Genomic DNA, 405,930 nt, shown 5'->3' on the forward strand with positions numbered 1-405,930 from the left:
CTCATGAGAGTTTTTTGTTTGTTTTTTAATTATTATTTATTTGGTCTAAATTTAGACCATTGCAATACAATAGAACAATCATACATAGCAAAGATAAAACTCGTGACCATCATTCAAAAATACCATACAATTTAAGTTAAAAATGCATCTGTAAAAACTGTTAAAACCACAATTTTACACATAAAAACAATCCTAGTAAAAGGAAGAAGAGAAATTCAAACACCAACAATATACAATATGATGTACTATAAGAATATAAATTAATCCACAATGTTGGGCTGCATTCAATATCAATTAAACTGCACTATAAAGAAAAAAGAAAAAACATTTTTTTAAATAAAATCACCAGAACCCTTGATTAATGATAGTTAAGAATAAAATATGCAATCCCGAATCCATATCCTAAAGCCCCCCCAGAGAGCCTGAGATATTTAAAATCCATACACTGGTTAGGTAAAATTTCCCATCAGAATTGAAATACATGACACCTCACAAGCCTAAAAGTCTGCTAGGCTTGTCCAAGTGAATCTAGTCCCCATCCATAAGCTAAAAAATATACCAAATCAACTCAGAGCCCCGATGCTAGGGTGAACCTATAACAGATGGACAAAGCTGCAGACAGATATTAGGTGACTGCGCTTACTACCAGCGTAGATGGGTCATATTTGCATATTCTGAAAGCATTAGCTCGGTCCTGCAAAAGTAAAATCTTACACAAAGGGATGATCCACCTCCCTCTGGGGCTCTTATAAAGGGGGCAAAAGAACAGCACGTGCTCAGGTGATTCCTTGCATCGATGACAGTTTATGTTTCTATCAGTCGTGGGATTACTTGTCGACCAACGGGCCATAAAATTGTTAACAGGTAAGATGCCATATCTTAGCTGGAGGAATAAGGCGCGGGCACGTGCAGGTATGGGGAGTTCCATGAAATTCTCAGGCCGGTGTTCATGTTTAACCTACAGAAACCCTGCAATTAACCGGCCTACCCCATTGCGGTGGAAAAGCTCATCGTTGGTTTTCCCCCAGAACCTCCCTTTAACCAATTGCCTAGCATTGGCAGGGATCAACTCAGGGTACATCCAATAGTGAGGGAGACCTAACTTATCCCAGGCGGATTTCATCTTCCTCAACCATAGGAATTTTTCCCAACCCTGCGGGGATGTTCTGAGATCTCTTATTGCCGCCCTAAATGGTTCAAGTTCATCCGTTTTCCATATTCGAATCCAATATAAAAGCGGTCTCAGTCCCGCTGTGTCTTTGATACTATTTAGACCTAGATCGAATCTGAGAGGGATCATTGGTGTGCCCTTCCCTAACCTGGATACATGTCTGAGAAAATGATTTTCTTTGGTTTGGAAAATATCCAGTTGTCTGTAGGAGCCCCAGAGTTCTGCTCCGTACAGGGCCGCAGCACGGATTTGGACTTTGTAAATCTCAGAGATTGGGATCAACAGGGGACTCACTACAGCTCTAGCCTGGCGTTCTAGTACCCCGCCTCTTTGGCTTATAATGAGTGCCCTTTTTCGAATGGCTGCCTCCCATCTGCCCGAGTCCGTTAGCCTAATGCCTAGATAATCAAACTCTAAGACTCTTTCCAGAGGGGTTGAATTCATTACTATTTTTACACATGATTACTTTCTCGAGGCACTGAATAACATAAGTTTTGTTTTCTTGACATTAACATCTAGCCCATACTCTCTACAGAAAACACAGAATTGATTGACCAAATTTTGGATTCCCATCGGTGATTTAGCGAACAGGATAGTGTCGTCCACATAAAGCAGGCACGCTATTTTCTTCCCAGCCAGCTTGGGCGAATCGTTGGTGCAATTCTCTAAATATTGTATGCAATTGTTTATGAATAGGAGGAACAGGGTAGGGGCTAGACCACATCCTTGTCTGACTCCTCTTTTAATGGCTATTGGGTCTGTCAACTCACCATCCTTACCACACCTAATTTGTGCATAAGTATTCTCGTGCAGTCGAATAATGAGTTTCAAAAGACCTTTTGGAACACCCATATTGGATAGTGTCGACCACAGCAAATTTCTGGGCACCAAATCAAATGCAGCTCTGAGGTCAATAAAAACCGCATGCAGGTTCCCCCCCCCAGGTCCATTCTTCCATTTGACTGCTAGGAGCCTCAGGGCTTGATCTATGGTGCTAACTGTGGGTCTGAACCCTGCCTGTAGATCAGAGATAGCTTCAGACTCAGATCTATTCATCCAAATGGAACAGGACTTGCTTCGCAAAATTTTTTGGGAGTTGTCAAGTAAGCATATCGGACGGTAGTTGGCAGGATCACTGCGACTACCTTTTTTGAAAAAGGGGGACTATCTCAGCACCTTTCCAAGAGCGCGGGACGGGGGCTCCTGCCGCGACTGCGTTACAGACTAGGTTTAAGTAAGGGGTCCATATGTCAGGTCTTGTCTAGTATAGGTCCCCAGGAATCTTGTCGGGACCCGGGGCCTTTCCCCAGTTCAAATAAATTATTGCAGCTTTAGTTTCAGCTAAAGTAAATTTAATAGGGGCGGCCCCGGCAGTCAAGCTGTCATCGGGATTCCTAAAGGCGGCTACGGATGTTCCTTCATATAATCGACCAAAGTGCTCAGCCCACACTACGAAGAGGACTGAGGTACCAGGCTGGGAGGATGAGTCCCCACTGTCGTCTGCTATCAATTTCCAGAACCTGGAAATATCATTTACTTTTGCAGACTCCAGAATGGCTACCCATCTAGACTCCTCCCAACTCCTACGCGCTCTACAACATTTCCTGTTTGTAATCCTTCCTTGCTTGTTTTATATGCTCTGCGTGACCCCCTCGCAGGGTTCTCAGTAACTTATGCTGGGCTTCCCTACATGAGTTGCTAAACCACCCTGCGCTGCGCTTCTTTCTAGGTTTGCTAACAATCTCTTTAGTAAAAAAATGCTTTAAAGAGTTAAACTCCTGAGAGTTATATGTCGTGCCACAATAAATGAAAAAAGCATTGGCAAAGCCTTTAGGTTTTGCCAATGTTATATTTTTTGCCTTTGTTTATTTTTTATAGAGATATTTTGCTTTTAATATTTTTTTTCTTTCCTGGGAGTGAATCAGTTTAATATTGTCCCTTAGTTTTAAATAGCATTGAAGCAAAGTGTTGTAATCTGTAGTTAGAATAGGTTGTGTGTTATATTAATTTAATCTTACAATTTACCTGTATAGCTACAACAGAACCTAAATTATACAAATCATGCACCTGTTTAGTAATGTGCAAGCTGCATTTACCATGCAGTTGGCAACCACATTTGCTTCTAAAAGACAAGCTTCTTGGAACTGCGACAAATTCAGCGTCTGGAATTTAATCTGTTACTAAGGCTAAAATAAACTGTGGAGCCTCTCTCCGCCTCTTAGTTTGTAATGCGCTACCGCTGGCTTCATTTCTCGATGTATTACATATTAGGCAATATATTATTTAAAGGAGGAAACATTATATATGGTTAACACTAAAAACACAGACTGTTAAAAGCTTTTTATAATTCGAAAAAATGCCAACATCACAAATAACATGCAATCACCAAGCACTATAACTTATAAAAAAGAAGCTTCTTGGCACTGCGACAAGAATACAAGGCATCTGGAATTTAATGTGTCACTGCTGTTAAAATAAGAAAGCAGCCTCCCTTCACCACCTGCAGAAGAACGGACTTCTAATCATCCCATCGAAGGGAGGGTGCTTGTGTAAAGCACTGCAATACTAAGTTTTGCAGTGCTTTACACAAGCCCGCTCCTTTTGAAGGGACGATTATAAGGAGTCCGTTTTCTTCTGTTGGTCGGGAACGGAGGCTAAATACTTTAACAGCAGTGACAGATTAAATTCCACACGCCTTGTTTTCCCAGAGCAAAGAAGCTTCTTTTTGTAAGTTAGCGTGCTTGGAGATTGCATGTCATTTGTGATGTTGGCATTGTTTCGGAATATGGAAAGCTTTTAATAGCCCATGTCTTTTTAGTGTTATGTGTATATAATGTTTCCTCTTTTAAATAATATATTGCATTTTCCAACTGTTCCAGGACACTGTGGGGGTCATTTTGACCTCGGCGGTCTTTTTTACAGACCGCCGAGGGACCGCTGTGCGGAGGACCGCCAGTGCAGGCGGTTTGCCGCTCGGCCTATTATGACCGTTGGCAGCTCTCCGTCCCTTACGGACGGAGAGCCGCCAACAGCCATACTGGCGGGCGGCAGGGAAGTGGAGGTTGCGCCACCTCCACCGCCACACCAACAGAACACCGCCCAGCGAATCACGTCCTGTGATTCGCCGTGGCGGTGTTCTGTTGGCGGTGTGGTGTCGGCGGAGCTGCCCCCATGGCTCCCGTCCCCACCCGGAGGATGGACGGACCAGGTAAGTCGATCGTCCGTTAGGGGAGGGGGGTGGCGGGTGTTGTGTTTTGTGTGCGTGCATGCAGGTGTGTGTCTGAGTATGTAGAGGGGGTGTGTGAGTGCGTGGGGGTCATGCGTGTTTGGGAATGAGTGCGTGTATGTCTGTATGGATGTGTGCGTGTATGTTTCAACGTGGGTATGCGTGTCTGACTGTGTGTGGATGTTGGCATGTATGTCGGGGTGTGTGCGTGTGTGTGTTGGTGGTGCCTTCATGCGTGTCGGGTGTGTGTGTGAGTTGTGTGATGTTGGGGGTCGGGTGGGGAGGGGGGCCCTGCCACCTTTGGGGGGTTGCAGGGGGTGTAGGGGAGGGGGTGGGGGTGGGAGAGACCCCTATCAGTGCCAGGGAAGGAATTCCCTGGCACTGATAGTGTTTACCGCCATGGATTTCATGGCGGTTCAAACCGCTGGAAATCCACAGCGGTAAGCCGGGTCCAAATACTGCCAGCGGTATAGTGACGGCTGCCGGGCTGGAGACCCAGGTCTCTAGCCCAGCGGGCAGAACAGAGAACCAGCAGATGACCATGGCAGTCATAATTCCACAAGGTAAGACCGCCAGCCTGTTGGCTGTCTTACCGCCGGTTCTCCGCCTTCCACCAGGGTCGTAATGACCCCCCTATGTGTTAGTTCGCCTAATATGTAATACAGTCAAAAATGAAGCCAACGGTAGCGCAGTCCCGATGCAGAGGCTGAGAGAGGCTGCACACTTTATTTTAGCCTTAGTAACAGATTACATTCCAGCCGCCGGGTTTGTCACAGTTTCAAGAAGCTTGTCTTCAGAAGCAAATGTGGTTGCCAACTGCATGGTAAATGAGGCTTGCACATTACTAAAACAGTGTCACGATTTGTATAATTTTGGTTGTGTTATAGCTAAACAGGTAAGCTGTAAGGTTCGCTCTGAGTGCCTTTTAGTGTACAGATTTGATTTTCCCGGCAACAAAACGAGCTGCAACGTTTGGTGGAGCTTACAGGTGCAATGCTAATATTGGATTTGTGATGTTGCAATTTTTTAGGAATATAAAAAACAAAGGTATTGCAGTGCTTTGCACGAGCACGCTCCTTTTGAAAGGATGATTATTTGGGGTCCGTTTCTTCTGCCGGTGGTGAAGGGAGGCTGCATACATTATTTGAGCAGCTGGCATGAAATTCCAAACACTGTGTATTGTTGTTGCATCGCCAAAAAGCTTCTTTAAAAAAAAAGAAAAAAAAAAGAAGTGCGTGCTTACTTCAAATCCCATGCACTTACAAAGCACGCCAACTTGTATAAAATAAGCTTCTTGGCGCTGCAACAATCACAAGCTATCCCTGTTGAGCACAGACCACAAGGGTTCAGTGTTGCACCTTGCTACTAGTTGTCCCTGTAGAAAAACAAGCGCAAGGGTGCACTACCGGATCCTGTCACTAGGTGTCCCTGAGGAGCAAGCACCACACATGTGCAGTACCTCAATGGTTTCTAGATGTCCCTGTAGAACACACACCACCAGGGTGCACTGATGCAGGCCCTTACATAATGTCTATGCTGAGCATACGTCTGCACGGTGCAGTATCCTCCAGGTTACTAGATTTGCCTGAGAACATGCAGCACAAAGGTGCGATACCAAGCTCCATTCCTAGATTAGGCAGAAGAAAAAGACTCCTAATAATCATCCCTTCAAAAGGAGCGTGCTTGTGTAAAGCACTGCAATAACATCATGTGTTTTACCACTACATAACAATACTAGAACAAACACATGCTCTTGCATGAAGTAATTATTTCTATATGTAAAAAAAAAAAAAAAAAAAAAAAAAAAAAGGGCGAGTAACCAGAGGAAACTCACTAAAAAGTAACCCATCACTAAAACCAGGTGTACTTCTGACACGCTCCACGCATCCACAAAAGCAAAAGAACAGAAAAGCAGGAAGTTCTACCAGGCAGCCAATAAAGAGTAAATTCAAGCAACATTGAAATGAAAAAATGGGAACTTAAAATAAGAGGAATCTAAATACCCTTTATTTTTAACGACCATTGTGTGAATATACATATTCTTATATGGATGCTTTTATGGCTTTTAGCCGAAATAAGGAATAAAGAATGAAAGTATCCTTTAAAGATTTTTTTTTTTAACAAACAAAAGACTTTGCAAGCGCTGCGCAGGCGAAACCTAAAAAATTAGGAGCGCTACAGTCAATTAGCCTGCCAGACATCAAGTGCAGACAGCTTCCATTCCACATGGAGGCGCAGTGAAACTCCTGCTACAGGACACTGCTTTTATCTAAATGTTCATGCAGTAAGGGGAAGTTGCAAATGTCCATAGGGCAGGCCCTTAGTAATCAAGCAGGTAAACTCAGTAATGGAAGGCTGCGATGAAGATTATTCTCTCATTCCTGGACAGGGGAGTAGCTTAGATGACAAACTTTTGCGTGGCTTTCTTTAACCAAATAATCAACAAGTAATATCTGTTGGAGCGGGCATTCGCCGTGGAATCTGGGTTCTGGGGACCTAAACAGCTTGCCTTTCTTATCTCAACCAATCGGTAGTGTCATCCAGTGCTCAAAGTCTTTCAACAGACCATCCACACCAGTGAAGGCACTTGCTATATGTAATCTTGACTACAGAAAAAGATGCAGCACTGAGGCTTGGCCCTAGGGCTAGAAAGAGCACCATATCACAAGGCTCACCTAAGGATCTTCAGACTGTCCTAGACCACATCCTTTCCTCCCAGCATGCTGAAATAACACATTACTAGCCACAAGAACATGGTCTCTGACATGCATCAGGGAAAGGGGCTGGAAGGCTTGATGGGTTGTGGAGTATGGCTGCCTATTTATTGTGCAGGTTAACTCTGTATGCTGCAGTGGTCTTTACTCGATCATACCGCTTTGTTGCAACTCTGGGGGACAGACCACAAACAGCAAAGATCTGTGCTGAATATGCAATGGGGACAATACAGAAAGAAACAAAATACATAAGAGACCCAGGACAAGTACTACTACATGTACAATCAGCATGGGAGTCTAAGCACTATTCCACTAACCCGAAGATGCAAGTTCAGATATGCATGTGCTACAATACAACGTATCCCGGAAAAACAGGTACTAAAAGAGCAATCAAGTGAAATCCCTACGAAAACAGGCATAAATAAATCTATCACTTATCAGATACCCTAAACTGGACTGTGGGCGGCAAACTTGAAGGGAACTGGGACAGCGGGGTTCCAACAAAGGCACCTCCAAGAAAGGCAGAGAGGTTACAGAGCGCAATCTAAGAAACCAAGAGATACCCAGGAAGGAAAATTCAAGGAACATGCATGAAACTACAGTATCAAGGCTAAGATCGCAGATGACTGGTTTCTTAACACAGGAGATTGCTTGGCAGAAAAATGAATGCAGCCTCCAGATTTAGAACTGCCACAACCCACTGGTAAGTAAACCCAAGAACGCAAGAGCTGCCTTCATACATCTCTGAAGGTGCAATAAAGCAGGCAAACACTACAGAAGTGAGGAACGCAATCAAACAAAGTGAGGAATAAACCTGACGTTTGTGCAAAAGCAGAGAATAGAAGAGGGAAAGGGAGAAGAGTTAGTGTCTGGATAATACGCATGCTTTCTCTTTGCTCTTTAACACCACCAGAGACAAGATTAGAGCTCTGTGTGAGATTAAGCTTTTACTCCCTAGTTCATCACTTGAGGCACCACTGATTATCAAAATATTCATATTCATGTAGGTCCCTTATGTGCACCTGCACACTAAGGTATCATTAAGATGCCGACAGCCACTGAGTCCAGCAGAGATGTAACAGTTCTGCTGTGGGATGACGATCGGGCTAAAGAGAGAGGGACGTGCTGGATAGAGGAAAGTCTACCTCGAAGCAAACAGTATGCCAAAGAAAGCTTCCAAGAATTAACAGGAATGCTGCTGAAGTGCGTTGTGTTGGATGGTTGCATGTCCTATAAATATTTTCGAGCTGTGAAAATCACCCAAGTCGGCACATGCTTGCATTTGCAATTCACCTTTACTGCCGTCATGCAATTGGGGAAATGTGAAGGGCTCAGATTGTAAAGCAAAAAGGATATTATACTGGCAGTTTTCTTGGTCTGCTACGGTCCATTCCTATTGCGATATTCCAATCACCCAACCGTATCTGTGTAAAGATTTGTTGACTTGCCAGCATCCTGACCTTTTCTTTCCACCTAGTGGTTTGCTGTCGTGAAATCTGATGAGATGCAACTCTTCCTCTAAATCTTTTTCTATTTACTACAAAAAAAGAGCACATGTGTAGGGAAGTGTCTTTTGACATGGTTAGCCCCCCACGTTTTGCCTTATATTTGATGTGGTTTGAAAGTTGTAGTGCCCAAGGCCCCTGCTAAACACGTTTCCTTAGCCAGACCTCTTTCCCAAAACTGTTGTGATGCATTGGCACAATTGGCAACATCCTTAGCTGCCACTATAAGCGCCTAGTAAATGGTACTTAGGTACCCAGGGTATGGGGTACTAATGGTAGGCTGCTGAGGGCTGCAGCACAGGTTGTGTGACCCTGAGGGACCCTGCAATCAAGTGCACTCAGCACTTCCATTGCAGGCTGAGTGTTCTGGTGCAATCCTAAAATGCAAACATGACATGACACACAGCCTGTGTGACCTGTCCACTACATACTGCATGCAAGATAGGTAAGCCACCCCTCTGACAGGCCTTCCAGCTTTAAGGGAGGGTGCACTATAATGCATGTGTGGGCATAGATGCATGAGCAATATGCCCCTACTGTGTCCTTGCCAAACCTGGGACATTTAAGTGTACAGAGCAACTATTTCCTATTTTAAATGCATGTACTGGACACTGGTCAGTAAAAGTTCCACCAATACATGAAGGCAACTCTGAACCCTGGGTTCTTTGGTATCAAACAACTCGGAACAATAAATCCAAACTGGTACCAGTATTGGATTTACTGCAAAACGTTCACAAGGGCCACCTTAGAGGTGACCACTGCAAAGCTAACTATCTCTGGCATGGTTGGTGGCTGGTCACAACCAGACTGCCACCACCAGACAAGATTCTGGATCCCTGGGGGGAGGGCTTTTGTCTTCAGGGACCAGAAAACAAAGCCCTTCCTGGGCAGAGGTGTTACACCTCCTCCCCCAGGAATGTGCACAGCCCTGCCTGCGAGCTCCAAAGGGCTTGCCGCCCTGGAAACTTGACCCCAAGCCCTGCTGCTAGTAACAGATGGGCGCCCCGCTGCAAAACCCCACTTACGGCGTCATCTTGGGAGTTATAGGTGGAGGTATACTTTGAGGTGTAGATGGGGGTCGAGGCAGGAGGTGGCAATGGTTAATGCTCAGATTGATGGAAATCAGGAAACCTCCTTCTATAATCCTGCTACATAGCTTGCAGATCTTGGACTAAGATAGTAGGTAACTGCATCTCTTCCTGCAGTCTTTGAGGTGGGTAATGATGCTCATGATACCTTCTCAATGGAGGGGCATAGTATTGCTGGCAATAGAGCTCTTCTTCAGCCTCAAAATAATCATCTTCCTGGCATTTCACCAGTAGCTGGGATGGGCTATGCGCAATCCCAAAGGGTCTGTCATCATCTGACTCCTCCATGTTCAATAGGTGGGATGGAGGAAAAGGTGATACCTTAGTATGAGATGTTATGGCTGGAGTCAAGGTCTTTTCAGGTATTTTGATGCTGATCTGTGATGATGTCTTAGTCGACGGCATGGTAGTTACTGGATTCATTGGTGTCTTCTTTGGTGTTACACACAGTCAATGGTGGTGTCGTCATCGACAGAGCTGTCATCGTCAATGGGATTGTCGACGAAGGGTGAATTCTCGTTGACAATATGGGTGAGTCGACGGACATCATCGTTTTTGTTCCCGTCAACGAAGGTCTGGTAGAGGATACAGTGCTCACCGTTCACTCCGCCCTGTTTTTGGAGGTGAACTCTACACTCTGGGCTTATCACAGTCCCCATTGCCACACTTTTACCTTTACCGGACTCGGCGTGCACGTCTCACTTTGTTTGGAGCCGAATTCTACTTTTAAGATGTTTGCCTTTCATGCTTGAACTGAACACCGTACGGACATAGGATTTCACAGCAACTTACAGACAGACAGTTTTCTATTTTGATGACGGAAGCCGAACCCTCTTAGCGGAATCCGGAAGCCAGTCGAGAACGGGTGAGCGGACAAGCACGACTACACTGCAGCGTGGCTAATCCATTGTCTGCGTCGCTGTGGGCGAGAAGATGAGCGTGGCCGCACTGCCGTGCTGCTGGTCCACCGTCAGCACCTGCCCCTTGCTCCCTGCCGCAGGATGTTAAAAACGAAAAAAAGTAAGTTTACTCCTCGAGTCCTCCAGCAGTGCCTCAATCCTCCACCATGCCCCTTCCTTGGAACGTGAAAAGAAGGTAGGAGGAGGCTTGTGGGGGAGGGAAAGGTGCACAGGAGGCTGGAGGCCAGAGGCCCAAGAGTAGGCCAGGCAGCCTACTTAGGGTAAGCACAACACAGGGCCTCAAATCAGACCTACTGCAGGCCCTCCAGCGGGCCCTGCAGGATTCAGGAGGAGAATTGAGGATTGTGCGTGCCCCTCAACCGTTGAGGTGTGGCGAAGCATCTATAAAACCGGTGATCAGGGGAAATCTTGAGGCCGGTGAAGGCCGCAGCTGGCCTCAGTTGGCCCCTTCTGGCCTACGGCAGGCCCTCTAGTGGGATCAGCAAGCGCCAGTAGGAGATTTGAGGAGGACTGCATGTGCTCGTGCCCCTCAATCGTTGAGGTGTGGCGCCACGTTTATAAAACAAGTGAGCAGGAAATGTTTTAAGGCCAGTGAAGATGCGATCTGGGAAAGAAAGGACTTTTCAGCCGCAAACTAAGAGGAATAAGAAGAATAATAAACCTTCCTCTCTGCCTCCAATACTAAAATAGAAAGCAAAATTGAAGTCAGAGCATCAGTCTTTAATCTCTCCAATATCTCCCATTTTTCAAAGGTTTGAAAAAATCGGTGAACATCCCCCATAAATTTGACTTTTTGAAGGACCCTGTGGATACGATTTTTTCTACACATAAAGGCTCAGTGGTTCTACCCCATCCTATCTGCCCCATAAAAAGTGGAAGCAGTTTGCTATACGATGAAGGCGATATAAGTGGGCTCAAGGACGAGGGGGCAACTGAAAAATCTGTTGTTGGCAATATTACAAAATTAACGGACAATAAATCTAAAGAAAATGCCTGGGGTCCTATCAGTGATTTAGAACTACTGACCCTCAGGTCTTCATTGCTGTGCCCAGTTGCCTCTACTTGTCCATCTTTGAAAATCCTGACAGGCCATCCACAATTAGCTATCCAACCTCCTCTTGAGCTAAATGTAATTATTAAAAGAGGTATGGATTCCACACCACAACTAACCACTCTGGGACTTCAGGAGGCTAGTCCAACGTGGAAGGAGAATCACACTTTAGAAATTATTCATACTTCGGACAATATTAATAAATCAGGCCTATTAAACCTTAACTCTAGCTCTCTTTCTCGTATACAATCGGATATGAGCTGTACTGTGCATTTCTTTAAAAGTGCTTTTACGAAAGATACGGGGGCAATCTACAAGAAGTACAGGCTTCTGCCTAACTCTGCTTTTGATTATAGATCCCCAAATGCCTCTGTCACATCAAAACCACAAACAAATGAATTCAAAAGTGAGGATGAGAATTCACTGCCTTCACGAAATACTCCAAACAAACTGGATCAAAATGCTGTACGGGATACCTTCTTTAAGACCTTGCAACTAACTCTTGACGCCATGTCTGATCAGTCCTCAAAAATCGACGTCCAGGTGGAGCTACTGAATGTTATGGCAAAATCAGTATCCGGGACAGGTCAGAAGCTGGCTGACCTAAACATCTTTATTAAGCGAGCTCAGAATTTTGCAGAGATGCCAAAAACAGACTGTACCTTTGAGCCCATAATCAACAAGCTGGCACTCTCCGAGAGGCTTTAATGATAACAGATCTTAAGGCGAATCTCAGTATGATAGAAGGGGGTAAATTTGAAGCTCGAGAGACTCCCCAGCAACAGGAAGAGGCTGGTCCAAATGATATGGGTAGTATAGTTACCCACTGTACTGAGGTAACGATTGATAAGGAAATAGAACTTTCTGAAGAACCGGGGTGCAGTCGAGGGGATGGGGGGGGGGGGGGGGTGGGGAGGTTACTCAGTGAAAAGCTATGTTTACTGAAATCTTCTGAGAAGGAGAAAGGTTGTCAGTCTGAGATTCAAACTAATATATTTCCTCCCCTCTCTCCTAAATTGGCGGTGTATCCGCTACACTTAGAAAAGCCGGCTACTAAAAAACAAAAAGAAAAAACAACGGAAAACAAGGAATAAAATAATGGATAATTTAATGGGCCCTCCTACTATAAAGATGAGCTTCTCTCTCCCTTCGGACACAAGAAATGGAATGATAAAGTCTTTTGACTTGAGTACTAACAAAAAGAGCAGCTCAATGGCCAGTAAGTTGTTCCTACTATTCAATACACAAAATAGGGGGCCTACTTACCAAGAACATAGGGACTTGAATTAATCTAACTCTAATGTGGAGAATATAAAAAAACAAGGACCGAAAGGATTCGCTAAACCTAAACGGCAGAGATCCAACAAGGCAGGAATCACAAAATATCAAACCACACCAAAGGGAGCCCAAAGTTGAACTGAGTATTATTCCAGAGATTGATAGGTCATTTGAAGAAGAGGGCATATGTATTACAGTTACGAATTCCGAATATGCTGAATGTCAATGGGTTCAAATGGCTCAGCTCCAGGTAGAAAAAGGGAAGTGGGTCTGCCATCAAACAGTTGGAAGTGGGGAGATCAGGGGCAAAGGGAATGGTGTAACTTCCCGGACCACTCTCTGGGATTCGATCATATGTGAGGCTAAATGTATCAAATCCAGGATGGTTAGACAGAGACTTTACACCACAGTCCCAGAAAACGAAATACAAAGGGATAGCCCTAGAGGGGGAACATGAAGAGACTATGCGAAGTCCCAACTATAGTTCACCCGTACACTGTAAACAATTTTGGGACCACGATACCAATCTAGTGGCCCATATGATATTCTTAATCGAGGAAATATACTAAAACTTTTACAAGTTATTCCGGCACTAAAAGATAGTCTACTGATATCGGGTTAAGAGCTATGAAGGTAAATTTAACGAATCAACCCCGGTAACGTGGAAGACATCACAATTGGTTAGAAGAGTCGTCAAAGAAAATTTTTCTTTCTTAAAATGGAGAATTCGATTTAGTATTCATCAACAAATAGGTTATCCCGACGCTCCAGAGGCCCAAAATAATATGCCTAAATTAAACAAATTAAAAGGTTTAAATCAACCCTTTTCAGTCTTTAGATCTGCAATTGGGAACCAAAGTACTGATGCTCACTATACAGGGCACAAGGCATCTAATACTCACCTTTCACAGCAGCTAGATCTAGGGTGGCTGTCAGCAGCACTTCACAAAGAAAACTGGCAGTGACTTCCGAACAGCCTGGCACGTCCTGGGTTGGTAACTCCCTATGATAAACCTCTCCAAGTCTGCTTGTGGAATATAAACGGGATTAGATCAAACAACCGACAAAAAGACCCGACTAGTCTATTAAATTAATTTCAGATTATTTTCTTTCAGGAGACTTGGGCTACCAACCCATTTACAATTGATGGATTTATGGGCTTTATTCCCCCCAGCAATTAGGGAAAAAAGGTTTGGCCACCCGAGGGGGATTTAGCAATCTTTATTTCAGCAGAATTAAATATATCATGCACACGGGTAAATGAGGAAAATGAAGAGTTTTTGATCGTGAAGGATGGACTAAAGAGCATTCCAGCTCACTTTTGCTAATTAATGTTTATGTCCACCCAGATGCATGCTCCAGGAAACACATTGCCTCTAAATTGATAGACACAATATTAACCGGCTATCAAGATCTAGGACTTTTTAGTAGCTGGGGGACTTCAATATGAAATTATTAAATCCTTTTGAAAGGGATGCCCAAACTATTTTGCAAGATCAGCTGTGGGCGCACCACCCCCTTTTATTTACTATTATTATATAGCCTCTGGCAGAATGGTTCTCAGAGGCTTTGGGTGGGCTCTGGAAACACACCTCTATGCCAATGATGTGCTTATCTTTCTGCAGGACCTGGAGCAATTGGACCCCCCCACCCTCCCTGAAAAAGGAACAGGGGCATAGACGGTAAACGTCCAATCATGAATGGACAACCTGAAAAAGGTGACATTCTTGGATTCTAAGACCTCGTCCCTATTGGAAGGAGTCACTATAATTAAAATGGTGGCCATGTCACGCCTACTTTATCATCTCCAAAACTTTCCAGGTCACTTGACGTCTGATAATGAATTGATACATGATACACAATTGGATCCAGTGTTTGCGACCAAAAGGGGATTATGGAACATGCATATGTATTACACTTACTGTATGTAGACAACAGACTTGCCATTCCCACCATAGTGTATTTAGGATATCCGGGTGAGACCCTGAAGGAATTGGGATGGGGAGGTAAACATACAAATGAGACCTTGTTGTGGTGGGGAAAATTACTGGGTCAGGTGCCTAGATTGCAGTACTCTAGTGGATGGCACAATATAGGAATATCTCAGCTGGAGGATACAGTGACTGGAACAGCTCTGTACTCATCAGGAGATATTCAGGAGTAATACAAATTATATAAAAGTAAAAGTAACTTTTCCTTGTAGTTACTGTCCATCTTGTATATAGCAACAATAACTTCCAGATTGTAATCCGGTGGAAGCCAAACTACTAATGGGGAAATTGAAAGATTGTACATTATCCCAAATATACCACTCTATGGTTATCAACACTCCAGACTCCTTTCAGAAAGTGAGAAGAGTGTGGGAGCAGAATTTTGGTGAACTAGCCAATAAAGAGTGGAGGCCAGAATGGCTCCATTGACTCCGCCGTAGCCCCTCAGTTTTGTCGTATTCAACTGAACTATCTGCAATGCACCTACCTCACAAGCTTTAATGATATGGGGAGATAGCCTCGCCCCTATGTTTCAGGTGTGGAGCCCAGAGAAGTTACATCCTCCACACAGTCTGGTCATACAATAAAAAAGGCCCTTCTGGGACAGTGTATTAGGCTGGAAATTGCCAGGTGAATCAAATCTGTAGCCACTTCACATAACAATAGACTTACTCAAATAGCTTTAAACTGATATTCCTATGGGGGGGGGGGGGTTTGCTTGTTGCTAAGCGAGATATTGCTAGGAATTGGAAAAATCTGGATGCTTCATCCATGTAAATCTGCTGCCAGGGTTTGGAGCGCAGCATGAGTCCCATGTACACAGCAAGGAGATGCCCCCCCCAAACATTTTAGGATCTGGAGGGGCTGGTGCAATTATAGAGGAATTGAGCTTGAGAACTTCCACTAATCCACTTCAAGAGGTGGTCCTGAGACCCCCAAATAAATCCACATTGCACCAGTTGTCAGTAACCTGAAACTTTGTATCGATATGTATGAAAAACATGCTAAAAGTATTCCATTAAAAGAAATCCTTCCAGTATATGTGTGATTAAAGGTTCACTCTCTCATTTACTCGGTTGGATAAGAATTTGGATAGGGATATCAGCTGAGATGAATAGATAAAGATGTGCATGATAATTCAGATGTCTAATATTTGATTACTGCAAAGGATATTAAAGAAACTATTATACAGAAAGCAATACATCCAAGAAAAACAAACAATGGCATTTGAATCAGAGAAATTGCATGACTGAAGGCAAGGACTTGAGATGAAGGGTACAATATGCATGGTAGAATTGTCCAAAGATTGTGAACTTTATTACTAAAGTGCACACACTGACAAAGGAAATGATTTGCAAGTGTATTCCCAATGAGCCTTATTATTTCAGCTGGAGTGTTTTAGGGCTGAGAGTTGAATTAAGTTTGATTTTCTAATGAAAGCAGCAAAGGGTGTCCTGGGTACCAAGCTGTAGACAATCGTTAAGTTAAAAGTTGCACAATTACAGGGTACAAAAAAGTTACTGCGGGAGAATTTACTATTTATGTTAACTGCCAGGACTTCACAGAATCAACGCCCACTCCCTCGTTTACGCCCACTAGACCATCGGATGGCAAAAGAAATTCCACCTGTGACCTCAGCAATCCCAGACAGGGCACTGCAGCCACTCCCATATCGAGTAATTGCCCTTTTGTCCACCTTGAGGTTTGCTGGTTCACAGAAGGGGTTTGAAAAGGCAGTGCAGTTTGAAACACTGGTGTTCATGGTGGTCAGGCAGATATGGCTGGGTTAAATTGGAACTTCAACAAAAGTGGGCATCTTGGATTCCATGAGACTACCTGAAGTCTCATGAGATCATAGGAGAAATGGGTGGGGTCCTACAATAGAGGCTGCACCCGATGACTCACTGCTAGTCAACAGAGTGGTTCCTGTGAAGCAGCAGGAAGAGGCTGCTCTTCAGGAGAGGCAGCATTCTTTTTTTGGCTCAGCTGCTTTGTAAAGGCCTGGTTTAATTATTTAAAACTAACATTGTGAGAATTTTGTATTTTGAACTTTGCGAGAAGCGGTGGTGGTGCCAACCTACTGAGCTGAAGAAATAAGTTACTTACCTGTAACTGTAGTTCTCCAGTATTGGACACTTTCATAGATTCACATGCTTGAATACTTCCCCGTCGTCGAGATGGAAGTCTCCAGTGGAATATAAAACCAGGCCTGAAGATGTATGCACAGAATACATGAAGTAGGCCTCAATACAATAACTCATCCTAGTCGTTTTGTAAAATAGACCCAAACTCAAACTTAAGCCAATCAGATTGCCTCACCCCTCTAGAACCTCCTGTGAGGAGCTGCCTTCCCTCAGATTTTACGAGTACAAGTGCTGAAAAAACCCAGCACACTGAAAAGAGAGAAGGTGAGCTCCCCGGGGAGGCGGGCGGGCCGCATGTGAATCTATGAAAATGTCCAATACTGGAGAACTACAGTTACAGGTAAGTAACTTATTTCTTACTCCAGTATTGGAACTTTCATAGATTCACATGTTTGAATAGAATAGCAAGCAGTATGTAACACATTTTCTGTACCAAGAAATACTGTCTATGTTAATCATTATAAATAATGTCAGACAGTTACATGCATAGCAATAAAATAATGCTGTGAACACAAATATATATAAATATGTAAAAAAGGTAAGTAAATAACCAGAAAATGTGGTTAAATCTGAAGCGGATGGAGGGAAACAAACAGCTCACCTTATCTGAAAAAATGACTAAGAATTGCTTGACCCACCGCGGCATCATGGAGCGATTCAGCATCCAGGCAGTAGTGTTTCGTGAAGGCGTGCGTTGTCCTCCACGTGGCTGCACGACAGATGTATGGAAGGGACTCTGCCGAGAAGAGTGCACAAGAAGTGGACAGTGCACGTGTAGAATGTGCATGAACTTTACTGTCCAGCGGTGGACCCGCTTTTTGGTGGCAAAGGGCTATGGCACTAGAAATCCATCTGGAGATTGTTTAGAAACAGGAAGCACTCTCCTGAGCGCACTAAATGCCACGAACAGCTGACTGGATCTTCTGATTGAGGATGTGCACTACAAATAAGATTTAAGGCATCGTTTGACGTCCAAAGAATGCAGCAATCTTTCTGCTCCAGTCTGGGGCCGTGGAAAGAAAGACTTCAGGACCACTGGCTCGTTCATGTGAAAATCAGTTGCCACCTCTTGGATGAATTTTGGGTTTGTCCATAGGATGACCGTGTCGTCTGTTAACCTCAAGAAAGGCTCTTGGATGGTAAAGTCTTGAATCTTAATTACTCTGCGAGCTGATGTCAATGCTAAGAGGAGCGCTACCTTCCAGGTAAGATACTTAATATCTGATTCATGAATAGGTTTGAATGGCTCCTTCATCAACTGAGTTAGGACTGTATTCAGTTGCCAAGATGGAGGAGGCCGTTTGGCTGAAGGAAAGGATCGGAATAAGCCCTTCATAAACAGCTTTATCAGCCGATGAGACCAGGGAGACGGTCCTTTGGATGGTCGTCTATACCTGGAGATAGCAGCTAAATGGACCTTAATGGAAGCATGGGCAAGACCAGACTTCGCTAGTTGGAGAAGTGGAGCAGGTACGGTAAAACTTCCTCCGGAGCAGGTGCAAGCGGATGAACACCATTCACCAAACACCATAAACAAAACTGCTTCCATTTTAATGTATATGTCTTATTGGTACTGTCTGCACGAGCTTTAGCTAAAACTGTTTGACAGTCCATGGGACTGTTTAGATGGCCGAATTCATTGAACTCAGGAGCCATGCACATAACCTGAGATGCTTGGGATCCGGATGCCTCACCTGGCCCTGGCTGATGGTGAGCAGGTCCGGAATGGGTGCTAACTTGATGGGAGGACACGAGGATAGCAACAGAAGCTCTGTGTACCATGGTTGACGTGGCCAAGCTGGAGCAATTAGAATTATCTGGCAGGGCTCCAATTTGATCTTGTTGATGACTAGAGGAAGAAGGGGTATCGGAGGAAAGGCGTAAGCATAAATCCCTGACCATGCTATCGAAAGGGCATTTCCCCATGACCCTGGCTGGGGATGCCAGCTTGCATAAAACTGGCATTTGGCGTTCTGAGACGTCGCGAAGAGGTCCAGGTTCGGTGTCCCCCACCAGCGGAAGACTGCATCCAGCGTTGTTTGGTTCAGTTCCCACTCGTGTGAAGAGGTGCTTAGCCTGCTTAGAGAGTCTGCTGTGGTGTTGTTGACTCCCGGGAGATGTTCCGCCCATATGAGGACTGAATTTTGAATGCACCAGGTCCAGCTTCTGTGGAGAGTAAACAAGACCGGGTTCCGCCTTGCTTGTTTATGTAAGGCATGGTGGTAGTATTGTCTGTCCGGACCAGCACCGACAAACCTCGGATTCTCAGTAGAAAAACTTGTGGTGCAAGGTACACAGCTCTGAGCTCGAGGAGGCTGATATGCAGCGTCGCATGAGAATTGGGCCATCTGCCACTGACTTGCAGATCTTGGAGATATGCTCCCCATCCCTCCATTGAAGCATCTGTCGTGATGGTGAACTGAGGGATTTGATTCAGGAATTCCAGACCAACTGAAATGTTTGCAGGCGTTGACCACCACTGGAGGGAGTGGACCATCCTTGGTGTTGCGTGAATGATGTCCCCGAAGGACCCCTGCGCCAACTTCCACTGTTTGTCGAGCTTTTCCTGCAGAGGGCGCATTCGAAGATGACAGTGTGGAACTAGGTTAATACAGGAGGACATCAACCCTAGTAATGATTTGAACCTCCAAACTGAAAGACTTTTTTCTTCAAACTGATTTTGCCAAGGTCAAAAGCTTGAGTTGGCGTTCTTCTGCAGGAAAGGCTTTTGTAAGAGTCGCGTCCAATATAGCACCCAGAAACACTATCCTTCTGTTAGGGTGGAGTTGTGACTTGTCTCTGTTGAGATTGAGACCTGGTTGATGGAAAAGACTTAACGTGGTCTTGAGGGAGTGAAGCAGAGCAGAGATATTCAGAGCTTTTAGTAACCAATCGTCCAGGTATGGGAATACCTGGAGCTTAAGACGTCTCAGATATGCAGCCACCGGGGATAAGCACTTTGTGAAAATCCGGGGGGTGGATTTGAGCCCAAAGGGTAGCACTCTGAATTGAAAGTGTTGGACGGCTACCATGAATCTCAGAAATTTCCTGTGCTTGGGGTGAATGGGAACGTGGAAAAACGCATCCTGAAGATCTAGGGAAGCCATGAAGTCGCCTCTGTTGAGAAGCTGAAGTACATCCTTCAAAGTTACCATTCGAAAGGATTGTTTCTTTAGATATTTGTTGAGCTGCCTCAGATCCAAGATGGGTCTCCACAGACGGGACTTCTTTCTGATGAGGAAGAATCAAGAGCAAAAACCTCTTCCTCGCTGCGAAGAGGGTACCCTCTCTATTGCCCCTTTGGACAACATGCTCATTATCTCTAGGAGGAGAAGATGCAGATGCTGTTGGCGCTCCCGGGAAGGTGGAGTTTCGGGAGGTGTGGAAATTAATTCTAGTAGATCGCCATGAGTTATGATGTCCAGAACCCATTTGTCGCTTGTGATCTAATTCCAGCGACGTAGGTGACGAGAGAGGGGTAGCCTACACGAGGCATCCTTGGACTGTCTTTTCTGATCTTTCTCTAGGAGGTGGTCTGCTGTATGCTGCTGCCGGAGGCTGCCTTTGATGGTACTGGGGTCTGGACGACTGATACTGGGAAGAATAGGGTGGGTAGCGAAGGGACTGGTAGCCACCTCAAAAAGAGGAGTGTCCTCTACCCCTGGCTCCTCGAAAGGGAGTACGCTTGTACTAAAGGGATCCCAATGACTTGGCAGTATCTGTATCAGACTTGATCGCCTGAAGGGCGTCGTTGACATGCTTGCCGAACAGGTCTTGGCCATCGTACGGGAGATCCAGGATCTTCGTTTGGACATCCGGCCTGAAATTAGTGGCCTTGGGCCATCCCTGGCACCTTAAGATGGCTGAACCAGCCAGAAGCCTAAATCCCATGGCCGCAATGTCGAGGGCACAGTCAATTACTTCTGCAGATGTTCGCTGACCCTCCGCTATTATCTTTTTTGCATCCCGACTTGTTGGTATACGAAAGGTCCTTTAGAGAGTGGGAGATGTCGAACCACAGCTGCCTATCATATCTGCCCAGTAGTGCCAATGAATTTGCCGAACGGACCACAATTGCGGATACAGAAGAGAACCTCTTCCGGATATTGTCTAGGCGACTTCCATCCTTATCAGGAGGGGCTGATAAGGGCGCTGAGGGGTTCTTGGAGCCTCTCTGGGCAGCCTGGGAAACCACAGAGTCTGGTTTAGAGTTACCCACTAGGCATGCAGGAGCGTCTTCTGTTGCCTTATACTTTTGGTTCAGCTCTGGTAACACCGCTGGTACTGTCGCCGGGTTTTTCATAATTTTTAGTCCTTGACTCCAGACATGGTCAATGATTGGGATAGCCCTAATGGACTTTCGGGGAGGCTCTTTAAAATCGTCTAGAAAACAGTCTTGCTGCGTAGATGGCAATTGCAGCTCAAACCTCATTGCAGCTTTCTCTGCGAGGTTATGGAAAGAGCCAATATCCTCAGGAGATTCGACTGCTAGTGACTCCGGAGAAGGGGGGTGCCGGGAGCACATACTCATCCCATTCGTCCTGGTAAGATAGAACCTCTCCTTCCTCTGCCGCTTCATCAGAAGAGGCCTGGACCTGAGGTCTCTGCGGAGCCTGAAGAGGAGCCTGCGGCGTCGCTGGAAAACTGGCAGAGGTGCCGGAGTAGCTGGAGCATAAGCTGCTGGTGTGGAATCCTTCCTCAGTTGAGGGTAGAAGCGTTCTCTGTAGTCTGCCAGCATAGCTTGGAGGTCGGACACTAAACCAGAGCGCAGAGATACCGTTCCCTGCTGGCGTGGAACAGGGTCATAGTACTGCTGGCCATAATAGGAATCATCGTCCGAGTACTCCTGGCACTTCACATGTAGCTGCGAAGAACTTCTAGTCATCATCTAAAAACCTAGATGGCAAGAGTCTTGAAACTTTGCTCGGGGATGTAACAGAAGGTGTTAAGCGAGCTTTAGAGACCAGAAGTAGTGTAGATGGTCTTTGCCTTGTCGTTGGAAGCAATCCTGGGGTTGAAGGCAAAAAAAAAAAAACACTTGTCGTCGACGGGGGCGTCAACGATACCGTCGTCACTGGAAACAATGTCACAGACTACGGTTGGGCTGTCGTCGAGAGCATCGTCGACAGAGGCGTCGTCGGAATCATCGTCGATGGAGGTGTCGTCGACGAGAGCATCGTCGATGAAGGCATTGTCAACGGGGGCGTCGCCGGCGAGAGAAGCGTCGACGAGATGGGGCAAACCGTCAACAAGGATGATACAGTCGTCGACGAAGATCCTGTAGCAGCTGCTGTCGACAGAGATGGTTACCACAACAGTGGTCACCGATGAAAATGTCGTCGACGATGGCATCGTCAACGGTGCTGAGCTAGGCTTCTTAAATTTGTGAGGCACTTTGGGAGGAAGAGTGGCAGGCTCTGAAGCAGTTTTCTTTGCTTTTTTGAGGGATTCTGTACCCAGTCTTTTCTTTGGGGAGCCATGCTTTGATGTCCTAGGTGCCTCTTGCCCCTCAGAACTTTCTTGTTTTCTTTTAAGAGGTGTTTTAGGGGCAGAAATAGAAAAAGAGGCACTGTCCAGTCTTACCTCTTTGCAGCCACAAAAGAAGACGACCCTCCCTGTCCTTCAGAGTCTTGGTAGAAAACTGCCTGCAGATTTTGCAGTCCTTAGTTTTGTGGCTGGGGTACAGGCAGTAAATACCCTCCTCATGTGGATCCTCCACATATAATCTATTTTTCAAGCATGAGGCACAGGATCTGATAAGGCCTTTCTTTGGTGTCTCTGACATGGCAGCCAGTTTGAATCACCAGTATAGACAGAAATATCCAAAAGCTGTAGAAACAGGTCTTCTGACAGAAAATTTTGAGCAGTGCTCAAAGGAGACTCGTCAGCACAACGTGCGGTGGAAAATCTGAGGGAAGGAAGCTCCTCACAGGAGGTTCTAGAGGGGTGAGGAAATCTGATTGGCTCAAGTTTGAGTTTGGGTCTATTTTACAAAACGACTAGGATGGGTTATTGTATTGAGGCCTACTTCATGTATTCTGTGCATACATCTTCATGCCTAGTTTTTTATTCCACAGGGGACTCCCATCTCAACGACGGGGAAGTATGCATGCATGTGAATCTATGAAAGTTCCAATACTGGAGTAATAAAACTTCTGCTAAATTCCAGGAAAATAAAAAACTGCCAAAACTGAGCACCGAAAACAGAGGTGTGTCTCAGGGGCACATTTTTCTTAGGAAAATATTTACACAGGACTACGTTAATTTTAAACATTTGAAAGTCGCTATTGTGCGGAAACAGTGGTACAGAGAGAACAATTTGATCAACCAATTCAGTCTGCCCTCTTTGTTGTGCCTGAACATTGACTCCTGGCATGCAGAGAATAATGTAAGTAATTTTTCTTCACTGCTTGACCTTAAACCTGCTTCCTAATAGCTGTCCAGTTTATCTGGAAACTGGACTACAGCATGACGCACATTGATGAAATTGTACATGCTCATGCAATGTATTTTGAGGGAGTCTCCTGGTCTTGACAGATAATGGTAAGAGAGGTTGGCTAAACCCTAACAAAGTTTCTAGGATGATGCTTACTAAGTAAATTTCACTCCAGGATTTGGCTAGCCTGTGTACTTTGAATACTTTCCCACATTCCAAATTACCTGCAGGCGGCTGATGGCTCCCAGGAACACATTCTCAGTCACAGACCAAGGGAAGTTCTTTTTTCAGGTAGGACATTATGGGCCTCATTACGACCCTGGCGGCAACACCGCCAACAGGCTGGCGGTGTTCCGCCAGCTATTATGACCGTGGCGCATTAGCCACGGTCATACTGCCAGCCCCTGCAATAATCCCAGGTCATAATCCCCAGGGCAGTGGTGCAAGCACCGCTGCCCTGGGGATTTTGAGTCCCCGACCGCCAACCTGGCCACAGCGGTAAACACCGCCATGGATAGGCTGGCGGTAAAGGGGACTTGCGGTGCCCCTGGACTGCCCATGCACTTGGCATGGGCAGTGCAGGAGTCCCCAGGCATAGCCCCATCGCACATTTCACTGCCCGAATTACGGGCAGTGAAATGTGCGACGGGTGCTACTGCACCCGCTGCACATCAGCATTTCAGCCGGCTCTATTACGAGCCGGCAGCAATGTTGATGTGACTTTTCTGCTGGTCCAGCGGACGGTAACACTTATTGTCCGCTGGCCCAGAGGAAAAGTCGAAATAGGGAGCCCGAAATACTGCCAGCACTGGCAGTATTCTGGCACCCGCTGCCTCAGCGGTCTTCTGAGAAGACCGCCGAGGTTGTAATGAGGACCTATATTCTATAATAAATGTCATGAAGTGACTGACCAAAACCTTGGATCTGTGTAGTAGATGGATCATCCATTTGTCTCAAAAGGCTGTTTCTCACAGTCCCTCTCCTAGCATCCTACCACCTGATCCTATCACAGTTCACCTTGAAGCTTTGCCTTGAGGCTGCTGACTTGGACAGAGGTGGCAAGGAGTTTCAATCTGCTTCCACATAAGTGTGAAGTGCTTGAAAGAGTGACTACCCAAGGAAGATCAAATGCCTGAGCAGAATTGAAACTCTCATAGCATCCTTAAACTGGACATCTAGAGCTTTGGAAAAGATTCACAGTGAGATAGTGGTGTCTTGAGCAGAGAATGATGCTCTCCAACACTGATTTGATTATCTACAGGCCGAAATTATCCCACTGCCTAAACCTGTTTGCCAGCATCAGGTTTAGGGCAAACTGGGTTGGAATTTTCAGCAAATCTCTTTGGCCCAACTCCTCCTCCAGCGAAGGTTTTTGTCCCATTGGTGGTGGATGCTGGAGCATTCAGACCTAACCTGATGGTTGTAGGAATTCCACAAATTCCTCTGGCAGCACCTGAGAAATACAGAAGCAAAAACATTTTTGCATTTTAATACAATAAAACATAGATGCCATTGCACTGAGTTGGCCCCTTACTTTCCCTGACACACAGACACAGGTAAAAATTGTAATACTGTCACTGAATACCCAGGGTCATAGGCAATTCTGTTTGTGTAGACCAACAACCCTATGTTACATGACTGGCAAGCCTTTTTGGCTGAGTTTTTAAGAATGTCTGGTAGGCAAGCTGTCGTAGGGTTAGTGTACAATGAGGTAATGAACCTGAAACAAGCTAACATATATTATGAGTTACCTAATTAAATTTTAATCTGCTTGTGGTCAAATCCAGGTGGCCGGAGGAAAAGAAAGCATTTTTTTTTATTTTAGAGGATTGAGAGTTGACAAAGATGCTCTCATACATTGTGCCTCAACAACAGAATTGTGCAGCCTTGGTTGATTTAGTCTTACGCCTGGATCACCGAAGAATGAAAAGGTGAAAGATGTCAAGGAGACTTGAAATTTCCTGTGACAAACCTGAATGGAACAGAGAGGAAAAGACTCTGTAAATAAGAGTGATAAAAGCTCCTTACTAGAGATGCTGCAGAAAGGAAAATTGTGCCTCTACTGTGGAAAGTCGGCCCATTTCATTAAGGAATGTTCAACCAAACCCAAGAAAAATCTTTTGGGAAACTCCAACACCTGAGCATAAAGAAGAGAAATACAATGGGTAAGTTACCTTTCCCTTCTGACCATGCTTTGGCAAATACCTTGCAGATCACATGGTGCATCTCACCTTGCCTAGCTGGCTGAGCTTTGCCCAAAAGTCAATAAGGGCTAGGGGTGTAGAATTCCTATAGCCCGACCCCCAGGAAATATTGTTTGGAGTCACGAACAAGTCCTTGTGACAAGTAGGCCCAACCCCATTCAGCACAAATGCTTTGGCTCATGGCTCAAATGCAAAACGTTTATTATAATGGCTAGCACTCTAAAATTATGTAAGCTCGGACTGCCCATTTGACAGTGTTCCAGTACAAAATGTGTACATGTCTGAAAAGTTTAACATAGGCCTACGTAAAATGCTACCAGAATATTCCATGATTAGATGCAAATACTTGTAGAATTTTAAAAGCAAGATTGATAATTATTTGCTTTCAAAACAAAGTGTTTAGAAAAAAAGCAACTAGGATTTTTTTTGGCTAAACTACTGTGAAATCTTAGTTATCATTTCTTATGAATATCATTTAGTAAAATGTGTTAATTCATACCACTGTTTCCCAAAAAAAAAAGACCATTCATGATGGGGAAAAAAAATCAAAAAAAAAAAAAAAAAAAAAAAAAAAAAAAAAAAATCAGCATAACCAGTTTTAACAGATTATAGGAAAAATAAAAGTAAACAAACAATGGCAAAGCCAATAGATCTGACATTGGTGGTCATGGGAGCCGCTGGGCCCTCACCATCAAAACAAAAATTGGCAAAAAGCAAAACTATTTTTTTGCCTCAAAAAGCACACATTGCCACAGTCGTTCCTGGCACTGAACGAATACTTTGTGTTCTGATATGCTCCTTATAAAAGTGCAGAATGCTGTCACTCTCAGTGAAGCCATTCAACAGAGAGGGAGGAGGGAGTTAAAAAAAAAAAAAAAAAAAAAAAAAGGGCTTGGTTAATGCCAAACAAAGAAAGTCACAAAAGTGCACCAATGTTATATGTCCTACCATCAATGCAGATTTATGGCTTTCATGAATTCACATGAATATACAGAGGGTGTGCCAGGAAATTGTACCCCTAGAAATGATTTGTGAAGTGCATTTTAGCATGGGTAGATTTGCTCATTTGAAAATTTGTTGAGAGATCACAAATTCACTTTCTCTCCAACCACTTTATCCCAATCCTGGAAGAAGTCAGTTTTATTTCTCCCATTGTCAGCAGTAAATTTCCAACTTTTCTCAGTGTGGGAAAAGATTAGAGAATAGCTGCTGAAAACACCTAAAACAAGCCAGTTAGTAGGTTTGCACAGATTCAAAATGGCATTCCAACCCTGGAACTTTTGCTTACCGCCACCTCCAACCCAATGTATTTAGATCTGCTGAAATGTGGCATAATAAGAAAAATGCAAGTATTTAAATCTTATTATAGTACGAGCCCAGGCATAACCAGAGAGGCAATTATCTAAACTCTTATATAATGAGACTGCTGCCCTAATTTGTCACCGCACTGCATGGCACCAAAGGCACAAGCGGATTTTTGACAGGACAAGTAGATTTATAATGCAAGTAGGTATTTTATCAAGTTCCACATCTCTGAAGGGTATATGTCATAATTGATTCCAGAGCTACAGGAAACTTCAATGGCAACCAGTTTGCTTTAGCCATACTATGTCCACTGGTTCTTAAGTCATTCAGGAAAGGGGCCAGGCCATTGACTGAACCAAACTTACTTCAGGCCCCCTCAGTTATAAAACACGTATTGCGCAACTTGAAAGTCAATCATCAGGAAAAGATTTCATTTGATGTGATTGATGCCCAGTTTAAGATCTTGGGGATGCTGTGACTAACACAACACTATCCAAACATGAGTTGGGGTTGAAAACTATTTTCTTCCAGTCTTCGTACTGTCTCAAACACTGGAGATATTCAACAGAATCAGTGATAGAGTAATCTGTCAATACCACTTCCAGTTCCATCACAACCGTGGGATGTAATTTTCATGGGTTTAATAGTATCTGCTGATAGTGGTAGACTATTTATCAAAAACAGCTCATTAATTTCCATTTAAATGAATTCCCATTGCCTCTGGATTGGCAACGCTATTCCTCAACAATGTGGTTCTCTTTCACAGTCTACCCCGTAGTATTGACTGACTGTGTGCACCAATTTCCCTATCCCTTGAGTCAAGCTTTCTGTGGCTGGTTGGGAGTCTTGATTAAGTTGTCTAGCAGCTGACACACACAAATAAACGGTCAGTCTGAAAGAGCAAACCAATCCTTGGAACAGTACCTACGTTGTCACTTGATGCAATTTAGTGGGCTCTCGGTTGATCACAAAAATACAATCGAATTTGTGTACAGTAACGGGAAACATAAGACAACTGTTTTTTTCACCATTTTATATGGTCACTGAAAAACATTCACAATATCTTCCTGATATCCTCCCAGAGGACTCCTTTTGCCCAGACACACAAGGAAGATGAAGACTCATTAAACAAACTAACATTCGGGATTCGAGCTGTGCTGCTTTCAGAGGAAAATAGTACAACACCAGTAATGCAGTGCCGATCTGGAACTAAGTGTGCTGTCATGACAACCAGACATGTTTTGGGGGAGGCATTCCACAGCCATCTACTGTGGGGATTTGTGAGCTGTCGTCATGCATCAGGTAGTGAGATTAGATGTGGGCTAAGCAGAAAAACAAAGTACGGTGGAAGTTGGCTTAGGTTGGGAACCTTTTCTTTCTTGAGCCTTCTACTGCGTCATCCCTGCCTGATCTTCAAAGTACCATAGAAATTGTGAACAGAGAATGATGATATCTTCACATGTGAAACGCTACGTGGGGACATTTAGAACCATTGGCGAACACTATACGAAAAGCCACTGATGCAGTTACGAACTGTGCAACATCGTTGATTTTGGATTTATATCTCACTACTTTCAACCAATTATGGTGCTTAACCATTTACATTTCCCTACTATGTTTATTTTTTTTTTTTTAAGTGAAACTACTTGCCCCTGGTGGAACATGAGGAAGAAGATGGAGTTACTTGCAGCACTTTACAGGTACTGTTTTCCTTCCAAGATCTTTTAGTCTAAACGGTTTATGCATACTTTTTGAAGCACTATTTTAAGCATCCCAGAGCACTGTCTTGCTTTCGAAGTTCTTTGATTTACCTTCATAATGCAAAGAATCAATCCACTGCCTTGCCTTTTACAATCACCCAGTAAGCCTTCCATTGTGTGAGGGATTGGTACAAGGCATTCAGTGACTACTTGGTAGTGATGAATAGATGTAAATTTAACCCTGATGGGAAAATATGGATTCTGGAACATTCACTGACCATTGAAGGGCAGAAGATTTTTGAATATTTGCCTGCATATTTTCCAGTAGATAAAGAGGAACATGATGTTTCCGAAGAAGCTGGATAAGTCTGGAAAACACTTTTGTAAAACCTTTAGTTTGATGCTTCAGAGACATATTTTTCAAGAGAACAATTAGCAAGTATATATGCTAAACTAAACGTGCCAGGAGTGAAGTGTGTATTTCAGAACTTGACAGATCACTGGACTTGTGATCACCTTGTAAACAGATGTCATTGTAAGAGAATACAACTATTAACTCTTAAGAACCTGATATTGAAAGCAAGCAGTGGAATTATCCAAAAATATACAAAACCTGAAAGTTTCATTCAAAGCTTGGCGTAGCAGTTGTGATGAAACAATGTGTGTGGTCAAAACTTGTAGCAACATTCATAAACAAGCTTAAAAAAAGAGAAATAGATGGCATGGAGGTATGTACATGATATTTCTATAGCGCAAACCTAGCCAAAAGGCAGTGGAGCACTGTTCGTGGTAAAAGGCAAGTTTAAAGTTGGTGAGTATTAGGAGAGGTAGCCAAATTGTGGATAGTGTGTGCATTCTGTTTTTTTTTTTTTAAGAGGAGTCTTAAACTTTTCACTAAATCGGAGCAGCGTTTGAGCAGTCCTATTGGATACAGGGATTGTGGTGTTCTAGATTCTAGGTACATAGATGGAATAGGCTTGTTTTGTATTTATACACTTCTTAATCTGCAGTCTCCTTGCTGCAGGTGTGCCAAAAACAACCAAAGGTGGTGAGCTTGTCTGCAGATAAGCAGGGATGCTGGTTGTGGTGACTTTAAATGATGCAGTTAGTTTTGAAGATGGTGTGGGCTAGAAAAGGGAGGTAATAGAGTTCCATCAGGGATGGTGACTTCTTGCTTTAGATGCAGACTGCAGTTTCATATAGCATCTCCTAAAGAATGTCCCCCTCCAGGGAAAGAATGTGTAAAAAGTGGAGCATTGGGACATTTTGAGAGAGTGTGTAACACTACTGTGAGGGGGAACAAAGTTCACATAAGGCATGACCAGGATGCTGAAAATAAAACCCACAACTGTACACTGTGGTTTTCCAGTACTGACATCTTTCACAAGCTTGATTCTTCCCTTTTCTTCATGGTGCGAGTCCCACGGTAATAATTGCAAGCAGTGCATAGAAAAGCATTGAAAACAATACAAAACCAGGTGACACTGATAACCAATTGACGTCGATCAGAATTGGGTTGTTTGATCTAGGTTCATAGTAATGAAGGGGTGATTGAAAGAACAACGTTTTCTTATGGTTTTCTCCAATTACTGTGGCAATGGCAAACGTATGATGTGCACTGACTAACAAGTTACTTACCTTCAGTAACGCTTTTTCTGGTGGATACAATATCTACCTATGGATTCCTCACCTTTTGAATACTCCTGCTAACGCGTCCCTTTATGATAATTTATTTCACATCAGGACTCGTTTTAGGCAAATGAATCTTTTGACCCAGTTGAGAGACACCGTAGGACGAGATAGCTAATCAATATATCAATCAATATATCAATAATGTCATCAATATTTATCACAACAATGCATTTCACTTTAGTCAAATTCATTAATCAACTCAGCGACGCTACCATGACCTTGCAGCCATGAATAACCACACCAGTTTAATAGAATGTTTATGAATTTTATTCCCTATTAGTTACAATCTACGAGCAAAAGAGTTAACCTCAACACCAAGAAACATAATAGCATAGTCACGATATAGCAGCTGTGATAAGATTTCATTAATGCGAGAATCACAAACATCAGAACATAACAAGGCGTGAACATAGATTAAGTTTAGCAGAGTGTCAATATTGCGTCAGTTCAACAAAGCATAGTCTCGGTCGTTTGTCTATTTGCGTCAGTTTTGGTGAACACCTGTCCTAACCACTAATTAGCATTGGCATGTTGGGCTTCATGCAAAACAATTTAGAACACTTATTTGGAAAACATCTTGCTAAGGTCTCTGTCAAAACAAGCAGTTGGTACCTAGAAAGGAAAAGCAAACAGACAAATTACAATTGCATTGTCATAATTACCCTCCAAAGATTAGGTCAGCGCACAAGTTCAGTCTTCGTCTTCAGTCAAATTGCCATCAGTTAGAACTCAGCTCTTGGGAACAAAAGGGCACTTCCCTCATAAGGAGGAAAAGTGTAAATGGGCAGTCTATGGGTGAGGATGGTTTTTAATAAATCTCAAGTCACCAATCAGAGTGACAAAGTTTCCGGATAAAATCAATAGCATTCCCTAACTCACTCAGATGAGCTTTCTGTGACATGGGTTTTCATCCTTTTTTCGTAGTACATTCCCCCAAAATTCTATTGGACACTTGCTATACCCCTCTATCTTTAACCTATCAAATTTGACATTAGGTAATCCTAATCTTCACCCCATATTGGTTTACAAGTCTTTGATTGGTCTTCGTAATTGAGAGGTGGCACATCCGGTGTTACTTCATCCCTTTGTAATTCTTTGTATATATTTTGGTCAGCAGTTCCATTGTCGTCCCCGGTTTGAATGACCTTGTACATTACATTAATCTACACTGTTTCAATATATTATAACATTTATTCCATGGGCATAGAGAATGCGCCTGAGAACGGATTTAACATGGTTACATTCATCTTCCAAGTCGAAGAAAAAGAACACGCAGGGTCATGGCCCCTTGTGAGTCAGCACACTGAAAAATAGAAAAATGCATTTAATATGAGAGCCGAGCAGCTAAGCTGCAGTTTATGCTAACTTAAGGCCTACGAAGTTTTCAATACAGATTTAATAACGCAAATGTTGATATAAGTTTAACCCCTTCGCTGCCAGGCCTTTTCCCCCTCCTGTGCCAGAACTTTTTTTGCCTATTTGGGGCAGTTCGCGATTAGGCCCTGTGGCAGGCTGAACGGTATAAATACAACAGAGCGAGATTGTGGTGATCAGGTAAGTGGTTTATTTTAAGAGGTTTGGTTTGTATATTTATTTTCCTTGTCTTTACAGGGTTTTAAAGTCTCTAGTCGACGTCTTCTACTCTTCTTAGTGGGTTTTTACTCTCCTTTCTTCTTTGTTTCTCAGTTTGGCATTCCCTCTGTCTCTCGGTTGGTTCCAGCGAGGATGTACCGGAAAAGAAGGAAAAGGCTACGGTAAGTGGGGCGTTTTAATCTGAACTTAGGGTTTTTATACCAAAAGGGGAAGGGAAAAAGGGTGGGGTTCTGCTGGTAGTGAGTTAGGGCAAGGTGAAACACCAACCTTAAAAGTGCACGTTTTTGTGATTTAATTGTGCCTAAATTTGTGCTCTCCACGTTCCTCTCCAGCCCTCCCTTTACTCCTTCCCAGGTCCCTTCCCTAGTGCCCTCTTAATCTGTATGGTTCCTTTGGTGTCCCAAAAAGACCGTACCTTAGTAAGCCACGACCCTCCTGGGTCGTGGCCGGTTCTTGGGTGTCCCCTCAGCTGAGGTTCCCTGGCGACAGTCTCCTCCTCCAGTACCTCGTCTTCGGGCAGCGTCGTGTTGATTCTCTTCTCTTCCTCTTCTCCCGCTCTTTCTCCTCTCGTCTCTCTCCTCCCGTCTTCTCCTTCCCTTTCCCCGATCTTCTGGCCACTCCCCTTCTTCACCGCCGCGGCCCGGAAGCCCTCTGGGGTTTCCCCGGCAACCAGGGGACGCGATCCGCCATCAGGGAGCGTTCCCACGGCAACGCGGGAACGCGGAAATGACGTGTCGGAACTATCCGACACGTCCGTGACCACCAGCGCCGAGGACGTGATCGGGACTGCCCGATCACACACCCCATCCCAAGAATGGTCCTGCTCTAGGACCGAAGAAGAGCAAGGAAAACGGGACAAATAATCCGCAGGACCCTGTTGGGCCCCAGGGATGTGGCGAACCTGAAAGGAAAAAGGCTGTAGTTCAAGGAACCATCGCAAAATCCGGGAGTTAGAATCCTTATGAGCGGCCATCCAGGTAAGGGGAGCGTGATCCGTATATAGAACAAAAGGGCGGCCCAAGAGATAATATTGCAAATTGTCCACCGCCCATTTAATAGCCAAACACTCTCTCTCGATGATGGGATAATGGCGTTCTCGGGGAAAAAGTTTCCTACTGATAAATACTATAGGGTGATCCCTGCCTTCCTCGTCAGGTTGAGACAGAACCGCCCCCAGTCCTACATCAGAGGCATCTGTGTACAGATGAAACGGTTTGGAGAAGTCCGGACAGTTTAATACGGGTTCCTTCGTCAGATAGGATTTTAATTTCTCAAAACTATTCGTCTGAAGGTCTGAAAAAGGTAACAATCGATTAGGGTGGGATTTGGATAGGAGGTCTGTGAGGGGAGCTGCAAGGGTGGAATATCCCGGTATGAACCTTCGGTAATAACCCACTAATCCCAGGAAAGAGCGCAAGTCTTTCTTTGTTTTAGGGGTAGGGGCATGTTTTATGGCTTCCACTTTTGTGGTTTGGGGTTGTAGGGTACCCTGGCTAATATTGTATCCGAGGTAAGATATGTCAGTTTTCCCTAAAATGCATTTCTTGGGGTTGGCGGTTAATCTTGCTTTTGCCAGCGTATTAAATATTAGCTGCAGATGGTATAAATGATCCCCCCAGGTCTCACTAAAAATGACGACATCATCCAAATATGCTGCCGAGAATGTGTGAAAGGGCTTTAGTATTCTATCCATTAGTCTCTGGAAGGTAGCCGGAGCTCCATGTAATCCAAAGGGTAACACTGTAAAGTGGTAAAGACCGGATTGGGTAGAGAAGGCTGTTTTTTCTTTATCATCTGGTGCCAGAGGAATCTGCCAATACCCCTTAGTTAGGTCCAATGTGGACATATATTTAGCTTTTCCCAATTTTTCAAGGACATCGTCTACTCGGGGAATTGGATATGTGTCAAACATAGATATTTCATTAAGCTTTCGGAAGTCGATACAAAATCTGACGGACCCATCAGGTTTCGGTACCAGGACTACTGGGGAGCACCAGGGGCTATTAGAGGGTTCCACCACTCCGAGGGCTAACATCTTCTGTATCTCGTCTTCTATGATCTGTTTCCTTACCTCAGGAATACGGTAGGGTCGCAATCTGACTATTTTACCTGGGGTTGTTCGTATTTTATGACAGATTAATGAGGTTTTTCCTGGTGTCTCTGAAAAAACCTGTGGAAATTGACTCAATAAGGAATATAACTGCTCTTTCTCTGAACCTGTCAACGAACTATTGACAGTGGGCATTTTGTTAACATCGTGCTGGTCCTTAGGGAAGAACTCTATGTTTAGTTCTTTACTGGGATATAAAAACCGGCCCATTTCTACTGAATTGTCTACGTTCTCTGCAATTTCCCATTTCTTTAAGAGATTCACATGATAAATTTGGGTCTTTTTAGGATTGGCATTTAGTTCTATGAGATAAGTGACAGGGGATACCGCTCGAACAACCCGATAAGGACCCTGCCATCTCGCGAGAAGTTTTTGCTCCGACGTGGGGCGCATTATTAATACCTGGTCGTCTGGCTGGAAGATCCGCAACTTACTCCCTCTGTCATAATAATGCTTTTGTATCGTTTGGGCCTGTTCCATATTTTGTCGTACCTCTTCCCATAGCCCTTGTAAATGGGATTTCAAGTTGTGGACATATTCCAACAACGGCCTTCCCTCTCCCTCGGCTTCCTCCTCCCATGTTTCTACAGCCATATCTAAAAGGGAACGGGGTTGCCGTCCGAACACTAGTTCGAATGAGCTATGTCCCGTTGAGGCCTGTTCATGGGTTCTGATAGCGTACAGAACTAAGGGTAATTTTTGGTCCCAATCCCTGCCTGAATCCTTGACTATTTTCTTTAATAGAGATTTGATGGTCCGATTGTAGCGTTCCACCAATCCGTCTGTCTGTGGATGATAAACTGAAGTTTTTATTTGTGAAATGCCCAATGTATTAGACTTGTTTCATGAGATTCGACATGAATGGGGTCCCTTGGTCAGTGAGTATCTCTCGGGGAAACCCTATTCGAGCGAACACAGTTATCATTGCTTGTGCGACTGTTTTTGTTGTCATACTTGTCAGGGGGGACGGCTTCGGGGTACCGGGTAGCATAGTCTACGATAACCAATATATATGTATGACCTTTGGAGGAAGGCACTAATGGTCCAATTAAATCCATCCCCACCCTGCTGAATGGAATGTCTATGATGGGAAGGGGTATAAGTGGCGCTTTCTTGGGCCTACCTGGTTCTGTGAGCTGACACCTGGGACATTGGGAGCAATATTTCCTAATGTGGGCAAATACCCCTGGCCAATAGAACCGTCGGAGGAGATACTCCTCAGTTTTTTCTCTCCCAAAATGTCCCCCCCCCCGGTTGGTTGTGGGATAGCGTCAGGACTTGATTCCTATAGGATTCTGGTACTATTAACTGATGTTTGCGTTCCCCTGCTCGGGTAGTGGTAACCCTATAGAGGAGATTTCTTTTAACCAGGAAGTAGGGACCCACCTCATCGGTTTCTTCCGTTTTTGCGGAGCTCCAGGCCTGAGTGAGGGAAGGATCTTCTCTCTGTTGGTAATGGAAACTTAGGGGTGCTTCATGTGTCTCTGCTATAAGTCCTTGGGTTTGCTCCTGTTCTTTATGAGCCCGGAACGGTACTCGCTCATCCCGTTTTTCTCGACGTGAAAGTTTTCGGCGGGATAGAGGACATTCAATGGGGCTTCCCGAAAAAGGAGCCTCAACCCACCACTCCTGGGAAGACTTAGGACTTCGAACATGATCCAGGAGCTTTTGGAAGTGGTCATAGTCGGTACCCACGATACATTCCTCAATAAGGTGAGACATAACTCCCATCGGAAGTAAATCTCTGTAGTCACCCCACTCTAGTTCGACTACTTTCAGGGGGTATTGCTCCTTGTCGCCCTGAATACAGCAAATATTGACCCATCGACTGGTTTCCCTATCTATAGGGCCTATTAAGTCTTCGCAAACCACGGATTGGCTGCAACCCGAATCGATGAGAGCACATAAGGATCGCCCATTAATTTTTTAGGGTTAGCTTATATTTAATGTCTCCCCCTCCTGTACATAGTACACGTCGCCTGGTCACTCCTATTTCCATAGGTTCACTCCCCTCTATTTTCCGCGGGCACGTACGAGCTATATGACCCCACTCGCCGCAGTTAAAGCATTGTGGTCCCTGTAAGGGAGGGCCTTCTCCAAGTCTGCGGGGAACCGGGTCATCTAGAGGAAATCTCGGTGAGGGTTTGGGATTGGGTAAGACGGGTTTTATGTTGGGTCTGGACTGTATACTCCTCACGTCGGCGGATCGATGGTACGCACAGGCTAAGTCAATGGCCATGTCTGTATCTACCTTTGGGTGTTGTCTTATCCAGTTTTTTGTAGGAGTAGGTAAGGAATCCAAATATTGTTCGAGGACAATCGTTTGTATGACCTCCTCCCGGCTATTCCCGATAGGTCCCAACCATTTCAGGGCTAAATCTTTAACACGGAAATAAAAGGTTCGGGGGTCCTCATTCGTCCCCACTTTACTTTCCGGAATTTAACTCGATAATACTCTGTATCATGTCCTACCCGTTCTAAGATGCTGTTTTTTATGTCTTTGTAGGGTGTTGTTCCCCCGGGATTCGCTGCTTGATACGCGGCTTGCAAGAGTCCGGTAAGCAAAGGCGCCACATATTGTCCCCATCTTTCTTCCGGCCATTGGGCAGAAGAAGCGACTCTTTCAAAGTTAGTAAAGAATGATTCCGGGTCTTCTCCCTCCTGATATTTTTGTAACACCGAACTGGGGACATTGGGGTGGACTTTGCTGGCGGCTATTGTCTCTGTTAATTTTTTAATTGCCGATTTGTGTACGAGTTGGTTGTTCGCTAGTATCGTGGCTTGACTTTTCAAAGCCGACTGTAAGGCCTCCCTGTCCTCTTTCGCCTCTCGTTGGTGAGCTTCCCATACCAACTGCAAGTGGCGTTGGCCTTCCGCTAGCTGTTTAATCATATCCTCTAGGGACGGACGTTCACTCATTGTTTATACCGTTCGGTTGCCCTGGGTTGTACCCAAAAATCCCACTTCTGACACCACTGTGGCAGGCTGAACGGTATAAATACAACAGAGCGAGATTGTGGTGATCAGGTAAGTGGTTTATTTTAAGAGGTTTAGTTTGTATATTTATTTTCCTTGTCTTTACAGGGTTTTAAAGTCTCTAGTCAACGTCTTCTACACTTCTTAGTGGGTTTTTACTCTCCTTTCTTCATTGTTTCTCAGTTTGGCGTTCCCTCTGTCTCTCGGTTGGTTCCAGCGAGGATGTACCGGAAAAGAAGGAAAACGCTACGGTAAGTGGGGCGTTTTAATCTGAACTTAGGGTTTTTATACCAAAAGGGGAAGGGAAAAAGGGTGGGGTTGTGCTGGTAGTGAGTTAGGGCAAGGTGAAACACCAACCTTAAAAGTGCACGTTTTTGTGATTTAATTGTGCCTAAATTTGTGCTCTCCACGTTCCTCTCCAGCCCTCCCTTTACTCCTTCCCAGGTCCCTTCCCCAGTGCCCTCTTAATCTGTATGGTTCCTTTGGTGTCCCAAAAAGACCGTACCTTAGTAAGCCACGACCCTCCTGGGTCGTGGCCGGTTCTTGGGTGTCCCCTCAGCTGAGGTACCCTGGCGTCAGTCTCCTCCTCCAGTACCTCGTCTTCGGGCAGCGTCGCGTTGATTCTCTTCTCTTCCTCTTCTTCCGCTCTTTCTCCTCTCGTCTCTCTCCTCCCGTCTTCTCCTTCCCTTTCCCCGATCTTCTGGCCACTCCCCTTCTTCACCGCCGCCGCCCGGAAGCCCTCCGGGGTTTCCCCGGCAACCAGGGGACGTGATCCGCCGTCAGGGAGCGTTCCCACGGCAACACAGAAATGACGTGTCGGAACTATCCCACACGTCCGTGACCACCAGCGCCGAGGACGTGATCGGGACTGCCCGATCACAGGCCCTCCTAACGTTTTGTCCACATAAGCTAACCAAGCCAAATTTGCGTCCTTTTTTTCCAACATCCTAGGGATTCTAGAGGTATCCAGACTTTGTGGGTTCCCCTGAAGGAGGCCAAGAAATTGGCCAAAATACAGGGAAGATTTCGTTTTTTTCAAAAAAAATTGAAAAAGTGGCTGCAGAAGAAGGCTTGTGGTTTTTCCCCTGAAAATGGCATCAACAAAGGGTTTGCCGTGCTAAACTCAGCAGCTTCCCAGCTTTCAGGAACAGGCAGACTTGAATCAGAAAACCCAATTTTTCAACACAATTTTGGCATTTTACTGGGACATACCCCATTTTTGCAATTTATTGTGCTTTCAGCCTCCTTCCAGTCAGTGACAGAAATGGGCATGAAACCAATGCTGGATCCCAGAAACCTAAACATTTCTGAAAAGTAGACAAAATTCTGAATTCAGCAAGGGGTCATTTGTGTAGATCCTACAAGGGTTTCCTACAGAAAATAACTGAAAAAGAAAAATATTGAAATTGAGGTGAAAAAAACATAAATGTTTCTCTACGTTTTACTCTGTAACTTTTCCCTGCAATGTCAGATTATCGAAAGCAATATACCGTTACGTCTGCTGGACTCCTCTGGTTGCGGGGATATATAGGGCTTGTAGGTTTATCAAGAACCCAAGGAACCCAGAGCCAATAAATGAGCTGCACCCTGACGTGCGTTTTCATTCTGTACCGGGTATACAGCAATTCATTTGCTGAAATATAAAGAGTAAAAAATTGCTATCAAGAAAACCTTTGTATTTCCAAAAAGGGCACAAGATAAGGTGTTGAGGAGCAGTGGTTATTTGCACATATCTGAATTCCGGGGTGACCATACTAGCATGTGAATTACAGGGCATTTCTCAAATAGATGTCTTTTTTACACACTCTCCTATATTTGGAAGGAAAAAATGTAGAGAAAGACAAGGGGCAATAACACTTGTTTTGCTAATCTATGTTCCCCCAAGTCTCCCAATAAAAAAAGATACCTCACTTGTGTGGGTAGGCCTAGCGCCCGCGACAGGAAACGCCCCAAAGCGCAACGTGGACACATCCAAATTTTTGGAAGAAAACAGAGGTGTTTTTTGTGAAGTGCCTACCTGTAGATTTTGGCCCCTAGCTCAGCTGGCACCTAGGGAAACCTACCAAACCTGTGCATTTCTGAAAACTAGAGACCTAGGGGAATCCAAGGAGGGGTAACTTGCGGGGCTCGGACCAGGTTCTGTTACCCAGAATCCTTTGCAAACCTCAAAATTTGGCTAAAAAAACACATGTTCCTCATATTTCTGTGGCAGAAAGTTCTGGAATCTGAGAGGAGCCAGAAAATTTCCTTCCACCCAGCGTTCCCCCAAGTCTCCCGATAAAAATGATACCTCACTTGTGTGGGTAGGCCTAGCGCCCGCGACAGGAAACGCCCCAAAGCGCAACGTGGACACATCCAAATTTTTGGAAGAAAACAGAGGTGTTTTTTGCGAAGTGACTACCTGTAGATTTTGGCCTGTAGCTCAGCCGCCACCTAGGGAAACCTACCAAACGAACGAGTTACTTACCTTCGGTAACGACTTTTCTGGTGGATACATTAGCTACCTGTGGATTCCTCACCTAATGAATACTCCCATGGCGCCAGCATTCGACGGAAATCTTCTTACTAGTCTCTGCACGTCGACGAGGACGTCACTCTAGCCCACGCGACGCCGTCTGACGTCATACAGGCAATAAGAGGTCCTCGACGACGTGCGGACGTCAGTCCCAATCATTTTTTACGTGCATGAGAACAACCAGGCAATGCAATGAAAGAGCAAGGCAACATCCCATTACATTGTAAAAATACACAACATTGCATGAATAACTGTAAATCTTTTATATATATATAACTCTCTCTTTTTTAAAATATATATACACATCAAGTATATACACAACGATATATACATATATATAAATATAATATATACAACATCTATTGCACCCTCAAAGACCAAGAGGAGCGTACTCAAGGATTACTTGGTAAGACCAGAAAGGCAACGGGGAGGCGGGTGGGACCGTGAGGAATCCACAGGTAGCTAATGTATCCACCAGAAAAGTCATTACCGAAGGTAAGTAACTCGTTCTTCTGATGGATACAACTACCTGTGGATTCCTCACCTAATGAATAGAGTCCCAAAGCAGTACCACGCCCGGCGGTGGGTGCCTAAATGGTCAAACCAAGAAATCCTGCAGCACTGACCGTGCAAAATGGCCGTCCCTTATAACCTCAGAATCCAAACAGTAATGTTTTGCAAAAGTGTGAAGGGACGACCAAGTTGCGGCCTTGCAGATGTCGACCACAGGAACACCTCTGGCCAAGGCCGAAGTGGCCGACTTAGCTCTGGTGGAATGAGCTCTAATGCCCTCAGGAGGATCCTTCTTTGCCAAGGAGTAACAGATTTTAATGCAAAGAACAACCCACCTGGATAGTGTTCTCTTGTGGACTGCCTTTCCTCTCCTCTTGCCCACGTATCCAATAAACAGCTGATCCTCCAGCCTGAAATCCTTTGTTGTATCAATAAAGAAGCTCAACGCCCTCTTTGGGTCCAGACGGTGCAGTCTTTCTTCCTCTTTGGAAGGATGAGGCGGAGGATAGAACGTGGACAAAGTAATTGCCTGAGCCAAATGGAAAGGTGAAACAACCTTCGGGAGGAAAGCAGCCTTGGTCCTCAACACCACCTTATCCCCATAAAAAGTTGTATAAGGGGGCTTTACTGATAATGCCTGCAACTCACTCACTCTCCTTGCTGATGTTATAGCTATCAGGAAGACTGTTTTTAAAACCAAATACCTTAAGGGGCAAGAATGCATAGGTTCAAAAGGGGACCCCATAAGGAAAGTCAGGACCAAGGACAAATCCCATTGCGGCATAACGAATGGCTTTGGAGGATATTTATTTAGAAGACCTTTCAAGAATCTGATAACAATAGGGGATTTAAATAAAGATGGTTGGTCTGGAAGACATATGAAGGCTGACAAGGCCGATAAATCACCCTTATTGGTAGCCACTGCACAACCTTTCTGCGCTAGAGACAGAGCAAAAGACAAAACGTCCGATAGATGAGCATGCAAAGGATCAATCTGCCTCTCTCCACACCACGCAACAAATTTAGACCATATATTAGCGTAGATAGATTTAGTGGAGTGTCGCCTGGCCGCTAATATAACATCCACTACCTCAGGTGGGAGAGAGAAGGAACTCAGGTTGCCCCGTTCAATCTCCAGGCATGTAGGTGCAGACTCTGGAGGTTGGGGTGTAGAACCTGCCCCTGTGACTGCGAGAGGAGGTCTGCCCTGAAAGGGAGACGGAGCGGAGGGCACATTGAGAGTTGGAGAAGGTCGGAGTACCATACCCTCCTTGGCCAATCCGGAGCTATTAGGATGACTAGAGCCCGGTCCTGGCGAATCTTCCTCAATACTCGAGGAATCAAGGGTATGGGAGGAAACGCGTAAAGCAACTGGCCGCACCAGGTTATTTGAAACGCGTCCCCCAACGCTCCCTGCATCGGATACTGGAGGCTGCAGAATAACGGACAATGCGCGTTCTCTCGAGTGGCTGAAGTAAGACCAAACGGAAGGACCGCAAACTGATAGTGCTGCGATCCCACCACAAACTGGAGATACTTCCTGTGTGACTTGAGTATCGGGATATGAAAGTAAGCATCCTGCAAGTCGACAGACACCATCCAGTCTTCCTTGTTCAACGCCAAAAGCACCTGTGCTAGGGTCAGCATCTTGAACTTTTCCTGCTTGAGGAACCAATTCAAGATCCTCAGGTCCAGAATTGGTCTCAAACGACCATCCTTCTTGGGAATCAGGAAATACCTTGAGTAACATCCTCGACCCCTTTCCTGCTCTGGGACCAACTCCACCGCGCCCTTTGAAAGGAGGACTTGTACCTCCTGTTCTAGCAACAGGAGGTGTTCTTCTGAACAATAAGAAGGGCGGGGCGGGATGAGGGGCGGGAACTCCCGAAAGGGAAGGGTGTAGCCTTTTCCCACAATACTGAGAACCCAAGTGTCCGTTGTAACAGTCTTCCATTTGGTGAGAAAATGCTGTAATCTTCCCCCTACAGGAGAGGAGTGAGTGGGAAATGGTGGAAGCCTAAGGCTGCTTCCCCTGCTGCACCCCGCCAGAGGATGAGGAAGAGGCAGAGTGCTGCTGAGAGGCTCCTCTGGTGCGGACCCTACCTCTCCCCCTAAAAGATCTATAAGGATGGGAAGAGGCAGGTTGCTGATATCTTCCCCGAAAGGAAGAGGAGGAAGAGCCACGCCCAAATCCACGAAACCTCCTGAAAAATCTGGAAGAGGCCGTGGAAGAAGGAGCTTGGAGCCCTAACGACTTAGCCGTGGCCCTGCTTTCCTTAAAACGTTCCAAGGCCGAATCAGCCTTGGCTCCAAACAGTTTGTCCCCATCAAACGGGAGATCCAACAATGTGGACTGTACATCCGCAGAAAAGCCCGAGTTACGGAGCCAGGCCTGTCTCCTTGCCACCACGGTTGTGCCCATTGCTCTGGCTACCGAGTCGGTGGTATCCAGTCCCGTCTGGATAATCTGGGTCGCAGCAGCCTGGGCATTTGAAACAAGATCCAAAAGACCCTGGGGAAGCTCTGTAAACGATGAGGAAATGTCATCCATCAGAGCATGAATATACCTCCCCAGGATACAGGTTGCATTGGTGGCTTTTAACGCCAGACTGCAGGACGAAAAAATCTTCTTGGACTGCGCCTCTAGTTTCTTTGAATCTCTGTCCCCAGGCACCGTCGGGAAAGAACCAGGCGCTGACTTGGATGAACAGGAGGCCTGCACCACCAAGCTCTCCGGCGTAGGGTGCCTAGATGGAAAACCAGGGTCAGTCGGAGCCGCCCGATACCTCCAGGCCACGGCTCTGTGAACTGCTGGGGAAGATGCCGGCCTCTTCCACACCTCTAACACCGGATCCAGCAGAGCGTCATTAAATGGCAAAAGAGGCTCCGCCGCAGCTGAGGCCGGATGTAGCACCTCTGTTAAAAGGTTTTGTTTAGCCTCCACCACCGGCAAAGGCAGATCCAAAAAACTAGCTGCCTTCCGTACCACTGCATGAAAGGAAGCAGCCTCCTCAGTATATTCTCCCGGGGACGAAAGATCCCACTCAGGGGAAGTGTCCAGCCCACTGGCCGACTCCAGACCACGCAGCCCATCACCAGAGTCCTCTAGCTCTCCTTCCTCCAGGGCTCGTTGGTACTCCTGCTCCTCTAATACACGGAGAGCACGTCTCCTCGAATGAAGTCGTTGTTCAATACGCGGAGTCGACAATGCCTCCGCCGAAGTCGAAGATCGGCGCCGATCTTCAGAAGCCACCGACGCCGCGTCCGGCGCCACAGGTAACTTCGGCGCCGACGAAAGAGCAGCTGAAGCAGATGGACCCACCGGAGTCACAGGCCGAAATCCCGACGTCGACGGGATGGAAATCCCCGGGGCCAATCCTTCTGAAGCCACCGGAGCGGCCACCGGCGCCGAGCCCACGTTCCCAAAAGGGAGAAAGGGCATAAAGGGTGCTGGCCGAAGAGGCGCAGGATCACCCAAAGAAAAGGCCAAAGGCCCAGCCGGAGCACCCCCTGGAGCCATCTGTTGGAAGATGGCATACATCGCATTCAAGAATGCGGAACTATCGGCTCCAGGGGTGGGAAAAGCCGGATACTGAGGTGCCTGTCTCGGAGGCGACCCCGACGCCGGCCTCGACGTCTGCGCCGGAGAAAACACCTGAGGCTCCAATACCTCAATCACCGACGCCTGTCCAGGTGAAGTTGGAGACGCCAGAGAGGGCAACGGCGTCGAAGGATGCGGCGTAACCGTGGGACTGATCTCCCATGTCCTTCGGCGCCGATCCGAAGACCTGGAACGAGTCTCCTTCGAATGACGCCGAGATTCTCTACGGCGCCGGGAGTCTCGATGACGCCGATGTTTTGGAGAAGAAGACTTCTTGTGATGCTTCTCCTTCGATTTTGCCATAAACAGCTTCACCTCACGTTCCTTGAGGGCCTTTGGATTCATGTGCTGGCATGAATCACAAGTCGAGACGTCTTGGTCGGAGCTCAAACACCAAAGGCAATCGGAATGAGGATCCGTCACCGACATCTTGCCTCCACACTCACGACAAGGCTTAAATCCAGACTTTCTCTGCGACATTATTAACACAGCGAAAGACTACGCAGCAAAAATACACTGTAACCACAAAAGTAACAGTTGCTCCCTCGAAGATAACCGTTTCGAATGCACGGAAAAAAGGGAACTGACGTCCGCACGTCGTCGAGGACCTCTTATTGCCTGTATGACGTCAGACGGCGTCGCGTGGGCTAGAGTGACGTCCTCGTCGATGTGCAGAGACTAGTAAGAAGATTTCCATCGAATGCTGGCGCCATGGGAGTATTCATTAGGTGAGGAATCCACAGTTAGTTGTATCCATCAGAACTGTGCATTTCTGAAAACTAGAGACCTAGGGGAATCCAAGATGGGGTGACTTGCGGGGCTCGGACAAGGTTCTGTTACCCAGAATCCTTTGCAAACCTCAAAATTTGGCTAAAAAAACCACATGTTCCTCACATTTCTGTGGCAGAAAGTTCTGGAATCTGAGAGGAGCCACAAATTTCCTTCCACCCAGCGTTCCCCCAAGTCTCTCGATAAAAATGGTACCTCACTTCTGTGGGTAGGCCTAGCGGCCACAAAACGGAAATGGCCCAAAACACAACGTGGACACAACATATTTTTTCACAGAAAACAGAGGTGTTTTTTGCAAGGTGCCTACCTGTGGTGTTTGGCCTGTAGCTCAGCCGGCCCCAGGGGGGGGGGGGGGGGGGGCAAGAAATGCCCTAAAATAAATTTGCCCCCAACCCTTGCCTGATGGGTCACTCCCCATCTCAAAAAAAAAAAAAAAACACAAAACAAAATTTCCCCTGGCGCCTAGAGGTTTCTGCCCCCCCGGGGGCAGAAATGGCCTAAAATAAATTTGCCCCCCAACACCCCCCCCCCCCCCCCCCCCCGGGAGCGACCCTTGCCTACGGGGTCGCTCCCCCTGCGTGACATTGGCCCCAAAAAACAAATCCCCGGTGCCTAGTGGTTTCTGCCCCCTTGGGGGCAGATTGACCTAAACTCTGCCAATCTGCCCCCAGGGGGGCAGAAATGGTCTAAATACAATTTGCCCCCCGGGGAGCGATCCTTGCCTGATGGGTCGCTCCCCATATCTAAAAAAAAAAAAAACACAAAAAAAAACCACAAAACAGAATTTCCCCTGGCGCCTAGAGGTTTCTGCCCCCCCGGGAGCAGATCGGCCTAATAATAGGCCGATCTGCCCCCGGGGGGGCAGAAATGGCCTAAAATAAATTTGCCCTCCACCCTCCCCCGCCGGGAGCGACCCTTGCCTACGGGGTCGCTCCCCCTGCGTGACATTGGCGCCAAAAAACAAATCCCCGGTGCCTAGTGGTTTCTGCCCCCTTGGGGGCAGATTGACCTAAACTCTGCCAATCTGCCCCCAGGGGGGGGCAGAAATGGTCTAAATACAATTTGCCCCCCGGGGAGCGATCCTTGCCTGATGGGTCGCTCCCCATCTCTAAAAAAAAAACAAAGAAAAAAAAAACTTTTTTTTTTTTTTTTTTTTACCCTGGCGCCTATAGGTTTCTGCCTAGACTCAGTCTGGTGTCGTCAGAGCCATGAGAAGTCCTTGCCACCATGCTAATGTCAGTTTCACCCACTTTTTTTTACCGTGCCTTTGAGGCTAACACCAACATCACAAGCACAACATGTGCGATAAACACACATTCTGTATATAGAATTTGCCACAAAGACATACATACAATATACACAAACAATTTCATTCTTGGAAGGCAGGTAAGACTGTCACACAGGTAGGCAACCCGATAAATGAAGTACTCTACGCCTTGTTTGGTTACTTATGGGTCTCTTTATTTTCTCTATGTACAGCTCATGCTTTGCTTCTCTGTGGCTTGGTTCGTAATGGTCCTCTCCGTTCTTCCTCACCCTTCTAGTCTCGACCAGACTGTACAACCGTGGCTGTTGCGGCCTCAGACAGAAGAGTAAAGAACCACAGGTAAGTGTATACTCTCTAATTTTGTCTTATTTTTATGGGGGCGGGTGTGAGGGAGATAATCATGGTTTTCCTTATCCCGTCACCGTGTTGTCATGCTTGTTTCTTTTACTTGAAAATGTAGCATGCAAGGCTCATTCCTATCTTCCAAATAAGAAGAGGAGAGCCCGTCTCTCAGACCAGTGTCCCCTCTTCACATCTACCCATGTTCCACCCTCCCACTTGTCTTGGCAGACGTCCACGTACCTTGGTTAGCCACACTCCTTCGGGAGCGTGGCGGGGTGACATGAAGGGATGGTGGCCTCCCGGTTTACTCCACCATCTCATATCTGGTTCTCTGGAAATTTTCAACAGGGCTTTGGAGCCTCCAGAGTCGAACTGTGCCAGCCGGTCTGGTCCTTTGCCGGTCTCCCATGGTGTCTCCGTTTGGTGCTCCTCTCTTGTTGGCATTCCTTCCTTCCGGATTTATCGTCCTTCCAATTTCCGGCCACCATTCATCTGGGGGCTGATCAGCGTCACACTCGAGGCCACAACCCTCCTCATGTCTCTTTGTGGATGTCTTAAAGGGACAGACATCCCATGTAATCTAGAAGAAAACAACAGGCGCATCTTGTGTTGCGGAAGGAGAAGGGAAGGGTCAGGGTAAAACCTAATCTAAGCTGACATTATCCCCGTGACAGACACAGTATCCCCCAGAAAAAGCATTACCAAAGTTAAGTAATGTGTTCTTCCGATAGATACATCTACCTGTGGATTCCTTACCTTTTGAATGGAATCCCAAAGCAGTGCCGCAATTGGAGGTGGCTGACTGTTTGACTATGCCAAGAAATCCTTCAGCACTGAATGGGCAAAATGACCGTCCCTCCTCACATCTGAGTCTAAGCAGTAATGCTTCTAAAAAGTAAGAAGAGAAGTCCAATTTGCTGCTTTGCAAATATCTACAACAGGTCACCTCTAGCCAAAGCAGAAGTAGTAAAGTTAGCTCTGGTTGAATGAATGCCCTCGGGAGAATCCTCTTTGCCAGTGAATAACATTTTAATGCAAAGAATGACCCACCTTGATAGTACTCTTTTATGGATGGCTTTGCCCTTCATCTTGCCCACCTAACCAACAAAAAGATGATCATCTGTCCTGAAATCTTTCGTTCCGTCCACATAGAAGCTCAGTGCTCTTTTTGGATCCAGACGGTGCATCCTCTCCTCCTCCTTAAAGGGATAGGGAGAAGGGTAAAAGGACAGAAGGGTGATGGACTGCCCTAAATGTAAAGGAGTCACCACCTTTGGTAGAAAAGCTGCCCTGGTTCTCAAAACCACCTTGGTAGCATGGAAAGTGGTAAACAGGGGTTTTACACTTTGAGCTTGCAGCCCACTAACACGTCTAGCCGACGTGATCGCTATAAGAAAAACATAAGGAGCTTCAACGGGCAACATTGCAATGGTTCAAACAGTGTACCCATGAGGTACGTTAAAAATAAATTTAAATCCCACTGAGACATTATAAACTGAGTAAGAGGAAACCTATTAGTGAAACCCTTACGAAACCTTCAAACTATAGGGGACTTAAAGAGGGTTGGTCAGGAAAACAAATAAATGCTGACAGTGCAGACAGATAGCCCTTCATTGTCGCAACTGCGCAACCTTATTGTACTAAAGAGAGTGCAAATTGTAAAACATTGGACAAAAGGGCATTTAAAGGATCAATGTGTCACTCCCGACATCATTTAACAAGCCTGACCCACCTACCTGCATAGACCGTTTCGGTGGAGTGTTGTTTGGCCGATAAAATAACATCCACCACTTCTGGGGGAGGAGAAAAAGAATGCAGATTGCCCCGTTCAATCTCCAGGCTTGTAGGTGCAGGCTCTGGGGTACGGGGGGCTGTAGAATCTGCCCCTGCGACTGCGAGATGTCTGCCCTGTGAGGGAGATGGAGCTGAGGGCACTGCGAGAGGTGAAGGAGGTCTGTGTACCACACTCTTCTTGGCCAATCCGGGACTATTAATATGATTGGGCATGGTCTTGGCAAATCTCACTCAGAACCTGAGGAATCAATGGTATGGGAGGAAATGAGGTGGAGCAACCGGTTGCTTTACATAACTGAAACGCGTCCCCCAATGATCCCTGCATCGAATACATGAGGATGCAGAACGACGGGCAGTGTGCGTTACCTTGAATGGCAAAGAGGTCTATCTGAGGCATCCCCCCACAACTGGAAGATGTGAAGAACTACCTCTGGATGGCGACGACACGTCTGAAAAGTGCCAGCTGGGACTGTCCACACGTATGTTGAAAACTCCGGCCAAATGGTTTGCTACTATGCAAATCCAATGGTCCTGAGCCCAGGACCAAAGTCGTAGAGACTCTCTCCAGAGACGATACTACCCTACCCCGCCCTGTTTGTTGATGTACAACATCACAGTAGTCAAGACTTGAAACGACTGACCACAAATGGAAGGGAGGGATGGCCTCGAGAGCAGGACGTACTGCCCTTAACTCCAACAGATTGATGTGAAACATCTGTTCCACTGGAGACCAAAGACATTGGATCTCCAGAACCCCCAGATGCGCTCCCCACCCTAGAGTGGAAGCATCCGTTATCACTGTGGCCACCAGAGGAGGAGGGCAAAATCGTTTCACATATGTCAAGATGGCGTTAACATTTCACCACTGAAGATCCTCTGCAGCGTTCCTGGAGATCTTTATCGAATCTTTGAGATCTCCATTGTGTTGAAACCACTGCTTGCGGAGGCACCACTGGAGAGCCCTCATGTGCCAACGTGTGTGAGTGACCAGCAGAATACAGGAAGCAAACAAACCGAGCTGGAGTAGGACCTTTGACACTGGAACTACCGCTCCATTTGGAAACAGTGGAATCATAGCCTGAATGTCACGAATCCTTCGATTGGGGGTGGTGGGGGCATGATTTAATGGTTTGTCTAGTACTGCCCCTATGAACAGGAGGTGCTAAGAGGGCTTTAGATGAGATTTGCCAACATTCAACGAAAAGCCCAGGTTGAACATCAACAGGGTTGTCACCTACAAATGGTGCAGTGCTAACTTTGGAGACTTGGCTTTGAGCAGCCAATCGTCCAGGTAAGGGAATGCTGATACTCCCTTTCTTCGGAGATGTGCTGCAATCACTGCCATCATCTTCGTAAACAGTCAAGGTGTGGAAGTAAGACCAAAAGGAAGGACCACAAACTGGTAGTGCAGCAACCCTACCATGAACCAGAGATACTTCCTAGGCGACTGCAGAATGGGGTTGTGAAAATACACATCCTGCAAGTCGACAGAAACCACCCAGTCTTCCTTGTCTAGCGCCAGAAGCACCTAAGCTAGGGTCAGCATTTTGAACTTCTAAGATTTTGAAATGGTACATCAAACAGGAGGTCTAGGATGGGCCTCAAAAAACATCTTTCTTGGGGATCAGGAAATATCTTGAATAACATCCCTGACCTCTTTCTTGCTCCGGAACCAACTCCACTGTGCCCTTTAACAGCAGATTTTGTACCTCCTGGTGAAGCAACTGCAGGTGATCCTCTGAACAAAAAGTATGCTGGGGAGGGAAGGGAGGTGGAAACTCCAGAAAGGGAAGGGCATACCCATTTCCTACAATGCTTGACACCCATGAGTCTGATGTTATTGACTACCACTCTTGGAGAAAGTTAATTACCTTTTCAGCAGCATATGTTGCCGTAGGGGGAAGGTTAGAGAACTATGGCTGCTTTCCTGATCGGTTTCCAGCATAGGATGACGTGAAAGAGGAGCAAGGCTATTGGATGGCACCACGCTGCCTAAGTCTCCCGTGACCTCTGTGGGACGTATAAAGGGAGTTGACAAGACTGATGACCCTGAAACCGCTGCCTCCCATGAAAGGAGGAGCTGCGGCCAAACTCCCTAGACCTCTACGGCTTTACTTTCCTTGAACCTTTCCAATGCTGAGTCAGCCTTGTCTCCAAACAACCTGGATTCATCAAACGGGTGGTCCGTTAAGATAGACTGCACATCAGGGGAATACCCCAAACCCCTAAGCCATGCATGCTTTTTGGTCGCCACCTATATCCCCATGGCTATGGAAGCAGAATCTGCTGTATCTAGGCCCGATTGACTGACCTGCTTAGCCGCCACTTGACTATCCTGCAGTAATTCCTTAAAACGTTCCTGCACATCCTGCTGTAGTATGGGAACAACCTCCTTGGCCGAGTTCATTAGTGTATAGATAGATCTGCCCAACACACACATGTAGTGTTTACTGATTTTAATGCCATGCTACATGAGGAAAAGACCTTCTTAGCAGATTGTTCCATATGCTTTTATTCTCCATCTGCTGGAGTTGTAGGGAAGGAACCAGGAGCAGCCTTTGAAGAACAAGAAGCCTGGACAACTAGACTTTCAGGTGTTTGGTGCTGACTTCGAAATGGCGGGTCACCTGGCGAATCCCTATATCTCCTGGCAATTACTTTAGAAACACCTTGAGTAGTTACAAGTTTACGCCACAGATCCAGGACTGGCTCAGTCAATGCCTCATTAAATGGCAGCAGAGGCTCTGATACAGCAGATGAGGAGTGAAGAATTTCATTCAGGATGTTAGACTTCAACTCTGATATGGATAATGGCAAATCCAAACGTTCAGATGCCTTTCTGATCACTCCATGGTAACTAGTTACCTCCGGAGGTGGAATACCCCAGGTGATAATTCCCACTCCAGTAAGTATACAGTCCACTAGCCACCTCAGTACCTTCAAAGCCCTGAGAAGGAAATGGAATCTCTTTTTCCTCAAGGTCTTGTCGTACCTCTCTGTATTGTTGCTCCTCCAAGAGCCTCACGGCTTCCCTTCTAGACCTTAATCTAGATACCAGTCGCGGCTTTGATAGTGAGTGCGCCAAAGTCAAAGATGCCTTTTGTGGCGCCAGTGAAGCTGGAGCCGGGATATTACTCTGACAAGGAGTAGAATGACTCTACGCCAGACAACATCTATCCGATGTCACTATTGGCAGCATTATCACCTCCAAAGGTGATGGAGCCGTTGGCAAAAAGCCATTAAAAGGAGCCTGTTTATACAGTGCCAGGAAGCCTCCCAGATTAAAGGCCAAAGGACCTGTGGGGCCCGCAGGCTTACCAGCGGGGCCATGTTCTGTTGAAAATGCTAACCATAGCATTTAAAAAAACAGATGGATCTGTCCCAGTACCTAGGAAAAGTGGATACTCCTGCTGAGGCAGGGCCCAACTTCATTCCTGCTGTTCAATCTTCTGGTCTTGTGGAGTAATAGGAGAGAACTGCCCTGCAGGACTCGGAGACTATGCCGAGATCTCCACCAAAGACGGCACCATTGACATCTCAGGAGACTTTGGTTGTGGAGGTAATAAAGTGGGATCATCTCCTATGTCGACTGGCGCCAAGACTTAGAAGCCGGCGACAATAACCTTGGGCTAGCATCTCGGGAAGAGTGACGCCGAGAGCTGTGACGCCGTCGCTTCTTATGCGACCTCGAGGACCTGTGAGACGACAACTCCTCGAAGCCTTGATCTTCGGCGGCCTTGTTTCTTTTTTTAACCCTTGGCCAGGGACAGCTTTGCCTCCCTTTCTTTCAGTGCCTTTGGGTACATAGTCTGGCAGGAAAAGCATCTCCAGACGTCATGGTCGGAACTCAGGTACCAGAGACAATTTTCATGTGGGTCAGAGACAGACATATGACCTCCACACTCTTTACAAGGTTTAAAGCCTTTTTTGACAGAGACATTGTAACCCAAAGAAAACTCTGGAAAAAAAGATCCCTCGATACAGTATAACATCTGCAGAAGTAGAAAAACCGTTAGCGTCAAAGGTGTGGGAAAGAGGGAACTAACCTCAGGACGCTGGGCTCTGATGACGTGAGATGGAGTCACGTGCGGAGCCGTTCCATTGTGACGTCCTCGTCGATGTGGAGAGCTAGAAAGAAAAGATTTCCCTTGAATGCTAGCGCACTGGGAGTATTCAAAAGGTGGGGAATCCACAGGTAGATGTATCCAACAGCATTAGAACCCTCAAAAAGGAAATTTTGGTGGAATAGCACCTGTAGGAAAGTCACTCTTTTTGGCATGGTTACCCTCACTTTTTTGGCTGTTTCATCACTGGGATTCTGCTAACCAGGACACCAGTAATAGTGCTCTCTCCTTCCCATTTGGTTGCTTTGGTACGCTTCACACCCCACAATTGGCACACTGATGTACCTCTGTAAGTTCCTAGTATATGGTCCTGGGCTGCAGCATGTATTATGCCACCCATGGGAGCCCATGCAAACTAGGTCTACAGGCCTGCCATTGCAGCCCTCATGAAAAGATGCATGCACCCTTTCACGTCGGGTCACTGTAAGCCTCCACTATTGTAGGCCCTCCTAGACCAGAGAGTAGGATGCAGGTGCCTGCGTGTGAGGGCACCCCTGCATGATCAGAGGTGCCCCTATGAACTCCAGTTCCAATACACTGGACTTTGTCCAGCCATTTTACCAATTTACTGGCCACAGGTGGTCCAGCTACATAATGGTAACCCCGAACCTTGGCCTGTTTGGTATCAGGGTTTGCGGGCAGCCCACGCTGCTGCAGCCCCACAGACCGGTTTCTGCCCTCCTGCTGCTTGACCAGCTTAAGAAGGGGGAAGGCAGAACAAAGGATTTCCTGCGGGAGAGGGAGGCAACACCCTCTCCCTTGGAAATAGGTGTTCCATGGCTGGGGAGGGGTAGCCGCCCCATGCCATCTGCTTGCTTTGAAAGGCACATTTGGTGCTCTCCTTGCATAAGCCAGTTTGCACTAGTCCAGTGACCCCAGTTCCTGCTTTGGTGCAAAAGCACACAAAGCAAAGGTGAGTGACCACTCCCCTGTCCATCACCACCCCAGGGGTGATGCCCAGAGCTCCTACAGGAGGCCACTTGATCCTGCCATCTTGAAAACAAGGTGTGGAGAGGCCCCTGGAAGCATCTGGTTGGTCAGGACAGGTGACTGATGTAAGTGACCCCCTCTGATACGAGGTCACGCAGTAGAGTGATCAATCCCCTGGTAGGACTATTTAGGGATTCCCTTGCAGGTGGGTCTCCAGAATCGGCGTGCAAGACCCCACCAGGACTCCTATGGTGGGGTCTTCTGCTACTAGCCACCAGAACCGCACCTGGACTCTTCAAGAACCAAACAAGCTTGCAACTCCTGAGACAACCTCGTCTTGCAACATGGTTTCTCCAGCTCCTCCCAGCAACTGCAACATTTCCACAGCTGTACATACTCTGCGGCTGGCAAAACTTCAGTTGCGCCAAAGAAGCAAGAAGGAATCTCCCTTGGAATGAAGGAGTCACACCCCAGCATCCGCAGGCATCTAAGGCAACGACGACCCGCTGCTGGGATCTTCTGCCATCTGGCTCCAGGAAGAATCTCCAACACAGGTGGTGGTTTTGAGTGGTCCTCTACCTGCTGTCCAACTTGGAAGACTGTGAGCCCTTGCCTCTCCTAGCAGGACAGTACTCCTGTGCACTGTGACTCTTGCTGTACCAAAGGCTTGTTGACTTCTGCTCCAAGAGATCGTCAGTCTACAAGTAGCCCAGACTTCCAGCACTCCCACCTTGTAAGGACAGTCTCTCCTCTGCTGCTCCAGCGACGTGACACTCCTCTCCAGGTGTGCTGACTGGGCCTCACTGCAACTTACTGTGCCTGCTGCCAGTGGGTTGCCTGTGGTGGTTGTAACTGCTTCTGATGGCTTTCCCAACTGCTGAGGGACACTCTGACTCCCCTCCAAGGGCCGAGTCCCCTGGACCTTGCTGGTCCTCTTCAGCTCCGCAACTCTACTTTTGCACCAACTTGCATTTGCCAAGGCTTGTTGGTGATCCCCCTGACCACTAACCAACTGCGACCCGGCAACTGATGTGGGACATCATCTGCATGGCTCCAAGGACTTCCTGCAGCTCCTGGGGTCCAGAGATTATCTTCATCGTCCCTCGTTGACCTGGTTCTTCAGCCACAGAAGGATGGGTAGTGGCTCCTGCCCAGTCTGGACACTCCTGTGTAGACTGGACTCTGTCCCCTTCTTTCTCAGGTCCTCTTCTTCGGGAATCCACTGGGTTGCACAAACTGGTTCTGCTCTTGCAATCTTCCTCTCTTTTAGTCCTCTTGTTAGTCCTTGGGAAGACCTCTGCTATCTTGGTTGCTGTGGGGTCACTTAGGTACTCACCTCTTGGGATCCCGAGTTCTCCCTGGTCATCTTTAACTACTCCATGTCCTTGGGTATGGGACTTCACTTCACATTCCACTATTTTAGTATATGGTTTGTCCCCACTATAGGGCCCTAACACTTATTAACTACTTTTTTTTTGCAATGCTAATTCCTAAAAATGATATATATATATATATATGCACTTACCTCCAGCTGGGTGACTGCCTATAAATAATCCAGTTCGGTGCTACTATAATAAAGTACCTTTATTTTTGTAACACTGTCTGGTTCCTTTCAGGTGTGATAAGTTGCTGTGTGACTGTTGTGGTATTACAAATGCTTTACACTCCTCCTAGATCAGTCTCGGCTGCTCATCACAGCTACCACTAGAGAGCCCTGGTTTCCTAGACAATGTCTTTATTCACTAATAGGGGTTGCCTGGGCCTGGTATAAAGTGCAAACACCATAGGTGTCCACCACACACCAGGCCAGCTTCCTACAACACCCTACTTGCCAAAGATTCACAAAATGTTTAATATGTTGTCAGGAGCCACATTTTTTCCACACTGGAAATGGACTCAATATGCACTCTGCATATCATCAAATTGTTCTTGTTGGAAAATCCCTGCATTTTACTGCGTTTGTTTTGCCTAATAGGGTTTTTTCGTTTTGCAAAATGCAGTTCAGCCTTTCAGTTGCTGTTTTTCAGCAGAACATGTATTACCCCGAGGAGTAATGATATTTGGGAAAGATGAAGATCACATGTGCAAAGTGAAGGAGGTTCTCAAAGTTTGAATGAGGGTTTAAAGTTGAGAAGGGACAAGCGCTGTTCAGGAAGTAAAATATCTTGGAAGAGGAATGTGCTCATACCGGGGTTGCTGAGAGCTATTGAGGACGTTCAGTGACTGTGGATAGTAACTTTTAGCTTTTCTGGGGATGACAGTGTTCTGTGCTTAGCTGTTTGAAAAATGTACTGCCATTTTAGAACGCCTACAGATTAGCTGAGAGTATGAATCGCCTGATGGGTGAATGTCAAAGGTACTGTTGCTAGTAATGTTGTAGGGGACGCAATAACAATTTTGTGAACTTATCGCATACACCCCACAGTGTTACAGGTGTCAGGTCATGGGAGTTTGTAAATATATATATATTTTTTTTTAGAGATTCTGACAAAATTAATGAAAAATCAGTGTTGCTGACTAATAGAAACATGAGCATTAATAGGAAGGAAGGAAGGTGAAACGCCTGGTAATGGTCCTGAGTGGTCTGCAACCAGGGTTTCTCCCTCCAGAACTAAGCCAGCACAACAAATACACTAATCATCTACATCAGATGGAATGTAAGTGGGATAGGTCCAATAATAAGCGATATATCATACATAATTACATTGGGCCGTTTAATTCTTTAAAGCAAAGAGGTCCACACAGGGACTTCCTCTAGTAGACACATCTAACCTGCAGGGAAGCAGAGTGACTCCAGCAAAACTGTGGAAGGGGTAGGTGTTTGTCACATGCTTTTCAACTTATGCAAGGGGAGCACTAGTTTGGGTCAGACCAGGTGTGCACATGGACAGAGACACATAGGGACAGCACATAATAGCCCTGGGTAGACTAGACAGCCTGGAAGTAGTGCAAAGGAGCCTGTTCGCCCCTAACAGATGCAATTATTTCACTGCAGTTTAACTGGATCAGAGAGCTGGCCCAAAGACTCCATCATCAAAAAGTGTGCTAAATGTTGAAATGGACAGATCCCTACCTCCACTCGTGACCACATGAGCATCAAAGGTGGCAGAGGATTTTACACACTGGCTTGACAACTTGGAAGTGGTAGATATCCGAGATGCATGGAGGTAACAGAGAGCACTTCTTTTAAGTCCTGGGTCTATGACTTGCAGGTTCTCCTTGATCACAATTGATTACTAATGAAAATACAATAGGGAAGACCGCACCTTTACCAACATGCCAACTTTAGTGCGATGCGATGGAAGATCTAACCTTTTAGGATTCTCTGGTAGAAGCAGTGCTTAATTTGTGCTTATGGTGTCCGGTGCGGGGCATCAGCACTTATTTTTGAGGGCCGGTACTTATTTATTGCCTCAAGCATTTACTGCGAGCAAAAGACATATGGGAAGGACGGAGGAAGAGAAAAATGAAATGCGCCACAGTGTGAGAAAGCAGAAAGCTGCAAGAGTGAGCTGAAGGGGCAGGGAGTGGCTGTAAATGGATTGAAGAGGCCCGAGATGGCTTCAGGATTACGCTACTGCAGTATCCCGTGTTCTCACATATAATTGCAGGAGCGTACGTTTAGGAGAGCGGCTTTCAGCAATGGCAAGTTTTTATTTACAAATTAAGCACTGGGTAGAAGCAACATCCAATTCCTTCAGAAATTAAGGGGACAGCTGTTGATGCAATAGTCAAATAGGAAGCATTCAAGATGGTGGTCAGGGGTCACTGTATTGGCACAATAACAGAGGCAAACAATGTTAAAGGAGCTGCTCAACATGGATAATTCTCTGTATGAGTTGGAGGCGATATAGGCACCCACAAAAACAAGAGTTTGTGAACCCCAGGAAAAAAAATAATCTACCCTGGTTGAGAGACTGAAGTGCCTTGACTATAGGATGTACAAAGCCCACGTTCACTTGCAGGCTGAAAGATAGGGATGCTTAAACGTAATGCTAATCAAACCAAGTTCTGGGGACAGATACCATTCTGCAGATACAATACACATCCTAAGGCGGATGGTCCAAGAACAGGTCAGTACTAACATGGCCTTCCTGCATTGTTATCAAAGATTATAAAGGGCACTCTTAAAAGCCCAGAATCAGAAATATTAGCTTATCTAGATAGCCTGAATATGAAGAGGGTCAACAGGATGGCTGGGAGGCCAAATCACAAATGGGGAAATTAACATTACTGACCCAACGGTAAAACAACAGACATGAATGGCTTGCTGGTCGAATTCTACTTAACATATCGCACTGTGCTTGTACCCCAGTTTGAGTAGACTCCCTAATACTACTAATGGGGCATTGATGGTACCCATTCCCAAAGAGCACAAACCATTCTATAGATCCTCATATAGACCACTATCAAAGTTGTATCTTGACTACAAAATAGTGAATAAGGATTTGGTCCAGAGACTTGGATTATCGCATCGCTAATGCACCATGAACAAAACTGTTTCATACCTAGCAGGAACCCAACCGTCAATGTCAGATGCCTTATGAGAACAATGAAAGGAACGCTGGTAAACATTTGTCTAAGTGCCACTGTGCTGGATGCTAACTTAGAAGAAGCATTTGACACCCACAGCTGGAGATTGCTGTTTGCAATACTTAGACACACTGGTATGGGGAGGCGTTGAAAAAGCACAATACGCTCAGATCACAATCCCATGGCAAGAATTGAAACTGACATGAAATCTCTACTTTCTACTCTATATATCAAGGGTGTGGCAGGAATGCCCATTCTCCCAGTACTCTTCACCTTAAATATACAGCCCTTTTATGAGACCCTAGGGGCACAGCAATTATGCTGGGGAGGGTGGGTGGGTCAGGGGGTGGGGCGACATACAGATGATGGTGCTCTATGCTGAAATTATCTTATTTCTGGAAGACAGGGGGCAAGGGTTGGCAGCTATAGCTGGGCACCTTGAAGAGTCTGACATACTCTCTGGTCGAGGGACAAATCAGTCAACGGCATGTGCCTAACAGACCAAGATAGGCAGATGAGTCCTGAGGCATTGACCTGCTGGGACCTTACCAGGGGACAACCTCGTTCTAAGATTTGGAGGAAGGAATTCATTACAGAACTGATGACTTGATGTGGGAAATCTGCGAGTGAGGAGTGTAAAGGGCAGCACGGAATTTTGGCAGACTTTGAAGCTGTCAACGATGGGCAAAGTAGCTTTGACTAAAGTGGTGATCCTCCTTATGTTGCTTTATTACATTAGTAAATTACCCAAATGGGTGCCAGAGATCTGGTTTCAGGCAACTGCAGGCGATCCTGAGGGACTAAACCTGGGCAGGGAACCAGCACAGCTCTAAAGACCTTATAATTACCGCTGTCTGAAGGAGGGCTTGGATAACCAATCTCTAGCTACACTATCGGTGGCACCAGGTCCAAATAAATCTAGATGGGTGGATGAAGGACTTGCTCAGGAACTGGTGTGTTTGATAACTATGGCGTTGAAAGATGCACAGGAAGCACAACTCCTGAGCCCCAAGAGGTAAACAAGCACACTGAATGTTGCCAATAGTCCTGAGATGCTGGGCGAGATGTGTACAAATAATGGCATCCAGACCAAAACATGCACCTAAGATCCCTCTTGCAGGGTCTCCAAGAAAGACAGGCCATTTCAAAGTTCTGACGCACTGGACAGAGGCTGGGAAGCTCACGGTAGGTAACCTATACCAAGATGTTGAATTGATACCTGTAACTACATTGCCTAAACAGTCTGCCATCCCGAATTTTCCAACTATGTTGCTATCACTCATAGTACTAAGCATAGGTGGTGGAATTTCAACACCTTTCAGCTACCCATAAAGTCTTACAATTCATTTTCACAGTAGAGACAGGAGTAAACCAGTAATGCAGTTCTACAAATCACACCTATGAACGGCTCAACCTGAACTGGTATAGGACCAAGCTAAATGGAAGGGTAACCTGGGCAAACCCCTAAATGAGAGGGAATGGGAGCAGATATTCATGCATGTTAAGGCGGTCTCCAGAAATATACCATTTAAATATAATCAATTTAAATATCAACCTAAGACCTATATTTCCCCAAGGAGATTAAATCTAATACTAGGGAGGGAAGCCATTAACTGTCCTAGATGTAATTACCATGCATTTTTACTAGACTGTCTTGGTTTGCTCTGAAATACAAGTGTTTTAGATAACACCCAAGTCCGATGCCCAAGAAAGTGATTTATAGACAAATCTTGCATAGCAATGCATTGGAGAACTAAATCCCCTTCCCCTCCCCAACACTGGCTTGACAATTTGAGCCATGGAGTGAAGATGAAAGTAGACAGGCCCTGGCATTAAATGCAGAGGAAAAGAGGGGTCTCTTTAGAAGACCAAAGGCACACCTATGGGATAACATTCTGTGGAACACTGAGAATCCTAACCATAAAGATAAGGATGGAATGCGTGTGGAAACTAGACCGTAGAAGAAAGCCCCAGCCACTCCAGACACCACTCTCGTTTCTGATAAAGGCTCAGGAAACAGTCCCACAAACATATATTCAAGACATCCATGTGCCGCCCATAACAAAGGCATTAAAAAAAAAGTAAACTGACTCTCTCTCTCTCTCTCTCTATATATATATATATACACACATACATATACAAACACATACACACATATACATACACACACATGTAGAGCAGTAATCAAGGTAAACAATGGTAGGCAAGGATATGATCCTACCGTACTCGCCTTTTTCTCATCATCATCTGAGTCATGTTCATGCAAAAACACTAGCCTTGGTGCTTCTTCATGAAGATCAACTCTGCGAGCACAAACGTGCTGTTGCTGTTCCACATGAGTAGAGTTGACTATGGGCACTTTATGTGTTTCCAGCTTGGTATGCAGGATTTCCTTTGATGTTTGACAAGTTTCAGTGGAAGAAAGTGGTCTATCTCTTGATCGTGGATAAATTGCAGTATCATTAGGACTGAATTCTTTTGACGGTGGACAGCCTACAGCGTCAGCACACGAGATGTCCACTGATGTTAGATGAAGTGTAGTATCATTATATTTACTTTCCCATGATAACAGATGCCTTTCAGTATTGTTAGGTCTGCTATCTCCCAAAGTTTGATAAAGGTTGGTACTGCTAGAACAACTCATTTTACAAGAAGGATAGCCATCAGGGCCACTGTGTCTTCTGTCACTTGCTGTAGGATTAGATTTGTAATCACTATACAAGTTATCCTTTGATGTACTTTGAACTATGGAATTGCAATGGTTACTATCTCGAAGTCCCGATGTTTGAAAAACTGTGGTAACACTATTCATGCTATCCAGTGCTGATGGAAGACCAATGGAGCTCCTACAGACATTCTCATTTGATAAACAAACATCAGTGTCATTACAGCTGTTGTTCCTCAAGGTACGTATTTCAGTGTAGTTATGCAAACTCTTCCTTGCTGTTGAATAAAGTGTAGTGCCTGTACCTCTGTTGTTGTTTGATGAAGTAATATCTGTAGTATCCCTGAAGGTGCTATCTCTCGCATTGCTATAAACATCACCTCTCGATGCTGGATAAACTGCTGTAATGCTATTTTTGACCTTATCTGAGGCACGGTCAATATCTCTGTTTTCCTTGGCCATTCGATAAACTGCAGGATCACTATGTCTGCTCTGTCTTGGTCGTAAACCCGCAGTATTGTTGAGCCTGCTTTTCCTCGAAGGATAAGTGTCACTATTTCGGGACTTTGAGTAAAGCGGATTGCCGTCCTGTGATTCGAGGTATGACTCAATATTTACATGGTGACTATCTTCTGAGGAGGGACATGAATAAAGGTTTGTTTGCTGGCATTCCCCTGCTGTTCTAGAACCAGACACATTATTTGTAAGCAGTTTCGAGCTCCTGCTTTGACCGTTTTCATGCTCTTGCTGGTCACCACCTGAAAAATACCCAAAACTCCTGGAACTGCTACTCACTGGCTGGCTCAATTCGATTCTCTGGTGTGGCGGGCATTCTTCCCCTAGGACTGATGCTGTTTTCACTCGACTGGTGTTAGAGTTCCCAATAGCATCCTGGAGAGCCCTCATGAACAATTCAGGACAACCCTGATTACTTCGACTTCTCGTGCTTCTTCTTCTCTCAAGTGAAGAAGTTTCTTGCACGCTCTCTTTATCCACAACCTTTGGAAGGCGACTGCTGCTGCTGTCCATATTAACGCATGAGACATTTCCATGTTTTACCTAACGTGAAGGAAAAGAAAGACGTTTGTGTGCCTCTTTAACTGAATTGGCAAAACACAACTATAGAATATACAGGAACATCAAGGGAGAACGAAAATGCAATGCTCCAATTCACAGGCACATGTAATGTAATTTACAATTTGTAATACATACAATCTACCAGTGACACAAAATTCACTGATTAATGTACTTTAAAAAGTGACATGAATGTTGTTTGTAAGAAGAGTTTAATTTGCCTTTATTTTACAGCACAACCGCAGAAGTGTTTTTACTAATTAGAAATTAATGCTTACTTCGGATGTTTCAGTTGGAATAACTAGGCCTCAATGTCACGGATCTTGAAAGTTTGGGAAAATCTGTCAGGGACTCAAGCTGATTTCAGGACAAGATAAGGCAAGAGGGAGTTGGTTGCCCTCTGCATGAATACGGTCATCTCAGAGAATAAGTTATATATGAAAAAGAGAGGACCTGAGGGCTGGGAAGAAAGAAGTACAGAACCGGAGGACTAAAGCAGGTTGGAACAGGCAGTAAATATGGAATTGGTAGGTCTGCAGGGGAATCTATAAGGATATCTAAACCACGGGAAGGTTAAGCAAGGAAACGATAAGCAAACTATAGAAATGATAGTTTGTCAGCTCCTCAGAAGTGATCTTTCTATGAGGTGAAAAGATCTTACTAGATGGCAAGGAGCAGATTAATCTCTCAGAGTTCAGGGGGACCCCCCCAGCAGCGCCTATCGAGAAGGAGCGCTTGGTGGTTCTCTTCCTCAAAGACACAAGCCTTGGAGTTTGTCACTCTTGGAAGCAATGACAATCAATGAATAATACAACACACAAGAAGACAAAGGGGAACAGTAGAAAGTACAAAGAAACGGGATTTGGGCTCAGAGAAAATCTGCACTCAAATAAGTTTCTATGAATACAGGAAATCTGCACACTATCTAGGAAAGGGCAAGAGTATGTAGTCATACCAGGAACACAGAGTACAAGTTAAGGAATCTGCATATGTAAGACAGGTCTTCATGTGTGCAGTCAGAACTAGAACAAGGCAAACACTGGAACAAACACAGGAAGAACAAGACACAGGCAAGAGACACAAATAACTATTCAGAATAGGAACATGGAATCAAATAACAATGAAAAACGAAATCAAAATGCAAGCCTAGAGTATGGCAGCAGGATCAAATAGGGAGAAAGGAGGTTCAGCAGCAAGGTCAGTTGTGAGTCACTGCAGTGAGGGTTTACAGGGCTGAAATAGCAGGAGGCTCGGGGAAGAAGCATAAGAGGAGTCAACTAAGTGCAATGAACCAGGAAGCCACTAATGTATAGCTGGGATTTGGAAAGGGGAAGACTAGGGAAACCAGAAGACACAAGATATACACAGGAAAGCCAGGAATGGAGTACGGGTCGGAGCCAAGAGTCAGAAAAGTCCAGAATGCAGATGGAAAGTAGTCATACAGGCTGTAGGATTCGGGAATCAAGTTAATGAATAGAACATCGCCACCAGAATGTTACTGGGCAGGGATTAGAGAAAGAAAGGACTACAGTGACCATGATGCATCAGGATGGTGGTGCAGACACCTGGATTAGAGTAAAAAAGTGGATCTGGGAATGCAAGGTCTAGAAGTGTATATAATCATTTTAATGTAAAATGGTATGAACCGAGAGGGGTTTATGGAACGCCACCAAGTGGCCGGATGGTAAATCCTAACAAAGACAAGGCCATAGCCAGCTTGCATTGACATCTAGTCTGAAAAAATCTGCAATTTTATCCTACAATGAACAAGGCTTTCTACGTTCATACGTCTGTGATTATCTATTTTAGAAAAATCAGCAAAACAGAGGCTCTCTTTACTGTGTTTCTGTGAAAATGAAATACAAATGTATTAATGTGCCTTCCTCATGTGAAAACTATGCCTGAGATTTCTTTCCGCTCTCAACTGCAAGTTCTTTATCTCGAGGCTCTTGCATAAACCATTCATTGCTTGTATTTGAATTAAATGAAATGCACAGCCACCTCCTCTTTTATCCATATTTTGAATATTACTCTGCAACAAAGTAGGTGTTTCTAATTGTTTCATATTTCATGCGTCATGTGAATGTGAATAGTGTTTGGTGCTTTTACATGTACCTTTTTTATTCAAGACCTATTATGTCATTTTACACAATGCAAAGTGTGTGACTTTTTTGTCTGGAACACTACAAAATATGCTGCATTTTGACAATGTGGCAAACATTTTTGCACTTGCTTAGGGAGCAGACTAAGCCACTCTGTTCCTTGATTTATGTTTAGATTTTCTATCAATTTTGAACTGAGCAGTGTCTATGCTAGCCTAATTATTTAAGAGCTTTCTGTGCACTCTGAAGGCAGATTATGTCAGACTCTTGCTGAACTATAAAACGATTATGGCTGGTTGCTTACTTCGGATGTAGACCGTATGCCGATTGTCTAGCAAGATTTGATTCCCAGTCCCACTCCACTTCTCTCGCAACCACCTAAAGTGTATACGGCAGGTTATTAATCAGTTTCTTATATATGAGGGAAATCGCTTTGCGGGGCATAGGGTCGTCTAACTATCGATCCTCTAGGGATGAGGATTCAGGAACATCCTCTCACTTGGGTAGTACTAAGTGTATGCCTAATCTGCAGGTAGCAAAAAGTATCGGTGGGGGCTAGCTGGTATTCTCCCTCTAAATCTACAAAGGAAACAATGCCTCTGTGCTCCAAAAGATCCCCCACCCTAGACAGGCCTATTATATCCCACTTTGCAAATCCAGGTTCCTCCCATCCCAGAGAGGCGTCCCAATCTCGGTCTCTATCACCCTGAAGTAAGTCGCAGGGACCGGATAAGGTGAATTGTGTAAGGCATTGAGAAAACAAGGCAGGGCCATCATCTTTAAGAGAATTGCCCTGCCTAGAAGAGATAGTGGTAAGGACCGCCCGGAGCTGGACATCTTGCTTTAAACCCGTCAGCAGTGGCAGTAGATTCTTGCTATAGAACAATTCTGGGTCAGTGTTAACATGGATACCAACATAGCGAAGTCCAGCGCTAGCGACCCTAATCTCACAAGCCAGAGGCAATCTTGGCATCTGTCCACTCAGGATATAGATTAGGGATTTTGGCCTGAATACTGACCAAACTGGGTAAGAATGCGCATTTTTCTATCTAGGGTGAGGGCAGGATCTGCACATAGAGCACAAAGTCATCTGTATAAAGCGATAATCTATCTTCCCAGCATTCAGTCCACCGGTTTCCTCTAATCAACGGATCTCCCCTTATCTAGGCTGCAAGGGGTTCCAGAATGAGTGGAAAAATTAAGGGCAAAATTGGGCACACCTACCGAGTACCATGTTGGAGTTTAAACACCTGGGAGATCCCCCCCCCCCATTCTAATAACCGTAACACGCACTAAGGGTTCGGTATAGAGAAGGTGTATCCACGCAATATAGCGCGGGCCAAAACCCATTCTGGCCAAAACTTAGGAAGATGGCCATTTGATCGTGTTGAATTCCATTCAGCGTTAAGAGAGTGCAAGAGCATCTTTCCTCAACCTGTTCACTTGGCCCAGTGCTCCATGCAGGCGCTGAAGATTATGTGCAGTACTGCACCCTGGCATAAAACCACACTGATCTGGGTGAACCAGTGTTTAAATAATCGGTATGAGACAATTTGCCAGTGCCTTGGCTAAGGTTTTAATTTGGCATTGAGGAGAGCGATGGGCCTGAAAGATGCGCAGCGCTTTGGTAGTTTACCCTCTTTGCGTAGGACTACAACACAGGCCAGCCTTTGGTCCTCGAGGAGAAGGCCATTGTCCCGGCCCTCTTTATACATCCGCCACAGGTGGGGGGGTGAGCTGGGGTGCTGTTAGCTCATAAAGTTCTATGGAGACCCCGCTGTGGCCCATAACGGGGCATGGGACATGCTACTTCTTAAATCTACTTGTCCTGTTAAAAAAAAAAAAAAAAAAAAAAAAAACTTGACCCTGTGGTGACATTTGAGAGCTTGGATTATGCCAGGTCTACTTCTGCAGGGCTTGAATACTTGCAATTTAAATCCCTACGATCGCAATTTCCTGATTTTGCCACTTTTCAGCAGATCTATGTACTGGGGCTGGAGGAAGCATTAAGCAATAGTTCTAGGGCTGGAATGCCTTTGATTCGGCAAACCTACTAACTTGCATGTTTTAAGGATTTTCACCAGCTCTTCTCTAATCTTTTCCGTAATTAGAAAGGTTGGAAATTTACTCCTGACAATGGCAGAAGTAGAAGTTCTTCCAGGGTTGTGGAAAAAGTGGTTGGAGGGAAAGTAAACTTGTAAACGCCCATCAGATTTTCACATGAACACAGCTACACATGCATATTTGCTCGTGCTAAAATACAGTTCACAAATATTTCCTAGGAGTACGATTTCCTGGTCTACTTCTGTAAGTTCTTGTGAATTCATGAAAGCCACTAATTCAAAGACATATACCATGGGTGCACTTTTGTGACTTTCGTTAAGAACTGGGCCTCTAATTAGGTCTGGCGTTAAGACATTTTGTTTTTATAAAACGTCTATTTCTCTCTCTGTCAGCTGGCTTTCATGTCAGTGACCCCCTTCTGCTCTTCCACAAGGAGCATATTGGCACATAAAGTAGTTTAGTTCAGTACCAGGATTTACTGGGGCAATCAGTGGTGTAATGAAACTGAAGGGGGTGCCCTGCAAAGAACATGGAGTTCGAGCAACCTCCTCCCCTGGCCGCCCCACACACCAGCCTGACTCAAGACAGTTGCTGTGCTGAGAGGGCCCAACTAGAGGGGGGCTACAGGGCCTTTGTTACGCCACTGGTCTCAGTGTGTGCATTTTGAGACCAAAAAATGTTGTTTCCTTGTTGCCAGTGTTTGCTACAATGGTGAGGAACTGGCAGCTCCCACATCAATAAAGTGTTACAAAAGCCATGTCACAACAAGACACGCACTGACAAAACCAAAAGACTTAAAAATAAAAAATAAGTCGGATTGATTGGCTTTGCCAGTGCTTGTTTACTTTCATGCTTCTCATAATCTTGTTGAAAAGGGGTACAGTGATTTTCCACGACGCTTCAAAGAAATAGCACCTAAAATTTCATAGCAGTGAAACATTTTTTTTTCTACTTGCATTTTTCCCCTGAATATTTTATTTTGAAAGCAAATAATCATCACTCTTGCTTAAGAGCTTCTGCAAACATTTGCATCTAATCACAGAGCATTCTGGTAGCATTATACTTAGCCTCATATAGTTAAACTTTGCAAACATGTGTACACCTTTTTTTTTTTTTTTTAACTGGAACCGACGTCAGTAGTGCAGTGTGTCCTGAAAACGTTTATTTACATCGCTCACCCTAATAATGAAGGCTTTTTATTAATGAACCATAAATACAAGTTCAAACAGCATTAACATGTGGACACATTACATCAACTGCAGACAGTTCCCTTGTCTGTAAGCTGGCAGCCAAAGAGTTTGTGCTGCAGGTGTGGTTAGGCCTACTTGTCCCAAGGACAAAATAAACATGAAAACTTGTTGCCCTTGACCCCAAACAATATGTTACCGGCGTCTGGCAATAGGAATTCACACCCCTGGTTTCTAGGAGTTGGTTAACTTCATTTGTGAGGACAGGGAGCTGTGGATCAGCCAGGAATGCTTGAGAGTCTTCCGCCGTAGTGGTCACAGCCGCTCAGTATATATGGGTGTAATAGGAAGAGAAAGTGTCCGCCACTTCCTGTCTCTTCACGCCTACAGTCCTCAGTTTGTATTTCTACCATCCAGCTTCATGCCCGCTCATTGTCAAGCCATGCAATCTGTCTCCCATCCTAGTCCCCAACCTCAAAGTCCACGCTGTGTTGTCCTATTGCTTCACCTTGCCAGCCTCTGGAGCTATATCCCTATACTCTTGCTGCTAAAGTTCTAGGATGGGTCTGACTTACCCAGCGCCCCAATCTAGTAGGTTGTTCTCTAGGTCTGAGGGTCTCACGCTCAAACGCCTCAATTTTAGCCCTGGTATCTTTTTTGTGTCCCGCTATCAATGAAAGGCCCTGTCCTTTAATGACTGTTTGATAGGCTTCCCATAAGGTTAATACAAAGTCCACTGAGGACTCGTTTTCCTTAAAATATTGATCTGTGTCCTCCAGGAGGTCCTCTCTGATCCTGGGATCTTAAAGTACCATGGGTTACGCATGATACCGCAGTATTTATGTTTGGTGTAAGACTCAGATGGAGCATGCCGGAGAGTGGTCAGTGATACTTCTGGGCAAATTACATACTTCTCAAAATCTCAGAAATAGTTAGTTAGCTAGAGTGAGGATATAATTAACACGTGATAAACTACTATGAACCCCCAGAGTGAAAAGTAAAGTGTTGTGATGTAGGACTGAGGGTCCGCCACACATCAACCAGACCATGGACTGATACGCAGAACATAAGTTGACTCCACGAGGAAGTAGCCTGCTGTGGGGGCCATCAGTCCTTTTCGTTACTAACGGCCCAATTCAGATCCTGGTGAAGGGAATACTTTGTCACAAATGTGACGGGTATCCCGTCCACCGTATTCCGATCCCATTATATCCTATGGGGATTGTGATAAGGCGAATGGGATATACGTCACATTTGCGACGGAGCATTCCCTCTGCCAGGATCTAAATCAGGCCCAAAGTGTAATTCTGAAATCTTCTACCAGCAGTAGTGCCCCCATCAGGTAGGATCAGCAGGGCAGAGCTCAAATCTGGAAGAAGGATATCATGGAGTTGCAGTAGGACACAGAATGATACAATATTGACAGAGAAGCCCTCCCAGGTCAGAGTTAGTGCCACATATCGCAGCCCCCCCACACTCCCTATCCGTCCATGTGTGGTCATTAGTAAGCGGGAACTACTTTCTGATCAGGATCCCCCGTCTCCTGGAAATAGCAGCATAACCCGCGTGGGCAACCATTTTGTATCTGCACACCTATCTAGAGCCCTACAGGTACTGCCCATTAGATGCACCTCCTGTTGGAGGATGACATCCGGGAATATTTCTTTGCGAGTGGCCCTCTAAATCCTCCAACCTCGCCCCCAAGGCTGAGTCGCTCCTGGAGGGTTGTTGTTTTGACTCAGAGGGTGGAAAGCAAGTCTTCTGCCTTCTTCATCCGGCTCCCATGTTACGTAGGTTTCTGTAGCGACGGACTCCATTTTCACCTCCAATTCGCCACAAACACCCTGCTGTGCTGTCATGAGGTCCTTAAGGGTAAGACCATCATCCCTGAATGTTGCACCACTTGGCCAGATCCCCAGCTCCTCCTCCACGGTCACCTCAGTCTGGCCCTTCGGTAAGGTGAATTTATCCAGCTTCGCCTGAAGCGCTTTTTGTGCATTCTTGTCTCATGTCGTGGTCTACAATTGTGGAGATCTCCGGGGGGCTTGTGGAAGCCCAGAGGCCTGGCAGTTCGGGCTGGACTGTTCCAATGGGGACCAGGGTCAAGACTGATTTGCATATGGCTGGGTCCAAACAGGGGTGGCATGGTGAGCAAAAGAACGATGGATTAAACCCAGATCTGAGACTGAGTGTTTGAAAGGTTTCAACACGCCATCCATCATCCTTTTGTGTTGCTAAAGGAGCTCCGAGATAATCATCGCTGCCAGCCATGTGGCACAAACTAAAGCACGTGCCCTAGTGTGGCCTGTCAGTTTTCTCTCCAGTCATCCCCACCCCCACCAATAGTCTGTGTAGGCTAGGGACTCCATCCCCAACACACGTGGATGTCTCGTACGAAATCACAGTTACTGTTCCATCTGGGACTCGTAGTGACGGACAGGCAAGCAAATGTCTCAGTGGTGACATAGGCAGAAGAGGCAGCCCCTGGGCCGCACTCCATTATGGCACTCTGTGGGTAGATTGGATTCTCGGGTGTCTAAAAGCACAACAGGCAGTGCCCCCCCGCCCCTTCCCCCCCAGCAGCCGGGCAGTGAATGACAATCCCTCCTCAGATGTAAGCCAGGCCACAGTTTGCGGCTCCCTCTCCAGCACTGCCATGCCAATCCTCCCCACTACCTCTTCACAGTCAGCTGGCACCAGCAGGCCAGTCCTCCAGCTCAACTGCAATGTTAGGCCCCCGACAGGCTCAAGCACTCGATGGGGATCAGGATGCACCCCAGCTCAGGGATTACCACTCTGAGGCCTCAGCCCCCCTCCCCCCCACTCCTCAAGGCACGCATGTAGCAAGTGTCAGATGCAGAGGAGTATTCAGGTACGCAGACAGGTGGGCGAGTGATCACTGACTACCGCACTCTGTAGGCATTTATGTCCGTGCCTGGAGTGCGTCACGTTCCAGTCCGCCACTGGGTCAGAAGGCTACAAAACATCACTTCTAGGGTGGCCCCTGCCTGGGCAAGGCCTCACTGCTTCCTTCAATATTCCACCTCCCTAAGCAGCTAATGCCGTGGTCCCTGGGTAAGACCCTCCTTCACATTCAAGTAAGTAAGCAACCTCCTCTCAGGCCACCCACATTCGCTTAGTCGTGCTCAAATGATGCAGTCTCTGCTCTGGAGAGGGTGAAAGTGCAGGGTTGTCTGGGGCAAGCTTGCTTACGCAAATAGTCCAAAAGGCTGCTGCAGCCCCACTACACATTGTGTTTCTCTCGGCAGCTGCCCCATGCCACTGATAGCAATGTGGCGGTTCAGCTATGTCGACACACTGCACCCCGCAGTGAATGAAAGAAACATATTGCAGCACAAATGGAGGAATGTCTGGTATCCTCACTATAAGTAGCTGCCAAGAGACAGGCTTACTAGCGCAGGGGACGGATGATGTAGAGGGTATTGGGGGTTAAACGCGGGTGGATTATGGGAGCTGCTCTAAAAAGTATCCATCTTGTCAGGCTATTGGTCACACCCCTATCTTGTGAAGGTTTTATTAACTGGTCCTAAGGCTGAGTCTTATGAAGACCTTACTAAGACAGCCCCAATCTCTCGCATCACCCTGCTATTTTTTTTTAATTCGAGCATCAACACCAATTAATCATAAAAAAAGATAAAATGCAATGATGATTTGGCCTCACTTCACACTCTCCCTTTTCTTTTTATTCCTGTATACCCTGTCTAGATTAATCATGAGCACACATCCACAGAAAGAAGATAACGGGCAAGGCAATGAAAAGACAACAGTCATAAGGATCATAAGTACAGGAGTTCATGTAAAGGGATGCAGCTACTAAAGTAATGACTAGCTTTCCTCAGAAACAAGCGTTCATATGTATTGTTCTTATGCCTCAGACCACTCATTTATTTATGTTTCCCCTCCACCTCCCCATTGCCTCCCAACCTCACCTGCATTTGCAATTTTGTTCCCTTAATGAAATGGCCTTGGGTTTTGATGGAAGACATTTGTTAGTCCTCTAGGAACAGAAATATGCAGAGCACTAAACGTCTAGAAAACGGCCTTTTAAGTGTGTCTAAAGCAGTTGTTTGGAAATTCAGAAGTCCTCAGACCTATTAGGAAACAAATTCAAGACTTTTTATGATGAACATTTTAGGGGGCTTTCACCTAAAAGAAGATCGTGAAAAACATGGGCAAGAACAGTCATATAGTCAGAAACCACTTTGGCCTATAAGCAGAAGTGGCTACTTCTAGTAAGGTTGCTTTCCGATACAGCTGCTTCAGTAAAGTATTACTTTTATGAAAATAGCTTTGACTTTCAATGACAGTGAGAGTGTAAAACAAAGAAAAATAAAATAAAATCTGAGGCATGGTTAAAAGGGGATCTCAGAAGAAATTCTTCAGTAAGGCACTACTGAGCAAGATCTTCCTTGAGAGAAGTGAAAATTTGCCAACTAAAAGAGGTAGGGATGTACTTATTTCTCTTGGCACACATTTTGGATTGATACTTTGCTGCCTACACCAGATGCAAAACATTGTCTATTAAAAAAGAAGGATGTCCTAGTGAAAGACATTAGACACTTGACCACCATGCTCAAGGGTGGGAAGTAAAGGTGGAGACTCTTACCCTAGAGAGAAGATGCAGGCTACACGGAAAGCTTTTGCGTAGTCTCTTCAAAACATGAAGGCGATCTGGAAACCACTATTGTCATATCCATTTTGGTGCTTTAAGAATTCTCCTGGCCTTTGAACATGTTGTTTTATTTAAGCTATTGGTTTTATCAATGTCAGTGAAAAAGAGCAGAGAAAATGTAATGACACTGTCCTACGTCTGTGGCTTGTGGGCATCTGTTTTAGCTGTAGTAGCAAAAGTATCTATTTGTGGAAATACCCATTCACAAAACTCGTATACCCACATATTTCTTAATCTACCTTGTTTGATAAGATAATGGTGATCAGAATTATTATGAAGTTTCTTCTTCTCACCAGAAGTAAACATTTCAGGGCTAGATGTACTGCCGTGAGTTTAAGCAGATTGAATAAAAATGAAGTCTGCTTCTGAGACCAAGTGCCTGGGGGTGGTGGAAGAGGAATTACCCTATTGAGAATTATTTGGTTAAAACAACCATGGGAATGAATGCAGATCTGCTAGTTACAGTCAAGTTATCCAGTTTCTGGGGAACTGGTTTAGTTCATGATCTAAGCATTGCTGTAAGAGTCTCACCACCAGACAGGCATTTGTCACTACACAGATAAAATATGCCATGGAACCCACAAGAGAAAAAAATGGATCTGCTATTGGAAGTGTTCTTCTCAAGTCTGTCTTTTTAACTGCATACAATCTTTTCAGTAGTCTAGATCACCTCTTGTTACTGAGGTTGTCATCTGGAAGTTTTTCTGATGAGTAAATCTTTGGTGCTGTGCACCTTTACCTCAAAGTGGTCTTCAATGGCAAAAAGCTGTTTTTGCTATGGCTTGTGATGTTGCCATTCAATAAGTAGAAGTCTATTTTGGTGGTATATGAAAATCTTTTTACCAGGCCCATAGATTTCAGCATCTCTGCTTTACCCTACATTCACTACTTTTGGTCTTCCTTGTGAGTGCCAAAGTTACGCTAAAGGAGAGAAGACCGAGAATTTTGTCTTAGACCTCAGGTTTCAGGTCTGTAAGTTGAGCATAGGAGGATCCTCTTAATTCCAGGCCAGTGCAATAACCACATACTGGTGAGAGGAGTATCCTGCTACACATAAAACTTGTGAGAAAATTTCAGTTGTGCAACTGCAAGCTCAAATACATCTAGAACTAACAGCTGCAGTGGCTAATTGCTTGGATGTTTCCAGGCACTAAAGAGTTTTGAAGATCAGAGGTCTTCGTCTGTATTGTGGTCTGTTTTCCTTTTCTTTCCTAGAATGTGGCTTCGTCACAGATATGAGAGTAATGGAAGGAGACGTTTGTGGCAGATGCACTGGCAGACCATGGGATCAATGCTATTTGATGGTATTGCCATATGGCGGAGCTACAACTTGAAGGAACCAGGAGCCTTACTGAGACAAGAAAAACGCACATCAATGCAGAGATGTCTTCATCTTTAAATCTGTTTATTAGTGTAACAAGAGAATACAACATACATCCACCTACATCCAACAGCTGCTGGGACAAAATGCGGAGAAAGGAATGGGTTGAGGCCCTGGAAACAGGGAAGAGGACAATAAACAACCTCACAAATGTTCATAGCTGTTGTCCTGAAATCTTAGGATGTTAAAGAGGGCTGTGGTGGGTGCCACCACTCTAAATCAGGAGTTGGTGTGGGGTGTTCGTGCGAGACCTAAGATGCGTAATAGGTGGGGCATGCGAGTTCTCTAAACTCATCGGACAGAAACCGCACAGTCTCCGCATGCTTTCTAAAACCGTGGCAATGCATGCGTTATACTAGCAGCTAACTGTTCCATACCCAGGAGATCCCATAGTTTGAACAGCCAATTCTGATGTGTTGGTGTTTGATCTGTGCCCTAGCATGCCAGTATGACTATTTTTGCCGCTCCCAGCGCAAGTGTTATCAACCACCCCCACCCAACCCCCCAAGTGATTGTAAGGGTTATGTGATTGAGTTCGGTAAGCCCAAGAGCATGTAGCTAGGGAATCGGGGCAGGTCCGTATTCCAGATTTTATTAATGTCGACCCACACCTCATCCCAAAAGGTCCCAATTTTGGGGCAATGCCACAACACATGCACAAGGGTGATCAGTTGTCTGCAGTGTCTCCAGAATAGCCCATCAATGTTCCTCTTCCACTTGGCTACTCCAGCTGGCGTGTAGTACCAAAAGTGGACTGTTTTAATCAACATTTCTTTACCCATAGCACTGGTTGCCGAGCTATTTGCTCTGCACCAGATGTCCTTCCATTCTGTGTTGGTAAATCAATGCTCACATTCAAGTTCCCAGTGTTTCTGCGCTGGGGACTTGCAGGTTTCTATGGGAGTACTAAGGAGTTCATAGATATGAGAGTATGCGCTTGTCAGCTGAGCGGGTAATCAGCCACTTTTCAAAATGGGTCACAGGGCGGCTCACATGAGGGCAGATATTTGGCTGCAGTAGCCAATGCTTCAATGCCATGTATTGCTACCGAACATTGGAGAGGCCATAATGGCTTTGAAGGTGCAGAAAATCCATGATGCCCTCCATGTCAAAGACATCTCCCAGCCTCTTACAATCCGCTGTCTGCCAAATGACAAAGGAGGCACCTTGTGCTGCTGGGGGAAACTCTTGATTACCTAGGGAGTCAGGGGTGAGATGCGAGAAGGTAGATTATGACGGGTCTGGACTGCAGATGCTGGGTGGCCTATGAGGCTTAGGCAACAGGGTACTTTCTATATGTGGATGCCTGCCACTGCTTGGTCAATGAAGCACCAATCCTTCTCTGTGCGGGGCCTAACCCATTCCACCATATACCGTAGTTGAGTAGCCTGATAGTATTTCTCGCAGCATAGAATGCCCAGTCCACCCTCTTCAGGAGCCAGCTGGTGTACCTTCTCGGAATCCGCTCCTTTTTGCCACCCCTGATAAAATCACTGATGAGCTGTTGCATTTTAGCAAGAATGGAACAGCCCACTACATTGACGCTGGCTCATAATTGTCAGGCTAAGTGCATGGGCAGTGCAGGGGCCCCCTGCACCCGGACTCTGTCAGCTTTTACACTGCGGTGCCTGGCAGTCCGACGGTGGCCTAACTTCCATGGTCATAATGTGGCGGTCTGACCGCTACCAGAGCAGTCGGACCATCGCTTTGGCGGTGGACAGACCACCACCACGGCCCTGGCAGTCTGAAGACCGCCAGGGTCGTAAATGAGGGACCAAGTCTGCCTTGGCCCCTCGCAAGAGCCTGGTGTAGTTGCGGTCTGTCATGCAACCCAACATTGGAAGTATTTGAAGGCCCAGATAAGTTGCTTCTGAAGGCGCCCATGTAAAGGGGAAGCTGTGTTCCTGGGGGGCCTGTTCGGCTTTGGGTAGAGTAAGGCTGATGATATTGGATTTTGCGTAATTAATTTTCAATCCCGAGGCCCCCTCAAACTTTTCCAATTCTTCCATAAGTGGAGGCAGGGAGGCCCATCAGCACGAGCATCTCATCATCAGGATAAAGCGCAAGCTTGTGCTCTCTGCCCCCCCATCCTCAGGCCCTTAATGCCTCTGTTGAGTCGCACCCGCTCTGCGACCTGCAAAAGGCTCCATATAGATTGTGAATAATATCGGCAACAGCAGGCAATCCTGTTGGGATTCCCTATTGATAGCAAAGGGGGAGGGAGGATGGTATGCCACTCATGCGGATATCACTGTTCTTGGTTGCTTGTAACTGACACACAACCATCGGCAAAATCTCGACTGAAAGCTTATTTTAGGGAGGACCAGCTGAAGAAGGTACAGCCAGTGAACTCTGTTGAATGCTTTCTTATCATCGACAGAGTGCTGTAGGAGTGTGGGACCAGTGGGCCTTGTCGATTAAGTGACACAGCCATTTAGTGTTCTCACTGCAGTTACGTTCTGGTATAAACCCTGCTTGGTCTGGGTCAACCAGGTGCTACATATGTGGGGCTAGCTGGGCCAACAGGATTCTCATATAGATCTTGTCATCTACGTTTAATAATGAGATAGGCCGGTAGGATGAACACAAGGCAGGATCCTGGCCTGGTTTGAGGATTACTATAATGGTTGCTTGTAGCATGAGGTCTGAGCGTGCCAGTTACGCTAAAAGAGTTATAGTCTCTAGTTAAAACAGGAGCTAGGGCTGAGTCGAAGGTCTTCTGAAAGTCTGCTGTGTAGTCATCAGGACCCGGTGCTTTATCGGAGATAAGCTTTTGTATGACCTGCAGCACCTCCTCAATGATAACATCTTTCACTAGAGCTCCGTATTCGAGATCAGAAAGGCACTTCATTGGCAGCTGATCCAGATAGGATTCTGCTTGATCGGAGTCTAAGTGCTCAGAAGTGTATAGTGTGGTATAGAAGTGCTTAAAGGCTTGTTTTATGTGTTCATCTTGGGCTACCCGGTAGACCTGGGAGTCCCCTACCTCCATTATTTGATGCAGAAGGGTTGGGTATGGAGCCGGTGCGTTAATAAGTACTCTGCTTTGTTGCCCCCCAGCGTAAAATTTCTGCTTTAAGTGCAGGAGAGCATAATCAACTTTGCCCATGTCCCAGGCTTTGAGCTATTTGCACGCGGCTGTTAGCAGCCTCCTGACCCTACACATGTCTGTGCCCTTGTGTTCCTCCTCCAAGTCCCTAACCTCAGTCTCCATTTGAGCCGTCTTAACTCTCCTATCCCTTTTCAGACAGGCCACTCTTGCAATAAAGCTTCCGCAGAGCACCGCCTTCATTGTGACCCAAAGTAGGGCCACTGGGACATCTGGGTTATCCTTAGTCTGTAAAAACTCTGTGATGGCTAAAGTTATTTCGGAAATTGTCTTGGCACAGGAGTGTGTGGTTTAAGGGTCAGGAGTGTTGTGCCGATGGTCCTGGCAAGCGACAGACTATGGAGATTGGCAAGTGGTCCAACAGGGCTGCCACTGCGATGTCTGCTGCAGTAATGTTTGTGCTCAGATGGTGGTAGAGGAGAAAAAAGTCAATGCCGGTGTAGGACCGGTGGACTGCAGAAAAGAATTTGTAGCTCTTGTTGAGAGGATGGCGTTGTCGCCAGACATCCACCAGACCGCCTCCGCCAGCCACTGGCGAAATGTAGGTGTGTGCGCGCTCGCCTGACCTGCCCTTTGTGTAGACTTGTCCATCCCCAATCATAATGTCCCTGTCTGATGTGGTCAGTATTTGCTCCACAGACTCCTAAGAATGCCTCCTGATGGGAGTTAGTGGCATATATGTTTGCTAGTGTGAATATATATCCTTGTGTGGCAATGCACAAGAAGAGTGCCCTGCCAGTGATTTCAAACTGAGTCTGGACCACCTTCCCTGAAAAGTGAGTAGCTAAGAGGATCGCTACCCCAGCCGTTTTCTTTGGGTCTGAGGTGAAGGACTGACAGTCAAACCATTTTGAGCGCAAGTCTCTTGGATGAGGCAGATATTGCATAGCTTCTTAGGATCTTAACCACAGGCATGCTGCCTGCTTCCCTTCACCTTTTTTAGGGGAGATTACTGCCCATCCTACTGACCTGTTTGAGGTCTGCTGCATGTGTAGGTAGTGTGTGCCCTCCATACCCACTTAAGCTATGAGTGAGGAAAACATAAAATCAACAATTTTACCATGTAGTTCCTCACCAGGCATTGGCCAGGTACTTTATCAAGTGCACCGGGCCCACCAGCTATGTTGCGCTGCCCCACCCCGGTGATCTGGCCAAGCGCAGGGACTGCTTTCCAGCGGGTCACCTCTTAGTCACTGTCTGGGTCAGATTCCCTCTGGTGGAGCAGTGCTGACTGCTCAAAACTTCTCTCCTGGGCTGTTGGTTTGCGGATTTTCTTCCTTTCCCCCTGGCGGATGGGCACCAGTGGCGCCGTCAGGGCCCAGGATTTCTCTGGGTGGTTGCGGGGGGGGGGGGGGGGGGGCGACTCAGGACCCAGTGCTTCCCCGTCCAGCAACAAGCATGCCTCCTCCATGGTGCGCAAGCTGTGCGTTTTGTCGTTCCACACAAAGCTGATGTGGAAAGGGTGACCCCACTTTTATTTGATCCCTTTTTCGCGCCAAAAGATTTCTTCATCTTTGTAGGGTAATAGAGAAGTCCTGATAGAGCCATACTTTGCTGTCCTCAAAGTCAATGAAGTGTTTATCTCTAACCGCTGCCATGATGGCTTCTTTTTGCCAGTATTAATGTAGGCATGTTAGAATGTCCTGTGGTTGCCCTGAGGAGCGAACTGCCTGTCTCACCCTATGTGCGCGGCATGGGATAATGTCCTGATCACCTAAGTCCGGAGCCACATGGGGGAATAGGCAGAGGACAAAGTCCTTCAATCTCCCAGCATCAGCCTGGATGTCTGACAACTGCTACTAATTCTTGTTTCAGGGTGGCTATATTGTCTCTCAATGAGGTAAAAAGGCTCTCAAGAAACAACCGTTTAACAGGAGCATCCAATTCTGAGGTGACGTCCGACGCAGCCTATGCGGGGGTCACAGTCTTGTGGGAGCCTTTCTCTGCTCGGTCTGTCTTCTTTCTTGTCGGCTTTGCAAACATGTCTTTGATAGAGAAGTCTTTCTGCGTCAAACGAGCATTTGCCATACCGCCAGAAGGGGCAGCAGGAGAGGCGTGAGCAGGGGAAAGGAGGTACAGCCTGTTGGCTTTACTTGTTAACGATCAAAAGTCAGGTGCACGGAATTCTTTGTCAGCATCCTAATGTCTTCTTTACTCCACCTATCTCGCGGGTTCCCAGTCTCTGCAGCTCCTCACCAAAGGTAAGATCATGGAGGAGTCCCCCTCCAACAGCGCTGCCTCGCGATACTGATGGCCTATATTAAATTGTATGATAAGTTGTTCCCGGGTGACCTTTCTGACTCTCGGCTGGTAAGGCCTTGCTCATCTCTCTGGGTGCCACCCCTGGTTTGCCCAGAGCGGATGTGTATTAAAATCTAGCTGTCCTTTTATAGCCTGAGACCGTGGGTCACGCTGTGCCGTTTCATGGAGGGCCCTGAACCCAGGGGTGGCCCCAGGTTAGACGAATTGTCCAAGCCCCCTAGGTCCAGCCGTGCCAAACTCACTCCATCAACCCCCTCCAACTGACCGATCTCCCTCACTGACCTGGGAGGAGGTGGCATGAAGAGTCGCTCCTAATAGTTCTGTGGCCCTCCGGGGGTATCCACGCCTCTGCAACACCCACTGTTGCAGTGGCCCCCGCTCCACTCCTCACACTCTTCTCCTTAGCACCCCATGTTGAGGTCTGCTTACCGCACCCTTTCTCCTCAAATCCGAGGCCCTTCCCTCCTGGGCCACCAGTCCAGTCCTGCCTTTTGGAGGCCCACAAGGCCCTGCGTGCTTTCGCCTGATCCTGCCCCCCCCACCCCCCACTCCCGGCTGTCTTCTCTGATCTGCGCAGGCAGGCAACACGTGCCAGGCCCTGTCTCCTCCAAGTCTCCACTGGCCACCCCCGGGGCCGTGCCACTCCGTATAAGCCACGTCGGGTCCAATTTCAGATAGAGACCCCCGTACCCCCCATCTTGTCTTCAGGCGCACCCTTCATGCAGTGAATGCCATCACGGTCTGGAAGAGCGCCCCCAGGCCGATCACTGGCCTCCTTCGAGTCTGCCGCTCCAGTGGGCGAGCAAGGGCCCTGCTCCTCGGCCACCACTCTGCCTCTCACCAATGGGCCATTAGGTTTCTTCGTCGGCATATGGCTCTCAGTTCCACAGCCTCTTCTCTCCTGGGCCGCCTCTCTGCAACTTCTTGTGGGGCGCTCTGGGCACCGAAAGATACTCTTGTGGGCCAAGCCCCCGCCCTCCACCCCACCGGCTCCTCTACAGGGTCCGACCTCATGACAGGGGGCTACAGTGCGCTAATCACACCTCAGGGTTCAGCTGAGGCCGCAATTTCCTTTTGCGGCAAACCTCCGACACGGGCCTAGCGGACACCCAAGTGTTGTTTCTTCACCTCCACCTCTCTCACCGCCCAATACTCCATGCGTTCCTCTGGTGGGGGGGCACGGCAGGGCCCAGGATTGCTGCTGTTTATCATCATGGTGGCAGAGCTCTGCAGTCTTGCGTCTGATCAGGGTGCCATGTTGGACACACCTGAAAAATAATGTTTTAAAGTACCTCCTACCAAGACATCATGAAAAGCGGCAAGGCCATTCACCAGCGATTCAGTATTCTACTGCAGTGGATGCCAATAAAATAGTTCCCCATTATGGTTAAATGCCTACTTTGCTTGGAGCCTTGAGTGCTGCATACTCCTGAGTAAGATCATAACAACTGTCACTTCTAGGAGATCTGTTCTTGGATCATTCTGTTCTGGGACAACAGTGATGTCATGCTGTTTCATCACAATATGCCACTTAACACAAGTGTGTTCTCTTGGGGTCCACAGTCCCCCATGCATAAGAGTGCTGGACCTACATTCCATTGGGGTTGACTTGCTTGTTAAAGGCTTCTGTATTAGAAGTTTGATATGCTGAAGAACTTCTGCAGGCAAATGTAACAGCTCAAGACTGACAGGAAGAGTCAGGATTAGTCTGATGACTTTCTACCAAGAAAGAAGACCACATTCAGACTAATCAGGCTCTGACGTAGGGAGGAAGTAGGTCTGCACTGATGGCCTGAATGATGTTAAATGAATTAATGTCAACTACTGATGTCAAAGCGGACCTTGAATTTGTGCACAATGTCTTCCTCATGATCTTTCAGGGTTCTTTTGGACATATTTTGACAACAATTAAATTGTTTGCGAGTCTGAGATGCAGATTACAAAAACATGATCTTTCTCCGCTTTCTTCCTCTCACGAGAGAGGCCACGTTGTGAACACAAATGCATTGTCATGGCTCATGGAATGGCAAGCCCCTCTCTTAAGCCACATCTCGGAAACAGGTCTTGAACTGTGGGTAAACGTGCTCCAGGTTGTCGATCAATCTTGCTTGCATTAAAACTTGTGGCCATTGTTGCACACCACCAGACCAAGAACACTACTCTGTTCGAAACCAGTAACATGCTTTCACCAGTAAAGGCAGCTGTGTAACTCTACAGCCACTCTGCTCAGTAAGTGTGAATGAAACACTACTCTTCTCATAGACTGTGCATTGAATATTGCTCTCTTTAGTTCATGCAGCTGTGCAGCACACAAATGATACTCTTCTCATTAAGAGTGCATGGTGCGCTACTCTCCTCTAAGATTCCATTGTGAGCCTGGGCTGTCAAAACAGCCAAAACATGCTTATTTATTAATTCAATACACACCCCATACCCCCAGTTGCCATGTATCTGGTCTTACTGTTGTGTCTGCTTAATTGTGTTGTTTCAATTTGCGGAGTCCTAGTGCTCCAAAAATACAGTGCAGTGAGATCTTGTGAGGATCTCGGGTGCCATGTTGCTTCTATGCTTATAAAAGGTGGCCACATCTAGCCCCGACCACTCGCAATCACATATGCGGGTGTGGCTCAGAGAGCAGCCGCTGGCATTCCAGAGCTGCTGCATCACAAACAGAATCCTTTCTTTTAGTTTCCTAAGCACTGGGTGAGGTAGGACTCGGCAAGGACACGTGTCAAAATGTTTAAATACTGTTTGCTGCTGTCTGTTATAACAGAGTGTGAGTGTTGTCAAATCAAGACTATTCTGTTTAGGAACCAAGAGAACAAAGACACTTATTCAAAGCTTGTTTATTGGAATGCTGCCGCCAACAACAGACTACACAGTGCCAGTTACTGTTTGGTTATACATTGTGGTTTAAAGGCTTATGAGCAATTAGAGACATTGCCACAGAACAAGCTTTTGAACCATTTCATGGACATTGCCTCACTACAGGTTTATGAACAATTGCATAGACATTGTCTCAGTACATATTTATGAAGAATTGCATTGCCTCAGTTCAAGGTTAATTATCGATAACTCAAAGCAGATGTTAATCATCAATACATTGTTATTAAAACTAATCATAGCTCTTCCCTGTTGGGTAATAGACATTTAGTTCCATGGATACACAAAGTCCAGAAGTATTAGAGTGGGGTAAGATTTCCCAGATAAGAATAGAACAATCTTACATTTACCTGTGCTCATCAAAATAGAATCCTGATTGTTCATTGGTGTAATTCTGTTCCAGATCTCCTGCCCTGCAGTATTCTCCCAAAACCCTTCCCCCTCGTCAGGCCAGTCCAAGCCTCTGGATTATTTAATTTGCGGAGTCAGTGATGCTAGAAGTCAGGCACTGGAGAGTACTGCTCGAGGGGGAACCTTTTTTTGACAGATATTCCTTTGAAATACTGGTACAAAAACACTGGAATTTTTTTTGCCACTCAGAAAATGCTGGAAAAACAAACCGTAACATCCTGCACCAGGCCCTCATGGAAAGTGCTAGCGATCCCCCCCAACGGCCTCCCTCTCACCCCCCCCCCCCCACGGCAGGGATGGAAGGGGAAATCTCTTCCCCTTCCACCTCCCTGATCTAATGACATCATTAGAGTCAGCTCGACACGCTGGAAGCCATTTGTTTCCAGCACGTCGGGGAGGAAAGAGGTGAGTTGACACCGGCTGGGGCGGGGGTGGGAGGGGGAGTGGGTGGGTGGAGGGTTCCTTTCCCTCGATGTCTCTTTCAGCATTCCTGCTGCCCGATCGCAATGCGATCGGGCAGCACGAATGCCACTAGACACCAGGGGTGATTGTTTATTGTGTGCTGTGTTTGTTTTCTGTTGAGGGTCGCTCCCCTTAGAGGGCCAATATGTTTTTCGCCATTTCTGCCCCCAATGGAGGCAGATCACCAGATTATTTTTATGCTGATCTGCCTCCAGGGGGGCAGAAGCCACAGTGACGCCAGGGATGTTTTGCGCTTTGTTTTGTTTTTTATGTTGGGGGGTGGTGGGGGTGCCCCCTTTGGCAAGGGCCCCCCCCCCAAAAAGGGCAATGCACTTTTGGGCAGTTCTGCCCCCCTTGGGGGGTAGAGACAACTAGACACCAGGGAAAATCTCTTCTATTTTGGGGGCAGGGTGTTTGTCAACTGGTGAAGTATTTCCATTTGTGATTATAACAGTTTATTTCTCCTTTTTGTTCTAGTTCAAGGCTTTTTCTTCCTTTGCTGTGGCTCGTTGCGGTTTTGGCAGTGGTTGACCTGCGGTTTGCGTAGTTGCATGTTTTAGGTAAGTAAATAAATTTACTCCAAAGGAGTATTGCTGCCATGCATGAATGACATGTTTGTAGGTGGTGTACTAAATGCAGGATTGTGTGTGAAATTGTCCTTAGATTTGTGAACAATGATATTTGTGTTGTCTTGTGTCTAATTTGCTTTTCTTTTTAGAAGGATATAATTGGTGATTGCCGTCTGTGCAGAGTAGTTGCTGGTGAGTCTAGCTTTTTCAAGCAAGTGAGTGGTATAGTTTTTGAATACATAACTCTTTGTGATAAAGCCACACTTTGTTTATTACTTATTTTAGACAGTGCTGGTTGTTGTTGGCGCATTTGTCAAGTTACTTTTATTAGAAAGGATCATGGCTAGCTGCAGGGTGACAGCTCAGCAGGTTGTTAGCATGCTTTTTTAGTCATCTTCTGATCATGATTATGAGACTGATTCTGCATCTGAGGCAGAGGAGGAAGAGAGATTCTGGCAGTGAGTTTTCTGTCCGAGAGGAGTCTTCTGATGAGGAAGCCACTCTCACTGCAGATGAAGGGCCTGTTTTAGAGGAGGACACTGATGTGCCAATGGTGCAGCAGCTAGCGGCTGAAAGGGTTTCCCATTGGAAGACCTGAACACTGGGTTGCCCCAAACATGGAGCAGCCACAATTGCCTGGCTTTACTGGTCTCCCAGGGTGTAGAGTAAATACGGAAAACTTTTTACCTGTCAATTTCTTTGAGTTGTTTATGGACAATGTATTTTTGGAAGAGATTGTTGAGCAAACTAATATTTATGCGGTGCAGTATTTGAGGGACAACGCTGCCATACTTAGGCCTCAGTCTAGAGCTATCCAGTGGATTCACACAAATCTGGAAGAGATAAAGAAGTTCTTGGATTTGACTTTGTTGATGGGGTTGATAAGGAAGCCGTCACTGGCTTCTTATTGGTCTACTAGTCCCTTGATGGCAAAGGCTATATTTCTTGCAACCATGACTCGTAATAGGTAGTTGCTTCTTCGGATGCTGCATTTTGTTGACAGTGCTTTAGTCACTGGATTCAAGCTAGCCTGGCTGATACCCTGAAACAGGTCCCAGGATGCTTGTTTCCGGTCCAGGGAGGACTTGGCCTGGCAGTTCGGGCTGGACTGTTCCTATGAGGAACAGGGTCAAGACTGATTTGCATATGGCTGGGTCCAAACTGGGGTGGCATGGTGAGCAAAAGAACAATGGATTAAACCCAGATCTGTGACTGAGTGTTTGCATTGTTCAGCAGTCCGCCCATCATCCTTTTGTGTTGCTAAAGTTGCCGTAAGTGGGAAGGGTATGCCCAGACGTGTTGAACACTTGCCATACAGAAATCAGTGTATCAAAAGATGGAAGACTGATGGAAGTTGTGGGTATCTATTCCCCTAGAAATTCGATTATTTTGAAGACTATTTTGGTATGTGAAGGAATAAGTTATTGTCCCCATAGGTAAAAGATTGGATTCAGGTTGGGAGGACGAGAATCCATAAGACCTGCGACATTAGTTACCTAATATTGGAAAAGGAACTGCCCTGATGAAAGCGGTTTTACAAATTGGATGGTCACCGCCGAAACGCGCGTAGGCTTAGTTCCTACAGTTGTTATAATGGTTTATGAACCTTAAGATCCAAGTAATTAATTTCTCGTCATGAATTAGGTGAAGACGCTACTTTGTTTGGAGTTATACCATGTTATTAGTACGAATATTATTAAGGCTTTAGAAAGATAAAGTGTATACTCAATTTATATCTTATTGTATCTTGGACAATTTGGATTTTCTTTTGTTAATGTTATGTTTCTATTATCTTTTGTGTCTTGTCGTGTGTAACATTTTGTCTCTGTCTATTCATTATATATGAGTGTTTTGTGTCCTTCTTTGTGAATATGTAAATATTTTTATATCTAACTTTGATTATTGCGTTTTTTCATGTCGTTGTACATACATATGTAATAAATATTTTTTCATATTTCTGTTATCTTGATTGTTTGGTTGTTTTACATTGTAGACAACAGTGAGCATTAGTTGTAGCTCATTCTCTTTTCTTGTATTCAAGTATTTCCCTGGATGGGCTACGTATTATACCAGGGACCAGGGACCCTCGATAGTCTTCTCTCCCCGTGCTCACTGTGTCACAGGTTTCAACCTAGCCCAGCTGATTAAGGGTGATACCCTGAAACCGGTCCCAGGTTGCTTGTTTCCGGTCCAGGGAGGACCTGGCCTGGCAGTTCGGGCTGGACGGGGTGGCATGGTGAGCAAAAGAACAATGGATTAAACCCAGATCTGTGACTGGGGGTGAGAGTTTGCATTGTTCAGCACTCGGTCCATCATCCTTTGGGTGTTGCTAATGCTTTAGTCTTGCCATCAGATTGCCCAGATTATGATCGTCTTTTTAAGATTAGGCCTATCGTTGATCACTTTGTAGATTAGTTTTCAGAGGTCTATGTTCCAGGCAGAGAAATAAGTGTGGACGAGTCTTTGGTCCTGTTCAAGGGTCGTTTGGTTTTAGGCAGTACAGTCCTTGCAAGACGGCAAGGTATGGAATGAAATTGTAGATGCTGTCTGAAAGTAGTACTGGATAGGTTTATAAATTCCAGGTCTACACTGGTAGGGATTCCAGTACTGACCCCCCTGGTTGTCCGCTCACTTTTGGAGTTAGTGAGAAAATTGTGTGGGAACTTGGTAGACGACTGTTTAACAAAGGTCACCATTTGTATGTAGATAACTTCTACACTGGAGTTCAGCTGTTCAAGGAATTGTTCAGAGTGAACACTGTTGCTTGTGGCACAATCCACTCTAACTGGAAAAAAGTGATGATGGTGTGGGTGGAGTGGCGCTTGGCTGGAGGTGTTGTTGGCCACTGCAACACACTGCCAGTCAAACGTCAGTCCACACACTCCCATCAGCTGGTGTGATTGCTGTATCAGGAATGTAGGTGTATGAAAGTGATGAGCCCTTGAAAGGCGCTGTCTGTCGATGCGAGTGTTGTAATGTGCTGGGCCCACGGCGTGAACGGTCTTGTGCGTGTCGTGTATGAATGGACTGTAAAGAGGTTGGTGCCTTGATGCGGCTTTACAGCTCACAAGCTGTGAGTCATTGGTTCTGTTTTTTGGTCTTTCAGTTATTAACAGTGCATTTCATTTTTATGAAATCTCTTGTTAATAAAATTTGATCAACTGACCATCACTCACCTTTGTGCCGAATCCAACCAGTATGTGTGGTAAAAATGTCAAAACCTGCTCCGCTGTAATCAGGCGTCGCAGCACACCTGTGACATGCCAGGTGTTCTCGGGTGGGACACTGATGATGAAGCATGCCACCAACTTGGTTGGTTGGTGAGGGTTCTTTTTAACATAACCTAATTGTGTTTCTTTTTTACAATTTTAGTGTTGATCTATTACAAAACTCTCTTTTTGGGGGGGGGGGGGGAGGGGGTCGACCTGCCTTTTTGGTCCTGGGTGAGGCCTTCATCTAGGGAAGCCTACCAAACCCAGACATTTGTTTAAAACTAGACACCCGGAGGAGTCCAGGGAGGTGTGGCTTCCGTGAATCCCTCAACATTTTCTTACCCAGACTCCTCTGCAAACCTCATAATTTGCTTAAAAAAGCATATTTTCCTCACTTTCCTTTGTAGGATCATCGCACCGGCACAAATTTCCTACCACCCAGCATTCCCGTCAGGCTCACAAGTAAAATGATACCTCACTTGAGTGGGTCCCCAAAGCAGAGTCAGCCTAAAAATGTATACGGAAAAATTGTGCTTATCAACTTGCTGTGCTATCCCCTCAATCTCTACACGTTTTTTGGCCTTTTACTGTTGCAGGCACTTGGGCCAACCACACAAGTGAGGTATCATTTTTACCAAGAGACTGGGGAAACGCTGGGAAGAAGGAAATGAGTGGCTCCTCTCAGATTCCAGAACTTTCCATCACTGAAATGCGAGGCAAAATTGTTTTTTTTTGCCAAATGTTGAGGTTTGCAAAGGATTTTGGGTAACAGAACCTGGTGAGAGCCCCACAAGTCACCCCATTCTGAATTTCCCTAGGTGTCTAGTTTTTAGAAATGTCCAGGTTTGGTAGGTTTTCCTAGGTGCCGACTGAGCTAGAGGCCAAAATCCACAGCTAGGCACTTTGCAAAAAACAGGTCAGTTTTCTTTGGGAAAATGTGGTGTGTCCACGTTAGTTTCCTGTCGCGAGTATTAGGCCTAACCACACAAGTGAGGTGCCATTTGTATCGGGGGACGTGGAGGAACACAGAATAGAAGAACAGGTGTTATTGCCCCTTGTTTTCTCCAAAAAATGTTCCTTCCAATTGTAAGACAGTGTGTAAAAATGAAGTCTGTTTGAGAATTGCCCTGTAATTCACATGCTAGTATGGGGACACTGGAATTCAGAAATGTGCAAATAACCACTGCTTCTCAACACCTTATCTAGTGCCTTATCTAGTATTTTGGAAATACAGAGGGTTCCTTGATACCTATTTTTGACTCTTCATATTTTACCAAATAAATTGCTGAATACTCGGTATACAATGAAAGCCCACTGCAAGATGCACCTCATTTATTGGCACTGGGTACCTAGGGTTCTTGATGAACCTACAAGCCCTATATATCCCCACAAACAAAAGGGTCCAGCAGACATAATGGTATATTGCTTTTGAAAATCTGACATGGCAGGAAAACGTTACAGAGTAAAACGTGGAGAGAAATTGAAAAAATAATTCACCTCAATTTCAATATTTTTGTATTTCAGCTGTTATTTTCTGTAGGAAAACCTTGTAAAATCTACACCAATGACCCCTTGCTGAATTCAAAATTTTGTCTACTTTTCAGAAATGTTTAGCTGTCCAGGATCCTGCATTGGTTTCAAACCCATTTCTGTCACTAACTGGACGGAGGCTAAAAGTAAAAATGGGTTATGTCCCAGTAAAATGGCAAAATTGTGTTGAAAACTGGTTTTCGGATTCAAGTCTGCCTGTTCCTGAAAGCTTGGAAGATGGTGATTTTAGCATCGCAAACCCTTTGTTGATGCCATTTTCAGGAAAAAAAAAAACACAAGCTTTCTTCTGCAGCCCTTTTTCCCATTTTTTGGGGAAAAAACAAACAAAATTGTCGCTGTATTTTGGCTAATTTCTTAGTCTCCTTCAGGGGAACCCACAAACTGAGTACCTCTAGAATCCCTAGGATGTTGTAAAAAGGATGCAAATTTGACGTGGGTTGCTTATGTGGACAAAAAGTTATGAGGGTCTAAGCGCAAACTGACCCAAATTTCCAAAAAAAGGCCTGCAACCTGAGAGGGGAAAGACCTGGCCGCGAAGGGGATATGGTGGGCAACATTATGGATGCTGTGGTGTCGTTTCTAGGCCAAGAAGAGGTTGTTGAATGAGCCTCAGGGCAGCGACACTGGCAGGGAGGTTGCATGCTAGAACCTGAGCCTCTTTATAGCGGAGTTTTTAACACCTGTAACGGCGATTGACCAAATTATTACAATGTGTTACCAGTTGTGCTGTTTCGATAAACTGTCTACTGACATATAGATTCAGCCCCTGTATTATTGGCTCACACGTTCATTGTATCTCGCCAATGAATGTCATATTATTATGCATTGTCTGGTTGTTAAATAAAATGAAAATACAGTTTAAAAAAAAAAAAATCTGAATTTAGGCTTACCCATACAATCCCATAAGTGAAAGGGAATTTTGCAAAACACGTTCTTTCTTACATATTGGCTTAAATTTAGAAGCCACTAAGTGAAAAGAATTGCAATTGATATCAACATTAGTCTCTGTTTACACACTTTTCCCAATAAAAAAAATTAATATGGATGAAGAGGGGGTGGCCAAGATCCAAGATGTCGGATGTTTGAGCCCTGAGCTCTCAATCTAGCCGAGCATGTGCCTACTGCGCTGTCAAGGGCTGTCTCGCTGAACAAAAGGAAGAGCTTACCTTCACGAACCCTCAGAACATAGAAGCAAGGGAGAATTTCCAGAGTGGACTGTTTGCGGATTTAAGACACAACAAACATGCCGCTCCTAAAATGGAGGCGGCCTGATCAACAGAGACAGGTCCGCAAGTGAGGGCTGACTGTGAGGGAGGCCCCCCTGAAATATACTGAGAGGGGCCTAGGATGCATACAGACACAGACTGAGGCCTCAAAAAGAAGCAGTGGCTGGAACTCTGGGGATGCGACCCAGGACTGAATCCTAGAGATGGGAGGAAAGCTTAAGCAGCATATACAGCTCCACGCAGAAGATGTCTACTTCTAAGCCCTGCGCAGGAAACTGGAGCCCGGTCTGAGTGCGACATGTGGGCCTTTACAAGATACCTATCGGATTCCGCTCCAGGACAACATTGAGGATACAAAGCAGCACTGGAAGAAGTGCAGAAAATGAGTGGCATGCAGATCCCCATACAAATGGGCAAATCTCCCCTAATCTAGTCTTTGAGATCACAGGGGAATGAAAGTCATTCATCTATTCTGGGCCATACTTATGTAACTGATTTACACAGAAGGAGACAACCACAATCAGTAAACAAAAAACGATCCCTGGCTGAGATGGGTACTTGCACAGACCCATATTAAGGTCCTTTAGGTTGGGGCTTTTCGTCTATATTCTTTTTACTTTCTTTCTCCAATCTGTTGGTACAGGGTGGAGAGCATAATACCATGTTGCGGTCTCTTCTTACGGATGTTCAAGACCCTTTTCAATTTGTGGACATTTTGCTTGTGCAGGCGTTTGTTGTCACCGGGATTTAAGGGAAATGTGGAAGAGCAATCTGCTGCTAAACTCCCATCCAAATCAGAAAACATAAGGAAGGGTATGACAGAACAGTGTCAAACCAACGGCAATAGTGAATAAGACACCTAACATTGCTGCATACAATGTGAAGAGATTAAATAAACAACTTAAATGGTGCCCTATTTTCCAATGAACTAACCACACTTCAAACTGGTATACTGGGCTCATTCAAGAGACCCACCTCCTGAAACAAGAGCAGATTAAATTGAAATCGATAGACTTCCAAGGGCTAGGGGGGGGGGGGGGGGGGGGGGGGGGGGAGGTTCTTACCCATCGGAGATGTACATGGCTAGTGGAACAGATGAAGAAGGTTGGTAGATGACTGGCCTAAAGAAGTCTCTGAGGGCCCAACCACTAACACTGGCCGACATATATGGCCCTAACCAATGCAGGAATGCTTCTTACCTGCAATGGACCACACCCTCATGGCCTGGTCGCCTCTGCCAATCATAACTGGAGGAGATCTCAACCTAGTACTCGATCAAGAGGCAGACATCAAACACAACAGGGAGGTTCCTCATCCCGGTCAGTACAAAGCAAACTCCAATTAGAGGAACTGGGGCTGATTGATGCCTGGAGGGTCAGGCACACTGCGGGATGGGACTACTCATACTTCTCTGGGGCACATAAGCAGGATTAGGGTATATCTTTCTCGACAAGCAGCTGGTTACAGACTTCACTGAGGCCACCCAACTTCCCATCATATTCTCAGACCATGAGCTGGTGTCAGGCACTATGGCCTACAGACAACTTAAACCCAGGTGAAGAGAGAAACATGGCGAGTTCAAGACTCCTTTTTGAAAGGTCCATCAGCAGTCTTGAATATAAGAACTAGTATCACAGGCTACACCGCACATAATAAGGCAGGGGATGCAAACACAGCTACTCTTTGGGTTGCACAGAAAGCAGTACCCCAGGGTAATTGTATGGCAGAGGTAGCCTGTGTATGTAAATTTCAAGATTGTATGAGGTCAGATCAGAACTCTAGAAGCAGACAGAGCAGCATAACTGGTAGTCAAATTAGATACTATATATTATGAAACAAATCAGGCCAATTGCTAGCAAATCTACTAAGGGCACGCCAGGCTAAGACTACAATATCAGAAATTAAATCTCTAAATGTGCAAGTGTATATACATGACACAGAGAAAGCTAAATGCTTTCATTACTTATTACCAGTTATGTACAAAATAACTCACTGACCCGCAAGCCTAAACTGATTAACTAACATTAGTCACTCAGAAAACCTGGACAAACCTATAACAAAAGAAGAAGTCCTCTCAGGCACATCTGAATTACTCCCTGCTGGGGCTCCAGGCCCACATGGCTTCAATGCGGCTTTCTATAAATGCTGTGCCCCTGTGCTTCTCCCCTTGCTCCTCAAGTCCTATCATGAGATAATTCAGACTCCATGATGTCTGAATCCACCATCTCCAGATCCTTAGGCCAGGTAAAGAACTTAGTGACTGTGTCATATCGTATAATCTCTCTCTTCAACATAGATGTCAAAATCTTTACCAAAAATGGGACCCTGAGGCTACAGACATTGATGAGAGATTGGCTTAATCCAGGAGCGACAAATGGGGACAACGCAAAAAGAACGAGTTACTTACCTTCGGTAACGACTTTTCTGGTGGATACATTAGCTACCTGTGGATTCCTCACCTAATGAATACTCCCATGGCGCCAGCATTCAACGGAAATCTTCTTCCCAGCTTCTGCACGTCGACGAGGACGTCACATTTGCCCACGCGACGCCGTCTGACGTCATGCTGGCAATAAGAGGTCCTCGCCGACATCAGTACCAACACTTTTTTATGTGCCTGAGAACAATAATCCAATGCAATGAAAGATAAAGGCAACATCTCATAACATTGTAAACTACACATCATTGCAAGAAAATGGCTATAGATTTAATATAACCTTTTTTTTTTTTTTTAAATCAATACATATATACACTTAACATGTATATACACAAATAAATATATATATACAAATATCCATATATACATAATCTATTGCAGTCCTCAAGACCAAGAGGAGCACACTCAAGGATTACTTGGTGAGACCAAAAAGGCAACAGGGAGGCTGGTGGGACCGTGAGGAATCCACAGGTTGCTAATGTATCCACCAGAAAAGTTGTTACCGAAGGTAAGTAACTCGTTCTTCTGATGGATACAACTACCTGTGGATTCCTCACCTAATGAATAGAGTCCCAAAGCAGTACCACGCCCGGTGGTGGGTGCCTGTATGGTCAAACAAAGAAATCCTGCAGCACTGACCGTGCAAAATGGCCGTCCCTTCTGACCTCAGAGTCCAAGCAGTAATGCTTCGCAAAAGTGTGACGGGACGACCAAGTTGCGGCCTTGCAGATGTCGACCACAGGAACACCCCTAGCCAAGGCCGAAGTGGCCGACTTAGCCCTGGTAGAATGAGCTCTAATACCATCAGGAGGATCCTTCTTTGCTAAAGAGTAACACATTTTAATGCAAAGAACAACCCACCTGGAGAGTGTTCTCTTGTGGACTGCCTTTCCTCTCCTCTTGCCCACGTATCCGATGAAAAGCTGATCATCCAGCCTGAAATCCTTCGTTCTGTCTATGAAGAAGCTTAACGCCCTCTTTGGGTCCAAGCGATGAAGTCTCTCTTCTTCTTTTGAAGGATGAGGCGGAGGATAGAACGTGGACAGAGTAATTGTCTGGGCCAAATGGAAGGGTGAAACAACCTTCGGAAGGAAAGCAGCCTTGGTCCCCAACACCACCTTATCCCCATAAAAAGTTGTATAAGGGGGTTTTACCGATAAAGCCTGCAACTCACTCACTCTGCTTGCAGATGTTATGGCCACCAGGAAAACTGTTTTAATAACTAAGAACCTTACGGGGCAAGAATGCATAGGCTCAAAAGGGGACCCCATGAGGAAAGTCAGGACCAAGGTCAAATCCCATTGAGATATAACGAAAGGTTTTGGAGGGTATTTATTCATAAGGCCCTTCAAGAATCTAAGAACTATAGGGGATTTAAATAACGATGGTTGGTCTGGAAGACAAATGAAGGCTGACAAGGCAGACAAGTAACCTTTAATAGTAGCCACTGCACAACCTTTCTGCGCTAGAGACAAAGAAAAAGATAAAACATCTGACAAATGAGCACGTAAGGGATCAACCTGTCTCTCCCCACACCACAAATTTAGACCACCTATTAGCGTAGATAGTCTTAGTGGAGTGTCGCCTGGCCGCTAAGATAACATCCACTACATCAGGTGGGAGAGAGAAGGAACTCAGGTTGCCCCGTTCAATCTCCAGGCATGAAGGTGCAGGCTCTGGAGGTTGGGGTGTAAAACCTGCCCCTGCGACTGCGAGAGGAGGTCTGCCCTGAGAGGGAGACGGAGCGGAGGGCACATTGAGAGTTGGAGAAGGTCGGAATACCACACCTTCCTTGGCCAATCTGGAGCTATCAAGATTACTTGGGCCCGGTCTTAAAGAATTTTCCTCAATACTCGAGGAATCAATGGTATGGGGGGAAACGTGTAAAGCAACTGGTCGCACCAGGTTCTCTGAAACGCGTCCCCCAAAGCCCCCTGCACCGGATACTGCAGTATAATGGACAGTGCGTGTTCTCACAGGTGGCAAACAGATCTATCCGAGGAACCCCCCACATCTGGAAGATTAGACCGACTTGATCTGGATGGAGACGCCACTCGTGGTCGGCCAAGAAATGGCGACTGAGATTGTCCGCACGTACATTCAAGACTCCGGCCAGATGATTTGCTACCAAGCAAATCTGATGGTCCTTTGCCCAGGACCATAGTCGAAGAGCTTCTCTGCAGAGAAGGTACGACCCCACTCTTCCCTGTTTGTTTATATACCACATCGCAGTAGTATTGTCCGTCAGGACCTGAACCGACTGACCGCAAAGGGTTGGGAGGAAGGCCTTGAGAGCCAGACGTACAGCCCGCAACTCCAACAGATTGATATGAAAAATCTGTTCCTCTGGAGACCAAAGCCCTTTGATCTCCAGATCCCCCAGATGAGCTCCCCACCCTAGAGTGGAAGCATCCGTTATGACCGTGGTCACTGGTGGTGACTGCGTGAACGGCCTTCCTTGGGAAAGATTGTCATCCGCAATCCACCACTTCAAGTCCGCAGCAGCATGTCTGGAGATCTTGACAGAACCTTCAAGATCTCCTCTGTGTTGAGACCACTGCCTTCGGAGGCACCACTGAAGAGCCCTCATGTGCCAGCGAGCATGCGTGACCAACAGTATGCAGGAGGCAAACAGACCGAGCAGACGAAGGACCTTGAGGACTGGAACGACCGCTCCATTTCGAAACATTGGAACCAACTCCTGAATATCTTGAATCCGCTGAGGCGGAGGAAAGGCTCGATCCAATGTTGTATCCAGTACTGCCCCTATGAACAGGAGGCATTGAGAGGGCTCTAGGTGAGATTTGGGCACGTTCACCGAAAAGCACAGGTCGAACAACAACTGGGTTGTTGACTGCAAATGATGCAACACAAGCTCCGGGGACTTGGCTTTGATCAACCAGTCGTCTAGGTAAGGGAATACTGCTATCCCCTTCCTTCTGAGCTCTGCCGCAATCACCGACATCACCTTTGTGAAGACTCGGGGTGCCGAAGTAAGACCGAACGGGAGGACCGCAAACTGATAGTGCTGCGACCCCACCACAAACCGGAGATACTTCCTGTGCGACTTGAGTATCGGGATATGAAAATAAGCATCCTGCAAGTCGACAGACACCATCCAATCTCCATTGTTCAACGCCAAAAGCACCTGAGCTAGGGTCAGCATCTTGAACTTTTCCTGATTGAGGAACCAATTCAAGATCCTCAGGTCCAGGATTGGTCTCAACCGACCATCCTTCTTGGGAATCAGGAAGTATCTTGAGTAACAACCTCGACCCCTTTCCTGCTCTGGAACCAACTCCACCGCGCCCTTTAAAAGGAGGACTTGAACCTCCTGTTCTAACAGGAGGTGTTCTTTTGAACAATAAGATGGGCGGGGCGGGATGGGGGGTGGAAACTCCCGAAAGGGAAGGGTGTAGCCTTTTCCCACAATGCTGATAACCCAAGTGTCTGATGTAATAGCCTCCCACTTGTGAAGAAAATGCAGTAACCTTCCCCCTACAGGAGAGGAGTGAGTGGGAATTGGTGGAAGCCTAAGGCTGCTTCCCCTGCTGCACCCCTCCAGAGGACGAGGAAGAGGCAGAGTGCTGCTGAGAGGCTCCCCTGGTGCGGGCCCTACCCCTCCCTCTAATTGATCTAAAGGTGAGAGAAGAGGCAGGTTGCTGGAATCTCCCCCGAAAGGAAGAGGAAGAGCCACGTCCAAATCCACGAAACCTCCTAAAAAATCTGGAGGAGGCAGAAGAAGCGGCTTGCAGTCCTAATGACTTGGCTGTGGCCCTGCTTTCTTTAAACCTTTCCAAGGCCGAATCCGCTTTGGCTCCAAAAAGTTTGTCCCCATCAAACGGGAGGTCCAACAGGGTCGACTGCACGGCCGCAGAGAACCCTGAGTTGCAAAGCCAAGCCTGTCTCCTCGCAACCACAGCCGTGCCCATCGCCCTAGCCACGGAGTCAGTCGTATCCAACCCAGATTGGATAACCTGGGTTGCAGCAGCCTGGGCATCCGAGACGATATTCAAAAGTCCTTAGGGAAGCTCCGTATGTGAAGATGTTATATCGTCCATAAGAGCATAGATGTACCTCCCCAAGATACATGTCGCGTTGGTGGACTTCAACGCCATGCTGCAGGACGAGAATATTTTCTTTGATTGTGAGTACAACTTCTTGGAGTCTCTATCCCCCGGCACCGTCGGAAAAGATCCAGGCACAGATCTAGAAGAACAGGAGGCCTGGACCACCAAGCTCTCCGGCGTAGGGTGTCTGGACAGAAAGCCAGGGTCAGATGGTGCAGTCCGATACCTCCTGGCCACAGCCCTATGAACAGCCGAGGATGATACCGGCTTCTTCCACACCTCCAACACCGGATCAAGCAAAGCCTCGTTGAATGGTAAAAGAGGCTCCGCTGCAGTAGAGGCCGGATGTAGGACCTCAGCCAACAAATTCTGTTTCGCCTCCGCTACCGGCAAAGACAGTTCAAGAAAGTTAGCTGCCTTTCTTACCACAGCGTGAAAAGTGGCTGCCTCCTCAGTATACTCCCCTGGAGATGACAAGTCCCACTCAGGGGAAGTATCCAGCCCACTAGCTGTATCCAGACCATGAAGACCCTCGCCAGAATCCTCAATCTCTCCTTCCTCCAAGACCCGTTGGTATTCCTGCTCCTCCAAGAGACGGAGAGCACGCCTCCTAGAATGTAGCCTCTCTTAAATACGCGGCGTCGACATGGCATCCGCCGAAGTCGAGGATCGACGCCGATCTCCGTATCCATCCGACGCCATGTCTGGCGCCACAGGCAGCTTAGACGCCGAGGTAGGAGCCGGATGCAGAGAGGCGCGTCTCGGAGTCTCCGATGGTCCTGTCGGAGTCACTGGTCGAAACCCCGAAGTCGACGGGATGGAAACCTCCGGGGCCGAAACCTCTGGGGCCACCAGAGCCGACACCGGCGCCGAGCCCACATTCCCTAAGGGGAGAAAGGGCATGAAGGGGTGCTGGCCGTAGCGGCGCCGGAGCACCCAAGGTGAAAGCCAACGGCCCCGAAGGACCAGTTGGAGCACCTCCTGGAGCCATCTGCTGGAAGATGGTATACATCGCATTCAAAAATGCTGTATTATCGGCTCCAGGGGCAGGAAAAGCCGGATACTGGGGTGCCTGGATCGAAGGCGACCCCGATGCCAGCCTCGACGTCTGCGACGCCGGAGAGAACACCTGAGGCTGCGTCACTTCAATCACTGAAGATGTCTGCCCAGGCGAAGTCGGCGAAGCCGGAGAAGGCAACGGCGTCGATGGATGTGGAGTGACTGTGGGACTGACCTCCCAAGTCTTACGACGCCGAGCCGAAGGCAACCTCGATCAAGACCTCTCTTTGCTGGAATGGCGCCGTGAATCCCTACGGCGCCGGGAGTCTCGATGACACCGATGAGTCTTCGGCGAGGAGGACTTCCAATGATGCTTCTTCTCCTTCCTTTTCGACTTCGCCATGAAGAGTTTAGCCTCTCGCTCTTTTAGGGCCTTGGGATTCATGTGTTGACATGAATCACATGTTGCGACGTCGTGGTCGGAGCTTAAGCACCATAAACAGTCCGAGTGTGGGTCAGTACCGGACATCTTGCCCCCACACTCCCGACAGGGCTTGAAACCAGACTTCCTCTGAGATATAGTAACCTCAGAGAAAAATCACGCAGCAGAAAAAACACCAAACTTCGAAAGCAACAGTAGCTCCCTCGAAGATAACCGTTTCGAACGCACGGAAAAAAGGGAACTGACGTCGGCAGGTCGGTGAGGACCTCTTATTGCCAGCATGGCATCAGATGGCGTCGCGTGGGCAAATGTGACGTCCTCGTCGACGTGCAGAAGCTGGGAAGAAGATTTCCGTCGAATGCTGGCGCCATGGGAGTATTCATTAGGTGAGGAATTCACAGGTAGTTGTATCCATCAGAAAGGCCTTGTACCTCCAGGACATCGGAACAGCAGGATCCAAACTATCTATCCTGTTCACTCTCAATACTAAAAAAGCATTTTACAGAGTTGGCGTGGATTGTGACTGATGCGTTGTGGTTAGTGTGAATGAGAGATAGCCTTATAGGCGGGCTGCTTGCGGAATACAACAGCCCCAAGGCTAGGATCAGGATTATTAGGCTCTAATCACAGTTGGCAAATGCATTTCCCTCTCTCTAAAATCCCTGGCCCAAAATATGAACTCACCCCCAAATTAATAGGATCAAATTTGGCAAACAAGAAATAAAACTCACCAGGTTTGCAGAGGATATTCTACTTTCAATAACAGACCACCTTCTACCTCCTACAACCACCCTAAATGCAGGATAGCGTCAAATCTTATCAAAAGGTCTCAGGTTTTAAAATTAACCTCACAAAGTAGGAACTCCTAAATATCTTGGCTTCAACATCTACAGTCGACTAATTACAAAACAAAATCCCACTATGCTGGGCAGGTTCCAACATCAACTATATGGGCTTGGCCCTAGCCTCTACACTGACCAACACCACAGAAATCAATCTACAACGACTGACAAGAGGAGTGAAAACAGAATTTAAAAGTGTAAATATAAGATACTGTCAATCTTGGGCAGAACTGCAGCATATAAAATGCCTATATTGCCTAGGATCCTCAATAACTTTCAAACTTCGACCTCTCATATTCCTAGAGATTACATCACCCACATTCAGTCATTTTGCTACTTGTATATTTGACAGAGAAAGCAATGAGGTTTTCTAGTTGACAATGTTCTCATTACTATGCAGCTGCTCTCCTCTGATTCGTAATCCATTGGATGCAAAGGGGGCAGAAAGGGAATGGCGCATGATTAACCACACTATGGCAGCGGGACTGCTTTAGGAGGTGGCTTGACAGCTCAAGCTGCACCTAACCAAAACCCTTTACAAAGTTCCAGGGGTAAGGGCTACCCTTGACATTTGGGACAAAACTGCAGTCAGACATGGGCTCACTTCTTTCCAATCACCCTTTACGGGGAAAACATAGTTCATTCCAGGGTTTAAATTCCTACCACAATTGGCTAAAAAGTGGGTAGGAAACATTTAGAAATATATTTGACCATGATAATATTAAGTCATTTCAGCAGCTGAAAGAGGAAATTGAACGATTCAGTTACATAAAATTGTGTCCTTGGGTAGTAAACCCTAGAATCAAAGAGGGAGCCACCAGAGCCCTAATCCTTTTTTTTTGTTTAATCTTTCTTAACCTGTACAGAGGAGAGACATGTCACTTCAAAAATCCTCATGTTATATCTTAAACAAAAAGATCATAAGTTCACATTTCAGTGAGCTTGGAAGAAGGAAGTGCACGTTCTAAAAATACCAGGAGTAGGAAGAGGAGATAAGGTTGTGAGCTAATAATGTCACCTCATGTGGGAGGAAGATAAATTCTCCTTAAGATCCTTTATAGATGGAATTAAAACCCTGCATGTTTAACAAAAATGAGGAAAGGGGGCCAGTCCACTCTGTTGGAGTGGCTGTATTGAAGAGGGTACTATGACCCATACGCTCTGATAGTGCTTTTGGCTGAAGCTCTTCTGGACCTTGGTACTAGCAACCATAGAACCAATAAGAGTTTGACAGTTTGCTACCACAATGTGATATTGCTAGACCATCCAGCTACAGATGTCTACCCCCACAGGTCACCAAGGACTAGCTTATTTCCCACGTTCTACTGGCTGTAAAATAAACAATTCGCTGTCCGGGGACAACAATTACGCCCCTCAAAGTAAAAGTGAATAGATAAGGAGTGGTAAATTCTAGAGATAGAAAAGCTTTCAAAGGCAGCAAGAGGGGAAGAAAAAGCCTTTACTAAACATTGAAGTCACCGCCCCAAACTTCTTTAGCAGAGACTACAAGGAATTCTCTTGCCACAAGCGACGATAGGTGTTAAGGATTTTGGACAATTCCAAATTTGATGATTACTACGCCACTGTCAGATTACAGCCAAATGAACAATCTCATCCACAGCCTTGAGTAATCTTGGGGAGAGGAAATCAGGACAGTGACAGCAATTGAGAGATCTATGGAGGTGATGGACAATTGGGTTGGGAAAAGAGGGAGGTTGTATTCTACTTCTATCCTTTTCGTTTATTGTTAAATTGGTAATATTCGTTGTATTCATTAATCTAAACACCAATAAAAATGTAATCAAACATAAAGATGGATGTCACTTGCTTAAACCATTTTTCAGCTTAGCCTGTTCCACCGTATCTTCAGCATGTCAAGGCAGCAATCCTTTTTTTAAAGTATTGGTGGATTCAAATGCTGTTGCTTTCCAAATATCCATCAGGGTTAGATGTGCAATCCAGAAAGCCATACCTGGGGTGAAGTGGGATACCAATCTGTTTCTTAGCATTTTAACAGCACTGGCATGACAGAGGTAAATGCAGCCTTTGAGATTCCCGGTTTTAAAGGAGAGTGGCCTTTCATGGCACTCATAAGGAGACAACTATTCTAAGTCTTTTGTTTTTATAATAAACAAGTAAAACTCCAGAGAGCCAGCTAATCTCCCCACAGATGAGGTCAATGTTAGTGTTGAAGACCCATTACAAAACTCCACTGAATATACTATTAATAAAAGATGTAAGCACAGTAGATAAAAAAAGAATAAGCAAGTAAGAAAACAAAAGTCTTGGTGAACATTCATTTTGTAGGCACAGATGCCAAAGGAATCTAGGTAACTCAATGCCATATCTGCCTGACAGAACCTAGAGATTTTGTCACTTACAATAACTTTGAAGAGGGCTAGGTAGACAACACTGAGATGAGGCTCAATTAAAATAAATTATTTCTGCTAAGTCTGTAAACTAAGTCTAGTAGCCGCTGTGCTATGACTGGTATATGAATAAACAGATACTGTTTACCATTTCTCAACTCCCTGCCCTTCCTAGTAGACCATTTTAATATAATGTCATGATGATCGGCTTCTTGTAGTGCAAGTAATACAGTGCCTTGAGACACAGTTGTGTCGCGTTCACCTATTGTGGGTAGGTGCAGTACTCTTCAATATTACTGCAAATGAGTAGTCAGGAAGAGGCCCTTCCTCTCTTCTCTTGACATAGGAAGAATAGACTCTCCCTTTCAGATCATTCCATTCCTGCAGTTCTACACTGGCCACTTTTCAAACCTTCTCTAATCTCCCCAGATGGTCTTCTACACCAACAATAGATGATACTGCACACTACTGAAGATTAGCAAAAGCATCATTGGGTCCTGTTTATGTCCTGAAGGACTCAAGAGTCTAATACTCTTTTTGGTGCCTCCAACACAGTCCCACTATATGCTAGGGCTTTCAGTCTGCCCTTCACTTCCATCACTTCCATCACTTTAGTCTGAATGTTGTCTACCTTCTTTTGGAGGCACACCAGTGATTCCATGAGGGCCTTCCCACTACCATTAACCTGACTATTGGGCATCAAGAAGCATCCTCCACTTCCAGTCCTATAATGGAAGCTCGAGAGTTGGACTAACAGTAGTACCCCCAAAGGGTTAGAGATCTTCCATCCCTCTTTCCACACCAATATGTCCCTGGAAGACCATTCTTTATAGTGTTTAGCCTTGGACTACAGTTCCAGTCCTGTGAGCTAACAGAAAGTAAACACTCTTCAATAAAAATGACTAATATAGCAAAGAAACTTCACCAACTTAAGGCTGTTCACACCAGCAGGGTGTTTATCAGCATTATTTGTCTTTGGTTATATGAGCACATAAATGACTCCCATTAAGGCTTTTCGTACATCTTGAACCAGTGTTGAAAGGAAGTCCTTCTGTGCTAACCAGTTCAAGCACAATCTGCATCAATCAGAGTGACTCTGCCTCATTCCCATATAAACAATGCAACTGCAGCCCCAGACTGCCTGTGTATTCAGAGCTCAATCTGTATGGTCCCATTAGGGTGCAGTTGCTATCATGATTCAGTTGGGCTGTAGAAAGGGGTCACACACCTTGAATTTCTCTCACCCACTGCCTCTGATCACCTTCTGCAACGTATGAGGAAAGCAGCACCAGATCTAGTGCCACAGAGACAGTGCTCGATAGAAACCGGGTCTCTAGTTGACAGAGGTATGCACCCTGTCCAAAGAGGGACCACTGTTCTAGTCAGGGCAAGTTAAAATACATAACATAAATTAACCTGTGCTCACCCTCTGGTAGCTTGGCACAGAGCAGGCAGGCTTAACTTAAAAGGTGATGTGCAAAGTATTTGTGCAACACAGAGTAATCACAGGAGGTATAACACAAAAAGACTCCACACAGGTGCGGAAAAATAAAGCTTGTTTATCTGCATATATCAAAATCAGAATGGCAGGAATCAAATCTGTTAATTATCAGTTAATCACTTTTTAGGTTTAAGCACGCAAGGCTGGCATACGGTGATGGGATAAAGCGGTGCTGTCGGAGATTCCTCAGCACGAGTGCGCGTTGTCTCCACAGACTATGGTAATGTCTGAGGAGCGTTCTTCTTGAAGAGAGGGTGAGTGTTAAGTAGGTTTTTCCCCTAGTGTGGTCACAAGGAAACAGGTGGGGAGTGCGGGGAAATTGCAGACAGAGGCCGGCCGCACCAGGGGAATTCACTGCCACTGTCCCAGGCCTTGAAGGTTGGAGTGGGCAGTAAAGTACATGAAGCCGCTCGGGCCTTTGATGAAAGGTGACAGCCAGGTTCAGAAGAGCTGTTCAAGGTTGTGGATGAGAGCAGATTGCAAAGTCCAGCAAAGCCGCTAAGGATTGCTGAAAAAAGTGGACAGCCAAGTACAGCAAAGCTGCTCAAGGCTGTTGATAAAGCAGGTAGCAAAGTCCAGCAAAGAGGTTCAGGGTTGTAGGCAGCAAAGTAGCTCGGGGTTGTTGAAGAAAGCGGATGGCAAACTACAGCAGGGCCATTCAGGCTTACTGAAGAAAGCAGGTAGCAAAGTATAGCAGAGCAACTCGGAGTCACTCTGGTGCAGATGGATGAGTCCTTGGCTACCAGGCAGAGATCCGCAGTGCTGCGCAGCAGGGCAGCATTTCCTGGGATCAGCCAATCTTGGCAGAGTGGCAATCCTGACACACCGCCATCTTTACTACTGCAGGATTTCATTCAGTACCAATCTGAGTGGGTCAGAGACTCCGTACTTGTAATAGAAAATGCCTTTGATGCTGGGCATGACTTCAAAACCCAGAGACCAATCAGTATAGAGGTAGATGTAGCAGAGTATCCTGTTTCCCGTTTTGTGGGAGTCTGAAGGGAATGCACAAGTGTAGCTGTCACCTAGCCCAAGCCAGACGTGTAATGGAGATAGGCTGTCGGCACAAAGGGCAGTGAGAGCAGAGAAATGCCCACTTTCTATAAGTGGCATTTCTAAAATAGTAATAATAAGTCTCCCTTTACCAGTAGAGAGGATGTATTATTACCGTTGCAATGGTACTAAACATGATTCAGCTACACTTCTCAGATCAGGAATTACAGCTTAAAAGTATTATAAGGAATTTCCACTGCTGGCCTATTAGAGGGGCAGGCCTCACAGTAATGAAAAACAACTTTGGTAGTTTTTCCATTACCAGGACATGAAAAACTTGAAAGTACATAGCCTGCCTTTCACTTACACAGCACCCTGCCCTTTGGGCTACCTAAAGCCTACTTTAAGGATGACTCATATGTAAGAAAAGGGATGTTTAAGGCTTGGCAAGGGGTTTTAAATGCCAAGTCGGGATGGCAGTGAGTGTGCACCCACAGGCTTTTTAGTGGCAGGCCTGAGACATGTTTACAGGGCTACATGAGAAGGTGGCACAACCAGTGGTGCAAGTCTACCAGTGGCATTCAATTTACAGGTCCTGGGTGTATGGTATACCACTTTAAAAGGGACTTACATGTAAACTAATTATGCCATTTGTGGATACACCAGTGTTACCATGTTTTAGGTGAGAAGCACATGCACTTTAGCAATGGTTAGCAGTGATAAAGTGCTCAGAGTCCTAAGGCAAACCAAATGATACAGCAGCAGAACAGGAGGTAAAGGCCAAAAGTCTGGGGAAGACCATCCCAAGGATGCCTGGTCTAACGGTGTTGCTGCCAAGAAGACCCTCAGACTAGCAGACATGAAGCTTCAGAACACTGGGAGAAGTGACTCATGTCATCATGCTTCCCTTCTTTGTTCTTTCTGTGTAAAGCTTCAAGAAATCCTTGACATCAAGGGAATATTGAGACTTCTGAGCACAAAAGGACGGTTATGGAAAGAAGGTAGGTACAAGCATTTACTAACCAAACGAAAAGCTCTCAATAACCTTGCAGTGCAGTGAGGCTTAATCTGAAGGGTAAATATGTTAATGTTGAATTTGATGGAATGTTCTCTAACTGAGAATACTCTGATTTCTCCCACATCAAGTAAATGCTTTCAGGAAGGCATTTGATGGAATGCCTTGGATGGTCTTAAAAGCATTCTTCATGAGGCCCCTTAGCACAGTATTAGGCATCCAGGAGGGTGATTTCACACTAGGAGGGGGAATAATCAAATCAAGTCTTCCATAAATGCACTCATTAGCAAGTCCAGATGCAAACTGAGGCTCCTGGAATACTGTCTATTTCAGTCTATTGCATTTGATGCAGGATCAGAGAAGACTTTCTCACATCTGCGACTACCAGCCTTACCACGGGTATACAACAAGAAGCTCATATAAACTTTTAACCCACTGGCTATCAGTATTTACACTAGTACTTGAATACTGCTTAATATGAAATATTAATAGTATGAGAGTGGCTGATGTAGCTAGATAACTTCGACAGACCTACTGTGTCAACTGTGTGTACTATTAAATTTGTGTCTGGAAAAAGCAGGGATTTGTCCTACTTTACATGTGTTGGTTGTGTTGCATATGTTTAATCTGGAATTCCAGCTGACTTGTATATGCTCAACTGACTGGCTATACTTTGCATACTGAAGACTAACAGTCAGGAATTGCATAACTGGTAGTTTTTGGGGCACGTGACGATATTAAAAAAAAAAAAAAAAAAAAAGTCTTTATGAAATAAAACAAAGGTTTTTGATTTTTTATTGACATTGTCTTACTGATTTAATACCACTAGATATGTACACACACATATCTATGTATATATATATATATATATATATATATATATATATATATATATATATATGGAAAATGTCACTTGCCCAGTGTACATCTGTTCGTGGCATGAGTCGCTGCAGATTCACATGCTTTGCACATCCCGCCATCTAGTGTTGGGCTCGGAGTGTTACAAGTTGTTTTTCTTCGAAGAAGTCTTTCGAGTCACGAGATCGAGGGACTCCTCCCCTTTCGGCTCCATTGCGCATGGGCGTCGACTCCATCTTAGATTGTTTTCCCCGCAGAGGGTGAGGTAGGAGTTGTGTATTATAGTAATAGTGCCCACGCAATGGAGTAAACATGTCTGTACATAATGTAGTTTAAAGTGATATATTTACGAATTTACAAATGTTCAAGATCAACTTCGAAACGGCTACAGGCTCCCGGGGAGGCGGGTGGGCGCATGTGAATCTGCAGCGACTCATGCCACGAACAGATGTACACTGGGTAAGTGACATTTTCCGTTCGATGGCATGTGTAGCTGCAGATACACATGCTTTGCATAGACTAGTAAGCAGTTATCTCCCCAAAAGCGGTGGTTCAGCCTGTAGGAGTTGAAGTTGTTTGAAACAAAGTTCGTAGTACTGCTTGTCCTACTGTGGCTTGTTGTGCTGTTAACACATCCACACAGTAGTGCTTGGTAAACATATGAGGCGTAGACCATGTGGCTGCCTTACATATTTCAGTCATTGGAATGTTTCCTAGAAAGGCCATGGTAGCACCTTTCTTTCTAGTTGAGTGTGCCCTCGGTGTAATAGGCAGTTCTCTTTTTGCTTTGAGATAACAGGTTTGAATGCATTTAACTATCCATCTAGCAATGCCTTGTTTGGAAATTGGATTTCCTGTATGAGGTTTTTGGAAAGCAACAAATAATTGTTTTGTTTTCCGAATTTGTTTTGTTCTGTCAATGTAGTACATTAACGCTCTTTTGATGTCTAATGTATGTAGTGCTCTCTCAGCTACAGAATCTGGCTGTGGGAAGAACACTGGTAGTTCTACTGTTTGATTCAAGTGGAACGGTGATATGACTTTTGGTAAACATTTTGGATTTGTCCGTAGAACTACTTTATGCTTGTGTATTTAAATAAATGGTTCTTGTATGGTAAATGCTTGGATTTCACTGACTCTTCGTAGAGATGTGATGGCAATTAGAAGTGCAACTTTCCATGTTAAATATTGCATTTCACATGAGTGCATGGGTTCAAAGGTGGCCCCATGAGTCGCGTTAAGACAATGTTGAGGTTCCATGAAGGAACTGGTGGTTTTCTTGGTGGTATAATTCTTTTTAGGCCTTCCATAAAGGCTTTTATGACTGGTATCCTAAACAGTGAAGTTGAGTGGGTAATTTGCAGGTAAGCTGAAATTGCGGTAAGATGTATCTTAATGGATGAAAAAGCTAGTTTTGACTTTTGCAAATGTAGCAAGTAGCTTACGATATCTTTAGCAGATGCGTGTAAGGGTTTAATTTGATTATTATGACAATAATAAACAAACCTTTTCCACTTATTTGCATAGCAATGTCTAGTGGTTGGTTTTCTAGCTTGTTTTATGACTTCCATACATTCCTGTGTAAGGTCTAAGTGTCCGAATTCTAAGACTTCAAGAGCCAGATTGCTAGATTCAGCGATGCTGGATTGGGGTGTCTGATCTGTTGATTGTGTTGAGTTAACAGATCTAGTCTGTTTGGTAGTTTGATATGAGGCACTACTGAGAGGTCTAGTAGTGTTGTGTACCAAGGTTGTCTTGTCCAAGTTGGTGCTATGAGTATGAGTTTGAGTTTGTTTTGACTCAACTTGTTTACTAGTTATGGAAGGAGTGGGAGAGGGGGAAAAGCGTATGCAAATATCCCTGACCAACTCATCCATAACGCATTGCCCAGAGACTGATCTTGTGGGTACCTGGATGCGAAGTTTTGGCATTTTGCGTTTTCTTTTGTTGCAAACAGGTCTATTTGTGGTGTTCCCCAATTTTGGAAGTAAGTGTGTAGTACTTGGGGATAAATCTCCCATTCGTGGATCTGTTGGTGATCCCGAGAGAGATTGTCTGCTAATTGATTCTGAATCCCTGGAATGAACTGTGCTATTAGGCGAATGTGGTTGTGTATCGCCCAATGCCATATTTTCTGTGTCAGGAGACACAACTGTGTTGAGAGTGTTCCTCCCTGTTTGTTTAGGTAATACATTGTTGTCATGTTGTCTGTTTTGACAAGAATGTGTTTGTGGCTTATTATTGGTTTAAATGCTTTTAACGCTAGAAATACTGCGAATAGTTCTAAGTGATTTATGTGAAACTGTTTTTGCCGAGAGTCCCACTGCCCCTGAATGCTGTGTTGATTGAGGTGTGCTCCCCACCCTATCATGGAGGCATCTGTAGTTATTACGTATCGAGGCACTGGGTCTTGAAAAGGTTCGCCCTTGATTTAAATTTATATTGTTCCACCATTGAAGCGAGGTGTATGTTTGGCGGTCTATCAACACTAGATCTAGAAGTTGACCCTGTGCCTGTGACCATTGTGATGCTAGGCACCGTTGTAAGGGCCGCATGTGCAATCTTGCGTTTGGGACAATGGCTATGCATGAGGACATCATGCCTAGTAGTTTCATTACTATTTTGACTTGTATCCTTTGGTTTGGATATATGACCTGTATTACATTGTGAAATGCGTGTACTCTTTGTGGACTTGGCGTGGCAATCGCTCTTGTTGTGTCGATTGTTGCCCCTAAGTATTGCTGTTTTTGACACAGCTGAAGGTGTGACTTTGTGTAGTTGATTGAGAAACCTAGTTTGTGTAGGGTTTCTATGACGTACTTTGTGTGTTGTGAACACCGTTTTAGTGTGTTGGTTTTGATTAACCAATCGTCTAGGTATGGAAACACATGTATTTGCTGCCTTCTGATATGCGCAGCTACTACTGCCAGGCATTTTGTAAAGACTCTTGGCGCAGTAGTTATTCCGAATGGCAACACTTTGAATTGGTAGTGTACCCTTTGGAATATAAATCTTAGGTACTTTCTGTGTGAAGGATGTATTGGTATATGGAAATATGCATCCTTGAGGTCTAGTGTTGCCATGTAGTCTTGTTGTTTGAGCAGTGGGATTACGTCTTGTAATGTCACCATGTGAAAGTGGTCGGATTTGATGTAGGTATTTAATGTTCTTAGATCTAATATAGGTCTTAGTGTTTTGTCCTTTTTGGGTATGAGAAAGTACAGAGAGTAAACTCCTGTTCCTTTCTGTTGGATTGGTACTAATTCTATTGCTCCTTTCTGAAGCAATGCCTGGTCTTCTAGTCCTAGAAGATCTATATGTTGTTTTGACATAGTGTGTTTTCGGTGGGACGTTTGGAGAGAATTTGAGAAATTCTATGCAATAACCATGCTGGATAATTGCCAGTACCCAAGTGTCTGTTGTTATCTCCTCCCAATGTTTGTAAAATTTGCTTAGTCTCCCCCCCCACAGGTGTTGTGTTGGGGATGTGTGACTTGGAAGTCACTGCTTGTTTTGAGGAGTTTTGGGGCTTTGGAACTTCCCTCTATTCTTTTAGAATTGTCCCCCTCTATATTGCCCCCGAAAACTTCCCCGCTGATATTGGCTTTGATAAGTGGGCCTTGCTTGTGAGGTTGTGGCTTCCGTAGGTTGACCTCGAAACCCTCCCCTAAATTGTGTCTTGCGAAATGTGCCTCTGCTCTGTGGGGAGTAGAGTGCGCCCATGGCTTTTGCCGTATCAGTGTCTTTTTTGAGTTTCTCAATAGCAGTGTCCACCTCCGGCCCAAACAACTGCTGTTCATTAAAGGGCATATTCAGCACGGCTTGTTGTATTTCTGGCTTGAATCCTGACGTACATAACCATGCGTGTCTCCTTATCGTTATTGCAGTATTTACTGTCCTTGCAGCCGTATCTGCTGCATCCATTGCTGAGCGTATCTGATTATTGGAGATACTTTGTCCTTCTTCCACCACTTGTTGTGCCCTTTTTTGGAACTCTTTGGGTAAGTGTTCTATGAAATGCTGCATTTCGTCCCAATGAGCTCTATCGTATCTTGCCAGAAGTGCTTGCGAGTTGGCAATGCGCCATTGGTTTGCTGCTTGTGCTGCAACCCTTTTCCCTGCAGCGTCAAATTTGCAACTCTCCTTGTCTGGAGGTGGTGCGTCTCCCGAGGTATGAGAGTTTGCTCTCTTGCGAGCTTCCCCAACAACCACAGAGTCTGGTGTTAATTGCTGCGTGATATAAACAGGGTCTGTTGGCGGTGGCTTGTACTTCTTTTCCACCCTTGGAGTTATGGCCCTGCCTTTTAAAGGATCCTGAAATATTTGTTTGGAGTGTTTTAGCATTCCAGTGAGCATAGGTAAGCTTTGGTATTGGCTATGAGTGGAGGATAGTGTATTAAACAAAAAGTCATCCTCAATTGGTTCTGCATGCAAGGTGATGTTATGAAAAGCAGCTGCCCTTGAGACCACCTGCGTGTAGGATGTACTGTCTTCAGGTGGCGACGGCCTCGCAGGGTAACAGTCTGGGCTGTTATCTGATACCGGAGCATCATAAAGGTCCCATGCGTCGGGATCATCTTGACTCATTGCAGTAGGAGTCAGGGATTGCATCAGTGGTGGAGTGGCTACCGGTGATGTGTGCATTGATGGTGGTGGAGATGGTGGCTTAGTTGTTCGTCTTGCCACCTTTGCCTGTGGCTGCTTGTCCTTTTCTTGAAAGGCAAGTCTTCTTTTCATTTTAATTGGGGGAAGAGTGCTTATCTTCCCTGTGTCCTTTTGAATGTGGAGCCTCCTTTGAGTGTAGTCTGGCTCCATTGATTCAAGTTCTTCTCCGAACTTATGTCCTTGCATTTGGGAGGACAATCCATGTTCCTCTGTGTAGGAACCTGTTTTTGGTTCCGAGGCTGGATGTTTCGGAATCGAAACCTTTTCGGTCGCCTTTTTGGGTTCCGAGGAAACCTTCTTTATTTTCGGCGTCGTGGTGTCTCGGTGCCGAATCTGCTCAGAGCCGCTGTCTCGGGCCAGAGATTGCTGTGTGCCGGTATCTCGACCGGAGTCGGATGACTTCGACACAAGCGTGCCCTTTTTCGGTGCAGATGATCGGTCACCTATTTTTTGGGTTAAGCCATGGCCTGTTGGCGGTGGCGTCCCCTGGGCTTTTGTGGTCTTCTCGTGAGTTTTATGTTTCGACGTCTTACTCACGGTTTTCGGCGTTTCTTCTGGATCAAGCTCGTATGAGTCCGATTCCTGAATGGAGAAGGTTTCTTCTTCCTCCTCGAAACGCCCTTGTCCTGTCGGCGCCGACGCCATCTGCAGTCTTCTCGCTCTTCGGTCTCTTAATATCTTCCTCAACCGAAACGCTCAACAGGCTTCACAAGTATCTTCCTTGCGCTCTGGAGACAGACACAAGTTACAGACCAGATGCTGATCTGTATACGGATACTTGTTGTGACATTTTGGGCAGAAGCAGAATGGGGTCCGTTCCATCAGCCTTGAAGAGACACGTGGCCGGGCCGACCAGGCCCCGACAGGGGATCGAAAAAAACCCAAAGGGCCACCGGAGCTCTTCAAAAGTCGGTGTCGATCTGTTGTAACTAATCCGATAACGAACGCAAACAATACCGACGATTTTTCCGAGATTCTAACTAACTTTCCGACCTGAAACACAGAGCGAAAACTGTCCGAACCTGATGGCGGAAAAAAACAATCTAAGATGGAGTCGACGCCCATGCGCAATGGAGCCGAAAGGGGAGGAGTCCCTCGATCTCGTGACTCGAAAGACTTCTTCGAAGAAAAACAACTTGTAACACTCCGAGCCCAACACTCCGATGGCGGGATGTGCAAAGCATGTGTATCTGCAGCTACACATGCCATTGAACATATATATATATATATATATATATATATATATATATATATAAAGAGAGAGAGAGAGAGAGAGAAAAAGAGAAAGTGAAAGAAAGAGAGAGAAAGAGAGAGGGAGAGAGAGAGAGAGATCCTTACATTTTGTTTGATGTTTAAATGAGTCACACCAGTGGGTATCTGGTGCCTCAGAGGTGCATCAGCCATGCTGGGCCAAGAACCCATCTCCCCCTTATATTTAGAAAACTGCTGTGGCATTGACCTTGGTTGAAGTGGTAGCAGCAAAATCCTTAATTCTCTTTCCAATGGCATCCGATTATTTGTCCTCACAGTACATAGAATGAACCAACTGTGGGACCTCCTTTGAGCAACAGGAGAAATGCATGAGTCCCTCTTCATGTGTTCACAGACACAGGATTTTTATTATCCAGCCAGACTATAATAGTGGACTCGATGGCAGGCACTGCATACAGGACAAGACATTTGGTGCCTCATGTACGAAAGTTTGGTTTTGCGACTTGCAAATTGCGAGTCCTAGTGACTCGCAATTTGCAAGTTGCAAAACCTTATGTTGCATAGTGTCAATGACACGATTCGCAAGGGGTCGCAAATGCCCCCCTCATGAATATTCATGGGATGGTGGCCTGCAGGAGACAGCAGACCACCATGTCTGTGACTGCTTTTAAATAAAGCAGTTGTTTTTTTTTTTAAATACAGCCCGTTTTCCTTAAAGGAAAACGAGATGCATTTCAAAAACAAAAAATGAAATGTTTTCGTTCGTTTTCGTCCATAGGACCACTACCTGCTCTGAAAAAACGTTTTTACTGCCATTCACATAGGGGAAGGGGTCCCATGGGGACCCCTTCCATTTTGTGAATGGGTTAGCACCAGTGTGACACTGGTGCTAACTGCAATTGTTTTGCGACTGAATTCGTGGAATACCCCTTCCTAATTGCGACTCGCAATCCCTTTTTGCGATTCGGTGAATAGTTTACCGAATCGCAAAAATGGGTTTGTACATGCCAAAGTGCATTTTGCACGACGCAAATGGCCCAATTAGCTGTTTGCGATGTGGAAAATGCTACGTACTTGTAGCCCTTGTTTCTTTAGGTGATCCAAAATTGGTATGAACCCAATGCAGAACGTGCCTTTGATTTTAAAATGGAAAGCAAGTCTTTGAAGTGCAGGACAACAGAAATTAATTTTGTGGGAGGTTCTAATGACTAGGCTCGGGAATCCTACAACATTATCCACAGGAGCTTTCTTTAGGTGTTTTTTTGGGGAGATCGTAATCAGGGAAAGGTTAGTTGGGTGGGTAAGTGTTGATTGGGGCTTGATCATATGTGTTAATGACTTTGCCTATTCAACAAAGTCAGAAACTGCATTATCATCCTTCTCTCCAGCCTCAGATGCATGGCATTTATGAGAAACAGCAAGGTGCTGCCAGAGCAAGAGGCACTTGTGGTTGAGGCAGCTGATCCAGAGTGACCCGTGGGAGTGCCAGCACGATTTAATGTGCAAACTGTGGAGAAACTGACATTAGGTGTGGGGCATGGATAATTGGACAATTCCCCATGTTCCACAAGGTCCCGTCAAAGTCAGATACAATGCAATGCAAACACACTTTGCAACACAGATGCAAAACACTCTGGGTGCATAAATAAGCATTTTTTTATTTGCCAGCTGGACAAAAACACTTTGAAAACGTTGGGTGTGCATGCTTGGGTGCCTAACCTTAACCATTATGCTTTCAGGCAGTTAGTAGGAATCACTTTAAAAAAGTATTTTTCAATCTGAGGTCTCTCTTCTTACCTACACCTCAGCTCTTCTACTTCAATCCTTTCGTTATGCATCTGCTCAAGCCATCCTATCCTCTCAAGTCTCTCTAGCTCATCAATGTCTACCTCACCTCTCTCAATACAGCACTCACTACCCCACTTCTTTTGAATACCCTCTTCAAAGATCAGTCATGATCTTTGGAGCGCATCAGTTCCAGCCCCCTGTTCTATGAACTAAACTTGAGGCCGGTACAGATGCCTCACCGGAGGAGGCTTCTTTCAGTGTGATAAGCAATACTTTGTTCCTGTCTGTCAAGGTCTTGCCATTGAAAGTTTTGCAAATGTTGCCGTTCTTTGGAGATGTTCTGGACAGAGGTAAAAGGTGCATCTAGTCACTGAAGAAAATGTTTGCCGCACAAGACTCATAAGCCCTGAATGGAAACTTTTTCTTTGAAAGTGTCTGCAATGAGGAGAAATCCTATGCTAGGACTCTTCATTCACCCAGGAACAGACAGGCAAAACAAACCTTCTGCAGTTGGAGATAAGGAAAGGAAATCACAGTGAGTAGCCAACTAAAAACTGCAGGAACAATTTCGAAATCTGACCAGACAAAGACAAGCTCTGAAGATTTGATCCTTACACTTGCTGTCTGATAGAAAATCTGAGTTGTATATATGGGATAATGATGGTAAGGAGAGAAGAAATCAACAAGATAATACATTTAAGTTCCAAAAAAGCAGATTTCTAAATAGTGGTTTAACAAGCAACTAAAAAGAATAGTAGATTTAGAGGAGCTTACCCAGACTAGGTTTACATGAGGAATAACTCACTGAAGTGTCTTGTTACTTCGAAACATACATTTAGTGATAGGAGAATTTTGGGAAGAGTGTTGGTGGCAGATTACTAAGATGGAATCAAAGGAGCTAAAAGATGGAGCTGGATCCAAATAGTGACACTAAGGTGGTAATTTAGAACATGGCGGTGTGGCACACGCTGAGTAAAGGAACTAAAATGCTGGAAGGGGTTTCATTCAAAGAATGCGACTGAAGACAGTGCAACAAGTAGTATAAAAGGTTAAAAAACAGAGCAGCAATGGAAGCGTTAGGAAGATAATGCAAGTAGGCCATACTCGAACAGATAAAACATCGTGAATGTGTCAAGAGACACCAATGTCAAGGGTTAAACAAAACCATTTGCACCCCTTTTCTTGGTATGGTGAAGTTTTAGTGAATAGGAAGCAAGTCTGGCAATTTGGGAAAACTGACAACAAAAGGCATAACATTTGCATAAACAAATGAATGTGAGCAAGTGATTGAGGGAAAAACAGCATTTCACACGCAAAATGTCCACTTTGCTACACAGTCTTTACCACATATGTAACTACCTACTATAGGTTTTATCCTTTACCACACATCCTTTAGCATGCAGTACTATACAACACAGGTTTTTTAAATACTTTTTTACGTGGTTGAAAAAAAGGGGGTAAAGGTGCAAGGAGAGGTACCGTAAGATATAGCTGACTGTATGGTTTAGGGTTGGGTAGAAGTCAAGAGCGTCATATCTGCATTCAGTCTGTTATCTGTAATAGAAAGTGTGAATTCCTAACAGCACATTAAAATTAAAAATGTGAGCTCATTATGGCTAAAAACTAAGTGAATGTGTTCTGTCACTTTCGTCATGGCACCTCACTTAAAAGTTAAACATGTAAATAGATAGGACATCCTTTTCGCCATGTTAATTTAGTCTGCTAAGAGATACGGGGTCTCCAAGATCAGTTTTATTTCGAAACGATGAGATAGAATCAGTGGTTAAGCCAACCCTATTTGAACCCCAGGATTTCACCTTTGATTAGGAGAGATCTTCACACAAGAATGATCGCGAGAAGCCACGTCAGATTGCAGATCCAGCCACGCTCAGTCCAAGAGCTGATTTCTGACTCTGGAAGGTTTCCCTAACCAAACATACATTCCTGCTCCCTCAGCTGAGCTCTGATAAGAAACAGCTGAACGAGCTGTTTTAAGGTACAATAGGTGATCCATTTTGGGAAACTCAAAAGGTAGATTTGCTATTTAATGCTGTAGCTGCAATTTAGCACAGTACTTAGAAATAGTGTTAGAATCAGCTTACTAAAATGCTACAGGTTTCTGCTTATTTTCGCTGATCATAAAATGCTTAACTGTTCTTTTTTTAAATATTCTGTATGGCAACCATGCAAATTTTATGCACTAGACTGAAAATTTAAAAATAAACATATTGATCTACATGTTTGCTTCTCAGTGCCATTTTTGAGTGTGTTGTTCACAAACAAAGGATTGTATGGATTGTCAATGTATCCCTGAAACTTCAACAGTGCTGATAGTAAAATAAAAAACTGCCTGCACAAGATTGCTTAGCAGATCTGTGTCAAGGCTGGATTTCCAATTCAATGTTGACACTATAAAATACACAGACATTGGTTGTAATATTGGCTATTTCCTTTAGGTCAAATACAAATTCCCTGTTTACTGTAGGTCTCCCAAGCCTGACTCTTAAAAGTGGGTTCCTGATCTGTGGTCTGCATACTGGATTTCATGTTGATTAAATCTGTTCACTAAAAGAACAAGCTACTTACCTTCGGTAACGCTTTTTCTGGTAGATACACTAGCTACCTGTGGATTCCTCACCTTATGAATTCTCCCAATGCGCCAGCATTCAACGGAAAATTTTCTTCCCAGCTCTCCACGTCGACAAGGACGTCACAATTGCACGACTCCGCACACAACTCCGTCTGATGTCACCGTGGGAATAAGAGGTCCTCGCCGGCATACTGACGTCAGTTTCACCCTTTTTTATGTGCCTTTGAGGCGAACAGGTGAAAACTGACCTCACAATAGCACATATATATATATACTGATGCAATCCAAGCACAACATTTATTGATATAAAAATAATCAAAACATATATACATTTATAATAAAGTCTTGGTATGACCAGACAAGCAACAGGGAGGCGGGTGGGCCTGTGAGGAATGCACAGGTAGCTAGTGTATCCAACAGAAAAAGCGTTACAGAAGGTAAGTAACTTGTTCTTCTGATGGATACAACTACCTTTGGATTCCTCACCTTATGAATAGAGTCCCAAAGCAGTATCGCACTCGGAGGTGGGTGCCTGACTAGTCACACCAAGAAATCCTGCGACACATCGTGCAAAATGGCCATCCCTCCTGTCTTCCGAATCCAAGCAATAGTGCTTTGCAAAAGTATGGGGGGAATCCCAAGTTGCTGCTTTACAAATATTTACTACAGGAACACCTCTAGCCAAAGCTGAAGTGGCAGACTTAGCCCTGGTAGAATGAGCTCTAATACTCTCAGGAGCAATATTCTTTGCTAATGAATAACAGATCTTAATGCAAAGAATGACCCAGCTGTTCTTTTATGAACAGCTCTGCCTTTCATCTTGCCCACATATACAACGAAGAGTTGGTCATTCAAACGAAAGTCCTTTCTTCTATCAACATAGAAACTGAGAGCCCTTCTCAGGTCTAAGCAATGGAGTCTTTCTTCCTCTTTTAAAGGATGAGGAGGAGGATAGAAGGATGAAAGAGTAATAGACTGCCCCATATGGAAAGGAGTACAACCTTAGGAAGGAAAGCCACCCTGGTTCTCAGCACCACTTGTCAGCATAGAATGACGTAAAGGGAGGTTTGACACTACAAGCCTGAAGCTAACTCACATGCATACCAGAAGCGATAGCAACAAGGAAAACTGTCTTTAAGACCAACAACCTTAAAGAACAAGAACGCATAAGTTCAAACAGTGAACCCATTAAAAAAGTCAAAACCAGATTTAAATCCCACTGAGGCATGAGAAAAAGAGTGGCAGGAAATTAATTAGTTAGGCCTTTCAAGAACCCAACAATTATAGGTGATTTGAACAAGGAAGGTTCATCCGGAAGGCAAAGAACCGCTGACAGCGCCGACAAATAGCCCTTGACAGTTGCAACTGCACAACCCTTCTGTGCTAAAGTAAAAGCAAACAGCAGAACATCGGACAAATGGGCTTTCAAGGGATCAATTTGTTTCTCTCCACACCAAGCCACAAATCGTCCCATCTGCCAGCATATACAGTCTCAGTGGAGTGTCGCCTGCCTATAAAATAACATCCACCACTTCCGGCAGGAAAGAAAAGGAACTCAGATTGCCCCGCACAATCTCCAGGCATGTAGGTGCAGGCGTAGAACCTGCCCCTGCGACAGAGAGGAGATCTGCCCTAAGAGGGAGACGGAGCGGAGGGCACAGTGAGAGTTGGAGAAGGTCCGTGTACCACACCCTTCTTGGCCAAATCAGAGCTATTAAAATTACTTGAGCCCGATCTTGGGGAATCTTCCTCGGAACCCGAGGAATCAGGGGTATGGGGGGAAACGCGTAAAGTAACTGGCTGCACCAGGCCATCTGAAATGCGTCCTCCAACGCTCCTTGCACTGGATACTGGAGGTTGCAAAACGATGAGCAGCGCGCGTTGTCCCGAGTGGCAAAGAGGTCTATCCGTGGAGAACTCCAGACCCTGAAGATGTGAAGAACCAGATCAAAATGTTAGTTTTAACCTCAGCAGTTGGCAATGGAAGGTCCAAAAATTCTGCAGTCTTCCTGATAAAGTGGAAGGAAGCCGCCTCTTTGGTAAACTCCCCTGGAGATGAAGATCCCACTCAGGTGGAATTGTCCAGCCCACTAGCTGAGTCTAGGCCCTGAAATTCTCCCAAGAGCTCAGCAATCTCTCCTTCCTCCAACAATTGTCTCTGGTACTCCTGCTCTTCCAGGAGCCTTAATGCTCTGCTCCGCGACCTCAACCTGGCCTCCAATCTAGGCATCAACATGGAGTTTGCCGACCTTGACGACGCCAGCTTAAAAAGCGATGGGCACGGACCAGGAGAAGGAGGAGATGCATTCCGTCCCGACCGGCATCCACCCGGTGCCAGAGCCGACTCCATTGGCACCGTTGGCAAATGAGGTGCTCCCACCGGCGGCGTCTGTCCAAGCGGTGATGTCATCGGTGCGGGAGGGCTAGCAGGCGATGTCAGCGGCGCCAATCCGGCATCCTCGGCCTGACAAAAAGGCACGAACGGCGTCGACTTATATGGGGCCGGAGAATGCCAAAGGACCCGTCGGTGCACCAGCAGGGGCCATAGCCTTATTAAAGATAGAGAACATGGCATTCAGAAATGCCGCCGGATCTGATCCCGAAATCAGGAAAGCAGGAAACCTCAGATCTTCATGAGATGACCAGGCCAGATCCGGAACCTGTGGCGCCGACTCTTGAGCCCCAGGGGAAAACTGAGGACCCACTATAGACTCAACGACCTCAATGAGCGATGGCGCCGATAAAGCCTGAGGACTTTGAGGCTGGGGAGTTACAGTGGGACTAACCTCACATGTCGTACAACACAGTCTGGATGGAGACAGAGATGGAGATCGAGACCGACCTCTAGAAGAACGACACAGAGTCGTGTCGGTGCCTCTTCTTATGAGACTTATGGGATGACGAGTCTCTAGTCTTAGACCTCCGATGTCTTCTGTGTTCCTGATTCGCCTTGGCTAAAAAGAGTTTAGCCTCTCTTTCCTTGAATGCCTTCAGATTCATCCTTAGGCAGGACATGCACTCCCCCACATCGTGGTCCGAACTGAGACACCATAAGCAGTCGTCGTGAGGGTCCGTGACAGACATATGACCCATGCACTCCCGACAAGGTTTAAACCCTGACTTTAGGAGGAGACATTGTAACAGAGTACAATAAGACACCTTCGAAACTGTAACCTCTTGAGAGCTAAGAGAAAACCGTTAGCGTCGAAGGCACGGAAAAAAGGGAACTGATGTCAGTACGCTGGAGAGGACCTCTTATTGCCACGGTGACGTCAGACGGAGTCGCGTGCAGTCGTGAAACTGTGACGTCCTCATCGATGTGGAGAGCTGGGAAGAAAATTTTCAGGCGAATGCTGGCACATTGGGAGAATTCATAAGGTGAGGAATCCACAGGTAGTTGCATCCATCAGAAATGGAAGTTCCAGCAATGATAGGAGCAAATTATAGAGGGGCAGTTACACAACATCTCAAAGAAAGATGACAGGGATGCAGTAACATTTGTGGGTAATGCACATCCTGCATATTTCTTTGGGATTTCTTTTACCTGTGGGTGGAGTTCAAGCTTATAGATGTAGCAATAGGGCATTTTCACAAAAATACACCTGCACCCATACTGGCACACTATCAAGTACAGCATGACCTGGAATTTCCTTTAAACTACCAGGAACCCCAAAACTGGTTTGGTGGGTTAATACCACTCACAAACACACAAACGTCAGATTGGGTCTCCTAGGTAAAGATGGGATGACAAAACCTGTATTGACTGGGTTTACACCACATCATCTTCTTTGACTATCAGTTGTAGATGTAGAAGGGATACTGAATCACACTGTCTCCATATGTAGGTGACTCAAACAGTTTGTACTACATAATCTAGCAGGCAGGACAGCTCTTATAAGAGGCACGCAGGCACAGTTTGGCATACAAGAAATCAGTCAACAAACGATTAACACCATCATGGGCCACTGAACTGAGATGAAATTCATCAGCCAGGCTAGCTTGGATCCAGTGGCACAGTGAGCGCGGGACCCATGTCTGGGTATACCCTTCCCACTTAGGGCAACTTTAGCAACACAAAAGGATGATGGGCGGAGTGCTAAAACTCTTCAAACACTCACCCCTAGTCACAGATCTAGGTTTAATCCACTGTTTTTTTTTTTTACCACCATGCCACCCCAGTTAGGTCTCTGCCATATGCAAATCAGTCTTGACCATGTTCCTTATGGCACGTGGGTTCTGTGCTCACTGTGCCACTGAATTCAAGCTAGCCTGGCTGATGAAGAGTGTTACCCTGGAACCGGTCCCAGGATACTGGTTTCTGGTCCAGGGAGGACATGGCCTGGCAGTTTAAGCTGGATTGTTTCTAGCCTTTATAAGGTCAAGGGAACCAAACTCCTGGGAGCCAAGTACATATTTTCTGTGGGATGGGGTCATGCGACTTCACTCGCTGAGCCATTGGATGGCCCCAGGGACTCCATTCCTTGGGGCCCTAACAGAGGCAGTGTCCTCGGACACCATCTTGTTTGCAGTGCAGCCAGGGAATACAAACTTAACTCCCTGTCCCCACTACCTCAGCCAGAGAACATACCTTTGATCTCACCGTTGGTATCCCCTGTGGACCCTTTACATCATTTGTATTTAGTGGCTGCCCCGGGTAGGACTGGGGCTCAAGTGTTACAAAAATAATAAAATGGCAGTTAATATGAAACAAGTGGAGTATCCACTCATTTCACACTCACTGCTTCTGCGGTGGAATACTCAATGTCCAGCGAGGTCTTCTTAAAGATATTTGAGGTTTCTCGTGGTGCCCCAAGAAGGGGGAGGGGAACCAGCAATCATTGTTTTGTGATGTTGTAGAGAGCTGCAGGGAGCCCAGCATCCCCGAACAACTTAAAAAAAAAAAACTATAAGTCTCATGGGTCATTCACTACATGACCTCATGAGAGCTTACCATACATTTCTTTTAAAGCCCTCCAAGATGGAACTGAATGTTCTAGAGCTGGAGTGTAAGAATCCCTTGTACTATGGCTGCATTTTGTGGCCTGAAAAGTGTAAAAAATATACACATGTTGATGGTTGCTTAGAATAAAAATGCTTTATTTAAAATACTTTGACAGTAATTAATTACAGCCACATACACAGAAATACTTTGAATTATAATTATTGATAAAATTGAGACGATTTATTGGCAAATTCACTATATCTGCTTAAAATATATTGATGTGTTGAATTCCTGATAAAGCTAATAGGCCTCTTTTAATTTGGGCTTCTAGCCAGCCGTTTTAAGTGTGGCACTTTACGTAAAAAAAAAAAAAAAAAAAGGAAATTAAATAAAAATAGAACAGGAGTTAAAGTTGCATTATAATTAGGTCTGGTAATAATATCTTACTTCAGTTTAAACAAACAAAAAAACAAATTCACAGCAAAAAGCAAAAGGTTAAAGTGGAGTAACACATCTAACGTTATTAGGAAACCTACGTACAACGCCACTTTAACTTTTTGATTTTTCAGTGCGTTTCTAAGAATTGTTTTTTTATAATATAAGTTAAAATCTTTGCTTTTCCATTGTATGTCTGTTTTTTTTTTTAAATGTAACTTAAGATCTTATTACCATACGACTGCACTCCAGGTCTTGCACACAGCGCCCACATGCAGACAACCCCCCGCTGTGTCTGATAGTCGATCGTGCACTGGGGGAGGGATGGCCTGCAACTAGGCCCTCCACTCAACCTGTGAGTGGTCACCACCTCACCGATCATGGTCATCGATCAAGCTTAGCGAGGGGTTGGACACAGGTTCTAGCGGAGTACAGTAGGGCCACACTGGCTCCCACAGGAGTGCTCAAGGAATGCAGCAGCCACAAAAAATATTTTTCTAATTTTATCTTGGCCTTAGGGTACCCTCTGCGACATTACCATAAGGACTGTCAGGGTACCCCTACCTTGCCCCCTTATATCCTTTTAAAAAAAATATTGTTTCAGGACTCAGTGACCAAGTCCTATATTGGGGGTTGCAATATTTCTACTCATGTTGTGGGCAACCAATCAGAGCGCTCGTTCTCGCAGGACCGAGCGAGTTGGCTGACAAGAAAATAAAAACCCATTGGTAAGTCAGATTGCTTTACTTATTTATTTTTTTAATTACGGTGCAGGGGGACTTGTGTGTGGCAAATTTGGTGCAATTCTGTTCAGCCTTGTTTTCTGTATTTCTGTCTAAAATTCTGTTTCAAAATTGTATGGAGAACAAAGGGTATTGGGACCATTCAATTTTCTCTGCCGCTGTTTGATGGATCACTCAAAGTTTCCGTAAGTAGCTGAGGTGGATGAACTTTTTTGAAAGTTTTGTGAAGATTTGTCAAATGGCACCAAAGTTACCAACATACAAAAAAAATCCTTCTATGGAAGCAGTTATTTATGTGTGACTACACACTAGTGACTGCCTGCTGTATGTACATATAAATGGAAAATGTTACTTACCCAGTAGACATCTGATTGTGGCATGTAGTGGTGTAGATTCACATGTTTTGCATATGTCTGCCATCTAGTGTTGGGCTTGAAGTGTTACAAGCTGTTTTTGTTCAAAGAATCTTTTTGAGTCAAAAGATTGAGTGACTCCTCATCTCAGTGACACTGCGTATGGGCATTGAATCCTTTTTGTTAGATTGTTTTTTAGCCGGCGGGTGACAAAATAGTGTTTAGTAAATGTATGTGGTGTAGACCAAGTTGCAGCTTTACATACATCTACTATTGGGATGCTACCTTAAAAAAAAAAAAAAATACAGAAGCACCCTTCTTTCTGCTGGAATGTGCTTTGGGAGTAACAGGTAACTTTTGGCTTTGGCATTAAATTTGAATACTCTTGACTACTCGTTTAGCTATACCATTTTTGTGACACTGGGTTAGCTTTATGAGGCGTTGAAACTGCTACAAAAAGTTGTTTGGATTTCCTAAACTGTTTGGTCCTGTCAATATAATACATAAGAGCCCTTTTAACATCTAGTCTGTGAAAAGCTCTCGCTAAAATGAGTCTGGTTGTGGGAAAGAGACTGGAACTCAATCGACTGGTTGATGCGGAATTGTGAAACTACTTTTGGAAGGAACTTAGGGTTTGTTTGAAGAACTACTCTGTCTCTGTGTAAATGGAAGAATGGTTCTTCTAAAGTTAGAGCCTGGAGTTCACTTACACGTCTTAGAGAAGTGATATCTACTAAAAAGGCTACCTTCCATGAAAGGATTTGCAAGGGGCATGCATGCATGGGCTCAAAAGGTGGCCCTATGAGCCTATTAAGTACAATATTAAGGTTCCAGGATGGTGCTGGAGGAACCCTGGGTGGAATGACTCCTAAGACCTTCCATGAAGGCTTTGATAACTAGAATTCTAAATAAAGAGACAGGTTGTCTGTTTTGGAGGTAAGCCGCTAAAGCTGCTAAAAGAAGACAAATCAATGAGTATGCTAAGTTTGTGTTTTGCAAATGCAGCAAATAGTAAGCAATGTCTTGGACTGACCGTAGTATAGAAAACATTTCCATTTTGCAGCATAATACTGTCTAGTTGTAGATTTACATGCCTCTTTAAGAATGTCCATGCATTCTGGTGGAAGATTTAAGTAACCAAACTCTATGACTTCAGGAGCCATACTAGGTTGAGAGTCTTGGGATCTGATGTCTAATCTGACCTTGACTTCAAGTAAGAAGGTCCGGTCCGTTGGGGAATTTCTCGTGAGGAACTATGGACAGGTCCAGAACTGTTGCAAACCAAGGTTGACGTGCCAATATGGGAGCTACAAGGATCATTGTGAGTGAAGTTTGTCTCAGTTTGCGAATTAGAGATGGAATGAGTAGGAGAGGTGGAAAAGCGTAAACAAGTATCCCTGACCAATTCATCCATAGACCACTGCCCTTGGACTGAGGGTGTCGGTATCTAGACCCAAAATTTTGGCATTTTTAATTTTCTGCAGTGGAGAAGAGATTTATTTGTGATGTTCCCCACCTTTGACATTACTGATGAGACTTCTGGGTGGAGTTCTCATTTGTGGACTTGTTGCTGCATCCTGCTGAGGTCTGCAAACTGGTTGTCCATTCCTGGGAGATATTCCACCAGTAAGTGAATGTGATGGTGAATTGCCCATTTCCATATTGCCTGAGCGAGATGGGACAATTGAAAAGAACATGCCCCCCCTTTTCTGCAGATAATACATGGCTGTCATGTTGTCTGTACGGACTAGAACCACTTTGTGGGAGAGTTGAAGTAGAAAGGCTTTGATTGCTAGGAAACTGGATGCAACCCCAAGTAACTGATGTGAGAAGCTTGTTGAATGGGATCCCATGTACCTTGTATTGTGAGGTTGTTATGGTGAGCTCCCCAATCTGTCTGTGATGCATCTGTAGTGAGAGTGATTTGAGGCACGGGGTCCTGAAAGGGCTGCTCTTTAGAGAGGCTTGTGGGATTCTACCATTGCAGAGAGCAGCGAGTCTGGCGGTCCAACAATAAATCTTGGAGACGACCCTGTGACTGAGACCACTGATGAGATGGACACTGCTGTAATGGATGCATGTGTACTTTGACATGTGGAACGATGGTGATGCAGGAAGCCATCATACCTAGTAGCTGCATCACTGTTCTGACTGTGTAAGTGTGGGTTTCCTGTAGTTGGGAAATGGGTTTGAAAAGTTTTAATTTGAGCTGGAGATGCTAGCCCTGACCGAGCATTGAAAATTGTCCCTAGGTAAGGCTGTATCTGTAAAGGATGGAGATGGGATTTAAGAAAATTGATAGTGAATCCCAGCATATAAAGGGGGTGTATTGTGATTTGAGTGTGACGCCGACATAGTTGGTTTGTACTGTCTTTGATGAGCCAGTCGTCCAAGCAGGGGAAGACATGGAAGTGTTGTCGTAACTACTGCTAGACATTTTGGGAAGACCCTGAGAGCAGTTGTTACCCCGCACGATAAAACCTTGAATAGATAGCGTTTCTCCGCAGTGAGAAATCTGAGGCACTTGCTGTGTACAGGATGAATGGGGATAAAAGTTGTCATGAAGTTGTTTTGTTGTAACAATGGAATGACATCTTGGAGAGTGACCATATGGAAATGCTCTGATAGGATGTAGAGGTTGAGTGGTCTTAGATCTAGAATAGGTCTGAGTGACCCGTCCTTCTTTGGAATATACTCCTAATCCTTGTAGTGAGAGGGGAACCCCTTTGAGGAGAAGGGATGGTAACCCTTCTTTCAGAAGAGAAAGAATGTTTGGTGGATTGGAAATGAGCTCCAGACAGTAACCATATTTGATAGATGAGAGAACCCACTGATCTGTGGTGATATTGAACCATTGTAGGTAGAAAAGTTTTAATAGTCCTCCCTACTGAAGAGGTGTGAGCCGGTGGAAGGTGTAGGTAGTCAAATGTATTTAGATCCTCTAGAGGTAGATGCCCTTCTGCTGCCTTTGTTTGCACCTCTGTGTGAACCTCTGAAGGAACCTCTAGTACAGAAAAGGGTGCCTTGCTTGCTTTAAGAGGTGGAAGGCTCAGTAGAGGATGGTTTTGAACCCTCCCCTAAACTGGGGTTGATGAAAATTAGCCCTTTATGGTGTGGTGAGTAATGCCCCCATAGCCTTTGCTGCGTCAGAGTGTTTTTTGAGCTTCTCTATGGTATTGTCAACCTCTTGACCAAACAAGTGTTCCCTGTCGAGCGGCATGTTGAGAATTGCCTGCTGAATCTCTGGCTTGAAACCTGACCATCTAAGCCAAGCATGTCTCCTGATGACAATGCTGGTATTAATACCACATTCTGCAGCATCAAATGCACACTTGATGGAGTTGTTTGAATTGGTCTGACCCTCAGAAATTATCTCCTGTACCCTTTTTCGATGTTCCTCTGGGAAGTACTGGAGAATATCCTCCATTTTGTGCCACTGGGCCCTGGCGTACCGTGCTAAAAGTGCCCGTGACTCAGCGATACACCAGTGATTGGTAGCTTGAGCAGCCATGCTTTTCCCTGCTGCAACTAGTTTTTTGCTCTACTTATCAGTAGAGGCATGTCTCTTGTTGACTGGCTATTAGCACATGTTCATGCTGCGCTGACTACTAAGGAGTCAGGAGGATTTGTGAGCGTATATAGGGTCTGCAGGTGTCACCTTTTACTTTATCTACTCTTGCAGTCATAACTCTAGACCTAACAGGTTCTTTAAAACTATCAGCGGCATGTCTAAGCATGCGTAGTATGGGTGGTAGTCCGAGTATCAAGGAGGAAATCCTCTTCAGTAAGCACAGTGTGCATTTAGCCATTGTGGTATGTAGCTGCCCGTGCTATGAACTGTGGCTATGATGTTCAGTCTTCAGGAGGTGATGGGCATGCTGGATATAGATCAGGGTCATTTGGTAAAATGGGATATGGATAGTATGAATCCCATGGGTCAATGTCCTGTGGCATGTCCCCTAAAATATCTCCATAGGGAGGTGGTGAACCTTGGAGAGAATTGTGGCTCAGCAATAGGCGGAGGTGACTGGGGAGGTGGTGGAGATGTAGAAGAAAACACAAGAGAGTGTGGTGGAGAAGGCTGGGGTTGAAGTGGAGCCTTGTCCTTCGAGACCTTTTTAGGCGGGGGAACAGTGCCAAGGTGTCAGAAATTGGAAGCGCACCCATTCTGTTAAGTGTTTGGGCACTTGGCGCGGTCTCAATCCGCTTTCCAACCGTATGATATGCGGCAAGATTAATCTGTTTGGAGGTGGTGCTAAATGGTGGCTTCATTGCCCCCATTCCATACCCATTACATCATTAGGACTTCATGTCCCAGCAATCCACAGGAGCAGCCATCTTTAGGAGGTGGCTCCTCTATAAAAGACAGCCACACCCAAGCTCCAGTGCTCACTATTCTGGAATCCAGTCCACAAGCGGTTGGTCCCTGGAGTCTTAAAGCCCAAGGAGTTTGAGGGCAGGCGAGTGTTCGTACTCGCGCTTGGTAAGCCCGTTCCGACGGGGTTCTTTCCCGCCGGTGTTTATTTTATAACAATTTAGGCTACAGTGTTTCTATTTTTTAGGATCAATCGAAATTCGAGCGTTCGCTACTGAGTATTTCCAAGTCAAGCATTTATGAATATAATTGCTACTTTGTTTCTTTGAGAACAGTCTAGCTAAATTGCGCAACTGTTTGTGTATTTAACAGCAGTGGCGCGTTCTGAAGGATTCTTTAAATTAAATATCGTGTAACATTTTAACAATCTTGCCGAGAAGGTTACGAACGGAACGTTGATGTTTTCATAGTATGTGACATTTTATGTTTATTGATGAACGTTTAAATTACAAACGTAAATTCTGTTCAGGTTATTATTCTGAGCTCCTGGCATATGCTCGTTTTTTGATTAACATTAAATCTATGGAAGTTTATTCCCATTGAATCACTTTGAGCTCCTGGCATATGCTCGTGTGTTAGGAAGAGTTACTTCTCATTAAATTCTAATTTAAACTGCTGGCATATATTCTCTAATTTTGGTTTTTGGTCTGGAGTGCCAATTTGTGAATGTGCATCGCTTTGAGTATATTTTCTAAAAAAAAAAAATGCAAGATATAATATCAGGACATTTTTAATTAATGATTAATGTTCTTAATGTCATTTCTTGCTTCTAACCTTTTCTCTTTCAGATCTCCCTCCAAGCTGTTCCTACCCTAATCACCCTTCCCGCAGCCAGGCCACTCCAACTAACAGTGTTATTTTAAAATCACTGGGTTGGTGCTGCCTGGAGGTGGGCCTCTAATCAGCAATGCACAGATCCCGAGGAATTGGGCCCTGACACAAGGCCTCTTGAAATGTAAGCTTCCTCTTGATTGGAACAGGGGGAAGCAATTATTCTTCCAGTGCTTTTTTGATTCTGGAGCTGGGGCCGATAAGCATCCATTATCTCTTGGATGGGCTCCACTGTTGAGGCTGCTTCTGAGGAGTGATGAGTCTTTAGAAGATGCAGTCATCGGTTCTGAAGTTCTTGGTGTCAAAATCTTGTGTCGAGCCGAAGCAGTCAGCTCCAAAGCGGCGTGGTGGGCTTTTTGGTCAGTGCCGAAATGCTCGGATCGAGGGGTCTGCTCGATCTTGAGTCTGTGTGCGATGTTCTGGAGCCAGAGGTCGATGCCAAAGATGTTTTGGTGTTGGCTATTTTCGGTGCTGAGCCGGAATGCGTGCCATCCAAAAGTATTTTCAGATCCTACCATAGTCCAAAGTCAATGGTGGTCCGGCGACCTGCTTTTGGGGCTTCTTTAAAGTCTTTCAATAGGGGTCGGGCAGATGTACTCACAGATTGCGCAGAGGTAAGGAGCTGACTTTCAATGTCAGATTGGATATCGGACTCTGAATCTTCTATGGAGAAGGTCTCCTCCTGCACGTGTTCTTCCCTGAAAATATCTGGAGTGTCATCGGGTGTCTTGGAATCAATTTCCAATCGACGTGCTGTTCGGTCTCGAAGTGTCTTCTTGGATCAAAAGGACCGGCAGGGGTCACAACTTTCTTCTTTATGGTCCAGGGAGAGAGACTAGTTACACACCAGGTGTTGATCGATGTGTGGAAATTTCGAACGGCATTGAGGGCAAAAGCAAAATGCAGTCTGCAGAATCAGCCCTGCATATCTGAACACCACATGGGGGAGTAGGCTCAGAAATTCAGATCGACTACGTTAGGTAGAGAAATTGCAAATTACAATACCGTTGCTGGAAGAAAGACAGAAAAGAACAGTTTGGAATAGACCGAGCCAAGGAGTACTGGAGCAAGAGGAACACACATCTGAAGTCAACGGCAGAGAGAAAACAATCTAACAAAGGACTCAATGCTCATGTGCAGTATCACCGAGAGGAGGAGGCACTCGATCTTGTGACTTGAAAAGATTCTTTGAACAACGCCCAGGACATATTGTTTGGGGTCAAGGGCAACAGGTTTTCATATTTGTTTTGTCCTTGGGGCAAGTAGGCCCAACCCCCTGCAGCACAAACCCTTTGTCTGTCAGTTTACAGTACCACATTATGGATCAGGGAAGGGCACTGACTACAGTAAAGGTAACATTTGTGTCCGTATGTTAAAACTGTTTGAACTTGTATTTATGGTTCATTAATGCAAAGCCTTTATTATTAGGGTGAGTGGACTAAAGAAATGCTGTAAGCTCAGATTGCACTACTGATAGTACTTCCAGTATAGAAATGTGTACACACTTTTGCAAAGTTTAACAATTTGAGGCAACGTATAATGCTCCCAGAATGCTCTCTAATTAGATGAAAATATCTGCAGAAGCCTAAAAGCACTATTGAGGATTATTTGCTTTCAAAATCAAAACATTCATTTAAAAAATGCAACAAGGAAAAATAAGTTTTGCTAAACTGCTGTGAAATTTTAGGTAGCATTTCTTTGAAGTATCATTTAGTAAAATGTGTTTATGCATGCTATAATTTCCCACAAAAATACCCATAATGGAAAATAAATCAATGTAACAAGTTTCAACAAGATTATGGGAATCATGAAAATAAACAAGCAATGGCAAAGCCTGTAGGTTCGGCCTTGGTCACCAGACTTTGTTTTGTCAATGCATGTCTTGCTTTGACATGGTTTTGGTAAAACATTGTTGTGAGAGCTGCTGGGCGCCCTCACTATTATAACAAAACACTGTCAAAAAGCAAAAATATTTTTGGTCCCAAAAAGCACACATTGCCACCGTCGAAGTTCCTAGCATCGAAACAAACTACTTTGTGTGCCTCTATGCTCCTCGTGAAACAGCACAATGCTATCACTCATAGTGAAGCCAGGAGAGAGAGAGAGAGGGAGAGAGAGAGAGAGGGAGAGAGAGAGAGAGTGAGAGAGAGAGAGAGTGAGAGAGAGAGAGAGTGAGAGAGAGAGAGGGGGAGAGAGAGAGAGGGGGAGAGAGAGAGAGGGGGAGAGAGAGAGAGGGGGAGAGAGAGCGAGAGCGAGAGCGAGAGCGAGAGAGAGAGAGAGAGTTTTAATAAACAAAAAGGAAGATCTTGGTTAATGCCAGACTTAATTAAGGGCCCAATTCTTAAAGGAAGTCACAAAAGTGCATCCACTGATTATATATGCTTGCATTAGTGCAGATTTACAACTCACGAATTACCAATAATTTACATAAGTAGGCCAGGAATAGGTAATATTTGTGACCTGCATTTTAGCTTGTGAAAATATGCATGTGTAGATTTGCTCAAGTGAAACTCTGTTGAGCATGTACAAGTTCACTTTCCCTCCAATTACTTTTTTCTCAGCTGTTACAAATACATTTCCAGACTTTCTCAGTATGGAAAGAGATTTGAGAAGAGCTGGCAAAAATCCCTAAAACATGCATGTTTATAGGTTTGCACAGACTCAAAAGAGCATTTCCATACTGGAACTATTGCTTACTGCTACCTACAGACCCAGTATGTACATTTGTGGAAAGGTGACAAAATAAGGGATTTGCTAGTATTCATCCCTTAATATAGTATGAGCCCTGGCATAATCCGAGAGGCTATTATCAGAGCCCTCATTTAATGAGACTGCTGCCATAATTTGTCGCCGCACTACATGACACCAAAGTTACAAGTGTATTTTGTTACAGGGCAAGTAGAATTGTGAAGCAATCTGTCCCATGAACAAATAGATATTTTATTAACTATTACAATCCTGTTCAGAGATATATAGATAGATATATATATATATATATATATATTTTAAGCAAGAAGTTCACCTCAATAGTACCCGTTGCTAGGCCTCATTAGGAATAGCTAGAAGACACTGGTACTCTGGAGAAAAGGAATTGCAGGAATTTATTTTTATATATATTTAGAACCTGGCAGTAAAGGGATTATGCAATACGAATGGTGGGAATGTTTTGAACCAGATGAAAAGCTCAAAAGAGTAAAGTAGTGGATTTAGACATGATGCCAATAAAATAGAGGGAAAGGGAACTAAGCTTCGGATGGTGGGGTAAGTGTTGTGATTAGAAGGAAATATGATGTTACAGGGGGATTTACAATATATAGGATGGGAACAGAAAGATGCATATGGAAGAATTTAGAGAAAACCGAAAAGACCGGGACTAGGCACATGCAGAGGATACTCCCTTGTTTTTTCACGTCTCTGCTAACATCCATGACTTGCCTGGCTGGTTAGTGGCATCTGTAAATGAGAATGTATTGGCCAAAGTCAGTAATGATGTAGGGCACATGTATATTGCCCTAGTGACCATAACTATCTAAGTAGGACCTGTACTGCCAAGAGTGCCACAATACAGGATATCCAAAAAAGGGGTAGACTGGCTACAGCACATAATAACAGACTTATTGAAGAGGAGGGTAATTAAGGAAATAGCAGGATCATCATGTAATAACCCTATAATTCCGGTATTAAAAAAGGGGACGGGGACTTCCAGAGATCAATGGTGTTTTGTGTTTGACCTGGGTGAAATTAACAAAATAGTACAGCCTCAATTCCCAGTAGTGTTGAACATCTTTAGCATCCTTTCCAGCATTCCTCTACAGGCCACACATTTCTCTGTAATAGATATGAAGAATGCATTTTTCTCCATCCCTTTGCATGAAGGCTCCCAATATCTATTTAGTTTCCATTTTTCCAACAGATCACATTGTTTTACCCAAATTCCAAATGGCTATACAGAAAGTCCATCCATTTATTCTCAGGCAGTAAAGCAGCAATCGGACAACTTTCAGTTATCCTCAGATTCCATTTTAATACAGTGTATTGATGACATTTTGGATTGCCAGTACAAATGAAAAAGCCGGTCAGAAAGACGCTGTGCTCATTACCCCCCAGAAAATTCCATAAAGCAATAAAGTACCTTGTTCTCCAAATGCAATTTGATCAAAAAGGGGAGAGGAGATTGGATCTCAAACATATTATATTATTATAAAAGACTTGGCACCTCCCACCACACAACAAGAAGTATGAGCTTTTTTGGGGGGAATGGTCAGCTATTGTAGGTAATGGATACCCAACTTCTCTCTCCTTTCCTAACATTCGTTAAAATTAACAACTAAAGATACCCCTCATCCTCTACCATGGACTGACCAAAGTCACAATAGTTTTGTTCAGATTAAACAAGCCCTTTGCAACGCATCCGCTGTGGGTATGCCAGATTATGCTAAAGATTTTCACTTGTTTGTACATGAATGAAACAGGTGCGCATGAGGAGTCCTTACACGATATCAAGAAGATAAGAAAATACCTTGTGTCTACTTTTCATTAGTATTATTTGCAGTGGCAAGCGGCCTACCAAATTGTTTGAGTTTAGTAGCGGCAGCAGCTGCCATCTAGCAGCAAGCTGAACCCCTTATCTTGGGTCGCAGTACACAGCTGTATGTACCACACTGTGCAGATCTATTACTGAAGAAAAGACAGATGGAACATTTGACCAATTCACGATTGACACACAATGAATTGTTTGTTCACTCCATATGTCAAAATACATCGATGTAATAGCCTCAATCCAGCTACTTTGCTACCAGCCGAAAAGAATGAAAATAACACTGAAACCATACATGGTTCCATATTAATAACAGAAGAACAGACCAAGGGTTGCATAGACCTATAAGACACTCCACTGGTAGACTGTAACAGAGATCTCTGGGTAGATAGATGACTCTTGTTTTCGATTAAAGGAATGATCAACTGTGGCTGCCTATCCGGTCACCTCCCTGCACAAGTAGTAGAAACTTAATTTTGGTTGAAAAGTGTGCTTAGGTGGCAGAACTGATAGCTCTGACGAGAGCTTGTGAACTGAGCACTGGACTGACGGTAAACATCTATATGGGTAGTCAATATTCATCTTGTTTTACCCATAATTAGGGGAAACTGTTATCTGAGCCTGGGTTCCTCGCGTCCCAGGGTACCAGAATACAACATAGCAAACATAATGCAATTGTTGAATGCTCCCTCCCTCCTGAAGAAATTGGCAATTATAAAGTGTAGTGCTCACAAGAAAGTACCCAATCGAGTTGGGCAAGCTAATGCTTTTGCTGATGTGACTGCAGAAGAGATTGCTCAAGGACCATTTACTTTGTCTTATGTAAATAAAAAAAGAGACAGGAGAGAAAGGAATTAGATCTCACGGAAAAGGTCATTGAAGAACTTCAGGAGCAGCGAACGAAGGAGGAGCAGTCTAAATGGCACGGGACTGGTACCTTAGTCCGTAAATACACATTATATGTCAGTAATTTATGGGTGACTGGGTCGACCCCATAGTATCCCAAACAAGGATATTTCCTTCTGTCCAATGGGGCAGTCACACCTTCAGAATGGCACTGGAATGATTCTGCCCCTCTGAGTATCATGTGCTAATATCCACCCTCACATTAGCTGGTGTAAGAGAACACTTACTGCAGAGATTTGTGATGGAGGGACAGACCTAGAGGTAAACAATTACACTCATGGGAAAACATTTGGTTAGTGTAGCATCCATATTGACCTTTTGGAGGCAGGGGTGGTGGCTGCGGCTAGAGGTGAAAACAGCAGAGAATATTTTCAATGCAAACTACAGACACTCTTCAATTCCACTATAGCCTTCCCATCGGAGAGTCACCATGGAATTTTAAAGTTATTGAACAAATTTGAAACAGAACATAAATGCCACAGACTTCCATTTTGCCAAAAGAACGGATGATGTACGGAATGTTGAAAAATGCAAGCATTCACCCCAGTCACAAAGATCTGGGTTTAATCCATTGTTTTTTTGCCCACCACGCCACCCTAGTACGGACACAGCCATATGCAAATCAGACTTGACCCTGTTCCCTATGGGAACAGTCCAGCCTGAACTGCCAAGCCAGGTCTTCTCTGGACCGGAAACTTCTTTTAGCACAAGAAGGACGACAATACAATATCAGGAAAGATTAGTGCACAATGGAGATACATAATAAACATAACAGAACAGCACATATACAGGAAATAGTTAAGAACTTGGAGGGCATGAAGAGTGGAAATCGGGACTGAGGCCTACTAGAGAGCTGGTTAATAAAGGACATTTTGCTACTGACAGTGTAACTTATATTGTGTTGTATACTTATACAGACATTGCCCACCCTTTAGTCAAACATATTTTTCTTCATGCCGTCCAGCTCCTCCTTCAAATGTTCATGTTACCAATGCCTTATTGCTGCAGGAATCCCACTTCCAGGATCTCTGTGCTATTGACACTTCTGATTCATACACTGATTTGAGAAAATATAACGTTTCCACTCCCAATTATGATGATATAGCCTTTCATATCTTAACGGCTGTTCAAGGAACAGACTAGAGATCAAAATGTTGAACAAATGTTTAAAAGTGCAATTTGAGAAGATAGCATACAACTGCTGCCTATAGGTTGAACAGTTCTTCCATTTAGTATCCCACCTCCAATTTTATAATAAATGTGTTTTTCTTCTTGTTTAAAACCCTTAAGGGTCATAAGTTCATATGAACAGATGTGAAATGTGGAAGTTCTGTTGATACCTACAAAAACGAGGGGAAACCCGCTCACAAAATAGAAACATCCGTAGCAGATGTTCCGACCACATGTACAAAGATTACTAAAGAATACACTTATCTCATCTAGATTAAGTGTGTAGGCGCTGTTGTTGAGTTTATTGTGGCCAACTGTTGGCACATACTTGATGATTCCGTTTTTTACATACTTTACAATGAGAACCATTCAGTATAAATATTTGTGCGTTGGTTGCACTCAGCAGAGTGTGCTATAAAGCAGCTGGCTTCGCATCGCTTAGTTTAAAATGATATACGTGATCAGTAGCCTTAAACCTGTTGAGGTGGCCCAACATTTCATAGGGACTGAACCTGATAGGAGGATGTGTGCCAGGAACTGATCCCACCAATGCCAAGGATTTTTCCACAGCCTTCATGCTGATGTCAAGAACTGCCAAGGGAATGGCTTTTCCTCTGCCTTTGAAGCTTGGGGGACCTGTGTAGGAAAATGCCCCTTTCTGCAGATTAAACCACATGTTTTGCCAGGTTTTTATGCTAAAATGTCATCTCTGCTTACCGGGACACTACTAACCAGTGTATGTGCTCTGAAACCTATAAACATGTAGAATTAGTATACACCTAATTGCATATTTAACTTACTTTTAAGTCCCTAGTACATGGTACAAAGTGTACACTGGGTCTATAATCTAAATTCTACTGGTGGACTGCAGCACATATTGTGCCACCACTTAAAGAATAATTCAAAACTTTACTGCAGGCCTGCCACCAGAAACCTGTCAGCTCAGGTTTAAATTGCACCTGTCAAAATAACCCCTTTTGACAGACCTAACTCCTCCTTGTAAATATTATTAAGTCACCAGCAAATAGGTCTTAAATGCCCACAAGACAGGGTGCATAATATTTTAAAGTGAGACATGTAAAGGTTTAATGCTAAACATGTCCTTGCAGTGACAATGCCCTAAAAGCTAATTTCACTGTCGCAGGGTTAGTAATTCTATAGGAAAACACGTGGGTACATTATGAAAAGCAAATAATGTAATTTCTGCTCAGATACTAGATAGAAAGTAAATCCTGGGACTTATTAAAATATTTATTACACATTCAATTTATTGTTCAAGTCAAATTTGTACTAAATATTTTACAAAACGTAATTTTAGAAAGTCACCTACAACCTGCCTAAAGCCAATAGAAGCCTATTTGCCTGAGCTTCCAATTGTCACCCACAAGCTGAATAGCTCCTTGACGGGGTGTGAATTGGCTTCTACAGCTAAGGCAAAGGAGGGTGGTGTTTTGTTCCTCTACCAGGAAGGACCAACTGGGCTGTGCCCTGGAACTTAATTAAATTCAAAGAATGCTTACCCTGTCACTGGCAGATGTAGCTCACACCTGGGCCTATCTCCCATTTGTCTTCCTAGACAGCCAGGCTCCACTCCCAGTGGGAGAGGTCCTCCCTCCAGACCCAGTTTTGAGTGACTACAGAGGAGGGGTTATTTATTTCCCTGGCCACGCCGCTAGGGAGGGCACAGGAGCTCTGCACATGGTAAAAAACATTCTGCCATCTTAGATGTAGGTAGAGAGGGGTACTCTAGGATTGTTTTCAATAGGGCATACAGGAACTGCAGCACAAATGGGTAGGTTTAACCCTGGGAGCTTTCTCACTATTAGTAGGGGAGGGGCTAAGAGTCACCCACACCAACAGGCTAGTGCCAGACATAAATATGGCTCCCTTGGGTACTTTTTTCAGAACACCACAGTACCTGTGGAAGATAGAAGGACTGCACCTGCTGCAGAGACAGGTGAGGAGAACCCTAAGGGCTAGACCTGCTCCCATTTGTACACAGGACAAAGAAGTGGACTACAAGAGCCAGTTGGTTGACCTCCTGTTAAGCCACATGGACACAAAAGATGCAAGAAGTACACTTTCCTGAAAGAGCCCAGCTGACCAATTCCAACTGGACATGCCCTGGGCCTTGTTGGTTTCTTCTGTCTGAATGAACTCTGACCTCAAGGACTATGCCTGAGGTCCTGGGACCCTTGCCTTGTATCAGAGTGTCCTCCTCCTAAGTAATCATAAAAAACTGGACTTAAAAACTTTAAAAATACTTTCTGCCTGGAGAACCGACAGGAGAGCAAGAGACAAACCTGCCAAATCCAATGTGATAGGGACACCGCACCACATGTATCCGGCCTTGTGGATCCCTATCAGCCTTGCAGCCTATTCACACTAGAGGAGTCTGAACTCCAAAAATAGTGACTAATTTTGAAAGTAAAAGTCTTCACTGGTCAAAGGTGCTAAAAGTGTCTGGCCAAGGAAGGAGCTTCCTTGAGAGGTAATTTTGAATTTGTCCTGCTCTGAGCTTCCCCGCCAAAAGTCAATGGCTTCACCAGAACTTCGCCTGATGGTTATCTGGACTTGTGGAAGGCTTACTACACCACAGCCCGGTGCCTTGAACGGCTGAGGATTTTTGACTTCCATTTCAAAGACTAAGGGCTTGATTTAGATCTTGATGGCATTACAGCTGTTTCACCATGGCAGAAACCCAAGTATTCCATCAAGTTGACAGAGTTCAGACCGCCATATTTAGATGTTACAGTTCTGCAGTTGGTGTACTGTCAGTAGACTGCTGACGGAGGGGGACGTTGCGGGACCCAATGTACAGTGTGCAATGGCTGTGGCTAAGGAATAGAGATAAGTTAAACACACATCATGTACCTTATCCATATGTGTCCACCTGCATAACACTACACAACACACTACATACACACCATTATACTTTGCCATAATACCACAACACATGTATATGCCAAACACACATTGCCATACATCCTTAACACAACATACACACGATTGATATTAAATCCACAAACAGAACCACAATGACACACAACTACACACATCATGACAACGACCACAACACTCACTTGAATGATACATACAACCAACCATACACCACAAACATCAGACCCACATGCACGAGGCATACACAGAGACACAGCCACATAGGCCACTCCCGCTCCCTCTACCTCATCCAGCCAATTCACTCACACACATACATACACTGACTCACATGCACAAGTGGAAGTACAGGTCCCATTGCAATGTGCACAAATGGACAAAGTTGCAAGTGTGATGTTACCATTATTTTGGTGTAAGCATACACTGGGTAGTGAATACTTATACCAAAATAATAATTGTGAATGTGACCGATTTGTGTCATATAGTGGTATGTCTCCCATCAATGTCCGAGACAGATGTTCCACAGACATAAGCATGTAACAAGTCGTTTTTTAAAATAATACTGTAACATGTATAGGACTGCAGTGGTCCTGAATGCATGTGAAGTGACCAAACTATGGACACCAGTAATCTGGAATGCTTACCTTCGACTCCGGCGACGGTGGAGTCAAGTGTCCTCCGTGGGCCAGAGGCAGCAGCAATGGTAGGTCTTGTCCAGTCCAAAAAAGAAGTAATAACAGTAAAAAGAGTAGGTCTTGTCCTTTTTTCTCTCAATCCGCCAACTCAGGTGTGGAAGTAACACCGCCAGTTACCTTCGCAGGAAGACCCAATGTAATGTGCTCAGCTGGAAGAGTGGCTGGAGTCCAGCTACCAGCCACTATTTCCAACGGCACCCTTGACATGGGTGGAGTTTTCTGGCAGAGTCGACAGGAGTCAGGCAGCTTACCTCCTATGGGACTGCCAACACCTAAATCGGGTGGACGGACCACCAAGCCTGCAGACGAGGGGTGGATTGTGGTGGGGCAGTTCCGATGGAAAACCAACAGTGGGACCATTACTGCCAAGTTCTTAATCAGGCCCTAAGTCAGAAGGTTAAACTTTCGAGAGACGATCTTAGTCTCTGTATCCGACCTACGTTCCCTCGCAGTTAACCTTAAATGGCACCTAGGTCCTAGTCAAGTGCAACAAGATGACAAAAGTTGGCACTTAAAACTTTTTGGTGCTATTTTCATTTATAACTTTAAAAATTAATATTTCCAATTCTGATTATTGAAATTTTGATGTTTTGGTGTAACTTTATTAAAATAGTCACTATTATTACGACCTAGAATGGGATTTTTATTGTATTTTCGTCTTATTAACTATCTTGGTACTTCTAAATGCCTTACATATTTTCTTAATGCAAGTCTGTCTGCTCTGTGCCAGAGCTGCAAGGGGTTGAACTCAGGTTTAATTTTCTCAACCCACTAATGGACCCAACGAGTACAGTGGTACTATTAAATGTGGCAGACTACTATGTACCCCCAACTAATAACCCACTTTCCCAAAACAAGTAATACAAAAAAAAAGTCTGAGGTGGTGGTGGTGGTGGTGGTTGGGGGGAGAGGTAAGGGGACTGATTTATTGGTATTTGACATGTCTTGTCACACAGAACACAGATTCCTTTTTTGTGTTTTAATCCAGGGAAAGAGGAGTAACGATACAAATCCGTAAGTATCACACATGCCCAGTCATTGATCAAAGATTAAATTAAGCATACAAAAGGTAATAAATAATAATATGAGTAGTCAATATGAATAAATCACCATAGTATGGAATAGATCAGAACTGCAAAAATACATTAAATATCAATAAATGGATCCCAAATTTTACAGTTGCTTTCAACACATTGGTTCTTTAGCTCACAGAACTGCAGCTTCTAATTCACAATAGTGTCAAAGGATCACACCACTTATTAATGCTCTGAGGTGTTGAACAGATCCATACATGTGCCACACAAAGGGTAATGATGCCAATAACAAACACAAAGAGGGTAAGCTTTTGAGGAACATTATCATTGGTGCCCAGCACAATACTTCTAGATGTTGATTAAAAGGCTATCTCTGCATAACAGAATGTCCACCAGGTGACATTTGTACAGAACTCAGGGGGTCATTCCGACTATGGCGGGAACTGGACCGCCATGCCGGCGACGGTCTTTTGACTGCCAGCAGGGTGGCTGTGCAGATCGCCATATAACTAGTGTGGCGGTATGGCCTGTGCCAAACCACCATTTCCCCGTTTCTACCACCAGGGCGGTTGGACCCGCCGGGCCGGAGATGAGCATCTCCAACCTGGTGGGCCACCCAATACCACTGTCGGTATTCCGAGTCCCCTTTCCGCCAGGGATTCCATGGCAGTAGCATGGACAAGAAATCCCTTGTGGAAAGGCTATTGCTATTTGCATTCCAGTTGCCGGTAGATGACTACTCCCCCCCCTCCCAGTAGCAAACTCCCACCCGCGATCCCCGTACTTAATGCTGACTCTGCATAAACACACACACCCACAGACACGCACACCCTGATACACACTCACAACACCCTTACACTCACACATCACCACCACATTTACACACAGACACATACGCACAAACACTCCCCTCCCACCACCCCATTCATGACACGCATACACACACACTCATTCACACATCCCGCCCCCACCCTCCGCTTGTGGAGGACACTTACGTCGTCCGATGAGCTATTCCTCCCTGAAGGGACGGGACTCGACTCTCCCCACCATCAGGACACCGCCAGGCTGTATTACATGTCGTAATATGGCTGCCGGAGTCCTTTGGACGGGGCAGGCCGGCGGTGGACCTGCCTCTGCACCGCCGACCCCCAGCACGACTACTGGAGGATTTCTGCCCAAATTGTGGTGGAAATCCTTCAGTACTCCTAATATGGCGGTCCTCTGGTACCCAAAACTTCGGCAGTCTAAGCAAAAGACCACTGAAGTTGGAATGAGCCCCTCAGTCTAATTCAGAGAGTCAGCAAATAAACGCAAGTCATCAGCCCCTTTGGATTCAAATCAAAGTCACATCGAATCACATAACATCTGAGACAACTGGAATGCTTCTAGATTTGCCATTTAAATATTTTGAACATATGTATTACAGCTGGTTGATCATCTTAAACTGTTACAGCTTTAAATAAGCATATGTCCCACAGTGATAGCATACAACATATCTTGTGTACTGACAGTGCTTAGCTTCTCCAACCACTTGCTCACCATAGTTTCAACCATTCTATTACATTTTGTATACAAGTCTATTACTCCCCAAAGTCGTATGCTGGCCATATTATCAATCAAAAAATGCCATGCAATTCATCCCAGTATTCTGTGCCCCCCAATTTGGAGAAAAAAATGTTGCATTTAGATATATTTGAAAATCTATGCTAATGCAGTTTTAATTCATTACCTAGATCTGAAAATGGTCTAAATATATCATAAATATAAAGCTTTCAGGTATGCTTGAGAGGCAGCTGTGCCCACATTTTGTAAATTGCTTAAATCCAGATATAAAGGAGGAATATTGCCATAGCACAGTATAAGAATCATGTTAAAATATGCTAAGCCTTCCGCACCATACAGCTCGAATTGGTCAGACCCCCATGTATTACCTTAAAGTAGACCCTCTTAAAATAATTAGGATCAAAATATTTGTTAAAAATTTTTTTTATGTAAGGGCCCAGGCTAATCCGAAACATTGGCAAGAGCCTATCGGGATCTTTAAATATTAAACAATGTATTATTTGTGCAAAGTAGCTCAGTAGTAACGTTTAAAACCAGAAAACACCCAACCCCCCCTGTTGACAATGACATTTTGTGAAACAGTGGATCACCCTTCAAGTGCTTTGGTAGCTCAAAACAAAAATCCCTATTCCAGAGTCCAATATATTAGGTACTGGTAGGGGAAAAAAATCTAAATTTATATAATAATAATTTAGGAAGGATGTTCATTTTGAAAATACCAAATTGTTATACTAAAGGTATAGGTAAATCAGTGCCAAAAGCTTCATATTTAACATTAAAAATTTGGTTTATCTCACAGCTGAATGGATTACTCGTGATTTGCATATGGTACCACACATTTCATTTTACTAACTCACTATAAATAAATATTTGTATTTTGTATGAGTTGAGCTTATAGCTTGAGACCTCATCAAACCGATGCGCCTATCAAATTCCATGAGTGCCTGATCTTATGGAAAAAGTAAACTGCAATACTGCCAGCATTTGCCCAGGACATCTGCATTATCACTACCTCAATGATGTGATTTTGAAGTACGTGACAAATATAGGGTTCTAACTGCATTGCAAATATGACTGGAGTGATTGGGCACCCCTTTTGGAAGCCTTGTGTAATCCACAAACTAGTGGACACCTTCCCCATTTCAACTATCCTTGCACTCGGGGAAATATATATATATATATATATAAAAATATAAATAAATATATATATCTCCCCAAGTGCAAGGATAGTTAAATTAATATATATATATATATATATATACACACACACACATATTTTCTCAATGTCAGACCATTAAAAAAAAAAAAGACACAATCAAAGGTTTATTTGGCATCAAGTAAGATCATTTCAAACTAGAATCCTAGGGAATTCGCAGAGTCAAACTTTTCAACAGCATTATTGATGTGTGTTGTAGTCTCATGCCCCGGGACAAATTTACGTCTGTACTTACCAAACCGCCAATGGCTTAAGATATTCTAGGAGTATACTTTAGCATTTGCATTGATTAAGGATGTGTTCCAGCATGACCCACACTCATACTATGGTTCATTTTTATTCAGAAAGACAGAAATACTAACCAAGTTCCCTGAAAAGAAATAACCTGACACTGATGCCCCCTGCCAATCTATACAATAATTGGGACCACAACAAGCAAAGTTTTATAAAACTCCAATGTTTCTGAATCCTCACCTGACACTTTCCCTGACGGCAAATATTGAATTGTATTTTATTTTTCTGGCAACAAGATCTCCTCATCTAAATCTTTGCTCTCAAGCCTGTCCAGTTTAGATACACATCTTATTAGAAGTACTGTATTTCTTTACTAAGGAACAAGGTATCTTCAATATAAAACCTCTGGGAAAAGCCAGTGTCATCCTTAAACTCAGAAATTGCTGATGCACTGCATTTTTCTATAACTTCATAGTTTAGTAAACAGCACTCCGACTGATTTTATTCCTTCTCTTGGCCCTTTTATAAAACACATAAGCAAACACAGGATTTTCCCTTAAAATTGCAATATTGTATCCTCAATGCAATCATTAGCATATATACTTTGTTTCAGCAAGAAAATGTTATTGATTTAGGGAGCTAAATTTCAAGACTAAACACATTTTTTTAATTCTACTTCCTCAATTATCCTTCTTCTATTGTTTCTACTGAATACAATCAGATGGTCAAACTGCGTATCTATGCCTTGAGAGAGTCTTGTGATATATTCAAGTGAGCAGTATTTAAACTACACTCAATAAAGACACTGACCGTGTTCTATACATTATCGATATTCATTTTCTATTAGTACATTTTGAGAAAAACGTCCATCTTCAATAGTTCCGGTCTTGTCTCCCTATTTAAAGTCCGAGTATCAGAGGGTTATGATCCGAGGCAATCATGGTATGACTCTCCATGTTGGAGCTGGATATGAGACGATAGGGGCTAAATGCAAGAATAATGGCAATGAATGGAAAATAGGTGAGCTCTGGATCCTGCCACTTTAGCAACATCGGTGCATTTCATAAGTCTAAGATTTGGCTTATTCTTACTATTGCTATTGCTTTCCAAACTTTTCCCCTAAACAATATGTGGACTTCAGAGGTCGGCCCTGCTTCTTGAGGTCTGCTTTGTTCTTCAGAGGAAGCCCTGCTGCTTGAAGCCTGCCTTGTACCCTCAGAGCTGCTTGAGGCCTGTCTTGCTGCTTCAATCCTGGACTACAAGAGTGGCTCCAAGGGTTACCAGATTGGCCTCTTGTTCTTAGCTACAGGGATACAACAAGCTCCAACAACTTTGAACCTACACCTGTACCCTGCCTGAAGTGAGTTCTGCTCTCCAAGAGATGCCAACTGTGTCTTGACCCTTGAAAGTGGTGCCAAAGGTGCCCAAACAGCCAGAATCCAACCTCTTGGAAGGTGTATCGGGCATCTTGGAGCCTTCGTCGGTTACAGCCAGCAGCTCCATCTTGCTGGAGATTTTCCAACTCCAAAAAAAAGTGACAACGTCTGAATGAAGAAATCTTCACTTTCACTGGGATGTCATCAAGCAGTTCCCCAATGACAAAGCCTCCTCCTTAGACACCACCAGCTGCTTTGCCCCACTTAACCTTCTCAAACATTTGTTTTGGCAAATAAAGTCATTAGCCTCCTTACTGGGAACAGTTAGAATAGTCAAGATAGCAGTACTACTACTAGTTGTACTTGTAGCAACTGTAGAGTGAAATACTCTATTAGTAGGTAATACTTTCTGCAATCTTTTTGGTACTTTTACCTCTTTACCAAGCACTCAATCTTGATTCTACCCCTTTATATTCCCTGAGCACATATAGTATGTTAAGCATTTACAGTATGCTGAGCAAGTGCCATTCTCTTAAACACCTTGGCTTGAATTGAAGACTTAATAGACCATTGTTCAGTAACTGTATTTTTACAGTGTTTTCACATTTTAAGTAGCACTGTCCACAAATCTATTCTTTGTATGCTCCTTTTTGCATCCTCCTGAAATGTCTGATTGTCTCTCAATACTTTCAGTACTAGTTGCGCAGACATGAATTTGGGTGTTACCTTCCTCAAGGGGGGAAACATCCTTTATTACGACGTCTTTTTAACGAAGTCGTGGTTAACGAAAGCGCAACAATGTTTTTTTTTAACCACAACTCTGTTATTTTGTGCCTTAACTATGTATGTTCTGAACTACGAACATGCGTGGTTAAGGTACAAAGAAGGGAGTTGGCGAAGGAGGACGACACAGGTGACAAGGGGTCGACTAAGGTAAGTGGGGCGTTTTTGGTTTTGGGGAGGGGTGGTGGGGTCAGGGGGTTTTAGGTTTTGGGGTGGGGTGTTTTTGGTTTTGGGGTGGGGGGGTCAGAGGGTTTTAGGTTTTGGGGCGGTGGGATGTAGGGTCAATGGTGCCTATTAGTAATGCTTTTATCAGGAATGCCTTTACAACGAAAATCGTTGTTAAGGCATTCGTGCCAAACATAATGACTGCAGTGAGACAATGTTTCCAAATGTAGCTCTTCCCGCGAAGGCACATATTTGCTAAATCCTTTTATGGAATTATTCATGTCAGACACCCATACCTCTCTCATGGTTGTGAGCTATATTGCAGATATTCAAGTACACATTTTTAAAAGACTGTGTAAATTTGGTTGTATTGAGTTCTGGCCAGTTGTTAAATTATTACCTCATTTGAAACACTAGGACTCTCAAACCTGTCATTTTTTTGCAAAGTCCTTGTTCAAATCAGACATGCTGCGGTCCTTAGTGCTCCCCCAATGTGTTGCAGCAGATGTCAATGCAAATCGCTTCTCTTTGCTGCCACCTCCAGTACTGGTACTCCTCGTCTTGACCCCTGAATCAGCTTCTCATCGGGAGGGATCAGATAACTTAACTTGGAAGAAGTTTGGCCTCTAGCTCTCATTGGTGTGCATCCAGTGCAGCCTGAGGGAGATTTCTTGCCAGAATCATCACTCAGTCCCTCTCCCATCGAACACTTAATAATCATGCTCTATAAGATTGCTGCAGCAAATCTGAACCAAGCCGCCATTTGTTTTCCTCGGTCTCTGCAGTAGGAGCCGGAAGGTTCCTCACCAACAGCTTGGACTGGCAGCCTGGTGCCCCAATACTCCAGAGCAATTAGTCAATGAAAGATATAAATGTTGGTAATTGACACTTGCTGAAAGATGCACAACTCCAGAAAAACAGAAGTGACATACTTGCCTGAGGAGAGCTAAATGAAGGTAATCAGAGGCTCAAAATAATAATCACATAGGGCTTTGAGATCTTAGCGGAGGGGACAGCACTATCCAAAAGCCAACATTAACCCAATGCTATTTTTCCACAGGCCCCTTCACCTTTCTCCTTGCTTTTTTCCCCACATTTTTGTGCCTTCTTGTTGCTTTTCCCTCGTTAGCACTGCTTTCTCCTTGCTTTTTCCCCTCATTGCTACACCTGCCTGGCACCGGTTATTTTCCCCCTAGCCCGACAACCCCTTCCCAGCACCCCTCTCTCCTCCCAGGACCTACTTAATGGAGACCGCCGGTGTGCCAAAGACAAGTCTGTCTGTGCCTGTCAGCGCCTGGACGCCGGCCAATCCATGGTTATGATACGCCACCCTTCATCCCTAATTACCGGGCAACTCAATGAACGTTGCAGCCATGCTGCATTGCACTTAACAGTGGAACATTCTCCTGTGCCAGATTCACCTTCTCCTGCAAGACCACCGTCATGCTGCACAGCACCACGAACTCACCACAACACACCAGATGCAACAAACCAACTCCACTGCCTGCTCCTCAACTCTATGTGTAAGTGCTCCACCGAACTATGAGGCTCATCACTACCCTCACAACAGACCGATTCCTCATGGAAATCTGGCTCAAATCCATGTGCTGTCAACACCAGGGCAGTGCACGCTCTACGGGCGACTAGAATGCAAAAACCCAGCACTTTCAAGATAACGTAATTTATGCATTATGCTGCTATGCTCTTTAACCTTTTGCATTGCAGAGTTCAATCCTGAAGACTTATTTTAAAAGGTGCTTATAAATACTGTTAATTTGCAATGTATTGCTGCAGGCTTTCAGAGTGTGTCAGGGTGTGGTCCCTTTCCAGGGCCTTCTAGAAGCTTTCCCTGCAACATGCCTGGGGTGGTTTGTGGGCTGGGCCAAGACTCTATAAAAGAGAGCCAGCCAGCTCCAAGTGCTCACTTTTCAGAGGTCCCAGCGCAGAGCAGCAGCAACTTCCCGAGCTCCTGTTCCGGAGACCTACTTTGATCTTCCAGGCCTTGCCCTTTCACTTTGTCGGTGATTCTTGATCAGGGCGGTAAGACTGAGTTCGGGCTGGGCCCCCGATCCCGTTCTCAAAGGCTTTCGAGTTCTTGGGCCTAATTTGCAAGATAAAACGATTTTGCTCCTATGTGTGTGAATGTGAGCTCAAAGTTTTATGGCATTTTCATGCTGGCACTTGAATCAGTAAAATGCGCAATTCTTTACTCGTGCACAATTCATGTTATTCATTGTGCGCTACCATTTTATGACATTTACTAGGTAGCATTTGAATCGGCAAGACGCGCACTTCATTTCCTGTGCTCAATTCATGTTATACATTGTGCGCTACCATTTTATGGCATTTACTAGGTAGCATTTGAATCGGCAAGATGCACGATTAATTTCCTGTGCTTAATTTGTGCTATTCATTGTTCGCTACCATTTCTTGGCATTCTTATGGTGGTATTCGAATCGGCAAGATGCGCAATTCATTTCCTGTGCTTAATTCGTGCTATTCATTGTACGCTACCATTTCTTGGCATTCGTATGGTGGTATTCAAATTGGCAAGACGCGCGATTCATTTCCTGTGCTTAATTCATGTTATTCATTGTACGCTACCATTTCTTGACATTCTTATGGTGGTATTCGAATCGGCAAGACGCGCGATTCCTTTCTTGTGCTTAGTGCATGATATTCAGTGTGCGCTACCATTCCTTGGCATTCACATGGTGGCCTTTGAATCGGCAAGACGCGCGATTCATTTCTTGTGTCTAATTCATGATATGCTTTGTGTGTTACTATTTCATGGCATTTACGTGGGGACATTCGAATCGGCAGAACGCGCAATTAATTTCTTGTGTTGAACCCATGCTACTCATCATGCACTACCATTTCATGGCATTCATTTGGTGGTGCTCGAATCAGCATACGTGCGATTCATTTCTTGTGTTTAAATCACGATGTTCATTGTGCGCTACCACCTCATGGCATTTACTTGGTGGCCTTCGAATCGTCAAGACGCGCGATTCATTTCTCGAGTCTAACTTATGTTATTCATTGTGCACAGTCATTTCATTTGCATTTACAAACCTTTGTTAAAATTTGCAATGTGCGCAATTCATGTTCCTGCATTTTAAGAAAAACTCAAGTGTTAGAATTCTAGATGTTATATTGTAAGTACAATTTATATGGTGTTATAGAAATCATTCAGATTATTTCCTGATCCTCATGTAAAAGACTATACTTGAATTTGAAAGCGTAATTCTAGAAGGTTCTGATGTTTCTAATTCATGTGTAACATTTCATTGAGTGGTTCATTGGGACATTGTATTAATCTTTCTTGATTCTCTCACAGGTATCCAATTATCTTGAGGCCTAGTTATTTCAGTCCATGCTTAAGTTATCCATGTTTCCAGTATGACAATGCTTAGAGTCATAACCTAGTAATGATTAATATGATATAATCCTGATATTGTTTGTTTTAACCTTTTGCTTCCTACAGGTCTCCTTCCCAGCTGTTCCCTTCCTAATCCCCTTTTCCCCACTTGGACTCTCTTAGACTCTGTGACATTCTAATCAATCAGAGTATTGAACCTGTCTTGTGGTGGACGTGTTGGGAACGTGCACAGACCCACAAATTAATAATCCTCCTGGTTTGTGTATGTTCTCAGCATGGCCACACTAGACGAGCTAGTCAAGGCTATCACGCAGCTCCAAGCAGAGGTGGTGTCATCAAAAGGTTTGGCAGGTAGCCTACCTGGGAGAGTGAGTCAGTTACAGGATATGGTAGAGAAGGAGGAACAAAATCCCACAGATGTGTCTTAGCCAGCTCCTTCTTCTCAGACTTCTGGAGGTAATCCTACAAACATTTCCCTCAATGTTCCTTCAGCCATTCCTTTAGCTCCTCCAGAACGTTTCACAGGCGATCCCTTGAAAGCACAATCTTTCCTGGTTCAAGTGGAATTACACTTCACCTGCCGACCACATACTTTCCCTGATGCCCAGTCCAAAGTAGCTTTATTGTTATCATATCTGACTGGAGATGCAGCTACCTGGGCTATTCCGCTTGTGCGTAAAGACAGTCCCCTGCTTTACAACTGGAGAAATTTTGTTCATGAGTTTTTGATCGTAGAACTGTAACATTGTCGGCAGATCGTGAATTATTAAACTTACGAAAGGGTCATCAGGATTTAGGGGGTCATTCTGACTTTGGCGGGCGGCGGATGCCGCCCGCCAAAGTCCCGCCGTCAGAATACCGCTGCGCGGTCAAAAGACCGCCGCGGTAATTCTGAGTTTCCCGCTGGGCTGGCGGGCGACCGCCAGCCCAGCGGGAAACCCCCTTCCATGAGGATGCCGGCTCCGAATGGAGCCGGCGGAGTGGAAGGGGTGCGACGGGTGCAGTTGCACCCGTCGCGATTTTCAGTGTCTGCTTGGCATTGGCATGGGCACTGCAGGGGCCCCCAGGGGCCCCACGACACCCGTTACCGCCAGCCAGGTTCTGGCGGTCAAAACAGCCAGAGCCAGGCTGGCGGTAAGGGGGTCGGAATCCCCATGGCGGCGCTGCCTGCAGCGCTGCCATGGAGGATTCCCTAGGGCGGCGGGAAACCGGCGGGACACTGCCGGTTTCCCGTTTCTGACCGCGGCTGTACTGCCGCGGTCAGAATGCCCAAGGATGCACCGCCAGCCTGTTGGCGGTGCATCCGCGCTGGTCGGAATGACCCCCTTAGTGTCATATTTAGCCAACTTTAACCGGCTGGTAGCCGAGCCATCCTGGCCTGAAGAAAAGCAAGCAGCCTTGTTCTACAAGGGACTCAAAGAGGAGCTAAAAGATATTCTAGCTCAAATAGACCTGCAACCTATAGACTGTCAAGACCTGATAAACCTTGTTTTGAGACTGGATCATCGTTTAGCAGAACGAAGGGGAACATGCAAAAATACTGAAAAAATATTCCTGGCGCGTTCACGATAATAGAGACTCAAGAACTCAGAAAGAAAGAACGTCAGAACCTATGGAAATCGGAACAACCAGGAGGCCTCTGACCCAAGACGAAAAAGACCTACGTAAAATGAATGGACATTGTCTTTATTGCGGGCGCAAGGGTCATTCTGCCAAAGAATGTCCAATCAAAACAAAGAGCAAACGAGGTCCTGTCAAGAAACTTGCAGCCAATGTACAAGTCAAGCTGGAAAATTCAACTCACCCAAGATGTAAAGAAGGGTTGCTCTTGGGTGTCACCGTGGACCCTTCACAATCTAGACATCTCAAGCTGGGCATAAAAGTTCAAGTAAAGAAAAAAAACTATTTCAAGAAGGCCTTAGTGCATTCTGAGGCTACTGGGAACTTTGTTGACGCCCAACTGGTTTGTGCCTGGGGGATCCCATGTATTGAGAAAAAGAGCCCAGAAATCATCCAGGCAGTAGATGGAAATCTTTTGACTGGAGGTCCGGTAACTCTTCAGACTGTCCCCTTGTCAGTGATCTGTGAGGATAAGAACCAAAGAAAGAAACTAATAGAAACTCATCCTTGATGTGACACATGTTCCCCAGTATGGAATTATCCTTGGCTTACCCTGGTTAACTCACCACAATCCTGAGATTAATTGGGCAGAACGAAAGGTTGTGTTCTCATCAGCGCTATGTAAAGAACAATGCCTCCAAAAGTCTCAAGTATCAAAAGTTTGCAACTCTTACATAGCCACTGCTGCAGAGAAAGAAGTTAAATTGCCCAAACAATATTCATCCTATGAAGATGTATTCGATGAGAAAGAAGCAGAAAACTTGCTGCCTCATAGACCTTATGACTGTCAAACTGATCTAATCCGAGGTGCGATAGTACCAAACTGTTGTGTATATGCCCTGTCAGAACATGAAAATCAACATTTACGAAAGTATCTAGATCAATTCTCAGAGAATGGTTTAATCCGCCCTTCTAAATCTCCTGCAGCCTCTCCTTTGTTTTTTGTTCCAAAGGCGAATGGAGATCTTCGAGCTTGTATCGACTATAGAGGTTTGAACAAAGTCACCATCAAGAATAAATATCCCTTGCCTCTAATTCCGGTCTTGCTGGAACAAGTAAAGAAAGCAAAAATCTACACGAAGCTTGATCTACGAGGTGCTTATCATTTGGTCCGAATGAGAGAGGGCGACGAATGGAAAACAGCGTTCAAGACAAGATATGGCCTCTTTGAATATACCGTCATGCCTTTTGGTCTGTGTAATGCTCCAGCAGCATTTCAATTTTTCTTGAATGAAGTTCTTAGAGAGTATCTCGACATCTTTGCCATAGTCTACATCAATGACATTTTAATTTACTCTGACAATGAAAAGGAACATGTACAACATGTCAAGAAAATTCTGACAGCCTTTCGAAAGCACCATTTATATTGCAAACTAACCAAGTGTGAGTTTCATGTTACCACAGTTGAGTTTTTAGGTGTTATCCTTACCCCACAAGGTATGGTGATGGGATAAATGAAAGTAAAGCCCTATCTGATTGGCCCACTCCAAAGACTGTTCGTGATGTCCAATGTTTCCTGGGGTTTGCACATTTTTACTGGAAGTTCATAAATCACTTCTCCCGGACAGTGGCCCCAATCACTAAGCTACTGAGAAAGAAAGAAAAATTTGTATGGTCCCCAGAAGCTGACCAAGCCTTCTCAAATTTGAAGGAAGCATTTTCCACTGCCCCAGTCCTGACTCATCCAGATGCAGATCGTCCCTTCATAGTGGAAGCTGATGCTTCAGATGTGGCAATAGGTGGTTGCAGTCTTGTCGCAACGAAGCAAAGACACTGGCCAACTTCATCCTGTAGCTGATATGTCTCTGAAACTGAACGAAGCCGAACAGAACTAGGTCATTGCTGAAAAAGAGCTTCTGGCGATTTGTGACGCCTTTAAAGAATGAAGACATAATTTGTTGGGTGCCAAATACACTGTCACAGTATATACTGATCATCGCAATCTCCAGTTCAGGAGTTCCGCCAGACTTTTGACTCCTCAGCAATTACGCTGGATATTGTTTTTTGCCGAATTTGATTTTGTGGTAACTTTCCGACCTGGTAAAGACAATCTCAAAGCTGACGCCTTGTCCCACCAAGTGTCTACCACGTTGCCTGCAGTTCAAACCTTCAGAGCTATCACTGCTCCAGACAAAGTCCTATGTATCATAGAAACTGAAGATTCCTTTGAAGACATCCGTAATTCTTTCACTGTTGAGAAATGGAAGACATGGGCCCAAGCAGACCCCAAAAGGTCAACCAAGCAAGGTTTACCTTTTCATGACGCTCGTTTGTTCGTGCCCACTACCAAACTTCGCAACATAGTGTTTCTTTGGTTGCATGTTATACCTACGGCAGGTCATCCAGGTACTCCTAAGACTCTTGAATTAATCCAGCGTTATTTTTGGTGGCCTATCCTGACAAAAGATGTAAAAGCGATGGTAAACAACTGCGAAGTCTGTGCTCACATTAAAACAAGCCATTCAAAACCAAAAGAGTTGTTGCATCCACTCCCAACTCCAAGTCGCCCTTGGGAGCACATTTCTTTAGACTTTATTACAGGTCTACCAGTGGTTCAAAAACATTCTGTAATCCTGGTGGTAGTAGATAGTCTCACGAAATATGAACATTTCATTGCCTGTAAGAAATTGCCCACCTCCAGTGAACTGGCAACTATTTTACTGAATAGAGTGGTTCGTTATCATGGACTTCCAAAAATGATCCTCTCCGATCGAGGGTCGCAATTTGCCTCCAATTTCTGGAAGACATGGTGCAAAACACTTCAAGTGAAATCCACACTATCTACTAGCCACCATCCTCAAACAGATGGTCAAACTGAGAGACTAAATCAGACTTTGAAGCAATACCTGCGTGCTTACGCTGAAAAAGCACTTCATTTGTGGACATCAATGCTCTGGTTAGCTGAGTTAGCCTACAATAACTCATTCCACACTTCTACTGGCGTTACACCCTTTTTTTGGCTTGTTTGGCTATCATCCTGACACCTTGCCCATCACGATCCCTCAAGAAAGTTCTCTTACACCAGCTGTGTCAGAAACCATTCAACATCTTCATCAAACCCAGAAACTGATTCAACAGCATTTAGAAAAGGCCAAACAAAAATACAAAAAGCATTAGGACAAGAAACATTGTGAGGGACCGCAGTATCAACCAGGTAATAAAGTGTGGCTTTCCACAAAACATATAGACTTCAAGAAGAAGAACATGTTCAACCCTAAATTCATAAGTCCTTACACTGTCCTTCAGCAAATCAATCCTGTGACCTATAAACTGCAATTGCCAAGATCATTACGGATTCATCCAGTGTTCCACTCTTCCCTCTTGAAAAAAGCAGTCCAGAAAGTCCGCCCTCATCCAGCACCAGTTCTAGTACAGGGGGAAGTAGAATACGAAGTCAAGAAGGTGTTAGATTCCAAACAGAGTGTGTAACCTATGGTACTTAATTTCATGGAAAGGTTATGGCCCTGAAAGTAACTCATGGGTTTCCCCATCTGATATTCATGCTCCAGTACTTGTGAGGCACTTTCATCGTCTCAATCCAGACAAACCAGGCCCTAGAGCGCATCTGGGAGAGGGGAGTACTGTCAACACCAGGGCAGTGCGCGCTCTATGGGCGACTAGAATGCAAAAACCCAGCACTTTTTTAAGATAACTTAATTTATGCATTGTGCTGCTATGCTGTTGTTTAACCTTTTGCATTGCAGAGTTCAATCCTGAAGACTTATTTTTAAGGTGCGTATAAATACTGTTCATTTGCAATGTATTGCTGCAGGCTTTCAGAGTGTCAGGGTCTGGTCCCTTTCTAGGGCCTTCTAGAAGCTTCCCCTGCAGCATGCGTGGGTGTGGTGTGTGGGATGGGCCAAGACTCTATAAAAGGGAGCCAGCCCAGCTCCACATGCTTATTATTCAGAGGTCCCATGCAGAGCAGCAGCAACTTCCTGAGCTCCTGTTCCGGAGGCCTACTTTGATCTTCCAGGCCTTGCCCTTTCACTATGTTGGTGATTCTTGATCAGGGCGGTAAGACGGAGCTCGGGATGGGCCCTCAATCCAGTTCTCGAAGGTTTTTGAGATCTTGGGCCTAGTTTGCAAGATAAAACCATTTTGCTCCTATGTGTGTGAATGTGCGCTCAAAGTTTTAGGCATTTTCATGCTGGCACTTGAATCAGTAAAACGCGCAATTCTTTACTCGTGCACAATTCACGTTATTCATTGTGCGCTCCCATTTTATGGAAATTACGAGGTAGCATTCGAATCGGCAAGACGCGCAATTCATTTCCTGTGCTCAATTCATGTTATTCATTGTACGCTACCCTTTCTTGGCATTCTTATGGTGGTATTCGAATCGGCAAGACGCGCGATTCCTTTCTTGTGCTTAGTTCATGATATTCAGTGTGCGCTACCATTCCTTGGCATTCACATGGTGGCCTTCGAATCAGCAAGACGCGCGATTCATTTCTTGTGTCTAATTCATGATATGCTTTGTGTGTTACTATTTCATGGCATTTACGTGGTGACATTCGAATCGGCAGAACGAGCGATTCATTTCTTGTGTTGAACTCATGCTACTCATTGTGCGCTACCATTTCAAGGCATTCATTTGGTGGTACTTGAATCAGCAATATGCGCAATTCATTTCTCGAGTCTTAACTTATGTTATTTATTGTGCACAGTCATTTCATTGGCATTTACAAACCTTTGTGAAAATCTGCAATGTGCGCAATTCATGTTCCTGCATTTTAAGAAAAACTAAAGTGTTAGAATTCTATATGTTATATTGTATGTGCATAATAATTCCCGCAAGTACAATTTATATGGTGTTATAGAAATCATTCAGATTATTTCCAGATCCTCATGCAAAAGACTATACTTGAATTTGAAAGCGTAATTCTAGAAGGTTCGGATGTGTCTAATTCATGTGTAACATTTAATTGAGTGGTTCATTGGAAAGTTGTATTAATCTTTCTTGATTACCTCACAGGTATCCAATCATCTTGAGGCCTAGTTATTTCAGTCCATGCTTAAGTTATCCATGTTTCCAGTATGATAATGCTTAGAGTCATAACCTAGTAATGATTAATATGATATAATCCTGATATTGTGTGTTTTAACCTTTTGCTTCCTACAGGTCTCCTTCCTAGCTGTTCCCTTCCTAATCCCCTTTTCCCCACTTGGACTCTCAGACACTGTGACATTCTAATCAGAGTATTGGAGCTGTCTTGTGGTGGATGTGTTGGGAACGTGCACAGACCCCGAGGGATCTGGTGACTCTCGACAGTGCGCCTCATACATTGCCACAGCAAATCCCCGATGGATATAAAATCACTCAAGAAGGTTGCACCTGCAAGACAGAATGAGGAACAGTCACAGTCCACAAAGAAACCATGCAGTGCACCACCTCCACCGACAACACTACCACCCCTCTGAGCACCTCAACTTCACGGACAAGACTACTATCAGAGGTTCCCTAGTATACTTATCCCCAGGCCTCAGCGCCAGCTTCTGCAACACCATCACAGACTTCATTGCGCCCATAGCCTTACAATTCAAGGACTACATCTTACTTGGCCATTTTAACTTCAAAATCGTGGACCCTGACAACATCACTGCATACCTCAAATTACTCAGTTGTCCACTTCAACATCACCAGCCCCTGCATTGACGCCCAGAAGACCCTGGGTGGGGAGCAAAGTTTCAAAAACCACCTAGACCGATGCCCTCAACACCGTCAGTCCCGCCATATCCTCAAATCTCGAACAAGGAGTAAAGAACATCAACGCCTGGATCACCAATTGCACCAACAACATTGTCCACATCAAAAAGCAGCATCTAGAGAAAACCCTTTGAAAAGGCTAGCTGTTACATCCCTCAACTCATAACAGCTAAATGAGACAGCTAATAGCTGGAGAAGAAGTGGTGTGCCAGAAAAGACACCTCAGACAGGGCAGCTTTCAAGACATCTCCCAACTTCTACCATGCCTGCTGAGAGCAACAAAGAGGGCAGCACTAGCCAGCCATATAGAAACCAGCAGCAACAACACTAAGGAACTCTTTAACATTGTTAGGAATTCTCCAACTGGGCGGCTTATGAAACCACCATCACAGGTGCTCTGTGACAACCTTGCTGATTTCTTTAACAACAAGACTGCAACCATATACAGGAACTTCGAACCCCAGTCTACAACTATGAACTTCATCGACAGAGTTGCCACCACCACAACCGACCCCAACCACAGACTAACCACCTGGAACCTTCTCTCCACCGAGGACAACACCTCACCATGAAATCCATAAACTCTGGAGGCCCCACAGACCCCTGTCCGCACCACATTGTTAATCTTGGACACCTAAAGACCGGCCAGGAACGTACCACTCTACTGAACCCCTCCATCACCACCGCAACCTTCACAGACACTTGAAAACATGCTCAAGTCAAACCACTACTCAGAAAACACACCACAGACCCCAGTGTACTTAAAAACTATCATCCAATCTCCCTACTCCCTTTCCAAGTACTGGAGAAAAGCATCAACAAGCAACTTCAACCTACCTGTAGCAGAACCAGCTACTCAACACCTCCCAATTCAACTTCCACAGCGATCACAGCACAAAGACCACACTGATTGCACCGACTGATGACATTTGTACCCTCCTCGACTGATGAGAAATAGTGGTCCAGATCCTCCTCGCCCTCTCGGCAGACTTCAATAATGTATCCCAACAGACGCTGATCTAAAGACCCTATCACATCGGCTTCCAATGGAATGCACTCAGATGGATCACCTCCTCCTCACTGAAAGAACCCACAGGATGCACCTACCACTTTTCACCTCTGAATCAAAATAAGTTACCTGTGGGGTCCCCTCCAAGGATCATCCCTTGGCCCCACGCTTTTTACCCCATATATGACCCCGCTAGCCAACATCGTCAGATCCCACTGCATCAAGATAATCGCCCACACAGATTACACCAAACCCATCTTCTTGCTCACGGACTACTCCACCACCACCAAACCAGCTTCCACAGCTCGATGACAAGCATCACCACCGGATGAAAAAACACTGCCTGCAGCTAAACACAGACCAGACTAAAGTTCTGATCTTTAGCAAGAGTAGCAACACATATGACTCCTGGAAGCCATCAGAACTAGGGCCCACAACCCACTCCCTCCAAACGTGCCAGAAACCTCAGAATGATCATTGACAACAGCCTCGCCATAGAATCACAGATTAACACAGTCTCCTCAACCTGCTTTTTCACTCTGCGCAAGCTACGTAAGATTTTCAAGTGGCTACTCCCACACACGAGCCCACCGTGATACAGGCCCTCATTGCCAGTCGACTATATTACAGCAATGCCCTCTCTATAGGTATCGCCTCACAACTCCTACAAAGTCTTCAGACAATACAGAATGCCGCAGCCAGTCATCCTTGACCTTCCCCGAGGATCCCACATCACACCACACCTCAGGCAACTCCACTGGCTTCCCGTGCAGAAGACGTGTGCATTGAAGCTGCTGTCCCACACACAAAGCTCCACAACCAAGGACCCTCATAGGTCATGATGACAAAGGGCTGAATTCTGTTTAGAGTTGGCATGAAGAAAACTGCATAATTTGTGCCCAAGCTTTTCAATATTTTCATAAGTGATTTGATCCCACTCTTATCATCTTGTTCATAATTTCCCCCTAATCGGACATCTTAAGTTGGTGCTTGTTTAAGTGCAAGTTACCTAGTAATTTTCGATAAAACTCGAACTGGACTACAACGATCTCTTAGTACTCCTCTGCTAACCACTTAAGAATGAACATAGTAAAAAAAACACATTTTATTTTGGGTCAGAAAAAACATATTAGCATAATGAGAGTACAACTCGAACTGAGGCAAAGATGTACAAATACCTAGGCATGCAATTCAACTCGGAGTTGACTTGGTCCCAATGCATGACTGTTAAAGAAAACCTTGGTGGGCACTGAATAATGCCCTAGCCAAATTAAATAGCAAGACCGGCCCCTTCCGCCTTTCCAGTTTGGTAAAATCCTTTTGACGCCAAAGTAATTCCAGTTGACCAAATGGATGCCAAAAGTTTGTTCCCCCCCCCCACAACAAAATATTTATTGCGTTTTCGGGAACAACAACATGACATTGCTTGCATCAGTATTTTAAGCACTTGCTCGTTTGTTCTACGTGCTTTTCACATTAATCAAGTTGTCACACTGACTGCCCCTCATCTACCCATCTGTGAGTGTGCCTTGGTCAGTCAGCTGCCCACTCGGGATTACATAAAATGGGTGCCAGAATATAGCAGTTTTTATTAGCAATGGATATCATATGACTACAGCTTGTAATCAGGTTAGCCGGGCTTTTAGGACTAATAGCTTTACTATATTTGGTGAAACGGTCTCCCTCAAACACACTCGGACCTGGATTTGGGCTGAGTCATAGGAGACCAGAGTTGGCATTCTTCTAAAATATGTGGAGTAATTGCAGAACTTCAATTTGTTACCCAAGATCAATGATATTGCGGTTTCATTTAGTGTGTTCTGTAGTAGATGGAATCCGATTATATATTTGATGTCTTGAGAGGCAGATGCAACTATGACTAAAGTGAGACGTTCGGTAGCCTCTTAGGGCCTATATGATAGCATTAAGTAGCAACAAAAAAGTTACCACCTGTAATCTTGGTTATCTTTCAGGGGAATCATCATCATAATAAGCACTGAATAGTTCCGAACACGTTAAAGGATTCCGGCGCACTTCAAAAAACACACATATGTATATACAAGTTTGTAATATATGACCTTTGCAGAAATGTTTGCAGCCTATAGAAAGGTGAGGTGTTGCTGCGACAAAAAAAAATAATCTCAGTCTGGAAGTGAAGGCCTTCCCTTGCAACTCAAACGGAGAGCCTGCTAAGGGAATCCCTTGTTTATGACCACCAAAGGAATTAATCACCCTTGGTGCATGGACGTGACATTCTGGTTCTCCACTTTAGAGGTAGTGATGAAGATAGAAACTCCACGTCATCTTCAGACAAAGGAATAAAAATACTTTTAGAGTTGAAACGTAAAACATTTTATGAAACAAAACATGCACACTTTTCCCATAGTCATCAAAATAGTCTAAGTATTTGGTTGCATTATTGCTACATTCATGTTACAGTCTATGTTCGTTCTTTAGAACTGAAGCAGACTTTGAACACATGCTTCTACCCCTGATTACTGGACAAACAAAGCAGCTAACTATGCTGAAAAGTCTCACTTTTCGAAGATAGGAGTGAAGTAGTTTCGGAGTAAATGGAACAGCTACCTTAGCTCTCTTATCAGAGCTTGTCTGTCCCTTAATCTTAAACTTTTCTTTACAGTTATATGGCAAATTAAGTTTCATATAAGATCTCTTCCAGTGGATTTTCACCAATAGTCATAAGCACTGAATGATCCCACCTACATGCGAGGATCTTGGAGCACTTCAAAAACATACGTATATGTATACACAAATTTGTACATTTTACATATTTGTTTGTAGCCCATAAAAAGGCTACAAATTACCAAATTTAATTTAATTTTGTATTTGAAAAAAGAAGCCAATTACATAAAATTAGTCACAGAATGGAAAAAGCAACCATGGAACATCTTTAAAAAAAAAACTTTTTTAAAAGGAAAAAGAATGAAGGACAGTGTTAGTTAATAGGCTGCACTGCAGAGCATAGCAAAAAAACTGGCACTGTGCCTTTAAGGGCTTTACAATACACCCTGCATCTCATCATGCTCCACAGGTGACAGTTAAGCCATTTAATTTTTCTGTCTCCTGGAAAAAGGTTTAAGGGCCACTGAGCAAGCTCTGCCTTTTTGGCTTTAAAATCATTGGAAATCTTTCCAATATCTTCACTTTGCAGGGGTGTGGAATTCCTATAGCTCGACACCCAGGACATATTGTTTGGGTTCAAGGACAACAAGTTTTCATGTGTATTTCGTCCTTGTGACAAAGTTGTCCCAACCCCCTGCAGCACAAAGCCTTTGGCTGCCAGTTTACAGTACCACATTATGGATCAAGGAAAGCCTTTGTCTGAAATTAAGGTAATTTTTGTGCTCATGTTTTAATGCTGTTCAAACTTGTACTTATGGTTCATTAATGTAGAGCCTTAATGATCATGGTAAGTGCTCTGAGGAAATGCTGTAAGCTCGGACTACACTACTGACAGTGGTTCCAGCATAAAAATGTGAACACACGTTTACAAAGTTTAGCAATATGAGGCTATGTATAATGCTCCCAAAATGTGCTCTGATTAGATGCAAATATTTGCAAAAGCTTGAAAGCAAGATTGTTTCTTTACTTTCAAAATAAAATGATCACCCCAAAAAAAATGCAAATAAGGAAAAACAATTGCTAAACTACTGTGAAATTTTCGGTGCCTTTTCTTTAAAGCATCATTTAGTAAAATGTGTTGATGCATGCTAGATTTTCCCAAAAACATTCATCATGGAAAATCAGTGTAACAAGTTTCAACAAGATTATGGGAAACAAAAGTAAGGCATTGGCAAAGCCAGTAGGTCTGAAACTCGTGGGCAACCATCTGGGTTTGTCAATGTGTGACATGTTCTGGCACGGTTTTCGTTAAACTTTCTTGCTGTGGAAGCAGCTGGGCCCTCAGTATCATAAAAAAATAAAAAATAAAAAAATAAAAACATTTTGGGTCACAAAAAAAAAAAAAACACACATTGTCACAGTAGCTCCTGGCACCAAACAAAATTACTTAGCGTGCCGACATGGTCCTTCTGAAACAGCAGAATGGAAAAAGAGAAGATATAATATATATGTACACTAATGGAAGGACATAATTGGGCCCCTATTTAGGTCTGGCATTAACCAAAAATAAATAAATTATATGGAAAATGTCACTTACCCAGTGTACATCTGTTCGTGGCATGAGACGCTGCAGATTCACATGCTTTGCACATCCCGCCATCTAGTGTTGGGCTCGGAGTGTTACAATATGTTTTTTTTCGAAGAAGTCTTTTTGAGTCATGAGATCGAGGGACTCCTCCCCTTTCGGCTCCATTGCGCATGGGCGTCGACTCCATCTTAGATTGTTTTCCCCGCAGAGGGTGAGGTAGGAGTTGTGTATTATAGTAATAGTGCCCATGTAATGGAGTAAATATGTATGTACATAATGTGGTTTAAAGTGATATATTTACAAATGTTCAAGATCAACTTCGAAACGGCTACAGGCTCCCGGGGAGGTAGGTGGGCGCATGTGAATCTGCAGCGTCTCATGCCACGAACAGATGTTCACTGGGTAAGTGATATTTTCCGTTTGATGGCATGTGTAGCTGCAGATACAAATGCTTTGTATAGACTAGTAAGCAGTTATCTCCCCAAAAGCGGTGGCTCAGCCTGTAGGAGATGAAGTTGTTTGAAATAAAGTTCGTAGTACTGCTTATCCTACTGTGGCTTGTTGTGTTGTTAACACATCCACGCAGTAATGTTTGGTGAATGTATGAGGCGTAGACCATGTGGCTGCCTTACATATTTCAGTCATTGGAATGTTTCCTAGAAAGGCCATAGTAGCACCTTTCTTCCTAGTTGAATGTGCCTTTGGTGTTATAGGCAGTTCTCTTTTTGCTTTGAGATAACAGTTTTGAATACATTTAACTATCCATCTGGCAATGCCTTGTTTGGATATTGGATTCCCTGTATGAGGTTTTTGAAAAGCAACAAATAGTTGTTTTGTTTTCCGTATTTGTTTTGTTCTATCAATGTAGTACATTAAAGCTCTTTTGATGTCTAATGTATGCAGTGCTTTTTCAGCTACAGAATCTGGTTCTGGAAAGAACACTGGTAGTTCTACTGTTTGATTTAAGTGAAACGGTGATATGATTTTTGGTAAGAACTTTGGGTTAGTTCGTAAAACTACTTTATGCTTGTGTATCTGAATAAAGGGTTCTTGTATGGTAAATGCCTGTATTTCACTTACTCTTCTTAGAGATGTGATGGCAATGAGAAACGCTACTTTCCATGTTAAATATTGTATCTCACATGAGTGCATGGGTTCAAAAGGTGGACCCATGAGTCGTGTTAAGACAATGTTAAGGTTCCACGAAGGAACTGGTGGCGTTCTTGGTGGAATAATTCTCTTTAGGCCCGCCATAAATGCTTTTATGACTGGGATCCTAAATAATGAAGTTCAGTGTGTAAATTGCAGAAAAGCTGAAATTGCGGTAAGATGTATTTTAATGGATGAAAAAGCTAGCTTTGACTTTTGTAAATGCAGTAAGTAGCTTACGATGTCTTTAGCAGATGCGTGTAATGGCTGAATTTGATTATTATGGCAATAATAAACACATCTTTTCCATTTATTTGCATAGCAATGTCTTGTGGTTGGTTTCCTTGCTTGTTTTAGGACCTCCATACATTCCTGTGTAAGGTCTAGATGTCCGAATTCTAAGACTTCAGGAGCCAAATTGCTAGATTCAGTGATGCTGGATTTGGAGGCCTGATCTGTTGTTTGGGTTGAGTTAACAGATCTGGTCTGTTTGGAAGCTTGATATGAGGCACTACTGAGAGGTCTAGTAGTGTTGTGTACCAAGGTTGTCTTGCCCAGGTTGGTGCTATTAGTAAGAGTTTGAGTTTGTTTTGACTCAATTTGTTTACTAGATACAGAAGGAGTGGGAGAGGGGGAAAAGCGTATGCAAATATCCCTGACCAGCTCATCCATAACGCATTGCCCTGAGATTGATGTTTTGGGTACCTGGATGCGAAGTTTTGGCATTTTGCGTTTTCTTTTGTTGCAAATAGGTCTATTTTAGTATTTGGGGGTGAATCTCCCATTCGTGGATCTGTTGGTGATCCCGAGAGAGAATGTCCGCTAACTGATTCTGAATCCCTGGAATAAACTGTGCTATTAGGCGAATGTGGTTGTGAATCGCCCAATGCCATATTCTCTGTTCCAGGAGACACAACTGTGTCGAGTGTGTTCCTCCCTGTTTGTTCAGATAAAACATCGTTGTTATGTTGTCTGTTTTGACAAGAATGTGTTTGTGGCTTATTATGGGTTGAAATGCCTTCAATGCTAGAAATACTGCCAGTAGTTCTAAGTGATTTATGTGAAACTGTTTCTGCTGAGTGTCCCATTGTCCTTGGATGCTGTGTTGATTGAGTTGTGCTCCCCACCCTATCATGAGGGCATCTGTCGTTATCACGTATTGAGGCACTGGGTCTTGGAAAGGCCGCCCTTGGTTTAAATTTATATTGTTCCACCATTGAAGCGAGGTGTATGTTTGGCGGTCTATCAACACTAGATCTAGAAGTTGACCCTGTGCCTGTGAACATTGTGATGCTAGGCACTGTTGTAAGGGCCGCATGTGCAACCTTGTGTTTGGGACAATGGCTATGCATGAGGACATCATGCCTAGTAGTTTCATCACCATCTTGACTTGTATCCTTTGTTTTGGATACATGGCCTGTATTACATTGTGAAATGCCTGTACCCTTTGTGGACTTGGAGTGGCAATCCCTTTTGTTGTGTTGATTGTCGCCCCTAAGTATTGCTGTGTTTGACACGGCTGAAGGTGTGACTGTGTAGTTGAGTGAGAAACCTAGTTTGTGGAGGGTTTCTATGACATACTTTGTGTGTTGTGAACACCGTTCTTGCGTGTTGGTTTTGATTAACCAATCGTCTAGGTACGGGAACACATGTATTTGCTGCCTCCTGATATGTGCAGCCACTACTGCCAGGCATTTTGTAAAAACTCTTGGCGCAGTTGTTATCCCGAATGGCAACACTTTGAATTGGTAATGTACCCCTTGGAATACAAACCTTAAGTACTTTCTGTGTGAAGGATGTATCGGTATATGGAAGTATGCATCCTTTAGGTCTAGTGTTGTCATGTAGTCTTGTTGTTTGAGCAATGGGATTACGTCCTGTAATGTCACCATGTGAAAGTGATCTGATTTGATGTAGGTATTTAATGCTCTGAGATCTAATATAGGTCTTGGAGTTTTGTCCTTTTTGGGTATGAGAAAGTACAGCGAGTAAACTCCTGTTCCTCTCTGATGAATTGGTACCAGTTCTATTGCATCTTTTTGTAACAGCGATTGGACCGCTAGTTGTAGAAGATCCATGTGTTGTTTTGACATATTGTGTGTTTCTGGTGGGACATTTGGAGGGAATTCGAGAAATTCTATACAATAACCATGCTGGTTAATTGCTAGGACCCAAGTGTCTGTTGTTATTTCCTCCCAATGTTTGTAGAACTTGGTTAGTCTCCTCCCCCCCCCCCACAGGTGTTATGTGTTGGGGATTTGTGACGTCGAAGTCACTGCTTGTTTTGAGGAGTTTTGGGACTTTGGAACTTCCCTCTACTCTTTTGGAATTGGCCCCCTCTATATTGTCCCCGAAAATTTCCCCACTGATATTAGCATTCCAGGTAGCATAGGGAGACTTTGGTATTGGCTATGTGTGGAGGATAGTGTTTTAAATAAAAGGTCATCCTCAATAGGCTTTGCATGCAGGGTGACATTATGAAACGCCGCTGCTCTTGACACCACCTGTGTGTAGGCTGTACTGTCCTCAGGTGGCGACGGTCTCGTTGGATAACAGTCTGGGCTGTTATCTGATACTAGCGCATCATAAAGATCCCATGCATCGGGATCATTCTGACTCATTCCAGTATGAGTTGGGGACTGCATCAGTGGTGGAGTGGCTACCGGTGATGTGTGCGTTGAGCGTGGTGGAGATGGTGGCGGGGTTACTTGCCTTGCCACCTTTGCCTGTGGCTGCTTGTCTTTTTCTTGAAAGGCAATTCTTCTTTTCATCCTAATGGGGGGAAGAGTACTTATCTTCCCTGTGTCCTTTTGGATGTGGAGCCTTCTCTGAGTGTAGTCTGGCTCCATTGGCTCTAGTTCTTGTCCGAACCTATGTCCTTGCATTTGTGAGGACAGTCCCTGTTCCTCTGTGTAGGAACTTGTTTTCGGTTCAGAGGCCGGATGTTTCGGAATGGAAACTTTTTCGGCAGTCTTTTTCGGCTCGGACAACACTTTTAAAATTTTCGGCGTTCCCGTCTCTCTGTGCCGACTCGTTTCGGTGCCGCCCTCTCGGTGCCAAACTTGCTCTGACCCGCTGTTTCTGAGTCGAGTCTGCTCTGTGCCGGTATCTAGACCGGAGTCGGATGTCTTCGACACATGCGTGCCCTTTTTTGGTGCCGATGATCGGTCACCTATTTTTCGGGTTAAGCCATGGCCTGCTGGCGGTGGCGTCCCCTGGGCTTTAGTGGTCTTTCCGTGAGCTTTGTGTGTCGACGTCTTACTCACGGTTTTTTGGCGTCTGTTCGGGATCGACCTCGTCTGAGTCCGAATCCTCGATGGAGAAGGTTTCTTCTTCCTCCTCCAAGAGTTTTTGTCCTGTCGGCGCAGACTCCATCTGTAGTCTTCTCGCTCTTCGGTCTCTTAATGTCTTCCTCGACCGAAACGCTCGACAGGCTTCACAAGTATCTTCTTTGTGTTCTGGAGACAAACACAAGTTACAGACCAGATGCTGATCAGTATAAGGATACTTGTTGTGACATTTGGGGCAGAAGCGGAATGGGGTCCGTTCCATTAGCCTTGAAGAGACACGTGGTCGGGCCGACCAGGCCCCGACGGGGGATCGAAAACCCCGAAGGGCCACCGGAGCTCTTCAAAATTCGGTGTCGATCTGTTGTAACTAACCAGATACCGAACGCAAATAATACCGTCAAATTTTCCGAGATTCTAACTCTTTCCGAACCGAAACGCGGAGCGAAAAGGAACACGTCCGAACCCGATGGCGGAAAGAAAACAATCTAAGATGGAGTCGACGCCCATGCGCAATGGAGCCGAAAGGGGAGGAGTCCCTCGTTCTCGTGACTCGAAAAGACTTCTTCAAAGAAAAACAACTTGTAACACTCCGAGCCCAACACTAGATGGCGGATGTGCAAAGCATGTGTATCTGCAGCTACACATGCCATCGAACATATATATATATTTTGGTTAATGCCAGACCTAAACAGGGGCCCAATTATGTCCTTCCATTAGTGTACATTTACGTCTTCTTGAATTCACAAGAATTTACAGAAGTAGGCCAAGAAACCATGCTCCCAGAAATAATTTATGAACTGCATTTTTGCATGAGCAAATATGCATGTGTAGATTTGCTCATGCAAAAGTCTGTTGAGCGTTTATAAGTTCACTTTCCCTCCAACTACTTTTTTTCCCCAACTGTGGAAGGTGGTTTACTTCTGCCATTGTCAGAAGTACATTTCCAAACGTTCTCAGTATGGGAAATGATCAGAGAAGTGCTGGTGCACAGACTCAAAAGGCCATTCCAACCGTGGAACTATTCCTTACAGCTACCTTCAGCCCCAGTATGTAGACCTGCAGATAGGTGGCACAAAAAGGGAACTGCTAGTATTAAAACCCTACTATGGAATGAGCCGTGGCATAATCAGAGAGCTATATCAGAGCTCTTATATCATGAGATTGCTGCAATAATTTGTCGCTGCACTACATGGCACGAAAGGGACAAGTGGATTGTGTTACAGAACAAGCAGATTTGTGAAGTAACCTGCCCATAGGCAAGTAGATATTTCATGAAATTCCACACCCCTCCTTTTGTGATTCACTATATATATATATATATATATATATATATATATATATAAATGTAAATAACATTTAGCAATGGATAGTCCCACCCAAGTGAGAGGACCGCAGAGCACTTTTTCACGCTATATCAAGTGTAGATGTTCGACTTTCTTCAGGAAGGCCTGCAGATGTCACTTAGGAAAGAAAAATATTATGCAGCCTATATGAATAGGCCACAGTGGACCAATTCTTCATCTCGTAGTAAAAAAAAAGGGGTCAGGAAGATTGTATATGCACATAAGTTAATTATACTTTTGTAAAAGTAAAAAAAAAGAGCATAAATCTTTTTCACTCACTTTTGAAAGAATATAGAAATGATGCAGAGCAGGTGTTTGTAGCCCATAGTTTGTCATTAGAAGAGTTAAAAATAGAGGCTGGCCATTAAGAACGTAGGGACCACAAGTATCCCATTATGCTCAGCAAGTGACAGTTGTTTCGGTTCTTTTTGAGGCAATGTGCGACTAACATATAGGTGCATGGTTACCTCTGTCCAGTCCACCAGTGAGGAAGGAGGGTTGCTTATGACTTTAAAGGAGAATTCCCTATGGGAGAACTGGAGTTAGAGGTAAGAAACTATTCCTTCTGTTGTAGGGTGATCTCCATTAATAGTCATAAGCAGTGAATAGAATAGCAAGCCCATCCCCGCTAAGAGGTGGTATGGAGAGGAAAGGAACCATTTAAGCAAATAGATTTCGGAGGGAGGCCTGTCCTACTTGAGCATCTGCCCTAGCATCAGAGTCCATGTAGTAGTGCTTGGTGAATGTATGAACAGATCTCCATGTGGCTGCTTTGCAAATAATCGCAATTGGGATATTCCTCATTAAAGCAGCAGGACCCTCTTTAACTTGATAACATAACAGGATGCAGGACACTGTCCATCTAGAAATGGATTGTTTGGAAGTGGCTCGCCCTGTGATGCCCGGACCATAGTTGACAGACAATTGGTTTGATTCGTGGATATTACGTGTTCTATCAAGATAAAACTTCAAGACACTCCTCACATCTAGAGAATGAAGTGTTCTTTCAGCTGGAGAAGAGGAATTCTGAAAGAATGTTGGTAATGAGATGGATTGATTAATGTGGAAATCCTCATGACCACTTTGCTAGAGTGAAATACCGTGCAGAACACAACGCTTGGTTCTTGCTAACATTGTGGGCTGATATTACTGCCACAAGTAAAGTTGTTGTCTAAGGAAGATGTTGCAGGAATGCATTGTGAATGGGCTTGAAAGGGTCCTGCAAGAGTCATGAAAAGACAATGTTGAGCTCCCAGGGAGGTGAAGGACGCTTAACGGGAGGTAAGACCTTCTAAAAAAAAAAAAAATAATAATCTTTCATTCCAGGGATTTTGAAAAAAGATGTTTGTGAAGGCCATTTTGTGTAGGCAAGGGCTGTCAAGTGAGCCCTTATGGAAGAGAATTGCAAGCCAGATTTCACCAGATGTAGCAATTCTGTAAGAATCACATATTTTTGGCAAGTCGTTGGGTCCACGTTCTTGGAGGAATACCAAATGTAAAATCTCTTCCACATGAAAGTATATGCAGGCTGGGTGGAAGGCCGCTTTGCCTCCTTTAGAATCTCTGTGCAGTCTTATGGCAGGTTCAAATGCCCATACTGCACTAGCACAGGACCCATGCAGCAAAATTGAAAGAGGAGAGATTGGGGTGGATCATCTGACTTCCAAATTTCATTAGCAGGTCTGGTCTGCATGGCAGCTTGAGATGTTGACGCTGTGACTTGTGAACCAGGTCTGTGAACCACCAGTGACGCAGCCACTCCGGAGCTATGAGCATCATTTGGGCTCAAGTGGGACAGCTTTATGAGGACTGACGAGATCAGGAGAATCAGCAGAACACAATTTGCTGGACCAGTCGATCCATAGGGCATTCCACAGTGTCCCAGGTTGGCAGTACCTTGAGACAAAGCTGTGGAAATTTTGTTTTCTGCAGTGGCAAAAAAGTCAATGGTTGGAGTGCCCCACAGGTCAAAAAAGTGTTGAACGACGTTGTTGTGGAAGACCCATGCTAAGAGCATCTGCTTGAGCATTCTGCACACCTGGAAAGCAGGTTGCCGTGATCCTTATGTTTCGGGCTATCAACCATTTCCAAATTGTCAGGGTATGGTGTGACAAGGCCTGGACTTTGGTCCGCACTGCTAGTTGAAGTAGTACATGGCGGTTGTATTGTTCGTCTGAACAAGAAGGGTCTGGGTCTTGAATGACGGGCAAAAAGCTTTGACCGCTAGATGAACTGCCTGGAGCTTGAGGCGGTTGATGTTGCAAGACATCTCCTTCTGAGATTAAGCACCCTGAATTTGCAGGTGATGCTTTTGATCCCCCTCATCCCTGAAGTGTTGCATCCGTCACTATGGTCTGAGAAGGTACCTGCTGGTGAAAACGCACTCCTTGAAGCAAGATAGCAGGGGAGCACCACCATTCCAGAGAATGTTTTGCATGAAGGGAAAGTTTGATCCTGTCCTCCCAATTGACCGTTAGCTGATCCCACTCGTCCTCAAGGCATTCTTGGAGAGGCCACAAGTAGAGAGGCATTTCAAGTGAAGATGATGCAGGAGGCCATCGAGCTGAGGAGAGATGTCACTGCCTTCACAACTGAATGAAAGGCTTTCAGGAGAGTGACATTTCTGAAGATCGATAAGCATCTCTCCTCCGAAGGACACTTGCTTGAATGGGGACAATGGAGGCTTCCAAATAACGCAAAGTCTGAGCCAGGGTCGGTGTTGACTTGCTGTGGCTGAAATGAAGTCCCAACCGTTGAAGGAGATCACAGATCCAGTTGAAATGAAGTTGGATTTCCTGAAAAGTTGACGCTATTAGCCAGTCGTCTAAGTATGGGTAGACAAAGACAATGTTTTGAGGTGGGCAGCCACTACTGCAATGTACTTCGAGAATATTCTGGATGCTGACTTTATGCCAAATGGAAGCACTTGGCACTGATCCTGCCCCACCACAAATCCCGAGCTTTCGATGTTTTCTTGCAATTGATATGTGAAAATACACAACTTGACGGTCGACGGAGCAGAGCCAATCTCCCTGGTGCAGTTGGTGTAAGATTTGATAAAAGGCCAGCATGAGAATGGGTATACATTTGTTCATGCCTTTTTCTCTACCAGAAAATATCAGGAATAAATGCCTGTTTCCCATTGTTGGTGAAGAACTGCCTCCACCGCATGTTTCTGAGGCAAGATGTTGACCTCTATTCTTAGCATCTGCAGATGGCGATTGGGTGGTTTTGGTGATGGAGGAGGATTTGTGAACCTGAGACAATATCCATGTCAAAAAATATTTAGTACCCGAGTCTTTTGTTATTTCTTGACACTCTCACAGAAAGTGTGAAATACTCCTGTGACCGGAGTGGGTAACAGAATAGGGGGAAGGAAATATTCAAGGTTTTGTGCCTGTTGTAGGCTTTCCTCCTTGCTCTGGCTGTTGGAAGGCTCTTCCCCCAAGACTGCCTTCATTGTTGCATATAGGGTCATTGCGGTCACCCTTGAAACCAGTGAGTTGTTTGAGTCTTCTGAGGGTATCATCATCACTGGTAAGGCTTGAACGATTTCCTTTGTTCTTTGGGCCTTTCCAGGCCAGGTGTCCATCTAAGATTTCATCCGAGCCATTTCAACGTCGGTGTGGTGGCCAAAGAGGGTAGATTCTTAAAAAGGCAGATTGAGAATTTGTTGTTGTGACTGAAGTTTCAGAGGTGTGAGGCAATCCTTTTGTTTCTGGGCAGATCCTTGGCAAACTTCTGGACAGACTCCCACAATGCCCTATCATATTTGTCGAGAAGGGCAGTTGTACTGGCTGTTTTCATGGAAGGTGCCACAGTGCTACATACATTGCAGCCCACAGAATCCAATTCTTGCTCTCTTTATCTGGTGGCACTGAAGGGGCAGTGGTAGTAGCATGGTGTTTCTTGGCCGCCAGTATGACAACGGAGTCTGAAGGAGGGTCTGAATGGAGGAAGAGGGGATCCTGCTCAGGAGGTCTGTACTTCTGTTGCAGCCTTGACAGAGCAGACTTGGTTTAGGCCAGAATTAAAACGAGTTCCATTACGGTTCTGTGATGCCTGGTATCAAGGGAAGGAGAGGTCTGGACATTGTGCGTTGCTCGAGCCTCTGGAATATCACGGATGTCGAAGGTGTAGGTACCGACATTTGAATATTTAATGTTTCTGCTCCTCTCACCAAGACCTTTTGAAAGATAGTAATAACTAATGGGGAGACTCTGGGTGGTGGAGAGTGTCCGGGTAGGCGAATAGCTTCCTGTAGAAGTGAAGGATGTGTATCTAGGACAATGTGAAGACTGTGATCCTGATCTGTATGAACGATTGCGTTGGTGAGATCGCCAAATAGAATGACATGACGAACGCCTTGATCTGTGGCACTTGTGGTGTGAACAGTGGCTTGTTCTGGAACATGATCTCGGTCTTGAGCGAGGTGGTTCTGCAGGTAATGCTAGCGCTGGTGGGATTCGTTCTGAAGGCAGAGGATGTGGTGGTGGTAGAGGCGTCGGAGGTGGTGGAAAAGATAGTGGTGTTGAAGGAGAATCCAGCAAAACTATCAGTGAAGACAGAGTACATCCTGGAATAATCATATCCTGGTGGTGAAGAAATCCATCTCCTCTTTTTCCGACGGGTTCTCGATATGCTACTCAGCATCCACCTCCGAGGATGTCTTGACGCCGATCTGCTCCTTGACGTTGATCTCCGCCGTTGTCTCAATGGCAAACCACTCCTCAACGTTGATAAGTCTTGATGCCTCGACATCGACCTCCACCACGTCCTCGATGTTGATCCAGCCTTTGATGGTGAATAAGTCCGTGCTGTAACTTGTCTCGACGTCGATGCTCTCGAGGTCAACTGGGAATGATGCTTTTTTGGGCTGGCAACCTCTTCTGCTGCCTGCACCATGAAGGTTAGTTTGCTCCTTTTCCCTCAGGGTATGCCTTGAAAACTCTTAAGTGATGACAACACTCAGGAACATGACTTGCTGGAAGACAACTGATACGGACGTCATGAGGGTCTGATTTGGCTTTCTTTCTCCAAAAGGAAAGGCCCTGGTCAAACAAAGATGGCATTTTTACAGATTAAATACCACAAAATCCCCTCATAAAATAGCAGAAGAGGCAAGGGAGAGAAGAAATACCTTGATAACAATTGTTGTCACAAAAATTCATTGGTGAAATTTGAAGGGAAAAAGCCTAAAAGGCAGAGTTCAGTGCTCCAGGGTCGTGTCAGCAGGAGCCAGAAACAAAGTACTAAAGCAACTGTCACCTGCTGAGCATGATGGGATACTGGTGGTCCCTAGGTTCTTAAAAGGACAGCCTCCATTTTTAACTCTTATAATGGCAGCCTATGGGGCGACAGTGTCCTGCTCTCCATCTCTATTAAAAGAGGATGTGATTTATTATTATTTTTGTTTTAACAAAAACATCATGAATTTATATGCATATACAATTCTCCTGGTCCCTTTTTTAAAATACAAGATGAATAACTGGACCACTGTAGCGCATTCTTAAACTCTGCATCATATTTTTCTTTTATTACTTGACATCTGCAAGACTTCTCGAAGAAAGGCGAACATGCACACTTAAGAGAATATATTGTGAAAAGAGCTCCGGGGTCCCCACACACGGGCTGGACTATTCAGTGCTTATGACTATCAATGGATATCCCGTACGAGAGAATTTAGTTTTTCTGTCAAAATGCTTTCACTTTTTGTGAAGTACCATCCTGTGGAAACAAGATCCTTCCTGTGGAAACAAAAGGCGCAGTCAGATCTTCACATTTTGCATTATCTGCTGCCCAGAAGATTATTTCCAGAATCCCGCAGCCACTGTCAGAAGTTCACCAGAAGAACCCTAAAAGGCAGGGAGAAAATCAGGCTGCATGTAAAGAAAAAAGTGGATCACAGCTTAGGTCATCTAGAGGCATTGGGCAAGATAATTCTTCTGCCATTCTGTCGGACCACTCTCCTTCAATTCCAAGGACACCCCAAGATTCAGATCCAAGGAAAAGTACATCACAGGAAGAGGTGTAGCTCTTGATCGAAGCAAAGGAGCATGACAATGAAGATAGGTAACATACCCACTTGCTGTTAAAATGCCACTCGAAGTCAAGACACCATTCGATGTACAAAGATTCGGCAGCCATCGGAACATTCATCAATGCTGAAGTCATTGCTGGGATCCAACTCTACCACTGTTGACGATGAAACCACCACAGTCTACATCATCAATGTCAAAGACTACCCATAATATGCCAAAGTCTCTCTCAATGTCAGGCACAATCAAATCGCAGAGCCTTCAAAGAACCTTGGGACCCTCTGGAGTCGCTAAACTTTGTAAAAGGGAAGGGGGCCATGTGCCCCCCCCCCGAGCCTTCTATGGCCCCAGGGACCCCTACTGCATGGATCGTTCACTTTCTGTGTCCCGGGGAGCCTGCCCTGAGGACACAGCAGTTTCCATGCCTGCACTGGTGTAGGCAGGGAAGCTTGAGTTTGCTACCGCCATCCAGAAGCATTTTCACTACTCCTGCCAAACAGTAGCAAACTCAAAGACTCCTGTCAGCTGAGAGCAGACCTTTGATCTATTTGGGTGGGGAAACAGATCAAGAGATAGCTCCCGCCAAGAGGAAGCAGCAGAAACATCTGCTCTCTGTGAGCGGAAGCAATGCTGGGCTCCCCCAACGAGTGCACCTATATTAAACACAGGCCCCAGGATTGGTTCCCAGGGCAAGAATAGGCTCAAGAAGTGAGGGAAGCCGCCCTCCATTTCTTCAACATAATAAGTAGACCTGGGAAAAGGGGACCCTAGGGCCTAATGAGGCTTTGGGAAGGGGCCAGATAGCCCACGTCCCCTTTAATACAAACGTCTCTGGGGGATGTTGTCCCCAGGGCTTAATGAGGTTTGGGGTGGGGTGGACATCCATGCTAAAATAAAAATAAAAAATAAATATCCTGGGGGATGCACACAAAGAGAAGTGCAATAGCACTCAAGCCCTGGGACACAAGTGGTTAACGACAGTTACAATATTACCAGTAATCACATAAAGCCACCTGCAGGCTAGGATCCCCAGGGCCACAAGTCACAAGACCTGGAGGAGGGGTGCCACGCAGTCCTCCCCCCCCCCCCCCCCCCCCTTAGATTTTTGCTCTGGGGGATGGAGTCCTAGAGGGGCACAGGAAATTCTTGGGAAGGGGCTTGAGCGGCCCACTCCCCTTTCTATCGGAAATGGCCCCAGGGATGGGGGCCCCAAGGCCAGTCTATGTGCAGTATGTCACTGCCTGCCGGAGTTGGAAACTGGGCCTAGCTGCAAGTCAGACGAAGTGGCCAACCCCAAACTGCGTGTGATGAAAGGCTGTGCAAAATGTGGGGTTGCCAGCCTGAGGGGGTTTTGCCGCAGGGCCTGGTTGCAGGCCAGGCCCTGTGGCCAACATCCCTGCCATGCAGGGGGTTGATTTTACGTATTGTAATAAAACATTACTTTATGTTAAAAAAAACTGAGAAATTCACTGGAAAAAAAATGGTTAACGTAATAGTTAGGTTTGATAGATCTGTTTTTGTTTAAAAATAAAAAAAATCATAGAAATTCACTGTCAGGTTTGATAAATAAAAATGTTTATATTCAAAACAAAACCTTAGGAATTCACAGGAAAAAAAAAAAAAAAATCAAAGGTTAAATGAACGTTTAAATAGATGAGAAAAAAAAAATACAAAGATTCACCAGTTATAGTTAGCTGAGCCAACTATAACTTGTGCACCCACCATGTACTGCTCAAGACCCCACATATCACATTCCTTGTGACATGTTCTATGACATAATTTATGGCATCACTGACATCTAAAATTATATCATACATCATCCAAACTTATTTTGCACACACTGCTCTTTCTACTGGTGCTGCATTCGAGCTATGAAAGTAAGTGCAAAATAGCTTAGAATAATATGGAGCAACATTAATGCCATCACAGATACAACTCTCGTAGCAAGTATGTGTTATTTGGAACACTGACCCTACACACCTTATGCTTCATGGGTAGCCTAGTTCACATTAACAATCAACCACAGATATGTGGGAAACCCTCATGGGCACTGTGTTCAATATGTTTATAACTCTTCAGTGAAAGGCAAGTTCCTCTAAATACTCAGCACCTGTTCCAAGATTAATGACCTACTATGAACAACTTTTATCTGTATCAAACCCTTCACAGTCAACAAACCAATATTGAGACATTAGGTTGATACGAGTAGACAAGTGGATACTGTAAACAGTGTTCACTCTATGGATAGAGTTTACTCTGTACCACACTGCAGATCGTGAAACTCTCATGAGAAATACATACAGAGTATTAAAATGTATCTAAGAACGGTGTAAATTCCAAGCAGCACTTAGCAAAAAAGATATTCACTTAAAATAATCAAGGACTGAAGGTGTTAAAGATCCTATTAACTACATCCTTCACACAGTGGTGAACACTTTACAGACAGACCATCTACAGAAGCAAAAGAAGCACATGTACATAGGTTAATACCGATTCACACAGTGTATGTTACATAGAAACTGTCATACTGAGAAGATTATAATTCAAGGCTGATTACAATACTTCATATGTAGCATGCAGAAACTTTGCCCTATAGCAAAACTTACCTGCAGAGCCAAAATCACTTGTGGGAACATGCTGAACACAGTTCATCAGCTGTCATCTGCACATAGGGTTACCCTTCAATTCAAAGATTTATAATGTGTTCAATACCGCTACACAGTTCTGATGTACTAGGAGCACATGCATTTTGTAAACACTTACACCCATTACCTGGGCCCAGGCTGTACAAAACCAGGTAGAAAAGCATGATGGTATTTACCAGCCACTATGTGAACTATGAAACAAAGTAGCACACTCACTGGATAGCAATGATGTCATAGAACATGTGATGAGTAATGTCATGTTACATCATAAGCAGTACATGGCAGGGTCGCAAGTTACAGTATAGCTGAATTTCTGTGTTAGAAGGTATAGTTAGAATCTAGTTTCCATAGAAAAAATGTTTTTTATTTTGCCAAGGGATCCCAAAACACTTGTGATTTCCATAAGGATTTTTAGACAACTGTAGCCCAAACTTCTAGACGGAATTACACCAAATTTGGCAGAAAGCTAGATCTTGATCGAAAAGCGGGCTTTTTTTATATTTCACGTAAATCCATTCAGTAGTTTTTTAGTTAATAAAAGTAAAAAGAAGTATAGCTACTTGGGAGGAGCCTAAGCACAGGTCGCATGGCCAGATCTCATTGGCTGCCTGCACTTCAACCCAGAAGTGCTAGCAGCCTTCTTGGGACTTGGACTCAGCCAAGTCCCAGGAAAAAACATTCAGAAAGAGACAAGGGGGCGGGGTAGGGATGCCCTGGCCCCTCAAGCATGCCGCTTCGTTCTCCCCCAACCCCCCCTTTTGTGTGCCTTCTCCTTGCTTTCCCTTGTTTTCACAGCTTTCTCCTTGCATTTTCTCAGATTTGTCGAGTGCCTTCCTCTTGCTTTTCCCTTGTGGGGTTGGATGCAAGCAGGGGGTATGTCTGAGTGTGGATGCACGCGGGGTGGAGGTGGAGGGGGGGGGGGGAGGGGCAGAGGGTAGGGTTTGCTACAGGCCCAGAAATTACCTGAAAAACAAATAAGAAACCCAAAGGGTACAGGGACATTATTATAGTTAGCCATTAGCATTCTGAACACCTTAGAAATTCACTAAACAAACAAAGATTACAGAGACATTATAGTTAGGATCAGAATTTACATGCACAAAACCATAGAAATTCAGTTGCTATAATATAACTGGCGCCCTTGCCAAGCACTGCTACTTACAACACATTACATCATTCAACATCCTCTACGACATCATTGATAACATCACTGTCACATTTCCAGTAAAATTATCAATGAGAAAACTATGTGGGGTGGTGGTGAGAGTTATAGTTACCTTCCGGTACAAATGATAGTTAATTGAAATAACTCCGACTACAACAGCTAAATTTCTATGGTTTTATGCGTGTAAATTCTGATCCTAACGCAGGAACCACTAGACACCAGGGTTTGTTTTTAAGTCCGTTTCATGCAAGGGGAGTGACCCCTTAGGCAAGGGTCGCTCCCCTGGGGGTACACATTTATTTTAGGCCATTTCTGCCAATTTTAATTAGGCTGATCTGCCCCAAAGGGGGGCAGAAACCGCAAGGCACCAAGGATTTATTTATTTTTTAAACAGATGAGTAGCGATCCCTTAGGGAAGGGTCGCTCCCCTGGGGGGCAAATTTATTTTAGGCCATTTCTGCCCCCCGCTTGGGGACACATCCGTATTTTTCTATTGGGCCCGGGCAGAAACCACTTAGGTACCAAGGATTGGTGTGTATGTGTGTTTTGTTTGGGGTGGTAACTATCAACCAGTATTAGCATGGTTATGGCCCCACGCCAACTGAAGTGCGTAACAGCCTTTTGGCTCTCCCCCACACACTAAAACATCTTATCCCACGGCAAGCAAGAGGACATTTGATTATTTTGGGTTTTGGTTTTACATTTGGGCCATGAGAGCTTGGCTAACTCTCAAAATTGGCCCACGTGTAATGGTGAGGATTGCCCTTTTTGGACTTTCGGACGCTGCCATGACGAAAAATCTACGAGAACTAGACATATCTGAAAAACTAAACATCTGGGTGAGTCCAGGGTGGTGTGCTTCACATGCACCCCACACCATTTTCTTACCCGCAATGCCTTACAAACCTTCAAGTTTGCTTAAAATCACACATTTTTCTGATGGAAACTCTAGGAATCTGCAGGAGTCCACAAAATTCCTACCACCCAGTATTGTCACATCTATACTGATAAAAATTCTGCCCCACTTTTCAGCCTAAAAACCTATTTTTTTCCAAACTGCCCTTGTGGGCCTGCTTTGGTTCCCCCTCATTTTCGACATGTTTTCGGCTCTTTCCCTGTCCCAGGCACTTGGCCCACCTACACAAGTGAGGTATCATTTTTACCGGGAGACTGAGGGGAACGTTGGGTTGTAGGAAATTTGTTCCGGTGCGGTGATCCCACCCAAAAATGTGGGGAAAATGTGATTTTTTAGCTAAATTTGAGGTTTGCTGAGGATTCTGGGTAAGAAAACACTGGGGGATCCACGCAAGTCACACCTCCCTTGGGCTCCCTCGGGTGTCTAGTTTTCAGAAATGTTTGGGTTTGGTAGATGTCCCTAGATGGCTGCTGAGCCCAGAACCAAAAACACAGGTGCTCCTCCCCTCCCTTACAAAAACAGGTAGTTTTGTATTTGATAATTTTGATGTGTCTACGTAGTGTTTTGGGGCATTTCTTGTCGCGGGCACTTGGCCTACCCACACAAGTAAGGTACCATTGTTATCAAGAGACCTGTGGAAACGCTGGGTAGACAGAAGTTTGTGGCTCCTATCAGATTCCAGAACTTTGCAGCTCCAAAATGTGAGGAAAAAGTTTTTTTTTTTTGCCAAATTTTGAAGTTTGCTAAGGATTCTGGGTAACAGAACCTGCTGAGAGTGCCACAATTTACCCCATCTTGGATTCCCCTACGTGTCTAGTTTTCACAAACGCACGTTTGCTATGTTTTCCTAGGTGCCGGCTGAGCTAGAGGCCAAAATCCACAGCTAGGCACTTTGCAAAAAACACGTCAGATTTCAATGTAAAAAAGTGATGTGTCCATGTTGCGTTTCCTGTCACAGGCACTAGGCCTACTAGGCCTACCCACACAAGCGAGGTACCATTTTTATCAGGAGACTCGGGGGAACACAGAATAGCAGAACAAGTGTTATTGCCCTTTGTCTTTCTCTACATTTTTTCCTTACAAATGTAAGGCAGTGTGTAAAAAAATGTCTATTTCAGAAATGCCCTGTAATTCACATGCTAGTATGGGGACCCCGGAATTCAGAGATGTGCAAAAAAAAAAAAACAATGCTTCTCACCACCGTATCTCGTGCCTATTTTGGAAATACAAAGGTTTCCTTAAAACCTATTTTTAACTCTATATTTCACCAAATGAATTACACCTGGTATACAATGAAAACCCATTGCAAGGTGCAGCTCATTTATTGGCTCTGGGAACCTAGGTTTCCTGATGAACCTACAAAGCCCTATATATCCCCACGACCAGAAGAGTCCAGCAGAAGTAACAGTATATTGCTTTTGAAAATATGAGCAAAACGTGGAGAAAAATTTCAATTTTATTTAATTCAGCTGTTATTTTCTGTAGGAAAACCTTGTAGGATCTACACAAATGACCCCTTGCTGAATTCAGAATTTTGTCTACTTTTCAGAAATGTTTTGCTGTTCAGGATTCAGCATTGGTTTAACACCTTTTCTGTAACTAACTGTAAGGAGGCTTAAAGCACAAAAAATAGTAACAATGGAGTATGTCCCAGCAAAATGCCAAAATTGTGCTGAAAATGTGGTTTTCTGATTCAAGTCTGTCTGTTTCTGAAAGCTGGGAAGATAGTGATTTTAGTACCACACACCCTTTTGTTGATGCCACTTTCAGAAAAAAAAAAAGAAAAAAAAAAAAAAAAAAAAAAAAAAAAAAAGCACGCAGCCCTTATCCCCCATTTTTAAAATAAATTTAAAAAAAAAAAAGAAATTTGTGCTGTATTTCGACTAATTTCTTGGTCTTCTCCAGGGGGAACCCAAACACTCTGGGTACCTCTGGAATCCCTATGATGTTGGAAAAAAGGGACGCAAATTTGGCGTGGGTAGCTTATGTGGACAAAATGTGATGATGGCATAAGCGCAAACTGCTCCAAATATCCCAGAAAAGGCCTGGCAGCGAAGGGGTTAAGGTTAAAAGGATTATTTTCTCCCCTCAAGCTGTCATTCATTTATTTTCCACAGGCTCATGAATGCTTTTCTTTTTCTAGGCGACTCAAGTAACTAGAACGCACTAAGGTAACTATAATTCTCCCCAGGCACTGCTAATTACCCCACAAATTACAGTTCTCATAATATCTTTGATGATATCACTGATAAAATCCATGTAAAATTTGTGGTAACATTTTTGACGGAAAAATAGGAGGTTATAGTTAGGAACATGTTTCTATAGAAAAAAATGTTTTTTTTGACTTGCCAATATCTTTGGCATTGTGTGACGCATGTTCACAATATGTTCCATAAAATAGTGCTCTGGTGATTCTTGTTGCGCACAAAGTTTTGGGGTGGTCCATCAAGCGGGGTCTGAGAAGGGGTGGGGGGTGGGAGAGGTTGGGTTAAAAAAAATTGCGTTTCTCATATTAGTTCCCATAGTATCTTTAGACACGAATAAAGCCCGAATCACTGGACGCAATTACACCAAATTTTGGCAGAAAGCTAGCTTTCGGTACACAGATTCCGCTTTCGCCTATTTGGTGTAAATTTGTCCAGTAGCCTCTCTTGAGGAGCCACAGACGGCCTTGGGGACCGCCGCCACCCCCCAACACCCACCACTGGGCCAGCTCCTGCTATATCCTGGGGTGTCCTCCCCTGGGACATAGCTGTTTGCTGTGGCTTGGTAGCAGCTATACAGCTGCCGCCAAGCAACAGCAAGCACTCTGCTCGCAGCGAGGGAGAGCCGTCAAATAGGACAATGTGATGTTTATGTGACGAATACAGCGTCTAGTGCTACATAAATTTGCATTGGTCTTGCTGGACTAAGACGTGAAGGACCCGTAATAGCCGATTAGGTAGGATCTTGACATTTATTTTGACCTCGCTATTGATGAGGGAGATGGGCCGAAATTAAGCACAGGTAGCAGGTATGCGACCCAGCTTGTGGAGCACCACAACAACTGTGGCCAGATCGATCTCCGTGGAGTTGTGGCTAAGAGATATTGCCTCTTTGTACAGCTGGAGGAGGGGCGGAACCACACCGAAACAGAGACTGTGATAGTACTCCATAAGGAGTCCATCGGGTCCCGGGGTATGCCCTGGGTTGAGGTCCGGCAAGGTCTTTCCAATTTCTTCTGTGGTAATTTCCTGGTCTAAGGCAGTTTTGTCCTGGGGAGACAGACTGGGCATGAGAAGCTTCTCCACCAGATGGTTCGATGTGGCATCCCCAGGGCATGTTTTATGAGCATAAAGTTCTTATAATACAAGGCGACGACATTGGGACTCTCCATCGAGTCCTCCATCCATCCTCCAGAGCTGCCCATGAGGAAGGATTTTACAATGTTCTCCGCTTGGTGTGTGGTAAGCCAGTGCAACAGTTTTAAAATAAGTTAATTACCTGTAACGGTGGTTCTCCAGTATTGGTATCTTTCATAGATTCACATGCTTGAATAATTCTGCGTCGAAGTGTGAGTCCCACGGTACATAGAAAGCAATAAATAGATAAATCCCACTTTTTTTTTCTTTTCATTGTAGTTAATGGCAAAAATACATTCACTTTCCTAGCTATCAGCCTCATTAGGAAAGGCCCAAAGTTCAGCCAATCAGGCAAGACCACCCCTTTAGAATCCTCAGCACAGAGGCTCAGTCTCTCAGATTTCTCCGCACTAGTGATTTTAAGAGACAATAGAGGTGAGCCCCCATGGGGAGGAGGGTGAGTCGCATGTGAATCTATGAAAGATACCAATACTGGAGAACCCCAGTTAAAGGTAAGTAACTTATTTTCTTCTCCAGTATTGGGGTATCTTTCATAGATTCACATGCTTGAATCAGAATAGTCAGCAGTAGAAGAGATGCTTAAGTTCTGCAAATAACAGAAAACATGCTGGTTCACATTTCTTCCTATATGGACTTATATTAGGTAGTTAAATATGTTTATCAATATTTAAAAAACATATACATATATCAACTGTAACCATATATACGATAAATATCAGTCTGGAAATACATTTGAGGATGGAGGGTAAAGAAGATTATTGGCTCAACTTATGCAAATAAATTACGTAACACTGCTTGTCCTACCACGGCATCCATCCTGTCAGTAGCATCCAGGCAGTAGTGTTGGGTAAAGGTGTGGGCACGCGGCCACGTTGCCGCTCTGCAGATCTGGTTCAGAGGAACTCCTGCGAAGAGAGCTGCCGACGTGGATACCGCTCTAGTGGAATGCGCCTTGACATTGGATGATAGCGGTTTTCCTGCTAGCAGATGGCAGAGTTGTATGGCAGAAGAGATCCAGCGTGCTATGGTTTGTTTGGATACAGCCTTGCCGCTAGTGATCTGTCCATAGCTAATAAACAGTTGTTCAGATTTACGAAAGCTACTAGTCCTTTGTATGTAGAATTTCAGACATCGTTTAATGTCTAGGGAATGTAATGCTCGCTCTGCTGGAGTTCGAGGATTTGAAAAAAATGTTCTCAAAACCACCGGCTCATTCAAATAAAAGGTCGAAGGAACTTTGGGGATACATTTTGGATTAGTTTTTAGAATGACCATATCTGATTTAAATTGCAGAAAAGGTGGTGAGACTGAATGCCTGGATGTCGCTAGCCCTCTTCGCGGAAGTGAGGGCCAGAAGGAGAGCTGTTTTCAAAGAGATATATTTCAGGTCTGCTTTGTGAATAGGCTCAAATGGATGCTTCATCAATTGGGAGAGCAAAATATTTACCGTATTTATCGGCGTATAACACGCACTTTTTCTCCCTGAAAATAGGGGGCAAATGATGTGTGCGTGTTATACGCCGATATAATGTTAAGGTTTTTTTTTCTGAAATGTCCTCTTAAAATGAGGTGCGTGTTATACGCCGGTGCGTGTTATACGCCGATAAATACGGTAAATGCCAGGAAGATGGAGGACGGTGAATCGGCAGAAACATCCTGAACAAGCCTTTAAGAAATTGCTTTATTATCCTGGATGACCATAAAGATGTTAACACTGATGTCCGTCGGAAACGGGATATGGCAGCGAGGTGGACCTTGATAGACGAATGGGAAAGACCTGACTTCGCTAAATGCAACAGGTATGGAAGGATCTGTTCTGGAGAGGACTTCAGAGGATGAACATTAGAAGTTGAACACCATATGCAGAACCTCTTCCACTTGAGCTTATACATCTTATTTGTAGACTGGGCCCTGGCACAGGCAAGCACTTCCCTGCAGTCTGAGGGGATATCTAGGCCGTCAAACTCATAGAATTCAGGAGCCAGGCTGATAATCGAAGAGAAGTCGGGTTGGGATGACGGACCTGCCCCTGATTCATCGTTAGCAAGTCTGGTGCTGGTCTCAGCCATATGTGAGGCTGTTCCGAGAGTAATAGAAGCTCTGTGAACCAAAACTGGTGCGGCCATTTGGGAGCAATCAATAGAAGCCGCATGGTTCCCTCTTCATCTTCTGTAGAAGTCTCGGGGGAAGCGGGGGAAAAGCGTAGGCATAAATCCCGGACCATTTGATCAAAAACGCATTCCCCTTTGATCCTCTCTGTGGTCGCCAGCTTGCAAAGTGTTGGCATTTTCTGTTCTCTCTGGTCGCAAACAGATCCAGACTGAGTCTGCCCCAATGACGAAAGAGGCAGTCGAGAATTGTCTGAGTTCCCATTAGGCTGGTTCGAGTCCTGCTTAAGGCATCCGCCCAAGTATTGGAAACTCCCGGAAGATGTTCCGCTCTGATCGATATCCGATGCCGAAGCACCCAATGCCACAGTTCCTGTGCCTGCAGAGACAGCGCCTGTGATCTTGTACCCCCCTGCTTGTTGAGGTAATGCATGACTGTGGTGTTGTCAGTTTTTATCAACACCGAGGAACCCTTGATGTTGGTGAGGAAGGCTTTGAGTGCCAAGGAAACTGCTCTTAATTCTAATACGTTTATGTGGAGAGTCGATTCCTGTGTGGACCATCTCCCTCTCACTGATAGGTCTTGTAAGTGTGCGCCCCATCCCTCTAAGGATGCATCCGTTGTTATAATGTGCACTGGTTTGTCTTTCAGGAAGGAGAGACCCTCCGAGATGAGGGGGGTGTCCTTCCACCATTTGAGGGCTTGCCTCGCTGATGGAGTTATTCAAACTATATTGTCGAAAGATCCTTCTATTTGCTTCCACTGAGTGTCCAATTGCTGCTGAAGTGTTCTCATGTGTAGAAGACAGTTTGCTATCAACTGAATGCATGAAGAAAGCATCCCCAGAAAAGACTTGTAGGTCTGAACAGAAGCGGACCTTCTTCTGCTGAGACGGGTTGCTAGATCTTGAAGTCTCTTCTATCTGTCGTGCAAAGCTAAGGCTCTCGCTTGGACTGTGTCCAAGACGGCTCCTAAAAAGGTGATGTTCTGCGAAGGATCTAGATGAGACTTGGGGTAATTGACTGTTAAGCCTAATGTCCTGAAGAGAGATAAACATGTTCTTGTGTCCCTGGCAGCTTTTAACGTTGTTTCTGCTTTTATTAGCCAGTCGTCTAAGTACGGGAACACCTGAATCCCTCGTTGCCTGAGGTAGGCTGCAACTGGTGCCAAGACCTTGGTGAAAAAGGCAACACTCTGAACTGGTAAGGAGTGCCTGCAACCCTGAACCGTAAGAATTTCCGATGACTGGGGTGAATGGGAATGTGGAAATACGCGTCCTGGAGATCCAAGGACGTCATGAAATCTCCCTGGTTGAGTAGGCGTAGGACATCTTGAAGGGAGATCATGCAAAATGATTGCTTCTTGAGGAATTTGTTGAGTGAACGAAGGTCTAAAATAGGTCTCCAGTCTCCTGTCTTTTTCCGTATAAGGAAGAATCGAGAGTCTAAGCCTGTTCCCCTCCGATTTCTTACTACGACCTCTATTGCTCCCTTCTATATCAAGATGGCAATCTGCGCTAGGAGTTCCTTGAGATGGGCAGGTGGGGGACCCCCTGGTGGTACGTGAGGGGGAGGCTGATTGAATTCTAGTGTATGTCCTCTGACAATATCGAGTACCCATTTGACTGATGTAATCTGGGACCACTGGTGGAGGAAATTGGAAATTCTGCCCCCTATCAGAGTGTTGGTATAGAGGTTGGGTGCAGGCAACTGATGAAGGTCAGTGTTTTCTTGCTATTTCTTTGGCTTTATAAGACGATTTTCCTCTTGCAGCTTGCCGGAAGTGTGTGGATGACGGTTGTCGATAAGTATGCGGCTGCTGCTGGCCAATGGTGGAACGAAATTGGCCCTGGTAGGATGAGTATTGGCGGTACTGGTGTGAGCCGCCTCTATAAGAATAAAGCCCCCTTCCTCTCGCTCCTCGAAAGGGCTGTCTTCTGTATTGCAATGTACCCAGGGATCTGGCTGTTTCGGTGTCTGTTTTAATAGATTGCAAAGCATCATCTACATGCTTACCGAACAAGAGCTTACCATCATAGGGCATGTCCAAGATCTTTAACTGCACCTCTGGTCGAAACGATGTAGCTTTCAGCCACCCCTGACGTCTGAGTACGGCCGCTCCGGCTAACTGGCGGAAACCTATAGACGAGACATCTATTGCACAGTCTATAATCTCAGCCGAGATCTTCTCACACTCCTGTAATATTTTGCGCACTTCCGCTCTATTATCTTCAGGCAGTAGCTCTATAAACTGCGACATGTCGGACCACATCTGGCGGTCGTATCTTCCCAGGATTTCCAGGGAATTCGCTGCTCTGACCGTGGTGGCCGCCATAGTTGAAAATGTTTTGCCAATCGAATCTAACCGTCGTCCCTCCTTATCCGGGGGCGCAGTCAAAGATGAAGACTGATTCCTGGACCTTCGCTGAGCTGCCTGTGATATGACAGAATTCGGCTTAGGGTGACTAACCAAACATGCAGGAGAGTTATCTGGTGCTTGGTATTTCTTTTTGAGTCTTGGTAGTACCGCTGGTATAGAAGACGGGGTCTGCATGACCTTAAGCCCCTCTTCCCAAATGAAGTCAACAATAGGTATTGCTCCTACTGACTTTCTAGTGTCCTCTTTGAAGTCATATATGAAACAGTCTGACTGCTTTGATGTTATTGGCAGTTGAAATCTTTTTGCTGCTCTCTCCATCACACTGTGAAAACCACCAATGTCCTGTGGTGGAGAGTCCACCGGTGGTGGCGTAGAAGGGGATGGCGTCTGGATCTGATATTCATCCCATTCCCGAATGAGTCAGTGTCTTGAATTTCACCTTCCTCCTGCTCGTCCTCTGACGAAGGTGGATCAATATCCTGCCCAGGTTCCGTAGAATCTGGTAGCCGAACAGGAGTAGATAGATATCGGTGTGTGTGGAGGTTGTACCAGAGTAGTGGAGCCAGGTGGAGGGAATCTAGTGTAATAGCCCTGCATCATCTGCTGAAGACTGGCAATCAAGGACACAGGCATCTGGATTGTCTGCTCCTGTGGTTGTACGTGACTCTGCGGCTGTTGACCTAAATAGAGCTGGTCACTCTCCTTTTCATCCTCCTCCTGACATTTAATGCGTAGTTCTGAAGGGCTACGTGCCACTGGGAAAAAAACGTCATCTGAATATATGTCATCCTCCTCATTAGCAAACAGATGCTGCGGGGTACTGGCGAGACTTTACTAAGCGATGTATGAGAAGGTAACAGGTGAGTAGATTTACTCTTTATCGGCAGAATCCTTTGAGGTAAGAAAGGAGATTCTCCATATTGGTTGGATAAAGACTCAGGGAATTGAGCTGTCGACGGGGTTGTCGTTGACGGTACGTTCGTCGAAGGTGTTCTCGATGATGGTGTAGGCGTCGACGGAGCCGTCGTTAGTGTCGTCATCGGCGGTGCGAGCGTCGAAGGAGCTGCCGTCAACGGAGCTGGTATCATTGTCGATGTCTTTGACGGCAAAGTAGATTGTCACGCCGTCGTCGATGTGTCAGTCAGTGGGATCGTCGACGAAGAGCTTTGGAGCGTACCCGTTGATGAGTGCGTCGACGATAGAGACCTCACCTTTTTCCCCGCCGGCGGTCTCTTTGTGATCTTTAAGGTGTGGGCAGGTGAGGGACCGTATTTTAAGCTTACTGACGTTATGGTTGAAGCTGACAACGGAGATCAAGTAATAATCATTGGCGACGACGGAGCTGTAAATGTGGCCGTAGCTGTTGTCGATGAAGGAAGAACTGCCGTCGACGATGTGGTCGTCGACGGTTTGGAAATCTTGGATGTCGACGGTGGTAGGGAACTTGAAGATCTTTTGAACTTCTTTGATGTGGTAGCTGGAGTAGATGGCTCAGAACAAACCTTACCACTATGTTCCCTGGAAGTTGATGGGTGTTCCTCAGGTCTGTCCTTAAACACATGCAGCTTCTTAGCTGACTTACTGCTCTTGGGGGAGAAGCTCTCCACAGACCTTTTCCTCTTTCTTGAGGCCACTGATGTATCGCTGTCCTCCTCCTCAGAGAAAGTTTCTCTGGATTTTCGCTTTTGAAGCCAAAGCAGAAGCCTGGCTTCTCTGTCTCTGAGAGTCTTATTAGGAAATGTCCTGCGGATCTTGCAATCCTTGACCTTATGTTCAGGATGGAGACAGTAGTTGCATTCCTTGTGAGGGTCTTCACAAAGAAGCCTTAATTTTCCACAGGTACCAGAAGGTCTAAACAAACCTTTTCTAGCTGTAGACATGATGGAGAAAGAGCCACAGCGAAGCTAAGAGTGAAAGCTGAATAATATCTCCTAAAGAGAAAGTAAACTGAGCAGAGCTCAGGGAGACTCCCTTACACACGATGTGCAGTAGAAAATCTGAGAGACTGAGCCTCTGTGCTGAGGATTCTAAAGGGGTGGTCTCGCCTGATTGGCTGAACTTAGGACCTTTCCTAATGAGGCCGATAGCTAGGAAAGTGAATTTATTTTTGCCATTTACTACAATGAAAAAAAAAAGGGATTTATCTATTTATTGTTTTCTTTGTACCGTGGGACTCCCACTTCGACGCCGGGGAATGATTCAAGCATGTGAATCTATGAAAGATACCCCAATACTGGAGAAACCTAATTTGTCTCCCCATTCTTAGACCCAACATGTGGACGCCATCCAGCACTTGCGGTCCTTGCTCAAGCACAACTGGCGCAGCAAGGTTCTATCCAGTTCTGCCTGGCATGTCTCCAAGGGTGTAACTGCCCCCCGGGTGCCTACAGTCAATATGCATCAGTGAGGTTTCACGCTCACCTATTCAGCAGTGTTTTTCCCAGTCATCTTCCCGAATAAAAGAACGGACCACCCGCCTCATGCATGCTGTGCCCGCCTCCCCCAGCGTTTGTGGCTGACTCCACAGAGCCCTCGTTATTTGCAAGGTAAGCCTGGAATTCAATGGGAAGGTGGTCTGTGAACTTTTCATCTCGGAGGAACCAGACGTTAGTCGTCAGACAGGGCCGGTTCTCCCAGGGGACAAGTCAAACCGAAGAGTGACTGGAGCATGGTTCAATATTCCACAAGACAGGATCTGGGAGCCCAAGCTGCATAGAAGGTTGTTAGCTGGCAAAAGCAGATAGTCCAGTCGGGAGCAGGAGCTGTGAGTTACTGAGGCATGTGTAGAACCTAAGTCATCTGGATGCTACATTTTCCATGAGTCGCTGAGGCCAAGTCCCCTTGTACAATCCCTCAGGCCCTGGTTGCATCTAGGGTTGGAATTCTCCAGACAACACCAGTTTTACGGGTCCATGAAATCATTGAAATCACCTCCTTTGATTGTCATTGTCTGCGGAAGAGTAACTATTATGTCCCAGAGGGCTGCCAATGTAGTCTGGTGTAGGGTGAGGGGGAACAAACACATAGAAGAATATGTAAGGTGCCTTCAAGTGAGCCCTTCAGCAGGAAACATCTTCCCTGGGTGTCCTGTGTGACCTTGGTAACCGCCATTGGGAAGTATTTGTGGAGAAGGATGCGTACCCCCTTTGCCCCTAGCATTCCTGGCGTGGAACATCCTGTCATAACCCTTGTGGGCCAGGAATTGGCAGTTGGTGCCTAAGAAGTGTGTCTCCTCTAGCCTTAGTACCTGGCGGTTGTGGTGCTGAATTGGAATACAGCCCCCTCTTAATGCAACCTAGTAGGTCAATGACATTCAAAGTCAATACTGTGAGCGTGTGAGACATGGGTGTCAATCTGCGTGTAAGGGGTCAGAGTGTGTCAGCAATAGCAGAAAAAGGGAAGTAAGTGGCGAGCTGCCATCAAGGGGTTTCCACGCAAAGGCACATTCTCTACCCCTGTGTGAAATGTGTGCAATGCAAGGAAAAATACAAAATAAACATAACCAAAACAGGCTGAACATTCACAATTTCCAACCAACATCCCGCACCCTATATTTCACACGCATAAAAAGCATCTATCACCCATACCCAACAAGAGAAAAACTAAATTGTTGCGGGGAGATAATTCTGAGCGGACCAAAGAGTCTCCCATCCATTGCTCCCAAACTACTTAGAACAAAATTTGTGTGGGATGTAGCAGTGCTATTGTGCAAACAAAAATTTAGTTTGATCAGCCAGATTGTGTATGAGCGATGGGGTCAGGTATTGACTGTTGCCCGTGGAATTCTTGGGCTGATGGCTTCCACCCCCTCACACCTCAGAGTCTGTAGTTGCGTCCATGTCCACGTGGCCAGTCAGGCGGCGACATGATCGTTGATACTTTTCCTGGCCCCCCTCCCCCCTCTGGCATTGCCCGTCAATTTGGGGAGACTCCCCAGGGGAGAGGAGGAGGATTATTACTGATATTAGCAAGGCCAGTGGATAACAGGTAGGTAGCTGCAGGAGCCCCCGGCACACCCCCCCCACCCCCCAACCCTGGGGCCGAGAACCTGCACAGGCGAAGTGACATATTAATAAAGGGCCCAGAATCTTTGGGCAAGAGTTCCTAGGCCCTTTAATGGCAGCATCTGTCCTGTAGGCCAAGCATCTCTCCTGCTATTAGATTTTGAAAAGGCTTGGACTGGGTCTACCTGGACGAAGCGCTTGGTGGAATGGACCATGGCCCTCTGTTCCGAGCATATCTAAGAGTCCTTTACGAAGGCACCTGAGCTCGTATGCGGGTGAATGGTGTCTTATCAGACCCTTTTCTGGTGCAAAGAGGCAGTAGGCAGAGGTGTCCACTGTCCTCTTTGTTATTTGCACTCGCTATTGAGCCACCGGCAGTGTGGATCCAGTGTGGTGCCCTGGTGCGGGGTTTCAACTGTGAGGTGGTACTGGACGACCAAATAGCCCTACATGCGCACAATGTCCTCTTATTCATGCCCAAACCGGCTGAGACAGGGCCTAGAGTGCTACAAATCCATATATTTTGGGGGGGACCTCGGAGCTCTAAATCTGCTGAATATAGAGGGAATCACAGTGTGAAGCCTGGCAAACAACGAATCCGGTGCATCAAGTCATTTTTCAGTACCTGGGTGTGTATATCTCCTGGAAGCCGGATTTGGCGTGGAATTTGAATCTGGTCCCGTAATATGCAATGCCAAGGAGGAGCTTTTATGATAACTTCAGCTCCCTCTCAACACCATGGGTAGGATAGCCCTGTACAAGATGATGATTTTGCCCAAATTTCTTTATGCCCTACAAAATTATCCCTTGTACATTTCAAAGGCTTGGTTCAATTCAGTTCAGGTCATGGGGTGCAGATTTACCTAGGCTGAAGGATCCCATCAGATGGCTTTTGGGAAGTGCAACTAATCAATCTATGACGGCGGTTTGGCCATGGCGGTCCTTCGGATATACTACTGGGCCACCCCTCTACTCCCCATCAATGATTGGATGCTTGTGGGGTGCGATGAACCAACCTACAGGGGAGAGCTGGCTCAGCTGAGACTTGATAACGTGCTACAAGTTTTGTATGGCGGTCTCATTCCATGTGATCTTCCTCAGTTCACCCAGGTGGCCTTTAAAGTGTGAAGGGAAACACTCAGTTGGCTTGGCTTAGACCGTAAACTCACTTCAGAGACCCCACTTTGGGTGGGCAGGTGGTTATCGCAGGTGCCCTCTCTAGAGGATTTCAAGGGATGGGACTCTATTAGCCTTTCAAGACTTGGCGACGTGAGGAAAGGCCAAAATAGGAGATCTTTCCAGAAACTTCAGACAGAATTCTAGATGCCGTCCTCACAGTTCATTTGCTATTTGCAACTTCGGCCATGCCCTGAAGGCCTTTAGTAACAAACGCCGCAATCTCCCCAAATATAATCCCTTGGACAATAGAATCCTTATTTCTCCCTGGGCAAGGGCTGGATATCCCAAATATACAAATCCCTTGTGATGCATTTGCCAACCTCATTACTCCCGCTGAAGGAACTGTGGGAAGACTAGGTAGGATCCCCAGAAGAGGCTGATTGGCACAAAGCCTGTATGGCTCATCGCACCTTGGCTTTATCAGCCAGACTCCGCTTCATTCAATTCAAATACTTTCATCAGGCCTATATAACCCCTCTCCACTTATGGCAAGTGTGGCTGAAGAACTCCCCGGCCTGTTGAAGTGTGTGAGAACCTAAGAGGAACTTCTTTCATGTTGTATGGCAATGCCTTATAATACAAAGATTCTGATCCGCTGTTTTTACTGTGCTATCTGAGGTAGTGGGTACGACAATTGCTGCTGATCCAAAAATTGTACTGCTTGGGTTCCTAGATAAACTGAGTGGGCCAAGGGGAGACAGAACTTTGGTGAGTCTGGGCACACTGATTGCTACGTGCGACATTGCTTGCAAATGGACATAACCGGGGAACCCACTCAATAAGGGATATGGACAAAAGGGATGTATTGGTGTGGAACTATGCAGGAAATGATCTGCGAAGCCAGGGGTTGCCCCGCAAATATGGTAAAGTATGGAAAAAATTGTGAGACTCTCATGGACTGACAATCTAGCCAATATCTGCGATGCCCTAACATAAAAGAGAAATCCTTCAGTAAGTAAATGTGTATGAGGTATGTAGAAGCAAACTTTGGTTCTGGTAAACACATTTTATAAAACCCAAATTGCAGGTGAAGTTAGCAACATTATGCATAATGGCAGAGGCACACCACTCTTAAGACTTTCTTGGCCTTCATTACATAACGTGTGTAAAACTAAATCCCTTACCTCACTGATAGAAGGTTTAGACTGGGCATGAGCCACTTCCCTGGGCTGCGAGTGATAACGCTGATTAGGAAACAAGGTTTTTCGAAGAGGAGTCAAAGTTTTGTTTACACACCAAGGCTTTGCATTAACTGAATGATGTACCAAGCTATGGGCAGAGCGTCGTGGAAATGCACAATGTTCATTTCCCATTTCAGATTTCGCTTTGCTGAAAGCCTCACTTGAATCCAAGGTTCCAGGTTTCTCTTCTAGTTTTTTCAACACAATGTTTTCTGACTGGTATGGGCTATCCTGGCCATTCTGGAAGCGACCCAGAGTGTAGCTGGGTTCAGGAATGTCACTATATTTGATGTACTTGTTAGGAGAAACATCCGGAACAGTGTCCCACCGACATTTCACTTTTCGACTCCCAGTGGACTCCATGACCTACACAATGAGATAGACAAAAAAAAAAATCATCAAGCCACAGTGCAAGGTTTTATAATTAGTCACAGTCTTTACTTCTGTCACAGGTTGAAACACTAATTTGTGATTTTGATATATGTTTCCAGCTATACACTCATGATTAAGACAAGTTCACAGTGACCACCTTTGCAAAACAAGAACTCTAAGGTTTCTCTTTTCTGTCATTTTCCTCCAAGTAAAAGTCAAAACAGAGGGGTTCAACAACATTGAAGCTGATTAGATGTATTGTTCTCCATACCAATGACACCTAGTAATAAAGCTGAGGATTATCAAAAGGCAATAAAGCACCAGAAGGTTTGAATAGTTTAGTGCACATTTGAATTTCTTATGTCACAATAAGCAACTTACTTACCTTTGGTAACAATCTTTCTGATGGATACTCTATCTACCCGACCAATTCCCTCCTCCTGAATCTGTTCCAAGCCCCAGATTGGATCTAGAAACTTTAAATAGCTCTCCTGTGCCCACTGATGCCGCCAAGGACCCATCCTAACCCTGGTATCCATCATATGATATCAGACCATCACAAGGTGCCCCTCAGCACAATAAAGTCACATTCTTGATGTGGAGAGGAGGCCAATGAGAGTAACAAAAGTGGCAGCGCACCAAAACTATCTTGTAGCCTTATTAAAAATTCCATAACCACTGCTCAGAACAGAAAGATGGTGGGAGAGGGAACTGCATGTAGACAAGAGTATCCACCATGAAGAATGTTACCAAACGTAAGCAACTTGTTCTCCTGAGGAATACTTCTACTTGCAGATTTCTCCCATACTGGATCAATACCAAGCATTACCTCCAAGGTGGAGGGACTAAGGAGATGATCAAACCAAGAAGCCCTGCAACACAGATTTAGCAAATTTGCCAGCCCTGAGGAATTCAGAGTCGAGGCAATAATGCATGATGAAGTCATGGGTCGAAGCCAACACTGCAGCCCCGGACAGCGCTCAAGAAGCAGCCTGTCTCCATGAAATGAACCCTGAGGCCATGAGGGGTGCTCTCTTGAGAGTGAAGCAAACCTTGATACACAGCACAACCCAGCTAGAACTTATCCACTTCTGAACTGCTTTGTATTTCTAGAAACCAGCATAGCTAAGGAAAAGCTGATCATTAATCAGGTTGTTCAGGTGCAGGACCCTGCCCTGCTGCAACAGGAGATCCTCCCTAAGGGGCAGCCTGACAAGAGGGCAGATGCTCATGAGTTCGGGATAGCAGGCTCTCTTTGCCTAATTTGGAGCAACTAAGATGAATTGGGCCTGGTCGTTTTTGACCTATTTGAGAACTTTGGACAGGGGTGGTATTGGAGAACCACATACAGGAGTCCTGAGCTCCACTTGAGACAAAATGTGTCTCCATGCAAGAGCCACTTTGGAAACTCCAGCATGCCGAAGTGCCAACATTGTGCATTCTCTACGGTAGTGAGTAGATCTAACCAACTTCTTCCTCAATCTCTGAAGAGACTTTGCCCCACCTCTGGATGGAGAAGCCATTTGTAATCAGCAAGGCATTAACAAATTAGTTAGTCTGCTCTGGCAGACTAACTAATTTCAGTTCAGAGAGCCAGCCAGATGTTCAGAGAGCCAGCCAGATGTTCAACCACCAGGAAAATGCGCTGCCATTCAAGCTTTGTCCAGGGATGCAGGGCCTCTTTACACTGATTCTACGACCCTAACCAGTTATGCTTGTTGTGATACCACATGGGGGTGGTGTCGTCTGAACACCTGAACCACCCTTCCCTTGAAGGAAGAAAAGCTTTCAATGCCTGGAGAATTACTCTGTTCCAATATGCTGATGTGGACCTGAGATTCTGGGAGTTCCGATCCCACTGCCCGAGTCAGTCTCACCGAAATCAAAGACAGAGGCTGAAACATTGGAATAATAGCATGAAAATCTTGGACTCACTTTTCCGGAGGATACACCTGAAACTGCACTATTCTGGGTCCGAAGAATGGCTCAGATCTCTCAGATGTCACGTTTTGGGAGTCACTTTCAGCAGTTCTAAGGGGTGACATTATTTCCTACCCTACACACCATAAAGCCCAACTGTGTGCAGAAATCCAAGTGTTCAAGCAGGTGGTTGAGTGGTTGGAGACATGGATGTCCCAGACACTGGATCCAGCAGTACTCCATGAATTGGACATGGCTTGAAAAGCGCTGAGGACCTAAGTCTGGGTCCAGGCTAAATTGGCGATCCTAGCCACCAAATACATAATATATGAGGCCAGGGAAAAGGCTGACACACTGATCTACTAGTTGGCAAAGAAGTGGAACATGATTCCTCTCTGGAATCCAAGTCAAGGGGCATGGCTTGGTCAGGGACCCAATTCAGCATTTTTATAAAGTGCTATATGAGACCAAGGATTGTCCAACTGCAGTGGTAAATAATCCCATCATCCAGGACTCGCCCCTCACCCGGCTATTACCAAAGGATAGAGAGGCATTAGATCAGACAATATCGGAGGAAGAAATCTTGAGAGTGATACGCAGCATAACTGGAGGGAAGATCCCAGGTCCAACCAGATTCCATACATAATACAAGGCAAATCCCCTACTGACTGTGCCTCTTACCGACCGATCTCGTCTATCAATAGAGAATCTAAAATCCTTGTTATAATGTTGGCTACATAACCGGTGGGGGGTGATCTGAACTTTGATACACTGGGATCAAAATGGCTTCATGCCCAAGAGGGGCACACAGCACTGAATACCCCGCCTACACTTGGTGCTGGACTTAGCACAATGCTTGGAGGAGTGAAGGCAATAACCTTGATTGGTTTTGAGAAGTCATTCAATACTATCCAATGGACCCAAATGATGGCAGTTGGACTGTTTGTGAATTCACTTTAGAAAGTCACACAAAAGGAGCTGAGGTATGCCCTACATATCCTGATGGGTCTTCCTGAGCTAGAGTGGTAGGAGGTGCTAACCCTTCCACCTGAATAGGGCTTTGCCAATCCTTACACAAAGCAGTCTCCCCCGGGACCCAGAGTGAGTCTGGGGCCAGGGCGGGAAAGGTAGTGTCTTTTGCAGTACAAAGACTTTTCTTTGAAGTTAACCTACTTCAAAGTCAGAACTGGGTATAAGTACTGGACCTCTGACCCCACAAAGTTAGAATTCTTCTGGACTCAGGGCATTCTGCCAGGAAGAAGACATGGATGCTGTAGAAGGGACTACCACTCTGCCTGTTGATTTGCTGTGCTGGCCTGCTGCTTCTGTCCTAGGAGTGACAGAACTGGACTTTGCTTTCTACATCCTGCTTCCAAAGGTTCTTCGAAGGCTTGAACTGAACTTGCCTCCTGTTAGAAGTTCTAGGGTCATCATCAAAGGCTTCATCTCCCAGCACCTTGCCTCTCTTACTGAGAATCCTGACTTGCCATGTGGTGCCAAATCCAGTTCCTGGGCTCTTGGGAGCGAGTTCTGTTGCAACCAAGAAGAAACCAAGCATATCAACACCTCCCATCTTGAGCTGCTGGATCCATCTAAGTCGCTTTGCAATAAGGAACGGACGCCTCGCTGCCAACAGCATCACCTACCCTGCAACCGTAAGGACCAGACGCCTCACCTCCCCAGTTGCAGAAAGGAAGCGACAGCACCAGTTCCAGCGACATCTCACATCCTTGACTCTATGCAACGTCTTTGTTTCCTTATCGTTTTCAAACGTACTGTACCTGGGGTCCGTGTGATTACCTGACTGGCCTACACTCCCTCGCGAGTGGCGTATGACTGTTGGAAAAGGCTGTCAATATGCTGTAGTAGCCCCAGCGGGAGGTCTTGTGTTTCTAAGCACTTTAATAATTTAATCTTTAAAAATGTGTATCTTTACTTGTGTAAATTGGATGCTTGTTGTTTAGGTCTTGATTTACTCAGGAAAATATTGACTATTTTCCTAAAGTTGTGTGGTGTACTTCTGTGGTGCTTTCACTGTGTTACTGTGTGTACAAACATTCTACACATTGTCTCTGATAAAAGCCTGACTGCTCGTGACAAGCAACCAATGGGGTGAGCAGGGGCTATACTAGCTGTGTTCTTCCCTTACCCTGACTAGAGTCAGGGTCCATACTTGGTCAGGGTGCAAACCACTGCCAACTAGAGACCCAATTTCCAACAATGGCGGGTTAAGACTAGCAGACATTCGACAATACCATCAGGCCTTACAGTTATTTCCTATAAACAACTGGCTCTATGCAGATAGGGCAATCTCCACCATCCAGCTGAAGGTGACTTGGGGGAGGAGGGGTGCGGAGCACCCTGCACAGTTACACATTGACAGAGTGACCAGGGATCTTCAAGATGTTACCCAGACCACGACTGACAGCTGCTACTGCAGGACAAGAAATGGCATGGAAGTCTTACTAAACAAATGTCTCTTTGGTATGGGATATGGTTGCCATCAGTTCCAGACTTAAGCGGATTTGAAGAAGGTGGGATGCTATCGGGATCTCTGTATTACGAGACATATGGGAAATGACAAATTAAATCATGTGGTCAGCTCCAGGATGATTTTGTGCTCCCCAATGCCCGTTTTTGATACTTCCAGATCCAATTTGCCCTGGAAACATCATTCCAGACTTTAACCAATTGGAAACTTAGCTGCTAATGGAGCGGCAAGGGAGAGATAGAAGAGCGACCATGGCCCGTTGGAGGAGGAAGATTGGGTGGAGGCAAAAATGGCTGCTAGTGAGCTTGTGACAGCAGCAGTGCTTCGACTCATGCAGTACAAATATTTTGTTAGGATGTACATTGCACAGGCATGTCTGCACAAAACAGGGAGGGTTTTCACCCTGGCTTGCAACAGATGTGGGGAGGCTGAGGGTACCTTCTTACATACGGTGTGGGAGTGCTCACAATATCTGGATTTTGGTCAAGGAAACATTCAATACTGGCTGACATAGTGGATGTTAGACCTGGCATCCTCAGAGTGGTCTCCCTCCTAACTTTTTGCCTGTGCTTCCCAGGTTGTTGCTGTGTCCTAGACTCTGGTTTTGTTACTCTGGGCACTTTACCACTGCTGACGGTGCTAAAGTGCAAGTACTTCCTATGTGAAATTGTATGTGTAGTTGCTTTATCCATGATTGGCATATATGATTCACTAGTAAGTCCCTAGTAAAGTGGTTTGGATGTACCCAGGGCCTGTAAATCAAATGCTAATAGTGGGCCTGCAGCACTGATTGTGACACCCACATGAATAGCCCTGTAAACATGTCTCAGACCTGCCACTGTAGAGTGTGTGTGCAAACTTGCACTGCCAATTCGACTTGGCAAGTGTACCCACTTTCCAGGCCTAAACCGTCCCTTTTTATACATGTAAGGCACCCCTAAGGTAGGCCTTAAGTATGCCGTTGGGCATGGTGCAGTTTATGTTAAAGGTGGGACATGTAATGATGTGTTTTACATTTCCCAACACTGAAATACTGCCAAATTTGTTTTTCACTGTTTCAAGGCCAAGCTCTCTCAAAGGTTAACATGGGTGCTGCCTTTAAATAGCCTTAAAGTGCAGTGTCCCTTTGAGAGCAAATAGAAATAAGGAGTTTGGGGTCTCTGAACTCACAATTTAAAAATACATCTTTTAATAAAGTTGGGGTTTAGATTCTTAGTTTGAAAATGCCACTTTTAGAAAGTAGGCTTTTTCTTGCTTAAACCATTCTGTTTGTGGATTCCCTGTCTGGGTCAAACTGACAGTTGAGCTGTTTATGAATCTCCTCTAGACAGTGACACAAAAGGAGCTGGGTTATAGACTGCATATCCTGATGAGCCATCTGAGGTAGAGTGCTCACTTACACCTCGATGGGCTGTGCCTGCCCTCACACTTGCAGCTGTTGATAACGCTGCAAACCCCACACATCGCGGAATTCTAACACCGTGCGACCAGATTTCTCATGCATCGTCACTGAGCTTCAAAGTCATTGTGAACCTGCGTGGATCTGAGGTGCCCTGTCTGCAATCGATGCATCTCTCTCTTGCGAGGAAGAAAATCGACATCGCCGACCAGACCGGAGAAGAAAATGATGCACGGCCTCACTTGCGATTCAGGAATCGACGCATCACTGAATTTTAAGACGCTCGCCTGTGCGGCTTTATTTGTGACACAATCCAGGTACTTTATGTAAAAAAAATGGTTCCATGGAATATATTTTGACTTGTATATGTTGGATTCTTGCTGCTTTGTTTGATATAGATAAATATTACCTATATTTCTAAACTGGTGTGGTGTCCATTTTGTAGTGTTTTACTATATTACTGTGTGTGTTGGTACAAATACTTTACATATTGCTTCTAGGTTAGTTTGTCCTTTGCCCGGACTAGAGTGAGGGTCCTTGCTTGGACAGGGGGTAACCTGACTGCCAAAGACCCCATTTCTAACTGCCCTGACTAGAGTGAGGGTCCTTGCTTGGACAGGGGGTAACCTGACTGCCAAAGACCCCACTTCTAACAGTGGGTATACTGTCCGGCTGGAAAGGAAACTGGGCTTGGAAACAGTTGGGAGCACTGGGGTTGATGATTGTTAAACGGGAGATAGCGTGGATATGGGGGGCAGCAGTTACCTCAACCATGGTAGAGTGGACTTCACCTATGGGCTTCTGCACTGTTGTGGATGAAACGGTATATTTGGGGCTGGACTGTCTGAAGAAATATATTAAAAACCTGGTCTTCATGGTGGACTATAATTAACAAGCTAAAAAAAAAACTGATTTGCGGTGGTGAGGGAGGGGGAGTGGGGGCTGGGACAGGGAGAAAGCCCTGAGGTGTAAGCTGTATTATTCTTGCATTGCTTGCATGCTTTTGTTCATGCATTGTTTTTTCAGGCAAAATCTAATAAAATGTTCTAAAAAAAAAAAAAAAAAAATAATAATAATAATAAAGCTAATTCAATAAAATAAATAAAAACAATTACTGAGGGGAGCTTGTCCAGTTTTGTGTTGATGGCGTAAGAAAGAAAAATGAGGACAGCGTGCTGTGGTTGCACCTATATAGGCACCATGCATGTCAGTTCTGGTGCAGTTTACCCAACACATGGCCGAATGACGCCACCTACTGGTGAGCAAAGGGACTAGACAAAACATTTCCAGATCTAGTCTGACATCTAGGGAATATTCTAAGGTAAGGCATCTGTGGCTAGAAGTTTATCAGATAATCAAATTAATTTGCTTCACCTATTACCCCATAATAATGTGATATTAAATGTGGGGTAAATAACATGCATGGGATGGGTGAGTAGGCAGTTCGAGGAATGTTAAGCCTTAATTTTTGAATACCCATATACACATATAATTTTGTGGCTATTCACAAGCCTCTCCCAAACCTTCTCACTATGGAACTGGTAAGAGGTTTACTGCAGGCAAGGCTGGAGTAAATGCCTTTGCAGAATGGGAAGGGGAATGGACGCCTCCGAGGTTCGTGGGAGAAAGGGATTACCCCCCAGTTTCAGTATTTACATAAATAAAACAACATTGAGAGAAATGGGAATAACCAACATTTATTAGGTTTTGCAAATGTGTACGTTTTTATTATGGCAACAAGGCTGGCAATACAAGCTGTGCTTTAAGCTTACTATACTGTATTACAGCACAGCACTCATGCTACCAGTAATAGCTCTGCATTCATGACTCTTGTATAGATCTTATATGTGGGAAGGATGCAAGTCTTTATGTAGGAGCAGATAATGCCTTTTCATGTAAGTATTGTTTTTTTTTTTTTACTGTAAACTATCAGTCATGGAAAGAGAAGCCCTTTTGGGCAGAGGACAAAATAGAAATGAAGACATCCTGTCTGTCACCATAAACAATATATCCTGGATGTAGTCTATTCAAAAGTAGCCAAACAGCACATCCCAGAAGTCTTGATGCTAAAGGAGACATCTGCTCAGGAACAACTGTAAATTCTTGGACAGACTGAACAGGATACGGATTCAGTGCAGGCTTCGCTCATGGCTCCAGGTGAGTAGTGATACTAGTCAAACATCAATTCCTTCTGTAAGTATCCCAAGCATGGCTTGATTGACAAGGCGGCTATGTCATCATATCAGGTGTCTTGCACAGGGAGTCAGTAACAATCTTAAATGTATAAGTTCCACCAAGGAAATCAAAAGTATCAATGCAAATACTGGAGGCCCCTCTAGGCTTAACAACTGTAGAGGGAAGACTTCCATAGGCTTATGAAGAGGTCAAACAGACATATTTCCCAGCCCCCACCCATCTCACTCTTAGATGACAAATCACCTCTGGCAGCCTTTTTGACTTCATATAGCCTCTGTGAAGCCTTGCGCCTCCGTTAGTCTACAGAATTATAAATACATTCTTCTCTAGGGCACACTTCATTTTCCCTGTCAATTACTTCTTTGTAAAAAAAAAAAAAAACAACACTGAAAAATGGTCTGTTTACAAATGCCTTATCCACGAGTGTGGTGCATTATATAATGCCCCTATTTAAATTGGGGGGGGGGGGGGGGGGGGAGAGATAGAGGGTGTCAAGATTGCAGATTAGTAGGACGCAGGTCCCGATATCTCCGTCCCCTCTGAGCTCACACCTGATGAGGAGAACAGTGACAGCCGGGTGACCTGCACATTTATGGAAGCCCTCGTTGCCTCCCTCAGGGACAACTTGTAAGCTGTTAAGAGGCATCTCTAACGACCTGAAAGAAGTTCTCCGGGAGCTGGTAGACACAGGAGAGAGAGAGCCTCACACCTAGAAAATCGAGCAACTACAGCAAGAAGTGATACGACTCGACAGCCAGCAGATCGACCTACAAGCTCATGCCAAAGACCTTGAAAATCAGTCACAATGGAACAACATCCACATATGCGGAGCCCCTACCAACGCGGAGGATGGTGACATTGTGACCTATGTCAAAGCCATGCTCCAACAGATCCTAGAGATGGCACCGGAAATGGACCTCCACAATCCATAGGGTGGATGGCCTGCATGTCCCGAAAACACCCGACCAGCCGATATCCTGGTCTGAGTACAACTGAAAGAGTACAACTGAAAAAGCAAATCCTCCACAAAGCCTGAGACAAACACCCCCTAAAATGTCAGGGCCATACCTTGGCCCTCTATCCTTCTACAGAAGCTAAGGGATTTTTACCTGGTCACCACTCATTTACATAAGAGAATAATTTACTCCTGGGGCCACCATTTTCACATTTCGAAGCTTCACCAGATTTGTTCCTTGACAGAGGCACGCAGAGCTTGAAGAATAGCCTAACACCCCCGAAGTGCAGGAGACCCTCTCAGTACTGTTGGTTGGGGGCCTCCCCGGGGAGCCACCCCCACAGACCAGGAGGCTATTGCAACTGAACGCTGGGCAATTCTGGAATCACTGTCTGGAGACACCGATAAACAAGATTGACTGAGCATGAGGGAGACTCCTGGACGGTACTTGATATGTAAGTGGCCAGAGTTGGAGGGGAGCACGGGGATGGGATCATGGGGTCTAACCATGTTGAACCAGAGACCTCTATATCCAGCTAACCAACGGGACTACGCTAGATATCTCAGACTCCTCACACTGTTTTCTTTTGATACTGTTATTGGGTTTCTTTTTGAGGGGATGGGGGGGGGGGGGGGGGGGGGGGGGGGGTGGGAGAGTACTAAATACTTCGGGATTACTACAGCACATTTCCTTGACATACATGCATATTACTCCAAAAGGGCTAACTAATTGCCTCATCGCACACGATCAGGTAAAAGTTTTGACTTAATGTAAAAGGGCTTAACAACCCAACGAAGCGCTGTGCAATCCTCTCATACCTAGAACACACTGGGGAAGACTTATGCCTCCCACCGGAGACACATTTACTCCCTGGGGATTGCTGCAGGCTCAGGTCCCGGGCCTTCCTCCAACAATTCTTCTTTTCTGTAGATGCTAAAAAGGCGGGAGTGGCCCTTCTGGGTCGTATGCTTCTTTGGGGGAAAGCACAGGACAGACCAGCTGTGATCAGGGGGCGACTACTGGTACACAGGGTACATATAGAAGATCACTCCTTTGCAGTTGGCTCAGTCTATGCACATAATGAGGGTCAGGAAACGTTCCTCAGTTGGTCACGCCCAACAAAATAAGAACATTTCATGGAGAGGGGATCTCCATCTGGTGTTTCATAACAAACTGGACAGGTCGGCACCAAGATATGGAGGGGCCCAGGCTTTATCCACAGAGGTGGCTCAATAGCTGCAGGAATTGGGTCTTGAAGACTTGTGGCGTGAACACCAGCCTCAGTCCCAAGATTGTACTTTCTACTCCCATGCTGACCTCACAAAACGTATGCCAGACTTGATAATTTTCTGAGGACCATGGGAACCCAGGGCCTCCTCACAGGTATAGACACAGAATCTCGCTCCCTCTCTGACCATGCTGCAGTCACTTTTTCTTGGACCTCCCACCCCAACAGCGTGCATTTCCCACCTGGCGAATGAGGGGAAACTCTCCATTAGCAGCCTCAAGTGATCAAACAGATCACTCAAACGATCTCTAATACCTTGACCTCAACGACACCGCTGAAATCTATGTCCCTATTCTGTAGGTATTTCAAATTCCTTGACATTTACAGTAAGTTTTAAATTGTACATTTAGCCACTTTATTTATAGGCACTTTAATAATCTGTTAATAAAATTATATTTTATAAGCAGTCGCAAACCCCCTGCGGAGGCTTTGCGGACGCCCAGGGGTCCACAGGATGGGAACCAATGCCCTATAGGGCTCTCCTCATTTTCCTCCATGCTGACCCCTAAAGCCGAAAAAGCGGCTTTGTCGTCAGGTCTGGATCCAACATTCCGAAACTGGATTAGGGCTGGCTGCCTGTCCATCCGACACCTGTTCAAAGAAGAGGGCCCGCTGGCTTTCGAACCACTACGGGATGACTGTGCACTCCCAGAAACGGAGAGGATACAATATCTGCAGATCAAACACTGGGTAATGCACCCTACAGTCCATGTCAGAGCTCAGTGACCCCTTACGGCTTCCGAGAAATAACTCCTAATGAAAAATTACGATAACCACCTTATCGCGGAGCTCTACAATATCTTGCTTTTACAGACCCACATTGCCTGAGACATTGGGTAAGAAAGCTGGGAGGCAGAGCAGGGGAGAATGCTTACGACTAAGGAATGTGAGGAGGTCTCCCAAAGAGAGCATCATACCAAACACAGCTAGCGCTGAGACAGCCGTGAAAATCGCCACCTACTGTACGTCACTCTAGTTAGGTTACACAAAGGCAACCCCACTCATATTGCAGATTGGTGAAGGAAATTGTGGCATCCCAGGGACACTAGTGCACTTGCTCTGGGAATTCCCCAAGCTCTCACAATATTGAGAGGGAATTTTGAACGATATTGACCCTCATTTAGAAACCTTTCTCCCTCAATTTCCTGCTCACACGGTCCTGGGACTACCAAATCCCCTTACCTTCCCGCTCAAATCCCGTAAGTGACGCCAGATTGGCCTAGCACTAGGGGCAGCCCTCCAACACATTCGTACTCACTGGGGCACCAACACTCTCCCGACTCACCTGGGGTGGTACCACCAACTCTGGCGTTTGCTAGGCATGAAGAAGCTAACCCTGACCCTCACTCCTCAGAGTGATACCTTTAGGGGACTTTGGCACCCATTTCAGACCCTCCTCTCTAAAGAGTTCTGTGAGCTGATAAGCCTTAAATACGAGTTATACGACTGTCAGATAACCAAAACCAGCCCCCCACCTGTACCTTCTACATAGGGGGCCCCACGGTACTCACCTTGTGCCTTCTCATACACCCTCTTTGTTTTACATACTCCTTGGCATGGGAGGGAAAAGGGAGAGAGTGGCTGTGTGTTTTTTTTTTTTTTCCCCACTCTGAAGGACGCTGCTGCCGTCAGGTTGACTTGTTGTCTATGCTCACATTTAAAACCTTCTTAGTAAAAAGATCTGAACGTAAATTTCCAAAGGGCAGGCCACTTAAACAGCGGGGCATGAGGCAAGTTAATACATGTTGGCTGATTAAAGAGAAAATTAGGGAAACTGAAGTAGGAGATAGTGCTGGTCTTTGCATTAACCCCTTTTGAGCATGTGACTGCCACTGTCCATCACCAGGGAGGGCTTAGAAAATCCAAATCCAAAGCACCAAAGGATGTACATTTTTTTGTAAAACCCTGGGGTAGACGCAGAACAACTTTCATATCTCTCCCCATCCCCTCTTCCGACCATGTCTGACGTTGCGCGCGGATGTCCGATTTTTTGGGGGGAGGAAGAGGGGATTGAACAGGCTGAAAAACTACCTTCCAGCTTTCAGGGAGGCCTCATTTGAAAGGGGACACCCTGACCCCTGAGATGGGTCCCAGAGGGATCTTGAATCACCCTCCCCAAACCCGGCAAAATAAGCATAAAAAAAATATATATATATATATATATATATATATATATATATATGTATATATATATATATATATATATATATACCACCAATTTGGCTTGCAGTGGGGTTGAAGATCGGGAGCAAAAATTATTTACAAAAAAACAAAAACAAAAAAAACAGCAATTAGTCTCCCTCGGGTGGCCCAGATCCCAGGGGCATATTTAAAATTAAAGAAGGGGGGTGCAAGGGGCCCCACCTCTAAGGGCTTATTTACATCCCAGGGACTGCCCCTCCCCTGTGCAAAATGCCTTATTTATATAGGGGTTGCTGCGACATAGCTTCACAGCAAACACTCCAGTTCCAGCAAGCGAGAGCAGTCAAGCAGCTCTTGCTTACTGGAAGTGGAGTTCTCCTCTATTTGTAACAGGAAACAATTGGTTTAACAGACAGGGAGTTGCATGTTTGGCAGCTCCATGTCTGTGACAATAATGCCGGCTCCCGCAGGAGGCAGGAAGCCAATTGGACTGCAGGGACCTTCAGGCTACCCCTGTGATCCCATTGCACACTGGGTGCTCTGGAGGGCACACAGGAGAGATGGCCGGCAGAGCATTTCCAGCAGATTTTGGAAGGATGTTTTTGATACAGAGGAATATGAGGACATCTCCACAAAACAAAGAAGCACAACACTGGTTTGCTGGAGATTTACGTCTTTGTAGTCGCGTTGGCCTCTTTATAGGAGGAATCATCTTATCAGAAAGTTCTGGAGAGAACTGCAAGAGGAACAATAACACTGCCAAAAGCACACTGTCGTAGTTGGACTTTCGCTTCTAAGCGAGACTGCTGGTTTAGGGATGACATCACTCATGTTCGTAGGCAACTAATCCAGTACTACAACAAGTCGCAACTGTCGGCTCAACTTTCCCAGCTCACAAGCAGTGCCTCACCAAAAACCCAAACAGTAAAAGGTGCTTCTGGCAGCCTTGTGTGTCTACTGTAGATTGCGACGTATCAGGGGAGTCGTGGTGGTACTGAAGTTAACCTTTTCTCACGTTAGTAAAAAGTCTGTCACACAGAGAAAATAAAGGAGATGCAGGAGAGTTTTCGATGGGTTTATTGAAGAGACTGCAATCTACGGTAAAATGCATGAGATCCAATGATTAGGATAACAATAGAACAAGTATAATTGTGAAGATGAGTCGTGAATACAAAGACCCACCACCATCTTGCAGTAAAGTCACTAGCATAGAGAACCTAATCTCTAACCAAATGACAGCTCGGTGTGATAAACAATCTACAAGTACCATGTCCATGAGAAGCTTCCCCCCCGTTACCTTCGAATTAGGTCTTTAGGTCAGACTCCGTAGTGACACAAAGCCAAGTTGTGCAGCAAAGTGACGTGCAGCATAGATGGCATAAATAGCATCTGGTAGGAATCCCTCTGACAACCTTGCCTGTGTGAGATGTATTTATACAGATCTTGTAGGGATGTTGCCAAACAATTGATAAGGGGGCAAACTTGTGGCAGCAATTAAGTAAACAATCCCAACAAGTGTACATTATGTTCCTGTCAAACATAAGTGAGAAAGGGAAATAATGTGAATACCTGTGTACATCACTTGATTAGGGCGCTGATAGTGACGCCTTCACAGAGTGGCATTGATAATGCAAATCAAAACATTTCTCTAACTATTAACAATAGCAGTCATCTTAAAATAAATAAAATAAATGGGCTAAGACAGGGCAAGCTAAATAGGTTAAAAGTCACTAAGTGATGGGGGCATTGGCCTGCAAACCAAAAGGCTAAGCTAACCTCCTGAGTCCCAATAAAAGCTAATTATGGATTAACTACACCCTCCCCATGCCGGAACAAGGATCCTTTTATGCTAAATCATGCTAAAAATATATTATAAAAATAGGCTAAAAACATACGGAGATGAAATGTTGACTAAGACAAGCACAGCAGACCAAATGTGAATCGAATTAATAAGGCAATATGACATTACATTTTGAAACGTTTAGTAAGGCCACTGGGTAAATTATTTAACAATAGTTGTGATCTTGAAGACTGTTTCTGAAGTCATCGAATGAGAGCACATCCAAGAATGACTCCACATGGTCACAAGTCAGATCAACGTCAGGATTGGCAGACAGATCCACGGAGCAGAAGTGCGCGCTGAAGCCTCAAGCACAGGATCACATGCGAAGGCAGCATCATCCATAGTGAATGGATAGCTGACGGAATGACTCCAAAGACAGTCTAGATGGTGGAAACAAATCCAGACCCAACAGAAATGTACAATCCCAGTAGTGCTCGAGGTGTTGAATATTCCGAAGACCAGCTTTCCAAAGTGCTTGGGGAAGTTGTCATTTAATAGGGATTGTATTTCAGCTGATGTCGTCGCTATCTGGAGAGCATACGTGTCTCTGGCCAATATTAATGCCACTTGTGTTGGAACAATAGTGAATTTAGTCTGCTAAGCATGTCGCAATTTACATTAGTAGTATCAATGTGAGGCCACATTTCTTCTACTTTTCTCTTATGTGGCGGGAGCGGGGGGAATAGAACATGTCCACAAGTTACAATTTGAGAAACTGAAATTGCAAAGGCAGTTCCTGGTCTCATTCCGCAGCAGCTCTGATCACTCAGGACATCATAGCTTCCACTTGAAAGTATAGAAAAATGATGGACGAATCAAAGGGATGGGAGAACCCTTTAGAAAGCATGCCAAGCTTGTGACCCTCCGCATTGCAGAAACTGTGAAGTGACACCTGTTTGCAGATCACTGAAAGACTAACAGATCATTGAATGACTAACAGCAGTCTCACAGTTGTTCCGCTGAGAAAGACCTCTGTTTCGTCATTGAGACATTTGAACTCGAAAGGCAACTCCCACTGTTCTTTAATATAGCCATCTCTTAGCCGCTTGTATCGGCAGACAGCAAAATAATTCAACCAGTTTGTAAAACGAAAGTTGCAAATGGGCAAATTTATATCGCCAGGTACAAGCCATACTGCTGAAGGACTTTCAGCTACTGTCAAAGGCAGCTTTTCTAACTCTATGTTCTCCATAGTGTAACTCGCTTCCTTTTTAGCCATTATCTGTTGTACCCTGGACAAATTAAAAGCAGTAAACAAGTCACTACTGTTAATTTATTTCCATAGGACGCAGCCATTTTTCAGAATCTGTAATGTCCAACACAACTGCATGACGGAACGCAGCTGACTTTGCCCATGTCGTGAGAGGGACATGTAATTCTGAATGATATCTATTGTAGATTACACTATGTTATTAAGAGTGAATATTCTGTTGGACAGGGTATTCATGACATTATCGACAACACATAAGCCTTTTCCCTATTTTCCTTATCTATCTGCCTTAACACCTTAGCTGCTGGGCCTTTTCCCCCCCATTGCTGAGCCCTTTTTTGGCTATTTGGGGTAGTTCGCGCTTAAGGCTTCACAACTTTTTGTCCACATAAGCTAACCACGCCAAATTTGCGTCCTTTTTTCCCAACATCCTAGGGATTCTAATGGTACCCAGAGTTTGTGGTTTCCCCTGGAGGAGACCAAGAAAATAGCCAAAATACAGTGAAAATTTCGTTTTTTCCAAAAAAATGGGGAAAAAGGGCTGCCGAAGAAGGCTTGTGGTTTTTTCCCTGAAAATGCCATCAACAAAGGGTTTATGGTGCTGAAATCACTATCTTCCCACCTTTCAGGAACGGGTAGACTTGAATCAGAAAACCACATTTTCCAACACAAATTTGGCATTTTACTGGGACATACCCCATTTTTACTATTTTCGGTGCTTTCAACCTCCTTCCAGTTAGTGACAGGAATGGGTGTGAAACCAATGCTGGATCCCGGAAAGCTAAACAGTTCTGAAAACTAGACAAAAGTCTGAATTCAGCAAGGGGTCATTTGTGTAGATCCTACAAGGATTTCCTACAGAAAATAACAGCTGAAATAAAAAAATATTGAAATTGAGCTGAAAACAACAGCCATTTTTCTTTATGTTTTATTCTAACTTTTTCCTGCGATGTCAGATTTCTGAAAGCAATATACCGTTTTGTCTGCTGGACTCTTCTGGTTGCGGGGATATAAAGGGCTTGCAGGGTTCATCAAGAACCCTAGGTACCCAGAGCCAATAAACGAGCTGCACCCTGCAGTTGGTTTTCATTCTATACTGGGTATACAGCAATTCATTTGCTGAAATATGAAGAGTGAAAAAGAGGTATCAAGAAAACCATTGCATTTCCAAAATGGGATCAAGATAAGGTTTTGAGGAGCAGTGGTTATTTGCACATCTCTGAATTCCGAGGTGCCCATACTAGCATGTGAATTGCAGGGCATTTCTCAAATAGACGTCTTTTTTACACACTCTCTTATATGTGGAAGGAAAAAATGTAGAGAAAGATAAGGGGCAATAACACTTGTTTTGCTGTTCTATGTTCCCCCAAGTCTCCCGATAAAATGGAACCTTACTTGTGTGGGGAGGCCTAGCGCCCGCAACAGGAAATGCCCCAAAACACAACGTGGACACATCCCATTTTTTGACAAAATACAGAGCTGTTTTTTGCAAAGTGCCTACCTGTGGATTTTGGCCTCTAGCTCAGCCGGCACATAGGGAAACCTACCAAACCTGTGCATTTTTTAAAACTAGAGACCTAGGGAAATCCAAGATGGGGTGACTCGTGGGGCTCTGACCAGGTTCTGTTACCCAGAATCCTTTGCAAACCTCAAAAAGTGGCAAAAAAAACATGTTTTCCTCACATTTCGGTGACAGAAAGTTCTGGAATCTGAGAGGAGCCACAAATTTCCTTCCACCCAGCGTTCCCCCAAGTCTCCTGATAAAAATGATACCTCACTTGTGTGGGTAGAACTAGCGCCCGCTACAGGAAATGCCCCAAAACACAACGTGGACACATCCCATTTTTTGACAAAATACAGAGCTGTTTTTTGCAAAGTGCCTACCTGTAGATTTTGGCCTCTAGCTCAGCCGGCACATAGGGAAACCTACCAAACCTGTGCATTTTTGAAAACTAGAGACCTAGGGGAATCCAAGATGGGGTGACTCATGGGACTCTGACCAGGTTCTGTTACCCAGAATCCTTTGCAAACCTCAAAAAGTGGCTAAAAAAACAAGTTTTCCTCACATTTCGGTGACAAAGTTCTGGAATCTGAGAGGAGCCACAAATTTTCTTCCACCCAGCGTTCCCCCAAGTCTCCCGATAAATATGATACCTCACTTGTGTGGTTAGGCCTGGTGCCCGCGACAGGAATAGATCACACAACGGTCAATGATGGTCCTTACGTGAGGCAGCTGTTGACCCTGGGGTGATCCATTCCTGACACATGCACTAGGTGTAGGCACTCAAGTGGGGTAGTGTTTTTATCAGGACAGGTGAGGAGTCACTGGGTGGTAGGAATGTTGTGGATCCCAACATATTCCTGTAGTTTGTGTGACAGAAATGCAAGAAAAATTGAGTTTTTTTTCCAACATTTCAGCTTTGCAGGGTATTCTGGGTAAGAAAACTTTGGGGAATCCACACAAGTCACACCTCTGTGGACTCCCCCGAATGTCTAGTTTCCAGAAATGTTTGGTTTAGTGTGTTTCTCTATATGGCCGCCGAATCCAGGACCAAAAACACAGGTGCCTGCCTTACAAAACCAGTTTGTTTTGCCATAGATAATTTTGATGTCTCCACAATATGATTTGGGTGGTGGAATTTGGGGCTGAACTAAATTGGGGAGCTCCCAAGAGATATATATATATATATATATAGAAACACTTAACTTCGGCAATTCCCTTGCCGCTCCTAATCGCCAATGGTGCCTGGATAAGATGCGCGCCACCACGTCTGACATACAAACACAACCTTATTTTTTAATAAGGCAACCGGCACTCCGTGAATGTGCAGATCTAAGGTTTAATACAAACAAACAGGAACGCGTTTCGGCGTCTCCGCCTTTCTCAACCTGTGTGGGCCGCCATTTTTGCCCCATTTAAATACAAGTGCATTTCTTAAAGCAACAAAGTAACAAAAATACTGATAGTTAAACATATAATATTTACAACATCCATCATTACGCCTAATTGCAAAAACATGTATAAATGCATATATAAATAAATGCCTATGAATTTTACCTCCTATTTTACATATTATGTCTATGAAAACCTTGTTCTTATCCATATTTTTGTTACTTTGTTGCTTTAAGAAATGAACTTGTATTTAAATGGGGCAAAAATGGCGGCCCACACAGGTTGAGAAAGGCGGAGACGCCGAAACGCGTTCCTGTTTGTTTGTATTAAACCTTAGATCTGCACATTCACGGAGTGCCGGTTGCCTTATTAAAAAATAAGGTTGTGTATATATATATATATATATATATATATATATGCTTGCCGCCGCATTCACCTGCTCTCTGGGTTGGCCTAACCCACTATTACCCAGTTGCACGAACAGCTTGCGAAGGGACAGCAGGACTGTCCTCATCACCTCCCTCATAATGTACTGGAAGAGGAGTTATCGAATGGGACTCCTCTGACTGAAAAATCACTCCCAGTGTCTGCGCCATTGTCCTATCCCTCAGATGCTATCTCAGTATCTGATGTCTCAGTCTCTGATCCTATGTCAGAGCGGTCCTCTATAACCCGAGTGCAGGCAGCAGTCATCCATCAAGATGCCATCTCTGCTATTGGCTAAACTGTTGCTCTAAAACACTAGCCTACGTAGACAGTCACAAAATCGATGGTGTGTGTGTGAGATCCGTGCAACAGTAGAGGCCACCTTACCTCCGCTTCTTCCCTCAATCAGCACGTACTTTCAAGACACTCAACAAACACCTTGTCACATACCATTCGTCACAGTCTTTAGCACCTCCTGCGCCCAGTCCAACAATCATTATTGGTGCTCCCACTCCCTCCTCCTCGGATTCCCTCATTACCACCCAGCAAAAGTGCCCTTCATCTCTCCATAGCCGCCCTCCACCCCGCACATACATTTCATTGGTATTATAGCGCAGGTAATGGCTGACTTTACTAATGTACTCAGCTATTTACATAAAATACAGATTTGCTCTTTGCAGTAGGCATTTAAACCTTCTGCGCTTCTTTATGGGACTAAAACTGCCACTAGACAAGTCGGACCCTTTTCCCCCCAGGGAAACCACACACATATTGACAAAAGTGATATATATATATATATATATATATATATATATATATATATATATATATATATGACAGCCAACCACCTGAAACTCAACTCAAGCAAAACCGAAATAATCCTCTTTGGCCCACACAAAAACACCTGGGACCCCTCATGGTGGCCCACCACGCTAGGCCCTGCACCCACCCCCGCCAACCACGCACGCAACCTCAGCATCATCCTAGACTCCTCCCTCTCGATGACCCAACAAATCAACGCTCTCACCTCCTCATGCTTCAACACACTCCGTATACTGAAAAACATTCAAATGGATCCCCCCAAAGACCAGAAAAACTGTCACTCACGCACTCATCAGCAGCAGGCTTGATTACGGAAACGCCCTCTACGCCGGCACCACTCTAAAACTCAAGCGCAAACTACGCGCATCCAGAACTCAGCAGCACAACTCATCCTCGACCTCCCCCGACACGAACACATCTCTCCACACCTCAAATCCCTTCACTGGCTCCCCACTGACAAAAGGATCACCTTCAAGATCCTCATCCTCGCACACAAATCAATCCACAACACAGGCCCTGCCTACCTCAACGAGAGTCACCTTCCACACCCCCACACGAAACATCCGCTCAGCTGACCTCTCTCTCGCCTCTGTCCCCCGCATCAAACACACCACCACCGGGGGCAGATCCTTCTCCTACCTTGCACCCAAAACCTGGAACGCCCTCACAACCCACCTTCACAAGACCCAAAACCTACTTCTTTTCAGGAAGGGCCTCAAAACCTGGCTTTTCTAACAGTGAACCTCCCAGCCCCTTTCCCTTCCCCCGTCGCCACCTCCAGTGCCTTGAGACCCTCACGGGTGAGTAGCGTGCTTTATAAATCTTTGATATATCTATCTATATCTATCTATATATATATATATATATATATATATATATATACATACATACACCTACATAGATATATATCAATGTACATAGATATATCTATCTACATAGATATATCTATCTTCATAGATATATCAATTTTTTTTGTTGTTGTATGGTTTCCTTGGGGGCCAAAATGGCCCCCAGGGAAACCCTACAACATCTAAAAAAAAATATTGCCCCCACAGGGGGTCACCCTGCCCACGGGCGACTCCCTGTCATATTTTTTTTTGTGTGTGGGGGGGGAATAAAAAATTCCCCGGGGGGGGGGGGGGGGGGGGGATTCCGAGGGGGCCGCCCCCCCAAAGTGAAATCCCTGGCGTCTAGTGGTGTTTCCTGGCCCCCGATCGCAGCTGTGCTGCGAACGGGGGCCAGGAAACACTTTCAGAAGGCCTTGTAAGAAAGGGGAGAGTCTCCCCTTTCTTACGAGGCCTTTTGAAAGTGTTTCCTGGCCCCCCCGATCGCAGCTGTGCTGCGATCGGGGGGCCAGGAAACCTGAAAGTGTTTCCTGGCCCCCGATCGCAGCACAGCTGCGACCGGGGGCCAGGAAACACTTTCAGGAAGGCCTTGTAAGAAAGGGGAGAGTCTACCCTTTCTTACGAGGCCTTCACGAACGTGGGAAAGGCCGTTTTCCCCATCAAAGCAGGAAGCGGCCGCAAGGCTGCTTCCTGCTTTGATGGGGAAAACACCTTTGAAGGGGCGGGCGGGGGGATAACACGAAAGCTTCGGTGTCTCCCGGGGGAAGGTTTAAAAAAAAAAAAAAAAAAAAAGTCCTCGGGTGCGACGCACCCGAGGATTTATTAATACCCTTCCTGGTGTCGGCCACTGGTCGTGACCCGCACCAGGGAGGGTGTGTGGGCGTCGGCAAGTGGCCGACGCCCGCATTTAACAGGTTAAGCATGCAGCTGCTTACATTTGAGAAAGCTTCCATATTTCATTTGATATGGCATTCAGGAGTCGTTTAGCAAGAAATTTTGCAAGTCTACTTCTTCTGATAGGAGACTAAGATGTTCCTTAACTCCTTCTAAGGTGCTGGTATGCTACCATTGTTGGCACAGTTTACCCACAATGTATGTGGTATCTATACCTGAGTTTTGACCTGAGACATAGGGAGGGTCCAGCCGGCTAATTTTGAAACCCCCTGAAGATTTCACAAAACAGCCCTGACAGCCATTTGTGTCGGCTGGCCACGATAACCACGCTCCAGGACTTGAAAGAGTGGAATTAAAGGTACCATTCTGAACCCAAGCATTTGGTTCTTCCTTGGTGACATTTAGGAATGATTGCCAATCGGTGAATTTGGCTGGAGTAGGGATAGCGGGCGCATTCATTTCTTTTTGCTAACCCTAGGCAGGATGTTTGCTGAATTGGGTCATTTAAAAATATAATTTGGACTGGAATAAGATAAGTTCGAATAAGATAAGTTCTCAACAAAGCTTCCCTACCCTGAATTTGCCAATCTTGTGTTACTCATACAGTTTTTATATCAATAGTGCTCTTCCAATATTCATAACCTTCAACAGCAAGTCAGGAAACAAAGGAATCTGAATAGATTAATGTGGTGTCAGTTACCTAAGTTTCTGCATTTTGGAAGGTGATAATTTGAAATTATGACTCTACATTTGTAGTGTCATCCCCCGAAAAGTATGCACATTTTTCTACATAATCTGTGGCTCCTCACAGGTGAAGTGAAACAATGTTCCCACTATGTGTAATTAAATATTGACCTATGACTAGTTGCTCGGTGCAGGTAGTAATTTCTCCAATGATTTTAACAGAACATTTCCCCATAATTCGCTATGTTCATGTACACATCTTCATTTTCAAATACAGAGTAATCCTGTAACTCAGCAAGTACAGAATCAACAGTTTTAACATCCCAGTCATTGGAAACACCAGGTGTAGTTATATCAGTCATTGAAATCTTGACTACATATGGAATATGGATTACCTCAGTGGGCCCGTTATTATAAAAAGGAACTTTATCCCAAACAATCCCATTTAAAATTGGTACTGCTGAAATGTTCAAAGGGACAAGTCTCTTTGGACCGTAATTGAGGAAAGGTATAGTGTTAAAACTTCATCCACTGGCTCGGCACAGGAGCGTTAAGGAAGATAATGACCATTTATCAAGAGAAAGAAAACAGTCTCAGAACCAATCCATAACAGAAAGGCAAGCAATGTCAGACATATCCACAGATAATGCCATGGTTAAACCAAATAATTATTTTTAAGCCATATGTACAGCTTACGTTTCTTTGAAACGGATTCAGTTGCAGATGTAGATGAAGTTGTACAGAAGTCATCGTGGTCGATGAAGTAACCAGAAGCAGTCTCTGTGAACACAGGAACTGGTGCATTAGTGGTGAATAGATCCATTTCAGGTAGAGATTCACAATAGACGGTGTCATCAGTTTGCAGTACATTGGAGTAGAAAACAACCTCATCTAGAACAGTTCTGGTCAGTGAAGTATTAACAGGAATCAGAAAAAGCTCATTCTCCCCCCCCCACCCATGCTCGAGGAGACATTTGTAGCATCATTGTACATGCTGGTGTATTCAGAAATGTGGTTTCTTCTTTGAAGCGGTATAGCCTGCTGGGTAGTGAGAGGGAACCAGGGACTAACCAAGGGACCTCTGGGTCTACTTTGCAGGATCGGCCACATGATGCAGTTTGATGTTGTCAATGGAGACAAATCTGTTCCCTTTGGAACCTGGCAGCAGTGGCAGACTGACAGTTCTGGGGCCTTCTATTCACAGGACTGGAACTGGTACTCTGTAAGATGGGCCAAATTCCTTCCTTACAGCAATCTTCTAACGAACCAGATCATCAACTTTAGAAATCCAGCCTGTAGAAGTTGTTGGCAAATCCCTTATTCCTAAAGTGGCAGCTCTGGTGGATGAATTATCACGGAATTGCTGAAGTTTTTGTAAGACAGTGAGACGTTCATGTATGTCAAAAGGACTGTTTGCTGCCCCCATAAAAAGGACCATCTAGATCTGGGACACACATAGGTATCCCAAAGAGTACCTCATAAGGAGTGCATTCTCCCAAGGACTATCTTGGCAGATTATTCAGTGCTCTCTTGACCCCATATAGGTGATGAGCCAACTGCGGCCTGAACCTAATACTCTAGCTGCTAAAGACTTCTTTCGGTCACGATTCCTCCTCTCCACAACACAATTACCCTCGGGATGATATGGAGAAGAGTAATGGAGTTCCATACCCATTGTCCTCATGGTGTCCCCGAATGCCCTAGAGGCAAAAGCAGGTCTGTGGTCAGAATAGAATGCTGCAACCACATATGTACTGATAAAGACCAGAAAGTCTTTTGTAATAGTTTGAGAGTCAGCCAACCGCTGTAGCCATACCCACAGGAATCTAGAACAAGATTCAATAGCAACTAAAATGTATGTGTGTGCACCATAAGGCTGTAAGGGACCACAATGGTCCAGGTACACACATTGTAGTAGCCTACTGAACACTAAAAGGACTGTGGCAGGCGTTTGATATTTGAGCCCTTTATTTGCTGGCAAATGTCAGAGCACAGGGCATATTGCTTGGTCTCTTTGAGTAGACCCGACCACAAGAAGCTTTTCTGTAAGAGTGATATTGTGGCCGCAACACCAGCATGAGCAGATGCGACACTCTCTTGCACTGCTTTGATGAGATCTAATCTATGGTCCTGGTTGGGGAGCACTCGATCTCCAATCCCAGGAATTGTCGCAAAGGCAATATTGTGTGCTCTGATATGGCTGGAATATTGTGTAGGGCATGCTTTTAGAAGAGGCCTGCCTTCAGCCAACGCTTTCACGGCAGCCTGAAATTCATTATCCAATCTTGTCTGAGAACGAGTCACTGAAGCAACAGAAGCCCAAGCTACTGTGGATTTGGCTTCATCAGCCAAGGTGTTTCCAATAACATAATCCTACACGTTGGTGGCCCAATGTATGTACTACATGAGCATCTGGTAGCTTATCCTTAACATCAGCCACCCTCCCCACAGTGATCTGTGTTTTACGGTGTTCCCCTTTGAGTCTCTGAACTAGTTCAACCACCAATGATTAAGATAATCATTGCAGGACTGGACACAATAGTACGAAAGCACAAACAATCAAAGTGAGATGTTCAGGATCCCTATGTCCCAGCACCTAGATAAGAGCTTTAAACTCAGCCAACTGAGCTGTGCAGTCCCCCAGGGTTTACCTGTAGGTATTCTGAGGTTGGCATACACCATCCTTTATCACTCTGCTCACAGCTGCGCAATTGGCTGAGTACCGATATTTTGTACCTACAGCTGGATGTGCTGAACCATCAGTGTAAATGACAGTATATCTGTCAAGTGGCAAGATGTTAAAACCTGCAGGGTACTCATTTTCCTATTGGAGAAATTCTTGTGTTTGATGTTTTCGGTCAAAGATGTAATCAAAATCAGTGGCAGTCAGGGAGGTTGCCCATTGAATCCAACGTGGATGTAATGCTTTGGCGACAGCCTCTAAAAGCTGCCACTGGGGTAAAACTATAGGCATTGGTAAAAGCCATGGCAAATAGAGAGGGCCATAGGGGAGGGCCAAACCATATACTAAAAATGTGGAATGTGAAAGGTAGTCCCCCACCCAAGGAAGTGGAACCAGTACATACACACATCCAAGGGACCAGAAGAGAAGAGTTAAGTACCTGGTTTTCCCCAAAACCAACAAGAGGACTTTGGAAAAGAACTGTGCAAGACCTAGACAAGACTGGAAGAAGCCAAAGGTAGATCTCGGTAGAAGACCTGCAAAGGAAGGGGACACAGTCAAGTTAGAGTTGGTGTCCTGCTGTGGCAGGGGCCACTACCCACCCTTCTATTGATGCAGGACCAGGTTCACGGAAGACAAAAAGTCAGCAGTGCAGCACAGGAGCAGAAGAGGAGTTCCAGATGTGATGCAAGTGATGCCCCCACGCCGGCGGTCATGATGCAGTCAGTGGTGCTGGTAAACCACCAGCAAGCCTTGTCAAATGCAAGAGTCGGAGAAGGTTTTGCAAGACTGAAGACGAACAGCAAGGTTCAGAGAGCTCGACTGAAGGAGGGGAGTTCGAGGTGACCCTCAGCAGCTGGAAGAGTCACAAGAAGAGAAGACAGCCCCCACATGTGACCCACGGGCCGCATGCCCAGGAGTCGCAGTGAGGCCCACTCAGCACACCTGAAGGATTCCCACGTCGCTGGAGCAGCAGGGAGGAGATTGTGCTGTTCAGGAAGGAGTGCTGGGGGCCGGGGCTACATGGACCCTGAGGATCCCTTGGAGGAGGAACAACCAAGCCTTGGTAGTTGCAAGAGTCGCTGTGCACAGGGGTACTGCCCTACAAAGAGGCAAGTGCTTACCGTCTCCAAAGTTGGACAGCTGGTAGAAACGACCAAGGGGACCACTCCAGACCACCACCTGTGATGCAGGATCAATGCAAATCTGGAGGAGAGAAGATCCACACAGCTGGTTGTTGTGGTTCGAGCCTGCGGATGCAAGGCAGTGACTCCTTCAATTCAATGGAGATTCCCTCGTACTTCTGGTGCAGGCTTAAGACTCGTCGCCCTCAGAGGATGCACAGCTAGCGAAATGTTGCAGTTTCTGAAAGGAGCCGGAGAAACAATGTTGCCGGGCGGAAACGTTGCTGAAGTTGCAGACTGTCAACTCCTGGAGGGTCCAGTTGAAGTCCCGGTGGCCAGAAGATAAAGTAAATGAGGCAGAGGAGTCCTGCTGGTATCTTGCACATCCAGTCTGAGGACCTATATAGGCCTAAAAGGGGGATTGGTCACCTAGCAGGGTGACCACCTATCAGGAGGGGGCTGACATCACCTGCCTGACCTGGCCACTCAGATGCTCCCAGAGGCCTATGCCCACCTTGGATTCAGGGTGGCAAAATCAAATGGCCACATGGAGGAGCCCTGGGCACCACCACTGGGCTGGTGATGGGTAGTGGAGTGGTCAGTCCCCTTTCCATTGTCCAGTTTCGCGCCAGAGCAGGGACCGGGGGTCCCAGGACTGGTGGAAAACAGGTTATGCCAGATGGGAACCAAATGTGCCCTTCACGTTATACTGGTGGCTTGGGGAGGCTATTTCCAAGGGAGAGGGTGTTACCTCCCTCTCCTACAGGAAATCCTTTGTTCTGCCTTCACCTGCCTAAGCTAGTCAAGCAACAGGAGGGAAGAAACCTGTCTGAGGGGTGGCAGCAGGATGGGCTGCCCGGAAAACCTCAGGAAACTAGTAGGAGCAATGCTGGGGGTCCTCTAAGGAGTCCCCAGAATGCATCGAGTCATACAACCAATAATGGCAAAAGTATTTGGGTCTGATTCCGACATGTTTCATACCAAAAAATTTCCAGGTTTGGAGTTACCATTAAGTAGCTGGACACAGGTGTTCAGTAGACAGGTAAAATGGATTTCCTGCACTTACAAAATCCAGTGTAATGGGGCTGGAGTTCGTAGGGGCACATCTGCTCATGTAGGGGTGCCCTCACACAGATACCTGCACCTTGCCTTCAGGGCTAGGAGGGACTACAATAGGGGTGAAATACTGTAACCTGGTACAGTGATCTGTAGTGAAAGGTTGCATCCACCTTTTCACGCAGGCTGCAATGGCAGGCCTGTAAACACATTTTGCATGGGCTCTTATAGGTGGCACTATACGTGCTGCAGCCCATTGGAAACCACTGGTGCCACAATGCTCTGGGTATCCAACTACCATATACTAGGGACTTATATGGGAATCTGGGCAAATTGAATCAGAGTGGTTTGATGCATTTAAGTTCTGCCGAAGTTAAATAAACCAAGTAAAGGCTGCAGTTTCTGGATAGTGTCTTGTGGTTGGTGTTGAGCACTTTTTTTTCTAAAAAAGTGCGGGGCCAGACTCTTGCCTTCATTTGATAGCTCGTATCCCAGGAACAATACACTGAGAAAGGCTATTTTAGTTTTCTTGAAATTGAATTTGTAGCCTAGAGCTGCAAATCCCAAAACGATCCAATCAACCCCAGCAAGATGAATGTTGACGTCGTCATCTGTGAGATAGATGTCATCAACGTAGGACAATGCCTTGGGATCAATATCATGCAATATTGATGTTACACGCGCAGAGAACAGTGGGCTGTTCTTACAGACCTGGGGAACTGGCAAAAAACGTTTTTGTGAGCCAAATGAGAATGCACTAAGGTCCCGACTTTCATGCGCTAAGTTTTGGCAGAAAAATACGTTGGAAATGTCCAATGTTGTTTTGCATTTCTTTGCACTATGTTGTTAATCAGTGCAGTACTTTATGAATTTTGTACTGCATCTGTGTGTGTGTAATTGTCTAGGTGTCTATAATGAAAGGCTATAATTATGAATGGTCTGATTTTGCAACAGGGAATAGCGGGTTGTTCACTGCAGTCACACAGGGCTCTATTACACCCTAGTACTTGAGCAGAGAGAGGATCTCTCACTGGAGTTTTAGCCTCCTGTTTAACAGGATATTGGGGTTGAGGCTGGAGTGTAGACCTAATAGGTATTACATGGTAAGAGGAATCCTTATCCCACCATACATTGTTGCAGTATAGAGCGGGTGCCTGCACCAAAGCCCAGTCAACATCATTGGCTTGTTTTATCACTTCTGGAACCAGATCAGAGAAAAGGCAAAATTACATCTTCTCCATGTGGGACCTTACAGACGTGTTCGGGTGGCCAATCCCTTTCGGCCAATAGAATATCACAATTAAGGTCATGCCACAAAATTACACTAATAGTGTGCTCTATGTCTCCCTCAATCTGGATATTTAAATCATAAACCCTGTTGGGAGGAAGAACGCACCAGTCTGCAGTCTTGACTTCAAGAAAGTCGTTACTTGCTGTCGCATCCAAATAATCTTTCAGACTCTGGTAACAAATTGTGACTTCTGCCACACTGTCCAGCAGGGTCACTGCCAAAGTCTTGTTCTTCAGCAATGTCCTCAAGTTTGCTGGTATGTTTAATTGAAATTGCTGCACCTTTCTCTTTTTAAATTGTGGATTTTGTTGGGGGGACTTGCCTTCTTTCTTGTCTGAAGACCACTATAAGTCTTTCTTCTGCTTCACACAGTCAGGACATTGCTCTGACCGTCCCACTCTCTCACTATCCGGTGAGTCCTGAAAGGAACGAAAGGGATGAGTATTAGTATATCTGTCAGGCGCCTTTAAAGTTTTTCTATTTCTTTGATATCTCCTTTCAGAGCTCTCCGGATGCAGAGAGACTTTGCATGTCTTAATGTAGTTTTTGTTTATCTCAGTGATTTTTTTTTAGAAACCTCTTGTGCTTGCTTTGTGCCTTCCTCAGGGGTGGTAATCTGATTTTCAGGCTTTTTCAGGCTTGACTCGCGAACTATCCCGTCCTATACCGATATAGGCTTTAGAAATAATTTTCAGTAGTTGACACTCCTGTTCCAGCTGTGGAATATCCCGAGCCGCTGGAGTACTGCCAACGCTACCGCATCCCCTTTAATGTTACTGCGTATTCTTGAGGAGACTGTAGAAAATACAAATCAGTTTCGTTCCCAAATCTAAGGCTGGAGCAGCCCCCGGCTCATTTTGAATTTGTTTTAACACTTCCGCTAAATTGGCAAGTGTCTGGTACCATGTGTGGTAGTGTAAAATGCAGCAAAGACTGTACCCCATGTGGTGCAGTCATCCACTGAGGGAACCATTCCGAATGGCAAGCACATTATGAGAATTCTTTTTAATCTGGGCTCCCGTATGGGGAAACACTGCATCCAGCTAGTTTGCTTTTTGTGTTATCCAGAACAGAATCTTCTCACGTTCTGTTGGTGCTTTGTCCATGATAGGATGTATCATTTGTGGGTTAATCTCAGTAACAGCCAATTAGTGGCCAGCTGGTGCAGCCTGTGCTGGGGCGGTGCAAGGTCCACATAGCGAATTGTACCAATTGTTTGTATAGTTGTACTAGCCCACTGTAGAGACACATATGTTAGCTTTTTGTAGTGCCTGTACGCCAGGATGTGGTGTGTATGTGGCAAACATTGCCCACGTTTGTCAGTCATTGATAAGGGACCTAATCTCACAGGTTGTATTGCATGTGGCAGGGCACCACTGAACCAATTTTGCTTGTTCTTGATAGGAAAGGGGTATCTCTAGGAACCGATATGCTTGGTGCAGCAGAGGTACATTTGCTACTTTGTATGTGTGAAATATTTGTTCTCATCTTCTTCAGGAAAGGTGACTCAAAAAGGGAATGTTTGTTTGGTAAGCTTCATGAACTTCCACGATAAATATAACATCCCCGCCATCATCCGTTAAGCCATGGGCTATTAGATATTGTGTTAAAGCGTGTCTGACATTTTCCAGAGGTCTATGGCATTAGCCATGTTGAATAATGGGTGCAGAGATGAAACACCAAGTGGGGATAAAATCCTTTTAAGAGTTCAAGCTTGAACAACCTACAGCCTAATTAGGTGCTCCCTATTCAGCTCAGGAACATTATCCCTAGGACCATGGGCGTCTCAGTTTAATGGTACTTTAGGTACCTGCTATGTGTGAGACAGGGATAATCAGGATATCCGGAAATTAGTGCCAAAACACCATCGTTGGTGGCTTCATGTCGTAGTTGGTCTCTCGCCCCTAGGCGAGACTGCTGGTTTAGGGATGACAGCACTTGTTTGTAGGCGATTTAGCCAGTAATACAAGGCGCAACTGTCAGCCCAACCCTCCCGGCTCACAAGCAGTACCTCACCAAAAACTCAAACCGTTAAAGGTGATTTCTGGCAGTCTTACGCATGGACTCTAGATTGCAATATCTCAGGGAAGTTGTGGTGGAACAGAAGTTACCATTTTCTCACGTTAGTAATAAGTCTCAGTCACACACAGGCAATGAAGGAGATGCTAAGAGGCTTTTAAATGGGTTTCTTGAAAAGACTGCAGTTTACGGTAAAACCCATGAGCTGCAATGATTAGGATAACCAACAATAGAAGAAGCATAATTATGAAGTTGAGTCATGAATATAAAGACACCCCCCACCATCTTGCAATAAACATATAATATAAAATCCCTAGCAAAGAGAAACTAATTTCTAACATAATTAGAGCTAGGTGTGATAAACCTAATCGGTCAGTACCATGTCCATGAGAAGCGCGCCCCATCCAACGTTACCTTGGAATGAGGTCTCTAGGTCAAACTCCGTGGTGACTAGAAGATGAGCTCTGCAGTAAGGTGATGTACAGCATAGATGGCGTAGATGGCATCTGGTAGGAATCCCTCTGATAACCTTGTCTGTGTGAGATGTGTTTATACAGATGTTGTAGGACCCCTGACACAGGTATTTCCCCAAACAACTGATAAGGAGGCAGACTTGTGGTGGCAATTATGCAAAACATTTAATATTTAGGATGGGGTGCAGGGTTTGGTTGGTATAGGGGTTGGCCACAGGCCCTGGGGCGAACCCACGGGTTGTTATTGGGGTAGGCTGCTGGGAACGGCAGAAGAATGTGCGCAGTGGTGGCTAAATTACCTTATACTAATCCAAATTACTTTACTTAAAAACATTTTTTTTTTCAACGTAGAAATTGACTGAGCACACCAAAGGTTACAGGGAAGTTATGGTTCGGAAATGGAAATAAAAAAGTAAATCTTAGAAATTCACTTTAAAAAAAAAAAAAAAAAAAAAAGTTACAGGGATGTTATTGTTAGGCTCACATTTTTAACATACCAAACCATAGAAATTAATCTGTTATAGTTCAAGTTGTCTCATGTAACTATTAATCGTGCCCTTGCTATGAACTGCTAATTACCCCACAAATTAAAGCACTCATGACATCTTTGATGTCACTGTAACATCTGCAGTAAAATTGACCAGATAACTGTGCCTGGTGAGGGTGCGAGTTACAGTTACTAAAGAGAACTCTAACAGGTGAATTTCTATGGTTTGGAACGTTTAAAAAGAGTGTGTGTGTATATATATATATATATATTTACTTATGGCATTCGTGATTCGATCGCGTCTGGATCTGAAACCAAAGGCAGTCCGTTTATCAGTGTATAGTAGTGTTATTTAATCAGATTTGTTGCAATACTAATGAATTAATGCTTGCAATGAAGAACTAGATCAAAATTTAATGTAAGAAGCACACGATTTTAGTTACAGAGGTCATTTTAATATGGTGACCATGACACTATTATGCTTGGATGTGAAACCAAATGCAGTCTATTTATTATTTGACTAAATGTCAATAATTTGTGCTATTTAACCATGCGTTGCGCTGGCAGTAACTGACACTGAAGAAGGCTTTTGCCGAAATGCGTCCGTTTTGTTCTTTTTTTCTCTGTGAAGAAATAAACATTTATTTTTCCCTCACGAGTGCGGACTTACATTTGCTGAACTGGGGGCATCCTCACTTGTCATGTATCTGCTCGGCATGGGGGATGGGGGGGGGCGTCTATACACACATACATATATATTCACTGAAAAAAAACAAAGTTTACAGGGGCATTATAGTTAGGTTCTGAATTTACTCATACAAAACCACAGAAATTCAGCAGTTATAGAGTTCTTTCAAGTAACAAACTAGCACCCTAAGGTAACTATAACTCACCCTCACCGTGCACAGCTGTCTTGTTAAGATTTCTATTGAAAATGTTGAAGTGAGAATATATAAGATGGCATAGAATGTCAACAATGATGTAACATGTAGAGTAATTAACTGTGCATGGCAAAGGTGCGAATGTTAATGGTTTTGTACGAATAAACCACCAAAGCAGGCGCCTTGCATATTTTAAAAACTAAAGCCCCAGGAAGGTGACTCACCGGATATTAATTAAGGAAAGCTCGGGCGAGGTGGTGGTCCCCAGAGCACAGGGGAGCCACACCCTCTGCAAAATCTTTAAGGAAAGCCCTGGGGAGGTGGTGGTCCCCAAGGCAGTGGGGGTGAGGGGAGGGGGGAAGAGACAGAGGCCCCCGCATATTTTAAAATGAAAGCCCTGGGGAGGTGGCGGTCCCCAGGGCAGCGGGGGAAAGGTCAGTTTTCGCTGGAAAAACGTGCTGTATCCCTGTTGTGTTTTGGGCAATTTCTGGTCGAGGGCACTTGACGTACCCACACAAATGAGGCTCCATTGTTAACAGGAGGCCCGGAGAAATGCCGGGTAGAAGGAAGTTTGAGAAGCCTCGCAGCTTCCAAAACTTTCCATCACATTAATGTAAGGAAAATGTGTTTTTTACTGACATTTTGAGGTTTGCAAGAGATTACGGGTTAAAAAAAATAAAATAAAAAATTACATGGTTTGAACCAACCAAGTCGGTCCCTCATGGATTCACGTAAGTGTCTAGTTTAAAAAAATTAACAGGTTGGCTAGGTTTCCCTAAGTGCCAGCTGAGCTGGGTCCAAAATGTCAGCTATCCACATTGGAAAAAGGACCAGTTTTCAGTGGAAAAAATTAGCTGCATCCATGTTGCGTTTTGGGCCATTTCCTGTTGCGACACTAGGTCTACCCACACTAGTAAGGTACCATATTAATCGGAAGGCTAGTGGGAACAGAATAGTAAAACATTTGTTACCCTCCAAATCATGCGCTAATACAGCTAGCCACAAATTCAGAGGTATAGAAATAACCACTGCTACTAAACTCTATATCTTGTAGCCATTTAAGAAATATATCAGTTTCCTTGACACACATTTTTCATTCAGCCCGTTTCGCTGTGAGGTCTATACTGGGTGCTCAATGAAAAACCCTTTTACAGTGCATCTCAGTGTTTGGTTCTGGGTAACTTGGGTTCCTCGAGAACTTAAAACCCTATATATCCCCGCAACCAGGAGGGTCTAGCAGATGCAATGGATTATTGCTTTTGTTAACCGGCCACCGAGACAGAGTTACAGTTGAAAATGTCACAAATGGCAGTTTTTTCAAACCCTTTTTCAATATTTATTTATTTCAACAGTTCGTTGGCAAAACCTTGAGGTTACTACAAATAGGAACCCCTGCTGAATGGTCTACTTTTCAGAAATCTATAGCTTTCCTGGATCACCCATTAGTTTCACAATATTTTTCACCACAAACTGGAAGTAGGTTGAGAGCACAAAAAAAAAAAAAAGGGAAAATAGGTTACCTCTCAGCAAAAATGCCAAAACTGTGTTACAAAATTAGGTTTTTGGACTCCGCTCTGCATGTTCCTGAAACCTGGGAAGATGGTGACTTTAGTAGAGCAAACCATTTGTGGATGCCATTCTTAAAGAAAAAAACAGACACTTATCTGGAGCAATGTTCCCCCTATTTTTCTCAAAGAAACTAAAAATGTTGCTGTATTTTGGCTATTTACTCAAGCCCCTCAGGGAAATCCACAAGCCCTGAGTACCTTTACAATTCCCAGGATGTTTATTTTGGGGTTGGGGGGTGGTGATCACACATTTGGCATGCAATATGTGGAAAAAAAATTTATCAAGCCCTAACAACAAACTACCCCAAATAGCTTTAAAAAAATAATAATAATAAATAAAAAAAAACAAGTGTGGGGGGCCAGCACTGGGGATGAAAAGGCTCAGCAGCTAAAGGATTAATAGGGAATCAGTTGAATCCCTTTTGATATTGTGGGGCGTCTTAAAACAATAAGAAACAAGGACAGTGAATACACATTTTACCGTAAAAGAAACTGCCACCCCAAGGAGAGACTGCCCTTGAATTTGAGGAACAATACTTAAATGACAACAATCTCCATGAGCTGACTATAGTCCACTATCAACAACACATCTTACAACAGTCTAGAGAACCTAAATCGCTTTCCAGAGCAGGACTGTTGAAGAAACTAATAGAACAGATAACTTATCACACTGAGTCAAAGAGAAGAAGAGTTCACACATGAGGAAGACGTCATTAATTCAGAGGGAAGTCTTGTGACGACTAGATAGGCATATGGCAAGAATTCACTATGTTACCAAAACATTTATGGTCCAACTATACCTTGCATATGTGACTGTTAGAAACTAAAACTAATGATGCAGGTCAATCGGACAATGACAAAATGAAATCCCATAGCTAGGGCACCGTCAGAGATTGCCCACTGTCACCACTACTCTGTGTTGGCAACAGACCCAATGGTAGTGCAATTCCAGCTTGATAAGTTCAAAAGTGATCAAGTGGTAGATTACATTAATAGCAGTTAGATTCAATTAAAGGCAGACAGGTGGGATCATTATTCGTGGGGGTTATGCAAGTTGATGTGGATGGTTGGTGGGGTTACTAGATGAGATGACTAGGTATTGATAGGTTGCAGATGGTGGACTTTCAATGAGCGGTTAAGATCCTTGATACGAGTTGATTGGAATTTTCAGAATTACATTAAAGATAAAGACAACCATGCATGTGACTTTGAGAAAGTTGTGCAAAGAGAGGAGGCATGCAGAGGATGGAAGGGAAAGGGAGATCTCTTTGAAAGAAAACAAGGACACAATGATCAGAAAGTCAGCTTTTCATGCCAGATTGAGAAACAGAGGAGACTGTTTGCAATAGCATGCAATATGAGAATTTAAGACTGTAGCAAGAAACAGCGTAATTTGCACGTGACTGAGATATTTTAGATACTTTTGACAGGCACTAGAAACAGGCAATCTGCCAGTCTACCACTAGACTACCACTCCAGCAAGGTCAGATATCAACTCAGGGTTTAGAAGCATAAAGTAATGGCTGGACGCGTATACTGGCTTTAGGCTGTGCGCAAAGGAATCCGCAATCTCAAGGCCATAGCAAAGTGAGACAAACATATGGGTAAATATTGCAAACATTGAGAAGGAAATTCAGCAGTATTGGAGTGGATGTCTTGTGATACTCATCCTTAAGATTGGCTCACAGTATTAATTATAAAAGCAAAGAAGGATTCATTTTGGACACTTCTGGTTGTGGGATGGCTCAAGATGGAGGGCCAGGACAACTTCCCCAGGGAGTGGAGGTGTATTGCCAGCATTCCTGTGGCAGGAGATTGAAGAGCCAGACTCTGAAGTGAGGATTTTGACTGGGTTCCCCTTAGAAATTAGGAGCCCGATGTACAAAGCCTTTCTGCACGCCCAACCAACCGGATTTGCAGAATCGGGCTATTCACGAATGCAGAAAGGCCTTTTCTAACATATCAAACTTGCGATTCAGTGACATATCAACAAATTGCAATTTGGGCTGGCCGCCTAACAACAAATCAGTATTTGGAAGGCGCATATTTAGGGCGTCCCATCCAAATAATAAATCACTGTGGTATGTACTAATGTTATGTGATAAGTTGGTGGTAACCCATTCGCAGGTGAGAAGGGTCCCATGGACCACTGCCGGGCAAACGCATCCCATTTTCCTTGAGGGAAAATGGGCTGCATTTAAAAATATTATATATATATATATATTTTTTTTTTTTAAAGTGATCACAGAAACAGACATGGTGGAATGCTGACCACCAAAGCAGTACTCCTTACAGTAGAAAATATAGGGCATATCAGGGTGGTATGGCCTGTGGGGGAGGACGATCTCCAACCAAGTTTCTGCAACGCTTCTTTGTCAGGCATGGCCTCGCTTCCTTCCAACATATGCTGGAAGGGAGAACTCTCCGGAGCTAAAGTATCCCAGTACTTTCCAAGGGAAAAGTACTGTGGATTACAACTTTGCTTCACCTGACCTCCACAAGCATCTGAAGATGCTTGAAATTTTCAACACTAAGCCGAGTGTCCATCTACTACTTCGTATTGAGCTGAGCATGCAACCAATTTCCTTGGACACCAGGCTGACTCTTGGGACTTCAAAAGGAGTTGAAAACTTACAGGTAATAAATACATCAAATAAAATGGGGGCCGATCTCCTTGAAAAAGCTGGAACCTTGAAAATCGATTAGGGGCTCCTCCCTCCTGCTTCAGACGGGTGAAAACTTGTTGAGTAACTGGCCAGAAATAACCAGTGATCTTCACAGTATGGGTCCCACTCTTCTTTTTCGGAGGCCTTCAGAATGCAGTTTTCAGTTATGCTTAATAAGGGACAGCAAGGGCAACATCTGAAGTCTGCATAAGTTGTGCAGCAAAACTAAAATCCGTTGCTCAAATCTGAATGCCTGGCTAACCTAAGTCTTATTGAAACAACATAAGAAATCAGTCTGGTCTTTTAAATGTACAAAGACTAAAAAAGAGTGGCTATATATCTATGCTCTCCTGGGCAAGTGTGATCAGGCAGACATATAGAGGTTTATTAAAAACAAGATGAGCCAAGAGCGCCTCCGGATCTTCAAGATTAATGAAGAAAACTGGATACAACATGTCAACAAGCTATATGTAACCAACACTGCTCCCCCTGTCTCTTTCTGGAGTCAAGCCTGCACACAAGAAATGCAACAACTATATGAGCTTGATTCCTCGGCCAGAGATGTCTTGATTCTTTTGCAAAACACGAGGGCATCAGGTGCTCCGGGACCTAATGGTTACCTGAACAAGTGTTTAAGAACAACATCGAATTGTGGTCAACCACACTTTCAACACTATAGCACCTGCCTGCTGACTCAAACATTCCTGAACAGCTGGAGGGGGCTCTATTTTACACCAGATTTATAAGAAAGGCGACAGACAGGATCCAGACAATTATCGCTTCCTTGAGATTGAGGCTAAGGTTTTCGCTTCTACTTAGTTAAAAGAGCTGGAGTGCTGGGTGGAAACCAACAGTATAATTCTGATTAACCACAAAGGCTTCAAGGCAAATTCTGTGACTACAGACAAGGTTTTGGCTTTTTCTTATTTAATACAACAAGCCTCTAGCAAGACGTTTCTCCCCCCAATATGCTTGTTTTGTGGATTACTCTGCTGCTTTTGACTCTGTGGGCAGAAGAAACATTTGGAAGAAACTTGGGGCACCCCAAGTAACTTGCTGAGGTCCATAGTCTTACTTTACACAGCAACGTGGGTAAAGGGTTGGACTGTCCACAACAACATTAAGTAGGAAGATCTCTACAGACAACGGCCTGAAGCGGTGTCCTTGCCCCAAGTCTTTAATTTGTACACAGCGGACATGTCCTTAGCCTTAAAATGTGCCAATTTGATTCCCCCAAAATTCTTAGAAATTGTAAAGTTACACTGCTTCAGTACACGGATGACATTGTCCTGTTAGATCACTCCAGAATTGGACTCCAAAAAGCATTATCAGCTCTCCACAACTACAACGAGACAAATAAGATGAAGTTCAATGCCTCCAAGACAAAAGTAGTAACTTTTGGGAAGACGCCAAAAAGATGGAGCCATTATTGGAATCTGGGACCTATAATGATCACTAGGGCCAAATCTTACAACTACCTAGGTGTGTAGCTTACAGTGGTAGCCTCACTACGTAGGAAACCTTTATTTTGCACTTGGGTCTTTCTCTCCATTTAAGGTAAGTAATTATGAACATGGTCATTCCTCTCTCTTGACCAGGTTTTTGCCACACACTAAACTTTTGGACTCTGTTAATCTCAGTGGTAGTTCTGTGAGAAGTGGACCTTCTGGGTTCCCTGCCTTTACCTTCGACCATCTGGTGGCCCAGATGGAGGATCTAAACCAATAAGATTTGGTTGTATAATATGCGCATCTTAGTGGTAGGACCAATAAGTTATTACTGGTATTCATATTTTGGGGTGGCACCTGGACTACATCACAGTAGAAGCAATAATTTTTTTAAGCACCTTAAAGGTGAGCATTGAAGTTTGTTTTCCAATTAGCTATGGGTTTTAGTTGAAATGATCTGAGGTTTTTACCCACTTTAAGTATAATAGATACATATGTGATTACACATGGTGGCGGCTTTCGGCTGGGTCAGCACTGGGTGCATGTTGTCGGAGTATATGTCCTCTACTGAATACGAGTGTTTATTATATAGTTTTTTGCTACTAATTGGGGCCTTTTTTTAAGGCAGATATATTAGTTTCTTCTTAGCAGGCTCCCATCCTCCCTACTTTGTGTAGTCTTGTTTTCCCATTCTATAGTGTAGCTCCATTAAGAAGTGGTACCGCATCTGTGTTCACACCAAAAAGTGTGTTGGCGCCATTGGCAGAAGACAGTGTAGTCTCTACACAAAAGAAGAGTTTTTCAGTCTATAAACTCTAACCTGTAAAATGATATAAGAAATGTTATTACATCTCTGTGTATTATAGATAACCATTGGAAGATTTGATAGGACTATGATCGCGGATACTAAAGAGTTTACATTGCAAGAAGACCCATCTTGTTAAAGAGGCATACTGTAAGCACATACTGTGTGATTTGGTCCTGTCTGGTTTACTGTATTGGATTTCTTTTAATAATTGTTGGGTTTGAGTGAGTGGGAATGATTGAAGTGTGGTATATAGTGAGTGAGCATGTATGTAGTGTTTTAGTGCAAATGGGTTGTCGGGTGGCACCACAAGGATAAATCATTTTCTGTTTTCATGACAATATATATTGATTTGCAATTTGAAACGATTCATGTACCTGATGTGTAAAATTATGTCATTGTATGTGCAATACATAAAAGTTGGAGAAAAATAATAAATTGAAAAAAAAAAAAAAAGGGTTGCTTTGTTTATTATGGCTCAAAATTATATTGTGTGGGTTAATAATGGATGAGTTACACCAAAATCAAGCAGTTGAGTTGGCAGATGTGTAGTTTTGTAGAAGGTTTCCCCTGGTCCTGCCACTCTATATTTTGTTTTTCAGGAGCCCACCTTTGTTAGGTTGACTGTTCCCAGCATGTTGCTCTGAGGGTTCTCGTGGTGAATAGAGTAAGGGTAGCGACAACACAGATTAATAGTTTTACAACTTTTTTTTATTGCCTCTCTGCTGGTGGTGGTCTCTGCACAACTTGGGATGTGGCATACTATACTACATATATTTTTAATGTTGTGCATATTATCTTCTGCTGATCATTCAATTTCCTGTCACATAGGGACTACTCTTTTTGTTCTTCACCTAAGAGCTCTGCAGTCATTACTAATCCTGCTCACTTATGGAGAGCATTAGAACGTTTGGATTCAGTGATGAGGATGTTTCAAAGCACCTAGGTCAGACAAATGTGCAGGTAAGAGACCTATAGCCATTTCTAAAGCAGCATCTCCAACAAGTAACTAGTGAGCTAATGGGAAGCTCTCCAGTGTACAGCAAAACCAACTAAATTAGAACTTTTCGTTTGCTTGAATTAATATATCAATATTAAATTGTGTGCATTCGAGACAAAAATGTACATGCTCAGGACTCATAAGCTGAGGTTATTATTTTTTTTTATTTTATTAAAGAAAAAGGTTGAAATTCCAAAATATATGCAAAGTTGATATTTGAGGTATAAATTATGCAGCCTTGGGGAGACTTACTACTTGGAGTATTACCTTGGTGCCAGCAGCACTGCAGCTATGGCTTATGTATTACACGTGTAGTGGCATTCCACAATGAAAAACTTTTTAGCAATACTGATGCCAACTATGATTGAGGTGCTCACTGCTGGTGATCTTGCATATGTTAGCCGCTAATGTAAATTGTCTGATTAGCTGTCTGATCGCGATCTGCGGTCACTATTACAGCACTAATAATATTAACAGTGGCTCGGGATAAGTTTAACTGAACATAAGTAGCTCTTATTAAACAAAAAAGGTTGGAGACCTTTGACCTAAATAATTAAATCAATGGAATAAACCTCTAAACCTTAAATAGAAAGCAAAGAAAACTCAGTTGGACACCAGTTTTATACTCTACTACCTAAAGGTTGGCAGCATCCCTATAGGTCTGAGAGTAAGACATGTACCACGATTATTCAGTGAAGTCAGGAAATTTCTTGAGAAACAGTCACTGATATTGAATCGGTGCTCACGCGACTGGACAATCCTTATGGAAATGGCAAGGGAAGCATTGTTATCCTTACAAAAGGAGATTGAGGCACTAGAGGGGAATTTAAGAAAACAATGTTCTGGAAGAGGCCAAGAAGCGAATTGAAGAAGTAAATCTAGAGCTTGATTCGTTCAGTGACTATTTACTGAAGAAGAAAACAGATAACTTGAAAAAACATATCAGGCTCTTTTCACAAGAACAAATTTACCCGATACTTACTGAGAATTATTATAACACCTTGCGCTAGGGTTCTTACCTGCAGGACAACCAGAATTGGAAAGAAGACACCTTCTCAGAAACATCAGAATAGGACGGTAAGGGGAGTTCAAATCTATTTGACTCGTACAGTAACGGACTAGGGCAATACGAGGGTCCCAACAGCAACAATTGTTTTTTAGGAACCAGAAAAGGCTACTACAGGGCTAGATTCAAGAATCAATCGGGGGTGTGGGGGCTATATCCCCTCACCCCATTACCTACAGACCAGAGGCCTACAGTAGCAGATCCCTATAGTCATGTCCACTACAGAAATAGACCAGAGCACACAGGGTCTTCTCCCCAAAAAATTCTCATTCCCACCCAGCACCACAATAGACAAATTTGATCTCACTAAGGATCTATTTGCCTTTTTCAGAGAGATCAGGCTGAAGAAATATTTTATCAATAGTGAAACTGAAGCAGAAACTAATGTTTCAGGTCTTACACCCCAATCTGGCTTTATCCCCAATCTTCATAGATTGGGACAGGAGATCGAAATCTTTGAGAAGGTGGTGATGTTGAAGACGCAGAACCTATTAAAATTTGTATCCAATATACCTTGCAGTTAAGAAAATAAGGCATTGAAAACATTGTAGAATAATCACCTTATACATGTGAAACCATGTGATAAAAGGAGAAGGAATTGTCACCCTGAATGCGCATCAATATAAAGATAAAATGAAACAAATGTTAAGCATATCTGATCACCACTGAATATTTGGGGGGGATCCAAAGGTTATCAACCGCATTGCATCTATTAGGAAAGAGGTGGTTAGAAAGTGAGTTATCTGCAAGAAAGAATGAGTTCTTGAACCTTTCCTATACTCTATTACTTTTTAGATATGTAGTCCTCAAGGCCCACAAGGATACGTTGGATCTTTACCCCCCATTGTATCTATTATAGGGTCAGCCACAGAACCACTGTCGAAATGTGTGTATATATACACCTCAAGCCACTTGTCAGTGCTCTACCAGCATATGTCAAGGACAGAGGGCATATGATCTTCAAAGTCGAAGGCATGAAGTTTGATCCTCAGACAGAAATTCTGGACACAATAGACATCAAGGAACTTTACACTAACATCCCTCAGCAACAGGCCCTTGACACTTTCTGCAAGATATGAAGAGATCAGGGGACAGTGAACATCAGAAATCTATTTTGCAGTGTCTGGAAATTGTCTTATATAAGAATTTCTTTCAGTTTTATGGAACCCTATAGCAACAAATCAAAGAAGTAAGCATGGGGACAACCTGTGCCCCTAGTGTGCCTAATCTTTACATGGGGACGTTTGAGAAGGAATACATATAAAATGAGCTATAGCCCCATTTTATGAAAATACCTTACAGTGGTGTAGATACTAGACAATATCTTCTTCATTTCAAGAATTCTGCCTATGGATCAACCTCTGAGATACCAACCTCAAGTTTACTCAATATGAGTAGGGAATCAGCTGAGTTCTTGGATATTTGGATCCAGCATCAGAATCAACAGATTCAAGCTTAACTGTACACTAAGCCTACGGCGAGGATTACTCTCTTCCATTTTGACAGCTTTTATTCCCCTTGCCAAAAACAGAGGATCACATTCAGCCAGTTCCTGCGGTTACGCAGGAAATGTACGAACATGCAGGATTTCCTTACCAATGCAGACACCCTAAAGAGCAAGTTACTATCAAGAGGATATCCCAGACGCCTGGTTGGGGATTCTTCTAAACGAGCAAGGGTGTTACAATAGGGGAAGTATGTTCCAAAACTGGTTTGTGTTGTTCACCATTCAAACCTTGACCATAAGGTAAGAGATAGTGACTTCCCGATGGCATACACTTAACACTGATCCAACCACTGAGAGGATACCGAAACAGACATTTGCATTTAAATGATATTGCAACTAAAGAAATCCAATTTCGTCTATTGTAATAACATTTCATTCAAATGCTGTTAACCGGTTCAAACCCAGTGAATGGTAACCACAAGTGGAGAACAATCCATGCATGAGAATCGGCGATGGTGGCCAACTTCATTCATTGGGGAAAAGGGAAGATGTCTTTGTCCAGCATGGCAAACTGCAGATCATCCAATGTAATGTACCTTATTCTGTGTGCATGCCTATGAAGCTATGCAGGGGAAACCTGCTGCAAATTTCAAGTAAGTTACAGTGAGAATAAGTCTACTATTTGCAACAGAATAGGGGCACCCCTAGATACAAATGGGTCATACGGAAAGGAAACTCACTTGGATCATTCAAGGGAAGAGAAGATCAGCAACGGCAAGGATAACAACGAATTATACAAGAAAAGGTTGTTTTTTTTATATTTACCCTTGAGACTCAAATGTGAATTCAGGAAACGATCCTGTGGGAAAATGCGATGAACTAACTCTGATAGATCCTGAAGAGGTTTTAAGAATCCTTTTATGGTATGTTTTTTTCAATTAGGTTGCATCTCCTTCTGGTACACTGTTTCTGTTGGACTTTGAATCAAAGGAATCCCCCAAAGCAATCATAGGCATGCCATGTGTCAGCAATTAATCTTCCTGGCCATAGTTTAGTGACTTAGGCTTCTATGTTGTTCGATTTTTGATAATATTCATCACTTCCGCCCCCCCCTTTTATCATGGGCTCTGTTTTGTTTAATGGGGTCCACAGCATTGGATGATTTCTGCTCACTAAGGACTTTCACATGCAAAATGGTGCCCATCTGGTCTTTTATCCAGCTCTAGAGATGTATGCAGGCTACACCTTTTCTATTATCTCTCTGTTTCTTACGCCTGGGATGGCGCCCTTCTGTATTTTTGTTTCAGTCCAGACACACCTAAAAAGGATTTGCTCCTCTCATCATTTCCCTTCTTATTGTCATTGAGTAAGTATCTAAGCAGACGCGGAGTCCTTTGGCCTGATACAGCAACCATGAGGGTCGGACGCAATACGCTTGCTGTGCCCACTTGAAGGACAAAGATCCATCTACAGGTTAAGAGAGGTCAGGGCTGGTTGTGAGCTGACCACGTGGCACCGGGCTTGAGCCATTGCAGTTAGTTATGCTTACGTGAGGCCCTTTTGGCTATAAGCCAAGCTCATTATTCTTTTTTGCATTGTTTATATACATTAATACCTTGGGGGAGAGGGAGGGGCAAATTCTTTCAGCTATTTCTTCTACTCCCATGGTCCTCATTGAGAAGTTATACTCCATGAGGCAGTACTGAGTCACTGGGCTATCTGCATGAGTTCTGCCTTACATAATCACTTACTTCTACATAGAAGATTCATTTTTTGGGCTTGCTATCTCTCAGCAAGCATCATACTAGTACTCGTGCACCCTGTAATGACTTAGTGGCACTCCATGGATGAGTAGAGATAGTGTTCCGAGTACGGTTTACATTCTTGCTGGGCTCCATACTGTTATGGATGCGCTGGCCTGTGATTAGTGTTACCTCACATTGGTTCCTTGTGTGTTGGACAAGGAATGTTCACGGTTTAAAAATTTTTATCTTCAATTTTTCATTGTCAGGCCGCACTGGTAACAGTGCAGACACGGCATATTCTCAGCTGTCAGCACATGTTGTATGGAACCTATGACATTTTCTTCGAGCATAATATTTGGAAGGAATTTTTGCCTTTGCATCGATTTTTAGCCTCACCTCCACAGGAAACCTTTATTTAGCACTTTGGTCTTTCTCTCTCTAAGGGAAGTAATTGAAATTGTCATCCCTCTCTTTTGACCATGTTTTTGCCACACACTAAACTTTTGGACTTAGTTAACCTCAGTGGTAGTTCCATGAGAAGAGGCATTCCGGGATTTCCACCTTTACATTCGACCATCTAGCGGATCATCTGTAGGAACTACACCAATCCCATTTGGTTGTATTATATGTGCATCTTATGTGGTAGGACCAGTAAGTTATTACTAGTATTAACATTTTGGGGCGATACCTGGCCTACCTCACGGTGGAAGCAATTATTTTTTAATGAAGTTATATGTGAACATTGTAGTTAGTTTTTCTTTTCGCGTACTCCTTGCTTTTGGTTGAAATGATCTGGGTTTTGGCTAAGGTGCTATGCTTTTTTTAACCCACTTTTGGTATAATATGCGATTGCATAACTTGGTGGCAGGTTCCTGGTTGTGTCAGCACAAGATGCATGTTGTCGGACTAAATGTTGCCTACTGAATAAGAGTGTTGTTTCCAATACAGTTTTTTGCTATTAATTGAAGCCTTTTTATTGCAGATATATTAGTTTCTCCTTCGCAATCCCACAGCCTCCCAACTTTGGGTAGTTTTGTTCTCCCCATTCTATAGTGTAGCGCCTTTAAGGTGGTGGTATCGCATAGGGGCTCACACTGAAATATGCGTCTGCACCACTGGAAACAGAATGTGAACCAGAGGATAGAGTGATCTATACATGAGAGGAGGTTTTCATTCTAGGAATTCTAACCTGTAAAATTATAAGAAATGTTATTATATATGTATGTATTTTAGGTAACCACAGGATAATATGATTGGACTATGTCCGCAGATACTAAGGAGTTTACACTGCAAGACAGGTCGTGCACGACGTGGGGTTGCGTGGTTATACTTGGCTGGCTACAGGGCGTGACTGTGGACATAGGGTTGGGTGATTATAGGGGGTTGCCTGCATGCCAGGCCCTGTGGCCAACCCCCATCGCACACTGCCAAAGGGCATGCGCAACACAAGGTCAGGAGATTATAGAGGGTTGGCTGCAGGGTCTACCTTCAAGCCAGGCCCTTCAGTCAACCCCTGCTGTGCACAGCTGAAGGCTGTGTGCCGCAATGGTTGAATTAACGTATAGTAATGGAAATTACTTAATGTTTATAAAAAAAATTTTTAAAAAAAAACAAAGGTTACAGGGATGTTATAGTTAGGCTCACAATTTAAACGCACAAAACCACAGAAATTCACCTGTTCTAGTGAGAGTTCTCAAGTAACTGCAACTCATGCCCTAAGGTAACTAGCTTGCGAGTTCGCCATGCACTGCTAATTACCCCACAAATTACAGCACTCATGAGATCTTTGATAATATCAATGTAATATTTGCAGTAAAATATTTGAGGAAACAACTGTGCATGCCAAGGGAGCGAGTTATAGTTACACGAGCTAACTAACTATAACCGGTGAATTTCAATGGTTTTGTATGTTTAAAACCTGAGCCTAACTAGAACGTCCTTGCAACAATTGTGAGCAGGGCAACCCCCTGTGGGGGCAATAATTTTTTGTTTTTACTAGTTGTATGGTTTCCATGGGGCACTGTTATAGTGAGAGTTCTCAAGTAACTGCAATCCAAAAAGTCAAGTAAGTCTTGTGATTATGTTTCTGCCACAAAGGGATCGGACGTTTGTCTAGTGGCAGTTTTGATGCCATAAAGTAGCGCAAACGGTTGAAATGCCTACTGCAAAGATCAAATCTGTACTTTACGTAAATAGCTGGGTAGATTAGTAAAGTCAGCCATTACCTGCACGATCATACAAATGAAATGTATGTGCAGGGGGGAGGGGCTATGTAGAGATGAAAGGCACTTTTGCTGGGTGGTTTCTGAGGAGATGGTCATGGGAGTGGGAGCACCAATAAGGATTGTTGGACTGGGCGCTCAAGACTGATGATTGGTATGTGACAAGGTGAAGTAATAGTGTGTCCTTTTTTGAGTGTCTTGAAAGAACGTGCTGATTGAGGGAAGAAGCGAAGGTAAGGTGACCTCTACTGTTGCACGTATCTCACATACACACACACACACACACACCAGCAATTGTGACTGTCTACGTAGGCTATTGTTTTAGAGCGACAGTTTAGCCAGTAGCAGAGGTGGCATCTCGTTAGATGACTGCTGCTCAAGCCTTCACTTGGGTCATAGAGGAAAGCTATGACATAAGATCAGAGACTGAGACAGCAACTGAGGAATAGGACAATGGCCCAGACCCCGAGAGTGATTTTTCAGTCAGAGGAGTCCCATTTGATAACTCCTCTTCCATTGATTATGAGGGAGGTGATGAGGCCAGTCCTGCTACCCCTTCGCAAGCAGTCTGTGCAGCTGGAAAACAGCGGGTTAGCCCAACCCAGAGAGCAGTGCATGCGGCGGCAAGCACAGAGAGAGTGCTCTCTTGGGAGCTCCCAGATTTAGTTCAGCCCTAAATTCCACCACCCCAATCGTATTGTGGAGACATCAAAATTACCTATCACAAAACAACTTGGTTTTGTAAGGCAGGCACCTGCGTTTTTGATACTGGGCTCGGCAGCCTTATAGGGAAACCTACCAAACCCAGACATTTCTGGAAACTAGATATATCCAGTGGGAGTCCACAGAGGTGTGATTTGTGTCGATTCCCCAAAGTTTTCTTACCCAGAATACCCTGCAAAGGTGAAATGTTGAATAAAAACTCAATTGTTTCATCAATTTCTGTCACACAAACTACAGGAATATGCTGGGATCCATAAAATTCCTGCCACCCAGTGTTTCCCCACTTGTCCTGATAAAAACGCTACCCCACTTGAGTGCCTGTACCTAGGAATGGATCACCTCAGGGTCAACAGTTGCCCTCATGTAAGGACCAACATTGACCATTGTGTGTTCTACTCCTGTCTCGGGCACTAGGCCTACCCACACAAGTGAGGTACCATTTTAATCTGGAGACTTGGGGAATGCAGGGTGGAAGGAAGTTTGTGGCTCCTCTCAGATTCCAGAACTTTCTATCACCGAAATGTGAGCAAAAAGGGTTTTTTGCCAAATTTTGAGGTTTGCAAAGGATTCTGGGTAACAGAACCTGGTGAGAGCCCCACAAGTCACTCCATCTTGGATTCCCCCAGGTGTCTAGTTCTCAAACATGCACAGGTTTGGTAGGTTTCCCCTAGGTGCTGGCTGAGCTAGAGGCCAAAATCCACAGCTAGGCACTTTCCAAAAAACACGTCAAACGTCAGTGTAAAAATGTGATGTGTGCATGTTGCGTATCCTGATGCTGGCATTAGGCCTACACACACAAGTGAGGTACCATTTTTATCGGGAGACTTGGGGGAACCAGAGTAGCAGAACAAGTGTTATTGCCCCTTGTCTTTCTCTACATTTTTCCGTTCCAAATCTAAGATAGTGTGTAAAAAAGACATCTATTTGAGAAATGCCCTTTAATTCACATGCTATTACGGGCACCCCGGAATTCAGAGATGTGCAAGTAACCAATGCTTCTCAACACTTTATCTTGTGCCCATTTTGGAAATACAAAGGCTTCCTTGATATCTATTATTCACTCTCTATATTTCACCAAATGAACTGCTGTATACCCGGTATACAATGAAAACCCATTGCATGCTTTCTTCTGCAGCACTCTTTTCCTCATTTTTCTGACAAAAACAAACTCGGGGGGGGGGGCAGCTAAAGGGTTAATATGTGGGTGTGTGTAAACATATTATTATGTATAAATATATAGAATAGTGATATAGGTAATGATATATCTTTGCAATAATTAAGTACATGTGCCTGTTGGTGCAAAAAGGACATTTTATTCACAATTATGCTACCACTATCATGCTGCGGAAAGTGGTTATGTTAGCAAGTGACACTAACCTACATACAGCCCATCTTTTCATTGAGCTTCACTCTTATCCTTTCAAAACCCTCTCCTTCTGTTAGGAGGGATATGTTTTGGATTGACTTGATTATCTGGCTTTTCTGACATCCTGTCAACCGACAAACCTCCAGTGATAGATTTGATAGACAATATTGCTAACCACACTGTACTCAATTAATGCTTTTGTACATGTTTAAAATAAGCGTTACTTAGGTGGGGGAATCTGGAATCAAAAATAGAAAAGGTCTTTTTTTTCTAGTCTTACACGCCACCAGTACTGGCGTCCGTGCCAGCAGCGAGGCAGTAGGGAGTGTGATGGAGGAGGTGAAGGCAGCTGGATGGTAGGAGTTCCAGTGGTGGCAGGGACGAGTGGTAAGTCACACTGCTTGCTTTTCGACAAAGTACACCGTATTTGTTAAGGGACATATACCTCAACCATCATCATCACCTCCCTGTCCACAGCATTTCGGCACCTGTGACCTAACTGCAGCATGGTTCAATTTGGCACTGCAGTGTTAGCTGTGCAATGCAAGTCTGCTTCAGTTGAAGTGGCATCAGGAAGTCTGGGCAGTGGGAAATACACCTTGTTTTCAGTTTGGAGTGCATTGCACTCAGTCACCTCCTCCTAGTACTTCCCCTCCATCATTCATTCTGTCCCAGCCTACCTACCAAAAAGTTGAGAATTCCTTTCTTGGAATCTGCCCAAGTGATTTTTATTTCATGGGTTCCATGACAGATTTAAGCCTGTACATTTTTTTTTCCTTTTCTTCAGTCGTCAACCACAGTGACTAAGCAAAAGTGTAGCACTTGATGAATAGTAATACACCACCATTCTATAGTTACACCCGTAGTTTAGTCCCAGCGCTAACAAGGATCCAAACAAAAAGAAGGAGAGGTTAGACTCTGAAAAGCAAAGTTTTTAGAAATTTGCGGAAGGAGAGTTCATGGCTGGTATGACTGAGCTCCGGAGGGAGTTCCAGAGTTTAGCTCGATTTAGGACATGGATCTACCACCCCACCGTGCTCTCTTAAGCAAAAAGAAGCCTCACCAGTGAGGCTGTCGAGGATCTGAGAGACCTAAGAGGCGTATAAAACGAGGCAACGGATCTTAATAGGGCAGGGCCGCTGTTGTGCAGTGCTCTATGCAAGAGGCAAAGGGTCTTGAACTTTATCAGTTGTTCCACCGGAAGCCAATGGATGGAAGATTTGATGGATTGGCATCTGGGAATATTCATAAGGAGCCGAGCAGTGGCATTCTGAACCACCGGAAGTCTTTTAACCACATACTTAGGGGAACTTAAGTAAAGATCATTGCCATAGTCCAGACACAAGATATTAAGGGCCTGCACTATGAGCTTTTCAGCTAAAAATGGGAGGACTTAAAAAAAAAAAAAAAAAAAACACTTTCCTTGAAAGTCTAAGGAGACTGAAACAGGTAGCAGCCAACTGTTTTGATTGATGGTCCGTAGTGAGCGGAGAGTCACGTTATACTCCCAGGCTCTTTAGGTTATCTTTAGGATGAGGCAAGGCTTTCAGACATTCCAGGAAAGAGGGCTAAGGCCCCTGGAGGAGGTGATTCCCTAATAACATCACCTCTGTTCTGTCTTCAACCTAGCATAATCCCTTTAACCTACAATGTAGTAGAGTAACTTTCCCTACTGCTAAGTGAAGGTATCTGTTGCAAATAATTTGTGGTGGAGGGCGAGGTCATGGTGTAAAGTGGGACTAAGTGCCTTAGACTACTTTGGAGGACGGGATTCTCTGACCAACATGTGAAATAAAATATATCCTGTTTCCTTCCCTGAACTGCAGTGCATCTTTTTGTCCCCTACTTAATTACGGAAGGTAGGATATCCGTTATATGTGATGTGTGTGACACAGTATTAATCCATCTGTCTCTTCTAAGTTTGAAGTCAGGGAAGAATTGACAAGGCAGTCTGAGAAGAGCAGTGACACTGGAATTAAAGTAAATTAATAAATTAGCCATTACAGCTGCACCAAAAACATGCTACAGACTGCAGAGAGAAGCAAACCCGGTGCGAGCAAGCCTCCATTAATGCTGCACATCAAGAATTCTGTTAATTGCGCTCCATATAAGACTTACACATTAATGAGAGGTAGTTTTTACACACAAAGAACAAGTTACTTAACCTTCAGTAACGCATTATCTGGTAGAGACTATCTAGCTGCAGATTCCTTACCTTAGAAATCCCCTGCTTCAACTTGGAATCCAGAACTTTTCCTGAGCAATACCCTTGCGCGTGCCGTCAGGGTGCGTCATTCAGGTCCGCGTGGCGCGGCGTTGAAGCCGTTCGTGACATCACGATCTCCTATAAAGGCACCACCCAGGCGCACGTACCGCAGTTCCTTTTCCATGAACATCCAAGCCAGAAGCGCAGAGCCATGGAAAGAACCAACAGTTTGTCTGTGCAAAAACTAGAGCCATGAAAGGGACAATCCCTGACCCTATTGGTCGTGTCCACAGAACAGGGAGGCATGGGTGGGTGTAAGGAATCTGCAGCTAGATAGAGTCTCTACCAGATAATGCGTTACCGAAGTTAAGTAACTTGTTCATCTGATAGACTTCTAGCTCAAATTCCTTACCTTAGAATAGATACCCAAGCCATAACCTCCTGGCCGTCGGCTGCAGACAGATCTTTACACTAAAAAGTCCTGCAGGACAGAACGGGCAAAGTGCTCGTCTCTACAAATCTGATTGTCCAGGTAGTAATGTCTTGCAAACGTGTGCAATGAAGCCCAAGTTGTTGTCTGACAGATATCCAGGACTGGAACACCTTGTGGTAGCAGCCTTGTCCCTGGTAGAATGAGCCCTCTGCAGGCTGCTTCTTCTTGGCCAGTGCGCAGCAGATCCTAATGCAGACAATGACCCAGTGTGAAATGGTTTGTTTTTGCACTGCCCGACCCTTCTTTGCTCCCACATACCTCACAAAGAGTTGGTCATCCACCCAGAACGACAACGCTCTTTTTGGGTCCAGCCGGTGGAGTCGCTCCTCTACTTTAGAGGGATTCGGTGGAGCAAAGAAGGTGGGCAGGGTGATATTTTGACCCAGGTGAAACAGGGTCACCACCTTGAGGATGAAAGAGGCACGAGTTCAGAGTACCACCTTGCCTGGTAACAAGGTGAGATAAGGCGGCTTAGATGAAAGATCCTTCATCTCACTAACCCTCTTGGCAGATGTTATTGCCACTAAAAAGGCTGTCTTGATGGTGAGCAGCTGGAGGGGACAATTGTGCAGTGGCTCAAAGGGAGTGCACATACGAAAAGTGAGGACCAAATTCACCTCCCAATTAGGAATGACACAGGGCATAGGAGGATACATATGTACAAACCCTTTAAGAAATCTATTAACAATTGGAGATTTGAAAAATGAAGGCTGATTGAGCAGCTGAAGGAACACAAATAGGGAGGAAAGTTAGCCTTTGAGAATGGCCAAGGTAGAATCCTGTTGGGTAAGGGATACGATAAAGAGAAGTATCTCAGAAAGAGAAGCAGAAAGAGGATCAATAGATCTTTCTGTGCAATAATATACAAAGCGTTTCCAAAGGCAGGCCTATACAGTGTTAGTGGAGGGATGCCTCGCTGCCAGAATAACTTTACAGACTTCTGGAGGAATGTCTAAAGCTGTCAACTGTTGCAGCTCAATCTCCACCTATTAAGGCGCAGAGATGACAGGTTTGGGTGGAGAACCTTCCCCTGCTGCTGCGACAGAAGATCTTCCCAAAGAGGCAGCCTGATTGGAGGATAGATGCTCATTTTCAGAAGCTCTGAATACTCAACACTCTGTGCCAAGTCCAGAGCCACCAAGATTACTTGGGCCCGGTCATTCTTGATCTTCTTGAGAACTCTGAGCAGAAGTGGTATGGGCGGAAAGGCATACAGGAGGCCTGAACTCCATTCGCGACAAAAAGTGTTGCGCCTTGGAAACTCCAATGCGCAATACTGTGCATTCCCTGCAGAGGTGAACAGATCTAACCAAGGCTCTACCCACTGTTGAAAGAGTCCTTGTGGCACCTCCAAATGGAGGCACCACTCATAATTAGCTAGGCATTGACAGCTGAGTTAGTCTGCCCTGGTGTTCAGAGAACCTGCCAGGTGTTGAACCACTAGGGTTTTGCCCTGCTGTTCAAGCCATGTCCAGAGATGCACGGCCTCTTGACAAAAGGTCCACGACCCCACACCACTCTGCTTCTTGCATTACCACATCACAGTGGTGTTGTCCATGAACACCTGCACCATCTTCCCTTTTATAACAGAAAAGTAAAAAGAAATGCTTTCAATGTCAGTCGGATAACCCAGAGCTCGAATAAGTTGATATGGAGTCCGGATTCCCCAGAGACCAGAAGCTTCTGATCTCCACCTCTCCCGGATGGCCGCACCATCATAGAAGTGATGCGTCTGTCAATACTGTGAGATCTGGTTAGGGAAGGGAGAGGAGACTGCCTCTGACCCAATCACAGTTCACTAACCACCACTGCAGATCTTCTGCAGCTCCCTCCGAGAACTGAACCGTGTCGGTGATGCTTCAGGTCCAACTGCAAAGCCCTCATATGCTATCGGGCATATTTGACTAACAGGATGCAGGAGGCCATGAGGCCCAACAGCCTCAGTGTCTGCCTCACCAAAATCCAAGATAGAGGCCGAAACATCGGTACCATAACCTGAATATCCTGGACTCACTGCTCGATAAACCTGAAACTGCACTGTATCCAGAAAAGCTCAGATGAAAGAGAGCTTCTGAGAGGATGTCAGGTGTGGCTTCGGCCGGTTTATAGTGAACCCTAGCAAATGCAGGAGGTTCGCCGTAGTCTGAAGGTGGGTGAATACAGCCTGGGTCAAAGCCTTCAACAACCAGTCATCGTGGTAGGGGAAACACTGAAACCCCTAGCCTGCGTAGATGAGCAGCTACCACCACCATCACTTTGGTGAACACCCGAGGGGCACTGGTGAGGCTGAAGGGGAGCACAGAACAACTGAAACGGCTTGTGGCCTGCCTTGAACCACAAGTCACGCCTGTGGGCAGGCAGGATCGGGTTCTGAAAATATGCATCCTGTAAGTAAAACGCTACCATTCAGTCTCTCTGGTCTAGAGCAGACAAGACCTGGGCCACAGAGAGCATCTTGAATTTCTCCTTTTTGAGGAAGAGATTGAGGTTCAGCAAATCTAGAATAGAATGAAGGCCCATGTTTTTTGGGATTAGAGAGTAGCAGGAATAACAGCTACTGCCTACTTCGGACATCTGGACCCTTTCTATGGCTTCCTTGGCCAAGAGAGACGTAACTTCCTTGTGGAGCAAGACCAAGTGAGCCTCCAACAGCCATTCTTTTAATTGAGGCATAGAGGGAGGGAAAGACTGAAAGGGGAAGGATTAGCCCTTCTGTATGATCTGCAAGACCCATTTGTCCAACGTTATTGACCGCCAATGAGGGAGATGAAATGGAATTCTCTCTCCAACTGAACGCATGTGGGCTTGCAGAACCACACTAGAAGGACTTGGGCACTGCAGAGGAGGAGGAGGGCTGGGTGGTGGACAACTTCTGGCCAGACCCTTCGGGTCTGAAGGTACCACAACCATGTCTCTGCACAGGATGACCACCTGATGGCGGATGGTGTGGTATCCCACCCCTTCCGAAGCCTCAAAAGAGAGGAAAAACAGACTGTTGGCGAAGGAACATGGAGAGGCCCAAGAATTCTTGAAACGCTCCAGCACCAAGTCAGCCTTCTCACCAAAAAGGCAGGACCCACTGGAGGGCATGTCTATAAGGTTTGCCTGGACATTCCCCTTCAACCAGATGTACCTATACCCAGGCATTGCGACGAAGGGCCACTGTTGATGAAATCGCTCTACCCAGCGTGTCCAAACCACACCTAATCCAACTTGGCTGTATCTCTCCCATCTTTGAGTGCTGGTGAGAGTGTGCCCCTAACACCCTCTAGGTCATGAGGCAGCACCTGCGCCACCGTATCCCATAAAGTATGGGAAACACAGCCCAACAAACATAAGATGTTACGGGATCTCAATGCCAGACTGGAGGAAGAAAGCATCTTTCCAAGTTGGTCCAGCCTCTTGGAGTCCCTATCTGAGGGAGCAGAAGGGAAGGCGCCATGGGAAGTGGAGGCTTGGACCACCAAGCTCTCCGGGGTGGGGTGTTTGGTGAGGAAACTAGGATCACTTGGAGCTGAGCTATGGCAGCCAACTGTCCTATTTACAGAAGCCCCTGTTCTGGGTCTTCTGTCCAGCAGGATATCAGTGAGGGTTTTGTTAAAGGAAACTATTGGTTCCAATGTGGTAACCCCTGGCTGAAGCACCTCTGTCAGGAGGTTAGTCCTGACTGGCACTGTAGGCAGATCTAGGTCCAGGACCTCAGCTGCCCTCGCACCACCAAAGTATAAGACGCTCCCTCCTTTGTAGCCAAGGTAGGAGGTGAGAGTATGCCAGTATCTGGAGGTGTCCAGTCCACTGGCTTCTCCCAAGTCCTCATAACAGTCCATTTTCTTCGAGCCATACTCAAGAGGGTCCTGAGACCGCTCCCATTCCTCACCAATTCCTGGTTGATCATAGTATTTGTATTTGAGTTTCTTATTGAGCGCATTTTGACCAATGATGTCAAAGAGCTATGCCGGTAAGAAGAAGCGGATACTAATCCAGAGATCTAAAGTGAAAACAACCAAGTCTTTAATTGCTTACAAAACGGAAGCAAGGAAGAGATACCTCTAATTTTGAATGGGAAACAATTCAAAAACTTAGCAACTTGAGAAAGTCCTATCTCCCCATTTAACTTTTTTGCTCCTCAAGGATCGTGCCATTTTGAGATCTGATTACCTTAATGGGCGGCTGGAAATGTTCCACTTGATTGGTGCTTGTAAGTATTGTGAGCCTTGAGAATGGAGGGCCGTCTGAGCTAGACATAGCGCCTTGAAAGTGATATGCTTTCTAATTGGAAGCCAGTGAATTCCCTCATGCCCTCCTTGGCTGTTGTAAACTTAGATAACCCATGCACCAGTCAGACGCCATAATTCTAGATAAGTTGTAGCTTGTTCAGGGATAGTTGATTATTATTAAGGTAAAGGTCGCTACAATAGCCCAATCCGGACACAATGAGGGCCAGCACCACCGTCAGTCTGAATCCTTGTGGGATAAACGAAAGAACTTTCTTCAGAATACTGATCAGCCAAGCACAGATGTTCATGACTCTGCGGAACCGTGCTCGGAATGTCAACGTTCCCAACTCACCTTACCAGCCGACAGAAGAGGTGAAGTCGAAGTCTGCTTCAACTTCTTTTTGTGCCTCTTCCGAGTGCCCGGAGAATCTTGAGTGAGATGAAGAGGACTTGGGGCTCCTGGAGCATTCCCGTGACCACCTCCTCGACCGGAGCGTGACCTGAGGAATCGCACTGTTGTGTAGCCATTTTAGTTATAGCTTCATAAACATTATTTTAGCAAACTAGGCCTGCCGCTGTGCACTTTAACCTCAACATGGTTTATTCAGCTTTGTTTTATTATTTTAACAAAAGCCACATTTGAGGTCTCGTTTTATTTTCTCTATCTAGCGGTTCTTTGGCTAGGCCAGCACTGCGTTCTTAAACAAGACATTTCTTTCACTCTGTGCTTTTCTCAAGGCTGCAGTAAGATAGGTTGCCAGCAAAAGTGGTAAAGCTTGGTCTCTAGTGTTCATAGAAACACACACACACTCTTACAGAGGGATCCTTTCTTGGAACATCAGCTGTGTTATTATGTGCCCTGCTACAGCTGCTTATATAGCCTACAGACCTCTTGCTCAGGTATGATGGATGAGGTCTTCCCAGGAGAACCTGAAGGGCAGAACTAGAGCTTAACATGCTGTGCTCTAACATGGCGTAGGTAGGAATTATTTTAATGATTCGAATGACAATATGGTAGCATTGTGTTTATGCTTTAAGCTCGTCAAATTTTAATCCTGTCATGCTTCATCGTCCTACTTATTTCAGTATATGCTTCATTAGCTAAGATGTAGTTGCTTCATTAAAACCTTATTGAAATATATACTGCCTCTGATTGTCCTTGTTTATGTGAAACTAATGTAACTGAGAGAAACGGATGCGATCTGAGTGACCACGATTTCCCGGAGGAATCAATTGTGTCTTGCGCACGGCTGCCCAATCATTCCTGCTTTTGGGTGGAGGTGAGGCACTGATAGTTGGCCAGGCAAAATCTGGATTAGGCCAACAGGTGTCACCTATAGGGGGTGCAGACTCCGTCCCCCACAGTGCAAGTGATTCTGCTGCCCAAATCCAATAGTCTCATTAGAATGAGAGCATAAGCGACATGGTGCCACCAATGTTTGGTCAAGCTCTAATTTTCAGGTCCTTCTGAGCATCTATGTCTCACTACATACAAAGACAAGACGTCCGTGGTATTGAGGATTTTTCTCCTCAGCCAAGTAGGGAGTACCTAACTAACGCTGCAGGCTGTTCAAGCTTGAACTCTAAAAGGATAATCCCCATTTGGTGTGCTTATCTCTGAACAAAACTCACCATTCGTTTAAGCAAAGCCACAACAAGTAGCAATTGCAGTTAATATGCGACCACCCCTTACTGCATATTTGTTGGCACATGGTCTAAAGGCCAAGGGGGGTCCAGTCACATTTCTTGTTGAGGCTTATCCAGCCAATAGAACATATTTTTTTAATTCTTGGGTCACATTGCACATTTCCAGAAGCTGATGGGAACAAAAACACATTTCATCATTATGCACCTGCAAACACACCTGCACAATACAGAGCATTTACATATCTAGCAATATATCTATCTTATCAAGAACTTAATTGGCTTGATGGCGCCCTACCCCATACAATTTTACATGTTAGGTTAGGTCCTCTAAGTAATGATGGTCCTACCTGGCCTTTATTGGCCACATTTACACCTCACCGTGCTGCAGCTAACCTGCTTGCGGCAATATACAGATCATTAGTACAGTTTAAAATGCAAACATTAAACACAAACCCAGCACATGCAGCTCTGGCGCAACCACATGCAGTAATGCCAGGCATTAATCCTGCAACTGTACATTAGATTATGGGTAAAGTAACCGCCAAACGAGAAGAGATTCCATTTTGGTTAGCTTAAAAAATAAATGCACAGGAGGCAATATTTCCCCATTGGGCATTGGTGCATGCACCCGAGTTGAATTGCAACCACATAGGGTGGGGATAAAGATTCCCCCTATCATGTAATTCCTACTAAAAATCAACCCCAACCTCAACCACAGTATCCAATAAAACAGGATGCTACAGCACCCGTGAGGGAAATCTTCACTGAACTGGAGCACCAGGGCATAATCTAACCCCGTCTCTCACCAATGTATAATCCCTTATTCCCAGTAGGTAAACGGGACCATTCATACAAAAGAGTCTTAGACTACAGAGATCTAAACATACACTATACAAAAAAACTCACAGCACAGCACCTATGAACAACATAGTGCAAAATAAAATACAAAACAACACTGGATATTTTCAAAGCTTTCTTCTGCCAAAATATAGCGCCTGAGAGTAGAGACTAACGTTTTAGTGTTCTAGGCTCCCAGTAAAAAATTCTGTCATTTACACAAGGGAGATACGAACAGTCCAGGACTGTTCGCGGCTTGTGTGACTTCAATATTGCACGACATTGACCCTGAAGCATTGTAATATGTAGATGATATTTATCCAATGGGTGATGAATTACTGCAACATCTAAGACGGGTAGCCCACACTGTTGTGGGATTTGCCAAATTCGGCTATAAACTAAAGTTCAAGAAGAATAGCCTTCCTTAGTGTCCTGTTTCTGGGATACAAATCAAGTGAAGGAAAGAGCCTAGTGCCTCAATTCCTAGAAAAACTTTTACAATTACAACCCCCAAATACCATTAAAAAACTCCAATTCCTATTCGGTTTCCTATATTTTGGCAGAACTTAAATTCCAGATTACGCATCACACATAAAACCTTTATATGATTTAATAGTCCGGACTTTTCCAGTAAATTCTGGACAGTCGAACAAACACGCATTCTCAGAGCTTTGCAAACAGACATGCTTGCAGCACAACACTTACACACAAGGGACAATAAAAAAACATCTGGTTTGCAGAGTAAATTGCTGGTGCATTTGGTTTCACCTATGTAACTTTCAATGAGGGTGAGACAGTCCCGATTGCATACAAATCACATTTGTATTCAGCAGCAGAACAATGCTTTCTCCCACTGAGAAAAATCTCACTGCTGTTCAGATGGCGGTCATTAAAGAAAGACAACTTGCCCAGGGGAAACGCATTGTTGTATCTCCAATTCCAGCCCTTGAGGCCGTTACCAAAGCCAGGGTTCCAAACATTAAAGCATTACATTCACGTTGGATTCAATGGGCCACGTCTTTGACAGGCACCGATGCAGAATACATTTTTTACCCAAAATTACAAACTCAAGAATCTTTGCAATATAAAGTAGAATACCCAGTTCCGGCAAATACCTTGCCTACTGATCAGTATCAAAGAGTCATGTACACCAATGGCTCAGCCAACCTACAATAGGCACAAAGCATCAATACTCTGCTGCTTGCACAGTCGTGAGCGGCCACATGGAAGATAATACATTTTGTCCCCAACATACATTCACGCAAACCCTAGGGGACTGCACAACTAGCATAGCTAAAGGCTCTGGTGATGGCATTGGGACATACGGATCCTGCACAGCTAACACTGATTGATTGTGATTCATATTACCATGAACAGTCCTTCAATGAATGCCTGCATTATTGGCACCAGAATGGGTTCAGAGATTCTAAAGGCAACACCATTAAACACAGACTACCGTGGGGGGAAAGAAGCGGATCTGAAAGAAACGCTACCAAATGTCCATGTTGTACATACACTTGAACACCAGCGCGTTGGAATACACGTTGCTGGAAATACATTGCCTGATGAAGCAGCCAAATCAGCAATAGCTGTGGCTCCTGTTGCTTCAGTAGCTCGTTCTGGAATGAAACAAGACTATGAGATGGGCTGCAGTGAAAGCTACAGCTGAAGGCATGCCCTATTCAAAAGCATTTCCTGCTAAACATTCCTACCTAATGGGAGGCTTCCTTGACGGAGAAGTAAACCTACCAGGCGTGGAAGTTCGAGTAATTCCCAATTAAGACCTAAGACAAGAGTTGATTAAAGCAACACATGAGGGGGAAGTATCTGCCCATGCTGGTGTGGCGGCTACAATATCATTACAGCAAGCACGTCATTGGTGGCCAAGTCTATAAAACAGACCAAGCAGTATGTACTTTGTTCAATCAATCAATCCGGGATTTATAGAGCGCACTACTCACCCGGTAAGGTCTCAGGGCGCTGAGGGAGTTGGGGGGGGAGCTACTGGTCGAAAAGCCAAGTCTTGCGGTGTCTCCTGAATGATAGAAGTCTTGGGTCAGGCAGAGGTTGAGCGGTAGGGAGTTCCAGGTCTTTGCGGCAAGGTGAGAGAATTATCTTCCTACGGCGGTCGTGCAACGGACGCGAGGAATGTAGGCAAGGGCGTGGTTGGCGGAGCGAAGGGTGGGGGTGTGAAAGGTGGGTGTCGTTGAGGTAGGTGTTGGAGGGCCTTGTGTGCGTGGATGAGCATTTTCAATGCAATCCTCTTTGATACTGGTAGCCAGCGTAGGTCTCTGAGGTGGGGTGAGATGTGGTCGCAGCGTAGGATGTCCAAAATGAGGTGGGCAGATGCGTTCTGGATTCTTTGCAGCTTTGTTTGCAGTTTGTTTGTTATTCCTGCATATAGGGCGTTTCTGTAATCCAATCGGCTACCTACCAAGGCGTGGGTGACTGTTTTTCTGGTTTCTATGGGAATCCATTTGAAGATTTTTCGGAGCAGGCGGAGGTTGTTGTAGCAGGAAGAGGAGATGGCATTGACCTGCTGAGTCATGCAGAGTGTGGAATCCAAGATGAAGCCCAAGTTGCGTGCGTGGGTGAGGGTGCGGATCCTAGGGAGGTGGGCCACCAGGAGTCGTTCCAAGCTGAGGGGTTAGTGCCGAAGATGAGTAATTCTGTCTCGTCTGTGTTTAACCTGAGGTGGATAGATTCCATCCAGCTGGCGATGGCGTGGAGTCCGTTGTGGAGGTTGTCCTTTGCAGTAGTGGGGTCTTTCGTGAGGGAGAGGATGAGCTGAGTGTCGTCAGCATAGGAGACTATGTTGATGTGGTGTGTTTGTGCGATGTTGCAGAGAGGGGCCATGTACACATTGAAAAGTGTGGGGCTGAGCGAAGATCCTTGAGGGATGCCACAGGTGATTTTGGAGGCTTCTGATAGGAACGGCGGGAGGCGGACTCTCTGGGTACTGTCCGTGAGAAATGACGAGATCCAGTCCAGTGCTTTGTCGCGGATTCCAGTGTTGTGGAGGCGTGTGCGGAGTGTGTGATGACTTACCTTGTCGAAAGCTGCGGAGAGGTCCAGGAGGATGAGTGCTGCTGTTTCTTCTTTGTCGAGCATGGTCCTGATGTCTGTGGCAGCAATGAGTGTGGTCTCGGTGCTGTGGTTTTTGCAGAATCCAGATTGGGAGGTGTTGAGTGCTTTGTTGTTTTCCAGGAACCGGGATAGTTGATTGTTCACAATTTTTTCGATGACATTGGCTGGGAAGGGGAGGAGGAAGATCGGTCGGTAGTTCTTGGGGTCCTCAGAGTCTGCCTTTGGTTTCTTTAGCAAGGCGTTGATTTCTGCGTGATTCCATCTCTCTGGGAAGGTGGCTGATTCGAAGGAACTGTTGATGGTGTGGCAGTGATGGGGGGGCGATGATAGTGTTAGCTTTGTTGAAGATGTGGTGTGGGCAGGGGTCCGATGGTGATCCGGAGTGGATGGTGGCCATGGTGCTCGCGGTGTCTTCGGTGTTGACAGGGGTCCAGGTGTGGAGGAGGTGGGTGTTGCTTGGAGCGTAGGGTTCGAGGGTGTTTGTAGTTAGCTGGTGGGACTGGGAGTTGAAGCTGTTGTGGATTTCTTCTATCTTTCAACGGAAGTGGGATGCGAGTGAGTTGCAGAGCTCCTGTAATCGCGGGGGTTCGTTGGAGCCGGCCCTGGGGGTGGATAGCTCTTTGATGATGTCGAAGACTTCTCTGCTGTTGTGAGCGTTGGTGTCGATGCAGTTTTTGAATTGGGTCCTTTTGGCAGTGCGTATTATTTGGTGATGTCTGCGTAGGGCCTCCTTGAAGGTGATGCGATTGGAGATGGCAGGGTCACGGCACCAGCTTTTTCCCCATTCTGCGGCATCGTTGTTTGGATTCCTGTAGATCTGGGGTGAACCAGCTGGCATTGATTATGTGGGGGGTGTTTGAGTGGTGCGAGGGTGTTGGCACAGTCTTCTATCCAGTGCTGCCGGTTGGTTACAGCTGTGATGGGGTCTGAGGTCCCGGGGGGGATGTAGTCTGTTGAGACAAGGGCTTGGGCACTGATGGTGTCGGCGATGTCGTCGCAGAACTGTGGTCTCGGCCTAGGGATCTGTAGACCAGTGTTCCTCAGTGTGTTGTTGGCGTTTACGTAGATAGTGAAGTGGAGGTGCTCGGCGGACTTGATGATATCGTCTGAGTTGGTGGAGACCCCTATGGTGTTTTTATGGACTATGGCGATTCCTCCTGGTTTGTTGTTGCTGTCTCTTCTGGTGATTTTGTAATTATCTGGTTATAGCTATTGCTATGTCAGATTCCGAGGCAGGGTTCATCCAGGTTTCGGTGAGGAATGCGATGTCCAGCGAGTGTGTGGTCAGTAAGTCCCAGAGTTCGATTGCATGTTTGTGGACAGAGCGGGTGTTCAGCAGGATGCATCTTAGGCGGTAGTCTGTAGTTTTGGTATGGTGTTCGGGGGTTAGCTTGCAGGTGAAGTTGCAGGCATTGCAGGAGAAGGGTCCTCTGGTGCGCGTTGATGTGGACTGGCAGCAGATGGAGGAACAACCTTTGTTGTGACATCTGCCAACAAATTAAGGGCTCCACCGTCAAATGCCACCCCGCAGACACCCCTCCTAATTTCCAACAAACCTTTACAATGTGTGTACTTGGAACTCTGTGGTCCCCTAACACCAGAAAGTGCATACAAATACATCTTAGTCGCTGTTGACTCTTTCTCCAGATTTCTATGGGTGTGGCCACAACCATACGTTAGAGGGAGATTCCAGCCAGATGACGACTGTATGCAGATTACTGAACACTTTGCTACAGCTGCTTATGTAGACTACCTGCCTCTTGCTCAGGTATACGGGATGATTTCTTCCCAGGGGAACCTGAAGGGCAGAACTAGGGTTTAACATGCTGTTCTCTAACATAGCCTAGTAGGAATTATTTTAATGATTCTAGTAACAATATGGTAGAGTTATTTTTATGCTTTACTCTCCTCGTCACAGTTTTAATCCTGTCATGCTTCATCGTCCTAGTTATTGCAGTACATGCTTTACTAGCTAAAATGCAGTTGCTTCATTAAAATCTTATTGAAATATATACTGCCTCTGATTGTCCTTATATATGTGAGGCTAATGTAAACGGATGCGATTTGTGTGACCACGATTTCCCTAAGGAATCAATTGTGTCATGCACACGGCTGCCCACTCATCCCTGCTTTTGGGTGAAGGTGAGGCACTGCTAGTTAGCCAGAGCAAAACCCGAATTAGGCAGACAGGTGTCACCTGTAGTGGGTTCAGACTCAGTCCCCCACAGTGAAAGTGATTCTGCCGCCCAAATCCAGTAGTCTCATTGGAGTAATGAGAGCCTATGCCACAGCACGACCAATGTCGACTGCCAAGCCACCATGAGCTTCAGGGACTGCTCCCTGAAAGCAGTCAGAGCAATGGTCCAGCAGTCCGAACACGTCTTTGAGTCGTGGTTTTGGTCCAGACACCAGACACATACTTTATGGGGGTCTGTCACTGACATGACATGGTAGCAGGTGCTGCACGGCTTGAACCAAGTCTTCTTAGATGACATCCTACACAGACTAGCAAAAAATCTTGGACAAAAAGGCTGAAAAAGACCCATCAAAAAAGGCAGTGGGTAGCTTGAATCCAGATCTGCGCTAACCAGCACGGAAGGAAAAGATCTGATGTAGCCTTGCCTGGGTGGTGCCTTTATAGGCAACTGATGTCACGAACGGCTAAAACGACGTCACGCGGATCCGAACGAAGCCACCCAATGGCCCACTCAAGGATATTGCTCAGCAAAATTTCTGGATTCCAAGCTGATGCCCGGGAATTCTAAAGTAAGGAATCTGCAGCTTGAAGTCTCTATCAGATATGTCCTTTTAGTTTTACTATAAAATTCCTTAAAACAAAAAAAACAAAAATTTTACTCTGGTGCTATTCTGGCTTAATTGCTTGCAGTCCGTACTATTGTTATGTGATGCATGTGTAGGCCCTGTAACTAATTACATTAAAAAAAAAAAATCCAATGTCTCTAGGGGACCAGCAGTGTTTTGTGACTGCACTATAAACAAGTGTTGCACTCAGCATTACAATTTGTATTTTTCATTGTTTTCCTTTCTTGAAAGAGCTACTCTTGCTGCTGGAGCGCCACCATCCTGACAGGAGATGGGTACTTGGCTGCAGCGGTACAGGATGGAGGTCATCTTGGCAGAATATGGCCCATAGCTGGCTTTAGAGGAGGCAGCATGTGCCTCCAGTCCCTCCGACCACCCTGGCCAGCCTCCATACCAGCCACAGCATCGGCAGGGCTGCCAGCAGTTGGGATCGTCCATTGTTGCCATCCAAAAGACCACCCCCTCCTCACCACTGACAAGACTTCCTCGTCCACCGCACCCTATGTGAGCCAGTGCTGATGTCTGTAGGCCAGCATAACCTGACTCGAGAAGTGGCATGCCTTGCGCCCACATGTATGCCCTTTTTTATTAGACCTTTCTTGGCGAGAGGAACTGTTTTGTTGTGGGTGGAGAGGGTGTGAATTGGAAAGGAAGCTAGGGAAAGATTTGGACATTGATGGGACACTGGGGCCATTTGATTGGGGAGAGAGTTGGGCCTTTCATTGTAGGTAGAGTAGGTTTTCTTTTAACTATAAAAATGGGTAGTTCGTTTCTATATGAATCTCTCTCAAAATCTGTCTTTGAACTGCTACGTAAAGGCTGATTGAAGCGTTTTTGTATACGGCAGGAAGCCGATGGTTACAGCATTTTGCAGACGGGTACAAGTGTACACCATTGAAAGATATTGGAGAAGAGAGATGAAATCTCGGCTTTTTGGTGTGAATCCCTGACACTAAGGTAAAAGGATTACAGTGTTGCTAATCTCCGGTGATTTTAAAATAAAAGCTAGATAAAAAAGAAATGCAGATAATTCTAGAGACAGTGGAACAGTGTTAAGACAGTAAGATACCAAACGACCGTGGAAGGTTTGGCATAGCAAATGGTACTATCTAACTAAGTTAATATTGGAGCTAATTATAGGCTTTATGGAAGATCACATAATGTGGAGGCTTGGATCACATTCTTTGGTTTTTATTGTTATATTTATTTATATGTGGATTTGTAAGTGATATGTTTTTGTTTTTATTTTAGAATGACTATTGCCCTTTCCCAATCCTGATGAGGCCTTTAATCAGCAGGCCGAAACGCGTCGATCTTCTTGTTTTGCAAGTGTATTGGGCTTGATAAATAATGCACTTTATTGTAAATATTTGAGATGCATTTTATCATGTTTGTGTGAAAGAAATGCACAAAGTGGTGATAAATGAATGCAGTGAAAAGCCTAGTCACTTAGCAGATAAAAGTGGATCACTTGTGAAGTATAAACAAACAGTGACCACTATTCAAATGTATAGGGCATTGATTTAAGATTTGGTTTTTAAAAATGATAAATTCTCAGTTGGATTTATTGCGTTTGTTATGTCTAGTGTCATTTAGTGTAATATAATTTTTGTAAGGTGGCTAATCCTTTTGTTACCATTCATCCTTTTATGCTTTTTGAGTAATTCATTAGAAATAAAATTGGAGTAAATAATAAACTCATGAGCAACAGAATATAGGACTGTTCGTGTAATTCATGATTTAATTTATCTCTACCTGCCACTTCTTTTTGTGCTGATATTATATTTACCCAAGGCAGGGTAGAGGGCTTGGGTTCTCCCCTTTTTTTTGGTTTTGAACTGCTTTTCAGCACAGCCGTGTGGCTTTTTTTCCTGACAAAAAGCTGCCCTCTGAACAGTCACATACTGTACATCAACCTTTCCCCCTAGACATTCCCTATCGGATTCTGAAATTCCTTGCCATATATTTATTCGCTAGGTTACTTTCTTTACTTATACCTCAACAATATTCCGCTATCAGAGTGGGGACAGCACAGACTAGGTCTGTCTTATTGCTCAATGAGGTTAACTTCTGCCCCTTCACAGTGTATACCAGTTAGTTATAATGTAATACCTTGTCCTAATACCCTTTGTAACTATATTGATCCCTACGGGAATATGCATACAACATACATAACAAAATGTTAATCTTACTAATTTCTGCTTACCAAAGCAGCAGACGCTACTAACTAAACTAGTTCACTTCACAGTTCTCCTAGCTGACAAGATAAAGTGATGGTTGCTACCTCTCTCAATCTGCCTAAACCTTACTGCAGGGCTTTCCAAGGGGCCTTCTTGGTGGTGGTGCTAGTAGTGGGGTAACGCTAACAGGGAAGACACAAGTGCGGTCCCACTCACATCTAGGTGAACTCCAACTTTAGGATTGTTCAGAAGAATTATCCATCACAGGCAATTAGAATGATTAAAACAGATTTAGCAGGTTATTATGATAACTTATCAAAGACTAAGACCAGACCACCACCATCACCATCACACAAAGACCTGATATTACAAAAACTAGCAATAGTAACTTCTAAGCAAAGGTAAGCTAGTATTTAATTTTTTTTAAAACAATTAAAACAAAAAACTTACGACACTCTCAAATCATGAGTGGACTCAGGAGAATTTTAAGCATTTAAGCAACACAAGGCCTGATTTGGTGTTAGTTTACGGACTCTTGCAAAGTAAGTTTACGACTAGTAACTTTTCTATCAGTAACTTAACACATTGTAACTGTGCGAGTAGTAATTCCCCACTCATAATAGTAAAATCTGGTAGTTCAGTTAAAGTGCAAAAGTGAACTTACAGCAAAAGTGAAACTCTACTTTTGTAGGCCAGATAGTGCACACTTGAACTACTACCTATTGTGGAACACTGGAGGAGAAATTGTCCCAACCCTGCACTGGGATGATGATTTGAATTATGTTGTAGCCCTTTCATGCCTGGGTGGAGAAATGGGGCTGGCATGGGCTAATGCTCAGGTAAGAAGATCCACCAGTGAGTTGGTGTCACTTTCACCACATCTGACCTACCAAGTATATGATCCATTCATGGGGTCAATTCATAGGTCACACCTCAATATAGCACACAGCCTGGGAAAAGAGAGATAGGGGTTTGATGAATGGATGGGAACGGGGAGTTTTAAAAGGTCTGACAAAGACTAACACTATACAACAATATTCATCAGGTCCATGAGCAGCACATCATTATCATCAAATATGTTGTGTTAGGAAACAAAGGAATGACAATTCAGTCAAATGCATTGCAAACAGTCCTTCAACCCCAGAAACAGAAATTACCTAAATGTTCCGTCATCATTAGGTTTGAAAAATACCAATTATGGAGGTGTAAACGCATACAGGTGTAAAAATGATGTCAAAGAAAAATGATACTTTATATAAATGTAACTTGGGTGGTGCATCTCTATTCTTCTTGGAATGCCTGTCTTGGGTGCCTGGCTGAACCGGTCTGGTAAGGAGCTTTTGTGCAAAAAGAAGAGAATGCCTGTGGATTATAAAACAGTAAATACCAATACTGTAGAGTCAAGCAGAAGGTAAGCTTCATGAGGAGTGGACCAAGAGGCAGAGCAATATCATAGGCTGCTGCAATCATGGCTCGTGCACTTAATTGAGACGTGAGAAAACCTTTATAACCAGTAGCAGCAGGTACCTGGCTGATCAATCTCACAACTGTCATAATGTAGCTGAGTGAGTCCATCATGTGACATCAAACATCTGTCTCCATTTACAGCCCCCACTACATAATTAGAGGAGTTTGCCATTTGAGCCAGCACACTACTCAGCATTTCCCAAATCAACACATCTCTCTCTCCAGTCCACAGGGCTGAGTAGGACTCTTTCAGTCATGTTGGTTTCCCAAGTAGATAACTCCCTTCTTTTCACTGTTGAGGTAGTCCCGTCCTGACTCAGAGTCCTAAATCAGTCCAACCCCTGACCCAAATGAGATTAAGAGAGACATACCTGAATTGCACTGCTGTTGAAGAACAATAGCAGCAAAATGACATTGAGAATTGTGTATAGATTTGTATTTGTTAACTAAACGGACTGGTCTGGTCTCTAAAGAAACAGAGAAAAAAAAAAAGTAGTACAGCAAGGAATCAGTGGACCATGCTAGTAAATCTAAGTGTGAAAGGGCCAATGACCTTCAGGAACAAATCATCCGTCTGCCACCCAAACACTGCAAATCATTGATCAAGTTTACAAATAGTTGAACAACATGATGTCTGCCACCACATGAATCATCATCACTTACACAAAATACATACATATATATTTATAAATATATATATATATGTGTGTATCACTCACTGGTGCAATAGTTACCTGTTCTAATCCAAGCACGGTGGTACACAATTGTCTATTACATCTTCTCTTAACCCATGGAACCAACGCAATGACAGTCTTGTAAGTTAAGGATCTTTACTGGGGCAGCCCAGCTAGGGAATATAAAAAGGATAGGGATGGGATGCAGGCAGGCATTGTCTTCACGCCTTTTAAGGGATAAGGAGGATTCTTCTGTGCATACTGTTTCGACTCCAATCCTGCCATACATGTGCCTAAATGGTGGGGCTGCATAAGGAAGACACCAAATACATGAATGCTCCTGTACCCATCTTTTTTGCAAAGCAACTCAACAATAATGTGAAAGTTCTACTGTGGCCTACTCAGTCAGGAAGTAGAGTTGGCCCTAAAACTCACCCAGAAGTTGGTCAGCTAACACAATTGAGCCTGACCAATCACCCTCCTCCTCCTGTGCTTTTTCAGGAAGAGTGTAATCTTGTGGTATGAAGTGTTGGTTCATTTTAAAAATGGTCAATCTCACCAAATTGAGGCAAGAGACTGGTTCTTCTGACTGTGACAACTGCACCAGATGCACTGAACACATGCTTCGCAGACACCATGACTTCCAGACAAGCCAGATACTTTATTGCCAGCCTGCTGAACTCTGGCCATTGGCACATCTTCCCATACCAATAGACCAATGGGTTTTGATCCAGGTAGAACTCTTTTGGGTCATCCAGATAGTCTTGGCCCATCCCCTGAATGGTCACTGGTGCTGCCACTTGCTCAAACTGTTATCTTCGCCTCTGCACTTGACTTAAGCCCTGCCACTTGAAACCAAGCCACTGCAGAGGCTGAGTCAGATTCTTCTGTTCCTGGTGTGGTTGTTGCCAGTGTTGGGTGCTGTGAAACAAAAGCACTGCCTTCTCTGGCGGTTAAAAGCTGCATGCCAGCACTTCTGCCGTGACCTCTAACTTTCTTCTTCCAGGTCTCACACTTGCGCAATAATCCATGTCTTGGACAGTGAAACATCCCCTTCTGAAAAATGAAGGAAAGTGGCCCATTTTTTTTTAAACTATGGATCTAGTACTGTTGCACAGATTTAACCTTTGGAGGACACAATCTATTTTTGCAGCCTTGGATTAGCAGCCAAGCAAAGGATTAAGCACACAACCAACTCACGCGCTTCTTCGTTCCCACTGATGAGACTTTGTGACACCTTTTTTAAAAAGACCTGTAGCAGATGCAGCAATGGGATAGCTTAGCTATTTGTACTGTCCCTCCTTGCTGATTTACTGTGTGAAAATCTCAAAAGTGAGTAGCATATGTCTAGGTGTTTGACTAGGCTCCATTTCACAACCCCAGGGACATGCTTTTCCCTATTGTATCCCCTTATCTTTGAAGGACATAGCCGGTGATCGGTCTGTACTGCTCAAACAGGTGATGTGACATGAGGTAGGTCAAGCTCCAACATATTAGCAACTTCTGTAAAAGGACTTTAGTCGGTATTCTGTTAGAACACTGAACAACCCTCAGCTCCTTCCTGGCTTTAAAAAAAAAAAAAAAAGAAAAAGAAAAAAAAGTCTGGAACAAGTGCATATTCTTCTGGCCGAGGTTTGTTTGTTGCGGTCTTCTTTTTTTTGCGAACGTCCTGCACAATTATGCTGATGCACTATGGCAAACACAGGACCCTGAAATAGCCACCATCTGCCATGGACTGCACTATATTCCTGTCACCGTCCGTGGTAACAAATCCAATCCCGAGACCTCTGGGTCAGAGCCATTCAAGCACCCTCATGTTAAAGTCTTCCAAGAGGTTTGCAGCTTTATGGAATTTCTGCATGGCGAACATTGCTACTGTTGCATGCCACCGAAAGCCCTTAAACGTTTTCTCAGTGCTGAGACCTCAATATCACTGTTGCCTAAACCCCCACAAGAGAGCCAGTGTGCAGGGAAAACACATAAGTTGCTTGACAAATGGTCCACGTCAGTTGTCAAGTGGATAGTGTAAACAGTACTCTGCTGCAAAGCATGCCAATAAATTGCAATATATTGTGATGGAGCGCTGAAACACCAACTCTAGCACAAAAGGTCCAGCTAGGAACCTTTTATTTTGGGCCGAATAACCACCACAATTTCTAGAAATCCTACTCCTTCCATGAAAGAAAAAGAGAGGAGGTACAAAGCTAACAATCTAGCTTGCTTTATGTTGTGCAAACATGCCATTGGGCGGTTGTGCTCGTAGGGACCCTCCTGCCTAAACATGGCTGTAATAGTAGCTTGGATAGTTTTCTTTTGTGGTGTCACTGGTGCAAACAACTTCCGGAGAGAAAAAGGAGGTGGTAGACTCAATGTGAGTCATGGGGTAATTATCACTGCATGCAATACTATCTGCATCTTACTCTGAGTCTCGTGCCATTTGAAGGCTGTTGATGTGGGCACACTGGAGGGGACAGTGATGCTTTGTGTAATAAAGCTGTCATCATCTTCTTCCTCCTCATCTACTATCACCATGATTGGAGCAGATTCCCCTCTCTCATCCCCACCACTAGATATTTTTAAAAGTGCTCCTCCCGCCGGATTACGTGAAGTTTTTTCATATGGGTTCTTTGGCCTCGAATACAGTGGTGTGAACCAGGATTACCTCGATGAACACTAAGTGGCAAACAGAGCCTATTGCGATATTTTCCTCCTGCTTGTTCCTCTTAATGAAGTCCCAAACTGTGGAGAACTTTTTTTATGTGCCAATGCCTGAAGAACTGGCAGTAGAAGAGTGTTTATTGCCTCTCTGCCGTGCATACTTCAACTGAGGTAGTGGTGGACGCAGGTCTCAGCAGGGGCCTTACAAGCGTGGACGTTGGCTGTGGTGGCGGAACCAGTGCCACATCCCTCTGAGCAGTTTGAATAGAAGGGGCAATGTAGGTGTCCTTTAAAATCGACTGCCATACTGAGAATCATTGGCTCGTCCTCATCGCTTTTCATAATTCTAAGGCTTTCAGGAACTTTCGGTGTCTCTCGTGGCGGGTCTCAAACTCTACCACGGTCCAATCCATGTCCAGATCGTCAGAAGGGGGGCTTGAAGAAGATGTTGGAGTACCCTTTTTCTTATTGGAGATCGGGAAGCCAATGGTTCAAGAGGTACAACTTGCTCAGCAGGAAGCTCAACCTCATATTCTGTTCCTATTTTAAGTAAACTACTGCTGGCTCCGGTTGTCCACTTTGCAAAGTTTCCTATGGGGACTGGGTACGAGTTTCTAGTTAAGATAAATCCAATTCAGACTCACTGCTCATCACCAGGACTGCACTGGCTGCTTCGTTGACAGACAGGGACTTGGGCTTAGGATGGGGTGGTATTGTTGATGCAGGACTGCCGCTTCCTGCTTCCTGTCCAGAGGACGGTAAGGCAGGCACAAGAAGTTTCATGAGGAAAAAAAAAAAAAAAAAAAAAAAGGGTAGAAAGCTAGTGGTGAAATTCTGCATCATCTTCTCCTCCCCATTGGCCACTTTCTTGGCAACACCTTTCTTTGAGACAATCTTCAAGGTCTAAGTAGAAGCAGAGAAGGACTCACGTGGTGTCTCTTGTTACTTTGTGCCTGCCTTCTGTCTGGCAGTACTGTGGGTGATGTCGCTTGTGCCCCTAAAATCAAATAAACAAAATAATATTTAGTGAAATGTGGCATTTGTGCAAGAAAAATGTTTAGTGAAATGTGGAATTATTCATAGTACAGACAATATGATTCAGTTAGATTTTCCCAAATTATTAACAATAGTGTATCCATTCCAATCCACACCATAACATAATATTTCAACCAGGATAACAATATACAGATGTAACTGTTTGCTTCATGTGCATCTAAGTGAAGACACTTGCGGCAGGCAGGGAATGCAGGGGAAAAAAATGGCATAATCTTTAATTAACGCTGGTGTGCACCTATGGCAGACAAGGGGTGCAGGAGAAAATGGCAATCCTTAAAACATGAATGCTGGTGCTACTGCCTCAACAGTGTTGTTGTGGAACCCTGGCCTGGGACTTCATCTCCCAGAGTAAGTCTCATGGTGGTGGTGGTTGGGGGTCGGAAGGGAGGAGCTAGGACTGACTCAGCGCTCAAAACACTTCACGGCCCCCACGGGGTGGGTGTTTCTGCACTGCTGCCACTGCCCTAACAGGTTTGTTGTGAACCCCCGGGTACTGCTCACAGGGATCATGCTGCAGATGAGGAAGAGGGGCAAGGACTAACTCAGCACTCAAAGCACTTCCAGGCTCCCACAGCACAGGACATGAGTGAGACGCGCCCGGTGCAAAGACTGGGCCAAGAGCCGGCCTGTCTGTCTGTGCCTGTCAGGGGCTAGGCTGGAGTACTCCTCTTGGCCTGTGTGCTCCAGGTCTACAGACCTCTCTTGATTTGTTGGCTTGTGAGCAGACCTTGGAGAAAAGAAAGATTACAGCAGCTGCTTCCGTAGGGGATAGCATCACCATTTTAGACTCCTTCCTGAAGGAAGCCGCTGGAGTCCCGTCATAGGAGATTGAGCTAATTGAGAGTCGCCTCCACTGGGCGGTAGGCCCGCACATTCCTCCAATGAATGATACTCCAGTGGACAGAGTCCGGGGGAGCATTCGTCGATGTACAATGTCCGCGTCTCCCTTGCATCACCACCGGGGCTTAGCTCTCCAGCAACATGACACATGATCATCAAATGAACCCCCAGTAAAAAAGAAGGAAGGGAGGGCCGTGAGGAAAAGACTCTTCACCACAATAGAGACTCCGGGATTTCAGGGGAAAGTAGTCCCTGCAGGGGCAGGCGCACAATATAACTGTGATGAACATTGTGCAAAGATTGAACTGATGATGAAACTGCTCTCAAAACCCCTGCCGGATCACCTCGACGGCATTGAGACCAAATTATTTTCATTAGTGGGACAGGTCACAGGGAGACTCATGCTTGAGTCTATGGGGCGGCAAACACAACCAAGAGAGCACCAGAGGACAAGAAGCAAGGGCCACTCGGGCTAACCCTGACTAAATCAGTGCCCATTACTAGCAGGGAGGAGATGCAGGATGTGGTTCCAATGGGGGCCAACGAGCCACCGCAGAAGGGGGTTACTGAGGCCACTGGTACTATGATCATCCATAAAAGTACAGCACACTCATTCCCTTGGTATGGCCCTCAACGCAATTAAGGGCAGATCGCAGGAGCAAGGAACATTGGGGGATAGAACTGTTTATCCTGTCAGTAAGGTCAAGGGCCCAACTTCAAACAGTTTCAAGGGTGAGTAATGATCAGATAAATTACAGCCTCTCCCGGCTTCATCCCTTATGTGCATGTTCTGTAAAAAGTGCCACGACTTGGGCCCGCCCAGCTTGAAACCACTGAGTAGTTGTTTGCCAAAGTTGCGCATTGGCTCTCTATCACCATTGCCTGGGAGTAGAATGCACCGGCCCACATTTTAATGGCCATTTGCAAACCCTTTGTTGATGCCATTTGCAGGGAAAAACTATCCCAAATAGCCAAAAAAGTGATCAGCAGATAAGGGGTTAAATGTGTTTAATAACAGCTAGTCCCCACATTAGACCATTCCCTTTTCTGTTATCCCAGGGAATATGGGGCGATTTCAGCAAACCCGCTCGTATGCACCAATCACCTATGGCAGGCAAGGGGCGAATGGGAAAATTACACAATCCTTACAAAATTAATGCTGGTAATATGCCAGGCAACTATAGCTGGCAAGGGGCGCAGGGGAAAATGGCAATCCTCAAAAAATGAACGCTGGTGTGCATCAGGTGCCTATGGCAGACAGGGAGCGCAGGGGAAAATGTCTTTATCCTTACAAAATGAACACTGTTGTGCTTGAAGGACCTACAGCAGAGGAAACAGAAAAAAGAATGGTCTAATGTGGGGACTAATTAATAAATACAAGGCAAAAGCTTGAATGGAGTACCTGAATATTGGTATATTAAATCACTATTGCGATTAATATACAGGTGATCAATTCTGGTGATTAACATACCAATATACAGGTGACCAATCAAAGTTTTCACCTTTTAAGTGGTTTAGCTGAACAACAACTAGTCCCCACATTAGACCATTCCCTTTTCTGTCTTCCCAGGAAATGTAGGGTGATTTGAGCAAACCCCGTTAGTATGCACCAACCACCCATGGCAGGCAAGGGGTGAATAGGAAAATTACACAATATTTACAAAAGGAATTCTGGTATGTGCCAGGAAATTATGTCAAGCAGGGGAAAATGACAATTCTTTCAAAGTGAACGCTGGGGGGTGGAGGGAAAATGTAAAATAAAGTAATTGCTGGTGTATCACTAGGGTCTATGAGAAATCCTTTGGGAGGCATGGAGGTGCAGGGGAAAACAGAAAAAATGCATATATTATATAAACATTGTTCAAACATATACTACAATGATGCTCCAAAGCACATTAAACTAATATCGGGGGAGGGGGGAGCAAAAAGATGAACCAAAAAACAAAAAGCATCAGCCTCTTGTATCAATGCGCCTTGAAAATGGATGGGAAAAAAGAAAAAAAAAAAAAAGAAAAAAGAAGGAAGGATTTAAACACACTTGCTAGCTTCACAAAATGGCCGCTGGCCACATGGTCCAACAACAACAAGAAGAAAGGAGGCATGGACAACAAAGAACATGGCAAAAGCACACTGAATGGCAGTGCAAAATGGCCCGGGCCATACAAACAACAAGAAAAAGCAAGGAGGCAATGACTAGAGAGAACAAATGCAGGCCTAGGGCAAAAGCACAAATAGCTGCCAGCAACATGGTCAAACAACAACAAGCAGGGAAGCATGGACAACAAAGAACACATGCAGGCCTATGGACACGGACTACACAAAATTACCACATGGCACGGAGAATAGAGACAAAATGGTGGCCTATGGCAAACACACACATACTATACTGGCCAGACAAAGGAGGCATGGTAAATAATGAGGAAAACACTACCATTAATTCAGCAATGCCAAAAACAAACATTAAGTCAGCTATGAACATTTTTACCACACGTCCTCCCAAGGCATCAAAATACATTACCCTACCAAAATACACTTTGTGCAGGAAAACAAAAGTGAAATAAAAACACCAAATTTTTCCTTTAATCTAATGCCATTCCTAGCCTTTATTATAGAGGTTTTAAAACATTTTCCACAGAAACATTGGTTTCATATACCCAATGCCCAGTACTGGCTAATGGGCAGACTAGGCCACAGGGTAAAATAAATTAATAATGCAGATTTAATAAACAAGGAGAAAATTTACTTAACTGTGCAGCCTTTTTTTTTTTCATTTATTTATAATATATTAAATGCAAACAACAAAACAGGGCCCGTACTGCAATTCCAGGCCACCCACCACAACTATAATCAAAGTCAGAAATTGAATAAAAGTACAAATAAATACTGGTACCTGCCCTCAATCAAACACCACTCTTATCCAAAAGGGTTAGAACTTACTTGTTGTGATGTCACAAAAACAAAGTCCTTAAATTCCAATAGTACATATGCAGCAGCACTTTTAGAGAGAGTGGTCCTTTTACCTTGAAATCCAAATGAAAAGTGACCAAGAGATGGACAAAGCGCTGGTATGAGCCTTCTGGACAGGAAGGTGCTTTTCGTACTACAAAAACAATATGAACCGTACATTTGAGTAGAATATTCATTTGAAAAGTTATTTGAGTTGATCTGTCCGCTACTCGAGTTGAACATCTAGTCGAGAAGCAGAGACGCGATTGCCGGCGTTACAAAATGTAGGATGTAAGTCTTGCACACAAGAGCAAGTTTACAGAGCCTGATGTGCGCCAATGGGAATATAATTCCACCACGTGCCAGATGGCGTAATTCAACAGGAACTCCACGTTACACACGCATTACAGAGTTACCTGAATTCCACCACTCTGCAAGCGGAATTATATTTCTGTCTGGGCCTACTGTTGAACTTGGACTTGGATCAGCATTTGTAGCACAATTCACTATGAACTTCATTCTTCCTCTGGATGTTCTTTTGCCTTATTTTCAACTGAAGTTTCTCGCTGTTCAAATCAGAGACTACTACTTTTTGCTACCACTCATAACTTTCACACTAACTACTCTTCATTCTAATCCACTGAAACTGGACAGTGTTACTGGTTTCTTCACAAGGATATTCATTTCGTTGACCAGAAATTCTAGAACTTCATTGTCTTCACCAGTAAGTATATTCATGTGAAAACAGTTTCTGATCATGCATACCTTGCACAGACGTTGATTGGGATAAGGCTACTGACTGTATCTGAATCACATTTCTCTGCATCTGGGGAACAAATTATTTTTCTTTAACATGTCAACATTTGCATTAATGCCACAATTATTCACCATTCCTCTTCCATGACCCTGCATTTGAATTATTTCATTTCCTGTTTTCGCACATTGTATTGAAGACTTCCCGTTCATGCCAGCATTTCCAGACTGAATTTAACCCAAATCAGAACCCATCAATTGATTCGTGGCATGTCTCTCAAACTGCTTTGTCTGGGCAACCATTAACGTCTCCTTGATTTTCTTCTGTTTTGCATGAAACCAATCATGGCTGTATTTGGCAAGCTTTAAAATCTCATCTATACTCTTTGTTTGCAAGAACATCTTGCTTTGCTGTACATCATTACTAAGATCCATATGCAAACCAATGTCAAAAGCAGAGATGAAACCATTAGCAGCTTCTCTTTCCGGATCTTCAACTCCGCTAAGCTTCTTGAAAATCTGCATACGTCTTTAATAGGAAGCATGCACAGATTCTTTCGGTTCTTGTGAGGATCTCAACATCTTTGCCCAATTGATATCCTTCTTAGGCACCTTCCTTTTAAAACAGTCCATTAGCTGCTTGTATGAGTCAGCAAACACATAAGGAGTACTGTTTGATACAAATCTAGCTTGTACCTCAGATGGCCAAGCAACAGTAAAATTACACTCAAACCACAAATCACTAGGGACTACAATCATAAATAATGAATTGACACCAGTTCAGGGCATTTTCAAAATAGTAGTCACAATATGAACATCCTTCTACCATTTTTCAGGTTTTTCAGAATTTTGGAAAAATATGTTGTAAAGCCATAACTATCAGCTCCCGGGCACCTGTTTGTGTGTCAGTAATTGACCCCCTTAGTCCTCTTTCCTGTCTCTGAAGCTTTCATTTTACTTATTGTCCTTCTCTTCCACTCTTTCCTGTATTTCAATGGGTCATTCCACTCCTGTATCTTTTCAACCAAATCTTTAATTTTAACCCTTAAAAGTAATTAACCATAGCTCCTTTATTTCACAGTTCATTTATTTCGTCATTGGTCAAGTCTATTTTTCTAGCATTTCATTCTGCAGATATGTAGCTCACACTCATCAGCTAATTCTTCAAGCTTGTTGTGTGTGCCTTCATTGAACATCTGGTGGCTTCCTTGATCAAGTATCATATTTCATCAATATTGTATGACAACTGCGTGTCAACTGTTCCTTGCAAAATTCACCAAATTCAATGTTTGAAAGACCCACATTAATAACTGTCTCTGTTGAAGTCTACTCAATGGCTGAAACAACAGCAGGTTGATCAATTGAAGCCAGCTAGAGTAGTAATATGCCTACAAGCATATTGCAAATATGTTGTACTTTCAGATGCCACGCTTGTCATTGTGCTTACAACCACAGATGCAGTTTGCTTGTGTTTACACTCCTGCGGCACTCATATCGGGTACAACGGCAAAACCAGGTCCCTGTCTCTCTACCCCATTAGTGTATATAGAAGTCTGAAGTTCAAAAGATCATTCAATTTTGTTTTTCTCTCTTCTTTTGTCAATATGCTTTTGAACAGCCGTCTACTTGAATATTGCAGGGAAAGTTTTCACTCTCTCCATCATATCCTCACTCTAACATATTTCCGATTAATCCCACTTGCTCTCAAGCTATTATTTAAATCAACCCTTTATCTGCATCTGCTTTGACACCCTCGATCTCTACTTCTCTGTAGCCATGTGATCCCATTTATTCAAAGTCTCAAATGATATAGGTCTAGTTAACGACTTACCGTCATCCATAGTTTAAATAAAAAAAAAAAAAAGCTTTCCTCTAAAGGAAACTGTAAATTTATAACAGAAGCAATATATTATTAAAGTAATGCAGAAATCCAGGTACATATATAGAATTCTAAGTCATCATTTTATATGCAGGTGTTCCCTCAGCAGGTAATCTGTGACCCTCAGTAGAAGGTACAATATATATGTTAGGATTTTTCAACACAGTCCCATTATTTCTTCTCAAAAAGCTAAGATCATCACACAAAATAAGCTTGCGAAAATGCAACCATTCCCAGTGCAACTATGCCAAACGTTAACCAAGCACAGCGCAGCTGTCAACAATAGCGTGGATTTGCGGTCATGCCTCCTTGGGTGACTAAACAATCACAGATTCACTGCTCCATAAATGAGGAAACAATTACAAAGCCTTTCTCAATAAACTTACGTCAATAAACATTTGTCAGCTCAACCTAAAAGGAGGAAATTAGCAAGTTAGAACAAGAAACTTTACAAACGATTGAAAAAGGAACAGCACCTTTCGGTACTGGTTAAAACCAATTCACACCAGGCAGGATCCTGTCCAACTGCACTCAAACCCATGTTATTGTGTTTTTGCCTCTGCACTCATGACATCAACCTATATTAGGCACACAAACTTCTAGGAAGGAAATCTTGTTAATTCAGAAAATCCTCTATGTATGAGGCACTTTGGAAAACACAGTAACATTTTGCTGACAATTAAAACCACAATATCTTGAGATCTTGGATTTTGATAAATCTGATAACCAAACCAGTTAGTAATAAAAAAAAACTTTATCAACACAGAAAGCATAAATAAGAATACATCAGGGGACTCGGCTTAGAGCCCATGGCGTGAGGAGCAAAAGTGAGGAGCTCCGGCACAGGTATCCACGTACGATCCCATCCTACAGCTTTAAACACCAGAGCCATGGCAGCCGATTCCCTCCCACCAAATGAGACATGGGGGTAAGGAGCCCCAAATACTCAAGATGGCAGACGTGGCCTGAGTTGCGCGAGCGAAGTCCCTGCCTGCCTCCGGCACGGATGGGGGAGGGGGCAGAGCGGCACAATCTGCGACCCAGGTGAGCAAGGGCCCAGGACTCCAGCCCGGAGTGTAGTGGGAGAGAGTGGGCCTGGCTGCGGCCCTACCCTTTTTTCCCCTGTGTGGGCGTTGATGGCGAGCGGAGGGACCGATGGTGGGAGGCAGGGGGGTATCAAGAGCACCAACGGAGGAGACCTCTGCCCCCCCCACTAAGATAATTGCAGGCCGAAAGGAGTGAGTAGAGGCAGCCCCCTTGAGGAGAGAGGGCGGCATGCCTGAAGAGAAAAGAGCAGGCAGCCCCTGCGTCTGGGACCACCCGGGCCTGGAGTGAAGTAGCTGCAGTAGTGGTCCAGAAACCCGGCCACTGATGGTCAACAGCCCTGGAAGTTGAGTGGGCCTGACCTTAGAAGACGATGGGGCAGACTGTGCGGCCCCTGCCCCCTCTAAGGATCAACAATAACACAGCAAGATTTTTTTGGGGGGGTGGAGACCCGTGGCGAGTCCTGTATTCCCCCCCCCCTTGGCAATAACTCTGGCACGGTCCTAATGACATTAGGCTCACAAAGGCGTGCGCTATCCATTAAAGCAAGAGCAAACTCAGCAAGAGGCACGAGACTGGCTTGATGGCAGAGCAGGAGCTGTTGATACCTGCACACAATGGAGAAACCGACCCAGGAGCCGGCGACAGCAGCCTGGGAGACCCCAGCGCAGCAAAGCGGCACCCTCTCTAGAGGAGGCACAGAGGGAGAGACTATGTGCTACTGCCGTGACATCATTGAGCAGGGAGGCGGGGGTAGAGATGTGTGGCAATCGCACTCCGAAGGGTAATCAGCACCGAGCGTGGAGCTACCGGTAGTGACGCCAGGACCCTCTGAAGACGTATGATACACCTGCAAGGAACTGGGACACACATTGAGAAGCCCAACGCATGGAGATTAAGAGAAGACAGGTTGTGCGACTCCGAAAACCGAAGAGACTGGACGGGGCGTGACCTCGAGCTGAGGGCCGTGCGAGGTATGAGCACATGCACCTCACAAGGGTGTTACTCAAATCATAACTAGTTTGGATGGGGAGTTGTTTCTTCACCTGATCTGGGGTAGGGTGAGTTGGGAAGTTTGTTGATTGCTACTTTAAGGGAACCCGGATGCTACACCTCCAGATGAGGTAGTCCTGAAGGTAAATACGGTGTCAACACGACCCACCTATGGAAAGGTGCCACATAATAGTCACATAACAATTGAGCCTAATGGGGGACTCGCAAAACTACATGGTAGTATCCTGGAATATCAGGGGTATGCACAATATGGCTAAACGGTACATGGTACTCTATCTGCAAAGAAGAGGGACCCATATAGCGATGCTGCAGAGTGGGTGGCTCTGCAGAAGAGATGGAGGGACCAGGTGTACTATACAACCTACTCAGCGTACGCGTGGGGAACACTAATATGTATCAGGGCAGGAGTTCCTTTTCAAAAGACAGCAACATTCATCAACGCAAATGGGCGCTATGTAGTGGTCACTAGCTGTCTAGAGGGGCAGGATATTGCACTCATTAGCATATTTGCACCGAACACAGACCACAGTACATTTCTAGAGCACCTCTCGGGCACATTGGCCCCTCGCCTACTGCACGCAGTATTGATCAGGGGAAGTGGATGACACTAACTGTGTGGCTAACCCGGAGTTAAACCGGTGGGCACAATAGCTAACAATTCAAAGGGTGGCAATCCTTATTCCTTCTTTTCAACTAGGCATGACTTACACATATGCCTAGATACTTCTCTGCATGCCCGAAGTACATGACCAAGTCCGGGAAGTGGAATATTTGGGGAGGGCAATTTCTGACCACAATCCGGTCCTGGCCTGGGAAAAGACCAAGCCGCGAATACCAACCTGCCACCTCAAGCCGGAATCCCTAGCCTTTCAGATGCAGGTGGGGAGGGGTGGTGGGTGGGAAATTCACATCAGAAGCTATTTTGAGGAAAATTAGGCTACTGCCCCATCTCCCCAGATAATGTGGGACGAATTTAAAAGTAGTGATTAGAGGGCGATGCATAGCCGCATCAATGGGAATTCGGAAGTCAATACTAGGGGAGATCAGGACAGCAGAAGCTGAGCTACACGCACTAGGATAACAGACCAGAACACCCTGAGCTGCAAAGGCAACTGGGATAGGACAGAGTGAAGATAGAGTACACTGAGAGACTCCGCTCCTTCAACTATAAAAATTGCATGGTAAGAACCCATGCAGAAAGGGACTAAACGAGCACGCTACTGGTGTGGCTGGCCAACCCTTCAAAGAGAGAGACTCCCATCATGGAGATCACCACCCCCACGGGCACAAATTATACCGTCAGGAAGAGATCAACCACCATTTCCGAGAATACTACACCACTCTTTACACAAGCATCACGCAGGGGTAAAGAGGAGACTTACGAGCTTTCCTAAAACCTCTCCCACACCAAAATCTCACTGAGGAAGAGAAAGAAGGTATAGGAGGAAATATAGAGGAGACAGAAATCATAGAAGCCATTAAGGGCCTTGCACGAGGAAAAACCTAAGGCACGGACTGACTCCCCATAGAATTTTACGCCACATACATTAACAAACTGGCCCCTAAACTAGAGCAGTTATTTGGAGCAGTAAGAGAACACAACTGTCTTCCAGATTCAACTAGAGAGACACCAATAATCCCATAACTGAAACCAGGTAAACCGGCAAATGACAGCAGAGCCTACAGGCCCCTATTCATGCTTACCTCGGACAAAAAAATTCTTAGTCGCTAACTAGCAACAAGGTTACTGCCATTCATGATTCGCTTGGTCCACACAGACCAAGCAGGATTCATCCCCACCGGGAACACAGCCCAGAACATCCGTTGGGTTATTCACCTATTAGATGCTGACATACCAAACAAAAGAGCTGCGACAGTCTTTGCAGTAGACATAGAGAATGCATTTGATAACCTGGGTGGAAATGCAGTTGCATGGGCCTGGGAGAGGGATTCATTACATGGAAGTAGTTGCTATACACAGATCCTAGAGCCAGAGTTAGAACCAGGACTACCATATCCAAGCTATATAGGGTGGAGTGGGGCACAAGGCAGGAGTGCCCCCTCTCGCCCTTGCTATTTGCACTGGCGATAGAGCCATTGGCTGTCCATGCACAGACTGGTACTTCGTACCAGGAGCTCCTGTACAAGAGGATAAGGGACCGTATTTAGAGGGAGCCCAGGCACTCAACACAACTTGGCAGACTAACAGGGCTACAGCTAAACTGGCGGAAATCCCACCTCTACCCACTTTCAACAGACAATGACCCACCAGAGGAGCTGAGACACGTCACTTGGGAACCTCAGTGCATGGCCTACCTGGGAGTCAAGGTTTATCACACCAGGGCTGATATTCTAGAGGGCTACATAGGTAGCGCCATCAGGGCACTGAAAACTAGTCCGGGATTTTGGAAGACACTTCCATTGTCAGTAGCTGGGAGGAAAGTACTCATTAAGATGGTGGTGCTACCAAGACTCTCATACTATTTTGCGGTCTTGCCGCTCTGGACCCCTACCGTGCTTCTCAAGAAGCTGGACTCCTTGATAATTGCGTTCATATGGGGGAGAAGGGGTGGAAATGCCAAATGGCCGGGGTGGCATCAACAATTTCTCCCCTCCCCAAAATAGCATGCCTCCTCTTTAAATTCAATGGGGCTGATCTATTGGATACCCCAGAGACCCGTGTCCTTCGTAAACGTTGGAAGAGAGGTCTCCAAAAGCCTGGCACGACCTGACATCCCAGTGACTTGGCTACGATGGATACCCCACAGAGACAATTGGGGAGGACTGGTAAATTGGGAAGAGGCTGGGGCCACACGGATTGGGGGATTTGTATAGGGATGGGAGCCGGTTGCCTTTTGAGGACTTCAAACAGGAATATGATCTTCCACAAGGAACATTTCTGCTACACTAAGCGGTCTCCCACGCCATCTAAACACACTGGCACCTGGGAGGCATAGAAGCCAGACCTCGAAGTCAGCAGCTATATAGTAACCTCGGAAGGCACATACAAGGCCATAACCAGCTTACACGGGGCAATTCGTAGGGGAGAAACCTCCTAGAAGGCCTGCAAATGAAGTGGGAAACGGAACTGGGGATCCAGATACCGGAGAAATCCTGGGGGCACATACTAGAGAGGGCACCAAAGGTGCCTCGAAAGGCCCAGTTCCAACTAATACACTTTTATGCATTACACAGAGCATATCTTTCTCCGAGACGGCTTTGCAACCACGCTACGGAGAAGCAGCGGTAGACTTCATACACATAATATGGGCTTGTGTGAACTTAACCGAGTACTGGGGCGAAGTGACGACATACGTAGCGGAGATCATAGACAGTGAAGTACCTTGCACGTGGGGCCAATGTCTCTTCCATTGGTTCCCACATACCCCCAACAATAAAGCCACTAGTAGACTGCAGGACCTTGCATATATCCTGACCAAAAAAGAGATAACAAAGAACTGGAAAAGACCACTAGGCCCCAACTTCCATTGCTGGAAGAGGGAATTAGAGCACTGGGCAGAATTCGAAGGCTTAGTTCTACAACAAGAAGTCAGACAGGGCAGGGGCTTACAGGAGCTAATACATGCTTGGGAACAGTTGGTTACAGCCCTAAAAGATGCAACTAGGCTATCCCATACCAAATCTAGAGAACCCACACCATCAGCCACTAAAAAAAGCACAACTCCTAGAATAGGGTGAGAAAAAGCCTGCAGGGAAAGAAAAAAAAACTCAACAAGATTACTGGCACTGAAACCCCAAGCAGCACGTTGAACTATGCATGAGCTTGCACACATAGCAAATACCAGACTACAGTTCGAGGCAGGGGTGGCACGGGAGGGGGAGGAAGAGGGGGGGGGGGGGGGAAGGGAAAGTTACAACCTAGTTTTAGTATTATCTGAGCAAACATTGGACTAAGGGCCACACTAGGGGAAGGGGAGTTGGAACACTACCCGACAGTAATATCACCAAGATTTGTCAGTCATACATAACGGGGCAGATGGAATACACCTAACTACTTTGGGACAATGTCTGTAATCCATAAAGTCGCCACTTTCAATAACTGTAGATGGAACTTATTGACTAACGTGGAGACAATGCATATGTGTTGCGAAATGGCAGTTATAAAGATGAATGAATGTATTTCTACTAAAATTTCAATAAAATCTGTTAAAAAAAAAAATAAGAATACATCAGAAGTCCGGTGATCATACCACTGAGGAAACCTAAAATAATGCATATCTAAAATCCTCAAATACAGCATAACAATCCAGCTCTCTGACCAAATCTAAAAAGATAAATTGCACATTGTAAGCACACCAGAAACATGCACAATCACAATAATTCCATCCCGTCCATACTTACAAATCAAAATAGTTAAGAATCAGAACTGCAAGTCTCAGCAAAATTCTTCAGGATAATGCACACTGGAAAATCCATTTTCACTAAGGACTTAGGAAAAGGTTTTTTTTTTTTTGTAGAAATGGGGAGGGGGCGGGGGGTTTCTTTAATGTGCAACTATCCTCTGCTACCAAAACGATGGGATCAAAATGGTGTATCTAAAACCTCGCCACACCAAAATTTACTACATTTAAATTTTTCAAATTTCATTGGATCTGCGGCAACTTTAAACCTCATTTTCACGAGGCAATGTATCCTTGCATTAAGGCATGTCCTAAAGCATCAACATCAGAAATAGAATTTATGGCATAATCAAGGATGTGGAATTCCTATAGCCCGGCACATATTGTTTAAGGTCAAGGACAACAAGTTTTAATGTTTATTTTGTCACTAGGACAAGTTGGCCACACCCTCTGCAGCACAAACTCTTTGGCTGCCAGTTTAAAGGGAAGGGAACGGTCTACAGCTGAGGCAATATTTATGTCCATGTGCTACTGCTATTTGAACTTGTATTTATGGTTCATTAATACAAGGCCTTTATTATTAGGTTGAGTATTGTGGAAAACAAAATGTGGTAAGATCGTACTGTATAACTAACAGTGGTTTCAGTTTAAAAAAAAAAAATTAAAGAAGGGTACACACAGGTTTGAAAGATATAACAATATGAGACTGGTTTGAAAGATAACAATATGAGACTGGGTATAATGCTCCCAGAATGCTCTGATTAGATGCAAATGTTTGATAAATCTTGTAATCAAGATTGATGATTATTAGAAAGCAACTAGGAAAAAAAAAAAAAAAGGGGTTGCTAAATTACTGCGAAATTTTAGCTACCAATTTTTTGAAGCATCATCAAGTAAAACGTGTTGATGCATGCTAGTATTTCCAAAAAATATTCATAATGGAAAACCTGAAAATAAAGAAGCACTGGCAAAGCCAACGGATTTGAAATTGGTCGTCAGACTTTTGGTTATGTTAATGCATGTCTCGTTTTGACATGGCTTTTGTAAAACATTTGGGAGCTGCCATGCCCACAGCACTGTAACACGCACCGTCAAAGGGAAATAAAAAAAAAAATGTATAGCTTTTTCTCAAAAGGCACACCTTGCCACATTAATTCCTGGCTCTGAACAAAACTACTTTGTGTGCTAATACAGTCTTTGTGAAAGAGCAGATCATCTATCACTCACAATAAAGCCCGATGACAGATGTGTGTGTGTGGGGGGGAGAGAAGAGGGGGGGGGGGAGAGAAGAGAGAGAGAGAGAGAGAGAGAGAGAGAGAGAGAGAGAGAGAGAGAGAGAGAGAGAGAGAGAGAGAGAGAGAGAGAGAGAGAGAGAGAGAGAGAGAGAGAGAGAGAGAGAGAGAGAGAGAGAGAGAGAGAGAGAGAGAGAGAGAGAGAGAGAGAGAGAGAGAGAGAGAGAGAGAGAGAGAGAGAGAGAGAGAGAGAGAGAGAGAGAATTTTATTAAAAATAAAAAGGTTTTTGTTAACACCAGAACTATTTAGGGGTCACAAAAGTGCACCCATGGTCTATGTCTTTGCATTAGTGCAGGATTATGGTTTTCATGAATTCAGAAGAATTTACAGAAGATTGGGAAATCATATTCCTAGAAAATATTTGTGAACTGTATTATTAGCATGAGCAAATGTGCTTGTGACGATTTGCTCATGCAAAAATCTCTTGAACGTTTACAAGTTCCTTTTCCCTCAAGCCACTCCCCCCCCCCACCCCCCCCAAAACCTGGAAGAAATTCTACTTCTGCCCATGTCAGGAGTAAATTTCCATACTCTCTTAGTATGTGGGACTAAGGCACGCAGCTGTGTTCTGGATTCTTTGGAGTTTGCGTTTGAGTTTGAGTGTGGTGCCAGCGTAGAGGGCGTTGCCGTAGTCCAGTCTGCTGCTGATGAGTGCGTGGGTGACTGTCTTTCTGGTTTCTGGGGGGGATCCATGTGAAAGATTTTTTTAGGATGCAGAGTGTGTGGAAGCAGGAGGAGGTTAGAGCATTGATTTGCTGTGTCATGGAGAGGGAGGGGTCGAGGAGGATGTTGAGGTTGCGTGCGTGGGTTGCGGGGCCTAGGGCGGTGGGCCACCAGGAGTCGTCCCATGTGGTTTTGTTGGGGCCGAAGATGATGACTTCAGTTTTGTTTGAGTTGAGCTTGAGATGGTTAGTGGTCATCCAGTTGGCGGTGTCTAGGAGAGCGGCGTGTAGGTTGGTTTTGGCGGTGGTGGGGTTGCGGGTGAGGGAGAGGATGAGTTGGGTGTCATCTGCATACGATAGGATGGTGATTCCGTTTGCTCGGAGAATGTTGTCTAGGGGGATCATGCAGATGTTGAAGAGTGTGGGGCTGAGGGAGGACCCTTGGGGGACTCCGCAGGTGATCTTGGTAGTGTTGGAGTGGAAGAGCGGGAGGCGGACTCTCTGGGTTCGGTCGGTGAGGAAGGAAGAGAGCCAGTCTAAGGCTTTATTGTGGATTCCTATGTTGTGGAGGCGTGTGCGGAGTGTGTAGTGGCAGACGGTGTCAAAAGCTGCGGAGAGGTCTAGGAGGATGAGTGCGACGGTCTCGCCTTTGTCGACTTTGGTCCTGATGTCGTCGGTGCATGCGATGAAGGCGGTTTCTGTGCTGTGGTTCTTGCGGAACCCAGATTGTGAGGGGTCAAGGGTGTTGGTTGCTTCGAGGAAGTGGGATAGGCGAGTGTTGACCAATTTCTCTGCAACCTTGGCGGGGAACGGGAGGAGGGAGATGGGGCAGTAGTTGGAGAGGATCTCCGGGTTGGCTTTTTTTTTTTTTTTTTTTTTAGGAGAGCGGTAATTTCCGCGTGCTTCCAGGGGTCTGGGTAGGTGGCGGAGTCGAAAGAGGAGTGGATTATGTTGTAGAGTATGGGGGCGATGGTAGGGCTAGCTTTGTTGTAGATGCGGTGTGGACAGGGGTCGGAGGGGGAACCGGAGTGGATGGAGTTCATGGTTTTTTCAGTTTCTTCGTGTGTGGTAGGGGTCCATTTGGATAGTGTGGTGGGGTGGTCTTGAGTTGGGGTTGAGTTGGGTGAGAGAGGGGTATGTGTGGTGGGTGTGTGCGATATGAAGCTGTTGTGGATGTCCAGGATTTTGTGGAGGAAGTGGTTGGAAAGGGCGTCGCATAGGGGCTGTGTGTGTGTGGGGGGTCTATGTTGCTGGCTTTGGGTTTGGCAAGTTCGTTGATGATGGTGAGTTCTTTGCTGTTTTGGGACTTGTTGCAAAGGCGTGTTTTGTAGTGATCTCTTTTGCCGGTGCGTATGAGTTGGTGATGGGTGTGAATGTTGGTTTTGAGGGTGGAGAAGTTGGTTGAGGAGGGTTCTAGTCTCTAGTCTATTTTCTCAGCTTGGCGGCATTTGCGCTTGGAGTTCAGGGGTGAACCATGGGGCGTTCTTGATGTTGCGGGTGGTGATGTGTTTTCTGAGGGGTGCTAGTGTGTCTGCGCAGGTAGTGATCCATTTGGAGAGGTTGTGTGCTCCTGCGTTGGCGTTGTTGGTGAGCGGGGGGGGGGGGGGAAGTGTTGTGGGCCAGTTGGGAGTTTAGTCGTTCTGTGGGGATCTTGTCCCACATGCGGTAGGGTGTGGTGTGTTGATGGTAGTGTGTGGAGGGTTTGGTGAAGGAGAAGTAGATGCAACGATGGTCTGTCCAGAGGAGTTCGGTGGTGTGGGTGTAGGCTATGTGTTGGCTTGAGGTGAAGATTGCGTCCAGCGTGTGTCATGCTGAGTGGGTGGGTGCGGTGACCAGTTGTTTGAGTCCGAGGTTGTCTATGAGGGAGGTAGTGTTGTGGTCTTGTGGGTTTTCTAAGTGAAAGTTGAAATTACCGAGGATGATGTGGACTGTGGAGGTGAGGGCGTATGGGCTGATGCGGTCGGTGATTGTGTCGCAGAAGAGGACTGATTAGATGCAAATATTTCCCAGAGATATGGAATTCCTATCGCAGAGGATCGGGACATATTGTTTGGGGTCAAGGGCAACAAGTTTTCATGTTTACTTTGTCCTTGGGACAATTGGGTCCAGCCCCCTGCAGTAGAAACCCGTTGGCTGCCAGTTTACAGGGAACTGTCTGCAGATGAGTTAGTATGTGTCCATATGTTAATGCTGTTCGAACTTGTATTTAGGTTTATTAATGAAAAGCCTTCATTATTAGGGTGAGCGTTGTAAATAAATGTTTCAAGGTCATACCCCACTACTGGCTGTGGTTCCAGTTGAAAGGAAAAAAAAAAAAAAAAATTGTTCACGCATTTTAAAAGTTTAACAATATGAGGCTAAGAAAGTATAATGCTCCCACAATGCGCTCATTAGATGCAAATGTTTGCAGAAGCTTGAAAGCAAAAGTGATTCTTTGCTTTCAAAATAAAATGTTCAGAAAACAAATGCAAGAAGGAAAAAACATGTTTCGCTACTATACCATTTTAGATGTTATTTCTTTGAAGCGTCATTTAGTAAAGTGTTGATGCATGCTAGCATTTTGAAAAAATATATTCCCAATGGAGAAAAAAAAGGAAAAAAAATGGTGTCACCATTTTCAACAAGATTATGGGAAGCATGAAAGTAAACAAGTACTTCCAAAGCCAACCAATCTGACATTTTTTGGGAGTCGTTATGTTTCGTCAATGCGTGTCTTGTTTTGACATGGTTTTTTAAACACTATTGTTGTGGGAGCTAGCGGTCCCTCAGCATTGTAACAAACAATGGCAAAAAGAAGAAAAAAATGTTAGTCTCAAAAAGCACACATTGCCACCAGTGACATAATAAAGGCCTGCATTCCCTCTCCCGAGGGAGGAAATTGGGGGGGGGGGGGAGGGGGGGTATGTCTAGCCGAAAGCTCAGCACCAGTCCTGAAGGAGTCTAGAGAGGGTTCATGTTTTTTTGCAGAAGTATACCAGGAAATTGTACTTCTAGAATATATTTGTGAACCTTTTTCAGTGTGAGCAAATATGCAAGTGTAGATTTGCTCATGTGAAAATCTATTGAGAGTTTACAAGTTCACTTTTCCTCAACCCGCTTTTTCCCACAACCCTGGAAGAACTTCTATTTCTGCCATTGTAAGGAGTAAATTCCCAACCTCTCTCATTATGGGAAAAGATTATAGAAGAGCTGGTGAAAATCCTTTAAAAACATGCAAGTTAGTAAGTTTGGAGACTCAGACGCATTCCAGACCTGGAACTATTTCTTACTGCTTCTACCAGCTGCAGTATGTGGATCTGCGGAAGGTGGAAAAATAGCAAAATTGCAATGATAGGGATTGACATTTCAACTATTCAAGCCCTACTATAGAAGTAGCCCTGGCATAATCACAGAGGCTATTATCAGAGATCTTACATAACATGATTGCTGCCTAATCTGTCACCACACTACATGACACCAAAGAGACAAGAACATCTTTTTACAGGATAAGAAGCATCCTGTCCCATGGACAAGTAGATATTTTATTAAATTCCACACCCCTTATTTGCCCTACCTTGAAAGTAAATTTGATAAGTTTTTGCTTTCAAATTAAATGTTTGCAAATTAAATGTTTACAAAAAATGAAACTAGGAAACAAACGTTTTGCTGAACTACTGTGAAATCTAAGTTACCATTTCTTTGAAGCATCCTCCAATAAAATGTGTTGATGCATGCTAGTATGTCCAAAAACACTCCTAATGGAAATCAATACAACCAGGTTCAACAAGATTATGGGAAACAAGAAAATAAAAACAATTATTGGCAAAAACAATAGGTCTAACATTGATGGTTAACCTTTTGGTTTTCTCAGTGCGTGTAGTTTTGACATGATTTTTTTAAAACTTTTATTGTTGTGGGAGCTGCCAGGCTCTCTCCATTATCACAAACAATGGCAAAAAGCAATAATATTTTTTAGTCTCAGAAAGTACATATTGCCACAGTAGTCTATGGTAGTGAACAAAACTACTTTGTGTGCTACTTGTAAAAGAGCAGAATGCTGTCAATCATAGTGAAGTCGGTAGAAGAGAAGAGAGAATACAAAAAAGGGCTTATTTAAATCAACATAATTAGGGGCCCAAATCTTAAAGTCACAGAAGCGCCCCCATGACATTATACACTTTGTCAGAAACTGGGCCTCTAGTTGGCAGAGGTATACACCACAATCATAGCCAGGGTAAGCCACTACACAACCTAAATTATCCCACGCTCACCCTCTGGCAGCTTGGCACAGTGCAGGCAGGCTTAACTTAGAAGGCAATGTAAAAAAAGTACTCCACACCAGTTTGGGAAAATAGATATTTATCTGAATAAAATAAGACCAAAACGACAAAAATCCAATATGCACAAGTCAAGATATCACTTTTTAAAGGTTTAAATGAGTCTAAATGGGTTAAAATTAGTCTCGATCCTTAGGAATCAGTGGTTGTATCCTTTTAGCCTGCTGTCCCCAAAATGCTTAAAAAATACCCACAGAGGGGACACAGAGGAGATGCATCGAAAATTAAGGCCAGATTTTCTGGCGCAGCAAAGATGACACATTGTTTCTTTCCATGCTGCAAGGTGATGCGTCGATTTCCAACAGCGCAGCCTTGGTTCTGTCATGATCTGCATGATGTTTCTCACCTTTGGATGAAGAACTTGAAAGAGCACCCGGTCTTTTGCTGGTTCAGGACTGACCAAAATAAGGGGCGACCCTTTCTAGTAGCCACGGTGCTGCTTGACAGGAAACGCCTAAGCAGACCCTACCCTCCAGAAGGAGTCCCAGAGGGGAAAAAAACAAAATGTGGGAAAAACCTCTACAGAGGAACTCCTTAAAAGAAAAAGAAAAAGAAAAAAAAAAAAAAAAAAAAAAAAAAGGAAAAACATCATGACGAACAGGAGCGAGGATCACCACCAAGAATAAGTGTTTGCAACGCAAAGAACACCAGAACTGAAAATACTAGGAGACAGTAAGTGACAAACAGGAAGAAAGAGCAACACCATCTTGGATTGGTAAAGCCACATATGATAGGAAATTAATTAGCAGTATAAAAAGGAAAAAGAAAGAAGGTATGCTGGGAAAAAGAACACCAAGAAAAAAACAACATGGACACCAGAACAAGAAAAAGAAGTGAAGGTGGAAAAAGAAGACAAAAGGAAGAAAGAATAGGGTTTTGACTAGGTAAGTAAGGGAAAAGGTATAAGCTATGGAGGCAGGAAGAGCGGTGCAACCGGGAGCACGAAATGCGCTTACCCGACTGTGCCGAAAACAAAGACAGGCAAAAATTAGGGTAGCAGCGATGTTGCTGCTCCGATTATCGGAGCATCGGCCTGACCGCAGTGCGCTGGAGGGATGCTGCTGTAGAGCGCGGCATCACAGTAGGTCCCCTCCCCGAGGCCCCAGGTTTGTCAGGAAAACAAGAATAAAATAGGCGAACTATACGGGGTGCACGGACAGATGAAGCATCCTCCCAAGAGCAGTCACTGAGGGGATAACCCTTCCAGTGGATCAAAAAATTCAGACTATTCCGAAATAAATTGTGAATCACAGATCTCATGCACCTCATATTCAGGATGGCCATCCACAGAGAGGGGAGGAGAGCGTTGAAAATGTTGGTTGTACGGATCAGGAATGAAAGGTTTTAACTGGGACTCATGAAAAACAGGATGAACTCTCCAAGTAGGAGGCAATTTTAGTCAAACAGCAACAGGATTCAATATTTGAAGTATCCGAAAAGGCCCATAAAAATGAGGTTTGAATTTGTTTTGAGAAAACCGTGAGGGCAGAAATCTGGATGAAAGCCACACTTTGTGTCCTGCTTGATATGATGGCGCCTCCTGATGCTGACGATCCGCCTTCTGTTTCATTGCTTGTTTAGAGGCCAAAATAGTGGTATGGATTAGGCTCTGGATAAGGCGGATTTGTCGTGCAAATAAAGTGACTGCAGAAAGAGACGAAGTTTTACGAGGAATAGTGGAAAAGGCCCTAGGATGGAAACCATAGGTGCAATAAAAAGGTATTGCTCCGATTGCGCTATGTACTGTATTGTTATAGGAAAATTCAGCAAGAGCAAGAAAGTCTGACCAATTACTTTGAGTGGCATTACAGTAGCATCGTAGGTATTGCTGAAGTTCCTGATTCACATGTTCAATCTGACAATGGGTTTGTGGATGAAACCCTGAGGACAAGGACACATCAATGTTTAATAAAGCACAAAAGGCTCTCCAAAATCGTGACACATACTGTGGACCTCTATCAGAAATAACCTCTTGTGGAAGGCCATGGAATCGAAAAATATCTTCCATGAATATGCGACTCATTTCAGCTGTGGAATGCACCACCTTGGTAAAGGACTCAACAGTTACCATGATGACATGGTTACCAGAAGATGACAGTAGGGAACATATGAAATCTGTGGAAAAGGTATACCAAGGAGCTGAAGGAACAGGGAAGGGAATCAAACCTGCTGGTTTGGTTCGGGGTATCTTGGTTTGGGACATTCTGATACACATGTTTCAGTATCGTTCTTAAGGGAAGGCCACCAAAAAAGAACTTTGAACAGCTCCTAGGTCTCCTTGACTCCTCGATGCCTAGCTACAGGAGAATCATGACACCTGTAATGCCTCAGTTTGAACCTTTTTAGTGGGTAAGAAAAGGGTGTTTTGATGAGAGAAGTAGTCTTGTTCCTTTTGTAAGAAAGGTGTCAATTTATTCCGCTCTTCAAGTGGAAGGAACTGGTACTCAGATTTAATGCAATCCAGAAAAGATTGAGTGACCCCGATGATTCGACTGGAGTCAATGTGTGGAGAGGAGGTACTTTCGATGTCATGATATCGACGGGATAATACTTCTGCCACTAGATTTTGGGACCTGGGTATGTAAGTTATCACAAAATCTTTTTTAGCCAATATGAAGGCCCATTTTGCTTGACGACTATTACGGCATTGGAAGCTATGAAGACATTGTAAATTGCGATGGTCAGACCTGGCTGTAAAAGGTTCTCTAGTACCCATTAAGTTTCTCCATTCTTTACATGCTACCTTGAGAGCAAGTAATTCTCGTTCTAATACTGAGCAATCGGGTTTTGCTTCGGTCAGAATGTGAGAGAGACAGAAGATAGGATGCTCCAATCCAATGTTGTCTTGTCTTTGAAGTAGAAACGCCCCATGGCTCTTTCCGAAGCATCAGTCACTACTATGAATTTCTTAGTATCAGGATGTCGAAAAATGGGTGCTTGAGTGAAGGACCTCTTTAAATCTTGAAAAGCACGTTCAGCACTATCATTCCAGACAAATTCTTTCTTCAGGTTCTCTTTTTTAATAGTCTGGGTGATAAAACTTTGTTGGTGGACAAAATCCTGAATAAATTGTCAGTGGAAGTTTGAAAGCCCAAGAAAAAACAGTTTATTTTACAGAAGAGGGAGAGGGCCAGTTTAGGAGGGCTCTTACTTTGTCTGGGTCCATGGCTATTCCCGTCTAATTGATGCAGAACGCTAGATACATTACATAACTTAAGTCTTGTGGAATTCACACTTCTCTGGTTTATAATATAATTGATTCTTTTTTAGTCTTTCCAGAACCTGCAATACATGTTCAGTATGTTGTCCAGGGTTACGGGAATATATGAAGATATCGTCCAGATAGATCACTACATTTTGATTCAATAAGTCAGAAAACACAGAATCCTCGAATCATTGGAAAACGGAAGGTGCATTGGTTAATCCAAAGGGCATGACTCGATATTCATAGTGACCAAATGGAATACGGAAGGCTGTTTTCCATTCATCTCCTTCCTTGATACGCAAAAGATGATAGGCACCTCTTAGATCTAATTTAGTGAACATCTTGGCTCTTTGGATGGCGTCCAGTACATCCCTAATTAAAGGTAAGGGAAAACGATCTTTGATTGTTATTTTATTGAGCCCACGAAAGTCGACACAGAGACGCAGATTTTTCGTCTTCTTAGGAACAAAGAAATGAGGAGCCCCAGCAGGAGATGAAGAAGGAGCAATTAACCCATTCTTTAAGTTGTCATCTAAGTATTGTTTGATTACCTTCTTTTCTTGATCAGTCAAGGAATACATCCGGCCAAATGGAACCACTTCGTACGGAACCAATGGAATAGCACAGTCCGATAAGATGAGGAGGAAGGATGGGGTGTCTTGGTTTCTTAACGATGTCAGAGTATTCTAGCTAATAATTAGGTATTCCCTGAATCGTATTAATAGTGTTATCAGTATTCTTGGGAGAATTATAGCACCCTTTGGGAGACCAATATGAGTTGGTAGAATAGCAATATTGTTGACAAAACTGAGATGTCAAGGATATTGTTCTCGTTTCCCAATTGATATATACAGGTTGTGCCGGGTTAACCAAGGTATCCCCAAAATGATTGAGTGGTTCGGTGAGGATTTGAGATCAAAAGCAATATTTTCTTGGTGTCTTCCAAAATGCAAACAGAGAGTAGGAGTAGACTCCACCACAGGCCCCGAGGTTAAAGTGGAGCCATCTACAGTGTGTACTTGCTCTGGCGTTTCCTTTGGAATACCTTTATTCTTGGCCCAGGTCTCGTCCAAATATATACCTCTGGCTCCACAGTCCACAAGAGCAAAGAGCTCTTCTTCCTGGCCTCGTGAACATTGTAATGTAACCGATAAGATAAACAAGGTAGACATATTTTCTCTGGAGGAATGTATGGACGGTACATCAGCTCCTCCAGTTCCCTTCCTAACTACAGGGGACGGGAGTTTGCATTTCCGGAAGGACGAACAAGGCAGCTACGAATCAGATGACCAGCCTTGCCACACTAAAGGCAAAGACCCGTTTGTCTTTTATCCTCCTTTTCCGAATCAGATAGAGGACCACGGACAAGATCAATCTGCATGGGTTCTTCCGTGGGAGATGGAGATACTTCAGAATGGACTTCGTCAGATCACTGACTGATAGTACGATTTGCTCCATATTGATATGGCACTTGAGTTCTTCTTTCTATCTTGCACTCTCATATTCTATATGAACTGTTTGGTCCGTTAATTCTTTTAAAGATCAAGCTGGAGTGGAATGTACCAATTCATCCTTGATTTCTTCTTGCAGTCCTCGGCGGAACAAGGTTACAAAAGGTGCGTTCCACCCACGTGGTTTCAGCTGCCAACTGTTTAAAGCGAGTTATATATTGTAAAACATCCTGAATACCTTGCTGTACATCACATAAATCCTCCTCCGCGGCTACTTTCAACCCAGGCCTTTCGAACATCTGCTTGAAAAGTTTATTTTTTTATTTTTTAAAGGAGGATAATTATTCAGGACAGGATCTTTTGCGGAGACTGCAGGAGTAGCCAAGCTAGTGCGTGGCCAGACAAGGCACTGATTAGATAACCCAGCTAGTGCGTGGCAAGACAAGGCACTGATTAGATAACCCACCTTGGACCTATCTGAGGTAAATTGTAGCGGACGAAAGGCAAAGAAGACCGTTATGGCGTGAAGAAATTAATTTATCTTTTGCATATCCCGAGCATATTGAGGTGTCGAAGTGGACACAGGTGGTACATTCATTGACCAGGAAGACCAGACTTCTCAGTGCAGTATTCTCAGCCCGCAATTGCTGTAATTCTGGAGCTTGTTGTTGGACTGTCTGCAGAATGGCTTGTGCATTTTCTACTACATCTCCCTGTGGTCCTTCCATGGTTGTCTCAACGCTGATTCTTTTGCCGTTGCAATCTGTCAGGATCTGCACAATGCTTTTCACCTTTGGATGGAGCACTTGAAAGAGCACCCAGTCTTCTGCTGGTTCTGGACTGACCAAGATAAGGGCGACCCCTTTCTAGTAGCCGCAGTGCAGCTTGACAGGAAACACCTAAGCAGACCGTAACCTCAAGAAGAGAGAAAGAAGGAAAAAAAGAAGGAAAAAAAGAAGGAAGAGAAAAAGAAGAAGGAAGAGAAAAAAGGAGAAGGCATGCTGAGAAAAAGGAACACCAAGAAGAAAACATGGACACCAAAAAAAAAAAAAAAAAAAAGTGAAGGTGGAAAAAGAAGAAAAAAGAAAGAATAGGGTTTTGACCAGGTAATAAAAGGGAAAAGGTATCAGGTATCCAGGCAGGAAGAGCGGAAGGACCAGGAGCATGAAATGTGCTTACCTGACCGCGCCGAAAATAAAGTCGGGCAAAAATGCAGGCTGCGGCGATGCCACAGTAGAGCGCAGCTACGAATATTTTGATGCCCAGGGATGATAGGCTGAAAATCCAAAATTCACTGGTTGGAAGGAGCAGGTACTGCAGCAACTTTTCAGCCACAAGACAAACTGCAGCGATGTCTGCAGACGTTGCATCGATCCAGTAGGCGACGCTGCTATTTTCCAGGCGAAAAGCAGGGGATGTCTTGATTTCTGCAGGTGTTGCGTCAATTTTGTCTACGCATGGGGATTTTCTTCTCTTTGGTGAAGTCTTTGCTGGTCCTGAGACTTCAGAACAGGAGGCAAGCTTAATCCAAGCCATGGAGAACACTTGTCGAGGAAGGCAAAGTCCTTCCGGCAGGGGCAGGGGTCAGCAGCCAGCAGGGCAACAAGCAGGAGAGTGGTTCTTTCAGCAAAGCAGTCCAGAAGAGTCCTTTGGGCAGCTAAGCTGTCTCTCAGAGTCCAGAAGTGTCTGATTTGGTGGGGTCACCCACCCAGTATATATACATCTTAAACATGCCTTTGAAGTGCGGGGGGACTTCAAAGAGGGTTTTGTACTGCACAAGTTCCCCTTTCAGCCGAGCACTGACTGTCAGGGAGGGGCAGGTTGTGAGTGTGTGCATGGGGGGTGGGTGTGTGTATGGGTGTGTGTGTGTGTGTGGGGGGGGGGTGCATGCATGAGTGAGATCAGTCCTTTGTGCAGGGTCAGGCTACTGGCTTTTGAAGTGTAAGCAAGAGCTCCTCCACCCTTCCTGCACAGGGAAACCCATCTGTATGCAGAAGAATGCAGATGCAGCCGAGTGTCCTGCATTTATGGCTGTCTGGGTGGAATGCACAAGGGGAGCTGCCAACCAGCACAGACCACGCATGGATTAGAGACGGCTATAAGGCACAGATGGCATAGGTGCAGAGAAATGCCTACTTTCTAAAAGTGGCACTTCGGAAATAGTAATGTAGAATCCAACTTGACCAGCGAGTAATTTCTTACTACCATTCCAACCATACCAAATATGGTGAGGCTACTCCTGTTAGAACAGAAATTACCACTTAAAAGCATATGAGGGAATTTGTAATGCTGGCCTATGATAGCAGCAGGCTTCACAGTAGTGAAAAACTACTGTTTTTTTCCCACTACCAGGACATGTAAGACTTAAGTACACGTCCTGCCTTTTACTTACATAGCACGCTGCCCTATGGGTTACCTAAGGCTGACTAGTATGGAAGAAAGGGGAAATTTAAGGCATGGCAAGTAGTTTTAAATGCCAAGTCGAAATGGCAGTGAAACTGCACACACAGGCCTACCAAAGGCAGACATGCTTAGGGGGCTATGTATGTGGCTGACAATCAGTCATGCAGACCCACTAGTAGTATTTAATTTAAAGGCCCTAGGGCACAGATAGTACACTTTACCAGAGACTTCTAGATAAATTAAGTATGCCAACTGGGTATGAGTCAATGTAACTGCGTTTAGGGGAGACAGCACAAGCACTTTAGGACTCATCAGCAGTGGTAAGGTGTACAGAGTCCTAAAACCAGCAAAAAGGAGATCAGAAAAATGCAGCCCCACAAGTCATCCCATCTTGGATTCCCCTAAATGTCTAGTTTTCAAAAAGGCACAGGTTTGGTAGGTTTCCCTAGGTGACGGCTGAGCTCGAGGTCAAAATCTACTTTGCAAAAACATCGAATTTCAATGTAAAGATGTGATGTGTCCATGTTGAGTTTCCCTTCATGAGCATTATGCCTACCCAGGCAAGTGAGGTACCATTTTAAGCAGGAGATTTAGGGGAAACACAGAATAGCAAAAGAAGTGTTATTGCCCCTTGTCTTTCTCTATATTTTCCTTCCAAATGTAAGACAGTGTGTAAAAAAGACGTCTATTTAAGAAATGCCCTGTAATTCACATGCTAGTATGGGCAACCCGGAATTCAGAAATGTGCAAATAACCACTGCTTCTCAACACCTTATCATGTGCCCATTTTGGAAATACAAAGGTTTTCTTGATACCTACTTCTGACTCTTTACATTTAATCAAATCATTGCTTTATACCCGGTATAGAATGAAAACCCATTGCAAGGTGCAGCTCATTTACTGGCTCTGGGTACCTAGGATTCTTGAGGAACCTACAAGCCCTATATATCCCTGCAACCAGAAAAGCCCAGTAGATGTAACGGTATATTCCTTTCAAGAATCTGACATTGCAGGAAAAAGTTACAGAGTAAAACGTGGAGAAAGATTACTGTTTTCACCTCAATTTCAATATTTTTTTTAGTTTCTGCTGTTATTTTCTGTAGGAAACCCTTGAAGGATCTACAAGAATTACCTTTTGCTGAATTCAGAATATTGTCTACTTTTCAGAAATGTTTAGCTTTCTGGGATCCAGCATTGGTTTCACACCCATTTATGTCACTAACTGGAAGGCGGCTAAAAGCACAAAACAAAATTGTAAAAAAGGGGTATGTCCCAGTAAAATGCCAAAATGGTGTTGAAAAATTGGGATTTCTAATTCAAGTCTGCCTGTTCCAGAAAGCTGGTGATTTTAGCACGGCAAACTCTTTGTTGATGCCATTTTCAGGGAAAAATAAAAAATAAAACACAAGTCGCCTTCTGCAGCCCTTTTTATCCCCATTTAAAAAAAAAAAATCTTGGCCTCCTTCAGGTGAGCACCCAAAGTCTGGCTACCTCTAGAATCCCTAGGATGTTGGGGGGGAAAAAAAAAAAAAAGAAGGACGCAACTTTGGCGTGGGTAGCTTATGTGGACAAAATATTATAAGGGCCTAAGCGCAAACTGCCCCACACATCCAACAAAAAGGCTTGGCACCTGAGGGAGGAAAGGCCCTGGCAGCGAAGGCATTAAGAACTGGCAACACTGCCATGGGTGCACTTCATTAGCACCAATTTAAAACCCAAATATAGCAATAAGCAACAAAAAGGTGACCAGTCCTGCTTTGCAAAGGGCCTTTCATTGCACAGCAGCATGTTTCATCATATATTTAGTAACTTTTTAATTAGATAAAAAAAAAAAAAAAAAAATCTGCAGATTATACTGCAGATGGTGGATTATGTGGCAAATATATAAACTATGTGAAAATTGCCAAAACGTCACAATCGCAAAATTACAGTGGCAAGTCAGGGGTCATGTGTATCCTATACAGAGTTATATTTATATTATATATATATATGGGGCAAACATTAAGTTTATTAAACAGAAGTTTTTTTGTACAGTAGACATGCTGCACTAACATATTTAAAAGTGGTATCATATGTGATAACAAAGAAAATGCCAGCTCTGTGAATTAAAATATTTGCCTAGGATCACATAATTTGAAACCAGTTTATGGGTCAAGAGCATTACACTTTGGTCAAGAAGGTTAAGTCACTAGACCTCAAGGTCTGGTAACATTTTTATGACTTTGAGCCCTATTTTATATGGGGGGGAGAAGAACGGTAGAGTCCTGCAAGACTCCAGAAGCACGGGTATTTTTTTTTTTGGTGTTAAGCTTCAGGGAGAAAGAAAATGCTGCTTTCTGTATTGGATGCAGGTCTGAAGCACGTCAAACATGTCAGTTCAGAAGCACTTTTAACAAACTTTGCCAAAGCCAAAAGGTCTTGCCTCTGGGACCAATTGGCTTTAACGGTCTTTAGCCGAACTGCACAGCATCCACGATGATGTGCAGCATGGCTAAAGAATATAGAAAATAAATAAATAAATAAAGCCTTTGCTGTGGCTTCCTTTTTTTTTGTTTATATAAATCGATTCAAGCTGGATCGGGAATAAAAAGAAAAATCATGCAAAAAGCAATTTAAGTGGTGAGCAAGCAATAACAAGGACACGTTGAGGGAGGAAGGAACATGGATGGCACAGATAAAGGAAGCACCACAGAGAGCAAAAGTGGGGATGGAAGCAAAAGGTTGAGAGAGCAATGTGAGGTGGTGGGGAGAAGCATACGGGCAAGAGAGGAACACAGAGCACGGCATGGGAGACAATTTTACAAGGGAGACAGTTTGAAAATACGTGCACTCTCGTGGAGTGCTTAAACAGAAAGAATTAAATAGTGCTTGGAAAGAGAGCAGAGGAAGGATACAAGTAATGCGTACATGCTCCAAGGAAGGAACAAATACAATAACAGGAAAGAAAGCCCACACAACCTGAGATATAAGAAGCAAGCAAATGAGTGACAAAGCCAACAAATAGTAAAGGGTGGGCTCTCAGCCCGACTGTAAGCTACCAACGTTTTGCAAACATACGGAGCGTGCATTCTCTAGTAGGCTAGACCCAAAAAAGGTAACTTCTTTATTTGTGATGTTTTATATCAACACCCCTGCAAAGGGTCTGATTGGAGGCGCTATGCAGGGGTGCAGAGCATTAGTCCACGTTTGCTGTTAGGACACTAACTGCTGCTTTTTAGGCACATGAAATTTGACAGCCAATCCTTGTGTTTAGAAAACATGGTTCTTTCAGCTGTCACCAAGACGAAATGTGCAGCTTAGTTGCATGAATTACTTAGATGTCTTCAAGTGCTGCAGATATCAACAGGGTACACATAGAAATGAGTGTACGATTTAATAATTCTGAAAAAAATCTCCCATAGACATTTTCACAGGCATATTACAGGGGTGTGGAATTTATTAAAATATCTACTTGTCCAGGGGACAGGTTGCTTCTCAAATCTACTTGTCCTGTAAAAAGATCTACTTGTCCCTTTGGTGCCATGTAGTGTGGCGACAAATTATGGCAGCAATCTCATTATGTAAGTGCTCTGATAATAGCCTCTCTGATTATGCCAGGGCTACTACCATAGTATGGCTTGAATACTTGCAGTTTCAATCCCTACTGTAGCAATTTCCTTATTTTGCCACCTTTCTGCAGATCTGCATAGTGGGGCTGGAGGAAGCAGTAAGCAATAGTTCCAGGGCTGGAATGCCTTTGAGTCTGCAAACCTACTAACCTGCATGTTTTAAAGATTTTTACCAGCTTCTCTCTAATATTTTCCCATAATAAGAAAGGTTGGACATTTACTCCTGACAATGGCAGAATTAGAACTTCTTCCAGGGTTGGGAAGAAAGTGGCTGGAGGGAAAATGAACTTGCAAATGCTCAATAGATTTTCACATGAGCAAATCTACACATCGTATTTACCCATGCTAAAATACAGTTCACAAATATTTTATAGGGGTACGACATATACCATGGGTGCACTTTTGTGACTTTCTTTAAGAATTTGGGGCCACATGTAGGTAGGTTCAGATTTGCGACCTGCAAATTGCGAGTCGCAAATCCGAATGTAGGATGGTGTCCCTGACACCATCTGTGATTCGCAAGGGCTTCGCAAATGCCCACCTCATGAATAATCATGAGGAGGGTCGCAATTTGCGACCCCCTCGCGAATGGCGGCCTGCTGGACACAGCAGACCACCATGTCTGTGACTGCTTTTCAATAAAGCAGGTTTTTTTTTTTTTTTTTTTTTTTTTTTTTTTTTTTAATGCAGCACGTTTTCCTTAAAGGAAAACGAGATGCATAACAAAAACGAAAAATGAAACGTTTTCGTTTCTATTTTTCAGAGCAGGCAGTGGTCCGCAGGACCACTGCCTGCTCTGAAAAAATGTTTACAGTGACATTCACAATGGGGAAGGGGTCCCATGGGGATCCCTTCCCTTTTGCGAAAGTGTTAGCACCCATTTGAAAAGGGTGCAAACTGCGATTGGTTTGCGCCCACGTTCGCGGTCACAAAACAATCCTACATTGCAATGCGAGTCGCAATTAGGAAGGGAACACCCCTTATTAATTGCGAGTCGCAAACCCGTTTTGCGATTCGGTAACCAGGTTACCGAATCGCAAAACTGGGTTTGTGCATCGCAATGTGCTTTTTGCACGTCGCAAACAGCGAAAGTCGCTGTTTGCGACATGCAAAAAGCTACCACAAGACACGCATTGATGAAACTAAAAAACTTATAAAAATATGTCAGATTAGTTGGCTTTGTCTTTGTTTGTTTATTTTCATGCTTCCCATAATCGTGTTGAAAATGGTTACACTGATTTTCCATTAGAAATATTTTTGGGAAATACTAGCATGCATCAACACATTTTACTAAATGACACTTCATTTGCATCTAATCAGAGAGCATTCTGGGAGCATTATATTTAGCCTCATAGCCTAAACTTTTCAAACATGTGTATACAGTTATTATTTTTTTTGTACTGGAACCAACGTCATTAGTGAAGTGTGACCTTAAAACATTTATTTACAGCACTCACCCTAATAATGAAGGCTTTCAAATAATGAACCATAAATACAAGTTCGAACAGCATTATCTTTTGGAAACACATTACCTCAACTGCAGAGAGTTCCACTCTCTGTAAACAGGAAGCCAAAGGGTTTGTGCTGCAGGGGGTTGGGCCTACTTGTCCCAAGGACAAAGTAAACATAAAAACTTGTTGCCCTTGACCCCAAACAAGATGTCCCGGGCGTCGGGCGATAGGAATTCCACATCCCTGATATTAATTAATGATATAGTACGAACCTCCACAGGGGTGTTCAGATTACCCTTCTTTTGTTGGGATTGCACCCCTTAGCCATTGATGTTTGCTTAAACCACAAAGGTATGCACTCTTTTAGGGGTAAATACAAACGCCCAACTATACATCTTACTGTTTAAATAATGCACTTCCCATAATGCCAGCTCAATATTAAATAACTGTGTCACATTAATCTAAATTCATAAAACACACCATCATTGAAAGGCCTCTCAGTGACTTAGCATAGTTAACATAAGCCCTAATGCACGTGAAGCATTGTAAAGGTATTTTATTATCTTAAGGGAAGGCACTGCTATGCAAAAACTTGAAATCAAAAAGTTCGGATTCATTTCTCTTTAACATCAGGTATCGTTTTCAGCTGCATAGGATTAAAGTCATTCTTCGGAGGAAGAACCTTACATGGGAAAACACTAAATCCTACACCAGTCGCATCGTTATTAGCCTTTGCAGAGCTCTGCCTTCGTTTTTTAGTTTCTGTCCCTACAATCTCTTCATGTTTTCCACTCATTGGTTTTCATTTTCTCGTAAGCAACGAGTGGTGATGAGTGCTTCAGTTTTTTCTCCTGTTGGTTTATGGTTGTAGAAATTACAGAAGACTAGGATGCATCAACTGGTGCACAGCGAACCGCTGGGAAACTGTCTCTCTGCGTGAATGAGATGCTGTGCCTGTGGGTACGCTCTTCGATTGGGTTGTCATGCCTGGTTTGGGGGGGAGGGGGAAGTGTTCCACGTGGCTGTATGGTCATTTTTTAATAGGTATAGGAAGTGATTGTTAAGTTTTTGCTTTCCCTGTCTTCTAACTTTCGTTACTATATTTTTCTTGATGGTCACTCGTAATGCTTAAACCTCAGTCATGGTTAGATTTCCAGGCCTACTGCCACTGTAGATCTGATCTATATTGTGGTCTGCTCTATCGCATAAGTTTAGAAGCATCTCCTTTCTGGACACCATCTCGATCCTCCTGTTCTTTTGCAGTTAATGCTTTTGACTCTAGCCACTGGGGCTCGGACCTAGATGCTCGACACTTACAGATGGAGATTAGTAGTTGAGTTCAGCCAGGGCCCACTTCATTCTACAGTGTACAGCACTTGTCAGTTTTGAGTTATCTTGAGAATTGTTGTTTGCGTGTGTTGCTCTTTGCCCTAGTTTGCTATGGACCTACAGTGTACATGCATCTCATGTGTCTTGCTGGAAGAAATCTCAGCTTTGTCCTCACCAGAAAACTATGCCTACTTATTTGAATCGTCTGTTAAGTATCAACACTTCATAATTTTGTTGGATTTGGAGCAGTTTGAGTAGTGCTCAGATCTCACACTTATTGATGGGGAGGTTGTCTACAGTCTTCTCTCAGTCCAAATCTGCTGGGTGCCTTATGAGTGGCATTTTATCTTGTGTGGAGGTCAACTTTGTGCCACTCGCTTTCCCCGTTTTGCACAAATTACAGAAGCAGTGGTCTAACAGCTCACAGGATTAATGCATCAACTTATAGGAACTGTGCTTGACCGTCTGGTCACAGGCTCGAATTTGATTGGTCTACTCAACCATTAATGCGCAAAAGGTCTATAAACTGAGAACCACATAGATGGGAATATATTACAGTAATATAATTTGCAAAGGCATGCCATGTTAAGAACTTTCTGGGGCTTCCTCAGTCATTTCCCATTCTTCTGGTCAGCGTTCATCTACAATGGCTCTGGGTTCCGCTTCTGTATGCCTCATTTCAGGGATCTGTCTGCCTTTAAACAGGAGCTCTAGTTCCAAGGATGATTTTGGTTCTCTAACTTTCACTGATTTATGGATGCTTCAAATGAGGACAAATTGAGTCTATTTTGATGCTATGTCAATTGAGGAGGGTCATTTTATGTGGCTTTGAATTACATTTATCATGATTACGTCCTTCAAGTTTGTTTTCAAGTCGTGGTTTGGGGAACAGACTGGCAGATCCTCCAAGACTTCCTTCTGCTGGAAATATTTGTTCTTTCCTGGTGGAGTTAGTCATCGTCTGCCAATGTTCTTAGGTTGCATTCATTTGATTTTTTTCCCCCATTAAAGAGCCATTACCGGTTTCCCTGTTTGCTCTTTATTCAGTCTTAGGGTTGAGCCTTCTTCAGTTACCCTTCTGCTGCTTCACCATGTTGTGGTTCTGCTTTGCTGACAGTCACTGGTGTCAACTTGAATTCATGGGACCTCTCATATCTCCTCCTTGGGGAGGCTCTCTGGGAGGCCCAAACACCTCCTCATAGTAAAGACTAACATCGAAGCACTCCCTCGGGACAAGTTTCCATAAAGCATTTCTTTTTTGGCACAAAACTATGGCAGAGCCTCCAGGAGTGAAACTCAAAAATATGTACGCGGCCTTTGAAGGACTATTTAAACTTGCCACTTGTTGACCTCATCACTGCATCAAGGAGGGGGCCCATAAGAACTTGATCGACTATGACCTTTAATACCAAATCTGGCAGGAGGCCTGTATGGTCCTCCTTCAGGTATGCATGTCCCTCCCTTTCATTATCTAGCAAACTACTTCACAAACCACGTGCCACAGTAATTCTAGCCCACCACCATCTTTGTAAATCTAGTGTGGGTAAAGATGGGTGGACCTTCCGCGTCACCAATCTATACCCTCAGACTAAACTACCCACTGCAGGCTCTTGGAGCACAGATATATTCTACAAAAACACTTGCAGATATATTTCCTGCTGCAATTCGATGGAACAATCTTGCCACGAGTGAAGTCTTGAGTCACAACCTATGCGTATGCAATCACGGGATACCACCAGTTAAACCATAATCCTAGAACCCTAATCCTAACCCACTTGTTTCCCGATGGTTAAATTTACCAATTTCCCAAAACCTGATGACCACTTCAGATTAAGCCGCAAATAACTTCTCCTTAGAGCCCACTTGTTATCAGATCCTATGGTTAAACTGGCCACTTGGCTACTTACTTGGGCCGTCGGTGAATTCAACCTAAAATCCGTCTGTCGCCCTTCTCTAATCTTCCAGCGGATATTATCTGCCCGTAATTTTGGCTACTCCGGGGCGTGGCAACACACACCGCTGCGCAACGTATTCAGATGGTCGTGTGGTAACTTGTAAAATGACTTCGGATTGGAGCATTTGAGCCGGTTAATAAAAATCCAACGCTGATTGGCTGCGAAGTCCGCACGTGACTTTGTCCGAGCCCGCCTCCGATTGTAGGCGCGTGCCGCCCACCGCGGAGAACGCCGAGCGGACGCCACCTGAGGTAAGTTAGTCAACGACCCAGGAGGGTGCCGTCTGGCGTTCTTTTAATTTGAAAAAAGAGGGCTAGGTCAGAATCGCGGCAGAGGTTTGAATCCCAGTTGTTGGAGCAGGAGATATGAGAACCCAATCACAGGTCCTCCTTTTTACGGCTTTTCTACGTTGATTGTTCAGACCCTTTGCGGTTGCTGCCATTGTTCCTGTGGCTCAGGGCGAGCTGGTGACCGTTAAGTGTGACCAAAGGCTATAGGCATACAGGGCGGTCTTTCTATTAAAGTAGTATGCAATTTTTGAAAAAACATTTTTTAACAGTTTCTGACTGAATGTAACGGGAGTCGCACTTTGCTGTCAAGTTCACTGTCTCTGATAGCTATACTGCGTGTCAGACTTTCGTGGTAAGGGTTTTGGGGCAGTTACCGTTTCCTGTGTGGCATCTAAACAATTTACGTTATGCGCGGCTCCCAAGCACATGCCGCAATCTACATGACGCCGCCTGTACCCCTGAGGGTCTTCAGTATTGCCTGCGTTCACAAAGCGCGCCCCTACGGTGATAAATGGCGCGTTTCGTTCACCTCTGTTCTTTTTGCAGTTTTATTAATGCAAGCGCGTTTTCTGTTCGCGAAAGGGAATAATTATACAAACCTGTTCCGTTTCTTCTTTGCAAATACATTTATTTAATTTTAAAATAGGAAAATTATGTAAGCGCGATGGCAGGGGAACGACACTTTTAACAAGTTTATTTTAATTTGACTGGCGTTGAGCAGTGAGTAATCAACAAGGATCCTCTGAAAGCTAACATTATAAAGTAGTTTGAATACTGAACATAAGGACTGTTGTTCATCCCAGTAAACAATGGAAGCGAAAGGTCGATCGGGAAGGATAGACTATTTTAATAAGAATAGTATGTTTATAGTGCCGCACATACAGCCTAGAAACCTCGGTGAACTCCAAAGTTAATACATTACCAGTTAGATGGCTCTCAAAACTAGACTTATTGTGATTCAGCACACCTATTAAATATTTTCTTTAACTTCAGTCTTGATAATTTTCCTAGATCCAGAGCTTCAGTTATTTTAATTCACAGTTGGTAATGTATACTGTAAACTCAATCTGATCGTCGTATGCCTAAATATAGTCTTTCTTAGATGGCCGCTATGTGACTTACATTGGTTTCGTCAGTATTTCAATGAGCTAACTTTTGTTTTAAAACCGGAGTATGCATCAATGAAATAATTATTGGTCTTGTTGATTCATCATGAAAACAAGTTATTAGCAAAATAAATTATGAATATCATGTATTATATACAGGATTAATTTGTAATTATAATTATTATTGTTTTACAAAATGTTATCTAATTGTCTGTGAATATATATAACACCGGTTTCCTAGAGGTCTAGAGCAGTGATTCCCAACCTTTTGGTTTCTATGGACCCTCACCTTATTACTGGAACCTGGGGACCCCCACTGGGCAAAAAAACATACTTATTGTTCAACAAAGTCTTCAAATTTCTTGGGCAATTTCAACAATGACTTGTCATGCACACTTACTCTAGAATAATCACTCTTATTAATCAAGGGTTTAACGACCCCTGATTTGGTGTCAACATCAGATACATTTTCCCATCTAATGCAATCCGGAACCTTCACAATCTTACCACGATTCCACACATTGCCATCACTTAACAATAAGGAATATTTATACACTTGCATCACCTCCAGGGGATCCAAAAACATCAACTCACCCTTTAGTGGTTTTCCCGCCCTTCACAACCTGGACCATATCACCATCTGTATAATCACCTCGCACCACTTCTCCTGCTGCCTTCTTCCTCTCCACCCCTTTAGAAAACAACGCCCTAGGTTTCCTGCCTCTCGTAATCTCAAAAGGTGATTTCCCAGGCACACCATGGGGAGTTGTGCGGTATGACCAAATTAAATCTTTTACTGCATTTCGCCAATTTATTCCATTACTTATTGCCACTTGAAACCATCCTTCAAAGTTCTGTTCCACCTCACTACCAGACTATTGCTTTGTGGGTAATAAACAGACGCTCTTATGTGCTCAATGTCGTACCCTCCCAAAAAGTCAATCATAATGTTTGACACAAACTGTGCCCCGTTGTCAGAAACAATCGTTTCGGGAATCCCCTCCAAATCAAACAAATCATCAAAAATTCCACCACATTTGTGGTGTTGACATTCTCCACAAAACTCACAACAGGCCACCTAGAAAAATAATCCAAATCAACCAAGGCACATTTTGGAATCTTCCCCAACACATAAAACGGACCCATGATGTCAATGGCTATTTTCTTTCAAGGACCATCTGACTTATCAGATTCCACAGGAGAGTTCCTTACCACTTTTTGAGACCTGTCACTCCACGCACACAAAACGCATTCCTTAATGTGATGCTCCACATCTCTATCTAAACTAGGCCACCAATATTCTGATCCGTCTTCTCGGCGCACATTCCCAAATGACCCTCGTGAGCTAACTTCAATACATGTTCACGCAAAACAGTTGGAACCACCAACAGTTCCCCTCTCAAAATTACACCCTGTTCCACACATAATTCCACATTAACTTATCAAAAGCACTCAGCATCACAAGAAGCACCACCTTTTGATGGCCAACCATATTGACTATAATCCGTCACTTCCTGTAAAACATCATTCTGTAGTTCCTCACCCACTCTTCATGAGAAATCCTACTCTCCGTTACATTTCCCACATCAGTGTCAACTATATGTATGAGCTCATCAGGTTCATCATCTTCTTTCTGATTTGTCTGAACCAGAAGTCTAGACAAACAATCCACCATTACATTCTTCTTTCCTGGAAGATATTCCAACTCGTAATTGTACGCCAACATTCTTGCCACCCATCGAGCAATCCTAAGTGTTGCCCTACCTGCACCTTTAGTCAAAAATACCTCAATCAATGGTCAGTCCTAATTACACCTCACCAACAAGCCAAAGCTTCTTTTTCAATAGTAGAATAGTTTTTTTTCTGCTAAACTCAAAGGTCTGGAGGCATAAGCAATGGTTACTTCCCTACCATTTCTAACCTGCAACAATACCGCTCCCAGTCACCAGAACTGACATCAGTGTTAATGATGATGCTATCTCTGGTGTCAAAAGTTTTAAGAGCAGGCGCCGATGCTATTTGTTTTTTCAACAATCTAAACTCTGATTCACATACATCGCTCCACATAAACCGTTCTTTCAAACACAGTATCTTTCTCATGTGTTTAGTCTTGTCTGCAAACATGGGAATACATTTCGAGTAATACTCTGCTATACCCAAAAAAGATCTAAATTGATCCTTGTTAACAGGCGAAGAAGCATCTTATATGGCAGCCACCAAATTTGATTTAGGAGAGATACCATCTTTATTTCTCCAGTGACCCAAGTATTCTACTCCTATACACTCATCTTACATTTTTCCAATCTGATTGTCAAACCATTCTCCCTCAAACCACCTCCGTCCTCATCGTACAATCTTGCTTGGCTTGATCAGCTCCAAACACCAAAATGTCATCCTGAAAGTAAGTGACATGAGGAACAACCTTCAACAAGTGAAGCATTGCTCTTTGGAACACAGATGACGCCAAACCAAAAGGCATGCACTTGAACCTGTAAGCCCCCTCTGATGTGACAAGACGTCAACGCACGCGACTCTGGATGTAACTCTGTCCGGTGATAAGCAGATGACAAATCCAATATGGAAAATACACTAGCCCCTCTCACAGTTGATATAATTTCTCCAATATTAGGTAAAGGATTTCTGTCAACCAAGATTGCAGCATTTAGATCACGAAGGTCCACACACAAATGTATATCCCAGTTATCTTTCTTCGCAATCACCACTGGAGCCAACCATTCTGACACTTCAATCTCCTCAATCACATCCTGCTCACACAACCTAGATAATTCTTGCCACAACTGTTCCCTTACCACCATAGAACAGGACATGGTTTATGAGCTTTAGGAACAGCATTTTGTTTCAATACAGTTCTATGCATAAATCCCTTTAGTTTTCCTAAACCCTTCCTGAACACTTAATTCTTCCACAAAATTGGCATTTTGTATATTGTATATGTTAGAACATGCCCCCAACACTTGATCAGGATGATTTGGATCTAGAATGATACTAAGATCTTTCTGCTGTGGCCAGCCCAAAAGATTGGTAGCCTCCTCCACAAAATACACCTTAGAAGTTACAGCTGTCCCTTTAAACTCCAGTAAGGCCTCCATTTACCCCACTAGCTCAATAGGCTTGTTTCCGTAAGCCACTAAATGCACATCCGGCGGTTTGATTTCATGCTTCAGAAGTTTTGACATATTTTCCTTTCCAATCAATGTGTACCTCGCCCCTGAATCAGCCATCACCAACATATCCACTACATCAATCCTGATGACACAATGAGGACCACCGGCACTTACACTCCTAACATCTACCACTTGCAATATAAATTGTTGACTAGCCCCATCCTCATTGTCACTCCCACCTGAATTGTTCATCCCTTTACTTTTCTTTACACCCATTTGCCTTCCCTTGCATACTGTAGCAAAATGTCCCTTGGATTTACTTCTCCTGCAAACGTGGCCAATTGCAGGAAAACACGCATCAGTTGCAGTGTCCCATCAGCCCACACTTAAAACAAATCAAGTAATTTTTTCCATCTGATTTTTGCAGAAGTGCTAAGTTGATCCATCTTCCTAACCTTAGAGAAATCTGCATTGACAGAATTCACAGATCCAGGAGAAGTATATAACTCCTTCAAACCCTAGTTTGTTACTTCCACACTCTTAATTATGTCTATGGCTTTTTGCAGTGTTAAGTCTTCTGTATTTAACAATTTCTCTTGTATTTTTTTTATCATTTACTTTCAAAACCAATTGGTCTCTTGACATCTCGTCCTGAATTTTTTTTATAGTGACATGTAGATGCCAAAACTCAATTCCGCCACGTAACTTTCAACTGACTCTCCTCATAATTGGATTCCCTTTAGAAATTTAAATCTTTCCACTACTACATTCTTTTTCTTTCCAAAGTTGGCATCCAGTTGTTCCATCGCAATTTCATATTCATCATTGTCCTGATCATCCTCATCAGGATAAGGCAAATGCTTCAAAATAACGTCTTTCTTCCACTCCCAAGCAATGTTTTAGCATTGGCTAATTTTTTAGATGCTGTAAATATGTCACCACATACAGCTAAAACATAGGCCTCAAAGCCTTCTTTCCAGTCTTCCCAGGGCGTAATCAGTTCACCAGGATTGTTTAAAAAGAACCCAGGCGCTGTAAAACCTTCCATCACACCACCAATGGAAGACGAAACACCAAAATGATATGCAAAAATAGGAGCAGTGTGTCCAGGAAACTAGAAGCGTAGGTCTAGTATAATGCAGCTAGTGCAGAGTGATTCATCAGCATACTTTTTACTTGTACTAATTCATAGCATACACATTATAACATTAGCAGAAATTGCAGGAGCTCCTATTTGCCAAATTAACATTGAGCTGTTAAACAAGATAATTGTTCTGGAAATAAATTCAATACTCAATCGTTACCAAACAAACAAATCCACAAGGTAAATTTGCAGAGCTTGTTGTGGCAAGAAATTGTTACAAAGTCTGCGCGATCGTTCTCAGACAAAACAAATCCACTTACGAAGGGATTTTTCTTGCCAATCTAGTTGTGAAAGAAAATCGCTAGGCAACCATAAAAACAGAAAGACACTCGCAAAGTCTTTCCACGTATCCCGTTGCCCAGCAACTGCCACAAGCTTGGTGACACTCAGTCTGTAGTAGCGTTGCTAAGCAGCAAATGTAACAACGTGTCGTGCTATAAAAGAATATTTCCGTTTCCGCTTTCAATTCTTTTTTTTTTTTTTTTTTTTTCTTCTCCTTTCCTCACTTAGACAAACTCCTCCACGTTGCCAGTCTGAATACGACAGCAGTAGGCACTCACATCTGACCCACGTCGGAACCACCGGAAAATCGATCCGCGTCTGCATCCACACTGCACAGCCGTCTCCTTCCAGTCACGAAGCTCGTCGTCAGTGTAATAATCCAAGGCACAACGTGGGTGATTGTAAGTAGTTTAATAGTAGTCCGACCGGGAGGGAGAGACTCTACAACTGCCGAGGTCTGCCTTCCGAATCCATCTGTCACATTCGGCAGCATAAGGCTGCCTTCATAGATAATAACATAACTACAGGACACAACAAGATGATGCAGTGTAAAGTTAAGAAAAGCGAGTCAGGAAGCAAAGTACTTAATGGGCTGAATGGTGTTTAAAATGTGACTTCCGGTTTACTGCCCTAAGTATTTGTAAGTCGATGACATCCTAATGCAGCTTTATCTTTTCCCTCAGTTTAGATCAGTACTCTTACAAATCCTATTAGCTGTTGGATCTTAATGTTGTAATACAAATGAGAAAAAAAAAAGCTTAAGACACATTCCAACGTAGGCTGGTGCTAAATGTGTGCAGATGGCCAGGGCCCAGTGCTTTACTTAAACCCATAGGGCCTCCACCAGTGCGCCATGAATTAATATTTTCACCCTCAGCTCGGTCGTAGCTGTGAGGCCCGGGGGGAGCAACCTTTTCCCCGTCACCTTGCGGCTGTGAGGCCCAGCAGAGGAGAAAGAAAAAGGGCCCTCACATCACTAGGCCATGGTTGCAATTCTAGGGAAGGAGGTTGTCATTCCTAGGGCCTCATATTGCAAGCCTATGGCTGCGTGGTCAAGAGTAGTGTTGTGTACCTCTCCTTGCAGTGCTAGCCCATTCTGTGAGGCCCCGGTGGAAGGTTCCTCTCCTCTGGGCCTTGCAGCTCTGTCTGTATCACGGTAACGAAACTCAGGTGAGCGGACCATCCTGCTCTTCTGACCCTTGCAGCGCTAGACCATGACTACAAGGCCCAGGGAGGAGGGTTCTCCTTCTGGGCCACACAGCGCTAGACCATGTTGGTGAATCTTAGAAGGGTACCCCTCCCTTGGATCTGACACAGCAGTGCCATAGGTATGAGCATGGGCTCATCTTAGGGGCATAGCCATCAAAAGCGCAGCAGCATCCGATGCTATGGGTATTACGTGTCTAATGCACCAAAAGTCTGGCAGTATTTTACTGTGCAGCCAGTGGATGGGGGTGCAAAGTAGGAGAGCTCCTCCACTATTTCAACTGTTGCACTGTAAAATAAAGCCATAATTTAGGTGTATGGGGCAACTGCTAGTCCTGTGGTCTGGAGCTACTGCACATGCTGTACCTTGGCTATGTACACGGGCCATGTCAGGGGGCATAGTCATCAATAGTTCAGTAGGTGCCCAGTGCAACCATTTTACTATGAAGCCAGTGGACAGATGTGAGGGGTGCTTTTACTCTACACGAGGGCTCATGACACCAAGCTGTGCAGCTTTCAACTCTTTCATAGACCTTGGGGCCACGTTCCAGCACTAGAAGACCCTACATCCCCTGGGCCTAGTAGTGCTTACCTCTGGCTTCAAGACCCAAGGGAGGGGATACCCTTCTCCTGGGCCTCACAGTGCTAAACCATGGCTGGGTGACCTCCTTGGTACTTTTAATGGTGGGTGATAATTGCAAATCCCGAGGGGAGTTCCTGGGCCTCTTAGCCTTAGCCCATGAATAAGGCTGAGTGATGTGGAGTCCAAAGGAGGGCGCCTGCTGTCCTGGGTCCCACAATGCTGGAACCTGACTTGGGTGCCTAGTGAAAGTGGCGACTCCCATGGGATGGGGTCCCTCTTGAGGTATAGTTACCAATAGTGAAGCAAGTGCAGTGGCATGTGGGCTCAGGGATATTAGGAAACAAACACACTAATTATTGCATTTTACTGACCAGCAACTGGATGCAAAGGAGGGTAATTTACTTCTCTTGTAACAGGAGTCTTGGTGTCATTGCCATGACTCTGGCCCTCTCCCATCTCCTTCGCAGCCATGATCTAGATCTGCGAGGTCCATTTTCCTGTGAGCCACACATTGAGGCTTAGGAAAAGCATCCCCCCTCGAGGGATGTAGTTATCAATAGTGTAGCAAGAGCAGTGGCCATGTGGCATTATGGGTCCTATACACCTAAATTATAGTTATGTTTTATTGTCCAGCCAGTGAACATAGGGTTGTAATTTACCTTGCTTTCTTGGCCAATTTCACCATTGCTACGCCACAGACCCTTTTCCTCCTGCTCATTCAGCCATGGTGCTGTGCTGTGATGCCTAAAGTAGAGGGGACCCCCACCCCAAGGGCCTCACAGCACAGGAGCAAGGCCAAGGCGATGAGACCCTTCTCAGGGATCTCTCATCAGTGCAGCAGTTGTAGTGGCACTAGAGTCTGGGGTCACTAAGGACCGAATGTACCCAAGTTATGGCTGTATTTTTGTATCTTAACAGTGGAAGGGATTACTCATTTACCTCAATTGCATCAGAGCAAATGATACCATTGTTACACCACTGGCTCCTTTTTTTCTGCCTTTGCAGCAAAGTTAAAGATTTTCAAGGCACAGGAGATGTCTCACTCCCCTGGTCCTCACCGCTATTGTCTAGCACTGTGTGGCCCAGTGAAATAGAGTTGTAGCGTGCATAATGGTCGCTTATTTTAGGTGTTAGTTGTGTACCCTGCTGTGAGCGGATGCAGGGCACCAAATGTCAAAATCTTTTTGCTCACCTCACTCTTGAACTTTGTGTCTGCTCTCGATCACACACAATCCGGTTTTAGAACAAGGTTATTTCTAAGAAAAAAAAAAAACTCTTTTTGAAATATAAAACATTAAAATATTTACAGGCCCATAAATGAGCATACATTGTTACACAATTGGAAAAATGAATGTTCATGGTATATCAATACAGTTCTGCTTCTTTCTGCCGAACAAAAAAACCTAAAGTTTTTTCCCAAAACGAAAGGGTTCTGTTCTGGATTAATTTGACATCATTTATGATTATAATCCGAATGTCAAAAGATTTAATTGAAAATAAGATGGCTCATACATCACTTTTAGTCCTAGTTCAGTATTTTTTAAAAACTGGTCTGAGAACTTTCATCCTCTCATTCAAGAAGAGTATACAGTAAGAAAAGAAGAATTACACTATCTTTCAGATCACAAGTACAGCAACCATTATTTGAAAATATTCTACTTCTAAGATCAGGAATTATCCAACTAAGGTTGATTTCAATACAAATATGTAATAAAAGGTTCTGGATCCTCTTATCAGCAATTCGAGGCAGAGAAGAAAATACCTCTGTACCCCCAGTTTAGCAGTGGAATGAACTGTGGACTTCGTCAGGGGCAAAATGTCCCACGTCTCTGTTTCAACTGACATCCCTTACTTTTTTTTCTTTTACAGAGAAAGCTCTTTATTTTAGGCAAGGTACGCAGTTTCACTAAAAGGGCCCAAAAATAATAAGGGGGCTCTACCTTAGTGCCTTAATCATTGAGTTAGTAGGAATTGAGAAAGTATTTTTTGGCACTGACTTTCTAAACTCTCCCAGTTAACTCCTTGTTTGAGTCAGTTTTGTGGCCTAATATAGTGTAAAAATGTTAACAATGCTTGCTTACCTGAAAGCCCACACTGCTTGGTTCGCGGGTACAATATGATCCAACCCCCTAGTTTTCTACCTTACTTCCTGTGTTTTCGTGTGCACTCAAAAGATACGGTAGGAGGCAGGGAGGAGGGTCTGGTTGGTTGGTTGGTTGGCTGGCTGGCTGGATGTCATGGATGCCCTCGCACAACTGTCGACCTTTAAGGGAAGAATGAGAGGAATTACCTATACATTGTCGATGATATGACTCGCAAACAAAATACACAAAAAATACCGAAACAAGCATTCCATCAAATCCGTACACACATGATAACACATTTGATTGATTCCATTTGCAAACAAAATAAACAAACATTTTAAATGTAATAGGAAGGTTGGTGCTTTTCCAAATTCAATTGAACCCATATGTTTTCCATATTATATTCTTTTTGATGCACCTGCACTGCTCTCTCGAATCAATTTGAGGATACTAATTTAATTTTTAGCCTCCATTTTCAAATCCGTTTTCATTTACAGAAAGTTAAAAAAATTAATTGTCAATTTAGCCACTTAATTTATGTATCCTTTATTAATCTGTTAATAATAGTTACATTTCTAAGCAATTACCCCCCTTCCTCCCCCAAAATTAGGCTTTGCGAACCCCCAGGGGTCCCCAGACCACAGGTTGGGAACCACTGACCTAAGTCAGTTATAACAAACCAAGTAAACTTTGGTTGGTTAGAAAAGACCAGTGTCTTGATCTTCCCCATATTAACAATTAGACCTGTGGTTCCCAGACGTTGTGGAACCACAACACACTTTTTAGAAAGAAACGGTTGCTATTAGAGAATTGCCTTTGTATAATCAAGTGAAGCTAGCCCTCCGAGCTTCCCGAACTTGAGCCAATAGACTAGATGTAGAAATATAGGAAGCTCTGAGTTGACCAGGTGCAGAAAGGCTATTAAGTCACTTTTAAATTTTCTTTTGCAGTGTGGTCTTGTTGAAATTATGATTATCTCTTTTTAGAGACAAAAAGGTATGTTGTTGTTGTTTTCTTTCCTCTCTCTCTCTTTCTCTCTCTCACAGTGGTAAAAATCATCTGTCCCCATCATTTCTCCAATGAACTGATTATGACGAATCCTGTTCTGAATCTTTTGTGGCTCTTGGCATTCTTGGTTAGACCATCCCACGGAAGATCTTTCTATTAAGCACTCCAGCCATTAAGAAAATTAAATCCAGCTTTCAACCACAAACAAAGCAATATTGGTCATACTAATTAGTTGTACCATTCACATCCATTGTTACCACTATTGTCTATGATGAATTTATTGATTTGTACCTTAAATGGAGCGTGAGGATTCTCTTGAGTCCCCTTTTCTAGTATTTAATGGTCTCTAAGGGATCTCTCCTAGGCAAAATGATCAATTACTCATAATATACCACCTCAAAGACTTCCATTTCTTGTAACTGGCTTAATAGAACAAATGAGTTGCCAATAGAACCTGAAGAGAGTCCATAATTCTATATAGTAACAGCTGGACTATCACTTGGAAAACGACCATAAGGATTAATGAAATTATGTTGCGCTAAAATTGACAACACCAAATCAGTTGAGCCAGAGCTATTTCCTGCTGTGCACATCACATTGGAAATATCAGACAGTTGCATTTGGGCCTACAGGAAGTTGTCAGCTTGAGGGAACAAACTTCAAGTCGAAATCACCTGGCCAAATATATAACAAAGTTGAAAAGCAGAGATGTTAGTCTGCCAAATCACAGTCCGGTTTCTTCATCTTCGACAACTACAGTATTTGCAGAGGAATGTTAATGTTCAAACAAACTAAAGAGTGCCTGTCATTTGGAGAGTTAAATCAATACAGATAGGAAACCTTGTATCCAATTCCAATAACAAATAGATTCCAGGTGTTTTTTTTTTTTTTTTTTTACCTCTTTCCCAGGAAGAACTGACACTAAAATCAGCTGGTCGCCAGAAGGAGGATCGAGGCTGGATAGGCTTATACTTTTAACAGAGATGAGAAAACCCTTTGATTGGGACCAGTCCCACAGCCAAGACTCTAGAAGGATTAGAATTGAGTAATTAAAAATAACTTGGTACTAATTGAGTTAAAAAGAGCATCATAACCTTGGGCATTCCAAATAAGAATCTGTAAGGCTGCAGGATGCCCATTGTCCTAATAATTATCCTCAAGCCCCCTCCCTGGATGTCTAACCAAGCTTGAAAATATAGAATTTGCACTTGGGGATGACAATGGATAGAGAGCACCATTATCAAGGAGCATTTTCTATTGAAACTGTGATTATTCTGTCCTGCAGATGTCCTTCTGCCTGCCTCTCTTCCATGTCCCTTCAGGTGTCCAGTGGAGAGCTGTTCTTGTGATAGTTGTGTTCTCTTCAGATGCTGTGTCCTACACCTCTCCAAATGTTTCTCATAATAATGGTGTCCTTACTCTTGCTTACATCTGGTAAGCAGTTTGTGGTTGAAGTTGGTTCATAGCCAGAAAATGAGCAAGATTCATCTCAGAATACTGGTGTGGAAGACTGGAGGTTTTGTGATGTTGCTTTTTGTCGTCCACCTGAATTCACCCCTGTACTTTGCACATCTGAATGGTCACTTCTCAGCCTGGGCAATGGAAAACGGTTGTTCACGACAATGCCAGGTTACCAGAAGTGGCATCTCACATGCTTAAACTCCTGATGACAAAACAAGGTTTACCCCATCAGTCGTTTGGCCATTCAACACCACTGTTTCGCAGCTGAGAGGGCAAGTGCATGGAAAAGGATCTGCATACTTCCTGTTTCTACCACAGCCCTATTAACTCTTAGGCCAAGGGTACCAAGGGCAACCACACCCTTGTTGATGTCAGTGGGCAAGGACAGATGGGAAAAGACACCCACACCTCCTGCCTGTCTAATATGCAAAAGCAGAAATGATAGCCACTGTCAAGGGTCTGAGGTCGTGTGTTGCAGGGGAAAAGGGAAAGGTAATGGAGGGTGCACAGGTGAGTTCATGATGTCAGTGCAGGGGGGCATGGATGTAGGTCAGGCTACAAAGTAAAGCATATAGAGCAGCAAAACTTATTTCACTCACACACAACAATGGGTATCTTAGAGACAACTGCATTGTAAGCTTTACTCGTATACGAATACCATATGTGACTCAGCTGTGCCTGCTTACCTTGTATACCCATAAAACTCGTTCTATATTATCTCCACCCTCTCCTCACTCTCACCTGAAATTGAGGAGACTGTTTAGTCCAAAGTGCAGATTGTAAAAAATGTAATTAGTTTTGTGTGAAATTCTCTCCTTAAGGAATAATTACAACCCTTGTCAGGGCGAACTTGCAAAGTCACTATACATACCTGAGGTCACCCCCATTGTAGCTATGGCACACTGCAGACACGCTTAACTTACGGCAATGTGTAAAGAATGTATGCAGTACCAAAACAGCAATAAAGTCAAACTGCAAAATAATAAAAACCCCAGCTCGAATTTAAAAAACAAAGTAAAACTTAATAAACAAAATGAGAACAAAAATCCAATAAGGAGAACTGAAGTTATGAATTTGCACTCATTTACTGCTGAGGCTTTTTCTCCCCAGTGCAGAGTCCTTTTCTGGCTGTTTGGGGTAGTACACACTTAAGCCTCTATAAAGTGTGTTTTTTTTATTTATTTAAAAAAAAAAAAAAATTACGTAAAGTATCCATGCCACATTTGGGTCCTTTGCCCCAATATCCTTGGACTTCTAAAGGTAACCAGGGTTGGTGGATTTCCCTGGAGGACCCAAGAATATAGCCAATATATAGCAAATTTTGGGGGGGATTTGAAAATGGGTAGTTTAGGGGTGTGTGGGAAGTGCTCATCAACTGTCTGGTTTGTTTCCTAAAAAAATGTAATCAACTTAAGATTTGGTGTGCTTAAATCACCATCGTCCCAGCGTTCAGGAACAGGCAGCATTGTACAAAAAGACCAAATTGTTTAACACAGTTTTTTGGCATTTTTCTAAGAGGTAGCTAGTTTTTCTGATTTTTTTTTTTTGTATTTTTTTTTTTTTGTATCTTCAACCTACTTCCAGTTTGTGGTAGAAATACGTGTGAAATCCACAAGTGATACTGGAAAGCTACTTATTTCTGAAAAGGAGACGATATTCTGAATTTAGCAAGGTGTAATTTGAGTGGATCCCCACTGTTTTCTTAATGTTAAAAAAAAAAAAAAAAAAAAAAAAGTGAATGGGGAAAATCAGCCATTTGTGACGATGTTTTATCTAACTTCTTGTCACTGTGGCAGATTTACAAAAGCAGTACACAGGCATGTCCTCTAGAGGTTGCTGGGCCAGGCTCCTGCACCAACAGATGTCTCAAAAGCACCCTATTTTACTATTTTACCCAGCAGACTTTATTTCTATTAAAAAAAAAAAAAAAAAAGAATTTATAAACCTGTGTAGGTGCAGATTTTGGGCTCTACTCAGCCGCTACTAGACACCTGAGACAGGTCAGGGTGGCATGACTTATGTGGCTCTGAGCAGGTAATTTTACCCAGAAGCCCTGGCAAGCCTCAGACATTGGCAAAAGACACATTTTCCGTACATTTCTGTGGCCAAAAGTTCTGGAATCTGTAAGGAGTCGCAATTTCCTACCACCCAACATTACCACAAGTCTCCCCATAAAAAAGGCACCTCACTTGTGTGGGTAGGCCTATTTCCAGTGATGGGAAAGGGACCAAAACACAACATGGACACATCACATTTTTCATTCAAAACCAACGATTTATTTTACACTTTGAGTAACTGTCGATTTTGGGCCCTAGTTCAGCTGGTACCGAAGGAAACCTATCAAACCTGCACATTTCAGAAAACTAGATACCTGGGGGAATTCAGGGTGAGGTGACTTGTGTGGCTCTTGTTAAGTACTTTTTACATAGAAGCCCTTGCAAATCTCAAGCTTTGGCAAAAACACTCACATTGTCCTCACCTCTCTGAGCAAGAAAGTTCAGGGATCTACAAATTTCCTACCACTCAGAGTTCCCACATGTCTCCCGATAACCTCAGCATCCCCCTTTAGTGGGTAGGCCAAGAGACCACGACACACAAGATCCTACTTGGCGAGATCAGCAATAAGAGTAGCTTGGGTGTTTGAGGCTGTGTTCAGCCACCATTCATGAACGCCTAACAAGCACAGGCATTTTTGAAAATAAAACACACAGGAATTTCCAGAGTGGTGTGCCTTACACGGATCCCACAGGTTTTCTTACCTAAAATGCCCTGTAAGCTCAAACATTGCCTAAAATCACACATTTTCCTTATGTTTCTCTAATGGAAACCTTTGGAATGAGCAGGAATCCACAAACTTCCTACCACCCAGCATTACCCCACTCGTCCCAGTAATAAAGGCTGCCCCACTTGTGTGGCTGTGACTAGCCCGTGTGACAGAAACAAATCGAACAAAGATCCATGGGAGCCCTTGAGAGGAGGACTCCCCTGGTTGTCTAGTTTTCAGAAATGTGCAGATCTGGTAGGTATTTAAAAGTGGCGGCACCCACAAGCCCAAAAAACTACAGTTACATTGCAAAAACTGAGTGGATTTCAGTGGAAAAAATTGTGGTGTCTATGTTGCATTTCCTGCCCTATCCAATTGTGGGCGATAGTGTCACCCACAAAACCGGAGTTCCATTTTTATATGGAGACGTGGAAGCTCTGGCTGGTTGTCAGTTTGTGGAATGCAGGTAGATTCCTGATGTTTCCACACAAGCTGTAAATAAATAATGGAAAGTGTGTGGGATAAATGCAAGTTATGCTACCCTGGACACCTCCAGTAATTTAGTTCACAAATAAACAGGGAATCTAACCAAACCTTTGAAGTCAAACCACCACTTAGTCTGGTTGGTTTTGGAACTTCCAGAAGTGTTGGCTTCAAAGAACAAATACTATTCACAGTATCTGAATATTGAATCCAAGGCTTCTGAAGATGAGCCATAAAGCCACAATGCCCCAACTGCTTAATGGGCCCTTCACACCACCAGCCATGGGCCCAGTCCAATACATCAGTGCACTCACATCAACCTACTACTGCCATTCAAGGGCCCATCACATTCATATACCACAGTACAGAATCCCCACTCTAAGTACCTTTCACTCAGTCAGCCAACCTGCATACAAACACACGACAAGCAAACCTGTACACACACACACGACCCAACATATTGACGGGTACTGCCTAGGCAATCTTCACAAATGGGAAAACAAAAACGTTTTCTGAGTGTTTCATGCCTGTCGAGTATCTGCCTCCATTGATATTCTAAGCATTACAGAACATGCTCCTAGTGAACCTTTACTAATGCCTCCCATGAGAGCCACACAAGGCTCGTGTTCCTTGAATGCTCTCACTGTGCTTAATCCAACTCCTTCAAGTTTGTGGGTGTTCCTGGGGAGAGGGGCACAAGTGTGCGGCGATGCCTACATCCTCACAGTGACTGAAAATATCTATTAAATATCTTTAGTAAATATCTTTAAAACTAAAGTAAACCGATTGGGGAAAGACCAGCTCAAATTCTTTGAAGAGCATGTCCTAAACTACTGAGGATGGCATATATCCTGTACACTGTTATGTGCTATGACTTTAATGCACTTGTTATACAGCAAAATGAACATCTATCATGTTCTGACATAGGATGAACATGGCAAGCAGGTCTGTACGTTAGTCTTTATTATTTCAGCTGATAACCTTACAATTGGTATATAAAAATATTAATTTGAAATAAATACAATTAACATCACATACAACAGCCACATATCTAACACGTTTAACGTAGTAAAATCTAAAAAAGTGCATGGAACATGCAACGAACTACCATCACTCATCTAACAAAATGCAGGTGCTCAACACTTACTAAAAGCGCAAAGAATAATTTACTGTTAAATATAATTCCAGTAGGATTTAGCATGAAAAATTATTTCATTTGTTAAATATTTCTGCCATCAATGCGTGTGCCTTTAACACAGTACAAATGTGGTCACGTTAGCACAGCTGTAACCGCAGCCTAGGTTAGTTAAAAAATGCACACTTTCAGAAATACTACCCACGCTAATCCATTATACCACTAGGTGGAAGATGCAGTACCATGCATGGGTTGAGTCCATGCCACCTAGGGGCTGATTTGTTTGTGTGATCACTGCCTCTGTTGTACGATTGGGTGTGCTTAGCAGCCCTACAGTCAGTTTTGTGCAGCAGTTATCAGTTTCTTCATGCATGTCCAAGTTGCCCATAAATAGGAGGCTATTGAAATAAATTGTTCTTCTATCCTTCGACAGAAAAGTAGTACAGACCTGATAAGTCTAATCTCATACAATCTGAATAAGGGCAAAATCCATCTTTTGTATGCTAAAGCATGTTTTGTGCAAAAGAGCAGAAGGTGCAATATTTTAGCCTTCCCCCAAAACTTATTCACATAGTTGGCTTACCATAGTGAGCCTTGCACACATGGCAAGATATTTCCTAGTAGGCAAAATACTCAATCTGGACTTGACATATAAAGTATGTTTCTGTTCGGGTTGGATCAAGTTCAGTTCCTGCAGGGGTGTGGAATTTAATAAAATATTTACTTGTCCATGGGACAGGTTGCTTCCTGAATCTACTTGTCCTGTAAGAAAATCCACTTGTAGTGTAATTCGGTGCCATGTAGTGTGGTGGCAAATTATGGCAGCAATCTCATTATATAAGAGCCCCGATAATAGCCTCTCTAATTACGCCAGGGCTTATTCTATAGTAAGGTCTGAATTGCCTTAATTTGCCACCTTTGTGCAAATCTGCATGCTAGTACTAGAGGTAGTGGTAAGCAATAGTTGGAGTTGGAATGTGCTTTTGAGTCTGTGCAAACCTACTAACTTGCATGTTTTGGGGGTTTTCACCAGCTTTTCTTCAAACTTTTCCTATACTGAGAAAGGTTGGAAATGTACTCCTTGACAATGGTAGAAGTAAAACTGCCAGGGTAAGAAAAACAGTGGTTGGAGGTAAAGTGAAGTTGTAAACGCTCAACAGATTTTCGTATGGGGTAAGTCTACACATGCAAATTTGCTGTGCTAAAATGGAGTTCACAGATATGTTATTGGTTTATAATTTCCTGACCAACTTCTGTAAATACTTGTGGGTTCACGAAAGCCGTAAATCTGCACTAATGCAAGTGCATATAGTATGTTTGCACTTTTATCTTCATTTAAGAGTTGGGCATCTAATTAAGTCTGTGTTAACCCAGATCGTTTGTTTTATTAAAAGTGTACTTCTTTCTCTATTGGCTGGCTTCACTGTAATGGCATTCTACTCTTTCACAAGGAGCATATCGGCCCCCAGCGTTTTGTTCAGCTTCTGGAAATACTGTCCCAATGTGTGCTTTTTCCAGACCAAAACCCCATTTTTGCTCTTTGCCAATGTTTTTTATAATGGCGAGGGCACGGCAGCTACCACAACAATAACATTTTACAAAAACCATATCAGAACAAGACATGCATTGACAAAAAACAGAAGGTTGACCACCATTGTTGCAGTAATTTGGCAAAATGTTTTTTTTTTCCTAGTCACATTTGTTTGTGAACACTTTGGGCCTCCTTTATAAGGCCCTAGCTGCACACTGTGCCACCGTAGTGGTGTTTTGTTTGTTTTTTTTAAACGCTGCGGCCGGGCTGTGTTCAGGCTCAATTTACAAAGCCATGCGAAGCTTCCGTGCGTGGCTTTTCATGGCCTTATAAACATGGCCCCCTTTCACGTATACCTGCGTGAAAAGGGCGTTCCACAGGTGTTGCTGTGGGTGATCCCAAGCAACACCCATGGAACCTGACTGATTTACAAGGCTGGGAATGCATCAGGTTCTTATGTCACATCAGGGGTGGCGTTAAGGTGGTGCAACAGGGAGAATTAACATTATTTCTCCCAGTTTTGTCCTCTTTCTATGTGTGCTGCATTCTGCAGCACACATATAAAGTGGTAAACACCATTAATGATTGTTTATGTGCAGGAAGATGTCCTTTCCTGCACATAAACAATCATTCCTGGAACACAGGCAGCTTTGCACCATGGTGCAAGGGTGCCTACGTTGGTGCTAGGCAGCTGTTTGTGCGCCCAACGCTGAGGTAAGTACAAGGATGTCATATTTCATACCTGCACTTCAGCAAGCTGGCTTGCAGCACCACACTGCGTCCTTTCCGCGTAAATGAGGCTCTTTCTTTTGGAAGCAAAGAATCGTCAGTCTTGCTTTCTAGCTTCTACAGATATTTTCATCTGATACAAGAGCATTCTGGAAGCATTATATATAGCCTCATATTGTTAAACCTGGCAAACGTGTACACATTATATACTGGAGCCACTGCCAGTAGTGCAGTCCGAGCTTACAACATTTCCTTAGAGCACTCCCCCTAATAATAAAGGCTTTGCATAAATGAACCTTTAATATAAGTTCAAACAGCATTAAAATATGAACACAAATATTTGCTTGACAGCAGACGGTTTCCTTCCTTGACCCATAATGTGTTACTGTAAACTGGCAGCCCAAGGGTTTGTGCTTCAGGAGTTTAGGCCTACCTGTGCCAAGAATAAAATAAAGATACAAACCTGTTGTCCTTGACCCCAAACAATATTTCCTGAGCGTCAGGCAAAATGAATTCCACATCCCTGAGTTACTGCATGCTACCTAAGCATTGCCTACTATTGAAATAATCTCCCACTATGCTGCTGTGGAAAGTTCTTTCTCCCACCTTAGCACATAATGCTCCTTTACGAGCTCTGCAGTGTCCCTCCCACCCTGCTTGGGTCAGTCCATAGGAACCTGAATTGTAGCTCATTCAGTGAACTTTTAACGTGGGCCCGACAAGTCATTCGTCTTGAGCTGCTGGAACTATCAGCATCTTCCAAAGATTTTAGATAGACTGCTGCTTTCAAATTCCTCACCAACTTGATCCTGTTCAACACTGGTTTTAGGACTACTGTTTCAGCAATTGGCACAAGCCTCTCCCTCAGCTCCGCCCACAGTGTGTTCTGTACTGCCAATTTCTTTGTTTTTAGCAGGTGTTTGTACTCAATCTTGCATGTTTGGAAGAACAGTTCATTCTGTATATTGCGGTGATATTACATTAAAGCTTGCAGTACTTTGCGTGTTGAAACATTTGAGTTATAGTTATCTTAGGGCACAAGTTATAGTTATTTGAAATAATTCTAAATATAATTGCTGAATTTCCCTGGTTTTATGCGAGTAAATTCAGAACCTAGCTATAACATCCCCTTAGCCATTGGTTTTGTTCAGTGAATTTCTATTTATTTTTAACGTAAAGTAATTTTCATTACTATACGTTAATCCAACCACCACTATGCACAGCCTTTGGCCATGTGCGGTGGTGGTTGGCCACAGGGCTCAGCATCTTGCCAGGCTCCGCGGCCAACCCCTATAACCAGACAGCCCCATGTTGTGCACCATCTGCAGCCGGCCCCTATAGCCACCCAACCTCACACTGCGCACAGCCCGCAGCCAACCCTTACAACTACCCAACCTCACGCTGCGCATGGCCTTCTGCTATGCGCAGCAGGGGTTGGGCACAGGGCCTGCCCGCAAGCTAGGCCCTGCGGCCAACACCTATAGCAACCCATCACCATGCTGCGCACAGCCTTTGACCATGCACAGCGGAGATTGGCCACAGTTCTGCGTGCCCCTCTCCTCAGACCTATCTCGGCCCGGGGACCCCATATGGTCCCCTCCCCAGACCGATTTTATCCTCAAGGACCCCACCACACAGGGCCTTTTTGCAGGGGGATCGGGGCACCCAGTCACAATTTTGGGGACTGCCGGGGGCGAAGGTCCCCGCAGACCCAGCCGGCTCCTCTCCGCCTGTGGGAACCGGCATAGCTGTCAGAGCAGATTCATCTGTTTCCCTGCCTGCATCTCCATAGGCAGGGAAACTGAGGAAACCTCTGCTGTCATGAAGTGACAGCTCTCACTTCATCTGAGCGGAGTGTTTGCTGTATTCCATTTATGTAAAGCCGTGGGGAGGTGGCGGTCCCCGAGGCTGTGTGGGGACTGACAAGGAAGCCAAATCCGAAGGTAGCTGCCAACACTTCCTGGTTGAAGTGTTGGCAGCCAATCAGAGCTGTGCATTTCTCTGCACAAGCTTGTAATTACTTTTGAATCCTTCATGCCTCTAGATAGCTATATTTCTTTATCTTTTAATCTCAAAACCTACTGAACGGAGTTACACCAAACAAGCAAAAGGCTTGTTTCTGGACTAAAAGCTATTTTTCTGCCAAATTTGGTGTAATTCTGTTCAGCTTTTCGGTCCTTAGTTGTGTTCAAAATCCCTATGGGAATTAACTCATTTTCTGACCTCCCCCAAACCCCACGCCTTTTTTTTGTCTGTCCTCGATGGATCACCCCAAAACTTCCTGTGTACAACAAGAGTTTCTGGAACACTTTTCTTTGAAAATTTAATGAAGATTCCTCAAACGACCCCAAAGATATAGGCAAGTGAAAAAAAATGCCTTTTCTAGGGAAACATGGTCCTAACTATAACTGTCTACTGCTGACTGCCAGTAAAGGGGGGTGGCATGTATATATTTAGGGTATAGGGTGGGTATTGTATTTTTTGGGTGGCAAGGGTTATTTTAGGGTTGGCATGAGCTTTTGGGTGGCTAGGATAATTTTAGGCTTTAGGGCGGGTATGGGTTATTGGGTGTCAAGGGTATTTTTTAGGGTTCAGGGTGGATATGGGTTTTTGAGTGGTAAAGGTAACTTAAGGATTTAGGGTTAATAGGGTGATACACACTGTGTGTATTAAAAACTTAACTTAAATAGATAAAGATATGTGTTAATAAAAATGGCGTTAAACTTACCTGTTAGTTTTCTTTCATGCATGTACCTTTATAATGTATGCTTTTACAACAGAAATGTAAGTGGCTTTTTTTGCGTATAAATAGCTTTATTTGACAATTAAGTCATAGAAGCACATAACATGAATAAAATAAATCAACACAAAAATACTAAACCATTCAGGTGTTAGAACCTAGGCGTCACAACATAGACAAAAACATCAAAATATAATTAAACAATCAAAATCACACTTATCTTATTTTATTTAATCTTTGGTGTTCTAAGGGTATATAACTTGGTTGTCTCAAACTAGCAAATAGACCAAAGCTTTTTGACAAGGGTACAAGGAAGATTGCCCAAAATTGCAGTTGAGTTCATATATAATGTGTAAAAGCAGAGGCTTTGCGGTATGCAAGAGCATTGAGAGATGATGATGCAGTAAAACTGCATTCTCTAGGTACCAAAAAGAAAGATGACATAATGATTACATCAAGGCAACAAGCTTAACCTATACCGACACCAAATAATAATACACAAAGGAATTAGTCACAGTAAAACATATGCAATTAAATATGAGAACCAAGAAATCAAAACCGTGAAAAAGGGTAACCCATCATAATTGAGAATAGGTACAACTCCAAGTAACATTATTTATAAACATGGATTCAAACATTAGGATGTCCTGAGAGCCCTGGCTCTGATATCCCAGATCCACTCGAAACGTTTTGCAACAGCACCAGCATATGTGAGTTTGGGGTCAGACATAAGGATCCTCAGTGCTGACGGGTGCCCACTAACCTGCAAAGTGGCTTAATCCGTTTTGACTGTGCTAAGTTGTAACCTGGACAGGCAAAGAATGCATGGCCAACTGATTCTATAGAGATACTAGAAGTTGGACAAAAAAGGTCTCCATTCGAAACCCATTTAGAGAAAAATGTCCCCAGGGGAAGTGTACCAACCCTGAATTGAAAGTATAGTTTCCTATCCAAGGGAACAGTGATAGCATCCCAATAGGGCTCAAGGTAGCTGTTATTTTTTAAAGTCTAAAAAGTTCCCGGTTAGGGAGAGACTGGCAGCTGATTGAGCCTCCGTTTGTCTGACCCAAAGTCAGTAACATTTTTTGATTACCAAAGAATAGCCGGTTGCTAAAAGAGGATTTTCCCATAGAGGCTGAAGACTGATAGTTATTAATAAATTTTTAATTTGGTGGACCTAAGATATTTTATTATATGTCGACTTCTCTGGAACATCCTGCATGGCTATTCTGTTGTGAGCCAATTCAAGTTGGGGCTACAGCCTGGGCAAAAACAATAAAGGGCGAAGTCTGGCTTTAGCAGCAGCTGATCTCCTTCACAGGACAAGCATTAAAGATACCAGTGGAGTACCTGCAGGAAGATGGTCAAGTTCCTCAAAAACATATTATTTGCTCTTGTAAGAGGAACGATTAGCGAACCACCACAGCTCAGAGCCATAGAACACGATGAACTGCTTCAGCTTCATAAATTTGTAGAACTGGAGAAAGAGGTTCAATAAAAGAGGAACAATGGTCTTTGATTATGGCACTTGTAATCTGCGTGTGCTTTACAGTCATTAAATCAATTTGCGGCTTCCAAGCCACAGTCAATGATAGAGTAACGCCCAGGTAAGTGACGTCATTTAACCTTTGCAAGCGAGTGCCCTCCCGCCCCCCAGGTCAAGTCTTCACCTAAAGTGTTTTTTGAGAATCATGAACATAGTTTTTGCAGAATTGATCTTACGGCCTTGAGCTGTTCAAAATTCCTCGAAGTGAGATAGCAAATGTTGAAGGCCATTAGGCGTTTTAGAAATGAGGAGAGTATCATCTGCAAAAAAAGAATAATCCTCTTTTTACCTGCCAGCATTGGAGCATCTGAAGGGACATGAGAGAAAGAACAACCTCATTAGAGGATAGGGAAAATAAAGTGGGAGCCAAGACACAGGCCCCTGCACATTTCCTCCACCCCCTCCCTCCCCAACCTCCTTTTTAATATTGGAATGTGATCAGTCCGCTCCCCCGGCCACCCCAGCAAACCTAAGCATAATTGCCCTCAGGTAAACGGATTAGGACTGTGAGAAGTTCCTGAGGCGTACCCATATCTAAAAGTACCCACCAGAGTTCATTCTGAGGAGCCAGGTCGGAAGCTTCCTCCGCCAACCTCCACCATCCTCCAGAACAGGAGCAAAAAGTAAAAGACTTGATCTATAATGCTTATTTTACTATGAAACCTGGCTTTTATAGGGTGACCAACATCATTGGCCTTAATCCATTTCTTGATCTTACCCAGAAAAGACGTGTAAAAACCTTTTGCGCACAATCAATTAAGCTGATTGGTTGATAATTACACTGCGGGGATCCATCCCCTTTCTTATATATAGGGATGACAACTGCTCCCTTCCAGGAATCTGGTATGGGAGCTCCAAAAAATTTAATTTGCCACGATAAGAAAGTACCGGGACCAATTTTCCCTATTGCGTTTAAAAAAATAAAAAAAAATCTGCTGCTACGTCATCTGGGCCAGGGGCCCTTACCTCTGGGTTAGCTTCCAGAGCTAACAAGATATCCGGAGGTTCAAAAGGAGATGCTAGCAGGGCAGTGACGTTATCAGTAAAAGTACACCGCATGATGTCGAAACCTCAAGGTTCGAGGTGAGATTGGCATGAGTAATCTGGTCTAGATGTGAAGAATCGCACACACTTATATATTACCTACTGGCAGTCGCCACTAGCTAGTTATAGTTAAGAGTTAGTTTTCATAGAAAAAGCATTTTTTGACTTGCCTATTTTTTGGCACCGGTTGATGAATCTTCATGACATTTTCACAAAAAGTGCTATCTAGAATATTTTTCTGCATGGAATATTTAAGGGTGATTGATCTGTCAAACAGGGGCCAAGAACTACAGCCGGACCTGCTGGATGGAATAACACCAAATTTGGCAGGAAGGTAGCCTTAGTCCAGTAAGAGTGCTTTTTGTTATTTGGTGTATATTTCATTCAGTAGTTTTGTAGATAGTAAATTAAATTTAAATTTATCTATTTAGGGTGACACCCAATTTGTGACTAGTCTCAAATGCGAGTGCGAAAAGAGATGCAGTGATTGGCTAGGCTCAGCCTTGGCAGATAGTTGCAACTGCTATTTTCAATCATGAACCCAGGGGTATTTTTTTTAAATACATAAACTAGTGTTTGTGAACTAGGGTAGCTCCACCATATACCTTTGTGTTTATTGTGTAGTAGATGATAACTACACATAATATAGGATGCAATGTTTGAATTTGGTGAAAAACACCCTGTTGCCTTTGTCTGTGAAGTGAACGCCATCACTTCTATAAATTCCATCCATGTCAAAGCACAGGTTGTTATTGTAGATAGAGCCCATGTTATGGTCTCTGAGAAATGCTGAAACAGATTTATTAACATGTTTCCTGGTTTTGTCTGTCCGTGGACAGAATGTATTTGATAATTTCCATTTCTACCATTGGCATATAATGGAGAATATGACGGTAGTGTGAGGAAAAAGTGACATTAATTCTGCAAAGGTGTCCTTCATTAGGATTTCCAGTCCTACCCCAGGAACTGTGCCTAGGTCATTACCACCACAGTGTACAATCATGAGGTGAGGGGGGTTGGCAATCTCTAATGCTTTTTACCAAAGGCAACAACGTATGCCACTTTAATCCTCTCTGGCCAATCCAAGTAACCCAGGTCTCTGTAAATGGCACTCTTTCTAGCATACTCACAAGCCCAAGACATAAAGATGTGTCCTACAATGCTCACTGAGCATTGTGACAGCTAGCAGAAATACCTCAAGGGTGAAGGTTGGAAGAGAGTGAGGGGTTTTAAAAATGAAAGGCAGTTACAATGGAGGGAAGGTGTTGTTTGGAAAACAAAATGCATTTCATTGGATGATTTTAATGTGCAGATAGTTACAATTAGGTTGTGACTTTTAGTAAGTACGTCTGTGATTGGCTGTGCTTAAAATAAAGACATGTAATATGTTGGAGGTGGTTACATTTGCAAATAGTCAAGTACACTTGCTGCATTTCAGTTGCACAGTAATGTGCAGTTAGTAAAGCATAGGCTGCACTTTTGACCTAGTGGCTCTAGAGGGTTGCTATGGAAACACTAGCAAAGGAGTTTTGGGGTAAGGTTATTAAAGAGATAGTACTATATTTAACTGAAATGAGGTGTTTAGTGTTTTTAGAAAACAATCACAAAGTGTCTCCTATTGAGATCTTATTAAAGAGTAATATAATTGTAATGTAAAAAAAAAAATACTAAGCAAAACATGTTTTTGGATCGCCATAAATATTCACTAATTCGTCGTGAAGTTACACGAGCGGCCTTTTCTAAAGTCGTGAAGAATGTGCGAATACGTACAAATAGTCTACCATTTTCTGTTCTTCACAGAAGTGAAGAAAGAGTTGTAAAGCACGTTCTAAAAATACTTACAAATGCATTTACAAAGGAGTTTAGACACGGAGAGTCGGAGTGGAGACCAAGGTCTTATTTATTTTGCTGCAGCAAAGAGAACAGATTTACAACTGGCATCCCGAGCCCGAAGTAAAGTGTGCTAACATGGTGCGTTCAACAGTGATTTATACTCGTACATCAAAGGATACATAAAATAACTAAATACTGATATGTCATACAGGAATTTTAAGGAGGGAATCAGTTTCCACACAGTGGTTCCCGTCCCTGCTTTGTCCTCGACTCCCTTCTGCAGCTGTCTGACTTCTCACATTCTGAAAACCCTTCAAAGGATTTTGTGGTTCAAAGCTATAGATATCAACCTTTCCCTCCCCAAAATACAACAGCCGAGGTCGGTTAGTTTATTTTTACCACATGATTATAATGAGTAATGTGCCCCAGCTAGGGAAAGAAACCAGCTGCGAGCCCGTGGTGGAACCAGGCTTTTTTTTACTAAACAAATATATAAGATAACATATGCAATAGGTAGTGCGTTTAGAGAGAGAACTCAAACTAAATGTCTTTAATGAAAAAGGAGCAATACAAAATGGATTCTTACAATCGGCCCTTTTTGAGTTTTCTCTCAAACATTACCAACGTTTTCAAAATGAGTTCCAAATCTCCTCGTATATTTTCAATTTCACCCCGACGTCCTTGGAATTGACATTCATGGGGACATAAACAACCAATGGGTATGAGCAACCAGTATCTTTAGTGAGAATAGTGGGATCAATAGCCATTAGGGAATTGATCTCTTCTCTCTGCCTCATCGTTCAATTTGTTTCTTGTATTTTAACTGTAGGAGGTTTACTAATTTTTAAACAGGAACATAAAGCAGCTAAGCACTGTACTAACAGACAGCTTAATATAATAGCTATTATTATAAAAAGTATGTCTTTAAACAAACCAGCCCCACCTGCAGAGCCAAGACCATAGCCATGATAAGCTCAAATTGCCTCCATCATATTGGCCCCCCTTTTCAAATACCTGTACTGCTTCTTTTATTTTCCCAATATCCAATTCTATCTCTGATAATTTGTTGACAAAGTAGCAGCATTTTTGCTGATACTGATGTTGGATTAAAACACATACTCCTCCTTGTTGTACCATAATTAAATCTAGAGCAAGACGATTTTGTATAGCCAATTGGGCTGCAGAATTTATTTCTAGCTGTACACTTCCTATGGCCTTCCTAGTGGCGTTAGATGCAATGGCTAATTCAGCAGACCTGTTCATCATTGCCAGCTGTAAGTCGAAAATCCCAAATACCGGAATAAAAACATGTAGTGCTTGAAATACCAAGTTCTTTCGTTCCCCCAATATGGGCGTCCCTAGTTTGTACCTATGAGCAAAACTCCCAATGTTAAGGGGCTGGGAAGATGATATATTTGATATCGCAGTAATGTTGGGTGCTAAATATGCCAGCGAGCATATCCCTTCCCAGTTTAGAGGGAGTACCTTATACGCAGTTCTTCCACATACAATATACATGCCTCCCTGGATTTGTGAGTTTATAATGCTGTGTTTTACTCGGAGCAAACCCACACCCTTGGGTGTGTCATGCTCAGAACTATTAGAATACTTGTAATCCGTCCAAATTTCATTTAGCAATGATACATTTGCCCAGGGTGCAACATAGGAACATCTAGCCGGCCGGAGGGGGGCAAGGAAAACCAGTGACAAAATTAAAGGGGAATTCTTCCCATTTCTATTTCGTTCCCTTGAGGGATCATATAACAATCCTTCCGGATCTACCAGAACATCCTCTCCTCCCACCGTCGGGTTCCAATAATTTACAGTATAATTGTGCTGAGTCCCATTAATCAATGAGGTCCAATTTCTGTCTAGTTTCTCCTCTCCTTCGAGATCCAAGTTCCCCATGTTATTATCAAATAACAGAGTGTAAACACAATGTTCGGGTGGGACCTTTCACATCTATTTTGCCTCTGTGTTTTGCCCGTAACAATGAGTACCTAAACATATGGGAAACATTTTATGTGTGACATTCTCTCCAGGAATCAGGAAAAGCTTATATTCTGCCTGGGTATTAGGGAGCAACGCACACCTAGGGTACCACTGATATTCTCGTTGGTCACATCTCCAAGTGATATTGGGTACAATACACACTTCCCCCTCTTTCACATTCGCCTGGTGATACTGGTACTTCATAAAGACCTATAGGGTCCTCGGGGTGTCTAGACAAGTGCCAGCAAATCCAGCAGTCAGTGAAACTCAATGTTTCAGCCAACTTTCCATGAACCTTTATCAATGGATGTAAGGTGGGATTTTGCAACAGTGATGCAACACTGCTGGGCATTATACATATTAACTTGAGGGTCACTAGGTACTTCATTATTGTTTTGTAGAAATAGATATAAGACCACTGTAGGAGGCTGGCCTGGCTTGTAGTGGGTACCAGAGGTACTTACACCTTGTGCCAGGTCCAGTTATCCCTTATTAGTGTAGAAGAGGTTTTTCTAGCAGCTTAGGCTGATAGAAGGTAGCTATGGCAAAGCAGCTTAGGCTGAACTAGGAGACATGTAAAGCTCCTACTATACCACTGGTGTCATATGCACAATATCATAAGAATACACAATACACAGAAGTACTAAAAATAAAGGTACTTTATTTTTATGACAATATGCCAAAAGTATCTCAGTGAGTACCCTCAGTATGAGGATAAGATAGATATATATATACATCCTGTATATCATCATCATCATGCTTCTGTACATATATCTTGTGTGTATATATATATATATATATATATATATACACACAAGATATATGTACAGAAGCCAAAATTAGGTAAGTAATAGCAAGAAAAGGAATGCAAACAGTGTAGACTTACAGTAGATTGCAATAGGAGCACATAGGTATAGGGGCAACACAAACCATATACTCCAAAAGTGGAATGCGAACCACGAATGGACCCTAAACCTATGTGAGCTTGTAGAGGGTCGCTGGGACTGTAAGAAAACAGTGAGGGTTAGAAAAATAGCCCACCCCAAGACCCTGAAAGGTAGGTGTAAAGTGCACCTACTACCCCCAGAGAGCACAGAAGTCGTGATAGGGGGATTCTGCAGGAAGAACAAACACCAGCAATGCAACAACAGTGGATTTCCGGACCTGAGTACCTGTAAGACAAGGGGACCAAGTCCAATAGTTGCGACAGTGTCGAGAGAGGGCAGGAGCCCAGGAAATGCCAGCTGAGGGTGCAAGGAAGCTGCCACCGGATGGAAGAAGCTTGGAGTTCTGCAAGAAAGAAGAGAGCTAGGGACTTCTCCTTTGGAAGACGGATGTCCCACGTTGCGATGAAGCTTGCAGAGGTGTTCCCACGCAGAAAGACCGCAAACGAGCCTTGCTAGCTGCAAGGGTCGCGTAGAGCTTTTTTGGGTGCTGCTGTGGCCCAGGAGGGACCAGGATGTCGCCCCTTGGAGGAGGAGACAGAGGGAGCGCCCAGCAACTCAGGGAGCCATCACAGAAGCAGGCAGCACACGCAAAAGTACGTGAACAGGCACTTTGAAGGAAAGTGAACCGGAGGCCACGCAAAGTCACAAAAGGGAGTCCAACGCCGCCGAAGGACCACTCAGAAGGTTGTGCACTGCAGGATAGAGTGTCGGGGACCCAGGCTTGGCTGTGCACGAAGGAAATCCTGGAAGAGTGCACAGGAGCTGGAGCAGCTGCAAATCACGTGGTACCCAGCAATGCAGTCTAGCGTGGGGAGGCAAGGACTTACCTCCACCAAACTTGGACTGAAGAGTCACTGGACTGTGGGAGTCACTTGGATAGAGTTGCTGAGTTCCAGGACCCATGCTCGTCAGGCTGAGAGGGGATCCAGACGACCAGTGAAGCAGTCTTTTGGTGCCTGCGTTAGCAGGGGGAAGATTCCGTCGACCCACAGGAGATTTCTTCAGAGCTCCTGGTGCAGGGAGGAGGCAGGCTACCCCCAGAGCATGCACCACTTGGAAACAGTCGAGAAAGCCGGCAGGATGAGGCGATACAAGGTTGCTAGTCGTCTTGCTACTTTGTTGCAGTTTTGCAGGCGTCCTGAGCAGTCAGAAGTCGATCCTTTGGCAGAAGGTGAAGAGGGAGATGCAGAGGAACTCTGGTGAGCTCTTGCATTCGTTATCTGGTGAGATCTCCAAAGCAGAGACCCTAAATAGCCAGAAAAGGAGGTTTGGCTACCTAGGAAGGAGGATTGGCTGCCAAGAGAGGTAAGAGCCTATCAGAAGGAGCCTCTGACGTCACCTGCTGGCACTGGCCACTCAGAGCGGTCCAGTGTGCCACAAACACCTCTGTTTCCAAGATGGCAGAGGTCTGGGACATACTGGAGGAGCTCTGGGCACCTCCCCTGGGAGGTGCAGGTCAAGGGAGTGGTCACTCCCCTTTGCTTTGTCCAGTTTTGTGCCAGAGCAGGGCTGGTGGATCCCTGAACCGGTGTAGACTGGCTTATGCAGAGATGGGCACCATCTGTGCCCATAAAAGCATTTCCAGAGGCTGGGGGAGGCTACTCCTCCCCAGCCCTCACACCTATTTCCAAAGGGAGAGGGTGTTACATCCTCTCTCAGAGGAAGTCCTTTGTTCTGCCTTCCTGGGCCAGGGCTGCCTGGACCCCAGGAGGGCAGAAACCTGTCTGAGGGGTTGGCAGCAGCTGCAGTGGAGACCCCGGAAAGGCAGTTTGGCAGTACCCGGGTTCTGTGCTAGAGACCCGGGGGATCATGGAATTGTCCCCCCCAATGCCAGAATGGCATTGGAGTGACAATTCCATGATCTTAGACATGTTACATGGCCATGTTCAGAGTTACCATTGTGACGCTGTACATAGGTCACTACCTATGTATAGTGCACGTGTGTAATGGTGTCCCCGCACTCACAAAGTCCGGGGAATTTGCCCTGAACGATGTAGGGGCACCTTGGCTAGTGCCAGGATGCCCACACACTAATTAACTTTGCACCCAACCTTCACCAGGTGAAGGTTAGACATATAGGTGACTTATAAGTTACTTAAGTGCAGTGGTAAATGGCTGTGAAATAACGTGGACGTTATTTCACGCAGGCTGCACTGGCAAACCTGTGTAAGAATTGTCAGAGCTCCCTATGGGTGGCAAAAGAAATGCTGTAGCCCATAGGGATCTCCTGGAACCCCAATACCCTGGGTACCTCAGTACCATATATATACCAGGGAATTATATGGGTGTAACAGTATGCCAATGTGAATTTCTAATTGGTAAATTTAGTCACTAGCCTGTTAGTGACAAATCTGGAAAGCAGAGAGAGCATAACCACTGAGGTTCTGGTTAGCAGAGCCTCAGTGAGACAGTTAGGCATCACACAGGGAACACATACAGGGCACATACTTATGAGCACTGGGGGCCCTGTCTGGCAGGGTCCCAGTGACACATAGACTAAAACAACATATATACAGTGAAATAGGGGGTAACATGCCAGGCAAGGTGGTACTTTCCTACACAAACTAGTGAGTTCATTAAGAGGGGCTGCTATGGAGCCATAGTTTTTAATGAATCTTTTGTAATACCCAGTGAGGCCTAGGAAGGCTCTCACCTGGGTCTGAGTTGTAGGGGGAACCCAATCCATGATTGTCTGTATTTTACCCTGCAGTGGTGCAACCTGTTCTCCACCTACCAGGTGTCCCAGATAAACCACCTTTCCCTGCCCTATATGGCACTTTGAAGCCTTGATAATAGTGAGGCCTGCCTTTTGCAGGGCCTCCAAAACTTTCCAAAGGTGGACCAGGTGCTCATCCCAGGTGGAGCTAAAGACAGCAATATCATCTAGATATGCTGCACTAAAAACCTCCAACCCTTGCAGGACTGTGTTCGCCAACCTCTGAAAAGTAGCAGGTGTATTTTTCAAACCGAAGGGCATCATAGTAAATTGGTAGTGCCCTCCTATAGTTGAAAATGCAGTTTTAGGTTTAGCATCCTCAGCCAGTTTGATCTGCCAATACCCTGCAGTCAAATCAAAGGTGCTTAGATACTTGGCAGATGCCAGTCTATCTATGAGCTCATCTGCCCTGGGTATAGGGTGAGCATCAGTTTTTGTTACCTGATTGAGACCTCTGTAGTCTACACAAAACCTCATCTCCCTTTTTCCATCTTTTGAGTGAGGCTTTGGTACAAGCAGCACAGGACTCGCCCATGGGCTTTCAGAAGGTTCAACCACTCCTAGATCAAGCATTTTCTGAACCTCTTGTTTTATGCAGTCCCTGACATGGTGAGGCTTCCTATAGATTTTACTTTTGACAGGCAAGCTGTCTCCAGTATAAATTGTGTGTTCACACCAAGATGTGATGCCTGGCACAGTTAAAAAGAGTTCAGAAAATTGTCCAAGGAGATTTATGCAGTTGTCTTTCTGTTCTGCAGTAAGACAGTCTGCCAAAACTACTCACTCCACTAAAGCATAATTTTCAGTGGTGGAAAAGAGATCAGGGAGAGGGTCACTCCCTTCCTGTCCCTCATCTGTTGCCATGAGCAGGGTGAGATCAGCCCTGTCATAGTAGGGTTTTAGGCGGTTGACATGAATCACCCTAAGGGGACTCCTGGCAGTGCCCAGGTCAACCAAATAGGTGACTTCGCCCTTTTTCTCAACAATTAGATGGGGTCCACTCCATTTGTCCTGGAGTGCTCTTGGGGCCACAGGCTTTAATACCCACACCTTCTGTCCTGGTTGATACTGAATCAGAACAGCCTTCTGTTCATGCCATTGCTTCTGGAGCTCTTGGCTGGCCTGAAGGTTTTTACTGGCCTTTTTCATGTACTCTGCCATTCTGGATCTTAGGCCAAGTACATAGTCCACTATGTCCTGTTTTGGAGCTTTTAAAGGTTGTTCCCAACCCTCCTTCACAAGTGTTAGTGGACCTCTTACAGGGTGCCCAAAGAGGAGTTCAAAGGGGCTGAAGTCCACTCCTTTCTGGGGTACCTCTCTGTAAGTAGAAAGGAGGCAAGGTAACAGGACATCCCATCTTCTCCTGAGTTTTTCAGGGAGTCCCATTATCATACCTTTTGAGAGTTTTATTAAACCTCTCTACCAGTCCATTAGTCTGTGGATGATAAGGAGTTGTGGATTTGTAGGTTACACCACATTCCTTCCACATAGCTTTCAAGTCTGCAGACATAAAGTTGCTACCCCTATCTGATACAGACTCTTTTGGGAAACCCACCCTGGAAAAGATTCCCAGGAGGGCTTTTGCCACTGCAGGTGCTGTAGTGGTCCTTAGAGGGATTGCTTCAGGATATCTTATGGCATGGTCCACAACCACCAAGATAAACCTATTGCCTGAAGCAGTAGGAGGGTCAAGGGGGCCAACTATGTCAACCCCTACCCTTTCAAAGGGGACCCCAACCACAGGTAGTGGAATAAGGGGAGCCTGTGGTGTGCCACCAGTCTTGCCACTGGCTTGGCCGGTCATACAAGACTTACAAAAATCTTTATTGTCCTCTGACATCCTAGGCCAGTGAAACGGGGACAAGCCTTTCCCATGTTTTGATCTGGCCCAACTGCCCAGCCAAAGAAATGTCATGTGCCAGAGTTAGGAGGAACTCTCTGTACTGCAGGGGAATGACCAATCTCCTGGCTGCTCCAGGTTTTGGGTCCCTTGCCTCTGTGTACAAGAGGTTGTCCTCCCAGTAAACTCTGTGTGTCACTGACATCCCCATTTTGCTGTTTGACAGCTTGCTGTCTGAGACCCTCTAATGTGGGACAGGATTGCTGTGCCACACTCAGCTCTTCCCTGGCAGGCCCCCCTCCACCCAAAAGCTCAGCAGTGTCTGCTGCTAGCTCATCTGGTGAAGGTTCTGTACAGGGAGGAAATTCTTCTTTCTCAGAAGGAGAATCATCTGTAGAAGAGGGATAGTGGGTAGTGATTTACCCTTGCTACCCGTGGCTTTAGGGAGCACTTGGTCCATTGTTCCAGGATCCAAGTTACCCCGTCCTTTTTGCTTTTTGGCCTGAGCCCTTGTGAAAGCAAAAATATGCCCAGGAATGCCCAGCATTGCTGCATGAGCCTCCAACTCCACTTCTGCCCAAGCTGATGTCTCTAAATCGTTCCCTAGTAGACAGTCTACAGGTAAATCTGAGGCAACCACAACTTTCTTTGGGCCAGTAACCCCCTCCCCCCAGTTGAGATTCACAACAGCAATGGGGTGGCTAAGAGTGTTGTTATTAGTGTCTGTCACTTGGTACTGCTGACCAAGTAGGTGTTGTTCAGGGTGCATCACGTTCTCTATTACCATGGTAACACTGGCACCTGTGTCCCTTTAGGCCTGAACCTCAACACCATTTATTAGGGGAGGTTGCTTGTACTTATCCACATTAAGGGGACAAGCAACCAAGATGGCCAAATCAATGGCACCTTCAGAGACTAACACAGCCTCTGTGGTCTCCCTAACAAGACCAACCCCAACTAAGTTACCAAAAGTGAGCCCAGCTACTCCCTTGGATTGGCTATTAGTAGGTTAGCTCCCACCACCACTGCTATTACTAGGGGCACTAGGATTTGCAGTAGGGGTTGTGGTAGTAGGAGGTTTGGTGTTTTTCTTTGGACAACTGGCATCAGTTGTCCAATGGCCTTTGACTTTACGCAAATAACACCAAGGCTTTTTAAGTTGATTTGAAGAGGATTTGGACCCACCACCCCCACCAGAGTAGTTTTGTGGGCCTGATGAAGACTCATTTTTACTTTTGTCCCCACTCTTCTCAGAAGACTTACCATCCTTCTTGCCATCTTTGTCACCCCCTGTATGAACTTTTCTGTTCACTCTTGTTCTGACCCATTTGTCTGCCTTCTTTCCCAATTCTTGGGGAGAGGTCAGATCTGAGTCCACTAGATATTGGTGTAACAAGTCAGACACACAGTTATTCAGAAAATGCTCTCTCAGAATAAGATTATACAGGCTTTCATTGTCAGAACCTTTACTGCCATGTAACCACCCCTCCAAGGCCTTCACTGAACAGTCAACAAAGTCTATCCAGTCTTGTGAGGACACTTTTCTGGTGTCTCTGAACTTAATCCTGTATTGTTCAGTGGTTAAGCCAAACCCATCCAAGAGTGCATCCTTCAAAACTGCAAAATTGTTAGCATCACGTTCTATAACAGTAAAGAGCCTATTCCTACCTTTTCCATTGAAAGAAAGCCACAATATAGCAGCCCACTGCCTTTGAGGGACCCCCTGTACCATACAGGCCCTCTCAAGTGCAGCAAACCACTTGTTGATGTCATCCCTCTCCTTGTAAGGGGGGGACTATCTTGTGCAGATTCCTGGAATCATGTGCTCTAACAGGATTACTATCAGGAATACTGCTGCTGCCACCATGGGGTCCTAACCCCAATCTCTCTTTCATTCTCCCGGTCTAGGGATTCTCTATCTAAGGCCAGCTGTTGCTTTTTAAGCTACAGCCTGGTCTCTTCAACCCTCAACTTTTTGAGTTCCCTTTCTAACATGTTGTTTTCCGGGTGGGTGGGTTGGGAATGCTTGGAAACAGAAGATAAATTGGAAACTACAGAGGGGGATCTGTCCCTAACTGACTGAACCCTAACAACTTGGCCTTCAGGAATAAAGATTCCCCTACTATGATGAGAACCTCCATTACTGCCAACATTACTGGGTGTCCTGCTAGGGGGAGATCTGGTACAGAACCCTCCCCACCTCCCTCAAGGAGATCCCCTGAGTCAGAATGGGAACCTTCTATTAACCTCTCATTTGAAGTGCCTGCTTGGAACTCATCATTCACAATAAGTGTGTTAAATAGAAACTCTTTTGTAGGGTTCTTTCCTGCCACTAAACCTCTCTCTAAGCAGAGACTCCTTAGGCTCTTATAATTCAAATTGTCGTAAGTTGTATTGACCTTTTTAAGAGCTGACTCTACTTCAGACATGATAGTAAAAGGTTTAGAAATAGTGAGAAGGAAGAAAGTTTCAGAACTTTTTAAAGAACAGAGAAAAAAAACTTTTTCTAACTTTTTAGAAAACTTTTAGAAGTTTAGAGAAACTTTTCAGAACTTTGTAAAGTGTAAGAGGAGAAAAGCAACACTTTTTGGTTAGGTGTACATACACTGAACTTGTTTTGTATATTATTCTCTTATGAAAAGTACACAATGACAAAGTGGTAAGTAGTTACAAGTACTTATCCCACCGCTGCACAACCAATATAGGAGGCTGGCCTGGATTGTAGTGGGTACCAGAGGTCCAGGTCCAGTTATCCCTTATTAGTGTAGAAGAGGTGTTTCTAGCAGCTTAGGCTGATAGAAGGTAGCTATGGCAAAGCAGCTTAGTCTGAACTAGGAGGCATGTAAAGCTCCTACTATACCACTGGTGTCATATGCACAATATCATAAGAAAACACAATACACAGAAGTACTAAAAATAAAGGTACTTTATTTTTATGGCAATATGCCAAATGTATCTCAGTGAGTACCCTCAGTATGAGGATAAGATATATATATATATATATATATATATATATATATATATATATATATATATATATATATACACACACACACACAAGATATATGTACACAAACCAAAATTAGGTAAGTAATAGCAAGAAAAGGAATGCAAACAGTGTAGACTTACAATAGATTGCAATGAGAGCACATAGGTATAGGGGCAACACAAACCATATACTCCAAAAGTGGAATGCGAACCACGAATGGACCCCAAACCTATGTGAGCTTGTAGAGGGTCGCTGGGACTGTAAGAAAACAGTGAGGGTTAGAAAAATAGCCCACCGCAAGACCCTGAAAGGTAGATGTAAAGTGCACCTACTACCCCCAGAGAGCACAGAAGTCGTGATAGGGGGATTCTGCAGGAAGAACAAACTCCAGCAATGCAAAAACAGTGGATTTCCGGACCTAAGACAAGGGGACCAAGTCCAATAGCCGTGACAGTGTAGAGAGTGGGCAGGAGCCCAGGAAATGTCACCTGAGGGTGCAAGGAAGCTGCCACCGGATGGAAGAAGCTTGGGAGTTCTGCAAGAAAGAAGAGAGCTAGGGACTTCTCCTTTGGAAGACGGATGTCCCACGTCGCGATGAAGCTTGCAGAGGTGTTCCCACGCAAAAAGACCGCAAACAAGCCTTGCTAGCTGCAAGGGTTGCGGTAGAGCTTTTTTTGGGTGCTGCTGTGGCCCAGGAGGGACCAGGATGTCACCACTTGGAGGAGGAGACAGAGGGGGCACCCAGCAACTCAGGGAGCCCTCACAGAAGCAGACAGCACACGCAAAAGTACCTGAACTGGCACTTGGAAGGAAAGTGAACCGGAGTCCACGTGAAGTCACAAAAGAGAGTCCCACGACGCTAGAGGACAACTCATAAGGTTGTGCACTGCAGGATAGAGTGTCGGGGACCCAGGCTTGGCTGTGCACGAAGGAAATCCTGGAAGAGTGCACAGGAGCCGGAGGAGCTGCAAATCACGCGGTACCCAGCAATGCAGTCTAGCGTGGGGAGGCAAGGACTTACCTCCACCAAACTTGGACTGAAGAGTCACTGAACTGTGGGAGTCACTTGGACAGAGTTGCTGAGTTCCAGGGACCACGCTCGTCAGGCTGAGAGGGGACCCAGACGACCAGTGATGCAGTCTTTTGGTGCCTGCGTTAGCAGGGGGAAGATTCCGTCGACCCACGGGGGATTTCTTCAGAGCTCCGGGTGCAGTGAGGAGGCAGGCTACCCCCAGAGCATGCACCACCTGGAAACAGTCAAGAAAGCCGGCAGGATGAGGCAATACAAGGTTGCTAGTAGTCGTCTTGCTACTTTGTTGCGGTTTTGCAGGCGTCCTGAGCAGTCAGCGGTCGATCCTTTGGCAGAAGGTGAAGAGGGAGATGCAGAGGAACTCTGGTGAGCTCTTGCATTCGTTATCTGGTGAGATCCCCAAAGCAGAGACCCTAAATAGCCAGAAAAGGAGGTTTGGCTACCTAGGAAGGAGGACTGGCTACCAAGAGGGCTAAGAGCCTATCAGAAGGAGCCTCTGACGTCACCTGCTGGCACTGGCCACTCAGAGCAGTCCAGTGTGCCACAAACACCTCTGTTTCCAAGATGGCAGAGGTCTGGGACACACTGGAGGAGTTCTGGGCACCTCCCCTGGGAGGTGCAGGTCAGGGGAGTAGTCACTCCCCTTTGCTTTGTCCAGTTTTGTGCCAGAGCAGGGCTGGTGGATCCCTGAACCGGTGTAGACTGGCTTATGCAGAGATGGGCACCATCTGTGCCCATCAAAGCATTTCCAGAGGCTGGGGGAGGCTACTCCTCCCCAGCCCTCACACCTATTTCCAAAGGGAGAGGGTGTTGCACCCTCTCTCAGAGGAAGTCCTTTGTTCTGCCTTCCTGGGCCAGGGCTGCCTGGACCACAGGAGGGCAGAAACCTGTCTGAGGGGTTGGCAGCTGCAGTGGAGACCCCGGAAAGGCAGTTTGGCAGTACCCGGGTTCTGTGCTAGAGACCCGGGGGATCATGGAATTGTCCCCCCAATGCCATTCTGGCATTGGGGGGACAATTCCATGATCTTAGACATGTTACATGGCCATGTTCGAAGTTACTGTTGTGACGCTGTACATAGTTAGTGACCTATGTTCCGTGCACATGTGTAATGGTGTCCCCGCACTCACAAAGTCTGGGGAATTTGCCCTGAACGATGTGGGGGCACCTTGGCTAGTGCCAGGATGCCCACACACTAAGTAACTTTGCACCCAACCTTCACCAGGTGAAGGTTCGACATATAGGTGACTTATAAGTTACTTAAGTGCAGTGGTAAATGGCTGTGAAATAATGTGGACGTTATTTCACGCAGGCTGCACTGGCAGGCCTGTGTAAGAATTGTCAGAGCTGTAAAAACTGTAAACTTTGCATTTGTATAGCGCACTACTCACCCGTTAGGGTCTCAAGGCGCTGTACTCATACCGCTATGGAACCCCTCCTGGCTTTTCCCTGTGAGGTGCCCACTCCTGGGCACCCCCAGGGTGAAGCCAGGCATCCAAGCGCTGTTGGGGCCGTTGTGGAGTTTAAGCAAGCTATTGCCCAGAGTTGCAGAGTGGGACCCATTAATTAGATTAGGCACCGAGGCGAGAATTATCTGGTCCAAGGTAATTGAGCCCAAGACCTGCCGAAGCGGGACTTGAACCCTGGTCTTGAGCCAGATCTCTGCTTCAGGGTCTGCCGCTCTAACCATTGTATGGTTCCCTATGGGTGGCAAAAGAAATGCTGCAGCCCAAAGGGATCTCCTGGAACCCCAATACCCTGGGTACCTCTGTACCATATACTAGGGAATTATATGGGTGTACCAGTATGCCAATGTGAATTGGTAAATTTAGTCACTAGCCTGTTAGTGACAAATTTGGAAAGCAGAGAGAGCATAACCACTGAGGTTCTGGTAGCAGAGCCTCAGTGAGACAGTTAGGCATCACACAGGGAACACATACAGGGCACATACGTATGAGCACTGGGGCCCTGCCTGGCAGGGTCCCAGTGACACATAGACTAAAACAACATATATACAGTGAAATATGGGGGTAACGTGCCAGGCAAGATGTTACTTTCCTACAACCACTCTTCTCTATTCTCTCGAGGGACATTTGTCCTGCCAAATGGATATATTTTCATAACTTTATTCTACTCTCCTCCTTGTTCCTACTACCTTTCTATGGTGCCGCTTTACTCGTCTCCACCACCTATGTGTGTTCAAGAATATACCCACACAATTACCAAATATCCAAATGCAAAATATTGAGACCACTATACTAATAATCATACATACATAGATATATGTATGTGTATATATATATATATATATATATATATATATATATATATATATATATATACACATACACACACACACACAAATAGGTGAATTTCCTGCAATGTTCACAACCCACTAGAGTTCAGCAGCGCCGTGCTTCCCACTCTAATAGTTTTGCTGCACTAGTTGGTCCATAAACAATTTCTTTCGAACACTGGGCAATAGGTGTTGACTTGATCCTGGCTCCCTTGATCACTCCTTGTCGGGTTTCACTCCTGATGGGAGCTCAGTTCCTAGTGAGTAGGTCGCAATACTTCAAAGCTCTTCTCCAGTATAGTTCGTCGGTTTGTTCAATATTTCAGCAAAAAGAGGACAGAGGCCAGCAATTGAAATCAGGTTGGTGGTGTGCTGGGTACTTAACAGAAGAGGCACTTTTCCCGCTGGGACTACAAGCTGCACCAACCCTAATGACTGGCTGCTTCTGTAGAACTGGGATTAGTTTCTCTCATTACACCGTGGATAGCCACCGAACTGTTAACCCCACTTACACACTTTCTTATAGCAGATAATATCGTTGCAAAAGCTGCATCCCACTATGCTTGTGTTCTTGTTGAGATAGTGTTATACTGACCAATGTTCTGGTATCGTTGCACAGGGTAGTCACCCGTGTTCAAGTTCATGCTGAGGTTTTAATCATCACAATCGTTTATAAACTCATTGCCCAACGTGTGCGTGACAACAGTGAGAATAGCTCGTTTTAATGCTGGTACATCAGGGGCATCGGAAATACCTGTGGCGTTGGAGGCGGGGAACTGTATTTCATGAAGGCAAGCGTGCCGTATTCTGCTGAGCAAAGGATTCCATGGCCATTCAAAGGAGACCTCAGTTTGTAGTTTCAAGCTGGGAGCTATCAGGGTGATGTAAATGTAGTTTTTCGTGGGGGTCACCACTGTACGCATCTTCAGAATTCTGTTCATTTGGGTGGGCGATGATGCAGGTTGTATTGATGAGTTTGTTGATCTTCAAACAGTAAACCTTGGTCACTGGGCTGCTGTATCATCTCAGGAGCAGAAATGGTAGTACTTGAATCATGTGGAGGTGTCTCCTGTCTCCCTACTTCACCGTAGTCAGAGGACAAAGGTAATTCTGCAGATGGAGTAGATTGTAGTGGAATCGGTGCATGCTTACAATGGCTAGCATGTATCCAGTTTTTCCTTTCTTCCACTTTCACTGCCGTCTGTGTAGCAAGCAGTACCTGGGCCGGCCCCCGCCACCTGGGCTGAAGACTATTGGTTTTTTGAAAGTTCTTTGTCATATGCCAGTCCCCCGGTTTGAAATGATGACCAGGGCCTTCGAGAGGAGTCGGAAAGCTGGCCTTGACCTGTTGGTGGATCAAACGTAAATCTTTAGTCAGTTGTTTACAATAGTCTTCAAACAAAGGATACTGTACTTCAGAAAGCTTATTTGGCCGTGGTATCCCCCAGATACTGTCTGGCCTTCCCATGACTACTTCATAGGGGGATAATCGTGACTTGCCACTGGTAGTTGTCCTAATGGACAGCAACGCTAGGGGCAAAGCATCCGGCCATTTTAAATTGGTCTCAGTACAAATCTTGGCTATTTTGTCCTACAAGGTGTAATTATACCTCTCTACGAGGCCCGCTGATTGTGGGTGATTTGCAGCATGAAATCGCTGTTTTATGTTAAGGGCAGTACAAACCTTTTCCATCACCTCATTAGCGAAATGGGGGCCATTGTCACTCCAGACTATTCTAGGTAATCCGTATCTAGGAAAGTACTCTTTGAGTAGTATCTTGACGGTAGAGAGGGCACCATTGTCTTTTAATGGGTAGGCCTCTGTCCATTTTGAAAACATACATAATACCACTAACACATTTCAGTTTGTTACATGGTTCCATGTGGATAAAATCCATCTGTATAGTTTCATAGGGGAGATCAGGAGGGGCAAAATGACCAGGGGGCGTAGTGGTCCCTTTCCCTGCATTGTGCACTGCACACACCATACAACTCTTGACCAGGTTATTAGCTGCTTTGGATATCATAGGATTACTCCAAACATGGTCCAAAGTTGTCTTGATGCCTTGGGCACTGATGTGTGCAGGACTCTGGGCCATAGTGACCTTAGCGTATAACAATTGGGTAACATCCATCTTCTATCGGTGTCATCTGTTTAACAACCCTCACTGTCCAGTCTACAGTTCCTCTCCCACTGTTCCCTTTCCTCTGCTGTTGCTTCTGCTTGAATGTCTCTCACATACTGCAAGGTATTTTCTAGTACTCTGTTCTTGGGCTCCCACCTGGTACTACTCTCAACGTATGCATTGTCAAATGGTGCAGGTGCTGTTGCTTTCGCAGTAGAATCTGCAAAAGCATTTCCTCTTCCTATGTCATCAGTAATTTTCTTGTGGGCACTACACTTAATGATTGAGACCTGACGGGGCAAGCTGAGAGCATTTAGAAGTGCCACAATCAAAGTGCTATGCTGAATGGTAGTGCCATGCGACGTGATAAAGCCTCTATTCGCCCAGAGTCACCCAAAATGATGAGCTACTCCAAATGCATACTGGCTATCAGTGTAGATATTAACACTAAGATGTTCACTTATTTCACAAACTCTGGTGAGGGCAATTAATTCTGCAGCCTTTGCTGAATTTTGCGTGATTCTATGAGATTTGACCACTGTTTTTAATGTGGTGACTGCATAGGCTGCAGTAGTTGTACCATCTGGTAACTTGAAGCAAGACCCATCTACAAACCGCTCCCCCTGTGGGTCAGATACGGGAGTATCTGTTAAGTCTACCCGTCCCTTGGTTTCTTCCTCAGTGGCGAAAATGCAATTATGATCAAATTCCACATTGTCCTGAGGGAGGCTAGTAACGTAGCTGGGTTCAAGACATTACACCGCTTCAAAATGATATTTGGACAGAAAAATGTTAATTCATAACCCGTTAGACGAGCCCTGTTGAGGTACTGCGTCTGTGTTTTGTTTAACAAAATATCAACTGCATGAGAAAGCATCACAGTGAGAGGATTGCCACCAACAAACAGTTCACTTTGTTTCACCACAGCAGCTGCAGAAGCCACTCCTCTAAGACAACTAGGCAGAGCTTGTGCCACAGTGTCAAAGGTGGAAGAGAAGTATGCACAAGGGCGTTGTCTCCCACCTTGATCCTGTGTCAAAACAGACAATGTACAACCATGCTTTTCATGCACAAATAAAACAAATGGTTTGCTGTAATGAGGATTACCCAATGCAGGAGCAGAGCACAACGCCTTTTTTAGTTCCTGAAAAGCCTCCTCCCATTCTTCAGTCCAAGGCACAGGAGAGGGTACACCTGAAAGTGTCAGGGCAGTCAATGGTTTTTGTATAAGTAAAAAATTTGGAATCCACTGTCTGCAAAAGGATGTAAATCCCAAAAATGCTCAGACTTCAGTGGGGGTGCGTGGTGCAGTCATTGTATGAACCAGTTTTATTCTGTCTGGGTGTAATCTCCTTCCCTCCTTAGAGAGGAGGTGTCCTACATAGGTGACCTCCTCTTCACAATACTGCAATTTTGGGAGGGACACCTTATGACCCAGGGATGCTAAATGATGTAATAATGCAACAGTATCAGTCTTGCATTGTGCCATAGAATCAGAGGCAATTAAAATATCGTCAATGTACTGCAACAGTAAAGAACCTGAAGGTGGATTGAATTGGTCTAGTTGACATTTAAGACATTGACTATATATGCTCGGACTCTCCACAAATCCTTGAGGAGCTCTTGTTAGGGAGAATGATCGACCAAATATTGAAAAACTGAACAAATATTGGCTTTCTGGCGCAATCGGAATACTGAAGAAAGCATTCTTCAAATCGATCACTGAGAAGTAACACGCAGTGGTTGGTATCATGGTGTAAAGACTATTCATGTCTGGGACCAAAGGAAACTGAGGAATGACTTTTATTGATTTATCGGAGATCAATAACTAGTCGATATACCGTGTTATCAATAGCTGATTGCTCAACGTCTGATTTATTAGTATCAATTTGTTTCTTAACAACAGGAAGAATCGGGCTGTTACAGGGGCTGCCCACTATTTCCTTTTACACCTGCATGTACGAGGTCAGAAATGACTGTCTTGAGCCCTTTTTCGCTTGCTTTAGATAATTTGTATTGAGGAATACGGGGTAGCCGGGCAAATGGTTTGATTTGTATTACAATAGGGTCAATATCCATAATGCCTACATCACTTTTGCCTTTGGCCCATAAGCGAGGGTCTACTTCCACTAGCTCTGGGGGGTAAGTTGCATTCCTGCGAAAATATGCACCGGGTAGGGGCAGTGCTGTCCATAGTTACATAGACACCATCCATTGAACAGTGAATAACTGCATTACATTTCTTTAACATATCCAATGCAAACAAGTTTTCATTGCAACCTGAGGTTAAGGAGAGTGGCGTGTCTACTGTAAATGGTCCTACAGTTACTCATAGGTGCTGAGATGGGGCTCACCACGGGGATCCCAGAAATCCCAATTGAAGTGGTATGAAGCGCAGACAGGGGAGCCCCGGGACTGCAGCATGTGCAATACATGTTCTGGTGGTGCCAGTATCTAGAAGAAACTTATGGCCCTCCCCTTCAATATTTACGTCGCTATAGGGACCACTCTGATCTACAGGAATACTGACTCTCCCCTGGTCCTGTCTGTGGCTGTCCTTGTAATCGTATAATTCAGAAAAAGAATCACCAGCATAATATTGTCATTCAAATACATTGTCAAAAATATTAGTGTTATGCTGGACCTGGCTTACATTCTGCATATTCTGACCATTTCTGCCTCTTCCTCGCCCTCGTGGGTTAGCTGACGCATTCCCTCTATCAAGTGACATGCTCTGTCTCCCTTCCAGCAATGGGCAAGTATCACGCCAATGGCCATCCTGTTTACAGTAGGCATATTGGTTGATATTCAATCAGTGGTCTTGGGTTGGTGCAGATACACCTCGCCCTCAGCCCCTTCCCCGTCCCCTTGGTGGACCACCCCTTGGCTTGAGGGATTGTCACGCTGGGGATATGCCTGCTGTAATAGTACCTTTTTCTTCAAATCTTTTACTGAATTCTCATTCTTTTCTATTTCTTCCTTATACCTGCTCTTATAATATCATGCCATCAAGATCTCTGCCTGTCCCCTTGTCATCCACAAATAACGTGACACCTGTTTCAGAGGCAAGGTCTTGACTGCTAAAATCTGTGAATGCTTGTTCCAATCTGGTAAAATAATCTGGGACATCTTCATTGTTTTTTTTGTTTATAAGTGGTGAGTTGTTCCCAGTCGACAGTTTGAAGGGGAATAACAGTTGCTAATTTAATCAATATTCGGTCAAGTAAATTTAAAATGTCCTGATGAGGCAGGGCTTCTGGTGCCCTGTCTGCTTCATGTTGTTCTAATGCCCCCCCCCTGCAGCCCCAAAGGTAAGTATGTCATCTACTTTTCGAATTCTATGCCAGACGTCAGGGCCCAATAAAACACCCAAAAAATAATCAATGTCTTTGAGGGTCATGGTGGTGGTGGAAATTGCAATTCTAAGTTCATTATACAACCCAGTTGGATTCTTTCGAGGATCCAGCAAGTCTTTTTTCTTTATAGCCATCACCTCCTCCCTTTTCCATGGGAAATGGACAAACTGAGCCACAGATACAGGAGGCGGTTGGTTGGTGGCAACTGCAGCTGCGATTGCAGCAGCAGTTGGAGGACCAGGATGTACTTCCCTTATTGTTTATCCCTTTTCATACATTTTGAGAACCTCTTCTCTGGCTAAAACGCAAATGCGTACTCCCTCCATTAGGTCCTTATCACAAATTCTGCAAGCTGCGCAATCACGCCAAAGTTGGTATAGTTATTTTTTGATAAGACAGGGGTAGAGTCCCTAGTACCACAATACCAATCCGTTTCCAGTTTTTCGATCATGTACTTAATTGCTAATTGCTGTTCAAAATGTGGCATATCTTGTACTGTTTGTATAATATCGGTGTGAGTGTACATAGGATCTGCCATCCAAACCTCTGACTGATTTTTAATAACCCGTTTTTCATTTTTCCCAATAGTGGAGCGTGTACTAGGGGGTGAAGTCACCTTCATAGGTGTACACCACGTGGGTGCCAGTTTGGCTGTACATTGACGATTAGGGGTATTAGAGGTAGAAGACATTATTTGCAAAGTTGCGTTGTTGGCGGGCAGTGACTGAGCAGGGGTCGTGAAACTTGGACCTGGACTGGGGTCTGTGGTTGTTGTGGCACATGCTGATGTGGTGGTACACCTGGATTGGCCAAATTATGCACTTGGTCTTGCTGCTGTGCACCCATGATAGGTTGGACTACTACGGGGGGTGTAAGGTGCAGTGGGGCTATTATCTAACATTTGTAGCAATAACTCACCTTCTTCCAATGCATGTTTGGATTCTGTCTGTTTTGTTACATAACTTCCCTTCACCTGAGCTCTATGGACTCTATCTTCAGAGTCAATTCTCTTCTGGGTTTGGGAGTGGTGGTATTGCGCCGCTTTTTGCATTATTGTTTTTCGTTTTTCTTTCTCTACCAATTTGTCTGCTTTATTTTTCCTTTTAGTAGCCTAAGTCTCCCATTTTCTATGTACATCAAACATGTGCTGTCTAGCCTTTTTATGAAACAAACATTCCTGCAGGTAGGATATTTTCTTTAAATCAAAAGATCCATCCACCGGCCACTGGAGATCAGGACAATGTCTAGTATATTTGCGCCATATACTGTTATACAAATTATTTTCTAAACCATAGTCCTTTAACATGTCCCACCCTGGTGTTCCTTCTTTTGGGTCTGGTTGTTTTTCGTCCAAACGTGGAAAACGATTTGGCAAAAACGACATAACCCTTCCCAACATTTTCTATTTCCCATACCTTACTTCAAATTTCAAAACATAACATGCAACAAGGTAACTTTTCTCAAACCCCCCTTTTATCAAATGCTTACCAACTTATAAATTGGTCCAGGCCTGGACAAAATATTCAAAGTTAACAAAGCATGTGCAATACAAATTGTCAAACGTACCTTTCACAAATACAAATTTACCAAAACTAGTTATTCCCTAATTGATAAGTTATCTAAAACAGTTATTCTTTCAAATGCAAGTTAAAACAGACAACCGGTCAGCGTGGAGCAGTCTCCCCTGATTATCTGATTTTCCCAGATCTCTTCGCCGGCCGGCCGTGTCAGACTAATCAGTCCGGTTTAAAGCTGATGTTCAGGATCTTCGCTGGGACGTCGCGAAAAGCGGGGAGAGGCCTGCCCGGTGGATAAGATGCAGCTGCTTTGAAACTGTGTTTGTGCAGGGGCCCCTGGAATCTACACCTCCGGAATGGCGTCCCCCCACTGGCAGCACGTCTCGTGTCAGTGCTATGGAAGACATCCACTGGAAGATCCCGGATGAGTCCCCATTTGTAAAGCACGTTCTAAAAATACTTAAAAATGCATTTACAAAGGAGTTTAGACACGGAGAGTCGGAGTGGAGACCAAGGTCTTATTTATTTTGCTGCAGCAAAGAGAACAGATTTACAACTGGCATCCCCAGCCCGAAGTAAAGTGTGCTAACATGGTGCGTTCAACAGTGATATTTATACTCATACATCAAAGGATACATAAAATAAGTAAATAATGATATACGTCATACAGGAATTTTAAGGAGGGAATCCGTTTCCATACACTGGTTCCCGTCCCTGCTTTGTCCTCGACTCCCTTCTGCAGCTGTCTGACTTCTCACATTCTGAGAACACTTCAAAGGATTTTGTGGTTCAAAGATATAGATATCAACCTTTCCCTCTCTAAAATACAACAGCTGAGGTCAGTTAGTTTATTTTTACCACATGATTATAATGAGTAATGTGCCCCAGCTAGGGAAAGAAACCAGCTGCGAGCCCGTGGTGGAACCAGGCTTTTTTTTACTAAACAAATATATAAGATAACATATGCAATAGGTAGTGCGTTTAGAGAGAGAACTCAAACTAAATGTCTTTAACGAAAAAGGAGCAATACAAAATGGATTCTTACAGAGTCAATAAAAAAAGAACCACTGTGGTGTGGAATGTAATAAAATATCTATTTGTCCAAGAGACAGGGTGCTTAATAAATCTCCTTGTCCTGTAAACAAATCTACTTGTTCTTCTGGTGTCATGTAGTGTGGTGACAAATTATGGCTGCAATCTCAATATATTAGAGCTCTTATACTAGCCTTTCTGATTATGCAATGGCTCATACTTTATCAGGGATTGAGTACTAGCAATTTCTTTATTTGTCACCTTTTTGCAGATCTACATACTGGGGCAGGAGGTCGTGATAAGCAATAGTTCAAAGGTTAGAATGCCTTTTTTAGTCTGAAACCTATTAACTGACATGTTTTAATGGGTTTCACCAGTTTTTCTATAATCATTTCCCATATTGAGAAAGGTCGCAAATTTACTCCTGACAACGGTCAAAAGTAAAACTTCTTCCACGGGTGGGGAAATAAATGGTTAAAGGGAAAGTGAACTTGTAAACGCTCAACAGAGTTTCACATTAGCAAATCTACTCCTGTATGTTTGCTCGTGCTAAAATAAAGTTCACATTTTCTTGGACTACAAATTCCTAGTCTACTGTAAATTATTTTGAATTCATGAAATGCACACATCTGCGCTAATGCAGAGATATATAACATGGGTGCAATTTTGTAACTTTCTTGGACCCCTAATTAGGTCTGGTGTTCACCAAGACCTTTTGTTTTCATGAATTATATTTCTCGATCCATCAGCTTGCGTCACAGTGACTGATCCCATTTGCAGGACCCGCTCCTACTCAGCACTTGGATACCCTCACATGACCTGTTCCACACACTACACATCCATGTTATATTATATGACAATGATCGCAATCTGCTCTTTCACAAGGAGCACATTGGCACACAGTAATTTTGTTCAGTGCCAGAGCACTGTGGTTATTTTTTCCAATATTTGTAACTGGTGAGGGCCCAGCAGCTGCCACCTCACTAAAGTTTTACAAAAGCCATGTCAAAACAAGACACACATTGAATAAACCAAAAGACTGACCACCAGTGCTGCACGCATTGCCCTTGCCAATGCTTGTTTATATTCCTGTTTCCCATAATCTTATTGAAACTGGTTACACTGATTTTTTTTATTTTTCATTATGAATATATTTTGAAAATATTAGCATGCATAAACACATTTTACTAAATGATGCCTCAAAGAAATGGTACCTAAAATTTCACAGTAGTTTAGCAAAACATTTTTTCCTAGTTGCTTTTTTGTGTGAACATTTTATTATGAAAGCAAAAAATCATCAATCGTGCATTCAAGCTTTTGCAATTAGAGAGCATTCTGGGAGCATTATACGTAGCCTCATTATAAACTTTACAAACGTGTACAAGTTATTTTACTGGAACCATGGTCAATAGTGCTGCCCGACATTACAACACTTATTTAGAATCCTCACCCTAATAATAAAGGCTTTACATTAATGAACCATAAATACAAGTTCGAACAACGTTAACAAATGGGCAGAAATTACTTAGCTGCAGACTTCCTTTCCCTGCTCTGCAATGCAGTACTGTAAATTGGCAGCCAAAGGGTTTGTGCTGCAGGGGAAAGGCCTACTTGTCCCAAAGACAAAATTAACTTGAAAACTTGTTGTCCTTGACCCAAAATATGTATCATGGGCATTGGGCTATAGCAATTCCACACCCATGACCATTCACAAGTGAAGTAATAAAAATAGAATATGGAAGGCATGCTTTTATTCGCTGCCTTTAGCAGTATCCGAGTGTAAAGTTGAAAAGGTTGCCATTAATGGCTGCTTTGTATTAGAGTGGTGTGCCATTTTTATGCTGAGTTTTAACATTTCATTTTCTGAGAGATTTATGATTATCTGATGAGAGCAGAAAGACAATTTGACCAACAAACTCAATTTACAGATTATTATTTTTTTTTAAATTATTTTATTGTAGGCACTGCAAAAGTGATACAGAATCCAAACAGGATCAAAGTCCCGACATCTACAAACAATGATACAAAAAAAAAGAGAATAAGAAATATAAGCAACGGGTGAGACATTGGAATATTGTCAGTTGTTCTTCAAAAGCGTGTCCCAATAATCGCAATAGTATCAGTAATAAAAAATAGAGATCAGAAAAAACAAGAAAGGGAACTGAAGAATGAGAAGAAAAAAAAGAGAAGAGATAGAAATCGGGGATGGGGTTGAGTAGAGCATAGTGCTATAGGACATCTTTGTATAGGGGAGCAGGGAAGGAACAGGAGGGGTAGATGGTTTAATTTAGCATAAGAGGGAGAGATGGGAGTAAGGATAGTGTTTCATCATCAGGTCCCTTGGGAGTAAGGAGTTCAATCCTCACTGCATCGATGTCTGGGTTGTGAGCAAGTTATCATGCTTGTAGATGGTGTGCTATCGATCTAAGGTTGGGTATCCTTGTGTTGGAGGTCAGAATATCAGTGAGGTAGTATATGCCTAGGCTGTGAGTTGTCGGGGTAACGGGTCAGTCTGGGTATCGGAGTCTGAGTTCTTTAGCTTCACTCGGCACTGTCCATGTTTGGTACTTAGTGTTCTTATGCTGCCTCGGATGTGTGGGTCTACGACTGATGTTTACTAATGAGAGTAGAAGAGACCTAGGTCATGCCCCTGGTGGAACTGTGGGGGAAGGGAGAAGAAAGAGGAATAGAGAGAGAACAGAAAGTAAAGGAGAGAGAGAGAAAAAGGAGAGGAAAGAAAGGGGAATGAAAGAAAGGAACTAAGGAACTAGTAAGGGGAGGGAAGGGGGGTAATCCATCAAGGGGAAAAACGGGGGGAGTTGGGGGAGGGTGGGTGGTTTCAGGCGGCCTGCTGGCGTCCCCCAGTGAGGAAGGGGGCCCATACTTGATTGAACAGTTGGGCTTGGTCTTGTAGGTTATAAATGATTCTTTCGTGCATGGCGATACGGGTCATAGCCACAATCCACTCCTCCGGGGTTGGTGAGATAGCCGATCTCCAATGACATAGGATGCACATTTTTGCAGTGGCTAGCGCTGTGTGCAGTAACCTCTTATGTGGCCTGGTTAAGTCTGGGAGAGATGTCATGTCATGCAGAAGTATAAGAGAAAGAGGGAGAGGTGCCGAGAGGATCATGGATTCAGCCAGGGTGGAGCCCACCGTGTCCCACAGCGGTTGAACCGTTGGGCAGTCGGCTAGAATATGTTTGAGGTTACAGTATGTCTCTGAACATCGCCAGCATTTCGCGTGCGGGAGTAATCCCGTCCTGTTTAGCTTTGCTAGGGACCAGTGCCAGTCGTGTAGGACCTTAAAGAGGCAGAACTTTAGACGTGCCTCCCGGGTGCCTCTGTCCAGAGCCTCTAGGATGTCTTCCCAGTCCTCTGGGTCTAGTGTCTGCTGTAGTCGGGTTTGCCATTTTAAGCACAGCTTATCGGAGAGGGGTTGGGAGTAGAGCTGCCGGATGATTAGATCATATAGGCCCGCCATGACTCCCCTATGTTGTCCCCACTGTTGCAAGTAGGCCACTACGGGTGAGGACCGTGATCCCCGCCAAATGTTTCTCGGTCCCCTGGCAGATGCAGTGTTTAAGTTGCAAATATCTCCACTCTTGGCTCGGTTGAAGATTGAATTCTTCCCGCAGCCTGGGGAAGGACTTGAGCGTGTCGTTTTCAAGGATCTGGCAAACCGTATAAATTCCAGCCCTCCTCCATTGCGGCCAGTCAAGCACTTCACCGCCTATCCGGAGTCCGTTGTTAGGCCACAGAGGTGCTTGGGCGTGGAGAAGAGGGTGGATCCCAAGTAGGCGGTGGACCCTTCGCCAGGCTGCTCGTGTCGCCTTCAAGATGGGATTCACCGAGCCAACAGATGGGAGGTCGTCTCGATAAGGCCCTCTGAGTCCCTCCTTCGCGGATAGCAGTTGCTTCTCCACAGCGATCCACTGGGGCACTGTGGACAAGGTATGGGACAGCTGGGACAAGTGCAGTGCGATTGAATAGTGCTCTACTGAAGGAAGTCCCATGCCCCCGTGGGAGCGGCGAGCTAGGAGTTTGGCGGGCGATAAGCGTGGTCACATTGGGCCCCATACAAATGATCTGATGAGTGCATCTATGGTTCGTAGCGTATGGAGGGGGTACTTGTAGGGGGAGGAGTCCCAGCACATAGGTAAAGCGAGGCACCATAACCATCCTTACCGCTTGTAGTCAACCCCACATGGATAGACCTAATTGGCCCCATTTTGCAAAGTCCAGCTTCGCCCGTGCAATGAGGGGGTTGATGTTGTCCACCACCATATGCACTAGACCTGGGTTGACTAGCACCCCCAGGTATTTGAGACGTTTCGGTGTCCAACGAAACGGGAAGCCTAAGAGTGCTGCTCTTGTAGTCATCCGCGAAAGGGGGAGCGCTTCGCTCTTATCCCAGTTAATACTGTAGCCGGAGAGGATTGCAAATCCATTGCTAATCTCCAGCAAGGCTGGTATGGATCTTTCCAGGTCCGTAAGAGTTAATAAAACGTCGTCGGCATATAGGTAGATTTTAGAAATACCTACCGGCAGTGTGAGACCCGTGATGGAAGGAGAGGAGCGGATAGCCGCAGCGAGGGGCTCCATTGCTAGTAGGAACAGAAGTGGTGAAAGGGGGCAGCCTTGCCGTGTACCTCTGCGGATAGGGAAGGAGTCTGAGAGAGAGCCTCCACAGTTGACTCTTGCTGTGGGCAGGTCGTAAAGTAGCCGCACCATTGAAATAAAGCTGTCTCGCAGGCCGAACCTCTCTAGCGTCGTGAACAAGTATGACCACTCTATGCGGTTGAATGCTTTTTCCGCGTCCAAGGACAGAGCCAGCGCCTCCTCTTGTAGGTCCCTAGCGGCCCACAGGGTATGGCGTAGGGTGCGCAGGTGATTCCTTGAGGTGCTACCTGGTACAAACCCCACTTGCGTGTGGTGGATCAGAGACGGTATGACTTTGCGCAGTCTGTTGGCCAGGATACTTGCTAGGATTTTGATGTCACTGTTTAAAAGGGAGATAGGCCGATAACTACCTCACAGCAGGGGGATCCCTCCCTGGTTTTGGTATGATGGCTATCATGGCATTATTGGATATAGCCCCCAGGGACTGTGTTGAGCAGGCTTCGTTCAAAGCTGCATGTAGTATGTCAATTGCCTCCCTCCCTGTCCATTTATAGAATTCCGCCGGGAATCCATCTTCCCCTGGTGACTTGTGATAGGGGAGGTCGGAGATAACTTTCTCTATTTCCTGCCTATTTCCCCCTCTAGGAGGTTGCGTCCCTCCTCTGACAGGGAGGGTAGGTCAAGGCCCACCAGGAAAGCTGTGCACTGTGCTGAGCTGGATTTAGTCTCTGATGTGTAGAGGTGTCTGTAGAAGGACGCAAATTTGTTGGCGATAGCTTCCGGATGTGTTAATAATTCTCCGGAAGAGGCGCGGATAGCTGGAATGGCAAGGGCAGCTGTCCTCTGTCGGAGCTGGGCTGCCAGCAAGCGCCCTGCCTTCTCTCCTTGTTCATAGTGTCTGCCTTGTAGTCTCTGTAGAGCATACTCTGCCTGGGAGGTATATAACTCGTTGAGAGCCATTTGGGCACGCTCTAGGTTTCGACGCCCTGGGAGTGAGGGGTGTGCAGTGTATTGTCTGGTGAGCCATCGGATATCGAGTTCCAGTGTCGCCTGTTTTCTCTTTTCTGTCTCTGTTCGCCAGTGCCGCGTCCCGCATAAGTTGTCCCCGCACCGAGGCCTTGGCCGCAGCCCACATAATTCGACTAGAGCTCACAGAACCCAGGTTGTTTTGAGCAAAGGTGGCAGCATGGTCCTGTAGCTGTAGCTTACCCTTACCCAGTTTGCGGTGTGCCGCAAATCTCCATGGCTTACGGCCTGGGGATACAAGGTTCAAGTGGATAGCTATGCTAATCGGAGAGTGGTCCGAGAGGCCGCCCTCCAGTATACGATCATCATGGGTACGGGCCACAAGGTTCTGGGACAGGAGAAAGTAGTCAAGCCGGGATTGGGTGCCATGCACCGGTGAGAGAAAGGTGTATTCTCTCGTAGGGGATTTCCATGTATAGCCATAAGCACTGAATAGTTCCGCGCGCCTGCGGGGACCCCGGAGCACTGTTGTGAAGTATATTCTTAAGTGCAATTATCAGCCCTTTGGAAAAAAAAAGGTCTGTGAAAAAAACACTTAAGAATAACAATATGCAGCCTATGTGAACAGCTACACAGGCCAAATTGTTAAAAGAAAAAAACAGTTGTAGTGTAAATTCACGTTTAAACATCTATTTATTCTATAAATATATTAACAAATACATTCTCATATTTTATTTACACCTCTCATGAGAATAAAACAATGCAGGGCAGTGTAGCCCATAGGCTGCCATTATACAGAATGAAAATAGAGCTGTGCCTTTAAGAAAGTAAAGTCTTCCTGTTTCCCATCATGCACAGCAAAAGGCAGCTGCCTCAGTTCTTTTTTCCGGCTCCTTTCTGACAGGACCCTGAAGCATTGAGCTCTACCTCACAAAATCTTTTTGTGACAGAAATTCATTAAAAATCTTTTGAATTTCAATCGACGTTTTTAACATTGAGTGATCATTTCCTACTTTTTTCTGTTAAATTCTGACAGAATTTTGAGGTTTTTCTACTTAAGAAATGCCTTCACTTTTTGACAAATGCCCTTCTTGTGGCAGAAAAAAGGCAAAAACAGATCCACATAGGGTCTGTATAATTTGCCTTCCATCCAGCCACAAACCGGAGTCGTGTGACATCTGTAAAACTTTCTCCAGAAGGACTCTTCGTGACCGGGAGAAAATCCGACTCCAGGCGAAAGAGGACAGGAGAAAAAGTGGTCATTCTACCACAGAGCGAGGAGAAGGTCAGTCTTCTACCAGGGCTCACCCTGTTTCCTCTATAACTCCGACCAGACCTGCTAAAAAACGGCACAGGTCTCCGACGACGTAGAGGGCGTCGACGTCGGGACAGGGAACGGCGCCAACATGCTCGCCGTCGAGGAGTGGTTCACTGGCGAGAAAGAGACATCGTTCGCCGTCGACACGGCGAGGACGTTCCACGTCGAGGAGATCTGAGTCCGGCTCGCCGTCGACACGGCGAGGGCGATCAACGTCGAGGGAGAGTGCTCGCCGTCGAAGGCGTTCGCCGTCTCCACAGCGACGTCGAGGGTCGTCGTTGAGAGGTTCTCAACGGCGAGAAGAATCGACGTCGAGGGGCACTTGCCGTCACCGTACTTCGACGTCGAGGAGTGTGTCGACGTCGAGACGACAATCAAAAAGGCCTAGAAGGGTTTATACAACGTCAGAATCCTCAGCCTCACTCATCCTGCTTCCAGCGTCTCCACAACTCTCTCCTCGACAATCCCCGTTGCCGCAGACGCCGGTAACACCTCCGGCTCCTCCTTCAGAGTCTGTTTTGAGGACTCCAACGCAATCTGTAAGACGTTCTGGACATTCCTCTAGACGCTCATCTTCCTCTCGGCACCACCGTCATGAATCACAGAGATCTCAACATTCACATCACAGGCGTTCTTCGTCTACACGGGACTACTCTCCAACCCTATCGGACTCACTGTCCCCGAGAGTGTCCCCCATAGATGATGTGAATACGTTCCAGGAGGTCTTAGTACGAGGAGCGACCAAACTGAACATCCCGCTGGCGGTACCTGCCCCATCGACGTCAGTAATCTTCGAGACCTTACATCACAGGACATCTTCCAGACCTTTGCTTCCACTGGTTCCAGGTCTCCTTGAACCAGCAATGGATATTTTCCTTGCACCGGCCGCAACGAAGTCTGCTCCTTCCAGACTTATTAAAAAATATCGTCCACCAGAACAAGATCCTCTATTCTTGAGGTCGGACCCAGTACCTGATTCGGTGGTCATTGTAGCGGCAAAGAAATTGCATTCGACATCACCGTCTTCATCTTCACCTCCAGATAAAGAGAGCAGAAAGATAGATGCTGCAGGACGAAAAGTATGTTCTACTGCAGCCATCACGATGAAAGCAGCCAGCGCTACTGCGTTATTAGGGCGATACGATCGGGCCCTCTGGGACTCTATAATGCAGTTTGCGGAACATCTTCCTAAGGACAAAAGGGAAGATTTCCTGGAGGTCGTGGGTGAGGGAGCCATGGTTTCTAACCAAGTTATAAGTGCTGCAGCTGACTCTTCGGTGCTATCCGCACACAATTATGCTCACTGAATAGCACTCAGAAGGCATGCATGGTTGAGACTTACATCACTCAAACCGGAAGCACAACAGAGAATACAAAATTGACCTTTCTCTGGCTCCACCTTGTTCGGTTCTCATGCCGATGACGAGATGGCTAGAATGAAGGCTGAACTAGATACCCTGAAAGCGGTAGGCATGGAAAGACCGAAAGAATAACAAAAGGTATTCCGGCCATATCAACGACGACTTTTCACCCACCGGTATCAGTCACCACACTGGATGTCTTCACGCCCCCAGCAGCAGCAGCAACAGCAGCATCAAAGGGGTTTCTCCACACAGCGAAGGTCGACAAGGGGTCGTTCAACACCCCAAACTCAGACAACTCGACAGGCTCCCACGTTTAAGCCCTGAATCTTTGCTTCCCCCTCCTCCGTTATCCACTCCGGTAGGGGGGAAGTATCTCAAATCATCTGGACGAGTGGCTACGCATCACATCAGACGCCTGGGTATTCAATATTGTGAGACATGGTTACGCTCTCAGATTCACCAGTCCTCCACCATCTGTTCCACCCAAAACAGCCAACCGCCATCTCGAAGCTCTTCAGTTAGAAGTCACTATCCTATTGCAAAAAAGAGCCATAGAACCCGTCCCGATCAGCCAGCAAGGGAAGGGGATTTATTCGAGATATTTCCTTGTACCGAAAAAAGACAAACAAGAGTTTCGTCCCTTTTTAGATCTAAGGACAGCAAACAAGTGGATTCGCAAAGAGAAATTCAGGATGCTATCCTTGCACCAAATTTACCCACATCTTCTTCAGGGCGACTGGCTCTGTGCAATAGACCTTTGTGACACTTACTTTCATATTCCGGTGACCAAGAAACATCGAAAATTCCTAAGGTTCACAGTCGGAAAACGTCATTACCAATTTGCGGTTCTACCTTTCGGCCTCAAATCAGCGCCGAGAACTTTTTCCAAATGCATGGCGGTGGTAGCCGCCTACTTGAGGAAACAACGAATATTTGTCTACCCCTATCTAGACGATTGGCTCATAAAGGGCTCCAGTTATCTCGAGGCGCAACAACATTTCAAATGAACTCTACAGCTGTTGCAGAAGCTCGGTCTTCAAGTCAATCTCCTGAAATCCACAGCAACGCCTGTTCAGAGGTTGCATTACTTGGGGGCCATTATAGATACCAAGCTAGGAAAGGTGTTTCCTTCGGAGGAACGACGATTATCGATTCTCCAAAAGTTCAAACAACTGCAGGAAAGTCCTCAGGCCACTGCAAGACTAATAGCTTCTCTACTGGGCTCGATGGCGTCTTGTATCCATCTTGTTCCTAATGCTCGCCTCCATATGAGACCATTACAGGAAAACCTGGAGGATCAGTGGTGTCAACTGAGGGACGATTGGGAGAACAAAGTCCTTCTTTCTCCTCACGCCCTACAATCCCTCAAGTGGTGGTGTTTACCAAGCAATCTCTTGGTGGGGATTCAGTTCCAACAACAGCCTCCAGCTCAAACCATCGTAACAGATGCGTCACTGCTCGGATGGGGGGCGCACATGGAACATCTTCGAGTCCAAGGCAAGTGGTCACAGAGAGAGAGTCTCTATCACATCAACCTGCTGGAACTTTGCGCAGTCCACCTTGCGCTCAAAGCCTTCCTTCCCTCTCTGAGAACAGAAACTCTCCTTCTCCAGACAGACAACGTGGCCACTATGTATTACGTGAACAAACAAGGAGGCACCAGGTCCAGAATTTTATCCAGAGAGGCTCAGACAATCTGGCATTGGCTTCTAGCCAGGAACCTGTCGCTAGTGGCAACTCACCTGCCCGGCATCCAGAATGTTCAAGCGGATGCCCTCAGTCGGGTAATGGACGAGAACCACGAATGGGTGCTACACGACGACGACGTCGTTCGTTCCTTTTTCGCACTATGGGGTACCCCCTCTATAGACCTATTCGCAACCCCAGAAAACAAAAAATGCCAAAACTTCGCCTCCAGATATTACCATCCAGGGACACTGGGGAATGCCCTGTGGATAAGCTGGTCAGGAGCATTTCTTTACGCCTTTCCACCGCATCCCCTGATTCCGGCGGTCCTCCAGAAGCTGTCCAATGCTCAGACCAAAATGATCCTAATTGCTCCGGAGTGGCCACGCCAGTGGTGGTTCCCAGACCTTCTTCACCGGTCACTCAAACCACACATCAGGCTACCTTATCGTCCGGACCTGCTCACGAAGTTCAGAGGGCAGATATCTCATCCCAACCTCTCATCGTTGAGTTTGGCAGCATGGCTCCTGAGCTAGTGCAATATGGACACTTGAACCTACCTCAGGACTGTGTGGAAATTCTGAAAGAAGCAAAGCGCCCTTCCACAAGATCAGCTTATGCAAGCAAGTGGAAGAGATTCTGCATCTGGTGTTTAGACAACAACATTGACCCGGTTTCCTGTGGAGAGCAATCTATCCTGCTATACTTGTTAAGTTTGGCAAAATCGGGCTTACAACTGTCATCCATAAAAGTTCACTTGGCGGCTGTAACGGCATACAGAAAGAGTCCTTCACAAACTTCCTTTTTTCAGATTCCGATTATTAAGGACTTCCTGGAAGGTTTAAAAAAGGTTTTTCCCCCCATTAGAAAGCCTTCTCCTCCATGGGAACTGAATGTTGTCCTATCACGTCTGATGCTGCCTCCATTCGAGCCGATACATAAGGCATCGCTGCAACATCTCACATGGAAAGCTGCTTTTCTGGTGGCAATCACTTCAGCGCGTAGGGTTAGTGAAATCCAGGCCCTTTGCGCTCAAGAACCCTACACGGTTTTTCATTCTGCGAAAGTGGTAATGAGAACTCATCCAAAATTTTTACCTAAGGTAGTCTCCAACTTTCATGTGAACCAAACAATTTCATTACCGACTTTCTTTCAAAATCCAACTACTCCTGCTGAGAGAACTCTGCACTCTCTGGATGTAAAGAGAGTCTTGAAATTTTACTTGGACAGGACAAAAAGCTTACGGAAATCACAACAGCTTTTTATTAACTATGGCCCAGTTAGAACAGGGTTGGGCACGTCTAAGCAATCTTTATCCAGGTGGATTGTTTCATGTATAATGTTATGTTATCAGTTAGCAAACAAATCCCTTGGTGGTAGGCCAAAAGCCCACTCTACTAGAGGGAAGGCAGCTACTGCAGCCTTGATGAGAAATGTCCCTTTGGCAGAAATATGCAAGGCTGCCACTTGGAAGTCGGTCCATACCTTTACTAAGCATAATTACAAAGAAAGGGAGTACAGTGCCTACACTCCAGCAACAAAGTCCAACCCCAATGCATCATGGTAAATGCAGTCGAATTCGTAGTCCATTCCGAAAGTAATAAAGTCTTTCACCTCTGTAGGCGCAGCAAGTGCTGTTTATCCCTGTACACGTGTTTCTGGGTTTAGCCCATCATCAGCAGGGAGCAGCATGGTATAGGGGCATGCTTGAAATGCCGCCAAATGTTTTCTCAGGTTTATGTACCTCTCATGGCGCACAGGTGCCTCCCAAGGCTCGTCAGCCGTGGCTCAAGGGAGCCGTCCAAAGAAAGAGAGCACACTGCCTTCACTCCAGCAACAAAGTCCAACCCCAATGCATCATGGTAAATGCAGTCGAATTCGTAGTCCATTCCGAAAGTAATAAAGTCTTTCACCTCTGTAGGCGCAGCAAGTGCTGTTTATCCCTGTACACGTGTTTCTGGGTTTAGCCCATCATCAGCAGGGAGCAGCATGGTATAGGGGCTTGCTTGAAATGCCGCCAAATGTTTTCTCAAGTTTATGTACCTCTCATGGCGCACAGGTGCCTCCCAAGGCTCGTCAGCCGTGGCTCAAGGGAGCCGTCCAAAGACAAAATTACAAAGAAAGGGAGTACACTGCCTACACTCCAGCAACAAAGTCCAACCCCAATGCATCATGGTAAATGCAGTCGAATTCGTAGTCCATTCCGAAAGTAATAAAGTCTTTCACCTCTGTAGGCGCAGCAAGTGCTGTTTATCCCTGTACACGTGTTTCTGGGTTTAGCCCATCATCAGCAGGGAGCAGCATGGTATAGGGGCTTGCTTGAAATGCCGCCAAATGTTTTCTCAGGTTTATGTACCTCTCATGGCGCACAGGTGCCTCCCAAGGCTCATCAGCCGTGGCTCAAGGGAGCCGTCCAAAGACAAAATTACAAAGAAAGGGAGCACACTGCCTACACTCCAGCAACAAAGTCCAACCCTTGCTGCACCTACCTAGGTGAAAGACTTTTGATTATTTTTTCAGCACAAAACGAAGTGACTGCATTTACCATGATGCATTGGGGCTAACTTTTTGCTTGAGTGTGAGGCAGTGTGCTCCCTTTTTTCTTTTTGTCCAATGACTGCTCCCTTGAGCTAACGAGCTGACGAGCTCTGGAGAGGCACCTGTGCGCCAGTGAGTGGTACATAAACCTGAGAAGACTTTTGGCGGCATTTCAAGCAACCCCACAGACTTGGCTGCTCTCTGCTGATGACGGGCTAAACCTAGAAACACGTGTCCAGAGATACACAGCACTTGCTGCACCTACTTAGGTGAAAGACTTTTGATTATTTTTTCAGCACAAAACGAAGTGACTGCATTTACCATGATGCATTGGGGCTAACTTTTTGCTTGAGTGTGAGGCAGTGTGCTCCCTTTTTTTCTTTTTGTCCAATGACTGCTCCCTTGAGCTGACGAGCTCTGGAGAGGCACCTGTGCGCTAGTGAGTGGTACATAAACCTGAGAAGACTTTTGGCGGTATTTCAAGCAACCCCACAGACTTGGCTGCTCTCTGCTGATGACGGGCTAAACCTAGAAACACGTGTCCAGAGATACACAGCACTTGCTGCACCTACTTAGGTGAAAGACTTTGGATTATTTTTTCAGCACAAAACGAAGTGACTGCATTTACCATGATGCATTGGGGCTAACTTTTTGCTTGAGTGTGAGGCAGTGTGCTCCCTTTTTTCTTTTTGTCCTTTACTAAGCATTACTGCCTTGACACAGACGCTAGGGCAGATGCGCAGGTTGGACAGGCCTTGCTCAAGAATTTATTTGCATGATTCATGTTTTCTCAGTATTCTTCTGTCTACTCCACCGCGGTTATGGGGATGGGCTTGCTACTCTATTCAGTGCTTATGACTATACATGGAAATCCCCTACAGGATTAGGAATAATTTCTTACCTGTAACTCCAGTTCTTTCGTAGGGGTATTTCCATGATAGTCATAAGCAACCATCCCTCCTCCCCGGTGGAGTTGACATAGAACAAGTTGCCATGAATATTATCGAGGTTGGTACTCCAACAAATGTTTTGTTTCTTCATGTCCGGTTACAAGCCTCCAAAAAAGAACTGAGGCAGCTGCCTTTTGCTGTGCATGATGGGACACAGGAAGACTTTACTTTCTTAAAGGCACAGCTCTATTTTCATTCTGTATAATGGCAGCCTACTGGCTACACTGCCCTGCATTGTTTTATTCTCATGAGAGGTGTAAATAAAATATGAGAATGTATTTGTTAATATATTTATAGAATAAATAGATGTTTAAACGTGAATTTACACTACAACTGTTTTTTTCTTTTAACAATTTGGCCTGTGTAGCTGTTCACATAGGCTGCATATTGTTATTCTTAAGTGTTTTTTTCACAGACCTTTTTTTTCAAAGGGCTGATAATTGCACTTAAGAATATACTTCACAACAGTGCTCCGGGGTCCCCGCAGGCGCGCAGAACTATTCAGTGCTTATGACTATCATGGAAATACCCCTACGAGAGAACTGGAGTTACAGGTAAGAAACTATTCCTTCTGATGGATACAACTACCTGTGGATTCCTCACCTCATGAATACTCCCATGGCGCCAGCATTTGACGGAAATCTTCTTACTAGTCTCTGCACGTCGACGAGGACGTCACTCTAGCCCACGCGACGCCGTCTGACGTCATACAGGCAATAAGAAGTCCTCGCCGACGTGCCGATGACAGTTCCCTTTTTTCCGTGCATTCGAAACGGTTATCTTCGAGGGAGTTACTGTTACCTTCGTGGTTACAGTGTATTGTCTGCTGCGTAGTCTTCTCTGCGGTAACAATGTCTCAGAGGAAGTCGGGTTTCAAGCCCTGTCGAGAGTGTGGGGGCAAGATGTCAGTTACAGATCCTCACTCCGACTGTCTATGGTGTTTGAGCTCCGACCACGACGTCTCGACTTGCGATTCATGTCAACACATGAATCCGAAGGCCCTCAAAGAGCGCGAGGCCAAGTTATTCATGGCAAAGTCAAAGAAGAAGGAGAAACATCATAAGAAGTCTTCTTCGCCAAGGTCTCACCGGCGTCATCGAGACTCCCGGCGCCGTAGAGACTCACGACGTCACTCCAGCAAGGAGTCTCATTCGAGGTCACCTTCGGCTCGGCGTCGGAGGACTTGGGAGGTCAGCCCCACGGTCACGCCGCATCCATCGACGCCGTTGCCCTCTCCGGCGTCACCGACTTCACCTGGTCAGGCGTCAGTGATTGAGGTGGTGCAGCCTCTTGTGTTTTCTCCGGCGTCGCAGACGTCGAGGCCGGCGTCGGGGTCGCCTTCGATCCAGGCACCCCAGTATCCGGCTTTTCCCACTCCTGGAGCCGATAGTACCGCGTTTCTTAATGCGATGTATACCATCTTTCAGCAGATGGCTCCAGGAGCTGCTCCGGCTGGTCCTTCGGGGCCCTTGGCCTTTTCGTTGGGTGATCCTGCGCCTCTTCGGCCGGCACCCTTTATGCCCTTTCTCCCTTTTGGGAATGTGGGCTCGGCGCCGGTGCCGGCGTCGGTGGCCGCTCCGGTGGCTTCGGATGTTTCGGCCCCGGAGGTTGCCCCTCCGTCGAAGTCAGGATTTTGCCCTGTGACTCCGGTTGGTCCATCGGCTCCAAGACCTCGTCCTCCGGCTCCTGCCTCGGCGCCGAAGCTGCCTGTGGCGCCGGACGCGGCGTCAGATGCTTCTGGAGATCGGCGCCGTTCTTCGACGTCGGCGGAGGCCATGTCGACTCCGCGTATCGAGGAGAGACTTCATTCGAGGAGGCGTGCTCTCCGTCTTTTAGAAGAGCAAGAGTACCAGCGAGTCCTAGAGGAGGGAGAGATTGAGGACTCTGGAGACGGACTGCATGGTCTGGATACAGCCAGTGGGCTGGACACTTCCCCTGAGTGGGACCTTTCATCTCCAGGGGAATATACGGAGGAGGCTGCTTCCTTTCATGCTGTGGTGAGGAAGGCAGCGAGCTTTTTGGACCTGCCTTTGCCGGTGGCAGAGGCAAAGCAGAATTTGCTGACAGAGGTATTGCATCCGGCCTCTGCTGCAGCTGAGCCTCTCTTGCCATTTAATGAGGCTTTGCTGGATCCGGTGTTGGAGGTGTGGAAGAAGCCGGTGTCTTCCTCGGCCGTTCATAGGGCTGTGGCCAGGAGGTATCGAGCTGCACCATCTGACCCTGGCTTTCTCTCTAGACACCCTACGCCGGAGAGCTTGGTGGTGCAAGCCTCCTGTTCCTCAAAGTCAGCGCCTGGTTCCTTCCCGACGGTGCCTGGAGACAGAGACTCCAAGAAACTGGATGCGCAGTCCAAGAAAATATTTTCGGCATGCAGTTTGGCGTTGAAGGCCACCAACGCCACGTGCATTCTGGGGAGGTACATCCATGCGCTGATGGATGATATTTCGTCTTCATTCACGGAGCTTCCCCAGGGTCTTTTGGATGTGGTCTCGGACGCCCAGGCTGCCGCGACCCAGATTATCCAGTCTGGGCTGGACACGACCGACTCGGTGGCCAGGGCGATGGGCACGGCTGTGGTGGCAAGAAGACAGGCCTGGCTCCGAAACTCAGGGTTCTCTGCGGATGTGCAGTCGACCCTGCTGGACCTCCCGTTTGATGGGGACAGACTGTTTGGAGCCAAGGCAGATTCGGCCTTGGAACGATTTAAGGAGAGCAGAGCCACAGCCAAATCGTTAGGACTGCAAGCTCCTTCTTCCTCTGCCTCTTCTAGAATTTTCAGGAGGTTTCGGGGATTTGGGCGTGGCTCTTATTCCTCTTCCTTTCGGGGGAGGTTCCAGCAACCCGCCTCTTCCCTCCCCTATAGGTCATTTAGAGGGAGGGGGAGGGGTGGGGTCCGTACCAGAGGAGCCTCTCAACAGCACTCTGCCTCTTCCTCGTCCTCTGGAGGGGTGCAGCAGGGGAAGCAGCCTTAGGCTTCCACCGTTTCCCACTCACTCCTCTCCTGTAGGGGGAAGATTACAGCGTTTTCTCCACAAGTGGAGGTCTATCACAACGGACACTTGGGTTCTCGGCATTGTGGGAAAAGGCTACGCCCTTCCCTTTCGGGAGTTCCCGCCCCTCATCCCGCCCCGCCCATCTTATTGTTCAGAAGAACACCTCCTGTTGCTAGAACAGGAGGTTCAAGTCCTCCTTTCAAAGGGCGCGGTAGAGTTGGTCCCAGAGCAGGAAAAGGGTCGAGGTTGTTACTCAAGATACTTCCTGATTCCCAAAAAGGATGGTCAGTTGAGACCAATCCTGGATCTGAGGATCTTGAATTGGTTCCTCAAACAGGAAAAGTTCAAGATGCTGACCCTAGCACAGGTGCTTTTGGCGTTGAACAAGGAAGATTGGATGGTGTCTGTCGACTTGCAGGATGCTTACTTTCATATCCCGATACTCAAGTCGCACAGGAAGTATCTCCGGTTTGTGGTAGGGTCGCAGCACTATCAGTTTGCGGTCCTCCCGTTTGGTCTTACTTCAGCACCTCGAGTCTTCACAAAGGTGATGTCAGTGGTTGCGGCGGAGCTCAGAAGGAAGGGGATAGCAGTATTCCCTTACTTGGACGACTGGTTGATCAAAGCCAAGTCCCCGGAGCTTGTGTCGCATCATCTGCAGTCAACAACCCAGTTGTTGTTCGACCTGGGCTTTTCGGTGAACGTGCCCAAATCTCACCTGGAGCCCTCTCAGCGCCTCCTGTTCATAGGGGCAGTACTGGATACAACATTGAGTCGAGCCTTTCCTCCGCCTCAGCGGATTCAAGATATTCAGGAATTGGTTCCAATGTTTCGAAATGGAGCGGTAGTTCCAGTCCTCAAGGTCCTTCGTCTGCTCGGTCTGTTCGCCTCCTGCATTCTGTTGGTCACGCATGCTCGCTGGCACATGAGGGCTCTTCAGTGGTGCCTCCGAAGGCAGTGGTCTCAACACAAGGGAGATTTAGAAGGTACTGTCAAGATCTCCAGAGATGCTGCTGTGGAATTGAAGTGGTGGATTGCGGGCAACAATCTTTCACAGGGGAAGCCGTTCGCGCAGTCGCCACCAGTGGCCACGGTAATAACGGATGCCTCCACCCTAGGATGGGGAGCTCATCTGGGGGATCTGGAGATCAAAGGGCTTTGGTCTCCAGAGGAACAGGTGTTTCATATCAATCTGTTGGAGTTACGGGCTGTACGTTTGGCTCTCAAGGCCTTCCTCCCATCCCTTCGTGGTCAGTCGGTACAGGTCCTGACGGACAATACTACCACGATGTGGTACATAAACAAACAGGGAGGAGTAGGGTCGTACCTTCTCTGCAGAGAAGCTCTTCGGCTATGGTCCTGGGCAAAGGACCATCAGATTTGCTTGGTGGCAAATCATCTGGCCGGGGTCTTGAATGTACGTGCGGACAGTCTCAGTCGCCAATTCTCGGCAGACCACGAGTGGCGTCTCCATCCAGATCAAGTCTGTTTAATCTTCCAGATGTGGGGGTTTCCTCGGATAGATCTGTTTGCCACTCGGGAGAACGCGCATTGCCCGTTATTCTGCAGCCTCCAGTATCCGATGCAGGGAGCGTTGGGGGACGCGTTTCAGATAACCTGGTGCGACCAGTTGCTTTACGCGTTTCCCCCCATACCCTTGATTCCTCGAGTGTTGAGGAAAATTCGCCAAGACCGGGCCCAAGTCATCTTAATAGCTCCGGATTGGCCAAGGAGGGTATGGTACTCCGACCTTCTCCAACTCTCACTGTGCCCTCCGCTCCGTCTCCCTCTCAGGGCAGACCTCCTCTCGCAGTCGCAGGGGCAGGTTTTACACCCCAACCTCCAGAGTCTGCACCTACATGCTTGGAGATTGAACGGGGCAACCTGAGTTCCTTCTCTCTCCCGCCTGATGTAGTGGATGTTATCTTAGCGGCCAGGCGACACTCCACTAAATCTATCTACGCTAATAGGTGGTCTAAATTTGTTATGTGGTGTGGAGAGAGACAGATTGATCCCTTACATGCTCATCTGTCACATGTTTTGTCTTTTGCACTGTCTCTAGCGCAGAAAGGTTGTGCAGTAGCTACCATTAAGGGTTATTTGTCGGCCTTGTCAGCCTTCATTTGTCTTCCAGACCAACCATCGTTATTTAAATCCCCTATTGTTCTCAGATTCTTGAAAGGTCTTCTGAATCAATATCCTCCAAAACCATTCGTTATGCCTCAATGGGATTTGTCCTTGGTCCTGACTTTCCTTATGGGGTCCCCTTTTGAGCCTATGCATTCTTGCCCCTTAAGGTATTTGGTTATTAAAACAGTATTCCTGGTAGCTATAACATCTGCAAGGAGAGTGAGCGAGTTGCAGGCCTTATCGGTTAAACCCCCTTATATAACGTTTTATGGGGATAAGGTGGTGTTGAGGACCAAGGCTGCTTTCCTTCCGAAGGTTGTTTCACCCTTCCATTTGGCTCAGACAATCACTTTGTCCACGTTTTATCCTCCGCCTCATCCTTCAAAGGAGGAAGAAAGACTACATCGCCTGGACCCAAAAAGGGCGTTGAGCTTCTATATCGACAGAATGAAGGATATCAGGCTGGAGGATCAGCTGTTTGTCGGATACGTGGGCAAGAGGAGAGGAAAGGCAGTCCACAAGAGAACACTCTCCAGGTGGGTTGTTCTTTGCATTAAAATCTGTTACTCTTTGGCAAAGAAGGATCCGCCTGAGGGCATTAGAGCTCACTCCACCAGAGCTAAGTCGGCCTCTTCGGCCTTGGCCAGGGGTGTTCCTGTGGTTGACATCTGCAAGGCCGCAACTTGGTCGTCCCTTCACACTTTTGTGAAACATTACTGTTTGGACTCTGAGGTCAGAAGGGACGGTCATTTTGCACGGTCAGTGCTGCAGGATTTCTTGGTTTGACCATTTAGGCACCCACCGCCGGGCGTGGTACTGCTTTGGGACTCTATTCATGAGGTGAGGAATCCACAGGTAGTTGTATCCATCAGAAGAACGAGTTACTTACCTTCGGTAACGACTTTTCTGGTGGATACATTAGCTACCTGTGGATTCCTCACGGTCCCACCCGCCTCCCCGTTGCCTTTTTGGTCTCTCCAAGCAATCCTTGAGTGTGCTCCTTTTGGTCTTCAAAGTTGCAATACATTTTGCATGTATGATATTTGTATATATGTGTATATGTATATATAAATCTATATATATATTGGGTATATACATGATTCGTATGTATAAATATATTTATTTGTTTAAAAAAAAAAAAAAAAAAAAAAGGTTATATTAAATCTACAGCTATTTTATTGCAATGTTGTGTGATTTACAATATTAAGAGATGTTGCTTTGCTCTTTCATTGCATTGGGTTATTATTATTATTCTCATGCACGTAAAAAATGTTGGTACTGTCATCGGCACGTCGGCGAGGACTTCTTATTGCCTGTATGACGTCAGACGGCGTCGCGTGGGCTAGAGTGACGTCCTCGTCGACGTGCAGAGACTAGTAAGAAGATTTCCGTCAAATGCTGGCGCCATGGGAGTATTCATGAGGTGAGGAATCCACAGGTAGCTAATGTATCCACCAGAAAAGTCGTTACCGAAGGTAAGTAACTCGTTCTTCTCGTTCCATGGGATGGGTCAGTCTCCAGTGGTCCACTAGGCCACTGTCCGATAGTATGTCGGTCTGCAGGGTTCTGTCTGCGTTGTTACTGACGTCCAAGGGGCCTGTTCTGTCAAGCACTGCGTCTCTGACTATGTTCCAGTCCCCTCCTATTACATAGCGGGATGCCCCAATCTCGGTCAGGAGTCGGTTGATTTGTAAGAAAGAGACGTTTCGGGCCCGTTGGTGCATAGACCGAGCCCACACACAGTGTGGAATTGCCCATCTTTAATTTAGCGAATACGTAACGGCCCTCAGGGTCAACCCATGATTTAAGAACAGTATGGGGGAGGGTTTTATGTAGCATTAGCGCCACACCGCATTTTCTTGGGGTAGTCTCTGTGCTGGGGGAAGGGGGGTTGCAACTAAAGAGGACGGTGCCCACCCAGTCGCGTCTCAGTTTCAGATTCCGGACCGTCTAAATGTGTCTCTTGTAAAAGGGAAATGTCCGCCTGTTTGGAATTGAGATAGGATAGAACTTTTTTCCGCTTTATGAAGTGGTTAAGGCCATTTACATTCCAGGATATAATCCACAGAGGTGCTGTTGGTACTCTACTCAGATCGGACATCCCTGCGCCTTATTGAGACCTATCTAAGTATGGGAGCACTCAAAGCAGGGTAGGGAGGAGATACGACGGGGGAGGGGAGGCTTGTTGAAAACTGTGAAGGTGAAAAAATCGGTTAATAGGTGGGGGGGCAGGGAGGCAAGTAGGGAGGGAGAGGAAAGGAGAGAAAAGGGAAAGAGAAAGGACAACTGCTATGGGATAGAACGGGGAAGCGAAACTGAAGAAGGGGAGGGAGATTAACGAAAATAAGAGAGAGAAACGGGACAAAAGTCCAAATGTTCTAGGACTGTAACCTGCGGGTCCAAAACCCAGGTCTCTCGAGCTCCAGTGCCCGACCAGCGCCCCACCCCCCAACCCAGCTAGTTCCCCCACCTAAATGCGAATCCGTGTAACATCGGGGGGGGGCACACAGGAGGGGGGAGGCCGTGGGCAGGTTGTGTGTGGCTACATCTCGAGGAAGGTGGCGTGTGTCAGCTTTATCGCTTTTATCGAAGCCGAGGGGGGCTTGGGGTGTGAATGGGCTGCTGTAAGGGGGGGAGAGAAGCATTTCCCTGCAATTGTGGGTTATTCAGATGTAATAATGCATTGTCAATCGTAGTAGTCATTTGTCAATCATCGTTGAGGGCAATCAGAATTAAGGCAGATTAGTGAATGAGAACAATGTAACAGTTTTAAAGAGCTGCTCTAAATCTGTTTTAGCAGGTAGCCAGGTGTTGTGTTATTTGAGAGAAAACACATTACTAGGTTTCTAAGAAAGGGAGGAGTAGGAGAGGGTATACTATCATGCATAATAATAAACAAGAATATTCAAAACATTATCAAGAACAGACGGAAGCAATGGCCCCCCGTAATAGTATGTCTATAAGTTCACAAAAACCGGTACTCATCTCTCCCATTCGTCTTCGTGCCGAGGTCCCTTTGGTGCGGTCATGTCTGCCCGTGGACCGTAGTAGGGAGAGTTCTGGGGGGCATGAAGTTGGCTTGTCCTCAGGTGGGGTCCATTGTGGGCTTCAAAGGGGAACAGGATTTGTCTCTGTCAGACAGTTGCGTGTGCATCGCCACTGCTTGTCCCCTGTCGTCGTAGCTTTTTGAGAGCCTCTCAAGATCTTTTCCCCTGGTTTGAGAGTCTATGGTAGAGCGCACTTCAAGTTAAGATGCGGGTGCCGGGCGGCTGGTTCCCGAGGATGAGCCCCGTGTGGACTGGGTGGTCTGGGCAGTTGTTTCCATGGATTGAGTTTGGTCTTGCAGACTTTCTAGAAATGCTCTCCGGTCCTCCGGGTTGTAGAAGTTCCGTGATTCCCCATTTTTGGTGATCCACATCCTGGCCGGCTCGAATAGACCAAACTTCACATCCAAGCGTCGAAGCTGGGTGCGGAAGGACAGGAAGGCTCTCCTCCGATCTGCTGTCTCCGTGGAAAAGTCTGCCGATATCCAGATCTCTAGACTACCCGATCGGAGCGGCCCTTGCGTTCGAGCGATCTGTAATAGTTGGTGGGCCTGCAGGTGTCGTAGCATGCAGACAATAATTGGACGGGGGCGACCGCTTCCATCTTGTCTCATAGGGCCCAGCCTGTGTGCCCTTTGGAACTCCAGTGGAGGGTCAAATGTTATGTCTGTTAGCTTGGGTAGTATGTCCCGCAGTTAGGAGAATATGTCTGCGCCTTCGGCACCCTCCGGGAACCCAAGGAGGTGGACATTGTTCCTGCGGCTCCTGTCCTCCAGGTCCGTCAGCTTACTACAAAGGTGCGAGAGTTCGAGGTCTCTATCAGTCTAGGAGGCCACTTGGGTTTCCTCCGTTGCCACTCGTTGGTCGAGTCCGGAAATCTGCGATTGGAAGCCGGCTATGTCCAAGTGCATGGATCTCGTCTCTGCCGTGAGCGCCAGCATGGCGTTGTCCATCCCTTCCAGTTTACGACCTACCGCCGATATCTCCTGCAGTATGCCGTCCATTGTCGCACCTTGCATGTTGTCTGCCATGTTGGCGCAGGGGAGGGGCGTAGGGTCCTCTGTTGGGGGATGTTTCTGCTGGCGGAGGGCTTCAGAGATTAGTAATTGTCGGGCTGGTTTACCCGTTGTTTTGCCCGTCGCTTTGCCTCTGGGCATTGCGGGCTCCCCCGTTCAGGCTGGGATCCAAAAGTTGTCTGCGCCGTCTAGGTTCTGTCTACGTGGCCGCCGATGGAGGTGTATCTCATCGCTAATCGCGTGAAAAGGAATGGGGCTCACCTCTTATGACTGTGCTCCTGGATGCTTGAGGCTATGTGTAGCAAGTTGGCTCTGTATGTACTATTTCAAAGTAAGAAATAGCATGCACAGAGTCCAAGGGTTCCCCTTTGAGGTAAGATAGTGGCAAAAAGAGATAATTCTAATGCTCTATTTTGTGGTAGTGTGGTCGAGCAGTAGGCTTATCAGAGGGTAGTGTTAGGCATTTGTTGTACACACACAGGCAATAAATGAGGAACACACACTCAAAGACAATTCCAGGCCAATAGGTTTTTGTATAGAAAAATATATTTTCTTAGTTTAAGAACCACAGGTTCAAGATTTACAAACAATACTTTAAATGAAAGGTATTTCACTTAGGAACTTTAGGAACTTTGAATTAGCAAAGTAGCATATACAGTTTTCACACAAATGGCAATAGGCTATTTTAAAACTAGACACTGCAATTTTCAACAGTTCCTGGGGGAGGTAAGTGTTTGTTAGTTTTGCAGGTAAGTAAACCACCTACGGGGTTCAAGTTTGGGTCCAAGGTAGCCCACCGTTTGGGGGTTCAGAGCAACCCTAAAGTTACCACTCCAGCAGCTCAGGGCCGGTCAGGTGCAGAGCTCAAAGTGGTGCCCAAAACACATAGGCTTCAATGGAGAAGGGGGTGCCCCGGTTCCAGTCTGCCAGCAGGTAAGTACCCGCGTCTTCGGAGGGCAGACCAGGGGGGTTTTGTAGGGCACCGGGGGGGGCACAAGTCAGCACAGAAAGTACACCCTCAGCGGCACGGGGGTGGCCGGGTGCAGTGTGCAAACTGGCGTCTGGTTCGCAATAGGATTCAATGGGAGACCAAGGGCTCTCTTCAGCGATGCAGGCAAGGGGGGGGCTCCTCGGGGTAGCCACCACCTGGGCAAGGGAGCGGGCCACCTGGGGGTCGCTCCTGCACTGGAGGTCGGATCCTTCAGGTCCTGGGGGCTGCGGGTGCAGTGTCTTTACCAGGCGTTGACTCTTTGAAGCAGGCAGTCGCGGTCAGGGGGAGCCTCGGGATTTCCTCTGCAGGCGTCGCTGTGGGGGCTCAGTGGGGTCAACTCTGGCTACTCACGGTCTAGTCGCCGGGGAGTCCTCCCCGTGGTGTTTGTTCTCCACAAGTCGAGCCAGGGGCGTCGGGTGCAGAGTGCAAAGTATCACGCTTCCGGCGGGAAACGTGTGTTGTTTCAAAGTTGCTTCTTTGTTGCAAAGTTGCAGTCTTTGGGGAACAGAGCCGCTGTCCTCGGGAGTTCTTGGTCCTTCTAGATGCAGGGTAGTCCTCTGAGGCTTCAGAGGTTGCTGGACCCTGTGGAACGCGTCACTGGAGCAGTGTCTTTAGAAGTGGGGAGACAGGCCGGTAGAGCTGGGGCCAAAGCAGTTGGTGTCTCCGTCTTCTCTGCAGGTTTTCAGCTCAGCAGTCCTTCTTCTTCTTCTTAGGTTGCAGGAATCTATCTTGCTGTGTCCTGGGAGCCCCTAAATACTCGATTTAAGGTGGTGTTTAGGTCTGGGGGGTTAGTAGCCAATGGCTACTAGCCCCGAGGGTGGCTACACCCTCTTTGTGCCTCCTCCCTGAGGGGAGGGGGGCACATCCCTGTCCCTATTGGGGGAATCCTCCATCTGCAAGATGGAGGATTTCTAAAAGTTCGTCACCTCAGCTCAGGACACCTTAGGGGCTGTCCTGACTGGCCAGTGACTACTCCTTGTTTTTCTCATTATCTCCTCCGGCCTTGCCGCCAAAAGTGGGGCCGTGGCCGGAGGGGGCGGTAACTCCACTAGCTGGAGTGCCCTGGGGTGCTGTAACAAAGGGGGTGAGCCTTTGAGGCTCACCGCCAGGTGGTACAGTTCCTGCAGGGGGAGGTGAGAGGCACCTCCACCCAGTACAGGCTTTACTAGCAACAGAGTGACAAAGGCACTCTCCCCATGTGGCCAGCAACATGTCTGGTGTGTGGCAGGCTGCTAAAACTAGTCAGCCTACACGGATAGTCGGTTAAGGTTTCAGGGGGCACCTCTAAGGTGCCCTGTGGGGTGTATGTTACAATAAAATGTACACTGGCATCAGTGTCATTTATTGTGCTGAGAAGTTTGATACCAAACTTCACAGTTTTCAGTGTAGCCATTATGGTGCTGTGGAGTTCGTACATGACAGACTCCCAGACCATATACTCTTATGGCTACCCTGCACTTACAATGTCTAAGGTTTTGCTTAGACACTGTAGGGGCATAGGGCTCATGCACCTATGCCCTCACCTATGCTATAGTGTACCCTGCCTTAGGGCTGTAAGGCCTGCAAGAGGGGTGACTTATCTATACCTATAGGCAGTATGAGGTTGGCATGGCACCCTGAGGGGAGTGCCATGTCGGCCTAGTCGTTTTATCCCCACTAGCACACACAAGCCAGCAAGCAGTGTCTGTGCTGAGTGAGAGGTCCCCAGGGTGGCATAAGACCTGCTGCAGCCCTTAGAGACCTTCCCTGGCATCAGGGCCCTTGGTACCAGAGGTACCAGTTACAAGGGACTTACCTGGATGCCAGGGTGTGCCAATTGTGGAAACAAAGGTGCAGGTTAGGGAAAGAACACTGGTGCTGGGGCCTGGTTAGCAGACCTCAGCACACTTTCAAATCATAACTTGGCATCAGCAAAGGCAAAAAGTCAGGGGGTAACCATGCCAAGGAGGCATTTCCTTTCACTATGGCTGTCCCTTTCGTCGTCGGCCTCAGCGGTGGTGAGGGTATAGGTGGGAGACCAGATGTCCCAGTAGGAGGGCAACTGAGATGCGTCGCTCCACTGTTGTAGAGGCCGTGCAGTGTATCCTTCCCCTCTTCGCCCGTGCTTCCGGGATGGCGTGTGCCACCTGTCCCCTGTCTGTCTAGGGGTCCCACGAGTGCTTGGTGTGTGCTGGGTTCAGTTATTTTCCCCGGTTTTTGTTCCCGTTCCATTTCCTTTGTGTTTTATTTATTTATTTTTTTAATTTTTTTTCTCCCCCCCCCCCCTGTTTTATTCGTTCAATTTTATTTTAGGACCAGCTGCAGTAACGTCCTTGTTTTCTTTTTCGCTTCCTTTTCTCTCCTTTTTTTTTTTTTTTTTTTTTGTGGGTCTCGTGGTTTTAGGGGTTGTAAAAGGAGCGTGTCTCCGTTCACCGCGGGCCACCCAGATCTCCGGCGCGCCCACGGGAGGCCCCTGAGGTCCACTGAGGGAAAGCAAGAGGAGGGAGATTGGGAGTAAAACAAGCGGAGGGAGCCTCCAGGCCTCTGCCTCACCCGAAGGTCAGAGGAGGGAGGCGCGGTCCCTGGTCCGGGCCCCAGCGCTCCCCCTCGCGTTCTTTGCTTAGTTGGAGGAGAAGAGGCGGGGCGCGCCCTCCACACGAGCGGCGCGCTGTCCTTGGCGTTGGTTCGTTGCCGGCCGGGGGGGGCGCCGCCGCCCGGGGTTTAGCCGCAACTTGAGGCCGCGGCTCAGCCTCCCGCCACAGGCCTCAGCGCTCCGTATTCAGGTCTCGATAGGAAAGGGGGGGGAGGGGAGCACGGCTCCCGCACCATCAGTCCTCATCACCCCACCCGCCGCCGGTCCGTTGCTGGTTGGGGTGGCTCTCGACACACTCCTGGCGCCGTCTCCCCGGGGTCAGCCACAACTCGAGGCCGCGGCTCAGCATCTTGCCGCGGGCCCCTACGCCATCTTCAGTGGTCGCGTCTTGAAGGGGTAGAGCGCGCTCTCCCCATGGGCGGCGCACCGCCTGGCGCTGGTCTGCTACTGGTCGGGGGGGCCCTCAGCGCACCCACGGTCCGACGCCTAGCAGAGCTCAGCTCCTAGGCGGCCATCTTCGCACGTGGCCAGACCACGCCTCTCAATTTACAGTTTCTTAAATTAGACAACATTTTTTAAAAACAATATAATTAAAATGTATGTGCTTTTCCCCTGAGTTATAACAACTATATCAAATATAGGGATATATAAGTGGTTGTATAACTCATATTTCACAGGTATATGTGTGATGTACTTATGTACAGAAACAGTTTTCTTTAAAAGTTGGCACTTGTAGAGTACTTTATTGCATTATAAAATAATATAGTACCCAGAATTCGCAGTAGAGTGCAACAGTATATCATGTATTACATGTAAATTTTCCCAGCTATGCACTATATGCCCTTTTGTCATGATGTAGGTATGTTATAGGGCAGGCTTGAATGTGCTAAGATAGTAAGATATGCCAATTTAAGTTATAGTGAGTTATGTGTACTCTGTTAATCCTTTGTATAATGAAATTCATTGTTTCATCTATACATCTATTTGCTAACTCATACACTCTTTCAAGTAAGTAGGCAACTAGTGAGACAACATAGTCTCTCATCCAGAGAAATAGTCCTTTTAAACATGGGCTGGGCGTACTACTGCTGAGTGAATAGTTTTAAACGTCGGCTCGACTTGGCACTAGAAAATCTGCTTGACAACTCTTAAACTGTCCTTTTACTACAGAAAAGTCACTCCTTACCTACGCTGTACGTAGGCCATGGAGTATTGTTTTATGTAATTAAAAAGTGACACATGTTGAGAGTTTCACTTACTTAGCTCTGCACTAGCAGATCCCTATGCCCAGTTATTTATGCAGAGTCCAATCTATATTGCAACTTGTGTACCTACTTATAAGAGTATAGAGGCACCCAGACATGCAGCAAGACACTAGTGCGAGCCTACTGCTGCTGAGCTGACTGTAGTTATAAACGCCAGCTCAAGTTGGCACTAGAGAACTTGCTTAATGACTGTTATACGGTCCTTCTACTACAGAAGTCACTCCTTACCTAGGCTATATGTAGGCCATGGAGAATGGGACTATGTGTTTAAGAGGGTAACGCATGTTGTTGAGTTTCACTGAATTAGATGTGCACTGGCAGACCCCTATGCCCAGCTACATATATAGGGGGTTATTACAACTTTGGAGGAGGTGTTAATCCGTCCCAAATGTGACGGATATACCACCAGCCGTACTACGAGTTCCATAGGATATAATGGACTCGTAATACGACTGGTGGTATATCCGTCACTTTACCGTCACTTTTGGGACGGATTAACACCGCCTCCAAAGTTGTAATAAACCCCATAGTGTTCACCCATACTGCACTTCACCTCTAAGGTAGGTTGTAGGTATGCAATAAAGTATGGTGCTTTGTACTTAAAAAGTAAGATATGTCTTTTTTAGTTTCACTGATTACTCATGCACTTGCAGACCCCTATACCCAGTCCTACGTGGGGTATATCAACAAAGCAACTACATGTTCTCAAAAGCATGGACCCTCTCTCTCACCCAGTAACATAGCAATAGAGGCACTCATACTTTTACTCACCCACGCAGATAGCAAGTGTGTGCAAAAGTATTGAAACCAGTTGGACACACAGCTACATAACTGTGTACTCCCCAACATACTCAGTGAGTCATTCATACAGTCCGTTTCAGACAGACTTAGGGCCCATGGAGTTACTAAAACAGCCAGTTATATACCAAGATACTTACTTAAACATTTGGCAGCACACCCTTATAGGGACTGATTTGCTAAGTGTACCTAACTATATGTTGTATCTAACGTTTTGGTGTTTTGGGAATGCATGCGTCCCTCTGCCCATTTATGCTTTATTGGGGCCAATCTCCGCTGAATATTGTAGAGTTGTTGCCTATCTGCGATCTGACAAAGCTTGTGTGTTTGGCTGCCGGCTAAGTGTTACACCACTTGTGACCTGTCAGTCATTACCCTTCAGCCCTGGGCCACAGAGCCTGCTTGACCATATACCTACATGCTGGGGTTGTCAAAGAGATTATGATATGGGAATCCAACAGGGTGATGTGACTTTGTTAGTGTATGGAAGTGTATTGGTTATGTATAAAGGTGTCTTGTTTTCGTGTGCATTGATTGGTCTGATATGAACATTCCCCTCCTGTAGTTTAATTTTCAACCATACCATCAAGCCCATAAGTCAGGACAGTCAGTGTTGGCACTTTGATGTTCCACCTTCCTTACTACTTGTACCCTTCCCAATTTGAGGACTGCATTTTTATAGCAGGAAACTACACAAACAGTAATCTGATGAACATGGGCAACAATGACATGCACAAACCAGTCAGCCACCAGAAAAAACAATTTGTGAACCACTCCTGCTCAAGGGCCCTTCCCTCCTCACGCGTGTCTCTTTGCAGTCAGTGCAATGCTTGAATGGCACGAAACAAAGTCCCATTGTCCATATCATTCCCTGGTATAAAGGTGCAACAGGATGCGCCAATCTTAGCACCCCCCCCCCCCCCACCCACCCCCCAGTGTGGTCATTAAGTTCAAAACTTACCGATGTGGCATCACTATGAAGCAAAAGGTTCTTAGCTCTTTTTTTGGGGGGGGCATTAAGGGTGAGCTCAGATCAGTCCATCAGCACTTCCCATCGTGTTATCTACAACCAGCGGGCATTTGTTTTTGTCTACAAGGTGCAGAAGGGTATCCGCCCTCCTGACGATACTTGAGCATCAGTAAACAGTTTAAGCTCCTCAGGAATGTCCTTGTACTGAGCACAACCAAAATAATCAGCAGCTCTTCTCCTTCGAGCTTGATCCAAAATTGTTATTCCCTTCCTCTGTGGGTGTTAGTACAGTTCAGACAGATCTTCCCCAGGAATGACCAGGGTTGTGGTGTGTATGGTAATGAGGGAGCACAGGCCACGCCATTCAGGGATGAGCTGCGTATAAGCGAACTTGCAACACTGCTGATAGGTGTTTATCAGCTTGGAAGTGCCCCATTGCTGGAAGTCAGGAATGTGCTCTTCAAGCTCCTCGTACATGCTTACAGGGACCTCCACAACGTTAGATCCAGATTTCTCAACCATCTCATCGCCTTTTACTCCCCTGCCAGACCTCTCCGCTCCTCCCAGCACTCACTTGCCACTGTACCCCGCATAAAGAAGTCCTCGGCTGGAGGGAGATCTTTCACCTAGCTGGCGGCAAAATGTTGGAACACTGTGCCTCTCCACCTTGGGTACTCGCCATCGCTGCCTCAATTCAGGAAGGACATTAAGCCTGTTCCTTCTTCTCCTTATACTTCTCTTGTTTCCTCTTGTGGCAGTGCAGTATGTGTGGTTGTATTTCTCGCCAGGGTTTGGTTTCTAGTCCACTACGCAGTGCAATCAGCTTTGTATTTTGGTGGGCAGCCCCTTTGTGAGGATGTTGTAAAAGAAAACAACTTGTGTATCTGTCCATGGCTGTCCTGTCTCCTGCCCCCACCGTTCTCTCATCCAGTCTAGGAAATCTATTATGGTCTCCCCAGGTTTCATTGTTTCCTTCAAACAACCCACCTATGTCTGGGCAGTCAGGGAATATATTCCTCCAGGCCGTTCATGTCTGGTACCTGTATGAATTAGATGCGGCCCTGTCATGCTCTGAGTTTGAGAACTTGACTGTTTGGGATGCGGGCGAACACCGAGTTGGTCTACTCACCAATACTGCTTCTTAGCAGACTCTTAACATTGCCTATCGCTAGAGTGATCCCTGCAGTGTTTTTCTCAAAGCATGAGATCCATTTCCTGGCCCAATCCAATAACGGCAGCAGCTTGGCTCGTAGCTCCTACTTATTCATCTGGGCTCCTGGTACAATAATGGTCCCTGATGTGCCCTTCAGTAGTAACAGGCATATTCTCGTCCTGGACATCTCTAGGGTTTTCCCTCTGCATAGCATTCCCATTTCCTCGGACACTCCTGCATGTAAAGGAAGTTTTACTTGAGATCTAAAGCCCCCCACTGTGTTAGCAGTGGTACAAAGATTGTTGCGCTTCCACGTAAGTAGGAAATGTATGTAGAAGATGTAAGTAATGTGCTTGACAGGTGATGGCACTGTGCTACCAAAATAGTGTCAAAAAGTGTGAGAAACTCTCTCACAAATGTAATACACCCAGAGCATGAAAAGTAGTCCTAAAACAGTGAAAGACCATCAAGTTAAGTTGGTCAATTTAATAGACAAGAATAATGAGGTTCAGTGGTAGGGTGAAGTATTTATTCCATGAATAATCGGGCAGCCTACACGTATTTCAACTGACGACTCTTTCAAGGCTGCAAAATCAACATTACAAACAAACATTTAGTTCATAAATCTGTGTAGCTTTACAACACATAAAGCAACCTGCACCCAATTGTGCTCTTGGTGGGCATAAGAGCAATCTAGAACTAGTGAAGGAAAATTCCAGCAGCTTACAACAATTAAAATGAGCACTCTCTACACAAAATACCCACTGAGGTCCTAATTGACATCCATATGCAAGCAACAGTGAACACGGCAAATGAGACAGTCTTCAAGGAAAACACCAACTGTGGATAGGTATCTTAAACCTACATGGAAAACGATTGTGAAGAAACAAATATTGTAGTTACCAAGCAGAAAGGACAGTATTGATTGTTACCTGTATGAACAAAAAAGTGACGCTAAATCTGTACAATAGCGGTATTGTGATGGAGTGATCTAAATAACGTTCCTAGATGCAATAAAAGCCTCTGTATAGGCTCTTGCATAGACACGGTAACTAGCAGAAGGGAAAAGAAGGCGGATGTTACTAATACAAAACTGATAAAAATGTGGCCATTGGATGGAGGCAAACGCTAGTCAGGGGAGAAGTGCGTGCCTGAAAGGCAAAGTAAGCCACTCCAGAAAGTACTTATGGAATCCACACAAGAAAAACCATGATAAGTCCACTGAGTTCTGTAAAGTGAGGTGAAAACGCATAAGAACACTGTTTGAAAAGTAAAAGTGATGTCGAACAACAGGATGGTACGTAGTCTTGCAGTAGAATCCACATGTGCTCTTAGCGGTAAAGGAGTAGTCAACACCACAGGACGCTGAAGTGGTTGTTGCGATAAACAGAAAAGGGACTATTTGGCCAATAGAAATCCAAAAGCAAGAAAAGTTTGTGCGCCATATTGGAAGTGTGTAGTTTGTATTGATAATTGTATTCCCAAGCCTCCGATCATGAGAATGAGAAATAAGGGGAGGCATAACCATAGTTAGTCCAATGTAAAAAGCCTCAAATGTTGGTCAAAAAAGAAGAATCGCGCGTACCGAGAATGAAATCAGGATGCCATAAAGCAAGGACTAGGAATGATAAAAAAAAGTGGCAAGAAATTCACGCACCAAATTGGCAGTGTGTGCTGAGTAGTGGTAATTATATTCACAGGCCATCATTCTTGATATTGAGCAAATGAGCCATAATTAATCAAATGCAAATTACACCAAACCGTTGATCAATTAGAAAAGTAGAACACACCAAGAATGTAATCAGTGTATCCACAAACTATATACGAGAATAAAGTAGGGCAGAAGTGTGGCAATCAAAATTCAGATGACTGGATGTGGTAATGCCACAAATTATTGGTGAAAAAGAAAGGCAAAAGTTAAGTATAACAAGATATGCAAGTATGTCAGTAAATGTAGGCCAGAAACGGAGTGAAGAAGAAAAAGAAGTAGGTGAATATTAGCCCAACCGGTGAGTATAGAACTCCGATACAAGTAAAGAGATCCCAGTATCCAAGTGGTCATGAGTAGAAATCATCCTGAGCTCCAGAGGGGAGAGAGAAACTATAGAAGTATAGTACCAAGTCCAGAAGCAACAGTGAGGAGGAAAATAGAAGTAACTGTAACGGCATGCATATTGAAAAATTTGTACATGTGTTCTTCACTGTAAAGAGCATTGTGCATGGTCCATACATATAGCTACTGTAATAAGAACTAATAGTTAAGAACACATCCTACAAGAGAGAAGCACCCAGAATAGTACAGGTAGCATGTCCATATTTGCACACTTGTCAGTCACACGGGTTGTCAGGATATTTCGACGGCAGTGATCACCATAAACATATTTATGAATCAGCTCTTGATCCAAATCAAGCCTCTGGTCCACAACTCTGAGTTTGGTGATCCAGTTAGTTTCTAGTTTACGGAGTGCCCGAACTCTGTTGCTTCCTCTTGGATGTTCTAGGGCCACTCCTATAGCATGAAACTTGAGTTTAGATAGTTTGAAGATTCTGTGTTTTGCGTTGGAGAGACACGAGGATAATTCTAATTTCCGTGAATTTGCTCTTGAATGTCTTTAGTGTCCCGGGCAAATAAAAGAAGATTATTTAGTATGATTGTAGGAATATATAAATAAATATATTTAGAGAAGCACAGTGGGGGTACCGATGCCCAAAATTATAGGCATGCCAGGGGGAAAGTCTCCTTGTTTCTGAATCTTGGGTAAGAAATAAATGCAAGGTGCCAGCCCTTCGGGGTTCCTATCTGTGACCCTGGAGTTCGATCATCTGCCGTTGGCAGCGCTGATGATGCCAAGCGGATCACACTCTACTATGCCGTACTCATGCCAGAAGGTGTCAGGTGTGGCGCCAGTGGTGCCGAATGGCTCTGACGCCTTCCCTCCTTCTACATAGTCCCTTGCTGTTTTTCCTCCAGGGGAACAGGCTTTTGGAGGTGGAGAGGAGCTGTGGTTTAGCAACCCCCATGGAAGAGCCTGACGGAGCTGGGTGAAGCTAGTGGCCTCGAGTCCACACATGCCAATTCTGCATTGCAACGTTTTAGTGAACAGTCTGGGTGGAAAGGACTCTTAAATTACGTATTCTTGTAATTAGAGATGGACCCATTCCAGAGTGGAGTCCTGTACTTTCTGGTGGGCTCCCTTTTTTCACTTCAGTATTGAACTATCCCACCTTCTGGTGGCATCTGGTTTGGTGTTTCTGCCTTCTACAGGTGGTATTACTATTATTTATTAGGGCTGTCAATGGCTGCTTCTTGTTGTTGCTATCTCGTAAGTATACTCTAAGTGGGTTTAGCACCTTTTGAATCAGTGTTTTTAGTGTGGTATGTTTTCTGCTCTGTGTAGAGCATTTTCAGTATGTCTAATAGGCGTTGCTATTTATATTTGCGGTACTTTTGGTATCCCTTATAAGGAGCTTATAATTATAACTCCCTGGAAGCTTTTGTACAGGGCTCAACGATTGCACAAGTGCCTAATATGGTAAATCTCTTGTTTCTCCTTCGTTTAATCTTGGAGCATTACTTCTGCTTCTTTTTCTACTGTTCTTCTCATGCAAGACTCTTACCCCACTGCTCCACATAGGAAAGTAAGTGGTACTGCCATTCCACATCTGTGTGTTCTAGCACTTCTTTAGTAAGTTACCTACGCAGCATGGACTCTAGCCGCTGGTATCTCCAGCACCGGTGGTACATGGTTGCAAATCCCTTCTTGTGTCTGTGTGGGTCATGCTCAAGGCATTTTTCTCTTGTGCTGTCAGTCTTATTGTCCTTACACTTCATCGCAAGGAGATGTGTGATACTTATCATTTAGAGGCAAGGTCCTATACCTTGGATGCTACAGGTCCCTCTTAGACAAGAGACCACACTCCATCCACGGCCTCCAGTTGTCTACATATTTCTTCTTGGACGCTTCCATTTAGCCATCTTCTATGGAGCTGGCTATCTTCCATCTGTCTGTAGATATCCTAGTTGCAGTTGTTCTCTTTGCCATATTCCTAATAAAACATTGTTCGATGCTTTCCCCATCACAGGTAAGTTCTTGGGGTTCATGCCTTATCTGTGCTTTAGAGCATGTTTGGCTAAAATAATGGGGTTCTACTGCAATCAGCTATAGTCGAGTGCCCTGCCTATTGACTCTGGACCCAAGTACTAGCAGAACGTGAGTTCATATCACACAATGGGAGCAAGTAGTTTTTATGTTCATATTGTCTGTCTTCTGACACATTTTTTTGTCCCAATCCCAGGGACAACGCTATTCGCATGCTGGTCAGTGCCTTTATTTTTCTTGCCTGTGGTCCTTCCACAGTTCTTATGGTGTAGTGTATGTTTTTTTCTCACCTAAATTCCTAAGAGCATCCGGTCTTCTTTTTTTCTCTCTTTCTAGACCGGCTTGTTTGAGTCCGGGACTTTTAGTAGGATCAGTCGTGATCTACATTAAAATCTGCTATGCATATGCCAAGAAGCAACCCCCTGAGGGCTTGCATGCTCATTCTACCAGAGCCTTGACCACTGTATTAGGAATGCAGAGTTTCCGTCTTGGATATCTGCAAGGCATCATCGCGGGCTTCCTTGCATACGTTTACCAACCATTTCTGTCTGGATAATCAGGTTGGTTGTGATGAGCATTTTGCCTATTCGTCCCTGCAGGATTTTGTTGTCTAAAATTGGTCTGCAGCCCCCCTCTGGGGTTGATATTGTTTTGGTGTCTAATTCTGAGGTAAGGAATCTGTGGATAGATGTGTCTATCAGATGAATAAGTCACTTACCTCTGGTAATGTCTTATCTGGTAGAGACAGTATCTAGCTGCAGATTGATTACCGAACCACCCATCCTTCCCGCTCTGCAGACAGATTTCTAGGGCTAACGATACTCCCTTCCAGGGCTATAGTTTGGACAGGTGGCGTGGGAAGTCACGATACAGTGACTGACGTCCGTACACCAAGGTGGCGCCTACTGCAACGTTACTTCTGGCCAAGTTGACATTGACTGCATCTTGCAGCTCCCTTTCTTGTTATGTAGATTCCTTCTTTGGGATTTTGTACTTAATTGACACAAAGAGGTCTTTATTTTTTTGGCACACTGTTTCTATAGTGGCTCTGTGTTTATTGCTGTGGAAAAAGGTCACAGGAGAAACTGACGTCAGGCCATCGGAGAGGTGATGATATGGACTCAGTCACCACAGATTTGCACAATGCCCTCTTCTGATGCACAGAAGGTACTGCTGGGTAAAATTTCCAGATCCAGTCTGGCGCTTGGGATAGAATTCTAAGGCAAGGAATCTGCAGCTAGATCCTGTATCTACCAGATAAGGCATTACCAAAGGTTTGTAGCTTGTTCGTTATTTCTAAATGAATTTTGCTGCATTTGGGCCTTTAAAAATGTAAGCCAATGCATAAGAAAGATGGCATTTTGAAAAAAATACCCTCTAAATCATACGCTTGTACGGGTACCCACATATTAAGAAATAACCAGTGCTCCTAAACTCTGTCTTGTGCCCATTAAAAAAAATACATACGTTTTCTTGATGCCCATTTTCACTCTGCTTATTTTGTTATAAGAAATGGTCTATACTAGGTAATTACCGGAAAAAACATTGTACAGTGCAGCTCAATAGTTCTCTCTGGATACCTTGGGTTCTTGGAGAACCTACAAACCCTACACATCCCCGCATCCAGAAGTGTCTATCAGACGTAGTGATATATTGCTTTTGTCAGTCGCCCATTGTAACAAAAAGTTACAGATGAAAATGTTGTCACAGATGCCTGTTTTTTTTCTACTCATTTTCAATATTTCTTTATTTCAGCAGTTATTTTCCTTGGGAAAACCTTAAAGGATCTACACATATGACCCCTTGCTAAACTCAGAATCTTGTCTAGTTTTCAGAAATTTCGGAATCACCCATGGGTTCCACACTGGTTTCCACCACCAACTGGAAGTAGGTTGAGCCCACAAAAAAATTGGGAAAATAGGCTGCCTCTTAGAAAAAAGCTAAAACTGTGGTACAAAATTAGGTTTTTTGATTCAGCTCTGCATGTTCATGAAAACTGGGAAGATGGTGACTTTAGTACTGTAAACAGTTTTTGGATGCCCATTTTAGGAAAGACCTTTTTATCTAAAGCGCTTTTTCCCTGTTTTTTTATTTATTTTTTTTATTTACAGAAAAGGAAACTCAAAATTGTGCTCTATCTTGCCTATTTCCCCAGTCCTCTCCACGGCAATTAATCAACCCTGGCTATCTTTAGAATCCCCAGGATTTTGGAAAAAGGACACAAATATGGTGTGGATGCCTTATCTACAAAAAATCCTATGGAGCCCTAAACGTAAACTACCCAAATAGCCAAAACAGGGCTCAGCACTGGGGGAGGGGGATGTGGAGGTGGGGAGGGAGGCCTAGCAAAGAGTTGGTTAATGTGTTACACCAAATACTTGCTTATGTGCACAACTTTTGTTTGCTAACATCTTGTCTACATACTCTACCTCAAATGCAAATTATTATTTTTTTGCCCTCTGGGAGTTTGTATTAGCTGGTGAGGACCTTGGTTGTGTGCTCCTAGGCTTTTGTTTTGAAGGGCTTTGGTGTGCTTTCAAAGCTTCCAACATGGGGAAAGATTGTCAACTGTAGCGACCTAAGGATGGGATTTTTCATTGTAGGGCCGGCAGTTGTCTCCTAAAGGTCCTTGCTGTATCTAGCTTGTTGTTGTTTTTCAGAATGCTGAGATCCTAGTGAATAGGTTATGGCAGTCAAACATTGTTTAGTTGCCTAATTTTTAATATCAGCATCTAAGTCTTCAACAAGATGGTCGTATATTGCTGCATTCCAACAAATTTAACTTCTTCATCATGGTTATTTCTAGTTGCTCTAGTTTTAACGAAGCAGATTCATCGCCTTATTTCTATATGACTAGAGAAAAAGCAAAGGCGTGAAGAAAACATATTGATACGGAAAACAAAAACCTCTAACTGGGGTGTTTATTTTTTCGCCGATGGCCCCCCGGCCCACTCCATCTCACACAAGCCCCTGAAAAGTCTCTGCAAATGGTATTCATAAATAGATTATAAAACACGCTATTTTTTCATACCGTGTCCCCCACTCCCTACACAGGGCAAGTTGAGTTGGAGACAAATATCCTAGAACTTGGAGAAACCTTAAAATGGGTAAGTCTAATTACAAGAATTGGCAAATCCTGCAGGTCTTGCATATAGGAGGCATTGACTTTGTCAATATTTCTAGCCATTTTATACAGCTTGTGCAGCATGTCTATAAGCTGGGTTTGTTTTTGTCCTATGATGTCATAGCATTGTTTTCGTTTGTTTTGTTGATGTTTTTTTTTTTTTTTTTTACTTTCAGCTGTGCTGGTATAAACATGACTAAAATTGACAAATACAGTACCTTATGTGGGTGAGACCTATTGACTTTGGCATCACTTGTTTGAAAACACTAGGTGCAAACATCCTCCAGCAAGCTGCTTCCATTCCCTCGTCACCGGCCCCACCCCCTGACGTCTTACCATTACACACAGAATTATGGCTATCTATGCACTGCAAACATTTGTAGTACTTTTTGACAAAGTCAGCGTTCAGATTGCTGTACGAGAGAAGATTCCTCCCAGAACTTTGGGCTGCTGCCTGCTGGCCCTAGAGCTCTCTTGAACACAGTCTCCTCTCCACCTTCAGTTCAAGGGTGGATACGGCTCTGATGGCAGTCTCCGGTGGATTGGTGGATTGGGCCTGAGGACCGGCAGCACCACAGCCAAATGGGTATGTGAAAACTTTAGGAGCGTTCAATTCAGTGCAGTTATAACAAATCAAGGAGGCGGAGATTAATCCTCATAAGCTTGAGGGAGCATTTCACCTTCACTGTAACAGTGCAGTCGTAAAAAGACCTTTGAATGCACAGATAGAAGCACATCGTCATAATCCCAAGTGATCTGCAGAGCATGCAACCCCACTGAACTCAAATCCAGATGATGAATAGGTATTTAGGTGGAAGCCAACTATTCAAATCAGCCCATGGGGGATGTTTTGGTAAACACATTAAATTCCACCGGCTAAAGGATGCGAAGGCGTTTGCTCTAGTCTAATTCTTCCCTTAAAAATGTTGTCTTCTTTTCTTGTAATTGACTTTAAAGCTCAATTGATGTATGAAAACTGCCTGGGTCCTATTTGAATTGCTCGAATGTGTTTGCCTATACTAACCAATCATTCAGGTAAGAATACTCATGAATGTCTTGAATTGTCAGGTGAGCTACTACCAGTGTTTACTTGGCACTGACTTTATTACAAATGGTAATACTTTGAACTGGTATTTTCATCACAAATCTGAGATACTTGCAATGTGCTGGATGCATGGCGATGTAGAATTAGACTTTTTTGAGGTCTGTTATCGCAAGGTAGACCTGATCCTCGTGTACTGGTAAAACCTCTTGGGGGTCATTCACTTACAGGTTGCAATGTTATCTATTGTTCCAGAAAGTATACAATGCCTTCTACAGTGTTTGTTCCTTTATTGAAACCTTTTCTATTGCACATTATTGAACAATTATTGAACCTCTTGTAGAAGAATGTGTACTAGCTCTTTACCTTTTATGTGTACGATTTAATTGTAGGTAATACTGGTATGAACTCCGTACAGTAACCAGGGTCGATAAGGTTTAGCACAAACTCATCTGTCATTATGGACTCAAAAGCATTGAAGATTTTAACTATTCTCTTCCAGGGGATCCTCATCAAAGTCATAAACATTGAATATTCCCGCCCTTGTGCGGGGACCCCGGAGCATATATATAAAATACATACATATTATCATGTGTAAAACAGCAATGCAGGCTATAATCATAAATAGGCTAAAATGCTTTATTTCTATGCAAGTTTTTTTTTTTTTTTTTTATTATAAAATCACAATAGATCATAAATATCTACCTAAGCCCCCAAAAACTGGACTTAGGGAAGTAAACAGCAGTAAATAGCAGAGAAAAATAGAAAAAACTACATTGGAAAAACAATGAAGCATTCTTAGCCAATAGGCTGCATGCAGGTTAACACAGGAGAACCATAAAAACGTTGGCACCGTGCCTTTAAGACCCTGAGCACCTCCAGTATCCCACCATGCCTCAGGGGTGAAGGGAAGGTGACAGTTGGTTCACAGTTAGGTCAGTTCTTTTTTCCGGCTTCTTCTGAGAGGATCCTGGAGCATTGAGCTCTCAGTTTTTCTGAGTTTTTCTTCAGAAAAATCCTTAAAAATAGTGTTTTTCCTGTTTACTCGACAGATAACATCTTTTGTCTGAGTTTGGAAGTCTTTTTTGACAGAAAATGCCATCTCTTTTTGTAAAATGTCCTTCTTGTGGGAAGAAGAAAGCCCAGTCAGACCCAAACTCTCTGTGTATTGTCTGCCTGCCACAGAGTCACTGTCCTGACACCTGCAAGTATTGTAAGAACATGTCAAGGAGGACTCTCAAAGACAGAGAGAAGATCAGGCTACATGGGCTTCAGGAGAGGAAAAAGTCAACATCCTCTTCACTTCCCAGACCTACAGCAGAAGGAATGGCCCGATCGACGTCGACAGGTAGGATTGTGCCTGTTTGTTCTCCATCGACGTCATCGGCACCACCGTCTCACCGGCATAGATCGCCGTCGACGGCGACCAGACCGACGTCGAGGGACAAAACGTCGAAGCATGGACACAGGGGTACATCTCCGTCGACGGCAGGCCGCCGTTCGGCGTCGAGCCATCTCCGGCGCTCCCGTTCGCCGTCGAGAACGTCTCACCCCTTGGCGTCGAAGGACATGACACCAAAAACACCTCGACGGCATGAACATCCGCCGTCGACCACTCGCCACTCAACGTCGAGACACACGACGGCGAGTAGGTCCAGGTCCCGCGATAGGCGATCGGCGTCAAGACACTCGACGGCAAGACCTCCGACGTCAAGACCTTCGACGTCGAGAACAGATCAGCCATCGCAACCTTCGACGTCGAGGATACAATCGACGTCGACACAACCTTCAGCTGTGTCACAGGCAGTAGAGCCAGCGGACAAAGCTCCCTCACCGGTGGTCTCTATAAGGAGTGCATCATCCCATTCCAGAGCATCGGGGCATGTTTCTCCCATCACTCTATCACCCAGATGGTTAGAGAGCCTGAATAGACCGGCAGCATCCCCGGATTCACAATACTCTAGGATGTATTCTCCTACTGCCTCATTACCGAGAACGCCATCGCCTACAGCTAGAGCAGGACGGGCTCGTTCTGCTTCTCGTCAGCCGACCACAAGACCTGCACACTCTGCTACAGCCTCTCGGAGCAGGTCCCGTTCCCGAAGGAGAACCAGGTCACGAACACCACGCAGAAGATCACCTTCTTGGTCTTCTTCAGGATCGTCTGTTGGGCGCTACTCCCCCACACTCACAGATTCTCCACCTGCTAGGATTTCCCCGGTGGATGATATCACCACTTTTAATGAGGTTCTTCTAAGGGGAGCGCAGAAGCTAAATATTGAGGTACCGGAGCCGGCCACCTCATCCTCAGTTATCTTTGAGACCCTACAACACAGATCAGTCTCGAGAAAACTGCTGCCACTAGTACCGGGTTTGCTGCAACCGACTATGGACACTTTTCTGTCTCCAGCCACTCTCAAGTCTGCCCCGGCTAGGATTCAAAAGAAATACAAAGCTCCGGAACAAGATCCTTTATTCCTGCGGAAGGATCCGCCACCGGACTCTGTGATCTTAGCCGCAGCCAGAAAAACACACTCTGTGGCATCATCTTCCACAGTCCCCCCGGATAAGGAGAGCAGACACCTAGACTCTCTGGGGAGAAAGATGTGCGGTACGGCGGCATCTGCTATGAAGGTCTCCAGTGCCTCAGCACTTCTGGGCAGATATGACCGCTCTCTGTGGGACTCACTCCACAGATTTACAGAAAAGTTGCCCAGGGAAGATAGACAGGACTTCCAGGAAATCTTGCAGGAAGGGGGCCTAGTATCTAACCAGGTCATCAGCGCGGCGGCGGACGGGGCGGATTTGGCTGTGCATGGGTATGCGCACGGAATCTGCGCTAGGAGGTCTTCCTGGCTACGGCTCAAGGGTCTGAAACAGGAAGCACAGCAGCGCATTTTGAACCTCCCATTCAGCGGGAGTTCGTTGTTCGGTACCCACGCTGATGAAGAGATGGCCCGAATGAAAACGGAAGTCGACACGATGAGGGCAGTGGGCCTGGAACGTAAAAAAGACTTCAGGCGGAGGTACAGGCCGTATGACAGACGACCATTCCAGCAGAGGGTTCAAACCCCTCACTGGTCTCAGAGGCCACAACAACGACAGGGACGTCCCCTGTTTCAGGCACGTAGACCCACAAGAGACCGAGGGTCAAGTAGACCTCAACAGTCTACAGCAAAGACACCATCAAAGCAATGAGGCATTGCTTCCCTCAGCACTGTGCACCACTCCGGTGGGGGGAAGTGTTACGCATCATCTTCGCGAGTGGCACTCCATCACAAAAGACAAATGGGTGCTCAATATTGTCGAACATGGCTATTCTCTCCTTTTCAAAAAACCTCCTCCACACTTGCCGCCAGCAAGGTGTTTTCCTTCTCATCTCAGCCTGCTACGCAAGGAAGTTCTCGCACTCCTACAAAAGAAAGCTGTAGAAAAGGTTCCTCCGGCACAAAAAGGAAAAGGGGTGTACTCCCGTTACTTTCTGGTGGCGAAAAAAGGTCAACAGGGCCTCTTCAGGCCAATTCTGGACTTACGGCTCCTGAACAAGTACATAAGAAAACAAAAGTTCAGGATGCTAGCCCTTCACCAGATTGTCCCGCAACTGCATCAGGGAGACTGGATGTGCTCCATCGACCTACAGGATGCATATTTTCACATCCCAATAGCAACCAAACATCGGAAATTTTTACGTTTCCAGATAGCGTCACAGCACTACCAATTCAGAGTCCTTCCATTCGGCCTGAAGTCTGCACCCCGAGTCTTTTCAAAATGTGTAGCAGTGGTAGCGGCACACCTTCGAAGACAAAAAATATTCGTCTACCCCTACCTGGACGACTGGCTAGTGAAGGCCTCATCTCCGGATCAGGCGAGAAAACATCGAGATATCGTTCTAAGAACTTTCGAGTCTCTAGGTCTTCAAATCAACCACGACAAGTCAACCTTGATTCCAACACAAAACCTCCACTACCTGGGAGCGATACTAAACACAGAGCTCCAAAGAGTGTATCCTTCGGAGGAACGACTTTTATCAATCCACAGGAAGTGTCAACAACTATTAACAGCCGATGCACCTACAGCTCGTCAGGTGACATCGCTTCTGGGCTCCATGGCTTCATGCATCTTCATTGTCCCGAATGCCAGGCTACGCATGCGGCCCCTTCAGGAGGCATTGGAGAACAATTGGAGCCAAAAGACTGGTCACTGGGAGGACAGAGTTCGACTACCAGCAGTGGCTTTTCAATCACTACAATGGTGGATGCACAGACCTCACCTGTCGATAGGTTCTCCGTTTCACCAGACAATTCCAGTCGACACTCTGGTAACGGATGCGTCTCTTCAGGGTTGGGGTGCTCATCTGGGTTCCTTCCAAGCTCAGGGTCTGTGGTCCGACAAGGAAAAGAACTATCACATAAATCTACTGGAACTCAGAGCAGTCCATCTGGCTCTCAAATCTTTCTCTCCATTGGTTCAGGGGAAATCTATCCTAATTCAGACAGACAATACAACCACAATGTATTACCTGAACAAACCGGGGGGAACAAGATCACTACCTCTGTCTCGCGAATCCTAAACGATATGGCATTGGCTCCTGGCCAGGGGAATGTCTATCACAGCGGTACACCTGCCAGGTCAGCAAAACGTAGAGGCAGATTTCCTGAGCAGACATCTGGAAGACGCGCACGACTGGGTCCTACACGATGAAGTCGTCGAGGACATCTTCGGTCAATGGGGTCGACCCCAGTTGGATCTCTTTGCAGACGAAACAAACAAGAAATGCCCAGACTTCGCATCCAGGTTCTGCCGTCCGGGATCTCAAGGGAATGCCCTGTTGATCAACTGGTCAGGGACATTTCTCTACGCCTTTCCACCGATTCCCCTCATACCAGCAGTAATCAACAAATTTTACAACTCCAGAACCAGAATGATTCTGATAGCGCCACAATGGCCCCGCCAATTCTGGTACACGGACCTACTCAACTTATCGGAAAGACCTCACAGGAGGTTGCCGTGCAGACCGGATCTCCTGAGCAGAATGGAAGGCAGAATCCTACATCCCAACCTTCCCTCTCTGAGCTTGACAGCATGGCTCCTGAATTCCTACAGTATGGGCACCTAGGGCTCTCACAGGAGTGCATGAGCATCTTGAAAGAGTCAAAACGACCTTCCACGCGGCGTTCTTACGCTTTTAAGTGGAAGAGATTTTACATCTGGTGCTCTCAACAAGGTATAAATCCCATACGAGCTCAGGAGGACGTCATACTGTCCTATTTACTTCATCTGGCGAAGTCTGGTCTGCAGGTATCTTCTATTAAGGTTCATTTGTCTGCAATTACAGCGTATCGTAAGTCGCCTTCTCAGGAATCCTTCTTTACGATACCTGTAGTCAAGGATTTTTTAGAAGGCTTGAAAAAGGTTTTTCCTCCCATTCGGAGACCTTCTCCCCCATGGGAACTGAATGTAATCCTGTCAAAACTTATGGGCCCTCCTTTTGAACCTATCCACAAGGCCTCTTTACAGCACCTTACGTGGAAGACGGCTTTTTTGGTGGCCATTACTTCAGCGAGGAGGGTCAGCGAAATTCAGGCTCTGTCTTGCAGAGAACCGTACACGGTTTTTCACGATAATAGAGTGGTTCTGCGAACTCACCCATCTTTCCTTCCGAAGGTTGTGTCAGAATTCCATATCAATCAGACTATATCTTTACCGACTTTCTTTCCCAAGCCGGAGACTCCGGCTGAGAAAGCATTGCATTCTTTAGACTTGAAAAGAGTGCTGAAATTCTATTTGGACAAAACAAAACCGATTAGACATTCTAACCATTTGTTTCTAAATTATGGTCATTTAAGAACAGGAGAGGCAGCGTCTAAACGAACGATATCAAGATGGATTGTGTCTTGTATTGTTAACTCTTACCAACTGGCTAATAAGAGATTACTGGCTAGGCCAAAAGCGCATTCCACAAGGGGAAAAGCGGCTACTGCTGCCCTCCTTAACAATGTACCAATTTCCGAGATTTGTAAGGCTGCTACATGGAAGTCTGTGCATACCTTTACTAAGCATTACTGTTTAGACTCGGATGCAAGAGCGGATGCCCAGGTGGGGCAGGCCTCTCTTAGAAATCTATTTGCATGAATATATATCTTTTCCTGCACTTCTTTCAGACAGTCCGCAGAGTTTAGGGATGGGCTTGCTAATCTATTCAATGTTTATGACTTGATGAGGATCCCCTGGAAGAGAAGGATAAGTTACTTACCTGTAAATCCTAGTTCTCTTCCAGGGGTATCCTCATCAAAGTCATAAACAACCCACCCTCCTCCCCGGACTCAAGTCTCCTGGAAGTGCAGGACAGATTATCTTTCTGATCAGTTACACAGATTGTCACCGTAAAAAAGTACTGACCTAACTGTGAACCAACTGTCACCTTCCCTTCACCCCTGAGGCATGGTGGGATACTGGAGGTGCTCAGGGTCTTAAAGGCACGGTGCCAAAGTTTTTATGGTTCTCCTGTGTTAACCTGCATGCAGCCTATTGGCTAAGAATGCTTCATTGTTTTTCAATGTAGTTTTTTCTATTTTTCTCTGCTATTTACTGCTGTTTACTTCCCTAAGTCCAGTTTTTGGGGGCTTAGGTAGATATTTATGATCTATTGTGATTTTATAATAAAAAAAAAAAAAAAAAAAAAAAACTTGCATAGAAATAAAGCATTTTAGCCTATTTATGATTATAGCCTGCATTGCTGTTTTACACATGATAATATGTATGTATTTTATATATATGCTCCGGGGTCCCCGCACAAGGGCGGGAATATTCAATGTTTATGACTTTGATGAGGATACCCCTGGAAGAGAACTAGGATTTACAGGTAAGTAACTTATCCTTCTGTCCCATAGTAGTGTTGTGTGCAGAGGGCCTTGTCTTGAAATTCCCTAGTTTTCCCTCTTTCATTAAAAGTGGGCTTGCTTTCATGGGACCTGTGGCGTTTGACTAAATGACCCCTCTCTAGTCTACCTTTTGAAATCGTGTTGCAAATTACTGTCTTCCTTGTTCTGTCGAAGTTGCTTCCTTCTTTGAATGTTCTGCTGTCTGTAACGCTCCCATTGCTTTTTAAGTTTATATTGTCCAGAGTGTGGGCAGGCTCTGGGCCAAATAATTTATTTCGTCTGAAGGCCATATCTGTTATGTTAGACTACACCTTTGGCTTATACCCTCGTACACGGACCTCAGCATGTCTTTGTGTCAGGGGTGACTGTATTTGGGCATAAGGGCGTATCCCAAACGCTCAGGGGAAGAGAGAGGAAAGAGGTGGTATTATGCGAGCAGGTCAGCAGCATAAGGGTTACATTTTAAATTGGATTCGGGCCTTTTGTATGTTTTTGCTTTTTTGTGTGTGAGAATATTACTGTGCAGGGGACAGTGTGTGTGTGGGGCAGAGGGCGCAGCTTCATTGTAGACACTTTAATATTGTCTGTCTCTGGACGATCACTGCTGTGGCCTAAGGAAGGGTCAGAAGAGCTCAATCCACTTTCATGAGCTATGGGCAGGGCAGGTTGGCTAAGTAAAGATGAGAGAGGCTGACCATCACAGACTGAGTGGGCACTGGTCCCACCCATCGTCACATTTTTGTTTACCGTTTCATGTTGTGAGGGATTATGGAGAAGTTACAGCCTGTATAGACTTCAGGATAGGATGGAATGTTATTTGCATGTGTGGCAGTATATCTTGGCTGTATCCGTGGCTGACCCAGTTACTAATGTGGTAGTGGTGAGTGTTCATTCTCGCTTTTATGTTTACTCCAGTGTGATTTACCCTTGGCCTTCATTTGTAGAAGGCCCAGTTCTAGAGATAGGGCAAGGCCCGCCAAAGGAATACCCTGGCCCACTCTAGGCATTACAGAACTGAAAAATAATTTCTCTCCAGTATTAGATATTTCATAGATTGACATGCTTGAATCATTCTGTTGTCGAAATGCAAGCCCCACAGTACCATAATAATTTACATTATCATAGGCTATTATGACAATGAACAATCATTCTAACAGCCTATCCATAACCTTATATAAAAGAGTACCAAACTCCAGCCAGTAAGGTGACAGTAACCTCTAGAATACTGCCAACAGAGGCTGAGTGCCTCAGATTTTCTATTGCACGTTGTGTGAAGGGAGTCTCCCTGAGTTCTGCTCTGTTTTTTTGTTTTTATTTTTTCTTCAAACATATCTACTGCTTCTATCATGTCTGAGTCATCTAAATAAAAGGGCTTTTCTTTTCAGGCACTGTAATACATGTGGGAAGGAAATTCTGGAGACCCCACCCCTTCTGGGCCTGTATCCATTGAAGGTAATAGTACCGCCCCAGAAGTTGGAAACTGCTACCATGGACTCCACGACTGTCATTGATGAAACTGAAAGTGACAAAAACATTCCTCTTGTCTGAAAATGTATACAAGGCCCCAGAAGACTCAACCTGCCTGCTTAGTCAGGCACCAAAGACGGACTCGGTCATCTCTCAGGCGGGTCAGCAGCGTTCCCAAAAACCCTGCACACCCATCTCTGCTCCTCCAGATAAAGAGGGCAGGCGCTTGCACAATATGGGCAAAAGAGATTCAACAATGTCCGCCATCACAGTTCATCCAGCCAATTCACTGGCCGATTGGGTCGATACAACAGGCAAATATGGTCTGAAATCAGTACCCTTATAGACTTCGCACTAGGAGACAAAAGATCTGAGGGGAAAATGGATCCTGCAAGAAGGGTGACAGGCTTCATTTGACAGAATTGATTGTGATATGAACCTCAGCTGGGTTTTGGCAGAAGCTGTGGTTTTATTGTAGCGAGGTTGGCTGAAAGCAACATCTTTCCGGCCTGAGGTACTGTTAAAATTTGTTTTGACATGTCCTGTGACGGAGAAGCCCTCTTCGGGAAACACATGGACGAGGCCCAACAGGCCATCAAGACTGATACTGGCAAATTCTGGGGCACCCTGCAGTTTCCGAAAGTGCCTTTTTAGGGATCACGTGGAAAGGTTTTTGCATTATATAGAGGGCCTATCAACACTTTCAGCAGTATCCGCCCTACTAGCAACAGTATAGGCCGTCCTACCAGCAGCAGTCTTATTGAACACCACCTGCAGCAGCCTATCGTAAGCAAGGGACCAGAAGAAAACAGGCCCTCTCCCCCGCAGGGTTGACACCAGTCGCAAACAGTCACTTCATTCAGGGGATGGTTACCCCTAGTCCTTCACAAACTATGGGCTCAAAGATTTACAACTTGTTCCAGAGATGGCGACAGATAACATCAGACAGATGGGTATTAAGCCTTATCTATGGTCATGCCCTAGATTTTATCATGAGTCAGCCAACTACTCCACCAAGCGGGCCCACCCACCTCGTCCTCACTTACTCAGGAAGGCAGCCCTAACCATGTTTGCCAAAGGAGCAGTAGAAAATGTGCCCATCCCCAAAAGGGAATGGGTTGCTACTCCTGTTTTTCCTCATAAAAAAGAAAACTGGAATGGTGACTCATTCTGGATCTCCAAAAATTAAATAAGTGTCTATGAAATCAGTCCTTTTGCATGGTAGCTCGTCCGGACATCCTGCATCGCTACATGTAAATCCTAGATTTACATGATGCATACTTCTACATCCCCAAACATGCCATATCACAAATTTCTACATTTCACTGTAGCCGGCACCCACTGTCAGTTCAAGGTCCTCCCATTCAGCCTCAAGTTGGCTCTCCATATTTTTACAAAATGCCTGTCCTCTGTGGCAGCTTTTCTGAGGAAAGGCGGCTATCCTGTATTCCATACCTCAATGACTGGTTAATAAAAGCAACAAAGCTTGCCTAACATTGTTCCGCAGTTTAGGCCTCACCGTCCACCACCAATAACCATCAACTCCTCCCTTCAAAGAGAATAGTATTCCTGAGAGCAGTTTTCGATACCATCCAAGGCAAAGCTTTTCTATCCCAGGACAGACGATGACTCAAGGAACTAGCTCTCAAACTAATGAGAAAAAGATCAGTTTCACTGCATCTGTTTAAATCACTTCATTATGATGCCCTTGGCGATCAATCTGGTTCTTTTCGGACACCTTAAAATGAGATCCATACAGGAGAAGCTAGACAAACAATGTCTTCAGACAGAAGGATCATTCGATGAGTTGGTGAAGATCAGGCCAGGTATGACAAATGCTTAGCTGGTGGCCACAAACCAACCATCTGTCAGAGGGCCTCCAGTTTCTACCTCAAATACTCTATTTCGTAATACCCATGGATGCCTCTTTAGAGGGTTGGGGTGGTCATCTGCAAGACCTACAAGTCTGAGGGAAGTGTTCTTTAGTCCAAAAGAGCATGCACATCAATCACCTGGAGCTCGTAGCCTCTATTTAAGTCTCCAAGCTTTCTCCCAATGATAGCAGGGTCGTCAGTGTTACTTTGCATAGACAATACTATCAGCATGCACTATGTGAACAAACAAAGGGGTACAAGATCGCTAGCCTTTTCTAGGGAAGCTCAGGAAATCTGGAGCTGGATACTGACCGACAGGACAACACTTTGGGCAGAACGTGTTCCTGGTGTAGGAAGCTGGCTTGGTGTGTGGTGAGCACCTATGATATTATCACCATATACCGGGTGCTTAATTTGTGCTTGTTGTTTCCGGTGCAGAGCACTGGCAACTATTTTTGAGGGCTGGCACTTCTTTTTCTGTCTCAAGCATTTACTGCGAGCAAAAGACACTTGAGAAAGACAAAGGAAGAGAAAAACAAAAAGGCGTGTTAAAGGGAAAAAGCAGAAAGCTGCAAGAGTGAGTTGAAGGTGCAGGGAGTGGCTGTAAATGGATTAAAGAGGTCCAAGATGGTTTCAGGATTACACTGCCTCAGTATCCTGGGGTCTCGCATTGAATTGCAGCAGCCACGGGTTTCAGAGAAGAGCTTTGCACACAGGCAAATTTTCTTCCAAATTAAGCACTGCATATACCAGGTCCAGGTATCCCCTAATAGTGAGGTGTAGTCAGTGTTTTAGGAAGCCAGGATCTCTCAAGGTAGCTGTGGACAAGCAGCCAAGACTTATCTAGGAGACAGTCAGAGCTTATGCAATACCACTGTAGTCACAGCACTTGCACACATGAAAGAAGCACACAGTGTTACAAAAATGAAGGTACTTTATTTTAGTGACACAAATATTAAAACACTATATAGGGAATACTCTACTAGCAGGTGAGTAAACACACCTTAGTAATCGGGGATGGGCATAGAAAGCAATAGAAAACAGTGAAATAGCAGTAAATAATAGAAACCCTAGGGGGAGACGGAACCACATGCTAAAAAAAAATGGAATGCGAAAGTCAGACCCCCACCCAGGTAAGTGGAATCTGTGGAGGGGAGCTGGAGGAACTAGGAACCCCAAAATGTAAGTACCAGAGTGCCCCCAGTGACCTGGAGAGAAGAGGTAAGTACCTGTTTTTCACCAAACCCACAAACTTTGTAAAAGGACTGTGCAAGATCTAAGCGAGACTGGAAGAAACAGAAGATGGATCCAGACAAGAGGACCTGCAAATGAAGGGGATTAAGTCCAGTTCCAGTTGGAGTGTCCGGTAGGGGCAGGAGCCACTACCCACCCTTCTGGATATGTAGGACCAGGTCGAAGGTGAAGTCCAGAAGTACGCTATGCAGCACAGGAGCAGAAGAAGAGTTCCAGGAGTGATGCAGTCTATGCCCCACGTCGGAAGAAGAGTTGCAGTCTCAGTCAGTGGTGTGGAAAAGCCACCCACAAGCCTTGGCAAAGGCAAGAGTCACAGATGAAGACTTGCAGAGCTGCTGGGGATCAGGAAGGTCCCACAGGACTCAACCCAAGGAGGGGAGTCCCAGGCGACCCTCAGCAGTGAGGAGAGCTAGAAGTCGAGGATGCAGCCCTCACAGCCAGCAGGCACACCAGTTGCAGTGAGGCCCACTCAGCACACCTATAAAGGAGTCCCACGTCGCTGGAGCAGAAGGCAGGAGGCTTTGCTTTGTAGGGAAGAGACCTGGAGGCCGGGCTACATGGTTCCTGAAGATCCCTTGTAAGAAGAGGCAACAAGCCTTGGTAGCTGCAAGAGTCGCGGGGGACAGGGGTACCATCCTACAAGGAGAGGCAAATACTCACCACCTCCTAAATTGCACAGCTGGTAGAGGGGACCACTCCAGACCCCCACCTGTGTTGTAGGATCCACGCAGAGTTGCAAGAGAGAGGATCCACGCGGCCGGTCGTCGTTGCAGTTGATGCCTGCAGATACAGGGGAGTGACTTTCACTCCAAGGGAGAGACTCTTTCACTCCAAGGGAGATTTCTTCTTGCTTCTTGGTGCAGACTGAAGACCTGCTGCCCTCAGAGGGTGCACAGCCTGGGAACTGTTGCAGTTGCTGGAAGGAGCCGGAAAAACAATGTTGCAGAGCGAAGTTGTCGCTGGAGCGGCAGATTGTAGGTTCCTGTGAAGTCCAGTTGCCGTTCCAGTGGCCAAAAGTTGAAGTAAACATTGCAGAAGAGTCCTACTGGAATCTTGCACGTCAAATCTGAGATCCCACTCTGGAGGGAGACTCTAAATAGCCCGGGAAGGGGGATTGGTCACCTTGTAGGGTGACAACCTATCAGGAGGGGGCTGTGATGTCACCTGCCTGACCTGGCCACTCAGATGCTCCCAGGGGCCTCTGCCCACCTTGGATTTAGGATGGCAGAATCAAGTGGCCACCTGGAGGAGCTCTGAGCACCACACCTGGGGTAGTGATGGACAGGGGAGTGGTTAATCCCCTTTCCATTGTCCAGTTGCGCGCCAGAGCAGGGACCAGGGGTCCAAGGACTGGTGCAAACTGGTTTATGCAAGGAGGGCACCAAGGGTGCCCTTCAAAGCAAACCTGTGGTTTGGGAAGGCTACACCTCTCAAGCTGGCAACACCTATCTTCAAAAGGGAGAGGGTGTTGCCTCCCACTCCCAAAGGGAATAATTTGTTCTGCCTTCCTGGGCTTGAGCTGGTCAAGCAGCAGGAGGGCAGAAACCTGTCTGTAGGATGGCAACAGAGCGGGCTGCCTGGAAAAACCCTGCAAACTGGTAGGAGCAAAGCTGGGGGTCCTCTAAGAAGCCCCCAGAGTGCATGGAATCATACAACCAATACTGGCAGCAGTATTGGGGTATGATTCCGACATGTTTGATACTAAACATGACCAGGTTAGGAGTTACTATTATGTAGCTGGACATAGGTAGTAACCTGTGTCCAGTATACAGCTAAAATAGCTTCCCTGCACTCACGAAGTCCAGGAATATGGTGTTGGAGTTTGTGGGGTACCTCTGCTCATGCGGGGATTCCCTCACACACAGGTACTTGCACCCTGCCCTCTGGGCTAAGAGGGCCCTCCACAGGGGTGGCTTTACAGTGACATAGTGCAGTGACCTGTAGTGAAAAGGTGCATGCACCTTTTCACGCAGGCTTCAATGGCAGGCCTGCAGACACATTTTGCATGGGCTCCCATGGGTGGCATAATACGTGCTGCTGCCCATAGGGAACCCCTGATGCCTCAATGCCCTGGGTACCTAGGTACCATATACTAGGGACTTATATGGGGGCACCAGTATGTCAAGTGTGGGGAGTTCTAAGTCCCAAGCAACCAAATTTAGAGGAAGAGAGCACAGTCACTGGAGTCCTGGTTAGCAGGATCCCAGTGAACACAGTAAAAACACACTGACAGCAGGCAAAAAGTCGGGGTAACCATGCCAAAATGAGAGTATTTTCCTACACCTGGAATAAGCAATTTCTTAGCAGGCAGGCTAAGCAGAACCTGGAACAGTTGCCACGAACGGGAGCTGAATCAGGCGGCGCTAAAAAAGATCTTCTCTCTCTGGGGCAAGTAGGCACTGGATCTCTTTGCAATAAGTGAACTACAAATGCCAGTTCAATGCAAGTTGGCATCCACATCCACGGTCGTGGGGCAATGCGTTTTCGATAAGTTAATCAGGATCTATGTATAAGCTTCCCCCCCCCTCTGATACCAAGGTTTCTCAGCAAGATGAAAGCAGAGAGGTGTTGCATCATCTTGATAGCCCACAGGTGTCCCGGACAGCATTGGTTCACAGAGCTGCTTCTACTATCAGAATCCAACCACATTCTCCTGAAGCCATCCCGAACACTCTTGGCGATGAGCCAAGATCAGGTCCTTTATTCATACCAGACTTCTATCCACTTATGTGCATGGCTCCTGAATTCCATGAATTTGAAGATCTGACTATTCCTCAGGGTTGCAGAGACATTTTCTAAAAAGCAAGGGCTGATACCAATATAAAAACATACAGACTGAAATGAAAATGTTTCTGCCTACGGTGCCAAAAATCAAATGTTCATCCTTTTCAGGCATCGCCTGAACAAATACCACCCTTTGTCTTGTCACTAGCACAGCCAGCATAAGTGCATACTTCAATAAAGTACTTCTTGCTGCAATATCAAGATATAGACACTAGTCAAATTCTGTCTTTGTTGTCAAACAGAATTATTAAATGTTTATTAAAGGATTATTCAGGGTTTTCTTTCCAGTGAGGGCTCCTCCCCATGAGTGACAGCTGATCTACTTAGGAAGAGTCCATTTGAAGCAGTACATAGAAAATACCTCAAGTTCCTGTCATGGGCGGTAGAGTGCTAGTGGTGTTGACAGCCAGAAGAGTGAGCAAAATACAGGTTTTTACAACTAACGTTCCTTTTGTATGCTTTACAGAAGATACTGTAATTCTCAAGACCAATTCGAAATTTATCCCCAAGGTCCCTTTTGATTTTCAGTTTAATGAACCAGTAATACTACAAACTTCTTTCCAAATCCGCAGTCCCCAGCAGAACGATCCCTACATACATTAGATGTCAAAACATGTCTGAAATTCTACTTGCATCACACCAAGCAGTTTAGGAGAACAGATCAACTGTTCTTCTATATGGACACACTCATAAGGGTGCACCAGTCACAAAAGCAACCATCGCTCGATGGATCTCAGCCGCAATCCAGTTCTCTCATTCAAAAACTGACTAAGCCACTGGCAGCTAAAATCGATACGCACTCAACTACAGCAGTCTCCACCTCGACTGCTTTGTTTACTGGAGTACCTCTAGAGCAGATATGTTGTGCTGCGACATGGAAGATTGTACATACATTCAAAGGATTATTGCCTTGAATTGGGGGCAGTGCAGTGATGCTGTTGGACAAGTGCCATTTATTTCAATAAGGTGAGCCAATTTTGGTTACATATGTTTGCTTATGTATTTATAACAGGCAATGATATGGCTGTTTATTCCTGTACATATGCATTTTTCTCTGTATATATGTACTATACCCACCATCGGCTGTTTGTGCTATTGGCAGAAGAAGTGTACAAACACAGTAACTGTTTGCTATTCTGATTCAAGCATGTGAATCTATGAAAGATCCAATACTGGAGAAGAAAATGTAACTGCAATACTCCAGTGTTGGTATCTTTCATAGATTCACATGTAACACACCCTCCTCTTAATGCTATGGAATTAACGTTCCCACTGCTGCTTCAAAATCTGAGGGACTCTGCCTCTGCTAGGAGTGTTCTCAAGAGTACTGTCGCCTTATTGGCTGGAGTTTGGTTCTTTGTAAAAGGATATGGATAGGCTATTAGAATTATTGTTTATTGACATTATAGCCTATGATAATGTTATGTATTGCTTTATTATGGGACTCTGATTTCAACAATGGAGAATGACTCAAGCTTGTGAATCTATGAAAGATATCAGTACTGGAGAACTACAGTCACAGGTAAGTAACTCATTTTTTTCATCCTGATGTTTCACAGGGGTTGATGCCAGCTCTGACTCATTGTTTAATTATTAACACCACTGACATTCTCTGTTTTCAGGCCTTGAGACAGATGTGTAGTCAGTAGGGATACTAGCTCCTACAGATGTCCTGAACACTTACACTCACTCACACCAAAGAGGCTCGGGCTCCTATCAAAATGTAGCTAGTAGCTGAAAACAGGGAGATTACCAAAATGCTTTGCAAAGGATTTTCCTTTTCACAGAAAAGTAGATAAAATGTGTAAATCATTAGGATATAGATTTACTTAGGTTTTGTTTTCTCTTTCTGCTCTGATGCGTTACTAACTTGCAGCATTACATGAAAAATAAATAACTGGAAAAAGTTAACAAAATAAATTAGTTTATTGGCTAAATTGAAAAAATATTATATACATCATTATATTATTTCATACCACATTCATGCGTCTGTAGATGGTTACAAGTGATAGAATGATTCTTTGTGCTGAGACCTATGGGCAAGGCCACTGGGATTATATGGACACAGCATTTTTCTCTTCGGTGTGGATTTGCCAAATAATCCATTATCTGCTGCATAATCTGCAGATTTAAAAAAATAAAAATAAAATGTAGCTCAAATGGTTCAAAAGTTGCTAAAAACACGGCGGTATGAGTTGTCGTGCAGTGGAAAGTCCTTTCCAAAAGTTGACTGGTCCCCTTTCTGTTGGGTATTGCTGTACTTAAGTGTTAAACAGGTGCTAGTGAGGTGCAGTCTATGTCCTGACAGTGTTAACAAGCGTAAAAAAAGGCAAAATAATGTAATAATACTATCAAAAAATGTGCTGCATTATGTCGCATAATTGCCTTTACTCCAGTATTGGAACTTTCATAGATTCAAATGCTTGAATATTTCCACCCATCGTCGAGATGGGAGTCCCCGGTGGAATATACAACACAGGCTTAAAATGTACATCTACATTTCATGCTTCAGGCCTTAATTCAACAACCTATCACAGTCATTTTGTAAAATAGACCCAAACTCTAAATTTAACCAATCCGATCTCCTAACCCCATAGAACCTCCTGTGAGGAGCTGCCTTCCCTCAGATTTTCCACCACACGTCGTGTTGAGGAGTCTCCTTTGAGCTCTGCTCAAAACTTTTTCTCTCTGAAGGCTATTCTTGAAATTGGACATTTCTTTTCTTCTTTGGTGCTTCAAACTGGCTGCAATGTCAGAGACACCAAGAAAGAGCCTTTTTAGATCCATTGCCTCATGTCTAAAGAAAAGATTATATGTGGATGATCCACATGAGGAATGCATTTACTGCTTATATCCCAGTCATAAGACCAAGGACTGCAAGATATGTAGAAAGGTTTCTACAAAGACTTTGAAGGACAGAGAAGGTCGTCTGCTTTTGTGGCTTCAGAAAGGTAAGGCTGGCCACGCAGCCTCTGACGAGGACAGTGTGTCTTCCTCGAGCTCTGCTCCTAAAACGCCTGTCAAAAGAAAGCCGGAAGGCTCAGATGGTCAAGAGCCACCCACGAAAAGTTCACAGAAGTCAGCTGGGGGCTCTTCAAAAATCCACAGCCCTGCACAGAAAAAACAAACTGGCATTCAGAAAGGGTCAGAATCCCTCAAAGTCCTTCAAAAAGACTATTTCTGAACCATCTACGCCGCCTCTGAAGATTAAACACAAGTTCAAAAGGCCAAGCTCTGCACTGTCGGCAGCACCATCGTCGACGGTGCTCTTGATGACTGTTTCGTCAGCAACACCTGTTATAGTCACTGTTTCAATGTCGATGGCGGCTGCCGCAGGATCCTCGTCAACGACTCTTTCATCCTCGTCGACAGGGTGACCCATCTCGTCACCAGGACTCTACTTGTCGACGATTGATCTCACGTTGACGCTCCCGTTAGCTTTACCTCCATAGACGCCTCCATCGACAGTGCTTTCGTCAATGACGCCGCCAGGATTTCTGTCGTCGACAGTCGAGATGATACCTACAAAAAGACAAAGACCATCTTCATTACCTCTGTACCAGTCTTCAGAGCACACTTCTCCTATAAGGATATCTAAAACTCATTTGACACCGTCCGTCACATCACCAAGAAAAGTGTCAAGATTTTTGCCATCACGCTTTTTGGATGTTGATGATGAGGATGCAGATGAAGAAGGAGAATATGGTGTGGCCAGGAGTCTGTCACAATTGCATGTGAAATATCAAGAGTACTCTGGTGATGACTCTTATTATGACCAGCACTACTATGACCCAATTCCTCATCAACAGCTGGGAATGATATGCTTGCCTTATGGTCTGGCTTCTGACCTACAAGCCATGCTGGCGGATTATAAAGAGAGCTTCCATCCACAGCCTGCAGCAGGTCCTAACCCAGTGGTTACGGCACCAAGTACTCCGGTACCCCCTACCAGTTCTCCCTGCTGCGCCACAGGTTCCTGCACAAGTTCCACAGGATCTGCTACCCCATGCTTCGTCCGATGAAGCGGCTGAAGAAGGGGAAGTACTTTCAGAGTTGGATGGGTGGGACAATTATGTATTACCAGCGCCTGCCTCCCCCGATCCAACTTCTGTTGAGTCCCCTCCAGAACATATTGGTTCTTTCCACAATTTATTGGAGAAAGCGGCTGCACGGTTTGAGCTACAAATGCCAACCACACCGCAAGATTGCTTCTTGTATGATTTTAAAGAATCTCATAGGAAGGTGGTCGGGGATATCCCTATTATAGGTCATGTGTGGAATCTGGGATTAAAAATAATGCGTAACCCTGCTACGATGCCAGGGGTCTTGCCCAAGCCAGATAAAAAAAATATAAGGCAACAGATGATGCCCCTGCTTGCCTCGTGGGATATCCGAAACCGGACTTGGTGATTTCCCAAACGGCACAACAAAGTTCGAGAAACCCTTCGGCACCTCTGTCTGCACCTCCAAATAAGGAAGATAGGCACCTTGATAACATCGGGAAAAGATTCCCTTCCATGTCTGCCATTGTTGTGCGCACTGCAAACTCCTTGGTGCTCCTGGGAAGGTATGATAGGCAACTGTGGTCGGACATCACTCACTCGTTAGATGACCTTCCAGACTCTAGCAAGACTGAGGCAAGGAAGATGCTCATAGAAGGGCAGCGCACATCTGCAGAAGTTATTGATTGTGCATTAGCCATTGCTGCTATGGGGTTTCGGCTTCTGGCCGGATCAGCAGTATTAAGGTGCCAGGGATGGCTTAAGGCCACCAACTTTCGACCTGAGGTCCAAACTAAGATTCTGGACATTCCTTATGATGGACAAGACCTTTTTGGCAAGCATGTGGACGACGCTCTCCAGGCAATCAAGGCGGACACAGATACTGCCAGATCATTAGGCTCACTGCAATATAAACGCACACCCTTTTGCGGTGCCAGAGGTAGAGGGCAGTCTTCCTTTCAAGGTGGTTACCAATCCTACAAGTACCCACCTGTATGCCTCGCATTTCCAATCCTCCAGACCCCAATATCATCAGAGACAACCGCTGGCAGCAGCGTATAGTGGACCTCCTCCCAGAGGGAAGTCAGGGAGGCAAACCAAAGAATCCTCCCACAGCCAATGACAACCCCCAAGGGCTGGCTACCTCTCCTTCACCTCTAAAACATCACCTACAACGTTGGCGTCAGATAACAAACAACAAGTGGGTCCTGGACATAATAAATTACGGTCATCTGCTAGATTTTATGTATGCCCCCGGAGACACCACCTTCCTCCACATCCTGTACGTCAACAGCATCTCCATCTTCTCCTCCTGGAAATAGAGGTCATGATATCCAAAGAAGCGATAGACGTCATACCCCATTCTCAAAAAGGGAGAAGTTTCTGTTCTCGCTTCTTCCTAATCAGAAAAGTTTTTCTCTATGGAGACCCATCCCAGATGTAAGAAAGCTGAACAAATATCTGAAGAAGCAGTCCTTCCGCATGGTGACGTTGAATGACGTCTTACAGCGTCTCAACAGAGGAGATTTTATGGCTTCCACATACCCATTCAAAGAAGCACAGGAGATTCTTGAGATTTATGGTAGCCGGCAGGCACTTTCGATTCAAAGTGCTACCTTTCGGACTCAAGTCCGCTCCCCGGATTTTTACGAAGTGCCTAGCCCCTATTGCAGCATATCTACGGCGCCACAGACATCAATATTTCCATACCTGGAGACTGGTTAGTGCAGGCCTCTGACATCCATTCAATATGCAATTCTTTCAAGGCGGCCTTACGGCTTTTCAGCCTACCAGGGGAATAGTTTTCCTGGGCGCTATACTGGACACGACCCAAAGAAGGGTGTATACAGCGGCGGAAAGACAACTGAAGCTCATCAAACTAGCAGGAGCAGTTCAGAGAAGAAAGTCTCTTTCAGTTCGACAGTTCAAGTCATTACTGGGGATGATGTCCTCGTGTATCAATCTTATTCCCCAATGTCACCTTTGGATGCGTCCACTCCAGGAGGGGCTCGAAAAGCAATGGAAGCAGACACAAGGGTCCTTCGTGGATATCATACAGATAACGCGTATGTCAGCTTCCCTCAATTGGTGGATAAGACTGGTAAACATCTCCAGAATTCTTAGCTCAGGTCCCAACGTTAACGATAACAGTGGACGCTTCAATGGAGGGGTGGGGTGCGTGTCTACAAGACCTCCAAGTAAGTGGCAACTGGCCCCCTTCTCACGCTACTCTTCACATCAACCTCCTCGAGCTCAGAGCTGTGTACCTGGCGCTGCAGGCTTTCCTTCCAAGAATCTGAGGCTCATCGGTGCTTGTCCGAAAGGACAATACGACCACCATGCACTACATCAACAAGCAAGGGGGGGGATACTCTCTCAAATCTGCTGTCCAGGGAAGAGCAGACCATTTGGGCCTGGTGCATTCAACATTCAGTGCACATAAGGGCAGAGCACCTCCCAGGAGTACGCAACACCACTGCAGACTCGCTAGGCACATCTTCCCATGAATGGGAACTGAATCAGCAGACACTAGATTCAATATTCCTCAAATGGGGAAAGCCAAATTTGGACCTGTTTGCTAAGTCTCAGAACACAATGCCGATTTTTATGTAAGCTGGCATCACCAACTAGGGTCCTGGGGAAAAGCCTTTTCGATAGCTTGGTCTGGGTTTTATGCTTAAGCCCCCCCCCCCCCCGTACCTCTATTTCCACAAGTGAGCAGAAAAGTCAAAACGGGGGCCATGTCATAGGTTGTTGAATTAAGGCCTAAAGCATGTAATGTAGATGTACATTTTAGGCCTGTGTTGTATATTCCACCAGGGACTCCCATCTTGACGACGGGGAAGTATTCAAGCATGTGAATCTATGAAAGCTTCCAATACTGGAGGACTACAGTTACAGGTAAGTAACGTATTGCTTCCTTGCAGCATAATTTGGTCCTCCCCTGCTGCATAATTCTAGTGTCCCTGTCTCTGACCGGCAAAACGCTTTTTTGATTCTCACCAGGGTCAACTCAGGACTTAATTTTTCTGTGGCTAATAAAATGGGTGTCTCAAGGTCGACTAACAGGAACACTTGTGGCTAAGTACGAGGTAGCAGATTCCACATAAAAAGTAAGTGGTTATATGTTTATTTGAAGATTGGAAAAAAAAAAAAAACTTTCACCAAACCTAAGTTATAGTAGCTCAGCCTACAACACATAAGGTAAAAACACAAGCTTAAGGAACAAAATCTAACTAGTACCGAAACTGTATTGAGGTGCATTTTAAAAGGTCACAACATAATGACACTTTATTATTACATCAGGTATTCCTAAACTATGCTGTAATTGGTATAGTTTAATATCAACGAACATTCAGAATTAGGTAAGCATTTTTATAGCACTACTATTTTTAAGCACTTTATCTGCTCTATTTCAGTACATTTGAGATATTGAGATTGAAGGTTCATAGTGTGCACCCATTGTGCCCTTAACTCGTGTTGAAATCTTTCTACGAAATAAGTGGCTAAATATTGCATTGTGGTGTACAGTAAAGTGTTGTCTAGTCCAGTGGTTCCCCACCTTTTAACTTACTGGACCCCTACTTTATAATTACAGGAACCTGTCCCCCCACCCACCCCCACTGAATCATTCTTGGAATCCTGGGACCACCCCCTGAGCCATTAGTGAAAGCTGGGGACATACTCTGTTAATATTATTTAATTTTCTAAGCAGTTGCAGACCCCCTGAGGAGACTTCGCAGAACCCCAGGGGTCCCCGGACCACAGGTTGGGAACCATTGGACTAGTCTAAGCATTTATGCTTTTTTATGTTTATTTATATAGGGTACGGTGTCTTGAGGTTACTTTAGCTATTACAGAAGCCCATTATTTTAGCTTAGGCCTGCAGCTTGTGCCCTCTCACTCCGAGGCATGCATTTTTATTCTTCTATTATTTTAGTAAAAGCTTTATCTTATAGGAGATGTTTTTATTTTATCAGCTTGTCCTTTCTGTTATTCTTTTCTCTGCACAACGTTTTCATTCTGTGCTTCATTCAAGCCTGAACGTGATATGTGACGAATTATTGCCAGCACAAAGCATTCATCATGTCCCCAACTCTCATACACAGATATATACGTGTTGTCACGTCAGGACAGTTTTCTCAGAATACCTGATGTTTTATTATAAAACCCCTCACTGCCCCCCTACACGATAGAGGGGAATTCCAACCAGTTGCCATTGTACACTGCACGTCACCATTGCAGTTTATGATGAGACCTGACACGAAGGATTCGCAGTAGACCAAAAGACCTCTTTACCTACAATCACAGGTACGTGGTTCGCCTAAGGGGCCTGATGGGCATATGAAGGCTTATACTGCCATGCCTTTATATAGAGCATTACTAGTGCAGGTAGGTATTCTAGAACCATTGTTCTGACAATATGGCGAGGCTTTTCCTATGTTTTACTTTACTTGTCACTGCCTTTCTTTGATTATTATGTTTTATCATCCTTATGATCGCAATACATGCCTTTTTACATAGAATGCAGTTGATTCAATAAAACTTATTGAACCTAGTCCTGCTTCTGTTTTTCCTTTGTACCTGTGAGAGCCATATGACTGAGCTAAAGGGGAAAGATCTGTTCCACCATGATTTCCCTGAGAAATCCAGATAATGTGTGAAGGGTTGCCACAAATCACCTTTTACTCTTGGGTACTGGTACTGGTGAGGTGCTGTTTGCTGGCCGGAAGGGTTAGGCCGATAGCTGACTCATGGTGCAGAATCACTCAGCCTCCCGCGCTCAGTGGGGCTGCCGTCCAAATCCAGCAGTCTTGTTACAATATCGAGAGTCTCTAGGACAAGAGCAATATGGTTTTCCTAGCTTAGTCAACTACTCACTTTGGCAAGTTTATTTTTATGATGTCTAGCTATTTTTAGATTCCACTCGACCCTTCCCTTCCTTCTTCTGGTGAGTGGACAAAGAACAGATGTTCTGTTCAATGTGAAACTGAATTAGCAATTAAGATGCCTTTTAATCTTATTCTTGTCACATTTGCTCTGTGTTCAGAGAGGAGGTCAAAAGTCAGTTTGTATTCTTGCAGTGCAAATACTTTTCCTTGTGACTGCAGAGTTCCAGGATGTTGTGAGGTGAACTGTGTGACCTATGTGAAATGAAAGGCTTTTAGTATCAGGTTTTTCCTAACACACAATGTTTATATAATTGTCAACTTTACAGACATTTTAAAATATATAGCAGTATCTGTGAAAGACCATTTTTTCTACTTCTGTGTTGAAACAAATATTTTAATAGAATGAAAAAAAGTCAGAACACTTTACTTGGTGATGTGCAAATGCTAAATGTTTTATGAAACCCAATTTTCTCAGATAACTGTTAATACACTATATAGTTTTATGAGTAAAGCTGCAAGGTAGTGGGAAGGTTTTTGGAAACTTCATGGAAATTTACTGCCTGTAAATGGCTGTGCGCTATCACATTTTGCTTTAATAATATATGTATTACAAGTGAGTGTTTAAACATAAACTGAGAAACACTTTGCCCTAATGGCAAAGCTATTAGTAAACTTAGAGGCTAGTCATGCATGGATCATGTGTACCCTATATGTGGGCTTGATTTATTATACATGGAGCAAACATTTAGTGTATTTCATCAAACAAAAAGGGTTTGTGTTCTATACAGCAGAAATACTGAATTCACATATTTGAAAGTGCACTCATATGTGAGAATGAAGACA

The 405,930-nt window shown here is 44.8% G+C and overlaps 1 protein-coding gene across 1 annotated transcript; it reads right to left on the minus strand.

Annotated features, from left to right (window-relative positions):
• Positions 1 to 32,358: 32,358 nt before the first annotated feature.
• Positions 32,359 to 295,439, minus strand: LOC138259583 (uncharacterized). Its single transcript, XM_069207417.1, has 8 exons — positions 295,311 to 295,439; positions 260,722 to 260,789; positions 188,996 to 189,418; positions 59,734 to 61,236; positions 50,237 to 50,392; positions 47,868 to 48,039; positions 47,234 to 47,518; positions 32,359 to 32,843 (listed from the first exon to the last, which is right to left on the minus strand). The coding sequence occupies exons 3-8, from the start codon at positions 189,413 to 189,415 to the stop codon at positions 32,359 to 32,361; spliced, it is 3,021 nt and encodes a 1,006-aa protein (XP_069063518.1). The 5' UTR covers positions 189,416 to 189,418; positions 260,722 to 260,789; positions 295,311 to 295,439.
• Positions 295,440 to 405,930: the final 110,491 nt, after the last annotated feature.

Source organism: Pleurodeles waltl, chromosome 9 (assembly GCF_031143425.1).
Source record: "Pleurodeles waltl isolate 20211129_DDA chromosome 9, aPleWal1.hap1.20221129, whole genome shotgun sequence".
NCBI classification, from domain to species: Eukaryota; Metazoa; Chordata; class Amphibia; order Caudata; family Salamandridae; genus Pleurodeles; species Pleurodeles waltl.

What these genes read in the sequence shown, in the direction of transcription:
- LOC138259583 (XM_069207417.1), bottom strand. Translation starts at nt 189,415, where the DNA reads ATGGAGTCCACTGGGAGTCGAAAAGTGAAATGTCGGTGGGACACTGTT. An exon ending in ATGAGAAAAAGGCGAGTACG is followed by an intron (nt 50,393 to 59,733) that starts GTAGGATCATAT and finishes TTCCTCATGTAG; the next exon opens with CATGGCATTAAAATCAGTAA. An exon ending in CACCGAAACGGTCTATGCAG is followed by an intron (nt 47,519 to 47,867) that starts GTAGGTGGGTCA and finishes TTTTTCTTATAG; the next exon opens with CGATCACGTCGGCTAGACGT.